This window comes from Choloepus didactylus, chromosome 10, assembly GCF_015220235.1.
Source record: "Choloepus didactylus isolate mChoDid1 chromosome 10, mChoDid1.pri, whole genome shotgun sequence".
NCBI lineage: Eukaryota > Metazoa > Chordata > Mammalia > Pilosa > Megalonychidae > Choloepus > Choloepus didactylus.
The window spans coordinates 69,477,314-70,038,123 of NC_051316.1; the positions used below are offsets into that span (position 1 = coordinate 69,477,314).

The 560,810-nt window shown below is 37.6% G+C and overlaps 5 protein-coding genes and 5 pseudogenes across 6 annotated transcripts; 4 read left to right on the top strand and 6 right to left on the bottom strand.

Annotated features, from left to right (window-relative positions):
* The first annotated feature begins 42,082 nt into the window (after nucleotides 1-42,082).
* FOCAD (focadhesin) lies at nucleotides 42,083-383,599 on the top strand. Its single transcript, XM_037798691.1, has 42 exons — nucleotides 42,083-42,100; nucleotides 47,069-47,157; nucleotides 49,845-49,919; nucleotides 51,905-52,059; nucleotides 70,671-70,775; nucleotides 91,201-91,302; nucleotides 99,288-99,492; nucleotides 103,319-103,525; nucleotides 114,930-115,017; nucleotides 117,799-118,001; nucleotides 135,904-136,161; nucleotides 171,497-171,601; nucleotides 172,614-172,715; nucleotides 173,253-173,383; nucleotides 175,398-175,524; nucleotides 232,489-232,623; nucleotides 244,455-244,599; nucleotides 257,417-257,602; nucleotides 262,350-262,471; nucleotides 279,360-279,452; nucleotides 310,622-310,710; nucleotides 313,957-314,001; nucleotides 323,179-323,287; nucleotides 326,718-326,834; nucleotides 329,464-329,702; nucleotides 332,884-332,973; nucleotides 338,850-338,997; nucleotides 341,403-341,522; nucleotides 342,545-342,667; nucleotides 343,134-343,211; nucleotides 343,903-343,974; nucleotides 345,304-345,406; nucleotides 347,285-347,365; nucleotides 360,105-360,233; nucleotides 364,574-364,689; nucleotides 368,734-368,994; nucleotides 369,651-369,740; nucleotides 372,337-372,514; nucleotides 377,471-377,568; nucleotides 379,021-379,272; nucleotides 381,284-381,359; nucleotides 383,205-383,599. The coding sequence occupies exons 2-42, from the start codon at nucleotides 47,101-47,103 to the stop codon at nucleotides 383,276-383,278; spliced, it is 5,289 nt and encodes a 1,762-aa protein (XP_037654619.1). The 5' UTR covers nucleotides 42,083-42,100; nucleotides 47,069-47,100; the 3' UTR covers nucleotides 383,279-383,599.
* Nucleotides 59,800-62,889, bottom strand: LOC119505778 (annotated as a pseudogene).
* Nucleotides 177,718-193,371, bottom strand: LOC119505067 (annotated as a pseudogene).
* Nucleotides 376,505-442,402, bottom strand: HACD4 (3-hydroxyacyl-CoA dehydratase 4). Of its 2 annotated transcripts, none has more exons than XM_037798693.1 (7): nucleotides 442,238-442,402; nucleotides 440,782-440,885; nucleotides 439,083-439,210; nucleotides 401,675-401,787; nucleotides 395,166-395,272; nucleotides 392,558-392,683; nucleotides 376,505-379,594 (listed from the first exon to the last, which is right to left on the bottom strand). In XM_037798693.1, the coding sequence occupies exons 1-7, from the start codon at nucleotides 442,285-442,287 to the stop codon at nucleotides 379,524-379,526; spliced, it is 699 nt and encodes a 232-aa protein (XP_037654621.1). In that variant the 5' UTR covers nucleotides 442,288-442,402; the 3' UTR covers nucleotides 376,505-379,523. The 2 variants fall into 2 exon arrangements, with proteins under 2 accessions (XP_037654621.1, XP_037654620.1); XM_037798692.1 differs by lacking the exon at nucleotides 376,505-379,594 and adding an exon at nucleotides 391,590-391,673.
* On the top strand, nucleotides 384,013-388,453 carry LOC119505068 (annotated as a pseudogene).
* Nucleotides 442,403-472,857: 30,455 nt separating the features above from the next.
* Nucleotides 472,858-473,439, bottom strand: LOC119545216 (interferon alpha-14-like). Its single transcript, XM_037850766.1, has one exon. It carries the CDS (start codon nucleotides 473,437-473,439, stop codon nucleotides 472,858-472,860), a length of 582 nt encoding a protein of 193 aa, XP_037706694.1.
* A 32,196-nt stretch (nucleotides 473,440-505,635) lies between these two features.
* On the bottom strand, nucleotides 505,636-506,187 carry LOC119505658 (interferon beta-like). The gene has a single exon (XM_037798507.1). It carries the CDS (start codon nucleotides 506,185-506,187, stop codon nucleotides 505,636-505,638), a length of 552 nt encoding a protein of 183 aa, XP_037654435.1.
* A 3,242-nt stretch (nucleotides 506,188-509,429) lies between these two features.
* Nucleotides 509,430-511,027, top strand: LOC119505260 (tubulin polyglutamylase complex subunit 2-like). The gene has a single exon (XM_037797906.1). It carries the CDS (start codon nucleotides 509,430-509,432, stop codon nucleotides 510,309-510,311), a length of 882 nt encoding a protein of 293 aa, XP_037653834.1. The 3' UTR covers nucleotides 510,312-511,027.
* A 20,256-nt stretch (nucleotides 511,028-531,283) lies between these two features.
* On the bottom strand, nucleotides 531,284-531,830 carry LOC119505466 (annotated as a pseudogene).
* Nucleotides 531,831-534,317: 2,487 nt separating this feature from the next.
* Nucleotides 534,318-535,733, top strand: LOC119545217 (annotated as a pseudogene).
* Nucleotides 535,734-560,810: the final 25,077 nt, after the last annotated feature.

The following is a 560,810-nucleotide window of genomic DNA, read 5'->3' on the forward strand; positions in this document are numbered from 1 at the left end:
ACAGATATTTGCATATAGATATACACAGTGGCATTATTCTTAATTGCCAAAGATGGAAAGAACCCAAGTATCCATAAACTGATGAATGGATAAACAAAATGTGTTTTATATATATATATACATACACACACACACACACACACACACACACACACCTCTCTCTCTATATATATACACAATAGAATATTATTCAGCATTAAAAAGGAATGAAGTTCTGCTATAGGAGGCAACATGCATGAACTTTGAAGACATCATGTTGAGGGAAATAAGCCAGACACAAAAGGAAAATTATTGCATTGTCTCACTGATATGAAATAATTAGAATATGCAAATTCATTGAGTCAGAAACTGGAATACAGGTTACAGGGACCAGGCTGGGGTAGGGAATGGGGAGTTAATATTTAATTAGAACAATTTGATGGAAAAGTTTTGGTAATAGATGGTGGTGATGGATCACAACATTGTGAATGCAATTAACAGCCGTGAATCGTTTATTGGAATGTAGTTAAAAGGAGAAATTTCAGGTTATATATTTTACTAGGAAAAAAAAGCAGAACTATCTAATATACACAGAGAAGCCTAATATAGACAATGGGCTATATTTAATAGTACAATTATAATAATATTATCTCATCAATTAGAACAAAATTATCACACTACTGCAAGGTATTAATAATGGGGGGGTATATAGGAATTCTGTATTTTTTGCATGATTTTTCTGTAAACCAACTTCTCCAAAAATATATATATATTAAAAAAGAAATACATCAGTTCAATATTAATGTTAGGACTTTGTTTGGATCCTGATTCACATAAGCCAATTTGGACAACTGGAGAAATTTGAATACAGGTATTAAGCGATAAAAAGAAATTATTGTTAATTATTTTAACTCTGATAAAATACTGTGGTTATGGTTTTAAAATATGGGGAATAAGAGCTTGGGCAAAATGTTGGTAATTTTGAAGCTGGCCAATGGTTGCATTGCGTTCATTTTTCTCTACTTTTTTCTATGTTTGAAAATTTCCATAACAAAATGTTTTAAAGAATAAACACAATCTCTTTTGGGGAAATTAAAAAAAAAAAGTATTCCAGAATGGGAGTGGAATGTGTTGTCTTTTAGGAACAGTTCTGGCCAGCGTAGGGAGAAAAGGGAGTCTTATTTACTCTCTTTTTTTAAGCCACTTTATTGAGATATTTATTGAGGTTACCCATTTAAAGTGTACAATTTAATGACTTTAGCATATTCACAGATATGTGCAACCATTACTGCTAATTTTAAACATTATCTTCTTCAAAAGAAAACCTGTACCCATTAGTAGTCATTCCCCATTCCTCTCCACCCTGCAGCCCCCTGCAACCACTAATTTACTTTCTGTCTCTATAGATTTTCCTATTCCGGATATTTCATATGCATGGAATAATACAATATATATAGTCTTTGGTGAATGGCTTCTATCATCCATATTGTAGTGTGCATCAATACTTCATTTTTAAATAACTGAATAATATTCCAGTATATGGATATTCATTCATCAGCTGATGGATATTTGAGTTATTTTATGAATAATGCTGCTGTGAACATTTGTGTACAAGATTTTGTGTGCACATATGTCTTAGTTTCTCTTGGATATATACCTGTGAGTGGAATAGCTGGATCATATGGTAATTCTAGGCTTAACATTTTAAAGAACTATCTTATTTTGCCAGAGCTGCTATGACAGATACCACAAACCAGTTGGCTTAAACGAAAGGAATTTATTGTATCTCAGTTTGGATGCTAGAAGTCCAACATCAAGGTTTTGGCAGGGTTTTCTTTATCCTGGAATCTATCATGTTTTGGGAATCCCCCCCAACATGATGCTGTCTCTCTCTCTCTCTCTGTCTCCTCCTCTGAAAAAAACCTTGCCCCTTGCAGCCATCTTCCTGGCGGGGTGGGAACACTCCTGCCCAGCACTGGAGCCACAGCCCAGAGCCGCGCCAAAAAACCAGTGTGACAGGAAGTGTTTCCAGCAACACGAGCACATGCCACAATATCAGGCATGTACAATAGCCTTTTGTGCACCCACAGCTAACTGTCCCAGAGCTGGGAAGGTGGAGCTGTGTGAAAAGGGGGATATTAACATGCCCCATACAGCCACGCTTACAGCAGGCTGGGAACGCACCTACACAGCCTGGCGGCCCAGAACTTCCCTTGAGGGACGGTGTGCACTTGTGACGTAGCACAACCTTCCCTCAGCAGAGGCCCTAGAAGGGCACAGCTTGGAAGAGGGACCCACTTGGAAATCCCAGGGACGATAGGCCAATACCAAAGACTTGTGGGTCAGCGGCAGAGACAATCTGTGGCGAGACTGAAATGAAGGTTTAGACTCTTGCAACAGCCACAAATCTCCAGGAACACCTGGGAGGTTTGATTGTTAAAGCTGCCCTCCCTCCCTAACCGCTCAGACACATGCCCCACATACAGGGCAGACAGCACCAAAAACACACCCAAACTTGGTGTACCAATGGGGCCCCCACAAGAATCAGACCCCCACACACCACAAAGACAAAGTTGGGGAGAACTGACTTGAGGGGAATAGGTGACTTGTGGATGCCATCTGCTGGTTAGTTAGAGAAAGTGTACGCCACCAAGCTGTAGATCTGACAAATTAGAGATCAGACTTTGAATAATCCTACATATTCTAAAAGAACCCTATCAAGTAAAGCAAATGCTAAGAGGCCAAAACAACAGAAAATTTTAAAGCATATGAAAAAAACCAATGATATGGATAATCCAAACCCAAACACTCAAATTAAAAGATCAGAGGAGACACAGTACTTGAAGCAATTAATCAAAGAACTAAAGACAAACAATGAGAGCATGGCACAGGATATAAAGGACATGAAGAAAAGGATGGCACAGGATATAAAGGACATGAAGAAGACCCTAGAAGAGCATAAAGAAGAAATTGCAAGAGTAAATAAAAAAATAGATGATCTTATGGAAATAAAAGAAACTGTTGACCAAATCAAAAACATTCTGGATACTCACAGTACAAGACTAGTGGAAGCTGAACAACGAATCAGCGACCTCGAGGACCACAGAATGGAAAATGAAAGAACAAAAGAAAGAATGGGGAAAAAAACTGAAAAAATCGAAATGGACCTCAGGCATATGACAGATAAAATAAAATGTCCAGATATAAGACTCATTGGTGTCCCAGAAATGGAAGAGAAGGGTAAAGGTCTAGAAAGTGTATTCAAAGAAATTGTTGGGGAAAACCTTCTACACAATGTACATAAACAAAGCATAAATGCTCAGCAAACTCCAAATAAAATAAATCCAAATAAACCCACTCCGAGACATATTCTCATCGGACTGTCAAATACTGAAGAGAAGGAGCAAAGTTCTGAAAGCAGCAAGAGAAAGGCAATTCAACACATACAAAGGAAACAACATAAGACTAAGTAGTGACTACTCAGCGGCCACCATGGAGTTGACAAGGCAGTGGCATGACATATTTGAAATTCTGAGTGAGAAAAATTTCCAACCAAGAATACTTTACCCAGAAAAGCTCTCCTTCAAATTTGAGGGAGAGCTTAAAATTTTCACAGACAAACAAATGCTGAGAGATTTTGCTAATAAAAGTCCTGCCCTCCTTCAGATACTAAAGGGAGCCCTACCGACAGAGAAACAAGGAAAGGAGAGAGAGATATGGAGAAAGGTTCAGTACTAATGAGATTCAATATTGGTTCATTAAAGGACAGTAAGAGAGAGAGAAGGAAAAAATATATCTGACAAACATAAACCAAAGGATAGAATGGCTGATTCAAGAAATGCCTTCACAGTAATAACATTGAATGTAAATGGATTAAACTCCCCAATTAAAAGATACAGATTGGCAGAATGGATAAAAAAATATGAACCATCAATATGTTGCATAAAGAGACTCATCTTAGACACAGGGACACAAAGAAATTGAAAGTGAAAGGATGGAAAAAATATTTCATGCAAGCTATAGCCAAAAGAAAGCAGGAATAGCAATATTAATCTCAGATAAAATAGACTTTAAATGCAAGGATGTTAGGAGAGACAAAGAAGGCCACTACATACTAATAAAAGGGGCAATTCAACAAGAAGAAATAACAATCTAAATGTTTATGCACCCAATCATGGTGCCACAAAACGCATGAGACAAACACTGGCAAAACTAAAGGATGTAATGGATGCTTCCACAATAATTGTGGGAGACTTCAACACATCATTCTCTCCTATAGATAGATCAACCAGACAGAAGACCAATAAGGAAAATGAAAACCTAAACAATCAGATAAATGAATTTGATTTAACAGACATATATAGAACATCACATTCCAAATCACCAGGATACACATTCTTCTCTAGTGATCACGGAACTTTCTCCAGAATAGACCATATGCTGGGACATAAAACAAGCATCAATAAACTTAAAAAAAATTGAAGTTATTCAAAGCACATTCTCTGACCACAATGGAATACAATTAAAAGTCATTAACCGGGGCGGGGCAAGATGGCAGACTGGTGAGCTGTATGTTTTAGTTACTCCTCCAGGAAAGTAGGTAAAAAGCCAGGAACTGCGTGGACTGGACACCACAGAGCAATCTGTCTTTGGGCATACTTCATACAACACTCATGAAAACGTGGAACTGCTGAGATCAGCGAAATCTGTAAGTTTTTGCGGCCAGGGGACCCGCGCCCCTCCCTGCCAGGCTCAGTCCCGGGGGAGGAGGGGCTGTCAGCTCCGGGAAGGAGAAGGCAGAATTGCAGTGGCTGCTCTTATGGGAAACTCATTCTACTGATTCAAACTCCAACCATAGATAGACTGAGACAAGACACCAGAGACTCTGAAAGCAGCCAGCCCAGCAGAGAGGAGACAGACATAGAAAAAAAACAACACGAAAAACTCCAAAATAAAAGCAGAGGATTTTTCGAGTTCTGGTGAACACAGAAAGGGGAAGGGCGGAGATCAGGCCTTGAGGCGCATATGCAAATCCCGAAGCAAGGCTGATCTCTCTGCCCTGTCCACCTTTCCTTAATGGCCCTGGTTGCTTTGTCTATTAGCATTTCAATAACCCATTAGATCTCTGAGGAGGGCCGTTTTTTTTTTCTTTTTTTTTTTTTTAAATCCTTTTTGCTTTTTCTAAAACAATTACTCTAAGAAGCTCAATACAGAAAGCTTCAAAGAATTGAAATTTGGGCACGTCAAGTCAAGAGCAGAACTAAGAGAGCTCTGAGACAAAAGGCAATATTCCAGTGGCTGAGAAAATTCACTAAACAACACAACTTCCCAAGAAAAGGGGGGTGTCCGCTCACAGCCACCATCCTGGTGGACAGGAAACACTCCTGCCCATCGCCAGCCCCATAGCCCAGAGCTGCCCCAGACAACCCAGTGTGACGGAAGTGCTTCAAATAACAGGCACACACCACAAAACTGGGCGTGGACATTAGCCTTCCCTGCAACCTCAGCTGAATGTCCCAGAGCTGGGAAGGGGGAGCAGTGTGAATTAACAGAGCCCCATTCAGCCATCATTTGAGCAGACTGGGAGCCTCCCAACACAGCCCAGCAGCCCAGAACTGCCCTGGGGGGACGGCACTCACCTGTGACATAGCACAGTCATCCCTCAACAGAGGACCCGGGGTGCACAGCCTGGAAGAGGGGCCAACTTGCAAGTCTCAGGAGCCATACGCCAATACCAAAGACTTGTGGGTCAGTGGCAGAGACAAACTGTGGCAGGACTGAACTGAAGGATTAGACTATTGCAGCAGCTTTAAAACTCTAGGATCATCAGGGAGATTTGATTGTTAGGGCCACCCCCCCTCCCCGACTGCCCAGAAACACGCCCCACATACAGGGCAGGCAACACCAACTACACACGCAAGCTTGGTACACCAATTGGGCCCCACAAGACTCACTCCCCCACTCACCAAAAAGGCTAAGCAGGGGAGATCTGGCTTGTGGAGAACAGGTGGCTCGTGGACGCCACCTGCTGGTTAGTTAGAGAAAGTGTACTCCACGAAGCTGTAGATCTGATAAATTAGAGATAAGGACTTCAACTGGTCTACAAACCCTAAAAGAACCCTATCAAGTTCAGCAAATGCCACGAGGCCAAAAACAACAGAAAATTATAAAGCATATGAAAAAACCAGACGATATGGATAACCCAAGCCCAAGCACCCAAATCAAAAGACCAGAAGAGACACACCACCTAGAGCAGCTACTCAAAGAACTAAAGATGAACAATGAGACCCTAGTACGGGATATGAAGGAAATCAAGAAGACCCTAGAAGAGCATAAAGAAGACATTGCAAGACTAAATAAAAAAATGGATGATCTTATGGAAATTAAAGAAACTGTTGACCAAATTAAAAAGATTCTGGACACTCATAGTACAAGACTAGAGGAAGTTGAACAACGAATCAGTGACCTGGAAGATGACAGAATGGAAAATGAAAGCATAAAAGAAAGAATGGGGAAAAAAATTGAAAAACTCGAAATGGACCTCAGGGATATGATAGATAATATGAAACGTCCGAATATAAGACTCATTGGTGTCCCAGAAGGGGAAGAAAAGGGTAAAGGTCTAGGAAGAGTATTCAAAGAAATTGTTGGGGAAAACTTCCCAAATCTTCTAAACAACATAAATACACAAATCATAAATGCTCAGCGAACTCCAAATAGAATAAATCCAAAAAAACCCACTCCGAGACATATACTGATCACACTGTCAAACATAGAAGAGAAGGAGCAAGTTCTGAAAGCAGCAAGAGAAAAGCAATTCACCACATACAAAGGAAACAGCATAAGACTAAGTAGTGATTACTCAGCAGCCACCATGGAGGCAAGAAGGCAGTGGCATGATATATTTAAAATTCTGAGTGAGAGGAATTTCCAGCCAAGAATACTTTATCCAGCAAAGCTCTCCTTCAAATTTGAGGGAGAGCTTAAATTTTTCACAGACAAAGAAATGCTGAGAGAATTTGCTAACAAGAGACCTGCCCTACTGGAGATACTAAAGGGAGCCCTACAGACAGAGAAACAAAGACAGGACAGAGAGACCTGGAGAAAGGTTCAGTACTAAAGAGATTCGGTATGGGTACAATAAAGGATATTAATAGAGAGAGGGAAAAATATGGCAAACATAATCCAAAGGATAAGATGGCCGATTCAAGAAATGCCTTCACGGTTTTAACGTTGAATGTAAATGGATTAAACTCCCCAATTAAAAGATATAGATTCGCAGAATGGATCAAAAAAAATGAACCATCAATATGTTGCATACAAGAGACTCATCTTAGACACAGGGACACAAAGAAACTGAAAGTGAAAGGATGGAAAAAAATATTTCATGCAAGCTACAGCCAAAAGAAAGCAGGTGTAGCAATATTAATCTCAGATAAAATAGACTTCAAATGCAGGGATGTTTTGAGAGACAAAGAAGGCCACTACATACTAATAAAAGGGGCAATTCAGCAAGAAGAAATAACAATCGTAAATGTCTATGCACCCAATCAAGGTGCCACAAAATACATGAGAGAAACATTGGCAAAACTAAAGGAAGCAATTGATGTTTCCACAATAATTGTGGGAGACTTCAACACATCACTCTCTCCTATAGATAGATCAACCAGACAGAAGACCAATAAGGAAATTGAAAACCTAAACAATCTGATAAATGAATTAGATTTAACAGACATCTACAGGACATTACATCCCAAATCAACAGGATACACATACTTTTCTAGTGCTCACGGAACTTTCTCCAGAATAGATCATATGCTGGGACATAAAACAAGCCTCAATAAATTTAAAAAGATTGAAATTATTCAAAGCACATTCTCTGACCACAATGGAATACAATTAGAAGTCAATAACCATCAGAGACTTACAAAATTCACAAATACCTGGAGGTTAAACAACACACTCCTAAACAATCAGTGGGTTAAAGAAGAAATAGCAAGAGAAATTGCTAAATATATAGAGACGAATGAAAATGAGAACACAACATACCAAAACCTATGGGATGCAGCAAAAGCAGTGCTAAGGGGGAAATTTATAGCACTAAACGCATATATTAAAAAGGAAGAAAGAGCCAAAATCAAAGAACTAATGGATCAACTGAAGAAGCTAGAAAATGAACAGCAAACCAATCCTAAACCAAGTACAAGAAAAGAAATAACAAGGATTAAAGCAGAAATAAATGACATAGAGAACAAAAAAACAATAGAAAGGATAAATATCACCAAAAGTTGGTTCTTTGAGAAGATCAACAAGATTGACAAGCCCCTAGCTAGACTGACAAAATCAAAAAGAGAGAAGACCCATATAAACAAAATAATGAATGAAAAAGGTAACATAACTGCAGATCCTGAAGAAATTAAAAAAATTATAAGAGGATATTATGAACAACTGTATGGCAACAAACTGGATAATGTAGAAGAAATGGACAATTTCCTGGAAACATATGAACAACCTAGACTGACCAGAGAAGAAATAGAAGACCTCAACCAACCCATCACAAGCAAAGAGATCCAATCAGACATCAAAAAGCTTCCCACAAATAAATGCCCAGGGCCAGATGGCTTCACAGGGGAATTCTACCAAACTTTCCAGAAAGAACTGACACCAATCTTACTCAAACTCTTTCAAAACATTGAAAAAAATGGAACACTACCTAACTCATTTTATGAAGCTAACATCAATCTAATACCAAAACCAGGCAAAGATGCTACAAAAAAGGAAAACTACCGGCCAATCTCCCTAATGAATATAGATGCAAAAATCCTCAACAAAATACTTGCAAATCGAATCCAAAGACACATTAAAAAAATCATACACCATGACCAAGTGGGGTTCATTCCAGGCATGCAAGGATGGTTCAACATAAGAAAAACAATCAATGTATTACAACACATTAAAAACTCGAAAGGGAAAAATCAATTGATCATCTCAATAGATGCTGAAAAAGCATTTGACAAAATCCAACATCCCTTTTTGATAAAAACACTTCAAAAGGTAGGAATTGAAGGAAACTTCCTCAACATGATAAAGAGCATATATGAAAAACCCACAGCCAGCATAGTACTCAATGGTGAGAGACTGAAAGCCTTCCCTCTAAGATCAGGAACAAGACAAGGATGCCCGCTGTCACCACTGTTATTCAACATTGTCCTGGAAGTGCTAGCCAGGGCAATCCGGCAAGACAAAGAAATAAAAGGCATCCAAATTGGAAAAGAAGAAGTAAAACTGTCATTGTTTGCAGATGATATGATCTTATATCTAGAAAACCCTGAGAAATCGACAATACACCTACTAGAGCTAATAAACAAATTTAGCAAAGTAGCAGGATACAAGATTAATGCACATAAGTCAGTAATGTTTCTATATGCTAGAAATGAACAAACTGAAGAGACACTCAAGAAAAAGATACCATTTTCAATAGCAACTAAAAAAATCAAGTACCTAGGAATAAACTTAACCAAAGATGTAAAAGACCTATACAAAGAAAACTACATAACTCTACTAAAAGAAATAGAAGGGGACCTTAAAAGATGGAAAAATATTCCATGTTCATGGATAGGAAGGCTAAATGTCATTAAGATGTCAATTCTACCCAAACTCATCTACAGATTCAATGCAATCCCAATCAAAATTCCAACAACCTACTTTGCAGACTTGGAAAAGCTAGTTATCAAATTTATTTGGAAAGGGAAGATGCCTCGAATTGCTAAAGACACTCTAAAAAAGAAAAACGAAGTGGGAGGACTTACACTCCCTGACTTTGAAGCTTATTATAAAGCCACAGTTGCCAAAACAGCATGGTACTGGCACAAAGATAGACATATAGATCAATGGAATCGAATTGAGAATTCAGAGATAGACCCTCAGATCTATGGCCGACTGATCTTTGATAAGGCCCCCAAAGTCACCGAACTGAGCCATAATGGTCTTTTCAACAAATGGGGCTGGGAGAGTTGGATATCCATATCCAAAAGAATGAAAGAGGACCCCTACCTCACCCCCTACACAAAAATTAACTCAAAATGGACCAAAGATCTCAATATAAAAGAAAGTACCATAAAACTCCTAGAAGATAATGTAGGAAAACATCTTCAAGACCTTGTATTAGGAGGCCACTTCCTAGACTTTACACCCAAAGCACAAGCAACAAAAGAGAAAATAGATAAATGGGAACTCCTCAAGCTTAGAAGTTTCTGCACCTCAAAGGAATTTCTCAAAAAGGTAAAGAGGCAGCCAACTCAATGGGAAAAAATTTTTGGAAACCATGTATCTGACAAAAGACTGATATCTTGCATATACCAAGAAATCCTACAACTCAATGACAATAGTACAGACAGCCCAATTATAAAATGGGCAAAAGATATGAAAAGACAGTTCTCTGAAGAGGAAATACAAATGGCCAAGAAACACATGAAAAAATGTTCAGCTTCACTAGCTATTAGAGAGATGCAAATTAAGACCACAATGAGATACCATCTAACACCGGTTAGAATGGCTGCCATTAAACAAACAGGAAACTACAAATGCTGGAGGGGATGTGGAGAAATTGGAACTCTTATTCATTGTTGGTGGGACTGTATAATGGTTCAGCCACTCTGGAAGTCAGTCTGGCAGTTCCTTAGAAAACTAGATATAGAGCTACCATTCGATCCAGCGATTGCACTTCTCGGTATATACCCGGAAGATCGGAAAGCAGTGACACGAACAGATATCTGCACGCCAATGTTCATAGCAGCATTATTCACAATTGCCAAGAGATGGAAACAACCCAAATGTCCTTCAACGGATGAGTGGATAAATAAAATGTGGTATATACACACGATGGAATACTACGCGGCAGTAAGAAGGAACGATCTGGTGAAACATATGACAACATGGATGAACCTTGAAGACATAATGCTGAGCGAAATAAGCCAGGCACAAAAAGAGAAATATTATATGCTACCACTAATGTGAACTTTGAAAAATGTAAAACAAATGGTTTAGAATGTAGAATGTAGGGGAACTAGCAGTAGAGAGCAATTAAGGAAGGGGGAACAATAATCCAAGAAGAACAGATAGGCTATTTAGCGTTCTGGGGATGCCCAGAAATGACTGTGGTCTGTTGGTTTCTGATGGATGTAGTAGGAACAAGTTCACTGAAATGTTGCTATATTAGGTAACTTTCTTGGGGTAAAGTAGGAACATGTTGGAAGTTAAGCAGTTATCTTAGGTTAGTTGTCTTTTTCTTACTCCCTTGTTATGGTCTCTTTGAAATGTTCTTTTATTGTATGTTTGTTTTCTTTTTAACTTTTTTTTTCATACAGTTGATTTAAAAAAGAAGGGAAAGTTAAAAAAAAAAAAAAAAAAAGAATAAAGACAAACAAGGAAAAAAAAAAAAAAAAAAAATGGTGTAGTGCCCCCTTGAGGGGCCGGTGGAGAATGCAGGGGTATTTGCCTACCCCCACCTTCATGGTTGCTAACATGACCACAGACATAGGGGACTGGTGGTTTGATGGGTTGAGCCCTCTACCATAAGTTTTACCCTTGGGAAGACGGTTGCTGCAAAGGAGAGGCTAGGCCTCCCTGTATTTGTGCCTAAGAGTCTCCTCCTGAATGCCTCTTTGTTGCTCAGATGTGGCCCTCTCTCTCTGGCTAAGCCAACTTGAAAGGTGAAATCACTGCCCTCCCCCCTACGTGGGATCAGACACCCAGGGAAGTGAATCTCCCTGGCAACGTGGAATATGACTCCCGGGGAGGAATGTAGACCCGGCATCGTGGGATGGAGAACATCTTCTTGACCAAAAGGGGGATGTGAAAGGAAATGAAATAAGCTTCAGTGGCAGAGAGATTCCAAAACGAGCCGAGAGATCACTCTGGTGGGCACTCTTACGCACACTTTAGACAACCTTTTTTAGGTTCTAAAGAATTGGGGTAGCTGGTGGTGGATACCTGAAACTATTAAACTACAACCCAGAACCCATGAATCTCGAAGACAGTTGTATAAAAATGTAGCTTATGAGGGGTGACAGTGGGATTGGGAATGCCATAAGAACCAAACTCCGCTTTGTCTAGTTTATGGATGGATGTGTAGAAAAGTAGGGGAAGCAAACAAACAGACAAAGGTACCCAGTGTTCTTTTTTACTTCAATTGCTCTTTTTCACTCTAATTATTATTCTTGTTATTTTTGTGTGTGTGCTAATGAAGGTGTCAGGGATTGATTTAGGTGATGAATGTACAACTATGTAATGGTACTGTAAACAATCGAAAGTACAATTTGTTTTGTATGACTGCGTGGTATGTGAATATATCTCAATAAAATGATGAATAAAAAAAAAAAAAAAAAAAAAATAAAAGTCATTAACCATCAGAGACTTAGAAAATTCACAAACACCTGGATGTTAAACAACACACTCCTAAAATAAATGGTTTATAACATAGAATGTAGGGGAACTAGTGATAGAGAGCAATTAATGAAGGGGGAACGATAACCCAATAAGAACAGATTAAGCTATCGTGGTAAATTTAACGTTCTAGTAATGCCCAGGAATGACTATGGTTTGTTAATTTCTGACGGGTATGGTAGGAACAAGTTCACAGAAATGTTGCTATATTAGATTATTTTCTTGGGGTAGAGTAGGAACATGTTGGAAGTAAAGTAGTTATTTTAGGTTAGTTGTCTTTTTCTTACTCCCTTGTTATGGTTTGTTTGAAATGTTTTTTTATTGTATATCATTAAAAAATTTTTTTTTGATATAGTTAATTAAAAAAAAGAGTTAATTAAGAGTTAATGACAATCAATGCAATATATGATACTGGAGTGGATCTAAGAATGGAGGAAAAAAGCTCAAAGGGGGCATAAGAAAAAAATGGAATAGAATTTAAGCTTTATAACCACATTAATTTCCTGGAATTAACTGCAGTTAATGACATAAGTGAATATCCTTGTTCGTAGGAAATGTACATGGAAGTGTTATGAGTACAAGGAGTATGATATATGGAACCTGCTCTCAAATGTTCAGAAGATGATAAATGGGTAGATAGATAACTGATAGAAAGATAATAGATATAGTTGAAAGAAGAGGGGGGAGGGAAAGAGGAAGGAAGGAAGGAAGGAAGGAAAGAAGGTAACAGAAAGGTTCTGCAAAGGCAGCAAAATGTAAAATTGGTAGATACGGATATCTGGGGGTGTGGGGGTGTTGGAGTTCTCTGTATGGGGTTTGTATAGTATTTGCAACTGTCCTGTAAGTTTGAAATAATTTCAAAAAAAATTTTAAAAAAAGATCCTATTAACAATTTAGTCCTTAACTAATCATAACCCCTTCAAAGGTACTATTTACAAATGGGTTCACACTCACAGGAACACAGATTATGACCTGAACATGTCTTTTGTGGGGGACATGATTCAATCCCCAACACAAGCTATCAAACTATTTTTCCACAACAGCTGCTTCTTTCAATAGAGGCCTAAACATCTGTGGCTGTTTGAAACTGTATGTACCCTGGGAAATATGTTCTTAAATCTAATCCATTCCTGTGGGTATGGACCCATTGTAAGTAAGATCTTTTGATGAGGCTGTTTCAGTTAAAGTGTGAGCCACCTTGTTTAGGATGGGTCTTAATCCTACTATGGGAATCCTTTATAAACAGAATGAATACACAGAGAGAGAGAGAGTGAGCGCGAGAGAGAGCACGCTACAGAAGCAAGATGCTGAATGCAACGAAACCCAAAAGAGAATGGAGAGACGAGTGAACACCACCATCATATGCCTTGCCATGTGGTGGAGGAGCCAAGGATCACTGGCAGCCAGCCTTTGGGAAGAAAGCATAGCCTTGATGATGCCTTTACTTGGACATTTTCGCGGACTGTAACCATAAGTGAATAAATACCCATTGTTCAAGCAAAACCATTTCATGGTATCTGCTTTAAGCAGCCTAGGAAATTAAAACATGGTCCATTATAGAAAAAAAAAATTGCTCACCCCTGGTATAGAGCAATCATATTTCACCCTGTAGGGCTGAGAATATTGTTTAGTCAAATAAAAGTTGGCATTATTTTAACATGGGGATTCCACAGAAATAATGTAACAATATTAGCAAGGATCTGATAATGTCTCATGATTAAGAAACATGACTGGTTACAGAGAGTAGAGACACATGACCACATCATCTCCATTGCCCAAATGACTTTGAGCAAATCACAAGAAATGGAATGGGGCCATCCTGAACCAACCAAGTACCAGCTGACCACAGGCACACAAGCTAACTCAGGAGAGAGCAGCTAAGCCAGCTTAGACCAAAACTGCCTGTCCAACCCACAGGATCCTGAGAAAGAAAATGTTTGTGACTTTAAGCCACGAAGTTCTGGGGTGATTTGCTACACAGCAAAAGCTGTTATAGGAGATCAAGGTAAATGTGCCAGATATCTACTTTTTACCCCTGCTCTGTGCCACTGGAGGCTGACCTGTATGAACTGCATCATTGGCTTCCCTCGCTTCAAAAGGTCAGAAGGAGAGAGAATAATGAGGCCAAGATATTAAGGCACTGGGCTCCTCCCTGTGGGGTCTCTGTGGGTTGAGTGTTCCTCAACCAAAGTCCTCAATTCCTGTTAGGTAGCCCTGTGTACACCAGCCTTCTCCCTGCTTGGTAATTACTTCTTCTTCTAGCTGCTTTAAGCTGAGGGGTGAACCTCTGGTTCCAATGTTACTAAGTCTCCTTTTTTTATCTCTTTACTCCTTGCTTACACATTTGCTTCAAGTCCATTACTAAAAACTCTTCTCCAATTTTCCTAATTGAGTGCACTATCTGTTTCCTGCTGGGATCCTGATTGATAGAATAGACCTCATCAAGAAGTTCAAAGGATCTGATGGAATGAGTCATGAAGATATACCTGGGGGCAATGCCAAGATCCCGAATCAGCAAGGTCAGGATGATTGGAATGGAGTGAGCTGGCAAGGAGGCATATAGAGGTAACAAGCTGAATATGTGTGTGTGTGTGTGTGTGTGTGTGTGTGTGTGGTGTGTGCAGGGAAGGCAGATCAGATAGGGCCTTGGAGGCCTTTATAAGGACTTTGACTTTTATTCTGAAAGAAATGGGGAGCCATATACTCACATCTAATTAAATCTAGTAAGATTTTTTTCTGTTATATGGTGACAGTGGAGCTCTGTAACTCAGAGAATTCCTTTTCCCAGTCTTGTGCCCACTGATGAAGGTGTGGGCGTGTTGAGCCAGCCCAGCATGCTGGGGCCTGAGTTCAAGGCTTTGTGCTTCTCCTGATGATGTGTGTGACCTGACCTTCCCTTGCAGTACAGGATTCAGACTACAGTATCTTTTTTTTGTTAGCATATTCTTTTCTGTTCAGTTAATGATCTGGGAGTGGACACATTTTTCTTACTCTCTTTCTTTTTTTGTTGTTGTTAAAGTCAATAGGGGCTTCTATACTGACTTCAAAAAGTGTACTTATCTAAAGGGTCTCATACAATAGAGAACTAACTGCTTAACTATTTCAGTGGAACAAATACAAGACGTTTAACAGAAAAATGCTGTCATCTTTTCTACTTCTTAAATATGGAGGCTTGTTGTGAATATTTAAAAGGCAAAGAGTTCATTAACATGTACAATCTATGCTTGTCCATAAAATAATATGCAGTAGACTTGAAGTGTGTTTTAATCCTTCAATTGAAATTTCCATTTGTGCTCAGTCTTCTGGTATTAAGTCTAGATCACACTCTGCAGGGCACATGAATGAAGTGGACTCTGCCCCAGGAGGGTCCATGGTCTCTGCTGTCTCTCAGAAATTCTTCCTAGGTTGACTCTTTGTGAGCTACTTGTATAGGGCTCCAAACATTAGTACCACTTCTGGGTGGACCCTACTCAATGAAGTTGACCCTTGCTAGGCCTTACCTCAATCAAAATCAACTACTACAAACTGTAGCTGTATTCCCTTAGGCCCCATTCACTGCTTTCGGCACAGAATGAATCCAAGCTACTTAGCTAATTGGATTAATTAAGCAGACAGGAGCCTTTTCCTCTCGGCTAACAAAACAGGCAGCCTATCAGAAGCATTTCTAATCTTTGTTATCTAACAATGACCCTACTTTCTTTTGAAACTTTCTAGCCCAGTACCTGAAGTAGGCTTTTCCAGTGGGCAGACAGTAGATAGAGTACTGTACTGGTAGTCAGGAAACCTGGATCCAGTTCTTCTGACACCAGCTAGTCATGTGACCTTGAAGACGAAACTTCATCTCTCTGGAATCGCAGTTTCCCTCTCTGTTACTTGACAGGGTTGAACTACATAGGTGGAACATCAAAGAATTTTGAGAACCAACATAGGACTTTAAGGCCATTAAAATAAACAAAAACTCTCAACACCTCTAATCTACTAATTGCATTGCATACAAATGAGAACAGTTTTAACATACAAAAAATCAAAGTATAATCTCAGAAAAAGGAGTCCTTTAAATGGAACAAATTGATCTTCAGGAAAACTCATTCCATTGTCCTTACATGTTTCATTTCAAAATTCGTCAGTGAAAATTCTGTCATGGAATGGTAGGTTCTGAGATCCTTTCTGATTTTAAAAGTCTGTGTCTCAAGTCTTCTCAAAATAAGTCCAGTGGCAGCTGACCTGGCCTCCAGGATGAGCTGGTTCCTTGAGGCTCTGGAATGTTCTTCACCTTGGTTTCTCCCATGCCTAGCACAATGTCTGGTATAGTGACAGGTTAAATAAATTAAAAGAAAAAATGAGCCCTGCTGAGATTACAGACATCAATGGCATGAGTGCTCCCCAGGAGTAGGGGTGAACCCTTATACTTACAGGCTAGCTCAAGGTCTGCAGCAAGCAGTCAAGTCAGTTCTAGGTGTCAACTCAATTTAGCTTAGGTTTAACAGCCCAAGTCCCTCAGTCCTGCCCAAAATCTGAATCTACAGTAGACTTCAAAAATAGAAAATTATAGACTCACCCCATCATTCTTTAAATGGGTACTTTCTCATACCCTCCTAAAACCAGCCTTTCTATAAAGGAGGCAGTGGATTTATTTATTGAGAGCATGGGCTCTAAAGTCAGGATGGCTTATTCAAATCCTGGCTTTGGCACTAGCTAGGTGTATGACCTTGGTCAAAGCACCTCACCCCTGTGACTCAGGTTCCTTGTTTATAAAATGTGGGCCATCACTGCAACTGCCTCATCAGGTTGTTCTGTGGATTCAATGAGTTGATATACTTAAAACAGTGCTTAACATAATTAACTGTTCAATTATAAGTTTTTCTAAAGAACCTCAAGGAATATAGGAATAGAAGAAGAAGAAGAAAAGAATATGGTCCTAAAATAACTACTGGTGTGTTTGAATTATTAAGACTGAAGAGGATTATTATTAAAGTTCATAAATTCAAGAGGGCAATTATAAACCTTATAAAACTCCTTTCTCTCAAAGGATAACAGAGGTTGAATATTTAAGTAGGTTCAAAATTCATTTAGATAAATTCTTACAGAATCGATGCATCATAGATTATTGAGAAAACTGGAGATGCTCTGTGATATATATAATTACCTTTCTGGGATGGAGAATGGGAAAGAAATTCTACTAATGAGAAATAGAAATTTTTGTTGGCACATTCAATGACCTCAGAAGGTCATTTTATTATTATAAAAATACCTGTGCCAAGACCCCATCCCAGAACTATAAGATTCTCTAGAGATGTGGCCCAGGCAGTGTTAACTTTTTTGAAAGCTCCTCAGGTGATTCTAAGGTGCATCAGTTTACAAATGGATGGGTAAGCTAGGTTCTCTAGAGCTACTTGTCTTAACTCTGTGATCTTGTGTATAATTTCCACTTCTGTCATCTACAATCAGAATTCGACTCCTTCATAACCGTCTCTTCTCGTTTTCTCTGCTGCCTCTCTTAGCTTCGGTGCCACTGGGTCAGGTGTCTGGTTAGCCTTCCCATGTGGGAGCACACCCCTCTCCTACTTTCTTTTTAAGAAGAAAATGCATGTAAAAAGTTAGCACATGTTCAGGCACTCAATAAAGATTATACAATAACAACAACAACAATAACAGTGGCAATTACATGCACTATTTCTCTCCAGGTTAAATCAGCATAAACGCCGGGCTGAACGACCTGAACTGCACGACAAGTGCGTGCACACCACTGTAGCATCAAAACTGCAGTGTTGTGTGTTGGCCAAGTGGAGTGAAGATGCCAAGCAGTAGCGACAAGGGGAAGAATGAAGACTCTCCTTGGCAAGGCAGCGGTCTACCTTGAATTTTCAGAATCCTTAATGTTATCGGTATTATTTCCTCCCAACCCCACCCCCGCCCTGGGTAATAAAACCTCCAACTAAGAACTGCTCTGCATCCCTGATGTCTGCATAGAGGCAGGCTGACATCAATATTACCCGGGCACGCTGCAGTGACATCCCTAGGCAGGTTCTTTTAATGTGCTTCCCCTTGGGATAATTCCTCCTATGCGGTTCAGCACTACAGCCTCCGCCCGCGCGCGCCACCCTCTCCGGGGACCGGAACTACTGCGCACCTGCGCGTCCCACCGCCCACACTTCCTTCCAGCCGCAGTGCGCGGCTTTGGTCTTGGATGCGCGTGCGCGCAAGCGGGAGGGGGCGGGCCGAAGCTGGAGGAGGCGGGGAAAGCCCTCTTGGTCTGCAGTCCATTGGCTCTTTCGCTGTAATCACCGACTCCCTTGGTTCGAGGTGGCCGGGCGGGCCACGTCGGACCGCCCGCGCGCGGCTAAACTTGTGGCAGTAGGGAGGTAAGCTGTGCGGGGTGGCGGTCGCCGGGCTGCGGACGGTGACCCTTGAGCCGCTGCCGGCTACTTAGGAGCCGCCGGGTCACGCCCGCTTGCTGCCTTGGTCTGCTTGCGGGAAGGGCAGCCGAAGCCCTGGTGGGCTGGGGATGTGTGGGGAGATGGGGCTTGAGAGCATGTGGCGGCAGGGCCTCGTCGCGGCGAGGGGCGCCCGGGCTGGAGACAGGTCCTGCTCTTTGCCCTTGTCCTGCCCCGGCCAGGCTCTGAGTTTCCGGAGGACCAGGCATTCTGCGGCTGGAGGGCTCGGGGAGGCCTTGGGCGGGGCTGGTTGTGGTACCTGAGGTGGGACTTAGTGGGATCCTGACACGAAACCAGTGGGCGCTATCCTGGCTTACTTACATGCAGCAGGTTGCAGTCGTCCTTTGGCTGTTTCTCTATCAGGAGCAGCGCTGGGGATTCCAGCCGCGTCCTGCCTGGCCTGGGACGACTGTCTCCTTCTCATTCTTAGTGACTCAGTCAGATCTTGTCCACTTTAATGCAGAGGCTTATGGATGAGCAGAGCCTGTTTTCACATCTCCTGGTTCTCTTCTTTTGTCCTGCCTTCCGGGAGTTGCCTGAAGAAATAGTTTTTGTGTGTGTATATATATGCGTGTGTTTTGGAATATCCGCAACTGCCATGCGGATATTTGCAGAAACCTGTAGAGGTGTTGCTCTCCCTTTCCATGAGTTTTAATTTCATCAATGGCATCTTTATCCCCCAGTTCAGTTTTTGAATTTGAAGCTTTTGAAAGCAATGCAGTTATCCTCTCAAGTATTATGCAGTCATTCATTCATCCATTCAGCAAACGTTATTGATGAAATCTGTATGACTATCAAGATCTTATCCCAGAGACTTAGTGGTCATTTTCCGCCTTTTCTCCCAGTTTATCTGCTGGTTTTATTGCCTAGATTTGAATTGGGATTTTTGTTTTTGTTGTTGATGGTTGACTTTCTAGATTTAGGTATAAAAGCTTATGATCCTGTATCAAAAGATAGAACTCTTCTGGGGTCTCATTAAGTTTTGCTTACTTTCACCTCTGGTAAGCTTTAGACCATGGTGGCCCTAAGGGGTATTCTTGCTAACTGTACCACTGATCAGCCAGGGTCTCAGTGGCTTATCTGTAAGGTGATGGAATTGAGATTAGAAGTATTCTGTGATTTTTGAGATGTTCAAAGAGAGGAGGGGCAGATAGCATGTTTATTGAAATGTGTTAGTTGGAAAGTGGTCATTTAAAAATACAGGATGTGTTTTATGATGATTTTTTATTGACATTTCTGAGTCTGTCCAGGTTCACTCTTTGACTAGCAAACAAGTATGTGTCTGCTGTTTTGATTCACTTCAGTTTCTGCGAAGAAAGCAGTATGACTCATCTAAATTTTGAAATGTGATAATCAAGAGCTTTTGTTACAAATAAAGTTATGATATAGGAATAATTGGAAAAGAATGCAATTTTCAAAGCATTTTGACTTACTGTGGTAGATTACTGGTAGCTGAAACTGCTTTTGATTATTTGCTTATTTGATTAATGTTAGCTAGTTACCATCATCTGGCTGCTATCCATCCATACCATGTCTTATGTTAACATTTATTTTATCAACCTAAAATTTATTTGATTTTAATTGATTGCTGCCTCCATTTGAGGCTGGATAACCAAAAGGTAAATAAATTGTTAGCTTGAGAATAAAAATGCCCGTAGAGATGTAACAATATTTTTTCATCTGTTGATTGAGGGATGGTCCAAGTAGATCATTTGGCCTTTCTCCAGGTATAGTAAAAATGATTACTAACAAACTTCTTCTGAGACATCATATTCATGGTCTCATGATACTTTCTGGAGATTATCCAGAAACCATTAGGTGAATTAAATTGTTCATATAATTATCAGAGGTTTGGAAAATTTAAGAAAATTTAAGTTTTAAAAATTTTGCTTTGCTAGATTTTTTTAGTCCTAGAAATGGGCCAAAACACAATGAAAAATACAATTATATTGGAAGAAGTATAGGAAAGATGTCAGGAATATTGATGGGCTTATATCAAAACTTGATTTTAAACAGTGTTTCTTGGTATATAACAATGAACTCAGTTTATCAAAAAAAAAAAAAAAAAAGAAAGAAACCTAGTGTGGTAATTTAAACGTTTATCAAATGGGCAGTACATGGTTTCTAAGTGATGTGAAATCTATAAGCATTGTATATCTTAAAAAAATACTACAGCCCTAGAGATGTATAGTATAATAAGATAATTATTGAAGATATAGTAAAATTATTTATCACAATTAGTGGTAAATTGGATGGGGGTTGTGTTTACTATTTTCATTTAATGGGAAACAAGGTTTATGAAGCTAATAAGATAAGGGTTGTTTGTCAGTTTCTCCCATTTAGATTATTTGAAACAAAAAACTTTTCAAGGAATGCGGAAGGTGCCATCTATTTTCAAACAATAGATTAATTACACTGTTTTTTTTTTATAAATTGAATCTTCCAAATACTTCTGGCCTCATAGTTTTTAACCTACTCCAAGTCATATTGGCAGCAAGTTGCATTTATAATGTTTTTATTTTGCTAATTTATATTGGATTTCATTCAGTTAGCCCAAATTACTTTAGTTTTCTGTATTTTGAAGATATTTCAAAAGCCTTAACATTAAATACTGTATACATTTCCATTGTTCATAATGGAAACATATTTTTTTCAGATCAAGGGAAGTTGAAAATCCAAACTGCGTAAATATTCAGTGTGCTGTCATTATTTAGTTATTGATTTATCTTTTCACTTGTCTGGGAACTAATGTAGCATTCCACCCCAGCTCTTAAACTGAAGATGTCAGTTCTTTCCTGATCATTAGAATATATTTTCTAATCCCTCTTTGATCAGATGAGTGACTGCTTGCTAATTTGGCTGATAAGCATGCTGAACAAATGTTAAAATTATGAATGTTGCAACTGTAGTTTTGATGAGGTTTTCTGACTTCTAGGATGAATTGGTACCTTTCTCTCCTTTCCTGACAAGCCTCTCTTTTTTTTTTTCCCTAGCTGCTTTTAGAATTTAAGTTTTACTCTATTTAACAATCTTTGAACAGGTTGGTTTACATAACCAAATTTTCAGGTTTTAGGATATGTTATTAGGCATAAACATGGTATATGAAATGAAGAGATATGACATGTCCTCTTCTGTATTTCTCCATCTACACAAAAAACACTTCAGGGAGAGTGGAGGAAACTTTATTAAAATTGTTTTGAATTATTGAAACATTTGATAAATGGAATTTTTAGAGTCATAAGATATTAAAGCTATTGTATTTATTATTTATTCTTTTATCAACAAAGACAGAGCATCTGCTATGGTTCCAAGTCCGAGGCTTTTCTTTAAGGAACTTATAGTAATGCAAGGAAGCCACAAACAAGACCAAAATACAATGAGAAAATTTTTTTTATAATTAGATGTATATATAGAATGCTGTGGGGGGTAGGAGATAACTGACTGAGTATAAGGTTTGGGGGAGATTCAGAGAAGGCTTCCTGGAGGAATTTTCATCTGAGCTGAATTTTGAAAGCAAATAGGAATTAATTGGTTAGAATGGAGGATGACACAAGAAGCAGATGGACAGGTTAGAGACAGCACATAGAATCTTAATATGTTAAGGGAAAGAATGGAGAGATAAGGTTTAATAAGTAAGTAAAGTCTAAATAATGAAAGGCCCTCCTCCCTACCATGTTATAAAATTTTTATCTAGGTGACCGTGGTGATCTATGGGTAAGAGATCCCATTCCCTTTATCTCCTTAAGGTTTTGTCTCCAGTAAATCTCTCTACTGCAGCATCACATTTCCCCTCATTACTGAATTATTCCCTTCCATATACAAGCATGATATTTTTTCTCTTATCTTAAAATGATAACCCTTTCTTGACCCCATTTCCTCCTTAAGCCTCTGTTCAATTTCTTTTTTTATGGCAAAACTGTACTCATGTTTGCAATTACTTTCCTTCCATTTTTTTTTTTTTAATCATCATTTTATTGAGATATATTCACATACCACGCAGTCATACAAAACAAATTGTACTTTCGATTGTTTACGGTACCATTACATAGTTGTACATTCATCACCTAAATCAATCCCTGACACCTTCATTAGCACACACACAAAAATAACAAGAATAATAATTAGAGTGAAAAAGAGCAATTGAAGTAAAAAAGAACACTAGGTACCTTTGTCTGTTTGTTTGCTTCCCCTACTTTTCTACACATCGATCCATAAACTAGACAAAGTGGAGTTTGGTCCTTATGGCATTCCCAATCCCACTGTCACCCCTCATAAGCTACATTTTTATACAACTGTCTTCGAGATTCATGGGTTCTGGGTTGTAGTTTAATAGTTTCAGGTATCCACCACCAGCTACCCCAATTCTTTAGAACCTAAAAAAGGTTGTCTAAAGTGTGCGTAAGAGTGCCCACCAGAGTGATCTCTCGGCTCGTTTTGGAATCTCTCTGCCACTGAAGCTTATTTCATTTCCTTTCACATCCCCCTTTTGGTCAAGAAGATGTTCTCCATCCCACGATGCCGGGTCTACATTCCTCCCCGGGAGTCATATTCCACGTTGCCAGGGAGATTCACTTCCCTGGGTGTCTGATCCCACGTAGGGGGGAGGGCAGTGATTTCACCTTTCAAGTTGGCTTAGCCAGAGAGAGAGGGCCACATCTGAGCAACAAAGAGGCATTCAGGAGGAGACTCTTAGGCACAAATACAGGGAGGCCTAGCCTCTCCTTTGCAGCAACCGTCTTCCCAAGGGTAAAACTTATGGTAGAGGGCTCAACCCATCAAACCACCAGTCCCCTATGTCTGTGGTCATGTTAGCAACCATGGAGGTGGGGTAGGCGAATACCCCTGCATTCTCCACAGGCTCCTCAAGGGGGCACTACATCTTTTTTTTTTTTTTCCTTGTTTGTCTTTTTTCTTTTTCTTTTTTTTTTTTTTTAACTTTCCCTTCTTTTTTCAAATCAACTGTATGAAAAAAAAAAAGTTAAAAAGAAAACAAACATACAATAAAAGAACATTTCAAAGAGACCATAGCAAGGGAGTAAGAAAAAGACAACTAACCTAAGATAACTGCTTAACTTCCAACATGTTCCTACTTTACCCCAAGAAAGTTACATACTATAGCAACATTTCAGTGAACTTGTTCCTACTACATCCATCAGAAATTAACAGACCATAGTCATTTCTGGGCATCCCCAGAACGTTAAATAGCTTATCTGTTCTTCTTGGATTATTGTTCCCCCTTCCTTAATTGCTCTCTACTGCTAGTTCCCCTACATTCTACATTATAAACCATTTGTTTTACATTTTTCAAAGTTCACATTAGTGGTAGCATATAATATTTCTCTTTTTGTGCCTGGCTTATTTCGCTCAGCATTATGTCTTCAAGGTTCATCCATGTTGTCATATGTTTCACCAGATCGTTCCTTCTTACTGCCGCGTAGTATTCCATCGTGTGTATATACCACATTTTATTTATCCACTCATCTGTTGAAGGACATTTGGGTTGTTTCCATCTCTTGGCAATTGTGAATAATGCTGCTATGAACATTGGCGTGCAGATATCTGTTCGTGTCACTGCTTTCCGATCTTCCGGGTATATCCCGAGAAGTGCAATCGCTGGATCGAATGGTAGCTCTATCTCTAGTTTTCTAAGGAACTGCCAGACTGACTTCCAGAGTGGCTGAACCATTATACAGTCCCACCAACAATGAATAAGAGTTCCAATTTCTCCACATCCCCTCCAGCATTTGTAGTTTCCTGTTTGTTTAATGGCAGCCATTCTAACCGGTGTTAGATGGTATCTCATTGTGGTCTTAATTTGCATCTCTCTAATAGCTAGTGAAGCTGAACATTTTTTCATGTGTTTCTTGGCCATTTGTATTTCCTCTTCAGAGAACTGTCTTTTCATATCTTTTGCCCATTTTATAATTGGGCTGTCTGTACTATTGTCATTGAGTTGTAGGATTTCTTTGTATATGCAAGATATCAGTCTTTTGTCAGATACATGGTTTCCAAAAATTTTTTCCCATTGAGTTGGCTGCCTCTTTACCTTTTTGAGAAATTCCTTTGAGGTGCAGAAACTTCTAAGCTTGAGGAGTTCCCATTTATCTATTTTCTCTTTTGTTGCTTGTGCTTTGGGTGTAAAGTCTAGGAAGTGGCCTCCTAATACAAGGTCTTGAAGATGTTTTCCTACATTATCTTCTAGGAGTTTTATGGTACTTTCTTTTATATTGAGATCTTTGGTCCATTTTGAGTTAATTTTTGTGTAGGGGGTGAGGTAGGGGTCCTCTTTCATTCTTTTGGATATGGATATCCAACTCTCCCAGCCCCATTTGTTGAAAAGACCATTATGGCTCAGTTCGGTGACTTTGGGGGCCTTATCAAAGATCAGTCGGCCATAGATCTGAGGGTCTATCTCTGAATTCTCAATTCGATTCCATTGATCTATATGTCTATCTTTGTGCCAGTACCATGCTGTTTTGGCAACTGTGGCTTTATAATAAGCTTCAAAGTCAGGGAGTGTAAGTCCTCCCACTTCGTTTTTCTTTTTTAGAGTGTCTTTAGCAATTCGAGGCATCTTCCCTTTCCAAATAAATTTGATAACTAGCTTTTCCAAGTCTGCAAAGTAGGTTGTTGGAATTTTGATTGGGATTGCATTGAATCTGTAGATGAGTTTGGGTAGAATTGACATCTTAATGACATTTAGCCTTCCTATCCATGAACATGGAATATTTTTCCATCTTTTAAGGTCCCCTTCTATTTCTTTTAGTAGAGTTATGTAGTTTTCTTTGTATAGGTCTTTTACATCTTTGGTTAAGTTTATTCCTAGGTACTTGATTTTTTTAGTTGCTATTGAAAATGGTATCTTTTTCTTGAGTGTCTCTTCAGTTTGTTCATTTCTAGCATATAGAAACATTACTGACTTATGTGCATTAATCTTGTATCCCGCTACTTTGCTAAATTTGTTTATTAGCTCTAGTAGGTGTATCGTTGATTTCTCAGGGTTTTCTAGATATAAGATCATATCATCTGCAAACAATGACAGTTTTACTTCTTCTTTTCCAATTTGGATGCCTTTTATTTCTTTGTCTTGCCGGATTGCCCTGGCTAGCACTTCCAGCACAATGTTGAATAACAGTGGTGACAGCGGGCATCCTTGTCTTGTTCCTGATCTTAGAGGGAAGGCTTTCAGTCTCTCACCATTGAGTACTATGCTGGCTGTGGGTTTTTCATATATGCTCTTTATCATGTTGAGGAAGTTTCCTTCAATTCCTACCTTTTGAAGTGTTTTTATCAAAAAGGGATGTTGGATTTTGTCAAATGCTTTTTCGGCATCTATTGAGATGATCAATTGATTTTTCCCTTTCGAGTTTTTAATGTGTTGTAATACATTGATTGTTTTTCTTATGTTGAACCATCCTTGCATGCCTGGGATGAACCCCACTTGGTCATGGTGTATGATTTTTTTAATGTGTCTTTGGATTCGATTTGCAAGTATTTTGTTGAGGATTTTTGCATCTATATTCATTAGGGAGATTGGCCGGTAGTTTTCCTTTTTTGTAGCATCTTTGCCTGCTTTTGGTATTAGATTGATGTTAGCTTCATAAAATGAGTTAGGTAGTGTTCCATTTTTTTCAATGTTTTGAAAGAGTTTGAGTAAGATTGGTGTCAGTTCTTTCTGGAAAGTTTGGTAGAATTCCCCTGTGAAGCCATCTGGCCCTGGGCATTTATTTGTGGGAAGATTTTTGATGACTGATTGGATCTCTTTGCTTGTGATGGGTTGGTTGAGGTCTTCTATTTCTTCTCTGGTCAGTCTAGGTTGTTCATATGTTTCCAGGAAATTGTCCATTTCTTCTACATTATCCAGTTTGTTGCCATACAGTTGTTCATAATATCCTCTTATAATTTTTTTAATTTCTTCAGGATCTGCAGTTATGTCACCTTTTTCATTCATTATTTTGTTTATATGGGTCTTCTCTCTTTTTGATTTTGTCAGTCTAGCTAGGGGCTTGTCAATCTTGTTGATCTTCTCAAAGAACCAACTTTTGGTGATATTTATCCTCTCTATTGTTTTTTTGTTCTCTATGTCATTTATTTCTGCTTTAATCCTTGTTATTTCTTTTCTTCTACTTGGTTTAGGATTGGTTTGCTGTTCATTTTCTAGCTTCTTCAGTTGATCCATTAGTTCTTTGATTTTGGCTCTTTCTTCCTTTTTAATATATGCGTTTAGTGCTATAAATTTCCCCCTTAGCACTGCTTTTGCTGCATCCCATAGGTTTTGGTATGTTGTGTTCTCATTTTCATTCGTCTCTATATATTTAGCAATTTCTCTTGCTATTTCTTCTTTAACCCACTGATTGTTTAGGAGTGTGTTGTTTAACCTCCAGGTATTTGTGAATTTTGTAAGTCTCTGATGGTTATTGACTTCTAATTGTATTCCATTGTGGTCAGAGAATGTGCTTTGAATAATTTCAATCTTTTTAAATTTATTGAGGCTTGCTTTATGTCCCAGCATATGATCTATTCTGGAGAAAGTTCCGTGAGCACTAGAAAAGTATGTGTATCCTGTTGATTTGGGATGTAATGTCCTGTAGATGTCTGTTAAATCTAATTCATTTATCAGATTGTTTAGGTTTTCAATTTCCTTATTGGTCTTCTGTCTGGTTGATCTATCTATAGGAGAGAGTGATGTGTTGAAGTCTCCCACAATTATTGTGGAAACATCAATTGCTTCCTTTAGTTTTGCCAATGTTTCTCTCATGTATTTTGTGGCACCTTGATTGGGTGCATAGACATTTACGATTGTTATTTCTTCTTGCTGAATTGCCCCTTTTATTAGTATGTAGTGGCCTTCTTTGTCTCTCAAAACATCCCTGCATTTGAAGTCTATTTTATCTGAGATTAATATTGCTACACCTGCTTTCTTTTGGCTGTAGCTTGCATGAAATATTTTTTTCCATCCTTTCACTTTCAGTTTCTTTGTGTCCCTGTGTCTAAGATGAGTCTCTTGTATGCAACATATTGATGGTTCATTTTTTTTGATCCATTCTGCGAATCTATATCTTTTAATTGGGGAGTTTAATCCATTTACATTCAACGTTAAAACCGTGAAGGCATTTCTTGAATCGGCCATCTTATCCTTTGGATTATGTTTGCCATATTTTTCCCTCTCTCTATTAATATCCTTTATTGTACCCATACCGAATCTCTTTAGTACTGAACCTTTCTCCAAGTCTCTCTGTCCTGTCTTTGTTTCTCTGTCTGTAGGGCTCCCTTTAGTATCTCCAGTAGGGCAGGTCTCTTGTTAGCAAATTCTCTCAGCATTTCTTTGTCTGTGAAAAATTTAAGCTCTCCCTCAAATTTGAAGGAGAGCTTTGCTGGATAAAGTATTCTTGGCTGGAAATTTCCTCTCACTCAGAATTTTAAATATATCGTGCCACTGCCTTCTCGCCTCCATGGTGGCTGCTGAGTAGTCACTACTTAGTCTTATGCTGTTTCCTTTGTATGTGGTGAATTGCTTTTCTCTTGCTGCTTTCAGAACTTGCTCCTTCTCTTCTATGTTTGACAGTGTGATCAGTATATGTCTCGGAGTGGGTTTTTTTGGATTTATTCTATTTGGAGTTCGCTGAGCATTTATGATTTGTGTATTTATGTCGTTTAGAAGATTTGGGAAGTTTTCCCCAACAATTTCTTTGAATACTCTTCCTAGACCTTTACCCTTTTCTTCCCCTTCTGGGACACCAATGAGTCTTATATTCGGACGTTTCATATTATCTATCATATCCCTGAGGTCCATTTCGAGTTTTTCAATTTTTTTCCCCATTCTTTCTTTTATGCTTTCATTTTCCATTCTGTCATCTTCCAGGTCACTGATTCGTTGTTCAACTTCCTCTAGTCTTGTACTATGAGTGTCCAGAATCTTTTTAATTTGGTCAACAGTTTCTTTAATTTCCATAAGATCATCCATTTTTTTATTTAGTCTTGCAATGTCTTCTTTATGCTCTTCTAGGGTCTTCTTGATTTCCTTCATATCCCGTACTAGGGTCTCATTGTTCATCTTTAGTTCTTTGAGTAGCTGCTCTAGGTGTGTCTCTTCTGGTCTTTTGATTTGGGTGCTTGGGCTTGGGTTATCCATATCGTCTGGTTTTTTCATATGCTTTATAATTTTCTGTTGTTTTTGGCCTCGTGGCATTTGCTGACCTTGATAGGGTTCTTTTAGGGTTTGTAGACCAGTTGAAGTCCTTATCTCTAATTTATCAGGTCTACAGCTTCGTGGAGTACACTTTCTCTAACTAACCAGCAGGTGGCGTCCACGAGCCACCTGTTCTCCACAAGCCAGATCTCCCCTGCTTAGCCTTTTTGGTGAGTGGGGGAGTGAGTCTTGTGGGGCCCAATTGGTGTCCCAAGCTTGCGTGTGTAGTTGGTGTTGCCTGCCCTGTATGTGGGGCGTGTTTCTGGGCAGTCGGGGAGGGGGGGTGGCCCTAACAATCAAATCTCCCTGATGATCCTAGAGTTTTAAAGCTACTGCAATAGTCTAATCCTTCAGTTCAGTCCTGCCACAGTTTGTCTCTGCCACTGACCCACAAGTCTTTGGTATTGGCGTATGGCTCCTGAGACTTGCAAGTGGGCCCCTCTTCCAGGCTGTGCACCCCGGGTCCTCTGTTGAGGGATGACTGTGCTATGTCGCAGGTGAGTGCCGTCCCCCCAGGGCAGTTCTGGGCTGCTGGGCTGTGTTGGGAGGCTCCCAGTCTGCTCAAATGATGGCTGAATGGGGCTCTGTTAATTCACACTGCTCCCCCTTCCCAGCTCTGGGACATTCAGCTGAGGTTGCAGGGAAGGCTAATGTCCACGCCCAGTTTTGTGGTGTGTGCCTGTTATTTGAAGCACTTCCGTCACACTGGGTTGTCTGGGGCAGCTCTGGGCTATGGGGCTGGCGATGGGCAGGAGTGTTTCCTGTCCACCAGGATGGTGGCTGTGAGCGGACACCCCCCTTTTCTTGGGAAGTTGTGTTGTTTAGTGAATTTTCTCAGCCACTGGATTATTGCCTTTTGTCTCAGAGCTCTCTTAGTTCTGCTCTTGACTTGAGGTGCCCAAATTTCAATTCTTTGAAGCTTTCTGTATTGAGCTTCTTAGAGTAATTGTTTTAGAAAAAGCAAAAAGGATTTAAAAAAAAAAAAAAAAAAAAAAACAAACAAAAAAAAAAACGGCCCTCCTCAGAGATCTAATGGGTTATTGAAATGCTAATAGACAAAGCAACCAGGGCCATTAAGGAAAGGTGCCCAGGGCAGAGAGATCAGCCTTGCTTCGGGATTTGCATATGCGCCTCAAGGCCTGATCTCCGCCCTTCCCCTTTCTGTGTTCACCAGAACTCCAAAAATCCTCTGCTTTTATTTTGGAGTTTTTCGTGTTGTTTTTTTTCTATGCCTGTCTCCTCTCTGCTGGGCTGGCTGCTCTCAGAGTCTCTGGTGTCTGGCCTCAGTCTATCTATGGTTGGAGTTTGAATCAGTAGAATGAGTTTCCGATAAGAGCAGCCACTGCAATTCTCCCTTCTCCTTCCTGGAGCTGACAGCCCCTCCTCCCCCGGGACTGAGCCTGGCAGGGAGGGGCGCGGGTCCCCTGGCCGCAAAAACTTACAGATTTCGCTGATCTCAGCAGTTCCACGTTTTCATGAGTGTTGTATGAAGTATGCCCAAAGACAGATTGCTCTGTGGTGTCCAGTCCACGCAGTTCCTGGCTTTTTACCTACTTTCCTGGAGGAGTAACTAAAACATACAGCTCACCAGTCTGCCATCTTGCCCCGCCTCCTCCATTTTTTCTTAAACCCACTTTATCAGGCTTTCTCTCTCACCACTCCAGAAAAATTGCTCTTCTCAAAGTCACTAAGGACTTTCATTTGCTAAGTCCAAAGGTCTGCTCTTAATCCTCTCCTCTTACTTGACCTATTAGTATTTTTTGAAACACTTGATCAGTCTCTGCCTCTTGAAATACTTTCTTCCCTTTTTTTCAAAGATGCCACAATTCCTGATTTTCCTCCTACCTCATTGTTTCTTTTTGGACTCCTTTACTGGTTATTTCTTATCTCCCCAACCTCTTAACATTGGAGTGCTTCAGGACTGAGTTATTAGACTCACTCTCCCTCGATCATATCATTCAGTCTTTAAATATTGGCTTTAAATACCTTAACCTGGACCATTTCCTGTGAGCTCCAGACTATGTATCCAGTTACCTACTCAGCATCTCTATTTGGATGACTAATAAAAATCTCAAACTCAACTTCTGATTTCTTTTCTCTACCTGCTTCGCCCATAGTTTTCCGCAGCTCCCTTAACAGGTACTCCATCCTTTCAGTGGTAGGGCCAGAACCTTGATGTCATCCTTGACTTTTTTCTTTCTCTCAAAATCCACATATAAACTGTTAGGAAAGTCTGTTGGCTGTCTTTTCAAAATATATCTAGAATCTGAGTATTTCTCAGTACCCACTGCTCCCACTTGTCTGAACTCCATCATGTAGCCTCTGTGTCAGTTATTTATTACTACCCATTCCAAAAACTTAATGGCTTAAAACAGCAATCATTTATTAGTTCATGATTCTGTGGTTGGCAATTTGGGTTGGGCTCAGTGGGGCAGTTTTTTTGGTGGCCTTGCCTGGGCTCATTCATATAGCGATGGGGACTGGTAAGTTTGGGGGCCTAGCTGGAATGGCTTGTCCCTGCTTCACTTAGTGTGGTAGCTATCCCACGCTTCTTTACATGGTGGCCTCATGGAAGTAAGAGAGTGAGAGTAAGCTGCATGGTCTCTTGAGGCCTAGATCAGAACTCTCACAACTTTGCTTTCCCTGCCTGCTGTTTGTTGAAACAGGTCACAAGGCTGCCCCAGATTCAAGGGGATGGAGAAATAGACAACCTCTACTTGATAGGAACAGCAGAGTCACTTTGTAAAGAGGCGTGCCTGCAGGGATTGGGAGGAATTTGGGGCCATCTTTTATAATCACTTGCACCAGCCATTCTGGTGTCATAGGTCTTCCCTAAACTTGCCAAGGATCATTCCACCTCATCAAAGTCGTTGCCGTTAGTGTTACTTCTGTATGGAATGCTCTACTTCCAGCCTTGGCCCAAATGCTATCATATTAGAAAGGCCTTTACTCTTTGACAAATGCCAAAAACATGTAAAGGTCTCCCTAAAATTTAGCTGTTAATGACTAAAATTTTCGTTTGCTAATTATTATGTTGTATAGGCGTTTGGAAAATTAAACTCTCTAGTGCTGCTTAAGCAATTAAAAACACGAACTCTCTAGACAGAGACTAATATACTTGTTTAAAGTGAGGTTGGAGAACATTGAACACACTGGAGGAACACTTAATTTTTTTCAGGGACAGATGGATTAATCTCCTTGCAAACGATTTTGAATCAGAGGTAATTGTGTTAGCTTACTTGTTTGGAACTCTGCAGGACCATTATAGTTTCTAATAACTCAAAGGTGTGACTTTCTCATTAAATAGCTCTTAATAAGCAATGTAATTGGATCAAGTGAGACATTTTTATCTTAGTATGTGCCTGGCACAACTGCTTCCTTAAACACAGATAAAAGTTAATAGTTTCAACTGAGTAAATAAGATCACTAATTTTTTTATTGATACTAAAAAATTGGTCTTATGTTTTTATTTGAAGAGAATTATTAATTTCTCTTTAATTTAAAAAAGTAATATCTGCCCATTGTAGAAAAAATTCAAACGTAGCAAATATTAAGGAGGAATGTAGTAGTCACTTAGATTCCTATTATCTAGAAATAACTTTAACATTTTTGCATATTCACATTGTCTTTTTTCCTTAATTCTATGTTTTTTAATATGGTTTTATTCATAATTGTATGTATAATTTTTTCAGTGTTTTACTCCATCAAAGCATTTCTTTATGTTATTAAAACTCTTTATACATTTGTTTTATTTTTACTGATCAATATCTTATATGCATATTCCTTAGTTTACTTTTAGATCAATCTATAAAAAATAGCAGTCAGTAGGTAAATGTATGCTTGCTTTTAAGCTTTTTGTACTCTTACCTCACTTTTGAAATTGCAAGTTAATAGAACTTAAAGGATGTATGCCACACTTTAGGAAACAGCCGAAAGTGGTAAACACTGAGATCAGATACCCAGTAGGTGGTACTCTGACTCCCCACTCTCATATGGTGGTTTGGTTTTTGACCTACCCCAGACTTTCAGCTTTGTTGTGGTAAGGTTCCCTATGAAACTGAGTGTAGTGGGAGGGTCTTGGGGAGACTTTGGTGGTCCTGGGTCGACCTTGTTCCTGTGACTTTGCTCCTGAGCTGATCTGACCTTTGAGGACTTTTGTATCAGTTTGAAGAAAAGCCAATCAGGAGCAATTTCACAGTGTTTGAATTTGGACTGAGACATAGAAGTCAACCAGTCTTTGAGGGTGAAATGAAGCTCTCTGAACATTGGCTTCATTGTGAGTGGCTGGCCTATATAGCTGCTGTTGATGTTTATCTAGTCAATCATTATGTTCAATGTAGTGTTGAAAAATTCCATTAAGTCTGTATGTACTGGTTTTAAAATTTGTGGAACTGAAGAAAACATTCTCATGTGGAGTTACATGTGACTTCAAGACTTTTCCTTCTTTTTTTGGTTCGTTTGTTTAAATGGGATTCATAAATTAGCTTTATCTGAAGGAGATACCAAATACTGCTCTGTCAGCTGAACATCAGCATTTCGTTTCAGGGTCCTCTTCTAGTTCTTGAATATGCTGCTTGGTGCTAAAGTGAAATCATTTACTAATGAACCCATGGCAAGGAAGATTGTGAAGGTTAACTAATACCTGATTACTAAACATCCTACAAATAAATTCAGCCATGAATAATGCTAGCTGTATAATAGAAGATGAGTAAGTGTTGCTTCCTTGGGTAATTACATGCTTAAAATGCCTTTTACCCCAATGGGAAATACACAAAGGTGATTTTGCAGTTTTTAAAGGGGTTCTAATACATACCAGATTAAGAGCGTAGGTATGGCAAATAATAGCATTCACTTAAAACTTATGAGGTATTCAAGTAACAAAGACCCATATTACATCTCTATTTGATACAGCTGGAAACAGTGAAAGACACAGTCTTGTGTACTTTGCATGCGTTCTTTGACTTTTTTTTTTTTTTTTAAAGAAAATGTACCAAATGAATAACGGTGTAATAAAATCTCACTAACCTGGATTCTACTGATTTGGGAGTTGTGCTTGGCTGAAGTTTGTCTCTGTATTACCTATGCAAATTTTTTTGCTCAGTTAAAAAAAAAAGCTGGGAATGAGGGATGTGTCTAAAAACAACTATTTACTTTCAAATCATATAGATGTTGGAAACTGAATTCATGTTACTGTATTAATTTGAAAATAAAGTTGCTTCAAAATTATTTTTACTAATTCTGATTCTTATAAATTTGTTTTGGTCTTTGTTTCATGAGTCTTATTTAGTGAGAAAAATATAGATTCTCCTCTATTTCTAACTTACTGTTTTGGTAAGGTGATCTGAAAACAATAAATAGTAGGATCCTGATTCTAACATTTTTTTTTTTGTCTCTATTGTGTATTAGGTGCTATGCTAAACATAGTAATTCAGCAAACATTTATGGGATACTTATTACACACCAGGCCCTGAAGTAGATGAACAAGATACAACTGCTTCCCTGAAGAAAGTCAAAAGTCAGGAAAATAATGCAGGATGCTTGGTCAGTGAGGAACCCTTCCCACTTGAGGTGTTCCTCCAACCTCTTCACTGGTGTCTATAAAGATGGAAGCTAGCCCCATCAGAATGAAACTAGAAGGTCTTCCACATTTTGAGGACTGGTTACAATCCCAGAGCTGGAAGAGACATTAGAAAACTGTCTGATTCTACACTTGATCCCCTTTGTGTCATGTCCTCACATTCTTTCTGTCTGGAATGTGGTATCAAGTCATAGTTCAAGCCCTGTTTTCTGAGCAGGGACAAGTAGTTCAAGCAGCTGCAGGGGCTGAGAAAGAACATGTAGTGGCTTCCTGCTTTATCTTTCTGCTTTGGGGATGAACATTTCTTCCTGAGCATCTCACAGTTGTATCAAACTGTTTCCACAAGTGAACTCATCCACACAGATGCTTCCTTGTCTTTCTGAGTGGTGTTTTGAACTGTTGCTTGATGGGGCTACCTGTCAGCCAAGTGTTGATTTGTAGCAGTGTCACCCTCTGTGTCTGTGTGAGAGTGTGTGAGCAATCGTTTGGGTAAATAATTGATATTATTTATTCCAATGATTATTTGCTTATTTTAGAAAAATGAATGGAAAACGTAAGCATGAAGATTGATATCAGTGACAAGAAGCATAGAGCTGATTACAGAATAATTCTTAATTGCCAGTTTGAAAGTGTCAGTCTTTATCCTTTGTTAGATACCCATTAGACTTAAACTGAGCTGTCAGTGATGAAATAAAAGTAGGAAATCAAAGAACATTTACAAATGTGGGAAATGTATTACTGGTGATGGTGCCACGAGAATGACAGTTAGGTTTAGATTGGTAATTTTTGTGTTTTGTGCTCTAGGCATAGAAAGCCCATATAATATGTAACTTTTGCCCCTTTGACTTTATTACATGTTTTTAGGATTGCAGTATTTACAGAAATACTGAGCTGTTCGCATAGGCTGATGAACTGTTTTGGGGACCTGATTTAACACTGTTTATCCAAACTCAGGTATTCATTTAATGATTTACTTGATTCCTTGAGATGTAGCAAGCTGTAATGGGGAAAAAACAAAACAAAACAAAACACAAAAAACCTAAGGTGTTAGATTCAGACTAAGAATATTAATAGCAAACATTTTAAAAGTGTTTGCTATGTGCTTGGCTTTGAGCGAAATGCTTTGTGTGGATTATCTTCATTTTACAAAAACTTTGTGTCAACTATGCTTTATAGTGGAGTGGGTAGGCATGTGAGTTTTAGAGACATACTGCACAGGTTCACATCCATACACTGCTTCTTACATAATCAGGCAATTAATTTTGACCTCTCTGTGCCTTATTTAGTTTTTTATATGAAAATGAGAATAATAATAATATTTGTGTCATGTGGTTGTTGTGCCTTCCTGACACATGGTAAACTTCTCAGTAAATCTTGGCCATTAATACCACTATGTAACCCCAGGAAAGTTACTTCCTCTCCAAGTCCCTATTTTCTCATCTGGATAATGAAGTTAATAATATCTACCTCAGAGTATTGTGATGATCCAATGGATCAGTTACTTAAAGTGGAGTGCTTGGCATATAGGAGTTGTTTAATCCAACAGGGTTTTCTAAATCCTATATCATGTTTTTGTGTTTATTTGGTGAGTACTTACTGAATAGTCATTATATTTCAGGTACTTGTTATATGCTGGCCAGAAAGAGAGATTACATTAAATCAAGAGTTTACATCCATTGTGGGATGAAGCAGGAAAGCAGAAACAAGTGAATGACCATCTTTTCAGATTGTGGTAAAAGCTGTGAAGGAGATAATAGTGGGTCACTGTGGATAGTGGTTGGGGAACTACTTGAGGATGTGTGGTAGGGAAAACTCTAGGGAAGACGTGAAGGTCTAGAGGAGTCAGCTGGTTGAACAATGAGGGCAAGAACACTTGAGGCTGAGGGGCCCGAGGGTGCCAGACCTGAAAATGGAAATAGCTCGGAGGATTCACGGAGCAAACGAGGTCAGTGTGGCTGAAGTACCCTGTGAGGGAGAGTTGTGAGACCAGGACATTTTGGCTATGGCAAGGAGTTTGTATTTTATTCTCAAGTGCAATGGGACTCTTAGAAAGGTTTTGAACAGGTGAATTAGATGTCAGCTATATTTTGATTGGTAATGCCATGCATTTTCTAAACTTGGGGCTGATGTCTTATTTCTCCATCTGGTGACTTGCATACAAGATCGCACCTGGGTCTTTGTCTAGCGATGCCTTACCTATCACTAAGATTCACATTCTTCTTCTCCAACATTTGCCTTCCTTGACTGTTCAGCTCACAATTCTCTTTCCTTTCAATGAAGTCTTTCAGTTCTTAAAATTTGCCATACTCTTTGGTATTTTATTTCACATATTCTCATATTTTTGTTCTTTTATTTTCCTAGTGAGTACATGCTCTGTGTCTCTCTAATGTTTCCTGAGTGTCTGTCACAGTGCTGGCACATGGTATGAAGGGAGGCAGGAAACACATTTTTAGAGAGCCTCCTGTGTGCAAGACTCCTTTGGCTTTTTGGCCCACTTCATGGTGTTCACACAACCTTGTGAGACATGTGTCCTCATATTTGACCATTGAGGACACAAGCTCCCAGGTGGTGAGTTATCTAATTTTAAATAGCACTGGAGCAAGAATTTGCATCCAGGTCTGTTTGTACTTAAAGCCCATGGACTTTGTTCTCTGTGTTAAGTTGCTTTGTCATCATGGTGAGAGACTGTAAACTTAATATTCAGATTAAAGATGTTTTCTCTTCACTTTAGGCAGTCTTAAGCATTGCAAAAGAACGTATGACATTGCCTCACAGTGCACCATTCAACTTATTCGTTTGAACATTTTCAGGATGGTTCTTCTAACGGAATGGTGATTTCTTTGTTTTCTTGATTGTACCCATTCAGGACTGGAATGTGGAGATTTCCTCCATGTTTGTTTTGGGCTACATTGACTTAGCCAACATTAGGGAAATTTATTCCTTGCCTGTAAAATTTCTTTGTTCATTTATTCTTTAGCTTTCATTAGTACTAAGTATGTGAGTTAAAATAACCAAACTACAACTACTATTTCATTCTACATGAGTTTATGAAAAATAAGTTTTTATGAAAATAAGATAGGTTGATTGGTCAGTTTGTAGCTGTCAAGAAAAATGTCACCATTTAACTTGTAATCAGTCTGCAGGATTGTTTTCAAGAATAACAGGTTTTATTTTGGTACAAAATTTCCCAGGAGTCCAAATGGGAAAAATGTAATGGCTATGTTTCTCCTTGAAATAGAGGAAGTTTTAAAATCATCTAAAGTTAATTGAATCTATCTAATTAAATTACACTGACCCCTTTTCAATAATTACTCTTTCCATAAAGCAGTAGTAAGATGGCTAACAAATCATCTTTTATTATTTCTAAAATTTTTCTAGGTTGTTGCTTCATGACACCTTTTAATGGTGGATGTCTACATTTGTGGTGATTTGCCTTTCAGAATGTTGTCCTTTATCTCCAAGAATGTGTTAGAATCTGAATAAAGAGTTAGGTATTTTGATAACCAAATTACAAAAGCTCATATTCTTGTGGAAAACTTATAAAATATGAATAAGCAAAAATAAAAATCACCCACAATTCATATTTTCCAGACTTTCCTATATGCATATGTATCCTGGAGCCAGACTACTTGGATTTGAATTCTAGCTCTGCCACTTACTATGTGACCTTGGGAAAGTTAAATAATTTGTCCATGCCTCAGTTTCTTCATCTTTACATAAAAGAAAGACTTACCTCACTGGGTTATTGTCAGTGTTAAATGAGTTAGTATATATAAAGTGCTTAGAATATTGTCTAGCCGGTTGTAAGAGCCATACAAGTAGAGATTTAAAAAACTTTTTCTAGAAAATTTCAAACACATAACAATAGAATGGCATTATGAACCCTGTATCCCTATCAACATTTGAGTACTGTTTCACATATCACTCTCTTTTTCCCAGGGTTTGGGGGACTGGAGTATTTTATAGGAAACACCATATATCACATCATTCCACAATAAATACCTCAGATTGTACCATTTTAATATATCCTAAAATGTAGTTTATTTTAAAGAATCAGTGCGCAAAATTTGAGTCATTTTTAAGGGAGGAAATACAATTAAGACACATAAATACATTCTCTGATGTTCTACTAAATTTTAGTTAATTGACTATTTCTTCAAGTAAGGATATCAGGAATATGAAGATTTTGTTATTGAGATTAGACATTTTTTGGCAAATAAGTTCTTTTTTTTTTTTAATTCATTTTATTGAGATATGTTCGAATACCATGCAGTCATAAAAAACAAAGCATACATTCAGTTGTTCACAGTACCATTACATAGTTGTGCATTCATTACCAAAATCAATCCCTGACACCTTTGTTACCACACACATAAAAATAACAAGAATAAAAATTAAAGTGAAAAAGAGCAATTAAAGTAAAAAAGAACACTGGGTGCTTTTGTTTGTTTGTTTGTTTGTTTTCCTTCCCCCATTTTTCTACTCATCCATCCATAAAGTAGACAAAGGAGAGTGTGGTCCATATGACTTTCCCAATCACAGTGTCACCCCTCATAAGCTACATTTTTATACAGTCATCTTCAAGTTTCATTGGTTCTGGGTTGTAGTTTGATAGTTTCAGCTATTTACTGCTAGCTACTCCAATTCACTAAAATCTAAAAAGGGTTGTCTATATTGTGAGTAAAAGTGCCCACCAGAGTGACCTCTTGGCTCCTTTTGGAATCTCTCTGCCACTGTAGCTTATTTCATTTCCTTTCACATCCCCCTTTTGGTCAAGAAGATGTTCTCCATCCCACGATGCCGGGTCTAGATTCCTCCCCGGGAGTCATATTCCATGGCCAAATAAGGTCTTTAAAATGATTGGGCATCAGCTTCATTGTAAATATACTGTAAAGATCTGTTTTGTATGAACAGAATATCTTTAAAAAAAGTTTTGTACTGAGCAATTTGAGTAATTATTTTGGTGGAGCAAAAATATTTTAAAAAATTGTAATGTTAGAAAAAATCTTACAAAGGAACTAACTTCGAAGACTTCTTTGAAAACTTAGATTGGATACCAGAGATAAATAAGTCCTTCAATTTTTAAAAGTAATTTTTTCATCTGCATACTCATATTTTTAACATATTAATACCACACATAATGACATTTTATAGAAAAGGTTATTCAAACATAATTGGAGAAAATATTGTAACAGATCAGGCATTATTCAAGTTGGTGGTTTTGTTTCTTACTTTAGTGCCTGGTTCTCCTGGACAGTAATTAGTTCTAACATGGAATTTCCTGTCTTTGATCTTATTTTAGACTCCTGTCTCAAAATCTATGAGTAAGTAGCATGTGATAGTAGCAGAGAAAGAACTAAATTATAAAGGCAGGAATTTGCACTTTGATGTACTTTTCATAAATTGCAACTAGTGAGATCATCAAAACTCATAGTCACCTAAACTTGCTCAGTACTTGAATTATAGATCTTAAAATTCCTGAAACATGATACAGAAATCTGGAAAGTGCTAGTCATGCCTCCCATTACTGATGATCTAGTGGAAGAACAGTGGGCTGGAAGTCAAGAAATCTCCTCACCTGAATTCTGCGATGATAATTTGCCTTTTTGGCAAGTTGCTTAACATCTCTGACAAGTGCTTTCTTCATTTAGCCAATGAAAAGATGGACTGAAGGGAAATGATCTCAGGTCCATTAGATTAGGGAGATGCTAACTACTATAACAAGGTATAACAAGGTAGCTACTGACCCCAAAATACAATGGTTCAAACAAGATATGTGTATCTTTCTCATGTAATATTTCAAATTCCAGGTCAGTATGCAGCTTTATAAGTTATCATTTAGGTATCCAGGTTCATTACATCTTGTTTCTTCAGCAGTGTTCAACAATCCATCCCATGATAGGATTGCTGTCAAACCCAACTGCAGGTTGGGGGAGAGAGTGGAGGAAGCAGGCTCCAGCTTGGATGTAGCTAATCACTTCTGCTCAAACTCCACTGGAGCGAACTTGATCACGTGGTCATACCTAATCATAATTGAAGCTATGACATATAATGAGAGTCAGGTTACAATTTTATTAATACAGAAAAAGGGAAGAGTAGATATTGGAGGATAGCTAGCAGTCTCTTCTACATCCAGGCAATTCCTGCTTTCTGATTATTATATTGACCAAGTGGCTCCTGTCAGACCACTTAGTTGCCTTTTGCCTCGGCTTGATTTGAAATTATTGGCTAACATAAAAGTATTTCCTACTCTCAGCTTAATTTAAAGATGCCTCATTGGTCTCTTTGGGATATAATGATTGAAAATTACTATTTTCTTGCATTTGCTCTGTAGTGTTAAATGGAAAGATTGAGATTTCCCCATGATCTTTCTTTCCATTTTTGTGAATCATATAGTTAGGGGGACTCAAATTATTTTGCCTTGTTACTTTGGGAGTTCAGGTGGAAGTTGGATTTTGAAACTTTTGAAGGAAGAGCGAGGCTGAGCTTGGGTTTCTAGGAGGTGCTGGGGTTTAATATAGGGTGATGAAACAACCCAGCTGCCAAATCCTAGAGAGGTGTGTAGAATTACTTAGGGTTTGGAACGTAGAAGCTAAGCAGGCAGAAAAACAAGGAAGATATAAATATTGGACAGCAGAGCAATGGGGGAAGTTGAAAAGTATAGGCAGGTTTTTTTCTTTTTTTCCTTTTTAAAGAGCAGGACAAAGCAACTGGGAGGGTCTGGTATATCCTTGAGCCATAGTCCTGATAAATTGGTAAGATCACTCAAATTACTGGTGATGCTCATTAGCTTTTTGACAAATGTGTGTTTAAAAATATGTGTTTAAAATCCTCAGGCTGATTGTGTCATAACAATTTGTGGAAGGAAGAAATGAAATAGACACCATAAATAATAACTGGAATAATTGATAAAGTATTAGAAAGAAGAAAGTTAGAAAGGAAAAAAGTCCTAGATTTTGCGTCCGTAAAACATAGGGTCCTATTAATAGGGATGAAGTATACATTTTTATTGATCAGTATGGTGCTGACACTGATCATGTAAACTGGCTTCAAGAATGTACTCTCTATAACCCTGACTTCTGCTTTGATATTCCTGCCCTTGAGCTTTACCTATATAGAAATTCTGAAGTCAGGCATGCTCAAATGTATCTTTCTCTGTGACCATTGCCCTCCTGTCTCCTACCCTCCACTACCCCACATAATCAGTTACTCCCTCATCAGGGTTTCCATAGAATTCGCCAATATAATTAGATATTTCTCTTATTTTTCAGATTGCTGCTCTTCATTTGTGGTTTTGAATAAGGGATTTCTGTGTGACACATATTTGTATAATTTGATATCCCAGAGAAATTAGTGAGAGAGAAAGTTGAAAACTGAAAGTATTCTGTATATCTACTGGTCCTTTATTATTTCTAGAGTACAACTGATAGACTTACTGTCTTGGAAGTATTCATATAGGGCCAAAAAGTGGTGCAGGTAAGATGATAATTGCTTATGTTAAACAAATGCTTTGGTTTACTTTGAACTTAAAGCATATACAGTAGGGCCTCGTTTTATGTGACCAATACTTTCTACACCCTTCGCCTAAGTTGAAACTTGTGCATAATAGCGAACCCCATTATTTAATACGTATGCCTTATACGAACATACTTATCACACTTTTTATAAATAAATAAGGCAAATAAGCACGCTAGTAACAGTAAGTAAACAAAATTAATCATAGAAATAATTTTTAAAAATCTTAATTCTCTCTGTCTCTGCCTTTATATTTTTCGATTGCCAAATGTATATATGAATCCACGTGTTGAGTTCGTGTAAAACAAGGTCTTACTGTATTTCAATATCTATGAAAGATTGCATTAAAAATTCTTTTTAATTTAGATTTAGGCAAACAAAACAGACACCGTGACAGGCTGGAACTAAATATTTTTAAATCAAACACTCTTTTTTGTAACATTTGATTTATGGAGCATATTGTGCCTGCTTTCCTTTTAGTAAAGAATGCTATGATAAGAAGTAATATATAAATTGTTTTGTGTAATGGGTAAAATGCTCAAAGGAAGTTGAGATTAAAAATAAAGTAGGACACATGCTACACTGCCCATGCTAAGGAAAGCATGTGTACTCCTTTATGAAATTCCCTAAGAGAATATGTTTTTATACCTTGAAAGGCCAAATGGTTGTGATTAACCTTGAAATATAAATCTCTTGCAGATGAATGGCACTTGCAATTTGTAGCCCAGGGGTAGCAAATCAAGGATGATATCAAATCATATTGCAGCCTGGGTAGTGGTTTTGAGAATGCTTATTGGGCATTTGTTAGAAAAGATAAAGTTACTATCAATTTAAAAACCTATTCATTCTCTAAAGTGTCACACCAAAATAAGGGCTTTCGTAAGCTTTGGTATTTGTCATTTATACTTAGGTAATTCTGATAAAAATAGCACTCTTTTATCGCAGTGGTCCACCTCCTAGAGACAGGGTCATCTTTCTAGATGAGGATATTACTTTGTCTTCTCCACTGCCATATTGAGCTATTAGCCTAATCAGACTACTCATCTGGTCACCAAAGCAATATCCAAATTTCAGTATTCTTGGCCTGGAGCAGAGAGTATGACTCCACATTTTCTACTATTGACATTTTGTTAAGACTATTCTGTCCCACAGGCCTATAGCCATCTACCTCTTCGGGTACTCTAAAGTCTACCTTTTGAGTTAGATTAGATCATCAGAAAACTCTGTATTTGCACCCCATTAGCAGAGGTTCTTTTGCTGAATTACATGTTATGTTATGCCCATAGTTTTATACAGGATTTGTTTAAAAAGAAGTAATATAAAATTTCCTTTTACTTATGTAATTAAGAATATTGCTTGTATCACTCATATTCCATATAAAAAGTCCAGTATGAGAAATTTCCTTCAGAGTTTAGGGGCAGGAAAAATTTTTTTTCTTTGATAAATGGTACTTTTTCCATCTTTTAGCTAGTAAGAGAGATGCAGTTTATCTTATTTATTTATTTACCCTAGCTGCTTGAAAGCAAAGAGTCAAATTTACAACAATTATGTCAACAAAATTAAAAAATTAAAAAGTAGTCCTCATATAAATCAGGACTCTGCAGACTATGGTCTGCCACAACTTATTTTTGTAAATAAAGTTTTATTGAAATACAGCCATGGTCATTTGTCTGTGTATTGTCTATGGCTGCTTCTATGCTACAAGGACTGACTTAAGCAGTTGTTATCTGACCCTTTACAGGAAAAGTTTTCCATTCCTGATATAAACAAAAACATGATGGTGTGGGTAAGACCAAATGCAATAGTTCTGAAGGTATATAAAGCAAGGTGATTTTTAAGATGTGGCTAGTTGGGATATGCTTAACAGAGTAGATGTGCTATGAAAAGAATTTCATTTGTAAATAGTGACAGCTGATAGAAAAGGGATTTTATTTGGAGAGAACAGCAAAAATAAAACCCTTTAGGAATGAGCACATTTCGAGCATGTGGGATTGTGTTGAAGTCTGTTTTTGCTAGATTGGAATTGGACACTGATGAAAATGAAGTTGAATGAGTGAAACCATTATAGAGGGCTTAAAAACCATGTGTCAGGCTTTGTATTTAGTCTGACGAGCAATTAAAAACCCACTATGAATTATTCACAGGGAAATGATGGGATGGAAATAGCATTTTAGGACAGTTAATCTGATAGCGGTGTATGGGGTGAACTCAGCATGGAGAACCCTAAGACTCAGCAGTTACTGAAGTAAGGCACGAGAAACTAATATGATGAATACAGAAATGGATAGGAAAGGTAGACTCTGAGAGTTGGAAAGAATGAAGCAAACTTTGTGACTGGATTTCAAGAATGGTCGTAAAGGAAGTTGTGAGAGAACTGGGAAAAGAATGGAAACAAAGAAGGTGTTTATGGGGGGAAATATGTATTTTGTTTTTACATCCCAAGTTTCTGGTGTTTTAGATCCTTATAAGAAGAAAAAGTGGGGGAATGTTGGAGATCTGGAACTAGACGAAAGCAGTAAGAGAATTTTTGTAAAGAGAGAAGAGCATGAGTCAGAAAGGATTGGAATGCCCCCAGGAATGAAAATGGTGTGCTAGAAGGAGAGTGGTCACAGAAATAGGAGGAGCTGGTAGAGCAGTGTTCCTAATGTATGTCCCAGGGAAGATTAGTTGTATAGACTGATAGGCATTTCTAGAAATAAAGGGTGTGTGGTTGGATGAGCTTGGTTGTACAGACTTCTTTAATGTAGTATCAGGCACCATTATTTATATTTCTAAGATCTCTCTTTCCAATTTTGGATTCATGTATCCAACTATCCACCTGACATCTTGAGATCACTTGTATGTCTATTAAGCATCTAAAAATTAACTGTTCAAAATGGAATTCCTGCTTTTTCCCCCCAAACCTGCTTGCGTATCTCAGTTGATAGCAACTCCATCTTTTCCTTTTAGTATAAAAAATGCCATGATAAGAAATAATATAAAAAGTGTTTAATGTGTAAAATGCCCAAAGGAAGTTGAGAATAAAAATAAAGTTACTCAGGTCAAAAACCATGGAGTTGTTCCTGACCCCTTTCTTTCCCCTATTCTCTCATCCAATCCATTAGCAATTAGGTTGACTCTACCTTCGAATATAACTGGAATCTCACCACTTGCCAGCCCAAGTGATTCTATTACAGTCTTATTGCTTCTTTCTGCAGTAACTTCCCATTTCATTCAGATTAAGTGCATCAGTCCTTTCAGTGTCCTATAAGACATTTTATGATCTGGCTTCTCATTGCCTCTCTGACTTTATTTACCGCTTCTTTCTGCTCCAGAGTGGTCTCTTTGCTCTTGTTGGAATAGGTGTAAAGCTTTTGCTTGTGGGACTTTTGTACTCACTGTTTTTTCTGTGTGTGTCACTCTTCTCCAGATATCTGTATGGCTAATTGCCCTTCCTCCTTTAAGTGTTTGTTCAAATGCCACCCTCATGAAGAGGCCTACTTTGAAGTGTACCCTTTACCCATCTCTGACCCCTTTACTCTGCTTTACTTTTTTTTCTATAATACCTTCCACCTCCTAACATACATTTTACTTATTATTTATTTTTTGTTTGTTTTTGTTTGCCTCTTTCTACTGGAATGTAAGCTCCACAAGGGCATGGATTTTTGTTGGTTTTATTTACTGTTGTAACCCAACCACCTAGACCAGTGTCTGACACCCAGTAAGCATCTAATAAGTATTTGTTAGATGAAAAGAATGATCTCCAAGATGAGAATATGACATGTATTGCACGTATTGTTTTCCCCACTGTGTGTGTGTGTATGTGTGTGTGTGTGTGTGTGTGTGTGTGTGTATGTGTATATATTTTTAATGGAAAACTTTTTATCTTGGGTTTCCCAGGGGCACACTTTGGGAAATTCTGTTGTGATGTATTATGGAATTTGAAGGAGAAGAAAATTCCAAGAAAGTTGTGATTGACACCACTGGGAAACTGAAGAAATTTTGACTTGCATAAGCTGATGTGTAGATTTAGATAGGGGAAATGGTTTACAATCTTTGAGCAAGTTGTTTTAGTGCGGTAGAATGTCAAATTCAAGGGAGTCAGACTGGATGCCAAAGAAGAAAGCCAGGATAAGTTGCCTGTTCTGAGAGTTTAGCTTTGAAAGAAAGGGAAGAAAGTGGAGTGATGCAAGTTCAAGGCAAGGTGCTTCCTTTTTTGAGATCAGGGGAGCTTGGTTTTGCTGCTTGTTATTTTAGGAAGGTAACCTAGGGCATACATTTTATATTTTAGTCATGTTGATTGGATAAATTAAGATCCTTAGGAAGTCTTTGGTTCTGTGCCTCCGTTTCACCACCTGTCTTCCTCCCTCCTTTTTGCATGCTTTTTTTTTTTTTTTTTATTTGAGCGCCCAGTAAGAATGAAAGGTGTGATATAGATGTTAAAAGTTGGTGCTAATTGCTTGCTTGTTCTCCTTTAGGAGACATTTCTCTACTTCCTGAAAATAGCTCACCTAGGCTTCACACTTATCACTAGCAGTTAGGTTAGTGTTTAAATACTGAAGTAAGGCATAGTTAAAAATTTTTGTAACAGTTTGGGTCTTTCTTTCTTAGTTTCTATGCATAAAAGAATTGATTTATATATCAGACTTGCGGAGGAAGTTTTAAATCATAATGGCTTGAACTTCTGGGTATTTCTTTGGCTTATATATTGTGAATTCATCTGTTTCAGGATTAGGTGTAATGGGAAAAACCAAGAGCTGTTGGGCATTTTGAATTCATTTATCAGCCATGGCATTTGAGTGCTGAAATAGTTGATAAGGCCAAGGATTACTTTGCTTTATTTCTATTGTTGTCTTTGGCATGAATAACTTTAATTTTATTTAAGGAAGAAATGAGATTGATTTGAACTCCTTTTCTGGACTAATAAGTATTCTTTTGCTTTGGTTACAGAATCTGCATACATAAATGTAAGAAAAGTAAAAATGTCGGATGATATCAGGAAAAGGTTTGAATTTCCAAATTCTCTTATCCAATCACAGGTAATTTTATTTATTGATTTTGCTTCATGGTAACAAATGGACCTTTTTGGTGGATTGTTAATTGAACTTTAATTTTTAACACTAAATATTTTATTTTTCTACATATAGAGATTTATATTATTTTATTATACAGCTTTTATATGAGTTATATTGAAAGTATATATTTTTGACACAGGAAAGTTAATATTTGAAACTGATCATTCTCAGCTTCTTTTTATATCATCCCTTTTTTCCTAGCAATAATAAAACCTTGATTAACTAGGAAGCCCCTGATATGTATTTTTTAAATTTATATTTAATTTTTGGGAACAGAGGTAAATGGTCATACATCCATAAAGTATGAAGGATTTATTATTTTAAAAGGTATATTCTACCTCTGTGCAACTATTAAGAATAATAGATTTTTAGAATCATGACATTCAGTAAAAAGATATCCTGGGTTTAAAAATTTGATCTGTACACTATGCTTTCTAAGGTAGGAGATTGTGCTATTTTAGTTGAGAGAGTATTTCAGTAATTAAGGTTAAAACAGAGAGGGTGTTTAGTTAGACTTCAGCTAACTAGAAGCATTCTGGTTAATCAAGGTACCATAATAGCATATTGTCTTTTCTTGTGAGAGTAATGGTAAGGGATCAGAAGACCTGCCTGAAGATTTAAGGATGTGCAGCATCCTGGATACTTTCGAGAGTAAACTTCGGACATGCCTGCTGTGGGAATTGACTTAGCTGGGTAGTGGGGAACCCTTCCATGAGGAGTAGAACACTCCTTATGCAAGATTCCCTTCTACCTGACTGGGTTGGAGTCATATCCTACTCTGTGCAGCACTGCTCTTTACCATGAAGAAGAAGATAAAGAAGGCTTGGAGGATATTGTCCACAATTTTTATTTTTCTGTACTTGGAGTCCCTTCATTAGTATAGCTAATCAAGAATACGATATGTGTTACTGTTAAATTAAGTGAAAAGTGTATTGTATTGGTTAGTGTAGGATGTCTATTAAATTATTCTGTTGTGAAAACTTAAGTTGCAATAGAAGCTGATTTATCATTGGATTTTGTATTAAAATCAGTACAGGCTGTATTCTCTGATTTGTTAAAAGGGTAAATTGAAAACTAAGTTAGAGAAATTGAACCTGGCTGGGGTTGATGGGATTGTCATCATCAAGCTTATTTTCTTTTAGTATTTTTTCTAAATATGAACTGTGGTGGGTTTTATTCCTCCCGTGTGTTTTTATTGATTTTATTAGGTTCTTGTGATTGTGCCTTGTCCTTTTTGAATACTTCTTATTGTTCTTCTGTAATCACTGTTAAGTGTTAGCACCATATTTCATTGATTCACATGCAGTTTTTCACTCTGTAACATGTTCGAAATTTGGTTGCATCCTATAATTGAAGGCAACAATTGTGATGTAGTTGGTGTTGCATGCACATGCATGAACTTGACCATAATTTTCTAAATGAGTCTAAAAGAGCTCTTTAATTCTAAATTATAAAAAGACATATATCACAGATTAATTGGCAGCCTATTTTTTTCCTTTCTTAGTGGTACATATAATAACAGTACATCTTACAATTGATGACCAGTCATATTCAATGAAATCTGGTATATTTTGTTAACAGTTACCATAACTACTCACTGGCCCTCAAGTCTTATTACTAGCCCTTTTACCAAAAGGTAAGAGATAGTATATTAAACCAACCCCATCATGTAAATGAGTGACTTGTATTGCAAGTCTGAGACTATTAAGTGTCAAAGTCTTAAATCAATTCCAATATGTGAGATACCAAAAGGAATGAGGAGGGAGTAGGTGCTGTGTTTTTATTTGAGCTTCTCTTGATGCTTTGCAGGATTGGCAGTTATTCACAGCTGCATCATACATTGATCTTAAGTGCAGGATGGACAGTTCTTGGCAGTAGCAAAGTATTTTCCCAACCCATACACATAATGGCTGCAATTGTTAATATGTGGGGTATGGGGTAGTGCAGAAGGACTGAGGTAATCATATTGATGAATTTATGTAATCAATACTCCTATAAAAGTTTTGAGTTTAATTTTGAACTTTTTGACTGAAGCAGGATATTAGAAAATTTTAGAGATTTATGACACCAAAAGCTTATTAAAGAGCTAAAATCTATGAGAAAATGAAAGCAATTAAAGTCATACAACTTAGAGGAGGGAGAATGGTGTGGTGGAGGGGGCACCTGTTGGTTCAGATCTGGGTGGGCTGTGTCATAAAGAAGGGGACCAGTTTTTTCCATCTTCACTGTGGACCTGAGGAAGTATGCAGATTTTGTTTAGATGCAATGAAGTTTTTTAAAACTGTGGGGTTCTCATTTACCTCATGGTTTAGTGGCTTAAACAATATCAAGTTATCTTCTAATACTAAATGACAGCACATTGAACTGAAAAATCCAGCGATTTTCTTAACATCTATGAATTGTAGTTTGCTTATTGGTAACCTGGGATAATTGTGCCTATCTTGAGGGTTGTTAAGAAGATTATAAATTATGTATATGGACTGCCTAAATCAGTGCCTGCTGCATAGCACACATTCAATGAATGGGAATTTTATTTGTTACCAGTTGAATGCTTAGCATACATCACCTAAAATTGGTATTAGTTACCTTCAAAAGCATTATCTGGAGAGAACTTCTGAGGGAATTATTTATTAATTTTATTTATTTTTTAGGCTGTGGGTCATCTTATTGCTGCAGTCTTGAAGGAAAATGGTTTTTCAGGAAAGATCTGCCAATCCACAAACCAGGTCTGTGTTGAACTTTGTGCTTTAGTTCTGTTCTGATGTTGCTGCAAGCTGGATCACATATGCACTTCTCTTGTTTCCCTAAACAAGGTTCAGGTCACCATAAAAATGATTTTGAACTGTGAAAAGTTCATTACCTTTTTTTTTGTGGTTTGCCACCTTTTTATTCCATAGCATTCTTTTAAATTTTAAAATTTGCTATAACAGACTCCAGAAATAAGATATGGAGAGGGTAAAAAGAAGTAATCCATTCTTAAGATTATTAATGAAAAATAACATGGCTGATGAGGGAACTCAATATTTAGAGAAGGTTGATAGTGTTGCCTCTCAGGGAATATTTTTGGTTAATAGAAAAGTAAACACAGTGGCTCTGTTTGGATGTAGGAGATTTCTCATGCTTCAGGTCAGCCCCAATTATGAGTCTCAGTTGAAATGGTCCTGCTTCTATAAGTGGGAGCTAGAGGAAAAATTCCATACCTATGCATAGGGCAGGTCAGTGCTAAGAGTTGGAGCAATGCCAGCTTAATGGGATACACCACGTGGGTTTTTGTTGACCAGTGGTATATATTTTGACATGTTGGTTGGGAAACTCTATCAAAGAGAGATGCTCTGTGGTACATTCTAGGGCGAAACAGAGGTGACGAAAGTAAGGTTTGTTTTTTTTTTCCACAACAGAAATAAATTGATTTCTGTTCTTTCATATTCCTTTTGATTAGCTGTTCCAAGTTACATTTTTTACAGCTTCTGCTAAAAATTGAGGTAAGTATAGGGGCATAGTTCACTAATTGGCAGTTATCTGGTGTTTGTAGGTAGTCATATAAGTTAGGCTTTCTCTGAGAACCCTGATCTTAATCCTGCCTGTAATCACATTATGTACTCTGAAAAGATCTAGTGGTTTTACTTAAACTGCCAAAATTTATTGAACATCAGATCCCTGTAACTAAATGTTTCCTCTCCTATTAATATATGAATGCTTACTTCCATGAGGACACAGTATTACGTGAGGCAATACTTTGTTTATTCATTTATTTTGTTTTTCTGCCTTAGTAATGGAGTAAAGACATTGTTACAGGTGAATAAACTTCCTTCTGAATAAAAAGAGAAATGGAATATAAATCTTTCCTTATTGCTGTGATTTTTAACTGTATTGTTCTTTTAATAGTGGAATCATAAGACTGAAAAGGCTCTCAGAAGCAACTACAGTGAGAAAGTGGGAAAAATATGATGTTGATTTCTATTCTCTCAGTTATTTCTTGGGAGATGGGGATCTTTTTTTTTCCCTGGGGTTCTAATTTTTTTCTGAAATTATTTATTCTATAATAAATTATGTCAGAAGGAAGGAAAAATAGCTCTGTTATGTGTGTGTGTGTGTGTGTGTGTGTATATTTTTTTAAAATAAAAATAAAAACTTTGTGTAAATCTAAATGAACTTAACCCACGGTCACAGACTTAATTCAGTCTTTTTCTGGATCATAGTCTCTTGAGAAATGATGAAAGCTAGAACCCTTGCTTTTATAGGGTTTTTCGAAATAAGTAATTTATGTTTACTATTTGCCCTTTTGGTGCTTTTCTGTCAAAGAAGACTGATTCACAGTGTGAGGGGGAAAATCACAGTCTCTTTCTTGGGCAAACTGATTTTTTTTGTATCTGGTTAAATTTCTTGGTTAGAGGGTCCTGCTGCAGCCAGGGCTTAGTTTTGATCCCCCTTTAGTTTTGTAATGTTCTGGTATTCAGGTCAAAACACTGCCAGCAGCTGCCTTATTTTGCAACTGAGATACTGGGTCGGAGAGAGTTGCTGCATCAGAACACATCTATTACCTCCTTTTTGAAAACCAACTTTATTTTACTCTATGAACGAGAGACAGCAGCATTATCTTTGTGTAGGAAAGCTAGCTGATGGTGAATGAATTTCACTTTGACAAATGGTTGGGAGGTGTGTGTGTTTGGTGCTTCTTGGAAGTGTCTTTTAATCATTGGTTGGATTTCAGACTCCTGCTTTGAACTTGCTCTGGGAGAAGTGTTGCAGTGACAATGTAGTGGTTCGAACAGCCTGCTGTGAAGGGCTGGTGGCACTTGTTGCCCAGGATCATGCAGAGTTCAACTATGTTCTCAATGGAATACTCAACCTCATTCCTTCAACCAGGTACTCTTTTCTCTTATGCTTGATCAGTTAACAATTTGTTAAGTTTTAGAAAAAATCACTGATTTGCTATTAAGGGTCAACATTCACCCTATTTACCAATTGTTTTCTTTTCCCTTAAAATGTCATGCATTCGTTAATTGTAACAAATGTACCATGTTAATGTATAAGGTGTTAATAATAGGTTAGGATGTGGGAATCCTGTATTTTATGCATGATTTTTCAGTAAACCTGTAACTTATGTAATTAAAAAAGTCATGCAATTGATATCTCATATGTGATGAAATCATGCTAATTTAAACCCTGCAGTTTTGGAATTTTTGATCATTTGCCATATTTAAATGTGGGGGCTATACCTAAATTTATCATTGTTCTGTTTGTGAAGAAAATAGCTAAAGTAGTTTCTAATTCATAATTGCAACGCAAGTGCTTGGCTTATTTTAAGAAAGAAGGTTACCCATAAGCATTACTACTTCTACAGTGGAAGAGTTAATAAATTACGCTGGAAATACTTGGTCAGCCCTCAGCATTAGTAGGCATATTAGGAAAGAATAGCACTAATCTCTTGAAAAATATTTTGTAATTTAGATGTGCTTCCACCTGATTATTCCAAGTTTTGTTCTTTGAATTTGTTTGGTAGCATTATATTTAACCCATTCTATACTTGGGGTAATTGAATCACAGCGGATGAAAGGTATTTTGCTCCATTCCGATACAGTCAATAGGGTCATATTTGAACCATCCTATGGAAGTTAGCATCTCTTTTAAAATACTTCCTGAAAAGGAGATGCTGTTTTCTGCTTCAAGAATACATGCTTCATCTATTATCCCTCATTTCTTTTGCCTACTTTAAATCCCTCCTCCTTCTCAGTGGAGTTGCTTGCTCTTCTCCATGTCTTTTTTTACTCATTATTGTAGCATCATCAGAGCTGAATACTTAATCTTTTTTTTCTGCCTTCAATGGAGGTAGAATACAGTTGTAACTATCCATCTGCATAAGAGGCCTTCCTGTGCTTGAAGTCTGTTAGCCTAAATAGCCTCTGGCTCTTTAATCTTTCTTCATAAATCTTATTCTGTTCCCTTATATCGTTGTATCTTTCTGGCACCTTCTTTGATTTTTCTTTATATTTTGCTGTCTATGGTCATAAACTCCAAACTCTTCAGCACAGTGTATAAATTCTTCCCAGATTAGCTCCAGCCTACTATTTAAGCTGCATTTCCTGCCATGAACCTTCTTCTGTTGCTATTCACAACTGTTCACTATTCCTGAGTTTTTGTGTGTGCTCTGCCTCTGCATGGAATCTCTCTTCCCCTTCTCTTTCTGGCATTATTTCTGTCATCCTTCAGGGCTCAGCTTGGATGTCACCTTCCCTACCCAGACACCTCCCTCTTCTCAGCTGGACTACTAGCTCTTTCACAGTATATTTTTTATTTAACTATATTTTATTATCTACCTTTCTATCAGTTGCTTAGTAGGTGATCAGATATTTCTAGATAAGTAAGGGTTTGATTATGGCTAAAAATGTCTTCAGTTTCTCTTTGTCTCTGTCTCTTTCTTTCTACACATACATACACAATTATAGAAGGATCACATTCAATACCCATTAAAAGAGTAGTTTGGAGAGACTTTTTAAAAGTTAAGGTTTTTATGTGTCTCTCTTTTTCTCATTTATTGGTTGACCTTCAGCAAGCTACCTAGATTCTCTTTGCCTTGTCCCTTTTTATTTGTCAAATGCGGGTAATGGTATTTGTTCCTCCTTAAATAGTTTTCAAATGCCTAAAAATCCACAAACATAAAATCTACTTGATTGTGTAATTGAACTATTTATATTTAAATATTTCAGGAGCTAAGGGGGCCAAGGTAATATATTCTGTCTGTTGAAGCAGTATTTATAGCAAGTTAGGTTATACCTTTAGTTCCAGAAGATCAGCATTGAAAATAATGCCACTATAGGATATTGTTAATATATCAGTATAAATCCATCATCACCATTGTAAACTACAAAGTATAAGCTTTTTTTAATGATGAATCAGCATGTCACCTGATGTATTAAATTTTGCCAGCAATATATTATATTTTATATTTTTATCAAATATAAAAATATTTTTAATTAAAAAATTATTTTTTGAATAGGTAATACATATACGTGTATTCAAAGGTTATATGAAGCAAAGTCTCTGTCCTACCCCTTGGTTTTTCTCTTTAGAGACAAAAATGTTACCAGGTCTTATTATCCTTTTAAAGATAGTCTATGTACATATTACCAACATTTATGTGCATCTATTTTTCCTTTTTTAAAAAAACGCTAATAGTAACCTGCTGTACGTAGTATTCTTTATCTTGGACTTTTCAGTTAAAAAGTGTGTCTTGGAGATTATTCCATAAAATACGTAAGGAGCTTTATAATTGTTTTTTTTGCTTTGATGTGACCACAAAATTTATTTTAAGAAAAAACTGTGAGTACTTTATTACCTTAAAACCTTCTTGATACTGGTACCTAGATGAAAAAAAGGGAAGTATCTGGTAGACAATTTCAAACATCTTCCTATTCAACATCAGCTGCTCAGTAATACTTTTGGATTTTTGTTATTGAAATGTCCTACATTTTCTTCAGCACAACTTTTTGACGGGCCTTTGACTCTTCAGACACTGACTGAGTGCTACCCTGGAGGGAACAGTGGATGGGTACCTCAGTAAAACATATCTACTGGATGGAGACTCTGCTCCCTTCTTGCCAAAAACATGAAATGCAATAGAGCTGCTGCCACTGCTGCTGAGACAAAATGGCACCGAGAAGCCTCTTTCAATTTTTAAAAATTATATATGTCATATTCTCTGATATGATATGCCATAGTTTAGCTGATCCACAGTGTTTCCAGTCTTTAGCAATTACAGACAGTTCTTTAATGAATAATCTTACACATATGAGTGACCAGTAGGTTTTATGGTTCTTTGAAAATATGGCCAAGATATGGGAGAAAGCCTTTAAGTTTACAGTGAGCAAATATATAGAATCTTTAACAGTGGATGGATCCAGGAAAAAGTTTTGAATTAGTTTGATCACAAAATGTGTTAAATAAGTGCTCCGTTTTCTTTATTGTTACCAGTAAAGGTAATAATTATTTGCATGTCAGAAACAGAATTTTCTTGATTTGCTTTATTTCAAGTAGCAAAGCTTTGTGGTTTGTTCTATTACAGTGACTATATTTTGCACGGTTTACTTTAAAAAAAAAACAAAATGAGAATCAAACTTAAGAAGCAAGTTAATTAAAAACAGGAGACCTAAACAGCCTGTGCCTCCAAATGCTCCCAGGGAACCTTCTGAGACAGAAAACCATCTCTATCTTTAGGATTTAAAGTAGGAATGACTTTGCTATTTCTATATGCTTCTTCACTGAGTCACTATGGGTCTTCAGTTTCCAGTGCTTAAGGTTCTGCATGTTTCTAGATTTCTCTTTTTAAAATAGAAGTGTATTGGAATCTAGAGGCACCTTGGGAACAGAGTCACACAAGATTGTTCATCTTTGATTTAGAGAAACAATTCTAAAACTTTATCCATCTTGCCTATCTGCTAATCTGGCATCTTTCAGAGAGAAAGAGTGGAGGGTAGAGAGAGATGGGGGTGGGGAGAGAGAATGGAGAAAGTAACCTTCTATAGAGTCTTCGGAGAATGTAGTTTCAGGAGCTCTCAGCATTGCAGCAGATGATAATAATTGCAAGGAAAGATGGAAGAAAAAGCACGTGAGACCATTTCTCCCAGCCTTACAACATGTTCCCTGGGCCTTTGAGGGTCTGTTCTGTAAAATTCCCTTGGAATGGGTCTGGAACCGCCAACTTGAAACCAAGCCCACAATTTGAGAAACCTTGGTCTTGAGTCTGTTACATTGTGTAGTCCAACTTTGAAAAAGGTATTTGCAGTGCTGTCCTTTAAACCTCAGGGAGTGTCTGGGAAAGTGTCTGGCACTGCTTGAGAGACTGTTCTCTTCAAAGGAATAGTTTGATGTCCAAGAGTTGTTCTTGGTTCAAAGCTGAGGCAACATGAAACAATTGCAAACTAGTTTTTATAGCTTCTGTAAACAAAGAAATGGATTTAAGAGCTCTAAAATGTTCTTTTAATCAGTAAGAAAATTTGAAAGGAAAATTATTCCCTAGGGAGAGTGAAGGAATAAAGGGGACCGCAAAGGAAACACAGTAAGAAAATCATTATGACTAGTTGTATGTAAATTTCAAAGAAATTAACCTAAAGTGAAATTAAAGTGAATGATACATAGTAGCATGTATTTTTATTGTCCTTCAAGTATTTGCTTATTTTGAGGTTAGATTGTTTTTGTTTGTTTTTATTTTTACATTGAAATTATTTTAAGAAAGATTCCAAGAGCACAAGGAGTTTCCCATTTTTTTTTTTTTTTCCATTAATTTTTTTTTCCTTAACTGCTCTGGCTCCTAGAAGGCTTATACAGCCATTGTTACAGTTGCTTAGTAACGGGATTGTGAATAAAAACCTTACTCTCTTGTGGAAGCAGGTATTCAGTTTTTGATGTTGAGGTGTCATGACAGCCTGTAATTTCAGAATTTCAGCTCAGCTCCACCACCCCCAACCTTCTTTTAAAAATAACCTGGTTAGGAGGGTTATGCACTAGATAAACTAGGCTAGCATTTGATTTCTGTGCTGTTTGTGCTACTATACAGGGAAGGGACTTGCAATTGATGTACTCTGCATTTGGGGGAAATTAAAGTATATTCTCTGAAATTCCTATAATCTACAAGAGATCTACTTTTTATGAAATTTTGCATAGAATATTAAAACTTTCCATAGTGGTCCTTGACTAGAGCTATTGGATTCAGTGAGTTGTTGATCATGGATTGATAAATCCATGGTTAAAAATGATTCTTAGATTTATTTGGAGTTAAGATTTAGAATAATTTACTGAGAAACTTCTGTCTCGAGGTTCATCTTGCTTTCACTCTCTTCTCTCTGCCTTTTTTTTTTTTTTTTTTTGGATTTACTTTATTATTTAGAAAATGTCTAGTGAACAACATAGGAGATGCTGTATTCATGTCTTGTATTACTGAAACTTTTCTGTTCTATTTAGCTTCTTTCTCTTCTTTTATTTGGCAGGAAAAAAAATGACCAAAGAAGGACACCTTTATGAGTTTTCCTTCAAGGTTTAAGAAAGATGTTCTTGGTGGGGCTGGAGGCATTTTAGTTAGCACACCTTAATCTGCAGCTGGAGTGTCAGTATTTTACTTCATGAATATGAGGTACTTTCAGGGTTTATATCTATAGTGATGCCATTGCTTAGTTAACTTTTATACCTGAGTATGACAGAATTACTTGACCATGCCTATTTCCCTATCTTGTCTTTGAACTGTTCCTTGTAAGTCTTTTAGCTTGTTTCCAGATGCTCTTCTTTTATTTTTTCCCAATCCTTTTTCTTTCTCTAAAATCCAAGAATCTCTCTCAGCTTGCAGCTCAAAACCAGAAAAGTGATTCAGCCACTTTTCTTGTCTAGGACAGTCTGCCCTGGTTCTTTTTAAGTTAGTTGATCAGGTTGAAGGCTTTGTTTGTCACAAAATCTTCCATTGTAATGGTCATGTGTTTATGCCAAGATGTTTCTAGATGTTTTGAGAAAAATGACTACTTAACACATGTTACTTTTATAATGGAAAAATGCTTCAAAAGAAATCAGTCTGTTTTCTGGTACTTAGAAGGTAAATGATTACATAGCATCTTCCCAAGCAAAATCTCAGTAGCATGACATGTCTTAGATTTCTTTTTAAAGGAGTTTTTATTTTATTTTATTTTTGTCATTTATAAAGCATGGGTCTCCAGAATGTATTTTTTATTTCCTCCCTTTTTTCCTGTCTCTGTCTTTTTCTCAGTCTCTTTTCTCATATAGTTTTATAATGGATTTAGGGAATAATTTTTTTTTGATGAAAATTATTGTAACCATTTATTCACTGTTATAAACAATGCTGCAATAAACATTATATTACTTACCTCTTATAAGAATATATTTAAGAGGATTCCTGAAAGATAAATTGCTGTGTAAATATTTAAAATATTTATAGATCCCACCCAGTTACCCTCTATAAGCTTTACTAATTTATGATCCCTTCAATAGTGTTAATATGATTATTTCTTCCCATCCCCATCAATATTGGTCGTTATAAATACTGGTCATTTTTCAATAGTATTGGCTAATACCTACTTGGTTTTTAAAGTCTGCATTTCTCTTACCAGTGATGTGGAATGTATTTACATTTGCCTATGTTCAGAGGCACGCTTAACTTTGTTCACTTTCCTATTTGTTGTTTTGCTTTTTTCTTACTGATATCTAGGTACTTTTTATTCTGGAAGGTTATCCTTTGTGTTATATGTTACAAATAGGTGATGTCCACTTCATCTTGAAAGGTTCAACTCTACTCCCTTCTCTTTGACACCTTTGCTGACAGCTCCAGTCCACACTATTGTTCCCTCTAATGATCACAGCACTCAGCATACATGGCCCCATAGAGGTTCATCTTTACGTATGTACTCAGTTATCCCATGATAAGCTTGAAGGCTGAAATAGGATTTTATTTTTCTTTAAACTGCTTCTTATATCTAGTCTCTTTCTCTTTTCCCCAAATACCAACACAGGGTTCAAAATAGATTCTGGACCTACTATACTTTGGATTTGGGTTTCTAATATATAGGTTCTCAAGAACTGTTTGCTACTTACAATATGAGCATATGACCCTCTTTTCATTTCAGTTTCTATGTCATCCCACTCCATGCCCTACAGGGCCAAGCAGGAAGTAACAGAATGGGTAAAGTAGTTCCATGGAAGAAGCTGAAAAGTTGTGGTGACTCTGGTGAAGTAGAGAACACAGCCTCCCTGATGGGGCATCGTAATTCAGGTGCAACAAATTGTTGTCAAGTGGGAAAACAAGCTCTGTGTTGACAGATTTTCCATTTTTCAAAAGCTGATAGTCTGTATTTTAATGTTAATTATAATTTTTAACTGTTAGGCTAACATCATATGTTTTTTGGGTTGGGAGTGTGTTGAGGTCAGACTCTGCATCTGATTAATTCAGAAGTCTGGCATATAACAGGTATTCAGTCCCACTGCTTTCTTTTTCCCATTAGACTGAATGAAGCATCCAGACCAACTGATGAAAGATAAAGGCACTTATGTTATTGTCATGAATTTGTTAGTTGTTCCAGTGTTGTTTTTTTCTCTCTCTCAAACTAGACTCTAAGCAGCATGAAGGCAGTGATCGTGTTATTCATCAATTAGCTTCCCACACAACACCTGGCACAGGGAAAGGTCTCAGAAATATTTCCTTTTGTCAGATCAGTGACAATAATTGATATAAAACAAAGATCTGATCAGGTAACCAATTTACCTTAAGATGTGAATTTACTTTTAAAATTAGAAAGTCTGTAATCAGCTCAGTAGTTGCCACACTGACCCAAGATCTCGGGTATAGGAGCATCCCTTAACTTGTTTTACAAGATGATACTGGTGGAACAAGATGGGTAAGATGTGTGGGATCTGACCATGAACATGAAGATGAACATGACAGTTCTTTATGACAGTTGTGTCCAAACTCATGGCTGTCTGGCTCTCAACCCCTGTCCTAAAAGGTATCCCGAAGTTTTACATCTCCTGGCCTACACTTTTACCATTTGGGATTTCTTCTTCCCATGATCTCTCTGGGTGCTGGTTTCTGCTCTGGGGATAGTGACTAGAATTTCAGTGGTGGGCACTGGTTTGCTCTTTGTTCTTCTGCAACTCCTCCTGCCGCCTTGCTGTTCACTCATGCAGTCTTTGAAGCCCTGTGCCTGCGGCAGGCACTGCTGCCAGTTCTGGTGCTTGGCCATGCACTCCTCACTGCACTGCATAGTGAGAGGCAGCACATCCAGAGTGGGAGATGAACTAATCCAGTAGGTCCTCTTCATTTTCCTTCTTCACCTTTTGAGCCAGATACTGCCTTTAGGGACTGAGGCTGACATCTTGGGATGACCCTGGCAGGCACGGGAAGATGAACTGAACATGTGCTCTTGTTTGGCAGTGGTGGTTTTGCAGCAGCAGCCTGGATAGCAGTTGGATTTCCTGGATTTTGGGAATAATTTGATCATTAATCTCATGCTTAATGTTCTATTATTTGCTGGTGACTTATTGTGTTGAAGGCTGACTGGTTATCCTTTTCTGAAATACTTTCTAGTTAAAAAGGGACTTGGCCAAATTTGTACCATTTGTTCCATGATAAGCAGGGATGTTTGTGCCATTCTTTTTAACCCAAACCCTAGTTATTCTCATCCCTGCTCAAAAGACTTGTATTTGGGTACTTCCTTGTATCTTATATATGTAATATTTTCAGAGCAAATAACCAAGAAATATTTTTAGTCTTTTCAAAATAAGACTGAGCATACGTGAACAGTATTTAGTGTTGTGATCAGATAACTCCCAAAGAATACCTGATACATATTAATTGTATGCACAATAGTAATGGTGTCATATCTACCTAGTGAAAAGCAATTTACATAGGTTGTTTTAATTAGTATATTTAGTACAGCTTGTCCAAAATGCTTTTTCTTTTCTATTTTTATGTATTTTTTGGGATACTTCTACATCATCATTATTGATCCACACTCCCTGTTTTTTGCATTATCTCTTGCTGTTGTGCTTGTGGCTTAGAGCTGAAGTTATCTTTTTTCTCCCTTAGAGGGTTCTTGAGTAAATTCAGCTCTTCCTGGCACCTAACCAAGGAAGGATTTTTTCCAACTGATCTTTACTGAATGGCTTTTTGGCAGCAGATTGTCTGGCTTAGGAGACTGGTTGTCTGTCTGAAGTGTGGGATAGTACCTTTGGCACACCGAGAGAGGATTTGGGGACCTAAAGCTTATGATTAGGTAAAGTAGGGTGGGGGGCACAGTGAGAACTAATCTTGGGTCTTAGAATATGCTGTTTCTTCAACGTGCAAAACTATCCTCCTGCCTCTCCCCTTCTTTTTTCTACCTGGCTAACTTGTAGTTATCCTCAGTTCTCAACTGAAACAATTTCCTTTGGAAAGATTTCTGTGACTCTCCAAGGCCAGGTGGAGTGTTTTCTCCTTGGTGCTCCCAGGCTATATATATACTGCATTGCTTGCTTTTGCTAGAGTAGACTATAAGCTCCTTGAGGACAGGGCTTTGTTGTTGTTGTTGATCACAGTATCCCTCAGTAGGGTGTCTGGTATCTGTTAGGCTCTTAATTATTTGTTGAATGAATGGAAGTTATAGGACAAAGTGAGGGAAAGATGAGGGTTAAGGGGGGGAGGGGAGAGAAGAAGCCTGATGAGCAGTGGTATGACCTAGGCTTAGGCAAGGCAGGCTTCAGTTCCTAAGTGTGTTAGTTGGGTCCTTTCAGACTACACTTGAAGTAGTTTGAGCATAAAACGGTGATTTTTTGGGGGGGGGAGTGGGTAAGGGGGTATCCCATAGGACCCGTAAAGAGAGATGCCCTTTGTAATGGGTTGGATTTTGTTTCCCCAAAAGTTGTATTGAAGTCCTAATCCCCATTGTCTCAGAATGTGACCTTATTTGGGAATAAGGTTATGATGGAATTTGGCAAATTAAAATGATATCATACTGGAATAGAGTGGGCTCTTAACCCAGTATGACTGGTGTCCTCATAAGAACAGGAGAGGAAAGAAACATACCTAGACACACATAGAGAAGGTAGCCACATGATGATGGAGGCGGAGATTGAATTATGCCACAAGCCAAGTAACCCTGAAGAATGCTGGACAATGCTAAAAGCCAGGAGGGAGACATGGAACAGATTTTTCCCTACAGTTTTGGGAGGGAGCATGGCCCTTCTGACACTGAGATTTCAGACTTCTAGCCTCCAGAACTGTGACACAATAAATGCCTGTTTACAGTCATCTGGTTTGTTGTACTTTGTTACAGCAACCCTAACAAATTAAGACCCATCTGGACCTCAGAAACAAATTGAATACAGGCTGTACATTTCATTCTTTTCTCTTGCTGCAGACTAACTTTCACTGCTTCTTAGTTTGCAGGGCACCACCTACTCTGGGTTAACATCTCTAATGTTTAAGAGGCAGCCAGACTGAAGTTGGAATTTCTTGACCACAATTACAGATTTCCAGGGGTAGGACCCATATATATGAGGTATTTGTTCATTCCTGGAACAGTCAGCTCCACCAGGGGCTATGTATTAGTTTTCTAGGGATGCTGTAACAAATGACCACAAACTTAGTGTCTTATAACAACAGAAGTTTATTCTCTTACAGTTCTGGAGGCCAGGAGCCTGAAATCAAGGTTTCAGCAAAGCTGGTTCCTTCTGGAGGCTTTGAGGGAGAATCCCTTTCACACCTCTCTGTTAGCTTCTGGTAGCCGCTTGGTGTTCCTTGGCTTGTGGTAGCATAACTCCAGTCTCTGTCTTCACATGGCTCTTTGTGTGGCTCTGTCACAAATCCCCCCCCCCCCCCTTTCTCTTATATAGACATTAGTCATTGGATTTAGGGCCCACCCTAAATCTAGGATTATTTTGTCTCAAGAGGCTTAACAATTCCATTGGCAAAGATCCTGCTTCCAAATAAGGTCACATTCCCAGGCAACAGGGGTTAAGACTTGGACATACCTTTTGGGGGGACATTATTCTTCCTACTACAGGCTGTCTTTATTGTGTGAACATATGTGTGCTGAGATCCTTTATACAGTAACTATGTGAGTGGAGAAGTGGTAATTTTCAAAGCAGGAAGGAGACTAGGATACTATTCCTAAAGAGTCCTCTACACTAGGATTGAACCTGGGGGAAAGCAATGACCTTGGGAATAGGTATTTCTTAGCTTCAGCCAGCTCAGCTCTAGCCTTGCAACAAAATATAGAGACTGAACAAGAAGAGCAAAAATTAATATAGATCAGTTTTACTTATGAATATACATGTAGAAATACAAACAATATCAATTCAAATTTGGAGCAAAATTAAGCATTTCAATGTGTTTCAGCTTTCATTTCATCTGAAATTAATTAATAAATGTGTTTCATTGTTAATGCTTTTTTTTCTGGTGAACTTACAGATGATTTCCAAGTTGATCTTGAACATACAAAATAACAGGAAAATGTTGTATACATAGGTTTCAAAGAGGAACCCTTCCTATGATTTTTTTTTTTTCATTTTCTTTTTTTCATTTTTATTGAGATTGTTAAGATACCATACAATTATCCAAAGATCCAAAGTGTACAATCACTTGCCCCTGGGTACCCTCATACAGCTATGCATCCATCACACTTAATTTTTGTTCAATTTTTAGAAGCTTTTCATTACTCCAGACAAGAAATAAAGTGAAAGATGAAAAAAAAAAAAAAAAGAAAAGGAAACTCTAATCCTCCCCTATCCCTAACCAACCCCCCTCAATTGTTGACTCGTAGTATTGATATAGTACATTTGTTTCTGTTTATGAAAAAATGTTGAAATACTACTAACTGTAGTATATGGTTTCTAATAGGTATATAGTTCTTCCCTATATGCCCCTCTATTATTAACTTCTAATTGTATTGTCATACATTTGTTCTGGTTCACGGAAGCGATTTCTAGTATTTGTACAGTTGATCATGGACATTGCCCACCATAGGATTCAGTTTTATACATTCCCATCTTTTGACCTCCAACTTTCCTTCTGGTGACATATATGACTCTGAGCTTCCCCTTTCCACCTCATTCACACACCATTCAGTGCTGTTAGTTATTCTCACATCTTGCTACCAATACCCCTGTTCATTTCCAAACATTTAAGTTCATCCTAATTGAACATTCTGCTCATACTAAGCAACCACTCCCCATTCTTAAGCCTCGTCCTATATCTTGGTACCTTATATTTCATGTCTATGAGTTTACATATTATAATTAGTTCCTATCAGTGAGACCCTGTAATAATTGTCCTAATGTGCCTGGCTTATTTCACTCAGTATATTGCCCTCGAGGTTTTGTCATCAACCCATTTTTTTTTAATATGGTTTTGTTCACTCACCATACATTCCATCCCAAGTAAATAATCGATGGTTGTCTGCATGGTCATACATTTATGTGTTCACCACCTTCACCATTATCTATATAAGAGCATCTACATTTCTTCCACAAGGCAGGAGGGAGAGTCAAAGAAGGTAGAGAGGCAAAAGAAAGTGGAAAAAAAAAGACAGCTAGGTAGCAGCAAAAGGAAAAATAACCTTAAATCAAAGTAGAATAAAGAATCAGACAATACCACCAATGTCAAGTGTCTAACATGCCTCCCCTATCTCCCCCTCTTATCTGCATTCACCTTGGTATATCACCTTTGTTACATTAAAGGAAGCATAATACAGTGATTCTATTAGTTACAGTCTCTAGTTTATGCTGATTGCATCCCTCCCCCAGTGCCTCCCCATTTTTAACACCTTGCAAGGTTGACATTTGCTTGTTTTCCCTCGTAAAAGAACATATTTGTACATTTTATCACCATTGTTGAATACTCTAGATTTCACCAAGTTACACAGTCCCAGTCTTTATCTTTCCTCCTTTCTTGTGGTGTCTCACATGCTCCCCACCTTCCTCTCTCAACCGTATTCATAGTTACCTTTGTTCAGTGTACTTACATTGTTGTGCTACCATCTCCCCAAATTGTGTTCCAAACCACGCACTCCTGTCTTCTATCACCGTGTAGTGCTCCCTTTAGTATTTCCTGTAGGACAGGTGTCTTGTTCACAAAGTCTCTCATTGTCTGTTTGTCAGAAAATATTTTGAGCTCTCCCTCATATTTGAAGGACAGCTTTGCTGGATACAGGATTCTTGGTTGGCGGTTTTTCTCTTTCAGTATCGTAAATATATCACACCACTTCCTTCTTGCCTCCATGGTTTCTGCTGAGAGATCCGCACATATTCTTGTTAAGCTTCCTTTGTATATAATGGATCGCTTTTCTCTTGCTGCTTTCAGGATTCTCTCTTTGTCTTTGACATTTGATAATCTGATTATTAAGTGTCTTGGTGTAGGCCTATTCATATCTCTTCTGTTTGGAGTACGCTGCGCTTCTTGGATCTGTAATTTTATGTCTTTCATAAGAGATGGGAAATTTTCGTTAATTATTTCCTCTATTATTGCTTCTGCCCCCTTTCCCTTCTCTTCTCATTCTGGGACACCAATGATACGTACATTATTGTACTTTGTTTCATCCTTGAGTTTCCGGAGACGTTGCTCATATTTTTTCATTCTTTTCTCCATCTGCTCCTTTGCGTGTAGGCTTTCAGGTGTTTTGTTCTCCAGTTCCTGAGTGTTTTCTTCTGCCTCTTGAGAACTGCTGTTGTATGTTTCCATTGTGTCTTTCATCTCTTGTGTTGTGCCTTTCATTTCCATAGATTCTACTAGTTGTGTTTTTGAATTTTTGATTTCTGCCGTATACATGCCCAGTGCTTCCTTTACAGCCTCTATCTCTTTTGCAGTATCTTCTCTAAACTTTTTGATTTGATTTAGCATTAGTTGTTTAAATTCCTGTATCTCAGTTGAAGGGTACGTTTATTCCTTTGACTGGGCCATAACTTTGTTTTTCTTAGTGTAGGTTGTAATTTTCTGTTGTCTAGGCATGGTTTCCTTGGTTATCCAAATCAGGGTTTCCCAGACCAGAACAGGCTCAGGTCCCAAGAGGGAAGAGATATTCAGTATCTGGTTTCCCTGCAGGTGTGTCTTAGAAAATTGCTCCACCCTTTGATGCCTTGGGTCACTGTGCTTTTCTGCCCAGCAGGTGATGCCTGTTAGCCTATAATTCTTGACTGGTGTGAAGAGGTATGGCCGTGTTCCCCCAGGCTCTGGGGTCTGGTTCTGAATGGAAAGGGCCCCACCCCTTTCCTCCTAGAGAAGACAGAGCCCCCAGGTGGAGGTCATTAGCATTTCAATGGTCTCTCTCTCTGCTTGTGCTGTCTCCATCCTTCTCTGTTTCACAGCCCTGGAAACTGAAAATGACTGGGGCTTTTTCCACTGAGCCAAAAAAGAAACAGATAGTCCCCTTCAGACCCAGTCCAAGGCGACCCTCTGGCTCTCCCAGGTCAGTCGTCACCCAAAGCCTCTGTCTGTTTTTTGGGGATGCATACCTGTAGTGAGCAGTTCACACTTGCTACTTAAAACCCCAGTTGGAGCTCAGCTGAGCTATATTCGCTTGCTGGGAGAGAGCTTCTCTCTGGCACCATGAGGCTTTGCAGCTCGGGCTATGGGGGAGGGGGTCCCACGACTTGGTTCCGCAGGTTTTAGTTACAGATTTTATGCTGTGTTCTCAGGCATTCCTCCCAATTCAGGTTGGTGTATGATGAGTGGATGGTCTCGTTTGTCCCCCTGCAGTTATTCTGGATTATTTACTAGTTTCTGGTTTTTTGTAGTTGTTCCAGGGGGACTACTTAGCTTCCACTCTTCTCTATGCCGCTATCTTCCCCTTCCTATGATTTTTAAAACGTTTTATGGAGAATTTCCAAAGGAGATAGAATAGTGTTATGAACCCATCCATCAGCCTTAACAACCATTAACCCATGGCCAGTTCAGCTTTTTCCATAGTCCCGTCCACTTCAGTCTACTTATATTCTTTCAAAGGAAATCCCAGACATCAAATTATTTCTTTTGTACACATTTCAATGTATATCTCTTTAAAAACATAACTGTAATATTATTATTGCATCTTAATATATTCCCTATTTCTAAATGTATTTCATGACTATTATAAATTATTATATTAGTTTTTAATGTCTACCTAGTGTTCTGATTTCCAGTGGCCTCATAATTATTATCTTTTTTAAGTTTGAATGGTTAGCCAAGTAAGGTGCACTTTAAAATTATTGTGTCTTTTAAGTCTCTTTTAATCTATGGTGTTCTCTGTTTCTCTCCTTCATAGTTTATTTGTTGACAAAATTTGGTTGTTTGTATATACGATTTTCATACTATAGATTTGGCTGATCGCTTATTCATCATGTAGTTTAACTTATTTTTCTGTATTTCTTGTAAATTGAAAGTTCATTCTTGAACTTTAATCAGATTTAGGTTCACTTTTTGGGGAGGAAGGAAAATAAGACTTTTTCTTGGGTGGAATGGCATTTTTCCATTGGGAGGCATGAAATATCAGATTGCTTCTTTTTAGATGATGTTAGCAGCTCTTAATGTTTAATGACCAGATCCATTAATTCATTAGGATTTTCAAAATAGTGACATTCTGTAACTTTTTTCTTCACTGATTACCTGAAATGCAACTATAAAGAGAACCTTTCTCATAACTACTATTTGATTACCAGTGGTACAGTTTGTATAGGAAAGGCAGGATATATATCTGATTCTTTTTATTTACTAAATTTCTAATAATGAGGTTTTTTTTTTTTAACATTCTTCAGTGGTTACCAGTTACATTTTTTAAAACAAAGTGTTATAATGAGCTCATGGATTTAAAAATAATGATACACATCAGTCCTTTTCCCTCTTTTTTTAAATCATAATGTGGAACTTTATTATCTTTCTTTATTTTTGAGGCTGTTTTTTGGACCCACTCTTTAGAAGCAACTTTAGAGAGAGGGGAATTTTAATTTTAAAAATCCTATTACTATTTAGTGGATTTCCATACATAACAAATGAGTTAAGATGGAAGGGAGTGAAAGAAAATAACATCTGATATTAAGCCACAGGAGCCATCTAATCCCAAGACTCTTAGGAGTTAATTTATGGGGTGGTGGATTTAGCTGCTTGGTGGGCAATCTTCAATGTAGCAGTTAAATCTCTATATGCCATGCTGAATATTTATCTTTTTTCTTTTCTATCAGGAGTCTTAAATTGGTTTCAATGTTGTAAGCACATGGATTAAGGTGTGTTAAATGGAAAAATAAACTCCAACAAAAAACACCTGCCCCCCTCCCCCTGTTTCCCCAGTGGGATTGTATCACTGCTTAATTATATGAGTATTATATTAATTTTGTCTTCTTAGTATTTATAATTCCATCATTTGCTAAATGTGTGATCCTTGAAATGAAAGGCCTTTTATAACCACAACCAATAATACCATTCATATTAGTTTATTTAGTAACAAATTTTAATAATAAAGATACCAGATACTATAATTTCAGTGTTCATATGTAAAAATCATGTAATTATAGAATCAGAAATTACCTTCAGAGGCCACTTCTGTAACCCAGCAAGATAGTACCTCAGCTATAGCATCTCTATCCATCTGTATGTCCATTAATTAAGCATATTTTTTGAGTGTATTTATTGAGTATCTCTTATAGGCCTGTGCTAGGTGCTGTGATATCATGGTGAATAAAGCAGATAATCGCTGCACTCCAGATACTTTTGGTTCAGAGGGAGAGATTACCTTAAAATCATAGCTCCACAATTATGTATCAAACTCCATTCAGATCAAATATTCTTTATATCCCTTTATAGGGAGGTTTGGCCTAGTCATGGAGGTCAAGGAATGCTTTCCTGAGTAAGTAACATCTAAAGATAAAACCAAAGAATGAATAGAAGTTATCTAGGGAAACAGGAGAGGGTAGAACTTCCCAGTCACAGGAAATAGCGTGTGCTAAGTCTCTGTGGTGGGAGGAAAGATGGCTGGTAAGGAGGCCTGAAAGAATGCTAAAAGCAAGGGGGGAGAGTGGTTTGAGATGAAGCTGGGAGGGTAGGCAGGGGAAAGACCATGCAGGCCATGATTGAGAATTTTTTTTTTTCCCATATAAGTGTTCTGTGCAATAGAAATATAATGTGAGCCACAAATACGGGCCACATATATAATTCAAAATTTCTTAAAAAACAAAAACAAAAAGAAACAGGTGAAGTTATTTTAATAATATATTTTACTTAACCCACTATATAGAAAATATTATTTCCACACATAATGTGTATAAAATTATATGTTATTTTGCATTATTTTTTGTATCTTAGGTCTTTTAAATCCAATGTATATTTTACATTTCTGGCACATCTCGATTTGGACTAGCCACGTTACAAGTAGCCATACTTGGCTATTGGTTGCTGTATTTGTCACAGTGCGGGACTGCTGTGTGGCCAAACCTGTTAGTTGGAAAACCTTAAATGCCATAAAAATACACTCAGTGACATCTTACATAATGCCCCAAATGACATATAAATAAGTCCAAATCTCATCCTAGTGTATGAATAAAGTTAACTGATTTGTAACCTGCTTTGTCCTGAATAGTGATGATATCGTACATGTAAAGCACTTAGGAGAATGCTCATAATAGATGCTCAATAAATCTTATTGATAACCATGATTTAAAAATACATTTTTTTTTTTCATTTTACAAATTAGTTATCTTTTTTCCCCCTAAGATTTCTTTCTAGTTCCCAGGGAAATCCTTATTTAAAATAGGTAGGCTATTCTTTTTGATATATTATCCTTCTACTGCTTATCAAGAATAAGGGTAAAAATGTAAAGTTCTATTTCCCACCCCCAGTAACTTTTTTGATGGAGGTTATTTGCTCTGATTGGTCTCTTGGCCCACTCTCTCTCTCTCTCTTTTTTTTAATTCAGTTTTATTGAAATATATTCACATACCATACAATCATCCATGGTATACAATCAACTGTTCACAGTACGATCATATAGTTATGCATTCATCACCAGTCTATTTCTGAACATGTTCCTTACATCAAAAAGAATCAGAATAAGAATAAAAAATAAAAGTAAAAAAAGAACACCCAAACCATCCCCCCATCCCACCCTATTTGTCATTTAGTTTTTGTCCCCATTTTTCTACTCATCCATCCATACACTAGATAAAGGGAGTGTGATCCACAAGTTTTCACAATCACAGTCACCCCTTGTAATCTACATTATTATACAATCGTCTTCAGGAGTCCAGAGTACTGGGTTGGAGTTTGGTAGTTTCAGGTATTTACTTCTAGCTACTCCAATACATTAAAACCTAAGAGGTGTTCTCTATATAGTGCGTAAGAATGTCCACCAGAGTGACGTCTCAACTCCATTTGAAATCTCTCAGCCACTGAAAGTATTTCCTCTCATTTTGCATCCCCCTTTTGGTCAAGAAGATATTCCCAATCCCATGGTGCTGGGTCCAGATTCATCCCCGGGAGTCACATCCTGCGTTGTCAGGGAGATTTACACCCCTGGGAGTTGGGTCTCATGTAGTGGGGAGGGCAGTGAGTTCACCTGCCGAGGTGGCTCAGAGAGAGGTTGGCCCACTCTCTTGAGTGACTGAGCCATTTCGTCTGTCTGGTTATTTTTCCTGATCTGCTAGCATTTATAAATGAGGGACTTGATTATCATTGCTAACTGACATACGTGATCACTGCCTGCAATTATGTGGGCTAATGTTTGTTTTTTCCTGATGCTTCTTTCTCTAATAGTGTGTAGAAGGCTAATTGATAGGTTGGTGGCTTGACTTCCACACTCTGCTTTTCCTTTAATGCGTTGGATGGGAGCAATCTGCTTGTTAGGTCTCTTCTTGACAATGCTGTTCAATGAGCTGGGTGGATGTGAGTGACAGGTGTTCAATTATTTAAAAATGACAGCATTAGGCATTTGATTGGAATATTCACTTTATGTCTATAATATTTAACATGTTGTAATATTTCCTTACAGGAATACACATGGCTTGATAAAAGCCATTGTGAAATTATTACAAATCCAAGCTCTTAGGGAAGGACAAAATGGGGAGAAGAATATTCAGGATATATATACTATTAGGTAAGTTCTTTCTCCTATATTTTTTTGCCAGATAACAGTGTGAATTGTTATTTGAGTTAGAAACTGAGACATGCTAATCCATTAAGAATTATTTTAATTCAGGGTGATATGCACATAGTGATTGTCAATCTTGGGCTCTCAGGTAGTTAGTGTTTCAAAGACTCAAAGAATAGAGATAGAGTTGACAATAATATGAGTGTCAACAGTGTGGGTTTAAGGAGCACTTCATTGGAATTGTAATCTGTTACTAACACTTCAGGGCATTCTTTTTTGCTGTAGGGTATGTAACCATCTTTCCAATACAATTAAAATTAAAAATTTCAATGAGCAAATGTTTTTAAAGCAGGAGGGGTTTAGGTTAGGCAAGAGAGAAAACTTTCTCATGATAAAAGTGATAGGAAGATTGTCATTTGTGTGGTTACCCGGGCCAGTGTTGGTGGTTAGGAACATTGATTATTTGCCTTTTTTTTGTTTTTGTTTTTGTCATCTATAGAATTTAATATGATGGAAAAATTATTTTAAAAAGATACATACAGTAACAATATTATAATGCATGGATTTTATGGGGAGGAGTGGGCAAGGGAGGGCTCATACTCACTTGTGAGGGTGACTTTAACCATTGCCTTGAAGGTCCCCAAAAGCCTTTTCTTAAGAGAGGGGCTTCTGCATAGTGAGCAGAGGACCCCGGAAGATGCTATGTAAACAGTGTGTGTTGTCATAAGAACTCAAGAATGAGAACATTGGACCATAATCAAGGGCATTGGTTCATGAATGAAAGATGGCTTAGATGGGCAGTGGCGATCCACCAGGGAAGTTAAGTCAGATATGTGTGAACCCACCATAGACTTTAGCATACAGCACCTGTAGTTTTGAGTATTTGATACCCCAACTGTCAGAAACTGTGGGAGAGTCTCTCCAATATATATAGAGTGGTTATTATTTATCTATATTTAGAGTGTTTTTCTTTTGATAGTAAACAGTCTCATATATTTCAATGACCTTTTCTGTAATTTTAGTACTGTTTATGATCTCTTTATTTTTATGAGTACGTTATTGGGAGTTTTTTAAGTCAATATTTAAAAACGTCAGATTTGCATTTTATGTATTATTTCTTAACACGTTTTGTGAATATCTTCAAACATACAGAAGAGTTGGAAAAATGTTGTGTAATGAATTAACTGATTTAGCTTTAAATAGGGGAGTAAAAGGAAAATGATTTGCTTGCAAATACTGGGGATACTGGAGATGCGCAGTTTCCCAAATTGATAAATATGCTTATTATTATTACTATTATTTTAAACATAGTAATGTCCTTCACAATACCAGGTTTTAATTTCAGGTGTCCTCTTCCTCTTCCTTTTTTTTTTTTTAAAAAAAATTTATATTTATTGAGATATATTCACAAACAATGCAGTCATACAAGGCAAAACATACATTCAATTGTTTACGTACCATTATATAGTTGTGCATTCAACACCAAAATTAATTTTTGACATTTTCATTACCACACACACAAAAATAATAAGAATAAAAATTCAAGTGAAAAAGAACAATTAAAGTAAAAAAGAACACTGGGTGCCTTTTTTTTTTTTTTTCTTCCCCCATTTTTCTACTCATCTGTCCATAAAAGAGACAAAGGGGAGTATGGGCCATATGGCTTTCCCATTCACATTGCCACCCCTCATAAGCTACGTTTTTATACAATCATCTTCAAGATTCATGCGTTCTGGGTTGTAGTTGGATAGTTTCACATATTTACTGCTAGCTATTCCAATTCATTAGAACCTAAAAAGAGTTGTCTATATTGTGCATGAGATTGCCCACCAGAGTGACCTCTCGGTTCCTTTTGGAATCTCTCAGCCACTGAAACTTATTTCATTTCCTTTCACATCCCCCTTTTGGTCAAGATGTTCTCCATCCCACGATGCCGGGTCTAGATTCCTCCCCAGGAGTCATATTCCACATTGCCAGGGAGATTCACTCCCCTGGGTGTCAGATCCCACGTAATGGGGAGGGCAGTGATTTCACCTGCCAAGGTGGCTTAGCTAGAGAGAGAGGGCCACATCTGAGCAACAAAGAGGCATTCGGGTGGAGGCTCTTAGGCACAATTATAGGGAGGCCTCGCCTCTCCTTTGTAGCAAAAGTCTTCTCAAGGGCAAGTCCTGTGGTAGAGGGCTCAGCCCATCAAACCACCTGTACCCTATGTCTGTGAGCACACCACAACAATCGAGGTGGAGCAGGCCAAAAACCCCTGCATTCTCCACCAGTTCCTCAAGGGGGCTCTGCATAGTTTTTTCCTTGTTTTTTTTTTAAATCAACTATATAAAAAAAAAATTTAAAAAGGTACAATAAAAAAAAATATCAAACCAACCGTAACAAGGGAGTCCAACATGTTCCTACTCTGCCCCAAGAAAATAACCTAATATAGTAACATTTCTGTGAACTTGTTCCTACCGTACCCATCAGAAATTAACAAACCATAGTCATTCCTGGGCATTCCCAGAACATTAAATTTACCCACGATAGTTTATCTGTTCTTATTGGATTATCATTCCCCCTTCATTAATTGCTCTCTATCACTAGTTCCCCTACATTCTACATTATAAACCATTTATTTTAGGAGTGTGTTGTTTAACCTCCAAGTGTTTGTGAATTTTCTAAGTCTCTGATGGTTACTGATTTCTAGTTGTATTCCATTGTGGTCAGAGAATGTGCTTTGAATAATTTCAATTTTTTAAAATTTATTGAGGCTTGTTTTATGTCGCAGCATATGGTCTATTCTGGAGAAAGTTCCGTGATCACTAGAGAAGAATGTGTATCCTGGTGATTTGGGATGTGATGTTCTATATATGTCTGTTAAATCAAATTCATTTATCTGATTGTTTAGGTTTTCATTTTCCTTATTGGTCTTCTGTCTGGTTGATCTATCTATAGGAGAGAGTGATGTGTTGAAGTCTCCCACAATTATTGTGGAAACATCCATTACATCCTTTAGTTTTGCCAGTGTTTGTCTCATGCATTTTGTGGCACCATGATTGGGTGCATAAACATTTATGATTGTTATTTCTTCTTGTTGAATTGCCCCTTTTATTATTATGTAGTGGCCTTCTTTGTCTCTCCTAACATCATTGCATTTAAAGTCTATTTTATCTGCGATTAGTATTCCTATTCTTGCTTTCTTTTGGCTGTAGCTTGCATGAAATATTTTTTTCATTTTTCCACTTTCAATTTCTTTGTGTCCTTGTGTCTAAGATGAGTTTCTTGTATGCAATATATTGATGGTTCATATTTTTTGATCCATTCTGCCAATCTATATCTTTTAATTGGGGAGTTTCATCCATTTGCATTCAACGTTATTACTGTGAAGGCATTTCTTGAATCAGCCATCCTATCCTTTGGTTTACGTTTGTCAGATATATTTTTCCCCTCTCTCTCTTAATGTCCTTTAATGAACCAATATTGAATCTCTTTGGTACTGAACCTTTCTCCATATCTCTCTCTCCTTTCTTTGTTTCTCTGTTGGTAGGGCTCCTTTAGTATCTGTGCCGGTTTGAATTTATTATGTCCCCCAGAAAAAGCCATATTCTTTGATGCAATCTTGTGGGGCAGACATAATAGTGGGGATTAAGTTGGAATGTTTGGATTAGGTTGTTTGCATGGAGATGTGCCCCACCCAATTGTAGATGATAACTGATGGGATATTTCCATGGAGGCATGGCCCCACCCATTCAGGGTGGGCCTTGATCAGTGGAGCCATATAAATGTGCTGACGCAAAGAGACTGAACTGAGTGCAGCTGTGAGTGACGTTTTGAAGAGGAGCAAGCTTGCTAGAGAGTAACGTCCTGGGAGAAAGCCATTTTGAAACCAGAACTTTGGAGCAGACACCAGCCACGTGCCTTCCCAGCTAACAGAGGTTTTTCCGGATGCCATCGGCCATCCTCCAGTGAAGGTACCCGATTACTGATGTGTTACCTTGGACACTTTATGGCCTTAAGACTGTAACTGTGTAGCCAAATAAACCCCCTTTTTATAAAAGCCAATCCGTCTCTGGTGTTTTGCATTCCGCAGCATTAGCAAACTAGAACAGTATCTGAAGTAGGGCAGGACTTTTATTAGCAAAATCTCTCAGCATTTGTTTGTGAAAAATTTAAGCTCTCCTTCAAATTTGAAGGAGAGCTTTGCTGGATAAAGTATTCTTGGTTGGAAATTTTTCTCTCTCAGAATTTTAAATATGTCATGCCACTGCCTTTTCGCCTCCATGGTGGCCGCTGAGTAGTCACTACTAAGTATTATCCTGTTCCCTTTGTATGTGGTGAATTGCTTTTCTCTTGCTGCTTTCAGAACTTTGCTCCTTTTCTTCAGTATTTGAGAGTCTGATCAGAATATGTCTTGGAGTGGGTTTATTTGGATTTATTCTATTTGAAGTTTGCTGGACATTTATGCTTTGTGTATTTACATTGTGTAGAAGGTTTGGGAAGTTTTCCCCAACAATTTCTTTGAATACACTTTCTAGACCTTTACCCTTCTCTTCCCCTTCTGGGACACCAATGAGTCTTACATTTGGATGTTTTATTTTATCTATCATATCCCTGAGGTGCATTTCGATTTTTTCAATTTTTTTCCCCATTCTTTCCTTGTTCTTTCATTTTCCATTCTGTGGCCCTCGAGTTCGCTGATTTGTTGTTCACCTTCCACTAGTCTTTGTTGTTCACTAGTCACTAGTCTTGTCCAATGAGTATCCAGAATCTTTTTAATTTGGTCAGCAGTTTCTTTTATTTCCATAAGATCATCTATTTTTTTATTTACCCTTGCAATTTCTTCTTTATGCTCTTCTAGGGTTTTCTTCATGTCCTTTATATCTTGTGCCATGCTCTTCTTCATGTCCTTTATGTCCTGTGCCATGCTCTCGTTGTTTGTCTTTAGTTCTTTGATTAATTGCTCCAAGTACTATGTCTCCTCTGATCTTTTGATTTGGGTGTTTGGGTTTGGTTTATCCATATTGTCTGGTTTTTTCCTATGCTTTAAAATTTTCTGTTGTTCTTGGCCTCTTGGCATTTGTTTTACTTGATCGGGTTCTTTTAGGATATGTAGGATTATTCAAAGTCTAATCTCTAATTTGTCAGATCTACAGCTTGGTGGCATACACTTTCTCTAACTAACCAGCAGATGGCATCCATGAGTCACCTATTCCCCTCAAGTCAGTTCTCCCCAACTTTGTCTTTGTGGTGTGTGGGGTCTGATACTTGTGGGGGCCAATTGGTGCACCAAGTTTGGGTATGTTTTTGGTGCTGTCTGCCCTGAATGTGGGGTGTGTGTCTGAGCGGTTAGGGAGAGAGGGCAGCTTTAATAATGAAATCTCCCAGGTGTTCTTGGAGACTTAAGGCCGTTGAAAGGGTCGAAACCTTCATTTTAGTCTTGCCGCAGATTGTCTCTGCCACTGACCCACAAGTCTTTGGTATTGGTGTATGGTCCCTGGGATTTCCAAGTGGGTCCCTCTTCCAAGCCGTGCCCTTCTAGGTCCTCTGCTGAGGGAAGATTGTGCTGCGTCACAAGTGCGCGCCATCCCTCTAAGGAAGTTCTGGGCTACCGGGTGGTGTAGGTGTGTTCCCAGCCTGCTGTAAGGATGGCTGTATGGGGCCTGTTAATTTCCCCCTTTTTGCATAGCTCCGTCTTCCCAGCTCCAGGACAATTAGCTGTGGGTGCATGAAAGGCTACTGTCCATGCCCAATACTGTGGCGTGTGTGCATGATGCTGGAAGCACTTCCTGCCACACTGGGTTTTTTTTTTTTTTTTTTTGGCCCTGCTCTGGGCTGTGGCTCCGGTGCTGGGCAGGAGTGTTCCCAGCCTGCCGGGAAGATGGCTGCAAGGGACATTGTTATTTTCCCTTTTGGCTCACCTCTGCGTTTCTCGCTCCAAGACAATTAGCAGTGGGTGCACGAAAGGCTTTCTTCCACACCAGATATTGAGGCCTACCCACAGCCTGTTCCTGCCGAGCTTCACTGTGCGGTTCTCACTGCCGTATCTGCAGCTTCTGTTGGGTTTTTTAAAAAGGAACCAGTCTGCTTCCAAACGCCAACCCACAGTTTCCCCACACCACAGCGTGGCTGCTGGATATTCAGCAGGCTTACTCACTCATTTCAGAACACAGACTCCTGGTTTCACCAAGTGCATGGTCCCTGTGGATTTAGCAGACCTTGTCCAGCTGGTGCATTGCTGGAACTGGTGTTCTGGGTCATTTTCTGGCTTTTATCTAGTATTTTTCACGGAGTTGTTTTTTTGCCCTGTCTCTCCTAGCCGCCATCTTAGGCTCTCTGCCTGTCCTCTTCCTCTTGACCAGTATTGTAACTGAAGAGTAGATAAGCAGATCTTAGTAGTTCTGGATGAGTCATGTAAATGTCTGTGCTTTTCTTTTTTTTTGAGAAAGTTCAAATTCTTGGGCTCGAGTTTCAGGATAGAAAGTCATTCCATTTCTTTATTGCTCAGTGAGGTTAATATTTAAAAAAAAGGTAACTAATGAAGTCTTTAATTTTTTATATGATAGTTCTATTGAGATATTATTTATATACCATATGACTGATTCATTTAAAGTGTGCAATTCAATGGTTTTTACTATATTCACATAGTTTTACAACCATCACCACAATCAATTTTAGAACATTCTCATCTCCCCAAAAAGAAACCCTGCACCCATTAGCATGGCTCCACATTTGATTCCAAGGCAGTGGGGTATTTTTAATTTAATGGTTCTTAACACTGACTCCTCATTAGAACCACCTGGTGTGCTTAAAAACAAATGGGGATAATCAAATACCCCAGACCAACTGAATTGGAATCTCTGGGTTGAGGCCTAGATAGCTGTATTTTTAAAAGGGTCCCAGGTGTGCATCCTAATTACCTGGGGATCTTGTTGGAATGCAGATTCTCTTTCCTTAGGTCTAGGGTGGGTTCAAGATTCTAGGTGTGTGAATGTGATGCTGCTGGTCTCCTACCACATTTTAAATAGCATAGCCACCAATAGCATTAGCAGTTCCTGGGAGCTTGTTAAAAATGTAGAATCTCAAGTGCCATCCTAGACCCCCTGACTCAGAGCCTGCATTTTAGAAAGATCCTCCAGGTGATTAATAGGTGCCTTAATGTTTAAGAAGCACCCGTTAAGACGATGGCAAAAGGAAATTTTCCATCATGTGGAAGATTTAGGGGTACTCTTGTTTTCATACTGATTCTTCTCACTGTATGTGTTAGAGCTTCAGTCACTTACAATGTTTCACCTGTTTTCCTAAATAATTTTTTCCTATAGTTGGTTTTTCTAACTGCAATCTTGTTTTGAAAAATAAGTAGGTGCAAGGTATGGATAGGGAGCCTAGTTTGAAGAGCTGAAATCAATTGGATACATTGTTTGTCCTTAGATAGGTGGCACATTAATAGGTCGACACTCAATCACCTGAGTTGGCATAATCCAGTAATGTTTATGGAGAGCCCTTATGTGAATGGCTGTTTGGCACTATAAATCAGTAGAGTGTAATCGAGTGTATAAGAGCCTTAAGTTCCTCCAGGGGGATTGTGGATGGCAGAAACAGAGGAGAGGTGAGCCTGAAGAGCAAATTCCTCTCAAGAGAGCTATGATTACCTGAGTCAAGCATAAAATTTTCGTGTTGCTTTAGAGCTTTCTTTGCCACGTGTTGGTTAACAATATCATCCAGCCTTGAAGAGGCAACTGATGAGCTGTGTACGAAAGCATGAAAAGTATACGAGAAGCTTAGGACTCCACTGAGAGGTGTTTCTTAGTTATGCTTCAAGATTAATTTAAAATGGAAGTGGTATGAGACATAATTGTAAGATTTCTGGGCATGAAGCTAATTTGCGTTTTTTGGTATTAAGGACTCTGGTAGTATACAATTGGTGTGTAAATATTTTCCATTTGTTTTTGTAATATAGCTTATTAATTTGAATCATAGTAATGCAGATTATGTATAATTTCAAATGGGTCTTTACTGTATTGCATCAGTTGTGCCAATATGGGAGTGAAGAGAGGAGATGTGAGGTCCAGATGTTAACCAATGGCTTTCCTTGTACCCTATGAATTTCCTGAAGGAACCTCTATAGAGGGTATTTTGAGTTCAGTGGTTCTCAAACTCCATGTGTATAAGAATCCTCTGGGGAGCTTGTTAGAAGTAAAGCTTCTTGCTTGCCATAGTTTCTCATTCATTCAGTAGGTTTGGTGAGACACTCAGGAATTAGCATGTTTATCCAGCAACTTAGTGATATAGATATAAATCATTAGGGGATCACACTTGAGAAATATTGATTCAGGCCCTGGGAGCTTGATGGTACCCCTCACTTGAGGTGGACTAGAGGGGTTCCTGAATGGCTTGCATCATGGCTCCTTGCCTCTCGTCCCTACTTTGGAGGCAAAAACTGTCCAAAGAGAGCACTCCTACTGTGGATGCAAGAGAGGGAACATAGGAGATTTAAATCTCATCTTTCTGTGTAATGAAATACTTCCAAGGTCCCCTTAGCCTTGACCCGTATTAGTGTTCCTCATGGTTAGATGGAGGGTGGTTATAGGAGTAGAAGAGGAGGAGAGCCCTGAGCACCGTTTTAGAAACTGATACTGGTGTTCTGATCCTGAGCTTCTGATACATGTTAGGAACATGACCTGGACATCAGCATTTTTAACAAGGGATCTGGATGCAGGTGTTCTGCTGCACTGGATTACAGTGTGCGTAACTGATGAAGTTCATATTTATTATGAGACCCTTCTTCCTAGAGAGTCCTTTCTTCAGCTTTGTGGCTTAAACAAGATAAGATGGATATATTTACAATGGGGTTTCAACCCCAAGTGAAATAAGTAGAAAAACAATGTGAGCTATTTGGCTATTGTGATTAACTAAAGAGCATATGCCAAGTATAAAACTCTAGGCCCATGAGTCTCCTCTCTGGCTGCATGCATGTTGGAACCCTCTGAGCAGCTTTTAAATATACAGATACTTGGGTGGCCCCTAGGGAATGACTGAAGGGTCGGCTTAGGCATTGTTATTTTTTCAAAGCTTCCTAATGATTTCCAATGTGCAAATAGTGTTGAACTGCTAGCCAACTGTGGTGATGAGAAATGGGGGTTCATTGTTAACTGACCTTCAGATCTTTCAATATAAATACGGATTTTATGTGAAATCTCCTGACTTTTAATTGTTGGCAACACATTAAAATTTTTTTAAAAATACAAGGTAGGCAGACAGAACACATCTGCTCACAGGATGAAATCCATAGGCCATCAGTTTGTAACCTCTTGTTTAGGTACTTAATTGTTTTCAAGAACTTCAGAAGCTCTTTTCTACTAGTGAACAATTTTTATCCTAATAGCAATTTTTTAACCAATATTGAGATATTCTTTAGTTCAGGTTCCCCCTCCACCCCTTTTTTTTTGGTCCGAGGTTTCTTCTGGTTAGCTAGAACACTACTTTTCTGTCAAGTATTCTTGTATTTAACTGAATCATATAAAAATTCTCTAATATTGTTCATATAAGAAGTGGGGCAGAGGGCCGATATTTGGCTGGTATTTTGGCTGCAAGGAAGAATAACTAAACTAAATTTTTATGATTTGTGAATTATTAGTGGCTCCTTTTCTCATTTGCTTTTTAATATGCCATTTGCCACCTCAAGTTTTATCATGTGCTTTTGCTTTTAATATTTTCCCTGCATATTCATATTTTGGCAATCTTTTTAAGATTTCTCTTCCCTCAGCTAGAGTGAGGAAATAGCTGTGAATTCATGAACAGAAACTGCCTGTTCCAGAATTTGTGCATCATTCTGATGTGCCAGACAGTGGCTGACATGCACAAATATCAAATGTTAAGAATCTTTTTGTGAGTAGGTTTGGTCTGATCAACATCAATCTGTCCTTTGTGAAATAAGGGAATATTAAATGTTTTTGGCAGATGGTGTGCTCTGAAATAGCTGATGAGGCTAATAGTTATGGATGGTTATGCCTCAAGAAGATTAAAGTTATATGCTCTATGTGTGTATTTGTTTATTTATTTGTGAACACGTTATGTAGTTTATTTGGATGGGGAGTTAATTTTAAGAATTTAGAGATATATGTCCTTAAACAGCTGAGGTACTTTGTAAATCATACTGATTCTTTTACTTATCTCTTAAGGCAAATACATTTATTTCTTAGGGCTATCAAAGAAAAGCAAGAGGAAGTCCAAGATAAATCCTAACATAAATGCATTAAGACCAGTGCACGGTTGTGGCTATCAAAATACAGCCCTGTCTTTAATTTTGATAACTAGCCTTTTCTTAGCATTAAACTGTTTTTGCATTTTCTTATATACATTTTGAAAGATGAGATGGAGCCAGCCATGTGAAGAGCACATCAAGAGTGTTTCAGAGCTAGGGAAGAACCTGTGCACTGATGTGGCTGTACAAAAGAGCTTGGCATTCTAGAGGAACTGATGAGAGGCAAGGAGGCTGGAGCTTAGTGCTCAAGGAGAGAGAAGCCCAGATGAAGGCCTAGGAGAAGTGGGTGTAGACCATGCAAAGGCCATAGCAGAAACTTTGGGTCTTACTTAAAGAGTAGTGGGAAGTCACTGAATGTTTTCTTTTTTAATTTACTACTTTGAAGTAATTTCACAGTAAGAGAAAAATTGCAAGAATAGTACAAAAGAGTCCTATATACCATTGGAGTCAGTTTCACCAGTTTTTTTTTTTTACACTTTGCTGTATTTGCATTGTCATTTTCTCTATATAATTTTTTAAAACCATTTGAGAGCAGAATATATAATATAGTGGTGTGTATTTCCTAAGAACAAGGATTCTCTGATATAGCCAGAGTACAGTTACCAATCTGAAGACATTTGACATCTATACAGTACTTAAATCCGTTGTCTATATTGCAGTTTTATCAGTTGTCTCTGTAATGTTCTTTTATACCATTTTCCTTTATCTTTTTTTTTTTAAGTACAGGATCTAGTTTAGGATCATATGTGCCCTTAGTTATCATATCTTTTTAGCCTTTTAAAATCTGGAACTGTTTCTCATCCTTTGTTTATTTTTCAAGACATTGATATTTTTGATGGCTACTTGTTTTATCATTTCAGTTAGTCTGATGTTTCCTCTTGATTAAATTAAGATTATACATCCCTGACTGAAATAGTACCTGAATGATTCTGTGTCCTTCTCAGGATATCAGATCTGGAGACAGCGATGTCCATCTGCCCCTCACTGGTGATGTTGATTTTAATCACCCAGTCCGTGTATTGTGTGGTTTCTCTACTATATAGTTGTCATTTCTCCCCCTTGTAACTAATGAGCAAAATGTGGGGAAGACACTTTGAGACCATGCAAATATCCTTGTCCTCATTAAATTCATCCCCACCTAAACAGTTTTCACTATAGCGATTACAAAATGGTGATTTTCCAATGCCACCATTTCCTTCACATTTATTAGTTTGGCTACTACTGTAAAGAAGAGCTCCACTGAAGAGTTTTATTAATAATAATTTGAAAAATATTATCTGGCTGCTGTGAGGAATGAGCTGGAGAGGGGCAAGAGAGGAAGTGTAGAGACTGGGTAGGAGGCTATTGCAGTAGAACGGGTAAGAGATAATGTTGGTCTTAATTATGGCAATGACAGTGGAGATGGTAAGAAATGGATAAATATGAGATATACTTTGTTTTTATATACAGAATATGATAGGAGATTTGAGGCTTTATTCAGATTTGTGTTTTATAAAGATTACCAAGGCTGCTATGTGGAGAACAGATTGGCAAAGAGGCCAAATATACTAATATAGATCATGACAGTTTGAAAGTGGTGTAGGAGTGGATAGAGATATGTTTTAGAGGTGGAAATTGGAGGAATTTACTTAAGCTACAGATTTTGAGACCTCAACTCCTAGAGATTCTGATTTAGAAAGCTTGGGTGGCATCCTGGGTAGGTACCTAGAATCTAGATATTTAAAAGTGCAACTAGGTTTGGAAATCACTGGACAAATTGTTAACATACCAAACGAGATCATGGCATATCACTGTGATATTAGACAATGGCATTTAACTTTCTTTCCTTCCATGTCTGCATCTTTAAAATGGGTGCAATTAAATTATCAACCAGGAATATTGAGTGAGTCTGTGATTTGAGTATATTTTCTTTGTAAGGGAAGTCAGGCTATTATGATTGCTAAAATAGGCATATAGTTATACTTTACATGATACAGATGAGATTTCTAAATTAAAAAAAAATAACTAAATTTAAAATAGTGTGTGGCTGAGTTAAGTTTGAATACTTTTTAATGCCTTTTAAAATTGAGATGTAATTTACATACCATGAAATATATCTCAGAAAAAAGTATGATCAGTGGTTTTTAGTATATTCAAAAAGTTGTGCACCTCTCAAACCATCTAATTCCAGAACATTTTCATCACCCCCAAAAGAAACTCTGTATCTATTAGCATCATTCCCCATTCTCCACTCCCCTCAGTCCTTGGCAACCACTAGTTCTACTTTCTATCTCTATGGATTTACCTATTTTTTTACATTTCATGTAAATGGAATCATGCAATGTGTCTCTCTTCTTTCAGTTAGCTTAATGTTTTCAAGATTCATTGGTGCTATAGCATGGATCAGTACTTCATTCCTTTTTATGGCTGAATAATATTCCACTCCATGGATATGCCATAATTTGTTTTTTTATGTTTATCCATACAAATAATTTTTGATGTACTTGCCTTTTCCATTTATTCTGAAGGAAAACTCTTTTTTTGTAAGTTACCAAAAATCGTAGTCTTTAATGAGAGCTTTTATTTAGTTATTTTTCATATCTACCTATATTTCCTTATTACATTTCTTAATGAAGTTGCTTAGAATCCTGTAACAGTTTAAAAATTGGCTATCAGTTATAATTATTAAAGTTTTGTTGTAAAAATGAGCACTTTGCTTTTTTTTGAGGCTGATTATTTCAATAATTGAATGTATTGTCTAAATTTGTTAACCAAGCATGTGGAAGTTTGGTTTTACTTAGCATAAAGTAAGCATCACACCATTATTAAGTCATTTGTACTATGCTATCAAAGTGCCATAGGAGATTGAAACGGGTAGAATACATTCATATATTTTTTTTTGCTGAAGTTACAAAAACTTAAATATTCAGGGAACTGCTATTTCTTGGCAGAATACATCATTTATAACCTTGTTTGGGAAATGGTATTTACTGTTATAGTCATTTTGAAAGCAGAGATTTAACAAGACTGGATTGCAACAATTGCTTTAGATATATTTAATTCTAATTTGCTGGTACTTACCCTTTTTGGGGGGGTCAGGACCTTCTTTGAGAATTTCGTAAAAGTTTTGGATTTCCTCCCAGAAAATGCACATATGTACATGTACTCAAGATGTATATAGTTTCAGAGGGCTTATGAATTCCTGTTTTAATGAATAATTGGAAATATTTTTAGAAAAACCAAGATAAAAAGGGTGGGAAAGAAGGAAGTATCTGTGTAGAGGTAAGGGTAAGAGTGAAGCTTAGTCAATAGCACTTTACAAGGGCCATCTGTTTCTTTGCTGTTGAATTCTTTCTGTCAAACTGCGTGTTTTGCTTCTGTTTTCTCTTCTATCCCACCCAGGAAAGTCTTTGTTCACAGTTTATGGTTCTAATCACCTGGGATTTACACCTGGGATTTATAATCACACTTGAAGGAAAAGCTACACAAATTGTGCACTTTTCCAGTTAGCAATAGCTACTAGAAAATACTTTTAACGTTTTTCTAAATCTATATGTTTCATTTAAAATTGGTATGTAATTGACTGGTAAGTATCTTTAAGAACACAGAAATTTTGTTACGTTTGCCTTATCAGCCTGTTTATCTTGTTTTAGTTTTTCTGTAATTATGCCATGCACCTTAATAACAAAAGAAAGATTTGGAATTTCTAAGTGCTTGAATGTTTTTCCCCAGCCACCCCCTATACCTAAAATAGTTCCAGATTTCTGACATTGGCAGGTATCTTCCCATTAAAACCCTGGTTCTTGAAATAGCGATCCCGAGGAAGGGTTCTCTGTGAGGGCAGAATCACTGTAATATGAAGTATATTTTCAAAGAAATCTTATGCTTTCCATATCTGCTTATAGACACAAAGAAAAATGTAATCAGCCAAAAATGTCAAAATTAAAATCTGTTTTGCTCCAAGTCTTCTTTTTCTAGGAGCTTGTGTGAAAAGCAAAAATGTATTTGTTTTAAAACACTAGGGAATATGTATAGTGATACACAATTATTGTTTAGTTCTTCTTTTTTGGTTCATTTTTCTTTTTGATAGTAATTCATTGTAAAATCTTCATCACAGTTTTTCATTTCGCATTTTTTAACTTAAGATCTGCAGAGCTATTTTTTTTAAAAATCCCTCTCTGGCTTCCTACCAGCACTTTCAAATCAAAATTCAGAGCAGGTAGAGAAATGCTTTTAAAATGCATATTTGATGTAGTAAGTGCTATGCTATGCTTCTGAAAGCTCCAGGGTCACAGCTGCATACATGAAAATGCATGGTGACTGCAGGCATTGTTTCCTCACACAGAAAAGGCAATCTGTGTCTGTCACTGAATTTATGATGTAAATCAAATCATAGCTTTCCTATATTTCAGAGATGTAGCAAAAAGATTGAGGCGACCTAAAGGTTACAAATAACTTTTGCTTTCTGATTTGCCTACCTCAAAATTAATTTTTTTAAACTCTTCATTTCTATTAAGATACATGTATTTATACTTGGAAAGGTGAATGCAGTTATATACCTTATTTTATCATTGCTTCTGTGCTAGTCTAGTGGAACCATGAATTTAACATTCAGTACTCCCCGACTCCATTCTGTTAAGATGCATGTACTTCTCTGTGTTGTTGACAATGTTATTAAACAGTAGGAAACACTGAAGTATTAGGTACCAACTCTGCTATGCTTACCCTTGTCCTCTTTTCTTTGAACAGTGTGGACTTGGGGACATTGTCCTGGAAGGGAGTCTGATGATTTGGTTTTTCATAACTATGTCTAAGAGTTTAAAAAGGTGGCTTAGGGGAAAGGTGGGTGGGGGAAGGGAGAGAGGGAGGGAGGGAGGGGGAGAGAGAGAGAGAATTACATTTATTGTAGATGTGCATTTGCACTGAAAGGGAAATATACAAAGAGTAAGAAGACATAGACCCAGCTTGCAAGCCTTTATGTTCTAGTTAAAGGTACAAACCTACCCACATGACAGTCATAACACTATGCTTTTGTGGAGTGCTTCGTTTTTCCAGATACTATGTTAAATACTTTACTTAAAATGTCACTTAAAACATTTGCAAATCACAAAATTGGAAAGTACCGCCAAATGTATGACAAATTGGGTCATCTATGGTAGAAAAAAAATGCACAGTAAAGAGATTAGAGGCACTAGAGGCCAATGAAGAGTGACCTGGTTGCTTGGTTTGTATTGATTTTGATCTTTAGAAAGAATGTTATTCTCTTTTAGGAGAAAGCAGAATCTGTTGGGTGTCTGGGGGATTAGGAAATTCTGATTAAAAAATTTCTGTGTGCTCATTCCAGACATGACACTTTACTTCTCTCTGAAATAAAAAATAATGATTTATCTCTGAGATAAAAATAAGAGATCTCTTCCTCAAGGCCTTAGACTTTATTAGATATTGACCTCAGATTCATTTATGCTTATCATAGACTTAATAGTAACTGAGAGCCATCTTTACTGCTTTCTGTCTTTACAGGGTTTGATTCCACCTCTAGTTCTGAACAATTCTTAGGGCTTTAATGGGTGGCTTGGGTTGTATAACTTTAGATCTGAAAGTACTTAATTTGATGTCCTCATTTTATAAACAAAGAAACTTTGGCCAAGAGAGGATTATTCTCTTGCCTGAGATTATTGCAGAGCCAGAATATAAACTTGGGACTCTTGAGTTTTAATTCAATGCTTTCCCCCTGACTATTTTGCACCCTCCCCATCATTTGTAGTTTTTTCTGAGATGTGGGCCTGCAGCATAGCAGTAACTGATTCCAATGATGCTCTGTAGGCACTGCTTATACAAATAATAATGATGATGATAATGTCCCACATTTGTGTTTGTTTTTCCAAAACTTGTATAGCTTATTGGCTATCTACTATTAGTTTTGTAAGTGATCAGGTTGATTATAGGGTCAAACCATCTATCATTTTGAATAAAAGGTTGTAGCCAAGTTACTTTTCAGGAACTTGAATAGCAGGTTTGGGGATAATTAGAATCTTAAGGCATACTCAGGTTTTGTTTTGTTATTCTTTTATACTGTATTATTTCTTTTTTTGATCAATAGTGGTTTTAATGAAGAGTCAAGTTGACCTGTTTAAATTGTGAATCCTTTCATTTACCTTGACCTTTCTCAGTTGCATGAAGTTGAAAGAAGTGGAATGGCTAACAAGCTGTGAGTGAGAGGAAGAAAGGAAAGTCTTGAATAATCCATAAATTTAATAATCAGTCTCTGAATGTATTAAGAGCAAGCTATACTTAGCCCTTTGGCATTTTAAGTGCTCTAATTTATAATATTAAAATAGGTAAATAACTCCATTTCCCATTGTTCCCAAATTAGTATGTATATTATTTAGTGTTTATTTTGGAACAAGATTCTATATTTTGCAAAGAAATAATTTTACATTTGTTTGCCTTTTAGACCATCTGGTTTCTGTTGTACTGTGTTTCTCTTGTGTTCCCAGTGTTAATATTTGATGACTATATTTCCATAAGAAACTTAAAATCTTAAGCATGATTGATAGCTTTTGGTTCAATATAAGGAAGGATGAAGGTAGAGTCACAGTCTTTTTGAATAACTCAGTACCACACTATGTTTTAATCAGTTTTACGCTGCTCACAGTGCTTATCATTTACCTAGTGCTGTGGTTCTCAACAGGGGGCCATGTTGCCCACCATGGGACATCTGGTAATATCTGGCGACAGTTTTGATTTCATGACTAGAGGGTTACTACACTGGCATCTAGTGGGTAGAGAACAGGGATGCTACTAAATATACTGTAGTGCACAGGACAGCCCCTCACAACAAAGAATTATCTGGCCCAAAATGTCAGTGGTGCCAAGATTGAGAAACCCTCATGCATGGCATTGCACAGTAATGTTTATTGAATTAAAAAATGCGTCCATTCCATTACTTAAGCATAAGGCTTTATGTGTTACTTTATATATGTATTCATATATGTATTCAGTGATTCATAAAGAAGAATTTAGGTCTTTGATTCATTATGCTTAAAGTATTAAAACAAAATTTTGGCTGTTGTAATTGATTTTAGGTTAGTTGTACTCACTTGAAATGATACAATATTAGTAATCAAATGTTAATCAAGAGGAAGATTTAATGTTCTCATTTTGTACTTCCTTTCTGCCCCAAGGTTTTCATCTTCCTGGAATCAATATTTTTTGTTATTCCCTAGGATAATGCCTCTTGGATCTGACATAATCAGTTATCTGGAAAAATTAATTATCCAGATGGCTAAATCAGTAATTAATCTGGAGAATCCCTATCCTGTTATATTTAACTTAATCTCATCTTTAGAATTTGTCTGAGATACTAAAAAGAATCTGCTGAATCCAGTAGTTAGCAAAACAAATCTTCAGCTTCATGTAACATAGCTAGAGTGATTCCCTTAATCCAAGTGAAATACTATAGAAGCTAAATTATAATAGCGTTGTTGGCCATATGTGCTTCATTTTTTAAAAATATGAAATATTTTACTTGAATTTTTAAGACAATTCATCTAAATTTCAAAGGTCAAACTGGTTGGACAAATAATATTTCTGAAGTACAAAACACATTTAATGAATCTCAAAGTCAGATTGTTGAATTCTGATTAAAATCAGATTACAATATAGCTTTATACATTAAAAACACAACAGATTCTAGACCAAAGTACTGTGTTCAAAATGAAAATGTACTTATAGGAAACGGTCTGTTTCTGAGTACAAAGGATATATTTGCTGGAGAAACCACAATTTTATGCTGTGTATTTTTCTGTTTCCTCTTGAATTAATTTCCTTTAGCACTTAGAATGGCAAGATAGATTTCAAAACCTAAACTCCTCTTTACTTCTCAGTATTTTGCCCTGATCATACAGTGTAATGAGTAGAAGTTTCCCCCCACAAGTCTCTTCCAATATATCACCTCCATTTGCCCTGGGGAAGGAGCATTTCTACAGTCCTGAAGAAAAGTGTTGAAAGAAAACCTGTAGTGGCTCAGGTGGGATAGAGAAGTTGCTGTTCCTAGATTCACTCTAACAGCGGTGCCTTCCTTCTGAGCAAACTGGCATTATGTACAGCATTTTAATCCTACTTAAAATTACTACCTCTTCTTTCTGTTGACTTGATTTCATTTGGATAAAACTGCACGTTTTATGAAAGACATAGATCCTTAGCAGTTATTTGGGGTTGGGGTTGAGAAGGACTAGGGGGTGGCAGATAAGTGGAGATTATTGAAAAGCACTTTGGTGCTTTATGATCACACAAAATCTATGTGGTAACTTCTTGGATTTTCTTCTTAAATAGTCATAAATGGCACCATTACCTGGAGGATTAATGGATGGTTTTTAATATCTGATGCTCCTCATTTCCATTTGGTGCTTGTTAGAAGAAAAACTAATAGCTTAAATGATTGCATTTACTATTCTCTTCTTTTTACTTGGTGGTTGTAATTGAATATCATCTACTGAACTTTCAATCTAAGAAGTTCAGCTGATGTGATATATTTGAGGGACTTTCATGATTTATAACATTTGTTTCTTAATATCTGTGGCAACTGTTGTAGAGGAAATTTTAGACAGGTTTAACTGTCAAGAGATTTAGAATTTGGAAAAGTAATTTTGCTATGACTTTAGAATTTTGGCATAAAAAGTTGCTCGGAAGAGCAATCCCTTAGCAAAGGCAATAATTTGATGAGTCAGAAATAGCCTGTGCTTTAACAGACCAGGAGGCTGCCAGCATGTGAAGTTAGTACATGATAGATTAAGTGAGGTTGAGGAGAAAATGAAGAGATGGTGTTATAATACCCTGAAACTGTGTAGTAGTGCCAGAGAGATGTTTACTATGAGTAGTTCAATGTCACGGATCTCCTGTACTTTTCTGTTTTTTAAAAGAAAAAAAAAATCAGAAAACTTCCCACCCCATGAAGCTCCTGTGCTACTTATTTGTGGTTCTCAATCCTGGCAACACATTAGAATCACTAAAGATCCATAGGCTCCACCCATCACAACTCCAATGCAGTTGAGACTTGGGCTTCAGTATTTTTTTTTAAAGAGTTCCCAGATGAATCTAACATTAAACCAGTGTTGCAAACTATTGCTTTATAAAAGCAGTGCACTAGAATTGCCTGGAGGATTATTTATTAGGTCTGGACTAAGGCCTGAGAATTTGCATTTCTGAAAAGTTCTCAGGAGATGCTGATATAAAAGAAGGCTGCTTTAAAAAATAATTTGGGTGTAGCTGATGGTCTGATTATTCTTTTTTTGAAAAATCACTGCTAGTGATATATTGTGGGGTAAAAGCATTGGTTTAGAGAACAGCGCTATATGTATGGTTCCTTTTATGTTAAAGACTGATTTTTTTGTATAGTTTGAATTTTTTTTTTAAATGAACGTTGCCAATTTTATTAAAAAGTTTTCTTAGCAGAAAAAGCCATATAGATTATAAAAGCTTTGTCTAGTACTTCATGGTTTAAAAAGCTGATGATTTACAATTTGTCTTAAGCTTTTTGAAGTATTTAAAAGAACTCATCAGTATCTTTTTTTCCTTCCTTTTTTTAGCGCCTTTCTTTGAGAATCTTTCAAATTGCAGATCTTATGTTTTATATTGTCTTTGTAGGTCTCTATTAAAAGTAGCCTAAATAAAAAAATACAGCTCCATTCAATAGAAATTTCAAACATTTTGAGTTTGGACAGTTTGTTGTTAAGAACACAGAGAGAAAGACAATGCTTACAAATTGGGGCAATGCTAAGAGGAAATGGAACCTTCCAGGTTTAGAAAAAGAGCATCAGCAGGAGGAGGTGGCCTATGGCTTGCAGGAAAGAAGGGATCAAGGGGATAGATCTGAGAGAAGCTATTGGATTCGTGAATATGGCCAAGTAAGAGCTAGTCAATGTCCGAGTCAATTCTCAAACTTGGGTCTCTCAGATTTCAGGGTTCATTTTCTTATCCATGAAACAGATAAAGAAAAAATGTTGATTTTAAAGAACCAACTTTGCAATAAATACAGCAAGGGATAGTTTTGACAGTTCTGAATCCTGGGTGGAGGTGGGGTAGGGGGGAGCGGAACACAATCTCTGGATGGATTTTTTTTTTTTTTTTTTTTGCTGCTATATTTGGATATTGACAATATATAGGCCTGGAATGACAGCTTCCAATAAGACTTTCGGTGTTTTTCAGAAATCATCCTCAACCTTTGATCACTGTGCTTGAACACAGACCTGATTGCTGGCCAGTTCTTCTGCAGCAGTTGACAGTTTTTTTCCAGCAGTGCCCTGAAAGGTAATTAAAATAAAATAAGTGAGGGGAAATGTAACGGTATATGCTAATTTTGGAACTTGTTTTTTTAGCTTCTTGGACTATGTTTTCTCCTGAAGAAATGTCCTAGAGCAGGATTTAGTTTTCTATTTTCGTTTTAAGAGTAAGAGAAAAAGGCCTCCAGATTTATTGGTTGTTGAAATATTGACTGTGAGAAAAGCTGTTACTAGCAAAGTTAAGCATTGGTTAGTGGTTAGGAGGAAAGTTAACCAGAAATATTTGGTAAACTACTCCACAGTACATATAGGAGATAGGTTCTTCCCCCTGAAAGCTGGTAAATTTCTCTATTACAAACCTGCCAGTTGGGATCATGTAATACTGCTGACCCATCAGATGGCCACCAGATATGCAGTTAGTTTAGCTTCACCAAGGCTCCCTGAGGGGCTGTTCTTCCACTCTTGGTACCATGGCCTTGGGTCAGGTCCTTCTCATCTTTTACTTTGACTGTTGCCACATTTCCTAACTGGTGTCTCTGCCTCCAATCTTGTCTTGTTCACATCCGTTCTCTTAAACAGCTATCAGAGTGATATATCAAGAGATCTAATCTTTTTTGTTTTACTTCCTTGCTTAAATTGCCACTGCTGTGATTTTCAAAGTGCACTTGCCAGGCATGAGGAGCATCCCACCCCTTCAAACAAGCAGGTCTTATTTTATAGAGTTTACATGTTGCTCTTTCATGGAACTTTCTATTAGAAAAAAAAATGATTTGATTTCTTAAAGTTTGAAAATCTACAAACAGGATAAAATCTACAAACAGGATAAAATCTAGTATGTCATGCCAGGCTCTGTCTATGCTATGATTTCTACCTATGTTACCAGTTTTATCTTATCTTTATATTGCAGTTTATGCTTTAGCAGTATACTGACTTGGCTTTTGGTTCCACACAGAAAGCAATACTGTTCCCTTGCCTCTGTGCTTTGCTATTAGTACTCACCCTGCTCTCTTGAATCTTACCCCACTCCCTTCCTAATTTCTCCATTTGAAATTTATGATTGGGCATTCTCTACCCTAAGAAGTCTTTGCCTACCACAGGCTGGGTTTAATGTCTCTCCTACAAGCTCCCATGTTAATTTGCTGTTGTTATTTCTAACATCAACACACTTACTACATTTTCTTATCATTACTCCTGTTAACTTGAGGGCAGGGACTGTTTCTCCTTTATCTTTGTATTAATAATACCTGGCACATTTCTAGGTGCGCTATAAATGCTGCATTTATGTAAATGAGGCCTTCTGCCTGGTGGGGCCCAGGCACTGGGTTGTAGAGTCCCTCATTATATATAACATCACTACATACTTAGCACCATCATGTGAGGTCATAACATTATCTTGGGTAAGCCACTGCCTGAATTTCATACACTGCATCAACAATATTCATGTTTTCTCGCTCTTGAAGGTTTTATGGTATCCTATAAATACAGCTTCTTAAAAAACTTTTAGAGTTCATAACTTCAATTTTAGATGGAATTTCTCACAGGATGTGCTGCTACAGGAAGATTTCAAGAGATTTAGGGGACCTTTTAATCAGCTGCAAGTAAGAAAAACCCATGTAACATTTGAATAGCTCAAAATGAACATCATTATTATCCTTTCCTCCCTCACCTAGGATTGCATTTTCAAAGATAGGATATTAATATTTACTAAATAATCTTCTGTTCAACTATGTCACAACTCAAAAATAAATAAATTTATGAACACATTTGTTTAATGATATTTCTGTTGCGAAATAAATTGGGATACTTTATAAAAGATACTACTATTGTTTTTAGGGTAAGCCTTAAGAGTGCATCTCTCTTTTCCAATGCTCTAGTTAGTCAGTAAGTAATTAATTTACTATTTGGTTATTTTAATATCAAAGGAATATTATATTGGAGCTTAGAAGTAGTTATTCTAATGAAATTTGTGCAGATAGTCATAAGAATAAGGATTACTAATTGACATTTGACTTATTTACTGATAAGCTTCTATTGACTCATTCATTTCACTCAAATTCTCAGGTGTTGGAGTAAGCTGTCTAGAGCCATTTAGAAGTTTAAAATTATTTTATATTTATTTGAAAATAATAGTTTCAGTTGCCTCATTTCTACTTTTGCACTGAGATTATTCTTTGCAGTATTAAATTGATAATTCTGATTGCCTTTTTCAGTAGACTATTAGTTTCCTGACATTTGATTGTATAGTAAGTTAACTTAGTAATTTTTCAAGTTGTTGTTTAGAAGGTAATGAAGGCAGGTTGGTAATTTAATAAGAATATAAGTAGTGGTTAACAACTATGGGAAGGAAGCCAAATGTTGTGAAGCCAATTTACTAGCTCTTTTTTGTTTAGGAACTGTTGATGAAACCAGCTATTTACGTTCTTTTTTAAATAGTATGTAGGTGTCCTGAAATGACAGTATATCTTCATGCTAGATTTTTTGGATATTATTTTATAATTAAATCCACATTCATTTATTGAAAGCCTTTAATGTTAAGATCTCACCTCCACCTCTGTCTTTAAGGAACCGAGGATCACCTAAATTGACAATGATGTCAAGGGCTGTAGATCTGGATACTTTCAGGTTATCTAATCTCAAACTTGTAATTTTTCAGATGAGGGAACTAAAGAGAGCTGTTAAATAGCTTACCCAAGGTCAAATGGCTAGTTCATGGTAGAGTTGGGCCTTGATCCTCAGTTTTTTAGACTCTCATCCCAGGTCTCTTTCCACTACTTCTCCTTAGGGGGAAACATAAATATAAAAGACTTGTGTGTAAATACATGTATAACTGGTTACATTTTTAAAAATTCTTAATCACTTTGGAATTTCAGGTTCTGTGTTATATTATTTTCCCTTACTCCTTAAATCTTGGCAATTTCATACTTGACTAAAGTGACAGTTAATCATCACATACTAACTAGGAAATGCAGAGTCTAAAATCAGAGCAGAGTAAGCCAGGGACATTTTAAAAATAGAAAGAGGTTCAAAATTATGCTCCTGATGTCAAATCATAACAGCATCTTTGAAATGTATTTCCTTATATGAACCTGAATTTCATCTTCAGCATCTCAAAGTAGGAGAAAACTTATAAGCTATCTGTGGATGCTCTTGGCACCTGATAGTAGGTATTCTTTGGAGAATACATTATTTCACAGAGATGGGAAGCAATGCTTTTTAAATCCCTTGCCTGGAAACTTTCACTTCATTTTGTGACTCATATATACATCATGTAATTGCTTGATCTGTGAAACTTTTTTACGTCTCTAAAGTGGATGGTGTGAGAAAGATATATGTTTCAGTAGTAATTATGAATTCAAAAGTCCTTCTTTTCATTTTGATAGATTGCATAAGCATTTGTGCTCATGATTAATAAAAGTAGTCCCCATGACTGTGAGCTCAATGAGAGCAGGGACTTAATCTCTATTTGCTTCTTGCTTTATCTTTAGGAGGCAGAAGAGTGACTGGTACAGTGTAGGTGCTCAATAAATTTTCCGAGTGAATATATAAATAAATGAACAAAAGTAAATCTTATCGTTTGGGCAACTTTCAAATTTTGATTAATATTAACGGTGTTTTGAAATCAGCACATTGCTGTGAAATGTATGGTAATATAAAATCATATATGGTAAAATAAAATTATGTAATTTCCTCCATGAAGCTAGTGTTCTTCAAACCTTTCTTTTAGCAGTTTTCACTTTCTATTCAGATTGTCTCTGTTAGATGGTATGGTTCTTAAGGATAGATAATGCCTTCCTTGTTCATCTTGGTATCTTTTTAATCTAATGTCTTTGTTTGTCAGGTGCTATGACAAATACCAAACAATGGTTTGGCTTAAACAATGGGAATTTATTGGCTCTTGGTTTTGAGGCTAAGAGAAGTCTAAAATCTGTATGTCAGCAAGGTGATCCTTTCTCCCTAAAACATGTACATTCTGGTACTGGCGGTTAGCAATCCTTGGGGTACTGTGGCTGTATATCTGCTCCCTGTCCTCACATCGATATTTTCTCCTTCCTATTCTGGGTTCTGCTGACTTCCAGCCTCTGGTTCCTCCCTGTTGCTTTCTCTGTGTCTGAGTTTCTTCTGCTTATAAAGGATTTCAGTATCTGGATTAGGGGCCACCCTCATTCACTTGGGACACACCTTAACTAAAACAACATCTTCAAGAGACTCTATTACCAAGCCAGAAGTGGCTTTGTGTACTGATTCTTGGGCTCTTGCCAGTGGTTTGGCTGGATGATCAGGGAATTGAAGGAACATGGTTGGAAAATTGATGACAAAGAGGTCTGAGGGGGAGATGTGGATAGATCTTTCTGGGTGGCAAAAAACTTGAAGATATTTGTGTCCCATGTGAATGCTCACCAGAGGGTGACTTCAGCAGATGAGAATTTTAATAATCAAGTGGATAGTATGACTTGTTCTGTGGACACCAGTTAGTCTTTTTCGCTAGCCACTCCTGTCGTTGCCCAGTGGGCTCATGAACAGAGAGGCCATGGTGGTAGGGATGGAGGTTATACATGGGCTCAGCAACATGGACTTCTACTCAAGGCTGACCTGGCCACAGCCACTGATGAGTACCCAATTTGCCAGCAGCTGAGACCAATACTCAGTGTCCCAATATGACACAGTTCTCTGAGGTAAGCACTTGCTACCTGGTGGCAGGTTGATTACATTCAACCACTTCCATCAGGGAAGGGGCGGCATTTTATTCTAACTGGGAAAGACATATACTCCAGATATGGGTTTGCTTTCCCTGTATGAAGTGCTTCTGCCAAAATTACCTTCCATGGATTATAGAATGCCTTATCCACCGTCACAGTATTCCACATAGCATTGCTTTTGATCAAGGAACCCACTTCACAGCAAATGAACTGTGGGGAATGGGCACATGCCCGTGGAATTCATTGGTCTTACCGTGTTCCCCATCATTGTGAAGCAGCTGGATTAGTATAATGGTGGAATGGCCCTCTAAAGACTCAATTATAGTGCCAAGTAGGTGGCAATACCTTGCAGGGCTGGGGCAGTGTTCTCCAGGAGGCTATAAATGCTCTAAATCAGTGTCCACTCTTTGTACCTGTTTCTCCTATAGCCAGGATTCAAAGGTCCAGGATACAAGGGGTAGAAATGAGAGTGGCCTCATTCACTATTATCCCTAGTGATCCACTAGAAAAATTTTTGCTTCCTGTCCCTGCAAACTTAAGCTCTGTTGGTCTCTTCAGGTTTTATTTCCAAAAGCAGGAGAGCTTTCACTGGGAGATAACAATGATTCCATTGAACTGAAAGTTAAGACTGCTTCCTGGCCACTTTGGGCTCCTCTGAATCAATAGGCAAAGAAAGAAATTACTATGCTGTCTGGGTTGACTGATCCTAACTATTCAGGGGGAAAATAAGACAGTAGCTACACAATGGAGATAAAGAAAAGTTTGCCCGGAATACAGGAGATTCCCTAGGGCGTCTCTTAGTATTACCATTCCCTTTGATTAAAGTTAGTGGAAAACTGCAACAACCCAATCCAGGCATGATTATTAGTGGCCCAGAAATTTCAGGAATGAAGTTTTGGGTCACCCTACCAGGCAAAGAGCCATGGCCAGCTGAGGTGCTTGCTGAAGGTAAAGGGAATATGAAAGTGGAATATAATTGTGGAAGAAGACAGTGACAAAAACAAACTATGACCACAAGACTAGTTACAGAAGTGAGAACTGTGATGGTTATATATATTTCTTCATTGATTTGTTATGAATGTTTATTTATGTACATAAGCAAATATCTTTGTTTTCTTCCCTATCTTATCCCTGTATTTTATAACGTAATTTGTATTAACTTTATGTCATAGTATTTAAGTTATAGGATATCAAGTTTAAGCATGACTATTACCCAAGGACTTACACCCTCTTCTGTGGAAAGAGTCAGTGCATTTCCAGTTGTATGCAGGACAGTTGAGTATTGCTAGGTAAAGCTATGACTGTTAGGTTTTTATTTAGAGATTAAGTATGGTTTAAGGAAATGTGCATGGGTGCCGAGTTGGCAAGGGATGGGGTATGATGATTAAGTTCATGTGTCAACTTGGCTTGGTTATGGTGTCCAGTTGTTTGGTCAAGCAAGCACTGGCCTGATTTTTACTGTGAGGATATTTCGTGGAATTAAATTATCATTAAGCTGATTGCATCTATGGCTGATTACATCTACAGTCAATGAAGGGAGCTTGCCTTCAACAATAAGAGATGCCTCATCCAATTGGTGGTTGAAGGCCTTAAAAGGAGACTGATGATTTCAGCAGTCAGAAGAGAGAATTTCCATCTCTACTTCAGCCAGCCGCTTCTAGGGAATTGATCAAAAACTTTCATCAGGTTCCCAGCTTGCAGCCTGCCTTATAGAATTTGGACTTGTCCACCCCTAGAGTTGTGTGAGCCAATTCCTATAATAAATATCATAATATTTTCTATATATGTATATATAGATAGATATAGATATAGATATAAATATTTTAGATATATATATCCAGGATATATATATGTATATATCCTGTGTGTTCTGTTTTCCTGGAGAACCCTAATTCAAATAGGTTCATACCCACAGGAATGTGGTTTAAGATTAAGAATGTCTAAATTGGGGACATAAGTTAATCTATATCTAATAATTCTTTATGTATAATAAATATAAAAGCATTAAAATAAGTGGAGGTATGATATCTATTTGATATATGCTAGTTATAAAACTACTCTGTAACCTGATTTGAGTCAATTGAGTGAATGATTGACTCACCCTCTTCATGAATACCTGGTATGCACAGTTATTGGTAATACAGCAGTAAATAGAAGTCCATGGTCCATGCCCTCATTTGGTTTATAATCTGGCAGTGGGGACAGATGTTAAATATGTATTAACAAAGTCATGATTCTATAGGGGTATGTAACAGTGCGGTTTAGGTGTCAGAGAAGGCCCTCAGGAAGTCATTTTAAAGCAGGGAACTGAAGGATGATAAAAATTCAGCCATGAAAAGAAGAAAGTGGAGAGTGTTACATTTAGTGGGTGCAGTAAGTTAGAAGAAAGCCCATATGGCTTGAATGAAGACCGGAAAGAAGTTTAGTACAGATCAGGGAAGAGTAGACAGGAGCAAGACTGGAGGCTGGAAAGATAAGCAGGGCCCAAATTATAGAAGGTTTGTAAGCTGGACTAAATAATTTATCTTAAAGGCAATTGATTTTAATCTGGCTAAGGACATGAACAGATTTTTATTTCTAAAAGTTCATTCTGGCATTTCAGTGACTTTGGACCAGGATTATTGGGATATATTTGAATCTAAATATATACAAAAGATTTGTAGAGTCTCTCTCCTTTGATTTTGAAGAGTTTAAAAGGGGGCCTTTGGAAAATTGCTTCATATCTCTCTGCTTCAATTTCTGCATCTGCTTAATGGGGATAATAATATTTCTCATTTCACAGTGTTGTAGTAAGGATCAAATGTGTCTAAAGGCATAAAATACAGTAACTGGCAGTAAGAGTTAACAAGTTGCAAGTAAATGTTAATTATTATCATAATTTTAGGTTGTCTGTGTGGCTTTCTTTTACACAGAACCTCACCTGTAGAGTTTTTCCCCAAAATATATGCCTATGTCATGCTCCTAGAGAATGGATCGTGACATCTGTAATTCAAAAAAAGATTCTCAGATGATTCTGATGTTCACCAAAGATTGGTCCTGGAGAGGTAGATGCTATCCTAGTGTGCAAATAGGGACTCTGTTACTCCTGGATATCAGACTTACTGTCTCCAGGTTTTGAGTCATGTTTCCTGATGCACAAAGAGCCATTTAGCATAGTCTAATTAGGTCATGGTGAAATAGGAGAATCATAACAAAAATTTACACTTGATAGCATGGTAGTTTATGTTATACCATGCCCTGTAAGTTGACATTTGCCACTTAGCAAGTTGGTACTGTCTTTACTCAGTGATTGGCTAATGCATTATATGAATTGTAGGTCAGAGATTTCATGTATCCAAATAATGGCATCATTTCTATGGTATCTATATTGTGAACCATCCCAGTTACAAGAATATGGTCAACTTCGAGTAGCCCTGCTGAAAGTCTTACTTCAACCCCGGAGTCTTTGTGACAGCGAACAGCCATCAGTGTTGGAACAACAGATACTTCAACTTTGTTGTAACATGGTTTCATGTTTGCAGGTAAGGCCTTTTATTCTCCTTTATTAATATAAGCATAAGCATCAGTGAGTGTTGATAAGGTGATTTAAGAATCTTTGTGATTTGGCAAACTCAGACACAATCCTGTCTCTAGAAATGCTTGCAATATTTTGGAAAAGATAAAAGAAACAAGTCTAGATTTCACATAAATAATAATTTCACTAAATTCACAGAAATATATATTGACATAGTCCATTTGGGATTAATAGGAATGAAAACTTTCCTGCATTAATTAAGAAACACTTTTCGGAGAAAAGAATTTTGAGTTCTCTCTCCCTCCCTTTGCTCGAGTTACAAGGTAGAAATGGACTCTTTTGTGCAAATTAGAAAAAAGGTGTGTCTCTGGGTTGATAGAGCCCTGGGGGTGCAGGGTTTGGTCAGCTGAGCACTGGCTAGATTCCAGCTCCCACATAACCCCTTATAACATAAGTGGTTGCCAAGATGGATCCTGCTCTTGAGAAACTCCCAGTCTAGTAAGAGAGCTAAGAGGATTATATAAATTCTTATAATTCAAAGTAGGTAGATGAAAAGTGTAGATAAAATGCTGAGGGAGTTCAGGGGAGAGATAAATTTGAGCAAATGTCTCTATAACTGCAGATTAAAAAAATTCCCTTTGCCATGTGTTGTGATTTTAGTGTAGTGATTCATTTATCAGTCCAGCCCATCCCATAATTGAGGTCTGTTGTTTACCTAGAATCTGAGCACTATGCTGCTTAGCTGATAGACGGAATCTGTGAATATTTTTCAGTGATGACTTGATGTCATAGGTGCCCTGTTTTAAGTTCGTACTAGCAAGGAGTGACAGTAGTGAATCTTTTCTTTTGTGCCTCATAAATGGGCTTTCCTCTTATCAAGCCAGATCAAAGTTAATTAAAATGAATTCTCCTGTGGCTTTTCGAAGGCTTTTGTTATGTGTGGGCAATCAAGTAATGTATGGACAGAACATCTTGAACTAGAGTGCACTTTTTCACACCATGCCTGTATTAGCCTTTTCCATGCCCTTTGGTAAGCTTTTGTCTTTGCTTCATGTACCTATATTAACAAGCCTAAGTACTTCTACTTCTAGCTCTGTGAACTATTTCTGAATCTCCATTGCTTTTTACTGTAGTTAATATATGTCAAAAAAAGAGGAGGGGGGTATATCATTTAGAACTAGTGGAACTAGTGACATAAGTACATTTAATTACTTAACAAATCAGCTTAATAAACAAAGAATGTGAGAGCTGCAAGGGGTCTTATAGGTAGAATAATCCATTTTCCCACTTATTTTCAGTTATTTCTTATACTCTCTTATACTCTCTAAAAGATGACCATCCACGACTAATTGAATATTTTAGTGATAGAAAGCACACTATTTTGCAAGGCAGCCATTTCTATGAATTTTTTTTAGCAAGCATTTCCTCTTATTGACCTGCATTTTCTTAAGACTACCATTGGTCTCCATTCTTCTCAGAACAAATAAAAAAATAAATTTTTTAAAAAGCCCATCTGTATCTTATCTTTCTGTCTTCTTTTCCTTTCTTCCCTTCTTTGCTTCTTTCCACTTCTTCCATTCCTCCCTCCCTTCCTTCTCTTCTTCTCAATTTTTCTTTTTACTTCTCTATATGAAATACTTCTGAGACTTTTCATATCCTCTGCCAGAAATTCTCTGGTTTATTGGTGCTTAGAATGTGCTGCTATGAAATGTTCTGCTTAGAGCTAAGTGCATTACTGTAGATGTGGGCTGGTCCATAATTAGCACTGGGATAAAATCACATTAAAATAAAAAAATTTTTTTTTACAAATAGCCGCACCACCCTTTTGACCTATGCTGAGATGGTGGTCAGTGGAACTCTTATTATTTTTTCTTCTTCTCACACCAATCACTCTTCCATTTTATGTGTTAATGGAATTGACTGTTTTGCACTACCTTCCTTGAACTCTGTTGACTTTGGTCCCAGTAGTTCTTTCTTTTTAATTGTGACTCTTGTCATCCCATGTATTATCCATTATATATGATCTATTTCTATATAAAGATGGAACATTACTTTGAAATTATTCTTGTTAAGAATTTTGATAATGCTAAAGATTAGGGAGACTTTAATGCTGAATTGTTGAAGTTATCTTAAAAAAATTTTTTTATGGAAAATTTCAAATTTGCACTCATCACATAGCTTTAGCAATTATTCATATTTTGTCCAGGATGAATTTTGAGGTTAGAATTTTGAGTTTTGAAAGCACAACCAAATTTCATGAGAAAAGTAGATTATACATCACTTTTAGTATTTAACACAATGCTTTACACACATGGGAAAATGTTTTCTTCCTTTAAAAAAAAATCCCAGCTTCATTGATATATAATTTGCATACCATAAAAGTCCCATTTTAACTGTATCATTGAATGTTTTGTGGAACCGACCACAGTCTAGTTTTAGGACATTTCTATCATACCCCCCCAAAGTCTTTCCTTCTTTTTAAAGAACAGGCTTTGTGTTAACAATACATAACTAATAATAGACACTTTGTTAGTATTGTAAACCAAATTTTCATGGGAAATTAAGTACAGAGGGTTTTGATCAATGACCAATAGAAGGTATGCACTATGGTGTCTTCATATGAATATTCTTAAACTTGGATGCTGTTGAATGGCCTTGCCATTTCTTCTTTGGTAGATATTTTATGTCTATTATGAAACTCTCCCCTCTCTCACACCAATTTTTTTCCCCCCAAGGAAATTTAGTGTTGGGGACAAAACCCCACCCAACCCAACCAGCTGATATTCCAAACAAGAAAATATATTGGCAAATAAACAGGAGGCTTCACTGTGTTTTAAATCCCTCTCTTTCCTTGGTAGCCTTTTGACTTTCCCATTGTATGTTTGCAAAACAGCAAAATAGTTTAGTTACTGGGCTGTTCACCATTATTTTTATATCTTAATATTTTCTGCCATCTCTTCCCCCTTGATCTTCTATTATTTTGTTTTCCGCTGTTGTCTATTAGGAACTAATTTTTCTCTCTGTGTAAAACATAGTCATTTTGGGTTATTATGTTGGTAACCACTGGTGAAAGGTACAGCTGGTCAACTGTAGGCTTTCCTCTTGATGAATTTAACAGACACAAGGCTCCTGATTGAAGCAGATGGTTCATTGTTTGTAATCTCTGGGAAATGCCAATGTGGCTGTGAGCAGAAACATATCCTTAATACCAACTCCAGAATTTTGATCAGACCAGCTGGGTTTGAATTGAATTGGGATTTTCAAGAGCACCCAAATCCTTCCTATCTAATATATTAGCCTGTTGAGAAGATACCCTACCACTTGAATATGATCTTTCATTATATCTGCCAAATATGAAAATGATGCTCTCAGTTAAGGCTGTCTGAGCAAATATCTTGCCGATGAAGGGCTTAGGAGCGTGTTAGAATAAATGCAGACTCATTACCACCAAGTATCTATGTTAGTATTATAGAAAGGAGAGTTCATTTGGAGAACTCAAAACCAGCTTTCAGTAATTTCCTTCAACATGCTGGCACTGTCACATAATTTGTCTTAAAACATCTGCACTCAGAGGAGCTAGAAAAATAAATGAAAATAATTTGTGCCAGCCAGTAGTAACAAAACAGCAGCAAATTGTATTCTGGTTAATGACAAACAGAGAAGGCAGATTTATATAGTTTAACCAGCATTGAGTTATGTGATTTTCTTCATCTCTTTTAAGTCATTGTAGGTTTAGAGAAAAATATCTTATTATCAAAAGCCTCTTGTATAGCTTAAAATTATTCTTTGGTATATTGTTTTCATATCATATAATGAATTTTTTTTTAAAACAGATGAAAGATTTAATACAGACAACAGAAGTGATGTTCTTTATTGAGGATGTTTACTTAAGCCTTTTGCGTCATCCCATTTTCTGGAAAATTCAGCTTACCCAGTTGACCCTTCAGCTGCTATGTGTCTGTGAAGTGAGCTTAAAGATAACTGGGGAATGCTCATCTTTAATTCACCGTTTAGAGCGTAGTGTTGAACTTCTGAAAGAGGTAAGGTTTATGTGGATATTATGAAATTTTGATGTGTCAGTTATTACTTAAGTGAGCTTTTCAGTAGCTGGGTGGGAAGTGCTTATTTAGTTTATTGCATTTCAGAGGTGGTTTGATCTGTTACTAATACCATATACTATAAAATAAATCATTATATATTCTTTGGACCATTGATTAAGGGTCTATCACTGTGATATTTTTTGCATTCCTTCATGTAGAATGAAAGTATTGAACATTTAATAAATACGAATACCAGGCTCTGTAGAATACATAGATGAAAAGGTAAATCTATGACCTAAAGGGATTTATAGATATGCCAATAGGTTATTATGGAACAGTAAGATAAATATTTTTATGAGAGTATATTTACAGTGCAGTGGGAACACTAATTTAGTGAAGTAGAGCATGATTGAGATTTGAAGGCTGAGTATACTACCTGGGTATGTAGTAAAGAATTTAACCTTGCCCAAAGAGATGTCTGGCCTTTGCCACTGGAAGGCAATCCCTGGGCCCTTGGAATGTCCTGCCTGATAAGAGTATCTTTGTTTACCTAGAGGCTTTGGCCACCTTATAGTCTAATGATAACAATTTATGATGAGGACTTTGAGCTTATGCTATCTGCTCTATCTTTGGAAGGGCTGGACATTGAAGCTCAGCCACATGATGTCAGTTCTAACTCCAGAGAGGATGGAGACTAAATATCAGCTCTGTCTCTGGAGGAGCTGGGACTGAGGTCAGCTGTGTGGACAGTCAACCATAGAGCCCTTCTAAAAACTCTGGATAGGGAAAACTAAGATGGCCGCTAGGTGAGACAGGGCAAAAAAACACCTCCATTAAAAACACTAGATAAAAATCAGAAAATGACCCAGAATACCGGTTACAGCGATGCGTGAGCTAGACGAGGTCTCCTAGTATCACAGGGGCTGTATACTTGGTGAAACCGGGAGTCTGCATTCTGAAACGAGTGAGTAAGCTGGCTGGACGACCCGCAGACACATGGCGTTGTGGGGAATCCAGGGCTTGGCTTTTGGAGACTGAATGGCTCTTTTAAAAAAAAAAGAAAAAAGGGAGAAACCCAGGAGAGGCTGCAGTTGCGATAGTGGGAACCACGCAGTAAAACACAGCAAGAGGGGGCCAGGCTGGCCTCTCGGTGTCCTTCCTGGAAGATAGCCGGCTGCAGATACCCTCAGGGCCGGGGGAACGGAGAGGAGAGCCAGAAGCAGAAAGAAACCCTGTGGCTTGCAGCTGGCTCCTTGGAGGGCTGGATAAACTCCTGCCCGGGGCTGTGCCCACAACCCAGAGCCCCGCCAGTTGTCCTGGAGCTGAGAAGGAGGAACTGTGTAAGGAGGGGGGGGTTGAGACGCCCCATTCGGCCATCTTTGCATCAGGCTGAGAGCGCCCCTCCATGGCCCGGCGGCCCTGGGCTTCCCTTGAGGGACGGCATGCACTGGTGACGTAGCACAGCATTCCCTCGGCAGCGGTCCTGGAGGATCGCAGCTGGGAGGGGGGACCCACTCGGAGAACCCAGGGGCACTACGCCAAGTCCAGTGGTTTGTGGGACAGCTAGAGAGAGGTTCTGGGGCTGAAATGAAATGAAGGCTTAGACTCTTGTGGCAGCCTTGAATCTCCGGGAACCTGGGGGATTTGAATATTAAAGCTACCTTTCCTCCCTGGCCCCCGTACACACACCACACATTCAGGGCGGACAGCTCCAGCAACACACCCAAACTGAGTTCTCCAACTAAACCCCACAAGAATCATTTCCCCACACACCACGGGAACAAGGTTGAGAACTGACTTGAGGGGTATAGGTGACTCACAGACGCCATCTGCTGGTTAGTTAGAGAAAGTGTACGCCACCAAACTGTGTTTCTGAAAAATTAGATTGGTATCTTTTTTTACAACTCGAAAGAACCCTGTCAAACAAAGCAAATACCAAGAGGCCAGAAACAACAGAAAATCTTAATGCATATGATAAAACCAGACGATATGGAGAATCCAACTCCAGACAAACAAATCAAGATATCAGAAGAGACACAGTATCTGGCACAATTAATCAAAGAACTACAATTGAGGAACGAAAAAATGGCAAAGTATTTAAAGGACATCAAGAAGACCATGGCCCAGGATATAAGCGACATAAAGAAGACCCTAGAAGAGCATAAAGAAGACATTGCAAGAGTAAATAAAAAAATAGAAGATCTTATGGAAATAAAAGAAACTGTTGGCCAAATTAAAAAGACTGTGGATATTCACAATACAAGATTAGAGGAAGTTGAACAATATCTCAGTGTCCTAGAAGTCCACAGAACAGAAAATGAAAGCACAAAAGAAAGAATGGAGAAAAAAATCGAAAAAATCGAAATGGATCTCAGGGATACGATAGATAAAATAAAACATCCAAACTTAAGACTCATTGGTGTCCCAGAAGGGGAAGAGAAGGGTAAGGGTCTAGAAAGAGTATTCAAAGAAATTGTTGGGGAAAACTTCCCCAACCTTCTGCACAATAGAAATGCACAAAGCATAAATGCCCAGCAAACTCCAAATAGAATAAATCCAAATAAACCCACTCCGAGACATATTCTGATCAGACTGTCAAATACTGAAGAGAAGGAGCAAGTTCTGAAAGCAGCAAGAGAAAAGCAATTCACCACATACAAAGGAAACAACATAAGACTAAGTAGTGACTACTCAGCGGCCACCATGGAGGCGAGAAGGCAGTGGCATGACATATTTAAAATTCTGAGAGAGAAAAATTTCCAACCAAGAATACTTTATCCAGCAAAACTGTCCTTCAAATTTGAGGAAGAGCTTAAATTTTTCACAGACAAACAAATGCTGAGAGACTTTGCCAATAAAAAACCTGCCCTACTTCAGATTCTAAAGGGAGCCCTACCAAGAGAGAAACAAAGAAAGGAGAAAGAGATATAGAGAATTTTAACAGACCTTACATCCCAAATCACTGACACTCATTTTTCTCTAGTGATCATGGATCTGTCTTCAGAAGGGACCATAAGCTGGGACATAAAACAAGCCTCAATAAATTAAAAAAAAATTGAATATACTCAAAGCACATTCTCTGACCACAATGGAATACAAATAGAAGTCAATAATTTTTGAACTGTAATTCCACTAGGTACTTCCTACGTGATATAAAATACACAAACTCTAATGACAAATCAGTGGTTTTGAACTCAATGTAAAATATGTAATTTTAGACAACTATATAAAGGTGGGGGAATGGAGGAGTATAGGGACATAGTTTATGTGTCCTATTGAAGTGAAGGTGGTGTCAAAGAAAAACAAGATTGTTATGGATTTAAGAGATTAATTTTAAGCCCCACAGTAAACACAAAGAGATTATCAGAGAATATAACCATAGAGATGAAAAATAGAGTATGGGTTAAGAGAAATGGGGGAAGGGGCAATGGGGAGTCAAGAAATGAGTGTAGGGTTGCTGTTTGAAGTGAAGGGAAATTTCTAGTAATGGATGGTGGGAAGGAGCATGACAACATTCTAAATGTGATTAATCCCACTAATGGAAGGCTAGGGAGAGGGTGGAATGGGAAGATTTAGGCTGTATACATGTTTCCACAATTGAAAAAAAAAAAAGACAGTCTAAATAGATGACAATTGAATGCCAAGGATGAACCTGGATGGGATTGGAGGATGCAGGACAGGAGGCTCAAAGGGACACAGTTGAGACATAAGGAAAAGGAAATATAGAATGTAAGCTTTGTATCATTGTTGAATCTCTTGTACTTCTTAGCTGTCCTTAATAGGATTGCATAAAAGAATGTTCTTGTTCATGGGAAGTATATATGTGAATTATAGTGTATGTTCAAGGATGTGTGCAGCTAACTCTCATATGTTCAGAAGACAGAGCAATAGATGATGGATGATAGGGAGGGAGGGAGGGAAAGAAATAGCGATGTGACAGCATGTTAAAGTTGGTGGATTGGGCTATCGGGGGAGGGGGGTCAGGGTATGATGGAATTCTGTATATGGGGTTAGTATTGTTTTTGCAACTGTTCCTATAACTATGAATTTATTTCAAAAGAAAAAAAGGAATAGGGACTTGACTACTGAGATGCCCCAAGGTTATTTGTACATTTCCAATGTCTGGCAAACTGCCTGTGACATAGTAGGTGTTCAATAAAAATTTTGTCATACAAGGAAAAAAAAAACAAAAAACTCTGGATAGCAAGGCTTGGGTGAGCTTCCTAGTTGGCAATACACTGTGTATTGTCACACATGTATATCAGGAAAGTAACACTATCCAAATTCCATGGGGGAAGGACAACTGGAAGCTCCCCATTTGAAACTTTCCTGGATTCTATCCAATGTGCTTCTTCCCTTGGCTGATTTTTTTTTTTTTTTTTAATCATCATTTTATTGAGATATATTCACATACCACGCAGTCATACAAAACAAATTGTACTTTCGATTGTTTACAGTACCATTACATAGTTGTACATTCATCACCTAAATCAGTCCCTGACACCTTCATTAGCACACACACAAAAATAACAAGAATAATAATTAGAGTGAAAAAGAGCAATTGAAGTAAAAAAGAACACTGGGTACCTTTGTTTGTTTCCTTCCCCTACTTTTCTACACATCCATCCATAAACTAGACAAAGTGGAGTTTGGTCCTTATGGCTTTCCCAATCCCACTGTCACCCCTCATAAGCTACATTTTTATACAACTGTCTTCGAGATTCATGGGTTCTGAGTTGTAGTTTGATAGTTTCAGGTATCCACCACCAGCTACCCCAATTCTTTAGAACCTAAAAAGGGTTGTCTAAAGTGTGCGTAAGAGTGCCCACCAGAGTGATCTCTCGGCTCGTTTTGGAATCTCTCTGCCACTGAAGCTTATTTCATTTCCTTTCACATCCCCCTTTTGGTCAAGAAGATGTTCTCCGTCCCACGATGCCAGGTCTACATTCCTCCCCGGGAGTCATATTCCACGTTGCCAGGGACCCTTGGCTGATTTTAATTGCTGTCCTTTAGTGTAATAAACCATAACTGTGAGTAAAACAGCTTTCAGTGAGTTCCATGAGTCCTTCTAGCTAATTATCAACTCTAGTGGTGATTTTGGGGACCCCAGAACTTGCAATTGTCAGAAGTGAGGACAGTTTTGTAGACTGTACTCCCTCTAATTTTTCCCCAGCCTACAAGCTAGAGGTTGGGAAAGGAGTTACAGCTGGGGGAACAGCATGTGCCCAATCACAGAGAGCAGGCATGGCCTATTCAGAGAATAAGGTGTTTATTATTGTTTAAGGATTAAGGTGTGGAAGATAAGGCAAGGCATATCATGAAGAGTCTCTCATGCTGCACAAATGAGTTCATATTTTATCTTTTATGGAATGGCAAGCTATTAAAGATTGTTCAGTGAAGAGGATCCTCATGTTTTTGTGTATGGAAGATCATTCTGGTGGGAATGTGGAGGAGGGTTTGGAGCAGGGCAATACTCAAAGGGGAGGAAGTGAGGAGGGACTAATTAGGGAAATGGGAGTGGACAAAGGAAGATATAGGAGATGAAATCAGTGCAGCTTTGTGGGCTCCTTGGTAGAATATCAGCTTTCTATTTTGGGCAATTGAATGGCACCAGTCACTTTGAGACGTGGTAGTTGATTTTGGAAGGAAGATGATGAATTTGGTTTTAGGTACACTTGGTTTGTAGTACATATGGAAGTATAGGTAGTAGGATATATGGTTTTGAAATTCAGGATAGAAGCCTAGCCTAAAGTATAGATTTGTAGACATCTGCTTTGGGCTGGGAGTTTTAGCCATGGATTAGATGACAGGGCTGAGAAGGAACTCCAGGAACTGTTGACATTTGGAGTGTACTGAGAAGGAGGAGCCTGAGAAAGTAATAGCTAGAAGGATCATCTGAGAAGCAGAAGAGAGAAATGACATGAAAATCAAGGAATGAAAATATCTGAAGGGGGAATGGTCAACTTGGACAGATAATGTGAGGTAAAGATTAGAAAATACTCTTAGGATACTGCAAATAGTTTATTTTTCACATTGGAAGAAGTAGTTTCAGGGAAGTATGATGGTGGGAACCAAATTGGAATAAGAGGAATAAGTGGCAGGTGAGGAAAGGGGTCAATGAATATAGATTTTGGTAGAAGTTAGGAGCTGAGAAAGGTGCAAGTAATTAATTTGTCAGTTTGTCATTTGTTAATTTTATGATTAGAATGGCTTCACATATACTAGAGTTCTCTAAATAATATTATATGCTACATAACTGTATATAATACTCCATATTAGAGTATGTTATAAGTAATGTTACATATGTATAATATATGTAATGATATCTATCACAATTATAGTAATGTATGCATTAATAGCTATAATCATTTATAACATCTATATAATACATAACTATATAATATATAGCACATTATCATAGATATAATACATATAATTATATATTATGTTATAGAAAAATATATATCATACATATAAAATATTATTAATACTATATAGGTAAATATAGATTTACTGGGATTCAAATGACAACTTAAATGTAATGCATTTAGGAAGTAAATTTCATATTATTCCTGCGTACTTGTATTAGATTCATGTGAGTAGTAAACCTAGTTATCAGTCAGAATTTCTTAACGTTTAATCTCTTTTGCTATCATTCTGTGACTGTTTTATTGTAAGTCCATTCATTCCCCTGTCCTCTCATTCCGCACCCCCTACCTCCATCCCCTTAGCATATATTTATTGAGCAGCTGCTGTATGGCACAGTCCTATAGGGATTGGGTGAAAACAGACAAGGTTCATAAAGCTTCAACTCCAGTCAAATGGTTCTAACTAGTGTGCGTAAAACTTACCAGGCAGAGTTCATAAAAAATGCAGCTACCTGGGGCCAACCTTTAAAGAGATTGAATTAGCTGTCTCACGGGAACCCTAGCATCTCATTCTAAAGTAGCATCCTTTACATGATTTTTAAAATTTGTTTTCACATTAGACAAACACCCTTATACCTGTTACTCAGTTCAAGAAATAGAACTTTTACAGCCACTCTAGAAGTTCTCCACATGCCCAATTCTAATCATAACCTCTACTATCTGCTCTAAAAGTAATTATCCTAACTTTTATAGTAATAATTTCCGTATATTTCTTTTTAGTTTTACCACCTACGCAATAAACACCATAGCAAAGTTTGGCCTTTAAAGTTTTATTTATTTATCTGCCTTTTAAGTATGTTTTAAACCACCTCTTTCTTCCTTTTAGATTTTGTATTTAATCCTACCTGGATTATTTGAACTGTAGAGTTTTCTACATACTGGATTATTTTTCATTGCATCCTCATGGGATACATTAACTTGTTTCCCTGTTATAGGTAGTTAGCTCTAGAGGCTTGCTTAGATTCAGGATTTTTTTTTTTCCATTTTTTTTTCCCCAAGACTGTAGGGAGTGATATGTTCTTTTATGAGGAGGCACAAGATAATGAGTTTGTCTTTCTTTTTATGATGTTAATAGCTGGTGATGCTCAACAGTGCTTAGTTCTATTAATTCATTATGATTTGCAGAAATGATGTTCTAATTCTATCATTTCTTACTTGAGCTAATAAGCTAGGAGATTTATAAGCTAATAAACTTGAGTACTTCTATAAAAAGAAACTCCTTCTTGCCTGTTTGGTTATCCAGTGGTAGAGTTTATATAGGGAAAGCTACAATAAATCCCTGACTCTTTCCATTTTGTTGTTTTTTTTAAACTAATTTTTCGACGTATAGATTTAAAAATATTTGTTGTGTTTCACTCAATTGCAGATATTGTTATTGAAACTCAAATTGTCACATCTTTGACCAGCGGAAATCTCTTCAAGTTGGCTCAAGTCCAATTTTTAAAATATTTTTGATTTTAATGTAGAATTAGAGAATACTAATTTCATTTAGAATAATGAAATGGTATCTTTGAGAAAGGGTCATATTTATATTGTTTTTTCCTTCTGCCCAATATCTTAACAGTCTTAGAAAGAAGTAAAAATAAGTAGAACTGTTAAAATACTTGTGCTGTTAAATAAATTTCCCACTGTTCTCCCAGCCCTATACCAGTGTCCCTGAGGTGTAAAAAAAAAAAGGAGCTTATAAAAATTAATTTGTAAGCATATATCCTTTAGGCCTATGCAACTGTAAGTTGAAACAGTGAAGTAGGATAAAGCAGTCTTATTACCTATTTTGAGACTGTACCTGCTTCCCTACATCACTGGGTTTATCAGATGGATATTGAGTTCAAATATTATATTAACTTCTTTTTTCCCCTTCATTCTCTTTCTACTCATTTTGGAGACAAATCTGCACACTGAAAATGGGTGTATTTCTTAGGCTACATTAGTTTCAGTGGATTTGTTCTTAGTTGAGCTATTTTTAGCTCCATCTAAATGATCATAACTTAAGGTCCTTTCCATTCAAGTTAAACAAATGGTCTCTGGAAGGCAAAATTAAGCAAAAATGGTACTGACTGGGAAGAAACTGGGTGGCTTTTAAAATGAAAGAAGAGCTAAACACCTTGACTTTGGAAAGGTCAGGAATCCATGTTCTCTAACACACTGCCATCAGATGACTCAACACCAACTGCGTTTCTATACTGTGTGTCTTAGTTTAAGTTTTCAGACTCAGACTCCTAGGAAGATGGTAGCAAAGCCATGAACTGGAGGATTGTGTGAGTTGGGCGCTATCTCTGTTGTGTCTCCTGTAGGTGCATCCCTTAGGTGTAGATTTTCTTACACTGTTTTCACCTTTTTTTTTTTTTTTTTTAACTTTCCCCATGACTAGACTGTAAAATCCTGGAGATGAGGGACAACCTTGTTTCAGGTGATATTGCTAGGTCCTGGCATAATACTTGGTGCATAGGAGGTGCTCAGTGATGTCTTTCACTTGAATCAAGGACAAAAAGTGTGGCCTCAAAGTGTTTTCTGTTATTAAGATTCCTTTTACATCTGTGAGTGAGCATAAAGGCATTTACTCCTCTTTTGCACTTTATTTTCTTTCTCCAGATAAGCTCTGAATTAGCCTGGATTCCCCCTAAAGTCAAGTCTGGATTTCCCTGAAGGCAGAAGCAGAGTCTGCTATTCATAAATGTTGAGAAAATAGACAGGTGGATGGATGGATAGATAGAATGATATTGCAAATGTGGCAGAATGTTAAAAAAATGTAGATCTGGGCATCTGGGTGGGGGGTATGTTGGAGTTATCTGTATGGGCTATGCATTATTTTTGCAATTGCCCTGTAAGTTTAAAAGCATTTCAAAATAAAAAGTTAAAAATTAAAGAAAAAAAGGAACAAAAAATCAAAATAGAATCTGGGTCCCCACAAAGGGCTTATATGAGAGGAGTTCATTTGGGAATGTGATCCTAGGGTGCAGATGTAAGGGACTAAAATAGGGAAGGAGGGGGAGGCAATACAAGCATTATCAAACTGGCCACTGCTACAAGCAAACAGTTGCTTGATCCTACAGAATCTCATACCTTATGGAATATGTCTCAGAACCCTCTAGAAGGGTCTAGAATAAAGAGTGAAACATTTATCCAAGGGCTCCTATTATCCATTTGGCCTATGGACTTTAACTCCTCTGTATGTCTTAATCTCTTAGTCTGGCGCAGGAAGCCAGAGGTGCATGGTGAGGCCTGAGGGGAGGATCATCTCATTGCACTTGTGCTTTATCAGTTACCACAGCAGTAGCTGTGATATTTGAAGTTGCACACAAGAGATGTGCAACAGGCTTTTATTTAAAGTTCTCATTAAATCCTTTAGTGTCCATTAAAAATCAATCAGTCAAACAAACAAAAAAACTTGTAGACTCTCAGAATCGGAAGCATTAAAAAAAAAAAAAAAACTAATCCTCTACTAATTATTGATCCTTATTTTTGGTGTCTTGACTCTCCAGCTCTTTTCCTTTCACCCTCTTTTCTGAAAATGCCAGTCTTTTCACTCTTTCTGGAGAATTCCATTTTCATTTCTGCCTTCATGTTTAAGTTCCCCACTTAAAATACTTCTTATTCCGTTTCAGATCCCAATTTATGGCCCTTCCAGTGATAGCTTATGTGTATAGTAATGCCTTTGTCTCTGAACTTCATGGTTGCTAGTAAATTTGATATTTAAATGATTTTGCTGGTTTCTTCTTTGTTTTTTTGTACATGCAGGTATTAGAATGAAGTTGAAAAAAGGAATGGCAAAGAACGGTGTGATGGTATATAGAGTAAGCATATTGGTCCCCAAACACATTTTCTATCCTCAAATAGGTAATAGAGTTGCTTCATGGGTCTCAACTGTATTTTCAAAACAGTGAATTTATGCAGTACCAAAAGACTCAAATTGAAATATATTCTAGCGAGAAAATTTACAAATACATTTTCTTCTTTTGCTGTTTTTTTAAAAGTCCATAAACAAGTCCTTTAGAAGATTTTGCACTTTGATTAATTTCACTTTTCATATGGTAAAACTGTGATAGATACACACTGAGCAAATGTGGTAAAGAACAGGGTATTAAGTTGGGCCAGGATTGATGGCTTCTCCAAGATTATAACTTCTTAGTGTGTCAGAGCAAGTTGTTTTCTCTGAAGTGTTTCTTTAGTACATGGCTTTACCTCACGGATTTCCTTCCCCCAGTATCTTCGTGGTTCATAGTTACTTCTGCTTTGGAGGTGCTTCTATGAAATTTCAAAATGAAGTAATTTCAACAAAGTATGATAGACCTTTCTCCTTTAGTTCTATAATACATTAAGGTTTCTTCATTTAGAAACATCAAATAACAATAATGGCACTTGTACTTTATTAGAACTTAATGTATATATGTACAGATCCTTTTTTCTTTTTCATGTTATTTATATACTTGGTGAAATTAATGATTTTAAGTTTCTATGGTTATTGCTTTGCTACATTTTAATATGCTTAATAAATTTCTGCAATTTAGAAATAATCTCTGCCTCCCTGGGCACCGTTTCTTTTATTATAATATGATTTATTAAAATTTGCTTAATGTAAGCCATTATCCAAGTTAGATGAATCATGTCTATATTAGATATCTTGACAATTGAACTACTTTTCAGAAATGAAGTGTTCTTAAAATACATACTTCAGGAAATGATCAGTGGCTTGCAAAGATTGGCTGTTTAGAAAATTTGTATTAAGGAGTTTTCCCTCTGGATTAATTTGCTTTGTAGCTTTTTGGCCAGATAATATGTTAACATTTTGAATTTATATGTGACTGCAGTGGTATTCACCAGTTCTTCCTTTAGCACAGCAGGTTTCCTGTAAATAATTTTGTATAATAGGTTTGCAATCTTTCATGTTAAATATACTCTCCTTAGGTATATATTATAAAGCCATGATTCTGGGAAGTTTTTCAGTAACTGTTTTTTCCCCCTTTCTTTTCTTTTAGAACTTTCCTGTTGAACTAGTCATAATTGGAATAGCTTTACTTCTTCTACAGACTCCAGCAAGTCAGCAGAAGCCAATCTTAAGTTTAGGTAAATAAAAATACATTCACTAGAGTAAAACATCAATATACTATGAGTGTTAGCAGAAGTCATTTGAAATATATGTGATGTTATGCCATAAAGCCCTGGATAATTTGACATTCCATTCTGGAATTCTCCTAATTAATTATCATCAACTAGAATTTTTTTGTTGTTATTCACCTAGTTGTTACCTGTGCAAGTTTCTATTTACCGTAATTTACAAAGTATTCCTACTGCCCCTTAGGAGGAATTATAATCTAAATCATACAGCAGTGACATTGTAAATGTATTGAAAGACATTTCAGCCTATTCACAATTGTATAGCCAACTGAGAAACAATAGTATAAAACCTTTGAACAAATAAGTGTTTAGTGTTTATATTTGTTTTTCAAAACTCACTATACTTTTACTGTTAAAAAACTGGGTGCCACTTTGAACAAGATTTAATTTATCATTATTGTATTAACCCACCTAAATTGAATGCAAGATAATTTTTTTTCATTGTCCAGTTTTGATTTAAAGAAAAGTGAGGAGGTACATAAAGAGAAACAAAAGCATTCTCATAAAAATAATGTGATAATCAAGTTGTAAGGCTGGCAGATTGGCAAATAAGACACACCTTTAAATTGTGACCTTTACATTAATGTTGCTTCGTTTTATTTGGTCCAATATAATCTGTGTAGTAATGGAGGATCTATCTAAATTATGTTGCATGGTGCCACGATACACTGATACATTACCACCCTTATTAAGAGAAGTGCTTGAGGTGAATACCAATTGTTTAGCTCATTCTTCTGGGCATTTTAACTCATCAAGATTTTGAGATTAAATTCCTATTATATTTACAATCTGCCTTGGAAATAGCTTTAGCATGTGGAGGGGATCTTTGGCTTAGGCTTGGATTTTAACCCTGCTTTTGCCTATTGGCCCTGTTTTCATTTGTGCCCCTCCTCCCCAGTCCCTTTCTGAACTACTTAGGCTTTTTTCCCCCCATTTCTGTGCAGGTAGGATATTTCCACGGGTATAATTTACCAGTACTGCTACTTCTGACAGTCTTAGTTTTATGGCTTTAGTTTTGTTATTTTTTTAAAAACAGCCTTATTGTGGTGTAATTTAAAAACTACAATATTCACCATTTTTAGTGTAAATTTCAGTGTTTTTTTAGTTTTGGTAAATTTACAGAGTTGTGTAACCATCACCAGAGTCCAGTTTTAGGACATTTCCATCACTCCCCCACCCTCACCCCCCAAAAAAAGTCCCTTTACCCATTTCCACTTCTAGCCTCAGACAAACAATAATCTGCTTTCTGTCTCTATAGATCTGCTTTTTCTGGACATTTCATATAAATGGATGTTATTTTGTTTCTTAGACAAAAAAATAATTTCAAAGCCTCAGAAAAATAATATTTTTAATTCTGAAGCTATACTCATTTAATGTGGCTAATGTATAATAGAAGGATGACCCAGGATCAATGTCTCAGATACTTTTATTATTTCTCTTTTTTTGGTAAATCAGTGTTTTTGATTTGATGTTGTCTTAGAGCATATAAACTGTGTTGAAAACTTTTGAGTCAGTGTGTCATTTTGACAAGTAAGAAAGAACTGTTGTTTAGCACATTGAGAAAGGACGTTCAAAGAAATTGGATAATCAAGAGACTATTGATAATTTCAGATAAAAAGGCACAGCATTAATACAGTGTTATGCTTCTTAATCATTAACACTACCCTTGATTATAAATAGCCTGTTGGATGTATAATATAGGCTATAGAAATATGTATGCTATATGCTTCTCTTGCTTTATTAAAGATAATGGATTTTGATATTTCAGAGACAATTATGAACTGAGACCAATATTAAAACAAAAAGTGTAAATTAGTAGTGTTAGAATAACAGGTGTTTGTACTTCATACCATATTGAGGTTTGACTGCCAAATGAAATAAAGTTCTGGCAGTTTTACATGAATTAAGGCTTGTAGAATTTTTGGTGATAGTAGGGAAATCAAGTTGATTATCTTGATAATTTAGCTCTGAAGCCTATGAATGACATCTTTTAGTAGGTAAGAGTTCAGTTAGTAAATATACCATGAAAAAGTATATTTATGCCATTGTCTCATTCTTTTAATAGTCTAGGGGAGACTAAATTATCGTACATTTATGTGTATGTATCTGATGGGTAAGTTGCATTTCCAACTTAAAAAAGTAAAAGAATCATTTTTTAAAAATGGGTTTGGTTGTTATGCTAGGTATGGAATTTGAGACTTTCTTGATTTGCTTCTTAACAATTACAGCAGAAGGACAGCCCTACTTCTCCTTGCTGTTTGCTTAAGGATGTAATAAAATTCTCAGCTGCATTTGTAAGGGAAGACTGTACATTGGTCTTGTTTTCCAATGATCAAGCACTGGTCTCCTGGCTGCTTTGTTGTGTCTTGGCTCCTTTTGTTGAGGGCAGTAGTAAGATCTGACAAGATATAAAGGATGAAAGTTGAGTTGTAGTAAAAAACAATTTGACCTAAAAGTGAGTTAAGTTGATTTATATGTTTTGACATATACGTATTTTTCTCTTAAGATTATCATCAGTGTTTGCTATATATATTAACACTTTGTTTTTGAGTTAATTTTTATGTTCTTTTACATCTAAAAGGGTAAGATTTATCATTTTGGTTACATGTCTGATCCAATTGTAAAGGTGCAAAAAAAATCTTTGTCCTATCATTCTTAAATATAATAGCATTTTGTTTGACCGTGGTATTGATTTTTAAACACTTGAATCCTCGTTGTTTTGATGAATAGCTTTGAAGCTCTTCTCTTTTGCTGAGGGTCAGAAAATTCCAAAGTCGTCCCTGCTGCTAGTGATGCCAATTCTGCAGATATTATCTTCTACTGCCTTGGAAGACTGTATGTCTGTGGATGAAGAAGGTCCCTCTAGGCAGCAGTTGGCTTTAAATCTTTTGGAAATAGTACAGCAAGAGTGCTACAGAGATGACAACAAAGAGGTAATGAGTTCATCCTTGTTTCTCTTAAACTATTAATGTGGGATTTATGTCTCTGCAGATAATCCCACCCCGTTTGGGTTTAGACTCTATTATTGATTTTTTTACCATTGTGTCATGCATTGGTTTACAAGATGTTAGTACATTCTTCTGGACTGGGGAGGGGAAGGTAGTCCTGTTTTGAAATAAGTTTTGGAAATATTGCACTATCTTTTTCCCTTCTTGGGATTCCAGTGTACATTAGTAGTTAAATGTCCTCTGAATCCTACAAAAAAAAAAAAAAAAGAAAAAAAAAGAAAAGTAATACTATATTACCTGTTTAACCTATTGCTTCTCCAATATTTGAGCATGGAATCCTTTTTTCTCATCATACTATTTAATAAGTGCAGCACACTGATCTGGGACAGTCCAGGCTGGGAAATGCTCCTTGAATGTCTGGGATTTCTGGGATCTGAAGGAACTTCAACTTTGAGAAAGGCACAGTGGTTCTTGAGGTCTCCTGTATATGCCCCTACTCTGCTGCCTTCATTTGGAAGACAGCAGGCATGTCATGCTCCATTCCTCTTCCTGTCTTCCAGGAATGCTCTATTCTGCTTTTTCAGTCTCATCCTTCATGTTGCAATAATGTAAACGCATTGCTAAAGTCCGCTTACTGGTTTGGTTCTAGGCCTTTATTTGCCAGACTTTTTCTCTTTTGGTATTTTAGTTTTGCTCTTGGTAAAATGTAATCTTATTAGTTCTTAACTCTTACTCTCATGGGGATTGACTAAGGATTAACTAAAATAAAGCTGGTGAAGCATCCTAAGTCTCCATGGAGAGAGACACTACACAAACACAAGCTAGAGCTACCGTTGTTGTTACATCTGCAAAAGCAGATATACTTCTAAGCAACTGTTCTTAATGTTGGAGCAGCAGAAATCCAGCCATTATTATTGCTTGTTTGAGCATGCAGCAGAAACTAGCCTATAATTGTCAGCAAATTGATTGTATACTATGGCTTCTTATATCCTAATTATTTGACTAAAACTTTAAAACGTGCAACAGGTAATTGATTTACCTCAAGAGAGGGAAGTTCTCACGTTAGTTTTACCTTCCCTCTTGATTTGCCCATGTATCAATGATGGGATCCTGGATGTGGTTGGTGGTGGTGGAGGGTGACAGGGCAGGATGTACTACATCTGAGAGTTCTGTTCCTTTAAATCCCAAGTGATATTTAGTGAGGGTCACTATAACCCTGATATGTAAGTACTCAGCTTACTATTTGCTCAGGTGTTTGGGAATCTTATTTATCCACACTAATAGCTGAACTTTCTATTTAACAGCAGGTGAAGTGGGAGAAGGAATACTATTAGGGCTATAAACATCCTCGTGATATTCTGCTGATTTCTTGAGGCTTTATTTGAGAAGACATATGATCACCCTTTTTAAAGAGTTAAGCCATATTTTACTGTTGGCTTTTTTTTCTTTTCTTTTTTTTTGCACCTGTTTGGGGTGTGTATTCCAAATACACTTATGGATTTAACATGCCCCAAACTCTCCATACCTCTTCCTAAATCTTTGCTTTTGCACGTAATGCTCTTTCATCTCTTCTGCCTGACATAGTCATTCTTCAAGACCCAGTGAAATGTTCTCAGCCTTTCCAACTCAGAAATTATTGCTCTTTCCTTTGCTTCTAGCACTTTTTGCATTATTCAACTTAGTTGTGCCTTAATCTAAGGTTTTACATGTTTATGCCTCCAAATTATGCTATAAGCTCATTGAGAGAAAGAATCTTGGCTGTATTCATGTTTTGGCTTTATTTCCTAAGCACTTTTTAAATTCCCACAATTGTTGAATTTTTTGTATTTTCCACCCTCATTGTTTGTGCTTTATTTTTATCAGCTGATCATAAATGGGGGAATTAAAAATTCTTTAGCCAATTGTCAAACTGAATATTATCCTATTTTTCACATATACCCCAGAGAGGGAGGTCTGTCTCCTGGAAAACAGAGGGGACAACCAAACTCCTGTAAACAGGGGAACGCCAAAACAACTAACAAGCAAAAGCCTAGGACAAGAAAAAGGCTCAGAAAGACAGGGAAAACCCTGTACAGACCTGGCCAGACCTTTCTGAAAGGAGGGCTGAAGCTCAAGAAACTGTTTTATCACCAGCTGGTTATAAAATCAAGAAACAGACATCTCAAAGAATAAATACCAGAGTTAACATTTAAAAAAAAATCAATTTTATTGAGATATATTCACATACCATACAGTCATCATGGTGTACAATCAGCTCTTCATAGTACCATCATATAGTTGTGCATTCATCACCACAATCAATTTTTTGGACATTTTCCTTTCATCGAAAAGAATGAAAATAAGAGTAAAAAAAGAAGTAAAAAAGAACACCAAATCATTCCATCCCCTCCATCCTACCCTATTTTTCATTTAGTTTTTGTCCCCATTTTTCTACTCATTCATCCATACCCTGGATAAAGGGAGTGTGAGCCACAAGGTTTTCACAATCACACTGTCACACCATGGAAGCTACATGGTTATACAGTCGTCTTCAAGAATCAAAGCTACTGGGTTGCAATTTGACAGTTTCAGGTATTTCCTTCTAGCTGTTCCAATATACTAAAACCTAAAAAGGGATATCTACATAGTGCATAAGAATGCCCTCCAGAGTGACCTCTCAACTCCATTTGAAATCTCTCAGCCATTGAAACATTATTTTGTTTCATTTTGCTTCCCCCTTATGGTCAAGAAGATTTTCTTAATCTCATGATGCCAGGTCCAGGAGAGTTAACATTTTAAAATATTAAAATATACAATGTGCAACAAAAGAGTACAAGACCAACAAAGAATCAGGAAATGGTGGTCCATCCAAGAGAAGAGGGTAAAAATCCAGAAAACACCAATGAAGAAGACCAGAATGTGGACAATACCGAACAAAGCCTTTAAAAAAATGACCTAAAGAATGCTGAAGGAGATAAATAGAGAAAAAACTAAAGGATATCAGGAAAACAATGAATGAGCAATATGAGAATCTCAGTAAAGAGATAGTAATTTTAAAAGGAACCAAACAGAATTACTGGATTTGAAGACCACAATAACCGAAATGAAAAATTCTCAGGAAAGTTTCAAGAGCAGATTGGTGCTGGCAGAAGAAAGAATAAGTGAATCTGAAGACAAGATACTTGAAATGAGTCAGGCTGAGGAGCAGAATGAAAAAAGAATTAAAAAGCACAGTAGCATAAGATACTTCTAGTACACCATGAAGGATACCGATATATGCATTATGGGGGTCCCAGAAGGAGAAGAAAGAGAGAAATGGGCAGAAGGAAGATTCAAAGAAATAATTCAAAAAAGAACTTCCTGAACTTAGCAAAAGACATAAATATGCATATCCAGGAAGCCCAGAGAACATGAAACTATATAAACATGAAGAAAAATACACCTTGTCATATATTGGTCACACTATTGAATGCAAAGGATGAGGAGAGAGCTCTGAAATTTGCAAGAGAAAAACAACATGTTATGTACGAGTAAGTCCCAATTAGTTGAGATCTGATTTCTCATCACACACTTTGGAAGTAAGAAGGCAATGGGTTGAAATAGTTAAACTGCTGAAAGAAAACAATTGCCAGCCAAGAATTTTATATCTGGTGAGACCTTCTTTCAAAAATGAGGGACAAATTAAGATATTCCCAGATAAACAAAAGCTGAGAGAGTTCATCACCACTAGACCTGTCCTACAAGCACTGCTAAAGGGACTTCTTCAGAATGAAAGGAAAGGATACAACACAGTACTTCAAAACAGTATAAAAGGAGGCAGGGCAAAATGGCAGCATAGAAAGGTGAAGAATTTACTTAGTCCTCTAGAGTAACTAGTAAATAGCCAGGAACAATTAGTAAATAGTCTGGAACAATTGTTGGGGGACATCTATGACTGAACACATATTGTTCATCAGCCTGGGTGAATGGGTGGAATGGCTGAGATTGCAGCATAGAAGTCTAAGTAAAGCTCCCTAAACTGCAGAGCTGGCACCCCTCCCCCACCGGCATGGCAGGCTGAGTTGGAACATTCCTTGTGGAAAAAAGAAGCAGGTTACCTGGAACAAGGGAAAGTAACTCAACCAAGCTCCAATTGTGGTTTTAATTAACAAATTTGGACTACTGAATACAAGCTACAAGCACAGATAAACCCAGAGCAAGCAGGAAAGGAATCTGGGGTTCCTCCTGGCAGAGAGGAGACAGGGCTGATGGAAAAATAAATAAATAAATATAAACAGAGGATTTTGGAGACAGCTGAGCTCAGAATACTGGAAAATAGCAGTGTCCCAAGAAAAGGCACAGAGAACCAGGTACCAACACCTGTTGACTGGTGAAACTGGGGGGCTTGGTACTGGCCCTAAAAAGGGCCTTTCTGTCTTTTTCCTTTTTTTTTTCCTCTCTCATTCTAAGTTGCTCATTAGAGAAAGCCTCAGGCATTTTCAGTTATTAGCACTGACCCAGGCAAGGTTGAAGTTAACGGAGTCAGAGGGACAAAGGAGGAAGCATAGAAGATAACTCCCTAAAGGGTATATCTTCCTTCAGCAAGGAGGGTGGGCACAGCTCAAGTGGCTGCCCTCCCTCAGAGAATTCAGACCCCAGAGTCGGGGTGGTGGTGGTGGGGTGGTGGCAGAAACAACTTAAGCCTGGCTTCTGTCACCATTGGTCCCTGGCCAAGACAGGGTCCGCTGAGAATTAAAAGGACCATACCTCTTTACACCAGTGGGGAGCTATGGGCTGACAAGTGCCACCTGCTGGGCCTGTCTGGTCTGGGAAAATATGATTGGGGTAATCAAGGAAACCAGATGCCAGGACAACAAAAAATTACGATTACATTAAGAGAAATGAAGATATGGTCCAGTCAAAGGAACAAACTCACACTTAAACTGAGATGCAGGAATTGAAACAACTAATTATTAAAGAAATCTAAATCAATCAAATAACAAATCAACAAGTTGAGGGAAGATAAGGCAAAAGAGATGAAGTATGTAAAGAAGACACTGGGCAAACATAAGGAAGAACCTGAAAGTTTGAAAAAACAATTGGCAGAACTTATGGAATAAAAGGCACAACACAGGAGATGAAAAACACAGTGGAGACACACAACAGCAGATTTGAAGAGGCAGAAGAAAAGATTCATGAACTGGAAGACAGGACATTTGAAATCCTCCTCAAAAAAAGAACAGATAGGGAGAAGAATGGAAAAATATGAGCAGGGTCTCAGGGAATTGAATGACAGCATGAACTCATGAATGTACATGTCATGGGTGTCCCAGAAGGAGAAGAGAAGGGAAAAGGGGCAGAACAATAATAGAGGAAATAATCAATGAAAATTTCCCATCTTTTATAAAAGACATAAAATTACAGATCCAAGAAGCACAGCATACCCTAAACAAAATAGATCTGAAAAGACCTATGCCAAAGCACAGATTGTCTGTCAAATGTCAAAGAGAATTCTCAAAGCTGCAAGAGAAAAGCAATGTATCACATACAAGGGAAGCTCAATAAGACTATGTGTGGATTTCTCAGTAGAAACCATGGAGGTGAGAAGGCAATGGCATGATATATTTAAGATACTGATAGAGAAAAACTGCCAACCAAGAATTCTATATCTGCCAAAACTATCCTTCAAAAGTGAGGGAGAGTTTAAAATATTCTCAGACAAATAGACACTGAGAGAGTTTGTGAACAAGATACCTGCTCTATAGGAAATACTAAGGAAAGCATGACAGACAGATTGAAAAAGACAGGAGAAAGAGTTTGGAAGACAATATTGGGTGATGGTAGCACAATAATGTAAGTACACTGAACAAAGATGACTGAGAGTATGGTTGAAAGAGGAAGGTTAGGGGCATGTGGGACACCAGAAGGAAAGATAGAAGATAAAGACTGGGATTGTATAACTTAGTGAAACCTAGAGTGGTCAATGATTGTGATTAAATGGACAAATATGTTTTTACATGAGGGAGAACAAATGAATGTCAACTTTGCAAGGTGTTAAAAATGGGGTGGTACTCCCTTTAGTGTATAGATGAGTAGAAAAATGGGGATAAAAACTAAAGGACAAATGGGGTGGGATGGGGGGGATGGTTTGGGTGTTCCTTTTTCACTTTTATTTTTTATTCTTGTTCTGGTTCTTTCTGATGTAACAAAAATATTCAGAAATAGATTGTGGTGATGAACACATAACTATGTGATCATACTGTGGACAGTTGATTGTATACCATGGATGATTGTATGGTGTGTGAATGTATTTCAGTAAAACTGAATTAAAAAAAAAAAGGGGTGGTATTGGGGACAAAATACAATCAATGGAAACTTGAGTCTATAGTTAACAGTAGCATTGTAATATGCTTCCATTAATTGTAACAAAGGCAATATACCAGAGCTAAATGTCTGTAAGAGGGGGATATAAGGGAGGGGTATGGGATTATTGGCATTGGTGGTGTTCTCTATTTTATTGTATTTTATTTTAATTTTATTTTTTCTTTTGTTGATTTTTAGTTGTCATTTTTTTTCTTTTTCTTTTTCTTTTTCTTCTTTTTGCCTCTCCTCTTTCTTTGCAGAAGAAATGGAAATGTCCATATGTAGGCAGTGGTGGTGAATGCATAACTATGTGATTATACAGGGAACTGTTAATTGTTTACTTAGGATGGAATTTATGGTGTAGGGATAAAACCTAAAAATAAACAGAGGGATACAAGTGCTGGAGAAAATGTGGAGAAATGGATTTACCACCATTGGTGGGGAAGTAGAATGGTGCAGCCCATCTGGGGGACAGTGTGGTAGTTCCACAGGAAGCTAAGCATGGGGTTGCCATATGGTCCTGCAACTCAGTTGTTGGGTATATACTTGGAAGAACTGAAAAGAGGAACGTGAAGGGACACTTGCACAGTGGGGTTTGTCATGTCAGTATTCACAATTCACAGAGCATGGAGGAGGCCTAAGGTTATATCACCTGATGAATGGAATGGCGAACTGTAGTGTATACATACAATGGAATATTGAGCTGCTATGGGAAGGAGTGAAGTTGTGAGGTGAATGAACATTGAGGACAGTATGTTGAGAAATGGAAAGAAAAGCATTATAATGCCTCACATTAATATAGACTACTTATGTGCAAACTCTGAGAATTGAGTCTGAGAGCATAGGTTGTCAGGGGAAGGCTTATTGTAAAGGTTCCTAGGTTGTAAGTTCTTACAGCAGTTAAATCTATTCCTGAGTTATAATGGTTATTTCTAAATTCCGAGTTGCTGAGCTCTTTGTGTTTAACCTGGTCAGTCCCTGGTACTTCGGGGATCTATGGGACAACTGAGACTCAGAGCCCAAGTCTGGCAGCTATGAATCATCAGCATTTCTCCATAGAGCAAATGTTAGGGAGTCTGAAGAAAGAGATCAGACTTCAATTAGAGATATGAACAAAATGGACTTTGTTAGGACTGAGGTAAATCAGACTAAAGGGTAAAGGATGATAATGATGGTATTTTTAAAACTTCAACTTCTGTATGAGACCAAAGGAAGAGATGTTTATCAGTTGCAAAATCTATATTTTTTGGTAACACACTATGTAATTTACCTTTTATGGTCAGTTTATTCAAGTAACATAATTACATGGAATGTAGAATAGAGAGGGAAATCTGGTTGGTTTTTACAGATTTGTGTGAAGTTCCAATACATCCCAGAGTAATTTGAGCAGAAAATAAAAATGTATTTGCAAAGCCCTTTGAGGGTCTGGGGGAAAATGTGGAAATATTACATTTCTCCACCCTGGGAATTAATGATATGCTGACAAGCATTTGGGGCTACCAATTTAGAAGGCTGAGCCCTTGATCTTGGGGCTTGCCCTTTTGAAGGTTGTTACTGCAAAGGAGATGCTAAGTCTACTTAAACTTTTGCCTAAGAGTCACCCCAGAGAACCTCTCTTGTTGCTCAGATGTGGCCTCTCTCTCTAAGCCAACTGTGCAGGTGAACTTAGTGCCCTCTCCCCTGTGTGGAACATGATGCCCAGCAGTATAAATCTCCCTGGCAACATGGGACACGACTCATGTGATTGAGCTTGGCACTGGCATTGTGGGATTGAGAAAGCCTTTTTGGACCAAAACGGGGAAGAGAAACAAAACAAAATAAAGTTTCAGTGGCTGAGAGATTTCAAATGGAGTCGAGAGGTCATTCTGGAGGTTATTCTTATGCATTATATAGATATCGCTTTTTAGTTTTTAGAGTATTGGAGTAGCTAGAAGGAAATACCTGCAACTGTTGAACTTCAACCAGTAGCCTTTATTCTTGAAGCCTTTATATAACTATATAGCTTATACTGTGTGACCATGTGATTGCAAAAACTTAGTGATTCCCACTCCCTTTATCCAGTGTATGGACAGATGAAGAAAAATGAGGACAAAAACTAAATGAATAATAGTGAGGGATTGGGGTATGGGGTGTTTTGTTTGTTCTTTTTTCTTTAACTTTTATTCTTATTCTTTATTGTGTGTGGTAATGAAAATGTTCAAAAACAGATTTGAGGTGATGAATGCACAGGTATATAATGGTACTGTGAGCAACTGATTGTACATTGTGGATGATTGTATGGTATGTGACTATATCTCAATAAAATTGAATTAAAAATGTGAAGAAATAAAGACCTACTCCAAAGGTAACCATTTGGGTAAATATAAATGCCAGTATTGTTGTAATTTATTGTTTGTTATGTGACTCCACTTCTTACTTCCTACAGGCACTAAAATGAAAATGCATAAAAAGTAATGATAAATCTATTGTTTTAGACATAAAATGTACAAAGATATAAATGGTAACAGGTACAAAAATAAGGTGGAGAGACAGAGGGTAAAGTAATGTGTATACTGTTGAAGTTAAGTTGGTATCAAACCAAATAAGATTGTTATATATTTAGGTTGTTAAATTTTAATACCATAGTAATCACAAGGAAAATAGATGAAGAATATATCCAGAGAGAAAAGAGAAGGCACTCAATATGGCACAGCATAAAAAGTTAAACAAATATGAAAGTAGGCATTAACTGAAGAATTGAGGTGCAAAAAGGGTACAAGACATACAAAGGTTAAATAAATAGTAAAATGGCAGAAGAAAGTCCTGCATTTTGAGTTGTAACTTTGAATATAAATGGGATCCTGTCAAAGGGCAGAGATTTGCATAATGGATAAAAATAGCATGATCCAACTATATGCTGTCTGCAAGAGACTCATCTTAACTTCAAAGATACAGGGAGGTTGAAAGTGAAAGGATGAAATAAAATATAATATGCAAGTAGTAAGCAAATGAGAGCTGGAGTAGCTATGCTAATATCAGATAAAATAGACTTTAAGTGAAAAATAGTACAAGGGAAAAAGATGGTCATTATATTCTTATAAAGGGAACAATTCAAAGGAAGATGTAATAATTATAAGTATTTAAGCACCTAACAGCAGAGTCCCAAATTATATGAAGCAAGTGCTGACAGATCTGAAGAGAGAAATTGAAAGTTGTTCATTAATACTAGGATTCTTCAATACACCACTTTCAATAATGGACAAAATGTCTCTAGTCAGAGGATCAATAAGGAAATACAAGACTTGATTGATACACCAAACCGTCTAGACCTAAGAGGCATATATAGAACACTTATCCAACAAAAACAGAATACATGTTTTTACCGAATACACATGGATCATTCCCAGTGTATTAGGGAATTTATGTATTAGGTTTCAAAACAAGTCTCAATAAATTAAACAGCATTAAAATCATGCAGTGTGTCTTCTCCGACCACAAGGGAATGAAGCTAAAAATAAATAACAGAGGGCAAAATGGAAAATTAGTAAATATGTGAAATTAAACAGCATACTTTTAAACAACTAATGGATTAAAGACAAAATCAGAAGTGAAGTTAGGAAATATCTTGAGATGAATGAAAATGAAAATATATCATACCAAAACTTATGGGATGCAGCTAAGGAATTGCTGAGATGGAAATTTGTAGTTCAAAATATTTATATTAAATAAGAAGAAAGACTTCAAATCAAGATCTAACCTCAATACTGGGAGAACTAGAAAAAGAAGAGCAAACTAAACCCAAAGCAAGCAGAGGAAGGAAATAACGAAAATTAGAGTGGTGATAAATAAAATAGAAAACAAAACTAAACAAAAAAACAACAGAGAGAATCAGCAAAACCAAAAGTTGTTTCTTTGAAAAGATCAGTAAAAGTGACAAACCTTTAGCTAGACTGAGAAAGAAAAAAAGAGAGTATAGAAAATTGAAAATCAGAAATGAAAAAGGGGGCATTACTACTGACCCCACTGAAATTGAAAGGAATAAAAGGGAATTATGAACAATTGTTGGCCAATAAATTGGATAACCTCGATGAAAGGGACAAATTCTTAGAAACACACGAACTACTTACATTGACTCAAGAATATATAGAAGAGCTCAACAAACCAATTAGTAGTAAAGAGATTGAATCAGTAATCAACAGCCTCCCAGCAAAGAAACCCCAGGAACACATGATTTCACAGGGGAATTCTACCAAGCATTCCAAGAAGAATTTACTCCAATTCTGTCAAACTCTTCCAAACTTTGAAGAGGAGGGAAGACTCCCTAATTCATTTCATGAAGCCAAAATCACCTTCATACTAAAGCCAGATAAGAATACCACAAGGAAAGCAAACTACAGACTAATATCTCTGATGAATATAGATGCAAATATTAACCTTAAAATACTGGCAAATGAAATCCAGCAGCATATTAAAAGAATTATACACCATGATCAAGTGGTTTTTATCCCTGGTATGCAAGGTTGGTTCAAAATAAGATAATCAATTATTGTAATACACCACATTAACACCAAGAAGGAAAAAAGAACACTTGATCATCTCAATTGATACAGAAAAGGAATTGACAAAATCCAGCACCCCTTTTTTATAAAAACACTTAGAACACTAGGAAGAGAAGAAAACTTTGTCAACATGATGAAGGGCATATTTGAAAAGCCCACAGCTTACGTCCTATTTAATAGGCAAAGATTGAAAGCTTACTCTTTATATCAGGAACAAAACAAGGATGTCCACTGTCACCACGTTTATTCAACATTGTTCTTGAAGCTCTTGCCAGAGCAGTTAAGCAAGAAAAAGAAATAAAAGGCATCCAAATTGGTTAGGGAGAAGGAAAACTTTCCCTATTTGAAGATGGCATGATCCTATATACAAAAACCCTGAAAAATCCACAACAAGTCTCCTAGAGCCAATTAATGAATTCTGCAAAATGGTGGGGTATAGGATCACCGCAAAATCAGTAATGTTTCCATACACAAGCAATGAGCAATCGGAAGAAGAATCTAGAAAAAATTCCATTCACTATAGCAACCAAGAATTTAAAATATCTAGGAATAAACCTAACCAAGAATGTAAAGGACTTGAATGAAAAATCTAGAAAACATTGCCAAAGGAAATACAAGGAGACCTAAATAAATGGAAGGACATTCCATGTTCATGGATTGGAAAACTAAATATCATTAGGATATTACTCCTACCAACAGCAATTTATAGATTCAACACAATCCTAATCAAAATTCCAATAACTTTTGCAGAAATGGGAAAGCCAATCATCAAATTTCTTTGGAAGTGTGAGGGACTCCAAATAACTAAAGCCATCTTGCAAAAGAAGAATGAAGTTGAATGACTCACTCTTCTTGATCTTAACACTTATTACTAAGCCATAGTAATCAAAACAGCATGATACTGGCACAGGACAGATATATAGACCAATAGACTCAAATTGAGATCTGAGAAATCAACCTTCACATTTATGGCTAGCTGATTTTTGACAAGGGAGCAAAGACTACTCAATTGGGAGAAAAAGTCTCTTCAATAAATGGTGCTGAGAAAACTGGATCTCCAGTTGCAAAAAAAAGGAGTTCTCTAGCCCAATGTCATAATCTAGTCCACCAGGAACTTGATTGTCTCTCCTTCCACAAGACAATACATTGGTTCATTACATTGATGATAGCATGCTGATTGGACCTAGTGAGCAAGAAATAGCAACTACTCTAGACTTACTGATAAAGCATTGGCATTATCAGAGGATGGTAGGTAAAACCAACAAAAATATAAGGTCCTACCACATTTGTGAAATTTCTAGGTGCCCAGTGGTGTGGGGCATATCAAGATATCCCTTCTAAGCTAGAGGATAAGCTGTTGAATTTGGCCCCTCCTACAATCAAAAAAAGAAGCACAAAGCCTAGTTGGCTTCTTTGGGTTTTGGAGACAAAACCTATTCAAGAGGCTCTGGATCTGTAAACTATCTCAAGTCTGTTTATTGATGAAGGTGCTGTGACTCTCTGTTTTTGTAATTAAGTTCGTTTTGTTCACTTGACCTAGAACTCTTTTGCTTATACAGAGCAAGTAAGAGTTTAGTAGACTGCTTGTCTATTTTACTTGTAGATACCCCATGAATCTAGTAGCCAATGTCATCAGTCTCTGAGTCAAACTATTTTGATTGCTGCCTTGAGTCTACTGTGCATTGTAGTAGCCTCACCCACCTTATCTTTGGTGATTAAGTGCTGCCACTTGTCTTCTGCCAAACTGAGATCCGATCATCCCTATTGTGATTAAGGATCCAAGTTCAGTGAAGGCAATTCCCACAGTAATATCTGTCCTATAGAGAAGAGTGACCACAGAGCTCTTCAGGGATGATGGAGTTAGTCTTACCAATTTATTCCTCACAGTCCTGGTAAAAGGTATGTCCTCTGGATGTTCCTGGGGTGGGTGAGCAGGTCTTACTTGATAAATCCTCTCTAACATTCCAATCCCTCTAAACCTTTGGATCCCGTCATCAACATTATACCAGGGCAGTTCTGGCATTTTGACCTCAGGTAATGTAGGCCATCTTTGGGTCCATGGTTCAGTCAGCCACCCAGGGAAACTTAGAGCCTTTCTAACCCCTTGAACTTCAACAATGAATCCAGAATCTTTGCTTAGTGGGCCCATTTCAATAAATTCAGCCTGATCCACCTTTATATTCCTTCCACTGTTATCCCACAGCTCTAATTTCCATTCACACACATATTCCTCTGATTTCCATCTATATAAATTGGAAAAGTCATACAGTTCCTTTGGAGTATATCACTCTTCATGGGTCACACTTTGTACCTCATCTTTTGTGGCCTGTTGGGAACTGTCTAGTTCTATGTCTGGAAGAAAAGAGGGGTGGTAGGGGTGGGTCACCAGGAGTATTAGAAGTGTATTGCAATCCAACTACTTCAGGGCAATTCACTGCAGTTTCATCTGGTGAAACAGGATTAATCTCCATACAGAAGAGTGAGGGGTGTTCGCTCTGGGAGTTGGTTACAGGTTTATCAGGCACAGTAAGTTTAATCTTTTCAGTTGGAGGTTTGGATGGCATGTTTCCTCAGGGCAGACTGGAGGCCAGAAGGCTGGTTCCTTAGGGCAGACCATTCTAGGTTTATCTAGCAAAACTCAGCAGAATCTTGGGTTTCAGTGTCTCCACCACTGTCATTATCAACCCATATGCCCCCTGTTCCAATTTTCAGGATTTTATTTTCAGGAATTTATTTACATTGTAATTCAGCCACTCATGAAATGAGACTCTGGGTCTGGTTTTCATAAATCTGAAGTTCGTAGCTACACAAAATAATATTTTCTTTAAGGATACACATAGAAACTTTTATGTCCTTCATGCGATGCTTAGGTTGCAAATGTGAGTTCATCCCTTTCTTTTATAATTGTATCCAGTGTATTTAGAAACAAACAGTCAACATCATTACACCTTTTAACTCCACAAAACTCTGTTACGGTATCAAAAACACTCTTCCCCTGAATCCTGCCTCTTACAAGCATTTGAGTAGCCATATCCAGTGGTGATATTTTGCATATATCTATTGCTAACTCACATCATGGACTATCAATGTCATCTTGATTATTGAAAATGAAGTCTTTAGTGCCTTTGAATCTAATTATTTTGGACAACCAATTCCAAAAACCCCAGAACCAATTCAGAATTCTCATCCTTAAAATTAGTTTCTCAAAAACCACCCCTGGTACCAAAGCTGTTTTAGTCAGGGTTCTCTAAGGAAACAGAACTGGCAGGAGATATCTGTAAATATTAAGAGATTTTTATAAGAATTGTCTCATGTGACTGTGGGGATGGGGAAATCCAAATTTCATAGGGCAGGCTGCAAGCTGGGAACTCTGATGAAGGTTTTCAGTGAATTCCCCAGGAGAAGCTGGTTGGCTGCAGTAGATGTGGAAATTCTCTCTTTTGACTGCTGAAATCATCACTTCTTTTAAAACCTTCATCTGATTGGATGAGATGTCTCTCAGTTTTTTTGTTGTTGTTGTTATTGTGAACTTTAACATATATACATAACAGTGATAATGTCAAAGTACGATTTCACACAAATTTCAAAGAGTGTTGTGGGTCACGGTTCCGCAGCTTCAGCCATTTCCATTATTGTGAAATATACATAAAGTTGTCAACTCTCGATGTACAGCTCAACATCTCAGTTTTGAAGGCAGTCTCCTCAGTTGATTGTATGTGTAATCAGCCATAGATGAAATCAACTTACTGATGATTTAAGTCCATGAAATATCCTCACAGTAACAATCAAGCCAGTTCTAACTTGACCAAACAACAGGACACCATCACCTGGCCAAGTTGGCATTTGAACTTAACCATCACATCCCTTCTAGCAAAAACCTATCCTTTTTTAAGTCTCCCAAGTTGAGTTTCCATACTCCCCCATCCCTTCCTTTGTCAAACATATTTTAGTCAACATTATGAGTGTTGTTATTTATATTATTTAATGAAAATCTGTATTATTCAACCAAATCTCACAATTTGTTTTTCAGACCTCTTTAGAGACAGACTGGTGAATGTCTGTCTTATTGTCAACACTTAATGTACCTGAACATTTTTATTAAAACTTTTAAATCTCCATTTAACATCTTATGTGCTCTACACTCATGTTCAATTCATCTAAATGTTGTTCTATGGTTTCTTCTCATATTTATTTTAATATAGATATAAGTCACAAAAAATTTGACATAACAAAAACCTCTGTCTTGTTTTTAGACATCTGCTTTCTCCCCTAAAAACCAGAGCCCAAACCTGGGGTAATATTTCATCTGAAGTAGGATTGCTTTTATGTTTCAATATGTTAATACTTTTACATGTCTGTGTAGTGTTGCTACTTTTGACTCGATTGTTAGTGATTTCAGAATTACCTTTCTAAGACACATATCCATCAGTTTAATTTTTCTCTCTTAAAGATGACAGCGACAATGTTTCCTTATATTTTGCAATTTCAGGCACTGTGCTAAGATGCTTTTTAGATATTGTCTTATTCCTTTCCTCAGTCGCTTTGGCAGGAAGTCTTCATTCCATTTTATACATGAGGAAAGTAAGAGTCAGTGTATTGCCTAACAGCTACTGGCTGTGTGAGGCTCAAGTCCAGTGCTGTTTGTTACTTAAAATCTATAGAACATGGCTTTAATCCTTGATGAATTTCATCTTTTTTGGGGGAAAAAGGTACTTTTAGAGAGATAAGGCTAGGCAATCTTAAATAGTATTTAATTTCTCAAATTTACAAACTTTTCTTTGAAATGGTAATACATTCAAATAGTTTAATAGGTATAAAATGGTGTACGATAAAAACTTTCCTCCTCACCCTTAATTCTGGTTGTTCAGTTCCACCCTCCCAAATAAAAAACAAAGATTAGTAGCTATTAATTTCTTCTGTATTTGTCCATATACTTTTCTTTGAGGAATGTTTTTGTATCAGTACAGAAAGAGTTTCTTCATTTGCTTTTACTGTGTCATTTAACTTTTGATTAAATTTTATATCCATTCAATCAGCTGAGGTTGCAGGGAAGGCTAATGTCCACGCCCAGTTTTGTGGTGTGTGCCTGTTATTTGAAGCACTTCCGTCACACTGGGTTGTCTGGGGCAGTTCTGGGCTGTGGGGCTGGCGATGGGCAGGAGTATTTCCTGTCCACCAGGATGATGGCTGTGAGTGGACACCCCCCTTTTCTTGGGAAGTTGTGGTGTTTAGTGAATTTTCTCAGCCACTGGATTATTGCATTTTGTCTCAGAGCTCTCCTAGTTCTGCTCTTGACTTGAGCTGCCCAAATTGCAGGTCTTTGAAGCTTTCTGTATTGGGCTTCTTAGAGTAATTGTTTTAGAAAAAGAAAAAAGGATTAAAAAAAAAAAAAAAAAAAAAGGGCCCTCCTCACAGATCTAATGGGTTATTGAAATGCTAAGAGACAAAGCAACCAGGGCCATTAAGGAAAGGTCCACAGGGCAGAGAGATCAGCTTTTCTTCAGGATTTGCATATGCGCCTCAGGGCCCTTCCCCTTTCTATGTTCACCAGAACTCCAAAAATCCTCTGCTTTTATTTTGGAGTTTTTCGTGTTGTTTTTTTTTCTCTATGCCTGTCTCCTCTCTGCTGGGCTGGCTGCTCTCAGATTCTCTGTTGTCTGGTCTCAGTCTATCTATGGTTGGAGTTTGAATCAGTAGAATGAGTTTCCGATAAGGGCTGCCACTGCAGTTCTCCCTTCTCCTTCCCGGAGCTGACAGCCCCTCCTCCCACGGGACTGAGCCTGGCAGGGAGGGCCGCGGGTCCCCTGGCCGCAAAAACTTACAGATTTCGCTGATCTCAGCAGTTCCACGTTTTCATGAGTTTTGTATGAAGTATGCCGAAAGTCAGATTGCTCGGTGGTGTCCAGTCCACGCAGTTCCTGGCTTTCTACCTACTTTCCTGGAGGAGTAACTAAAACATACAGCTCACCAGTCTGCCATCTTGCCCCGCCTCCGGTTTCCTTTTTGAAATGATGAAAATATTTTAAAATTAGCATTGATGGTTACAAAACTCCGAATATACTGAAAACCACTGAATTGAACACTTAAAAAGGATGAATTTTATGATATGTGAATTATATTGAAATAGATTTGTTATGAAAAAATTATATAAAGCTTAACTTTTACTTCCCACCCTTTCAGTAATATGATCCTTATCTATATGTCAGTCTCCAATAATAGTCAGACAGTTATAGTCTAGAGATTTCTAATTTTCTCAACATGCTTTAAATGAACTGAATGCTTTCATTTTCAGGCAGTGTGCAATGCTTCTTTAATGTCTATGGTTTTTCTTAAGCAATCTATGCCCACATGGTAAGTCAGTTCCCCTTAGCAGAGTTCTATCCACTCTTTGGCCCTGATTGCCCTAGTTTATTTCTGTGAGAAGCCATTTTTCAGGTTGATTTAAACATAACATCTTTTCTGGGCATTTCAGTTTAGAGCCGTCAGGCTAATAGGTTAGTTCTTATTACAGAAGTTATTTACAATTATTGTTGAATTCCCTAGGCTCCAACTGAACCAGCTCTATTCCTATTAACATACTGTTTGTTACAAAAATGAATTGTCCTCAGTCCAAGTCTGCCATCTGCCTGGGGCTGCCTTTAACATAGCCTTGAGCTGGGCAAATGCAATGTGTTTTCTTCCTTCCCTCTCATTGGCAAATACTTTAGTGATAATGGGTTTTTTCAAACCCCGTTGCCTCTGGATTTTGTACATTAGTCTATTTTTTTTTGCCTTAACTGGAAAAGAATGATAAATTTCAGGAAAAGTTGTGATAAAATGCTCTAGAGTTCCATCTAACAACTTTCTCTTTGAGTGATCCTGTCACCTCAAATGTGTACAAAGAAGTGTTTGGCAAGAATGGGAAGTTTTGTATTCATTTAATTGGAAGGGTTGATCATTTACAATAAAATATGAAAAATAAATGGTTTTATTTCTGACAAAGGTATCTATCTCATTTATTCATGCCTTTTTTTGCATTTCTTTTTCAGCTCTCCTACAAGCTTGCGTTCCCCATAACCAGCATGTATAGTTCCATATTTACAGTCTGGAGGATCCTTAACATAATGAGAGAAGAGTATGCAGCGGGTGACTGGTTGGCTTCAGTGGCGTCATTGCTCCCGATTACTACAGTGATCCCTGTGCATGTTTTTCTTTTGCTGGCTTACCTTCTTGTTGAAGATAAAGGACAGAATCTTTGCTGGATACTGAAGGTCACTACAGAATTAGCCCAAGCGGATTCTTCTCAGGTAAAGCAAGAGGATAAGGAAGTAGTAATGGGGGGTAAAGCTTGATTACTGGATTTGTAGATCATTCTTACATTGTGGATGATCTGTATCAAAGTTTTTAATTATGAGTTGATTCTTTTTTTCTCCTGTCTTTATCTTCCCAATTTGTCCTTCTTCCTTACCCTGAGTTAATGATGCCAACATTTCTTTAATGAAAGCATTCTTTTAAGGAAATCTGCACACAATGCTCTTCAGTTTTTCTGTTTTTTGCTGGATTTGCTTATTTGTAATGTTTTTGTTAATTTTAGTAGCCTATTCCAAGATGCATATCCCTTAATTCTAAATGTTGGTATTTTAAGGTGGACTTAGATTAATGAATTCAAGATAAAGGTGCCTATACAGAGGTCATTATTATTTTTGTAATTCCTTTGTAATTTGTTACTATCTTCATTCAGTCATTTAATCAACTAAAATATATTGAGTCCTTGTTATTTATGGTACTAATCTATATGCTGGGATGTGAGGGTAAACAGTCTTCTACCCTACCTTCACAGATCTTAGAGTATAATGAGAAATTAGCCGTACATTAATACATTGTTTTTAAGCTAATCACATATTTAGTGTAGTAATCTGTGATTTTTTTTTTTTTTTTTTTCCATTTCATATAATCTCTAGAATTCATTTTCTGTAAGGGCAAGGATTTCCTAACCAAGAGTAGTTATGTCATTTTTATTATTCACAGTTTAGTATTTTCTGTCCTTGTGCTTCCTTTCAAGAATGATGAAGAAAAAGTTCATCTTTTAATGGAAAATTCTGTTGCCCTAGAGGAAAAAACTTGGTAGTGGTGGGTGGGGGCTAACATTTATTTAAGATATGAAATTAAAGTATTACTTTTTGTCAAGTAAACAACTGCTGATACCTAACAGCTTTTCCTTTGACCAAATTTTTTCCGGTCTGATTCTGCAAGTGGATCCATAATCCATTCAGAATACCTTTGCTTTGTGCTGTGTGCATGATACCAATAATTTCAGCTTGCCTTTTGTTTTATTTCTCTCTTTGCCTTCTGTAATGGTCCTATTTCTACCCAGTGTTTTTTTTTTTTTTTTTTTTTTTTTTCCTTTTTTGGTGTTGGCACCTTGTGTATATTAACTTAAAATAGTTAATTTACAGATGATGCATGGATATTGTCTAAAGAAGGACCCCTTGAAGTCTGTGTGCCACTGACGTAAAACATATATTACATCAATGAATGAATTGATACTCAGGAAATACATTTGGTGCTTGAAATTCTAGGGTGATGTTTTGGTTACAAGTAACAAAAACCCAACTTAAGCTGTCTTAAACTGTTTTCTCTTGTCTCTAGTACTTAGGAAAACCACAGCCTAGACAGTGTTTTTAAGGTGCAGTTTCTTTCTTCCCTCTGTGAATTAGCTGAAAGTCCAAAACCTTAATGTCTTATGTTCACAATACAAAAGGAAGAGAGAGGTAAAGGTTATTTAGAGTGGCCTTGCTTGGGTTATGTGTCCACATTCGACCAACAGTTTTACTGTTTAGATGCATGGCAGGGAGAGATGTTTAAATGCAGTTACCCAAATTTTATTCTTAAGCACAGGTAATATCATTAATAAGAACTTACAAGTGAGGTTATTTAAGTCTTTGGAAAAGGACAACAGAAGTGACATAAAAATAGAAGATGGGTTTTTTTTTGTTTGTTTGTTTGTTTTTCCCTCACTTCCCTTTAAGAAGTGACTTTATCATATTGTCTGACTGGCCTTTAGCTACAAGATGAAGTAACCAAAAAAGAGGATTGAATATTTTGAAAAAGCAAATTTTCTAATTGTTAGTAGATACTTTGAGTAAATTCAACAGAAATAAATAGAGTTGTAATCTGTTATTACTGGTGAAATGATTTTTATTTCCTTCATTTAGGTGACGATTATATGAAACATTCTTACTTCATGTGGGCTATTCCTTTTTCATCTTAGAGAAACAAGGGAAATCATTGACTCAGATTCATTGGGGAGTTGATACTAAAAAAAAGTTTTAGACTACTAATAACCAGAGACTAAGTAGATAGGTAATAGGTAAGTTTAGGAATTCTGCTTAACCTCTGCAGTAGAATTCACTCATCTACAGTCTGGTTATCTAAGTATTTTGTTTCTGTGACACTTCAACATTGTAATAATCCACTATAAGACCTTGTGAGAAAAAATATTTGGAAAAGTTTGATAGTGATGTGCCATATATGAAGTATGTTTTGGTATTATTACTATTATTAATTCTAAGTAGTATTAATAGAAATTTTAGTAGTACTACTAATTAATAGCAATACAAATTATTAATATTGATTTATCAACTACTTAGTAATAGCAAAAATAAGGTGATTTTTTTAATTTTTAAATTACTTTTTCTTTTGCATTTTAATGCAATTTTATTGAGACATATTCACATGACATAAAATCATCCAAAGTGTACAGTTGTTCACAGTATCATCATATAGTTGTGCATTTATCACCACAATCAATTTTTTTAACATTTTCATCACTCCAAGAAATCAAAATAGAAATAAGAATAAAAATAAAAGTAAAAATGAACACCCAAAACACCTCATACTCCTTTCCCCCCCCTATTATTCATTCACTTTTTGTCCCCTTTTTCTCTACTCATTTGTCCATACACTGGATAAAGGGAGTGTGAGCCACAAGGTTTTCACAATCACACGGTCACATCATATAAGCTATATAGTTATATGATTACAAGCAAGAATCAAGGATACTGAATTGCAGTTCAGCAGTTTCAGGTATTTCCATCTAGCTATTCTAATACACTAAAAACTAAAAAGGGATATCTATATAATGCATAAGAATTACATCCAGAATGACCTCTTGACTCTATTTGAGATTTCTTAGCCACTCTAACTTTATTTTGCTTCATTTCTCTTTCCCCTTTTGTCAAGAAGGCTTTCTCAATCCCACAATACTGGATCCAGGCTCATTCCCAAGAGTCATGTCCCACATTGCCAGAGAGATTTACACACCTGGGAGTCATGTCCCATGTAGGAGGGAGGGCAGTGAGTTTACTTGCAGTGTTGGCTTAGAGAGAGAGGCCATATCTGGCAATGAAAGAGGTTCTCTGTGGGTGACTCTTAGGCACAATTATAAGTAGCCTTGCCTCTTCTTTGCAGTAACAAGCTTCATATGGGCAAGCCCCAAGATCAAGGGATTAGCCTACTACAAAGTTAGTCCCCAATGCTTGTGAGAATATCAGGGATTCCCCAAGTAGGGAAGTTTAATATTTCCAATTTTTCCCCAGTCCCTCAAGGGGGCTTGGCAAATACTTTTTATTCTCTGCCCAAATTACTCTGAGATGTTTCGGGGTTTCATGCTAACATGTACAAACCAACCAGCTATCATCCCCTGTTCAAGGTTCCATGTAATTATGGGTTTGAGTAAACTGCCCATACAAGTTACATTATATAGCATGCTGCAGAAAATGTAGATTTCCCACCAAATAAACTTCTGTTCCTTTGGTCTCATACAGAAGTTGAATTTTTAAAACACAGTCAGTATCATCCTTTTCCCTTTAGTCTGGTTTACCTTAGCCCTAACCAAGTCTGTTTTTTTTTTCATAAGTCTAATTAAAGTCTGATCTCTTCTTCAGCTTCTTTAATATTTGCTCTGGGGTAATGCTGACATGCATAGCTGCCGAACTCTGGCTCTGAGTCTCAAGTGTCACACAGATACCTGAAGTTCCAGGAACTGACCAGATTATATGCAAAGAGCTCAGTATCTCAGAATTTAGATATAACTGTTACAACTCATGAATAGATGTGACTGCTGTAAGAGCTTAGAATCTGGGAACCTTTATCATAAGCCTTTCCCTGATAGCCTTTTGCTTTCAGATTCAGTTCTCAGAGTTTGCACATTATAGTTAGTTCATATTAGTGAGGTGTTATAATGTTTGTCTTCTTGATTCTGGCTTATTTCTCTCAACATATTGTCCTCAAGGTCCATTCACCTATTTGCATACCTCACAACTTCATTTCTTCTTGCTGCCACTCAGTATTGCGTTGTATGTATACACCACAGTTCACCATTCCGTTTATTGTTTGATATACCCTTAGATCACCTTTATCCCTTGTGAATCATGAATACTGCCACCATAGACACCAGTGTCCAATATCCACTCATGTCCCTGCTCTCAGTTCTTCCAAGTATATACCCGATAACAAGGTTGCAGAACCATATGGCAATCCCATAGTTAGCTTCATGTGGAACCACCACACTGCCCTCCAAATGAACTGCCCTATTCTACTTCCCTCCCAACAGTGAATAGGTACATCCCTCTCTCCACATTTTCTCCAGCCTTTGTATCCTTCTGTTTATTTTTTAAACAGTTTTATTCACACACCATACATTCCATTCTAAGTATAGAATCAATGATTCCCAGTATAATCACATAGTTTATGCATTCACCACCACAGTCTATATGAGGACATTTCCATTCCTTCCACAAAGGAAGAGGAAAAAGAGAAAAAAAATGAAGAATAAAAATGTAAAAGATAAGGGAAAAATTAAAATAAAATAAAATATAATGAAAGGTCAGACAACACCACCACCACCAAGAATTCCATACCCCCCACCTTATATCTCCCTCTTATAGACGTTTAGCTTTAGTATATTGCCTTTGTTACATTTAATGGAAGCATCTTACAATGTTGCAATTAACTAAACACTCAGGTTGCATTGACTGTATTTTTCCCCTGTACCGTCCAATTTTCAACACCTTGCAATGTTGATATTCATTTGTTCTCCCTCTGTTAAAAGCATTCTTATATCTCTATATTTAATCACCATCATTGACCACTGTAGGTTTTGCTAAGTTATACAATCCCAGTCTTTATCTTCTGTCTTTTCTTCTGGTGTCATACATGCCCCTAGCCTTCCATTTTCAACTATACTCACACTTATCTTTGTTCAGAGTACTTACAATATTGTGCTACCATCATACAGTATTATGCTATCCATTTCTGGATCTATACAGTCAATCCTGTTGAACCTTATGTACTCCTTCAGCATCAAATGCCCATTTCCTATCTTCTTTCTGTCTCCCGCCAACCTTTGTTCTCAACGTCAACTCTCAAATTTTGCTCATCAATGTTAGTTCGTATTAGTGAGTCCATAGAGTATCCACCCTTTTTTTTCTGGCTAATTTCACTCAATATATTGTCTACTCTCTACCACTTTATCTTTTGGATTTTATGTGTCATATCTTCTTTTTATTCTTTCTTTTCTCTCTCTTTTTACTCTTACTGATAGTCTTCTTTCTACTCTCTTCTCCAAACCCCTCTATCCTGTCTTTTCCTATCTTCCTGTAGTGTATTTCTTGTAGAGCAGGTCTTTTGTTCACAGACTCTCTTAGTGTCTGTTTGTCTGAAATATTTTAAACTCTCCCTCAATTTGAAGGACGGTTTTGCCAGATATAGAATTCTTGGTTGGCAGTTTTTCTCTTTCAGTATCTGAAATATATCATGCCACTGCCTTCTTACCACTGTGGTTTCTATTGAGAAATCTGCACATAGTCTTATTGAGCTTCCCTTGTATGTGATGGATCACTTTTCTTTTGGTGCTTTCAGAATTCTCTCTTTGTCTTTGACATTTGATAATCTGATTATTATGTGTCTTGGAGTAGGTCTATATGGATCTATTCTGTTTGGGCTATGCTGCACATCTTGGATCTGTAATTTTATGTCCATCATAAGAGATGGGAAATTTTCAGTGACTATTTCCTCCGTTTTTCTTTCTGCCCCCTTTCCCTTCTCTTCTCTTTCTTTGACACCCATGACATTGTGTGCTTCATGTTGCATTCAGTTCCATAAGACCCTGCTCATATTTTTTCCATTCTTTTCCCTATCTGTTCTTTTTTTGCATGGGATTTCAGATGTTCTGTCCTCTAGTTCCTGAATCCTTTTTTTCTGCCTCTTCAGGTCTGCTGTTGTATGTCTCCATTGTGTTTTTCATCTCTTCTATTGTGCCTTTCATTCCCATAAGTTCTGCCAGTTGTTTTTTCAACCTTTCAGGTTCTTCCTCATGTTTGCCAAATGTCTTTTTTATATCCTTCATCTCTTTCTCCATATCTTCCCTCAACTCCTTAATTTGATTTTTGAATTGATTTAGCATATTTGTTTGATGATCTTTAATTAGTTGTTTCAACTCCTGTGTCTCATTTAAAGTGTAAGTTTGTTCCTTTGACTGGGCCATATCTTTGTTTTTTCTAGTGTGGATTGTAATTTTTTTGTTTTGTAGGCATTTGGCTTCCTTGAGTACTCTAATCAGATTTTCCTAGACCACATGGGCCCAGGTCTCAGGAAGAGGGTGCAATCAGTATCTGGTTTCCCTGAGAATGAGACCTAGAAAGTTGTCAGACTTTCATGAGAGGCCTCTAGACTCTGTGGTTTTCCTATCCTGCCCAGCAGGTGGCACTTGACAGCCCGCAGCTCCCCACCAATGTAAAGAGGTGCGTTGCCTTTAATTCTCAGTAGACCCTGTCCCTGCCATGGGCTGAGAGTGTCAGAAGCCAAGCTGAAGCTGTTTCTGTTTTTTTATTCCCCTCCAGGCCTTAGGGTCTGAGTTCTCTGAGGAAGGGCAGCCACTTGAGGTGGGCCCTGCCTCCTCCTTTTCTTAGTGAAGATAAGCCCTTTAGGGATTTATGTCCTGCATTTGACTTCTTCCTTTGACTCTCTGTCTACCTGACCTCCATCATTGCCTGTGTTGGCACTGACAATTGAACATGCCTGAGGCTTTCTCTAGTTAGCTACTTAGAATGAGAGAAAAACAAAAAGGAAAAAAAGAAAGAAATCCCCTTTCGTAGCTGGTCCCCAGCCCCCCAGTTACCAGTCAAGGACTGGAGTTAGTGCCCAGTTCTTTGTGCTCCTTTTCTTGGGACACAGCTCTTTTCCAGTATTCTGAACTCAGCAGATTCCAGAAGCCTCTGTTTTTATTTATTAATGTATTTTTTTTCCCATCAGCCCTGCCTCCTCTCTGCTGGGAGAAACCTCCAGGTTCCTTTCTTGCTTGCTCTGGGTTTATCTATACTCATAGGTTGTATTCAGCAGGCCAAATTCATTCATTAAAACCACAGTTGGAGCTTGGTTGAACTACCTTCCCTTCCTCCTAGTACACTGCTTCTTTTTCCCATAGGGAAGTCTTTAAACTCAGCCTGCCTTTGCAGTAGGGGAGGGGTGCCAGCACTGCAGTTTAGGGAGCTTTACTTACAATTCTTATGCTGTGATCTCAGGCATGCCCTCCATTCCAGACTGGTGTATTGTCTGGTCACAGATGTCCCCCAACAGTTGTTTCAGACTATTTACTAGTTGTTCCTGGCTATATGCTAGTTGTTCCAGAGGACTAACTAAATTCCATACCTCCCTATGCCACCATCTTGCCCTGCCTCCCAGGTGATTTGTTTTTAAATATGATTGTTACTTGTTACACATCATGTATTTTGATGGTCCCCTCCCCCATCCCTGATTAAATTGGATTTTCATCCCTAATCTCCCACCTGCGCCCCCTGGGGCATGTATTTTCTATTAGGTTTAGTGTATTTAGGGCTGTAGAAGACTGAAGCTGAGTGGTCTGAAGGAAATCCTGGCCAGGTGAGTACCATTTTAGAGTTAATTGGCTACAGATGATGATGTTAAAATGGGTAGCTATCCAGAGCCATGAAAATCAATTGACGCTTGAGAAAACAATATGTTTTAAATGGTAAGAAACTTTTTCCCCCCATTTCTAGAAATGCTGTTAGCAGTTCTTAATATTCCTTATAGTTTTTTACCCAGACAACATGAGTCTCACTTTGCAGAAGATGGAAGCTCAGGTTATGTAGCACTCAGTGGAAGTTCAGTGTCTTTTTTGTTTTTGGGGGGAATGTGTTGAAGTATTCTGGGAAGAGCTCCAAAAATGAGCATCCTGAGTGATTTTCCATGTTAGTCTTGAAAGTTTTAAACACGTTGATTTAGGTTAGAGAATTCAGTTTAGTTTATGGTATTTCATATCATAAATAGTTGGTGCTGTAATAAATGGGAGCTCCGTCTATTTCCTAAATTAGTGTTTTCTTTGGAAATGTCAGCTGATAGGTTCACATGCTCTTTGGTTATGTTTGAATAGCAATTCCTCCCTTTCTGATATAATGAGTAATCTTATTTTCCCCACATTTGGGTATAAAACATTCAGGCTGTCTTCAGAGATGCCTGAATGACAACTGAATCATGACTTCCTGGCTTATATACAATAATGTCCAGTTGGCCTTACTCTTTCCTCTTCAGAGAGCTATTTCCTACCTTTGTGATTTGTCTAGGATCTGGCCATATCCGAAGTGAAATCAGCAGCAATGAATGTTAAGCATAGGCTCTACCAAGTTATTTAATAAGGGATGATGTGGAACCTAGGCCTAAATGAGGACATTTTATTAACTTAAATTTATGGATCTTTAAAGAATAATACCAAATCTGACTTAGAACCCTTAGTGATTGACCCACCTGTGTAACATGATTATGGACAGTTAGGAAATATCTTAGACTTATATATCCTCCTTAAGAAGAGGTTAATATTCTTAATCAGCAAGAATGTTGATTGACCTCCTAGCTCCCATGCATTTTAAACCAGCACAGTGACATCTCACTCATCAAGAACTACATCTGGCCCTGTGCTCTGCACTGTGCAGAAGTGGGCCTCTAAGATACACTTAATGGGTGATAGTGCTAGTTCTGTATCACTTTTCTCAGCCCATTCCATATATTGATTGTGATTTGTTCCTAAGACTCAGTCAGAAACTTAACTTTTTCTTCATCTCTTCCTATCCTTTCCTTCCCTTTTGTGTTTTTGTGTTTTGTTCTTTGCCAACTCTGACCTTGGCTTCCAGTAATATTCCACCCCTGTTCTCTCAGGCAGCTTTAGGTAAACTTCTTTCAGAATCAACCTAGGACTCCACCCTACCCTACCCTACCCTACCATACCCCATCCCCCCCCACCACCACCACAGTATTTCTCTGGGCCCGGGCCTTTGAGAAGAAAAGGAGATAACTTACCTCTTAAAACTTTTTAAATATCTATTTTGCCTTCTGTTCTTTATTGGGCTCCCCTATAGCTATTGGTATTGTGCTTTCTCCATCTGAAGCATTATATCCTAGAGAATAACAGAGGTGTTGGAGAAAGCTATTTTTCATGTAGCTTTCTGATTCTACACGAGCCTTATAGGCAATATTAGATGCCTACTGGTATGCCTTATAAATAAAGGGTGTTAGGGGAGAATGAAGAGAGCATGCGTGAGCATACTTACCTGATAGAAGATGATATTCTCTTTTGGAAATCCAGGTTACTTGTTAATTGCTTTAAAACCTGTGAGAATGTGTTTACTTCCTGTATTTCTATCTACATGGTTAATGATTTCCTACAATATTAAATATTTAGACATCTGAACTGAACATTGGCCGCAAAGACTACTAAATTTTAGATAGGGTAAGATGGTTTAAAATAAAATCTTACAATAATTTAGTCTTACAACTTCAATGGAACAACTCTAAATACTATGTGTAAGGCATATTGATTTATATTTGCCTGATTTATAAAACGGAATGTGTATTCTGTGCTCAGTTCCCCCAAAGACCAAAAGTTAATAAAGTTTGACTATAGAGAAACATAGTTCCTTCCTTAAAACCTACTCTCATTGATGTCCTTAACAAATTGAATTTGTTCAAATTTTGTGAAACTCAATGTCCCTTTCATACTCTTAGCACTTGCTTACTTTTTTCTTGTTTGGAAGTAGTTATGCAGTAGTATGTTTTGTTTGTTTTGTTTTAATTGTGTTTTATAACTCTTTGGTCTCTATTTCCTTTTTACATTTTGGTTGTTAAATCTAGCTAAAGGTCTTGCTTAATAGGAACAATTGTAGTCTTTGGTAATTTCACTTTATCCTTTGTGATGCTTTCAGGACTTATTTTTTCCATTTGTAAAGGTAGACACATCTTTGGGCCACTTGAAATCATTTATGTGACTAGGTTCATGGCCCCAGACTTGCTGGTCTGTTAAAAGTCATATATTGTCAAATAGTAAAAAGTTGACTTTCAGGGCAGAATTTTGTGATAGCTCTACTCAGGGTCATAAGCCATATTTTAACATGGAAAATGAATAGGAAGTGTGTGAAATTTAATGGTCTGTAAGTTACTCTATGAGAAAAGGAGAAAACATATTCTATAAAAGAGAACTTGCACAAAGAGCCTTTGGACACTTTTCACTCTGTTCTTTTGTTGCTGAATTCTATGAATTGCTACCCCCTGAAGTCAGTCTGCTCCCTGTGTTCTTCACATCAGTAAAAAGAAACCAGAATGTACAGTACTTTTAATAAAGAGCTTTGCAGATAAGAAGTGCTGTACTACTATTCCTTTGTAGCCATTGCATTGATTATGGCTAGAGCAAAATTGGGATGAGCCTGTGAGCATGAAGCAATTAGAAAACGAGAATCACAGACCAAAATAAAAGCTTGTTACATCTACCCTATCCTGTGGCAATATGTTTATTTCTTCTTTATAAACCCCACATATATATCTATAGAAAGAAATGTTTTAAGTTGACATTGGAACCTTCTTCTGTTTTCCCAGTTATGTGCATGAAGCCTAGAGTTTTATACTCAGGGAAACAGTTCTGTGTAAATTTCTAGTCTTTTCTGGGTGTTAATATTGGATTGAGTTACTTCTGAGGAGCTACAGATTATAAATTACTTAAAATTCTCATTGAAGGAATTATTTGATTGTGATTTTCAGTTCAACCCATGTCACTGTGACATTTACTAGGTTACTGATGTACTAGAACAAAAGCTGTTTGTCTTGATGTATCACTGAACCCTGAGCATCAGAAAGGAGAGGGGTGGAGTTTGGTAAGGCTAGGTCTAGAACTATGTTCAGAACAGTGATGTCTGTCCATTCCCAGCTAATTATCAAGTACTTTGTCTTCTGGTTAAACCCTCTAAGGGAACTATGTGTTTGAGATGGCCTTCTAGTTTTTGAGAGCAGTATCTTACAGACTTTGAATTTTTATAAGATGAGGAATTCTGCTCATGGGAAAACACACAGACATCCACCATCTTAGTTTGCTAGGGCTGCAATAACAGAATACCACAGAATGGTTGACTTAAACAACCAGAATTTTTTATGTCACATGATTTTGGAGGCTAGAAGTCCAAAATCAAGATATTGGCAAGTCATTCTTTCTCCAAAGTCTATAGCATTCTGGTAGTAGTTTGCTGGCAATCAATCCCTGCCTCCGTCACATGAAGATCTGTCTCTTCTGTCTCTTTCTCTGGCTTCTACTGACTGATTTCATCTGAATTTCCTGTGTTTATAAGGATTTTGGTCTTATTGGATTAAGGCCCAACCTGATTCAATTTGGCCTCCTCTTCAAAGATCCTATTTACAAATAAGTCCACACCAACAGGACTAGAGGTTAGGGCTGGAAGATCCCAGTTACAAATGAGTTCACACCCACAGGACCAGGGGTTAGGACATGAACATATCTTGTGGGGATCATGATTCAATTCCCAGCATCTCCCATTCCCAGAGTAGAACTTTTCTTATCTAGTCAGTGAAGAGTGAAGGGAGAAGAGGAGTATGGGTTCTCTGCCGACTCTGCATCATGGCCAGCACCTTAAAGGGAAGCTGCCAGTTGATGTGCTTCTCCTTTCTTTGGCCCTTCTACAATCAGCCCTTTAAATCAGAAGAGAATCTCATTTAAGTAAACATTTCTTTACATCTACAGAAGCAACACATGCCAGCTCCCTACAGCCAACTTGGCCTTGATTCATAAATATAAATGGATAATCAAGGCTTACCAGACTGTTGAGAAAATTTAGCAGCATGGCTAACGAGAGCATCTGTCTCGAGAAGAAAGAACTCAGGGAACAGAAGATAATGTTAAAAAAAAAAGGCCTGTTCTAGTTTACTAAATGCTGCCAGAATGCAAAACACCAGAGATGGATTGGCTTTTATAAAAGGGTGTTTATTGGGTTACACAGTTACAGTCTTAAGGCCATAAAGTGTCCAGTGTAACACATCAGCAATCGGGTACCTTCACTGGAGGATGGCCAATGGTGTCTGGAAAACCTCTGTTATCTGGGAAGGCACGTGGTTGGTATCTGCTCCAAAATTCTGGTTTCAAAGTTGCTTTCTCCCAGGACATTCCTCTCTAGGCTGCAGTTCCTCCAAAATGTCATTCTTAGTTGCTCTTGGGGTGTTTGTCCTCTCTTAGCTTCTCCGGAGCAAGAGTCTGCTTCCAACGGCCATCTTCAAAATGTCTATCTCAGCTCCAGCTAGCTATGAGCTCCTTCTGTCTAAGTTTATATAGTGCTCCAGTAAACTAAACAAGGCCCATGTTGAATGGACGGGGCCATGCCTCCATGGAAATTATCCAGAGTTATCATCTATAGTTGGGTGGGTCACATCTCCGTGGACAGTGAACCCATACGTTCCAACCCAATCCACACTAATACGTTTGCCCCCACAAGAATGCATTAAAGAATATGGCTGTTTCTGGGGGACATAAATATACAAATTGGCACAAGGCCTAAGAGATTGTTCTGGTTTGCTAATGCTGCCATTATACAAAATACCAGAAATGGATTGGCTTTTATAAAGGAGATTTATTAGGTTACAGATTTACAGTTCTAAGGCCATAAAAGTATCCAAACTAAGGAATCAACAAAAGGATACCTTCACTAAAGAACAGCTGATGGTGTCCAGAACACCTCTGTTTAGCCGGGAAAGCAAGTGGCCGGCGTTTGCTGGTGCGAGTTCTTTGTTCCCGAGTTACATTGCTTTCAGCTTCTGATTCCAGTGGCTTTCTCTCTAAGTGTCTGGGAGTCCTCTCTTAGCTTATCCGGGGCAAACTCTGGGCTTCATTTCTTAGCTTAGCATCTCCAAATGTCCTTCTACCCGCATTTCCGAGCATCTCTAAGCATCAGCAGCATCTGGGTCTGTGCCAGCTCTTAGCTTCTCTCTTAAATATTCCAGTGAACTAATCAAGACTTACCCTGAATGAGTGGGGTCCACACTTTGATGGAAATAATTTAATCAGAAGTTTGGCCCTAATCAGTAGACTAATCAACCTGCCCCCACAAGATTGCATTAAAGAATATGGCTTTTGGGGGGACATAGTCTATCCAAAGTGGCACAGAGGTGTTGAAAGGATATTCAACATCTGTGAGAATGAAGAAATTCAGGAACAAGAGAATCTGGAAATTAAAAATGTAATCACTACAATATATAAATGGAGAATGACTTAATGGTTTGTAGAATATTCAAGTAAATATTTTAGAATATTAAGCAAAAAGATGAAAAAATTAAGACATTGAGGGTCAATTTGGAAGTTCCAACATCTTTCAAATAGGAATTCCAGTTGGAGAGAACAGAGAAAATAAAGGAGAAAGACTTTAAATATGACTGATAACTATTTCCCTGAGCTGAAAAAGCACCTAAGATTTCGGATTGTTAGGGCTCTTTGCCTGGCAAGCAGCACAAATGAGAATGAACCAATGCCTAAATACGTTCCCAGGACTTCAATAATTAAGGGAGAATCAAAGAGATTTCAGAGAAGAGTGGGAAAAGAAAAACTTAACCTAGAATCAGACTGACACATTTCTCAGTAGTGGCACAAGATGAACTAGCTTTTCATTTTTTAGATTGGCCCAGTGAGTTGTAGAGATAATCATAATAGAAACTTTAAGAGAAACTTCAACGTTTATTTGAAACCTGGCCTGAAGCTTTTTTTTTTTGTCCTGTCTTACGCTAGCTTCCATTGGCCCTCTAGAAATAGGAAATCACATGTAGCCAGATATTTATATCTAACAAAATACCCCCACACATATATACACACACAGACTGGCATAGGCCTATATCAAAAGGAAGATATTGAGAAGGTCCAAGTGAATCATTGTCAAAAAGTGTGCTTGAAATTGGGATTTTTGCTCAATGGTCAAAAGTTATTCTTTTATATTTGATTATAATAATCATAATTGGGAGATTCTGAATCCTGATTAAAGAAATGAAAATTTTTACTGTATGAAAAAGTAGGATGTATTTCATTTATAATTTTGAAAAATAACATTTATAAAATGTTGGGAAAATTATTGGTTGTAAGTTTGGCAAGATATATAGTCAATTTGAGATCTCAGAAAGGGCATAAAAGAATCTGTTATTCAATAAGCAGTTATGGAGAACCCCCAAGGGATACAAATTTAAATTGCACTTTGGGACCTAAAGAATATTATTGGGGAGCTCAGTTTTTGAGGCAAATAGGCATTATGGCAAACAGAATATCCTGTAGTAAGTGCTACCATACATGGAAGCACAGGGTGTTATCAGAGTTGAGAAAGGAGCAACTAAGTCATAGTAGAGGCCAGGAAAGGCTGTCTAGAGTAGATGACAGATGCTCTGAGACTTGCTGGACAAATACAAGTTAAAAAAAAGTCTTTGAAATGAACCAGAAGAAGAATATTGCCTGCTACTATCTTAGATGAAGTCTTACTTTTTATTTTAGACATATATGATTCTCTTTGAGTACAATTATTGAGGAAAAAGTAGAGCAATTAAATTTCTAGAGGCTCTGGAGTAGTTTTTTGTTTTTTTTTTTTTACTTTGTGAACCATTGATTCATTAGTAATTTTCTCTTGTAAATTTAATTTTCTTGTTGGGGAGTCAAAGAAAGCCAGCAACACCAAGCCACAATAATAGCAACCATCTGATAGTTGCAATGAAGCCAATGGGTTGTGATTTGATGGATTTGGTAGGAAAGGTCTATTTCAGAATTCATAAAGCTCGATATCTGTGTTGGCTCCCTTACCAGCAGACTTAAGACTTAAGCTGTCCCTGTGTCTAAGTACACTCGACCTCTATCCCATCAGTGATAATTTTGTGATTTTCATGATAGATAGCATAGCAGTCTCTCTGGCAGTGTTTCAGGACAGTTCATGTAATAAACTGGGCATTCTGAAGTCAATTTATTTCAAATGGGTAGACATGGTTACAAACTCAGTGGAGCCAGACAAATAGTTCCAAGGTGACTTGGGTTACCAGAATCAAACTTAAAAAAAATAACCCCATGGAACTGTACAACACAGGGAGTGAACTCTGTTGTAAACTATGGACAGTGGTTAATGCAATTATGATAATATTGTTTCATCAATTGTAGCAAAGGCACCACACTAAGGCAAAATGTTAATAATGGGGGAAATTGTGTGTGAGTGAGTATGTGTGTGTGTGTGTCAGTGTGTGTGAGTGGTATATGGGAACTCTACTTTATACGTGATTTTTCTGTAAACCTACAACTGCTCTAAAAAAAATGGTTACTTGGGGGTGATATCTTTGTGGTTTAAGTGTATTGCTTAGACTTTTGGAGACCGTATGTCTGTCCTTTTTTATTACCATTCTTGTAGTAGTGAGTCACTTCTGCATGTAAGATGATTTGTGTATTTTTTTCTCTTTCTAAAAAAAGCATATAAAAATATATGTAACTTGAATCTATCGTATTGTAGAGTCAAACAACACTAAAGCTGAATGAGATGAGTAAGAACAGATTAACATTTTGAAGTGTCCTGTAGTTATTTTGAATATCAGCTGCCTTCACAGGAAATTTTCAGTAGATTATAATTAGATTAAAATTCATAAAAGGAATTCCTCAAGGGAGACCATGTCCTACTTATTCTTGCCTCTTTGTAACCTTGGATGGTTCCTGGAATTTGATACAAGTTTATTGACTTTTTGGGTTAACATATTTATTAGTTAGGGTTCTCTAGGGAAACAGAATCAACAAGAGATATCTATAAATATAAGATTTTATAAAAGTGTCTCACACAACTGTGGGTTTGCATGAGTCCAAATTCCATAGGGCAGGCAGCAAACTGGCAATTCCAATGAAAATGTTCAATGAACTCAGGCAGCAAACTGCTGGCAACTTCAATGAATGCGTTCGATGAACACCTCAGGAAACAACTGGCAACTTCGATGAACTCAGGAAATCCTTTGCTGGTTAGCTGAGGAAGAGGTGAAGGTCCTCTGTCTGTATGGCTTTAAAGTCTCCAGCTGGTTGGATTAAATTCAGCTGATTGAATTCTCTCATTGTGGAAGACATGCCCTTTGTTGATGTAATCAGTCACAGCTGCAGCCAAATGACATAATTTAATGAACCAGCCTTCTGGTCTATTAACCAGCCATGAATGTCCTTGCAGTAACGGTTAGGCCAGTGCTTGCTTGACCAGACACCTAGACACTAACCTAACCATCACAACATATAAAATACCTTAGATGTACTCTACCTCTCATTCTAGGACCAATAAGCTTTTGTCCAAGATAGTCTTGTTTTATCCATACTAATAAAGGGAACCTTGTGGAGTCCAGGGACAGAATTTAAACTATATTAGATCATAGTAGAATCTTATTAAATGAAATCCTATTAACTTAGGATTCAGGTAATTTGATATAGGCTGACTTAAAATATATGGAAGTGTTGAAGCTATTGGTTTTAGGCAGTTTGGATTTGCTCATTTGCATTAGTACAAAGAAAGTGCCAATTTAAAATGATCACATTATCTATTTATTAAGACATCAGTTGGGACCAGTACTTGGCAACACTTGGCTAATTAGTTTGTTGCAGTATATACATGAAAGTAATAGAATTTTATTTCTTTCACATTTTCTCTAATTTAGTCTTGCCTACCTTTACTATTTCCAGTAGTCTAAATTATTATTAAATGGTAATTATACTGGTGGCATTTTATCTATGTATATTTAGTGTCACATTGTATTCAGTTTTAATGGTGAAGATGTAGCTTGATCTTCATTATCTTCCAGCTTGAAATACTCATTTTTGTTAGGTCCCAATTTATTTATCAAGCATTTTCAAGTCATTCATCTAATCATTCCAACATTTATTTATTGCAAACTTTCTATGTGTTAGGTTCTGGTAATACAAAGATGAAAGATCACAGTTTATGCCTTCAGAATCATGGTTTAGTGGGTTGACAGGAGCATTAAAAATTATTGTGCAGTGCAAGATGGTAGTTTCCATTGCGGGAGTATATATAAGTGCCCCCTGGAACATAGATGGAGGAGTCTATAAGTTTGCCTGAAACCAGGGAAGGGGAAGGCATTTTAGGCAGAATGAATAGCATATGCAAAGACAAGTATGGCAAATCACAGTTGGTTAACAAGATGGCAAGTAGTTCTATGTTAAACTGAGATATATAGGGTGAGGGAAATCACTCTTATGGTGGATACTGGCCAAGTATTTGGAAGCCAGATCATGAAGAACCCTGTAGTTAGGCAGGAGATGAGAATTTATCTAAAGTATTGGGGCAATGAGATATAGGGGAGATAAATTTATGTAACAGGATGTTAAACTAGAAATTTTAGTGTAGACTTTGAGATGCTAAAGTGAGTTGTGAGATAGAACACCCAGTAGAACTTGTGGATTGGCAGCAAAAAAACCCCAGATATCTGAGAACTGCTGCTTTCTGACCCTCACTCCTATCAGGGGTGTTCTGGTTTGCTAATGCTGCCGTTTTGCAAAATACCAGAAATGGATTGGCTTTTATAAAGGGGTTTTTTTTTGGTTATAAAGCTACAGTCTGAAGGCCATGAAAATGTCCATATGAAAGCATCAACACAAGTATACCTTCACCGAAGGAAGGCCAGTGGCATCTGGAAAACCTCTGTTAGCTGAGAAGGCATGTGGCTGGTGTCTGCTGATTCCAGGTTGTGTTCCAGTTCCACTCTCAGCTTCTGTGAGTGCTTCAAAGTGTGTCTCTTGGCTGCAGCACCTCCTTCTGTCTGTGAACACTTTTATAGGACTCCAGTGATTCAATTAAGATCCACCCTGAATGGGTAGGGTAACACCCCCATGGAAATTATCCAATCAAAGGTCTTGCCCACATTTGTTGAGTCAGATCTCCATGGAAACACTCAATCAAATTCCAACCTAATCAACACTAACATATCTGTCCCTGTAAGATTGCATCAAAGAACATGGTGTTTTGGGGGACATAATACATCCAAACTGGCACAGTGGGTATGGAAGATAGGAAATGATAAGAGAGGTGAAGAACAGAAGAGGGGGATTTTTGGAGAGAGTTGCTGTGTGACGGGCTTTGGTGCTCCCCTGCTCCTGCTTAATGTGTTTTCTTATGTCTACTATTTGATTGGTATCTGATACTGCCTGAAAATTCTAAAAAGTGAGTGTTAGACTGGCTAGTTGTTGTGATGGTGGAAGCAGGGAAGGAGAGAGTACTACACTGTAGGGATTGGCTTGCATGTCTAACTAAAATTTGTTGAAGCGAAAGATGCATTAGTATTTCCTGTGGACAAAATGTGGGCAGCATGGCCAAGAGAACTGCAGTTGTGTTGCTTAAATCTTTTATTATAGGGCTGCTTAGAGGAATGTTGTTTTAGTTTCCTAGGCTGCTCAAGCAAATACCAAGCAATGTGTTGGCTTAAACAATGGGAATTTATTAGTTTATGGTTTTGAGGCTAAAAGAAAGTCCAAATCAAGGTATTATCAAGGCAATGCTTTTTTCCTGAAGACGTATTCTGGGGCTGGCTGCCGGTGATCCTTGGTTCCTCTGTTCACTTGCTAAGACACATGGCAGGGTCTGCTGGACTCTCACTTCTCTTCCCGGTTCTGTCAGTGTCCAGCCTCTTGCTTCCTGTGGTTTTCTCTGTCTGTATGAATTTCACTCCCCTTATAAAGAACTGCAGTAGTGGGATTAAGACCCATCTTGATTGGGGTGTACCACACCTTAACTGAAGTAACCTCATCAAAAGGTTCTACTTACATTGGATTCACACCTACTGAAATGGATTAAATTTAAGAACGTTTTCTCAAGATACATACAGCTACAAACCACCACAGATGTATAGGCCTCTACTGAAGGAAGCAGGCTTCCTAAGGGCTGTGGAACAAATAAACTAGAAGAGAGCATCTCACTTGCTTCAAGAGTCTAAAGAGAACTTTTTAATCTTCCAAGTTTGGCTTGCTTGCCATGATGTAGTAAGTGGAGTATGTGAGATGTGAAAGACACTCCTAGCTCTGTAGTTCAGGAGTGCTGACACTGCTCCCCAGGAGAGCCTGCCCAGATTCAGAGATGAGTGGGGAAAGCCAAGCCTATCAGCATCAATTAAAGGTTGTAAGGTTAAGGGAGCCCAGAGAATTCCTTAAACTAGCACTATTAATTTTTGCTACAAAGATTTTGTATTTAACTTTCCAAATCTCATCAGCGGGGGAGTAAGAAGTATGTTGATGTTCTTAGGTTAGGCTTCTGTGGGCATTGAATGGTGCTGAACTGTTTATTATGTAGAGATTGCCAGATGGTTAGTTCATTTCACACCTTTTCCTTTGGTTTCCACTTTTAATTTTTTTGTGCTCTGCTGAGGTTTACAAGTGGAGGTCTCAAAATTCACTTTAGCCAAAGCTTTTCTCGGTGATATCATATTGTCTTTATAATTAATGGTGCATGGCTGAAATGCTGTGAAGCATAAAAGTAATTGCAATAGCCAGTTAGGCCTATTCTGTCCCTTTTTGTGTGTGTCTTTTTTTTCCCCCTTTTGAGGCATTAGTGGAATTTCATTTAACCTATGTAGAAAGGAGGAGTCCTATACACATTTCTGTTGCCTGGTGAAGAATTCTTGATGCCAGTTTTAAAGTGCTCAGTGAGCATTTGATGAGTTCTTAGTTATCTTTTGAAGCCAGGTAGGGTTCAGGTGATCGTCTGCAAAATTGCTGAAGAAAGTCTGGGAATCATTTTGAAAACAGTAGAAAAATGAAGAATCATGCATGCGTATATTAGATTGTCTTAAATCAAACCCAAACTGTAGCTGTAGTGACACATGCTGTTCATTAAAGACTTAATACAGTCCTTCTAATCGGATGAATTGTCTTGTTGTGCAAAAACTGTTATTACACTGTGTGTGAAACCAACCATGCTGCAGGGGGAAAAATTAAATCGCCTGACTGAGAGGTCACTTGTGAATAGTAACACAAGATCTATTACCATTATTAGAGACTCTGGAGGACATTCACCCTTTTATGGTCTTTCAACTGTTGGAATGAAATATTTTAATGGTAAATGACACCCTTCTGGGAACTCCTCCTGAAGATTCATTCTCTTCTGTGTCTAGGTTTAAAAAAAAAAGAAAAGCGGGGGGAAGGAGAGGGTAATTCACATTGTTCCTTTCAGATCACTTAAAAAATTTACCTAATTTAATTTGGCGTGATGACAATTGCCTTTAAATGTTACTCGTTACACCATTCTTAAACTGTGTCTATTAGTATCACGCTTTGTCTTTTGTAACATGCCATGGACATTCTGTAATCTTTTCAGTGAGGAAATTCATGATAGCATGATGGCTCAAAGACCATCATGTTTATGTTTATGTCAAGGTCTGGAGTAAGCATTTTTAATGAAATGAAAGATTAATCTGCTTATTTTGTTTATTTTCTTTTAAGGTTCTTTGTATGTAAGACGGATTATGTTGAGTATTGTTGAGTGGTAAATATTTTAAGAAATATTTTCAGAAGTGAAGGAGTAACTATGGGTCCAAGGTGAAGCTTTATAATAGTTATTTAATTAGGAACAAGAGTGACTTTCCAGTGGATTACTTTCATTATAAACTGTCAGGCCATTTGGTTATAATTTATTACAACTCTGGAATTTACTGCCTCTTTGCTATTTTCCTGTATGATTGAGATTAGTTCTTTGTGGGGATGGGGAAGAAGTAGGAATAGTCTTATCTTTAGCATTGCTGTTAGTTAGGATAAATTTTAGTTTTGAAGTAAAATAACTGACTTTTTCTTCTTCCCATTATTTGATTCCAGCATCTTTTTTTTTTTTTTCTTCTAAAGCCTCCTTACTTTATAGCCCAAAAGACATGGAAGTGTTAGAGTTATATGAATAGGCATATCATTTCTGTTGGATTTCTCATTGCCTGCTTTTGTTACAGGTATTTTGATGGGTTCATTGACATATATCTGTTGAAGTGGAGGTTGAAAAAAGAAGGAATATAGAAAGGAGAATATATTGTGAAAAGGAATAACACATAGATATTTGAACTTCACCTGGAAATAAAAGTAGTTTTGCAAAATGCAAGATAGAAACCCTTTGTCAGGTTGCTAATGAGAGACTTGACCTAGCTGCTGCTGCAGCCGCATCTTTGGGGATGATGAGAGATGCAAAATGCACTGTTGCTAGGCAACTCTCTTGGCTGCCTTTGGAGCAGGTTCATATGTGCTAAGAGCTAATGAATCCTCATGTCTGCTCTTTGAAACTGTTCAAAAGCCAATGAAGACATACCCAGACATTTAGCATTTACAAGTACGTGAACCATTCTTGCCATATCATTTACACATTAAAATTTAAGTTGTCCATTTAGTGTGTACCGTATATTGCTTTATTTTTCAAAGTGGACCAAGGTTTGAGCCCTAATAAATAATGTTTTCAAAAAGGAGCCTAATAAAGAAGATAACTTGGTGCCTGTTGGTGCCAGTTAAATTATTTTATATCAAGACTTTTGTTAAATCTTGATGTTTGTTCTTTTCTTTTTTTTGCAAAAGTGATGTTTTTGGAACATACTTACCTCTTTAGGCCTCTGAGAATTTTTTAAATTGTACCATCTGCATGGCTTTTTCATCCCAAAGTCATTATTTCTGAAGATAGTGATCTGGAACCCAGGTCTAATTTTGAAGGTGGCTTGTCTAAACCCCATGTCCCCCCCCCCCCCCCGCCCCCGCCAAAAAAAAACCCATCCTGAACAGCCATAAAGGAAGCCACAGAACACAAATTAAAGACTTACAAGGACCATCCCTGGATCAAACAGTGACTCTAAGTACCTGTAAGATCCCACCCAACATCTAATAATACCTACCTCTGAAGGGTGTTGTGAAGATTAAAACATCCTGTACGTGAAAAAAAACAAAACATTGTAAAGTGGCCTACAAATGCTAATTTTTACAGTGCATTCCAAGGGATTGTCTAAATTCAACAGGAATTTTGTGTTACTGGTATATTAGCTATTACTCAGGTTTGTTAATATTTTGGTAGGATAAGGAATAATTTGAGTGGGATTTTTTTGTTATAGGATTTAGCCTATATCTGTATTTTGGTTGCATTAACCTGTGGTTTGTCTTAGTGTCAAAGCACCTAGTAAAATATGGAAAAGGAGGCAATCAGTAAGTATTTATCACTTAAAGAAAGTTGTATAAACCTCCTACATAGGCTGTATTAATTGAATTGCTTTATGCCTTTAAAATTTCAAAATATACTGAAGATTCTGTTATAAATCTGTATATGTCTGTGTTTCTCATTTCTAAAATAAAAATAGTAATAGAACCCACATCATTAAATTCAACATGAGGATTAAATGAGATAATCCAGAGTATAGTGATGTTCTATAATAAGTGCTTGATAAAAGTTATGTATTATCTTTGTTGTTGATTTTTACAGCTCCCTTTATTCCTTTCACAGTTATTTGTCTGCTACCTTATGTGACAGGAGCAGTGCTAGGCTATTTAGTGAGAGAGACCTGTTCTTGCCAACCTGAGGGTCATTACCGTACTTTATCCCTGAAGTACATGAAAAAAGAGACATTAACTGGTCAGTGTGTGCATGTGCTTGCTTTTGAAACTGTGCTTGTGTAAAAGGCATAGAGAACAGTGCTTTCCAATAGAAATAAAATGCAAGTCCTGTATGTAGGTCTAAATTTTCTGGTAGCCACATTAAAAAATATAAATGCAAACAGGTGAAATAAAGTTAAATAATATATTTTATTTAACCTGGTATATGCAAAATATTATCATTTAAATATGTCACCAATATAAATATTATCAGTAAAAGATTTTATATATTTTTTGCACAAAACCTTCCAAATCTATTTTTTTTTTCACATGTAGCACATATCTTAGTTCATTCTAGCTACATTTCAGTTGCTGAATAGCCACATGTGGCTAGTGTCTAGACAGTGCAAGCGTAGTGAAAATTCCCAATGCTTACTTCTTCAATATAAATGTAAATATGTATTTAGAAATATTCTTCTCATTGGTACTTATTGGCTGGAAATGGCCTCTGCAGTGGAACAGAAATCTAAAATGGTCAAGAGCAATAATTCTTCAAATGGGGTTTTCAGGGAGATACTAAGAAGGTGATTGGATGTCAGGCAGCAATGGTGTTTTTTTTTATTTTGTTTTTTTCCTGGGGTCAGAGGGAAGTAGCCAGTCTCAGCACTTATACTTTCTTAACATTTTCTTACTTCTTCAATTAGTCTTGTGTTCAATTCAGCTCATGTTTACTGAGTTCCTGCTATATGTGTGGTTCTGAGCAAATACAAAGTGAATAAGACATTGCCACTTCACAGGCTAGTGTGGGCAGTGGTCTTGAGAATGAATAGCTATGGCCCAAAGTCATATACAGGTGTACATAAAGCTAGAGTGACAAGCAATTCTTTGAGTATTCTTTGCCTAAAAAGGGACCAACATTTACTCTAATTATTATTCCAAAACATTATTTTTTATGGCTGTAAATATTTCAGCCGTGAATAGTTGAACTATCAGATGAGAAAAGGAAGGACACATATAAGGTTTGGAAGGCAAGAGGAAGGTGTGCCTTGAAAAATAAATTAAGCAAGAAAGCAGGAGAGATGCAGGATCAGACTTTGTTTCCTGACATCAACTGGGCAGGACATTCTCTCTTCCAACCCTTCCATCTCATTATTTCATTGAGTCTTTGCTGGGTTCTACAGCCAGCTTACCTTCTTCCCATTCTTCTGCTTACTAGTCCTATATCTTTTGGTCATTTAATATCAATTTAGTCCCAGCATTTGCTGAATTATCCTGAAAATAATTTTCATAAAATAATTATTTTATTTAATAAAATCACATTTTATCTTTGACTATGTAATTTGTAATAGTAATATGTAAAATTTCCAAACAATCTAGTAGTATGTACAAATATAAACATATTTCTCTATGTGCACCCTCCCAAACATACACACACACATATGTACTCCAAGTCATTTTACTGTATATATTCTTCTGCAGTTTGTGATTTTCTCTCATCGGTGTTTTAGTTTAGTTTCCTTGTTAAGTCAATTAAGTGTTAACTCCCCATTCCCTACCTATACTCTGGCTCCTGGTAACCTGTATTACAGTTTCTGACTTCCTGAATTTGCTTATTCTCACTATTTCATATCAGAGAAATCATAGAATGTCTGTCCTTTTGTGTCTGACATATTTCACTCAGTATGATGTCTTCCAGGTTCATTCCTTTTTATGACTGAATAATATCCCATTGTATGTATATACAACATTTTGTTTATCCATTCGTCTGTTGATGGATACTTTGGTTACCACTGTCTTTGGGTAATTGTAAATAATGCCACTACCTTGGTGTGCAAATATCTGTTTGAGTCCCACTTTCATTTCTTTTGGATACACACTTAGAAGTGGGATTACTGGGTCATATGGTAATTCTATACTTAACCTTCTGAGGAACTGCCAAACTGTCTTCCACAGTGGCTATACCATTTTACATTCCCACCAACAATGAATGAGTGTTCCTATTTCTCTGTGTCCTTGTCAACACTTGTAATTTCCCCCCTTTTACATACTAGCCACTCTAGCAGGTGTGAAATGATATCTCATTGTGGTTTTGATTTGTATTTCCCTAGTAGCTAATGATGGTGAACATCTTTTCATGTGCTTTTTGGCCATTTGTATATCTTTGGAAAAATGTCTATTCCAGTCTTTTGCCCATTTTTAAATTGGGTTGTTTGTCTTTTTATTGTTGGGTTACAGGATTTCTTTATATATTCTGGATATTAAACCCTTCTTGGATATGTTGTGCTGGTTTGAAACTGTTATGGACCTCCAAAAAGCTATGTTATTTAATGCAGTCTTGTGGGACCAGACCTATTAGTTTTGATTAGGGTGTGGCCTTTTGATTGTTTCCATGGAGATGTGAATCACCTAACTGTGGGTGATAACTCTGATTGAATTATTTCCATGGAGGTATGGCCCCACCCATTCAGGGTGGGTCTTGATTAGTTCACTGGAGTATTTAAGAAAGAAGCTAAGAGCTGACATATGCCCAGATACTTGCTGACACTTGGAGACACTTGGAGATGCAGACAGAAGGAGGTTTGGAGATGCTAAGCTAAGAGATGAAGCCCAGTGTTTGCCCCAGAGAGCTAAGAAAGAAACCCCAGATGCTTAGAGAGAAACGACATGGGAGAAAGAAGCAAGGATGCACAGGAGCTGAGAGATTGGAGCTGAAACACAACCCAGGACCAGCAGATGTCAGCCACATGCCTTCCCAGCTGACAGAGGTGTTCCGGGTACTGTCAGGTGTTCTTCAGTGAAGGTATCCTCGTGTTGATGCCTTAGTTTGGACACTTATGGCCTCAGAATTGTGAATTTGTAACCTAATAAACCCACTTTGTAAAAGCCAATCCATTTCTGGTATTTTACATAACAGTAGCTCTAGCAAGCTGGAACATAAGTGATTTCCAAATATTTTTTCCCATTAAGTAGGTTGTTTTTTTACTTTCATGATAGTGTCCTTGATGCACAGAAGTTTTTATATTTTGATGAAGTCCCAGTAGTCTATATTTTATTTTGTTGCTCATGCTTTTGATGTAACATCTAAGAAACCATTGTCTAGCATAAGGTGTTGAAGATGCTTCCCTATGTTTTGTTTTAAGAGTTTTATAGTTTTTATTCTTATATTTACAATATATATGTCTTTGATCCATTTTGAGTTTTTTTTATATATAGTGTGAGATAGGGGTCCTCCTTCATTCTTTTCCATACTAATATCCAGGTTTTCCCAGCATTCTTTGTAAAAGAAACTATTCTTTTCCCATTTAGTGGACTTGACAGTCCTGTCAAAATCAATTAGCCATATATGTCTGAGGTTTTATTTCTGAACTCTCAGTTCGATTCCTTTGGTCTATATGTCTGTCCATGTGTCAGTACCATGCTGTTTTGATTACTTTGTAATAAGTTTTAAAATTGACATGTGTGAGTCTTCCATCTTTGTTTTTCCTTTTAAAAATTGTCCTGGCTGTTCAGGGCCCTTTACCCTTTGATACAGATTTGATGATTGGCTTTTCCATTTCTGCAAAAGAATTTCTGCTGGAATTTTGATTTGGATTGCATTGAATCTGTAAATTGCTTTGGATAGAATTAACATCTTAACAATATTTAGTCTTCCAATCCATGCACATGAATGTCCTTCTATATATTTAAGTATTTGATTTCTTTTAGCAATGGTTTTTAGTTTTCAGTGAGTGCCAGGGGCTAGCAAAAACAAAGGGCAAAGAACTCCTTTCACAGTCTTTGCAAATTTTCTCTGCCTTGGCTGGTGCGCTCCTTCCGGATTTAACCTTCCTGTCAAGAAGATCAACCTGAGTTGAATGTGAAGTGAGGATGCTCTCTGCCTTTTCTGATCCTGTGTTTTTTCCTGGGCTTATTGTGCTTGCTATTGGCTTTAGGAATTCTCCCATTTACAGGAATTTGAATGCCCCTTCTACTATCTATGAAATAGACTCCCCAGTCCCTCCAAGGTGCTCTATTGTATGATTTAAAGCAGGTAATCCTTTGCCCTGACTGCTTTGATTTAATTGTTACACTTCTTTAGCTGTCCACAAGCTGCTTCAGCTTGCAGAGCAAGTTCTGAGGGGTAGGAAGAGGGTATGAGCAAGAGAAGCTTTTCCTGTTTAAGGCTTTCAGGCTGCTCCTGGATAGATCTCCACTGACACACAGGTACTGCAGTATTAGCATAGTGCTTACTCTACTCCCTCAGAATAGGGCCATGGACCCACAATAGGAGCACAGGCTGGCTCCATACTGCTTGAGGGAGGGGTGGGGAAGGGTCAGCAAGTGCACTACAAGCTTCACCTACCATTTTTCAAAGCTGCAATTTCTTGATTTGCAAGTTACTGCAACCCTCTAACTGTTTTCCAGAGTTCTGAGGAAGATGGCTCTGCCAGTTTTTGCTAGTTGTTCAAAGATTCTCTAGGGGAATGGCACCTTGGAGCATCTTATGCTGCCATCTTAGTTGACCAGGGGTGAAGTGCTACTTTCTTTTAAATAGAAATATGGAATGATTCTGGGTTGGGGGTCTCCAGGACCACTCCCAGCTTTGGTGATTCACTAGAAGTACTCACAGGACTCAGGATATAGTGCATCCTGGGCTCTGATATATTACAGCAAAAGGATCCAAAGCAAAATCAGCAAATAAAAAGTACATGGGCAAAGTCCAAAGGAAATTTGGCACAAGCTTCCAAAAGTTCCCTCCCAGGGGAGTCATATGGGATGCACTTAATTTTTCTAGCATTGAAATGTGACAACATGTGAAGTGTTGCTTACAATGGAAGCTCATTAGAGACTCATTACCCAAGGTTTTAATTGGAGGCCGGTCACATAGACACCCTCTGCTATCACATAGCAAAATTTTAGACTCCTAGAAGGAAAGCAGATGTTCAGTATTAAGTATATTGTTTATACAAACAGTTTAGACCTTGGTGAGTTACTCTTATCAATTAGAGAATGGTGGAAATAGTCCTGAAATCCCAATTGCCACATACAGCCAAGAGCCAACCTTGCAGATACGACTTTTGAAGGATGGCAGTCTCAGGTATTCTTTGTTAACTCTTTTCTGCACACATATTTACTTGCATTTTGATTAATTTATGTTAGGTCACATTTGTTTAAGTCGTAGGCTTTAAATCTTTAAAAATTCGACTTCTACTGTTTAATACTTGAATATCTACAGTACATATTTCCCCAGTAGGTGGTTATCATTCTTACTGAGTACCTTCTGTTATAGAAAACTTTGTATCTCTTGGGGCAGCCCACTCTATTTTCTAAAAAGTCTTTTAAAAAGTTCCTCTCCATATCAAACCCATGGATGCTTTTCTGTTACTTGAGATTACATAAAATAAACCTAGTTTGTCTTTTACATGTTATACCTTTAAGTATTTGAAAATATCTATTGTCTTTCTTCAGTTCTTCTGTTTTATAGTGCAAAAACACAGAATTTTGTGTATTTCTCTGTCTTTTTTTTCCTTGTGGTTATAGTAAAAACCATATTTACAGTGTTTTTTAAGCATCTGTTTTGCATATTGTTATTCATAGTTTTTAATGTGCAAGTTTCTTCTTTGTTTTACCTTTTTTTGGTTGATTTCCTCAGATTATGAAAATAACATGGTTGTTGAAGAGATTTTACTGTAAGTAAATTGATGAAAAATTTAAGAGTAATCACAAAATTTTTGAGAAACTACTATGAACATTTTAATGTATATTTATGGTTTATATAAGTACTACATAAAATTTTTGTAATCTTGATTTTCTCCCACATCACTATTATTCTAAAACATTATTTTTCATGACTGTAAATATTTCATTGCATAGATATACCAGATTAAAAAAAATTGTTGCTGAATATTTAGGTGCTTTCTTTTTGTTAAAAATTGTTATGGAATATGTTTGGGAAAATTTTTGTTTCTTTAATTTTACCAAATTTTGATTTTCTTTTTAAAATAAATTTATATATAGAAAATAATATATGAGAAAATTTTTGATCTTTTAATATGGAAATTTTCAAGCATTATCAGAAGTAGTGAGAATAGCGTTATGAACCTGATATATACATCCTGTAGCCTCAATAGTTTTTATACCTTCCACTCTCCTACCCCCAATTTTGTAATATTATTTTGAAAGCAAATCTCAGACAAGAGTTGAACTTTTTAAGTGAAGTTTGAGCATTTTCTTTTTTAGAAACATTATGACACCTTTTACTCTTCCAGAATTACGTTATAGTGTATATTTCAATGGATCTTTACATTGTTTTGTCATTTAACAGTATTTAAAACTTTAACATATGAGACTATTGTCTCATTATAATTTACAGTTTTAATAATTAATAGGTTACATATTCTTAAGATTCTTATTTGCTGCTTTTTTTTTTCCCTTTGAATTTTGGATTAATAGGCTTTGCTCATTTTTCTTTTGAGGTCTGTATTTATATTATTTATTTTTGTCTTCTTTATTTAGAATATCAAATCATTTGTTGATAATAATATGTACGTATGTTTTCTTTTTTTATTAACTAAATATTAGTGAGCGTTCACTATTGTACCAGGGTTAGTTTGGCTGGGTGTAGAGTTCTAGGTTGGAAAATGTTTTCCTTCAGAGTCTTGTTTACTTTCTTATTGCTTCTGTAATTTCCAGTGTTGCTGTGGAAAAATCCTGTTTTTCTGATTCTTAAATTTCTTAGTGTGTTTATGTAAACCTCTTTTTTCTAATGTTTCCTTTATGAAGTTTGTAAGATGTTCTTTTGTCCCTGGTACTCTGACATTTCAGGAGAATGTGCCTTATTGTGAATCTCTTTTCATCTTTTGTGCTGGATACTTGGTGACTCTTTCAATCTGGAAATTTAGTTCCTTCAGTTCTGAGGAATTTTCTTCATTATTTGTTGTTGACATATTTTTCCCTCTGCTGATCTTGTTCTTTCTTCTGAAATTCTCCACCATAAACACCAGGGTGCAAATGTCCATTCATGTCCCTGCTTTCGGTTCTTCCAAGTATATACCTAATACTGGGGTTGCAATCGTAACTCAACTATGTACACGCTCTGTTACTTCAGGCAAAGTATTTGGCCTGTCTGAGGTTCACTTTTGTCATTTGGAACCTGGTGATTGATTATCTTGATTTACTATAAAGTGCTTAGTGTATTTATAGTAGTGAGTATTCAATGAATGTTAGCTGTTATAATTAGAGGAGTCACTACAGATTAGATGCTCAAACTGCACTGGAATGAGGGCAGAGTGGTGTCACCATCATAACGAAGATTGCTTGGTAGGGGCCTTTGTTATTCCAGATACATTTCTTCCATGACTTTATTTGGTTGTCAAAGGTTAATTTTCAAGACCTTAGAAAATGTTTTTAATTATAATATTATGATATAAATATAATTTGAACCTTAAAGGAATAAAATTGTACCATGTTTACCTTTCTTTTAAAGTTGCTGTATGCCCACAGATTCTTTATAGGTTGAGGAAATGATTTCCTTTTCAGAACTTCCATCAATGGACTGCTTTCTAATGTATTATTTAAAAAATAAGCAGGTACCACAAGTAGAAATGTCAGGTAATTGAAGAGGTGCAATTAACTAATATTCAAAATCTTAAGAGTACAATATGCTATTTTCTTTGTAGAATAAATACTTTTTAAAAGTCCCTTTTAATGTTAAAATTATTAAGGAATGCATTTATGCTTTTGTTTTTACATACCGTTAAGGCAGATTCTTGGTTATATAAAATTCACATTTTATCTTTTCTTTTCTAACCAAATGCATTCTATTACCTTACCATTGTTTTACTAAATGGCAAACACACTTGTGTATGTAGAATTTAGTTCCATTCTTTGGAACAAAGTCTTATGCAAAGATGGCTTAGCATTGATTTAATCTAGAGATATGAGTAAAATGAGAACAAAGAAAGTACATTTGTAGTTCAGGTCTAGGTTTATAAAACCTGAGTCCGAAAAGTTAGAGGAAGCCAGGTTTTGCTTGTATTTTTGCCTCTTACCTCCACTAGGTGATCATGTCTTGAATTATTTCTTTTCCCTTGGATCATTGATTTTTTTTTGTAATAATTTATTTTAATTCCCTCTTATAGTTTTAAAAAAGAGGAATAGTTATAAACATTAATTATATATTGTCTTCTCTTACAATTAAGATGAATTACAACTTTTCTTGTAATTCGTAAGTAGATAGAACTACTCATGATTTTCATTATAAAACTGTCTGAGAGATTATGCTGTTTTCTGTGCAGCTTCATGAAATGTTGCTAACGTAGGTGTTTCAGGGAATCTAGAGTTGGATTTTTATACATTGTTATTTATATTCTGACTCCAGGGAGATGCTGGTTTGTGTCTGTCCTGCTTGTTTTTTCTCAACTTTGGGGAGAATACTTACATGATAGCTTTTCATTCCTATTATAGATAGCCTAGAATCTTTGTTTGCTTTGACTCTGCTGAGGTAAGATGGAGGAATAAATTGAGAGGTAGATTCCCAACCTTATTCTGCCACCAACTAACTTTGTGATCCTTTGGGCCTCAGTTTCATCGTTTGTAAAATGAAATTGTTTGACTAAATGAACTTGACAAGGCCTCTTCTGACTCAAAAATGAATCCTATGATTCTGAATACGTTTTTGTTTGTTATCAAGTACTTGAGTGCTAGAGCGAAGAGAGCATTGGATACCTAAAGTTTTATGAAACCAGGACTTGCAACAGTGACTAATCGGGCACTTAACAGTTTATTTTAAATTTAAGCTAAAGCAAGAACAGTCATTTTCTTTTCTGCCTCTAGAGAGCAGAAGATTCTAGAGCAGGGGGATCAAGACCTAGTGATGATAGCTCAAATTTTATATATATCAGATTTATGATTTGCAATTGTATATGTGTTTATTTATACATATGTACCAACATGTACTTATATATAAGTGTTCATTTGTGGAAAATATTTTTGGAATGAAACCAAGTATGGACTGGTTTCCTAATGAAATAACCATCAATTTTGTTCTTTTCCAATGAATTGGGAATTTAATTTTGAGCTTTAATAGTCTGAAGACTTTATTAAGTCTAGGACTATTTACCATAAAAATTTCTTACTTTGTTTCTTGGTTTTTGAACTGTACAGAGAAAAATAAACCCCTTACGCACTTATTTGGGCCAAGGCTCAAAAAGGAACCTTACTCTCAGGCATAAAAAGAGTACTTTTTTCCTCTCCTGATAATATAACTAAAATATTTGTTTAAAAGCCACATAACTAAATATACTATTTTGTAAAATGTCAGTGATTGTCCTTCCTGGAATTAAGAATCTGTCAAAGTGTCTTGGTAGAAATCTTTCTCAGAAGGGATAATTCAGTTGAGACCTGTGCAAGGCAATTGAAGATGACCGTTAGTTTTTAAATAAAATGTGGAATAAGGGGCAATTCAAAAATTTGTCTCTTTTCGTTTGCTCAAGGTGAATGTGATGGAACTTCAGTTCCAATAGAGCCTCAGCACTGGTTAAAAATATCTTAAATTTTGGCTATTTGTTATGAGGCTGTGGCCATTACATGCATGGCTCCATATGCTGCCATGATATATCACGGCAAAACTCCTTAATGAACTAATGTTTGTCACTTTTTGTTGGTCGGGTTAAGAGGATTTCTTCCCTTCTGAAATTGAATTGAAGTAGATGTCTTCTAAGCTTAGAAGGAACAGACACTCTAAGATTAGTACAGATGGAGGACATTTAACAAATACTAGATAACACATTATGCTAAATTTTTATGGCACCACATTTTGTGCCATCAAGTACAGTGCTTTGATCATAGTAGATATTCACTAAAGATTTTGAAGTGAATTTTTTAGCTTTATTGAGATGTAATTAATATATAAAATTCATCCATTTAAAGTTATAATTCAGCTTTTAGTATATATTCACAGGATTGTGCAGTCATCACTACAGTCAATTTTAGAACATTTTCATCACCCCCAAAAGAAGCCCCACACTCATCAGCAGTCACTTCTTGTTTCTCCAAACACCCCCCAGTACGAGGTAACTTGGAATTTACTTTCTATCGCTATTGATCTGCCCATTTTGAGTATTTCATATAAATGAATCATTCAATATGTGGCCTTTTGTGTCTGGCTTCTTTAAATTAGCATAATATCTTCAAGCATGTATCAGAAGTTCATTTCTTTTTATGGCTAAATAATATTTCATTGTTTGGATATACCAAATGTTCATCAATTGATGTGCATTTGGGTTGTTTTCAGTTTTGACTATTATGAATAATGTTATTATACACATTCATGAATAAGTTTTTGTTTGGGCATATGTTTTAATTTCTACCTGGGAGTAGAATTGCTGGTTCATATGGTAACTCTGTGTTTAACGTTTTGAGGAACTGCCAGACTGTTTTCCAAAGCAGCTGTACCATTTGACCTTCCTACCAGTAGTGTATGAGGTTTCCAGTTTCTCTACACCTCTCCAACACTTGTTATTGCCTGTTTTTTTTTTAATTATGACCATCTTACTGTGTATAAAGTGGTATCACATTGTAGTTTTGATTTGTGTTTTCCTGATGGCTAATGATGCTGCACATCTCTTTATTTAGTTATTGGCCATTTGTATATATTTATATTTTTGAGAAATCTATACAGATCTTTTGCCCTTTTTATAATTGGATTATTTGTATTTTTTTAAAATGTGTTCTAAGAGTTCTTTCTATACTCTTGGTACAAATGCCATATCAGATACGCGATTTGCAATATTTTCTCCTATCCTGTGGGTTTTCTTTCTCACTTCCTTCGTGGTATCCTTTGAAGTACAAAAGTTTTTACTTTTGATGAAATATTGTTTGTTTCTTTGTTTATTTACTTTTTGTTGCTTGTGATTTTGGTGTCATATTTCAGAAACTTTTTGTAACCCAAGGAGAGTTTTTTTTTTTTAAATACAATCTTTTTAAGATATATTCACATACCATACAATCCATCCAAAATATACAGTCACTGGCTCACAGTTTCATCACATAGTTGTTCATTCATCACCACAATCAATTTTAGAACATTTTCATTACTCCAAAAAAACAGAGAGAAAACCCCAAACATTCCATATGCCTTAATCCCCCCATCATTGATCTCTAGCATTGGTATGGTACATTTGTCACTGTTGATGAAAGAATATTAAGATATTACTGTTAACTGTAATCCATAGTTTGCAATAGATGTGTTTTTTCCCATATACAACTCTATTATTAACTCCATTTGTTCTAGTTCATGGAATAAATTTTTATATTTGTATTGTTAATCATAGTCATCATCTTCCATAAGATTTAATGAGTTATACAGTCCCAAGTTTTAACTTCTGGCTTACTTTCTTGTGACATACATGACCATAAACTTCCCCTATCAACCACATTCAGACATGATTCAGCACTGTTAATTATAATCACAATAATGTGCTACCATTACTTCTATTCGTTTCCACTCATTTAAATTCAGCCTAAACATTCTGTACATCTTAAGCAACAGCTCCCCATTCTCTAGTCTCATTTTATCTCCTGGTAACCTATATTCTATATTCTATGTCTATGAGTACATATTATAATTATTTCATGTTAGTGAGATCATACAATATTTGTCCTTTTGTGTCTGGCTTATTTCACTCAACATAATGTCCTCAAGGTTCATCCTTCTTGTTGCATGCTTTTAAAGAGTTTTATAATTTGAACTCATTCATTGACGTCTAAGATCCATTTTGAGTTAAGTTTTGCATATGCTTTGAGGAAGGGATCCAACTTCATCCTTTTGCATGTGATAGCCATTTGTCACAGCACCATTTGTTGAAAGAAATATTCTTTCCTCATTGCATTTTCTTGGCATCCTTGTAAAAAATCAATTTACCATAAATGTAAGGGTTTATTTCTGGACTCTGAATTCTATTCTGGTGATATATATGACTATCCTTATACCAGTACTACACTGTTTTGATTACTGTAGCTTTGTAGTAAATTTTGAAATTAGAAAATGTGACTCTTTCAACTTCCTTTTTTTTTCAATATTGTTGTGTCTATTATGGGTCCCTTGCTCTTCCATATGAATTTTAGGATAAGCTTTTCAATTTCTGCAAAGAAGCCAGGTAGAATTTTGTTTGGAATTGTGTTGAATCTGTTTGGGGAATATTACCATCTTAATAATCTTAACAATATTGTCTTCTGATCCATGTATGAATTGCTTTTCTTATTTTATTGTTTTATGCATAGGGATTGAAATGGGGACCTGGCAGGAAACTTTGGCTGTTGGCCCCCTTTCTAGTACAGTAATTTTAATTATTTCATGTTTGAATCATGTAATTAAATATTTCACTATGTGGAGTTATTTTATTATTTACATATCTCAAGTGCTCATTAAACTTCTGAACTTCTCTGGGGCAGGATACATCTTTACTTTTGTATTGCTGAGTGTTCATTTCATAGTTTTTTAAGAAAAATATTTTTTGATTCAGTTTTGGAAGCTAATTATAAAAGAGAATATTAGTGATACTATGAAATTACCACTAACAACAAAGGTTAGTTGCACTCTTATTAGTGACGAACTTTTACATTCTCTGAGTCTTCTAGTTCATTAATATTCATAGTATTCCTTTGAAAAAAAGAGAAATAGAGACTGCTTTGTTTTAGATCAATACATAATATGTTTTAAAAATTCATTTTAGGTACCAAATTTGATTCCAGTTTTGATGTTCAAATTGGGAAGACCACTGGAGCCTATATTATACAATGATATCTTGTATACTTTACCTACTCTCGGTGCTCACAAGGTTAGTATGTTAACCACCTTATTTGGAGGAAGAAAGAAAGTGAGATAAGAATAATACATTGAATTCTGTTTGGTATCATGAAATTTTTGAGCTGTTGATTTTTGTACTGATTACCACTTCCCTTTTGAGACATGTTTTATAGCTGGTAAAGTCTAAAAGCAAAATTATTTCTTTTTTTTTTTTTTTTTTTTTTTTTTTATCATCATTTTATTGAGATATATTCACATACCACGCAGTCATACAAAACAAATTGTACTTTCGATTGTTTACAGTACCATTACATAGTTGTACATTCATCACCTAAATCAATCCCTGACACCTTCATTAGCACACACACAAAAATAACAAGAATAATAATTAGAGTGAAAAAGAGCAATTGAAGTAAAAAAGAACACTGGGTACCTTTGTCTGTTTGTTTCCTTCCCCTACTTTTCTACACATCCATCCATAAACTAGACAAAGTGGAGTTTGGTCCTTTTGGCTTTCCCAATCCCATTGTCACCCCTCATAAGCTACATTTTTATACAACTGTCTTCGAGATTCATGGGTTCTGGGTTGTAGTTTGATAGTTTCAGGTATCCACCACCAGCCACCCCAATTCTTTAGAACCTAAAAAGGGTTGTCTAAAGTGTGCGTAAGAGTGCCCACCAGAGTGATCTCTCGGCTCGCTTCAGAATCTCTCTGCCACTGAAGCTCACTTCATCTCCCCTCACATCCCCCTTTTGGTCAAGAAGACGGCAAAATGATTTCTTGCAATATTTAGGAATTAATTCTTTTAAATCACTTATTATCCAAGTTTTCCCATTGGCTATTGTCTCAGATTAGGTCCTATGTCCCTGTGAGTGGTGCCTAGCCCCTCTAAAGCTGTCCCCCATTTCAGAAGATAGATAATACTGCAGTAAGTTTCCCTTTCAGTCTACATTTTACAATAATAGGTTTTAAATGCTTTTAGTAACCTCAGGGTTGTCTGCATTTACATTTATGAAACCAAAGTTCCTTCAATATTTTCCAGGTGTGCATAGGACAAATTCTACGAGTAATACAACTGTTTGGAACAACTCCACAACTAAGAGCTATCACTTTGCGCTTGTTGACATCTTTGTGGGAAAAGCAGGTAAGCTCAGATATACACTTGTGTAGTATTAAACATGTTTCTTTCACTAAAGAAAATTAATTTTGTTATTATGCATGACAGTGCTTTGATCTAGTAGTATTAGTAAGTAGCATCAATGATTGCATTGAGATGTTTTGATTTATTTGTGATGCTTTTGAACTGTAATTCAGTCAGTTGTGATTAACTCTCAGGGAGAGATGAGAATATAAAATAATCTGATTTCCTTATTTCTAAAAATTTTCTTTCTGTATGTGTGAGGAAGTGATAGAAATATAGTTATAAGTGATTAGAGCCTTTGTATTTAGGGTAAGATTTAGCCATTTTCTTCTTGTTTTATGAAATTAACAGTGCATTGGTCTGTAAGGAAATCCCCAGTAATCACAACAGTATTCTTCTTTGCTGATTAGAAGAAATACATTATAATTTGCAATGCAAATGCAAGATTTGGGGGTGAAAATGCTACATAAGAGTGGATAATAATTACTCAGCTCAAGTTGAGAAATTACCTTTTTTGTGCATGTGAAATTGCTTTCTTAGGATCGTGTTTATCCTGAACTGCAGCGTTTTATGGCCATGTCCGATGTGCCTTCTCTGTCTGTGGACAAGGAGGTCCAGTGGGAGAAACTGATTGCTAAAGCAGCATCGATCCGAGATATATGTAAGCAGAGGTAAGATGTGCTTAACCTTTGAGAAGGCATGTTGTGATATATTATTTTGGGTTTAATTTTTTGTTTCCAGCGAAAAGCTAGTACAGTTAGTCTGAAGGAATAGGTTACTTATAAGGACTGAGGTGAATTTAGACCTAGTATTTTGATTGATAATTGAGATGTGTAGTGGATAGAGACTGGCAAAGGATATTTGAGTAAGAATAAACTATTTTTCAGAGCAAGTTTTCTGATTATAAAAGTTAGTAGTATTGCACAGTACTTTAAGAAGCAAATATGGCTCTCCAATTTACATCTAGTCTTATAACTTGGCTTATAGAATTTTTATATCCTTTTCTGGGTAATAATTTAATTGCTGGATAAAAATTTAATTCTGGGTAGTATTTAGATCCCTAAAACCTAAGCAGTAGACTGTAGTGATAAGCTGTTCTTGCTTATGTTCCATCTTATGCCTAACTTTTATAAGGCATTTTAACAAGGAAGGCCTTATTTGTGATTCATTACATGGAATCATTAGGAATTGTAACAAGGAAGGAGATGATATAAAATTTCCAGATATCTGCTAAACTTTTAGGAAGACTGAAGTTATTAGGGAGATGACTCTGAATTCTAAATTATAGATTAATAAATCAGCAGGATGTTATAAGACTGACAGCTCTACCTTGCCAGAACTTTTTTTGTTGCATAGAGCAGGGTAAAAATGTTTGGGGAGGAAATAGATTTTTTGATGTAGTGCATTTGAAATCAGCTGATTGGGCTGCTGCTTTGTACAGTTTCTGGGAGCATCATTCTCACTTTTGTTAATGAGAACAGTGTGAATGGTGTTTCCTGAAGTTGTGCAATAGGTTGGCCCAGATAGTGACAACATGGATGATTCCTATTTCAAGTAAATTCTTGGATCAGAGTACATAAGAGTCTAAGCCTCAGCTTCTCTGCCTCTTTTGTAAGCTTTCAGCAACACAAAAATGACCTCAGCATCAAGGCACCTATATGTGACCGAAGACCTCAGAGTTTGGATTCTCCTTTGGTGGTTGGCATGGAATAAATTTTAGAGAAAATAGGATTATTAAGTGACATTCTTATAGTATATATTTAAAATGAGCCTCAGCTTTAATATACGTTCCCAAGTTTAAATATTAGACCAGATCAGAATACTTGTCTATTTATAACTTATTCAGTGCTCCTTTCAATTACCGCTTCAAGGTCTTTTGAATTTTTCCAGTTTTGGAAAATGATTTCTATTTGTGCAATAGTGAAACAATAGGCTCCGTCAGGCAATTTTGTTAATTGGCATTTGTTAATTAGAGAAAAGTACTATATTATTAAGGGAATGTAGAAGATGGGCCAGAGCATTTCTTTATGAAGTTAAAGGTATCCTGGGGATGGCACAAGGAAATTTATGTGGAATAGAGGGAGAGGAAGGGGACGAGGATGAATGAATGAATCTGGCAGAGTGGCTGGCATGAGGGAGATGCTCAATCAGTTATAATTTGTATAATTATTTTTATCATCATTATTCTTATCATTGTCATATGGTAGGTGTAACTACATAAGAAACCATAGTTGTTAATATCACTACTACCATAAATCATTCTCTGATCCCAAATCCTTGCTTTTATAGTCAATATCTGATATCACAGCAATCACCAGGCAGTAATAGCTCTCTCTCTACTGATAATCTCAATAGGGAAAGTCAATTCTTATGATCATTGTTATAGACTTCAATTTTTTCTTAGTTTAGACAATAGTTATTTGTGATTTAGGAGGAGTAAAGTATGTTTAAAAGTCCCTCCTTTTGTGATAATATTTCTAGATCAAAAACGAGCATGAAATTAAAGCAGAAATTGTTATGATGCAAGTTTTTGAAGAAAAAATATGTTAATATTTTAACGTGTAACATGTAATAGGTATATAAGTAAAAAAAACATCAATTCTTTTTCTTTAGACAAAAGGCAAAGGAGGTATTGGTAATATCTCTTTAGCTTTAATTTTCTTTTTAAACTTTTATTTCTTCCAGGCCTTATCAGCATGGTGCAGATATGTTGGCAGCTATTTCTCAGGTGTTGAACGAATGTACCAAATCTGATCAAGCTACTCCGGCAGCCTTGGTGTTACAAGGTCTTCACGCACTTTGCCAAGCTGAGGTAAGCTTTTTTGAATAGTTATAGATAATTTTGAAGAAAATATTTTCTAAGGCATAGTGACTATAAGGATGGAATTTGAGATTCAAGTAACTGCTAGTTTGAACATTCATTACCAGCGATTTTTATTTGGAAGAGTGAAGCAAGACCTACTTTACGAGTTCGTTCTAACAATATGGTCATGTAAACTTTTTCTTGAGACTATAGAAAACTAGACTTCAGGGTTTTCTTTGTTCTTATTTATTTATTTATTTATTTATATATTTTTTTAGAATATATGTTTTTTAATTTTTATAAATAACTCATCTGTTACAAAGATAGTTTACCCACCTAAATCACAAAACCATCTACTCAAGATATCCAAATTACGTTTTATTAATAAAACAAGTAAAAACTAATTTATCATTCTTCACATAGAACTGCAGATGAAGCTGAAAAACAAGGCCTTGTTTTTAAAACAAAATGCATCAAATGCAAGGGCTTTGGGGCTATTGTCTAATTAACTAGAATTGTCGTATTTCTTTCCCATATACAAAATGCAAAGCCTGCAAGTCAAAGCTTTGAGATTCCTAGAGATCACTTTTAATGATCCTGTTTTAGAAATGTCCACTTGCAAACATTTACAGTGGGTGACAGTAGACTTTATCTCCCAACTTTTGCTACAAGTCAGCACTTCCCTTAGCCCCATTCTAAGCACTGATAATTTCATAATTCTGTCTTTCTAAATGCATACTGTTTTTTCTTTTTCTTGATATCCTTTAGTTATATACATTCCTGATCATCTGAATATTTATTTTCCTTATAAAAATATATCATCACAATAAAGAGATGTTTGAGGTTGCTTCAGTGTTCAAGGTTTCTTGTTTTTCTTTTTTTCCAGTTTTTCTTCAGTTGTCCTACATATGACTAACCTTGTTTTATAAATACATTTGACACTGCCACCAAGTCAGGTTTAGAAACTGATTGCCTGAACAGTAAAGCATTTATAAACTTCTCTCCAAAATTAAAAAAAAAAGGGGGGGGTTGGGTGGGTGGGTGGGGCTCTAGGTATTGGTGCTGCTGCTGGTTTTAAACTGAACCTCTCCAATAATAATCTCTTGTGAAAGTTCTGCAGGACACCAGGCAGATGAAGCAAGCTTAACCTTGTTGTTTCGTAGGTGGACTGAAAATTTCTTGTTTCAAGCTTCCTTGTGGAAGGCAAAACACTGTGTTGTCACCCACCTCTAAAATCAGTATATAGTGTGACCTACAGACATAATTCTTGTCACTTTTCCTGCAATCTGTTGTGCAGCATCTGCATGTCTTTGCAGCACATTGGCACTGAGGAGGGCCACGTACAGAATAAGTAGAGGAAAGTTATTCTGTGCATAGTTTCATTTCATTAATGCTTTTTTATTTTAAGGCACTGTTTCTCTCAGGTAAGGCTTAAAAAGGGTCATGATCATGCTTAATCATTAAAGGGAAAAGGAAAATTAGTTAACAAAAGACTATTACACTATACATATAGAAATATAAGAAAATAATAAAGAAAAGAAGAAATCACTTAAAAGTGGACTTGAGAGATCTGTGTAGTAAGAAAAGCTTTGGGGTATTTCATTGCATGTTTGTACAGACAATGCATGCTGCTTTCTTTTTCATCTTGAGAATCTGCTGGCTTCAAAGAGTGGAGATGCCTTCAGGGAAGACAAAGACAAGGCCAAGACTACCATGGACTTGTGAAGTTCTTCCCCTATTCATGGGCACTATGTGGTAGCAAACTGCTCAATTACACCTTGTTCCTTTTCTTGTGTACGTAATGTTTCACTGAAAGCTTTAAAAATAAAAAAAAAGCTATCGCTCTATTCCTTCCTCCTGCCAAAATCCAGTAGTGACAGGAAGAATGAAAGGTACTGGGAGCCCCCAAGCACTAGGCTGTTGAGAATGATCCAAGGCAGGACACTGGTAACACTGTACATGGCCAGGCGGCAGGTGCTGAGCCCTTCAGCTGATGGCCTTTCATGTGATGGATCTCAGTGTATATGACAGGATCCTGAGGTATTCTGAGCTCTGGGGGCTGGCACTTAGCATTAGCACAACACCATCTTGTCACACCTTCAATTTGACAAAATCTTGTGGAGCAGTAAAACTCTTCCCCTGATGACAGACTAGTTTCTTGAACTTTAGATGCAGTTTTAGAGAAGATATAGGGCTTCTGGCTCAGAAATGCCTTGGCATCTCACACTGTTCACAATGGATTAAGGCTGGATGGTTCAAAAAAGTACAGGCAGTACAATTCCACTGAACTCCCTCATCATCTTCTGTGTCTTGATTCTTTGGTGTTTTGATGGTAGACCTTTGATCTTTAGGTTTTGGTGGCACAGGACCTACAAATCCAATATTGTCATAAAAGTTATGAATAGCGCTGGGATTAAAATGTGGTCCTCGGATTTGAAAAATATCAGTTTCTTTGGTTAAGCAGTCAATGTCAATCTGGAGTTGTCTATTACAACTTCTCAACTGCTGCATTTCTTCGAGGGAAGGTATCTGGGAAATGGAATTTGATCTTTTCAGGCACCTTTGAGTTAGATTATTTTCCATTTCATTGACCTCAGATTTTAGTTTATCCAACTTTTTCTTTTGAATCTCAGGTTCTCTTTGAAGTCGTTCCATTCTGGCCTTCTGGTGTACCAACAAAGCTTGTGTATAGGCAGCGTCTTCAGAGCCCATGCTCAGTTTCTGTGCCTCACTTATTCTATCCATGTGTGCTAAAGCAGGGTCCTTGAGGTGCTGAACGCTCTCTGTTTCTACATAATGATCAGGATGATTTAGAAGATTTGTAAGTTCAAAGGTAGGGGACACCACACCTGGAGAGACTGCTTGGGGGTTTGTTGGGAGAAACTGTAATCTTGAAAGTGAACTTTGTATTGGGCTGCGTGACCACGTGAGGGGAAGTCGCAGAGTTGGCACCCACTACCCGACTTTTGGGGTGGTGGTGGTGAATAAAGGCAGGGCCCATGCTCACTTGTCCAGATGTTCCTGGAGGTGGCAGATGCCCCAGTGTTAGTGGATATGAACAGTGTGGGCTGATTCTGCATGACCTGGTCATCTCCTGTGGTGGCATTAGCTGAAATATAGACTGTATTAGTTAGGGTTCTCCTTGGAAACAGAATCAATGAGAGATGTCTCTGATTATCAAATTGTAAAAGTGACTCACGCAACTGCGGGCATGCACGAGTCCAAATTCTGCAGAGCCGTCAACAAACTGTCAACTCCAAGGAAGACGTCCCACGAAATCCTCGGGAAGCGAACCAACAACTTTGACGAACTCCTCAGGAAACGAACCGGCAACTTCGACGAGCTCTCCAGGAAATGCTTCACTGAGCAGCCGTAGAAGAAGTGAAGGTTCTCTAACCGTCCAGCTTATAAGCCTCCAACTGATCACCCGGACCAAATCCAGCCAATTGCATTCTCTCACTGTGGAAGGCACGCCCCTTGATGAGTCATCAGTCAGCTGCAGTCAATTGACTGATGATCCGACAAACCAGCCCGTTGGTTTATTAACCAGCCTCAAATATCCTCACAGCAATCATCAGGCCAGTGCCTGCTTGACCAGACAGCTAGGCCACCTAGCCAAGTTGACACATGAACCCAACCATCATTAGGTTGACTATGGGACACTACCTCATCATTACCTCCATTACCTTGGGGGGCCGGCAGCTATGTAAGCAGTTGGCTGATTTCTATTTAAGGTCTGGCTATTGACCGAAGAGGAACTGCTGGAGGTTCGAGGTCCGGAGGAACGCAATTTTGAAGAATTGTTTCTTTGTGGAGGTTCAAGTTTAATTTCAATCTGGTTTTTCCAAGGTCCTGTTGAAATATTCTGAATGTTATATTAGCCATGGGCAGAAGACTGAACTACCAGGTGGATGGACTGTTGGTGGCTGTGGAATAGTAGGTGAGCTGATAGGCATGTAGACATGGGAGGTCTGGTGGCCTTGCTGACTGGGCTGCTGGGTTGAGATATGTGGCAGAGGATTAGATGTAGGATAGGTAGTCCAGGGAACAGATTGTGAAGGTTGGTAGACTTATTGAGCGTTCATGGGATTGGACTGAGATACCTAGCCAGATGCTGTTGTGTCTGTCGAGCTGTACCACTAGGAGTTGTAATGATAAAATTTCCCTGTGGACTGTTCAGTACAGGTGGAGGGACACCACGGATGTGCAAAGATGTAGGAGTATTACGACCAGTCTGGATATTTGGGGCTAAAGTTACCATAATGGGATTAAATCTGGGAGTTTGTTGAGAAAGGTTAGATATTCCTTTGCTGCCTAAGTGAAATCCAAGATGTGGTGCTGAGTTTGAAGCACCAGAAGGACTGGGCATTCCAAAAACATTAAAACCTTGAGGAACTTGAGCTGGTGCTGTCTGTGGGTCCTGCTGGAATAGTTCATTATTGGACCAGCCACCTTGAAGTTGTCCATCACTGATGCTGTGCATTAGAGTCCGACTTCCATTCATTCTCTTCTCTTCCATGGTGGTAAATATTCTGTGACTGCAAGTCCAAGCTGAGAGAAGTCATGTGATTGTGTAGACCAGAAATTCCAGTCATCTGAAAAATTCAAGTCTCCTTCACCATAAAGATACCTTGTACTCTCCTGAGAGACAATTGCACAGCAGGCATCCAGGTTATTGTTATTCCTCCGCTGCCGGCGCCCTCTCCTCGGCCACTGCTCCCACCAGGACTGCCGTCTCTGCCTCTAGAGCCGCTGTTGTCCCCGGCCAGGGGGTCCCCGCTGCCCGCCGGCGCTGCCCACTCAGCCCCCGCCGCTGCCTGAGGCTGGGGAGTCGGCCCAGCCGCCGTGCTGCGATGTAGCAGCTCCAAGTGGACAGCTGGACCGCGCTGCTGCACCCCAGCCCTCAGACTCCCCCCCTGACCCCGCACTCACTCGTGCTTGCCGCTGCGCTGCCAGCCCTCTGTTCCTATTTATTTTTGTTAAGTTATAAGGGAAATTTATGGTTATGGGAGAACTTGAGTTTATTTGCTTCTCAGTTTTATACTTAGAGAGGCTTAGAAGCAGATGAGGTGGGGATATTGACATGGGCCAGAGGCACTTTTGTCACCAGCAAAAATTATTGTTGGCTTGAAGATTGGCAAAGGATTCTTTCTCTCTTAGTGATCAGATTGGGTAGGATGGTGTGCTGGTTTGAATATATTATGTCCCCCAGAAAAAGTCATATTCTTTAATGCAATCTTGTGGGGGCAGATTTATTAATCTTTCTGATTAGGGTGTGACCTCCTGATTGTTTCCATGGAGATGTGACTCACCCAACTGTGGGTAATACCTTTGATTAGATTATTTCTATGGAGGTGTTACCCCACCCATTCATTGTGGGTCTTAATTAAATCACTGGAGCCCTATAAGAACTCAGACAGAAGTAGCTCAGTGCTGCAGCTGAGAGACATTTTGGAGATGGGCATTGAAAGCAGACTTTTGCTAGCCCAGAGTTTGCCTGGGAGAAACTAAGAGAACACTCCCAGACGCTTACAGAGAAACATCCTGGGAGAAAGCCATGTGAAACCAGAACCCCAGAGCAGATGCCAACCATGTGCCTTCCCAGTTGACAGAGGTTTAACGGATGCCAGCAGCCATTCTTCCGTGAGGGTACCCTATTGCTGATGCCTTAGTTTGGACACATTTATGGCCTTAGGACTGTAAATTTGTAACCAAATAAACCCCCTTTATAAAAGCTAATCCTTTATAAAAGCTAATAATGGCAGTATTAGCAAACCGGAACAGATGGGTAACTAAACTTTTAAGCAATTTTCTGAACTTTAGACTGCTTTCAGAAATACACACAGCAGAGAGAACCTTTACTGTTTTGGAGAATTGTTGTAATTACATCAAAGAACATTTGTTGATCAAAGTATTTGACACAGTGAACAGACATACACAATTGTAGTTCTTAAGTAATGAGACTGACTTGATGAACTAAATAGAATTCTTTTATCTTAAGGTTATGGCTAATTATGGTTAATAATGATGAGTGTATCATATAATGATGTAAGCAACTACCATATCAAGTGTTTACGTGCTCATGTCCATGTGTTAAGCACTTTCCATGTCTGTTCTTCAACAATACTGCAATATAGAGTTTTTTTTTTTTACATTTTTAAAGTGAGAAAAATGGACCAGCAAGAGAGGTTAGATATTTTACTCAAGATCTTGGTATGAGAATCAACTCATGTTCTTTTGGGTAAACACTTATTTTAATAGACGTTGAACATCATCACTGTTGAGGAACTGATGTGTGCTATTGACAGTCCTTTCAGATCATGTGCCAGTATTTGGAAAGGAACTTCATGGCACAGCAGGGGAACACTACACATAAAAACTTTTGTTTTTATTGCTTCAATCAGTCTTCTGGAATTGAAAAGTGTTACTTTAATAATTATATTGCTTTCATAATAAATAATTCTAAATCTTATTTTTAAACCAGTTTTTAATGTAAACTTTGAAAGAAGAAAGAATTCCATACTTTCACCTCCCAAATGTGGCCATTGTTACCATTATATAGTATTTCCTTTTCATTATTTTTTTTCCAAACAGGGATCAACTTATTTCTGAGAATAATTTTATCCCAAATTATATTTTTTCTATAATTCTATTGTTTTCTCCACCTGTCCTCAGCTAATAATGTAAGGTTCTATAGTCTCTAAGATATGTAATAATTCATAACAAGTGCTCTTGAGTATAGCACTGACTTTCCTCATTCCATTTCTCTAAGACTTCATCATTAATTACGGTTAGTACTGGAGATATGAAAAATGGTGCTTGATGTTGTAGAATGCATAATGAGCTTTGTTTTTAGGCAGTAGTGGGAATTGATATACTAGTTATTAGCTGTGTGTCTTGAGTAATTTACTTAACCTTTCTGAGCCTCCATTTCTTCAAATGTGGATAAAATGAGACTATATATATTTAAAAGACCAGTGTAATGTCTGCCACACAGGTATTCTTTTAACATTAAACTTTCTTCTGACAAATTGGTACGCAATCAGATAAGTCAATACCATCAAGGAAATTCTGGAAAGTACTTTGATCTTCTCCCTAAATCTCACATGATATATGATAGTGACTGAATTTCTTCCTCCAAATGGTATCCTATCCTTTCACTGTGGAAGCTATTGCTATTTCTTTGTATACTTATAGGATACCATTTGGGATTGTGGAATACTTAGCTCCAAATCCATTCCTCCAATCTAAACCACTACCCACCAAAGCAATTTTGAACTCACTGTTATACCATATTACCTTGCTTCTCACATCCCTTTATCCTCTAAAGGAATTGAAACATCATGTCTAGGTATTTTATTTAACAAAGCCTATCTATTATTTGGATACCTCAATATTCTTTTGTTTACTTTGTTAAATGCATTTCTCTTTCCTCTTGTGTCGCCCACCCCCACTCTCTCTTCTAACTTTATGAAATCCAAATCTTCTTTAATATTTTTATCAAAACTCACTTTTAAGGAACTTCAACTGAAATATCGCAAATGAAATAATTCAATATATTGTCTTCTTAACAACAGCTGTTAGCCCCCTTAAGATCCTTTTTGTAACAAGGTGGACATTAATAAATAATAAAGTATTCCAACAATCATTTAGCTTCAATTTATTATAAAGAATGCTTATTTCCTAATCCCTTATTTTACACTTGTCTTTCTTGTCTAGAGGGTAAACCTGCTATTTTATTGTTGCATACTGGAGGTGAATAGTGTTATTTATAATGTTTTTTTTTTAATAGATATAAATTTCCCGAGTTGTGGAATTTGTTGAAACTGACTGCGTCACTGTTAATTTTGGTAATAAAAATGTTCTTTTTTTTATGTTTGATAATGAATAACTTTATGTTCTTCTAAATAAGTAGAAATAATCTATTCCCACTTGATGAGCCTTCATGGTAGTTATCTATCTTTCTGTTTTATTTAATGCTTTCCAAGCTTTTTGTGTGTGTTCATTATTTTTGTGAAGTTGCTGCTGTTACGTCCTAGGATGTGTGTTAAAAGTTGTAAGTATATTCAATTCAGCCGCTCTTGCTAGGCCACATGTACTGATTTTGGGCTAATCTTTTGGTTTTTGACCAGCATGTTATTTATAGCAGCCAGCATGCATTCTGTGAGGCCATTTATTCTGTCTTCTAATTGATATCATGGGTGAAGCATTGATGGCAGCCAAAGTTCAAGAATGAAAATTTTCAGCATAGATATAAATCTTTTTCCTAGCAGCTGTTGGTAGTGATTTGACTATCAAATATTATTAGGAATATAGAAAGACAGCCTAGAACAATGAAAGGAATAATAAGGGTAAATGAATAAATTGAATGCCCTTACCTTAAGACAACACTTCAGTTGGAATGCCAACCAAAATTGGATTTTGAAGAGCTTTCCCTTCCTTGCGATGTATAATAAGTAGAACTCTTTTTCTTAAGGTTGATGAGAACTCTTTCTTTCACTTTTAAAAGTCATAATCATGAAATTCATTTTGTCCTTTGGTAGGGTCAGATTAAGTTTACTATTAATGCTGCTTAATCATTTATTATGGTTACCAATGAAAGAGAAAAAGGACGGAGTCCATGTAAATGCCAACTCTGTCAAGGTGAACATTGTGTTTGCATTGTGGGTTTCTTTGGCATTGCTTTGCCAAACAATAAAATGGAGAGAGAAAGTTCTGAGAATCTTGGCTGAAGGTAAAGATGAAGATGTAGTTTGGCAGTTTGGAATCAGAAAAGAGAAACTTTCTCAAGGTAACATGATTAATATATGGCAGAGAAGGAAAGTAGACCTGAGGTTCTCTTATTGAAAAAGTAGATTTCTTTATCCTTAAGCCAAGGGCTTGCCATTTTCAAAGGAAAATAATTAATATTCCTGCATTCTCCTTTTGTTCTTTCTTCTCCAGCTTTCTCATTTCAGTTTTTTTGCCCCCCACCCCCACCCCATTTTCCTACTTTTAATATAGAGGTATGGCTTGGAGAAGCAATATTCTCCCTTTTTTACAAACAGCTTTATTGAGATATAATTCACATAACATAAAATTAACCCGTTTAAAAGTATACAGTTAAGTGGTTTTTCGTATATTCACAGAGTTATGCTATAATCATTACTATCAATTTTGGCACATTATCATTACCCCCAGAAGAAACCCATACCCCTTAGTCACCACTTCCCAATTCCTCCGTCCCTGTAGCCCTAGTCAACCACTAATCTACTTTTTGTCTCTACGGACTTGCCTATTCTGGACATTTCATTTAAATGGAATCATATGTGGTCTTTTGGGCTGGCTTTGTTCACCTGGCATAATGTTTTGAAGGTTCAGCCATGTTGTAGCATGTATCAGTACTGCATTTCTTTTTATTGCCAAATAATACTTCATGATATGTATAATACCACATTTTATTTATCCATTCATCAGTTAGTGAACATTTGATTGTTTCCACTTTTTGGCTGTTGTTAACAATGCTGCTATGAACATTCATGTACAAGGTTTTGTGTACATGAATACACATGCTTCTTTGTATATACCTAGGAGTGGAATTGCTGGTTTGTTATGGTAACTCGATGTTTAATTGTTTGAGGATCTGCCAGACTGTTTTCCAAAGCAACTGTATTACTTTACATTCACATCAATCTATAGCTATCTGTTGCTGGCCCCAAGTAATGCAAATACTCCTAGACAGGCATCGCCACTGAAACATTATTACCTGTTATCTTAATTCTCTAGATGATGTGGATTAGGCATTTAAGGATAAGAATAAATAGCATATATTCTGCTGTTTAGGTGGATTGCCAGGAAAGAGGAAAGGGGAGATGCTCTAAGCAGTAATTTCTTTCTCTGGGGCATTGTTGCTTTACCACTCAAGATCATTTCATAGTCTACCTTTGGTAGATTGCCATCCCTTGCTTTAATAGGTGCCATCTTTGAGCAGTAATCAAAAATATTCCTGAATGGTTTAATGCTTATCATATTAAAGATGCATGTCCTCATATAAAAACCACTAACATGTAGCATTTATACAAATCAGAGTTTGAAAACTTATGGCCTATTTATTTGAGTATTATTAGATTAATATTTTTAAATTAATTGCTAATGTTAATTAAAAATAGAAATACAGATATCCACCCGCTTGATAAGAAAGAAAGATCTTGTAGTACCTGGCTTGCTTTCCCACCCAAAGTAATTACTTGGTGTAAGTAGCAATTAGCAGCTTCCTTTAGATGAGTAGTACTATCTAATTTGCTGCAGTCCCCTTGGCTTCTAGATTTACATCATCTGGCTCACGCAGAAAGACCTTGGATGTTGTGTCCCTTATTTTAGTTTTAAAAACAATCAGATAAGTGATCTCAGTTTGTTTTCGTCATGACTCTCCTTTCAATCTTCCCAAGCCCTTTCTGAAGCAGGTTGTTGTATTCCCCCTTTTAAGACTAAGAAAATGACAGGGAGAGGTGATAAGAATTGTATAAGCTTGTTAATAGAATAGCTGGGTCTTAATCCCAGGTTAAAAAAAATTATAATGGCAAGAACTAAAACTATAAACTCCTAAAATGAAACAGGAGAATGCCTTTGCAGCCTGAGATTAGGCCACTGGTTCCCAAACTTCTCTTAGAATTACTAGTGATGCTTTTAAATGTCCTGATACCCAGGTTGCACTTCATACTAACTGGGAGCCAGGTGTCAGTATTTTTTAATGATGCCTAGACAGTTCCAATAGGTAGCAAACTTTGTGACCATTGAGTAGGCAAAGATTTTATGAACAGAACACAGAAAACACTGTTTAATATGATAGTCATTACCTACATGTGACTATTGAGCACTTGAATTATGGTTGATCCTAATTGTGAGGTGCTCTAAGTGTAAGCTATAGAGCAGATCAAAGCCTTAGTACCAAAAAATAAAAAATAAAAATCCCATTGATAAAATTTTAAAAATTTATTACAAATTAAAATAATATTTTGGATATTGGATTAAATAGTATATAATATTAAAATTAATTTCACCTGCTTCTTTTTACTTTTTAAAAATGTGGTTACTAGAAAATTTTAAATTGCATATGTGGGTCACATTATATTTCCATGGTGTGTACCTTGATTGGGGTGGTAGTTACATGGGTGTATGCATTTGTCAAAATAGATCAGGCTGTACACATGGCATCTGTACTTTTTTTGTTGTGTGCCATACTTCAATAAAACAAAACTATAAAAACTACATTTTTCTATGCCAGTTACTAAAGTTTGTCCATTGTCATACATTATGCCCTGTATAAAACCTCACAATAACCTGATATTTACTGATAAGTCCAAAAGTCTAAGTAACATATCCAGAAATTATGTGGTAACATGGAGATTTGATTGCTTTTTGGTTTGACTGTAATTCTCTTGCTTTTCCCACTCTATGTTACTTTAACAAATGTGATAAAAATGTGAATGGACTTTGAGGATAGTATAAGTTTTACTCCTTCATCCATTGATTTCTCAACCTGTGCTCTGAGGAGCTGTGAATGAGTCATAATATTTCTGGAAGATAATGCTGTAACTGTATAAGAGTCAAGTATTATTGCTACTGATGCTTCAAAGAGGAAAAGAACTTTTAGTCTAAATAAATTGCCCAAACTTGGGGCTTATTCACTTTTAACATTTTCTGTCTTAAGATTTGAGATGGGAATGTGAAGCAGTGTTAGCTAGCCCTCTGTTTTCTTAATCAGCTGTGAGTCTGTTGTAGCAAAAATTAATAGGCGTTGCAGGATCATGAAGAAAAGCTCTTTCATCTTGCCTAGTTCCAAGAGGGTGTTATATTTTCAAAGCAGAGTATTGTACAATTGAGCAATAGATATGGAGGGGAAGGGCCTTTCCTGGGGATTCTTGACCGCTGCAAGAGTTCATTTCAGGCCGTTTGTCACAGCAGTGATTTCCCTGGAAATACCCTGTGCCAAGGTTATGTTTTGGCTATTCTATCCTCTTTCATTTATTTATTTCCTGAAGTCAAGGGGGAAGGTAGTTGTCTCTGCCCTCTCCCGTCATCCCAACCTTTGTCTAGCGGCTACTTCGGAGCACCATGGGGTGAGAGATTTTCAATGGGACTCAGCAGGTTTAGAAGGTTTTAGGGAGTTAGTGTGGTGTAAAAGTGGCCAATAGAAATGCAGTATTTTGTTTAAGCATTTTTTTAGTGTGATAAATATAATTTAATATGGAAATGTGATCCATTGTCCCACAGCAGGTTTTCCCAGCTGTGTACAGTAAGGATTCTGTCACTTACTGTAGATTCAGTATTTATTATACTCTGGAACCTCTTTTATTGTTCTTGTGTTTTATTTGTGGGGACTTTTAAAAGGTGGATTGCTTGTCCAACCTTGCAGAGGAGTTCATTAAGCTTAATTTGCTATGCATTAGAGAATGAATTTGTTGGTCTTTTTGAACTGAACTCTAGGTTATTTTTAGTTGGGGCATGTTTTTTTTTGATGCCTTCATGTTCTTCCTGGGCATGAAAACACTTTTTGTATATTTGTTGAATCTATTTCCATGCTGAGCTTTTTTATTTACTATACAATGACTCTTTGCAATTGAAAATTGTAGTTTGGACTTATTTTTAACTTTAAAAGGACAGCAGGAACTTGTCTTGTATTATACATTTATGGATATTATAACATTTACTTTGTCACTTTGCAAGTAGATTTTTAAGTATGGTTTTTCATTTTCAAAATAAAGATTTGCCTTGCTGTGGTATGTTCATATATTGGAATACTATCCAGCATTCATAAGCCATATGTGAAATATGTGGAAATAAAAATACTGTTTTTTTCCTTTAAAGAGAAAAGAATTTGGCTCTTCACTATTCTTTAATTGGCTCTTTTTTTTTTTAAAGAAAATATTTGGAAATCATGTGACGTTGAGTGCTATATCAAAACTGATTAATAGGAAAATTGTAAATTGAGATCCTGAAATTTTACCCCTTTCTGCTTTGGTTTCTATCCTTCACTCTCCTTTTCTCTGTTATCTATCCTTTACTGTTCCCAAATTTGTTATGATCCCTTAAGACACTACATTCTGAAACTTTGGAATCTCAACTTTCAAAATTATGACAGTTAGGAATTCCTTGGGCTTCTACCCCCCATGCTTTATTTTAATCCAGTTTTTTGTTTATTTTGTATTTAAAGAATTTTATTATGAAAAGTTTTCTCAGTTGAATTGGAATCATGGTCTGTGAGGATTATTAGCTGATGTGCGTTGTCTGTGACTGAACATGAACACTGTTCACAGTGTCCAGCCGTGAGTTTCCGGCTCTCAGTCACAGACCAAGGGCATTCTTTAGAAGATCAAACGAATTGGACACTGGGTCGGTTTTAATGATGCCAGTTAACATCAGAGGAGCTTGGCTCAGTGGTTGCAAATTGTGCTCATCTGAATAAATGCCACTGAGCTGGAAATAACAGCATGTCTAAAATGATGCTAATTGTGTGCCATTCTGCCATTCCAGTGAATAAAATATATTGGTTTAAGCTTATACAAGAAGTGGGTTTTTCTTTGGGGGGTAAATGGGGATGTGGGACATGGAGAGGGAATCACTGAAGGAGGGCAGTAGACTAAATGGCATTGATATTTTGAAAGGCTTTTGGATGTTGAGATATGATTGAAAGCAACATTTTGGTACCTTCTAAGAAATTAGCGGGAGTATTTTTAAAAACAGTTTTGTCAGCAAATACCCTTAAGTGATCTAGAATTAAATTTTTATCAGAAATGGAATTGCTATCTGTGGTGTTCACACTCATCTCTAAAGAGTTGATAAAAAAGGAGTCTCTCATCCTCTCCTTGCCTAGAATAAAATATCACTAAGAGACTCATTTTTGAAAACACTGGTTTTTCCTAATAGATTTTCCTTGATTAGATGACTAAAGTTACATATATTGTAGATGCTGACGAAAGTACATTAACTTGCTTAAGAGATATTTTGAATTAAGCCAGCAGGACTTTGATAAGTCTTTGCATAGGTACAGAATTACTTAGAATGCCTCTCTAGCATGCATGTACATCCTGAAATAGTATTTAAAGAAAGCAATAAATTTTTTCTTTTAAAAGTTGTTTTGTTTTTCAAGTTAAAGAGAACTTTTATAGATGACAAGGAAGGATTTCTTTATGTTTGTGGTCTATACTATTAGGTGGATGTCACTCTAAGGCCTTTTTCATCTTTTGAGTGAGTGATAGTTATCTTTTCTGATTTAGATAATTTTATACCATATAGGCCTTATTGTCTGGTTTTGGACTTTAATAAATGCTGGGTTTAATTCTCACAATAGCATGGACATATGTATTATGCCCTAGGTACTAAATTCTGCAGAATGAGGAAGATATTTTCTGAGATATCATTCCTTTTGTTTCAAAGCCATGGCGCACTGCCTTTACTAATTAATATAAATGGTCATATGAACAACTTACTTGCTTAAGCGATTCACTGGGTCATATGACTTTGATCTTAAATATTAGCAATACAGATCCAAAAAAGTATGTCATTGACCCTGTTTCATTTATGTTAACACTTGTAACTTCAATCGAAGTGTATTTCCTCTTACTTGGCTCAGCTACTCTATCAAAGTTATGGACTTAGAAAAATTAATGGTTATGATTTCTAGTGTGCTGTGGAGGGCCTTCAAAAGTTTGCTGATAACTTGGGCTACTGAACCAGAATTTCTAGAGATGAAGCCCAAGCTCTCTGTTTTCTAATGAGCTCCCCAGCTGTCATGAGCAGCGCTCTTTAAAATGGCTTGTGTGTAAACCCATCTGTAAGTAATAGAAAAAAATATTAGAATTTTTTAAAATTTATCTTTTATTTATCTTTTATCTTATAAAGAGAAAAATTAAACTTTATTAACATTTGGCATATCGATTGGTGGTTTCCTTACTTGGACTTAACATTGAATGATCATGTGTTACCTGCAGTGTTACCTGAAGGAAAAATGGAAGTCCACAGTAAAGAATGGTTGTAGCACCATCTCTCCTTTGTTAGACTATGCCAGTCTATTGCAGTTTATGCATATCACTTAAAAGAATTTATGTGATATGTGTGTGTGTGTATGTATATATATATTTTTAGTTCCAATATTTTATTAGCCATGCTGAATCCAGGTATGGATTCATGTAAGATTTATTATCTGTTGACCTTGACTTTATGGAATTTCTTCATTCCTTCATGTTATACCTAAACATAACTTCATACTAAATGCTTGTCTTTTTTTTTACTAAATGCTTGTCTTTTTTTTTTTTTTAAAACCATGTGATAGCTTTATTTTCTGACAATAGTCTCTTTTTTTTTTTCTCAATGATGCACACGTCCTAATCCCTGGAACCTGTGACTATTACCCTACATGGCAAAAGGGACTTTGCATATATGATTAAGTTAAGGGTTTTAAAATGGGGAGATTATCCTGGATTATTTGGGTAGGCCCTAAATGCAAAACAAAGGGACAGGGGAGACATTTGATTAGAGAAGAGGAAAAAGGTGATGTGATGATGGAAGTAGAGGGAGTAAAGGTGATGTGGTGTGAGGAAAGGGGTCACGAACCAAGGAATGAAGGCAGCTTCTAGAAGCTAGAAAAGGCACGGGAATGTATTCTTCCCTGGAGTCTCTAAAAGGAACCTTAATTTTAGCCCTTGAGAATCATTTTGAATTTCTCTCCTCCAAAATGGTAGGAGAATAAATTTTAAGTCCCTAAATTCGTGCTAATTTGTTAAAGCAGCCACAAGAAACTAATCCAACTCCAAAAAGAAATCCTATATCCATTCGCAGTCACTCTCAATTCCCCTTCCTGCATCTCTTGGCAACCACTGATTTACTTTTTGTCTCTGTGGATTTGACTATTCTGGAAATTTCATATAAATTAAATCATACACTATATGGCCTTTTGTGCCTGGCTTCTTCCACTCAGTGCAGTGTTCTCAGGGTTCATTCATGTTGTCACATGCATCAGGATTTCATTCCTTTTTATGGCTGAATAATATTCCATTGTATCGATATACCACACTTTGTTTATCCATTTATCCATTGATGATATTTGGGTTGTTTCCATGTTTTGGCTGTTGTTAATAATGCTTCTGTGAATATTCATGTACAAGTTTTTGCGTGGACATATGTTTTCAGTTTTCCTGGGAATATACCCAGGAGTGGATTTTCTAGGTCATATAGTAACTCTATGTTGAACTTTTGGAGGAACTGCCAAACTGTTTTTCAAAGTAATTGCACCATTTTATATTCTTATCAGCAATGCACAAGAGTTCTAATTTCTCCACATTCTCGCCAAAACATGTTATTGTCTGTCTTTTTTATTATGGCCATCCTAGCATGTAGTATCTCATTGTGGTTTTCATTTGCATTTTCCTAATGACTTATGATATTGAGCATCTTTTCATGTGCTTATTGGTAAATTATATTATTTACAATATTTTGTGCTGAGATTGGGTATGTCCCTGAAAAATATTTGTACCACATGGAAGTTCAAAGGTTTTTGAACTCAGAGGTCTTTAAGTAGGACTTTCTTACTTTGTCTAATATTTTCTTACCTATAGTTCATGTATATAACATATAAGTAAGTGTACATGCTTGCAGGTGTACTCAGTTTTTTTCAGTAGTGGGAATTTACAAAGCAAGCATGTTTATAGGTCACTGATTTAGGAGATGCTCTCAGATGTCTTGCAAAGGTACCGTAACAAACTATCATGATAAAGAGGTCTGCTTAAGATGATTTTTTTCTCAGTTTTTGTATTATTATATGATTTAGAAATACTTTGAAGTAATAAGGACCTGGCTATAAAGAAAGTAAGATATTTTATTCACTTAGAGGAATTGTCTTTAATTAGTAGTTTAGGAGCAAATATCATTACATCACAACTACAAAACCAGGAATACAAATAATTCATTCATTGAATGCCTGTTGTGTTCCTGCATGACACTGTCACAACATATCTGTGAGTTTGGTGGTATTGTCCTACTTTATGTGTGAAAGAGCTAAGGTTTACAGAGTATAAGTAATTTTCCAAGGGAGTGGAGCTAAGAAGTAACGTTGGGATTTGAATGCACTATTAAAGATAACCACGAATAATAATTTGCTGTATACTGTTTTACATCTTTATCTGTTCGTTATGTGTGTCTTCAGATACTTTAAAAAATACACTAAGCATATTGTTTAGTATAACCTGATTTTCTTCTTAGCGTATATATATCTTTTTTCTGAGAATTTGTATACACATTATCATATTAATGACTACATGGTATTTCATTGTGTGCATGTATTATACTTTTACCAATCCCCTAGTGATGATACTTCTTTTATTTGTTTTCAATTTTTTACTATCATCTACTGTGCTGTGATGATTATCCTTAGCACTAACTCTTAGTACACGTCTCAAATTTCTTCCTTAGGATAATTTACCTAATTATCATCCATAAAGAGTTCTCCATTTTGAACTTCTACCTACAGGCTCTCTTCTATATAATCCATAAATGTTTCACATGCGTCTTGATATTTTTTTGGAAAACATGGCTGTCCATTGGCACTAAATTCCTGATTCTTTCAGTTATGTACTAAATGTGAGTCCTGTGCAAATGCTAACATCAGTAGGATATGAGACAATTTCCTGAGGTTAAACTATCTAATAGCCTGAAATAAATGAAAATACAAGGAAATTTCAACTTTTTGCATTGGAAATTTACATGAACTTGCTTGTAGTGTGGGTGTGGTGGTGGGAAGGCCTCAGACATCTTCTTCACCCAAGTAGACACTTCTGGGCTCCCCTCAGGGATTCCAGGCCGGAACATGGCTATTTCAGTCATTGTGTTAGAGAGCTCTCCCCCTCAGTCTCATGTGCAGACATCTGTGGCTATACCTAGGTTTCTGAGTGTTGAAACTCAAAACCACTGCAGACAAATACATAATCTTTATTCCTATGTAGAGTTTCTATCCAGTCTTACCTCCTTTCTTTCCCTGGTGGTTAGGCTGCATAGAGTCAAAAGAAACACAGAACTCCTTTATTTTCCTTCCTTAGGTTAAACCAGAGATGCTCTAGGTGGGTGCAACCAGCTGCCTGGGCCTTCCTTTTTCCTTTCCCTAAACTTTGTTAGCTTTACCCCAAACTGTTTTAGCAGCCAAAAGACTACTACACATGAGTGAAAATAAAAGAGAATGAAGGAAAAGGAGAGCTTTTATAATCTCTTTACTTCTTATACCTGGCCTGGGAGACTTCCCTAAACAATATTCCATTGGAAGTACAGCTGGCACTGTTGGATGAATACCCAAGGTATCACTACTTATCAGACCCCAGTAAAGATGTAGATTGATGTAGAAAGTTGAATGGTGGCCATGGAAGTTGAATGTTGCTGAAGTACAGCCATCCTAGTTCTGACAATGGTTGGTGTCCAAAGTCTGGTCAAGTTAAAGAATTGAAAACAAGTTAAATAATTAAATTAAATTAAGAACAAGTTAAAGAATTAAAAACAGAATGTGATCTTAATACTGATTCTAAAAGCAAACGTTTGTTGAATGCTCACCCCTTTGTAAATACTATGTTGTCCTTTTACAAGCATTCTCACAGTAGCTGTGAGGTTGGTATTAATATCAGCCTCATTTTGCAGATGAATAAGAAGGTCACACAGCTAGTTAGTGGCACAAAGTTTGAATGTATGTTCTCTGAAGTCAAAACATCTGTTCCCTGGTGTCATATAGGACCATGCTAAATCTTAATTCTTTATTTAAAACAATTTTTTTGAAATATAATTCACATGCCATACAATTCATCCATCACCACGTTCAATTTTAGAACATTTATATCACCCTGCAAAGAAACCCTGCTTCCCTTAGCCTTCATCCCTCATTCCTCCATCCTACCCCCTGCAGCCCTAGGCAACCACTAATGTACTTTCTGTCACTATAAATTTGCCTAATCTAGACATCTCAAATAAATGGAATCATACAGTATGTGTTTGCTTTATGACTAGCTCTTCTTTCTCTTGGCATAATGTTTTTAAAGTTCAGCCATGTTGTAGCATGTTCAATATAAACTCTCATAATCTCATTTGTCTATTAATTTATTAGAGAACAGAAAGCTCTTCAGACCATTTACTTAGACTTTTTCCCTGCATTGTGCAATATTATTTACTGGTGTTTGTTTATGGATTGTATAGTTGCCACTGCCATGTATTTAGTTGATGTGACAGAAATAATTGCTAATTCCTGGCTTATACTTTGGGGAAGGAGGAGAATAATCATGCCTGGCAATAAACTGTGCAGAAAAATCTTTGAAATTATATTAGCTTTCCCTAACATAATGGTAAAAGAGGTTTGGTGTGCAAAAAGAGGTTTGGTTCCATTTTCTAGCATAAGAAGAACTATAGTAAACTTCCAAGTTTCCTTCTAAAACAAATGTTCATTTAGGTTGGTGGATAGAAAAACATAAATGTCAGTTCTTAACAAAGAATGGTCACTTCACCAAATGTCATTTATAAATACAGTAATTTTAAATGTCATATAAAAATAAAACGTTTATGTAAGCTGTATGGAAGTGGGGAATCAAATAAAATTAATTTTAATAATAGGAAGATGACTAAAGATCAAATTCATGAAGTGGGTATAAATTTCCTTTAAAAATGACTCAAGTAGTATGTGTATATGGCAGGAAAGTCAGAAATTATGGGTGAGAAAAAAGAAAAAAAGAAAAATCACTTATAAGCCAGAGAAACAACTATGGTGTATATATAATGAAAAAAGTATCATGCTATACTGTTGTTTTGTAACCTCGTTTTTCAGTCAGCAGTTTATCACCAGCACCATCTCATGTGAATAAGTCCACTTCTGACATCTAATTGAATGAGCATATAGTTTGTAATATAGTTAATGAATTTCCTGTTGGGGGTTACTTCGTTTTTTTTTCAGTTTTTTTTTTTTTTTTTTTTTCACAATTATAAACCATAATTATGATGAATGTTTTGGTGTCTTAATCTTTGTGACGGCCTTAATTATTTCACAGGTTTGCGTTTCTGATGCAAATGGACAATTAGGCCTGAAAATTGTGGAGAGAAAAAGAAATATTAATTTATCATTCTTTTACAATGAAGGTAGAATTTTATAGACAAAGGTTCCCTTTTTCCAAGAAGTCTTTTCCAGTATTCCCATCTGGATTTAGTCTTCCCTTCTTTATATTGCCAAAGAAAAAAAGATCAAAAGTTCAAATCCATACTTGGTAAAGAGAGACTTTATTTGATAAAGAGTTACTACAAGAGGGAAAGGGACTACTGCAATAGGGGAAAGAAGTCAGAGTGAAATTTGAACTCAACTTCCTAAAAGTAAAGGGTAAGGAGGTTAAGAACGGGACTAAGCTAATGGAAAAATACTGGAGGACATTAAGGGAAGTTAAGCAAGAGGGTGGGTCAGTGACATGATGTTATCTCCCGAGTTTGTTGTTGAGGCCAGGTGGAACGTGTTCTATCTGGACTTTGTAAGGGCCAATATGTAGAAGGTTGGGGCCTAAGGACAAGGGGAAGCCTGTCTGAAGTTTAGTAAAGCTAAAGAGAAGTTAAAGTCTTGACCAGTAACACAGTGGGTAGAGGATTTCTTAACCTACACTGTTTTCCAGGCCCTCAGGGCCCTGGTAAAGTTCAGCACTGTTGGCATTTACGTGTTTTTGCTCTTGTTGGGCATTTATAGTATTTTACTTTCTATTATGTTTATCTATGGTTATATTTGCTGCTACTACATAGCTTCATTTTTTTTTTAATTGAGATTGTTCAGATACCATACAACTATCCAAAGGTCTAAAGTGTACAATCAATCAACACAATTATTTTGTTTTCAATTTTTAGAACATTTTCACTACTCCAGAAAAGAAACAAAGACAAAAAAAAAGGAAACTCACATGCTCCCATATGCCTAACCACGCCCCCCCATTATTGATTCATAGTTTTCGTATAGTACATTTGTTACTGTTGAAAGAATGTTAAAATACTACTAACTGTAGTAGATAGTTTGCAACAGGCATATTTTTTTCCCTATATGCCTCTCTATTATTAACCTCTAGATATAGTGACATACATTTGTTCTGAGTTCATGAGAGAGATTTCTAATATTTGTATAGTTAATCACAGACATTGTCCACCACAAGATTCACTGTTTTATACAGTCCCATCTTTTAACCTCCAACTTTCCTTCTGGTGACATGCGTGACTCTGAGCTTACCCTTTCCACCACCTTCACACACCTTTTAGCACTATTAGTTATTCTCACAACATGCTACCATCACCCCGTCCATTTCCAAATATTTAAGTCCACCCTAGTTGAACATTCTGCTCATAATAAGCAACTGCTCCCCATTCTTTAGCCTCATTCTATATCCTGGTAACTTATACTTCATGTCTATGAGTTTACATATTGTAATTAGTTCGTATCAGTGAGACCCTGCAATATTTGCCTTTATGTGTCTGTCTTATTTCACTCAATATAGTGCCCTCAGGGTTTCTTCATCAACCCATTTCTTTTAAGACGGTTTTGTTCAAACACTATACATTCCGTCCTAAGTAAACAATTGTTGGTTCCCCGTATAGTCACGTATTTATGTATTGAGCACCATCACCACTCTCTATATAAGGACTTTTCTTCCACAGAGACGGAGGAAGAGTCAAAGAAGGCAGAGAGGCAAAAGAAAAAGGCAAGAGAAAGAGAGAAAAACAAATAAACAAAAAACTTGATAGCTTGAAGGTGACAAAAGGAAAGATAGCATTAACCTAAAGTAGAATAAAGAGTCAAACAACATCACCAATGCCTTGAATCCCATACCCTTCCCCTATTGCCCACCCCCCCATATGCATTTAGTTTTGGTATATTGCTTTTGTTACATTAAAGGAAGCATAATACAATGTTTCTGTTAATTCTAGTCTCTAGTTTGCATTGATTGTATTTTCCCCCCAATCCCACCCTATTTTTAACACCTTGCAATGTTGACATTCATTTGTTCTACCTCATGTAAAAACATATTTGTACCTTTTATTACAGTCGTTTAGCATCCTAGGTTTCCCTGAGTTACACAGTCCCAGTCTTTATCGTTCGTCTTTTGTTCTGGTGTCCCACATGATCCCAGCCTTCCTCTTTCAACCATATTCACAGTCATCTTTGTTCAGTGTACTTACGTTGCTGTGCTACTATCTCCCAAAATTGTTTTCCAAACCTCTCACTCCTGTCTTTTCTTTTCTGTCTGCGGTGCTTCCTTTAGTGTTCCCTGTAGTGCAGGTTTCTTGTTCACAAACTCGGTCATTGTCTGTTTGTCAGAGAATATTTTAAGCTTTCCCTCATATCTGAAGGATAGTTTTGCCTGATATAGGATTCTTAGTTGGTGGTTTTTCTCTTTCAGTATCTTAAATATATCACCCCACTTCCTTCTTGCCTGCATGGTTTCTATTGTGAAATCCACACATAGTCTTATCAAGTTTCCTTTGTATGTGATAGATTGTTTCTCTCTTGCTGCTTTCAGGATTCTCTCTTTATCTTTGATGTTTGATAATCTGATTATTAAGTGTCTTGGCATAGGCCTATTCAGATCTATTCTGTTTGGGGTACGCTGCGCTTCTTGGATCCATAATTTTAGGTCTTTTGTAAGAGATGGGAAATTTTCATTGATTATTTCCTCTATTATTGCTTCTGCCCCTTTTCCCTTCTCTTCTCCTTCTGGGACACCAGTGACATGTAAATTCTTGCTTTTCGTTTTGTCTTTAAGTTCCTGGAGACATTGCTCGTATTTTTCCATTCTTTTCTCTATCTGTTCTTTTGTGTGTAGGCTTTCAGGTGCCTTGTTCTCCAGTTCCTGAATGCTTTTTTCTGCCTCTTGAGATCTGCTGTTGTATATTTCCAGTGTGTCTTTCATCTCTTGCGTTGTGCCTTTCATTTCCATAGATTCTGCCAGTTGGTTTTTTGAACTTTCAATTTCTACCTTATGTACATCCTGTGTTTTCATTATACGGTTCATCTCTTTTGCCGTATCTTCCCTAAACTTTTTGAATTCACTTATTATTAGTTGTTTCAATTCCTGCATCACAGTTGAAGTGCAAGTTTGTTCCCCTGACCAGGCCATAGCTTCATTTTTCTATGTGTAGGTTGTATTTTTCTGTTGTCTAGGCATGGTTTCTTTGTTTACCCCAATCAGGCCTCCCCAGACCAGAATGGGCTAAGGTCCCGGAAGGAAGAAATAGTCAGTATCTGGTTTCCCTGCGGGTGTGTCTGAGAAAATTGGTCCACCCTGTGATGCCTCAGGTCACTGTGCTTTTCTGCCCAGCAGGTGGTGCCTGTTAGCCTATAATTCTTGATGGTGTAAGTTCTGAATGAAAGACAGGTAGTAGAGCTGGGCCCTACCCCTTTCCTCTTAGAAAAGATAGACTCCCTAGGGGGAGGTCATTAGCATTTCAGTAGTCTCTCTCTGCCTGTGCTATAGCCTTGTCTGGGTCACAGAACTGGGAACTGAAGATGGCTGAAGCTTTCTCCACTGAGTTGAAAAAGGAACAGAGCTAGTCCAAGGCGACCCTCTGGCTCTCCAAGGTCATTCGTCAGCCAAAGCCTCTGTCTGCTTGTTGGGGATTTGTACCTTGTAATGAGCAGTTCACACTTGCTACTTAAAACCCCAGTTGGAGCTCAGCTGAGCTATATTCGCTTGCTGGAAGAAAGCTGCTCTCTGGCACCACGAGGCTTTGCAGCTCACGATGTGCGGGGAGGGGTCTCCTGACTTGGATCGCAGTTTTTACTTACAGATTTTATGCTGTGATCTCAGGCATTCCTCCCAATTCAGGTTGGTGTATGATGAGTGGACAGTCACGTTTGTCCCCCTGCAGTTATTCCAGATTATTTACTAGTTGTTTGTTTTTTTTCAGTTGTTCCAGGGGGACTACTTAGCTTCCACTCCTCTCTATGCCGCCATCTTAGATCCTCAATACATAGCTTCTTGAGGTCCAGAAACATGTATACACTTCTTCCCATTCCATATACAAGGTCCTGGGGAGAACGAATGTCCCCAAAATAGTGAATGTATAGATGATGATTAAGGCTACTTCCTAACAATTTGATAGGGAATCACACCCCCCAATATTTTCAATTAAAAAATTCTCACATGCAGTAAAGTTTAATTTTTTTTACAGTGAACACGTGTATACCCACTGCCTAGATTTTACCATTAACAATGTACTATACTTGCTCTATCACTTATGTATCATCTATCCATCCATCAAACTATCACACTTGTTGATACATTTCAAAGTAAGTTGCAGATATCAGATCACTTCCCCCTAAACGCTTGAATGTACATATCATTAACTAAGGTTCAATACTCATTTATTGATTTTTTTTTTTGAGGTACAATTTATATATAGGCAAGACACAAATCTTAGGTGTATGATTCATTGAGTTTTGACTGGTGCATAAAATATAGAAAACTTGCACATAAAGGTCCATTTCATGCCATTCCATCCTTTATCGTATGGTTGTCTTTTGTATTACAGGTACATATGTTTTAAGCCCTGCCAAGATGTGGTGGTTTGAAGCTGTAGGTACCCCAGAAAAACATGTTCTTAAACCCAATCCATTCCTGTGGGTTTGAACTCACTGTAAGTAGGACCTTTTCATGAGGTTATTTCAGCTAAGAAGGTGTAACCCATCTCAATCAGCATGGTCTTAATCCTGTTATCAGAGACTTTTATAAGTAGAGTGAAATTCAGATAGAGGAAAAAGCCACAGGATGCAAGATGCTGGACATTGACAGAACCTGGAAGAGAAGGGCAAAAACAAGAGATGCCACCATGTGCCTTGCCATGTGACAGAGGAGCAAAGGATTGCTGGCAGCCAGCCCCAGAATGCTGGTCTTTGGAAAGAAAGCATCACCTTGTTGACACCTTGATTTGGACTTTCTTACAGCCTCAAAACCATAAGCTAATAAATTCCCATTGTTTAACCCGACCCCTTTCACGGTATTTGCTTGAGCCACCTGGGAAACTAAAACACAAGACAGTATTAAACTTTTGCTCTAAACAATCATGTATGTTTATCCATTCTGTTTTTAAGCCCACCCAGTGAGAATGTATCACATTTTCCTGTATCTTTGTATGTCATGTAATTTTGTATTATAGTCTAGGAATTGTGAATACTATGTTCTGGATTCTGGATTCTGAAGAGCATCTATTTTTGAAGAGCATCTATTTTCTTTTGATTTTGTTTTAGTAGGCAATTGAGTCAGTTGGATTTAGAGTGCAAAGTCTGTATCTTAGGTGGCAGCTCAAATCAGTTCAATTCTCTTATTTGAACAACTTGCTGTCTGCCTGCCTACATGAGATTTAGGGGTCAGCTGGAGATTTGGGCAGATTTATGCACAGAATTTGTAATTCCTTCTCTCTGGCTCTTTTTGGGATTCTTTCTGCACTTTCTTTCAGCCATGGTTGTTTTGAACTCTGTCCATATTTCCTTTCAGAGTGTGCTGTTTCCTTCTTCCAGAATCTGCCTGCTTTTGTCCATTCTCCAGTGTAGTTGTTTTTTTGTATTTTGCCCAGAGTTTATAATAGTCACCTGTGGGAGGTGTGGTTCATAGGTGCTTACTCAGGCATACCGGAAGTGGAACACACGCAGTGGAATTTTGAAAGATAGTTGTATATCTGAGCCCAGGTTCTGTTATTTCTGTATTGGTGAAACTTTTACCGTTCATTTTGTGCTTTTAAATGTACACTGAGATCCATGAATAACCCGTGTAACACCAAATTCTTCTGTAAATTTTATTTTTTGTTTTAAAATTTTATATCTGTGATTGTGAAATGCTCTTAGCCTTTCGAATATTTGGTTTTGAAGAATTGGAACTTAAGTGACTGCTAAGATCTGACTTCCTCTTCCCTACCAACCAACACAGATTAAATAGAGGTATCTTGTGCTTGTGCCTTTGAAACTTCTCTCTTCCTACCAGTGCTTTAATTTTAGGATTCGAAAACTGTTGTGAAACTTTTTTCCTTTTGTCTCCTAGTTTATTTTTATTTTTTAACTTTTAAACTATAGCCTGGATATCTTAGTTCATACAGTTGTTGATCTCACTGCTCCAATTAACTCTTAGAATTTTTTACTCTTTCCCATTCTTATTCCTCAATCTTTCCTTTTCCTACTCCTTACTTTTATCTTTTATGTATTTCATTGATTGTCATTAACTTACTGAATGAATAATATAGAGTTACAGAGAAACAAATATGAAGTAATTCCGGGAGTTTTTAACTTGAAACAGTCATCCAATTGTGAGAAATGGTTATTTTAACCAACATCAAATTGTGTTGTGATTGTTTGCATATTGTCTGATTAGTAGATTATTTTAAATTATTTTTTGTCTTTGAACTAGCATCTTTAAGCATATTGCCTCCTTGTGGGAATCCATTTGTTAGCAGGAAAGAGTATCTTTGTTTTTGACATTGTGAATTTGATATGACACATATCTAAAATGAGATGTTCCTCTAATCAGTTAAAAATGTGGGACTAAATACATGCTGGTAGATAATGGAGACTTGAGAATACCATAGTTACAGGGAGTACTGAAAAGGTGAGGGAACGAAGGGGACCAAGAAGAAATGTTAGTGAAGTAAGAGAGCTGAGGAAGTATAGGGCCCTGGAGTCCAGGAAAGGAGGGAGATGTTTAGGAGAGCTTTTCACGGCTTTTTTCACTGAAGAGAAGTTAAGGAAGATGCCTTTGCCATAAATAAATAATTTATATATTTTTCCATTCCAATTCAAAATAAAACATATCCCTTTTTGATTTTAGATATAGGCTTATTATAGAACAGTAAGAGTATATAAAACTATAAATAGAAAAGGACAAGTCATCTGAAACTACACAACCTAAAGATAACCACTGTTATAGCTTCCATAGCATTTTTCATCAAATTATATCTAAAGAGACAAGTGTCCAAGCTTGCACACTCCCCCAAAGGGGTATATAATATATATGCTTTTCTATAACCTCAGCACTCTTTCATGGACATTGTTCCACTTACTGTCTATAACCCACAAGCTTTATCACCATTTTCGATAACTGCTTAATATTTTACTATATGGTGATATTATAATTTAGTCATCTCACAATTGTTGGACTTTTTTTTTTCTTTTCAGTTTTTCAATGCACTGATAATAGTAGTTTGTTACCTTTAAGGGAGCAGTTTTAGAGTATTTAGAAAGGGAAGAGTGGCTTGGAAGTAGAGAGAGAGGTGGCTAAAAGCCCACAGCAGTCTACTGGAAGAGGATGCAAGAATGCGTGTGTGTTTTCAAATATAAGGGAGAATTTCTTCATTTGTGAAAGTGCAGGATATCCGAGGTAGAAGAGATGGAGATGCTAATGAGACAGTAGATGTTGTGATATTGATGTCTCAGTGGTAGAAGAGATGGAGATGCTAATGAGAGAGTAGATGTTGTGATATTGATGTCTCAGTGGGAAGGGTGCTGTTTTTCCCTGGAAAATTCTTTACAAATCCTTATACTTTTACATTTGGCCATTCATTCATTCCACAAAATATGCTTTGAGTATATACTGTGTGCCAGGCATGGAACTCACATTTCAGTGAGGGAAACCAACAGTAAACAAATAATATATATGTAACACATCATAAAATCATGTGCCAGGATGGGTTTGGATTTAAAATTAGGATCTTTCAGGTGGTCCTGGCTCTCTGTATCCAGCAACTTCAATGTCTGGCTTCCAATATTTGCTTTTTGGGCTGTGCTTAAACAAATTGCCTTTAGGGAAATGTTTCTTAGTTCTCAGCTTTCCTCAATGTCTTTATTCAGTCTCCAGTGATTTTCAAATAAAAGAAAGTTGAACTGTGATAAACTATGATAAAACAAGTGAGATAACAATTAATGACTCATTAGAGATCCTATTTTTGCCTAGGCACATCATAACCTTTTTTAGTATTTTAATATTCTATTGTCCACCTTTTCCATAGCAGGTAGACTCCTTCCGGAAATCAATAATCTAACCTTTCTTCTCCCCAAGCAGTTGTAGTCTGCTTTGTTGAAAGTTTCCTTTACTGTTGCTGTATATAAACATTTTTCTGGGATTTTCTGGTGAAATCATTCAATTGCAATGTGGATTTCTGAGAATAATTTAAGACCTTACATAGTTCACTTACATATGTAGCATTTTTACATATAATTTTAATTTTGAACTCTTTAGTATTTGCTTAGGGTTCATTTGGATTTGCTATGCTTTCAAGAGACTTGGATCCAGGGAGTTGACATATATAATTTGCAGTGAACAATTCATTTAAGTTGGGATCTGTAAATTGGAGTACGTTGGGGGTATTTGAAAACTTTCTAAGTGATAGGCAAGCATGGTTAGTTTTAGATTGAGGATCTTTAGCTTCAGGGTTTTCTTTATGTATGTGTATATATATATATATATATATATATATATATATATATCTGTATTTTATTCACTTTATTTACATGAATGGAGAATTTTCTATTGAATAAATGAAAGCTGGAGCATATCTATTCCAAACTATGAATTGAATTTTGTCATGATAGCTGTGTTTGAGCTGGATATTTACTTTCTTCTATTCCTTCTTCTGCTCTTTTTTTCTGTTCTTCTGTCTTTCCTCTCCTTTACTTGCATTCTCTCTCTTCTTTCTCTTGATAGTTCTTAACTAGAATTAACTAAGAAATTTAGCTCGTTGTAGTATTCTTAGTTCCTGGTACTAAAACCCTCTAATCTATATGGGGAAATACTTGTCTTACTGTGCAATGTTAAACATGTATGCATTAAATCTATCTAAAAACCAAATGGAAAAGTTTATGTATGTTATGTAGAACAGTGACTGATCTATATACCAATTCGTCTTGAAATTTAATCTGTAGAAAGACTATCCCTAGCATTTTTGGTTATAGCAGTTGTATTATAATGATATAAGATGATAAAGGCTTGAATCTGAACAGTTTAGATATCTGACCAATGGCAAATCTTATTGTTTGACTCATGTCTTCGGTATCAAAGATTAGTGACAGACTGACAAACACTAATAAATCTTACAGTTTTAATAATGATCTCTCGGTGAGATGAATCAGAGTGTATCAGTGATCAGTGGTCCAGCAGTTGAGATGAAAACCTTCAAATTCTTGTCAAGAAGCATTAGATTACAAGAACCAGATCTAAGATTTATTGAGAAAACAACTGGAATTTTAAGAAATGGAGGTTTTGTGTGTTTTTTTGTTTGTTTGTTTTGTTTTTTTTCTCAGATCACTGACTTTATTTATTTATTATTATTTTTTTAATTGAGATTGTTCACAAACCATGCAATTATCCAAAGATCCAAAGTGCACAAAATTGCCCTGGTACCATTGTACAGCTGTGCATCCATCACCACAATTAAATTTTTTTTCAATTTTTAGAACATTTTCATTACTCCAGAAAAGAAATAAAGACACAAAAAAGGAAACTCAAGTCCTCCCATACCCCTAACCAACCCCCCTCCATTGTTGACTCATAGTATTGGTATAGAACATTTGTTACTGTTAATGATAGAAAGTTAAAATATTGCTAACTGTAGTATTTAGTTTGCAATAAGTATATTTTTTCCTTATCTGCCCCTCTGTTATTAACTTCTGTTTCTAGAGTCATACATTTGTTTTGGTTCATGAAAGAGATTTCTAATATTTGTGCAGTTAATCATGGAAATTGTCCACCACAAGGTTCACTGTTTTATGCATTCCCACCTTTTAACCTCCAGCTTTTTTCTGGTGACATACGTGACTCTGAGCTTCCCCTTTCCACCACATTCACGCACCATTCTGCACTGTTAGTTATTCTCACAATGTGCTGCTGTCACCTCTGTTCATTTCCAAACATTTAAGTTCAACCTAGTTGAACATTCTGCTTATAATAAGCAACCGCGCCCCATTCTCTAGCTTCGTTCTATATCCTGATAACTTATATTTCTTTCTTTTTTTTTTTAAATTAAATTCACTTTTATTGAAATATATTCACATACCATACAGTCATCCATGGTGTACAATCAACTGTTCACAGTACGATCATATAGTTATGCATTCACCACCACAATCTATTTCTGAACATTTTCCTTACATCAGAAAGAATCAGAATCAGAATAAAAAATAAAAGTAAAAAAGAACACCAAAATCATCCCCCCATCCCACCCTATTTTTCATTTAGTTTTTGTCCCCACTTTTCTACCCATCCATCCACATACTAGATAAAAGGAGTATGATCCACAGTGTTTTCACAATTACACTGTCACCCCTTGTAAGCGCCATTGTTTTTTTTTTTCTTTTGAAATAAATTCAAAGTTATAGGAACAGTTGCAAAAACAAAACTAAACCCATACACAGAACTCCATCATACCCTGACCCCCCCGATAGCCCAATCCATCAACTTTAACATGCTGTCATGTTGCTATTTCTTTCCATCCCTCCCTCCCTCCCTATCTATCATCCATCATCTGAACATACGAGAGCTAGCTGCTCACACCCTTGAACAAACACTATAATTCACATATACACTTTCCATGAATAAGAACATTCTTTTATGCAATCCCATTAAGCGCAGCTAAAAAGTACAAGAGATTCAACAATGATACAAAGCTTACATTCTATATTTCCTTTTCCTATGTCTCAGCTGTGACCCTTTGAGCCCCCTGTCCTCCATCCTTCCATCCCATCCAGGTTCATCCTTGGCATTCAATTCTCGTCTATTTAGACTGTCTTTTTTTTTTTTTTTTTTTTAATTGTGGAAACATATATACAGCTTAAATCTTCCCATTCCACCCTGCCCCCCCAGCCTTCCATTAGTGGGATTAATCACATTTAGAATGTTGTCATGCTGTTTCCCACCATCCATTACTAGAAATTTCCCTTCACCTCAAACTGCAAACCTACTCTCATTTCTTAACTCCCCATTGCCCCTTCCCCCATTTCTCTTAATCCGTACTCTACTTTTCATCTCTATGGTTATATTCTCTGATAATTTCTTTGTGTTTACTGTGGGGCTTAAAATTAACCTCTTAAATCCATAACAGTCTTGTTTTTCTTTGATACCACCTTCATTTCAATAGGACACATAAACTATGTTCCTATACTTCTCCATTCCCCCACCTTTATATAGTTGTCTAAAATTACATATTTTACGTTGAGTTCAAAACCACTGATTTGTCCTTAGAGTTTGTGTATTTTATATCATGTAGGAAGTAACTAGTGGAATTACAGTTCAAAAATTATTGACTTCTATTTGTATTCCATTGTGTTTGGAGAATGTGCTTTGAGTATATTCAATTTTTTTTTTTTTTTTTTTTTAATTTCTTGAGGCTTGTTTTATGTCCCAGCTTATGGTCCCTTCTGGAGAAAGATCTGTGATCACTAGAGAAAGATGAGTGTCCTGGTGATTTGGGATGTAAGGTACTATATATGTCTGTTAAAATTCTCTGTATCTCTTTCTCCTTTCTTTGTTTCTCTCTTGGTAGGGCTCCCTTTAGAATCTGAAGTAGGGCAGGTCTTTTATTGGCAAAGTCTCTCAGCATTTGTTTGTCTGTGAAAAATTTAAGCTCTCCCTCAAATTTGAAGGAGAGTTTTGCTGGATAAAGTATTCTTGGTTGGAAATTTTTCTCTCTCAGAATTTTAAATATGTCATGCCACTGCCTTCTCGCCTCCATGGTGGCCGCTGAGTAGTCACAACTTAGTCTTATGTTGTTTCCTTTGTATGTGGTGAATTGCTTTTCTCTTGCTGCTTTCAGAACTTGCTCCTTCTTTTCAGTATTTGAGAGTCTGATCAGAATATGTCTCGGAGTGGGTTTATTTGGATTTATTCTATTTGGAGTTTGCTGGGCATTTATGCTTTGTGTATTTATATTGTGTAGAAGGTTTGGGAAGTTTTCCCCAACAATTTCTTTGAATACTCTTTCTAGACCTTTATCCTTCTCTTCCCCTTCTGTGACACCAATGAGTCTTAAGTTTGGACGTTTTATTTTATCTATCATTTCCCTGAGATCCATTTCAATTTTTTTTATTTTTTTCTCCATTCTTTCTTTTTTTCTTTCATGTTCTGTTCTGTGGACTTCTAGGACACTGAGACGTTGTTCAGCTTCCTCTAGTCTTGTATTGTGAGTATTAAGAGTCTTTTTAATTTGGCGAACAGTTTCTTTTATTTCCATGAGATCTTCTATTTTTTTATTTACTCTTGCAATGTCTTCTTTATGCTCTTCTAGGGTCTTCTTTATGTCACTTATATCCTGGGCCATGGTCTTCTTGATGTCCTTTAAATCCTTTGCCATGTTTTCGTTCCTCGATTGTATTTCTTTGATTAATTCTGCGAGGAACCTTGTTACTTCTGATAACTGGATTTGTGTGTTTGGAGTTGCATTCTCCATATTGTCTGGTTTTATCACATGCATTAAGATTTTCTGTTGTTTTTGGCCTCTTGGCATTTGTTTTGCTTGATAGGGTTCTTTCAAGTTGTAAAAAAAAAGGATATCGATCTAATTTTTCAGAAACACAGTTTGGTAGCGTACACTTTCTCTAACTAACCAGCAGATGGCGTCTGTGAGTCACCTATACCCTTCAAGTCAGTTCTCAACCTTGTTCCCATGGTGTATGGGGAAATGATTCTTGTGGGGTTCAGTTGGAGAACTCAGTTTTGGTGTATTGCTGGAGCCATCTGCCCTGAATGTGGGGCGTGTGTATGGGTGGCCAGGGAGGAAGGGCAGCTTTAATATTCAAATCCCCCAGGTTCCTGGAGATTCAAGGCCGCCGCAAGAGTCTAAGCCTTCATTTCATTTCAGCCCCAGACCCTCTCTCTCGTTGTCCCACAAACCACCTGACTTGGCATAGCATCCCTGGATTCTCCAAGCAGATCCCCCCTCCCAGCCGCGATCCTCCAGGAGCTCAGCCGAGGGAATGCCGTTCTACGTCACCAGTGCGCACCGTCCCTCAAGGGAAGCCCCGGGCCACCAGGCTGTGCAGTGGCGCTCTCAGCCTGAAGCAAAAAATGGCCGAATGGGGCATCTCAACCCCCTCCTCCTCGCACAGTTCCTCCTTCCCAGCTCCGGGACAACTGGCGGGGCGCTGGGCTGTGGGCACGGCCCTGGGCAGGAGTTTATCCAGCCCTCTGGGGAGCCAGCTGCAAGCCGCAGGGTTTCTTTCAGCTTTCAGCTCTCCCCTCCATTCCCCTGGCCCTGAGGGTACCTGCAGCAGACTATCCTTCAGGCCAGACACCGAGAGGCCGGCCCAGCCCCCTCTTGCTGTGTTTTACTGCATCGTTCCCACTATTGCAACTGCAGCCACTCCTGGGTTTTTCCCTTTTTTTTTTTTTTTTTTTTAAAGAGCCAGTTGGTCTCCAAATGCCAAGCCCTGACTTCCCCAGAATGCCATGCAGCTGCAGGTCTTCCAGCCAGCTTACCCACTCGTTTCAGAATGCAGACTCCTGGTTTCACCAAGTATACGGCCCCTGTGATACTAGCAGAACTCGTCCAGCTGGCACATCGCTGTAACCGGTATTCTGGGTCACTTTCTGGTTTTTATCTAGTGTTTTTCACGGAGGTGTTTTTTTTGCCCTGTCTCACCTAGCTGCCATCTTAATTTCTCCTCAATAACTTATGTTTCATGTCTGTGAGTTTACACATTATAATTAGTTCATATCAGTGAGACCCTGAAATATTTGTCCTTATGTGTCTGACTTATTTCACTCAATATAGTGCCCTCAAGGTTTCTTCATCAACCCATTTTTTTTTAAAGATGATTTTGTTCAAACACCATACATTCTGTCCTAAGTAAACACTCCTATATAGTCACATATTTATGTGTTTTGCCGCCCTCACCACTATCTGTAGAAGGGCATCTCCATTTCTTCCACAAAGCAGGAGGAAGAGTAAAAGAAGGTAAAGAGACAAAAGAAAAAGAAAAAAGAGAAAACAGACAAACAAACAAACAGAAAAGCAACCAAACATGACTGCTAGGAAACTCCAAAAGGAAAGATAGCATTAAATTAAAGTAGAGTAAAGAGTCAAACAATATTTCCAATGCCAGGGGTCCCATACTCTTCCCTCTTATATGCATTTAGCTTTGGTATATTGCTTTTGTTACATTAAAGGAGGCATAATACAATGTTTCTGTTAATTATAGTCTCTAGTTTGCATTGACTGTATTTTCTCCCCAATACCTCCCTATTTTTAACACCTTGCAAGGTTGACATTCATTTGCTCTTCTCATGAAAAAACATATTTGTACCTTTTATCACAATTGTTGAGCACTCTAGGTTTCACTGAGTAATACAGTCCCAGTCTTTATCTTTCCTCTTTCCTTCTGGTGTCCCACATGCTCGTAACCTTCCTCTTTCAACCATATTCATAGTCATCTTTGTTCAGTGTACTTACATTGCTGTGCTACCATCACCCAAAATTGTGTTCCAAACCTCTCACTCCTGTCTTTTCCTATCTGTCTGTAGTGCTCCTTTAGTATTTCCTGTAGAGCAGGTTTCTTGTTCTCAAATTCTGTCATTTTCTGTTTGTCAGAGAATATTTTGAACTCTCCCTCATATTTGAAGGACAGTTTTGCTGGATAAAGGATTCTTGGTTGGCAGTTTTTCTCCTTCAGTATCTTAAATATATCACGTCACTTCCTTCTTGCCTCTGTGGTTTCTGCTGAGAAATCCGCACATAGTCTTATCAAGCTTCCTTTGTATGTGATGGATTGCTTTTCTCCTGCTGCTTTCAGGATTCTCTCTTTGTCTTTTACATTTGATATTTGACATTTGACATTTGATAATCTGATTATTAAGTGTCTTGGCACTATTCATATCTATTCTGTTTGGAGTATGCTGTGCTTCTTGGATCTGTAATTTTACGTCTTTCATAAGAGATGGGAACTTTTCATTGATTGTTGCCTCTATTATTGCTTCTGCCCCTTTCACCTTTTCTTCTCCTTCTGGGATACCAATGACACATATATTCATGCATTTCATGTTGTCAGTGAGTTTCCTGAGACGTTGCTCATATTTTTCCATTCTTTTCCCTATCTGTTCTTTTATGTGTAGGTTTTCAGGTTTCTTGTTCTCCAGTTCCTGAGTATTTTCTTCTGCCTCTTAAGATCTGCTGTTGTATGTCTCCATCATGTCTTTCATCTCTTGTGTTGTGCCTTTCATTTCCATAGATTCTTCCAGTTGTTTTTTAGAACTTTTTATTTCTACCTTATATATGCCCAGTGTTTTCTTTCTAGCCTTCATCTCTTTTGTCATATCTTCCTTAAGCTTTTTGAATTGGTTTAGCATTTTTTATTTCAATTCCTGTATCTCAGCTGAAGTGTAAGTTTGTTCCTTTGACTGGGCCATAACTTCGTTTTTCTTAGTGTACGTTGTAGTTTTCTGTTGTCGAGGCATCTGTTTTCCTTGGTTACCCCATTCAGGTTTTCCCAGACCAGAACAGGCTCCGGTCCCATAAGGAGGAAATATTAAGTATCAGTTTTCCCTGAGGATGTGTCTTAGAAGATTGACACACCCTATGAGGCCTCTAGCTGCTATGATTTTCCTAACCTGCCCAGCAGGTGGCACCTGTCAGCCTGTCATTCCTGACTGCTGTAAGGAGGTTTGCCCCTTGGCTGTTTTCTCCCAGGCTCTGGGGTTTGGTTCTGAATGGAAGGCAGGTATTAGAGCTGGGCACCACCTGTTTGCTCTTAGGGAAGATTCCACCCCCCCCCCCCCCCCCAGGCAGCTTTCATTTGCATTTAAATAGGTTCTTTGTTTCTCTGACTCTGCTGTCTCCACCCTTGTCTGGGTCAAAGGGCTGACAGCTGAAAATGGCTGAGGCTTTCTCCACTGCAGAATGCTGCAAGCTGAAAATGGCTGAAACTTTCTCCACTTAGCTGCTCAGGTTGAGAAAGAGAAATAGGGACAGAAAGCCCCCTTTTGGGGCCAGTCCATGGTCCCGAGCTTCACCCGTTGGCCAGAGATAGCACCCAGTCCTCTGGGCTCCCCCTCCCGGGACAGAGAAGTCCCCTTGCTCTTCAAGGTCAGTCATCACTAAAAGCCTCTGTCTGCTTGTTGGGCATTAACAGCTTGCATTGAGCAGTCCACATTTGTTAATTAAAACCCCATTTGGAGCTGGAATGAGGTATATTTGCTTGTTCAGAGGGTGCTGCTGTCTGTCACAGCGAGGCTTTGCCGTTTGGGCTGCCATGAGGGAAGGGGGCTCCCAGCTCGGATCTGCAGTTTCTACTCGCAGATTCCACGCTGCGATTTCAGGCATTCCTCCAGGTTCAGGTTGATGCATGATGTGTGTGATGTGTGGACAGTCACAGTCTTCCCCCAGCAGTTATTCGAGATCATTTACTAGTTGTTTCTGGTTGTTTATTAGTTGCTCCAGGGGAGACTAACTAACTTCCACTCCTCTCTGTGCCACCATCTTCTTCCCTCCTCTGATGTATTCTTATTACTAACATTTATCTGCCCTTTTTCTGCTCTATTAAGGAAGACATATCTCCACTCATTTTAAATCTGTAGTTCACTGCTCTTAGGTATACAAACCTCCAGGGCATCAAACAAAAAAGGAAGATTCAAAATTCTGATTTGGGGGAAGAATTTTTTAATCAAATCACTATTGTGTACTCTTTTTCTCCCACTTAAACCATGCCATTTTTGATAATTTTCTTTTTACCTTTTAAGTTTAGTTATTACTTGTCAATACTTGCCATATATTTCTGTTGTTTTGATAAATTGTATGTTAGTAATAATCATAACAAGACTTAATCCAGAATTTTCAAAAATCCTCAAAGTCTTATGGTCATGGGAAATAAAAATAAGTAATTCTAACTTAATATTTTGATTTATATATATATGTTGTAGAGGCGTAATGACAGTGATCAACACCAGATTTTCAAACACAAAAACACATAATATTAGGCTCAAATCCTGAGGAGAAACTGGAAAAGAAATATAATTTCAAGGGGAGAAGTAATTATACAAAAATTTTGACTATTGGAGACATTTTCCATATATATAATTATAAATGAACGATGGTAGATATAAAATTGCAATGACATTTTATTTAATTGTATAAACTTAGTGTTACAATAATTTTATTTTAAAATGCCAATATTTCCTATATGTTGAAAAATAACTGTTTTGCAACACTTAAACTTATGAAAAATTTTAGGTGACAACTTATATGACAACTTTTCAAAATTATTTTATAAATTGCCCAAGCAAAAACTATTTAAAGACTTCTGCCATAAATTATGCTTTAAGGACGACTTTGTTGAGGACAACTTTGTTTTATCATACATAATTAAACTGGTATACTTTAAATTAGTATAATTGGAAAGTAAGAAAGTATACCAGAATGTCTGGTACATAATTGCTCTTCAATGTTATCTCCAGGAATTCCTTTTTTTGATTCCTGCTCTCTTTAAGTGTTCTTTCTATATCTAATATGTAACTGTAATTTTCCTAACACAAGGTCCTGCAATGCATGTTTTTATGGATCAGTCTCTGCTACCTGATGGCGAGTTCATTGAGGGTAGGGGGTGTGCTTTATTAATTTATTTTTCCTGTTTTACCTGCTACATGGTAATTGTTCAAATGGAAGGAAAAATGAAGGAGTGGATAAATGGTTCTGAGTCCTAGGAAAGTATTAGGTATTCTTAAGTTATTTTACTTCTCAGGATTTTTCTCACCTGTCTCCACTGAAAATTTCTCCATTAAATATTTTCTCTGTAATCTCTGTGTGTTAATATGAATATTCAAAAATAACCACCTCCAAATAAAGTGAAAAAGTATGAGTTTTTTTTATTGTTGCTCTTATTTAGTTATGCATTGTTAGTTTTTCCTATCTACTTTTTTTTCTGTAAAGTTAAAGGATAAGAAAATATGACATACCTGTTTACAAAGCTAAAGAGCAGAACAAGTGTTCTGACATTATCTTAATGCCTCTTTCAAATAGAGGAACAGTCTGGAAGTTTAAATGTGACAGTTTGTTTTCCATTTGATTGCTTTTGGGGGCAACACTTCAGAATTCGTGATATTGGAACTATTCTAGAAAAATCCAGGGCTACTTGTCACGTTTCTTATTTCTTTCCTGTTTTGAAATTCTAAGTATAAATGCTCTTATAAAGTCTAGTAGCTTACTACTCAAAGTATGGTATTCACACCAGCAGCTTCTGTGTTACTTGGGAGCTTGTTAGAAATGCAGAATCTCAGGTTCCACCCCAGACCTACTGAATCAGAATCTGTGATATAACGAGACCACTTTGCCATAGGAGATTCATATGTGTATTAAAACTTAAGAAGTATTGCTTTAATCTTTTGCTAAGCTGTATCTAGTTATAAGTCACCTAGTTCGTCTAGTTCAAGGGCTGGCAAACTAGTTTGCCCTCTGCCTGTTTTTGTAAAGACTGTTTACAAATATTCTTTGTTGGTATACAGTCATGCCCATTCATTTTTATATATTGTCTGTGGCTGCTTCTGTGCTACCGTGGCTGAGGTGAGTAGCTATGACAGAGACTATGAGGGCCTCAAGCCTAAAGTATTTATTCTCTGGCCTTTGACAGAAAAAGTTTGCCCACCCCTGTTATATTTTTTGTTGGGCCAATTAGAACCATTCATTCATTCAACAACAAAAAAAATTGAGGGAAGTGCCTTTTTGTGTCAAGTATTTGCTAGAGGCTGCACTTGTGTGGGAGGAAAAACCTTGTTTATACGTGTTTGGAACTTGTTTTGGGGAACCATATTTGTTGTGATTCATTAGCTTTCTAGCTGGGAAGAACCAAGTAATCCTTTCTTAAGAAGGGATGAGGCCACAGGTGTGTTTCCTCTTTGTTATTCGGGAACTGTAGATAGATCTGTGTAAGCCATGCAGGCCTGAAAGACTGATCTTTCTTCACTATTGATATCCATAAAGAACTCATCAGTTTTGTTATACCCAGATCTGTGGATACATAGGATGCACGGGGAGAGTAGAAGAATCATTTTCATGTGTCAAGTTGAGTTGCAGTAGCTGTCAACATTGATTACTTAGGAATATATTCATGGAACTCCTTTATAAAATGGACTAAAACTCAATGGGAATTTCTAAAAGCTTCATCTTTGCAGTTTGAAATTGCTCTCTAAAGTGTTTTAGAGCCTCTGAAGTGACTGCTTAATTCATCAATTATTTTGATAACACAGCATGTTGATTTTTCAATATAAAATGGCACTGAACTGCGTTTCTCAATCTTTGTATGCAGTGCATTCATAATAGTACCTTTAGCCCTTTATAAAATTTAGATAGATGATATTTTATCTTTGTTGCTAGTGAATATTCAGTTTGCTTTGCTTTTAATTTGTGTCTGCTTTCTGGAACAACTTTCCAGCAGTTACGGTTTTTGGATTTTTAAGCTATTTTGATTGGATTTCTAATTTCCTTTATTTGGAGTGTAACCTCCATTTATCTGAAAAGGGGAAGGAGCTCCCTTCTCCCCCACCGTGCCTTTAATTTTTAATTCTCTCTTTTGTTTGGGGGTGGGGGTGGGATAAAACACTAATCATTTTCTTGTCAAAGAACATTTTTAACAACATTCTTATGGTGAGTACATTAGTTCATACCAGAAGAATGTCCAACAAGAAATAGATAATTAATCCGGACAGAATCCAGCAAAATTGAAAAGTGAACGTCCCTGCGGGGAGCTCTTTGTGTCATTCTTTCAGATCCTGCAGAGAAATCAATAGAGTTTGCATTGGAAGACATTGTTCCCTGTAGGGAAGTGTCTCAAGGGCACTGCAGTTTCTTACTCTGGGGAATAAAAGAGAAACTTTGCATCCCTGGCCACTGAGTTGTAAGTGCCTAGGGTGGATGGATAGTCCAGATCAGTCTGTTTAATAAATGTTCTCTCTGTTTTACTTATGCTGCTTACATACTTCTAAGCCTCTTCTGTTCAGTTAGCAGAACAGAAGTCTACACTACAAACCGCCAAATAGTTTTTCAGCAATGCAGAATGATTTAAAACACCTCTGTTGCACCTGTTTTGGAAATGGCATAGTAATGTTAAGGATGGTTAATATGAGAGTAACTTTACCACATCAATATTTTTGATTTTAAGTCACAGCTTGGGATTTAGATACATGTCTTGTATTCTTTGTCATGAAAAAGACAAAGTTGTGCAGCTATCTAGAAAATCATCAGAATAACCGTCAGTTTGATGATAGGGGACTTAAAAAAAGCAATTCAATATTATTTATTCCTCTTTGCCTTTTATCCTACAATACTGCCTTGATAATAAATTAGTCTCAGTCATTGAAAGTGTGAAATAGCTTAAACCTATACTAGTCATTTTTCAATACTTACAACCTTTAACCTCATTATGGGATAAGAAAGAATGTTATTTTTTCCATTGTTTCTGCTCCACTGATTGTGTTTCCTTAGACTCCCTCTTAGCCCCTATTATTGTATTTTGGTAACAGAAGCACCCTGTTTTATAAATTGTGTGTGCTGAATTACTTAAGAGGGCTTCACTGCATCATGATGACTTGAGTCTTTTAATTGTGAAGACAGTTTCTTTTCTTTTCATTATGAAAAGCACAGATAAGGTGGTTTTTGTAGCCTGAAGGTTTTTTTAAAACTTCTGTGTTGGAGGAAAGCATCAAGACAGAAGGAGTAAGCTGTTTTCAGGAATTTCTAGAAATAGCTCTTGGAAGTAAAATTAGATGTCTCTTCCTCTGAGAAGGAACATAGTCATTTGTACAGCACAAGAATTAGAGGCAACAGCTCTGATTCTTTGGGGATTCATATTTTCCCCATTAATTATAACAACAATGACAGTCTTTTACAGTGTGTAAAGCACATTTGTATACATTGTCTCAATGTGGCCTTTACTCTAACCCTGTGACACACTTAGAGCAGGTACTCCTGCTTTGCAGCTGGTTAAACAGAGTGAGGGAAATTAATGACTTTGCCATAGTCACACAGCTAACAAACCTTTGGGGGAGCCTAGGGTTTCTGTCTCCAATCTCATGCTTTTTCCAGTACACTCCACTGCATAGGTCTTCTTAATCTGTGTTGTTTAGTGTTGCTAAGATTCTTGTGGAAGAATAACATGGGAAAAGTATCATTCTTCCTGGAAACATAAATAGCCCCTGAAAACATATAATGTAAGCATTTGGAATGAAAATGTTCTCCAAAATCTCATCAACAAACTAAGCAAAATATTCTGGGTCATTTGTACATAAATATTCATATGTAATATGTGTATAATTTCAGATATTATCCTTCTTGTCTTATTTTTTAATTTACTTTTTGTTTGCTTTGCTCTTACTACTGAATGTTGGGTTTAGTATTCTAGGCTGACACTTTCTTTGACACTTTCAGGATTTTGTTGCATGGTCCTTCCAGTCTTGTTGCTATTGAGAAGTCTGCTGTTATTTTAAATTGTTCTTTTGCCAGTAGTGTGCATTTTGTCCCTTTTAGCTTTGAAGATTGTCTCTTTGTCTTTGCTGTTTAAAAGTCTTATTAAAATGTATCTAGGTGTTAATTTATTTTTATTTATAGATTGTCTCTTTGTCTTTGCTGTTTAAAAGTCTTATTAAAATGTATCTAGGTGTTAATTTATTTTTTTTTTATCATCATTTTATTGAGATATATTCACATACCACGCAGTCGTACAAAACAAATCGTACTTTCGATTGTTTACAGTACCATTACATAGTTGTACATTCATCACCTAAATCAATCCCTGACACCTTCATTAGCACACACACAAAAATAACAAGAATAATAATTAGAGTGAAAAAGAGCAATTGAAGTAAAAAAGAACACTGGGTACCTTTGTCTGTTTGTTTCCTTCCCCTATTTTTTTACTCATCCATCCATAAACTAGACAAATCCACAAGCTTTTAGAATCTCCTCATCTGTGGAGATATGTCTACTTGCATGTCTTTTTCTTGGATTATCCTTTGCACTCTAGGAGCTCTTTTATTTATTTTTTTTTTTATTTATTTTTTTTTAATCATCATTTTATTGAGATATATTCACATACCACGCAGTCATACAAAACAAATTGTACTTTCGATTGTTTACAGTACCATTACATAGTTGTACATTCATCACCTAAATCAATCCCTGACACCTTCATTAGCACACACACAAAAATAACAAGAATAATAATTAGAGTGAAAAAGAGTAATTGAAGTAAAAAAGAACACTGGGTACCTTTGTCTGTTTGTTTGCTTCCCCTACTTTTTTTTTTTTTTTTTTTTTTTATTGTATGATTTCACTTATTTTATTTTTTATTTTTTATTTTTTTATAATTTTTTTTTTTAATCATCATTTTATTGAGATATATTCACATACCACGCAGTCATACAAAACAAATTGTACTTTCGATTGTTTACAGTACCATTACATAGTTGTACATTCATCACCTAAATCAATCCCTGACACCTTCATTAGCACACACACAAAAATAACAAGAATAATAATTAGAGTGAAAAAGAGCAATTGAAGTAAAAAAGAACACTGGGTACCTTTGTCTGTTTGTTTGCTTTCCCTACTTTTCTACACATCCATCCATAAACTAGACAAAGTGGAGTTTGGTCCTTATGGCATTCCCAATCCCACTGTCACCCCTCATAACCTACATTTTTATACAACTGTCTTCGAGATTCATGGGTTCTGGGTTGTAGTTTAATAGTTTCAGGTATCCACCACCAGCTACCCCAATTCTTTAGAACCTAAAAAAGGTTGTCTAAAGTGTGCGTAAGAGTGCCCACCAGAGTGATCTCTCGGCTCGTTTTGGAATCTCTCTGCCACTGAAGCTTATTTCATTTCCTTTCACATCCCCCTTTTGGTCAAGAAGATGTTCTCCATCCCACGATGCCGGGTCTACATTCCTCCCCGGGAGTCATATTCCACGTTGCCAGGGAGATTCACTTCCCTGGGTGTCTGATCCCACGTAGGGGGGAGGGCAGTGATTTCACCTTTCAAGTTGGCTTAGCCAGAGAGAGAGGGCCACATCTGAGCAACAAAGAGGCATTCAGGAGGAGACTCTTAGGCACAAATACAGGGAGGCCTAGCCTCTCCTTTGCAGCAACCGTCTTCCCAAGGGTAAAACTTATGGTAGAGGGCTCAACCCATCAAACCACCAGTCCCCTATGTCTGTGGTCATGTTAGCAACCATGGAGGTGGGGTAGGCAAATACCCCTGCATTCTCCACAGGCTCCTCAAGGGGGCACTACATCTTTTTTTTTTTTTTTTTTTTCCTTGTTTGTCTTTTTTCTTTTTTTTTTCTTTTTTTTTTTTTTAACTTTCCCTTCTTTTTTAAATCAACTGTATGAAAAAAAAAGTTAAAAAGAAAACAAACATACAATAAAAGAACATTTCAAAGAGACCATAACAAGGGAGTAAGAAAAAGACAACTAACCTAAGATAACTGCTTAACTTCCAACATGTTCCTACTTTACCCCAAGAAAGTTACATAATATAGCAACATTTCAGTGAACTTGTTCCTACTACATCCATCAGAAATTAACAGACCATAGTCATTTCTGGGCATCCCCAGAACGTTAAATAGCTTATCTGTTCTTCTTGGATTATTGTTCCCCCTTCCTTAATTGCTCTCTACTGCTAGTTCCCCTACATTCTACATTATAAACCATTTGTTTTACATTTTTCAAAGTTCACATTAGTGGTAGCATATAATATTTCTCTTTTTGTGCCTGGCTTATTTCGCTCAGCATTATGTCTTCAAGGTTCATCCATGTTGTCATATGTTTCACCAGATCGTTCCTTCTTACTGCCGCGTAGTATTCCATCGTGTGTATATACCACATTTTATTTATCCACTCATCTGTTGAAGGACATTTGGGTTGTTTCCATCTCTTGGCAATTGTGAATAATGCTGCTATGAACATTGGCGTGCAGATATCTGTTCGTGTCACTGCTTTCCGATCTTCCGGGTATATACCGAGAAGTGCAATCGCTGGATCGAATGGTAGCTCTATATCTAGTTTTCTAAGGAACTGCCAGACTGACTTCCAGAGTGGCTGAACCATTATACAGTCCCACCAACAATGAATAAGAGTTCCAATTTCTCCACATCCCCTCCAGCATTTGTAGTTTCCTGTTTGTTTAATGGCAGCCATTCTAACTGGTGTTAGATGGTATCTCATTGTGGTCTTAATTTGCATCTCTCTAATAGCTAGTGAAGCTGAACATTTTTTCATGTGTTTCTTGGCCATTTGTATTTCCTCTTCAGAGAACTGTCTTTTCATATCTTTTGCCCATTTTATAATTGGGCTGTCTGTACTATTGTCATTGAGTTGTAGGATTTCTTTGTATATGCAAGATATCAGTCTTTTGTCAGATACATGGTTTCCAAAAATTTTTTCCCATTGAGTTGGCTGCCTCTTTACCTTTTTGAGAAATTCCTTTGAGGTGCAGAAACTTCTAAGCTTGAGGAGTTCCCATTTATCTATTTTCTCTTTTGTTGCTTGTGCTTTGGGTGTAAAGTCTAGGAAGTGGCCTCCTAATACAAGGTCTTGAAGATGTTTTCCTACATTATCTTCTAGGAGTTTTATGGTACTTTCTTTTATATTGAGATCTTTGGTCCATTTTGAGTTAATTTTTGTGTAGGGGGTGAGGTAGGGGTCCTCTTTCATTCTTTTGGATATGGATATCCAACTCTCCCAGCCCCATTTGTTGAAAAGACCATTATGGCTCAGTTCGGTGACTTTGGGGGCCTTATCAAAGATCAGTCGGCCATAGATCTGAGGGTCTATCTCTGAATTCTCAATTCGATTCCATTGATCTATATGTCTATCTTTGTGCCAGTACCATGCTGTTTTGGCAACTGTGGCTTTATAATAAGCTTCAAAGTCAGGGAGTGTAAGTCCTCCCACTTCGTTTTTCTTTTTTAGAGTGTCTTTAGCAATTCGAGGCATCTTCCCTTTCCAAATAAATTTGATAACTAGCTTTTCCAAGTCTGCAAAGTAGGTTGTTGGAATTTTGATTGGGATTGCATTGAATCTGTAGATGAGTTTGGGTAGAATTGACATCTTGATGACATTTAGCCTTCCTATCCATGAACATGGAATATTTTTCCATCTTTTAAGGTCCCCTTCTATTTCTTTTAGTAGAGTTATGTAGTTTTCTTTGTATAGGTCTTTTACATCTTTGGTTAAGTTTATTCCTAGGTACTTGATTTTTTTAGTTGCTATTGAAAATGGTATCTTTTTCTTGAGTGTCTCTTCAGTTTGTTCATTTCTAGCATATAGAAACATTACTGACTTATGTGCATTAATCTTGTATCCCGCTACTTTGCTGAATTTGTTTATTAGCTCTAGTAGGTGTATCGTCGATTTCTCAGGGTTTTCTAGATATAAGATCATATCATCTGCAAACAATGACAGTTTTACTTCTTCTTTTCCAATTTGGATGCCTTTTATTTCTTTGTCTTGCCGGATTGCCCTGGCTAGCACTTCCAGCACAATGTTGAATAACAGTGGTGACAGCGGGCATCCTTGTCTTGTTCCTGATCTTAGAGGGAAGGCTTTCAGTCTCTCACCATTGAGTACTATGCTGGCTGTGGGTTTTTCATATATGCTCTTTATCATGTTGAGGAAGTTTCCTTCAATTCCTACCTTTTGAAGTGTTTTTATCAAAAAGGGATGTTGGATTTTGTCAAATGCTTTTTCAGCATCTATTGAGATGATCAATTGATTTTTCCCTTTCGAGTTTTTAATGTGTTGTAATACATTGATTGTTTTTCTTATGTTGAACCATCCTTGCATGCCTGGAATGAACCCCACTTGGTCATGGTGTATGATTTTTTTAATGTGTCTTTGGATTCGATTTGCAAGTATTTTGTTGAGGATTTTTGCATCTATATTCATTAGGGAGATTGGCCGGTAGTTTTCCTTTTTTGTAGCATCTTTGCCTGGTTTTGGTATTAGATTGATGTTAGCTTCATAAAATGAGTTAGGTAGTGTTCCATTTTTTTCAATGTTTTGAAAGAGTTTGAGTAAGATTGGTGTCAGTTCTTTCTGGAAAGTTTGGTAGAATTCCCCTGTGAAGCCATCTGGCCCTGGGCATTTATTTGTGGGAAGATTTTTGATGACTGATTGGATCTCTTTGCTTGTGATGGGTTGGTTGAGGTCTTCTATTTCTTCTCTGGTCAGTCTAGGTTGTTCATATGTTTCCAGGAAATTGTCCATTTCTTCTACATTATCCAGTTTGTTGCCATACAGTTGTTCATAATATCCTCTTATAATTTTTTTAATTTCTTCAGGATCTGCAGTTATGTCACCTTTTTCATTCATTATTTTGTTTATATGGGTCTTCTCTCTTTTTGATTTTGTCAGTCTAGCTAGGGGCTTGTCAATCTTGTTGATCTTCTCAAAGAACCAACTTTTGGTGATATTTATCCTTTCTATTGTTTTTTTGTTCTCTATGTCATTTATTTCTGCTTTAATCCTTGTTATTTCTTTTCTTCTACTTGGTTTAGGATTGGTTTGCTGTTCATTTTCTAGCTTCTTCAGTTGATCCATTAGTTCTTTGATTTTGGCTCTTTCTTCCTTTTTAATATATGCGTTTAGTGCTATAAATTTCCCCCTTAGCACTGCTTTTGCTGCATCCCATAGGTTTTGGTATGTTGTGTTCTCATTTTCATTCGTCTCTATATATTTAGCAATTTCTCTTGCTATTTCTTCTTTAACCCACTGATTGTTTAGGAGTGTGTTGTTTAACCTCCAGGTATTTGTGAATTTTCTAAGTCTCTGATGGTTATTGACTTCTAATTGTATTCCATTGTGGTCAGAGAATGTGCTTTGAATAATTTCAATCTTTTTAAATTTATTGAGGCTTGTTTTATGTCCCAGCATATGATCTATTCTGGAGAAAGTTCCATGAGCACTAGAAAAGTATGTGTATCCTGGTGATTTGGGATGTAATGTCCTGTAGATGTCTGTTAAATCTAATTCATTTATCAGATTGTTTAGGTTTTCAATTTCCTTATTGGTCTTCTGTCTGGTTGATCTATCTATAGGAGAGAGTGATGTGTTGAAGTCTCCCACAATTATTGTGGAAACATCAATTGCTTCCTTTAGTTTTGCCAATGTTTCTCTCATGTATTTTGTGGCACCTTGATTGGGTGCATAGACATTTACGATTGTTATTTCTTCTTGCTGAATTGCCCCTTTTATTAGTATGTAGTGGCCTTCTTTGTCTCTCAAAACATCCCTGCATTTGAAGTCTATTTTATCTGAGATTAATATTGCTACACCTGCTTTCTTTTGGCTGTAGCTTGCATGAAATATTTTTTTCCATCCTTTCACTTTCAGTTTCTTTGTGTCCCTGTGTCTAAGATGAGTCTCTTGTATGCAACATATTGATGGTTCATTTTTTTTGATCCATTCTGCGAATCTATATCTTTTAATTGGGGAGTTTAGTCCATTTACATTCAACGTTAAAACCGTGAAGGCATTTCTTGAATCGGCCATCTTATCCTTTGGATTATGTTTGCCATATTTTTCCCTCTCTCTATTAATATCCTTTATTGTACCCATACCGAATCTCTTTAGTACTGAACCTTTCTCCAGGTCTCTCTGTCCTGTCTTTGTTTCTCTGTCTGTAGGGCTCCCTTTAGTATATCCAGTAGGGCAGGTCTCTTGTTAGCAAATTCTCTCAGCATTTCTTTGTCTGTGAAAAATTTAAGCTCTCCCTCAAATTTGAAGGAGAGCTTTGCTGGATAAAGTATTCTTGGCTGGAAATTCCTCTCACTCAGAATTTTAAATATATCGTGCCACTGCCTTCTCGCCTCCATGGTGGCTGCTGAGTAGTCACTACTTAGTCTTATGCTGTTTCCTTTGTATGTGGTGAATTGCTTTTCTCTTGCTGCTTTCAGAACTTGCTCCTTCTCTTCTATGTTTGACAGTGTGATCAGTATATGTCTCGGAGTGGGTTTATTTGGATTTATTCTATTTGGAGTTCGCTGAGCATTTATGATTTGTGTATTTATGTCGTTTAGAAGATTTGGGAAGTTTTCCCCAACAATTTCTTTGAATACTCTTCCTAGACCTTTACCCTTTTCTTCCCCTTCTGGGACACCAATGAGTCTTATATTCGGACGTTTCATATTATCTATCATATCCCTGAGGTCCATTTCGAGTTTTTCAATTTTTTTCCCCATTCTTTCTTTTATGCTTTCATTTTCCATTCTGTCATCTTCCAGGTCACTGATTCGTTGTTCAACTTCCTCTAGTCTTGTACTATGAGTGTCCAGAATCTTTTTAATTTGGTCAACAGTTTCTTTAATTTCCATAAGATCATCCATTTTTTTATTTAGTCTTGCAATGTCTTCTTTATGCTCTTCTAGGGTCTTCTTGATTTCCTTCATATCCCATACTAGGGTCTCATTGTTCATCTTTAGTTCTTTGAGTAGCTGCTCTAGGTGTGTCTCTTCTGGTCTTTTGATTTGGGTGCTTGGGCTTGGGTTATCCATATCGTCTGGTTTTTTCATATGCTTTATAATTTTCTGTTGTTTTTGGCCTCGTGGCATTTGCTGACCTTGATAGGGTTCTTTTAGGGTTTGTAGACCAGTTGAAGTCCTTATCTCTAATTTATCAGATCTACAGCTTCGTGGAGTACACTTTCTCTAACTAACCAGCAGGTGGCGTCCACGAGCCACCTGTTCTCCACAAGCCAGTTCTCCCCTGCTTAGCCTTTTTGGTGAGTGGGGGAGTGAGTCTTGTGGGGCCCAATTGGTGTACCAAGCTTGCGTGTGTAGTTGGTGTTGCCTGCCCTGTATGTGGGGCGTGTTTCTTGGCAGTCGGGGAGGGGGGGTGGCCCTAACAATCAAATCTCTCTGATGATCCTAGAGTTTTAAAGCTGCTGCAATAGTCTAATCCTTCAGTTCAGTCCTGCCACAGTTTGTCTCTGCCACTGACCCACAAGTCTTTGGTATTGGCGTATGGCTCCTGAGACTTGCAAGTGGGCCCCTCTTCCAGGCTGTGCACCCCGGGTCCTCTGTTGAGGGATGACTGTGCTATGTCACAGGTGAGTGCCGTCCCCCCAGGGCAGTTCTGGGCTGCTGGGCTGTGTTGGGAGGCTCCCAGTCTGCTCAAATGATGGCTGAATGGGGCTCTGTTAATTCACACTGCTCCCCCTTCCCAGCTCTGGGACATTCAGCTGAGGTTGCAGGGAAGGCTAATGTCCACGCCCAGTTTTGTGGTGTGTGCCTGTTATTTGAAGCACTTCCGTCACACTGGGTTGTCTGGGGCAGCTCTGGGCTATGGGGCTGGCGATGGGCAGGAGTGTTTCCTGTCCACCAGGATGGTGGCTGTGAGCGGACACCCCCCTTTTCTTGGGAAGTTGTGTTGTTTAGTGAATTTTCTCAGCCACTGGATTATTGCCTTTTGTCTCAGAGCTCTCTTAGTTCTGCTCTTGACTTGACGTGCCCAAATTTCAATTCTTTGAAGCTTTCTGTATTGAGCTTCTTAGAGTAATTGTTTTAGAAAAAGCAAAAAGGATTTAAAAAGAAAAAAAAAAAACAAAAAAAAAAAACGGCCCTCCTCAGAGATCTAATGGGTTATTGAAATGCTAATAGACAAAGCAACCAGGGCCATTAAGGAAAGGTGCACAGGGCAGAGAGATCAGCTTTGCTTCGGGATTTGCATATGCGCCTCAAGGCCTGATCTCCGCCCTTCCCCTTTCTGTGTTCACCAGAACTCCAAAAATCCTCTGCTTTTATTTTGGAGTTTTTCGTGTTGTTTTTTTTCTATGCCTGTCTCCTCTCTGCTGGGCTGGCTGCTCTCAGAGTCTCTGGTGTCTGGTCTCAGTCTATCTATGGTTGGAGTTTGAATCAGTAGAATGAGTTTCCGATAAGAGCAGCCACTGCAATTCTCCCTTCTCCTTCCCGGAGCTGACAGCCCCTCCTCCCCCGGGACTGAGCCTGGCAGGGAGGGGCGCGGGTCCCCTGGCCGCAAAAACTTACAGATTTCGCTGATCTCAGCAGTTCCACGTTTTCATGAGTGTTGTATGAAGTATGCCCAAAGACAGATTGCTCTGTGGTGTCCAGTCCACGCAGTTCTTGGCTTTTTACCTGCTTTCCTGGAGGAGTAACTAAAACATACAGCTCAGCAGTCTGCCATCTGCCCCGCCTAATTTATTTTTATTTATTTTGCTTTGACCTAAATTTGAGAATTCATGCTTTTTGTTGATTCCAGAAATTCTCAGCTGTTGTTTCTTTAAATTACTTCTCTTCTGTTCTTTTTTTTTTTTTTTTTTTTTAATCCTTTTATTTTGAAATAATTTTAAACTTACAAAAAAGTTGCAAGACAGAGTATATGCCTTCAATGGAATATTATTCAGCAATAAAAAGGAATAAGTTCTGTTATGTGCTACAGTGTGAATGAAGCATAAAAACATGCAAAGTGAAAGAAGCCAGTCACAAAAGTTAACATATTGTATGATTCCGTGTATAGGAAATGTCCAGAATAGGCACATTTACCAAGATAGAAAGTGGATGGCTGTCTCCTTAGGACTGGTGAGATTGGGGAGAAATAAAGGATTGACTGCTAATGCTTATGGGATTTCTTTTTGGGGTAAATGAGAATGTTCTAAAATTGATTGAGATTATGGTTGCCCAACTTTGTGAGTATACTAAAAACTATTGAATTGTATACTTTATTTAAATGGATGAATTATGTGGTATGTGAATTCCATCTCAAAAATGTTTTAAAAAAAGAAAAATAGTACAGAAGTCTTGTATATTTTTCATCCTGCTGACATCTTACATAAATAAAGTACAATTATCAAAACTAAGAAATTAAAAGTGGTATAATACTATTAACTAAACTACAACCTTTATTTGATATTACTAGTTTTTCTTGTAATATCCTTATACTGTTCCAGGATCTGAACTATGATCCCACATTGCATTCAGTTGTCATGTTTTCTAAATCTCTTCCAATCTGTAACAGTTCTTTAGTTTCCTTGGTTTTCATGATCTTGACATTTTTGAAGAACCCTATTGGTTATTTTATAAAATAACCCTCAGTTAGGGGTGGTCTTTTGTTTTTTCATAATTAGATTGAGGTTATGCAATTTCGCCAAGGACGCTATGTAAGCCTGATGGTACGTGATGTCAGTGTGTCTGATTACTGATCATGTAATTCTTGATTAAGTTGGTGTATCTCCACATTTTCCACTGCAAAGTTATTATTTTTTCTTTTGTAATGAATAAATATCTTGAGGGAGATACTTTGAAGTTATGAATTGTTCTTTTCTCCTCAAACGTTTGCTTGCTAATTTTAGCATCCATCAGGAGATCTTGCCTGCAAAATATATTACTGTGGTGTTTGTCTACATTTATTAATTGGAGTTCTTCTGTAAATAAGAGCTGTCCGTTCTCTCCCATTTATTTATTTATTTATTCAATTATTTGTATCAGTATGGAAAGCATGTATATTTATTTTATATTATGACCTAATTACTATTGTTGATTATTTTTGTAGTTCAAATTGTTTTGGCCACTGGGAACTCTCTTCAGATTGGCTTGTATACCCTTTCAGCAAGCCTCCATCCTTTTTTTTTTTTTTTTTTTTTTTTTAAATACTTCCTTATTTTCTGGCACCATAAGATGCAGCAGGCTTATTTTATAATTTTCCTATCCAAGCCCTGGAATCAACCACTTGTCCAAGGACCATTCTAAAATTGAACTCCTTTTGGAATTCTTGGTAGACAGGAAAGACCACCTCATTCAGCATTACATGCTTTTTTTATATTTTGCAACTTTTATCTCTCTGGCCTATATTTAGAGTGACTTTCTGTCCTTTGGGTTAGTTATTTCCATGACTGTATTTTTCATTTCTAGAGATTCTATTTGGTTCTTTTCCAAATTTGCCTCTTCTTTCTTTTATCATATCTTGTACTTTTTGTTGGGAATTAAATTTTTACATCTTAAATTCTTTTAAAGTATTTTTGCATTACTTTCTACTTGTTGTATTACCTGAGGTTTTTGGAGGTCTAAACCTGATATATGTTTCTGCTGATTATCAGTCATGTTGGACTATATATTTATATGTTTTGTAATTTTTTTGTCATGAACTCATTTTTAGAGGGGCTTATTTTTCTGTGAGAATCCTTTGGGGTACATGTTGTAGGTGTAACTTTCCAGATTGGTCCATGTGCCCTAGGAATATCCCCAGCTTTCTACCAGTTCCTATGCTTATTTATCAGCTCGGAGGTTTCTAGTTCAACGACTACACTAAGGGAGCAGACCTTCAAGGGTCCTGGTTTTATGTGGAGGTCTCAGTTCCAACTCCCTGCCTTCAATAGGCTAAAAACCACATCTCATTTCTGCATGGACATTTAAACTCAAGTTATTAGGTTACAGAAACTGACAACTTCCTTATCATACCTGTAGCCTCAATATAGATATTTCCTTCTTTGGAGGATTAGTTAGGGTTCTCTAGAGAAACAGAACCAACGAGATGTCTGTAAATATAAGATTTTATAAAAGTGTCTCATGCAACTGTGGAGATGCACGAATCCAAATTCTGTGGGGCAGGCAGTGAACTGGCAACTCCGATGAAGGTGTTCAAGGAACTCCTCAGGAAATACTTTGCAGGCTAGCCGAAGAAGAAGTGAAGGTTCTCTTTCTTTCTCCCTTAAAGGTAACTGATTGGATTAAATCCAGCTGATTGAATTCTCTCATTGTGGAAGACATGCCCTTCAATGATGTAATCAGTCACCAGTGTAGTCAATTGACTGAAGATTTAATAAACCAGCCTTCTGGTTTATTAATCAGCCGACAAATGTCCTTGCAGTAAGGGTTAGGCCAGTGCCATCACCTGGCTAAGTTGACACATGAACCTAACCATCACCTTGATAAAACCCTTTTCTTTCTCACCTGTACATTTAGTAGAATTTTGCATCTTATCAGTCATTTCAGGTGTGATCATTCATTTTGCTGGAACCAGAAGTTAATCTGTTTCATTAGAACAGATTAGTTATTGGTTAACGAGCAGTGAAGACAGAACATGTCATTAGGGCCAGTACCATGAGCCTGGCTAATCTGGTATGATTTGACTGATTGCACAGGTCAAAAGATTAGAGAGTCAGATCCACAGGGTTCAAGGAAATTGCAGTAGCAAGGTGGTAATAGGTTGAATCCAAGGAACCCTCTAGTCAGAAATGGCCCACATTTGGGAAGGTCAGAGTCGGAGAATGCAGCCTTCTTTACTAGAGGCTTTCCTGCTCCTGTTTATGTATGAGCAAGCCTAGGTTTACAAATATTCTCCTTGAGTATAGGTTACTCTCATTTAAGGTCATGGTCTGCAGCTGAGATTCTGGAATATTTTTTTCATAGTCCACATATAGAGTACCATTTCAGGCATTGTTTTTTTACCCTTTCCAGACAGATTTGATTTTAATTTTTCCAAACCTAGAGAATATTTGAAGAATGTATCTTCACTCCTCCGCCTCTCTGTACCCTTGTAGTTGGTAGCCGGAGATCTTTTTTGTTGGCCTGCAAAATGCATCAGAATGTTTGTGGCAGAGGTGAGGCTATATATACTTCTTCATGGTATCTCAAGTAATAGAACTATTTGAATGACAAGGCTGTGAACAGGTTAACCAACCTTACTTTGAGTTCTAGTCCTTTTTCTTCTCTTGTATGCAGAATATTTCTCTCTGGATGTTTTTCCATCAACTCAAATTAAACCTATCTCAAACTAAACTCATCATTTCCATCCCCCATCTCCTGCAAATATGCTCTTTCTTCCAGTTTCTCTCCTTTTTTTTATGTTGCTACTATTCACCCAGGTCTCTAGTCCCCAAACGTCTCATTTTCCAATTCATTTTAAAAGTTCTTTTAGTTCTTTTATTCTCTCAGACTTATCACTCCTCAGAGTTCCATTGCCATCGGTAGTTGATAGGTACTATTAATCTGTTATATACTTATTACCTTGTTAGGTGAAGGGGGAAAGAGAATTGTGAGATATGGTCTTTGTCTCTAAAGAACTTAATATCTAGTTGAGGAGACAGTTTACATACATGAAAATAGTGAACATTACCAGACAGCATATAATTAAATGCTAAATTTGGTGGCACAGTTTTAAGTGTTAGAAGTTAAAGGAAGGAAAGAGATAAAATGTGGGCTTGAATCCTCAGAGAAAACTTAATTGAGGACATGGGATTTGAACTATGTCTTGAAACAACATAGGTTGGTATTGGATAGGCATTTAAAGTGAGTAGAAAACAGGACCAGTTAATGAGTATTTTGAACATAAGATTTTTGGAAAACTTTGGCAGCTATCTATGTGTTGAGTACTATTGAGAAATAGGATTTGAAAGGGAGAGATAAATCACTGCTTTGACTTTGGCTACAAAACTACTGGATAAATCTTCCAAGAGTAGCATTTTAATTTTGTTTGTCCCCCAACTCAGGAACCTCTAGAAACTGTCTTTCCATTTTGATTCTGGTCCAGACTTCGTTGGTATTCTAGGTATTCTGGGATCTACCAGCCTTTTCCCACTGATACCCATATGTTTTGTGCCTACAACAGACTTGGTGTTTTGACTTATCCCTTCTATTTGCTTTTGTCATTTCTGCCTTTTTTCCATTCCTTCAAGTTCTATCTTAAAACTTACCACCTCTTAACACCTTCTCTGATGACTTCCACCCACTCACATAGCTGTCCCTCCTGAATTCCTCTGAAAATAGTTCATAATGTAATCATGTAGGTTTTCCCCCAATAATTTAGAGTGTATATATATACACTCTAAATTTTATGTGTGTGTGTGTGTGTATATATATATATACTTTCTATAAGGTGGTAATTGCTTTTAGGGGTTAGGATAATGTTTTATACTTGATTGTTCCTCTTGGTACTGTGTACCACTCAGAATATGTACTTGGTGCTGAATTGGTAGCTTTTAAGGAATTAGTTTGTTTTTTTTTATTTCAAACCCTGATGATTTGTAATATTAGGGTACTTTTTTGATGCACTTTTTTATTATGGACTTTAAGATATACGTAACAGTGATAACTTTCAAAGTATAATTTAACGAATAGAGAGCAAATTTCAAAGAATGTCATGGGTCACAGTGGCACATTATTGTAAAATATAACATACATATAGATAGGTATCAGCTTTCCATGTACAGCTCAACAAACAGTTATATAGTTAACTTCAAAAATTGTTATGGGTTACAGTTGCAAGTTTCAGTTCTTTCCTTATTATGAAATATAGGGTATATACAGAAAGGTGAAGACTTTCAAAACACAATTCAACGAATAGCTATAGAGCAAATTTCAAAGAATGTTACAGGTTACAATTCCACTGTGTCATTTACCTTCTTCCAGTTATTCCAACATCCCAGAATCTAAAAAATATGTATATATTTATATAAAGTTTCAATATTCATAGACATTTGTTAAATCTTATCTTGTTTGTTGCTACCCTTTCCTCTCACTTAATCTCTTTCTCCATCTCCAGGGGTGTGTAGGTGGTGAACACCCTAATTTTTTCATATTAAAAAGGGTTGTCGACAGTATGGGGAAGGGGGCTGCATCTGATTGTTGTTCTTAGAGGCTATTGCCTCTGGGTTTTAGGACTTGTCTGGCATAGGAACACTGGTGTATTTAAGTTTCTGAGACATAAAACTTAGTGAGTGAATCTTTTATAGAATCCCAGGTAGGGACCTAGGTATTTGGGGACTACTTTCGGCAAGGGCATGGCATACTGTGGCCTTACCCTACTGTTAGGGTACTTTTTGTAAAATTTGCCTGCTATCATGCCGGGCACATAGTACTCCCCTTAGTAAATGTTAGTTTAATCCAAGTAACTTAGTAGATCCTAAATCCAAAACCACTTTTCTGCTGTTCCATGGAAAATAGAAGACAGAAGATAATGGCTAAAATCACTGAATCCAAGTTATCTGAGAGATACTCTTTCCTCTGTTTTCTACTTTGAGTCTCTCCTTAATCTGTATTCTTAAGTATATTTTAGTCATTTATCTTTGACATCTTTTCACTTACTGCCTCATGTAGGTTTTCTAAATAATTTATGTTTGTAGATGGAGATAAATTGTGTGCGTTAACTGCAGCTTAAGAGAAGAGACTGGAGTATTTTAGAAAGATTAATCCTTATTAAACTCTAATTGATCTGTGTTGTGTACTCTTCCTGTCTATCTGAGTTTTCAAATTTTAATAAAATATCTGTAATGAAGAGATTATCTGTTATATTCAGAATTGACCTTAAGAAAACATTTGACTATCCATGAAACCAGATATTGAAATGAACTAAGAATACTATGTTTAAGGAAATAGGGTTTGGTAAAAACAACCTACATTTTGTTGGGATTTAGTTTTATTCTTTAACAGCATCTTAAAATATCTGCAGTGACTTTTAAAACAACATATTAAATTATTATTTTAAATAGTATTTCTCCTACCCCCTTTAAGAAGCTATTAGGGTAATTCAAGAGTACTAGGTTTATATATAATAATATCTCAGTGTTCTGAGTGGTGTTGTCATTTCAGTAGGGTTGAAAAACTACAAGAACTGTGTAATCCTGGCTGTAGAAATGTGCTAGTATTAGCTTACCCTTCTTTGTTTCAGGGGATGGTTCTTGGGCAGTACATATAGTCATCTGGAATTAATTAGTGTGTGTGTGCATGTGTGGGGGAGAATGAGAGAGAAAGTGATGATTAATTTTCTTGGTTAGCTAAAACAAAATAGTGAAAAAACAATTGTGTAAGGCAGACTGCATCTTCTTCAACAGTTTATGTTGGTTAAAATAATTTCTTTTTAGGGGTGGTGCCCTATACAGTCCTTAACTTCTAGGAATGTTCTTGTTCTTGTCTGAAATGTCCTGATAATAAAAGACAGTACTTCTTTTGAGTTGGGATTTCTTTAGGAATTGATTCTTTTACTTTCTTCACAGGTTGTTTGTATCCGCTCCACTTGGAATGCTCTCTCCCCAAAGCTGAGCTGTGACACAAGACCTCTCATTTTAAAAACCCTCAGTGAGCTGTTTTCTCTGGTTCCTTCCTTAACAGTCAATACAGCAGAATATGAGGTATGCATTTGAAGTTCAACAAGTTGATTGTTTCTACATTGGAAAGCCATGTGTGTTATAATAACTTTTGGAGTAAATATTCATAATCTTGTTGGCCAAAGATCCATTAGCATTTATGTTCCCAGAACATACTGATACCTTTATGGACACTTAGGAGTAGGAAGATATCTACCCTTATCAATTTTGCATCTTTAAGACTTTTTTACATAAAGAACACCAAGTCTTCTCACTTGCCAAGTAACCAAATCAATGCTAACATGTTGTATTAAAAGAGTTATCGTCAAGATTTTAAACAGTAAGTGTGTTTAAAATACTGTTTCTAAAATAGCAGAATTCATAACAGTTTAAGTTTATTTTGTTAATGTTTTAAGTTCTGTAAAGTAACTTACAAGAACTTTAACAAAGGCGGGGTAGATTCTTCCAATATTATGGATTTATTGACGTTTGTGTTTTCTAGCTTTGCCATGGAGTTTTAATTTTTATGTTAGTTCACATTTTCTATATTGTCTATAATTTTGAGGACCATTGCAAAATCAAACTGTGTCATAGAGGAAAATAATTTTATGAATTGCTTGGTGTTTGTCATTGTAGTGAGTTAAAACACTTAGTGGTAGAATCTTTTCTATAAGATTCATATATTGCTGCATAACTTTTCCTTCAATATCTCTTATCTGAAGTGAAATGAGGAGTCAGGGCGTGCTGAATTAATTTCTTTCTCCACTTTTGTAAACTGTTATCTCTTTCATGCTCACCTTTTTTCCTTTTCCTTCCAAGAGAATCCGTTGATTTTCAGTTGCAGTCTCATTGTACTTTTAGTTTGATTTAGTGCTTCACAAACTTTGATAAACTACTGTTCCATTAGGTTCCAGTAATAGTCCTTTGCCACATGTGATTAGACAGGATTTTAAGGTAATACTTCTTTTAATCATTCTAAATGCTGTGCAAAGAATAAAATAAAATTTGTCCTTACTGAGGATACAGTGCCTAACACAGTGCCTAGCACATAATGTGAATTCATCAAGTAATTATGGAATGAATGAATGAACCAGTATTGGGCTTTTGGGGCTTTTGATTTAAGGTATTAAAAAAAGAATCAGTTTGTGTATTCTAGAATATTTAGTTCACCAACAGTCTTTTTTATGACTACTATTCATAGGTTCTTGCTCTAATGTTGTCAGAGATTCTGTAGGACTGCTGATTAGCAGCTAAAATTAAAATCCAAAGTTAAGGGTATGTTATGTACATTTATTTTCTGTTTTCAAGGGTTGAAATCATATATTTTGTATTGCTTGTATTTTGAGTTGTTGAGATTTAATTACGGGTTAATATATGAAGTGGTTTGTGTGACGGTTTCTTACGTTTGCTTCCCCATGGCTATGAATTGTCTTTTGAACTAGGTGTCTGCCCCTCTCCGTCCCCACTCCCACCACCTGATTTTACATTCTTTTCCACTGGCATCTTATTTTTATTCATCTTCATGCTTATATAACATTAGGATTCCTCTTGTGTTCAGAGAGACTTCTTGGGGACCTTTGCATTCATTCCTTCCCTCCCAGTTGAAGGGCTCCTTTCAGTGACCATATTCCCCTTGGAAGCAGAAGTGAAGAAACAGTAGAGGGAGACACCTCTCTCTCTCTCTCTCCCCCTCCTTCTCTCTCTCTTTCTCTCCGCCCCCCGCTTCTCTTTCTCTCTGTGTGTGTTTGGATAATTTGTTTTCTTTTTCCTGCCTGGAATTTGCTTGCATGAATGTTAGAGTTGAATTTAATTTTCCCAAAACATTTCTGAGTTCATTATTATCCTTTAATCACCTCAGGGTCTGCATTTGCCTCATCTGTAACACCTTGCAGAATCTAGCCTCATTCTACTTCTCTGTGACCTGCATTCCAGGAAAGCTAGACCACTTGTAGTTTCCTATTGCTATCTTCAAGCTATCTTCAAACTTCCTCTGTTTCTTTTCCTTTGTTCATGTTGTTTGTCTAGAATTGCCTTCCTTTTAATCTCTAATTTTAAAACATATTTTAGGAAATAAAGGATTGGTTTAACTCATTCCATCCTTTAAAAATTTATCTGCAAGCAGGAGTCTTTTGTTCCCAAAGTCCTTTATCCATATCATTCTTAGGGCAACTATTTCTATTTTAATTTATAGAAATATGCTTACATACATTATTTTCCCTGTTAAATATAAGCTTGTTGAAAATAAAGTCCATGTTTCAGTTACATTGTATTCTCTGAATTGCTTTGTACAGTGTTTGGTACATTTATTCATTGACTCAGAACATATTTATTAAAACTGTGCTAGGCCTTATAGATACAAATAAATAATAATAGATACTATTTTTTAGTATCTCTCATATTTCCAGCATTCTTCTAGTTACTTTATACCAATTAGTTCTAATATCTGAAAAGAAGGTATTATTTTTTATTTTCTAGGCAAAGCAGTGGAGGTATTGAGAAGTCCATTCATTCACCAAACAAATATTTATTAAGTACTTGTTATGTGTTAGACAAGTAACTTGACCAAGATAGTAGTTACTAAGTGAAAGCTTGTGTTTAAACTGAGGACTTCCTAGTTCCATAGCCTGTATTTTCCATTATGTCGTATTGTCAGTCCCTTGCCTCCGGAGGGTTAAAGGTTGGTAATGAGATAAACATAAGCAGTGATAATTATAACATTTTATTAGTACAGTTTATTAAACGGCCATGAGACTGTGGTAGTGAAAGTAACCAACATTCTTAGAAGGACTTTGAGGAAACTTGGTACCATTTGACATGGGTCTTGAAGAATTAATAAAATGCTGGTTCCCATTGAATTTAGGGAATAGAATGTGCAAAGGCAAGGAGGTACAGAAGAACCTTATATGATTTAGAAAGGTAAGAAGTTAGATGTGGCTGAAATGAAGATGACTCTGAGCGTTGGAAGACAAAAGACTTTTTGTGCTCAATCAATTATTTTAGTAATTATTTGTCATCTGTGAAGAACTGTTCTAGGCTCTGTGATCTAGGCATTTTAAATTAAAAAGAACAGCCATTGCCCTAAGGAGTGTGTGTCTTGTATCTTATGACAGCTTGGAGTGGGGAGAACCCTTTTCTGGGTAGGGGATAAGGAATAGTGACCTTTTCATTTTATGAATGATGGGTAAATATAGATTAAGTCAATTATTGGTGGTATAATTTTAAAAGTGATGGATTTTCCACTATTTTCTACTTAAGGCTGTTTGTTTTCTGCTTTATCTTTGTCTTAAAATTTTATTTTGGTGTTTGTTGATTTTTCAGAATTTTAAAGTTCAAGTCCTCAGCTTCCTCTGGACTCACACCCAAAACAAGGTACTATAATAAGGGTGCCAGTGAAACAGAAGAAAGCTGGGGAACAAAGTGTAAAATAAGACTCTAAGAATAAAAAATACAACTCCCTTGAAATAATGACTTCCTGATTTTAAAAACTTGTGACATAAGTTTGTGTTTTAACAATTATTCTCAATTTATGTCAATTAATACATTTGCATTAAAAAGTGAACTTAATGGGAATGTTTTGGTAATGGATGACGGTAATAGTAGCACAACATTGTGAATGTAATTAACGGTACTGAAATATATATCTGAATGTGGATAAAAGGGGAAATGTTAGGTTATGTATATGGTTACAGAATAAAAATTTTTAAAAAATCCATGGAACTGTACTACACAAATAATGAACCCTAAGTTAAACCATGAAGTATAGTTAATAGCTCAGTATAAAAATATGTTTTCATCAATTGTATCAAATGTACCACACCAATGCAAGGTGTAAATAATAGGGTGGTATATGGGAATCCTGTATTTTATGCATGATTTTTCTGAAAACCCACAACTTCTCTATTAAAAATATAGTGAACGTAATAAACTTTATGAATATGACAAATATGAAGAGAGGCTTTTGCCATTATCTCATATTTTCATGGGATCCTTCCCCTTTTCTACTTTGCCCCCTCCCAGACCAATAAGGCTACCAAACAAACAAAAAATCTGGTCAGTTTTCAGATGTCATTTCCAATCAAGGAGTATAGAGAAGAGAGTAGGGTGATACTCCTCTCCTGGGTGAAAGCATTTAGATTCCAAAAAGCTAACCTATCCCATTATTAGATGGAGAATCAGAACCCAAACCCAAGCCTATCAGATTATCTTTTGGGGACTTGAGCAATTAGGAGTTATTTTATGTTTAATGTCCAAAGTAGGATAAAAATTTTGTGCTTCTGACCCTTCTGCCCAGTAATGTTTTCTCTCTATTCTCTCATTGGGATAGATGCTCCAGAAATATGTTTACTACTGATAATTTTTTCCATTTGTTCTTACTTTTCTCCTCACACCATTTCACTATTCCCTCAATATTTTCTTTAGATATAAATGAGGATAAAGTTCCTTGATCTCTCTTCTGAAATTGCTAATAAATATCCTTTTGGTTTAAACAAGGCTTGAATACCATTCTAAATTACTGATTTAGAACCTGGAGGTTGGTGAGGGAGAGTTTTCTTTCTTCCTCCAGAGTTGATGTTTAATATTTTGTTTCCTTTGTTTGTTTGCTTTTTGTTTATCTCCATCTAGGATCCAGTTGTTGCAAATGCTGCATATAAATCTCTGTCACACTTAGTGCAGGAGATCATACCATTCTTCATTGCCTGAAAGGTAGGCATTTGTTTCTCACTGTACCTCTTTCCTACTGGGTTTTTGCAACTCTATCTGTATCACCCCTCTTAGGAGATCCTTACCTGATTGCTGTTTGTGGAACTCCAGATATGTTGTCCATGAAAGATAAGAATTCATGTTCATATTTTGTTTAATCTGTAAAGACTGTAGATAATGGAATTTAAAATCTCTTTGAAACAGTATGAGAGATACTATGATGCAAATGAAATTTTCTTAAGGTGCCGGGATATTTGCTACATACATTTTACCATGCCCCTGCTCTAGAAGATTTGCACCACGTAGGGAACTGCTTTGGTCAAGTCAGTGCACCATCTTGGCCTTCATAAGACAGAAGTTTTATACCACCTATGCAGCCAGAGATCTTTATTTGTGATATAGAATTGAGATGCCATGTGAAAAATATTTGCCATTTGTTAGTATAGTGTGAAATAATCTGTAGATTTGCCTCAGAGAACTGAATAAAAGTATCAGTGTCTTTAAGGGTTAGCACATAGTATAACATTATCTCAATTTTCAGACTAAACTAAAACATACAGCATTTTCTAGTATCTGCCTAATATAACCAACCTTAAAATTATAAGGTCATGTTGAGGAGTTAAATGCCTCATTTCACCTTTAATGTCATCACTAATTCAAGTGCATGCAGATGTTTGTACGGTAGACATTGTGTTGGATGAAGTTATGTATAACATTACCAGAATCCATCCTTGAGTTCAAACCGCGAGAAGCTATGACATGAATTTCTTAGAATCCTCAGGCATTAAAATGGTCTGACTTTTTCTTCTGGATTGAGTTTGTACAGGGATTAGATGCCAGTAGGAGCCTGGCAGACTTCTATTTACTTAGTTGAATTGGGGCCACTCTATCATGGGGGGCTAAAGACAGGTTCTTATAAACTTAAATTATAAGGCATGACTCCCTCATTAATTGTGGATTCATAAAGGCAGATTGACCAGCTTGGCATGCAGTTATCACAAATGGGAAGGCTTAAGAAAAGGTGTTCTGTGGAGTATAAATTAAAAGATCAGACTTCAGACTGTACTTCTGTGACTAGCAATATCTATAGCTGCTAAAAAAAAATTTTTAAGGAAGGCAAGAAAAGTAAAAAAGCATAAAAGAGCTACATATAAATCTGATGCACAAACTCTTACCAATAGATTTGCTCCAGCATCTGGAAAGATACCTTTTTATTATTATTTTTAATAAGCAATTGCTCATTAAAGTCACAGCATAGCAATTACCTTTATTTTTAACTCTTATTCCTAAAATTTTCCAGTTGGAATATTTTAGCATTTTTAATTATTAAAATTCTCACATACTGTTAACTATTTAAAATCTACCTCTTTAAATAGTATAACATGTTTATATCTACCTTAGAGCCATTTTCAGTTTTTGATTGTTAAGAGTTTATTCTCAGTTAAATGATATAATCATTCAAATGTTAGCTACTTCCTTAATACAACTTTTCTGTACAATCTGGTCGCTGAATGGACTTAAATAGTTCTTCATATCTTCCAACATAAAGGGTAATGATATCTTAGGGTTGGGATTTCTATATGTTTGGGTTTTCACTCTCAGAATGTGAAGAGCTATCAGGGAAAGCTCATATAAGCTTATCCTTTCATAGCCATGATTTTGATTATTTTTTTTCTGTCCTAATCCCCTTCTGGGATATGACCTGCCCCCAGAAGTAACAATGGCTTACTATTATGGATATTCTCAACTGGGGTTGGGTAGAAAGGGCATAAATGGTTTGAAGGAGTCCTCCCCACTCTGACCCCCAGCTTCTGATAAAGGACATGTCATTTTCATATGGAAAATCATTGCTTCTAAGACTGCACCATGCTTTCTTCCTCTTCTTTTTGGTACTGCTTTTAAGTTTGGTTCTTTGAATACCTAAAAACAAAAAGTCCAGAAAGTCGTCAGTGTGTTCATGTCCCAAACAAATCTCCAATGGCTAAGGATACACCAAGTCAGCTCTCCACTTCTGTTTCATAGATGATGGCAATGATGTGAAACTGAGGATTATTTACTATGAAAACACATTTTCAAATGTTTCAAAAGCCAGGCCAGGTAGGGACTTCTATTATAGAAAAACTAAAATTCTTCCCTTTGTCGGAGAATACCCACTCTACATGGATGGCAAGTGGTTCACAAAGCTTAAGGTTACCCATATACCTTTCCAGTGAAAGTACGTCCACATTCTCTTTCCACCTTATGAAATAAACTTTTAAATGAGCTCACTGTGAATTTAAAGTAGAAATAGAAATTTTAATAAGATAATGCATCCTTACCAAAGTAGCTGTACTAACTTCAGCTTCTTCTGTAAATGCTACCCTTCTTTAAATTTACTAAAGAATATTTGTTGTTGACTGGTGAGTGTTCTAATTTGCTAATGCTGCTGGAATGCAAAACACCGGAGATGGATTGGCTTTTATAAAAGGGGGTTTATTTGGTTCCACAGTTACAGTCTTAAGTCCATAAAGTGTCCAAGGTAACACATCAGCAATCGGGTACCTTCACTGGAGGATGGCCAATGGTGTCCAGAAAACCTCTGTTAGCTGGGAAGGCACGTGGCTGGCGTCTGCTCCAAAGTTCTGATTTCAAAATGGCTTTCTCCCAGGACGTTCCTCTCTAGGCTGCAGTTCCTCAAAAATGTCACTCCTAGTTGCACTTGGGATATTTGTCCTCTCTCAGCTTCTCTGGAGCAAGAGTCTGCTTTCAACAGCCATTTTCAAACTATCTCTCATCTGCAGCTCCTGTGCTTTCTTCAAAGTGTCCCTCTTGGCTGTAGCTCCTCTTCAAAATATCACTCACAGCTGCACTGAGTTCCCTCTGCCTGTCAGCTCATTTATATGGCTCCACTGATCAAGGCCCACCCTGAATGGGTGGGGCCATGCCTCCATGGAAATATCTCATCAGTGTTATCACCTACAGTTGGATGGGGCGCATTTCCATGCAAATCTAATCAGCACCAAAACTAATCTAATCTGCTCCACAAGACTGTATCAAAGAATATGGCTTTCTCTGGGGAACATAATACATTCAAACTGGCACAGTGAGCATCAATTTATACTCAATAAGCTTGTTGAAAGCTGACAGGCTGGGTAGAACAAAAGGAGTAGGAAGAGTTTGCAGACATCAGAAGGAATATTTAGGGTTGAGTGAAACAGTATGCCTAAGATAAGATGGAAATTGTCAGTAGTAGAACTGAATGAAATACCATGAGTTAGGGATTTGAATACCAAATTCATTAACTTATGTTTCTTGTCATTGTTGTGTTCTCAGGAAGTTCTGTGGGATTAGAGGTGATAGACTCCTAATACTTGCCTTAGTTTCATAATTATTTATTGGAAATCTAAGAGCTAAGCCCTGACTTTTGAAATGGGAATGTTGCATGAATATATGTGTTTTGTTAGTTTGTAAAAATATCATTAATCATTTTACACTTGCATATCTAAAATTGGCACAAAAATTTACTAGCCGCCTTTGAAGGCTTGTTGATTCTAATGTTGAAAAATAGATGCAAATTTTTTTTCCCATTTAGTTTATATTTATTCTGTTCTTTTTATTTAGTTATCCTTCCCCCCTGCCTTCTGGCACCAAGAAAACTATAGAGGGGTTTTTCTGGTAAGAGAATCAGTAATGGATAAACATTTAGATGGAAGATTGATTCTCCTCTCTGACTTGGGTTCATTAAAAAATATTCAGCTATTTAAAAATTGAACTTTTAATTATAGATATCTTAAAATAGATTGTTTTGTTGATTTCTACAGTTAATTTTAGCAGTGAGTAATATAAAAGAAGTAATTATGCACCCAGAGTTGGTATAAATATGGTGTAAGCAGTTTGGCTTTGATTAACCTGAATGTCACTGCATTCATCAGAAGCCAGTTTGTTTTTTTTTGTTTTTTTTTAATGAATTTATGCAGGTACTTCTCATGTTCCAAATAAAATTCTTTATTTTTGCACAAATTCCTGGATTTTCATAGATTACATGTACAGAAAAGTGGTTGAAAGGTTATCTGGCTTAGAACCCACAGTGATGCTTTTTGTAGGCTAAGCTTTCCGGTATGCAACTTGAGCAGATTTTAAAAATAATTTGTTATATATTTGACCTTCCATTTAGGTTTTTTTCAACAAAGCTTAGCTATAATTGGAAAAGTTTATTTGTTCTCTGTGTGTATTTTTAAATACATGCAGTTTTCCTGGGTGTTTCAGCAGCTAAGGTAATATAATTGCCAAAAGTTTATAACATTAACAGGTATTCTTTCATATGACTCCTCTTGATTCGCCTCAGTTTTACTCACATTGATCTTATTCCTTTGTTGCACACAAACCTAGGGAAAAGACAGGAGTTAGCATAGGAAAGCTGGAAAGAACAAAATCTTTAAGAGGTGAGCAGAGGAGGAGGGAAATGTAATGGAATTAAGGTCTAACAATAGGTGCTAAATTGTCAAGGAGAATCTACTAACCTTTGAGGAAACAAAATTGAAGAAATGATCATATCCTTATAAGTACTTAGACTGTATCACCATACTTAAACATCAGTAATCCATGATTTCTTTGTTAAAATATATGCATATGTGAGATGTGGCAATATGCTATTTACTGCATAGCAGGTAATTAGTATAGTTACCCAGTTATGTGAATGCAGAATTTGATAATTTAAGATGATGGGTTGATATTCTTTATCACCAACTCTATAAGTCCTTCTATAGCGGCTGTCAGAAATATCGATGGCCTGGTTGCTGTTATTCATTTTAAGTAATTTAAGTTTACTGAGCAGTAAGACTAGATGAGATAAAATATGTACAAAAATAATCATATCCCTTTATCTTAAATAATTCTGGAATCAGAGGCATTGGGTCATATGGCGTGGTTCACACACCAGTTAAAGGCCCTTCTGAAGGTTCTTCCTTTCTTTTCTTTCTTTTTTTTTTTTTAATATTGTTGTCTTCTTTTCCCTCCTTCCTTCTTTTCTTTCTTTTTCAAACAGTTTTATTGAGCTATAATTCACATACCATACAATTCACGCATTTGAATTATACAATTCAATGGTTTTAGTGTCTTCACACAGTTGTGCAACCATCACCACAATCTAAGTTTAGAACAATTTTGTCCCCCCAAAAGAAACCTGATTAGTCTTCCCCTAGCCCTAAGAAATCTATAATTTAGTTTGGGCTTTACGGGTTTGCCTATTTTGGACACTTCATTTGGGAGGAATCATATAATACGTGGCCTTTTGTGACTGGCTGCTTTCACATACTGTAATGTTTTCAAGGTTCATTCATGTTATAGCATGTATCAATACTTCATTCCTTTTTATGGCTGACTAATATTCCATACGTTATTCTGTTTAATCATTCATCAGTTGACTGGACATTTTATTTGCTTCTACTTTTTGGCTATTACGAATAATGCTGCTATGAACATTCATGTACAAATTTCTATGTAGTCATATATTTTCACTTCTCTTGGTTATATACCTAGGAACAGAATTGCTGGGCCATATGGTAACTCTGTGTTTAACTTTTTGAGGAAGTGTCAAACTATTTCCTAAATGAATCTACCATTTTACATTCCCACCAGTAGTGCATAATAAGGCTTCTGATTTCTCCATATCCTCACCATCCTTCTGAGCTTTCATACTAGCTTAAATGCTCACCTCTGCCTTCTATCTCCCCAAGTCCCTTGTCATTTGTGATTATGTTATATAACAGAGCTTCCCAGCATTGGTGTACCACCAGTGGGTTACCATCTAGTGTCCACCTGATCCATTTCCAACTGTACCATTGTGGACTGGTTAGAATCTCTAAGACAACTCTTAGTAATGATACACTTGGCAAATTCCAAGTAAGTATGCAGACCAGGGTAACATAGAAAACACTGCTTGTCAGAACCAAAGGGTTTGCAAATATCCTAGGATTTCTCTGGTCTGTGATGATATCAAATCAGGGAGGCTTGTCTGATTGTTATTTCTTTAATTATGGCTGGTTCAGCCCTCTGAGAATTAGGTACTCAGTATTGAATCAGAATAAAATCTTGTCTTAAAAAGTGCTCCAGTAGTCAGGTTGCTTTCAGTCCCCCTTCACCAGTGATGAGAACACAAGTTATGGTTGAAAGACTTCATTGGAATTGAGCTTATTATTCTTAAAGAAAAGCGTTTCCTCTCTGCTTTCTTGTATCTCCCTGCAAGAATCCTGACTCAGTGCAGTTCCTAAATGGAACAGTGCTTTGGGGACCTATGAAGAAGACAGTCTGCAGGAAGTGTTAATTATTTCTAAAAATAACTCTGGGAGACAGGCTAATGGTAATGACTGGGTTCTGGCACTTTATGGTTATAGCAACCACTTTTTGTATATTTTGATTTCCTCCCCTAATGCTTAATTGTCTCCATGTGGGCTTTATGATGGTATATCATTCAAAATATTAAAAATTTAATTAATTGCTTGACAGTGACATCTTATGGAAACTACAATAGTGATAATCTTTTTTTCATTTTTTATTTTTGGCTCAAACAAACCTAAGTAATCACAGAACAACCATGAAATCTTCCAAATTGCAAATTAGACATATCAAAGTATAGCTACAAATTATAGATTTTAGTGTTATTATATTCCATAGCAACTAACTGCCAGGTCTAAAAAAAAAAAAATCAGCTAAAGTACTCCATCCCTTCCTAATCTCTACTATATATACTCCACCAGAAGATTTAAAGCTTTGGCATAGAGGTAGGGGCTGGAACCATAAATTTAAAAAAAAAAGTATTAAGACAAGGCAAGTATTTAAGTATAAGCCAAAGAAGTTCAATATATTGAATGCATCAGTGTTTTTTATATTGTCTCATGGTGTAAAATTTTATTAATTTTCTGTAAGAGTCATTGCTTATGCTGGCTTAAGGTAATTTTCTCACTGTATTGCTATTAGTTCTTTAAATGGATCTGAGAGTGTATCTAATAAGATGACTACTGTTTGTTATTTAGTTAATCTGGTAAATGCACAGACTTTTTTTTTTTAATTGTTTTAATGGGCTCTCAACATTGTAGAATGATAGAGTCAAACTCAGTTTTCAAATCTGGACACACAATGGGCAAAGGAAAGATTTCACATCTTTTAGAATTACCATTTCTATCTTGTTATCATTTTAGATAAGACCAGAAATTCATAATCCCGATGAGCTAGAGATGACTGAAGAGGAAGATGATGAGGGAGATGAAAAGGATATAGATCTTTCTGTTCCTGGCTCCTGCTATTTGAATCTGTTGTCACTTACTGCTCCTTCAGTTTTACCAGGTAATTCTATTTAGTGGCTAGAAAGCTAGCAGTTTTCAGTGATTTTACCTGTCTGATTAACTGTGTTCTTATGTGATATATACATACTATAGCTTACGTTAAGCTTAAGTGTTTATTTTTTAACTGAAATACTAAATGCACTCATCTGTTTTTTAACAGATTACTCTAATTTTATAGTGTTCGACACATACCAAAAAAATATTAGACTAGAGAAAAATTGAACTGTAAAACTAGTTTAAACAACCATTTTCACTGAAAAAGTATAATTAATTTGTAGTGGGACTTTAGGTTAACTGGTTCAAATAATGATTCTTTATTATATAAACTGAGTGAAAAAGTCATTAGAATCTTTCTTCAGACATATAAAGGGTAGTTTCATCATTGTAAATTTATTCTTTCTATAACATTATTCCAAAGACATTGCTGATATTTGAGAACTATAAATTAATTGCTGTTTCTAAATGGATCATATTGTGTGGTCATTCAGTTATGATAAAAAGTTGACATGAGTTTTTACGTTTTAAAAAATTTACCCCAAGGCTTGCATGTGCTAATCACTCTATATGGATGTTGTGTTTAGAAATATTGATGTGCCTCTATTACTGTATACCCTTCCCAAGAAACAGTAGGTGGTCCCATCTGAGAAATTTGTATGATTATGGACTATGATAGGGAATTTACATTTTATTTTACATTTTGTTTTCCGACTAATGAAAAGATGTCCCAACTGATCCATTGTTTGGCCCCAATTCTACCTTGCATGTTAATAGATGTAAAAATGTAATTTCCAAAAGTGAAGTTCAATAAAACAATAAATGTCATCTTATCCTCTCTTAATCATAAACACACTAGCCTGTAATATTGGAATTTTTTTTTCTTGGGTTTCATCCCTCATGGAAATTCCTGGGAAATTGAGCCAAATGTATACTATTGATTTCTAGACAAAGGTCCTGTCCTGAATACTCCCTCCTTTTATAGAGAAAACTAAATGGCACAACTTAAACAAAGAGTTTACCTTTTCTTCTCTCCTGATACCTTGAACAAGACTCAAAGACTTGCTCCCTGTTCCTCTTTTCTGTTCTCCCTTGGACTCTGGAGTCTAGATCCTCCCCTCTAGTTAATACCCAGTGAGCCTAAGAAAGGAAAAAGCCTCCAGTTATCCAAAGTTTCTCTTCTATCCTAAAGCCACCTTAGCGTCATAAACCCTTTTGGGCCTCTTTAATGCCTTTGTTCACTCTTACATGGATCCTCAACCATAGTCTTTGTGGTATTAGAAGAAATAGGGGAGAATATTTTGCCAAAGTGTGCTGTTGTTTCTGTCCTCCCAGTAGGTGCAATGCTGTGGTGGCCATTAACTGGCCCTCCTACGTTGTTAGTATTTGATGGTTGCCAGAGCCTTTCCCTGGGAACAAAGGGGGAGGTATTTGAAAATAACAACTGTATCCATTTGAGAGAATTCAATAATTGAGTTCAAGAAACCTGTGGGTGGTCCAGATGTCATCTGTGTCTGACAAAGCATGCCATCATGGGCAGAATATTTCACTTTTCTCTTCTTCACTTTCCCTGTGATTATGAGGAGACTAAAAAGAGAACCAGGAAAAAGCACCAACCTTAGAAATCCTGTACCCTGAGAGGTGCAGGGTAGATGATACATACTAGGTCTCCAGGTGCTATATAGGCAGAAAACTGGATTGTACTGAAAGTAAGTGAATCCTCGCCCCTTTCTCCTCTAAATCCCTTTCAAATGAACACAAAATCAGCTGCAAAGTAAATTTAGTAATTTGCATTATTTTAAATAGGGCTGTTACTGGTATTGATTTTTAGAAACTTTTAAAAAATAATTTTAAACATACAAGAAGTTGTGAAAGTAATTTAGAGAGTTCTCATGTTTACCCAAGTATTCCCGTTGGTAACATCTTAGATAACCATAGTACAATATTAAAACTGGAAAATTGACATTGGTACAATATCAAAGACCTATTTGGATTCCACCGATTTTTTTCATATAGTATTTAAATTTTTGATTTTGACTTTTTTTTTTTAACTCAACATAATATCATTGAGATCCATACAAATTGTTGCATGTAGCAGTTGTTCTTTCCTTTTTATTGCTGAGTAGTATTCCATTGTATGGATGTACCACAGTTTGTTTATCCACTTACCTGTTGTAGGATATTTGGATTGTTTTAAAACTTTATATTCTATGGACTTTCAGCTTCTTTTCAAATTCACACATGGTCATTTGGAAGGAAGAGACTAGGGGAAGTGTCAAAGATAATGGTAGAAAATCCTGGTTGCTAGCTTAGTTACTTGGGGAAGATGGGGCTCAGTGTATCAGGTACACTCTATCTCATTGCATTTCACTATCTTTTGAACTATTCTCTGGCTATAATTATTTAAGAATCCCTTGTTTGCTGCAAGTTTGACAGATAGACAAATTTCCATTCCTAGGTTAGACTTTCTTCCTTGGCTCCCAAAGTGGTGTTTAGTCCCTGTTCAGATGTGTACCTGGCCCTTGACATATATTAGCTGCTGCCAGAAGAGGATTCCTCTGGAAAAGCATGAAATTACCTTCCTTTTCTCCTTTCATACCTTGGCTGCTCTATCATCCCAAAAGGATGATTCATAAGTATATTCTGAAAAGTGTACATACATACATGTGTATGTAGGAATTGGAGCATATGTCCTGTAGTTGGATGTTACTCATGTCTTTCATTTAAGTGATGTATTGATCAGGGTCCTTACAGAAAAGGGAAGGCACATTCAGCTGGAATAACTGAGAACAGTTTATTAAGGGGTCTATTTACACTTGTGTTGTCAAAATTAAGGGAAATTCACAAGAGATGGTGAATCATTCCAGCGAAGTTAATGTTCCTATGTCTGAAGAGGTAAGGAAAGGGAGCAGCTCCAGAATAAGAGAACATGTGTGTCATATGATAAGGCTGCCTACGGGATCCACGGCCTTCAAAAGAGGTATACGGGCAACCTGCAGCAAACCCGCAAGAAGGTATCTGGGAAATGCATCCCTTGGCCTCACTCTTTTTCTGCTGTTTGTCCTACCAATTGGGTGAACCCAACCAAAAGCCAGAGGACAAGGGAGCCTGTTGATGCAGTCCCTAAGGAGTTGTTCTTCCAGGACTCGGGGTTGATAAGGGTGGAGAGTGGATCTGGGGGGGGCAAATGGAAAACACCTCAGACAGGTGTTCTCTGAGCTTTAAACAAGAGAAGCTTGGCTGCACCTAAGAGGGTTCAGTATTGAAAAGACAGAACTGGGCACATAATGGATGTACCAGTGAGTATTTGCTGCCTTTAATTGAATCATGGTCATTTTAAGGAGACTTTTAGATCCATTTGGAATGAAATTCTGGTTTAGTTAGATGGATCCTTGATTTCTATTCCTATAATGAGAGGTACATGCAGTGGTTTTTGTTTTCTACTCTGTAAGACTTGTTTAGTTCTGTCTTTTGATGTTCCCATTTCTTCATTGGACAACTTCTAGTGGTACAAAGGAAAATGACACAAACATAAACCTATAGTTTTATCAAGTATCTTGTTTGGGCATCCTTTTGTCTTCTGGTCCCAAATTGCTATGTTTTCTTTTAATAAGTAAAATAGCAAAACAGACCCTGAGCTTAATTAGAGGAAACACAAGCAAAGAAATGATGAATTAATATTTAGTTTTTATTCATTGTATGGATATGGTTACAGAAATGAAAGCCTTCTCTGAAAAGACCTATATGATAAGAATGAGGCAGTCATGTGAAAATCTGGCAGTAGTATTGAAAATGGAAGGACCGACAAATGCAGTGGCCTCAATTAGATATGAACTTTGTGTTTCTGAGGAATGGAAAGAAAGCTATATGGAAGTGTGACCAGGAGGGAGAGTGGTAGATGAGGAATCACAGGCAGGGTCAAGAGCTAGATCATGGAAGTCCCTGATTATGGCCTGAGATGTGTATTTTATTCTGCACAGTGAAAAACCACTGGAAGATTTTAGGGAGGGAAATGACTTAAAATTCTGGCTTCTGGGTAGAGAAAGTGTGTAAGGGGTAGTCATGAGGAGAAGAAATAAAGAAACTATTTTTTTTTTTTTTTTTTTTTTTTACATTGTCTATATTTTATTGGCTTTTGCTTGAGATTCCATGTGTTTTTAATGCAATCTAGGCAAAAAAGACAATAAAAGGAGATGACACAGAATGTAACTCTAAGACAAACTTTGATGCCAGTTTTGCTGAATTAATAAATTGATGAAGTATTTGCAAGTTTGTCTCTGTTTCATCTTTTGTACAAACTTGAATCATTATTTACACAGAAGAAAAGATAATGCAGAAGAGGGAAAATCACTTCCAGAAAATATTTTATTCATGTCTAAGGAATTATTAGGCACCCATTGGGTTGCAAAAACACATCTTCTACCATATACTGGATCCAATTTGGCAGCCATGTTTGGAACCACTGAATATCTATTTAAAATCATGGAATGCTTTTTTAGTTATTTATGGAGGTTATTTAGAAACCAACTCCAATGATATACAAATTCAGCGTTTTTGTCTGTAAGATGATTTTAGATGTCAAATAGGTAACAGGTATGGCATTTGAAAAACCATCCATACTGTGAGGAACCAATCTATTTTTTTTTTTTTTATCATCATTTTATTGAGATATATTCACATACCACACAGTCGTACAAAACAAATCGTACTTTCGATTGTTTACAGTACCATTACATAGTTGTACATTCATCACCTAAATCAATCCCTGACACCTTCATTAGCACACACACAAAAATAACAAGAATAATAATTAGAGTGAAAAAGAGCAATTGAAGTAAAAAAGAACACTGGGTACCTTTGTCTGTTTGTTTCCTTCCCCTATTTTTTTACTCATCCAACCATAAACTAGACAAAGTGGAGTGTGGTCCTTATGGCTTTCCCAATCCCATTGACACCCCTCATAAGCTACATTTTTATACAACTGTCTTCGAGATTCATGGGTTCTGGGTTGTAGTTTGATAGTTTCAGGTATCCACCACCAGCTACCCCAATTCTTCAGAACCTAAAAAGGGTTGTCTAAAGTGTGCGTAAGAGTGCCCACCAGAGTGACCTCTCGGCTCGTTTTGGAATCTCTCTGCCACTGAAGCTTATTTCATTTCCTTTCACATCCCCCTTTTGGTCAAGAAGATGTTCTCCATCCCACGATGCCGGGTCTACATTCCTCCCCGGGAGTCATATTCCACGTTGCCAGGGAGATTCACTCCCCTGGGTGTCTGATCCCACGTAGGGGGGAGGGCAGTGATTTCACCTTTCAAGTTGGCTTAGCCAGAGAGAGAGGGCCACATCTGAGCAACAAAGAGGCATTCAGGAGGAGACTCTTAGGCACAAATATAGGGAGGCCTAGCCTCTCCTTTGCAGCAACCGTCTTCCCAAGGGTAAAACTTATGGTAGAGGGCTCAACCCATCAAACCACCAGTCCCCTATGTCTGTGGTCATGTGAGCAACCATGGAGGTGGGGTAGGCGAATACCCCTGCATTCTCCACAGGCTCCTCAAGGGGGCACTACATCATTTTTTTTCCCTTGTTTTTCTTTCTTTCTTTTATTTTATTTTTTTTAACTTTCCCTTCTTTTTTAAATCAACTGTATGAAAAAAAAAGTTAAAAAGAAAACAAACATACAATAAAAGAACATTTCAAAGAGACCATAACAAGGGAGTAAGAAAAAGACAACTAACCTAAGATAACTGCTTAACTTCCAACATGTTCCTACTTTACCCCCAAGAAAGTTACATAATATAGCAACCTTTCTGTGAACTTGTTCCTACTATATCCATCAGAAATTAACAGACCATAGTCATTTCTGGGCATCCCCAGAACGTTAAATAGCTTATCTGTTCTTCTTGGAATATTGTTCCCCCTTCCTTAATTGCTCTCTACTGCTAGTTCCCCTACATTCTACATTATAAACCATTTGTTTTACATTTTTCAAAGTTCACATTAGTGGTAGCATATAATATTTCTCTTTTTGTGCCTGGCTTATTTCGCTCAGCATTATGTCTTCAAGGTTCATCCATGTTGTCATATGTTTCACGAGATCGTTCCTTCCTACTGCCCGCGTAGTATTCCATCGTGTGTATATACCACATTTATTTATCCACTCATCTGTTGAAGGACATTTGGGTTGTTTCCATCTCTTGGCAATTGTGAATAATGCTGCTATGAACATTGGTGTGCAGATATCTGTTCGTGTCACTGCTTTCCGATCTTCCGGGTATATACCGAGAAGTGCAATCGCTGGATCGAATGGTAGCTCTATATCTAGTTTTCTAAGGAACTGCCAGACTGACTTCCAGAGTGGCTGAACCATTATACAGTCCCACCAACAATGAATAAGAGTTCCAATTTCTCCACATCCCCTCCAGCATTTGTAGTTTCCTGTTTGTTTAATGGCAGCCATTCTAACCGGTGTTAGATGGTATCTCATTGTGGTTTTAATTTGCATCTCTCTAATAGCTAGTGAAGCTGAACATTTTTTCATGTGTTTCTTGGCCATTTGTATTTCCTCTTCAGAGAACTGTCTTTTCATATCTTTTGCCCATTTTATAATTGGGCTGTCTGTACTATTGTCATTGAGTTGTAGGATTTCTTTGTATATGCAAGATATCAGTCTTTTGTCAGATACATGGTTTCCAAAAATTTTTTCCCATTGAGTTGGCTGCCTCTTTACCTTTTTGAGAAATTCCTTTGGGGTGCAGAAACTTCTAAGCTTGAGGAGTTCCCATTTATCTATTTTTTCTTTTGTTGCTTGTGCTTTGGGTGTAAAGTCTAGGAAGTGGCCGCCTAATACAAGGTCTTGAAGATGTTTTCCTACATTATCTTCTAGGAGTTTTATGGTACTTTCTTTTATATTGAGATCTTTGGTCCATTTTGAGTTAATTTTTGTGTAGGGGGTGAGGTAGGGGTCCTCTTTCATTCTTTTGGATATGGATATCCAACTCTCCCAGCCCCATTTGTTGAAAAGACCATTATGGCTCAGTTCAGTGACTTTGGGGGCCTTATCAAAGATCAGTCGCCCATAGATCTGAGGGTCTATCTCTGAATTCTCAATTCGATTCCATTGATCTATATGTCTATCTTTGTGCCAGTACCATGCTGTTTTGGCAACTGTGGCTTTATAATAAGCTTCAAAGTCAGGGAGTGTAAGTCCTCCCACTTCGTTTTTCTTTTTTAGAGTGTCTTTAGCAATTCGAGGCATCTTCCCTTTCCAAATAAATTTGATAACTAGCTTTTCCAAGTCTGCAAAGTAGGTTGTTGGAATTTTGATTGGGATTGCATTGAATCTGTAGATGATTTTGGGTAGAATTGACATCTTAATGACATTAAGCCTTCCTATCCATGAACATGGAATATTTTTCCATCTTTTAAGGTCCCCTTCTATTTCTTTTAGTAGAGTTATGTAGTTTTCTTTGTATAGGTCTTTTACATCTTTGGTTAAGTTTATTCCTAGGTACTTGATTTTTTTAGTTGCTATTGAAAATGGTATCTTTTTCTTGAGTGTCTCTTCAGTTTGTTCATTTCTAGCATATAGAAACATTACTGACTTATGTGCATTAATCTTGTATCCCGCTACTTTGCTAAATTTGTTTATTAGCTCTAGTAGCTGTATTGTCGATTTCTCAGGGTTTTCTAGATATAAGATCATATCGTCTGCAAACAATGACAGTTTTACTTCTTCTTTTCCAATTTGGATGCCTTTTATTTCTTTGTCTTGCCGGATTGCCCTGGCTAGCACTTCCAGCACAATGTTGAATAACAGTGGTGACAGCGGGCATCCTTGTCTTCTTCCTGATCTTAGAGGGAAGGCTTTCAGTCTCTCACCATTGAGTACTATGCTGGCTGTGGGTTTCTCATATATGCTCTTTATCATGTTGAGGAAGTTTCCTTCAATTCCTACCTTTTGAAGTGTTTTTATCAAAAAGGGATGTTGGATTTTGTCAAATGCTTTTTCAGCATCTATTGAGATGATCAATTGATTTTTCCCTTTCGAGTTTTTAATGTGTTGTAATACATTGATTGTTTTTCTTATGTTGAACCATCCTTGCATGCCTGGAATGAACCCCACTTGGTCATGGTGTATGATATTTTTAATGTGTCTTTGGATTCGATTTGCAAGTATTTTGTTGAGGATTTTTGCATCTATATTCATTAGGGAGATTGGCCGGTAGTTTTCCTTTTTTGTAGCATCTTTGCCTGGTTTTGGTATTAGATTGATGTTAGCTTCATAAAATGAGTTAGGTAGTGTTCCATTTTCTTCAATGTTTTGAAAGAGTTTGAGTAAGATTGGTGTCAGTTCTTTCTGGAAGTTTGGTAGAATTCCCCTGTGAAGCCATCTGGCCCTGGGCATTTATTTGTGGGAAGATTTTTGATGACTGATTGGATCTCTTTGCTTTTGATGGGTTGGTTGAGGTCTTCTGTTTCTTCTCTGGTCAGTCTAGGTTGTTCATATGTTTCCAGGAAATTGTCCATTTCTTCTACATTGTCCAGTTTGTTGCCATACAGTTGTTCATAATATCCTCTTATAATTTTTTTAATTTCTTCAGGATCTGCAGTTATGTCACCTTTTTCATTCATTATTTTGTTTATATGGGTCTTCTCTCTTTTTGATTTTGTCAGTCTAGCTAGGGGCTTGTCAATCTTGTTGATCTTCTCAAAGAACCAACTTTTGGTGATATTTATCCTCTCTATTGTTTTTTTGTTCTCTATGTCATTTATTTCTGCTTTAATCCTTGTTATTTCTTTTCTTGTACTTGGTTTAGGATTGGTTTCCTGTTCATTTTCTAGCTTCTTCAGTTGATCCATTAGTTCTTTGATTTTGGCTCTTTCTTCCTTTTTAACATATGCGTTTAGTGCTATAAATTTCCCCCTTAGCACTGCTTTTGCTGCATCCCATAGGTTTTGGTATGTTGTGTTCTCATTTTCATTCGTCTCTATATATTTAGCAGTTTCTCTTGCTGTTTCTTCTTTAACCCACTGATTGTTTAGGAGTGTGTTGTTTAACCTCCAGGTATTTGTGAATTTTCTATGTCTCTGATGGTTATTGACTTCTAATTGTATTCCATTGTGGTCAGAGAATGTGCTTTGAATAATTTCAATCTTTTTAAATTTATTGAGGCTTGTTTTATGTCCCAGCATATGATCTATTCTGGAGAAAGTTCCATGAGCACTAGAAAAGTATGTGTATCCTGGTGATTTGGGATGTAATGTCCTGTATATGTCTGTTAAATCTAATTCATTTATCAGATTGTTTAGGTTTTCAATTTCCTTATTGGTCTTCTGTCTGGTTGATCTATCTATAGGAGAGAGTGATGTGTTGAAGTCTCCCACAATTATTGTGGAACATCAATTGCTTCCTTTAGTTTTGCCAGTGTTTCTCTCATGTATTTTGTGGCACCTTGGTTGGGTGCATAGACATTTACGATTGTTATTTCTTCTTGCTGAATTGCCCCTTTTATTAGTATGTAGTGGCCTTCTTTGTCTCTCAAAACATCCCTGCATTTGAAGTCTATTTTATCTGAGATTAATATTGCTACACCTGCTTTCTTTTGGCTGTTGCTTGCATGAAATATTTTTCTCATTCCTTTCACTTTCTGTTTCTTTGTGTCCCTGTGTCTAAGATGAGTCTCTTATATGCAACATACTGATGGTTCATTTTTTTTGATCCATTCTGCGAATCTATATCTTTTAATTGGGGAGTTTAATCCATTTACATTCAACGTTATAACCGTGAAGGCATTTCTTGAATCAGCCATCTTATCCTTTGGTTTATGTTTGCCATATTTTTCCCCTCTCTCTATTAATATCCTTTATTGTACCCATACCGAACCTCTTTAGTACTGAACCTTTCTCCAAGTCTCTCTGTCCTTTCTTTGTTTCTCTGTCTGTAGGGCTCCCTTTAGTATCTCCAGTAGGGCAGGTCTCTTGTTAGCAAATTCTCTCAGCATTTGTTTGTCTGTGAAAAATTTAAGCTCTCCCTCAAATTTGAAGGAGAGCTTTGCTGGATAAAGTATTCTTGGCTGGAAATTTTTCTCACTCAGAATTTTAAATATATCATGCCACTGCCTTCTCGCCTCCATGGTGGCTGCTGAGTAGTCACTACTTAGTCTTATGCTGTTTCCTTTGTATGTGGTGAATTGCTTTTCTCTTGCTGCTTTCAGAACTTGCTCCTTCTCTTCTGTGTTTGACAGTGTGATCAGTATATGTCTCGGAGTGGGTTTATTTGGATTTATTCTATTTGGGGTTCGCTGAGCATTTATGATTTGTGTATTTATGTTGTTTAGAAGATTTGGGAAATTTTCCCCAACAATTTCTTTGAATACTCTTCCTAGACCTTTAGCCTTTTCTTCCCCTTCTGGGACACCAATGAGTCTTATATTTGGACGTTTCATATTATCTGTCATATCCCTGAGGTCCATTTCGATTTTTTCAATTTTTTTCCCCATTCTTTCTTTTATGCTTTCATTTTCCATTCTGTCATCTTCCAGGTCACTGATTCGTTGTTCAACTTCCTCTAGTCTTGTACTATGAGTGTCCAGAATCTTTTTAATTTGGTCAACAGTTTCTTTAATTTCCATAAGATCATCCATTTTTTATTTAGTCTTGCAATGTCTTCTTTATGTTCTTCTAGAGTCTTCTTGATTTCCTTTATATCCCTTACTATGGTCTCATTGTTCATCTTTAGTTCTTTGAGTAGCTGCTCTAGGTGCTGTGTCTCTTCTGGTCTTTTGATTTGGGTGCTTGGGCTTGGGTTATCCATATCGTCTGGTTTTTTCATATGCTTTATAATTTTCTGTTGTTTTTGGCCTCGTGGCATTTGCTGAACTTGATAGGGTTCTTTTAGGGTTTGTAGACCTATTGAAGTCCTTATCTCTAATTTATCAGATCTACAGCTTCGTGGAGTACACTTTCTCTAACTAACCAGAAGGTGGCGTCCACGAGCCACCTGTTCTCCACAAGCCAGTTCTCCCCTGCTTAGCCTTTTTGGTGAGTGGGGGAGTGAGTCTTGTGGGGCCCAATTGGTGTACCAAGCTTGCGTGTGTAGTTGGTGTTGCCTGCCCTGTATGTGGGGCATGTTTCTGGGCAGTCAGCGAGGAGGGGTGGCCCTAACAATCAAATCTCCCTGGTGATCCTAGAGTTTTAAAGCTGCTGCAATAGTCTAATCCTTCAGTTCAGTCCTGCCACAGTTTGTCTCTGCCACTGACCCACAAGTCCTTGTTATTGGCGTATGGCTCCTGAGACTTGCAAGTGGGCCCCTCTTTCAGGCTGTGCACCCCGGGTCCTCTGTTGAGGGATGACTGTGCTATGTCACAGGTGAGTGCCGTCCCCCCAGGGCAGTTCTGGGCTGCTGGGCTGTGTAGGGAGGCTCCCAGTCTGCTCAAATGATGGCTGAATGGGGCTTTGTTAATTCACACTGCTCCTCCTTCCCAACTCTGGGACAAACAGCTGAGGCTGCAGGAAAGGCTAATGTCCACGCCCAGTTTTGTGGTGTGTGCCTGTTATTTGAAGCACTTCTGTCACACTGGGTTGTCTGGGGCAGCTCTGGGCTATGGGGCTGGCGATGGGCAGGAGTGTTTCCTGTCCACCAGGATGGTGGCTGTGAGCGGACACCCCCCTTTTCTTGGGAAGTTGTGGTGTTTAGTGAATTTTCTCAGCCACTGAATTATTGCCTTTTGTCTCAGAGCTCTCTTAGTTCTGCTCTTGACTTGACGTGCCCAAATTGAAAGTCTTTGAAGCTTTCTGTATTGGGCTTCTTAGAGTAGTTGTTTTAGAAAAAGAAAAAAGGATTAAAAAAAAAAAAAAAAAAAAAAAAAAGGTTCCTCCTCAGAGATCTAATGGGTTATTGAAATGCTAAGAGACAAAGCAACCAGGGCCATTAAGGAAAGGTCCACAGGGCAGAGTGATCGGCTTTTCTTCGGGATTTGCATATGCGCCTTAGGGCCTGAGCTCTGCCCTTCCCCTTTCTGTGTTCACCGGAACTCCAAAAATCCTCTGCTTTTATTTTGGAGTTTTTCGTGTTGTTTTTTTTTTTTCTATGCCTGTCTTCTCTCTGCTGGGCTGGCTGCTCTCAGATTCTCTGGTGTCTGGTCTCAGTCTATCTATGGTTGGAGTCTTGATCAGTAGAATGAGTTTCTGATAAGAGCAGTCACTGCAGTTCTCCCTTCTCCTTCCAGGAGCTGACAGCCCCTCCTAGCACGGGACTGAGCCTGGCAGGGAGGGGCGCGGGTCCCCTGGCTGCAAAAACTTACAGATTTCGCTGATCTCAGCAGTTCGACATTTTCATGAGTGTTGTATGAAGTATGCCCAAAGACAGATTGCTCTGTGGTGTCCAGTCCACGCAGTTCCTGGCTTTCTACCTACTTTCCTGGAGGAGTAACTGAAACATAGAGCTCACCAGTCTGCCATCTTGCCCCGCCTCCAAGAAACTAGTTTTTATAAGAGAAATGAGGACTAGGCATGTAGCAATGAAGGAGACAAGTGGATAGATTTGGGATATATTTTGAAGGTTGAGCCAGAAGGACTTGTGAGTGCACTAGATAAAAGGAGTAAGAGAAAGAGGAATTAAGAATGACTCTTATGCTTTTAAGCTTGCTGGGTACAATGTTCCGATTTGGAGAAGACTAAGAGGGGGGTGGGGATCAAGACTTCTTTTTTTTGCCATGTGAAGTTGGGCCTGAAGTATGGCTAAATTGTTTATTTATGAGTCAAGCATAAATGTTTTTCTTCTAGAATACTGTATTTACTTTTATTTCCTTTTTATCCTTTTTCAGCGTTAGAGGAATTTTTTGTATCACTTGTGAAGCAAGAAATGGTGAATATGCCACGTGGAGTGTATCACTCTGCATTAAAAGGAGGTGCCCGCTCAGACCAAGGAAAGACTGTAGCAGGAATCCCCAGTTTTATATTGAAAATGTATGAAACAAACAAGCAACCAGGATTGAAACCTGGCTTAGCAGGTGAGCATAGTGAATAGTATTCAGGTACAAGTTTTAAATGTTATGATTTAACTTCTGCTTCCAAGTAGGATATAATAGATAACAGCAGGACATTGTTGCCCTTGACAACAACTGGACACAGCTGGATAAATTACAAAAATTTACAAATCACATTTTAAAAGGCATCAGAAAAATGTAGGTGCAAATATGAATAGATGGGCTTAAGTTCCAAAATGGGGGAAGCATTTTAGAGCTGTGTTTTCCTTTCCTTGGGAACATTCATTGATTCTGTTTATGGGCAAAAGTATTGGGCAGGCCTAAGGCCTTCAACAGAAACCTGTTAGAGTAAAGAGAAACCAGGAAAGCTTTTAGTGTTGCATAGGGTTGGGGTGACAAATTGGGAATTTTCCCAAAATACATTTATTGAATTCTGAGTTTACACAGTGTTCCGGCTTGCTAATGCTGCCAGTTGCAAAATACCAGAAATGGATTGGCTTTTATAAAGGGGGTTTATTTGGTTACACAGTTACAGTCTAAAGGCCATTAAGTGTCCAAGGTAAGGCATCAACAATAGGGTACCTTCACTGAAGGATGGCCAGTGGTGTCCGGAAAACCTGTTAGCTGGGAAGGTATGTGGCTGGCATCTGCTCCAGAAGGCAAAGTGGCTTTCTGTGTCTGGGGCTGTGTGTCTCTTTTTCAAGTACTCCAGTGATCCAATAAAGAACCACCTGAATTGGTGGGGCAACACCTCCATGGAAATAATCCAATGAAAGGTCTCACCCACAGGTGATTGAGTCACATCTCCATGGAAATGCTGAACCAATAGGTTCCAACCTAATTAACACTAATATGTCTGCCCCCTAATTCATCAAAGAATATGGCTTTTGGCGGGACATAATATATCCAAACTAGCACACACAGAAAGCTAAAGACCTAGGTTGAAAGCTTCCTAAAGACAAAATGAAATCTCCTTCTGTCATGTGGTTCTTAGGAACCAATGACTGGCTAGGAGAAGGGTCCTGAAAACAAAGCATACAAGAGGTGAAAGCCCTGGAAAGAGTGGTGAATTGATACTGAAGATTTACAGCTCTTTTCACCTGGGTGCACTGGCCACAGGTGGAGGCTGAGAATTCAGGCAGGAGGCTAGTGCAGGATGCAGAGAAACCAACAGAGATCTTGGCATTCATGTGGTACTGGAGTGACAAAATCTGGGACTTTAGGGACCTGAAACATACAACCTATTTCTCCCTCAAGTTATTTTCCAGATTTTGAAGCTCTATGAGATGGAACACTAAAGAACTAAGCTAAAAACCTCTGAAGGACGGATCTGAATCTCCCATAATCTTTCATGACTGAGGAGTCAAAGATCCATTAGACTATCAGTTGAGAATCTTGGAGGGGAAGGGCATGCCCTAGGGTCAGGAGTGGACCAGAGGTAGATGGAGCCTTACCAAAACTGATCAAACCTAACCCAACTCAGTTTCTCTGCCTAACAAAGGAGAGGAGAAACTCCTCTCTGATAAAAGATAACTGTTTAGCGATTCAATGGTTCTTTCACCTATTGTCCAGCATACAATGAGAAGGTACGAGACATATGAAGAGGGAAGAAGTTAGAAATGAAGGGAATATTTCATGAAGATAAAGATGTCACCCCAACAGGAAAATATTACAAATCTAATCAGTATACACAAAATATTATAGCTTCAATTATATATATATATGTAGTTTCAATATATGGCAAAAATTAACACAACTAAAAGAAGAAACAGACAATCTACCATAATATTTGAAAACTTTGAAATATCCTTTTTAAGTTGGCAGCTCAAGCATTGTCAAAATATCTGAACCCTATGAACAAACTTCCCTTAATTGACATATAAAACATTGTACCTTTCAATTACAGAATTCATATTCTTTTTAATTTCACATGAAAATTTAGTGTGAATAACCATATGGCAAATTTCAAAAAATTTTAAACTATTGAAATTATTAGGGTGTGTCTTCTAATTACCATGGGATTAAGCTAAAAATAACAAAAAGATAATTAGAAAACCTCCAGTAGCCAGAAAATTTATAAATAATCCATGGATCAAAGAAAAATATCAAAATGGAAATTAGAAATTAGGAAATATATTGAACTGAATCATAATGAAGACAAGCGACATCAAAACTTGTGGGGTGCAGATAAAACAGTGTTTAGAGGGAAGTTTGTACATTCAATGCACATATTAGAAAAGAAGAAAACAAAAATTCATGATTTAAACCTCCATCTTAAGAAGCTTGGAAAAAAACAGCAAACCAAACTTAAAGGAAGTATAAGGGACTCAGTAATAAAGATAAGAACAAACATCAGTGTGATAGAAAACGTAAAATAAAATTGCTAAAGCCAAAAGTTGATTCTTTGAAAAGTTTAATGAAGGTAATAAAGCCATTTTAAGTCTGATCAACAAAATAGAGAAAACACAAATGACCTATATTAAGAGGAAAAAGGAGACCTCTACAGTCCCTATTACATTCAAAATGATAAAAGAATATTGTGAAGAATTTAGCCTATAAATTTCACAATTTGGATGATACATACAAATTCTTCAAAATACACAAATTAGCAAAACAAGAGGAGAAAGAGACTATTTGAATAGTTTGATATCTATTAAAGAAACTGGATCTGTAACTATAAATCTTCCCATATTGTACTGGAGGTCATAGCTAATGCAGTAAGCCAAGAAAGAGAAATAAAAGTTATAAGGTTTAGAAAGAAATATATAAAATAGTTATTATTTGCAGATGACATGGTTGGGTACATGGAAAATTCAAAGTAATCTATAAACTAATTGTTAGTATTAATAAATGAATTCAGCAAGGTCACTGAATATACATAAAGGCCAATATATAAAAATAAATTGTATACTTTTTATATACAGTATCAAATAGAAAATTAAATTTAAAACTATGCTATTTATAATAAAAAAAAAAAAAAAAAAAAAAAAGCCAAAAACCAAGTACCCAAAATAAATTTTGTAAAAGATGTGTAAAACTTTTTCACTTGAAAACTGTAAGATATATTGAGAGAAATTCAAGGAGTCCTAATAAATGTTCTTAGACTAGTAGACTTCATATTCTTAATATGTCAATTCTCCCAAATTATTATATAGATTCGATCCAATCCCAATCAATATCTCAGTTTTTGGAAATTGACAAACTGATTATAATTTATGAGGAAATGTAAAAGGACAAAAATAGAAAATGAACCTTGAAGAAGAAAGCAAAGTAGGAGGTAAAAGAATTGAAAAGACATTTCAAGAAAAGGATATCCAGATGTCCGATAAACATGTGAAAAGTGGTCAATTTCATTAGTCATCAGAGAAGTGCAAATGAAGACCACAATAAGATACTACCACACACCCACCAGAATGGCTAAAATGAAAAAAAGATGGAAAATTGAAAGCTTTGGTAAATATGTGGAAAACCAGAAGTGCTGTTGAGAATGTTGTTATAACCACTTTGGAAAACTGTTTGGTACTGAACAAATTCATACTGTTACCCAGCAATTTCATTCTAAGGGATAAACCAAAATGACATCACCAAAAGACATATTCACAGCATATGAATATCCATATGAATGCTATGAATGTTCATATCAGTACTATTTGAGTAGCTCTAAACCAGAAACTAGCTAAATGCCTGTTGACAGTAGAATGGATAACTAAATTGCAGTATATTCACGTGATGGAATATTATTCAGCAATGAGAATGGATATACTGGAATTGCCAATAATTCTTGCAGTGATTATGTTGAGTGCAAGAAGCCAGGTACAAAAGTATATACAGTCTAATTCTATTTATATGAAGTACAAGTGTAGACAAAATGGTTGGAAGTTAGGCTACACTTTGTGGGAGGTGGGGTATGATTGGAAGAAGGCATGAGGAAGGGCTTTTGGGTTGTTGATGTTTTATTTCTTAACTTGGGTGCTGATTATACATGTTTGTTCAGGTTGTGAAAATTCATTGAGCAGTATGTGTATGATTGTGCATTTTCTCTATATATCATATTTCAATGAAAGATTTTTAAAATTGTAACGATCTCTACATTTTGAATTATCTTGATCCTTGATCAAGTATCTTCTCATTGGTTCAAGATTACTCAAGTAGTTTCCAAGACTATCCTAATCATCTTTCAACACTTGACTGCTGCCTTTACTTTCAAATGACACTGAGGACTGGCTGGATCTAGAAGTTCAGTTGAGAATTTAATTAACCAGAGTGGGAAGGGCAGGAAGAAGGCTTAGAGGTCCTAGGAAAAGAAAGAAGTGAATGTATGTAAGTGCAGGTTTGAGGGAAAACTTGTACACCTGTGGGTAAAAGCTAAAGGCACCAATGCTATCTAGGGTTTACAAAGATTATTATGTCCAGGCATTTCTCTTTAATTGAAATTAATTTTAAAAAAAATAATAATTAGAAACTCTAGAAGTAACTGCTTACAAAATTTAAAATGAGCATTTAAACCAGAGTGATGAATTGAAAATGTATTCATTTATTTACAGATTAATATTGCACTTATAAATGACTTGTAAATAAGAGATATTTTAAATATATTAACTTTTTATGTCTCTTCTATCTTTTCTTATAGACCAGTAATCAAAAATCATAATTTCTCTTTTTATTTTAAAATCTCCCTATTCAGATTGATTAAATATGGATCCTTGAGAATCTAAATAATGAATTTTTTTGCCATAAAATATTTTTTTATAAGTTTCTTTTTTTCTTAAAGGTGGTATGTTATTTTGCTATGATGTTTCAACATATCAGAGTAAAGATGGCAAACCACTGAATCGATTGATGGCCAGTAGAGGACGAAGTTTCAAGCAGATATCACTTGCTCTTGTACATGAGGTAGGTACCTCCCCATTCTTTCCAAAGGCTCTTCTTTCTTTGTATATTTTGGGATTTCTCTCCTTCATTTTATATTTGTGAAATTTGCTATTTGTTGGCAAATACTGATCACCAATAATGTTAATTTTTCTTTTTATCATTCTTTTAAAGGCAACCAAAATAGCTGATCCAACTGAATACTAAAATATTTTAATGTATTTCTGAAAAAAACTGGCATGCTTCCCCTGCTGTCTAATTATTAGGAAGTAGTGTCTAGGAATTTGGTTTGTTTCATCAGTGTTTAACTTCCATTGTTCAGAATAAATATCAGCTTATTTTTAAAAAAATAATATTGCCTGTTTCTCAATTCCAATCCTTTCCAGGTATATAGGGCACCTGTGTTTATATTTTATGAGTGTTGGAAATTAACAGTGGGGAAAAGTATACAGAAAAAAAAATGTATAGAAAAAAAAGTATACAGAAAAAAATCCTTGGCTTCAGTGTTTATTTTATTTTTCCTTTAAGCTACCCTGTAAAATAAGATTGTGTGATGCCATAAGATGATTTGCATGAAACCTGCTCATTGCAGATTGTAGTAATGGCAGGTAAAAGAGGGGAATTTATATTTTTGTTATTTTTAAATTGTATTACACTTAGTTACTCATTCAGATGTATACAAATTAAAATGCTTGAATGAATAACAAAACAAAATATCTCAGCAAAGAGGTTTATTTTATATAATTCAGACGACATGGGTGATTTCTACTTTGGTTTCCTCCCTAGCATCTCATTAGTTGGCATGGAGAAGGGAGTGATTTGATGACTTTGTGTTCTTGAACTGTGTTTCAGTTTTTGAAGGCCAACTAAAGCAGTAAGCCTTAATGGAAAGTGATTATCATTCAAAATATAACCATCAGGAAATAGTGTTAATGTGAGGGTCAGCAGAAGATATCTGATAATTGAACTAATGGTATCAAAACTTATGAAGTGAGAATAGACAAATTCTGTGGGGGTGAATGCTTGTATTGTAAAGGGCCTAGAAAAAATCAGAAAAGAGATTTGAGGAGTCAAGGGACACAATTACCAAGTCAATGGTAGGATTTCAGTTTGGATTCCATCTTCTGCCTACTATAGAATCCTGGCTTCCATGTCCATTTGTAAAACTAGGCTAAGATAAGGAATGAGCATGTAGTTTCTCAAACAATGTACAACAAATAATATGAATTTTATGAGCTCGTTAACAACAATAACATTTGCAATAATAATAGCTAATACTGAGCCTAGGCAGTTTTAAATTGCTATATATGTGTTAATGCCCTGAAGTATCTCATTCTACCATCTTGATAGGGGCAGGCCTCTGCTGTTTTTATTTAGATCTCGCAATTGTTAATAGTTCTCACAAACTACATATTAGTTAAATCAAGTAATTTTCAATGCCTTGGAGAACTACCTATTTAATGAAATCTGCAAAGAATTCTTTTAGAAAGTGTTATATCCTCTTCTTTTTGAAAAGTTTGTCTTTTCATTGATTTTTCTCTAAGGGAAGCTTTCCCATGCTACTTTGGAAGACTCATTGATCAAATTCTGATTTGGGGTTTGGTCTGATGTACCATGAGTAGTTCTACTTAATTGTTGTTCTGTTTAGGTTTCTCCAAAACTGAAGTCCTCCTTCTCTCTCTTTGCTCTTTTGTACAGTTATGATTAGGGGTCATTTCAGATCTACTAGGGTTTCTCCAATCTTAAGTGACTGTTCTCTTCTGCTCTGATTTATAATTACTTCTTCTCATCCTGAGATTAAGTTGACTCCTGTTGGTGAGGAAGCTGAAGATGAGTGACAGTTTCCTTCCCTGAAATTTGCTTCCTGTCCTGTCATCCTTTGGCATTAGGTGGCATGTCACTGTCACCTAATTAGATGATGCTGTTTTGTCCCTGACTGAGAATGGCAGTCGTGCTTCATTATTTCCTCCATCTTTGAGCAATTTTTGTTTGTGCATATTTTCCTGATCCTGCCACTGCTACCCAACCATATTTCTGTGCCAGCATTAGGTAATGAGCTCTTTTTTTTTTTTTTTTTTTCCATTTTTATTTGGGGAAGCCTTTTCCAGCTTATTGGCAGCACTACTCTGAATGAATCTTTGGTTCTATCATATCTTTTTTTTTAAGTGAACATAATTTTATTTTTTTTACCTTATACATTATTTTTATTTTTTTTCTGCCTTTAAAATTTTTTCCCCAGATGCCCTAAAGTATGTGTGATATAATCCATCATTTGTAATATAAAAAGTATATTTATCTTTTCCTTTCAGTTCTTTTTTATTTTAAAAACATATTTCTTATGAAGAACATGGAATAGTGTTAGCAGTTGTGTAAGGTGAAACAAATTGAATAGGAATTCTAAATAATAATGGAAAAAAGTGGTATCTGTGCTTATTACACATTCCCTCTAGAAAACACTGTGAAAAGTATGGTTTGCTGTATTTTAGATACTCCATAATTACTATGTGATGTAAGTTGTTATGGTAACTGGGTTGTTCCCCCTCCTATTAAATAACAGAGTAAATGTTGCTTGAGACGTGGTTGAATTGTCAGCTTTCAAGCTAATGTTATTCTGATGGAGAAAGGAGAGGGGGCGAGGGAAGGCAGATAGAGAGGGAGAACAAGAGAGAGAGAATAAGAGAGAATGGGAGAGAGATGGAGTTTTAAATGTCCAGAAATCACCTACAAAGAGATGAGTGTCATTTTACTTTAAAAATATGTCATACCCACAGGAATAACAACATTTTCATTAGCAGAAAATTGAAGCTGGAAATAATGTATAAACAATAGGACATAAAGTGGCTTTTGGATTCTCAAAAACTAAATACAAATGATTTTTCTTCTGGGAATGTGGGAGGAGTGTGTGTGTGTGAGTGTGTGTGCGCGCACGCACGCGTTAGGTAAAATGAATTATAGTGGCTCAGTATTCTTTTGTGCATCTGTAGCAACTGAAGTTAAATACTTTTATTCTTTTGATAATTATGTGTGCATCTGGGGTGCATGAAAAATGCCTTATTGTATGAAATTGAAATTTAAAAATCAATTACAAGTATTTAATCTACATGTCAGTTTTTATATCACTTAAGACTCTGATTTTCTATTCAGTTTTTCTTTTAGAATCTGAATGACCTTTTTCTTATTTATTTTTGCCTTCTGCCTATATTTACCTCCCTTTAGTTCGACGATCAAACAATGTCACTAAAAGTTTTTCTTACTTGGTGTTTTAGTGTTCTAGAGTGCTTTTGAAAGTAGATACCATGAAATGGGTTGGCTTAAACAATGGGAATTTATTTGCTTACAGTTTTGAGGCTGAGAAAAATGTCCATATTAAGGAAGGCATCGTCAAGGTGATGCTCTCTTCCCAAACACTGGTTGCTAGTGCTCCTTGACTCCTCTGCTGCATGGTAAGGCACATGGTGGCATCTGCTTGCTGGTTTCTCTGTTCTCTTCTGGTTTTCATTGCTTTCAGCTTCTTGCTTCTATGTCGCGTGTGTGATTTTTCTCCCTCTCTCCCTCTCTCCCTCTCTTCCTCTCTCCCTCTGTCTCTCTCTCTCTCTCATCCTGTTTATAAAGGACCCCAGTAAGAGGATTAAGACCCATTCTGAATGAGGTGGGTCACATCTTAACCAAAGTAGCCTAATCAAAAGATCCTAGTTTCAATGGATCCACACCCACAAGAATGGATTAACTTTAAAAACGTGCGTTTTGGGATACATTCAATTTCAAACCACCACGCCTAGTTTATAGTATTTAAGGGAGGACTGTTAAAATGGGTAGTTTCTTGTAAATGGAACGGATGGGTACTTGTTAAAATCACCCAAGAAGCAAAAAGCATTATGTAATTTCTAGGCAATGTATTCTGAACAGTATATTAATTAATGGCCTTTGTGGTCCCTTCAATCAAAATTTGTATCAGTGCTTTAAAATTTTGCTTTGTCACTCAGTGTATTTTTACATGGAATGAAACCCATCCTAGCTGAACATTTTAGACATGCTTTTATAAAATTTCAAGTAATTGTGTACTCAACAACTTGTGTTTGTGTTCACTGTTTCTATTTACAGACTTTTCTAACATTGTATTTCAGGATGATTGAAAAGTTGAACATCATAATTTTCTGTGATTACTTGCTTATGACAGTTTGGTTTTCACATGGCAAGAATTTGTCTTAAAGTGATTGCTGTACACTTAATGCAGTGAAACTCAACAGGTACTTAATTGAACACTTAGATGCAAGGCACCATTATGGGTACCATGGGTTCGATTCTTGGATGAATGAAAGTGGTCTCTGCCTTTAGGATTATATGAAATTAAGGTCCACATACAAATAACATAAGAGGGGATCTGTTGAGTGTTAACAGAAGAGGCACGTAGTTTGCAGGAAGTACAGAGGGGACAGAAATTATTTTAGTAATAGAACTAAGACGTAAGAAAGGGCAGAGGTAGCATTGAGTCCAAAGGTCCCATACAGTATAGGACAGGTTTGAGAATTGGTTTATAACCCAATTCAGACAGAATATAGTTTAAATGAAAGAGAAGAGAAGGAAATCAATTGGGGAAAATTGGTTGGGGATCTTGGCCAGCAGAATTCTTATACAAGAAAACCAATTGTTTCTGAAAGCAAATGGTATACTTTTCATTCTAAAAGATGTTGAAAATTTCTGAATGTACCATTACAGGTTTTTGAAAAGTAGTTTTGATTTAATACAATAGAATCAGCAGCATTTAGATGATGGGTCAGAAGGAGGAAAGATTTTAGGTTGTTAAGGATATCAGTCAGGTGGTCTCATAGTAATCTAGACAGGAATTAGGACTAAACCAGTGAGGAAGAAAGTAGGGACAAGTATGATAGACATTTCGGAAGTGGACTTGGCGATGGAGATGGTCAGGATAAATCGAAAGTTTCAAAGCTGGGTGGCTGGGATATTGATGGTTGATATTGATAGAAACAGGAAACATAAGAAGTAGAGTGGGTTTGGAATGTTGATGACATATAATACAGAGTGTAATAGGAGGTATGAGGCAGGAGTTTGAGAAGTACATATTCTGAAAGCTGTGATTTTAAAGCTATGTGTTTTATATTTTATCTTTATTGGGAAATAATTTATGTATAGAAAATCTCTCTCCCTTTATTGTATAGTTCTGTGAAGTTTAACCACCACAATCAAGATACAGAACAGTTCTAAATAAAAAGAAGATAGAGAAAGCTATTAATTTTGTTTTTTAGGAAGAAATTGATAACTAATGGATAAGTATGAGTAAAGAATTAGTATCGGAATACCCACTGTAAGTATTTGAGGGAGAGGGAGAATGGGCACGATAACATAATCTTTTAAGAAGTTTGATGTTGGCAGAATTAAGAGATCTGGGTTTGTGAAACACAGAAAGGGTTATTATAGCTTGGAAAAAAACTTGAATATATCTGGATGCCAAAGCCAGTAGATTTCAGTGTTGAGAGATCCAGGAGAAAGAAGTTATTTTTGGCAAAACAAGATCCCTTAGTTTTTGTGAGGAAGAGTCAAAGGTTGTGGTGCAAGGTGAGTGCTGAACCAAGGTGTGGTGGTTTGAAACTGTATATAACCCCAGAAAAACAGGTTCTTAATTCTAATCCACTCATGTGGGTGTAAACCCATTGTAAGTAGGATCTTTTCATTAGGTTACTTCAGTTAAGGTGTGGCCCACGTCAGTCAGGATGGGTCTTAATCCTACTGCTGGAGTCCTTTATAAGAGAATGAAATTCAGACAGAGACTCACAGAAGAAAGAAGCTGAAAGCAATGGAATCTGGAAAAGAAGAGAAAGACAAGGAGATATCACCGTGTGCATAGCCATGTGACAGAGGAGCCAAGGATCCCCAGCAGCCTGTCTTCAGGAAGAAAGCATCACCTTGATGATGCCTTAATTTGGACATATTCCCGGCCTTAAAACTATGAGCCAATAAATTCCCATTGATTAACCTGACCAGTTTCATGGTATTTGCTTTGAGCAGTCTGGGAAACTAAAACAGAGCGAGAATCATTCTTTTCTCTGAGGCAGGAGGTAAGATGAGGTGAAAATGATGGTAGATTTGAGGTCATGAAGGAAAATCTCAGTAGGTATGGGAAATATGTTTATTTCCTGGGGCAGGCAAAAGACCACTGGATGGCCAATCAAGAGACATGGCTTCTGTCCCTAAAGCTAATTTCTGTATTATTAGAAATATCACCAAAGTTTACAATACCTCAGGATTTAGAATAGGTGGTTGCTAAGGTATTTTCAAGCTCTCTATTCAGTGATTTTTTTTTTTAGAGTTTTATTTATTTGGCCAACAGGAATTAATTTGGTGATTTTGCCTAGAAAGTTAGTTTGTAGAATTGATCCTAGTGAATTTCAACATTTTTGTGTTTATGACACATTTGTAAACTTTTAGAATTCTGGGTTGTGTACCTCAGGGGATTAAAAGACAACAACACAAAACAAAGCAGTAGTATTTACACCACTACAGGGTAACAGATTTCACAGTATATTTAAAGGGATTCTTTGGTAGAATGTGGAGATACTACTTGAGGACAACTGCTCACTGCCCCAGGCAGGCCTTTATAGACTTATTAGACAAACTACTTTAGTATTTTCCTGAATGTGGTCTTTTTTTTTAAGCTCACGCATTATGTTTTGTTATACCTACAACTTTTTACTCATAGAAATTCTTACTCCTCCCTAAATCTTATTACCTGCTAAACTACCAGTAGACAGCTGTCATTGCAAGAGCATGTGTACTTATAGAAAAAATAAATTTCTCAAATTCATTAAAACTTGGTAGCACAGTGTTAGAGGACCCTGCCTTATGCTGCAACATCACGATTCGAAATTATTTTGTTTGAGTATCCCGTAAAGGTTTCTCACAAGCAAAGCAAACTATACATAATTTTCCATACTTTATAAATGTTAATTGAATTGTATTTTTCAGTCTAGCAACATTAACCTAAAATATGGGCTATATGTTGAATAGAAATAGCATCTTAAAATGTGTTTTGGTTAAAAATGCACAGGGGAGTCTCTTCTGCTTGTGATATAACTGGAACATAAGGGCTCCACTGTCTTCAAGCTTTTCCCCAAGTCTCTCTTCATTATGGAAAAGAGGAAGAGTGCATTTTTAAAGAGATTTATTCACAGCTAACTCTATGGAACAATAAGACTAGGGTATAATCCCATAAAACAAGGGAGTTCAGGCTGGCATCTAGACTGGAATTTCTGTTGCCTCCCTGCACCAGTCTTTAAATATAGTTGGAGTAGCAGGAGGAGGATTAGCTTTAATCTTCAATTTATAACCTCCTTTTAAATAGGTTTCCTGACATGAATGTCTTCATTTCTAAAAGCAAAACATTTGATTTGCTCAGTTTCCTTTACCCTTTACATTTTTCCATAATCCTTTCCTTTTGTAAACTCAAGTTTAAGAAGCAGTTGAGAGCATTGTCTTCCAAAAAATATCCAGTGCTCTTTTTGCCAATTTCCTGAGGCTATGGGTATTCTCAGAAGTTCAGTGATGCACATGGGTTATTTGGCAGGAAAATTTAAAAATATTTTGAGGTCTCAAAGTAAGAGATAAAAGGTTTGTTTGTGATGTTTGAGTATTGTTTCTGTTAAATCCAAGTCTCAAAATAGGGCTTAAACGTAGTTCATGTAGAAGGCTTGAACAGTACTATAAACCAATGAGACCTAAAGACATATATAGAATACTTCATCCAACAACAGCATAATATGCATCCTTCTCTAGTGCACATGGACCATTCTCCAGGATAGACCATATGTTAGGTCACAAAATACATCTCAATAAATTTAAAAAGATTGAAATCATACATTGTATTTTCTTCAACCACAATGGAAAGAAGCTAGAAATCAATTAACAGAGAACAAGAAAATTCACAAATATGTGGATATTAAACATACTTTTAAACAACCAAATGGTCAAAGAAGAAATCATAAAGGAATTGGGAAATGTCTTGAAGTAAATGAAAACAAAATACAACATTCCAAAACCTATGAGATGCAAAGGCACTGTTGAGAAGGAAATTTATAGTTCTAAATGCTTACATTAAAAAAAAGAAGGATCTCAAATCAGTAACCAAACCTCACACCTGGAGAAACTAGAAAAAGAAGAACAAATAAACCCAAAACGAGCAGAAGGAATGAAATAACAAAGATTAGAGCAGAGATAAAAGAAATAGAGATTAAAAAGCAATAGAGAGCATCAACAAAACAAAAAATCGGTTGTTTGGAAAGATCAATAAAATCAATAAACCTTTAGTTGCTCAGACAAAAAGAAAGAGAGACAGGACAAAAATAACTAAAACCAGAAATGAAAAGGTGGATATTACTACTGACCCCTCAGAAATTAGATAACCTATATTAAATGAACAAATTCCTAGATTCATGCAAACTACCTACACTGAGTTACAAGTACTTCAATACAGTAATGAAAGACCTCCCAACAAAGAAAAGCCCAAGACCAGATGGCTTCACTGATGAATTTTACCATTCAAAGAAGAATTAATTCCAATCTTGCCCAAACTCTTCCAAAATTTGAAGGGAAGGAAACTCTTCCTAATTCATTCCATTAGGCCAGCATTACCCCATTACCAAAGCTATATAAACATATCACAAGAAAAAAATCACAGAACAATATTCTTTATGAATATAGATGCAAAAGTCTTCAGTAAAATCCTAGCAAACCTAATCCAACTGCACATTGATTATACTCCACTATCATGTGGGATTTATTCCAGGTATTCAAGGGTGATACAAGAAAATCAGTTAATGTTAACATATCACATTAATAGAATGAAAGAAAAGAAAAATGTGATCATCCCAATTGACATAGAAATTTGACAAAATCCACCTCCCTTTCTTGAGCATTTACTCAGAAAACTAGGAATAGGAGGAAATTTCCTCAGCATGATAAAGGGCATTGTGCCAGTTTGATGTATTATGTCCCCCCAAATGCCATTATCTTTGATGCAGTCTTGTGTGGGCAGACATATTAGTGTTGATTAGATTGTAATTCTTTGAGTGTTTCCATGGAGATGCAACTCACCCAACTGTAGGCGATAATTCTAATGATAATTTCCATGGAGGTGTGGCCCCACCCATTCAGCGTGGGCCTTGATTAGTTTATTAGAGCACTGTATAAGCTCAGACAGAAGGAGTGAGCTTGCTGCAGCCAAGGGGGATACTTGAAGAATGCACAGGAGCTCAGAGAAGAAATCCAGTTTACAGAGACATTTTGGAGATGGCCTTTGAAAGCAGACTTTTGCTCTGGAGAAGCTAAGAGAGGACACATGCTCCAAGAGCAATTAAGAGTGACATTTTTGAGGAGTTGCAGGAACGCCCTGGGAGAAAGCCATTTTGAAATCGAAACTCTGGAGCAGACGCCAGCCACGTGCCTTCCCAGCTAACAGAGGTTTTCCAGAAGCCACTGGCCATCCTCCAGTGAAGGTACCCGATTGTTGATGCATTACCTTGGACACTTTTATGGCCTTAAGACTGTAACTGTGTAACCAAATAAACCCCCTTTTATAAAAGCCAATCCATTACTGGTATTTTACATCCCAGCAGCATTAGCAGACCGGAACAGGCATATATGAGAAATCCACAGTGAACATCATACTCAATTGTGAAAGACTGAAAGCTTTCCCCCTAAGAACAGAAACAAGACAAGGGTGCCCACTTTCACCACTGTTATTCTACATTGTACTGGAATTTATAGCCAGAGCAATTAGCAAGGAATAGAAATAAAAGGCATTCAGACTGGAAAGAAAGAAGTAAAACTTTCCCTATTTGCAGATGACCTTATATATAGAAAATTCCTAAAACTCAACAATAAGCTACTAGAACTAATATACGAATTCAGTAAAGTGGGGAACAAGATCAACACACAAAAATCAGTGCTGTTTCTGTACTCTAATAATGAACAATCATAAAAGGAAATCAAGAAAAATATTCCATTTTAAATGGCAATTAATTAAAAGTATAAATTACCTGGGAATAAGTTTAACCAAGGATATACATAGGACCTTTATATTGAATACTACAAAACATTGCTGAAATTAAAGAAGACCTAAATAAATGGAAGGATATTCTATGTTTATGGATTATGTGATGGTTAGGTTCATGTGTCAACTTGGCCAGGTGATAGTACCCAGCTGTCTGGTCAAGCAAGCACTGCCCTAACAATTGCTGTGAGGACGTTTGTGGCTGGTTAATAAACCAACAGGCTGGTTTATTAAATCATCAGTCAATTGACTGCACCTGTGACTGATAACTCACCAAAGGTCATCTTCCACGATGAGAGAATGCAATTGGCTGGATTCAATCCAATTAATCAGTTGAAGACTTAGAAGCGAGACAGATAGAGGACCTTCACTTCTTCTTCGACTGCCCAGCGAAGCATTTCCTGAGGAGTTTGTCAAAGTTGCCGGTTCGTTTCCTGAGGAGTTCATGGAACACATTCGTCGAAGATCCCAGTTCATTTCCTGAGGAGTTCATCGAAGTTGCCGGTTTGTTTCCTGAGGAGTTCATCGGACATCTTCCTTGGAGTTGACAGTTTGTTGACTGCTCTACAGAATTTGGACTTGTGCATACCCACAGTTGCGTGAGTCACTTTTATAAATTTTATAATCATGGATACCTCTCATTGATTCTGTTTCCCTAGAGAACCCTAAGTAATACAGATTAAAAACTTAATCTTAAGATGTCAGTTTTACCCAAAGCGATTTACAGATTCAATGCCAACCCAATCAAAATCTCAACAGTCTTCTTTGCAGAAATAGGAAATCCAATCATCAAATTCACATGGAGGGGTAAGGGGCCCCTGAATAGCCAAAACCATCCTAATAGAGAGGGATGGGGAGGAAGAGAGGAGCCACGGAAGCAAGAAGTTGAAAGCAAGAAAATCTGGAAGAGAAGGACGAGATAAGCAGATGCCACCAGTGTGCCTTGCCATGTAACAGAGGAGACAAGGATTGCTGGCAGGTGGTCTTCAGGAAGAAAGCATTGCCTTGATGAAGCCTTGATTTGGACATTCTAACTGGTTCAAACTGTCAGCTAATAAATTCCCATTGTTTGAGCCAATCCATTTCATAGTATCTGCTTTATGCAGCCCAGGAAACTAAAACAGATTTTGGTACCACATTAGTGGGGTGCTACTATTGCAAATACCAAAAATGTAGAAATGGCTTTGGAACTGAACAATGGGTAGAGACTGGAAGAACTGTAGACACTTGGCAGAAAAGGCTTAGATTGCTTTGAAAAGCCTGTTGGTAGAAATATAGATGCTAAAGGTACTTCTGATGAGGACTTAGAAATGATGAATGTGTTACTGGAAACAAGAAGAAAGGCAGTCCTTGTTTTAAAGTGGCAGAAAACTTGGCAAAATTGAATTCTGATGTCAAATGGAAGTCAGAATTTGAAAGTGATGAACTTGGATATTTAGCTGAGGAGATTTCCAAGCTTAGTGTGAAAAGTGCAGCCTGGTTTATCCTTGCAGCTTAAAGTAAACTATGAGAGGGAAGGGATAAGCTGAGAACTGTACTCCTGCACACGAAGTAACCAGAAATTGATGGTTTGGAAAATTATGAACTTCTGGAAAGCTAATCCCATAGAATAGTGCTCCACGTGATTGTTTAATTGAACATGGAAACAGCCCTTTCAGTACAATTCAGAAGTGGAAATGGAGTTATCCAGAAAGGATTTGGGGAAGATGGTTTGGACCCTGCATGCGAAACTGACAGGTTTTTTGCAAGATCTGTATGAATGGAATCACTGTCATTCTGGACTAAAAGGAAAAGAAAAACATCAGATTGAAGGAAAAGTCACTTTGAGGGCATGACTATGGAAGCTGAGGTCTGGACTGAAGATGTCTTCTTGGACCAAAAGAATGAAACCACTCATGTGTGGAAATGGTGAGTATGCCCTGTCACTTGGAGCCCAGTGATAAGCCTTCTGCCTCAATCTTCGGGATCAGTGTTACTAGTCTTTAGAGAGGGTGGAGCATATTCTCTGGAGATTGCAGAGAATCTGGCCGCCACCTCACCATTCTGAGTGGGTTGAGCCTGTGCCCCAGAGATTGCAGAGAGTCTGGCTGTCACCTCAGTGCTTAAAGAGGGTGGAATCTTCACCCCAGTTTTGGGGGGAGACCATGGCTGCTGTGCAAGCACTTAGAAAGGGGTGGAGCTGACCTTCATAAGACCAGGAAGGCAAAACATAGGTCATTAGATGACTTCTCAGATCTTGAAATCTGATGTATGTTCTGCAGGATTCAGAATTGTTTGGGACCTGTGACCCCTTGTTTCTCTTTCCAATTTATCCCTGTGGGGATAGAAATGTTTATTCTATGGCTGTCACTTTTTTGTATATTGGAAGTAGATAACTTGTTCTCTAGGTTTCACAGGTCCACAGATGGAGGGGTATTGTGCCCCAGTACAGACCACACCTATAAGCAGTTTTGATGAGACTTTGTACTTAGTATTGTTTCTGAAATGATGTGTGGCTTTGAGATGTTATGATGGAATGAATGCATTTTGTTTGTGGAAAGAACATGTCTGTTGGGTTCCAGAGGGTGGAGTGTAGTGGTTTGAAGCTTTATATACTCCCCCAAAACATGTTCTTAAATCTAATCCATTCTTGTAGGTGTAAACCCATTGTAAGTAGGATCTTTTGATGAGGCTACTTCAGTTAAGGTGTGACCCACCTCATTCAGGATGGGTTTTAATTCTCTCACTGGAGTTCTTTGTAAGTGGAAGGAATATGGAGAGAGAAAGAGAGAAAGAAAGCAAGAAGCAAGAAGCTGAAAGCAACGAAACCCAGAAAAAAAGGGAGAGACCAGATGCCCCCATGTGCCTTGCCAGGTAACAGAGGAGTCAAGGATCGCTGGCAGGCAGTCTTTGGAGAGAAAACATCAACTTGATGATGCCTTGATTTGAACATTTTTATGGCCTCAAACTAATAAATTCCTATTTTTTAAGCTAACCCATTTCATGGTATCTTTTGAAGCATCCTAGGAAACTAAAACAGATCCCAAATTCATACCCTGTATAAAAATTAACTCAGAATGGTTCAAAGACCTAAATATAAGAACTAAAATTTTAAAGCTCCTGGAAAAAAATATAGGGAACATTTTCAGAGCCCTGTATTAGATGACGGATTCCTAGAGTTTACTACAAAATCATAGGCAACAGAAGAAAAAGTAGAGAAATGAGACTTCTTCAAAATTTAAAACTTTTGTGCAGCAAATGACATTATCATGAAAGTGAAAAGACAATCTAGAGAATGAAAGAAAATGTTTGGAAACCCTAAAACTGGCAAGGGCTTAATGTCCTGAATATACAAATAACTCCTATAATTCAACAACAAAAGGACAATCAATCCAATTAAAAAATGGACAATGATATACAGATGGCCAACAAGCACATGAAAAGGTGCTCATCATCAGTAGCCATTGTTGGGAATGTAAAACGGTACAACTGTTGTGGAAAACAATTTGGCATTTCCTCAAAAAATTAAATATAGAACTACCATATGAACCAGCAATCCCACTTCCTGGTTTATACCTGTTTTAGTTTCCTAGGTTCTCCAAGCAAATACCATGAAATGAATTAGCTTAAATGACGGGAATTTATTTGCTCAGTTTTGAGGCCAGGAAAATATCCAAATCAAGGCATCATTAAGGCGATGCTTTCTCCCCAAAACAGTGGCATTCTGGGGCTGGCTGCCGGTGATCCTTGGCTCCTCTGCAAAATGGCAAGGCACAGATTGGTGTATCCTGGTCTCTTCCTTCTCTTCGGGGTTTCGTTGATGTAGTTTCTTGCTTCTTGTGGCTTTTTCTGTCTGTCTGAAGTTCATTCTCTTATAAAGGATTCCAGTAATAGGATTAAGTCCAATCCTGGTTGAGGTGGGACACACCTTAACTGAAGTAGCCTTATTAAAAGGTCCTACTTACAATAAGTTTGTAGCTGCAGGAATGGATTACACTTAAGAACATGTTTTTCTTGGGTATCTAGAGCTTCAAATCACAATACCCAAAAGAATTGAAAGCAGGGACCCCAAATAGATATTTGTACACCAATGTTTATAGCACCTTTATTCACAGTGGCCAAAAAGTGGAAGCAACCTAAGTATCCATCAGCAGATGATTGCATAAACAAAATGTGGTATATATATGCAATAGAATATTATTCAGCCATAAAAAGAAATGAAGTTTTGAATCATGCCACAATAAGGAGTGACCTTGAGGACCTCATGTTGAATGGAATAAGCCAGACACAAAAGGACATATATTGCATGATGCCATTTATATAAAATAAATAGAATTTGTAAATTCATAGAATCAGAAAGTAGAATACAGGTTACCAGGGACAGGTAAATTAATTCTTAATTTGTACAGAGTTTCTGTTTAAGGAGATAGAAAAATTTAGATAATGATTGTTGTTGACAGTAGCACAACATTGTGAATATAATTAACACCACTGACTTCTATACTTCAAAGTGGTTAAAATGGGAAATTTTAGATTGTGTATATGTTAACACATTTTTTTTTTAAGATAGCTAATTTGTTTTATGACAAGGCAACGGAATTGTTAGGAAGAAAGTTAAAGGAGATTTCCCACATTTTGGAAACAGAGTACAAAGTCAAATACGGATTAATACCTCCCTGACTGGAAATGTGGCATAGGTCATAGTAGGCTTGGTCCTGTTCCTTCAAAGAGTTTTGTTGACATATTGATTAGGATCCTCCCTCCTGCCAACCCCTGCCCAATGCCATTCAACAGAGTGAGTACTTAGGGAAAGGACCTGTCTTCATAATTTTTCTAAAGTTCATTTCATGGTTAACAGAGATTGTTTATAAAAAAGCAGCAGTGGAATGAGAGGCTATAGATATTAAGGATCAATCTCTGCATTCTCTTTGTTCTCATAGATTCTGCCTTCACATCATGATTTGCCTTGTACCCCATTTATTTGTGCCCGTTTCTGGCTCTCCCACTAGCTAGAAAGCTCTCTGCGGGTACAGATAGATGGACTGAAAATCTTCAAATCCTCTCACAGTACCTTGCTTATAGAAGGCCCACACTAAGATTGGGGTTAAAGAAAATACCAGAGGCTATGGGAACCAGATTCAGTAATACTGTTATCTCCTTTTGTTTTAGTTTCCTAGGCTGCTTAAAGCAATACCATGAAATGAGTTGGCTTAAACAAGTGGAATTTACAAGCTTACAGTTTTGAGGTTGGAAAAATGTCCAAATCAGGGCATCCCATCAAGGTGTTGTGTGCCAGTTTGAATGTATTGTGTCCCCCAAACACCATTATCTTTGATGTAGTCTTGTGGGGCAGATGTTTTGGTGCTGATTAGATTTGCTTGGAATGTGCCCCACCCAGCTGTGGGTGATGACTCTGATGGGATACTCCCATGGAGGCATGGCCCCACCCATTCAGGGTGGGCCTTGATCAGTGGAGCCATATAAATGAGCTGACTCAAAGAGAAGGAACTCACTGCAGCTGTGAGTGATGTTTTGAAGAGGAGCAAGCTTGCTAGAGAGGAATGTCCTGGGAGAAAGCCATTTTGAAACCAGAACTTTGAAGCAGATGCCAGCCACATGCCTTCCCAGCTAACAGAGGTTTTCTGGACGCCAGTGGCCCTCCAGTGAAGGTACCCGATTACTGATGTGTTACCTTGGACACTTTATGGCCTTAAGACTGTAACTGTGTAGCCAAATAAACCCCCTTTTTATAAAAGCCAATCCATCTCTGGTGTTTTGCATTCCGCAGCATTAGCAAACTAGAACATGTTGCTTTCTTCCTGAAGACCGCCTGCCAGTGATCCTGCGTCCCTCTGTCACATGGCAAGGCACATGGTGTCTCTGCTGTCTCTCCCTTCTCGTCTAGATTTCTTTGCTTCTAGTTTCTTGCTTCTGTGGCTCCCCCCTCTCCCTTTCTGGCCTCCCACCCCTGCCCCTCCCATCATATGACACTTGAGAAAATTAAACCTTATACAGTAAAATGTCCTTAAACAGTAGTTTTAGGTGTAATTCTCTCTCACTCTCTATTGTCTATAGGTCACAGACTAAAGTTCTAGTTGCTTCAGTTTAGGTGTGGTGGATTTCAGGAAATGTGAAATTTGATGCACTGTGACTGTTTTTCTTGAGTGATCTTTATCAGAAGCAGACCTTGGGAAGATTTGTTGCAAGATAGCCATATACTAATAGTTAGAAATGACTATGAAAAACAGATGTTTTGTCTGGGTCTTTATTCAGAAGCAGGGTTTCAATGTTGGCATCTATCATTTTTCTTATGTTTACCTACATTGATTAAAGGGCACTTATCTAGTGGTATGCACAATTGCTGTGTGACGTACTCATTTGTATGCTTTTACCATGATAGTTTCCACACAATGTGATGTTTCTGTTGGCAGTTTAAGTTTATTCCTTCAAAAATTGTCATCTTGGAAATCCAGGGTATGAATGATATTTATTTTTATTTAAAATTACTGGGGAGATTTGTTAGACAATACCTAGTTTCCTGGCATTGGTAAAGGACTTTACAGAACTCCCCCCTAATTTTCAAGACACATTTGTATTACACACATGTCTTAACATGTTATTTTGTAAGATTTTATTTGCTTTAATTTAGAAAATTCCAGGCTTATTTTATATTTTGACGTTACATAATTCTGAACTCTTCTTCTTTGGAAATATTCAAAAGATCTTTTTTGTGTTTCTAATCCTAGACGGATTTGGTTTGTTTTAAAATCTAAACAACCTACATAAAGGGAAACGAAGAATCAGTGGTATAGTTTTAATTTTGCTCTGTTTTAATACTGTGAAGTCTGATATGCTACCTTTTCCTCACAGGTTCACATCCAGCTTTCAGAATGGCACCGTGCCATTTTTCTCCCACAGGCCTGGCTTGCATATATGAATCGAGCATATCATGCCATTTTACAGGTAAGGAAACCACAGAATGCTTTGCTTTTGGCAAGTGTCTCCTTATCTCAGCTTTTACTGCACATATTTATTTAATATAAAAGCACATGGGAAAATAGTGCTATCAAAAATGTGATGGTCATTTTTACACATAAGAGAAATATGTGAGGCGTATGTATATAGCTGCACCTCACATTTAAATACTGATGCCTCCCGAATCTGTGTCTCCAGTCCAGAGCTCACGCATGAGTTGTGTTCCCCTGTGTCTCTCTACTTCCGGAACATATCCACTTGTCTGTCCCAAGGCACCTCCACTTGAGGAGATCCCAAACTGAGCACGTCCTCATGCCTTGGACCTGTGCCTCCTCAAGCTGGCTCTGCTTATATCTCCTGCCATATGTCTTAACCCCTTCCTCTGAATTTTATGTTCCAACCTTACTAAATTTCTGAGTTTTCCCAAAGTCAGCATGCCTTCTCAGTCATCTTGGCTTTTGCAAACACTGTTCCCTCTTTGCCCTACTTTCTACTTGTTCCTGAGATCAGTTTATTTGTACCTGCAACACCCCCCCCCCCCAAATTTTATGCCCCTCTTATGTATTTCCTTAGTACTCATGCTTCTTTTTTAAATGTCCTTATAACCTAGGTTATGTATCTGGGGCTTCCAGTTGTCCCTACTCTAGAGGGTGAGAGCTGGGTTTCCTTCTTTACTATTTCTCTGGAACCTAAAGAGTGTTTAAAACATAATAGGTGTTCACTAACTAAATGAGACATATTCAATTTGACTTCATTTAGTCCAATACTATTTTAAGTTATAGTTAGCAAATTTGTTAAAGCTAGAAATTTTTAATTGTTGGGCCTATGTGAACATTAGCAATGTACAAAAACAACTAGCTCAATCCTTTTTCCTAGCTTGAAATTCATTGTTAAGGATGACAGAAAAAAAATCCAATGGTACTTAAGTAATTTATGGCCCTGAATAAGATTTTTATGGAATCCCAGGAGTTGTGATGGTGTGGTAGCAGAGTGGAAGGAATGACAGAGCATCTGGGCATTGATGGGTGTTACCATTTTAGATTAAAATCTTGCCACAAAATGTGTTTAAATATTAAAAGTTGGTGGATCTGGGTATGTGGATGAGAGGTATGTTGGTGTTCTCTGTGTGAGTTTTGGATTATTTTTGCAACTGTCTTGTAAGTTTGAAATTGTTTCAAAATAAAAGTTTTTTTTAAAAAACCACCTTGCTGCAACATATCTCATTGGGCCTACAATTTCTAAAACATTGATATATCCTCAGAGACTCTAATTTATTGCAACTGAGTAGGGGACCAGAAATCTGCATGTTTAACAAGCCACCAGATGATCTGAATGCAGTGAGTCTGCTAGCCACAGTTAACACTGTATTAGATGGTACCCCTAACAGCATTGGAATCTGCATTTTAAAGGTTTCTCTTGAAATCATTGTTACCTTTTGTTCAGTTTACTCATTTTTTATCCTTACCAGCATCTAGGCAACAATTATGTTTTTTTAATTTTCTAATTTGAGCTTCTTTCAAACTTTCAGGACAGTTAGAAAAATTATACAAACCCCGTAGGAGAATTCCAACATACACCTACTCTGTGCCCCCAATACCCGGATCTACCAATTTTACCATTTTGTCACATTTACTGCAAAACTGTCTATACAACCTTCCATTATATATCAATCTATTTATCCATTCATTTTCTGAAACTTGAGTTTAGGTTTTGTACATGATGCTCCTTTTACACATAATATTGTTATCTATCTATACTTCCTAAGAACAAGAATATGCACTTATATAATCACCTTAAGTACAGTTATCAAGTTTGAGGAATTTAACATTGATATGAAGTTTATAGTCTGTATTACGATTTTTTTCATATGTCCCAATAACTTGAGCCTTTTATCCCTTGCTAGATCCTATCCAGGATCATGTATTGCATTTAATTGTCATTGCCTCTTTAATTGCTCTCTTTTTTAAAAATGTAGAAACATATATACAAAATAAACTTTCCCATCTCAACCACTACAAAGCATAACATTCAATGGGATTAATCACATTCACAATATTGTGGTACCCTTACCATCTACCAATACTAAAACTTTCCTCTCTCTCCAAACAGAAACCCTACACCCATTATGCATTTACTCCCCAGTCCCCCTGATCCCCACCACTGGCAACCTGTACTCTCAATTTCTGTCTCTGTGAGCTTGCATATTCTCCAATATTTTCTTTGTAGTTACCATGGGGCTTAGATTAACGTTCTAAATGAAAAACCACCTCATTTGCTTTGATGCCAATTAAATTTCAATAGTAGCTGCAAACCTTGTTCCTATACTCCTCTCTCCTCCCACCTTGATGTAGTTCTTGTCACAAATTACGTTTATGCATTATGAGTCCAAAACCACTGATTTATTATTATATTTTATGCGTTTCCCTTTTAGATCATATAGGAAGTAAAAAGTGGCTTTCCAAACCAAAATTACAATAGCTCTGGCATTTGTATTTACCCATGTCATTATCCTCACAGATCTTGATTTCTTTATGGGGCTTCAAACTATTGCCTATCGTCCTTTCCTTCTGACCCGCAGAACTCTCTTTAGCATCTCTCATACAGCAGGTTGGTCTAGTGGAGTTGAAATCTCTCAGCTTTTGTTTATCTGGGGATGTCTTAATCTATCCCTCATTTTTTTTTTTTTGTTTTGTTTTTGTTTTTTTTTTTAATCTTCATTTTATTGAGATATATTCACATACCACGCAGTCATACAAAACAAATCGTACTTTCGATTGTTTACAGTACCATTACATAGTTGTACATTCATCACCTAAATCAATCCCTGACACCTTCATTAGCACACACACAAAAATAACAAGAATAATAATTAGAGTGAAAAAGAGCAATTGAAGTAAAAAAGAACACTGGGTACCTTTGTCTGTTTGTTTCCTTCCCCTATTTTTCTACTCATCCATCCATAAAGTAGACAAAGTGGAGTGTGGTCCTTATGGCTTTCCCAATCCCATTGTCACCCCTCATAAGCTACATTTTTATACAACTGTCTTTGAGATTCATGGGTTCTGCGTTGTAGTTTGATAGTTTCAGTTATCCACCACCAGCTACCCCAATTCTTTGGAACCTAAAAAGGGTTGTCTAAAGTGTGCGTAAGAGTGCCCACCAGAGTGACCTCTCGGCTCCTTTTGGAATCTCTCTGCCACTGAAGCTTATTTCATTTCCTTTCACGTCCCCTTTTTGGTCAAGAAGATGTTCTCCATCCCACGATGCCGGGTCTACATTCCTCCCCGGGAGTCATATTCCACATTGCCAGGGAGATTCACTCCCCTGGGTGTCTGATCCCACGTAGGGGGGAGGGCAGTGATTTCACCTTTCAAGTTGGCTTAGCCAGAGAGAGAGGGCCACATCTGAGCAACAAAGAGGCACTCGGGAGGAGGCTCTCAGGCACAATTATAGGGAGGCCTAGCCTCTCCTTTGCAGCAACCGTCTTCCCAGGGGTAAAACCTGTGGTAGAGGGCTCAACCCATCAAACCACCAGTCCCCTATGTCTGTGGTCATGTTAGCAACCATGGAGGTGGGGTAGGCGAATACCCCTGTATTCTCCACAGGCTCCTCAAGGGGGCACTACATCTTTTTTTTTTCCTTGTTTTTCTTTTTTTTTTTTTTTACTTTCCCTTCTTTTTTAAATCAACTGTATGAAAAAAAAGTTAAAAAGAAAACAAACATACAATAAAAGAACATTTCAAAGAGACCATAACAAGGGAGTAAGAAAAAGACAACTAACCTAAGATAACTGCTTAACTTCCAACATGTTCCTACTTTACCCCAAGAAAGTTACCTAGCATAGCAACATTTCTGTGAACTTGCTCCTACTATATCCATCAGAAATTAACAGACCATAGTCATTCCTGGGCATCCCCAGAACATTAAATAGCTTATCTGTTCTTCTTGGATTATTGTTCCCCCTTCCTTAATTGCTCTCTACTGCTAGTTCCCCTACATTCTACATTATAAACCATTTGTTTTACATTTTTCAAAGTTCACATTAGTGGTAGCATATAATATTTCTCTTTTTGTGCCTGGCTTATTTCGCTCAGCATTATGTCTTCAAGGTTCATCCATGTTGTCATATGTTTCACGAGATCGTTCCTTCTTACTGCCGCGTAGTATTCCATCGTGTGTATATACTACATTTTATTTATCCACTCATCTGTTGAAGGACATTTGGGTTGTTTCCATCTCTTGGCAATTGTGAATAATGCTGCTATGAACATTGGCGTGCAGATATCTGTTCGTGTCACTGCTTTCCGATCTTCCGGGTATATACCGAGAAGTGCAATTGCTGGATCGAATGGTAACTCTATATCTAGTTTTCTAAGGAACTGCCAGACTGACCTCCAGAGTGGCTGAACCATTATACAGTCCCACCAACAATGAATAAGTGTTCCAATTTCTCCACATCCCCTCCAGCATTTGTAGTTTCCTGTTTGTTTAATGGCAGCCATTCAAACCGGTGTTAGATGGTATCTCCTTGTGGTCTTAATTTGCATCTCTCTAATAGCTAGTGAAGCTGAATATTTTTTCATGTGTTTCTTGGCCATTTGTATTTCCTCTTCAGAGAACTGTCTTTTCATATCTTTTGCCCATTTTATAATTGGGCCGTCTGTACTATTGTCATTGAGTTGTAGGATTTCTTTATGTATGCAAGATATCAGTCTTTTGTCAGATACATGGTTTCCAAAAATTTTTCCCATTGAGTTGGCTGCCTCTTTACCTTTTTGAGAAATTCCTTTGAGGTGCAGAAACTTCTAAGCTTGAGGAGTTCCCATTTATCTATTTTCTCTTTTGTTGCTTGTGCTTTGGGTGTAAAGTCTAGGAAGTGGCCGCCTAATACAAGGTCTTGAAGATGTTTTCCTACATTATCTTCTAGGAGTTTTATGGTACTTTCTTTTATATTGAGATCTTTGGTCCATTTTGAGTTAATTTTTGTGTAGGGGGTGAGGTAGGGGTCCTCTTTCATTCTTTTGGATATGGATATCCAACTCTCCCAGCCCCATTTGTTGAAAAGACCATTATGACTCAGTTCAGTGACTTTCGGGGCCTTATCAAAGATCAGTCGGCCATAGATCTGAGGGTCTATCTCTGAATTCTCAATTCGATTCCATTGATCTATATGTCTATCTTTGTGCCAGTACCATGCTGTTTTGGCAACTGTGGCTTTATAATAAGCTTCAAAGTCAGGGAGTGTAAGTCCTCCCACTTCGTTTTTCTTTTTTAGAGTGTCTTTAGCAATTCGAGGCATCTTCCCTTTCCAAATAAATTTGATAACTAGCTTTTCCAACTCTGCAAAGTAGGTTGTTGGAATTTGATTGCGATTGCATTCAATCTGTAGATGAGTTTGGGTAGAATTGACATCTTAATGACATTTAGTCTTCCTATCCATGAACATGGAATATTTTTCCATCTTTTAAGGTCCCCTTCTATTTCTTTTAGTAGAGTTATGTAGTTTTCTTTGTATAGGTCTTTTACATCTTTGGTTAAGTTGATTCCTAGGTACTTGATTTTTTTAGTTGCTATTGAAAACGGTATCTTTTTCTTGAGTATCTCTTCAGTTTGTTCATTTCTAGCATATAGAAACATTACTGACTTATGTGCATTAATCTTGTATCCCGCTACTTTGCTAAATTTGTTTATTAGCTCTAGTAGCTGTATCGTCGATTTCTCAGGGTTTTCTAGATATAAGATCATATCATCTGCAAACAATGACAGTTTTACTTCTTCTTTTCCAATTTGGATGCCTTTTATTTCTTTGTCTTGCCGGATTGCCCTGGCTAGCACTTCCAGCACAATGTTGAATAACAGTGGTGACAGCGGACATCCTTGTCTTGTTCCTGATCTTAGAGGGAAGGCTTTCAGTCTCTCACCATTGAGTACTATGCTGGCTGTGGGTTTTTCATATATGCTCTTTATCATGTTGAGGAAGTTTCCTTCAATTCCTACCTTTTGAAGTGTTTTTATCAAAAAGGGATGTTGGATTTTGTCAAATGCTTTTTCAGCATCTATTGAGATGATCAATTGATTTTTCCCTTTTGACTTGTTAATGTGTTGTAATACATTGATTGATTTTCTTATGTTGAACCATCCTTGCATGCCTGGAATAAACCCCACTTGGTCATGGTGTATGATTTTTTTAATGCGTCTTTGGATTCGATTTGCAAGTATTTTGTTGAGGATTTTTGCATCTATATTCATTAGGGAGATTGGCCGGTAGTTTTCCTTTTTTGTAGCATCTTTGCCTGGTTTTGGTATTAGATTGATGTTAGCTTCATAGAATGAGTTAGGTAGTGTTCCATTTTCTTCAATGTTTTGAAAGAGTTTGAGTAAGATTGGTGTCAGTTCTTTCTGGAAAGTTTGGTAGAATTCCCCTGTGAAGCCATCTGGCCCTGGGCATTTATTTGTGGGAAGATTTTTGATGACTGATTGGATCTCTTTGCTTGTGATGGGTTGGTTGAGGTCTTCTGTTTCTTCTCTGGTCAGTCTAGGTTGTTCATATGTTTCCAGGAAATTGTCCATTTCCTCTACATTATCCAGTTTGTTGCCATACAGTTGTTCATAATATCCTCTTATAATTTTTTAAATTTCTTCAGGATCTGCAGTTATGTCACCTTTTTCATTCATTATTTTGTTTATATGGGTCTTCTCTCTTTTTGATTTTGTCAGTCTAGCTAGGGGCTTGTCAATCTTGTTGATCTTCTCAAAGAACCAACTTTTGGTGATATTTATCCTCTCTATTGTTTTTTTGTTCTCTATGTCATTTATTTCTGCTTTAATCCTTGTTATTTCTTTTCTTGTACTTGGTTTAGGATTGGTTTGCTGTTCATTTTCTAGCTTCTTCAGTTGATCCATTAGTTCTTTGATTTTGGCTCTTTCTTCCTTTTTAATATATGCGTTTAGTGCTATAAATTTCCCCCTTAGCACTGCTTTTGCTGCATCCCATAGGTTTTGGTGTGTTGTGTTCTCATTTTTATTCGTCTCTATATATTTAGCAATTTCTCTTGCTATTTCTTCTTTAACCCACTGATTGTTTAGGAGTGTGTTGTTTAACCTCCAGGTATTTGTGAATTTTCTAAGTCTCTAATGGTTATTGACTTCTAATTGTATTCCATTGTGGTCAGAGAATGTGCTTTGAATAATTTCAATCTTTTTAAATTTATTGAGGCTTGTTTTATGTCCCAGCATATGATCTATTCTGGAGAAAGTTCCATGAGCACTAGAAACGTATGTGTATCCTGGTGATTTGGGATGTAATGTCCTGTATATGTCTGTTAAATCTAATTCATTTATCAGATTGTTTAGGTTTTCAATTTCCTTATTGGTCTTCTGTCTGGTTGATCTATCTGTAGGAGAGAGTGATGTGTTGAAGTCTCCCACAATTATTGTGGAAACATCAATTGCTTCCTTTAGTTTTGCCAGTGTTTCTCTCATGTATTTTGTGGCACCTTGATTGGGTGCATAGACTTTTACGATTGTTATTTCTTCTTGCTGAATTGCCCCTTTTATTAGTATGTAGTGGCCTTCTTTGTCTCTCAAAACATCCCTGCATTTAAAGTCTATTTTATCTGAGATTAATATTGCTACACCTGCTTTCTTTTGGCTGTAGCTTGCATGAAATATTTTTTTCCATCCTTTCACTTTCAGTTTCTTTGTGTCCCTGTGTCTAAGATGAGTCTCTTGTATGCAACATATTGATGGTTCATTTTTTTTGATCCATTCTGCGAATCTATATCTTTTAATTGGGGAGTTTATTCCGTTTACGTTCAACGTTATAACCGTGAAGGCATTTCTTGAATCAGCCATCTTATCCTCTGGTTTATGTTTGTTATATACATTTTTCCCCTCTCCTTGTTAATATCCTTTATTGTACCCATAGCGAATCTCTTTAGTACTGAACCTTTCTCCAAGTCTCTCTGTCCTTTCTTTGTTTCTCTGTCTGTATGGCTCCCTTTAGTATCTCCAGTAGGGCAGGTCTCTTGTTAGCAAATTCTGTCAGCATTTGTTTGTCTGTGAAAAATTTAAGCTCTCCCTCAAATTTGAAGGAGAGCTTTGCTGGATAAAGTATTCTTGGCTGGAAATTTTTCTCACTCAGAATTTTAAATATATCGTGCCACTGCCTTCTTGCCTCCATGGTGGCTGCTGAGTAGTCACTACTTAGTCTTATGCTGTTTCCTTTGTATGTGGTGAATTGCTTTTCTCTTGCTGCTTTCAGAGCTTGCTCCTTCTCTTCTGTGTTTGACAGTGTGATCAGTATATGTCTCGGAGTGGGTTTATTTGGATTTATTCTATTTGGAGTTCGCTGAGCATTTATGATTTGTGTATTTACGTTGTTTAGAAGATTTGGGAAGTTTTCCCCAACAATTTCTTTGAATACTCTTCCTAGACCTTTACCCTTTTCTTCCCCTTCTGGGACACCAATGAGTCTTATATTCGGACGTTTCATATTATCTATCATATCCCTGAGGTCCATTTCGATTTTTTCAATTTTTTTCCCCATTCTTTTTTTTATGCTTTCATTTCCCATTCTGTCATCTTCCAGGTCACTGATTCGTTGTTCACCTTCCTCTAATCTTGTACTATGAGTGTCCAGAATCTTTTTAATTTGGTCAACAGTTTCTTTAATTTCCATAAGATCATCCATTTTTTTATTTAGTCTTGCAGTGTCTTCTTTATTCTCTTCTAGGGTCTTCTTGATTTCCTTTCTATCCCGTACTATGGTCTCATTGTTCATCTTTAGTTCTTTGAGTAGCTGCTCTAGGTGCTGTGTCTCTTCTGATCTTTTGATTTGGGTGCCTCGGCTTGGGTTATCCATATCGTCTGGTTTTTTCATATGCTTTATAATTTTCTGTTGTTTTTGGCCTCGTGGCATTTGCTGAACTTGATAGGGTTCTTTTAGGATTTGTAAACCAATTGAAGTCCTTATCTCTACTTTATCAGATCTACAGCTTCGTGGAGTACACTTTCTCTAACTAACCAGCAGGTGGCGTCCACGAGCCACCTGTTCTCCACAAGCCAGTTCTCCCCTGTTTAGCCTTTTTGGTGAGTGGGGATGTGAGTCTTGTGGGGTCCAATTGGTGTACCAAGCTTGCGTGTGTAGTTGGTGTTGCCTGCCCTGTATATCGGGCGTGTTTCTGGGCAGTCAGGGAGGGGTGGTGGCTCTAACAATCAAATCTCCCTGGTGATCCTAGAGTTTTAAAGCTGCTGCAATAGTCTAATCCTTCAGTTCAGTCCTGCCACAGTTTGTTTCTGCCACTGACCCACAAGTCCTTGTTATTGGCGTATGGCTCCTGAGACTTGCAAGTGGGCCCCTCTTCCAGGCCGTGCACCCCGGGTCCTCTGTTGAGGGATGACTGTGCTATGTCACAGGTGAGTGCTGTCCCCCCAGGGCAGTTCTGGGCTGCTGGGCTGTGTAGGGAGGCTCCCAGTCTGCTGAAATGATGGCTGAATGGGGCTTTGTTAATTCACACTGCTCCACCTTCCCAACTCTGGGACAATCAGCTGAGGTTGCAGGGAAGGCTAATGTCCACGCCCAGTTTTGTGGTGTGTGCCTGTTATTTGAAGCACTTCCGTCACACTGGGTTGTCTGGGGCAGCTCTGGGCTATGGGGCTGGCGATGGGCAGGAGTGTTTCCTGTCCACCAGGATGATAGCTGTGAGCGGACACCCCCCTTTTCTTGGGAAGTTGTGGTGTTTAGTGAATTTTCTCAGCCACTGGATTATTGCGTTTTGTCTCCGACCTCTCTTAGTTCTGCTCTTGATTTGACCTGCCCAAATTGCAAGTCTTTGAAGCTTTCTGTATTGGGCTTCTTAGAGTAATTGTTTTAGAAAAAGAAAAAAGGATTAAAAAAAAAAAAAAAAAAAAAAGGGCCCTCCTCACAGATCTAACGGGTTATTGAAATGCTAAGAGACAAAGCAATTAGGGCCATTAAGGAAAGGTCCACAGGGCAGAGAGATCAGCTTTTCTTCGGGATTTGCATATGAGCCTCAGGGCCTGAGCTCTGCCTTTCCCCTTTCTATGTTCACCAGAACTCCAAAAATCCTCCGCTTTTATTTTGGAGTTTTTCGTGTTGTTTTTTTTCTATGCCTGTCTCCTCTCTGCTGGGCTGGCTGCTCTCAGTTTCTCTGGTGTCTGGTCTCAGTCTATCTATGGTTGGAGTTTGGATCATTAGAATGAGTTTCCGATAAGGGCTGCCACTGCAGTTCTCCCTTCTGCTTCCCGGAGCTGACAGCCCCTCCTCCCACGGCACTGAGCCTGGCAGGGCGGGGCGCGGGTCCACTGGCCGCAAAAACTTACAGATTTCGCTGATCTCAGCAGTTCCATGTTTTCATGAGTGTTGTATGAAGTATGCCCAAAGTCAGATTGCTCTGTGGTGTCCAGTCCACGCAGTTCCTGGCTTTCTACCTACTTTCCTGGAGGAGTAACTAAAACATACAGCTCACCAGTCTGCCATCTTGCCCCGCCTCCCACTCTCTTCCTTTTTAATGTAAGTGGTTAGGGCTAATAATTTCCTTCTCAGCATTGCCTTCGCTGCATCCCATAAGTTTTGATTCATTGTGTTCTCATTTTCATTGTCTCACGATGTTTACTGATTTCTCTTGCAATTTGTTCTTTGACCTACTGATTGTTTAACAATGTGTTGTTTAACTTCCATATATTTGTGTATTTTCCATTTCTCCATTTGTTGTTGATTTCCAGCTTTTTTCCATTATGATCAGAGAAAGAGTTTTGTTTAATTTCAGTGTTTTTTAATTTATTAAGACCTGTTTTGTGCCCCAGCATGATTTATCCTGGAGAGTGTTCCATTAGCACTTGAAAAGACTGTATATCCTCCTGTTTTGGGATGCAATGTTCTATAAATGTCTCTTAGGTCTAGTTCATTTATCATATTATTTAGGTTCTCTGTTTCTTTATTGATCCTCTGTTTAGATATTCCATCTATTGGAGAGAGTGTTGTGTTCATGTCTTCCACTGTTATGGTTTAGTCATCTATTGTTCCCTTCAGTTTTGCCAGTTTTCGCCTCATGTACTTTGGGGCACCTTGATTAGGCACATAAATATTTATGATTGTTATTTCTTCTTGGTGAATTGCCCCTTTTATTAATATATAATGTTCTTCCTTATCTCTTATAACATTTTTGCATTTTAAGTCTATTTTGTCTGATATTAGTATAGCTAACCCGGCGTTGTTTTGGTTACTGCTTGTGTGGAATATTTTTTACCATCCTTTCACTTTCACTCTATCTAAGTCTTTGGATCTAAATTGAGTCTTGTGTAAACAGCTTATAGATGGATGCTATTTCTAAATCCATTCTGCAGATCTGTGTCTTTTTTTGGGGGAGTTTAATTCATTAATACTCGAAGTTATTACCATAAAGGCATTTCTTAGTTCAATCATCTTATCCTTTGGTTTTTATTTGTCTGATCTATTTTTTTCTCTTTCTGTTCTTTTAGTAATCCTTACTAATATTCTTCAGTTCTGTACCCTCCTCCAGCCCTCTCTCTCTTAGCTCTTTTTTTCAGCAAGCAGAACTCCCTGTAGTAGTTTTCACAAGGCCAGTCTCTTAAGAAACTCTCTCAACTTCTGTTTATCTGTGAATATTATAAACTCTCCTTCATTTTTGAAGGACAGCTTTGCTGGATAGGGAATTTTGGGTTGGCAATTTTTCTTTTTCAGTATCTTAAATATATCATACCACAGCCTTCTGGCCTCCATGGTGTCTGATTCAAAATTAGCAATTAGTCTTATTTGGCTTCCTTTGTATATGATGAATCACTTTTTTCTTGCTGCTTTCACAATTTTCTCCTTCTCTTTGGCATTTGACAATCTGGTTAGTTTGTGTCTTGGAGTGGGTCTATTTGGATTTATTCTGTTTGGAATATGTTGGGGTTCTTGATTTGTGTATTTAAGTCTTTTAGAAGGTTGGGAAATTTTCAGTCATTATTTCTTTTGAATATTCTTCCTGGCCCTTTTCCCTTCTCTTCTCCTTCTAGGACACCCACAATGTGTATGTTTGTGCACTTTGTTTTGTCAAACATTTCCCTGAAACCCTGCTCCAGTTTTTCCATTTTTTTCTTTATTTGCTTGTATGTCTGTTCGAATTTGGTTGTTACGTCTTCTAGCTCACTGATTCTTTTTTCTCTTCAAATCTGCTGTGTGTCTCTTGTATGTTTTTAGTTTAATCTACAGTGTCTTTACTTCCATAATTCTATTATTTTCCTACGTATTGTTTCAACTTCTTTATGCTCTTCTAGTGTCTTCTTAATATCCTTTTTCTCTTTAACCGCATTTTCCTTCATTTCTTTGAACTGATTCAGGAGATTTGTTTGAACATCTTTGATTGGTTGTTTCAGATTCTGTGTCTCCCCCAACTTTTTGATTTGTTCCTATGACTGGGCCATTTCTTCCTAAGTTTTAGCGTGCCTTGTGATTTTTTACTGATATCTGGTCATCTGATTATCTTGACGGGTCTATTCTAGAGATCAGTTTCTTTCTCTTGTGTAGGATTTAGTTGTTGCCTGTATTTGTATTAGGGCACTGCTTTGACAGTTGACTCATTGGTACTTCTCATCCAGAACAGGGCTGGGTACCCATGCAGGGGGTATAGACCAGCTCCAGTGGGCCTGCGATAGGGTCTGGAGAGGCTCTGAAAAACCTTGCTGTTTCCCCTTCACTTTCTGGATTGCCCAGCAGATGGCACTGTTTGGTGACTTACTCATCCTCAGAAGCTGTTTACCTCCTGAAGTCTCACAGTGTCTGACCGGATGGGCCTGAAACTGCTGTGACATCTCTTTGCTGGCCAAAATCTGGTTCACTGTGGGGCTGTGTCCCCCTCTATACTTGTGGCAGAGGAGTCTCACAGCCACTCCAGCCTGCAGCCATCCTCCAGGTAAGGGCCATCCACTGCTGCTTCCCTCAAGGATGAGGGGTGGGCAGCAGGACTCATGGCTGGAGTTACAGTCTCAGTACATATTTTCTCAGATTTTTTGTCCCTCACAGAACTGTGCCTTGAAATGTCCTTCCCAGCCCCTTAGGTTTTTGCCTGGCTATTTGCTGCTTTTAGGGAAGATTTTGCAGTTCTCTCCTTAATCCCCTGTTTGGAAGCCCTCTCATTGCTGCCCTTTTGTGTTCTGCCCTCCCCAGTGGCTCAGGACCTGGTGTGGGTTTCTGTGGGCAAGGGTCTCTGTGTCTAGATATAGGTGGGGATCTGTCTCACTGCTAGGAGAGATTTTATAGTTTGTGTCCCCAGTGGGAGGTGGGAGGGATCCCAGCTGCTGCCTCTGGACACTTTCTGAGCTGTGTGGGACAAAATAAGGGGGAGGGGAGAGGACTGGCCAGTCTGGGATGGAAGTTTCCTACCTGATATTTTTCTCTTTCTTTGATTCAACATTTGTAGGATCCTTCCTCAGTCTTTACCTTCCTCCAGATTTTTGAACAAGTGAGAATTGTCTTTTTTTTTTTTTTTTGCTGGATCTCTGAGGAGAGGTTTTCAGTAGCTGTCTCCATGTTGATGACATAACCTAGGACCATTTTTTTTTTTTTTTTTTTTTTTTTTTTTTAATCATCATTTTATTGAGATATATTCACATACCACGCAGTCATACAAAACAAATTGTACTTTCGATTGTTTACAGTACCATTACATAGTTGTACATTCATCACCTAAATCAATCCCTGACACCTTCATTAGCACACACACAAAAATAACAAGAATAATAATTAGAGTGAAAAAGAGCAATTGAAGTAAAAAAGAACACTGGGTACCTTTGTCTGTTTGTTTCCTTCCCCTACTTTTCTACACATCCATCCATAAACTAGACAAAGTGGTGTTTGGTCCTTATGGCTTTCCCAATCCCATTGTCACCCCTCATAAGCTACATTTTTATACAACTGTCTTCGAGATTCATGGGTTCTGGGTTGTAGTTTGATAGTTTCAGGTATCCACCACCAGCTACCCCAATTCTTTAGAACCTAAAAAGGGTTGTCTAAAGTGTGCATAAGAGTGCCCACCAGAGTGACCTCTCGGCTCCTTTTGGAATCTCTCTGCCACTGAAGCTTATTTCATTTCCTTTCACATCCCCCTTTTGGTCAAGAAGATGTTCTCCGTCCCACGGTGCCAGGTCTACATTCCTCCCTGGGAGTCATATTCCACGTTGCCAGGGAGATTCACTTCCCTGGGTGTCTGATCCCACGTAGGGGGGAGGGCAGTGATTTCACCTTTCAAGTTGGCTTAGCCAGAGAGAGAGGGCCACATCTGAGCAACAAAGAGGCATTCAGGAGGAGACTCTTAGGCACAAATACAGGGAGGCCTAGCCTCTCCTTTGCAGCAACCGTCTTCCCAAGGGTAAAACTTATGGTAGAGGGCTCAACCCATCAAACCACCAGTCCCCTATGTCTGTGGTCATGTTAGCAACCATGGAGGTGGGGTAGGCGAATACCCCTGCATTCTCCACAGGCTCCTCAAGGGGGCACTACATCTTTTTTTTTTTTTTTCCCTTGTTTGTCTTTTTTCTTTTTTTTTTTTTTTTTTTTTTTTTTAACTTTCCCTTCTTTTTTCAAATCACCTGTATGAAAAAAAAAGTTAAAAAGAAAACAAACATACAATAAAAGAGCATTTCAAAGAGACCTTAGCAAGGGAGTAAGAAAAAGACAACTAACCTAAGATAACTGCTTAACTTCCAACATGTTCCTACTTTACCCCAAGAAAGTTACATAATATAGCAACATTTCAGTGAACTTGTTCCTACTACTACCATCAGAAATTAACAGACCATAGTCATTTCTGGGCATCCCCAGAACGTTAAATATCTTATCTGTTCTTCCTGGATTATTGTTCCCCCTTCCTTAATTGCTCTCTACTGCTAGTTCCCCTACATTCTACATTATAAACCATTTGTTTTACATTTTTCAAAGTTCACATTAGTGGTAGCATATAATATTTCTCTTTTTGTGCCTGGCTTATTTCGCTCAGCATTATGTCTTCAAGGTTCATCCATGTTGTCATATGTTTCACCAGATCGTTCCTTCTTACTGCCGCGTAGTATTCCATCGTGTGTATATACCACATTTTATTTATCCACTCATCTGTTGAAGGACATTTGGGTTGTTTCCATCTCTTGGCAATTGTGAATAATGCTGCTATGAACATTGGCGTGCAGATATCTGTTCGTGTCACTGCTTTCCGATCTTCCGGGTATATACCGAGGAGTGCAATCGCTGGATCGAATGGTAGCTCTATATCTAGTTTTCTAAGGAACTGCCAGACTGACTTCCAGAGTGGCTGAACCATTATACAGTCCCACCAACAATGAATAAGAGTTCCAATTTCTCCACATCCCCTCCAGCATTTGTAGTTTCCTGTTTGTTTAATGGCAGCCATTCTAACCGGTGTTAGATGGTATCTCATTGTGGTCTTAATTTGCATCTCTCTAATAGCTAGTGAAGCTGAACATTTTTTCATGTGTTTCTTGGTCATTTGTATTTCCTCTTCAGAGAACTGTCTTTTCATATCTTTTGCCCATTTTATAATTGGGCTGTCTGTACTATTGTCATTGAGTTGTAGGATTTCTTTGTATATGCAAGATATCAGTCTTTTGTCAGATACATGGTTTCCAAAAATTTTTTCCCATTGAGTTGGCTGCCTCTTTACCTTTTTGAGAAATTCCTTGGAGGTGCAGAAACTTCTAAGCTTGAGGAGTTCCCATTTATCTATTTTCTCTTTTGTTGCTTGTGCTTTGGGTGTAAAGTCTAGGAAGTGGCCTCCTAATACAAGGTCTTGAAGATGTTTTCCTACATTATCTTCTAGGAGTTTTATGGTACTTTCTTTTATATTGAGATCTTTGGTCCATTTTGAGTTAATTTTTGTGTAGGGGGTGAGGTAGGGGTCCTCTTTCATTCTTTTGGATATGGATATCCAACTCTCCCAGCCCCATTTGTTGAAAAGACCATTATGGCTCAGTTCGGTGACTTTGGGGGCCTTATCAAAGATCAGTCGGCCATAGATCTGAGGGTCTATCTCTGAATTCTCAATTCGATTCCATTGATCTATATGTCTATCTTTGTGCCAGTACCATGCTGTCTTGGCAACTGTGGCTTTATAATAAGCTTCAAAGTCAGGGAGTGTAAGTCCTCCCACTTCGTTTTTCTTTTTTAGAGTGTCTTTAGCAATTCGAGGCATCTTCCCTTTCCAAATAAATTTGATAACTAGCTTTTCCAAGTCTGCAAAGTAGGTTGTTGGAATTTTGATTGGGATTGCATTGAATCTGTAGATGAGTTTGGGTAGAATTGACATCTTAATGACATTTAGCCTTCCTATCCATGAACATGGAATATTTTTCCATCTTTTAAGGTCCCCTTCTATTTCTTTTAGTAGAGTTATGTAGTTTTCTTTGTATAGGTCTTTTACATCTTTGGTTAAGTTTATTCCTAGGTACTTGATTTTTTTAGTTGCTATTGAAAATGGTATCTTTTTCTTGAGTGTCTCTTCAGTTTGTTCATTTCTAGCATATAGAAACATTACTGACTTATGTGCATTAATCTTGTATCCCGCTACTCTGCTAAATTTGTTTATTAGCTCTAGTAGGTGTATCGTTGATTTCTCAGGGTTTTCTAGATATAAGATCATATCATCTGCAAACAATGACAGTTTTACTTCTTCTTTTCCAATTTGGATGCCTTTTATTTCTTTGTCTTGCCGGATTGCCCTGGCTAGCACTTCCAGCACAATGTTGAATAACAGTGGTGACAGCGGGCATCCTTGTCTTGTTCCTGATCTTAGAGGGAAGGCTTTCAGTCTCTCACCATTGAGTACTATGCTGGCTGTGGGTTTTTCATATATGCTCTTTATCATGTTGAGGAAGTTTCCTTCAATTCCTACCTTTTGAAGTGTTTTTATCAAAAAGGGATGTTGGATTTTGTCAAATGCTTTTTCAGCATCTATTGAGATGATCAATTGATTTTTCCCTTTCGAGTTTTTAATGTGTTGTAATACATTGATTGTTTTTCTGATGTTGAACCATCCTTGCATGCCTGGAATGAACCCCACTTGGTCATGGTGTATGATTTTTTTAATGTGTCTTTGGATTCGATTTGCAAGTATTTTGTTGAGGATTTTTGCATCTATATTCATTAGGGAGATTGGCCGGTAGTTTTCCTTTTTTGTAGCATCTTTGCCTGGTTTTGGTATTAGATTGATGTTAGCTTCATAAAATGAGTTAGGTAGTGTTCCATTTTTTTCAATGTTTTGAAAGAGTTTGAGTAAGATTGGTGTCAGTTCTTTCTGGAAAGTTTGGTAGAATTCCCCTGTGAAGCCATCTGGCCCTGGGCATTTATTTGTGGGAAGATTTTTGATGACTGATTGGATCTCTTTGCTTGTGATGGGTTGGTTGAGGTCTTCTATTTCTTCTCTGGTCAGTCTAGGTTGTTCATATGTTTCCAGGAAATTGTCCATTTCTTCTACATTATCCAGTTTGTTGCCATACAGTTGTTCATAATATCCTCTTATAATTTTTTTAATTTCTTCAGGATCTGCAGTTATGTCACCTTTTTCATTCATTATTTTGTTTATATGGGTCTTCTCTCTTTTTGATTTTGTCAGTCTAGCTAGGGGCTTGTCAATCTTGTTGATCTTCTCAAAGAACCAACTTTTGGTGATATTTATCCTTTCTATTGTTTTTTTGTTCTCTATGTCATTTATTTCTGCTTTAATCCTTGTTATTTCTTTTCTTCTACTTGGTTTAGGATTGGTTTGCTGTTCATTTTCTAGCTTCTTCAGTTGATCCATTAGTTCTCTGATTTTGGCTCTTTCTTCCTTTTTAATATATGCGTTTAGTGCTATAAATTTCCCCCTTAGCACTGCTTTTGCTGCATCCCATAGGTTTTGGTATGTTGTGTTCTCATTTTCATTCGTCTCTATATATTTGGCAATTTCTCTTGCTATTTCTTCTTTAACCCACTGATTGTTTAGGAGTGTGTTGTTTAACCTCCAGGTATTTGTGAATTTTCTAAGTCTCTGATGGTTATTGACTTCTAATTGTATTCCATTGTGGTCAGAGAATGTGCTTTGAATAATTTCAATCTTTTTAAATTTATTGAGGCTTGTTTTATGTCCCAGCATATGATCTATTCTGGAGAAAGTTCCGTGAGCACTAGAAAAGTATGTGTATCCTGGTGATTTGGGATGTAATGTCCTGTAGATGTCTGTTAAATCTAATTCATTTATCAGATTGTTTAGGTTTTCAATTTCCTTATTGGTCTTCTGTCTGGTTGATCTATCTATAGGAGAGAGTGATGTGTTGAAGTCTCCCACAATTATTGTGGAAACATCAATTGCTTCCTTTAGTTTTGCCAATGTTTCTCTCATGTATTTTGTGGCACCTTGATTGGGTGCATAGACATTTACGATTGTTATTTCTTCTTGCTGAATTGCCCCTTTTATTAGTATGTAGTGGCCTTCTTTGTCTCTCAAAACATCCCTGCATTTGAAGTCTATTTTATCTGAGATTAATATTGCTACACCTGCTTTCTTTTGGCTGTAGCTTGCATGAAATATTTTTTTCCATCCTTTCACTTTCAATTTCTTTGTGTCCCTGTGTCTAAGATGAGTCTCTTGTATGCAACATATTGATGGTTCATTTTTTTTGATCCATTCTGCGAATCTATATCTTTTAATTGGGGAGTTTAATCCATTTACATTCAACGTTAAAACCGTGAAGGCATTTCTTGAATCGGCCATCTTATCCTTTGGATTATGTTTGCCATATTTTTCCCTCTCTCTATTAATATCCTTTATTGTACCCATACCGAATCTCTTTAGTACTGAACCTTTCTCCAAGTCTCTCTGTCCTGTCTTTGTTTCTCTGTCTGTAGGGCTCCCTTTAGTATCTCCAGTAGGGCAGGTCTCTTGTTAGCAAATTCTCTCAGCATTTCTTTGTCTGTGAAAAATTTAAGCTCTCCCTCAAATTTGAAGGAGAGCTTTGCTGGATAAAGTATTCTTGGCTGGAAATTCCTCTCTCTCATAATTTTAAATATATCGTGCCATTGCCTTCTCGCCTCCATGGTGGCTGCTGAGTAGTCACTACTTAGTCTTATGCTGTTTCCTTTGTATGTGGTGAATTGCTTTTCTCTTGCTGCTTTCAGAACTTGCTCCTTCTCTTCTATGTTTGACAGTGTGATCAGTATATGTCTCGGAGTGGGTTTTTTTGGATTTATTCTATTTGGAGTTCGCTGAGCATTTATGATTTGTGTATTTATGTTGTTTAGAAGATTTGGGAAGTTTTCCCCAACAATTTCTTTGAATACTCTTCCTAGACCTTTACCCTTTTCTTCCCCTTCTGGGACACCAATGAGTCTTATATTCGGACGCTTCATATTATCTATCATATCCCTGAGGTCCATTTCGAGTTTTTCAATTTTTTTTCCCCATTCTTTCTTTTATGCTTTCATTTTCCATTCTGTCATCTTCCAGGTCACTGATTCGTTGTTCAACTTCCTCTAGTCTTGTACTATGAGTGTCCAGAATCTTTTTAATTTGGTCAACAGTTTCTTTAATTTCCATAAGATCATCCATTTTTTTATTTAGTCTTGCAATGTCTTCTTTATGCTCTTCTAGGGTCTTCTTGATTTCCTTCATATCCCGTACTAGGGTCTCATTGTTCATCTTTAGTTCTTTGAGTAGCTGCTCTAGGTGTGTCTCTTCTGGTCTTTTGATTTGGGTGCTTGGGCTTGGGTTATCCATATCGTCTGGTTTTTTCATATGCTTTATAATTTTCTGTTGTTTTTGGCCTCGTGGCATTTGCTGTCCTTGATAGGGTTCTTTTAGGGTTTGTAGACCAGTTGAAGTCCTTATCTCTAATTTATCAGATCTACAGCTTCGTGGAGTACACTTTCTCTAACTAACCAGCAGGTGGCGTCCACGAGCCACCTGTTCTCCACAAGCCAGATCTCCCCTGCTTAGCCTTTTTGGTGAGTGGGGGAGTGAGTCTTGTGGGGCCCAATTGGTGTCCCAAGCTTGCGTGTGTAGTTGGTGTTGCCTGCCCTGTATGTGGGGCGTGTTTCTGGGCAGTCGGGGAGGGGGGGTGGCCCTAACAATCAAATCTCCCTGATGATCCTAGAGTTTTAAAGCTACTGCAATAGTCTAATCCTTCAGTTCAGTCCTGCCACAGTTTGTCTCTGCCACTGACCCACAAGTCTTTGGTATTGGCGTATGGCTCCTGAGACTTGCAAGTGGGCCCCTCTTCCAGGCTGTGCACCCCGGGTCCTCTGTTGAGGGATGACTGTGCTATGTCACAGGTGAGTGCCGTCCCCCCAGGGCAGTTCTGGGCTGCTGGGCTGTGTTGGGAGGTTCCCAGTCTGCTCAAATGATGGCTGAATGGGGCTCTGTTAATTCACACTGCTCCCCCTTCCCAGCTCTGGGACATTCAGCTGAGGTTGCAGGGAAGGCTAATGTCCACGCCCAGTTTTGTGGTGTGTGCCTGTTATTTGAAGCACTTCCGTCACACTGGGTTGTCTGGGGCAGCTCTGGGCTATGGGGCTGGCGATGGGCAGGAGTGTTTCCTGTCCACCAGGATGGTGGCTGTGAGCGGACACCCCCCTTTTCTTGGGAAGTTGTGTTGTTTAGTGAATTTTCTCAGCCACTGGATTATTGCCTTTTGTCTCAGAGCTCTCTTAGTTCTGCTCTTGACTTGACGTGCCCAAATTTCAATTCTTTGAAGCTTTCTGTATTGAGCTTCTTAGAGTAATTGTTTTAGAAAAAGCAAAAAGGATTTAAAAAAAAAAAAAAAAAAAAAAAAAAAAAAACGGCCCTCCTCAGAGATCTAATGGGTTATTGAAATGCTAATAGACAAAGCAACCAGGGCCATTAAGGAAAGGTGCCCTGGGCAGAGAGATCAGCCTTGCTTCGGGATTTGCATATGCGCCTCAAGGCCTGATCTCCGCCCTTCCCCTTTCTGTGTTCACCAGAACTCCAAAAATCCTCTGCTTTTACTTTGGAGCTTCTCGTGTTGTTTTCCTTCTATGCCCGTCTCCTCTCTGCTGGGCTGGCTGCTCTCAGAGTCTCTGGTGTCTGGCCTCAGTCTATCTATGGTTGGAGTTTGAATCAGTAGAATGAGTTTCCGATGAGAGCAGCCACTGCAATTCTCCCTTCTCCTTCCTGGAGCTGACAGCCCCTCCTCCCCCGGGACTGAGCCTGGCAGGGAGGGGCGCGGGTCCCCTGGCCGCAAAAACTTACAGATTTCGCTGATCTCAGCAGTTCCACGTTTTCATGAGTGTTGTATGAAGTATGCCCAAAGACAGATTGCTCTGTGGTGTCCAGTCCACGCAGTTCCTGGCTTTTTACCTACTTTCCTGGAGGAGTAACTAAAACATACAGCTCACCAGTCTGCCATCTTGCCCCGCCTCCTAGGACCATTTTTAAAAGTCTTTGTCTAGTATGTCCCAAGAATGATCTTATTTATTGATATTTTCTATTGCCTTAATCTTCTCCTTTGCCTGAGCCATCAACTTCCTGTTCTTTGTATGTTTTTTAACCTTTTGTTGAAACCTGGACATTGTGTTATTTTAACATTATCACTGGATTTAGACACTAGGGTGTCTGTTCCTTAAGCTTTATCTAGGTAATATTATGACAGAGTTTCCCTTGAATGCCAGTAGCTAACATGGAAAAAAAGGAGCAGGATAAAAAGAAAACACCTCTCCCAGTCTTTGCAGAGTAACCTGTGCAAGCAGTCTCTTTCAGGGATTATCCATACAGTGAGTTTAAAGAGTAGCTCCAAGCCACAGCATAGAGCCTCCTTGATCTTTTCTACTCATGTGTCTTATCTTGGGCATACATTCTAGCCCTTGGAATTCCCCCCATTTAACTCTTCTTTAGGTAAGAGTTTCTTCACAGTCCCAGGCACTGCACTGTATGTCTACAGGCAGCAATCCCTTGCCCCAGGCAGAAAAGCTTGACTGCTCTCCCACAGCATTCTGTAGGAGAGCTCTGTGAGCTGCCTTTACACACACAGTAAGTTCTGGAACAGCAAGTCCCTCAGGCCACCACCAGGCGGATTGGACCAGACACACATGCTCCCAGTATGTGCATGAGGGTTACTTTTCCCTCTGGAACTAGGACCAGGGATCCACACAGGGATTGTGGGCCAGCTCTGCATTGAGCTGATAAGAGGTAGAGGAGAGGTGATCCAGGGTGCCATGAGATCCTTTTGCTTTTAAGTAGCCTTTTTCTGGTTTCAAAGCTTGCCCTGTTACTGTAGTCCTTTAACTGCCTTCTTGAACTTTGAGAAGGATGTTTCTGCCATTTTTTGCTGATTTTTCTAAAGCTTCTGCTGAGGAATGGAACCATGAAATGTCTCATTCCACCATCTTTATCAGGGCAGGTCTCTATTATGTTTTGAGTAAATGCTAAGTGAATGAGTGAATGACTTATGCTTCCACAGGTCTCTTTAGCATCATTATCCATATCCTTAACTAAGTAAAGTTTTTATTCAAGTGGAACATCACTGCAAGTCAGAATATGCAATTTTTCCCACATTCTTTTTTCTCTGAACCAATTTTGTAATGTTTTCCTTCAGTAGACAGTTATCGACTACTTGTTTACTGGCCTGGCCCTATGCTGAGTACATGTAAAGTAAGGGAAATAAAACACTCCTTCCTTCTAATGAGCTTCCAGTCCAGTGAGGAAGACTAATATGTCCACTAACAATTCTAGTATAATAACTTCATTGCTTTTATAGAGGTTGTACAAAATGCTATAGGCACAGAATACTGGAAAAGGGCTGTGTCCCAAGAAAAGGGGCACAAAGAACTGGGCACCAACTCCAGTTCTTGACTGGTAACTGAGGGGCTAGGGACTGGCTCTGAAAAGGGGATTTCTTTCTTTTTTCCTTTTTTTCCCCTCTCATTCTAAGTACTTCATTAGAGAAAGCCTCAGGCATTTTCAGTTGTCAGTGCTGACTCAAGCAAGGTGGTGTTAAGATAGTCATAGAGTCAAAGGAAGAAATCAAGTGTAGGAGATAAATCCCTAAAGGGTCTTCCCTGAGAAAAGGGCCAGAGAGTCCCAGTTCAAGTGGCTGCCTTCCTCAGAGAACTCAGACTCTAGGGCCTGGGGAAAGGAAAAACAACAACAGAAAAGCTTAAGCTTGCCTTCTGACACTCTCAGGCCTGGGCAGGGGCAGGGTTTACTGGGAATTAAAGACAATGTACCTCTTTACACTGGTGGAGAGCTGTGGGCTGACATGCACCACCTGCTGGGAAGACTAGGAAAAGCACAGCACTAGAGGTCTCACAGGAGAGTGACAACTTTCTAGGTCTCATCCACAGGGAAACCTGATACTGGCTACACCCTCTTCTGGAGACCTGGGCCTGTCTGGTCTGGGAAAATCTGATTAGAGTAATCAAGGAAACTAGATGCCTAGACAACAAAAATTTACGAATCACACTAGAAAAAACAAACATATGGCCCAGTCAAAGGAACAAACTTACACTTCATATGAGATACAGAAGTTGAAATAACTAATTAAAGATCTTCAAACAAATATGCTAAATCAATTCAGAAATCTAATCAATCAGTTGAGGGAAGATATGGCAAAAGAGTTGAGGGAAGATATGAAAAAAGAATTGAAGGATATAAAGAAGACATTGAGCAAACATAAGGAAGAACTTGAAAGTTTGAAAAAACAATTGACAGAACTTATGGGAATGAAGGGCACAATAAAAGAGATGAAAAACACAATGGAGACATATAACAGCAGACTTGATGAGGCAGAAGAAAGTATTGAGGAATTAGAGGAGAGAACATCTGAAATCCTACACAAAAATGAACAGAGAGGGAAAAGAATGGAAAAATATGAGCAGGGTTTCAGGGAATTTGAATGACAACATGAAGCACATGAATATACATGTCATGGGGGTCCCAGAAGGAGAAGAAAAGGGAAAGGGGACAGAAAGACCAATAGAGGAAATAATCACTTGGAGGAAATAATGGAGGAAATTTCCCATCTCTTGTGAAAGACATAAAATTGCAGATCCATGAAGCTCAGTGTACTCCAAACAGAATAGACCTTAATAGACCTACTCCAATACACATAATAATCAGATTATCAAATGTCAAAGACAAAGAGAGAATTCTGAAAACAGCAAAAGAAAAGCAATCCATCACATGCAAAGGAAGCCCAATAAGACTGTGTGCAGATTTCTCAGTAGAAACCATGGAGGGGAGAAGGCAGTGGCATGATATATTTAAGATACTGAAAGAGAAAGACTGCCGAGCAACAATTCTGTATCCGGCATGTCATTCAAAAATGAGGGAGAGTTTAAAATATTTTCAGACAAACAGACCTTGACAGCATTTGTGAATCAGAGACCTGCTCTATAGGAAATACTAAAGGGAGCACTATAGGCAGATAGGAAAAGACAGGAGAGAGAGGTTTGGAGAAGAGAGTAGAAATGAAGACAATCAGTAAGAGTAAAAAGGAGAGAGAAAAAATAAAAATAATATATGACATATAAACTCCAAAAGACAAAATGGTAGACAGTAGACATTACATTGAGTGAAATTAGCCAGAAACAAAAGGATGGTACTCTATGGGCTCACTAATGTAAACTAACATTGATGAGCAAAATTTGAGAGTTAACCTTGAGAACACAGGTTGTCAGGATATAGAAAGAAGTTAGAAAATGGGCATTTGATGCTTAAGGAATAGATAAGTTTCAGCAGGATTGATTGTATAGATCCGGAAATGGATAGCATAATACTGTGTGATGGAGCACAATATTGTAAGTACTCTGAACAAAGATGAGTGTGACTATGGTTGAAAGTAGAAGGCTAGGGGCATGTATGACACCAGAAGGAAAGACAAAAGATAAAGACTGAGATTGTATAACTTAGCAAAAGCTAGAATGGTCAATGATGGTGATCAAGTGTACAAATATAAGAATGTTTTTAAAAGAGGGATAACAAATGAATGTCAACATTGCAAGGTGTTGAAAATTGGATGGTATAAGGGAAAAAATACAAACTATGCAAACTAAAATCTATAATTAATGGTAACATTGTTAGATGCTCCCATTAAGTGTAACAAAGACAATATACCAAAGCTAAATGTTTGTAAGAGAGGGATATAAGGGAGTGATATGGGATTCTTGGTGGTGGTTTTGTTGTCTGACCTTTTAATTGTATTTTATTTTATTTTAATTTTTCTTCTATCTTTTTAATTTTCATTCTTCATTTTTTCTCCTTCTATCTTTGGGGAAGAAATGGAAATGTCCTCATATGGATTGTGTTGGTGAATGCATAATTATGTGATTATACTGGGAATCATTGATTGATTACTTAGAATAGATTGTATGAAATGTGAATAAAACTCTTTAAAAAATAAGCAGAAGGGTACAAGTGCTGTAGAAAATGTGGAGAGAGGGATGTACCTATTCACTGTTGGTAGGGAAGTAGAATGATGCAGCCCACTGGAGGGCAGTGTGGTGGTTCACAGGAAGCTAACTATGGGGTTGCCATATGGTCCTGCAACCCTGTTATTGGTTATATACTTGGAAGAACTGAGAACAGGAACATGAATGGACATTGCACACTGGGGTTTATGGTGCAGTATTCACGATTTGCAGTGGATGGAGATGACCTAAAGGTACATCAACTGATAAACGGAATGGTGAACTGTAGTGTGTACATACAATGTAATATTGAGCAGTGACAAGAAGAAAAGAAGTTGTGAGGTATGCCACTGGGTTAATGGACCTTTAATAAAGTATGTTGAGTGAAAAAAAGAATTGAAAAGACCAACATTATAATGCCTCACTAATATGAACGAACTATAATGTGCAAACTCTGAGAACTGAATCTGAGAGCATAGGTTATCAGGGAAAGGCTTATGGTAAAGACTCCTAGACTGTAAGCTCTTATAGCAGTCAGTTCTATTCATGAGTTGTAACATTTATTTCTCAATTCTTAGCTAATGAGCTGTTTGTGTATATCCTGGTCAGTCCCTGGATCTCTGAGTATCTGTGTGACACCTGAGACTCAGAGTCAGAGTTCTGTAGCTATGAATGTCAGCATTACCCCATATAGCAAATGTTAAAAAAGCTGAAAAATAGATCAGACTTTAATTAGAGATATGAACAAAATGCACTTGGTTAGGACTAAGGTAAACCAGACTGAAGGGAAAAGGACGTTATTGACTGTGTTTTAAAACTTTGACTTCTGTGTGAGACCAAAAAGATGTTCATTTGGTGGAAAATCTATATTTTTCTGTTACATGCTATGTAATGTAACTTGTATGGGCAGTTTACTCAAAACCACAATTACGTGGAACCTTGAATAGGGGATGAGATCTGGTATGTTTGTCCAGGTTAGCACGAAACCCCAGTATGTCCCAGAGTAATTTGGGCAGAAAATAGAAAGTATTTGCAAAGCCCCCTTGAGGGACTAGGGAAAAATTGGAAATATTAAAATTCCCCACCTGGGAAATTCCTGATATTCTCACAAGCATTGGGGACTACCATTGTAGTAGACCAATCCCTTGATCTTGGGGCTTGCCCTTATGAAGCTTGTCACTGCAAAGGAGAGGCTAAGCCTACTTAAATTTGTGCTTGGGAGTCCCCCCAGAGAACCTCTTTTGTTGCTCAGATGTGTCCTCTCTCTCAAAGGCAACACTGCAGGTAAACTCACTGCCCTCCCCACTACATGGGACATGGCTCCCAGTGTTGTAAATCTCCCTGGCAACATGGAACATGACTCCCAGGGATGAGCCTGGACCTGACGTTGTGGGATTCAGAAAGCCTTCTTGATCAAAAGTGGAAAGAGAAATGAAACAAAGTTTCAGTGGCTGAGAGATTTCAAATAGAGTCAAGAGGTCATTCTGAAGGTTGTTCTTATGCATTATATAGATATTGCTTTTTAGATTTTAGTGTATTAGATTAGCTAGAAGGAAATACCTGAAACTATTGAAATGCGATCTAGTATCCTTGATTCTTGAAGATGATCGCATAATTATATAGCTTATACTGTGTGACTGTGTGATTGTGAAAACCTTGTGGCCCACACTCCCTCTATCCTGTGTATGGACAGATGAGTAGGAAAAAGGTAGACAAAAAGTAAATTAATAATGGAGGGGGGAAGAAGTATGAGATATTTTGGGTGTTCTTTTTTGCTTTTATTTTTATTTCTTGGAGTAATGAAAATGTTGAAAAAATTGTGGTGATGAGTGCACAACTATATAATGATTCTGTGAATGGTTGATTGTACACTTCGGATGGTTTTATGGTGTGTGAATATATTTCAATAAAACTGCATTTGAAAAAAGTGCTACAGGCACCTGGATTGGGGAGGAATAGCTCTTCCTCTTGCATGATGAACTGAGAAATTTATATAGTCCTTAACTTAAGAAGGGCTACATTGGGTAGGCTTATGATATAATCATGATTAAAAACAAAACTATGTTTTTCATACTAAGAGCTACCATTTATTGGTTAGGTAGCATGTGTTCAACATTTAATGTATATTCTTTCAATTACTCTTTTCTGAAACCGTTTTAAGTGAGTGTTATTAACCCTGTGTAGAATGGGATAATAAATTGGGAAGCAGGGTTATGTAGAAAAGCAAAGCAGACAGCGGTAAATAAAATGATCTGTAACTTAACCTGGATTTATCTGACTCAAGAGCTTCAGCCCTTTTATTGTTTCATGTGTTTTCCCTAACCCTGTCATTAGTTTCAATAATAAATAATACAAACTTGTTTAATATTTTAAAGGACTGATCTATTTATGAAAAACCAGCTGTGTATTTTTAGGCATGCCAGTTATCCTTTCTTTCTAGTTTTGCAAATGATGTTTTATATCTTTATTTATTTATCATTTAAGATCTCGTTACTCTAGATTTTTAATTAGAAGCTCAGTTCTGCTCAGGATTGGAAGCAACAGCAGTGAAGCTCACAAACACAATAAGAAGACTTTCAGTATTATTTGAAAGTACAGCAATGTGTTTTAGGCTATCACTGTTATTTGAAACATACTGATGCATTTTAACTGTTAAGACACATTTTTAAATAAGCCCATACAGTTATATAGAATTTATGGTAATTCAGAAAAATTGAAGCAACTGCCAGACTCTCTGTCTATATCATGAATTTCTGCCATGAAGAACACTTTTTCTGTATTAGAGTTTTAATTATTTCCATCTAGTACTAGACCTATTTTGTTAGCATTAAACTAGAGGATTATTTACAGGAGCCATTATGTAATACATAATGCTACATTATTAAGTGACATATGCAGGGTAAAATGTACATTCTACACACTTCCTGGAGGTTGATTATGGTGTGAATAAGTGTGAGACCTGAAAAATATTAATGGCATCTACTTAGGCATCTTGCTTCCATCCTTATCTAATATCCCCACAAGAACTTGGGTTTTGAATTATAAGCATATGAAAGTTGTTGACATGGGGAGGTATTTGGATTTCTATACCAAAACACAGACGTAAGCTGATTGCCAGTACAGATAAAATTTTTTTATAGTCTTCTTTCCCTGTTGCCCTTGTGGGATGCTGAGGAGGTAAAGGTCTCTGTCTTTTGCTTACAGAGCTTATGAAAATTATGAATATGACTTTAAACAAGAGAGAAGGGTGAAAGCAGGTTGATTGCATACACTTGTTTCCTGAGTTAACTGCGAAGTAATCTGAAATCAAAGCCAGGGTCAGTAACTGTGACCCCCAGTAGATTACTCTCTGACCATTTATACAGTGTGTGTGTGTGTGTGTGTGTGTGTGTGTGTGTGTACTTTGGAGCTTAATGAAATTGTTTACTGTAATCAGTCAGCTCTTGGTAGGCTGGAGATAAAATAAAGTAAGGATGGATAGATTAATACCTGGTAGCCCCAAATTCCCAATTCTGGTAATCATTTCAGCCTTTTCTCTCCCAATGAGTGTTTTCCCCCATTAATTATAGCTGTTAACCGGAAGCAGAGATGACTGAGTTGAATGCCATTGGATCTCTCTATTAACAGTAAGCAAAGAATGGAAGGCAAAGTGGATCTGAATATATAGCCTAACATGGATGCAGTAGAGGAAGTTAGGGATACATTCCAGGAGAGGGGAATGAAAGGAATAGAAACTTTGGGAAAGAAAACAACAAAAAATATACTTAGTCACAATAGAATGATTGTACTGGTTTATGGCTACAGGAGAGATTAGATAAGTAGGTCATTCAGGAGGCTGCACAAATACTAGCTTTCTTGAGTTTTATTTCTAAATGGATTTTAACCTTTTAATTTCCTGTTCCTTATCTTTTTTCCAAAAGCATTATGGGAAATAAATGTTTTAGAAGTAATTAAAGAGGCATGATGTAAGTCACATATCAAGCAGAGACAGGCAATGCAAGTTATTTTCTATTTTGTCTACCTTCCTGAGGTATCAATATTAAGTATTAATATCACTGTCAGTATTTCATCAGTTTGGTCACCTCTGATACCTTGCTCTAAGAGACAGAAGCAAGAGTAAAAGAGCCAGTTTCTATCTTTGAAAATATGGAAATGGGGATGAATAAGATTGAAGTAACAGGAACAATGAAGGGTGTGAATAGAGCACCTGCCAGATCTTAGAATGCTGGATCTGGTGAGCCTCAGGGCATTGTGTGCCACACATTGTGCCAAATACGAGGACTCTGTAGACTGATAAAACAGTGCTTTAGTGAGCTCACAGCCTAGTGACCGAGAGTGTATGGGTGAAATACAGGATATGTACCTTCATAGTCTGGCAGTTACATTTTTGACAACCTTTTACTCGAGGGAATTATAGAGACTAAAAATATGAATAAATTCAAGAAGGGATTAGATATATTCATGAAAGTTAATTTCATTTAGGCATTGGTTAGGGTCATTGGGGAGTTTTTGGTTATTGACAACAAACCTAGTAATAGTAGCTAATATTTGTTAACAGATACTGTGCTAAATAAACACTTTCCCACATTATTTAATTTGAAGTTGAAGTTTAGAATGATGAAATGACTTCACAGTTGATTGCTTAGAGTATACATATATATAACCCCACCAAAATATAGGGATGGATGCTTTTTCTTCCAGAGAACACACCTTAGAACTCTCAAGCCAATAATAAAAAGACAGCCCATAGAAAAATGAAAAGGATAGGAAATCCAAGTAGTAAATAAATATGTGAAAAGATGCTTAATTTCTTTAGTAAACAGAGAAATGAAAATTCGAACCATAATTAGATACCATTTCACATCCACCGGAATGGTAAAAATTAAAGTCTAACAATTCCAAATGTTGGTGAGAATGTGAAGATTCCAGAACTGTTATTTGCTGCTGGTAGGAATGTAAATTTCCACTTTGGAAAATTTGACATTACCCAATAACACAATATACAATCTAAGTTCTTGTTCAGTCTAGAGTCTATTGATAATCCAGTACTTCTAAGAAATGTAATTATTGATAGAGTAGAGATGGCAACATTTGGTCAAAATAAGCCTGAGTGTGAAAAAAAAAAAAAAATGGAAAGGATAGTAAGTATTTGAAGGATTTGGTCTTAAAAGGAAGATATTAGCTATGTTTCTATTATAAGGTAGATGTTGAGAATTATAAGTTTTTATAAGTTCATTCAAAATGGAGATTTGGTGTTTAGCTGTTTGAGAATAACTTTTCTTATATATTGCCCGTTATATATTCTTTTACTGCTTGTTTTCTCCTTTTCTGTTATAATACTGGTGCCCAGATCCCAGCCATGGTATTGTGTCAGCTAAAATTATCAGCTTTTGAAACAGGTAGATCATTACCATGTATGGGATTTTTTTGCATGGGGCCTATGAAATTCAAATATGCTTTAATAGATATCCCAAAGTGAAGTGCTCTGTGCTAAATTTGCTGAATGTACAACTTCTTCAGAATGTATCTCTTTGGTAAATATAGGAATACTTGAGCAGTGAAATGATTCTTTTCCTTCAAACAACCTCTTTCATGGTATAATATCCTTTTAGAAACACTTAAGGCCAAATGGGAAAGGAAACATCCATTATCTCAGTGTTTTCCAAAGAAATTTTAAGATAATTTCAGCCACAGAGATTGCCTGCTGATTTATACTGTGTTTTTTCAGGGGAGAATAGGAGAGCTGGAATTGCAGTTAAAACATGGAAAAGAAGTACCTGAAGAGGTGCAATACAAAAAAAGCACAGCCTGGCTCTGGTAAGGAGATGGCCTTCTGCTGCTTATTATTTGTACTGGGAAGTGAGCTATGAAGGGAAGGTAATTATTTTAAAGGCTTTAATATTTGGAGTTTTAACTTCTGTATGAGTCTGAAGGAGTAAAAACAAATGATCTGATAGGTCTATTTCCTATCCACTCTCCAGATAAAATTATGAGGAGAAATTACCTCATAAATTTCATATATTTTCTATCGTTTCCTAAGCATTGTGAATGAGATATGGAAAATGTTTATTTCCCCCTTTTTTCCCTTGTAACTGATTATTTTATATGATTTTGAATGAAAAAATTATTTTTCCCATTCAGTTCATTGCCTTCCTACCTCACATTTAGTGAAAGGATACCCCTCCCATCCATTCACTCCTTTGCCTCTCTCCCCCGAGACATCTTCATTATTAAGAGCAACTTCATCATGTCAGGGCTTTAATTTCTTTGGCAGACGCTCTCTAGTGAATTCTCACTGTATTATCTAGAAATGTGTAGTGCTATCACATTAAAAGCAATTTAAATTGTTACATGAGTTGGGAAAAATACCTTGTCAGATTAATGTTACAGCAGCCTAAAAGTAAGTAAAAGTGCCCAGAATCCAAATAGGTTTGCCTGCAGCCTCAGGTTGCTTTAATCTAAAAATCTGTTCAAAGTATACTTTTTTTAGATTTGTATTTACTGATAATTTGCATATGTGGAAAAGAAGAAGCAGTCAGGATGTGTTTACGTGTGTATGTGTATTTAATTAATTCTATTCTAGTTTTATTTTCCAAATTAAAAAAAAAAACAGCTGTACAGTTTAAAATGTTATGATATTGGATTTAAGATTAGAGATAAAGAATTTGGGTTTTACTACTTACACGATCTTGTCTTTTACATATAGTTTTAATTTCATCTTCTGAAAATGATAATTTGTTAAAGGTGGTAAACTTTCCAAATTATAAAATTATGTATAGCAACACATGGATTTATATCCCTAGTGAAACTCATGGGGTGCATGTATTTGTGAGTAAATGGGAGGTACATTCCTAGAATTTTCTTAAGAATAATACAGAACAAGAAAATTCACGGTTGAACTTGCAGTAATTGATGAGCTATCTTGAAGGCTGCTCTTCAGCATCCTCACTAAATTGGAACACAGCCCCAAATCCAAACTCTTGCAGGCTGTTATAAAAAATGAGTCCCCAGAGTCTAGACCCTCCTTCAGAGCTAGTTTATTTAGTTTATGTTTATGTATCTGGTTTTAAAGTTTAATCAATGGCACATTAGATGCCATAAATTCATAAAATAGAGGTGTAATAGTCTGGTAGCAATGCAGAAAGTGAAAGCCATTACAAAAAGCAGATTTCTAAAAAGCTCACTTGCCTGGGCCATTAATTATAGTTTCAAGCACCCCAGTACCACTGAGTAGACCTGAGACATCATTTTATGTATTATTTCATAAATATTTATTGAGTGTTTGTTATTTTCTAAGCACTGTTCTAAGCACAGGGGATATAGCGGTAAAGAAAACCCTGTTTCTGTCCTCCCAAAGCTTACACTCTACTGAAGGGAAATAGATGATAAGCAAATCAACAAGTAGAAATAGTAAATGGTAGGTTTTGATTAGTGAAAGGAAAATAAATTAGAAAAGGGAGTAGAGAATGCTTGGGGCAGGGGTGGGGGTTGGGTTTGGGAGGGCCTCTTTACTAATATGACTTTTGAATGAGACCTGAAGGAAGTGATGAGTGACCCAAGCTGGTATCTGGGGGAAGGGCGTTCCAGGAAGAGGAAACAACAAATTCAAAGGCTCTGGAAGTGTGCCTGCCAAGGAGGCCAGTGTTGCATGGAAAGAGCAAGGAGGAATGTGGTAGATATGAGGCCAGAAAAGTCCAAGGTGTCACATTCTGGAAGGCCTTTGTAGGCATGAAGAAGATTTGGACTTTAACTCTGAGTGAGATGGAGAAATATTTGAGGATTTTAAACAGACAAATATGACTCATAATTCCAAAGGACTACTTTGTCTTATTGTTTTGAAAATACACTAGATAGGGAAATGGTTAGAAGTCTGTTGCAATAATTCAGGCAAGAGATGGGAGTGTTCTGGACTAGGATGGTAGCTGTGGAGAGAAATGGTTGGATTTTGAATGTATTTTGAGGGCAGATTCCATAGGTTTTAAATACTGATAGTTTGAATATAGGATATGAAAGAAAGATGGAAACCAAGGGCAGCTCCAGGATTTTGAGTCTGATAACTAAAAGGAATGGAGTTCCCATTTACTAAGATAGAGTAGACTATAGAAAAATAAGTTAGTGAGGAGGGGCAGGGTAGGAATAATGTTTGGGGCTGGTAAAGTCTGAGATGCCTAACTAGACAGACCTCCAAATGGAAATATCAAGTAGGCTGTTGACTATGTGAGTATAGAATTCAGGGGAGAGGTCAGGACTGGAGGTATAAAGTTAGGAATCATCAGCATATTGATAGATGGCATTTAAAATCATGACAATTTATGAGATTACCAAGTGAGAGAGTAAGGAAAAACTGGTGTGTTCAAAAGCACTCATTCTCAGAGAGTGCTGAATAATTAAAATTTTATTATATTTTGAATGCAAATATTTATATTTTAGTACAAAAATTTTATAATACATAAAAAAACTTTTAATTTTTAAAATTCAAAGTATCAGTGAAATTATCTTTAGAATACTCTTCAAAACATCAATTTGGCAGCCATAGGTTGTTTTTCACTTTATATTAAGACTGAAAAAAAAATTTAAGGTCTGTGATTATTTGAATTGAGCTTACCTTCTTTCAAACCTACAAGGGTAGTTACTTTTTTTATATAACCAAAGTATACTAATTGTATTTTATATACACACATGTGGCTATTCCATATCTACAATTCGGAAATAGTAGAGTGCTGTTTTGATGAGCCCTCATGCAGAAAAAGAGAGAGAATAATATAAAAGACACTTGTGTATCCACCACTCAGTTTGAGGTGACACCATTACAGTGCTGTCTATGCACCCCTCCTCAGTTCAATTTTTCCCCTTCCCTGCCTCCACTAAGTGAACTAAGGAATAGGAATATGAAGCTGTCTTTGAAGTAAAGCCCTTACTACAATTCTTTCACCTTACACTAAAATTCTACATATGTAGTTTTAAGACCTGGAGTCATTGCCAGAAGGTTATTAATTTACGTATGAAAGATTGGGTTCTTGCTATAACATAAACTCTAGTATCTGTTTTCCATCTTTATTGCAGGGTCAGAGACATATTGACTGATGAGATCACCAAAGCAGCTGCAAAGTAAGATTCATTTATTCTCTTAACAAAAATTTTCTATAAAGATTTTTTTCCTGGTAGGTACATGTGATTTCTTTTCATGAGGCACTTCATAACTTTAAAGATTTAAAGTACTTTTCAATTATTTTTCTCAAAATTGTTTTTTACCCTTTTTCATATGTAGTTCTTTCAACATGTCTTTTTGTGAAAATACAGCAGAACTGGTACAAACACGTAACTTGTACATCAGGACACTGAGGTTGTGCCCTTGCTGAATACCTAACAAAATGCCAGCTGCTTTGGCTTAGACTTAAAGGAGTTGTAATTTAGTTCAAGAGAATAAAAGAAATCCTTTCCTAATGTGAGTTATGTGAGTTCTAAAATAGATTATTAAATCTCAACTGTGAACCAGCAAATAAATCAGAATTGTACTTCCTTTCACTCCCTTTGTGTTATTGGGCCCAGGAAATCTAAAAATTGAATTTTTGAATACTGAAAACTAATATAAAACCCAATTTAAAAAAAGCATTTTAATCATATCTTTTTGTTTGTTTTAATAAAAATTACTTGAATGTTAATGCCTTGAGGCCTTTTGTTTACCTTAAGCCAATTTTTACTAAGAAAATTATACCATAATGAACTTACTTGAGCAGTCTCTTCAGTTTCCTTTGTTAGCACACTGAACTTCCTGGCAGTAAGTTAACATGTCCATTACGAACAGTTTCTAACACTTCTCCCTTCCACTTCACCTTTACCTGCTGTCATTTCTGTTGAACTTCCTTATTCCCTTCCAAATAACATAGATACACCTTTGACCTAAATGATTTCATGCATATTGAAAATCCATATAATCTAGAAATATTTCGTTGCAGTATGGTTTATCCCTACCATGTCCCAGAACCTTCTGTAACTTAAATGTTCTGCCTTAAGAAACTGAAAACCAAACAATAAATACATGACCACAGTTATCTAGAGTTAGCTTTCCACAACTAATTTTTTAAAGAAACACTTAACTGTGAAGTCTCATCTCAGTACATGATCACTACTCAGCTTCATGTCTTCCAGATAAAGGGAAATAGAAGTGGTAATCCTACCCTGTGCTCAGTTCTGTGAGAGGTATTGGGAAATATTATCTGTTAATAAGATAGAAACTAAAGTACAGAGGGGCTTTGATAGAGACTTGTTTGTGTCTGTTTTTCCAGTTTGGTGAATTGCAAATGCAGTGGGAGAGTACTCAGCTGTATATTGGGTTGGGGGGTTGGGGGCGAGTATTGGGGAGGCTGCATTTGACCTTTATTTTTCAGAGTTTGTTTTATTATATTGTCTACTTTTATCGTATTAAAACATTATATGCTGACCTTTGTACCAAAAAGCTCAAATGCTGAAGAAACTAGCAGCTTTCTATTAAAACAAACTATAATTTTACCTCTCTAGTAGCTTTTGCATTTTCCATTCTAAAATTTTATTTTATTGAGACTTTAATCTTCAGATTTGCAGAACATCACTTCATGACATACTACAAAGGAGAGTGTGGTATGAAGTAGAAAAAAAATCATACTCTCATGGTGTTACCTTTTCATCACAAACTTTGAAGTATTTTTAGACCTTATCTTATTAAAGCAATCCTGACAATACTAAGCATAACAAGTTAAAAGGAGATATTTAAGGTCCAGAGGTTGAGAGGTTAATGATAGAGCCAGGGCCGGAAAATCACTCAGCTGCCCTCTCTACTTCTTCCCACTGGCTTCCACCAACCATATGATGACCCCACCACCACCAGCTGCCAGCTTGACTTTCTGTTCCATGGACCGTGGCTGTGAGGCTCTGGTTCGGGCCAGGGTAGGACTTGCAGGAAGTAAAACATTGGACCAATCACAGGATTAGACTGATTTGCCCATTTGAGAGCAGGAATACATAAAACCTGATGATTGATGTAAATTTATTTACATTCTTATTAATTAATTAGATTTGAACCTGAAGATAAAAATCCCTGAAGGATTGGGTCACTTTACTAATATGTAATGTAATACTTTGGCCCTAAGAAAGCGTCACTGTAGCTTATCCTTCCTTATGCTTTTTAATTAGGTTAATGACATCGGTTTGTTTCAAAGGACAATTTAATTAAAATGTCAGTAGTGTTGCCTAGATAAATACTGTACTGATGCTGACATGTTATTATGCAAATTAGTCACTACTGTTTGACTGATAGAGGACAGTTATTTGATCGACCAGGTGATGAGGTTTTGCTGAACCAGTTGTAAATTTTCATCTGGCCTTGAATTTGTTTCACTAAATATGTATTGAGTGCCTTCTATGCATAAGGCATTGATCGAGGAAGATAAGGAATACAAAGATGAGCAAGACCTGGTCATAGTACCTTTGTGAAATGTGTGGCTTGGCCTAAGCAAGCTGGAGGCTGGACTACTTTTTTCTATTCGAAGATTGATTGCCAAATTTTCATTGTCTTCCCCCACTCCCCCAACCCTTCCCTCCCTGTGTCCCTCTTTTCTTTTCATTTTTCTTTTTTCTAAATATTTGAGAGTAGGTTGCATAAATCATGCTCTTTTACCACTTAATATTTTGATGTATATTTCTTAAAACAAGAATATTCACTTATGTAACCATATAAGTATAATTTAATACTGATATAAAGAATACAGTCTATATTCCACCTTTTTCAGTGGCCTCAATTAGTGTCCTTTGAGGCGTTTTCTCTTTCATTACTAGATCCAGTCCAAGATTATGTATTGTATTTAATTGTCATTGTCTCTTTCATCTCTCTCTCTCTCTTTTTAATTGTAGTAACATATATACAGCATAACATTTACCATCTCAACCACTCCCAAGCAAACAATTCAGTGGCATTAACCACATTCACAATGTTTGACTACTATCACCACCATTCATTACCAAAACTTTCCCATCACCCGAAACATAGTCTCTACATCCATTCTGCATTAACCCCCTGTAGTGACTTATACTCCATTCTTTGTCTCTGTGAATTTGCATATTCTAGTTATTTCATATAAGTGGAATCATACAATATTTGTCCTTTTTGTGTCTGACTTATTTCACTTAACATGACATTTCCAAGGTTTATCTATGTTGTTGCATGTATCAGAACCTCATCCCTTTTTACGGCTGTGTAATATTCCACTATGTATCACATTTTGTTTGTCCATTCATCTGTTGATGGACACTTGGATTGCTTCTACCTTTTGCCTATTATGAATAATTCAGCTATAAGCATTGGTGTACAAATATCTATTCGAGTCCCTGCCTTCAATTATTTGGGTATACACCTAGAAGTAGGATTGCTGGGTCTTATGTTAATTCTATGTTTAACTTTCTGAGGAACCACCATATTGTTTTCCCACTGGCTATAACATTTTACCTTCCTACCAACCATTTAGGAGGGTTCCTGTTTCTCTGCATCTTCACCAACCCTTGTTATTTTCTATTTGTTTGTTTGCTTTTTAAATGATAGCTATTCTAGTGGGTGTGAGGTAGTATCTCATTGTGGTTTTGATTTGCATTTCCCTAATGACTAATGACATTGAGAATTTCTTCTTGTGCTTGTTGGCTATTTGTTTATCTTCTTTAGAGAAATGTCTATTCAAGGCCTTTACCCAATTTTTAAATTGGGTTACTGTTGTTGAGTTGTAGATATTCTTTATAAATTCTGGATATCAAACCTTATAAGATACATGGTTTCTGTAAGTTATCCTTTTATGTTCTTGATAATATCCTTAGATATACAAAAGCTTTTAATTTTCATGAAGTCCCATTTATCTATTTTTTCTCTTGTTGCTTGTGCTTTTGATGTAAAGTCTAAATCTCCATTGCCTAATACAGGGACCTAAAGATACTTCCCAATGTTTTCTTCTAAGATTTGTATATTTTTAGCTCTTATATTTAGGTTGTTGATCCAGTTTGAATTAATTTTTTATATGGTGTGAGGTATGGATCCACTTTCATTCTTTTGCATGTGGATATCCAGTTTTCCCATTACCATTTTTTTTTTTACGGTTTAGATTTTTTTTTTTTTTTGAAATAAATTCAAAGTTATATGAACAGTTGCAAAAGCAATACTAGCCCCATACACAGAATTCCATCATACCCTGACCCCCCCTCCCCCAGTAGCTCAATCCACCAAGTTTAACTTGCTGTCACATTGCTATTTCTTTCCTTCCTTCCCTCCCTCCCTCCCTCCCTATCATCCATCATCTATTGCTCTTTTGTCTGAACATATGAGAGTTAGCTGCACACATCCTTGAGCATTCACTATAATTCATGTATACACTTCCCATGAACAAGAACATTCTTTCATGCAATCCCATTAAGTGCAGCTAAGAAGTACAATAGATTCAACAATGATAAAAAGCTTACATTCTATATTTCCTTTTCCTTATGTCTCAACTGTGTCCCTTTGAGCCACCTGTCCTCTATCCTCCTGTTCCATCCAAGTTCATCCTTAGTATTCAATTGTCATCTAGTTAGACTGACTTTTTTTTTTTTTTTTTTCAGTTGTGGAAACATATATACAGCCTAAATCTTCCCATTCCACTCCCTCCCTAGCCTTTCATTAGTGGGATTAATCACGTTTAGAATGTTGTAATGCTCTTTCCCACCATCCATTACTAGAAATTTCCCTTCACCTCAAACAGCAACCCTACACTCATTTCTTAACTCCCCATTGCCCCTTCCCCCATTTCTCTTAACCCAAACTCTACTTTTCATCTCTATGGTTATATTCTCTGATAATTTCTTTGTGTTTACTGTGGGGCTTAAAATTAACCTCTTAACCTTGTGGAACACACCCCATTTATCTAGTGTATGGATGAGTAGAAAAATGGGGATAAAAACTAAAGGACAAATGTGGTGGGATGGGGGGATGATTTGGGTGTTCTTTTTTCACTTTTATTTTTTATTCTTGTTCTGGTTCTTTCTGATGTAAGGAAAATGTTCAGAGATAGATTGTGGTGATGAACGCATAACTATGTTATCGTACTGTGGACAGTGGATTGTATACCATGGATGATTGTATGGTGTGTGAATGTATTTCAATAAAACTGAATTTAATAATAAAAAAAAAAATGGTAAAAAAAAAAACAAAAAACAGAGGGAATCACAGAAAAATGCAGCCCAAGCTTTGATCAAGCTGAACTTCCTTCTCTTTTCATTACAGGAACAATAAATACCCTATTGTCTATGTCAAAAAAAAAAATTAACTTCTTAAATCCATATCAATCTTGTTTTTCTTTGATACCACCTTCACTTCAATAGGACACATAGACTATGTTCCTATACTCCTTCATTCCCCCACCTTTATATAGTTGTCTAAAATTACATATTTTACATTGAGTTCAAAACCACTGATTTGTCCTTAGAGTTTGTGTATTTTATATCATGTAGGAAGTAACTAGTGGAATTACAGTTCAAAAATTATTGACTTCTATTTGTATTCCATTGTGGTTGGAGAATGTGCTTTGAGTGTATTCAATGTTTTTTTTTTTTTTTTAATTTCTTGAGGCTTGTTTTATGTCCCAGCTTATGGTCCCTTCTGGAGAAAGATCTGTGATCACTAGAGAAAAGTGAGTGTCCTGGTGATTTGGGATGTAAGGTTCTATATATGTCTGTTAAAATTCTCTGTATCTCTTTCTCCTTTCCGTGTCTCTCCTCCAGCAGGGCTCCCCTCAGAATCTGAAGTAGGGCAGGTCTTTCATCGGCAAAGTCTCTCAGCATTTGTTTGTCTGTGAAAAATTTAAGCTCTCCCTCAAATTTGAAGGAGAGTTTTGCTGAATAAAGTATTCTTGGTTGGAAATTTTTCTCTCTCAGAATTTTAAATATGTCATGCCACTGCCTTCTCGCCTCCATGGTTGCCGCTGAGTAGTCACTACTTAATCTTATGTTTTCCTTTGTATGTGGTGAATTGCTCTTTTCTTGCTGCTTTCAGAACTTGCTCCTTCTCTTCAGTATTTGACAGTCTGATCAGAATATGTCTCGGAGTGGGTTTATTTGGATTTATTCTATTTGGAGTTCACTGGGCATTTATGCTTTGTGTATTTATATTGTGTAGAAGGTTGGGGAAGTTTTCCCCAACAGTTTCTTTGAATACTCTTTCTAGACCTTTACCCTTCTCTTCCCCTTCTGGGACACCAATGAGTCTTTAAGTTTGGACGTTTTATTTTATCTATCGTATCCCTGAGATCCATTTCGATTTTTTTTATTTTTTTTTCCATTCTTTTGTTTGTTCTTTCATGTTCTGTTCTGTGGGCTTCTAGGACACTGAGATGTTGTTCGGCTTCCTCTAGTTTTGTATTGTGAGTATCCGGAGTCTTTTTAATTTGGCCAACAGTTTCTTTTATTTCCATAAGATCTTCTATTTTTTTATTTACTCTTGCTATGTCTTCTTTATGCTCTTCTAGGGTCTTCTTTATGTAGCTTATATCCTGGGCCATGGTCTTCCTGATGTCCTTTAAACCCTTTGCCATGTTTTCGTTCCTCGATTGTAGATCTTTGATTAATTTTGCAAGGTATACTGTATCTTCCGATGTTTTCGTTTGTGTGTTTGGAGTTGGATTCTCCATATCTTCTGGTTTTATCATATGCATTAAGATTTTCTGTTGTTTTTGGCCTCTTGGCATTTGTTTTGCTTGATAGGGCTCTTTCAAGTTGTAAAGAAAAAGGGATATCGATCTAATTTTTCAGGAACACTGTTTGGTGACATACACTTTAACTAACCAGCAGATGGCGTCTGTGAGTCACCTATATCCCTCAAGTCAGTTCTCAACCTTTTTTCCGCTTTGTGTGGGGAAATGATTCTTGTGGGTTCAGTTGGAGAACTCAGTTTGGGTGTGTTGCTGGAGCTGTCTGCCCTGAATGTGGGGTGTGTATACGGGTAGCCAGGGAGGAAGGGCAGTTCTAATGATCAAATCCCCCAGGATCCCAGAGATTCAAGGCTGCCCCAAGAGTCTAAGCCTTCATTTCAGTTCAGCCCCAGCCTCTCTCTCTCGCTGATCCATAAACCACCAGACTTGGCGTAGCATCCCTGACTTCTCTGAGCGGCTCCCCCCTCCCAGCCGCGCTCCTCCAGTAGCTCAGCCAAGGGAAGGCTGTGCTATGTCACCAGTGTGCGCCGTCCCACAAGGGAAGCCCCGGGCCGCTGGGCTGTGCGGTGCGGCGGCGCACTCCCAGCCTGAAGCAAAAATGGCCAAGCGGGGAACCTCAGCCCCCTCCTCCTCACACAGTTCCTCCTTCCCGGCTCCAGGACAACTGGCGGGGCTTTGGGCTGTGGGCAGGGCCCTGGGCAGGAGTTTATCCAGTCCTCCGAGGGGGCCAGCCGCAAGCCACGGGGTTTCTTTCTGCTTCTGGCTCTCCCCTCCGTTCCCCCGAACCCAAGGGTATCTGCTGTGGGCTATCTTCCTGGCCAGACAGCAAGAGGCCGGCCCAGCCCCCTCTTGCTGTGTTTTACTGCGTGGTTCCCACAATTGCTACTGGAGCCGCTTCTTTTTTTTTTTTTTTTTTAAACAGCCAGCTGGTCTTCATACGCTGAACCCTGGCTTCTCCAGCCCGCCGCGCGGCTGCGGGTCTTCCAGCCAGCTTACTCACTCGTTTCAGAATGCTGACTCCTGGTTTCACCAAGTATATGGCCCCTCTGGAGCTAGGAGCCCTCATCCAGTTGGTGCATCGCTGTAACTGGTATTCTAGGTCACTTTCTGGTTTTTAGCTAGTGTTTTTCACGGAGGCGTTTTTTTCACCCTGTCTCAGCTAGCCGCCATCTTAGTCCCCCCCCATTACCATTTGTTGATGAGACTCCTAATATAAATTTTGATGTCTTACCAACTTATGGCATTCCTTATTGAAGAATGAAGCTAAAGAAGGGTGAACAAAATGGCCAAGTGGGCAGAGCAGACTTTCAGTGAGAATACCACTCCAAGGGCAGAATGAGGGAGGGAGAAACAAAAAGAGGGATGGATGAATGGATAGATGCAAGGACTTGTAAATGGTAGATCCTGAGTCCAGTTCTCACCAAGTGGAACATAAAAAAATGCAAGAACATATGTGTACACTAACCTTTTAATGCACACTGACCTGCATCTTCAGTCATGACAGTTCCCTGGGATGGGTGGTAGAAGGCTAGCCTGGCATGGGATCAGTGCTGAAAGTCTTCCTCATCCCACGTATCTGTTCTAGTCCCCTAGGGTGAGCAGGGAGTATTTCTTGGATGCATATACTGAGTCCATGTTCATGTCTCAAGTCCAAGTTTTAGGGATCATTCTCTGGATTTATGGGAAGCTACAATCATAGGATTAAGTGAGAACTGGACATCTGATGGTCTGGGTGCTCTGCTGCCTAAGTTAGGTTATGACAGAATTGACAAGCCAAGAGCATTTCACCAGTGTCCCATTTGGAACTTTCTTCTGTAAGGTCAGTCTGGAATTATAGAATAGTACTGAATAAGTGTATTAAATAGATTCTGTTTTCTTGATGCTAAATTCAGAAGTTAAATATAATACTTTATTGCTAATATTAGGAAACCATTATTTGAATGATATAAAGGGCAACTTTTGGTCTGAATAATCTAGAAAGAGGCCTTTTTTTGCATCTCATCTAGGGTCTCCAAATCATATTGCAAATTGGTTTTAAGGTTGCTGGCTTTGGCATATTAAAAGATAACAATGACTGGAAAGCTACCAGTGTGTCAAGTTGCAAGAAAGTATGCTGTCTAAAGTGGGTCACGAGAAGCTGGTTCCACACAAGTGCTTCAGAAAAGCCAGAGGCCATTCTGTTCTGCTGAGCATATTCATAACTCTTTGGTTGTGTTTTCAGAAAAAAACGGTAAATTTAAATTGGCCAAGGGTGACGCAGATGAAGATAACTTGGGAAATATAATTTCAAATGATGAAATAAAAATTTTAGGAAGAAAGAACTTAGGTATATGGGCTTGGAGTTTTAACTTACAACAAAGCATAATGACTATACATTGATAAGAAAAGTTAAAAATGAGCACTACAGTCAGAAAAGGGAAAGAAGCTGTTGGCACCAGGTTGCAAACAGACCTGCATTTCTGAGATTCTGGGAAGGAATGGAAGGGCTTCATTGACCTTAGCTACCCTCCCTATAATAGTGCCTTCTCTTCTCCTATTTAATACCATAAAGTCCTCTCTTGGATTTCTTTCTTTTTTTTTTTTTAAACAGGGACAGTCCAGTGGTCAAAGGCAATGCGCTATTAGCCTTAAGCAGCCTTGCTGTTGTTGTGTCCAAACATGAAGTCAGCCTCACCTCAGACTCTGACGGGATCCTAGAGGTGAGTTCAGGATGATTTTCACCACTTAGGCTTTGGTTGTGTAATGTTAGAAAAATGAGAAATCTCTTTAAGCCTGGCTTTAGATGGCCTGGTCCTGGATTTAAAAGATTAGACTCTGGGATTGCAACACCAAGTTATGCTACTTGATGGGCCTCTGTACTGTGAGTCTTAGTGTCTTCCTGACTTTTCTTTGCTGTGTTTCTGTTTTGCTTTCTCCATCACAGTTAAGTGGTCATTTCCATTTGAAGGTGCCAATTTTATGCAACAGGGGTTGTCTTTTTTGTGATTACATCAGTGGTAACCAATCTTAGGAGGTTAACTAGGCTTACTAAAGTGAACAATACTGTCAAAAAATGATAAATAAGCAGTGTTTACTGACTGAAGAAACTGTACTTTGCATTTTAATTGTAGATGTCAATGACAAAGTGCCTACTCATTTTTGCAAGGCACTTATTTCGTAATTAAACATGTGACGAGCTGGCCAATGTTCATTTCCAATGTATTTTTTCAGATAATGCTTGTCTGCTAAAATAAAAAGGCATGGATTTATTCTTATTTTAAGCCCCATTATCTGTTAGCTATCATTAACTGTAGACAATATAGCTGAGTGGTTTAAAAACTTTAGAGTAGGGGAGTCCTGTATTTAAATCCGAGTACTGCTACTTACCAGCTCTGTGGCATATTGCTATTAACTTCCCCTTTCAGAGTCAATTTCCTCATCTGTAAAATGGGGATAATGATACTTACCAGATAGGATTATTGTAAGGATTAAATGTATCTATATCTGTAAAGATTTTAGCACAACTGCTGGTAGATACTGGTCACCCAATAAATAGTAACCCTTAATAGCATCAGTGTCAGCATCATCTATATCATGGTTTTAAACAATTGTATTATAAACTATCCTATGAGAGAATTTTATGTTCGCTCATTAAAGAGATGAATCTACTTTCATGTCTATGAAAAAGAAAATTAAAATCATATACAATGTTATTGAGAGTTTTAAAATAAAATTAAGTGTTCTCTTCTCAAACTGGTTTCAAATCTTGTGGGTTTGCTCCTTTTGCATTAAGTGGAGAAACTTTATTCAACATCATTCATCCTGTCTGTTTCCTCTCAGAATATCTTATGGGCCCTTCTATACTTAACTCTTTTCCATAGTGGGACATTTTTGTTTTTGTTGTAAACAAAGAAAGCAACTCTGACTCATTTAAATAAAAAAAGGAACTAAAAGGATCTGAAATCTGGAAGTTCATGGAATTGAAAGCAAAGCTTAAAAACCAGATTTTGCAAAGAACAAAAACCAGGGCAACAGGTACTAATGAACTATCTCAGAAGACCACCTCATTAGCATAGATTGGCTCTAGTCATTTACTGTACTTGCATCACTCACTCAAGATTTAGAGTCCCATGGGTCTCATTCTCCTCTTGGGTAGATTATGGCAGGTAGCTTGATTGAGGGTTTAACCAAGCTTCAAATAGTGGAGGAGAGGGAATTCCCCAAAGGGTGCACTTATCAGAAAACAAGAGAACAAGTGTGTTCCAGTTTGCTAATGCTACCTTTTGGCAAAGTACCAGAAATGGATTGGCTTTTATAAAGGGGGTTTATTTGGTTACAAAGTTACAGTCTTAAGGCCATAAAGTGTCCAAGGTAAGGCATAAACAATAGGGTACCTTTGCTGGAGAAAGGCCATTGGCATCCAGAAAACCTCTGTTAGCTGGGAAGGCACACAGCTGGCATCTGCTTGCTCCCGGGTTGCATTTCAAAATGGCATTCTCCAAAGTGTCAGCTTTCAACAGCCATCTTCAAAATGTCTCTGTAAGCTGCCGCTCCTCCAAAATGTCATCCTTAGTTGCTCTGAGCTCCTTCTGTCTGTGAACTCTTCATATGGCTCCAGTGATTTAATTCAGACCCACCCTGAATGGGTAGGGTAACACCTCCATGGAAAATACCCAGTTAAAGACCTTGCCCACAGTTGATTGAGTCACATCTCCATGGAAAAAATCAATAGGTTCTAACCTAATCAACACTAATATGTCTCCCCCCACAAGATTGCATTAAAGAATATGGTTTTTTCTGGGAGACATAATATATACAAACCAGCAAAAGGTGCTACATGGCAAAAACTACAAACATCTATTACGTTTGTGGAAGGGAAAGCGGCCAAGGGATTATTGAGTGGAGGATAAAAATTTAGCTAGTAACTGTAAGAAAAAACTTTAAACCCAGAATCTTATTTTAATATTGATAAACATAAAAATTTTTGAGAGGAATTGTTTCATATCCTTGAAAGAGCCAATAGAATACTTTGGCAGAAGCAGCATGCTAAGTATCTCTGTGACCTAAAGAGTTAATGCTCCAATCTGGCATCCCTTCATTCTGGTGATATTGATGCCAAGCTACAGTTGTACAGATAATTTATCCCAGTAAAAACTGGTAGCCTACCTCAGAGTTTGAGTTCCAGGCTTGCTTGCTGTTCTTTATTTTATCCCGTTTGTTTGTTCTGTGCTGTAATACATAGAACACAACACACTGAGAAGCCACACAGAACAAAGAAGGGGATTTACTTTTATTCTTGATGCCCCTGCCTTTGGCTATCAAGCAACACAGATTTTAAGACAGGATTATTTGGTTAAAATTGAAATTTTTAAACTTCATTCAAATCTTCATATGACCAACAACTAAAGATCTTAGGAAGACGACTTTGTTTGAGTGAAGAAATTAATTTCAAGGAGACACTCAACACTGCTTTGACCTTTTTAGTTTGCACCACCTAAGTGTTAATGCCATGTGAGATGACATATGCTTTTCATAAATGATTTTTAAAATCAGGTCCTTTTTTGAATGAATGGGGTTTTGTTTTTATTTTTGTATTCTCTTTTCTTCTTTCCCAAACTGAAGATCATTTATGTTTTCATACCTGATTTTTCAATTAGCTGGGCAAATATTGTCATGATTCTTGAATGACAGCCATAGAGTGATAGTAATCAGAAACACTAGATACATTGGTCAGAATTTTGTAGGCTGCTTTTTTGCCTCCTTTGTGAAATACAAGTCAAAGAATTGAGAAATTTTGGATTGTTTTATCTGCACATTTGTCCCTTTAACTGCACATTATCCTCACTGTAATTCACCGAACATAGGAGATCTCTGAAGGGCTCTTGGCTATGTTCTGTTTTGTAGTCCCCATCCTCTCACCTCTGCTAAGTCTTGCTTAAGTGGTACATCTTATTCTTGATGGGGCACAGGTGAGGATATATATTTGTCAAATAACTATTCACCTCATATAGTTCTAGCAGGTGAAGTTTGTGTTCTGGTAATAGCACTTCATTATTTAATAGAGGAGGAGGTTGTATCCTGGATTTAGAAATAATGTTTAGGTTTGGTTTCCTTTTTCCATTATCATTTCATATTTTCTTTCATCTACAGGTTCAACCTAATTTCCTTTCAATGAAAGAGTGGGTTTCCATGGTGCTTGATACACTCCTGGTCATTGTGGATAGCCATTACCAACCCAGAGGACAACTTTTCTCCTGGTTTTATCATGTAAGTCAGAGAAATTTAAAAAGTGGTCAGAAAATGCAAGAGTTGACTCTTCTAGTGAATTGTTCACATGAAATCCCTTGAAATGCTGTAAAGATTTTCAGACTTGAATGTATATTAGAATCACTTGGGTAATTTTAAAAATATAGATATTGTAAAAAGAAATACTGATGTGTAAGCCTCACCTCTGATTTAATTGGGTAGAATGGGCCCTGGGTATCGGTATTTTGAAGGCCCTCTAGGTTATTCTAATGTGTAGTTTGGGTCAAGAGCTATAGTTGAGGTAGAATGCACATTGGCTGAGGAGTAGGGACCCCCAGTTTCTAGTCATAGTTTTATCATTTCAGAGCAGTTTACTTAATCTCTTTGGGCCTTTGTTTCTTCGTTTATAAAATGAGGGGGTTGAATGATACTATCTGTAGTGATGGTAGCCCTGGTTCTACCCCTTATTGGTTTCATGGCTGCTATCCTGACACTTAACCTCCTCCTCATTTTCCTTACCTATAAACTGAAGGTAAGAATTAATGCTTTGCCAACTTTATAAAATTGTGAGGATCAAATTATATAAATTATCTTAACATGTTTTAAGAACCATGAAATCCTCTGTAAATACAAACTAATATTGACATTGGTCAGGTAAATGCTCCTGTAAGTCATTCTCTTTCTTCATGCTTGTATGCTAAGATTAGAAGCAAGAGAAAATTAACAAACTATAGTCACACCTGAGCATTCCCATATTATTAAGGTCGCCCTCAATATCTTGTTACTTTTCTTTTGGTATGGTAGGAGTATATTGGAAGGAGTGAAGTTATTTCAGGATATTGGTTTTTCCCATTGCTTTGCTTTGTTTTGTTTGGAAATTTTTTTTATTTGATATACTAATTTAAAAAAAAAGAGTTGAAGCAAAATGAAAACATACATTTTTGTTTAGGTTTCATTTTCCCTTTTTTGCTTGTGTTATGTGCTTTGGTGGAATTGTTTTGGTTATACCCTACACCCTCCACTGCTTAGGGAATTATAGTGATCATGGGGCAGTCAGCTGAGTGGCAGAGGATTACAGTTGATTTGAATAAAAATATAGTGTAGATCCTGAGCTGTTGCTAAGATCGCGAATTTAGCCTGACACTCCATTGCCTTAGGTCCTCTCTGTACTACATTTTGTCTGCCTCTGTCCTCCTGCTCTCAGGAGGAACTGGTATGTATTCATCTGGGAATTAGGAATTGGATCTAGATTTTTAACAAGACTTGAGGACACAAAATTACTGACCAAACCATGCAGAATTAAATTGGAAGGTGAATTTTGTTCAAAGAAGTCATTTCTTTATGATGATTTGCTTTTTGTTAGAGGGTTCTTATTTCTTTCATGATGGATGTGAAACCTGTTCAGAAGCTTATATGGAGGTCTGTGCAATAACTATTTGGTTCAAATATTCAGCAGGATAGGATATTGTATGAGATTTCTAATAATGCTGCTTAGTTCTTGCAAACCAATAAAAATAATCTCCTGACTAGCCAGCTCAGAATTGCCTCTTACTTTTGTGGTTCTGCACTGTTATATTTTCACAGCCCTGTTTCAAAAGTTTCTTCCTTTATTTCCAGGGTCCTAGCAGCTGGGTCATTTTGAGTAGCATTGTCATTACAATAGTGCCATATTAAAGTATAACTTAGCACATGCTTGATTTTATCCATATAGTGCTAAAGCTTAGAGAACAAATGGGCATAGAATTAAAATTTATTAAAATTTATTAAAATAGAATTTTTAATATGCTTTGACTGCAAGGGACAATACTGCCTTTATGGTCTGTCTGAAAATTTAAAGTGGATAATAGTAAATAACGATAAACAAGCATTTTTCCCCATTTGAGACATGTTTATGAATGTATGTAATGTCTGGTAGAGCTCTCTGTCATGGGATTCTTGTAGAAGCTCTTCATATTCAGCTGCCCTGTCATTTTATTAGGTCTGTTATTCATTTCTTTTCCCATGATTACATATAGGAAGGAGCATATAGAACTCTCCATTTCATTTTGAATAGCTGGTTATTGCTTTGTAACCAGAGGCTTTTAAGATTTCAACTTCCTTTTTAATTAAAAGGAATTAACCCCCTGTAGGAAATAATCCATCTACTGGGACGTTTTCCCACCAAAAATTTTGGGAGATCTGCCAATGGATCCCTATGCTAAACTCAACACTCTTTCTTCCATACTGAACTTGAACTGTTGCTTGTTTTCTTTTTTTTTTTTTCCTTTTTCTTTCTCTCCTGGAAAACTCTTGGATTTCTGGAATCATATTTGTAATGTGGCTTGGTGATTGTCCAGGTGTGGATAGCTGCACTTTGATTTTTTCAATAAATACATATGTGGACTTTTAAAAATGCTGGAATTGTTTCAGGCTCTATAGTGAAGGAATTCACACCCTTTGACAAGAAATTGTTTAGCAAATTGTTTCAGTAAGAGTGAAAACATAACCTGTAGACTAACACATCGACACATTTTTAAAGATAATTTTTTTGATTAGCAGGATTAGCTGTGAGAGAAGCTTGTATTGTTATTTAGTGCTTGTGTGATAGGTATGCTTCCTTCATGTTTTAAACAAAAGGCTTACTCCCTGTTTCTTTCTTTGCATGTCCTAGAAATCCTATTCTGGTGAAAACACAGCTAGTGCCATTGCCCGTTCTGCTGCCGCCACGGCTTTGTCTCTCCTCGTGCCAGTTTTCATTATCTCTTGCAAAGAGAAGGTTGAGGAAATCCTGAACATGCTGACTGCCAGGTTACCTGGGAAACCGAGTGCTGATGAACCTCAAGCCGTGCAAATCCACATGGGCCTGGCTTTGGGGATGTTTCTGTCTCGCTTGTGTGAGGAGAAACTCAGGTACAGTCTGTTACAATAGTTCTGCTTTTCCTCTTTGTGATTTAGGTGGAAACACACACACACACACACACACACACATTATACCTGAGCATTGTGTGAATATGTGGTTGCTAAACTTTTTGAGAAGGGTAGATTGATCCTTTTTTTCTCCTTTATAGGTGAAGTTGTCTTTCTAAAGTATCATCATAGAGATATTGATAGATATAGATATAGATATATAGATATTGATTGATTACTTTAAAATTATTTCATACTTATGTAAAAGCCCTGGTTACAACCATGTAATAGATGTGATGAAAAGTAGAATCTTATGGTACTATAAGTAAAGAAAAGCTTTTTCTGATTTATATAGGATGGAATAATTGCTGATCCTTTAATGATAGGACTATAAAATGGAAGGAAAGGATTTGGGTATCCCAGTGCCTGAGGGGTGTGGGAGTCACTGGATCACCTGAGAACTGCATGTACCTAGTTTTAAATATTACTTTTATCCTGTGCCCTGGCTACATTTTTGTAATCCTTGAAGAGTCTTAATCTGTGCATTTAATACTATGTGCTTTATTCAGTTTGATTGTTCATTTTTGGACTGCTAGCTTTACTCTTAAATGAAGCTACTGGAATATCAAAGACCCAGGTGGAAAATTCCACTAAATGGGAAAAGTTTTCTTGTGCATGAATCTACTTTAGTTTTGCTTTAATATTGTTTATAGTTTATTTTACAAAAATCCTTAGAATTTTATATATCCAGACTGATTGTAGTATGGAGCTACATGAATTTTTGGGTATCAATATCAGATGCCACTGACTTGGAGTTTAGCCCCATATGCCTACATTGGAAATGGGGCAGTCGGGAAAGACAGCCTGTTGTGGTGCTAATTGCCCATAAACTTCACTGGTTGGCAGAAATTATCTGTCCAGGAGCAAGAACTGGTATTGATATGGATAAACTGGATGGCATTATGCTAAATTTACCTTATCAGTTTGAAATCAGTGGTTAAGTTTGCATTTGTATTTACATAGGTTTGCACAAGCGTCAATATTTGAAATCTTTATGAGGCTGCTATTGATCTGGGGAAACACTTTGTTTCAGATGACTGTATGCAGCCCTTGGACACATCTCTCAGATGATTGGGATGATTGGCTTAGTCTTTGCAATCTTAAATGAGCTGTGAGCTGAATATTCACTTTGTTCAATTCACCTGTGTTAATATGTGTAGGCCTGGCTCTGGACTTGCACAAAAAACTGCCCTTTGCTTCTGAATTGACTGTGTGTAATAGAACACAAAGTATTTTTAAAGACTTAAGACTTGAAAGTTTTTTTTTTCCCCCTTTGCTGCCATCTGTACAAATGGCAGTCTCTTCACCATCTGTGTTCATGCTCTTTCTTCGGTATCTTTTCAAGCAACATGTTTTACAACTAAAAATGAGCTATGGCAATTTAATTCCAGGCAATTCATTTCATTCCAGCCTGGCTCGGGCTCCTTTCTTTATTAGCCTAGGATGAGCTGTTGATGGTTTTGGGGCTGACAAGCTTGCATTTGTGGTTAATTTAATCATGCTGCTTAGAGAAACCTGTGATGATTCGCCTAAAGCACTCATCTCTGGTTGCTAGATTGCCTTCCGCCCTGCTCTGTCTTATTTGACTTTGTACCTGCAAGAAACCCTGGGGAAGGACACAAAGAAGCTCTTTCCAAGGCTAAGTGAACACCTCTGGAATAACTACAAATTTTAACTTTGCCCTTAGGTTTCTATGTTTGATGGCACCCTATTTCTTCTTCTGGCCTATATATTAGTACTGCAGCCATTAGTATAATTATCCATGCCTTCCACATTTCTTTATATCTTGGAGCAGAAGAGTCTGAACTATTTGTCTTTGGGTAATAATAAATATTTTGCTAGATAATGACAATATCAGATAATGACATTTTTGAAGAAAGTTTCCATTTTTCTAAAATAAACATAAGTTGATTGAGGACTGTTGACTCTAAATAGTTAGTTAAAGACATAAAATAAGTAGCACCAAATGGCTCTTTGGGGGAACAGGATTAGGACAAATGTTTGTTCTCAGAGAGAACAAAACCACCTTTTAGAAGAGAATAATGACTGTCCATTTTGTTGCTAAAGTTAATCTTTGTGAAAAAGTTTCCTGAATTCTAGAATTTATTCAGAAAAATATTTTGTTTCAAAGCTTTTGCTTCTGTCATAACCCACAGAGGATGCTTGTAGGATCCCTTTAGCATTTGTTTAGGGTATTTAAGTACATTTTACTCCAGAGAAAAACTATAAGACTTATTTAGTTAAAGTTATTAAAGCTGTATATATGTTGTAGTGTGTGTGTGTTTATGTGTTTTTCATTGCAAAATGTAATCCTTCATCTTGGGCAAAACCACCAGCATTAGTCTGCAAAGACAGTATTTAAAGTGCTCTCTTGCTGTTTGGCATTCCTGGGGTTGCATTCCACTTAGCATGGTCTGAGGCATGAGAGTTGAGATGTAGGAACCCCTTGATAATAAAGTGTTGGTGATAAAACCCACAACTCTGCCTGAAAAATAGACAGCATAGAATTATGTTTTCAGTTTTATTTTTACTTTGCAAGTCTTGGTTCTCCCCAGTCCAGTTGCAGAAGCTATATCAATTACTGAAAAAAGCAGAAAAGTATAGGGTTAGGGTTTTTTCTTTAAAAAAAAAAAAGTAAGTAGAGGTTTATAACTTAAAACCTCCACAATTCAGACATGAAATCAGAAGTGACAGTCTTTGCTACAAGATAGTTTAGGATGATTATTGATCACATCACCTTAATAGGTGATAAATATTTTCAAGAAAATCACTTTAACTTTCTTAAAAATATTTATGTGGAATTGTGGCTTTGGTTTTCATTTTTCATTGATTTATAATGTGAATGGGCTGAGAAAGCAAAAGTAGAAGTTTTAAAGTTTATTGGTTTGCTAGTGATTATAATGTTCAGAAACCCAATGATTGAATAAATTATCTGTCTCAGATTCTCTATCTATAAAATAAGTATATGTGAATCACCAATATTATGAAGTTACTTTTTTTTAAAAGAAATTCTGGCATTTCCAGTGAAATAGTGAAAGTGAACTAGCATATATTAACTATTTTGTACAGCTGAATGATTTTAAATGATTCATTTTCTCCTCTTGGTATTTACCCTGATCTTCAGTGATATATCTGGCCAACAGATGAACCTTCTTCTGATGAAATCTTTGGATGCTCTGGAAAATTGCTGCTTTGACACTAGTCTTGAATACAAGTATGTTGATTCCATTTCTTATATACTTTGATATTGGTTTCCATGCCACCATAAATCTTACATGCTACAGTACAATGTTTGTAGGACCTGATCTTGACTTCCTTTGCAAAGGATTTTCCAAAATAATGAAAAATCTGCAATTTTTGTTCAGAAAATCACATTTCAGCAATAGATGATTTGCAGAAATGCTGTGTAATAAATCATTTTGTACCTAAGTTTTATGTTGCTTAAGACCTCAGTTCTGTCTTGTACTTAACATGTGAGACATACATATACCTGAGGATCTTGATGTGATTTAACCTTTTTAAAGATATATTGAAACCATTCTCTGAATTTGACTGTACTAAGTCCCTGGCCCATAATTTAGTTTCCCTGTGAAATCCAAACGATTGAGGAATCCGAATGGAAACAAATAGGAAACAAATAGTATTAATAGATCCTATTATTATATCTCTCCCATAGACCTCATTCTTTTCAAAGTATTTGTCTATTAATCTGAGTATCTTTAAATGTAATATATCTACTTATTTCAGTAAAGAAAGGTATAATAAAAATTAAAAGGAATAATCAAAAAGTATCTCAAGAAAACAGTGTTAAATGTACTCATTTAATAAGACAATGTTTTAATTAGTCTGTGACTTCTATAGGTCAATATATGGTTTTGTTAGTCTTTCTGAAATATTGACAACATTGAGAATGCACGTTGTACCTTTTTGGACTTTTACATGTTTTGGAAGCTCAGATTTGAATCCTCTGGGGTTTTGTTACTAGGACACTCAACAGACTATAATCACTAACCTCTAGTTTATTAAACTCGTTTACTTTTTGCTATTGTGGACACTGTTCAAATTTGAGTTAAATCAACGTTTACATTTCTGGCTTTTAGAAAGCTGTGATCTGAAACTACATTCATACCATCTAGCCTGTTAGACTCAGACTAACAGTGGTAGAAGTAGTTTCATGTATCAGGTATTTTGCCATGAGTAAATAAAGTCAAATGGTAGGTGGTAGTCATGGAATCTTGTAGATCTTTCAGGCTGAGATTGAATAGGAACCATTAACAGTCATCTAATTTAGCAAGAAACACTTTAGGAATGTAGTGACATTTTAAGAGTGTGGTTTGAATGTGGGAAAAGAAAGGGTTCAGAGGCATGGTTGAATATAGAAAATAATTAATGGGAGAGAGTGGGCCAGTTAGTTGAGTCACTTGGGTCCAATGAAGGGTTGAAATTTGGGGCTTAAGCCATGTATTGGTGCTGCTGCCTTTTACAACCAAGGAGTAAGATTATTTTTGTTATGTGTGTGTGTGCACACACACATTTGGCTTTCTTCCTCATGCCCCACCACCAAAAGTGTTCATCATATCTGTAGCTCAGGGTGTTATAGAGTTAGGAAAAGTTTTGCGAATAAAATGTTGCAAACCTTCAGCCACTTGGAACAATCAGGAATAACTTCTGTAGATTATCTCCATTAATTTGCAGGAACATTCTTTGACCATGGGGGATAACTGAATTATCCACAGCCTGGGTATATGGAATTAAAAAATTAATAGGTCTAGCATATTTAACTTTAATTTTTTTTATTAATAAGATTCTTATTTCTTAATTTTTGCTGCCTTTCTGATTCTTATCTCCTTAATAAGCAATTATATTTGGGAGGGGGAGGGGTGGGCCTGGATAGAGTACTAGTCCTGCAAAGGAAAATAAAATAGGGCTATCAAAAATTTCTTGTCCATTGAGTGAAATCTTGCTTGTCTATCAGAGCGCAATTAAAAACTCAGCTCCTTCAAGAAGCCCTACCTCTGATCTCTCCAAACTGCTGTTATTCCTATAGTTAATGAGGTTTAGAACTTTGTCATCCCTAATACTTGTGGCTGTTAGCTTATGTAGGTCTCTGATTTCAGGTTCAACTAATATTTACTGAGCAGCTGTATACTGTGCTAGGCATTTTCACATCCATTTTTCATGTAGTTTGGTTCTTACCACAGCCTAAATAGTGATACTAAAACAGATATGATCATCACTTTGATTTACAGATACAGAAAATGAGTCTCAAAGAATAGGAGACTTGATCAAGGTCACATACTTAATAAGTGGCAGAGCTAGGATAGGAACCTAGGTCGTCTGACTTCAAAGCCACTTTTCTTTCTCTTGCATAGTACAGTGTTGAGAACACATTTTGATATAAAGATAATAATTTGACATTTGGCAGTGTAGTATGTGTATGTGTTTTCCTGACGTAAGAATGTTGCCCACCATTTAATAAGAGAGAGAGAGAGAGATTCTTTTTCCTGCTTTTCTAAGTAGGCCCAGGCTTGTATGGCTGTCTCATGGCATAAAGTATTCCCTTGTCTAATGAGATTGCTGGAGTCCAAGGCAATCCTCCCTCAAGTAAAATCGTGAAAGCGTTACCAGGAGGTAGTTAATAGATCTGGGAGTGTGCTACCTCAAGTGATAGAATTCCTCCAGAGCACGTTCACCATGCTTCCTTGATTTAATGGACATGTCCCTGCTGAGAGAGCCTAGCATCTGGGCTGGTCCTTGTTTGTGGTCCTATAACTTACATTTTGCTGCTATCTGGTGGGCAGCTCATGCTATTGCAGTCCTCACAGTCCTAACTGTAGTCGTGCTGTCCATCAAGGACCTAAGCATGGCTTAATTACTATTTGAGCTTTTACAAATACAGTAACATTTGTATAGCAGTTGTAAAGGGCAAAGTACTACAACAATGTTAACTGTTACGAGAAGTAATTATTATATGGCCTAATACGTAACCTGCTTGATAGCCTACAGTAAACTAAGGAATACAAGATTCATCTTTGGTTAATTTTAAAAAATGTTTCATGTCTTCATTTATATAGCAACGCACATATTAGAATAGCATAGCTTTTAAGTTTCAGAATTTCTTTTTCCTGATATTTGAATATACTTGAATGAGAGACTTAAAAGTTAATAACATAATAGGACATATAATTTTAAAACTCAGATTCTCTTTATCATTTGTTAGCATTTCCATGGAACATTTATGTTAGCAATTCCAAAACCTCAATTTTATACCTAATTTCATGATTCTATATTTTTATGTCATCTTTCAGAGATAACCAACACTTAACTCCTTTTGTTTTCAATGGACGGAAAAATATGGAAGTTACTTTAACCCAAGCTTTTCTTGGTTTAGAGCTGGCAGACTATTATAGGGAGGCTAGAATGAGGTAAATGTGTAGAAATGCTGAACTAAGCACTTGAGAGGATCTTTTACGATGTAGGACAAAAGTAAACACATTAAAATGTAGGGAATTTGGAAATCAGAAGGATGCAAAAAATAAAGCTGTAGGACTACTTTCTTGTTGCATACTGGAAAATTGAGGTAAAATAAGAGGGAAAAATGTAGGTCAATAGATACATACACTCTAGCATTTATATTGGCACACGTGCATGGATAGATTATATGTTCATATATTATAGCAGCCAATTATCTACCTATATATATTTGTATATATTCTATATATCTAATGTATACAAATTATTTCTTATAGTAACAAATAGAATCCTTAGTGTATGGTGACTTTGCCCAGGAATAATCTATTATGGTAATTTTTAGATAAATGTAGACTAAAAAGTGAGATATATTCTTCTAAGCCTTTTCACCTGCATGCCTTGGGATAATAATGGAGAATTGTCAATCCAGAGGTTAGAGATTTTGTGTGCCCAAAAAACAAAAATTAAATACCTGCCAGTTTATTGAGAAAGTTGAACCCCAATACTTACTCCAGTTAGTTTTGAGAGGATTCTTTTCCACATGATTCCAACATCCCTCCTTCATAAATTAACCTGTCAAGAAATAGAAATCAAGTTTTCTTGATTAAATCTTGATTAATATGTTTAGTAAATTCCACTCCTCATAAAGTTCTTCAACATTCAAAAAATAGTACTGAGTGCCTATATGACAAGTTGTATGCTCAGTGCCATAGATACCACAGTAAGGGAAAAAACAGAAGAGGGCTCACCCTCATCGGGGCTTACAAGCTAGTGAAAGAGCTAGGCAGAAATCAACCAGCTCCCCAAATAATCCTCATCAGAATTTATAATTAAAATTGTATGACGTAAAATTAGTACAGGGTGCTACGGGAGAGTATTAAAGAGATTCCCCAGTGGGCAAGGGAAGGTGTCTCTGAAAAAGTAACATTTGAGATCTTAAGGGTAATTGACAGTTAAATAAGTGAAGAGGGGGCAAAAGTTAAATTTGTCAAAGTATTAATCAAATTTTGTCTCACTGGTCTAATTCTGTCAAATTTTTATACACGTCTATAGAAAGTAGCCAAAAAACTTCCCTTCTTGATCCTAAATCAAAACAAAGACTTCCAATCCATAGTAGCGAACTGCTTTTCCTCTTTCAGGAATGTGATTTGTTTCAAAAGCTGCAGTGTTCAGATGTTAGATGTTGATTAAACTGGTTGAAAATGCATAATGCTAGTTGAGCTTGTTGTTAAGTTCATGTAAGCTGTAACAGCAGTTCTGCCTGACTAATGATGGATTATGACTGTAGTAGCTTCCTTACAAAGGATTTTCTAATGCCAGATTGTTGTGCAATGGAAACTAGAAAAACACACTTGAGATATGTTGCTTTCTCATAGGCATTCCATCATGGCATCATGCAGGGCACTGAGAGGGGCCTTGGGCTTGGCAGATGGAACAGAAGGCTGGGAATCAAAAACTCGCTTGTTCTGCCATGCTCTGCTGGAAAGTCTCTGGGTGACCTTGAGCAAATCCTGTAACCTTTCCATACTCTTGGGTGTCTCCTCAGATGTGGATGCCCCATTTTCTTAGAGGTATTGGATGTTCATAAAACTATGAACAGGTGCTCAACACCAGCTATTTAAGTGCCAAATGACATAACATATGGGCTTTAAAAATATGCTGTTGGAGAATTGTCCTGGAATGTCTTCTTGGCAGCAGATAACATGATGAGAAAACCAAACCAGGGAGAGAGGATGGTGTCTGAAAAACTCAGCTTCTCCTCAATTTAAGAAACAATAATAAAAAACATTTTTTTAAAAGTAAGATTACCACAAAAAACAATAATAAAAAAAAAAACTTTTTTTAAAAGTAAAAGATTACCACAAGCTGCTTTATCTTATCATAGTAACTTGAAATTTTCTGAGAGAACAATTCTTTTCTTTAAATGGATATGTATTCTTTCAGGAGAATTTGGGGCACAAAGCCCAAGAATCCAATTGAATTTTCACATGGGGTAACTTTTGACAAGCCTGTCATTTGCCCATTTTCTCTTCTGACCCAGTGGTACTCTGAGGGATCAGAGGAGCAAAGGGGATTAATGTCATTGTGTGCAGACAAATACAGTTTCTTTAAGAAAGAAATTCTGCTTGTTGAAGTTGACTGGGAAACATGAAGCACTTAGCCGTACCTCATAATCATGCCTTGCATTTATCTCCCCTGTTATTAGTCAGGTGTCCTCAGCTCTTATTCCTGAAATGCAGTCTTTTCTCTCCTTATGCAGTTATCATAGTGCACTCAACATGGGACATTTGGGGGACTACAGCAGTTCTGTAAGTGCAGAAATACAGCTGGTTTGGCCTCTATGCCTCCTCCTCACTTCACCATAGAGTTAAAGTCAAAAACAGTTTTGTATTTTTGTTTGTTTGTCTTTCCCCAGTGAATACACAGCACCAGCACAGCAAGAACACCTGTTTTGATGTAAAGTTTTCCTTTAGAGGGGAGAGGTGAGTGTAACTGTGATGGTTCCTAGGACACATCTATGTACCAGGCAGCAGAATTAGAATCCAGCCATCCAACCTCAGTTTTCAGATAATGTGGATTTCTTGTGATTCTAACACATTGTCTTTTCTGGCACTCAAGCACGGGCTGTATATTGGGAGTTGGACTTGTTCTGTCCCTCATGAGCCACAGCAGCCAAATGGAGTCCCGGGTGCACGTGGCAGCATCACTTCGGAAGCTCTCTGCATACCTAGATGACAGCGGGAGCCAGAGCAGAACATTTCAGGAGGTAGGAGATGGAGGTGACACTTTTCTTCCCTTTGCTGTCTTTTATTTTTCTGTTGATACTGATTTTCTACTCCTAATATTTTGATAACACTGTAAACTTAATTCTCCTCAATTTCAGCCAGGATAAGGAGAAAATCTGAGTGGCACACAACCTATAGTAGATCATAAAGTTTTCAAATCAGGAAGCTGTTTAAATCAACTTAGACTTAAATGAAGCATATAAGAGCCTTTAGTGAAGACAGAACCCTAAGTCAACATCACTAGAAGGTACTTTCTACCAGAGCTGCAATTCTTAGAGGAAAGTTAAATGGAGATTTTTAGAATTGTGCTCAAACCAAATGTAACTTTTTAAAATGACCACAGATAAGCTTAAGAGACTGCAGCTAGAAAAGGCATTTTAAAAAATGTCTGCTAGCATGAAAAATTATTGAGGAAATTCCCTTTACTACACTTACTGAAAAGATTTTTCCATTATGGTGCAGAAATATGCAGAATTGCAGTTATGTGACATGCTTATTGTGTGTTAACCCTGTTAGAGGGCATGTTTTAGGCATGGGTCCATGCCTATCTCTGTTGTGCCCAGGTGAACCCGACCCCTCTGTGTGCTCCTCCCTGGGAGAAGTATGGGATGACCTTGTGGCCTGGCCAGATTCTCCCTCTCATTAGAGCAGATTCTATTTTATCCCAGGCTGCCCACAAGCTATTGATGAGTACATAATGGCTGCTGTGTTTCCCTGCTCAGCTCCTCTGCTTTCGGCAATAGGACTTGTTGAATTGGTGAATTTTTTTGGAGCACAGAGGGTTGAAGTTTTGTTCTAAGACATGTACTGCATTTCTATTTCTAAGGCAGTCTAGAGCATGATTAAAACTTTTTTTTTAAGTGAAAGGAAAAAATTTTCAGAGGAGCAGTATGACCAATAAATGAAAGCAAAGTTTTTACAATTGATGCATGTCTGTCTAGATGTTTTGATTTATAAGACCTTAAGCAAACAGTTTTGTTTTTTCTTCCCTCTCATGTTTTATTATCAAATTTTTACCTTAGAAACCACTTATATTTGTCATGCTCTATCAACTAGTACTAACAGTTGAAAAATTTCCACTTTGTGTAACTGCATGCTTATAAAGGAGGGCATTGTTGTAAAAATGTACGGTAGCAGGGAAGGGATAATTAGCCTTGATATGCAAAACTGAGGCTCAAATAGATTTAGTGACTTGCCCAAAATTACTTAAGTCAGTAAATGGTCAGTTTGGGACATACACAAGTGTTTTCTGTCTCCATACCCAACATTGTTTTTACTTTATTTATGTTTTATTTATTCATTCATTTATTTATTACATTCTTACAACAGTGCGACATAGTAACTAGTATTATGCCTATTTTACACAAATTTATCTGACTCCAAAATCCACATACCTATTCCATTATGCTTTGCTATTTCTACGAGGGGATCCATAATATAGCAATGCTTCACTTTGAATTTCCTCTCCTGTTTGGTCTTGGATGGGGATACATGCAATTAGTAACCTCCACTGGTGATGACAGTCTGTTTCTTTCTGCTGTTAATAGATGCTTATGTTCTGGCATGATGTGGTAGGAAAACTTTCTGATTTAGAGTCTGAAGACCTGGATTTTAATCTCCCCTCTGTCACTTGCCAGCTCTGTGTACTTGAGCCTCAGAGTCCTTATCTATAAAGTAGTATTAATGATATCTGTCTACTTCTATTTGCTAAAGCTGCCAGAATGCGATATACCAGAAATGGATTGACTTTTACAATAGGGGTTTATTAGTTCACAAATTTACAGTTCTAAGGCCATAAAAATGTCCCAAATAAGGCATCAACAGGACAATACCTTCCCTGAAGAAAGACTAATGGTATGGGTGGTGGGGGATTCCTCTGTCACATGGGGAGGCACATGGCTGGCTCTGCTGATCCTTCTCTCCCGGGTTTAGCTTCTGGTTTCACTGGCTTTCTCCAAAATGTCTCGGGCTTCTGTCTCAGCTTCTCTCAGCTCTGTCCAAAACGTCTCTTCCTTTTATCCTCTCATAGAGGACTCCGGCAAAGAAACTAAGACCCACCTTGAATGGGCGGGGTCACATCACCATGGAAACTACCTAATCAAAAGGTCCTACCCACAATTGGTCTGTACCCACAAGACTGGATTAAAAGAACACACGCTTTTGCAGGGTGCATAACAGATCCAAACCAGTACACTGTCGTATGACATTTTTATGAAATACATGAATATAAGTTCAGCAGCAAAACAGTGCCTGGCCTATGGTAGGTGTATTGAATCCAATTTTTGCTCTGGGGAGAAGTTTGACAGAATATTTATGTCAACTGTACTGTGTTCTTTTATTTTTCCTCATGAAATGAAGAAATATTTTTTCTCTTTGCTCTTCTCAGGTCCTTGCTTATACCCTTAGCTGTGTATGTACGTCAGCATTCAGTGCTGGAATTATTGAGGCTGCAGAGGCTGAAGATGTTATGAACAAACTTCGGCTGTTAGTAGAGAATAACCAGCAGGTGAGAATGCATGCCCCAATTGTTTCTCTTTGTGGGTCTCATGCTGCTCATGTCCTGATTTTGACTTTCTCCGAATTAGAGTAATGGGGTATTTTTTGTGTCCGAAACTGAGAAACTTACTATTTTCTTCTCTCACAGGTATAACCAACTGTCACAGATGTCTCTCTCTCTCCTTTACCCTATCTCCTTTTGTAGACATTTATTTTTCTTTGTCTGAGAGAGTACTGAAAGACTTTTCACTCTCTTCTCTTATTGCTCTCTATTTATGAAATCTTAAAAATGGGGCTTAGGGAATCAAAGAGTTACATAGTCTTAAATGACAAAAGTTTATAAAATTATGCATAGAGCACTCCAGTAAGGTCAAACTTAAGTAAATTCAAGGCAGGGACTCTCTCATGATTGAATATGTTCAGGAAAATTTATATACTTATAAATTAAATTAAATTAAATATCCCTAATATATTCCCTCTAATTACATTTCCCCATTTCGATTGTTTTTAGATTTCTCCAAAATCTTAGTATTAGCCATTTAGGGTTATTGCAGGATTCATTGGTTTTAAGCTTAGAATAGTATCATTACTATTTTTTACATGGCTATATGCCCCTCACATTCTGAATAAGTTTTGTAACACCAAAATATAGAAGTTTGCCTATGCTGTGCTCATTGTGGGAAGTTTTTTCTTCTAGTTTGGGAATTGATTAACCTCGTGCGGCCTACCTTGGTATTTTCATCCTAACCCCTTCTGAGAATTTGGATTGTTTGAGCTAAGTATTATGCAGTATTATTTTCCTAAAATAAACCAGTCATTTAAGCTGAGTCCCTTGCAATTAGACTCTGCAGTTTCTATTACAAAACAAAATCTAGAAAATAAGACATCTTGCAAATCACTGATTTTCAAATGCAAAAGAACTTATCAGTAGGAAAGGGAGCCCGTAGAAGTGCTTGTGTTGATATATATAAACATTCCTAATCTGTGTCATTTTTCTTCTTCTTTTTCATCCCGTTTTTATTTATTTAACAGACTTCAGGTTTTGCCCTGGCGTTAGGAAACATAGTTCATGGTCTGTCTGTGTGTGGACATGGAAAAGCTGAAGACTTGGGCAACAAACTCCTTCCTGCTTGGATCAGAATTGTCCTAGCAGAGGTAGAGGTCACCTCTTGCAAGTTATTTTATATATGTATAAAGGAAAAAGAGCTAGTTTAGTGGACCATTTATAGGAGCTGCTGAGATATCTAACTCAACAATACAGTGATAGGCAAATCAAAGACACACAGCTAGCTATCAAATATACTTTAATCCCCTGTAAGTGATACATCCTGTCAACAATTATAGTTTTTTTAAACTGGCTATTTTCCCAGTGACTTAATTTTGAAACTATGTTATGTTTTTTGAAAAAATAAAAACAACAAATTCCACCTAGATTCAACAACTTCAATCTGTTAATTCTAGTCTGCTGCCATTTTGGGTTCAATGATACAGATTATTTTAACTTTACAAATTTAGTACTGTTTTGGCTCAATGAGTTGTTTCTCTATGATATTGTAAGTTTTATAGAACCCAAACCCAATGACTGTTTCTCTCTTAACATAGTCTGTTGCTTTGTTTTCAGAGCACTCCCACAATGCTTTGTCTGGCAGCTGTTCATGGGATGGTGGCCTTGGTAGGCTCTGAAGGGGGTGTAATACAGGTAAAAAAAAAAAAAAAAAAGAAAGAAAGAAAAAAGAACTATCTGCTGAGACATGAAACCTAAATAGCTATATAGCCACACCAAGAGGAGACTATCCAATATTTCAGAACAGATAAATATATCTGTCCTTATATGTTCATGGTAATGGTTATATTGGGCTTTTCATTGCCTTGCTGCATGAAAAATTGTTTTTGGCCAAAAATTCTTTCTATTGAGATTTGTGCCATGTTTTATAGCACAAAACATGGTTTGTAGGGTCAACTTATGTACTTTCCTCAGGTTCCCTAAGTGATTGAATGATAAGAAATTTCAGAAGTCACTTATAAGAAGCTCCGTTTTGTATCTGTAACATTTAAGTTTATATTTATGTAATTATTCTTTTACTTCAAAATTTTTTCCGCAGTGAATATATGTATGTGTATGTTTACCAGTAATTCTAAGGCATTCCTTCATTCATCCAGTGAAAGTTTATTGAGCGGCTGATATGTGTCACACTGAACTGGTGTCGGGGACTCAGTGTTAAATAAAACATGAGTCCTGCCCTCCAGGAGCTCAAAGCTTGTGGTTTCGAGATATAAGAACATAATGATATATTATTCTCCAGCTTAGAAGATGATAGTTCATGTACTAGAAATGTCATTATTTACTTTTTTGGTGGTGGGGATGGGGGGGTTTCTCTTTATTCTTTCAGCTGAAGTCCGAAGCCATCCAGACCTCACATTTTCAAGGCAGACTTAATGAAGTCATTAGAACCTTAACTCAGGTGAGAAAAGGAATTTAAAATCCTCGGATGAGAAAACATATTCCCCTTTGCTGTCTTTTTTTCTATTTCATTTTACAAAATTTTTTGTCTGGAAAATGGGGCCTTCTCTGATTAATGCTGATTTCAAGGGGCATTTGGGAGCAGTCAGTAGTCCTGCATTTGCTAACAAATATGTGCTGCCTTGGTGGGGGGGGGGTGCGGGGTGCTGGCATTTTTATATTAAGTTGGCTTTGGTTTCCCTTAGAAATTAAAACCTGACCCTTCAAGGAATGTCAGGCCCTCAGGAGAAGGAAAAATGGAAGGTGATCAAAGGGCAGGGTAGATAACTAGGTAGAGTGGTCATGAGGCACAAGTTCAGATATCACTGATAAAAGTATTTGGGTAGATCATTGTCATAGTTGTTCTTCGATAAGGAAAAACGTAGTTATTTGCTGAGAAATGTTTTTATTTTTTAAGATATGTGCTTTTAAAAGAATGATTGTGTTCATTGCATAAAATTTGAAAGTATAGAATGAAAGTAACTTGAAAAATATTACTGGTGATCCACCCAACCTGAAGCATCTGTTGCTAATATTTAGTCATATTTCTTTTTAAGCATTCTTATTTTCTTTGCCTAGTTGGATTCTTACTGTATATAGAACTTTGTATCCTATTCTTATATATCACTTAGCATACCTGCTTTCATTCTTGTTAAATGTAGCTCATTATAATACCTACCACATAAAGAAATTTTAGTAATTCATGCTTTTAAAAGCAAATGTGAATCTCCAAACAGAAGACACTGTTTTTTGCATGTATTAATGTGAATATGCCAAGAAAAAGAATTCTACTGAAATTTAAGTAGCTGTAGCTTGGCAGAAAAAGCTATAAATGAAAAATATCATTGAAAAAGGCTTGTTATGAATGATAAAATGGTAATAGAACCTCATTATTTGAAGTAGACAACAAAATATCTACTTCCATATTTAGAGACATTTTAGTCTTAAGTAACTATCATCTCTTTTCTACTGTTTGGATTTTCATTTACCATTTTCCAAAAATTCCTTTGAGAACAGTCTGACTCACTGAACCTTAGATAACTACTAGTTTCTTCTTCCATAACTGATGGATTGGTTGAATGATTGATTTATTCATTCAGCAGGCATTTTTTGAGCAATGACTATGTCCCAGGTGTAGTATACTAGACACATAATACTAAAGTCCTGTCATAGAACTTCCCGTTACTAGCTAAGTCTCTGCCCCATAAAAGCTTTGTGATTTTCTGCAAGTGGCTTTTTATTGGAGTTGGGATTTTGCCTCATCATTGAACTGTTACATTTTTGTATGTAGATCATCAGTATCTCTGGGATGATTGGTCTTCAGTCAAATGCAATTTGGCTTCTAGGACATCTTCATCTATCTACTCTGTCCTCAAATCAAAGTAGAACTTCAGGTAAGATTAGAGTCATAGAACATTTGAGGTGGAAAGAGAGATTACTAATTCAGTGCTTTGTATTTTGTTAGAAACATTCATCTTCACAAAAACCCTAAGCAATGGGTATTATTATCCCTATTTTACACTAGAGAGAAATGGGGTGTAGAGAAGTTTTTGTGATTTGCCTAGGGTCACATGGCAGTAAGTGGTAGACAAGTGGTTTGAACCCAGATCTGACAGCCTCCTTACCCACAAACTTTTTACTCCTCCTCTCTGTCCTTTAGAGATCAATTTAGACATATAGTCTAACCCCCATATTTTTACAAATGAAGACCTGAAGCTCCGAAAAATAACATGACTTACATACAGAGTTAGTTTAGTGAAGAATCCAGAAACTAGGAATTAGTGAACCAGGTCCTTGATGCTTGGATCAGAGTTCTTTTTATTTTACTAGTTATAATAGCAGTTTGTATAGTATTCATGTTTCATTAAAAGTCTTTTCATATATGGCTGGAATGTTTTGGCCCATTTTGAAAAAATAATGGTGTAAGTACATCTAAAGATGTGTACCTCTTTAGACTTGAAATTGGAATCCTAGGTCGTAATATAGCAAGACTTTTCTGATAATAGCAATAAAAAATATTTGCAGTTCCCACAGGCTTACTTTATGTTTGTATTTAGAGATTTTCTGGGCAAGTATCACTGTTAATACACTGGGGTCTACGTCTGTTTTTTGCTCTTTATAGAATTTTGACCCATAGCTATATGGGACCCAGGCCAAAAAGGTTTAGGTACCAAAGATTCTTCCTTAAAACCTAGTTTCACACATCCACTGATAGGTATGTAACGGTGGCAGTACCATGAACGAGGGCCACTGTAATTACTGTTTCTCTCACTTTCAGTGTCTCCTTAGGTATAGAAATAGGACATTGTTCCACAGCCTTCCCAACATAATGAACTTCAGACAGCTGGAAGCTGCCATATTAAAATGGAAAATGAAAAAAAAACTTAATCATATTGGAAATCTTTGTTAATATTAGTTTTAAAGGGCAGGGCTCTCACAGTGCCCTGCTAAAATAGCATGTTTATGTCAGACTTCTGCTTTTTTATGCAAGCTTTTATGTAATACATTATAAGGTACATGGTATGGCTTACATATACTCAAATCAGGTAGTAGTGAATCATCTTACACCCAGTTTCTTATAAAAAAATAATTTATGTCTGGAAAAGTACAGCTACTTGTTCCTGGTGTAATTTTCCAGTTGAGCCATTTATTGCAGAAAAAAACGATTTCATGAAACAATTATGGGGAACTGGGAGGAAAAGGATTTAGGAGACTCCCAGGACTTGAGTAGCATAAATGTCACTCACTGCTTCACCATTCCAGGTCAGCAACCACATCTGGTTATTTGCACATATTGGTCACTCTGCCTTATGCAGCAAGGGACTGGCTGCTATTAATACTGGTTGTTGAATTTCCATGGTTCATATATCTAATTCAGCATGTCCTGAAGTGGCCCCTAGAACAGTGGCCTCAGCACAGAAGTCCAGCAGGCTCCTTGCTGACCCTGACCAGGTCACTGGTTTGGGACTCATTGATGTGACAAAGTGGAAAGGATTTTTTGGACCATGTCAGTAAAGTTGTCACCCTCTAGTTTTTCAGCCTTTACTAGGTTTGCTACCATTTTAAATTTGCTAGCAGAGCCTAAGTGATTACTTCAAGGCCAGTCACTTAATCTAATAGAATTAGTTGCAGCCACAGAGTATTGTGCTAAGATTAATGACATAAACATCTCCGCTTTGTCTCTAGTTGATATGTCAGCATGAGATCATTATCTTTCCTTCATTAGTCCCACCAAGTTCACTGGTTAATTTGATCATTTTCTGTCTCCACAGTTCCTACTGACTATAGCTATTTGCCTGAGAGCAGTTTTATTAGAGCAGCCATTGATTTCTTCATTGCAGGAGGAAAAAAAGGCAAGTGTGCACATTTCTTGAATTTTTTCATTCTTTCTACATGTTAAATAAGTTTTGTCCTAAGCATGCCTTTGTAGAATTAAACAATACAAATCTGATGGGGTGAATATTTTCTTCTACTGTTCAGCTAGACCATCTTTACAGTAGATCTGACCAGGAGACTAACTACAGAAAATGGTACATACTTCATAGTGTCTTGGAAATCACTGCTTCTGACCTTGGGAAATCACTTGCTTCTCACCTTCTTACTCATCCATTTGGCCATTTCAAAAGTATACATGCACACATTACTTTTCTTATCAGTTTCAACTGAATGTGATCTAATAAGAGAAAATACACCTGGATGCCATATGTATTCCAGGACCTGACCTGGAAGCATGTCTTCTCCTGAACCTTGTGCCATCACTTGGTGTTGCCGGTATCACTGGTTCTAGTACCTGCTTTCAGCTCGTCTTCTTTTTCTCTGCAAACATTTGTCCCTTTGTGATTCTGTGTTGCTGCTATCCACATTAGCAAACAAGTAACTGGAAGACAAAGATTGAGTGCCTTTTGTCTTTAGCTGTAGTCAGAATAATGCCATGTAAGTTATTGAATAAATGCTTGTCAGTGATACACAAATATTACTCAGAAGTGTGAGGAAAAAATGGGACAGAACTGAACAGTGTTGTGACTCACGAACAGTTTCATTAATGAAATGTTTCATTGATACTTGCTAGTTTTATCTTTCCTAGGGCTGTTAGGGCAGTCTGGGAAAAACCAGTATCTTTATTACTGCACTAATCTTAGGGAAAAAAAGTTAAAACAAAATTAAAACAAAAAACTAGAAGAAATCATGAGAAAACAGGTTGATTATTAGAAGTCATGGAAAAATAAGCTCTTACCATTGGAAGGGACATTAGAGGTCATATTTTCTGATTTCCCACTGGTTACAGTTATTCTTTGAGGTGTGTGAATCTAGTGATAAAGCGAATAGAACTTCCACGTCTGAGCTGCTTTCATAGCCTGGAGATGAATTCCTTTAGTTGTTGAAGTTCAAGAAATTGTCTGATTATCCTAAGGGTAGTGAGTGAGCATTATTTGCTTTTACGTAGCCTCAGTAAATAATGATAATATGGTTATGTTCATGGTTGTATGTTTCACATATGTATATATAAACACACTATGTTACATATTATGTGTGGTTAGTTAATTGTTTATATTATTAAATCTGTTTAAAGTAGATATAACAGAAATGTGTTCATTAGTTAAGAAATTGAATTCTTATGAAAGGGGCATTTGAAATTTCCCTGGCCAAAACAAAGATAGGAATGTATTTTGCTTTTTTTGTTTGTTTGCTTTTTGTTTGTTTGTTTGTTTTTTGTTAGTTTGCTTACTGCTATAAAATTTTTAAATGATGATAATGTGAGATGTTTCCTTGAGAAATAAGATAAATTCTTAAGGTCAAATGACAGATAGACTCTTTTCTTTTCTAATGAAAATATTTGGTCATTTTGGTTTCCCAGATCCATATTGCCTGGCAGAAATGAACTTTTTCTGAATCCAGTGGGAGATTGTTGGTTAAATGTAACACTTTTATGATTATACAATCATGGCACAATAGAAAGTGTTGTTCTGCTCCAAGCCTGAAAAATCAGTAGCACTGGAATCGATGATGTTATGTATAGCCTTGCTGAAAGCTATTTTAAAAATAAGTAAATGAAGTATTTAAAAATTCCATATTACCAATCAGATTTTTGGCATTTTCAGGTTGTGAGAGAGGGCTGCCTTCTTGTCAGGTTTGCTGACTAGATTGAGAGGAAAATCTATTCAGCCTTACACATTACTAATGATGACCCCAGAGGAGTGGGGGCCGTGGGAGGCTGACCTCAGCCTCGGAAGCCCATTTACAAAAACAAAACCAGTCCCTGCTCTGTGGGGCTAAATGGGATGGCCAAATGCGGAGGTGTACATGCAAACGAGTGTTTTCTTCTTCAATATGCCCAGCTCATTTGAATTTTAATAACTCCCTTCTGAAACAGCTTTTGAGTTAAAATGTCTGAATGTCACTCACCACAGCCCAGTGGGGCTGCTGATAGGAAGGATGACAACTTTGGTGAGCTCTTTTGAGGAAGAAATGGTTTAAAAGAATAAAAATCTTGCCTGGCATAGGCAGAAGGAGAAAAAGCTATAGGGATGGCATGCTTCTTTGCTTCTGTGTGCTATTTTTAATTTTAATAACTCCCAGGAGGAAAAAAATATGATGGGTTATCCCTGATTCACCAGAGTGAGTTTGGGCTTTACAATCTCATTTTTAGCCAATCAAATTTAAGATAGCAAATATGTTAGTCTTCATTTTAATTATTAGGGTTTTTCTCACTTTGTATACTCACTTTAATACTGATGTGATAGAACATACAGGGTGTTCACAGCATCCATTGTTTCACACATGCTTACATCTTAAAATCATATCATATAGATGAGATTCCTTCCACTTTTAAAAGATTTCAATTAATCGTTTTGAATACAACTTTTTCTATCCTATGTAACATTCTCTTTTCTTCCCCAATAGTCCTGTCCTTCTTATATCAAATTTATTATTCCCTAACTTTTTTTCATTTACACATTCACATGATCATTATCTACTCCTGTGAGTATCCTTGGCTATGCTAGGCTTAAAATCTTTGCTCATAATTTGATTCCTTCTATTATTATTTTTCCTCTAAAGGGACTCTAATTTTTGACTCTTGTTTTTGTTTCTTTTCCACTCATGTATTCTTGTTCGTGACTTCTGATCTTTGTTTTCTCAACCTCCTATTATTTCCAGATTCCATTAAGATTTTGCCCATGTCTTTTGTAAAACATTTAAAACATAATTAAAAGTATTTAATAATTTATTTAATAATTTATTCCTAGTGCTAAAATTAGATATTTCTAAATAACAGGATTATTTTTATCATCATTCTATGGCTGGAGAAATGACTAATACTTTCTAAGCTCCTATTTTTCTATTGGGCTTTGAAAGTTCACCATAGAAATATTGTTTGAGGAAAATGTATTTAAATTCATGTAATATAGTCATTATGAATAGTATTTCCTTCTTGATATGAATTCATTGGTTGGTGATCTGTGCATGTAAGTAAGTACTGGGCTTGTGCTTAAAGTATAAGTAGGTGTATTTTCAGTGAGTCATTTTTGGACTATTAGCATGAAATAAATTGTTGAAAATGAGTCTAGCCAAAGGAACAGAATTTGTGAACTCTCTTTGATTGTATGGCAAATGATATGAGAAGCCATCCTATTTTCTGATGAAATTATGGAATTGTTTGCCAAGATTATATATTATTTTTAGCTATTTTAATTTAGTAATACTTTACCTATACACGTCTTTTTAAAAATTATTATTAGAAATGAATACATATTTATAACAATAAGTTAAAAACGGTATATTAAGAAAATAAAGATCCCCTATAATATCTCCACCTAGATATAGCCACTATAGCTATTCCATTTATGTCCTTCTAGATGTGTGTGTTACGTATCAGATCATAAAATGTATATTGTTTATTGTCTGATTTTTAAAAACTTAACAGTTTCTCATGTACTTGGACATACAGCTTTGTGATTACCACTCCTCTTCTCCAAAAGGAGACTTGGAAGAAAGCATAAAAAAAGAATTCTATTGTATCACTTTCTGGACATTTGTCAATAAGATATACTTTGGGGGTATTTGATTTCCATTTTTAGTTGTAAACATCATGAAAATATTTAGAAGGAAAAAAGTCACCAATTATCCTACTCTCTAACAGCTATTATCATTTTTGATGTTACTTATATACATACTATTTTTGCATATTTCCAAGTGTACATTTAGTTATTTTTAAAAATTATATTTAAATTATATTATAACCATTTCCCTTTTGTTCATGTATCTCCATAATTACCACTTTTAAATGGATATAGAATTTTCCATTAAGTTGATGAATCGTAATTAACCTTTTCTTTATTGGTCTTTTTAAAATTTCCATTATAGTGAGCGTCTATATGTAACTTTCTCTCTTCTGCATATAGATTTCCTTGGAGTAAATTCTCAGCAGTGTATTAGTGGGCAAGGGCCTGAAGACTTTGATGACTATAGGGATGGCATGATCTCATTGTTCTCCAAAAGTATTGTGCCGGTTCTCAGTACCTCAGTCCTATATGAATATGCAAGGCAATTATAGAAAAGAGGTTAAAAGCATATGAGTCAGACTGCCTGGGTTCATATCCCAGTCGCACCACTTACCAGCTTTGTAACTTCAGGCAAGGTGCTTAAGCTTGCTAAGGTTCTCTAGTGAAACAGAACCAACAGGAGATATCTGTAAATATGAGAATTTATAAAAGTGTCTCCTGCAGCTGTGGCAATGCATGAGTCCAAATTTTGTAAGGCAGTCAGCAAGCTGGCAACTCTGATGAAAGTCTTCATTGAACTCCCCAGGAGAAACTGGCTAGCTAAAGAGAAATTCCATAGGATAGGTAGTGAGCTGGCACTCTGATAAGGATCTTCATTGAATTCCCCAGGAAAGACTGGCTAGCTGAAGACATGAAAGTCTTCTTCCCTTAAAAGTCTTCAACTGATTGGATTAAATCCAGCTGATTGAATTCTCTCGTTGTGGAAGACACTCCCTTCGTTGATGTAATCAGCCACAGTTGCAATCAATTGACTGGTGATTTAATAAACCAGCCTTCTGGTTTATTAACCAGCCACAAATGTCCTTGCAGTAATGGTTAGACCAGTGCTTGCTTGACCAGACACCTTGGCACTATCACCTGGCCAAGTTGACACGTGAACCTAACCATCACAAGCTTCTAAACCTCAGTTGCTTCTGGAGAAAATTATTGAATCTTCCTTATGGAGTTTTTGTTAAGGATTATGAGTCACTTTATATAACAGTATTTAGAAAACAAAGAATAAAATTTCTCCTGGTTATAGTATATTACAAAGTAAACCAACATATTAGATTAAACAAATGCCAATAAAAAAAAAAACAGGTATAAAATGATACCTTAAAACGGCTTTAATTTGCATTTCATTGCCAATAGTAATGAACATTTTTGCATGTATTTACTATATTGCTTATTTTTTTATTAAATTTAGATAGTTTTTAAAAATTTGTACCTTTTTTTTGGTTTTGATTGAATAATTTCAAACTTACAGAAAATTTGTGAAAACAGTCAGAAAACTCCCATATTCTCTTCACCTAGAAACCCTACTTAAATTTCACTAACTATCCCAATAATGGTCCTAATAAAATAAGGGATCTAATCCAGAATCATGAACTATGCTTATTTGTCATGTTTCTTTGGTCTCCTTCAATCTGGAACAATTCCTCAGTCCATCTGTGACTTTAACATTTTTTTAAGATTAGAAGCTGGTTGTTTTGTAGAATGCCCCTCAATTTGAGTTTGCCTCATGTTCCTCATATTGCAGTCAGGTTATTCATTTTTGGCAGAACTATCACGAAAGTGGAGCTGTGCTGTTCGAGCTGTGTTCTATCAGGTGGTACACGATGCCTGTGTTCCTCCATTGGTGAGGTTAACTTGGATCGCTTGGATAAGGTGTTGTCTTCCAGGTTTCTCCATTATAAAGTTACTCTTTTCCCTTTATAAATCAGTATTTTATGTGGAGGTACTCTAGGAATTTATGAGTATCCCATTTTTCTTCCTGCTTTCATCCATTAATTTTAGTGCCCATTAATTTTTCTTGCCTTATTACTATGATAGTTGCTGAAAGGTGATTTTTTTTCTTTCATTATTCCATCTTCATTTTGTAATAGGTATTCGACTGTAAGATTTCTGTTTTATTTAAGTCTTTATTATTCAAGTATTCATTATTTTAATCTTCAAACTGTCCCAGATTTGGCCAATAGGAGCCCCTTCAAGTTGGCTCTTTTGTCCTTTTGACATGGCCCCATCATTCCTTGAATACTTCCTTAATTTATAGCGTAAGAAGATATTCGAGGCTCATCTTGTACTATCCTCAGTCCTGTAATTAGCAGGTAGCCCAGGTTTTAGTGGGGGGTGGTATTTAGAAACTAAGATCTGGGTGCAAAGTGTCTCACTACTAGTGGGGCAGTCACTGCTCCCAGGCCCTGTTGGTTAATAAAACTAGGAAATACATTACACATACACACGTTCTTTCTCTCTCTTTTATAGCTCTTTATATTTCTATATCTAACTATATGTATTGAAAACCATGGGTTCACTGATTTCTCCAATTCAAGTTCAACATCGCAAGTGTTCATTCTACCTTTCCCTCTGTTCATATTTATAACTTCTTTCTCTCACAGTAAGAAGCCTGGCTCCCATTATTCTCAATATATTTACACATTTGCTCAATCCCTTTGTAAATAACCAGTCTCCTAACTCCACTGAGCCACAGTTCTGCTAAGCTGACTTCCTCACTTAGGTCCTGATATTCACTGGGCTGCCCCCCACTTGGCAGCCTTCTTAGTGGTTAGGGATGCTTTGGTTTTTGTTAACTCTGAATGTTGTTGAAGTACTTTTACTTACTTTAGAGTCTGAGTGATATATTGGAATCATCAAGTGTTGTTGTTGTTTAACTACTATCTTGATTCTAGAGTAGTTTCTTGCAGGGATTCTTTGAGGTTTGCTATATATAAGATCATGTCATCTGTGAATAAAAATAGTTTTACTTCTTCCTTTTCAACTTGAATGGAATTTATTTTTTTTCTTGCCTAACTGCTCTGGCTAGAACTTCCAGTACAATGTTGAATAATAGTGGTGAAACAGTCATCCTTGTTTTTTCCCTGCTCTTAGGGGGAAAAGTTCAAGTCTTTCACTATTAAGGATGATGTTAACTGTGAGTGTTTCATTAAATTCTATTATGTTGTGGAAGTTCCCTTCTATTCCTATTTTTTTTTTCTTTTAGGGTTTTTGTCATAAAAGGGTGTTGGATTTTTGTCAGAATCTTTTTCTATATCAATTGAGATAATTATGTGTTTTTTTCCCTTAATTCTATTAATGTGGTATATTATTCTGATTGATTTTTTATGTTGAACCACACTTGCATTCTTGGAGTAAGTCCACTTAGTCATGGTGTGTAATCCTTTTAATGTGCTGTTGGATTCCATTTACTAGAATATTGTAGACTTTTACATCTGTATTATAAGGGATGTTGGTCTTTAGTTTCTTGTAGTGTTTTTGTACAGCTTTGGTATCAGGGTAATACTGGCCTCATAGAATGAGTTAAGAAGTGTTCCTCTAGTTTTTGGAAGTTTGAGAGGGATTAGTGTTAATTCTTCTTTAAATTTTTAGTAGAATTTGCCAGTGAAGCCCACTTATCCTGGTCTTTCTGTGTTGGAAGAGTTTTTGATTATTGATCCAATCTCTTCATTTGATATACATTTGTTCAGATTTTCAATTTCTTCTTGAATTAATTTTGGTAGTTCAGTTGTTTCTAGGAATTTGTCCATTTCATCTAGTTGATCTAATTCTTTGGAGTACAATGGTTAATAGTATTTTCTTATAATCCTTTTTATTCCTATAAGGTCAGTAATAATGTCTATACTTTCATTTCTGATTTTAGTTTTGCCTTCTCTTTTTTCTTTGTCAATTTTGCCAGTCTTTTCAAGAACCAACTTTTAGTTTAATTGATTCTTCTATTATTTTTCTATTGTCTATTTCCTCATTTAGATTTTTATTATTTTCTTTCCCCCACCAATTTTAGATTGTTTGCTTTTTTTCCTAGTTGATTGAATTATAAAGATAGACTGTTGGCTTGAGACCTTTCTACTTTTTTAATGTAGGCATTTATGGCTATACATGTCCCTCTGTGCACTGCTTTCTTCACTTTCATAAGTTTTGGTATGTTGTGTTTTGGTTTTCATTCATCTCAAAGTGTTTTCCCATGTTATTTCTTATTTGATCCATGGTTGTTTAAGTTTGTGTCCGTTTCCACACATTTTTTAATTTTCCAGTTTTCCTTTTGTTATTAATTTCTAGCTGCATTCCACTGTGGTCAGAAAAGATACTTTATATGATTTCAGTCCTTTAAAATTTTATTAAGATTAATTTTGTGATCTAACATACATACAGTCTGACCTGCAAGATGATTCATGTGCTCTTGAGAAGAATGTGTCTTCTGCTCTGTTGGATGAAGTGTTCTATATTATGTCTGCTAGGTCTAGTTGTTCTATAGTGTTATTCAAGTCCTCTATTTCCTTATTATCTTTTGCCTAGATGTTCTATCCATTCTTGAAATTGGATATTGTAGTCCTCAACTATTATTGCTGAGTTGTCTATTTCTTCCTTCAATTCTTTCAATGTTTCCTTCATATATTTAGGGGCTCTTTTGTTCGGTGCATTTATGTTTATAATTGTTTGTTATAACTTCATGATTAATTGACCCTTCTATCAATATATAATGTCCTTTATCTCTTTTAAGTTTGTTATTTAAAGTCTATTTTGTCTGACATTAGTATAACTATCTCTGCTCTCTTTAGGTTAATATTTCCATGAAATTTCTTTTTTTTCTGCCTTCACTTTTAACTGATTTGTATCTTTGGACAGAAAAGTGAATCTTGTAGACAGCATTTAGTTAGATCACGTTTTTTCTCCACTTTGCTAATCTTTTCCTTTAGCTTACACTTAAAGTAATTACTGATAAGGAAGGATTTCTGCTATTTTGCTATTTGTTTTCTATATGACTTAAATCATTTTTGATTTTCATTTCTCCCATTAGTGCCTTCTTTTGTATTTATTTATTTATTTATTTTTTTGTGGTATACCTTTGCATTCTCTTCTTATTTCCCTTTGTGTATATTTTTGATATTTTCTGAGTGGTTACCCTTGAGATTACAATTAACATCCTCAATTTAAAATAATCTGGTACTTACTGAGTTTCAATAGCATTTAAAACCTTTCTCCTATACAGCTCTGTCCTCTCCTGCCTTATGTTATTGTCCAAAATTACATCTTTATATGTTGTATGTCCATTTGTAACTATTGTTTTATGCATTTGTCTTTTAAGTCATATGCAAACTGTAAAGAGGAGTTACAACCAAAAGGACAATACAATAATACTGGCTTTTATATTTATCTACGTAGTTATCTTCACTGGATTCGTTATTTGTTGGTATTGCTTCAAGCTACTATCTAATGTACTTTCATTTCACCCTGAAGTACCCCTTTTAGCATTTCTTGTATGGCAATTCTACTAGCAATGAACTCCCTCAGCCTTTGTTTATCTGGGAATGTTTTAATTTTTTCTCCATTTTTGAAGGATGGTTTTGCCAGACATAGATTTCTTGGTTGACAGAAGTTTGTTCTTTCAGCACTTTAAATATTTATCCCACTCCCTTCTAGCCTCTATGGTTTCTAATGAAAATTCTGCTGTTAATTTTATTGAGGATATCTTGTACATGATGAGTGCTTCTCTCTTGGTGCTTTCAAGGGTCTCTCTTTGTCTTTGAATTTTGACGATTTGACCATAATATTTCTCATTGTAGATCTCTTTCTGTGTATACTTCTTGAATTTATTGAGCTTCTTGAATGTGTTGATTTGTGTCTTTTATAAAGTTTGGGAATTTTTCATCCATCAGTTCTACAAATATGCCCTCTGTTCCATGGTCTCTTAGACTCTGTTCATTTCCCTTCATTTTCTTCTGCTCCTTAGGCTGGATCATTTAAATCGACTGTTTCTTCTGCCTGCTCAAATCTGCTGTTGAAATCCTCTAGTGAGATTTTCCTTTCAGTTATTGTACTTTAAACTCCAGAATTTGTTTTGTTGCTTTTTGTTATTGCTACCTCTTTATTGATATACCCTATTTGTTCGTACATTGCTCTGCTGGTTTCCTTTACTTCTTTGTCAGTGGTTTCCTTTAGCTATTCAGACATATTTAAGTCAGTTGATTTAAAGTCTTTGCCTAGTAAGTCTCTGCTTCCTTTTCCCATTAATATCTTCTGTGAATGGCCCATACTATCTTGTTTCTTCACATGCTTCATAGTGTTCTGTTGAAAACTGTACATTTTGAAAATTAAATGTGTTAACTTTGAGAATTACTCCCCTCCTCAGGGTTTATTTTGATGCATGCTGTGGGCTATAGTTGTTTGTTTACTGGATTTTCTAAATCATTTTTGTAAAGTCTGTATTTTTTGTCATGTGTGGTCTCTAAAGTCTATGTTTTTTTAGTTAGTGTTGAGCTAGTGTTTTGACAGAAATTACAATGAATGCCAGGAGGGGCAGTGGAAGAGAAGGAGATAAAGACAGAGAAAAAAGAAAAAGAAGAAAGACTCTGCCTCAGCTTCTGCTTCTCTTTTTTTTCAGCTTCTGCTGATTCTGCTGTTTTTATGCTGATTATTCTTCTGCTTCTCTTTCTTCCTATGCTTCTCCCTTTTCTATTGTGGTTTTTCTTTTACTGATTCTGCCTCTGCCCCCCCCCCCCTTTTTTTAGCTTCTGCTGCTTCTGCTGTTACTGCTGATTCTGCCTCTGCTGCTCCTTTTGCTGTTGCTGACACTGTCTCTGCTTCTCCTTCTACTTTTTTAGTCTCTGCTGATTGTGCTGCTTTTTCTGCTGAGTCTGTCTCTGCCTCTCCATTTTCCAATGCTTTACCCTTTTTCTGCTGCTATTTGGACTTTTGTTGACTCTACCTCTGCCTCCACTTCCCCTTTTTTCAGTTTCTGCTGATTCTGCTTCTGCTTTTTCTTTTTCCTATGTTTTCTCCTTTTTCTTCTGCTATTTTTACTTTTGCTGATTCTGCACTTTTTTCTGCTGATTCTGCCTCTGCTTCTCCTTTCTCTTATGCTTCTCCTTTTTCTGCAGCTGTTTTTGCTGTTGCTGACACTGTCTCTACTTCTGCTTCTGCTTCTACTTTTTTAGCCTCTGCTGATTCTGCCACTTTTTCTTCTAGTTCTGCATCTGCTTTCTCCTTTTTCTGATGCTATTTTTGCTGTTGCTGACACTGTTTCTGCCTCTGCTTCCTCCCTTTTTTTTCAGCTTCTGCTGCTTTTACTGCTGATTCTGCCTCTGCTTCTCCTTTTTCTTATGCATCTCCTTTGCTGCTTCTCCTTTTGCTGTTGCTGATGCTGTCTCTGCTTCTGCTTCTACTTTTTTAGCCTCTGATGATTCTGCTGCTTTTTCTGTTGTGTCTCTCTGCTTCTCCATTTTCCTATGCTTTCCCCTTTTTCTGCTGCTATTTGGACTTTTGTTGACTCTGCCTCTGCTTCCCCTTTTTTCAGTTTCTGCTGATTCTGCTTTTTCTGCTGATTCTGCCTCTGCTTCTCCTTTCTCTTATGCTTCTCCTTTTTCTCCTGCTGTTTTTGCTGTTGCTGACACTGTCTCTACTTCTGCTTCTACTTTTTTAACCTCTGCTGATTCTGCTACTTTTTCTGCTAGTTCTGCATCTGCTGCTCCTTTTTCTTATGCTTCTCCTTTTTCTGATGCTATTTTTGCTGTTGCTGACACTGTTTCTGCTTCTGCTTCCTCCCCTTTTTTTTCAGCTTCTGCTGCTTTTACTGCTGATTCTGCCTCTGCTTCTCCTTTTTTTGGTTTCTGCTGATTCTGCTTTTTCTGCTGATTCTGCATCTGCTTCTCCTTTCTCTTATGCTTCTCCTTTTTCTGCTATTGTTTTTGCTGTTGCTGACACTGTCTCTACTTCTGCTTCTGCTTCTACTTTTTTAGCCTCTGCTGATTCTGCCTCTGCTTCTCCTTTTTCCTATGCTTCTCTGCTTTCTTGTGCTTCTTTTTCCTGTGCTTCTACTTTTTCTGCTGCTACTTACTTTAGCTGACTCTGCTTCCATTTCTGCGTCTCACTCTTTTTTTTTTTTTTTTTCATCTTCTGAATCTGCTGCATTTTTTGCTGATTCTGGCTTTGCTTTTCCTTTTTCCTATGCCTCTTTTCCTACTGATACTTTTCCTTTGCTGATTCTCCATCTATTTGTGCTGATGCTGACTTATCTTGTGCTACTTCTGTTGATCCTGCTGCTTTTGTTTCTTCTTCATGGTCATCTTCTCCTTTTTTAAATCATCATTTATGACTCCCTTGTAACTTCACTTATACATGCCCATTAATGGCTACTCCAACCCTGACTGTACCTTACCTTTCCACTCATAACTGCTCTAGTGTCTCAGGTTTTCAATTCTAAATTACCCCACACTCTAAAAACATAATATAAAATTGAAATTAAAATATGGCACTAATGTCATATGTAGCTGGTTAACCTATAGGTTAGCTATTACTACCTCAGGTGCTCACATCTGGAAAAATTGGGCATGCCAGAGGCTGAGGAGTAAAAGAGGCAGTGAATCATGTAGTATAGAACATGACCATTTGGGCTAAAGGTACTTTATGTAATCCATAGTTCTTTGAAAGGAACATAATTGAGTAGACAATAGTTTTCCTTTCTGGTAGAAGTAGACTGAGGAGGAGTAAGAAATGAGGCAATAATGTTGGAGTAAGTTACTCTTTTGAGAAAACTAGATGAAAAGTAAGAGTGGAAGACAGTGAAATAGCAATGTAAAATATGGAGGAGAAGGATCCAGGCAAGAGGGAAAGATTTGAGACAACAAAGAGAGGAAATCATTGAAGTGGCAAAGTTTTGTAACAAACAGGGTTGGAATTGAGAGCAGAGAACTAGGGATTGACCACAATTGAAGGTATAACATCAAATCCTTTGAAAATGGAAGAATAAGGGAAAGTTAACGTTTTTCACTTTCATGATATTATAGAGGTGTTTTATTGTTTGTTTTTCTTTCTGTTGCAGGTCCTGAATCTGTGCCTCCTTCCCTTCTCAAAGTAGTGATGAAACCCATAGCAACTGTTGGAGAAAGCTACCAGTATCCTCCTGTGAACTGGGCTGCACTCCTCTCTCCACTTATGAGACTAAATTTTGGTAAATTTCAAATGTTTGTAGCACTTTAGATTGTGGTTTTAGGATCTGATCTGAGAAGAAAAATAGATTCGATATCATGTTGTAATCATAGTGACTTCATAGACCTCTAGGATTCCGAAGTTTGTCTTTTTGGATGGAATAGCTGGGTTAATTTCGCTAGGTCACTTTATAAATAGTTTAGGATTATGAAGAGGAGGTCTAAAGACACAGGCCAAATGTACCAGTCAAAACCATATTCAACTGAGTTGTGTATTTTGCTAGGGTGTGACATGCAGGTCCCATAGAAGCTGGTTTGGTGGTTATCAAATTGCATTTCCAGGAGCTTGAGTTTCAAGGAAGTACTCTGTAGGATATTGTGTTAGTTTTCTTTTGATGCTCTAGCAAATTACCACAAATTTAGTGGCTTGAAACAACATAAATTATCTAACAGTGCTGTGGGTCAGAAATATGACATGGATCTCACAAGGTTTAGATTAAGGTGTTCTCAAAACTGCATTCTTCTCCAGAACTCTAGGTGAGAATCCTTTTTCTTACCTTTTCCAACTTCTGAAGGCTACCATCTTTGCTCATTCCTTAGCTCATGGCCCTCTTTTTCCATCTTCAAAGGCAGCAACAGCAGACTGAGTCCTTCTCATGTGCCATCTCTCAGATTCTCTGCAGCTGGAAAAGGTTTCCCACTTTTAAGACTCATGTAGTAAGTGGGCACATCTGGATAGTCCAGGATAATCTCCTCATCTCGAGATCCTTAGCCTTTATCACATCTGCAAAGTTCCTTTTGCTATGCAGAGTAGCATATCCTCAGATTTCAGGGTTGAGGATGTGGACATCTTTCAGGCACCTTTACTCTGCCACCACAGTCTGCCGCCTGGCCTGTAAAGATCACATCTGTCCCACGTACAAAATATATTCACCCCATCCCAAGTTCTCCAAAAGTCTCAACTCATCAATCCAAAATCCAAAATCTTTTCTAAATCTCATTATATTATCTTAAAATTCCCAAATCCATCATCTGAATCACATAAATTGGCTATGGGTGAGGTTCTAGGTATTACTCATCCTGGAACAAAATTTCTCTCCATCTGTGGGCCTGTGAAATTAGAAAACAACTGATCTGCTTCCAGAATACAATAGTGGGGCAAGCATAGGATATCAGTTATGGACAGTCTTGTTCAAAAGGAGAAAAATTGAAGGAAAAAATTGTCCCATGCAATTTCAAAATCTAGCCAGACAAACTCAATTAAGTTTTAAGTCCTGAGGATAATCCTTTGTGGTTCACAGCCACATGCTCCAGGTTTAAGGTGCCAGTCTCGAGGTTCATACTTCTTTTCTCTGGGTCGTTCTTTCTTTTTCATGAAAGGTAGCACATGTTTGCAGCCGAGTAGTTTTTTTACCAGCTTGTTTCCTACCGATACAAATTTTGTGAGTCTAATAGCCTTCTTTCATTATTACCTCCTCTGTCCAGTTAGCATCGTTTCTGCTGCCATAAAGTTCTCAAGAATTTATGGATTTCCCATACATGTCAAAGGGATTCACTCCATTAGATAAGAGGCTCCTACCCAGGTCTTTCCTAGATAATCCCATCTTTATTTTTGGCTTTTGCTAAGATGGCTAAAGGGATGTATGAGTCACATGCTTAATCTCTTTCATAAGCCTTTTGTATGTCCGAATACTCTGACCTTTTGATCTTTCTGAAGTATTAGCAAAATATTGCCCAGCCACACCCTTGGCTTTTTCTCCAGAACATGTTTTTCTGACAGTGAATCTCTCCCTTTTAAGGTCTTTTGTAAGCTGAATAAGCTAAGAATTTCCAATTTCATCAGGTTCTAGTTCCATTTTATTTAACAGTTCATCTCTCAATTTATCCCTCTCTTCTTGTATTTTATTGTAAGCAGCAAGAAGAAATCAGGCTGCACCTTAACATTTTGCATAGACATCTCCCCAGCTTAATATCCAAGTTTATCATTTACAAGTTCTGCTTTCACATAACTATAGGACACAATTCCACTAAGCTTTCTGCCACTGTATAACAAGGATCCCTTTTTCTTCAGTTTCCAATCATATTCCTCATTTCCTTATGAGGCCTCCCAAGCAGTGACTTTCATATCCATATTTCTACTGACAGTCTGTTCATGATTTAGGTATTCTTTAAGGTGATTTTAGATTTCTCAACCATGCCCCTTCCTTCCTTCTGAGCTTTCACCAGCGGAACAGAGTCCTTACCACCCATATTTCTACTAACAGTCTGTCAAGTCAATCTTGGCTTTGTCAATCTTGGCTTTTTCTATCATGCTTCTCAAAATTTTCCCAACCTCTGCCCACTGCCCAATTCCAAAAGCTGTTTGTTATAGCAGCACCCTACTCCTGATGCAAAAATCTGTATTCATTTTCTATTGCTACTGTAACAAACTACCACACATTCAGAGGCTGTTCCGTTTTGCTAATACTGCCATTTTGTACAACACCAGAAATAGATTGGCTTTTATAAAGGGGGTTTATTTGGTTAAAAAGTTACAGTCTTGAGGCCGTAAAGTGTCCAAAGTAAGGCATCAACAATAGCGCATCTTCACTGAAGAAAAACCATTGGCATCAGGAAAACCTCTGTTGGCTGGGAAGGCACATGGCTGGTGTCTGCTTATCCCAGGTTGTGTTCCAGCTCCACTCTCAGCTCCTGTGCATTCTTCAAAGTATCCCTCTTGGCTGTAACTGCTCTCTCAGTTGCTCTCCAAAATGTCACTCACAGCTGCTATGAGTTCCTTCTGTTTGTCAGCTTTTTATATGGCTCCAGTGATTTAATTCAGACCCACCCTAAATGGGTGGCTTAACACCTCCATGGAAATTATCCAGTCAGAGGTCTTGCCCACATTTGATTGAGTCACACTGCCATGGAAACAATCAATAGGTTCCAACCTAATCAACACTAATATGTCGCTCACCCCCCATACAAGATTGCATCAAAGAACATGGCCTTTTTCTGGGGGACATAATACATAAAAAAACTGACTCAGTAGCATATAAAACAATTTTTTTTATCTGAAGTCAGAAGACAGACATGGGTCTCATGGATAAGATCAAGCTGTCTACAGAGCTGCATTTCTTTATAGAGGTTCTAGGAGAGAATCCCTTTCCTCATCTTTTCCAGCTTCCAGAGGCTACTCACATTCCTTAGTATGTGGCCCCCTTTCTCCATCTTCAAAGCCAGCTTCAGTGGGCCAAGGCCTCCTCATGCTGCCATCTCTCCAGTTGTCTGCAGCTGGGAAAAGTTTTCTACTTTTAAGGACTCATGTGATAAAAGGCCCATCTATATAACCTAGGATAATCTCCCTATACCAAGTTCCTTTTGCTGCATAAGGTAATGTAGTCACAGTTTCCAGGGATTAGGATGTGGACATCTTTGAGGGTCATTATTCTGCCTACCATAGTTACTTTGTCTCAGTGGCATCAAAGGGAATGCCTGCTTCACAGCTGTCATTCATCCACAGCAACCTCTTATAAAAAAATGAAATTAACATGTACAAATATCAGATGGCAAAGGAGAACAATCTAAACATTGCTGTAAAATTGTGTGTGTGTATGTATTTGCCATAAGCACTCTATTATTTACAGTAAAGGGCTTACTTCACAATATACAGAAAGACTTTATACTATAATTTTTGTGCAGTTTAATGGATTAAAAAAAGGCTAGTTTTGACTATGTGCAATTTTTCACTTAAATTTTTCCATTTGAAATCTAACCCCAGTGTAAGGTTTCATGTCACCATATTGGATTTCCACATATTTCATTTGAAAAATATGTTCCTCTCCTCTTCCCTGCTTTTGTGTGCTCTATTGAAAAAAAAATTTTTTTTAGTAAATATCTTTAGAAAAAAGAATAAAAGAACTGATTCAGAAAATTGCTCTGCTAATGGGAATCAGACTGCTAAAAAGACTTGATCACTAGAGATTGTGGCTATATCTTTAAGTCATTCCCAGCCTAGATAGATTTCTCTACCGTTGGATACCAGGTGGAGAGGAAGGGAAAACAGAAACAAGATCTTTAGGCTAAAATTTTCTCAAATTTTTTATCACATTTAAATGTTTAGTTTTCTCTTCATATCATAAGAAATTTTCCTAGCTAGCACAAGGCCCTTGCCAGTTCCAGGGTGATTTGGGACTCTGACCCCAGTGAACACATTCTTTTGTCTCATAACTAAAAATTATGTATGAAATACTTTTTGGTTTACTGAAGTTCTCTTATACTGTAGTCACACAAATCAGATACTTTGATATGAGATATTGAAGCCTGAAAATAAGCCAGAGAAGCAGCCTTATTACACAGGTTCTTTTCCTTTCCTGTTTTTCAGGTGGAGATATTCAGCAGCTATGCCTTGAAATTATGGTTACCCAGGCACAGTCTTCACAGAATGCAGCTGCACTGTTGGGCTTGTGGGTGATACCACCATTACTCCATGGTCTGAGTGTATGTAGCAATTGAGGGTGTTTGGCAATGGGAGGATATGATTCTCTCTGGGGAGACTGACACTCATTTGAGTTTGTTCTTCAAACCAAGAACAGACCAGTTGGATTTTACTAAAATTGAGGGCTTATTAATAGCTGGCCAGCAGGTTAGAATATTAAATGATTCAGTATTATGCCATAGCCATCACCATTCATGGCTTCAATTTTACAGAGTACCGGAAAGCCTAGACAGCATGCCACAATTCCAGTGCTCTGGAATTATGTCATTCCTTTTATGATCAATCAAAATGAATCAAGAAGTACTTTTTGGACCCCCTCTGGGCATAGCCCTTTGGTATCACCTACCATTTATTAATTGCTTAGTATGTGCCAGCCACACTACTAGGCCTTTATAATCGTTAATTCCTTGGAAGCTCATAACAACTTTACAAAAGGAGTTTATAGACTATACTTTGCCAAAAAAAAAAAAAACAACAACAGGAAACTGATGATCAGAGGTAGTAAAGTACCTTTCACAAGATCATACAGCTGGAAAGTTGTGGAGCTGTTTGAACCTAGGTTTATTTGATTATATGGCAATCTTGGTCTTTTCAGTAGGTATTAAGATGCAAGTCCACATGCACTGGGCTCATCCATATGTGGTCCCTCCCTTTCACAGAGGAGGCAGCAGTTAAGCTGTGCCTTGAGAGCTTCATCGGCTTTGGCTAGACATCATGTCAGAGGCACCAGGGGGTGTAAGTGGGGAGGGTGTAGGTGGAGAGAGGAGAACGTCTCTGCTAAGTGATTTAGCTTTGACAAAGTGCTGGGGAAGAGGTGATTGAGCCTGGTATTTGTAATTGAGAGAGGAAGTGAGCACCTTCCAGGATATAGGCTCTAAGAGTAGACAGGAAGAGTTGGGCAAGATTGTTTAAAGATGTGCAATTTGTAAAGGCATATAATTTTGAGTGCATTTCAATGAAGCTAGGGCAGAAAAACACATTCCATGATTCCTTAGAGATTTACCAACTAATTATAAGTTAAATTATGTCATCTTTGATTTCTCTCCATAATCTTCCCTGTTATTCTTCTGTTCACTGAAAATGGTCCAAAGCCCTATTACTATTTCTTCAATACTTTGGTTTCAGTCCCTTCTCTGCAGTGTTTGGTTTGCCTTTCCTGCTCCTCCTTATTCTCTTTAATCAAAGGTAGCTATTTTCGAGGTCTGCATCCTTTTCTGTCAGCTTTTAACGTTACACCACTTGTTTGCTCCAAGCGGCTCCCATGCAGCTGCCATTAAGTGCTCAGTGAGTACTTACGATCATCAGATTAAATCTCTCTACAACTTTGAAAGGTAGATTTTTTTTTACAGCATTATTGATTTATTGTGTTCATACCATAAAATACATTCATTTTAAATATATAGGTTGATTGGTTTTAATAAATTTATCATTTTCAGTCATCACCAAGAACACTTCTGTCACTATGTCTATTTGTAGTCAATCCCCACTCCCAGCATCATACCCAACAAGCAGGCCACCACTGATCTGCTTTCTGTCTCTATAATTTTGCCTTTTCTAAAGAAATTTCAAATAAATGTAAATTTCATATAAATCTCTTTAGAAATATTTTAGAATAGATTTATACAATATAAAGTCTTTTTTGTCTGGCTTATTTCACTTCTGAGAGTTAGATTTTATTATTTCTATTTTACAGGTTGATAAACTGAGGCAAATGGAAGTTAAGCAAAGTTTGCTTAGCTAATAAATGGGAGAACTAGAACTATACCTGTCAGACTCCAAAGCCCATGCCTTAAGCACTATATGTTAACTTCCTCTTGAGTCAGGCAACCCTGTACAGCCTGCTTTGTTGATCTCAGGAGTTTTTCTCGGTTTTAGTTAATCTTGCCCTCCTCTTTTAAGTCTGTGTTACACTTTTGTTACTCATTTATCCTTAATTATGGACCTTTATTTTTACATTTGTTAGTTAATAAATTAAGTTTAGCAAATTAATTTTTAAGATGTATATACCTTCTCATTTGAAAAATAATCTGAGATGGCATGTTCTTTTAAAATGATCTCTTTAGAAAGCTATATTGACCTTTTTTTGAAATTTTCTTATATCATTGTCAGATTTTATTTTTAAGACCAGTTCCTTTAGACTCGCTGTCCTCTAGTGTCATACTTATATTTCTAAGAATTTTTTATGCCCGTTCTTTTAAAGTCTGTGGTTCATTCAGAGCTTTTGCTAATGGTTCCCTTTCTTGACTCTTGTGAACTCTAAGAAGCCTTAGTCAGTTCCACATCCTCAGCTGGTTCTTTTCCTTTGGTCAGAAATGGTTCCTAGTGTGTCCATTCCCCTTGTGAAATCCTTATATTTCCTCCGAAGAAATTAATAATGTCATATGTTCTTTTTCGCTGAACTGATTTCTAGCAGATGTGTTATTCTTCTACAGTAAGGGTTCTTAAACATAGGTGCAATCAGAATCACTCGAAGAACTTTTTTAAAACACTGGGTTGGTTGAGCACCAACCAGACCTTCTGAATGGGAAATTCAGAAGGGAAGCAAAGGCTAAATTTTGGACAAAAGGAATATTTTCTGCTATGATTTCTTCTCTGATGTCATATTGATTTCTCATGAAATAAAAACTTTCTGAAGTAATTTTCCACTTTAGAGTCCTATCCTATCAGGTCCTGGTAAGATTGATAATATCATATTTACTCATTGGCATTACAATGAGTCATCCTATTATATTGTTTGAAGACATTTTTTGTAGTCAAAGTTTGGTGAGAAAAAATTAAATGCTAGATTGAAACATTTTATTTATTACCCTTAAACCTAAATTTAAAATTCAAAAATTTAAGTATGAGAATGTAATTTTTCCCAGGTTTTCTTCTGCCTAGACTTTCAGATTTGTGGGCTTTAACACCAGAATGGCAACCTTGGACTTGAACCATAAGGAATTATGGAGGCTTTGTGAGGAACCTGGTGTAAGACTGATATGGTCCCAGGATGGATTTCAAGGGGAGATCATGGTGGGGAGGCCATGGGTGGGTATATCCACATGCACAGTGGCTGCTGTTCCAAAAGAACCAGCTAACCTAGGTTCTTGGATCAAGACAGCAATCAATAATAATATGTAACAATTTTCGAATGTTTACTATGTACCAGGAATTTTGCATGTTTTAGCTAATTTATTCTTCATCACAAATCAGTTGGGAGGGAGGGGGGAGGTACCATTACTGTCCCCATTTTTTGAGATGAGGAAATTGAGACTCAGAGAGGTTAAATAACTCACTCAAGTTTCCACAGTTAGTAAATGGCAGAACCGAGATTGAACTTGAGTGATTTGGTTCTAGAGCCAAGTTTACCCACTGGGCTGTACTCTTGGGAACAGAGCAGTCTAAGGGACCCTGCCTAACTTCATTCAGTCAAAGGTCTATGCTTCGGTGTCAAATGTTAAGATTTCGGAATAGGTTCTATGAAACCTGAGCCAAGTTTAATTATTCAAAACTCTTAAGAACTGAATGTTCTTTCTTAATGGAAGTGTCCATTTATTGCTGGTTAATAAAGCCAGCAGATAATCTAAATACAGTTATTTTGAAATTCTTTTTTTTTTTTTTTTTTTTTTTTTTTTGGCCTAGTGTATTTAAAATTAGTGGAGCTAATGCTATCTTTACAGCACAATTGAGCCTTTTTATCTTTGAGGCTTTTCTTGCCAGAGAATATGACCTTTTAAAACTGAATAGCAGCTGTCATGTACTTTCAGAAGTAGCATTTTATTTCCCTCGCTGAAAGGATCCAGGGTTTAAGCCGAGTAGTTCACAGATGGATTGGCAGATACCGTATATACACATGAGTCACCCTGGCTCAGAAATAACTGCAGCAACCAAAATTACATGCACTGGTAGCCCATTGGACCATGAAGCTTTGAGAAAATGAAGGAGGAGGAAATAATATAAACCTTTTATCTCTCAGTTTACCCTCAAAGAGTGATGACTTGGAAGTTCTGAATATTGCAAACCTAGACTTGGCTGTTCACATCTGACTTCTTCTGTTTTTCTTCTAGCCAAATATCAAAAAATACCTTCTGGTCTCTATACCTCTGTGGATAAAACACATCACTGAAGAACAGATGAAAGGTTTTGTTGAAAATTTACTTGTGGCAGTTTTCAAAGTAGCTTCCCCACTTTCAAATCCTGAGTTATGCCAGAGTGCCTTACAGGGCCTGAGCCAGGCCATGAAACTGCCCAGCCCATCCTGCCACCTCTGGGGTCTGCTCTCTGAAGCTACTGGGAACATTTTTGACCTTCTGCCAAATAAGATTCGGGTAAGGAACAAAAATATTTACATTCCTGACAATTTCTGTTTGGGATTTTTTAAAGCCTTTCTGGCAGAGCAGGGAAGTGTGTGTTTTAAGAATGTGGGCAGGAAGGCCAGCAAGAAATGACCACATTCCTCACTAGGAGCGTGTTTCCTTCCAAAACCTAAATTGAGGTTGAATATTTAGAACCAAAGTTTTGAGCAAACTCACAAGCAGGTTAACCAGTCCTGCACCAGTAAATTTGCTGTCAGGCTTTTTATTTTTACGAAATGCCTGTAGAAAATGAGCAAGTTCAGGAACCTGAGAGAATTCTTGAATATGAAGTCCAGTATACTATTTGTATAAAGTGACTTAATGCTAGCCCCTTCCCTCCCCCAAAGGACCTCTGACATGTAATTTTACAAAAGAGGTTCAAAATCCATTTGTAAAGATGGAATTCTGATAACATCAAAAAAAGCACTACCAAACAAACAAATATACAAAATAACAGAAAAGATGTTTGTTAAAATCATAAAAATGGGCCATGTGTTTTGGTTTGGTTAAAATAGAAATCTTAACTGCTGTTCCTGGGTATAAACAAATCTAATAATTTGTCAGCACATTAAGAGTAGACTTGTTTTCTTGCAATGTATTTTGACATGCTTGGGATTTTTCTTTACCAGAGAAATGATATGGAGCTGTATATCAGTTTAGCAAAATGCCTCTCAGAAATGACAGATGATGAAGCCAATCGGGTTGCCCAGATTACTAAGGTAAAACATTTCTCTATTTTTTTTTTTTCCTTACTGAAGTGAAGATTACAATTGGAGAGATGATTATAGTATCCTTTTGGCTGAAGCTAATTTTGCTTCATATCTGTTACTCATTAATATCTGACTATCCTTCTGTTTGACTGTGGGGTCTAGGGTCTGGCCCAGTAGCATGGTTGGCACTTAATAAATGTTGTATGAAAGAATAACTTTTAAATCCAATTTCTTCCACTTTGTCAAGAACATTTTAGTGTCACCCTTGGGCAAAAATAAGTATCAGACTACCTTTTAAATACAAAATCCATGAGAAGCGGCATATTCTGACCGAAGAACTTGCTGGTGCATGGAAAGATGCAAATAAATAGTTCAGTTCTCACATTTATTTTCCTTCACCTGATACTTACCTGTTTCGAATGAAGAAGGTTGCCTGATGGAAAAACAAGCACTATTAGCTCTGACACAAGATAATTAACAAGTACCCTGCACACAACACCCAGTCAAATGGTGAATGAGCAAAAGCAGCATACCAGTAAAGTTGCCTGATTTAGCAAATAAAACCCAGGATGCCCTGTTAAATTTGAATTGCAGATAAACAATGAGTAGTTTTTAATAAGAGCTGGAGTGAATAACCCTGCATAGCAGGTGATACCAAAGGCCCAGAGAGCCTTAAGTTTTCACATTTCTGGTGGACATCTCATCATTTATTTCAGTTTAGGGCGGGTCTCCCTATTCAGCTGAATCCTTGAACTTCTGCATCTTGCAGCAGTGATCCTCAAAATTAGTCCCTGGACCAGCAGCATCAGCATCACCTGGGAACTGATTAGAAATATGAATCCTCAAGCCCTATTCCATACCTCCTGAATCAGCAACTCTGGAGGCAAGACCCAGACATCTGTGTTTTAATCTCTCCAGTGTGTCTGATACATCCTAATAATTGATATTTAGGTGATGATATTTGTCATATTAGAAATTAAAACTAAGACATTAAAAATATTTATAATTTTATTTTAAAATAACAGACCCATTATATGTTAACATAAATAAGAAAACCTGTTTTCCAAGGCACAGAAAAAAAATTCAGTGACAAAAATGGCATTGTCTTACATTTTTACAAGTCTTTTTAATGTCCAGCTTAATAGAAGACAGGTGGACTCTCATAGCTGCTGCTTCATTCAGTCTTTTGTGATGTTTTGGTGAAGTATGTAAAGAAAATCCAGCCTCAGTATGTAAGTTGAAAAGGGAGGAGTTATGTTAATAATCTTTTCAGATAGTTGTGGATACCCTTTTTTGACATTGCACCAAAACCCAACAAGTTTGTAATTTCTCAAAGGTTAGTTGCAGTGTAGAATCTGAACCACATCAGTGAACTTCACATAATCTGTTAAATTAAAATCCACTGGCCATGTTGTCCTTTGGGTTTTTTATGAATGCATGACTTCGTAACATCGTACATTGGTCATTTGGAACATACTGGATCACTGAGTTTTGAAGATCTTCCAAATGTTGGTATATTTCATCATACCATATCAAAACATCGTATGTGTTAATATCACCAGCAGTCTCTTGGCACATTGGAAAGCTACCGAAGTCATGGTAGCAGAGGCAAATTTTCCAAAAATCGAATTTTCACTTGAAAGCTCAGATTTTATCATGGCAACAATTTTTTTTATTTTCTTTGAAAGCTACAGGCTTACTGTCTTCAATTTTAAGGAAGTAGTTTTTTAAATACCCATTTTGAATAGCCAAGATTTGTCTGTCAGTCATTCTTTCAAGTAAATGGTGTTCCTTAAAGAGAGTGGATAGTTCAGCTCACAACTCAATCTTACAAGTGTTTTTTTCTTGAGACAACCATCATACTTGGTTATCAGGCAGAAGAACCTATGTGTCCTTCCCATTTTGTCACACAGAATGTTAAAAATATGTGTACTCCAGGGTCAAGACTTAATGAAATTAATAATTTTTATTGTTTCAACAAGAAGATTTTAATAGAAACTGGCTTTTTTTTTTTTTAACTGCAAGTGGCAGTGGAGAATACAGCTAATACCCAGACAGTTTGGTGCCACTGCCATGCTAAAGTGCCAGCAGTTTTACCCACCTTTAGTTTTTGCACGTCAGTGCAAGTGTCAACACAGTGAAAAAACTAAAAATGTCTTGGTATTATAAAAATAATTTTGACCTCACAATCTCTCTAGAAGGGGCTTGGAGTCTGCCACAGGTGTGTTTACCATACCACATTTTGAGAACTGCTAAATTAATATATGCTAAGTGCTTAGAATGGTGCCTGGCACATAATAAGTACAATATTTGTTAATTTTCTTTGCTATTTTTACTTTTGCATACATGCTTATTAAATATCCTCACCAACTAACACCTCTACACATATATGAAAAAAGAGGTGATATTACAAGCCTCTAACTGAATGGACATTTTAATGCAGAACACAGGCTGAGATAGGTCATGGGCTGCAACAAATGAACCCTTTAAGCATTTGGAGTAGTAATTAACTTCAAACTCACCCTTTCTGTTTTTGCCCCACTCTGAGGGTTCTATAACCACTTCAGTTAATTTAATAGTAACTGAACTATTTGCTTTTTTGCAGAGCAACATAGAAAAGGCTGCATTTGTCAAACTGTACTTAGTCTCTCAAGGACGGTTCTCCTTGATGAGCTTGACTGATGTGCTCAGTGTTGCTCTGCAGCACCGTGAGAAGGCGGCACTGGCCTGGATGATACTGCAGAGCCTATACCAGGCCCGGATAGTGAGCCATGCCAACACAGGTGAGGCCAGCCCGGAGCAACAGCAGGAACAGAAAGTGGCCTGCCTGCCCTCCCTTTTAAGTTGTCATTGTTTTCTCGACTTAAAAACTACTTTAGTGCCTCTTGGACCAATCCTGCTTAGCACTGGGGTGGACTCGGGCTAGGCCTTCCCACCCTAGATGAGGTGCACCTTGGGTGGAAATGGGCACTTAGAACTCATAACATCCACTTTTTGAAGAAGGGAATGAATTCTTTTCAGGGTTTTTATATTGTATTTGGCTCTCCAGACCCTCAAGGATACAAACAAGTTTACCAGGTTGCTTCTGCCTACTTAACTTCAGTTTCCCAAGCAGGAAAGATGTAGCTTGATTCCGCCTGATGTTTTCATGAAAATGGCTTGTGAGTGGTCATTGAAAAACACATTTTAAAAACAACAACAAGCAAGATTAAATTGTTATTTTATAGAAATTCTCAGGGACACCCTATTTCCTCAAGCTAGAAGCTCCAAGCTTCAAGCTCTGCTAATGAATCACATAGTGCAATTTTTAGACTATTTTTAACATTACACTGAAATAACTGTCTGAAAAGGAAACTCCTCTGTTTCTCTGTCCGCATCTTTGGTCATATACTAATAATTTTTCAAGTCCACATTCAGGTTCTGAATGCCTCTTGGCTTAAGGGGATCAGTGTAACTGGAAAGCCTTTGTGACCCTAGACAAGTTACTTATGTTTGTGTGCCCCATTTTCTCCACTTCTTGTGTCTTTAAGCTTTTGAAGGAAGAACTGACAAACATGATGGTAATATTTTTTGCAAGACTGTATGACATTTTTTTTTAATTTTTTTAATTGAGATTGTTCAGATACCATACAACTATTCAAAGATCCAAAGTGTACAATCAATTCCCCTGGCACCAACATACAGCTGTGCATCCATCACCACAATTAATTTTTGTTTTCAATTTTTAGAACATTTTCACTACTCCAGAAAAGAAATAAAGACAAAAAAAAGGAAACTCAGATCCTCCATACCCCTAACCATGCCCACCTCCATTATTGATTCATAGTTTTGGTATAGTACATTTCTTACTGTTGATGAAAGAATGTCACAATACTAACTGTAGTATATAGTTTGCAACAGGTATATATTTTTCCCTATGTGCCTCTCTATTATTAACTTCTAGTTATAGTGACATACATTTGTTCTAGTTCGTGAGAGAGATTTCTAATATTTGTATAGTTAATCACAGACATTGTCCCCACAGGATTCACTGTTTTATACATTCCCATCTTTTAACTTCCAGCTTTCCTTCTGGTGACATGTGTGACTCTGAGCTTACCTTTTACACCACCTTCACACACCTTTCAGCACTGTTAGTTTTTCTCACAACATGCTACCATCACCCCTGTCCATTTCCAAGCATTTAAGTTCACCCTAGTATTCTGCTCATAATAAGCAACCGCTCCCCCTTCTTTAGGCTCATTTCTATATCCTGGTAACTTATATTTCATGTCTATGAGTTTACATATCATAATTAGTTCATATCAGTGAGACCCTGCAATATTTGCCTTTATGTGTCTGTCTTATTTCACTCAATATAGTGCTCTCAAGTTTTCTTCATCAACCCGTTTCTTTTAATATGGTTTTGTTCACACACCATATATTCTGTCCTAAGTAAATAATCATTGGTTCCCTGTATAGTCACATATTTATGTATTCAGCACCATCGCCACTATCTATATAAGGACACCTCCATTTCTTCCACAAAGACAGAGGAAGAGTCAAAGAAGGCAGAGAGGCAAAAGAAAAAAGAGAAAGAGAGAAAAACAAAAAAATAAACAAAAAAAACCCTACAAAACTTGATAGCTAGAAAGTGACAGAAGGAAAGACAGCATTAACCTAAACTAGAATAAAGTCAGACAACACCACCAATGCCAGGAGTCCCATACTCTTCCCCTATTCCCCACCCCCCCATATGCATTTAGCTTTGGTATATTGCCTTTGTTACATTAAAGGAAGCATAATACAATGTTTCTGTTAATTATAGCCTCTAGTTTGCATTGATTGTATTTCCCCCCAATCCCACCCTGTTTTTAACACCTTGCAGTGTTGACATTTATTTGTTCTACCTCATGTAAAAACATATTTGTACCTTTTATTACAATCGTTGAGCACCCTAGGTTTCCCTGAGTTACACAGTCCTAGTCTTTATCGTTTGTCTTTTGTTCTGGTGTCCCACATGGTCCCAGCCTTCCTCTTTCAACCATAGTCACAATCATCTTTGTTCAGTGTACTTACATTGCTGTGCTACTGTCTCCCAAAATTGTTTTTGAAACCTCTCACTCCTGTCTTTTCCTTTCTGTCTGCAGTGCTTCCTTTAGAGTTTCCTTTAGAGCAGGTATCTTGGTCACAAACTCTGTCATTATCTGTTTGTCAGAGAATATTTTAAGCTCTCCCTCATATCTGAAGGATAGTTTTGCCGGATATAGGATTTTTGATTAGTGGTTTTTCTCTTTCAGTATCTTAAATATATCACCCCACTTTCTTTTTGTCTCCATGGTTTCTATTGAGAAATCTGCACATGGTCTTATCAAGCTTCCTTTGTATGTGATAGATCGCTTTTCTATTGCTGCTTTCAGGACTCACTCTTTGTCTTTGATGTTTGATAATCTGATTAGTAAGTGTCTTGGCATAGACCTATTCAGATCTATTCTGTTTGGGGTACGCGCTGCTTCTTGGATCCATAATTTTATGTCTTTCATAAGAGATGGAAAATTTTCATTGATTATTTTCTCTATTATTGCTTCTGCCCTTTTCCCTTCTCTTCTCCTTCTGAGACACCAGTGACACGTAAATTCTTGCTTTTCGTTTTGTCCTTAAGTTTCTGGAGACATTGCTCATATTTTTCCATTCTTTTCTCTATCTGTTCTTTTGTGTGTAGGCTTTCAGGTGCCTTGTTCTCCAGTTCCTGAGTGTTTTCTTCTGCCTCTTGAGATCTGCTATTGTATGTTTCCATTGTGTCTTTCATTTCTTGTGTTGTGCCTTTCATTTCCATAGATTCTGCCAGTTGGTTTTTCGAACTTTTAGTTTCTACCTTATGTACGTCCAGTGTTTTCATTAGATGGTTCAGCTCTTTCACCATGTCTTCCCTAAACTTTTTGAATTGACTTATTATTATTTGTTTCAATTCCTGTATCTCAGTTGAAGTGTAAGTTTGTTCCTTTGACTTGGTCATAACTTCATTTTTCTTGGTGTAGGTTGTAGTTTTCTGTTGTCTAGGCATGGTTTCCTTGGTTAACGCACTCATATTTTCCCAGACCAGAACGGGCTCGGGCCCCAGAAGGAAGAAATATTCAGTATCTGGTTTCCCTGAGGGTGTGTCTTAGAAGATTGGTATACCCTGTGTTGCCTCATGTCACTGTGCTTTTCTGCCCAGCATGTGGCGCCTGTCAGCCTGTAATTGTAGACTGGTATGGGGAGATGTGGCCTGTGGCTGTTTTCCCCCAGTCTCTGGGCTCTGGTTCTGAATGAAAGGTGGGTAGTAGAGCTGGGCCCCACCTCTTTCCTCTTAGAGAAGATAGACCCCCGAGGGGGAGGTCATTAGCATTTTAATGGTCTCTCTCTGACTGTGCTAACTCTACCCTTGTCTGGGTCAGAGCACTGGGAACTGAAAATGGCTGAGGCTTTCTCCACTAAGCTGAAAAAGGAACAGAAAGTCCCCTTCATGGCTAGTCCACAGCAACCCTCCAGCTCTCCAAGGTTAGTCATCACCCAAAGCCTCTGTCTGCTTGTTGGGGATTCGTAGCTCGTAGTGAGCAGTTCACTCACCCCAGCTGGAGCTCAGCTGAGCTGTATTCACTTGCTAGGTGAGAGCTTCTCTCTGGTACTATGAGGCTTTGCAGCTCGGGCTGTGGGGGGAGGGGTCTCCCGGCTTGTATCCACAGTTTTTACTTACAGATTTTATGCTGTGATCTTGAGCATTCCTCCCAATTCAGGTTGGTGTATGATGAGTGGACGGTCATGTTTGTCCCCCCACAGTTATTCCGGATTATTTACTAGTTGTTTGTTTTTTTTTCAGTTGTTCCAGGGGGACTACTTAGCTTCCACTCCTCTCTATGCCGCCATCTTAGATCCTGCTCCCTCTGTATAAGACATTTTGATTCATCCTCCTCTTTGGCAGTTGAAACAGTTATTTTGTGACTGTATGAGTGCCTGCCCACTGAAAAATGAACGTATGTTGAGAAACTGAATTTCTTACTTTAAACCAGAAGTGTATTTATCAGGAAGAAATCTAGTAGGTGTTCCAATTAAACATGAAGACACATATGCACTAAAATAAATTTGTTATTGCTCTTGGTTCCAACTAGTCGGCCCTCACATGTAGTTCCCATTGATTTTCTTATTCACTGCATTTTTTGAAAACCTTCCAAAGTAGTCTTTCTTGTGCTGAGAATCCTTATTTTTAAAAAATAGAAAAGGAAAAATGTCAATATTTATGCTCATGTTTGTTCTCCAGTTACCCTTTAATGGCTGGGTCTATTTTTCTTTTTACGTCTTTGGGATAGGTTTTCTCTGTGATTTTGGTGTAAACTTGGAACCCTACTGCAAGGGAGAACTATAAAAACAACTTAATAACTCAAGATTCAACATTACTGGCTAGTCAGCATGCCAGATTTCTCCTAGCATGTTTAATGCTGAGAGAGAAACGTGAGTAAGTGCATTTTATTGTTAGCAGTTTGTTAGGTTTGAAGAATAAATTAGCTTTTAAAAATAAAGACCCAAATCCAGTCATCTGGTGTTGATAGTGTCAGGGCACTCTCTCACATGCAGCTGGAGTCTCAGGTATTACAAGAGGACTTGAACTGTTTAATGGAATCCTCACCAGGTGTTCTGCTTTAATTTTGATGGTTATTGCTGATCTGTTTTACATTTCAAAGGAAAATAATGGTTCTAGTAACAAATTGTCCGTTTCATTTCAGGTGTGTTGAAGAGAATGGAGTGGCTTTTGGAACTGATGGGTTATATTAGAAATGTCGCTTACCAATCAACATCTGTTCAGAATGTTGCTCTTGATGAGGTACAATCTATGGTAGTAATTTGTAGCTCCCTTAAATGAGAACTTTTATTTTCTCTCCCAAAGATGACTATAGTGTTGCTTGTAGCTGTTCTTTCCCTCCTTCCTTTTATTTTTGTGAAAAAGTGGTGATAACTCTGATGCCATAAGGAAATGGGTGTTCTTACTTGATCTGGGAAACACTCAGGGCTGCCCATTGAAAGATACTTTCAACAGACCAGGTTCTGCAACAGGCAGAACACAAAGGCTACCAGCTGGAAAGGGATCCTGGGTGCCTGTGCACTTGGGCTTGACCCACAATGGACATGGGAATACAGGACTCTGGCTCTATACTGGCCCATAACTTAGCCTCAAACTGAAGTTATACAAATAATCTGTATGCACGCCAGAACTGTTTTGCATGTGCTTATATACCAGAGGCAAGTTTTTAAGCACACCTATAAAATGACCTTAAACACCCCGCCCCCCACCAAATTACAAACCATTGGTATTGGGTGGCATAAAAAAAAGAAAAAGATCTATAAAAATGAAGACTGTTTTTTCTCTTCTTCATTTTCTTAACTGGCCACTATGCAATTAATAGATGTTTTTTCCGTCAGCATGTTTCATGGATGTCCTGTGTGACTATGTGAGTACAATTTGCATAACCTGGGACATGGTTTGAAACTCTTCCCAGATTTTCTGAAGAGTTGCCCATCTTTTTGAAATTTTAATTAGTGAGGTTAGAATTTTAAGAGAGTGAATGGTGTATTTTAAACTTTCTTTTTTGGAATAGCATATTCTGTCCTCTTTTCTTCTGATCTGACTTTGTTAACTTTCTGTTTTCTTACAAACCTATCTCTAAAAACTTCGTGAATACAGATAAACAGAAAGTAGTATAATTCAAATCTCAGTCATCCAACAACCCAGAGGTGACCCCTATTACCACCATTTCTATGTTTCTAGATTTGTTTAAAATCTAAATGGATGGATTCTATACAGATACATATATAAGGAAAGTTGTTTGGCTCAAGAATGGAATCAGACTGTATTTTTAAAAATCAGTTTTGGGCACATCACTATAAATCTAAATGTCTCTCTCCATGTCACTCTTAATTAATTTCTTAATCTCTTTGCAAACACTGAACAGAGGAGTGCCTGGATCTCAGGGTGATCAAGAATTGAATAAATTATAATTCTCCTGAACTGTTAGAGAAATAATGAAACTGTTGGGCCTTTTGTCTATACAAAAAGGGATCCCTTAAGGCCTTCCAAAGTCCTAAAATATCTCTTCATTAAGCTTGGAAATTGAGTTTGCTGTTCAGTCCAGTTCCTCTTCCGAGAGGCACGTAGGCAGGAGGAAAGAGTTGGGTGAAGGGAAAGGTAACATTTCTTCATGGTAGGGACTATTTCTGTGAACATGTTTCTTGAATTGTTAAGACATGAGATTCAATATTGTTTATACTCCCATTTTAGGCTCTGGACTTCTTGTTGCTGATATTTGCAACAGCAGTGGTTGCATGGGCAGACCACGATGCCCCTCTCCTCCTTGGCCTCAGTGCTAGCTGGTTGCCATGGCATCAAGAAAGTGGCTCGGCTGGGCCAGCATCAAGCTTTCTTGGCAGAAGTCCAATGCACAGGGTCACTCTGCAGGAGGCTCTCACTCTGCTTCCCAGTAGCATGCCTCTTCTGCTACAAAAGGAGCCGTGGAAGGAACAGTCTCAGAAGGTGAGGTTGGCAGCCACCTGCTTATCAGGTTAGACAGCCATTTCCTCTTCAGCAAACCCTGCTGTAGAATTGAAGTGGATTTAAGTGAAATTTGAATCACAGCACAGGCTATCATACTAAGCCCATATCTCAGTCAGATGCAGGTCTCAAAGATTGAGGCTAGCTCAGGCTCAGATTAAAAATGATGATAAAAACAGCAACAACTTGCTTACAGTTAAGGGTAGGGTGGAGAGAAAACCTCATACTTGCATTCATTCATTGAAGGTGACTTGTGTTCTTGATCCTGGGATTAAAAGATGAATATGTCTCAGAGAGCTGATATCTGAGTGAGGACAGATAGGAAGACAAAGTCAGGATTGCGAGATGGTGTGATAAGTAGGATACAGTGGCTGTGGGCAAGGGAGGGGGAGAGGTCAACAGCGCCTGGGAGTGGGACTGGAAATTCTTCGGAGGGGAAATGGGAGTCTGGAGTACCCACTTCCTGTAGCATATTTAAGGCTCCCCACAGTTCGTTCCATCCCACTGGCATGTTCCAGGTGCCCATCATGCCCCTGGCCTGTGCTAGATGAGTGAGTGATTTTTTTTTTTTTTTTAAAGTCTAATATCGCCACTGCCCTCAGGAAGCACCTTTTAGTTTAATTTCAGGATTCCCTGGCTCTTAGCTGGCATGTGAAGCATATGAAAATACTGTGCTTCCTGTACTTCTCATTACATGGCTTGGACCTGTCTTTAATGCAGTCAGCTGGAAGATTCTTTTTTGAATCTCATTTAATAAAAACTGGCTTAAAAATAACTTTTTGTGGCTTATTCCTAAAATCTCGACATTAATCTTTAAAAACATTTCTGAACTGTGGACCCACAGGGTTAACCATGCATACTCCACTGAGTGTCCAGTTGAAATGCCTTTGTTTTCTTAAACCTGATAAGCATTAGTATTGCTGTCCCAAATCTTGTGCATTATGTTATGCTTTAAAGCAAAATAAATTTAAATGTGGTATCCCCTAATGTTATTTCTGGACTGGGACACCATGTTCACTTTGGACTAGAGTGTAGACATCCTGCATCTGTTATGTATTTTTGGTGCTTGATTTATTTACTCAATACTAGGATATTATAAAGCAAAATTGAGAAAAATAAACAGAAAATAAAAGTTGAAAAAACTAAAGCAGTGAATTAGGAATATTTTCTTTTTCTTGCTCCTTTCTTCCCAATCTCTGTGTCCAAAGTTAAAATGCCTAGTACCTATGGCTAATGTATGTATGTGTTAATGAGCCAAGATTGGTAATATTCGCTCATCAATGAAATTACCCTGAGTCTAATTCAAAAACAATTTGACTGCACCCTGGGAGATCCGTCAAACTCATAAGTATCATGAGTTTCTACCTCATTTGCAGGATTTATTTGCAATTAAGATGCTTAGCTCTTCCTAGCAAATTATTTTATGTCATTTCTTTTGCATTTCAGCTTCCTGATTCATACCCATTTGGGCAAAAACTATCTCATTTACAGAAACATATTTTGTTTTAGATACAGTGACTTACATTATTGCCCAGCCTAGGAGCCTGGGCCAAGATGCACCTGGAACCAGGGGGTGGTGGTATGATGCAAAAGAAAGAATGTGGGGCTTTGCAGCCATATTCACTTGAGTTCAAATCTTCCCCCTGCTGAATACCCTCAGAGGGAGTGGACTTGGGCAAGGTTCTTACCCCTTTGAGCCTTGAGAGTGTGTGTTCATGGCACACCAGAGGCTCTCTCAAAACCTATACCAGGTTCTGAGGGTATTTGGCACGGGAAGTAGGTTTGACCTTGCTAGGCCATTTGATTAAGAGGAAGCTGTGTCCAGCCTCACCACATCTTATGCTTGGTCCATGCCTCATGGCCACCCCCAGCCCAGTCAGGCACTGCCCAGAGACTGCTGCACTCATACACCATATGCAGGCCCAAGAGATTAACTCTCTTTTCCTACTAATCATGGTATTATCACTGATACAGTTCTTCATTTTCATTCTAGTTCATTGACTGGCTCTTCAGCATCATGGAATCCCCTAAAAAAGCCCTCTCAGCAAAATCCAGGGATCTTTTAAAAGGTATCATTTCCATACTTGATGCCCAACACAGGTGAAAACCATCTGGTTGTCTTGCTGCAAGACAGCTTGCTACTGTATATTGGTTCCTGAAAGGGCTCATCTTGGTTTAGCTTAAGGAAGCAATCGGGCTATCACTGATGGTGGCATTTTGAAACAAAAAGGTGGATTAATGAGAGTTCCAGTGCCATTAAATTTAACTTTTACTTAAATATTTTTTAAATGTTTCATCATAATAGTAAAATATTATTTTAAATAAAATTTAGAAAATTCAGAAAAGTAAAATAAGAAGCAAAGAGGAACCAGAAGTCCCATCACCCAATAGCTGTTTTACTATTTTCCTTAAGAAGTTTTTACCCTGTGTATGTGTTGTTTTAACATATAATCATATACAGTTGAAAAAATACAACAGACAATTTGAATATTGTGTTTTTTTATTTGAACATTATTTCAAAAGCATTTTAGCCTGTTGTTTATTGGCTTTATAAGTAGTTTATTTACTGGCTGCATAGTATTTTGCCAAGGGACATAGACATTTCCCTTGCTTTCAGGCATTGGGATGGTTTTCTGTATTTTTTATACTTCCCTATTGACTTTATTAAACTATGACGATGGAATCCACAAACATGGAGGCTCTTTCTGTGGAAACTATGTAGATTCTTTTACTCAAAGCTAAGAAGTTATTGGGGCATTGGCCCTATGGCCTGAGAGAGCTTGTACGTGTCATCTGTGTCCTGGGACTTGGGGATCTGGAGCCTAACAGTGGCTGTTGCTGATGCCACTGACATGCTGTAAGATACTACACTGAAAAGCCTCACCTTAGGAAAATTTTCTGGTATTCTACTCTTATGATAATTTATCTGGTCAGCCTAAAGTCATAGTATTACCATATGTTACCTTAGGTATGGTATAATTTATTGATCTCCAAACAAGCAAGAATTCCCCAATCCATTGGTTCTGATCCTCCTTCCTCCCCCCAGTGTTGGGGGGAGGGGTGCGCCAGGGGGCGGTGCATATGTGTAATTGAATAGTGCCCCCAGGTGATTCTGATAGCCACAGGCCCTAGCTGAGAATCGAGGCTGTCTTCTGGCATGGTTTCACTTGTTCCATCCCTAGCGGCCTGTTGCTAGGATTTTCCACGTTCATTTGCCTCAGGGAGTTTGGACTCATTTTTAATGGCCACAGAGCCACAATACCATTTGTTGCTCCAAATATATATTGTCTTAGGCTACGACATTAACAACTGGTGCTGATGAGGAAAATAGCTGTGGAAACACGTGTTCACTTGGTTACATAGTCAAGGACATATTAGAGTCATACAATAATTGCATAACCCTGGCTTACCTGTATTCTCTCATACTATTATATTTTAAACAATAACTCATTATATTTCTATTAATATTCTAAAATAAGGTAAATAATAAGTTACCTAAAGGGATTACACAGAACCATGTACTTCAAATTGATTCCTGAATCAGTTTTTTTGTTGTTGTTGCCTTTTAGTTAAGTGTTTAATGGAACTACCATATTCATGTAGAAAAAAATACACACAAATCTTAAGTAGATTTTCCCAAAGTGAACACACCATGTAGTCAGTTTTTGTGTTAATTCTGCAGAATTTCCCATTAATTGGTTGTAGCATAACCTTTCTAAACAAATTTTCCCTAACCTTTATAAACCATTTTCTGCCACTAAAATCCTACCAAAGACCTGATGGGGATTGTTAGTCTTGAAGATAGTCAAGTGAGAAAAGGCCAAGATCTGTGATGATACCTTTTTGATCAAAATGAGTTTTTCAAGTGCAGCTCCACCAAATACAACAATGTGCTTTATTCTTTGTTCCCTTAGCCACCCTCCTGTCCTTGAGAGTTCTCCCAGAGTTTAAGAAGAAAGCTGTGTGGACCAGAGCCTATGGTTGGTGAACATTTTTGCAGTACGCAGCAGCATTCTCAGCTGGATGAGGAAAACCATAGGGATGGAAGAAGTTTTTTCAGAATTCATGTCTGGGATTGCTAAGACAGCACACAGAGAGTTAAAGGTCATGAAAGGGCCACATAACTGACAGCTAGACATGTCTGTGCCAGGAGAAGGGGTGTGTTGCTTTGAGACCCAGGCCAGTAGAGACTGAACTAGGGACTTGAGTTTTCTTTTATTTCGCTAGAATTCAATCTGAAGATTTTATTTGTGAAAACTTGACTGTATAACCTCCTCACCCCTAAACTCCAGTAAAATAATGTTGTGAATTTTGTGTATTGACTTTGATTTGCATGAGAAGTTTTGCCAGCAAAAAACCAATCTAGTGACGATGGCATCGTGATCTATTCCCCAGAGTTTCTAGAGGATATTCACTGACTCAGTGAGTTAGTAAATTTTATTCTTATTGACAAAATACTATCTTGTAACTGCCATACACATTTTTTAAGTATAACATTAAACACTGGCTAAAGCAGATTCATTAGTTGTGGCTATAATTTCCTATGGGTTAGTCTCTTGAATTCAGCTGGAAGTTACCCAATTCAAAATAGGTTCAGTCAAAAAGGGGAATATTAGTTCACAAACTAAGTTTAAGGGTAGATCTGGTCAGGCACAGCTGCATCCAGTGGTCAGTGATGCCATCAGGCTTTGTCTCTTGGGATCATGCCACACAGTTGGCAAGATGGCTGCCAGCAACCTCAAAGTCACATCCCAGGAAAACAAAAGTGTCTTTGCCCATAGGTGGCAGAAACAATATGGGGAGGACTCTGGTTCAGCTTGGATAACAGGTGAGTCTCTGAACAAATACCCAGTCCCCTGGAGGCAGGTACTGTAAGTAACCAGGCTGGGTCATATGTCCACCCCTAATTCCCTGGGTACAGGGGGGTCAAGGCAGTCGCACCCAAGTCACATGAACTGGGTTCCCCCACAGAAGAAAGAAGATAGGATAGGATGCTGGACAGGACAGATATCTACTCTAAAGATCAAGTATCTGGATTTATGATCCCAGGTTTCAAATATTTGTGCTTCACTGTGTAACTCACACTCCTCTTTCCAAAATCACAGTTCTTTGTTTTGCTGAATTCCACAGGGTTCCCAGATACTAATAGAAAAAGAGGAAGGGAAGGAAAACGTTCAGGTAGTATTTCCCTGCATTGCTAGTATTTAATATATATTACTTCCTTGGAGGTTAGGCTATAGGGAAGTGAATTTGAAGGAAGCGGAAAGTAGCGAATTTGCACAAGAAGCTAGCCTCCCTTTTCTTCCCGCTCCTATACACTTCCTACTAATTAGAGGTTGACATCCGTCTAACAGTTACTGTTAGGTGCCAGACTATAAGTGCACTGGGAGCTCTCACTTACATTATCTTATTTAACTCTTACAGTAATACTGTTATTGTGCCACTGAGGAGATATTATTTTCTATTTTAAAACAGATAAAACAACATCTAGTAAGTGGCAGGGCTAAGCCTGGGATCAAGGTCTGAGAATCCCAGCTCCAATGCTCTTTCTGCTGCATCAGGTTCATCAGATCTCACTTTAAGATGAAAACTCCCACCAAGGATTCAGCCTCATTCATGCTTAATGTAGATTGCTGTAATCAGATAAAGAAATCAACCCTGCCTCATATTAATTGACCTGTAGAGTTGGGAATTTTTAGCGCAAAAGAGCAGGTCTGCATGGGTTGAAGGACTTTGGATTCCCAGACCCAGCTTGTAAACGTGAATGGCAATAGAGTAGTGAAGAGGAAGTGGGCAGTGAAGAACCACTCTGCAGTTTTTTCCCTTGAATCAGCAGTCAGGGATTGCTAATAACCTAGTTAAGGGATGAAGAATCAACCCAGCCTTCTAGATCCAGACTGCTCCTTTGAATTCAGCCACTTTCTTCTCATTGAAACCTTGTCTCCACTTCTACACTTGACAAGAAAACAAAAGGGAAGAAATATCTATACCCTCCCTTCCCTAGCTCTGTTTATTTTCAGCAGCCTTGAGTATAAGATTTGTAAGCTGTTCCTATTCCTGGGAACCTCTAAAGATTCTACAGTAAAAGATTCTAAATTCTAAAATCTAAAGGTTCTAAGACATGGGCCACCAGAATGATAAGACTGTTTCTTGTGGTTACCTGTATGACCACTGATAAGAATTATATTAATTCCTCAAGATATTCCAGTTTATTCTTCTAAAACCAGAAGTCTTTGCCTTTTTAAACCAGATGTCCATACTATATACAAAAGGAAAAGTGCCTCTACGAGTCTTCTTCTGTTTTGAAAACACAAATTGCCAAGACAAATAGCATGCTGGGATATACTAACAAATTAATGTGTGGGGTTAAAGCCATGTTATGTCTCTTAGAAATATGCAAACACTCTGACTTTGATTTGAAAAGTATACATTTGGAACAGATGTTGAGATCCATGCAAGTGTCTAAAATCTTTTCTGCTTTATTTGTAATGTAATAGCTCCATGGTAACTAATAGGCCATTAATAACCTTTTTGAAGTTAATTGCCAGAAGTTAACTCCTCCAAAATGATTTTAACCAAAGATAATGGCATTTTAATTATATAAGGAGTTGGACTCTGTTAGGGACTCCACTACTGTCTGGAAGTAGCTTAGTCATTTTGAGAGTAAGCAGCAGTTTTAGATTTTTGGCAAACATTTAGTAAATTGCTGTTTTAAAAGAAAGATCAGATAATTTGGTTAAGAGGATGGAGCCTTCATTAAAGCCAGAGCTGTAGGTTGGAGCCTTTCTTTCATCAGTGTGTTTCTCTGATCCCAACCAGCCTCTTTATAACTATGGGCATGTCAATGGAACATTACAGGGGGACAGAACGTGGTTGGAACAGTTCACAATGTTTATCACTCTTGTGGAAAGACACCTCACAGGATCATCCTCATGTCTAAGTGCGTATCACAATCACAGTGGTCCTAGATGAGATAATATGCTTTTATACTTTTTTGTGGGAAAGACTTTATTCTGATCCTGGGAACTCTAAAGTCTCATCTTTTTGCATATGTGATACATATAGGACAATATTTACAATGTTGAAAGTATGTACATAATCTGTTAATCTTCATAAATAGTGCAAAAGTCTTTAAAACTGGAGCTTAGCTCATCTGAATTCCAGTCAAACTTAGGGAACTTATGAAATAATTTCCACCTAAATTATTCAATATGAAACTGAATAGAAATGGCAATGATGACTCGCTGAGCTTTGGTTTTATGTTTTTTTAGATAAAAAGAATAACCTACCTCCAAGATAGCTGTGAGGATTAAAAGAGAAAATACAAAAACATGCTTTATAAATTCTAAAATATTATAGAAATGCTATTACTTTTGCATGTTTTACAGAAAATAAATAGTAGCTGTAATGCTTGAACACATGCTTGTCAACATCTATGTGGGGGCTTGGGAAGATAATGGAAATTTCTTAATTAAGAAATTGTTCTTAATAATTAAAACATTCTAGGAGCAAGTATTATATTAGAAAGATATTTAAGTTAAAAAAACCTATGTCTTCTAACCATGGGGTATCCTTTGAAATTAATCAAATATAAATCGAAACTTATAATCTAATTAATCTGATAGGTTTTTTCTGGATGTATTGATAGTAATCCATAAAGTCAGAGTTACTGTTCATTCATTTTAACAGTTATGATTGTCTACTGCATGCTACCATACAAGGTTCTAGTGTGTAAAGTGAATAAAACATAATATTCCTGTCTTCGTGGTGCTTACATTCAGAGAATATAAATTAATAAACCATCATCTAATAAAGGGAAGCATCCAGGCAATATTTAAATATCTCCTACTTCTGTCTAGCCCTTTATTATTTATAAAGGTTTAGTTTGTCATACCTTATTTACTCGTCAGAACAACATTAGGCAGTTAAGGAAAAGGGAACTGAGAGAGTCATTCAGTTAGTAAATATAGGAGCTAGATCTCACCCCATCACCATGTCTGATCCAGGGAAGAAGGGTCCATAGTGTTCATCAGGAGAACATGATCCCTCAAAAAGATTAAGGACCATCCTTTAGAGCCAGTGACAGAAATTGGATTTTGTGCCCTCCTTTAGCCTAATCTCACCTTGCAGCAAAGCAAAGCACTGATAAACAACCAGAGGTTTAATGCCAAAAGGGAGGTAAAACTTTCAACTGAGGACTTTGGGGATAAGACAGAAGGCAAATATATTAAACTGAAATTAATTGGATAGGATAGCAGTGAGATTCATTTCAAGGTAAAATGACAAAACATCTCAAAGAAACTCAAAGAATTATACTGTCAAAGATGGGGAGTTCCAATGAATTCACTCAGGTTTCTCTTTGAAGGTCAGAGAATTGCTGATAATCACACTCCAAAAGAACTGGGAATGGAGGAAGAAGATGCGATTGAAGTATATCAGGAACAAACAAGGGGTCATTCAACAGTTTGGAATTCTTATTTTTTCTTTTCCTTTAATAAGTTTTTATTTATTAAAAATAGTTCTTTTGTAATGTGTCCAAAACAGAATTGAAAACTGGCACCCCATCTCTTTAAAACATCTGGTATTTTGAATTCTAGTGCTCAGTATTCATTATTGTTTGTTTTCATTGTGCCAATGTTGGTGATCAAGACTCAGCCCTCTTCATATTGCCCTCTCCTTTAAAAAAATTATATGTGTGCACAGAGAGGTCACCTTTTCCAGGACCGTGCATTTTCAGGCTTGTGGCGGGTGATAAATAAGATCGAGCAATGAGAGTTCCTTGTCTTTCCAGTTGGCCCTGAAGTTGTAGTATGTGAATACTTCACTCCTGGACTATGACTTTCAGTGGGAGATGGAAGTTTTTCAGAGAACTGAACTGTGGAAAAAGGACCTTTCCTTAACTTGAAGCTACTTTTAAAATCTGAGGGTCTAGACCAAAAGAAGAGGACTATTTAGTTGGAGCCTGGAGTCAAGATGACAGATGTGGTGGGAGTGATGACTAACTCCAAAGATGGCTTCACTGAAGAGAAAAGGATTTTAAGATTAAAAACAATCTTGTCAGAAGGCCCCAGAAAAGTTCTAATTTTCATTAACAATTAATAAAGTTATTCACGCAGAAGTGTATGCAATAGAACACTGCCTCTTTTTAATTTTATTTGTACTTCTTGGCCTCCAATATGGGTTGTAAATGGTCATTGCCTATACAAGCTTCACTAAACTAAACAAAATATCTGTAAAAACCATAAAAAAAAAAAAAAAGACAAAGAGCAAAAATCCAGGACTTAACTGCACACCTGGGGGGACTAGAAAAAGTACAGCAAACTAACTCCAAAGCAAACAAAAGGTAAGAAACAAAGATTAGAGCAGAAATAAATGAAATTGAGAACATTTTGCTTATGTTAAGCAAAATAAGCGAATAATTCCCTAGTAATAAATTGTTTATGGTGCCTGGCATATGGTTGGCACAAAGTGTTCCTTAATGAATGTAGGCACTCCCTCTCCTGAGGTTCACCTGTTTGTTGAACAAAAACTTACGCCCAGGACAACAGTGTTTCTTGAAAACCATATTGGAGTAAAATAAAACCCTTTTATATTGAATGGATAGGTTTGGAACAAGTATTAGTTAATGCTTTTAATTCAACTACTTTGATAAAAAGTTCAGGGGCTCTGATATTACTTACATAATTTAGGTAGAATTTTGCTGAATGGTGAAATAAATTCTCCAAAGCAGATTTGATGTATGCATTTTTAACCTTTTTTTTTTCCCTCAGCACCAGAGGCACTGGTGATGTTGATTACTATTCCTTAGCTTGGGTTACCTGGAACTTCAGGCAATGCAGTTTGGCATATGAAACTCCAAAGACAGATCATTTAAAAAGTTATGTCTTAAAGCTTCAGTGGCTGAGAGATTTCAAATGGAGTCGAGAGGTCACTCTGGTGGACATTCTGACACACTATACACTATACACTATATAGATAGATTTTAGGTTTTAATATATTGGAATAGCTAGAAGTAAATACCTGAAACTACCAAATTCCAACCCAGTAGCCTTGAATCTTGAAGATGATTGTTTAACAATGTAGCTTACAAAGGGTGACAGTGTGATTGTGAAAGCCTTGTGGATCACACTCCATTTATCCAGTGTATGGATGGATGAGTAGAAAAATGGGGACAAAAACTAAATGAAAAATACGGTGGAATGGGGGGTGGGGGGATGATTTGGGTGTTCTTTTTTATTTTTTATTCTTATTCTTTCTGGTATAAGGAAAATGATCAAAAATAGATTGGGGTGATGAATGCACAACTATATGATGGTGCTGTGAACAACTGATTATACACCATGGATGACTGTATTGTATGTGACTATATCTTAATAAAACTGAATTTTTAAAAAAAAGTCTTATGTTTCCAAAATATCTAACGGTTCCTATTTCACCTATACTAATTAGATTTGAGAAACTAAGCCCTTGTCTACACTGTACAAAATGAAATGGAGAGTTGATGGCCACATAGTTAAAACAGATTGCCAAAGAAATCAACTTTGGAATCTGGGTTACGTCCAATTAACTAGATGTTTTGACTTCACTATACCTGGATTTCTTAACTGGGTGAACGTGAACTTGAGTGGAAAAAAAATTACATCTTTATTTTCACTAACCTCTAATAAAATTTAGTATTTCTTTCAATTATGAATACAATCAACCACAGAAATATTAATTACCTGTGACTTTGTTACCAGAAGAAATCACAGATACTCTTATTACAGTTGCAGATATCTCAAATTATTGTCAACCATCATCACTACTTCAAAGTTACAGTAATTATAAATTCACTTGTGTTTCCTCTTTCATCTATTTTTTAGAAAGAAGGATGGTTGTGAGGATAATCTGGCTTAAAATAAAGTATTATTTAATAATGAAATTTTAATTTCTTTTAATGACCCCATATGATATAGTTTCTCTAATTCCTTATCTTCATTTTAGTGATGGTAGATAATTTAGCAACCACAATTTTTATTGGGAGGAAGCTAGACTCATCTAGTTTTCAAAGGCATTCTAGTCTTTTTGCATACTAAAGCTTTTAGTAGTATATATTTTTAAATTTAGAAATAAAATAAGCAACTTTAAAAGTGAAATAAAATGCTTTTTAAAAGAATAATTTTTAGTACTTTTTCCATTTCAAAGTTCCAAGTACAACCTTAAATTTATAAAACTATCAAGTATCTTTATAAATACGCAATTGTTCCTTTTCAAATGTTTTATTTAATGAAAATAAGAGTACCCATTTTTTAAATTGCATTTTTATTACCAAGTTTTTTTTGCAGGAATATATTTAATAAGTTTTTTATATAGCTACTGGATAATAAGATCTCTAATATTTCTTTTCAAAAAAAGTGAGTGCTACATTAGTGGTACAGAAATTATTCTATTAGTCAATTATTAACATATTTTTTAGCTCTCAAAAGAAAGGAGCATTTTTCAAAACTAAAAGTAATGACTTTGGTTAGTAATTAGCAATAATAACTCAGTAATAAATAATATGAAACATCACTAGTTATTAATTTTCTTGCCTCCTTTAAATCATTTACTATATTTTAATACTTTTTATCTACCTTCTGTGATTTAGAAAAGGAAGGAAGGAAAGGAAAGGGAGGGGAGGGGAGGGGAGGGGAGGAATAGGGCATTATATATGTATTTCCCAAAGGCCTAATCTATTTTCATCAGAGTCCTCTTTTAAGGCATCAAAATCCAAATAATTTATGTAATGTAAATGAATACTCTTTCAAGTTTTGGAAAAAATGTTTAATTTTCTAAGTGTTTAATGTTTAAGGTAGGAGTTGAATAACTAGAGACAATGACATTTGTCTAAAAATGTTATTCTAGACAACTGTAAGGCACATTTCTCATCACTCCCTACAGATCGCTCAGAAGTGAATAGGAATAAATGTAAATAGATGCAATTTAGGTTATCAACTTTGGTTTTCCAATTTAATTTAATCTACTCTAATTGTTCCCCTATTAACTGAAGCAGCAAAACATTCAAGCTTCACAAAACGTAAATGTAGATAGTATAAAATCCACAGCTTTGGTGAAGCAGGTGGTGCAGAGTTTATGTTTTGAAAATACAATGTGTGAGAAAGACTGCTGTGGTGTGTCTAGAGTTTTTGAGGGGTATGCATCTATTTCATGTAATAGTTTGTCAAATAGTAGGTATTTTTCCACCAGAACTTTGTGTTGTGTTTATTGCCACTGAATCCGCAAGCCTGTCTTTTTAAAAATTCAACATCAGAATACTGTGCTTCACATTTTCTTCTTTTTAATTGGAAAGACTCCAAGGACATCTCTTCTTTCTGAGTAAAGATGACTGTAGGTAAAATACATACCTAATATGTGGAAAGAATCGTAGTTTTAAAATATAGTCAGATGTATTTTACCACAATAAAAAATAAAAATACAGTCAGATTGTTTCCTGGATTCTCTGGAGAAGACACCAAGAGTGCAACTCAGATGGAACACTTAAAGAAGTGTCTACAGATTTTCTGTACAGGAGAAAAGAAAGCAAACTCCTCTATCCCACTTATTTTTTTTAATCCAAAGAATTAATTTTTCCCTTTCTTTGCGATAGCTCTCTTTACCCCCTCTAAAGTTTAACACTTGTTTTCTCTCTACAAGTGTTGTTATATGTCTAATATCCATCATCCTGGGAATCTCTGAAGGTTAGGCTGAGGAACTAAAATTGAATAATGGATGTCTTTTCCTAATTTCCTAGGGAAAAAATTAACTTAATTGATAAGATTTTCTAAATTGTAAGTTTTGTTTTATAATTTTTTTCTTGAGCTTTTAGCACCTGCTTCCATTTGCCTACTAGGAAGTACTAGCACATGAAGCCAAATAAACAAGAAAGAAAATAGACATAAATGGGAAAAACAGAAACACCCAAGCATACTTAGTTTGACATCTAGATTTTGTTTGTAGAAACTGTGCCCATGGCCATAATTTCTATATTTCATGTATAACGCAGTTATATTTTCTGCTAGTAATATTCTTCTTAGTCCATCAGTGAAATATTGATATATTTTGTCTCATGATGCCCTACAAAAAGCATTATAATTTCCAAGTGCTTTACTAACAAGTACTAGTCTGTGCTGTAAGGCTTCCTCTTTGCTTTCCTCATGTTCACACACATCTGTTAAGGTAGATGGCAACACAAACCAAAAAACTCAGAAGAATACAAAACCAAAACTAAACAAAACAAAAAACTACTTACCTATAAAAAGCATCATGAGATATATTTCCAGTACATATGGGAAATAGATAGTTAAGTCAAAAGGCAACTTGGTAGAGTAAGTGCCAAATGATTCAAAATAAGGCAGTGACTGATAGATGGCAAATGCTGTTAGAAAAAAAAAAAAGAATCATTAAGGTTTCCTTCCATATCTGAAGTCTCCATAACTGAAGGATATTTTGTATTTGGTAATGGCAGCGTTGTGATTGCTGAATACTTTAGCTAAAGCTACAGTTTAATAAAGAAATTTGCTGAGTGATTAAATTGGCAAGGCAATTAGACTTGTTGAATTCTTGTCCATCTCATACTTTATTATGCCTCAAGAGAAGTTGCTTACAGTGTTTCTTAATATGCATCTTAAAAACCACATGTCCCTTTAGCTACAAATAGAAGTAAGAGACAAATAAATTTGGAAAATGCTTCACATGATCTTTTCCTCTTGTTTCACAACGTATTAGCATAGTAGAGATTTTAAAAAGTTGTGCTACAAAGAAACCAGTTTCACCAACATTTCCTCAGTTTAACCAACCTCAGAAAATCTCCTTCACCACCTCCTAGTAGTACTTAATAAAAATTCTGAAGAACATTGTGAGAAATGCTGGCCTAAATTATTTTGCAGGAGAACGCTGGTGTCAGATAAAAAAAACAGAGATGAAATTTTATCTCCTGTACAGATTTGTGATAACATTTCATGGAATGAAATAATAATACTATGATTAAGATGTTATTAGCATAAACAAGTTAAAAAAAAGAAGAAATGAAAGAGAAGTCCACAATGAGCCTTCTGACTCCCACCCACTACCTCCTGTCTCCCTCCCACTCCAGCCCAGTGCCCACAGCTGTCAGTGCCAGACAACAGAGAATTCACAAGTAAAACCAAAGCATGCCACTATCTAAGATTTCCATGGGCTATACCTAAGTCTTTAGCATTTTATCAGTATAATTGATTTGGTTATTTATATAAACTTGGTTCTTGGAAATTATAGTTATTAAGATAGTGTTATCAAAAGTCAAGGAGGTTTCCTTAATAGCATGTTTTTATACTTGGGGACATATAATATATATAAAAATAAAATTAGTCACCTACATTCCACCATCCAGAATCAACATTTTGTCATATATGCTTCCAGACTTTTCTGCATCTATCTTAATTCTTAATTGCATGAATAAGTTTATGAATCTAATTTTAATAAAAGGATTTAGGTTATATAGCAATCATATAGGAGCATGATCTTCCTAGAAAGGAGAAGGACTGACCATGAATAACAAAGGAAAAGTCCTCATACATTTATTGGGCCCTTATTTTTATGAAGACATTTGTCCTCTTTCCACCTCACTCCTTTATATAGTTTTTATGACATTTTCCATAGACTATAACAAAGTAATGTACTTAATAAATACTTCATTGAGTGAGGGATTTCATTCTCAAAGAAATGGGAAATCAAGTTTTTTATGGTTTTCAAGATTATTCTCTAGAATCTCTTGGCATGGTCTATTTCAAAATTTAATAATACTTCCTTTAGAAAACAAAGCAAATTTAAAAATTCCTTCTGTATAATATGATTTACTTTAATTTAAACTTTTCTTTTCTCTGATCATCAGTAGATAGAAAACATGTGGTTATATTTTATATACTAGTCTTTAAATACTTTACAGTTATTAGCAACATCACCATCATTTTATGTTAAATCCGTTTTCTTAGGTTTTCGCTTAGTTTCCTTAATATGTTTTCTTTAATTTCTTTATGCCTTCAGTTTTCAAAACTTTAATCATGTCTCTTTCATAAACCTCCCTACCTGTCTGCCAAATCCATTACAGAAGAAAGCATATATTCCCCAAATATCCTCAAGCTCTTTGCAAATTGATTATTTTAATTCTTTGATTTTAAGTTTTAGATTTATATTTAGACTAAATAATTGCCTACTTCATATTCTATGGGGCATGCAAACTGGATGCATGAGAAAAAAAGAGGAAGCAAAGAAATAGACAAAGACAATCCATACCCTCTTGGAGCATTCAAACTAGTCAGACATTAATCAAATCACACAAATGTCAAATTACAAACTGAAATAGGTCATACTAGGGGGAATTGACTTAGCCGAGGAAGTCAGTGAATGCTTCCCTGAGAAAATGATGACTAATTTAAAGTTAGAGTTAGTTGCTGACAGAGGGTAGGATTCATGGTAGATGGTAAGAAGAAAGAGGATTCTAGCCAGAGGGCACTGAATTCTATGCATTAAAAATAAAAATCATAGAATCGCTAAAATGTTAAACTGCTTTTTGGTGAGTAAATGGACTCAAAGAGGTTAAATGATTTAGCCAAAACCCATTCAATGAGTTAATGCAGTTAAGATCCAGGACTCAGATGTCCTCATTCCTCCCTGAGTATTTTGTGTGCAGTGCAGAGCTGCCCCCCACTTTAACTTTGCTTCCTGAAGCTTTGCTTCTTTGAATGGATACAAATATACCAGGAAAGATACACTGAGATAAACACTGGTAAAAATAGTAATTTAATCATCAAAATTTAGTGAATCATTATAACTAGATTGCTTTTGTTAGTAAGCAATAAAGCAAGTCACTTTTTCCTTACCTTCAGCAAGAACACACAGAGGATAAATCGGCATCCACAGTGTTTGACTGAGCCACGTCAACACTGCATAGGATATTCCTATGGCCGATAACATGCTATAAGTGTACCTGAAAGGAGACAGGAACTCATGAAGATCATTTGCTGTTAATGTCTGGGAAATAACAGGAGAAAATACCCTACTACATAATAAAATACAAGGATAAAACTGGAAAGTATATGAACTATGTTCTTTATTTCCTATAAGCTAAGCAAGGAAAGTGGTAACATATGAGGTGGGGGGACAGTGTGAGTCTGGCATGTCTCAGAGTGTGGAGCATGGAGAATTATGGAGGTAATTCAAGCAAGAACATAACTCTTAGCCCCAGAAATTAAAATCAGAAGTTTGCTTGATGAGTGACTTCAATTTCATTAAGAAGCCCATTTTATACAGTTTTTTTTTGTTTGTTTGTTTGTTTCTTAAGGCAGGAATACTTGTAAATATAACTAGAGAATGAATTTTAAAATAAAACCATGGCTTTCAAAGCCTTATTTGACATCCCTCTACTTATGCAGTTGTGCCATAGTATGTGATCAATTAAAGAACTGGCCTTGGGAACTGGTTTCAAGATACAGTGGGTAGTTTTAAACCTACCTTTAAGGTATGGTAATAGATGAAGTAGTCTACGTCTTTTTCTTTCTTTAAGTAGTTTATTTCTTTCATTAGTTCTCAAGCTTGAGCAAAGATCAGAATCACCCAGGGAACTTGTTAAAGTACAAATTCCTGGGCCCCAACCTTAGTTTCTGATTCAGTGGGCCTGAGATAGAGAATGAAAATTTGCATTTCCAACAAATTCCAGGTGATGCTGATGCTGCTAACCCAGGGACCACACACTGAGAACCTCTGGAATAGGTGACACATACATGTGGCAAAACAACAACAACAAAACCTTGAACACATGAATACAGAAAAAGTAATTCTGCCTCTCACTTATGGACTCTAATTCCACTCTTCAGACACAATGACCAATACCAGTTTCTTAGGAATTCTTTCAAAATATCTATGTATATGTATATCTTTGTATATAGATGATATATATACAGTCTCTTTTTATACACAAATATACCATACTATTAATGCTATCTTGCATTTTGCCTTTTTAGTTTAATATATCTTAGAAGACTGTTCCATAACAATACATATATATTTGTCTCATACTATGTTAGCTGCTAAAAAGAAATCTTCTATATGGAATTATGCCGTAATTCATTTAAGCTGATCCCCACTGCTCAACATTTACTGTCTCCAATCTTTTGCTGTTGCAACAATGCAGCAGTGACTATCCTAGAACTTATTTCTTTGTGCATATGTAAGAGAAAGTACCAGGGTAATAATGACTGATCAAAGGGTATGTTCATTTACACTTTTGATAAATATTTCATAATTTCCCCATAAAATAGTTTGCACCAACTTAACATTACTACCAACAGTGCAACCTTCACCAGCACAGCATGTTATCAAAGTTTTTGATCTTTACCAATCTAAATGAAAAATGCTACCTTACCATTATCTTAGTTTTTTCTCTTCTTATAAGAATGGGTATCTTCTCACATAATTAGAAGTCACCTGTCTTTTAAAGGGGTGGCTTTTAAAGTTACCCCTTCTTGATTGTTAGGATTTGGAAGCAGGTCCACCGACCCTCCCTGAGTTCAGGCACCAAGTCTAGGCCTCCTAACTGGTTCCCCTTCTTCCAGCTCCCACTTCATTGTCCAATTCACTTTTGAGAACCAGGGCTACTATAAATAACTCTATGTGAGACTCTGGTTTCTAATTATTCATTTTTACAAAATCCCATTACGGTATAATAATTCTGACAATCCTTGGGTCTTCTGAGAAAGTGATGTGACCTGAATATGATGAACTTCCTGATCTGCTAAATTGGCTGGTCAGGAAAGCGTCTCCTAGCCTTTGACAAGTCCCAATCGCTGATGTTTGGTAAGTCCCAATTACACAGAAATCTCTTCTATGCCTTTAAGTCTTTAGTTCCCTATGGATTCTTAGTAATATGAAATCTGACCTGCGGTACTAATGCTGGAGGAACTTGAAGCTCAAATTCCATCTATGTTCAAAGTTCTCACAAATGTATCAGTGTTCTTCCAAGTATTTTTCCAACAGTGAACCATTTATGGTTTCCTTACCATTTTTTTCTGATTTCTCGTAAAAACACTGACATAAGCAGCCTAAAACAATTTCAGTAGTTTTGATCCTGAGAGAAATATACAGCAAAGATAAAAAACAAATGCATACTGATGTAGTTTCCAATTTATATTTTATTTTCTAGTAAATGACATGTTAAGTCATAATTATGTTTGTGTATAAAGTCTTACCTATTTGCATTTAACTGTTTGCATATTTGCTAGTAATGGCATATGGTGAAAAGGCCACAAACTAGGAACTGGGAGACCTAAGTTCTGGTTCCTGATAAAACCATCACTGGCTGCTGTCTTCTACGACAAAACATTGCCATCTCTCTGCTCCCAAACGCTTATCTCTCAGGCAGTGACCATAGAATAATCAAGTCTTGGCAATCAAAAGAAACTTACGATTATCTGGTAGACTAATAAAGTACTAAAGATAGAAAGGAACTGAGAGATAAGATCACTGAACCTCCTTTTTCAGATGAGGAAATTGAGACCTATAAGTTAAGTCCCTGGTTCCTAAAATCTGGCCAGTTAATCAGTTCTGAGATATTGGTTTCTGACAATGTTGTCACCTATCTGCAACGAAACTGGAAAAAAAGAAGTACCATGTGGTGAGTTTTCCATAGAGCTAAATCTATTCAATTTAAAAAGTCCTATGGTATATTTACATATGTTTCCCAAATAAACATGTTCTTATTCTGCATTGCTGTGGGTGAGAACCCAGTGTAAATAGGATCTCTTAAAGATGTTATTTTTACTTGTGTCCCAACTGAATAAGATGGGTCTTAATTCACATTACTGGAGGTCTTATAAAGAAAAGGAACTGGAAGGCAGATGTTAGAGAAGGCCACAAGGAGAAGCTGGAAGTCAGTGGACACCAGAAGAGTGGATTCAAGGAGAGAGATCACAATGTGACAGGAGACAGAGATGCAAGCCAAGGAACCCCAAAGATTATGGCAAGCCAGCGTCAGAATGCCAGTCTTCAGGAAGAAGGTCTTGCCAATGCCTTGACATTGGACTTCTAGCCTCAAAACCGTGGGCTAATAAATGCTTTTGTTTAAGCCAAACCAGTTGTGATATTTGTGATAGCAGCTCTGGCAAACTAAAACAAGGCCTGATCTTTATTCTAAGATTATGTCCTTTCTATTTACTTTAGTATTAAAATGTTTCTTTTAAGAAATGGTGTTTATAGTAGATGGCAGTAATTTTTTATGCCTTTACTTGATAAAACGTTGGCAAATTGAAATCAGTTTGATGTTTGTATTTCCTTCTGAAATTTTCCAGTACCATAAAATCCAAAATTGTGGAACTACCAGGTTAAGTACCCGTGAATTTTTTGCTGAATTGAATACCCACCCTGCCTACCTTACCATCATTGTGGGCATAAAATATAAGAAATTAAAACACTGAAAACATTCTTTTGCAAATGCATAGAGTTTGCAAGTATACAAAGTATCACTTTACAGTCTGTGGTCCTTGATAGCATAGTTCATCTGGGATGGCATAACATGGTATGAGGGTGGAGACATATTTAGCTGCCCCTTAAGTGGGTTGCAAACAGAGTATCCTCTCTCTCCTGTAACTGCAGAAATACACCGTTTCATCTTGCCCTACAAAGTGAGAAATGGCAACTGCTCTTACCAAATTACGACAAATGCTCTGAGGTTGCCCACTGGCCTTAGTTGTCTTACCCCAAATTGCCTTCCAGATGCAATTCCTGAAGATTGAGGATTGGCTGGACATTTTATGATTCCTACAAAGGGAATCATAAGGTTTCCTCCTTAGAAATTCTGTCTTTAAGGAACAAAATAGATGATGACTCTTCAATGGTTTTAGGTTTGAAAGTCTTTGGTTTATAGACTATAAGTGAAGGCTGTCACACGTGACACTACAACAGGTAGACAGGCATAAAGACGGCTCCCCCTTCCGAGATCTGCAGTGACATAACAAGGAGGCTTCATTTACAAAGATCCACAGGAATAGAGAAATTCCAAGATGGAACATTTAGGAAATACTAAGTTATATCAAGGCTTAATGTACCTGGATCCTGTGAATCTGTTTTCTATCCATGGAAAAATACCTTCTTCTTATACCCTCTTTTTACTAAAAACTAAAAAAGGATGATGATGGCGGGGATTCCAAAATAGAGGGTTCAGAAATCATGAGAAAATTCCCCTTGTAGCTGGGCTGTGAGGGGCAGCTAGAAGCAAAAGAAACAATTCAGAAGTCTTGGCTTAGGTTATAAATACAGGAAGAAAGCAGATAGTTTGTGAATGGGGGTGGGGGGCACTAACTTTCAGATGTTAAAGATAAATTTGACTTAAGACACTGAAGTTGATATTGGATTCCATTAAGAAGATATTAATATTCACTCCAAGACTGAGAGTAAAGGGATGCGCTGGCTGATTTGGGAGAAAAATATAATTTGCAGCTTTTCAGTGCTAATTAATTCTCTGTTGTACACTAAAGTGCACTATTGTACACTACATTATTTCATTTGTCGCTTACTCTTATGGGTAGGCTAGGAAGATACTACTACCCCCATTTTACAGAGGAAAAAATGAGTTCCAACAGGTTAGCTGCCCAACAATTTAACTCCTTGGCATACACCCAAAAGAAATAAAAAATATTTGCATACAAAAACTTGTACATTGATGTTTTTGGCAGCATTATTCACAATTGCCAAAAAGAGGAAACAACCCAAATGTTCAAACAAAATATGGCATAACTATACAATGGAATGTTGTTCAGCAGTTAAAAAATGGATAAAGTACTGATGCATGCTACAACATGGTTGACTTACAAACATGCTAAGTGAAAGAAGCCAACACAAAAGGCCACATATTGAATCATTCTATTATATGAAATGTTCAGAACAAGCAGCTTCATAGAAAGTAGACTAGTAGTTGCCAGCGGTGGGATTGAGGGAGGGGGGGTGGTGGTAAAGTAGGGAGACAGAAGGGGAATGACTGCTAATGGGTACGAGGTTTCTTTTTGGGATAATGAAAGTGTTCTAAAATTAGATAGTGATGGTGACTGCACAACTCTGTGAATATACTAAAAACCATGAATTGTATACTTTAAAAGTGTGAATTTTATGGTATATGAATTAGTTTAGTTGATTTATCCAAGGTCATAAAATCAGTATAGTAGTGGAGGTGGGCTTCATCCTCAGGTCTTCTACTTCCTCATCCAAAAGTCTTTCCATGACACCAAATACCATTCTCGATGCTCAAATAATGTCAAAAAGAAGTTTTGTTCTCTGATGGGATTATTGAGCTTATCTGAGGCTGAATAGACTAGAAGAGTCAGACACACCCAAGAAGAGTAAATCAGAAAGCCACAATCCAAAGTATAAGATCCAATGTCTCATGAACAGGAAGCCGTGGGCTACAAAAGTCCATGAAGTTCACCCCAAGTCTACAAAAACTAGCAGTTAAAGATGAGAAGTAATTTACTAAGTTATGTATACAAAGAATTATAGTCACTTTAATATACAAAAATAATCTAATTCACTCTAGGGCTCAACTCATTATTTAGACTTATTTTGATCCAGCTAAGTTATTGGCAATATAGTATAAACAGAATTTCCATAACCTCAGCTAAAAAAACTAGGGCTCTTTTGTTAGGTATTCATATCCATATCTTTAAGTGAGAGGGACAGTTCTCATTTGTGAAAGCTGAAAAGTAAGCCACTGGGTAAAGGGAGCTGTTTAGCACCACTGCCGGTAGAGATAAGACTGGGCTCATCTTGTTGCAAAGTTTTAGAGTTAAAAAGAAACTGAAGACGAAGGCAAGGGTTCCTAATCTGAGGCCCAAGGATTACCAGAGGGTCTGCGAAAAGACTTCAGTCATTTGAACTCACTAGAATTGAATACAAAATTACACATGGAAGTACATTTTTTTCTAGAGAGTTGAGGCCCTATATATAAAATATTCTTGAATTCACAGAAATCAGCTTAGTAAATTGTGAGCATAAGATAATAAAAGTCCTGCTTTGCTTATTAAAGTAACATGTACTAGAGCAATCGAAGGATGCCTTTCATTAGCAAACAGCTGTGAGGTTTATTCCAAATTGGCATTATGCCAAGCCTTCTGCTGGAAGCCTGAACGCACTGATTTGCTCTTGTAATACCACGGTATGTTTTCTTTATCTTTGATATGCCCATTATGGAAAGTACTAAAAATAAATTTCCACATCAAGATAAAATAATTTGAAGAGGAGTTATGTTTGTCTGTCTCATTCAGAGTAACCAAATGTAAGCAGCTATTACTGTTTTCATTGTAGAAAGCAATTTGGCTTTGTTTTAAGGATTATTTTGACTTCTTACCTAACCATATCCAACAGGTTCCAAAAGATGAATAAAACACACACCACAGATTTCTCTTGGACTTCCTCTTGACTGGTGATGACCACAAAGAGGATGATTATTCTTTCTGTGAGCTGACAGAAAAACAACAAAGTCAGGAATTTGGATAATCTGTTGGGCCATGTAGGTAATTTTAAAAAACCAAAGCTCCTTTTAAAAGTATGATTTAACTGGAAATATGTATATTAATCTGTTAACAATGATTATCTCAAAGAGAATAGGGTTATGGGTAAATTTCATTTCCTCCTTTTTGTTTTTCTGTATTTCCCAAATTAACACATAATGAATGAAAAGGTAACATATTTTATCTGAATCAAGATATTTCCCTTTTTGCTATACAAGTTCACATTTTTATTCACTTTGGCAAGTTTTTGGGTGTCTACTTGTTCTAGTTTGCTAATGCTGCCAGAATGCAAGACACCAAAAATGGATTGGCTTTATAAAAGGGGGTTTATTTGGTTACAAAGTTACAGTCTTAAGGCCATAAAGTGTCCATCAACAAAGGGTACCTTCACTGGAGGATGGCCAATGGTGTCCGGAAAATCTCTGTTAGCTGGGTAGGCATGTGGCTGGCATCTGCTCCAAAGTCCTGGTTTCAAAATGGCTTTCTCCTAGGACATTCCTCTCTAGGCTTCAGTTCCTCAAAAATGTCACTCTTGATTGCTCTTGGGGTGTTTTGTCCTCTCTTAGCTTCTCTGGAGTAAGAGTCTGCTCTCAATGGCCATCTTCAAACTGTCTCTCATCTGCAGCTACTCTCTCAGCTTCTGTGCGTTCTTCAAAGTGTCCTTCTTGGCTGTAGCTCCTCTTCAAAATGTCACTCACAGCTGCACTGAGTTCCTTCTGTTTGTCAGCTCATTTATATAGCTCCAGTGATTTGATTTAGACCCACCCTGAATGGGTGGGGTAACACCTCCATGGAAATTATCCAATTAGAGTCATCACCCACCATTGGGTGGGGCGCATTTCCATGCAAACAACCTAATCCAAACATTCCAACTTAATCCCCACTAATATATCTGCCCCACAAGATTGCATCAAAGAATATGGCTTTTTCTGGGGGACATAATACATTCAAACCAGCACACCGCTATATATTCAATGCTAAGATATACACTTAAATTTATACTTATACAATGAAAACTTGGTTTTCAACCCAGAGAGGGTAGCAGTGGTATAAAGGCAATGTGAAAGAATAACTACAACACAGCATGGAAAATAATGTAATTTAAAGTGCTATGTATGAAAGCACTGGTGAGGAAAAGGATCTGCCTAGGGAAAGGATGCAGCAAGATTTATGAAGACAGGCAACATTTGGGTAGGATCTTGAAGAACGGATAGGAGTTTATCATGCCGGCTGGATAGGAAAAAGGAAATCCTAGGCAAAGAGAGCAGCCTGAGAACATGGTGATGTAAACAGCTATGGAAAACTCCTCTCCAGAGATTCAATGAAAAAAAGGACAATTCTGAATTGCTTGAAACTCTGGAAAAGGATATAGACTGGAGAAGGACACTGCAGATGCCTAATTGAAGAAAGAGAAATATCAGGTAGGAATCTTCTGTCCCAGACCAGGCAGTCTTCTCCTCTACCCCTCACTCAGGCTTAGTGCGGGAAAGGCACAGAATCAGCAGATGGGACCTCTCCCACCAGGGACACAGATTTAAAATCTCTCCCAGCAGTGAGACATATCCCACTGTTTGAAGACCTGGGGAACAAGGGAAGACATTTCAAGGCCCAGGTCAATGAGGGACAAAGAGACTGAGAAAACGTGGACAGAGACTGCATTTCCAGCCCTGGGTCTGAAAACCCTTCCCCCACCCTTGAGGGCAGCAGCAGCCAGTGGCTGGTTCTTTGCCTTGGGGATGGCTGGAGTACTGGGTCAGCTGAGGGAGTACTCTGCCATAAGTGTAGCCCCAAACCAAGCCTGATTTTGGCCAGCAAAGTGAGGGCATAGGAATTCCACAGTTTCAGCTCACCTATGTAGACACAGCCTGCGCTCAGAGGCAAAGCAGCCTCTGAAGGCAATTAAGATACCGAACATCATCATCTGCTGGACTGTCTGGAAAGTGCAAGGGAATAGAAACCCCTTTAAAAAGATGCTTAGGATGACAGGAGCTGGTCTACATGCCCTGCATAGAAACCCAGCCTGCTTTTGGCTGAGAAATATGGACAATCCAACTGTCAAAGCAGGGCTCTAAAACAAACCCAGGTCTTGGTGACTGGCGGAAAACAGAGCACCACTGGAAGCCAAAAGAGCTATACTACCACACACAGTGAACTTGCTGAGGTGCCCAGTACCTAACTCTCATCCATGTGGCAGGCCATGGTGGGTGCCTGATTTGCGGGGAAGACTGAGGGGCAAAGCCAATCTGACAACTGGCCAGACAGAGAAACAAATACAGAGCTCAAAGACAACCAGCAAGAAAACCATAGAAAAAGAGAGAAAACAACCTTCAGAATTAACTAATCAAGAAAATCAGATGCCTAGATAGCAAAAACTCACAAGCCACACCAGGAAACATGAAGATATGGCCCACTCAAAGGAACAAACTAATATCCCAACTGAGATTCAAGAGTTGAAACAACTAATTAAAGATGTCAAACAAATATTCTAAATCAAATCAATGAATTGAAAGAAAATGTGCCAAAAGAGTTGAAGGATATAAAGAAGACACTAGGTGACCATAAGGAAGAATTTGTAAGCTTGAAAAAACAAATGGCAGAACTTATGGGAATGAAAGGCACAATAGAGGAGATGAAAAACACAATGGAGACATACAGCAGCAGACTTGGAGAGGAAGAAGAAAGGATTACTGAACTAGAGGACAGTACATCTGGAATCCTACACACAAAAGAACAGATATGGAAAAGAATGGAAAATATGAGCAGGGTCTCAGGGAACTGAATGACAACATGGAGCACACAAGTATACATGTCTTGGGTGTACCAGAAGGAGAAGAGAAGGGAAAGGGGGCAGAAAGAATAAGGGAGGAAATAATCACTGAAAATTCTCCAACTCTTATGAAAGACATAAAATTACAGGTCCAAGAAGCACAGCATATCCCAAACAGAATTGATCCAAATTAATTAATCCAAATTAATCCAAGACACTTATTATCCATATTTTCAAATGTCAAAGACAAAGAGAGAATTCTGAAAACAGCAAGAGAAAAGCAATCCATTACATAAAAGGGAAGCTCAATTAGACTAAGTACAGATTTCTCAGTAGAAACCATGGAGGCGAGAAAGCACTGGTATGATATATTCGAGATACTGAGAAAGAAAAACTGTCAACCAAGAATTCTAAATCTGGCAAAACTGTCCTTCAAAAATAAGGGAAAGTTAAAAAATTTACAGATACACAGACACTGAGAGAATTTATGAACAGGAGACCTCTGTACAAGAAATACTAAAGGGAATGCTACAGACAGATAGGAAAAGACAGAAGAGAGAGGTTTGGAGAAGAGTGTAAAAATGAAGACACCAGGAGATAGAAAGAGAGTAAATATTGGGTATTTGATGCTGAAGGAGTACAGAATGTTCAACAGTATTGACTGTATAGATCCAGAAATGGATAGCACAATATTGGGTGATGGTACCACAAAACTGTAAGTATTCTGAACAAAGATGACTGTTAGTACAGTTGAAAGAAGGAGGTTAGGGGAATGTAGGACACCAGAAGGAAAGAAAGAAGATAAAGACTGGGATGGCATAAACTTAGTGAAACCTAGAGTGGTCAATGATTGTGATTAAATGAACAAATACAAGAATGTTTTTACATGAGCAAGAACAAATGAATGTCAACTTTGCAAGGTGTTAAAAATGGGATGGCACTGGGGAAAAATACAATCAATTCAAACTAGAGTCTATAGTTACCACTAACATTGTAATACGCTTCCATTAATTGTAACAAAGGCAATATATCAAAGCTAAATGTCTATAAGAAGGGGATGTAAGGAAAGGGTATGGGATTATTGGCATTGGTGGTGTTCTCTATTTTATTGTATTTTATATTAATTTTATTTTTTATTTTGTTGATTTTTAGTTGTCATTTCTTTTTTCTTTTTTTTTCACCTATTCCTCTTTCTTTGTGGAAGAAATGGAAATATCCTCATATAGATAGTGGTGTTGAATGCATAACTATGTGATTATACAGGGAACCATTGATTGTTTACTTAGGATTGAATGTATGCTGTGTGAAAAAAAAAAACCGTCTAAAAAATAAACAGTATACAAGGGCTGGAGAAAAAGTGGAGAAAGAGATGTACCTAACCACCATTGGTGGGGAAGTTGAATGGTGTGAGCAGCCACCTTCCGGATTTGGCCTAGTAGACAAGCTGCAGCCTGCCCTTGAGTTCCCCCCGCCCATCGAGTGGTGCCAAGATGGCGCCCACATCCTGCTTCCGGCTTCTGATGTATGTAACCACCCGCTGTATTCACCAATCATGCTTGTGTGCGTGGCGTTAGCCCATTGGATACACGCAAGGTTTATAAGAAAGTTCCCGGGCAAAGCTCGGGGAGACAGCCCACAAGGAGCCGTACCTGACGGCCGCATCGAGGTTGTTCTCCCCCGAGGTGTCTCGCCCCGGGTGGAACCTGTAAAGATGATGATTGCCTAGTCCCATTAAAAGTTTATCTGCTTTACCACCGCGAGTCCTGAGTGATCACAAGTGCTCCGGGTAAGACGTTGTCCGCACCCTCTCTCCCCTTATCTCTCTGGTCCCCATCGCCGGCCGACCGAGGACTCGAGGCGGGGCGGAGAAGCGCCGGACAAGTGGTGGCCCGTACGGGGAACTTCGAACCCGCAACCTCATTTGCGTTCCCCTCGCCCCGACGGAGACGTGCTCCCGGGATCCGTGGTTTGACCTCCGCGACTGATCACCGCGAGAAGGTAAGCACCCCCTTTCCATACGAGGACTAGGGCCCGTGGGCGTTCAGGTAGCCCCGGGGACTCAGAAGAGCTCTCCGAGTGATTACAAGACAGTGCCGGCTGCAAGCATGGGGCAGTCCGGGAGTTCACCCCTACTAACCCCCTTAAAGACCCTTTTGAAACAGTGGGGTATCTCAGTTAAGAGAAGCTCTCTCCAGCGATTTTTTGATGATGTGGCCACTTTTGCCCCCTGGTTTCCTTGTTCTGGCAGCCTTAATCTGCCCTCTTGGATGAAACTTGGTCGTGATATAGACCGAGCGCGCCAAACGGGTGTCTGTTTGGACCCGATTCTAGTCCTTATATGGGAGACTGTTCGTGCAGTACTTGAGTTAGAATCAGCCACAGGCCTAACTACGCCTACCGCCTTGTTGCAGGCGCGACATGCACTCCAAGAGGCTCAGTCTGTTTCATCTGCGGAGGGCTCCCATAAGGGCAAGCCGCCGGAGTCGAGTGCTAGTTCTGATAATTCTGACTCAGAATCTGAAAGTGAGGCAGATGAAGGGCCGGAAGCGCCTCCGCTGATTGACCTAGAGGGGCCTCCTGTCTCACCCACGCGGCCCTCCGCCCCACCAGTAACGGCTGCTGCGCCTCAGAGGATGCACCTGCATCCGGTGGATGGTTTCAGCGGTTCCGTAAAGGGCCCTTATAGAGGGCTCCCTCTGGCGGACATGCCGAGTACATACCCTAACCTTCCCGCGCAATGCCCAGAATCCCCACCCGACTACGCGGACCCTCCGCACCCTTCACCCAATAGGAGGCATTTTTGGAGGTGGAGCCCTTTTACCACATTCAGACCTTTTGGCGTTCTTGGCGGCTACCGACCGCTGCTCAATGAACCCGAACCAGCCTCCGAGATGTTCCCAGTCATTATCAATCAGCAAGCTCGTAATCATGAACCCTATGATTACAAGCTCTTGAAGGAGCTGAGGCAAGCCGTCCATCAGTACGGCCCTAACGCCCCTTACACCCTGAATATGGTTGAAAACCTCTCCGCCCTAAATCATACACCTGCAGATATCCTTCAGCTGGCTCACTCTTGCTTGCCTCCTGGCAGGTTTATCGATTGGAAGGCGTGGTTTGAGGAGTTAGCTGAGGAACAAGCCGCAAGAAACGCTGTGGCAAGGCACGGCGGGTGGAATGCGGATATGCTTTTAGGGAAAGGTGCTCACGCCCAGAATCAGACAGGATACCCCCAGGAGGTTTATGCCCAAATTTTTCGCTGTTTCATAGGGGCTTGGAAAAAATTGACAGGGGAAGGAGAGGCGCAGGCTTCGCTTAGCGGCATACACCAGGGTCCCACAGAACCTTTTGTAGATTTTGTAGCGAAAATGCAGACTGCGGCTGAGAGGATTTTCTCAGATCCAATGGTTGCAGAAACTGTGGTTAAGCAGATGATTTTTGAGCAATGCAATAAGGAGTGCAAGGTTATCCTGGCACAGAATAAGGGAAAGAGCTTGACAGAGTGGGTTCGGCTTTGCAGGGACGCTGGCAGCCCGTTAACTAATGCGGGGCTGGCTGCTATGTTAGCCAGCTCCTTACAAGTAAACACAAAGGACCCCAGAGCTTTAGAGGTAAAGCCAAAAAGATGCTATGGCTGTGGCCAGTCTGGGCATTTTAAGAGAGACTGCCCCAATAAAGATCAACCGCCTGCCGTTCAGCACCTCCGCGGGCCACGTGCAGTCACTAGGCTGTGTGGCCGCTGCCACAAGGGGCCTCACCGCGCCGAGGACTGTAAGTCAGTCTTCAATGCGCAAGGAGTACGCCTTTCTGGTCGTCCTGAGCAAGATTCAAAAAACGGGCAGGGGGGGTCCACCCTTGCGGTGGGCCCCCAAACACACCAACGGACGATGCGGCCCCCATCCAGACCCGCGCATCTCCCGGATCAGCAGGATTGGACCTCCGTGCCACCTCCGGGCTCGTGCTAACCCCAGCTATGGGAGTCCAATTGGTGGGGACCTCTTTCAGGGGGCCCCTTCCAGTAGGAACCGTGGGGCTTATATTAGGGAGAGCATCCATAGCGTTAAGAGGATTAACAATTGTGCCAGGTGTTGTAGACTCAGATTTCACGGGTAATGTCCAGGTTATGGTGCAGTCTCTGCAGGGCACTCTGGTCATTGCAGAGGGCGATAGGTTGGCACAGCTTCTGCTCTTGCCCAGCCTGCATTCAGTCTTTCCAAGCAAGCCAGGACAGAGGGGGAATAAAAGATTTGGGTCCTCCGGAGAAGTTTTTGAGGGTCTTCAGATGTCCCTAGAGTCTCGACCCATGCTGACTCTTAAAGTACAAGGCCGAGCCTTCCGAGGTCTGTTAGATACTGGAGCCGATAGGTCGATTATAAGACAGCAAGATTGGCCCCCCGCTTGGCCAACGAACCAAGCGGAAGACACCATCAGAGGGATCGGCCAAATCTCAGCGCCCATGGTGAGCGCCATTACTCTCCATTGGGAGGATGAGGAAGGGCATCAAGGCAGTTTTCAGCCTTATGTGCTGGCCCTGCCTGTTTCGTTATGGGGAAGAGATATTCTAGCTCAAATGGACGTGACTTTAACCACTGGTTACTTCTAAACAGTTGCTGAATAGAATGGGATATGTCCCGGGCAGGGGGCTGGGAGCCTCCTTGCAAGGGCGCGTGAAGCCCATTCAGGCTGACTCTAACCCCGGTAGACAAGGCCTGGGTTTTTCCTAGGGGCCACTGAGGGTGCATACCCGCCTACACCTATAAAGTTAACATGGAAAGTTAAGGCTCCAGTCTGGGTACCTCAGTGGCCCTTACCTCAGGAAAAACTTTCAGCATTGCATGCTTTGGTGTCAGATCAGTTGGAGAGGGGGCACATCGTCCCTTCCACGTCACCCTGGAACACCCCTATCTTCGTCATCAAAAAGAAATCAGGTGCGTGGAGGCTTTTACATGATTTGAGGGCCATAAATAGTTGCATGGAGCCTCTAGGACCTGTCCAGATGGGGTTGCCCCTTCTCTCAACTCTGCCGGAGCGGTGGCCTGTTGTTGTCATAGACATTAGAGATTGCTTCTTTTCTATCCCACTTCACCCTGAGGATGCCTCAAAATTTGCTTTAAGACAGACAACGGCCCGGCTTACGTTAGCAAAGCTTTTCAAAAGTTTTGTGATGTTATGGAAGTTAACCTAAAACACGGCATCCCATACAACCCTCAGGGGCAGGGTGTCATCGAGAGAGCGCATAGGACCATTAAAGAACTATTGCAAAAGCAAAAGGAGGGAATAGGTCATGGTCTGTCCCCCAGGGCCCAATTGTCTGCCGCCCTATTTACATACAATTATTTAAATGAAAACGTATCAACCATGACGCCTGCCCTACAACATACCACCCCAGGTCCTCCGCATAGAGGCCTGGTCCGTTGGAGGGATGTTCTGTCGGGGCAATGGAAAGGTCCTGACCCAGTGCTCAGCTGGGCCAGAGGCTCTGTTTGTGTCTTTCCCCAGGAACCAGGACGCCAACCAGTGTGGGTACCGGAGAGATTGGTGAGAACCGTGCAGTCGCCTGAGAACACCAAAGAACTGCAGCCTGACGGGTCGTTAAACCCCCAACGTGACCTGTTGGATCCAGTCCTCGACTCGCGTGATGAGCGGTCAAATGATGTCGACGGTGTCGACCACTCCCCAGCAGACCGGGAAGAGGGCCAGGAATATTGACCTTTTTTCCCTCCTGGTTCTCTTGGCCTAATCTGACCAACTGGGTTCTTCTTGCTGTGGGGTTATTAGTAGGTTTGATCATTGTTAAGAGTTTGCTGGAGCGTTTGTTTCAAAGACAACAGCAATTACGTGTTACCGCCATGATGGCCATGTCCTCTGCCTGTAACCCTCCTGATAACTATAGTCCCTCTGCCCAGCACCCATCCCAACCACTCGAAGCTGGGCATTCGGGGGTAAGGTTCGCAGCTAAGTATATGAAAAAATCTCGTATATAAACATTCGGTACCAGTGGCCCTAATTTTTGTCTCAGGTGGACCTCTTACGCAGAGTCCTAGTTGTGGCCAGACGGGACCCTTGGCGTTTGCACAGAGGCTCCTAGTGACGCCCTCGGCACTGGCTACCTTCTCCTAATCCTCCTGTCCCCCAGTTGCGAGACTGAGTACTGCAAGGAGGGCCACGTGGTTTCCGGCTCACGGGTTCTCCGGTCTCTATATGAAGTGAGCATTCTGGTCGGTGCCAGAGGTCCCACCTTGGTATGGCCGGGACCTAGTCCAGACTCCCCAAAGCACCAAAAAATACGTTGTGGGCCATCTTGGTCCACGGGAGCACATTCATCACTGGAGACACTGGGGCATAAAAAACAAAAAGGGGGAGATGTGAGCAGCCACCTTCCGGATTTGGCCTAGTAGACAAGCTGCAGCCTGCCCTTGAGTTCCCCCCGCCCATCGAGTGGTGCCAAGATGGCGCCCACATCCTGCTTCCGGCTTCTGATGTATGTAACCACCCGCTGTATTCACCAATCATGCTTGTGTGCGTGGCGTTAGCCCATTGGATACACGCAAGGTTTATAAGAAAGTTCCCGGGCAAAGCTCGGGGAGACAGCCCACAAGGAGCCGTACCTGACGGCCGCATCGAGGTTGTTCTCCCCCGAGGTGTCTCGCCCCGGGTGGAACCTGTAAAGATGATGATTGCCTAGTCCCATTAAAAGTTTATCTGCTTTACCACCGCGAGTCCTGAGTGATCACAAGTGCTCCGGGTAAGACGTTGTCCGCACCCTCTCTCCCCTTATCTCTCTGGTCCCCATCGCCGGCCGACCGAGGACTCGAGGCGGGGCGGAGAAGCGCCGGACAGAATGGTGCAGCCCATCTAGAGGGCAGAGTGATGGTTCCACAGGAAGGTAAGCATGGGGTTGCCATATGGTCCTGTTACTGGTATTATTCTAGTTTGCTAATGCTGCTGGAATGCAAAATACCAGAAACGGTTTGGCTTTTATAAAAGGGGGGTTTATTTGGTTACACAGTTACAGTCTTAAGGCCATAAAATGTCCAAGGTAATGCATCAACAATTAGGTGCCTTCACTGGAGGATGGCCAATGGCATCCGGAAAACCTGTTAGCTGGGAAAGCACGTGGCTGGAGTCTGCTCCAAGTTCTGGTTTCAAAGTGGCTTTCTCCCAGGACATTCCTCTCTAGGCTTCAGCTTCTCTCCAAAATGTCACTCTCAGTTGTTCTTGGGGCATTTGTCCTCTCTTTGCTTCTCTGGAGCAAAAGTCTGCTTTCAAAGGCCATCTCCAAAATGTCTCTGTAAACTTCAGTTCCTCTCTCAGCTCCTGTGTGTTCTTCAAAGTGTCCCTCTTGGCTGTAGCAAGCTAGCTCCTTCTGTCTGAGCTTATATAGTGCTCTAGTAAACTAATCAAGGCCCACAGTGAATGGGTGGGGCCACACCTCCATGTAAATCATCCAATCAGAGTTATCACCTACAGTTGGGTGGGTCACATTTCCATGGAAACACTCAAAAGAATTACAATCTCATCAACACTAATAACTCTGCCCACACAAGATTGCATCAAAGATAATGGTGTTTGGGGGGACACAATACATTCAAATCGGCACAGGTATATACTTGGAAGAATTGAAAAGAGGGACACAAATTGACATTTGCACAGTGGGGTTTATGGTGGCAGTATTCACGATTCGCAGTGGATGGAGGTGGCCTAAGATTGACTGATGAATGGAATGTTGAACTGTGGTGTATACATACAATGGAATATTGAGCTGCTACAAGAAGGAATGAATTTGTGAGATGAGTGGACATTGAGGATGGTATGTTGAGTGAAATAAACCAGAAATGAAAAGAAAAACATTATAATGCCTCACTAATACGGACTATCATAGAATTGAATCTGAGAGCATAGGTTATCAGGGGAAGGCTTATTGTAAAGGCTCCTAGACTGCAAGCTCTTCCAACAGTTACATCTATTCCTGAGTTGTTATGGTTATTTCTATATTCTGAGATGCTGAGCTCTTTGCATATAACCTGGTCAGTCCTTGGAACTCTGCATATCCGTGTGACACCTGAGACTCAGAGCCAGAGTCTGGCAACTATGAAAGTCAGAATTACACCATACAGCAAATGTTAAAGAGTCTCAAAAAGAGATCAGACTTCATTTAGAGATATGAAAGAAATGGACTTGCTTAAAATTAAGGTAAATCAGACTAAAAGGTAAAGGACGATATTGATAGTGTTTTAAAACTTCAACTTGTGTGTGCAGCCAAAGGAAGAGATGTTTATTAGGTGCAAAATCTATATTCTTTGTAACACACTATATAATTTAACTTGTAGGATCAATTTATTCAAACACCATAATTACATGGAACTTTGAATAGGGTGTGAAATCTGGTTGGTTTGTACAGGTTAGTGTGAAGCTCTGAAACATCCCAGAGTAAGGTGAGCAGAGAATAAAAATGTATTTGCAAAGCCCTCTAGAGGAACTTGGGGAATATGTGGAAATATTAAACTTCTGCACCTGGGGAATTAATGATATTCTCACAAGCATTGGGGACTACAAATTTAGAAGGCTGAGCCCTCAATCTTGGGGCTTGCCCTTATGAAGTTTCTTACTGCAAAGGAGAGGCTAAGTCTGCTTATAACTGTGCCTAAGAGTCACCCCCAGAGAACTTCTTTTGTTTCTCAGATGTGGCCTATCTCTAAGCCAACTCTGCAGGTAAACTCACTGCCCTCCTTGCTGTGTGAGACATGACTCTGAGAGGTGCAAATTTCCCTGGCAATATGGAACATGACTCGTGGGGATGAGCTTGGTCCTAGCATCATGGGATTGAGAAAGCCTTCTTGACCAAAAAGGGGAAGAGAAATGAAACAAAGTTTCAGTGGCTGAGAGATTTCAAATGGAGTCGAGAGGTCATTCTGGAAGTTATTCTTATGCATTATATACAAATCCGTTCTTAGTTTTTTAGTGTATTGGAATAGCTAGAAGAAAATACTAGGAACTGTTTAACTAAAACCCAGTAGCCTTTATTCTTGAAGACAATTGTATAACTATATAGCTTACACTGTGTGACCACGTGATTGTGAAAACTTCGTGGCTCCCACTCCCTTTATCCAGTGTATGGAAAGATGAGTAGAAAAATGAGAACAAAACGGAAATGAATAATAGGGAGGGAAGGGGGGTGTTCCAGTTTCCTAATGCCAACATTATGCAAAACACCAGAAATGGATTGGCTTTTATAAAGAGGGTTTATTTGGTTATAAAGTTACAGTCTTAAGGCCTTTAAGTGTCCAAGGTAAGTTATCAACAATCAGGTACCTTCACTGAAGGATGGCCATTGGCATCCGGAAAAATTCTGTTAGTTTGGAAGGCACGTAGCTGGCGTCTCCTTGCTACCAGGTGGTGTGTCAAAATGGCGTTCTCCAAAATGTTGCTCTTGGGGTGATTTGTCTTCTCTTAGTTGCAGCTCCTCTTCAAAATGTCACTCTCAGTTGCTCTATGTCCTTCTGTGAACTCCTTTATACACTCCAGTGATCCAATTAACACCCACTCTGAATGGGTAGGGTAACACCTCCATGGAAATTATCCAATAAAATATTTCACTCACAGTTGATTGAGTCACATCTCCATGAAAACAATCAAAGGATTCCAATCTGATCAGCACTGGTACATCTGCCTCTACAAAATTGCATTAAAGAACATGGCATTTGGGGGACATAATACATCCAAACCGGCCCGAGGGTATGGGAGGTTTTGCGTGTTCTTTTTTGCTTTAATTTTTATTTCTATTCTTTTTTGTATGTGGTAATGAAAGTGTTCAAAAATTGATTGTGGGCTGAGAAAGCCAGGAACTGTGTGGACTGGACACCCCAGAGCAATCGGACTTTGGGCATACTTCATACAACACTCATGAAACGTGGAACTGCTGAGATCAGCAAAATCTGTAAGTTTTTGTGCCCAGGGGACCGGCACTCCTCCCTGTCAGGCTCAGTCCCGTGGGAGGAGGGGCTGTCAGTTCCGGGAAGGAGAAGGGAGAACTGCAGTGGCAGCCCTTATCAGAAACTCATTCTACTGATCCAAACTCCAACCATAGATAGACTGAGACCAGACACCAGAGAATCTGAGAGCAGCCAGCCCAGCAGAGAGGAGACAGGCATAGAAAAAAACAGCACGAAAAACTCCAAAATAAAAGCGGAGGATTTTTGGAGTTCTGGTGAACATAGAAAGGGGAAGGGCAGAGCTCAGGCCCTGAGGCTCATATGCAAATCCCGAAGAAAAGCTGATCTCTCTGCCCTGTGGACCTTTCCTTAATGGCCCTAATTGCTTTGTCTCTTAGCATTTCAATAACCCGTTAGATCTGTGAGGAGGGCCCTTTTTTTTTTTTTTTTAATCCTTTTTTCTTTTTCTAAAACAATTACTCTAAGAAGCCCAATACAGAAAGCATCAAAGACTTGCAATTTGGGCAGGTCAAGACAAGAGCAGAACTAAGAGAGCTCTGAGACAAAAGGCAATAATCCAGTGGCTGAGAAAATTCACTAAACACCACAACTTCCCAAGAAAATGGGGGTGTCTGCTCACAGCCATCATCCTAGTGGACAGGAAACACTCCTGCCCATCGCCAGCCCCATAGCCCAGAGCTGTCCCAGAAAACCCAGTGTGACGTAAGTGCTTCAAATAACAGGCACACACCACAAAACTGGGCGTGGACATTAGCCTTCCCTGCAACCTCAGCTGACTGTCCCAGAGTTGGGAAGGTGGAGCAGTGTGAATTAACAAAGCCCCATTCAGCCATCATTTCAGCAGACTGGGAGCCTCCTTACACAGCCCAGCAGCCTAGGACCACCCTGGGGGGACGTCACTCACCTGTGACATAGCACAGTCATCCCTCAACAGAGGACCCGGGGTGCACGGCCTGGAAGAGGGACCCACTCGCAAGTCTCAGGAGCCATACGCCAATTCCAAGAACTTGTGGGTCAGTGGCAGAGACAAAGTGTGGCAGGACTGAACTGAAGGATTAGACTATTGCAGCAGCTGTAAAACTCCAGGATCACCAGGGAGATTTGATTCTTAGAGCCACACCCCTTCCCTGACGGCCCAGAAACACGCCCCATATACAGGGCGGGCAACACCAACTATACACGCAAGCTTCGTATACCAATTGGACCCCACAAGACTCACTCCCCCACTCACCAAAAAGGCTAAGCAGGGGAGAACTGGCCTGTGGAGAATAGGTGGCTCGTGGACGCCACCTGCTGGTTAGTTTGAGAAAGTGTACTCCACAAAGCTGTAGATCTGATAAATTAGAGATAAGGACTTCAATAGGTCTACAAATCCTAAAAGAACCCTATCAAGTTCAGCAAATGCCAAGAGGCCAAAAACAACAGAAAATTATGAAGCATATGAAAAAACCAGACGATATATATAACCCAAGCCCAAGCACCCAAATCAAAAGATCAGAAGAGACACAGCACCTAGAGCAGCTACTCAAAGAACTAAAGATGAACAATGAAACCATATTATGGGATACAAAGGATATCAAGAAGACCCTAGAAGAGCATAAAGAAGACATTGCAAGACTAAATAAAAAAACAGATGATTTTATGGAAATTAAAGAAACTGTTGACCAAATTAAAAAGATTCTGGACACTCATAGTACAAGACTAGAGGAAGTTGAACAATGAATCAGTGACCTGGAAGATGACAGAATGGAAAATGAAAGCATAAAAGAAAGAATGGGGAAAAAAATTGAAAAAATCGAAACAGACCTCAGGGATATGACAGATAATATAAAACGTCCGAATATAAGACTCATTGGTGTTCCAGAAGGGGAAGAAAAGGGTAAAGGTCTAGGAAGAGTATTCAAAGAAATTGTTGGGGAAAACTTCCCAAATCTTCTAAACAACAAAAAAACACAAATCATAAATGCTCGGAGAACTCCAAATAGAATAAATCCAAATAAACCCACTCCGAGACATATTCTGATCACACTGTCAAACACAGAAGAGAAGGAGCAAGTTCTGAAAGCAGCAAGAGAAAAGCAATTCACCACATACAAAGGAAACAGCATAAGACTAAGTAGTGACTACTCAGCAGCCACCATGGAGGCGAGAAGGCAGTGGCATGATATATTTAAAATTCTGAGTGAGAAAAATTTCTACCCAAGAATACTTTATCCAGCAAAGCTCTCCTTCAAATTTGAGGGAGAGCTTAAATTTTTCACAGACAAACAAATGCTGAGAGAATTTGCTAACAAGAGACCTGCCCTACTGGAGATACTCAAGGGAGCCCTACAGACAGAGAAACAAAGAAAGGACAGAGAGACTTGGAGAAAGGTTCAGTACTAAAGAGATTCGGTATGGGTACAATAAAGGACATCAATAGAGAGAGGGGAAAAATATATATGACAAACATAAACCAAAGGATAAGATGGCTGATTCAAGAAATGCCTTCACAGTTATAATGTTGAATGTAAATGGATTAAACTCCCCAATTAAATGATACAGATTCACAGAATGGATCAAAAAAAAATGAACCATCAATATGTTGCATACAAGAGACTCATCTTAGACACAGGGACACAAAGAAATTGAAAGTGAAAGGATGGAAAAAATATTTCATGCAAGCTATAGCCAAAAGTAAGCAGGTGTAGCAATATTAATCTCAGATAAAATAGACTTTAAATGCAGGGATGTTTTGAGAGACGAAGAAGGCCACTACATACTAATAAAAGGGGCAATTCAACAAGAAGAAAAAACAATCACAAATGTCTATGCAGCCAATCAAGGTGCCACAAAATACATGAGAGAAACACTGGCAAAACTAAAGGAAGCAATTGATGTTTCCACAATAATTGTGGGAGACTTCAACACATCACTCTCTCCTATAGACAGATCAACAAGACAGAAGACCAATAAGGAAATTGAAAACCTAAACAATCTGATAAATGAATTAGATTTAAAAGACATACAGAACATTACATCCCAAATCACCAGGATACACATACTTTTCTAGTGCTCACGGAACTTTCTCCAGAATAGATCATATGCTGGGACATAAAACAAGCCTCAATAAATTTAAAAAGATTGAAATTATTCAAAGCACATTCTCTGACCACAATGGAATACAATTAGAAGTCAATAACCATCAGAGACTTAGAAAATTCACAAATACCTGGAGGTTAAACAACACACTCCTAAACAATCAGTGGGTTAAAGAAGAAATACCAAGAGAAATTGCTAAATATATAGAGACGAATGAAAATGAGAACACAACATACCAAAACCTATGGGATGCAGCAAAAGCGATACTGAGGGGGAAATTTATAGCACTAAATGCATATATTAAAAAGGAAGAAACAGCCAAAATCAAAGAACTAATGGATCAACTGAAGAAGCTAGAAAATGAACAGCAAACCAATCCTAAACCAAGTACAAGAAAAGAAATAACAAGGATTAAAGCAGAAATAAATGACATAGAGAACAAAAAAACAATAGAGAGGATAAATATCACCAAAGTTGATTCTTTGAGAAGATCAACAAGATTGACAAGCCCCTAGCTAGACTGACAAAATCAAAAAGAGAGAAGACCCATATAAACAAAATAATGAATGAAAAAGGTGACATAATTGCAGATCCTGAAGAAATTAAAAAAATTATCAGCGGATACTATGAACAACTGTATGGCAACAAACTGGATAATGTAGAGGAAATGGACAATTTCCTGGAAATATATGAACAACCTAGACTGACCAGAGAAGAAACAGAAGACCTCAATCAATCCATCACAAGCAAAGAGATCCAATCAGTCATCAAAAATCTTCCCACAAATAAATGCCCAAGGCCAGATGGCTTCACAGGGGAATTCTACCAAACTTTCCAGACAGAACTGACACCAATCTTACTCAAACTCTTTCAAAACATTGAAGAAAATGGAACACTACCTAACTCATTTTATGAAGCTAACATCAACCTAATACCAACACCAGGCAAAGATGCTACAAAAAAGGAAAACTACCGGCCAATCTCCCTAATGAATATAGATGCAAAAATCCTCAACAAAATACTTGCAAATCGAATCCAAAGACACATTAAAAAAAATCATACACCATGACCAAGTGGGGTTCATTCCAGGCATGCAAGGATGGTTCAACATAAGAAAATCAATCAAAGTATTACAAAACATTAAAAATTCGAAATGGAAAAATCAAATGATCATCTCAATAGATGCTGAAAAAGCATTTGACAAAATCCAACATCCATTTTTGATAAAAACACTTCAAAAGGTAGGAATTGAAGGAAACTTCCTCCATACGATAAAGAGCACATGTGAAAAACCCACAGCCAGCATAGTACTCAATGGTGAGAGACTGAAAGCCTTCCCTCCAAGATCAGGAACAAGACAAGGATGCCCGCTGTCACCACTGTTATTCAACATTGTGCTGGAAGTGCTAGCCAGGGCAATCCGGCAAGACAAAGAAATAAAAGGCATCCAAATTGGAAAAGAAGAAGTAAAACTGTCATTGTTTGCAGATGATATGATCTTATATCTGGAAAACCCTGAGAAATCGACGATACAGCTACTAGAGCTAATAAACAAATCTGGCAAAGTAGTGGGATACAAGATTAATGCACATAAGTCAGTAATGTTTCTATTTGCTAGAAATGAACAAACTGAAGAGACACTCAAGAAAAAGATACCGTTTTCAATAGCAACTAAAAAAATCAAGTACCTAGGAATAAACTTAACCAAAGATGTAAAAGACCTATACAAAGAAAACTACATAACTCTACTAAAAGAAATAGAAGGGGACCTTAAAAGATGGAAAAATATTCCATGTTCATGGATAGGAAGGCTAAATGTCATTAAGATGTCAATTCTACCCAAACTCATCTACAGATTCAATGCAATCCCCATGAAAATTCCAACAACCTACTTTGCAGACTTGGAAAAGCTAGTTATCAAATTTATTTGGAAAGGGAAGATGCCTCAAATTGCTAAAGACACTCTAAAAAAGAAAAACCAAGTGGGAGGACTTACACTCCCTGACTTTGAAGCTTATTATAAAGCCACAGTTGTCAAAACAGCATGGTAGTGGCACAAAGATAGACATATGGATCAATGGAATCGAATTGAGAATTCGGAGATAGACCCTCAGATCTATGGCCGACTGATCTTTGAATTGGCCCCCAAAGTCACTGAACTGAGTCATAATGGTCTCTTCAACAAATGGGGCTGGGAGAGTTGGATATCCATATCCAAAAGAATGAAAGAGGACCCCTACCTCACCCCCTACACAAAAATTAACTCAAAATGGACAAAAGATCTCAGTATAAAAGAAAGTACCATAAAACTCCTAGAAGATAATGTAGGAAAACATCTTCAAGACCTTGTATTAGGCGGCCACTTCCTAGACTTTACACCCAAAGCACAAGCAACAAAAGAAAAAATAGATAAATGGGAACTCCTCAAGCTTAGAAGTTTCTGCACCTCAAAGGAATTTCTCAAAAAGGTAAAGAGGCAGCCAACTCAATGGGAAAATTTTTGGAAACCATGTATCTGACAAAAGACTGATATCTTGCATATATAAAGAAATCCTACAACTCAATGACAATAGTACAGACAGCCCAATTATAAAATGGGCAAAAGATATGAAAAGATAGTTCTCTGAAGAGGAAATACAAATGGCCAAGAAACACATGAAAAATGTTCAGCTTCACTAGCTATTAGAGAGATGCAAATTAAGACCACAATGAGATACCATCTCACACCGATTAGAATGGCTGCCATTAAACAAACAGGAAACTACAAATGCTGGAGGGGATGTGGAGAAATTGGAACTCTTATTCATTGTTGGTGAGACTGTATAATGGTTCAGCCACTCTGGAAGTCAGTCTGGCAGTTTCTTAGAAAACTAGATACAGAGTTACCATTCGATCCAGCGATTGCACTTCTCGGTATATACCCGGAAGATCGGAAAGCAGATATCTGTATGCCAATGTTCATAGCAGCATTATTCACAATTGCCAAGAGATGGAAACAACCCGTCAACCCATCAACAGATGAGTGGATAAATAAAATGTGGTATATACACATGATGGAATACTACGCGGAAGTAAGAAGGAACGATCTCGTAAAACATATGACAACATGGATGAACCTTGAAGACATAATGCTGAGCGAAATAAGCCAGGCACAAAAAGAGAAATATTATATGCTACCACTAATGTGAGCTTTGAAAAATGTAAAACAAATGGTTTATAATGTAGAATGTAGGGGAACTAGCAAGAGAGAGCAATTAAGGAAGGGGGAACAATAATCCAAGAAGAACAGATAAGCTATTTAATGTTCTGGGGATGCCCAGGAATGACTATGGTCTGTTAATTTCTGATGGATATAGTAGGAACAAGTTCACAGAAATGTTGCTATATTAGGTAACTTTCTTGGGGTAAAGTAGGAACATGTTGGAAGTTAAGCAGTTATCTTAGGTTAGTTGTCTTTTCCTTACTCCCTTGTTATGGTCTCTTTGAAATGTTCTTTTATTGTATTTTTTTTTTAATTTTTTTTTTCATACAGTTGATTTAAAAAAAAGAAAAAAAGTTAAAAAAAAAAAAAAAAAAAAAAAAAAAAAAAACAAGGAAAAAAATATTTATAGCCCCCTTGAGGAGCCTGTGGAGAATGCAGGGGTATTGGCCTGCCCCACCTCGATGGTTGCTAACATGACCAGACATAGGGGACTGGTGGTTTGATGGGTTGAGCCCTCTACCATAGGTTTTACCCTTGGGAAAACGGTTGCTGCAAAGGAGAGGCTAGGCCTCCCTATAATTGTGCCAAAGAGCCTCCTCCCGAATGCCTCTTTGTTGCTCAGATGTGGCCCTCTCTTTCTAGCTAAGCCAACTTGAAAGGTGAAATCACTGCCCTCCCCACTACGTGGGATCAGACACCCAGGGGAGTGAATCTCCCTGGCAACGGGGAATATGACTCCCAGGGATGAACGTAGATCTGGCATCGTGGGACGGAGAACATCTTCTTGACCAAAAGGGGGATGTGAAAGGAAATGAAATAAGCTTCAGTGGCAGAGAGATTCCAAAAGGAGCCGAGAGGTCACTCTGGTGGGCACTCTTACACACAATTTAGACAACCCTTTTTAGGTTCTAAAGAATTGGGGTAGCTGGTGGTGGATACCTGAAACTATCAAAACTACAACCCAGAACCCATGAATCTCGAAGACAATTGTATAAACATGTAGCTTATGAGGGGTAACAATGGGATTGGGAAAGCCATAAGGACCACACTCCACTTTGTCTAGTTTATGGTTGGATGAGTAGAAAAATAGGGGAAGGAAACAAACAAACAAACAGACAAAGGTACCCAGTGTTCTTTTTTACTTCAATTGCTCTTTTTCACTTTAATTATTATTCTTGTTATTTTTGTGTGTGTGCTAATGAAGATGTCAGGGATTGATTTAGGTGATAAATGTACAACTATGTAATGGTACTGTGAAGAATCGAATGTACGATTTGTTTTGTATGACTGTGTGGTATGTGAATATATCTCAATAAAATGAAGATTAAAAAAAATTGATTGTGGTGATAAATGCACAACTATATAATGATACTTGAACAACTGATTGTACACTGTGGATGACTGTATGGTTTGTGAATATATCTAAATAAAATTGAATTTAAAGAAAAAAAAATAATCAGGAAGTGGGTCATGAAGGACTTAATCTGAGGGATGGTGACAGGTAAAAGGAAGGAAGGGTCAAAAAATGTCAGCGCAAGTTCAACTTCTACCCATGAGGGAATAAGTGTCCAGATTTATCCCCCCACCATAAACCATTAGGAAGCTGTACAAAATATATGAAACAACTATTTTTAGACATTGAACAACACACTACACAAAGCTGTGATCCGTAAGAGTATGGAAACAAACAAGGTGAACTCTATATTAATGCCAGCTTTCTGCATGGTATCAATTTCTGAATTGTGGCACAGGGAAGGGGAACCTGATTAGAGCCTGTGGGTCTTACTAAGTTGAGGAGACAGAGACTGGAGTTCAAGGAGACTGAGGAAGCTAAAATTTGTGGAGCTAAATAAAAAGAAGAGGGAGCTATCAAAAAAAGAACTCAAAATATCTGCAAGGGGATTCCTGTCAGGCTATGGTTGAATATCCAACTGTGACTATGGATAGTGAAACTTCATAAAGCCAAAAAAAGGACAAAGTCTTGGGGAAAACAATTAACTGAAGCACTGCAAGCCAGATAATTTTCAGAGCTCACACTGGGCCTGGAATCACTCAATTTTCCACCTGCATAGAGACCTCACTGAGTTCACCTGGTCTTCAGTAGAGGGCCAAAAAAGGATCAGATCTCAGTAGTGGAGCTAAAGTAGTCCAGAGGAAAAGTTACCCTAGAACCACCCCTTAAAAGCTTAAAAAAAGTCGCAAAAGGATCAAGGTAACATGCAAGTATCTTAACTACCTGTCAGAACAAAGCTCAACATTCTTTAAAAGATTACCACCACCCCCCCCCAAAAAATGCAGTACTTGATACCAAATTTACATTGTCCAGCATTCAATACAAAATTACTAGACATGTAAAGACATGAAAATGTGATCCATAACATGGAGAAAAATAATTCTGTATAAATAGATGTAGAAATGACAAGGATGATAAAAGTGAACAACGGTATTAAAAAAGCTCTTACAAATATGTTCAAAATGTTTAGCTATTTAAAGTAAAGCTTGCTTTATCCAGTGTATGGACAGATGAGTAGAAAAATGGGGACAAAATTTAATTGAAAAATAGGGTGGGGTGGGGGGGATGGGATGTTTTAGGTGTTCTTTTTTACTTTTACTTTTACTTTTACTCTTATTCTTTTTTTTTTTCTGAGTAATGAAAATTGTAAAAAATTGATTGTGGTGATAAAGCACAACTATAAAATAGTACCGTGAACAATTGATTGTACACTGTGGATGATTATATGGTATGTGAATATGTCTCAATGAAACTGAATTAAGAAAAATAAAAAAGTAAAGCATGAAAAAAAAGAGAGAGACAGCAGCCTGAGCAAAGAGGCAGAAGTTTGAAAGGCCAGATGCCTCAGGGAGTACTGAGAAATGAATTCACTGGGGGTGGGGTTGGTAGAGTGGAGGGTGCACAGAAGGGAATAATAGGAAATGAAATTGAAACACTCTTTGGGGCTGGGCTGCCAAGAACTTTCAACTTTCAACTTCATCCAATAGGAAAGCCATCATAGCTTTTTTTTTTTTTTTTTTTTTTTTTTTAATACAGGGGAGTAATAAAATCCTAGTCTTCATAAGCTAGTGGAAAATGAAAAGAATTCAACACATTCATATAATTTTTTCAAAGTCAGTAAGCATTTCAAATCATTGAGAATTCACACACTTATGGCTTAGCTCCAATTGCTGGCCTCAAAAACTACATTCTTCTTTCCCAAATTAAAGTGCCTGCTTATGTGGTATTAATATCCCATGTACATTCTGCATTTTTAAAAACAGAACATTTTACTTTGTTCTCAATGGTCCAAGAAAACTATACTTGAGATTGAGGGAGCATATTAGTGATAAAGGAAAGGGGGAATTGCTTATATTTTTAATAAGCTATCTTTATTTTTACAGAGGATCAAGGAGAGAAAGCACTATGATAATCCATGACTTAGAATCATAGGCTGTTAGTCCTGGAAAATCATCTAATGTGGGAAATCCAAGATTTGCCAAGAATGGGCCACATGATCAGAAATTCACACACATAAGCTGCATCAGCATGTGGGTCAAATGGGTGCCAGCTTGGCTAAGGGGAATCAGATGGGATTGAAACCTTAGTCAATCTATAGATGCTGTCTTCATACCTATTATTATTTCATCAGGCTTTCTTTATAATGCCCCAGTTTCTTGATTTAATTTGAGCTTGTAAAGTTCATATTTGTATAATGAATTATACTTAACTTCAATTGTAATTACTGAATGATCTAAGCTTGCTCTCATAATGCCTGGCAGCCTTCAGATACCAGATCTTAGCAGCAAGTAAGTATTTTGACATTGACTAAGCTTACATTTGATCAGTGCCTGCTAATCAGGAAAATCTTTTAGCTTTTGCTGAAAATCTCAGGAGATACACACACGGATACATGCACACATACATGGATTTCTAATTACATGGCTGACTTCTGAAAAACTTAGACACCTCGTGATAAGATGATCTCTAGAGTACCCTTCAAATATAACATTCTGATACTAGCCCAAGCCCACCTTTTTACAAATAAGGAGTTTGAGGACCAGAGAAGTTAAGTGACTTGCCCAAGCTTGTATCTCTCTCTCTCTCTTCATATATATATATATATACTCACACACATACACACACACACATCCCAAGTCTCTAGGTTTCTGAGTTGTAAGCTATCCATGGTGTGAAGTTGCCCTTAGTTAATGAGAGCAAAGAGGATATTTTCCTGAAACAAGAGAGACCGGAGCTGCACAATGAAACACTCTGTTGAAAGTCATCACTTGGAGGTCTGTGGCATGTTAGTGATGGCATCTGTGCCCGTTTGATATATTATGTCCCCCAAGAAAAGCCATATTCTTTAATGCAATCTTGTGGGGGCAGACTGATTAGTCTGTTATTTCCATGGAGGTGTGGACCCCGCCCATTCAGAATGGGTCTTGGTGGGTTCACTGGATTACTTAAGAGAACGCAAGAGCTGACACAGATGCTTGCTGACACTTGGAGATGCTTGGAGATGCAGACAGAAGGACGTTTGGAGATGCTAAGCTAAGAGATGAAGCCCAGAGTTTGCCCCGGAGAAGCTAAAAGAGGACTCCCAGACGCTTAGAGAGAAACGCCCTGGGAGAAAGAAGCAAAGACACACAGGAGCTGTAAGAGAGGAGCTAAGACAAAAGCCCAGAGACATTTTGGAGAAAGTCATTGTTGAAACACAACATGGGAGCAAAGGACCAGCAGACACCAGCCATGTGTCTTCCCAGCTGACAGAGGTGCTCCACATGCCATCAGCTGTTATTCAGTGAAGGTATCCTCTTGTTAATGCCTTCTGTCTGGATACTTCTATGGCCTTAGAACAGTAGATTTGTTGCCATACGCCCCTCTTTATAAAAGCCAATCCATTTCTGGTATTTTGTATAATGGCAGCATTAGCAAACCAGAACAGCATTCCAACTGTGTAAATAACAGGAATGACTATGCCAAAAATAGCCTTACAATGTGCATCCATACATGCAGGTATGTGCAGATTCACCCATATGCAATGTCAGTCTAATGAACAGACAAATTATCTGATGATTATTTAACTCTTTCCTGACTATTCAATGGCAATACAGTGGGGAATTTGGGCGGAGATAGTCTTAAATGCCAATATTTTTTGGTTACTTTGTACCAGATGCCAAACTTGCATCATCTCATTTAATCTCTCTAATGAATAGTAGGTCCTATTATTATTTGCATTTACAAAGTAAACTACATTTTACAAAGTGAAAGTGACTTGTCTAGAGGTCTGGAATCAAAATTTAGACATTCTGATTCCAAACCCCTTGTTCTAAACCACTAAGCTAAGACTTTCTCACCTAATATCCAGGTTATATTTTTTTCTTTAAAATAGACTCCCTCAAAAGTTAAAACTTCAAGCAAGAATCTCCTAGATATTCTAAACCAATACCAAAACAATTCTGAGGAAAGAAAAGACTTTTCAAATTTATTGATTTTCTTTGCATATAAAATTTGAACAGTTACTTTGCTTGGCGCTTTACACTTGGACAAACTTAGCACTCTATCATTTTTAAGAAATCCTATGGGATTATGATTAATTACTAATGAATAGTCTTAATGTTTAATGCAACTCAACAGGTAAAATAAAATGTACAGTAAAAATCCTATAACTTATGCCAAATTAAACCTGGTGTTGATATGCTCTACTAAAAAATATTGGTAACTATAAAATGCTTTGAATTTTTTTTTTAAAGTCTTATTTTGTTTATTTCTTTTAAAGGTTTGTATTTCCATTTATTTCATACTATTTTTTTATCTTCATTTTTATGAGATATATTCACATACCACACAATCATACCAACACAATCGTACTTTCGATTGTTCACAGTACCATTAATAGTTGTACATTCCTCACTAATCAATCCCTGACACCTTCATTAGCACACACACAAAAATAACAAGAATAATAATTAGAGTGAAAAAGAGCAATTGAAGTAAAAAAGAACACTGGGTACCCTTGTCTGTTTGTTTCCTTCCCCTATTTTTCTACTCATCCAACCATAAACTAGACAAAGCGGAGTAGTGGTCCTTATGGCTTTCCCAATCCCATTGTCACCCCTCATAAGCTACATTTTTATACAACTGTCTTCGACGATTCATGGGTTCTGGGTTTGTAGTTTTGATAGTTCAGGTATCCACACCAGCTTACCCCAATTCTTTAGAACCTAAAAGGGTTGTCTAAAGTTTGGTAACAGTGCCCACCAGAGTGACCTCTCGGCTCCTTTTGGAATCTTCTGTACATCAAGCTTATTTCATTTCCTTTCACATCCCCCTTTTGGTCAAGATGTTCTCCGTCCCACGATGCCGGTCTACATCATCCCGGCAGTCATATTCCACGTTGCCAGGGAGATTCACTCCCCTGGGTGTCTGATCCCACGTAGCTGCGAGGGCAGTGATTTCACCCTTTCAAGTTGGCTTAGCCAGAGACAGAGGGCCACATCTGAGCAACAAAGAGACATTCGGGAGGAGGCTCTTAGGCACAACCATAGGGAGGTCTACCCTCTCCTTTGCAGCAACCGTCTTCCCAAGGGTAAAACCTATGGTAGAGGGCTCAACCCATCAAACCACCAGTCCCCTATGTCCGTGGTCATGTTAGCAACCATCGAGGTGGGGTAGGCCAATACGCCTGCATTCTCCACAGGCTCCTCAAGGGGGCACTACATCTTTTTTTCCTTGTTTTTCTTTTCTTTTTTTTTTTTTTTAACTTTCCCTTCTTTTTTAAATCAACTGTATGAAAAAAAGTTAAAAAGAAAACAAACATACAATAAAAGAACATTTCAAAGAGACCATAACAAGGGAGTAAGAAAAAGACAACTAACCTAAGATAACTGCTTAACTTCCAACCTGTTCCTACTTTACCCCAAGAAAGTTACATAATATAGCAACATTTCTGTGAACTTGTTCCTACTATATCCATCAGAATTAACAGACCATAGTCATTCCTGGGCATCCCCAGAACGTTAAATAGCTTATCTGTTCTTCTTGGATTATTGTTCCCCCTTCCTTAATTGCTCTCTACTGCTAGTTCCCCTACATTCTACATTATAAACCATTTGTTTTACATCTTTCAAAGTTCACATTAGTGGTAGCATATAATATTTCTCTTTTTGTGCCTGGCTTATTTCGCTCAGCATTATGTCTTCAAGGTTCATCCATGTTGTCATATGTTTCACGAGATCGTTCCTTCTTACTGCCGTGTAGTATTCCATAGTGTGTATATACCACATTTTATTTATCCACTCATCTGTTGAAGGACATTTGGGTTGTTTCCATCTCTTGGCAATTGTGAATAATGCTGCTATGAACATTGGCGTGCAGATATCTGTTCATGTCGCTGCTTTCCGATCTTCCGGGTATATACCGAGAAGTGCAATCGCTGGATCGAATGGTAACTCTATATCTAGTTTTCTAAGGAACTGCCAGACTGACTTCCAGAGTGGCTGAACCATTATACAGTCCCACCAACAATGAATAAGAGTTCCAATTTCTCCACATCCCCTCCAGCATTTGTAGTTTCCTGTTTGTTTAATGGCAGCCATTCTAATCGGTGTGAGATGGTATCTCATTGTGGTCTTAATTTGCATCTCTCTAACAGCTAGTGATGCTGAACATTTTTTCATGTGTTTCTTGTCCATTTGTATTTCCTCTTCAGAGAACTGTCTTTTCATATCTTTTGCCCATTTTATAATTGGGCTGTCTGTACTATTGTCATTGAATTGTAGGATTTCTTTATAAATGCAAGATATCAGTCTTTTGTCAGATACATGGTTTCCAAAAATTTTTTCCCATTGAGTTGGATGCCTCTTTACCTTTTTGAGAAATTCCTTTGAGGTGCAGAAACTTCTAAGCTTGAGGAGTTCCCATTTATCTATTTTTTCTTTTGTTGCTTGTGCTTGGGTGTAAAGTCTAGGAAGTGGCCGCCTAATACAAGGTCTTGAAGATGTTTTCCTACATTATCTTCTAGGAGTTTTATGGTACTTTCTTTTATATTGAGATCTTTGGTCCATTTTGAGTTAATTTTTGTGTAGGGGGTGAGGTAGGGGTCCTCTTTCATTCTTTTGGATATGGATATCCAACTCTCCCAGCCCCATTTCTTGAAGAGACCATTATGACTCAGTTCAGTGACTTTGGGGGCCTTATCAAAGATCAGTCGGCCATAGATCTGGGGGTCTATCTCCGAATTCTCGATTTGATTCCATTGATCTATATGTCTATCTTTGTTGCCAGTACCATGCTGTTTTGACCACTGTGGCTTTATAATAAGCTTCAAAGTCAGGGAGTGTAAGTCCTCCCACTTCGTTTTTCTTTTTTAGAGTGTCTTTAGCAATTTGAGGCATCTTCCCTTTCCAAATAAATTTGATAACTAGCTTTTCCAAGTCTGCAAAGTAGGTTGTTGGAATTTTGATGGGGATTGCATTGAATCTGTAGATGAGTTTGGGTAGAATTGACATCTTAATGAAATTTAGCCTTGCTATCCATGAACGTGGAATATTTTTCCATCTTTTAAGGTCCCCTTCTATTTCTTTTAGTAGAGTTATGTAGTTTTCTTTGTATAGGTCTTTTACATCGTTGGTTAGTTTATTCCTAGGTACTTGATTTTTTTAGTTGCTATGAAATGGTATCTTTTTCTTTCAGTGTCTCTTCAGTTTGTTCATTTCTAGCATACAGAAACCTTACTGACTTATGTGCATTTAATCTTGTATCCCGGTACTTGCTAAATTTGTTTTATTAGCTCAGTAGCTGTATTGTCGTTTTCTCAGGGTTTCCAGATATTAAGATCATATTCATCTGCAAACAATGACAGTTTTACTACTTCTTTTCCAATTTGGATGCCTTTTATCTTTTGTCTTGCCGGATTGCCCTGGCTAGCACTTCCAGCACACTGTGAATAACAGTGGTGACAGTGGGCATCCTTTGTCTGTTCCTGATCTTAGAGGGAAGGCTTTCAGTCTCGCACCATTGAGTACTATGCTGGCTGTGGGTTTTTTCATATATGCTCTTATCATATTGAGGAAATTTCGTTCAATTCCTACCTTTTGAAGTGTTTTTATCAAAAACGGATGTTGGATTTTGTCAAATGCTTTTTCAGCATCTATTGGGATGATCATTTGATTTTTCCCTTTTGAATTGTTAATGTGTTGTAATACATTGATTGATTTTCTTATGTTGAACCATCCTTGCATGCCTGGAATAAACCCCGCTTGGTCATGGTGTATGATTTTTTTAATGTGTCTTTGGATTCAATTTGCAAGTATTTTGTTGAGGATTTTTGCATCTATATGCATTAGGGAGATTGGCCGGTAGTTTTCCTTTTTTGTAGCATCTTTGCCTGGTTTTGGTATTAGATTGATGTTAGCTTCATAAAATGAACTGGGTAGTGTTCCATTTTCTTCAATGTTTTGAAAGAGTTTGAGTAAGATTGGTGTCAGTTCTTTCTGGAAGGTTTGGTAGAATTCCCGTGAAGCCATCTGGCCCTGGGCATTTATTTGTGGGAAGATTTTTGGTGACTGATTGGATCTCTTTGCTTGTGATGGGTTGATTGAGGTCTTCTATTTCTTCTCTGTTCAGTCTAGGTTATTGATATGTTTCCAGGAAATTGTCCATTTCCTCCTAGATATCCAGTTTGTTGCCATACAGTTGCTCATAGTATCGTCTTATAATTTTTTTAATTTCTTCAGGCTCTGCCGTTATCTCACCTTTTTCATTCATTATTTTGTTTATATGGGTCTTCTCTCTTTCTGATTTTGTCAGTCTAGCTAGGGGCTTGTCAGTCTTGTTGATCTTCTCAAAGACACCAAACTTTTGGTGATATTTATCCTCTCTATTTTTTTGTTCTCTGTGTCATTTATTTCTGCTTCAGTCCTTGTTATTTCTTTTCTTCTACTTGGTTTAGAATTGGTTTGCTGTTCATTTTCTAGCTTCTTCAGTTGATCCATTAGTTCTTTGATTTTTGTCTCTTTTCTTCCTTTTTAATATTGCATTTAGTGCTATAAATTTCCCTGTCAGTACCGCTTTTGCTGCGTCCTATAGGTTTTGGTATGTTGTGTTCTCATTTTCATTCATCTCTCTATATTTAGCAATTTCTCTTGCTATTTCTTCTTTAACCCACTGATTGTTTAGGAGTGTGTTGTTTAACCTCCAGGTATTTGTGAATTTTCTAAGTCTCTGATGGTTATTGACTTCTAATTGTATTCCATTGTGGTCAGAGAATGTGCTTTGAATAATTTCAATCTTTTTAAATTTATTGAGGCTTGTTTTATGTCCCAGCATATGATCTATTCTGGAGAAAGTTCCATGAGCACTAGAAACGTATGTGTATCCTGATCCTGGTGATTTGGGATGTAATGTTCTGTATATGTCTGTTAAATCTAATTCATTTATCAGATTGTTTAGATTTTAAATTTCCTTATTGGTCTTCTGTCTTGTTGATCTATCTATAGGAGAGAGTGATGTGTTGAAGTCTCCCACAATTATTGTGGAAACATCAATTGCTTCCTTTAGTTTTGCCAGTGTTTCTCTCATGTATTTTGTGGCACTTTGATTGGGTGCATAGACATTTATGATTGTTATTTCTTCTTGTTGAAGTGCCCCTTTTATTAGTATGTAGTGGCCTTTTTCGTCTCTCAAAACATCCCTGCATTTAAAGTCTATTTTATCTGAGATTAATATGGCTACACCTGCTTTCTTTTGGCTGTAGCTTGCATGAAATATTTTTTTCCATCCTTTCACTTTCAGTTTCTTTGTGTCCCTGTGTCTAAGATGAGTCTCTTGTATGCAACATATTGATGGTTCATTTTCTTTGATCCATTCTGCAAATCTGTATCTTTTAATTGGGGAGTTTAATCCATTTACATTCAACGTTATAACCAGGAAGGCATTTCTTGAATCAGCCATCTTATCCTTTGGTTTATGTTTGTCATATTTTTCCCCTCTCTCTATTAATATCCTTTATTGTACCCATACCGAATCTCTTTAGTACTGAACCTTTCTCCAAGTCTGTCTGTTCTTTCTTTGTTTCTCTGTCTGTAGGGCTCCCTTTAGTATCTCCAGTAGGGCAGGTCTCTTGTTAGCAAATTCTCTCAGCATTTGTTTGTCTGTGAAAAATTTAAGCTCTCCCTCAAATTTGAAGGAGAGCTTTGCTGGATAAAGTATTCTTGGCCGGAAATTTTTCTCACTCAGAATTTTAAATATATCGTGCCACTGCCTTCTTGCCTCCATGGTGGCTGCTGAGTAGTCACTACTTAGTCTTATGCTGTTTCCTTTGTATGTGGTGAATTGCTTTTCTCTTGCTGCTTTCAGAACTTGCTCCTTCTCTTCTGTGTTTGACAGTGTGATCAGAATATGTCTCAGAGTGGGTTTATTTGGATTTATTCTATTTGGAGTTCTCCGAGCATTTATGATTTGTGTATTTATGTTGTTTAGAAGATTTGGGAAGTTTTCCCCAACAATTTCTTTGAATACTCTTCCTAGACCTTTATCCTTTTCTTCCCCTCTGGAACACCAATGAGTCTTATATTCGGACGTTTCATATTATCTATCACATCCCTGAGGTACATTTCGATTTTTTTTATTTTTTTCCCCATTCTTTCTTTTATGCTTTCATTTTCCATTCTGTCATCTTCCAGGTCACTGATTCGTTGTTCAACTTCCTCTAGTCTTGTACTATGAGTGTCCAGAATCTTTTTAATTTGGTCAACAGTTTCTTTAATTTCCATAAGATCATCCATTTTTTTATTTAGTCTTGCAATGTCTTCTTTATGCTCTTCTAGGGTCTTCTTGATATCCTTTGTATCCCGTACTATGGTCTCATTGTTCATCTTTAGTTCTTTGAGTAGCTGCTCTAGGTGCTGTGTCTCTTCTGATCTTTTGATTTGGGTGCTTGGGCTTGGGTTATCCATATCGTCTGGTTTTTTCATATGCTTTATAATTTTCTGTTGTTTCTGGCCTCTTGGCATTTGCTGAACTTGATAGGGTTCTTTTAGGATTTGTAGACCTACTGAAGTCCTTATCTCTAATTTATCAGATCTACAGCTTCATGGAGTACACTTTCTCTAACTAACCAGTAGGTGGCGTCCACAAGCCACCTATTCTCCACAAGCCAGTTCTCCCCTGCCTACCTTTTTTGGTGAGTGGGGGAGTGAGTCTTGTGGGGTCCAGCTGGTGTACCAAGCTTGTGTGTGTATTTGGTGTTGCCTGCCCTGTATATGGGGCGTGTTTCTGGGCAGTCAGGGAGGGGGGGTGGCTCTAACAATCAAATCTCCCTGGTGATCCTAGAGTTTTAAAGCTGCTGCAATAGTCTAATCCTTCAGCTCAGTGCTGCCACAGTTTGTCTCTGCCACTGACCCACAAGTCCTTGGTATTGGCGTATGGCTCCTGAGACTTGCAAGTGGGCCCCTCTTCCAGGCTGTGCACCCTGGGTCCTCTGTTGAGGGATGACTATGCTATGTCACAGGTGAGTGCCGTCCCCCCAGGGCAGTTCTGGGCTGCTGGGCTGTGTGGGGAGGCTCCCAGTCTCAAAATGCTTTGAATTTATATGGTCAATTTGGGAATTCTAAACTCCTGGTTAAGCAGTGACTAAAACAAAATTGTTGTTTTTTAACTCGGAGCTAACATTATTTATAAGCTGTTGAAGGGGAAAAAAATGATACTTGAGCTGTAGGGATATTTCTAGACTCTCAAAAATACATTAGTTTTAACCTCAAAGACTATTATTTTACTAAAGCAATAATCCAGTTTATTTCAATCCTTGAACTCTGGTTGAGAACTTCAGAAACATACCCTTATATGTTAAAAAACCACCAGCCATTTATTTTCTTCTATGAGACAAAAACATTTAAATAATTCTATCCATGTATTTTTTGTATTTACTCTTCATTTAATAGATATTTATTGCATACTCTGTTCTGGGTCCTGGGGGATATAGCAGTGAACAAGACCAAGTCCCTGCCCTCCTGGTACATACATACATTCTACTTGTGAGATAGACAGTAAACAGATGTAGTTTAATAGTTAAGAGCTCTGGAGCATCATAGCCCAAGTCCAAATTATTGCTCCATCATTCACAACCTACATGACCTTGGGTAATTTACTTAACTTTTATGTTAAGTAATTATAATGGGCATAATATTTAGTATATATTATGGAAAAAGTTTTGAAGATTAAATTAGCTAATGCATACAAAGAACTTTGAAAAGTGTTTGGCACATGGTAAGCAGTAAGTAAATGTAAGCTAGTATTATTAAGAAAATAAACCTATAACTTAATGTAGTGATTAGTTTATGTACAGGAAAACATTTTTCTCTACATAATCAAGACTATCAGTGAGTCAAAGAAAAAGTCAACCTCAGCATCTTTAAAATTATGCTGTGAATATATTTTATAATTATCACACTGAAGAACTCCATGAATTAAATGAAAAAAAAAAAAAAGAAAATATAAAATCTTACCTAAAAGGTGAATTGAGAGTATATAATTCATTCCAGGGGACTTCCAAGTTTTGAGACTATTATAGCTCAACACAATCTTCTGTACAGTTTATCTCTAACAATCTAAATTTGTTCCCAACTCAAAACAGAAAATCTATGTAATTTTCGGAAAATCAGAAGGTTATTTAATGCAGCAATACAAATAAGTCTACTTAACAGCTATAAAGAAATTAGGATAAAACTTGTGTTTTCCTAAAAGACTTTATTATAAGACACTCTCCTTTGGGATTGCTTTCATACTTGTCCTCATTAGATTCTATAACTGAAATTTTTGCGGTGCTTTTTGGCAAACAGACACATCAGAAAAAGGAGGTGATATTGTTAAATATAGAAATGGTTCATGCAATTTGGACTTATAAATGACATTTTCATGGGCACAGTAATTTGGGGGTAATAATTACTAGTGTTTTGATTTATAGGTTTCAAAAATTGTGTAGAACCTGTGTAAAAGTACTACATATTTGGCAGCATTTATTATGATGGAGAGAGAAGGATGCAGAGTTTAACCATTTCCCATAATCGGCCTAAGGTTATCTCTGAAAATGGCTCACTATTCACTTGATCCAGAAAACCCCACAAAATCATGCAAATCAAGAGGTTCAAATCTATCCATGTTCACTTTAAGAACACCTGAGAAACTGCCCAGGCCATCAAGGGTATGCATATTTGAAAAGCCATCAAGCCTCCAAAAGACGTCACTTTATAGAAGCAGTATGTGCCATTCCATCATTATAATGGTGGCGTGGTAGGCGTGCCCAGGTCAAACAGTAGGGCTGCACAGAGTTGGTGGCCCAAAAAGAGTGCTGAATTTTTGTTGCACATGCTTAAAAACGAAGAAAGTAATGCTGAACATTAGGGTTTAGATGTATATTCTCTAGTCTCTTGGGGTGAACAAAGCCCCCAAGATGCACCATCGTACTTTCAGAGCTCCTGGTAGGATTTCAGAGCTCCCCTGCAACACTGAGATGAGCCTTACTGAGAAAAGACAACTTGTTCCTAAACCACAAGAGGAGGGTGCACAGAATAAAAAGATATCCCAGAAGAAACTGAAAAAACAAAAATTTATAGCTTAGGAATAAACTCAGCATAAAATAAATGCAAAATAAAAGTAAAAGCAGGAAAAAAAGGTAATGAGGTAAACTGTACTGCTCTAGGGGTTTCCTATAATGCGTAGCAGTCTTTGTCATGATACAAAGATTAGGTTCTTTTTGGATATTTGCTCCTCCCCTTGAATTGAATTATCCTAAAATTATATCAATAAAAACCCCTTTCTCGGGGCTTCTGCACAAGTGAAGTCTGAACAAAGCTCTTCAAAAATCAATATTTCAGGGTTGGTAGTATTTCCGTTCTATAAAAGCCAAGTCATTTTGATTATATCTACTGAAATCAACTTATTTCCACCATTCAATGTTTTTTACCAAGTTAATAAAATATGCAAGCTCATTTGCAAAGAAGGGGTTGGAGAAAAGAGATACCTGGTTTTCATTTATATTATTATCATTTCTTATAATATAAATATACTTCTTTTGAACCTTTTTAACTGTTCTATTTAAAAAATTTAAAATACCAAGTTTACTGTTTTTCCTTAAACAATGTTAAATAGTATGCAATTATTCTCAAGAATGGAAGACTATATAACAACTATTTATATCATGTTTCTGTGTCATATAATTGTGATTACTGTTTTATTACCAATTTTTTTCCTGTTTTTCCATAGCAATTGTATGTAATTTTAGAAATTCATAATGGCTTTTCCTTAGCTGTAAAAATAAAGATGTGTCTGAAAAACTTTAAATGCACAGAATAATAAACAAAAAGCAAACATACATCCTATTCACACATGACCACCCTTTTAAACGTGATACTAACTGTTCAACTAATTAATCAGTTCTACTGCTTGGTGTAGTTTTACTTATCTTCATATCTGGAAGACCAGCTCCCAAGCAAAGAACTCAGCTGTGGCTTGGCAACCTCTCAAAGGTAATATCAAAATAATATCACAATTGTGCGGACACTGTTTTCTGCCTCCTTGAATGCAGTTGGACACCTGCATTTTTCAAGATACTCTTTGCAATCAGCTATGTTTATCATGCAAGTAGCTTAACTATGCTCTTAAGGAACGTTTCTTCTTTCAAAAATGGGGAAACAGGAAAACCAAGAATGATTACACAACCTTCGAGTTTTGTTTGGTTATTTTAAAGCAGGGGCTTTAGAGTCATCTTACAATAGGGAATTATAATTGCAGATCTCTAATAAGGGAAGGAGGGAGAAAATGAAACTGGAAATCATGACATGTTTCTGAAGCTTTCTCCAATACCATTTCCAATCTGAAAACCATGAAAAGGATGGTAAGTGAATGAAAGGAATAGGGGATGGATAAAATCCCAAATGAAGGAGATAAAAAGCAACCACAACAAAAACAAACAATAATGGGCACAGGAGGAGAATGGTAATTGTATTTCCTAATGTTCCTGACATGTTCTCCCTCCCAAAATCAAAGACTTAAAACTAATTTGAGCTTCATTAACAGTAGGATTTGCAACCTCACCTTTGAATAAAAAATATCAGTGTATTTTTGCCATTAAAAGAATAATTACCAACCAGAATATGATTCTTTGATTAAAATAGTCATTTTTCTATAAGCCATTAGAATTTTAATCAACAGTGATTAAATTCACACTTAAATATTCTGGAGATTCTGGAACTCAGAAAAATCTGTTTTCTAAGTAGTACAATACTTAGGCAAGCCTAGATAATTTTGGAAAGCATAAAAAATGTGCACATTTTCTGAGCACATTCAAAGTATTCACTCAATTTTATTTCTTACAAAGCTACTCATCTTGTTTCTCAGTGGGTACATTCCCCATATAATTAAATGACACTATTCTTCATTTTGAAAATGCTGTGTTACCATGAAACTAATATTAGCCAATTTAGCCTAAAAAAAGTTAAAAAGTCCAAAAAAGTATACCAAAGAAACCAGGGAAAACATGACTTAGATTTTAGATGAATTTGATCATCCTCTAAGCAAAATAATTCCATATAACAGAATACAACTTTCATTTAACCTAGGTTGTTAATTCTGTTCTCCAAGATTATTAGCATTGTGCAATGCTGTTACAATATGCATTTTGGTTATTTCAAAGTACCAAAGACCTGTTAAAGAAGTAATAAACACCAAAAAATCATGTTCCCAAATATTGTGCTGCTTCTGGGATAGATCTGTACCCCTTTTATTTTGTAAGGAAATAAGTTTAAGGGGATTCCATTTAGGTCTTAGCTAGTTGACTACTCTATTACTAGTAGCCCTACACTAAATATTACCCTGACTCTCATTTTATGTTTGCTATTTTGACACTTAAAATGTCTTCATCCTAATGAATCCTATTTCTCTACTTTTATTTAATAAGCAAAATTAAAATCTCCCATAAATTTGTAATGCTCAATTCTTAATAGTCTCCTTAGGATAATACTGCTATTTACATCTTCAATCCTCTCATGGTATATTTAGCAATTAATAACAAAATTTAAGGCATGCATTTATGTTCTAAGCACTTCACTAGGTGCTCATAATACAGTAAAACTTTGACTAAATAATTATTTTTGCGATGCAAATTTGTCAAGTATACTTATCCATTTTTCAAATTTATTTTGGGTACAGCTAAAATTATACTTATTTGGACACCTATTTCTGTAGACTGTAAACACATGTTTATATAGTTACCTAACCCCTAAGCCTCTCTTTTTTCTTCTGGAAAATACAACTTTTTAATTTTTCTTGTTTTAGCCTGGCAATGATTTCCTACATTGAGTCTCTACCAGTGAACTTCCCATCTACCTTCTACCTGCTTTAAAATCAACACCGTCATCTATGGCTAAAGGCATGTAGAAGCAACAAATAATAATTAAAATAATAGCTAGAGCTACCAAATATCGTATTCTTATTAAATACCAGGAACTTATTCTATCCATTTTCACAGTTAATCCATGTGATATGTTATTTTCACTTTATAGATGAAAAATGAAGTTCAGAATGATCAAATGACTTAAGTTTATACAACTTATAAGAGGTGGAAGCAGGTTTTAATCCAGTTCTGTGTAATCCCCAAATCGATGCTTAGATGAAACTAGGTAAATATGAATGATCTTCCCTTTCCATTTCTATTCAGCATAAGTGACAGAATGAACAAGAAATGGTTGCAGAGTATTCTATTCTCTGGAGAGGAATGAAAGGAACTTTGATCAGCTACACTTTGCCAGGTATTATGAGTGGGATCCTTTCTCCACAAGAGCCTAACGACTAGGGGTGGTTTGATCCCACAGCTGGTAGGTAGGGGAGCCAAGCATTAAACCAAACCTGAATGTCTCTAATCCTACGCCTTTCCACTCTCCTATACTGCCTGCCAGGGCAGTAGCATAGTGAGGGTGGGGAGGAAGGAGCAGTGAAATGTCCTTTCAGGCAGATAAATGTGGTGCTGCACAGAACAACAAGTAACACTGGGCTGAATGTTTACAATGGGCTATTCTAGCTGTGCAATGTATTAGAATGATGTAATCCTTTTATTTTATAGAATTAATTATCCTTATTTGTGACTTAAGGCAAGGGTTGACTTTTTAATTGCCAAGGAGTCAAGGGAGGCTATATGTAAACAGAACAAAGTTAAGTTTGAAACAGATTACGTAATGATAATGTAATTTAGACCTACCTGAAGAAACCTAGGAAGAAGATGGTTTGATTCAATGCCAACACAAATGTGCAGCAACTCCAGGAGAGAAATCAATTGGCAAAGCCGCATCACAAGTCCAATAGCATGAAAAGTGTCAACCATTGAATCTGTGTCCAGTGGATTAACAATACAGATATAGTAAGTAAAAGGCCACTAGAGAACTAGATCACAATCTAAATTTATACAGCAATTTGAAATAAAATTGAGATTATTCACTTTCTTTTTCATTTCACATGTGAGAAATTCTCCAAATTACTAAGAATGGAATGCAACCAAAGAATGCACTTCATATTATAGTACATTTTAATTGTTTCTCTTCCCAAAAGAAGTAAAAACTGGGGAAAGAAATCAAAACTATAGTATTTATTCTTCATATATGAGATGATACAGCAATTCCCCCATTAAAAAGGAACCAGTTAGAATTTAGATTACATCAAATGTAAATAGTTTGGATGTGAACTTATTAAAGAATGGTCATGAAGTTGCCATGCTCACAAATTTTTCCAATAACAATGATGAGAAAAATATGATTTCAGAGATGCTTTATGGAAATGACTTTAATGATGCGGTGATATTAAGTAACATCTTAAGGGTATTTAGCATTTGGATCCTAGGTATTACTAGGTTAGGTTATTAGATTGTTGTTGAGCTACTTAATTTATACATTTATTTATGACTTGTCATGAAACCGAATTTAGTTGTTTTAAATCTGCTTTAATATGGAAGGCATAATTATAATAGCAGGATGATAATGATGAAATACACTGTAACTAAGGCAACTTTTTCCACTGGAAAAGCCACAGAATATTTACCAATGCTGGTTTATGAAGCCAATGAAGCAGCATAAGAAAGAGTTCGCAGCTCGTGTCTCGTGTTGCCAATGACCTGTAACATGCCCGCACAGCTGCAGCTTACTTCCAAGGCCTAGAAGTGATTTTATTTTTTTAAACAAATATAAAGGATGTTTTCCCATCACCTGGGTTTCCCTTGGCTTGAAGACTTTCAGTGCTGAACACTCACAGTGGAAATTCAAGCCTTGGGTTGTACCTTGGGAGGCTCTTAACAAAGGCAAGAATTGTTATCTGTAGATTTTCAGTAAGAAAAAGCAACATAAAATAATATGGGACATCAAAGTGAATTAATTTCTTTAAGATATGGAAGTCTGAATTGGTGAGCACAGCATGACTTCTGCTGGAAATATTCTACCTGTTTGGGGCTGAAACCAGCAGTTACTCAAATTGTCGAGTCACCCAACGGTTGTCAACTGTGATGACACTTTACCCGTGTGGGCTGGAACATGAAGAGGATGTTATTTTGCAAGTCATTTGGTGATTCATTTTTTAAAAATTAAAATGCTCACTAAAACACAGTGTCTTTACTTTTTAGGAAACTGGAAGAAATTTATGACAACTCATTAATGCCAACTCCCACTAGTTTTCAGGGCAAATTGCCTACCCAGTGGGAAGTCAAATCCCCTTCCCTCATCCTGTCTCTCCCCTGCTCCAAAACAGTTTCGTTTTTTTGTGATAATCAAGAAGAACGGTTATTGAAAAACATAAATTTTAGAGAAATGAAGAATATTAGGTGAGGTTCACAGACATTAAAAAGTTAACATATGCAGGACTAAGTGAAAACAGGGATTAAAAGTTAAAACTCAAAAGCTGTTTTAGAGTTTTACCTTTTCCAAATGAAAAGAATCTGACTGTCATATTTGTTAATATCCATGAATGGCCACAGAACTGGATTAAATAATAGATGAAAAGATAGACATTCTTCCTATACCTACAAATACAGGAGAATACCATTAAACAATTCCTTTGTAATCATTCCTTCAGCATCATACACTTGTCATTTAACTAACGTACTAGCCAAATTGAGCAAGCAAGATAAACTATTCCATATCAGTGTTTTACTCGATTACCCCCAAACACCCACCAGACTTTGAAGGGAACTACAGCACATGCTATCTACTAAAGGGAGTATCTTCAGTTTGCTTAAAACCAAACGGTTCTATTTCAAAATCCACTTTCATCTTTAATAAAGTTCCAATTTTGCTGTTCACAAAGGGTTACAAAATAATCATTGCAACTATCGCTTTGAATATTTTAGGGAGAAAAAAAAACATGGATAGAGAGGAGTTGGTGTGGTCAGTAAGTGTCCCAGAACTTGTGAGATAATTCGTTTATAGTTACAGGAAGGAAGTAGTGATGGTGGCAGTCCCGAATGGTGGATAATTCAGTAATTGGACATATCTGGCTTTTGAATGCAGTAAGTGATTGGGGTCTCTCGCCCCTGCCTCCTATTACATTCTGCAAGAGCAGACAAAGTTTCTTTTGTTAATCTGGCATAAAACGCAGTTTAGTCACTCAGAATGTCAGAAAGGGGAAGTTAAGATGGGTTTAAAAACGTGTTGTTGGGTTGCTTGGGGAGATGACTAAGAGAAGACTGACAGATACACTGTTCCGAGAGAGTTAGGAAAAGAATTGTTTGAAGTGTCCTCTAGGGCTATGAACCCTTCAGAAGGGTGGTGGGAGCGGTCCTTTCAGTGAAGGCATCCCAGCCAAGGTTTTCCTCTGGATGGAGATGGGAAACCTCTGAGAAAACAGAGAAAATAAGCTGGGAGGCAGATATGGTGTAGATCGATTTTCCTCACGCACTCTACATATGGAATGAACTAAGAAGGGCTGGGGAGGAGAAATTTCGCCAACCTGCATCAAAATCAGAATGTGGAGTGTTGGTTAAACATACGGATTTCCAGGCCCTTCCCCTATACTACTGAATGATTCCTCTGGAATCTACACGTATGATAGGTGTTTCTGCAGCAGAAATACCTAAAAACCACCCTGCAACACTGCGTCACAGAAAGCCAAGGGAAGGCCTCAGGAAGGGACTGGCAGTGTGTGCTGTCCTTCCCGTTTCCTCATCTGTAAAATGGGGAAAGTAACAGAGCCTTCCTCCTAGGGTTATAGAGAGGATTAAATCAGCGAATACATGAGCGCTCACGAGCGCGAGACGCTCAGCGCCGCGCTGGGCTACACCGGGCGGTTCCCGTCGCGCTGCTAGGGGGCCGCCCCCGGCCCCGGCCTCCCCTTCCCCTCCGCCCCCTCCCCTCCGGCCTCCGCCGAGCGCCCTACCTGGGCTGTAGCCAGGTGGGCAGGGCCGTGGCCCCGTGGGCCGCCGCCATCGGGACCTCCAGCGCCTTTCGAGAGGGAGCAGCCGCGTGAGGCGGGGAGAGCCAGCCCCGCGGCCTGGCCTGCTGCCCCGCCCCGGCAGCTCCCACCCGCGCGCTGGGCCCTGACCCGCGGCGGAAGGGCGGGGCCTCTCCACACCCAGCCGCTTATACACACGCGCACGCACAGCCCAGAGGTAGCGCAATGGATGAGAAGAGGAAAATGAAGCTTCCCCCGCGCCGGGGGCGGGCCAGACTACGTATGAATGGCACCCAGGGCCTGGGCTGCGACCTGGACGTTGCCTGAAAGCGACGCTTGGCCAGCCGGCGGCCACCCACTAGTCAGCCCGCCACCGAACACGCTTTCCTTCCCGGAGGGCTTACGAAGCTCTCGTTACAGGGGTCCTCATCTTTCGGTTGAGACCCGGTTGCGAATTCCGTGGAAATTATTAAGCCCCTCAACAGAAACGTGTGGACGTAGACGCGCACCCATGGGAAAGACACTTCAGGGGCCTCGGAACTCGCTGAAGCCCATCCCAAACTTCCCAGGATGCGCAGACCCCAGAGAGGGCGCTTACTCTAATTAGCCTCACCTGTGACAGAGGCGCAGCGATGCAGCTGGTGGCCACACCTCCCTCTAGAACCTTCTTTTCAGGTAAGGGGCCTGATGGGTCCAGGATCAGGCATCCTTGCCCTCTAATCCCCTCCACCCCCCAACCTCCCACACCACACCTCCTTGCTGATGCTTGCAAATCCTTTTATTCACCTTGGGTCAATCTCCCTATTCTACCCGTGACCTTTTTTCCTGATGGCACAGCCCTCTGGCATCACTGACTTCTTCATACTCTGATAACCCACCTCCTACTTGGCTCAGAAGATCTAGACCATCTTCCAGCTGCTCTGTCTCATAAGCACCACATCCCCAAATAAAACATAAACAAGAAACAAAGAAAAAGTCAAGAAAGCACTTGCAAATAAGTGGTAACACCGTGAGTTGGAAAGTAGTGCCCCAGTAAGTAGTTTCCTTGTTTTACCTATAGAGAAGTTGAGACTTAAAAAAAAAGTGAAGTCACTTGCCACAGGTCACACAACTGATAAATAGCAATGCTAGAACTTCAAGGCTAGCACTTAAGTTATAGTTTCCTTCCTGATAGGCCATTCACTAAATCCAGCTCTCACCTCAACATTTCTCTGCATCTTCATCCCCCCATCCTCTGTCAGAGGTTAACCTTTCCCCTGTATTTCTTCTTTCCTACTTCTCTCTTGAGGTAACTTTCTCTCTCCTTTTTCTCATAACCAACCCGTCCACATCATGTGCTTCTTTCGTGTCCTCACCATCTCCTGTTCCATACCACTTCACAGTTTGACTTTCATTCCCAACACTCCCCTGAAACTGCTCTCTCAAGAGTCCACCTTCATTTCTTCACTGAGTCCCCATCCTGCACTCGTGGGGCTAGATAATCCAACATGGTCCTCTCTCTTAGAGAGCATTTGATCTAAAGGACAAATTGGCATTCAAGCAAACACTGGTGGTTAAACTATCATCAAGTCATCAATACAATCTGTGCTCAGGCCAAGCAGCAAGAGAGGGAGCTTGAGGAAGACTGCCCAGAGGAAGCAACCCTGCACCCGACACAGCCCCTGCTTAGACCTCCTTATCCTCTTCTACATGTCAACTGCAATTTTTAAAACTTTTTATTTTGAAATGCTTTGAAACTTACAGGGCAGTGACAAAAATGCTGCGTCATACCCCTATCTCCCTAAATACCCAGATCCACCAATTTTAACATTTTGCTACATTCGTTGTATCATTCTATTTATCTCTCCATTTCCTGAAGACTTCGGTGTAGGTGGTATATACTATGCTCCTTGAACACTCAATACTGTCTCTTTAATTGCTCTTCTTTTTTTAAATCATGGGAACATATGTGCAACATAAACTTTCCCATCTCAACCACTCCCAAGCATACCATTTTTCAGGATTCATCACATTCACAATATTGCAGTCCCCTCACCACTTTCCACTACTAAAACGTTCCCATCTGCCCAAACAGAAACCCTACACCCATTATGCGTTAACTCCCCAATCCCCTTGCCCCCACCCCTGGTAACCTTCCTCTTAATTTCTCTATATATGAGCTTGCATAGCCTTTAGCATATTTTTTTTTTTGTAGTTACCATGGGGATTGAATCTAACATCCTACATCTATAATAATCTTGTTTGCTTTGATACCAACTTCAATAGTATCAACAAACTCTGTTCCTATACCACTCAATCTACCCACCTTTATGAGTTATTGTCACAAATCACATATTTTTACAGTATAAGTCCAAAACCTCAGATTTATCATTACATTTTATGCATTTGCCTTTTAGATCCTGCGAAAAGTGGAGTTGCAAACAAAAATACAATTGTACTGGCATTTATATTTGCCCATGTTGTTACCCTCATTGGTGCTCTTAATTTCTTCATGTGTGTTCAAACTATTGCCTATTGTCTGTTTCTGTCAAACTGCAGAACTCTCTTTAGCATCTCTTATAAGGCCAGTCTAGTGGTGATGAACTCCCTCAGCTCTTGTTTATCTGGGAATGTCTTAAGCTCTTCCTCATTTTTGAAAGACTGTTTTGCCAGATATAGGGTTCTTGGTTTTCAGTCTTTTGTTTCCAGCACTTTAAATATGGCATCTCTTTGCCTTCTTGCCGTCATGGTTTCTGATGTGTAAACGGAAATTAATCTTATTGAGGCTCCCTTTTACATGGCATGTTGCTTCTCTCTCTTGCTGCTTACAGAAGTATCTCTTTAACTTCGGCATTTTGACAGTTTGATTGTAATATGCTATGGTATAGGTCTAGTTGGGTTTATCCTGTTTGGAGTTTGTTGAGTATCTTGACTGTTTATGTTCAGGGCTTTCATTAAATTTTGGAGGTTTTCTGTTATTATTTCTTTAAATGTTCTTTCTGTCCCTTTCTTCTCTTTCTGGGAGTCCCACAATGTGTATATTGGTACGCTTGATGGTGTCCCACAGATTTAGGCTCTGTTCATTTTTCTTCATTATTTCTTCTTTCTGCTCCTCAAACTGATTTCAGTTATCTTACCTTTAAGTTCTTTGATTCTTTCTTCTACCAGCTATAACTACAATCTGCTGTTGAACCCCTCTAGGGAATTTTTAGTTTGTTACTGTGGTCTTCAGCTCTGTATGGTTCCTTTTCATAATTTCCATCTCTATATTAATATTCTCTTTGTGTTCATCTGTCATTTTCTTGATTTCCTTTAGTTTCAGTTCTTTGAGCATATTTGGAACTTTTTTTTTTTCAGTCTTTGTCTGGTATGTCCGCCAAGTGTAGTCATCCTCATTGATCATTCCTAATGCTTTGATCGTCTTCTTTGCCTGGCCATAACTTTCTGTTTTGTGTGTGTGTGTGTGTGTTCTTGTTGTTTTGTTTTGTTTTGTTTTGTTTTGTTTGTTTTTTGTAATCTTTTATTGACTCCTGGATATGTTGGTATTTTAATGTATTATCATGGGAATTTAGACTCTGAGGCATCTGTTCCTTAAGCTTAGTCAGTTAGTGTTGTGACAGAGCTTTTCTTGAATGCCAGGAGCAAAAAAAAAAAAAATGAGGAGGAGGGAGAGGGGAGAAAATACCTTTCGTAGTCTTAGCAGATTGACCTGTGCAAGCACTCTTCTTCAGGGATTATTCACACAATGAGTTGAGAGAATAGCTCCAGGTCAAAGCTAGGGACCAAGCTTAACCTGCATATGTAGCTTGTCTTGGGCATGCATGTATGGCCTAGGAATCCCTGGTTTACATGGTTCCAAATTGCCCTATTCCCTAAGAAACAGTTTCCCACAGTCCTTGTTGTGGGGATCCCTTGCCCCAGGCAGCACAACTTGGTTGTTCTCCCACTTCATTCTGTAGGAGAGCTAGGTGAGCTGCCTTCTGCACACAGTGCAGGTTCTGGGACAGTGAATCCCTCAGGCTACCATTAGACAGCTTGGGTCAAACATACCTGCTCCCAGGATGCACAACAGGGTTACTCTGCTCTCTCCTGAACCAAGACCAGGTATCTGTACACTGGGGATGCAGGCCAACTTCTCATCCAGCAGGTGACAGTGGAGTAAGGGACCAGCTGGAGTACCAGGAGATCTTACTTCTTTGACATAGCCTTTTACTTGATTTGGTGCTTGCCCTGTTACTGTAGCCTTTTAACTATTTTCTGGGTATCTAGAAAGATGTGTCTGTCAGTTGTTATTGGTGGTTTAAATTTTCTGGGGGCAGGGATGGTGGGGAGGAAGGAATCCTGAAGCATCTCACTCTACTATCTTAATCCTGTCACCTGCATTTTACCAACCTCACCTCTCTTCCCTTTCCCTCTGCAATGCTGCATTTTCTACTTGTCTCATTTTCTGTCCTCTCTGTCTCTATGGATGTGTCCACTTCTGCTCTCTTACTTTAAAAGTCTGCCCTTGGCCCTGTTTTCCATTTGCTAGTTTTATCCCTCAGTTCAGATATCCCCTCACACATGGATTTGACTTCATGCAGACAACTGCTGACTTTGTTATATTCAGACCCTACTTTTATTAACCCAACTCTGACCTTTCAATGCTTTCTGGATATTTCTGTGTGAAAATCCTGTAGAAACTTCAAATTCAACCTATTTAAAGCAAACATTCTATCTTCCTTCCCAAATCATTTTCTTCTCTTATTTCTCACAAGGAGAGTACCATTTTCATAGTCACTCAAGTTTGAAATTTGGGAGTTACCATTAAACTGCCACATCCACAGTCTGTTGATCACATCCTTTGGAGGTTTCCCACTGATGACTAGCATTGCACTTCCATCCCTTATTACCCTGTGGCTGTCACGGGCAATAGCCACCTAACTGGCCTCTCTCAAATCCATTCTTTACATTATGAGATTACTTTTCCTAGAGCATCACTTGGATTATATCTTTCTACTGCATAAAAAGAGTTCCCCTCACATAAGAGATAAAGAATGAACAAACAAAAAATCCTTTTAAATCAAGAAGGCAGGAAATTCTATCTTGTTTCCAAGGAATAAGTAAAAGAGGAGATCCATGAAAAGACACTGATGGGAAGTGAAATTCTCTCTTCCCTGGCAGAGCCCAGGGCATACCTTCCCATGTCCTCCCAGGGTTACCAAGATAGCTTCCACCAGCCTCCCTGTCTCTAATCTTCCTCTTATACATTAGCTGAGGACTGCTGGAACTATTTCTTAAAACACAGTCTTGATCCAGCCAATCTCCTGGTCAAATTCCTTTGCTGGCTCCCTGTTCCCTGCCACAGTTATGGCTTAGCTTGGTCTCCAAGCCCTTTGCACGTTGCTATCTCCTACCTCCCTATTTCCCCAACAAAATTACAGCAATTTGCTGTTTCATGTCCACATCAACCATTCTCTGGCCATCTGAAATTTTTCTCTTCCATCTCTCCCTTTCTCACAGGCCAATATTGACCTTTCAAAGTTCTATTCACTCTTCAGAGTTCCTCCCAGAGCCTCCCTCTGGGAGCCACATATGTCTAATATGTGTCCATGATGACTAATGTATGTCCATGATGGCTAATGTATGTCCATGGTGGCCAGTGTATGTCCATTACCTTAGGGTATTATTGAGGTACTCATCTATTTGACTAGATAACAGATTCTCAGAGGACTCTACCACTTACCAGCAGTAAGAACTTGACAAGTTTTAACCTCTTTAAACAGTTTCTTTTGCCAAAACTACATGGTCATAGAGAGGATTAAATAAGAAAATGTATAAAATAAAATGTATAAAACCACCTAGTTCAATGCCTAGCATAGTAGGTGTTCATAGATGTGTAAACCTGGGATAAGGTTTCCTCTCCCAAAAATTTAACCAAAATAAAATGTTCAGTGATGGATGTGTTACTGAAAAGTGAGTAGTGAACCATCAGTTATCCACTTATACAGAAGAAGTCAGAGGCCAAATAACTCAGAATTAATATATACTTGTCTTTGGAAGGAATTCCTTGAAAAAATGTTTAAAATTTATTTTCATTCCTAAGTACACCAGTGGAGAGACTAAAGTCTTGAAATACATTTCATAGTGGTAACACACTGGCTCAAGTTTTTTTTTTTTTCTTAACCATACATGACAAAGTGACAAAGCATACTATTTTCACAATGATCTATAGAGAAATTAAATCTGATGGTTGAAAATCATGACTTTGGACACATCTATCCATCCATGCTGATTCTAAATTTTTTTCCTTTTGCTTCCTTAGAGACCTTATTTTGTTGCCTACCAACACTTTATGTGGTATTCACTGAGAGCAGAGGCTCTAGGAAAATGACCCACTGCTATGGACTGGGAGAAAATGTTCACAAAGCATATATATTAGAAAGGACATGTGTCTACAATATATAAAGAACTCTAAAAACTGTGATAAGAAAACAAAGATCCCAATAAAAAATGACCAAAATACTTGGACACTCATTTCATCAAAAAGAAGCCATACAGATGACAAGCACATGAAAAGATCCTCAACATCATTGGTCACTAGGGAAATACAAATTAAAACCATTATGAGATACCACTACATACCCATGAAAAAAAAAAAAGGCTACGATTAAATAGACTGAGCATATTAAGTGTTGGTGAAGACATGGAGCAACTGGAACTCTCCAGACAGCTTTATTTGTAATAACCAAAATGTCCACCAACCAACGGGTGAATAGGTAAACAAATTGTGGGATGTCCATATGATGGAACATTACTCAACAGTAAAAACGAATTACTACTGATACAAACGATAACATGGATGAAACTCAAAATTATGCTTAGTGTAAGAAGCTAGATTTAAAAAGAGTATATATATGTATGATTCCATTTATATAAAATTCGAGGATATGGAAATGAATATATGGTGACAGAAAGCAGATCATGGTTGCTTGGGGATGAAGGTATGACTGTGCAGAAAGGAGGGATTGCACAAAGGCATTAGAAAACTCTTGAGAGTGGTGGATACATTCACTGTCTTGATTATGTAAATGGTTTCACAGGTGTATACTCAAGTTAAAACTTGGCAAATTTGAATTTGTGCAGTTTATTGTATCTCAATTATACCTCAATAGCTGTTGAAATTTATTATATAATTACTTATAAAGATAAATGTAGTTTAATGTTTGTTTCAATAATTGTGCTATTCTTGTTCCTAAATCTATGCCCCATTGACTATCAAGGAAACAAAAACAAAATTCAAAATTTGCCAATTAAAAGGAACTTGATACCCTCCACTTCAAACCATTTCTTTAGGGTCACTGCCCTTCTCCCTAAGACCTGATCCTTAGGTGATGAAGACTGATTCAGACCTGTACACATAATTCCTTGATAGGCTCTTATGAGGCAGGTGTCTGTACACTGGATGTATCCACTGGATCTGTTGGTCCCACCTGCTACTGACCACAGACCCATTGTCCCCAGTCTTCTGTCCTTGCCTTGACAGCCTTCTCTTCTGTCCCCAGGCCTCTGCTGATCCTCCCATCCTCTCTGCATTTCCTAATCCCCCTGGGGGATCATGGGGAAACTTCTGGAGCAAGCTGTGGGAAATCAGTCACATTATTTCAGACTATCTATGTGAGTACCTCCCTTTCTTACATCATGATGGGTGTGGTGTTATCCTGAATGTGTTGTTACTCTGAGAGACTGCAAGTTCCTCCTGTCATTGCCTGAGAAAATAGGAAACTAATCCTATAGTTTTGAATTCCAGTTCCTCTATATGTCTCCAGGTGTTTCTATCAGCACATCCCCTTCTTTGTGGTAATGCTGGGACAAGGTGAGGTTAGCAAAGGACCTAGGATGCCAAAGTTTAAGGCACATAGGGTTGACCAAAAGACATCCTAAGAGGGAGTACCTCCTTAAGTTTTGCAACCTGGGTGGGCACCTCCTAGCATCACCATCAGGCCCCAGCTCTGCTTCCTTTTTTATGCCTGGGAATTGGAGGGAGTGAGGGTAGGGAGGAACAGGAGCTTTTTCTACTGACCTTTTCATTCTACAACTTCCTTTTTTTTCCCCCTCTTTCCTCCCATCCTAGAAACCTCTTCAATACCTCCCTAGACAAATGGGTCTTTCTTTCTTGTCAAATCTTAAGATTTATTTCTCTGTGGCTTATTGTAAAACACCCACAGCTCTCCAAGTTTTGGTACCAATATATAAATTGAGTCTTTGGGTGGAATTTAGAGACTCATTTTACTCCTGACAAAGTTTTACTCTCAAAACCATTGCCTTACTCAGATACTTTTACACCAGTGTTCATAGCAGTATTATTCACAATAGCCAAAAGGAGGAAACAACCCAAGTGTCCATCAACAGATGAATGGATAAACAAAATATGGTATAAACACACAATAGAATATTATTCAAAAGAAATCAAGTTCAGATATATAAGACAACATGGATTAACCTTGAAAACATTATGCTAAGTGAAATAAGCCAGCAACAAAAGGACAAATATTGTATGATTCCAATTATATGAAATCTCTAGAATAAGCAAATTCAAAGAGGCAGAAAGATTAGCAGTTACCAGGGGCTGAAGGAGTGAGTACTGGAAATTATTTCTTAATGGGTACAGAGTTTCTGTTTGGGATGATGGAAAAGTTTTGGTAATGGATGGTGGTGATGGTAGCACAATATCCTAAATTTAATTAATTCCACTAAATTGTACACATAAAAATGGTTGAGATGGCAAATTTTATGTTATGTGTATGTTGCTAAATATTAAAAATAGTATTAAATATTAAAAAATAGTATTAATAGTGTTAAAATGACAATCTTAGTAGGTGTCTTTGTTTCCAGGCTGCTATAACAAATACCACAAAATGGGTTGGCTTACTTTAAACAACAGATCTTTATTGGATCATAGTTTCAGAGGCTAGAAGCAAGCCTCGTGAGGTTGGTAGTGTTCTAGCTGACCAGCAATTCTTGGCTTCCTTGGCTTTCCCATCACATGGCCATGTCCTCTCCTTTCTTTTCTGGGTTCGGTTGACTTCTGGCTCCTAGCTCCTCCCCCTGCTTTCTTTCTCTATTTCTGACTTTCTTCTGCTCCTGAAGTACTCCAGTAATCCAAATTAAGACCCAACCTCCTTCAGTTGGGCCACACCTTAACTAAAAGTAACAGCTTCAAGAGATCCTATTTACAATGGGTTCCCACCCACAGTGAAGAACATGTCTAAATTTGAGATTTGTTAATTCAGGCCACCACACTAGAGACTGAAAAATCCCACTTTGATAGGCACAGGCTGATGGTGAACTCATTCCATACCTTTGCATTCTTACCACAAGTCCAAATTTCCTGAGGCAAATGGATGCCTTTGGCTAGATGGGAAGAAAGTAGCATACAAAGAAAGGCAAAAGGAGAAAATCCATAATATATTTCAAAACTGTTTTCCTTGGTACATACAGGTAAGGTTTTATTTAAATTCATATATAGTTTCCATATTTATGTATTTGTCTTTCATGTCATTGTCTATGATTATTGAAAGCAGTTTGTCTTAGATTGCTAACTTACTTTATAAACTGAATAGTCACCCACAGAAAGCCAATATAAAAATGGTAATTTCTTGGCATCAGATTCAGAATTTTAATGGTGGAAACATTATTTGGGTCATAAATAAGTAGCCTTAAAAGAAGATATCTTTATATTTATCTCATTAGATAAAATATTTGCATTATATTCTGATCACTTTTAAAGGCAATGTTGCTTTTGGTGTTCCAAGGTAAGAAGTTTATAAAATGAATCAGGCTGTAAGAATATAAGACTTTGTGGTTGTGTAAAGTATGCAGAGACAAGAAGCAAACCTGCAGCATCTTTTGCAATAATCTTTTGAATAAGGAAAGTTTTAAAAAGGGAAAAAAGTTAGAGAAACAAGCAGAGCACATAAACATTAATTTATTTGAAAGTTATTGACTTTTACTGAATGTTTGAATAGCTGAACATAACTCATATTTTGCATTTATAAACCTTAATAATGATAGGGAATGCTGATCGCCAAAGAAATTTGAACAGAAAGATTCCTTCCTTGAGTAATGAGTTTCTGGAACCTAGAAAATGTGCTTACACCTCAGATTGTTTTACTCCATAGTGTCTTCTAAATTGAGGCTATTCTCTGAATTGATGGGTCTGGATGAGATGATCATAAAGGTTCTTTCTAGTTCTAATATATTATGATCCTGGTTCATTCTATCTCTCTAATGCACATTTTCTATAAAAGCTGTTTCTAAAAAAGCCAGCAGCTGCAAGGGATGTTAATGTTCACACTTCTTCATTCATACATTAGATTTTATATTTTTCTTTTGCTGTTATGGATACTTTTCACATAATTACTGTTTGTTTATTTAAAAATATTGTGCAAAACCTTGTGCTAGGTGGACCTTTCTTGGATGTTCAGGGGATGCTGAATTTAAAGAAAAAAGATATAGCCTCCAACCTCAAGAAGTTTACAATTTCAGAAAAGACCAGGTGTTTTTATTTTATTTATGCTCAGAAACAGAAAGGAACAGTTTCAGAGAGTGTTCTGGTTGCTAATGCTGCCATTATGCAAAATACTAGGAATGGATTGGCTTTTATAAAGGGCAGTTATTATATTACAAATTTATGGTTCTAAATAGTTCTAGCCATAAAAGTGTCCAAACTAGGGCATCCAGAGAAGGATACTTTGACTCTGAAAAAGACCAATGGCATCCACAACTCCTCTGTCAGCTAGGAAGGCACGTGGCAGGCATCTGCTTGTCCTTTGCTCCTGGGTTGCATTTCTCTCTAAGCATCTGGGAGTCCTCTCTAGCTTCTCCAGGACAAGCTCTGTGCTTCATCTCTTAGCTTATCGTCTCCAAATGTCCTTCTGTCTGCATCTCCAAGCATCTCCAAGTGTCAGCATCTGTGTTGGTGCCTGAGCTCTCTTAAGTACTCCAGTGAACCAATCAAGACCTGCCCTGAATGTGTGGGGTCCACACCTCCATGGAAATAATATAATCAGAGTTCTCACCCACAGTTGAGTGGGTCACATCTCCATGGAAACACTCAATCAAAAGGTTCCACCCCAATCAAAAGTCTAAGTCTGCTCCCGCAAGATTCCATTAAAGAACATTGCTTTTGTGGGAGACATAATATATTCAAAGCAGCACAGAGAGCAGTTGGAGTTTGTTGACCTTCTTGGGCTCTGAATTGATAGCTTTCATCAAATTTGGAAATTTTCTGCTGTTATGTCTTCAAACGTTTTTTTCTTCCTCAACCTCTCTCTCCTTTCTTTCCAGGATTTAAATTAAATGTACGTTTGATCACTTGAAATTGTTCCACAGATTACTGAGGTTCTGTCCATTTTTCTGTCTATATTTTTCTCTTCTCTGCTTCAGTTTGGAGAGTTTCTCTTGACCTGTTTTCAAGTTCACTGATCTTTTCTTTTGCAGAAAAGATTGTTAAGCCTTCTAGTTGTTAAGCCTGTCTAGTTAATTATTTCCAATATCGCATTTTTAAGTTTTAGGATTTCTATTTGATTATGTTTTAGTTCCCATTTCTCTGGTCAAATTCCCTATTTGTTCACTTATTACACACACCTTTTTCCTTTACATTCATGAACATATTTATATAGCTATTTCAAATCTGCTAATTCTAACATTTGTACCATCTGAGTATATTTCTGTTGATCATTTTTTCCTCTTGTTTATGTGTTACATTTTCCTGCTTTTTCATATGTCTGATAATTTTTTATTGCTGGATATTATGGACACTAGCTGTTGATAATCCAGATTTTGTTGCCCTTCTTTCTAAAGTATTGAGTTTTGTACTGGCAGGCAGGTAATGTGCTGGCATATGGCTTGATCCTAAGATTGTTTTTTGGCTCTGTTAGGGTGAGTCTAGAGTAGCCTTTACTCTAGGAGTAGAGTAGCCCTTCTTAGGCTTGGCCTTTCTGGGGTCTTACCTAAATACCTAGGGTTTTTGGTGATGTCTGTCCACTCTAGCTGGTTGGAACTCCATCTTTATGCACTGTTCATCTGACAGCTCCGCAGTAGCTGTGGTCATCCAGGCCTTACAAAGCCTCACCCTGTGCACACAGAGATTAGTACTTGGCCAGAGATGTAAGGGGGATGCCTATGTAGCCATCTGGACCTTCTTCACTGCACTGCCCGGTCCTTTGCAATATCTTGTAGCAAATTCCAGCCACTTCAGCAGCCCTGAACTCTGATCTCTGCCTAGCAAAACTAATGCTCTCTGCTTGAGATTTACTTCCCCCAAAACAGTTTGGAAAGTGCCCCTAGGCAGAAAACTGGGGCAAATGTGTAGCTCACCTTGGGTGTTCCCCTCAAGGATCACAGTCTTGCACTCTCTCGTCTCATGTCTAAAAACTGGTGATTCATGTATTTTGTCTAGTTTTGCAATTGTTTCTAGGCATACCCATTATTCCATCATGGCCATAATAATCATAATCAGTTATATAGGTTAATTTCCCGTATAATTGATACTTAAACTTCAATCATGGGAATCTTAAAAAAAAATTGTCAAGGATTTCTTTTAATAGAAATCATAACATATATTTATTTTTCTGACTTTTAAAATTAAATACCAAATACAGTTTAACCCTTTATCAAGAACTTAGTCACAATTGTAAATAAAAATTGTTACTTTATGTGATCTACAGTGATGCTCCCGAGGTACTATGGAAACAAGGACTTGACATTTATGAATGAATGAATGAACTGTTGCTATATTTTGCTTAGCAGACCTCTCCAGGTAACTGTTGCTTCTAGTCCCTCTTTCTTCCTCCTCCCTCTTTTTTTCCATTTGGTCTTTGGCAAACTAAGTTATCCCTATTTTAGGTTAGTTTATGCATAGTGAGGAAAAAAAACTATTCTCCAAATTTCAGAAACTGATTTTTGTTTTATTTCTTGCTTAGAATTATCTCCAAAATAGAAAATCATGAAAATGGCCTCCTTGGTGTGTTTCTTGCATAAAAACCTTAGTATTGCTTTGCTATTCTATTTGTATTCATATCATAGTTCTCTCAAGGTCCCACAGGGCTTAAGCCTGCCTATGAATGACATCAATTTGGCTGTTTCACTACATTTCAACATTTTTCCTTTTCATTTATCTTATTTTATGGTTATTCTTTTTTTGCTCCAAAATGATTATATTTTCCTTAACTTTTTGTGGACCTGTGTGATGCAATGCAGCTATGATAAACAGAAGAAGAAAGTGAACTTGAGCCTAGAGATATTGTTTTATCACTTTGGTTCTTACGTATAAAATAATTTCAGACTGTCTTATCCTGCAAGCATGGTGCCCTTCATATAAAGGTTTGTTCGTATTTAAAAGAGACTAGGCTTTGTTCTAATTTGGCTCTGTGTAGGGCTGATAGCAAATCATCTAATCACATGCAGCCAATTTGCCTCATCTGTAAAATGAGGGAAACAAATGGCCATATTTTTATGAGAACTGTGATCAAAACAAGACCAACTATTGCTATTAATAATAACTATAATAATGTCAATGATTACTTAAATATATCAATGGTTGATTATTGTTAGTCACTATTCTAAACACTATGTGAATGAACTCATTTGCTCCTCTAGCAAACCTAGGATAGGAGTACCATCATCTCCAGTTAACAAATGAGGAAACTGGAAACAGAGAATATAAATAAGCTGCCCAGGGTTTACACAGCTAGCCAATGGTAAGGCTGAGATTTCAGCCCAGGAAGACTTAAATGTTTGAAAAGGGCTTTACACACATAATTATTTTTTAAATGTTGAATTATAAAATTACTTTAGAACTCTACAAGGTGATATTCACTAAACAGAATATTAGCTAGTCTTTATACTAATCTAAAATTCCCATCTGTATTCCAGAGGATATGTTTTTTCCTCCCACTTAGTTTAATTACATTTAAAGCTGTTCAGATATCCATCCATCATCATTATATTTTCCAGGGCAGCTGTCAGCCATAAGGGGAAAATCTTCATATTAAAGCAATTGAAACTATCACCCTCAAGGCATGTTAAAGTGCAACTAATAGGATCCTTCTCCCTTGATTGTGCCTTTCACTCCAGCTTGTGTCTTATCTCTCTCCTTCCGTTCACAGTCAAACTTGGCTTGCTTTTCCGACCTCATCTTCCTGGGTTTTCTGCCTCGTGATGTTGTTAACCACTTTGGGCTTCTTTAAAGCCACTGTGCCCCCATAATTTGTCCTCTGCCTCTGTCCTATCTCCTTCTCTCACTTTGAATCTTTTTATTTCAGACTTTACATTTACCATAATATATAATGATGGTTTGTACGTCTGCCTCTTCATCATATTTCGAGCTTTCTGAACACAGGAATCTTTTTAATCCTCCCTCCTCCATTGTGGCCCGATGCCAGGTGAGGAGTAGGCACTCAGGAAATGGTGTTTAATATTATTTGAAACAGCAACCATTGAGAATGTTGGCAAGTAACCTCATAATGACTCTTTGGGGAGATAAACCATCCTATTCCAAGAAAATCATGAATATTACTATCAGAGGAAATTTTTCTCCCCGTATGGGAGATGGTTTGAAGACTTGGAGGAAGACTTCTATGGAGAAGGGATTAAATTTATTTAAGAAATGAGAAGATGACACAATCGTAAGTGGGATTTCAGGATGCTAGAGAATACACAGGAGAGAGAAGGGTCTTTACATTCTCAGCTCCGCTCTCCTGTCCTTAGTTCATTCTCTTTCAGAGATAAAACAAATGTGTTCAGAAAGTTCTTTAAACATCAGACATATTCTGATAGGAAATTTTAGCTCTTTCAAAAACATACTGCATTGAATATCTTCTGTGATTAGGGCTTTGACATTTTCAGCATGGATGATTTGAAAGCTACCTTCAAGATAGATGTGTGTGATTTCAACAAGGCACAAATTTGAATTGTACTTGCAAGCTAGGAGGCTGGAGCGTAGCCCTGCATCACTTACTAGTTAGTGAGCTTTACTCCTGAAATGCATCAGCCTTGAAAGGGGCCTTGTAGTGCTCAATCTGCCCTTTTGTGTTTAGGGGAAAATATACGCATCAGTGGTAATTGGGTGTTGCTGAAGGTCTTGAGGATGCAATTCTCAAAAATGTCAGAGTATACTTTAAAAGAAGATAACATTGGGGGGACGGTGGATGCAGGTCTGAAGGGGTAAGGCCCTGGCCGTGAAGTGATGACGGCCATGCGTGCCAGTCCAGGAGGCCTCAGCACTCTGCCTTCACAGGCAGATAAGGAAATAGAGGTTTAAAGACAACACAAAGAACTGACCCCCCTCCTGCCTCAGTCTGTGCAGCTCGCCTTCTGGCCTACCCTGTGACTGTCTGCCTATGGCATTCCTTTCCTGTCATCCTGGATCTCAGGCTCTTCCTTCTAGGTTGACACCCTCTCAGTGCGCTCACTGTCTGCTCTGCCAGCCTCACATATGAGCAGCAGCAGAGACCTTGCCAGTCTCACACCTGCTGAACCTCCCATACCCAGTTCAGAGCCTGACACAAACTGTATCCTTCATACATGCTTATTGAATAAGTGTACTTGAAGGCATGTCCTCTGCAACTGAGGATGGTTAGCCAGGGATGGAGAAAGCTGGAGTGAGTAGAATCATGGATCTGAGATTCTCAGGTGAAACATATAATTTTGACTTCCAGTTGACCAAGACGGCAGTGTAAGACACTCCATGGCACCATTCTCCCACAGAGTCCTTGAACAACTAGCAAAACTGGCAAAGCCATCTTCCTCAAAACTCTGGAAAACAGATAAAGGGTTGCAGTAACTGGGCAAGTGCCAAATCAAGAAAGTAGGAGAAGCAAGTGGTACCATTGCTAGCCCTTCTTCTGTACTCCCATTATGGGTCCCTGGCCTTGTTTCAGAGGGAGGAGAGTAACATCTATGTGCATATTTAGATGCCAGTATGTTGGTGGCAGTCTATCAGGAGGCAGCCTGAAACACTGAACTAGGAAACTCATCTCAGGTTCATCCTCCCGGAACTTGCCCTGTAGGTGGAAGCAGCTGGCAGACAGCTAAACGGTATAGGAAACAATTAAGTCAAAGTGGCCTGGGGAAGATAATTACCAGGCTATACATCATATACAATAAGAATACCTCATATAATAAGAATACTTGGGAGGGGAAAAAATGCTATTTCATAGGGAACCAAGTGGCATTTGAGTCCCTGTAAATGGGGGGAGTTCCTGGGCTAAGCAAGCATGACTCCCAGACAAGACTCAGACTCAGAAATGATGGTTTTTTTGCCTTGATCTTCTTGATAGGAGGGCTGAGCTCTGAAGGAGAGTACCAGCCAATGCAGAGCCAATTTGCAAAGACTGTGAAAGGTGTTTTATGCATTGGTTTGTTTGTTTTATGCATTGGCACTCAAGAAAATCTCTGTCTTTTAGCTAACTAGATACAAACATAAGGTACAGACAGCCTAGGGACTAAATCCCAGAGTTAACACATTAAAATATTAAAATATGTTTTGTGCAACAAAAGATTACAAGACAAATAAAGAGGAAATCACAACCCATCCAAAGAAACAAGATAAAAATTCAGGAACCATCAGTGAAGAAGACCAGACTTTGGACATACTGATCAAAGACTTTTAAAAAAAATTCAATGTATTCAAAAATATAAAGGAAAACATGGAGAAAGAACTGAAGAATATCAGAAAAAATGATGAGTTAGTAATATGAGACTCTCAATAAAGAGATAGAAAATTTTAAAAGGAACCAAACAGAACTGCTGAAGTTGAAAACCAGGATAACTGAAAAGAAAAATTCCCTTTGGAGTTTCAACAGCAGATTGGAACTGGTAAAAGAATCAGTGAACTCAAGGAGAAGACAAGTAAAACAACTCAGGCTGAGAAGCAGAAAGAAAGAGAAAGAAAAAAATGAACAGAGCCTAGGAGGTCTGTGGAACACCATCAACTTACCAATATGGAAATCCTAGACAGAGAATAAAGAAAGAAAATGTCAGGGAGGCGGGGCAAAATGGCAGACTGGTGAGCTGTAAGTTTTAGTTACTCCTCCAGGAAAGTAGGTAAAAAGCCAGGAACTGCGTGGACTGGACACCACAGAGCAATCTGTCTTTGGGCATACTTCATATAACACTCATGAAAATGTCGAACTGCTGAGATCAGCGAAATCTGTAAGTTTTTGCGGCCAGGGGACCCGCGCCCCTCCCTACCAGGCTCAGTCCCGGGGGAGGAGGGGCTGTCAGCTCTGGGAAGGAGAAGGGAGAACTGCAGTGGCAGCTCTTATCGGAAACTCATTTTACTGATCCATACTCCAACCATAGACAGACTGAGACCAGACACCAGAGAATCTGAGAGCTGCCAGCAGCCCAGCAGAGAGGAGACAGGCATAGAAAAAAAAAAAAAAACAACACGAAAAACTCCAAAATAAAAGCAGAGGATTTTTGGAGTTCTGGTGAACACAGAAAGGGGAAGGGCGGAGCTCAGGCCTTGAGGTGCATATGCAAATCCTGAAGAAAAGCTGATCTCTCTGCCCTGTGGACCTTTCCTTAATGGCCCTGGTTGCTTTGTCTCTTAGCATTTCAATAACCCATTAGATCTCTGAGGAGGGCCCTTTTTTTTTTTTTTTTTTAATCCTTTTTTCTTTTTCTAAAGCAATTACTCTAAGAAGCCCAATACAGAAAGCTTCAAAGAATTGCAATTTGGGCACGTCAAGTCAAGAGCAGAACTAAGAGAGCTCTGAGACAAAAGGCAATAATCCAGTGGCTGAGAAAATTCACTAAACACCACAACTTCCCAAGAAAAGGGGGGTGTCCGCTCACAGCCACCATCCTGGTGGACAGGAAACACTCCTGCCCATCGCCAGTCCCATAGCCGAGAGCTGCCCCAGACAACCCAGTGTGACGGAAGTGCTTCAAATAACAGGCACACACCACAAAACTGGGCGTGGACATTAGCCTTCCCTGCAACCTCAGCTTATAGTCCCAGAGCTGGGAAGGTGGAGCAGTGTGAATTAACAAAGCCCCATTCAGCCATCATTTGAGCAGACTGGGAGCCTCCCTACACAGCCCAGCAGCCCAGAACTGCCCTGGGGGGACGGCACTCACCTGTGACATAGCACAGTCATCCCTCAACAGAGGACCCGGGGTGCACGGCCTGGAAGAGGGGCCCACTTGCAAGTCTCAGGAGCCATACGCCAATACCAAAGACTTGTGGGTCAGTGGCAGAGACAAACTGTGGCAGGACTGAACTGAAGGATTAGACTATTGCAGCAGCTTTAAAACTCTAGGATCATCAGGGAGATTTGATTGTTAGGGCCACCCCCCCTCCCCGACTGCCCAGAAACACGCCCCACATACAGGGCAGGCAACACCAACTACACACGCAAGCTTGGTACACCAATTGGGCCCCACAAGACTCACTCCCCCACTCACCAAAAAGGCTAAGCAGGGGAGAACTGGCTTGTGGAGAACAGGTGGCTCGTGGACGCCACCTGCTGGTTAGTTAGAGAAAGTGTACTCCACGAAGCTGTAGATCTAATAAATTAGAGATAAGGACTTCAATAGGTCTACAAACCCTAAAAGAACCCTATCAAGTTCAGCAAATGCCACGAGGCCAAAAACAACAGAAAATTATAAAGCATATGAAAAAACCAGACGATATGGATAACCCAAGCCCAAGCACCCAAATCAAAAGACCAGAAGACACACAGCACCTAGAGCAGCTACTCAAAGAACTAAAGATGAACAATGAGACCATAGTACGGGATATGAAGGAAATCAAGAAGACTCTAGAAGAGCATAAAGAAGACATTGCAAGACTAAATAAAAAAATGGATGATCTTATGGAAATTAAAGAAACTGTTGACCAAATTAAAAAGATTCTGGACACTCATAGTACAAGACTAGAGGAAGTTGAACAACGAATCAGTGACCTGGAAGATGACAGAATGGAAAATGAAAGCATAAAAGAAAGAATGGGGAAAAAAATTGAAAAAATCGAAACAGACCTCAGGGATATGACAGATAATATAAAACGTCCGAATATAAGACTCATTGGTGTTCCAGAAGGGGAAGAAAAGGGTAAAGGTCTAGGAAGAGTATTCAAAGAAATTGTTGGGGAAAACTTCCCAAATCTTCTAAACAACATAAATACACAAATCATAAATGCTCAGCGAACTCCAAATAGAATAAATCCAAATAAACCCACTGCGAGACATATACTGATCACACTGTCAAACACAGAAGAGAAGGAGCAAGTTCTGAAAGCAGCAAGAGAAAAGCAATTCACCACATACAAAGGAAACAGCATAAGACTAAGTAGTGACTACTCAGCAGCCACCATGGAGGCAAGAAGGCAGTGGCACGATATATTTAAAATTCTGAGTGAGAAAAATTTCCAGCCAAGAATACTTTATCCAGCAAAGCTATCCTTCAGATTTGAGGGAGAGCTTAAATTTTTCACAGACAAACAAATGCTGAGAGAATTTGCTAACAAGAGACCTGCCCTACTGGAGATACTAAAGAGAGCCCTACAGACAGAGAAACAAAGACAGGACAGAGAGACTTGGAGAAAGGTTCAGTACTAAAGAGATTCGGTATGGGTACAATAAAGGATATTAATAGAGAGAGGGGAAAAATATGGCAAACATAAACCAAAGGATAAGATGGCCGATTCAAGAAATGCCTTCACGGTTTTAATGTTGAATGTAAATGGATTAAACTCCCCAATTAAAAGATATAGATTCGCAGAATGGATCAAAAAAAATGAACCATCAATATGTTGCATACAAGAGACTCATCTTAGACACAGGGACACAAAGAAACTGAAAGTGAAAGGATGGAAAAAAATATTTCATGCAAGCTACAGCCAAAAGAAAGCAGGTGTAGCAATATTAATCTCAGATAAAATAGACTTCAAATGCAGGGATGTTTTGAGAGACAAAGAAGGCCACTACATACTAATAAAAGGGGCAATTCAGCAAGAAGAAATAACAATCGTAAATGTCTATACACCCAATCAAGGTGCCACAAAATACATGAGAGAAACACTGGAAAAACTAAAGGAAGCAATTGATGTTTCCACAATAATTGTGGGAGACTTCAACACATCACTCTCTCCTATAGATAGATCAACCAGACAGAAGACCAATAAGGAAATTGAAAACCTAAACAATCTGATAAATGAATTAGATTTAACAGACATATACAGGACATTACATCCCAAATCACCAGGATACACATACTTTTCTAGTGCTCATGGAACTTTCTCCAGAATAGATCATATGCTGGGACATAAAACAAGCCTCAATAAATTTAAAAAGATTGAAATTATTCAAAGCACATTCTCTGACCACAATGGAATACAATTAGAAGTCAATAACCATCAGAGACTTAGAAAATTCACAAATACCTGGAGGTTAAACAACACACTCCTAAACAATCAGTGGGTTAAAGAAGAAATAGCAAGAGAAATTGCTAAATATATAGAGACGAATGAAAATGAGAACACAACATACCAAAACCTATGGGATGCAGCAAAAGCAGTGCTAAGGGGGAAATTTATAGCACTAAACGCATATATTAAAAAGGAAGAAAGAGCCAAAATCAAAGAACTAATGGATCAACTGAAGAAGCTAGAAAATGAACAGCAAACCAATCCTAAACCAAGTAGAAGAAAAGAAATAACAAGGATTAAAGCAGAAATAAATGACATAGAGAACAAAAAAACAATAGAGAGGATAAATATCACCAAAAGTTGGTTCTTTGAGAAGATCAACAAGATTGACAAGCCCCTAGCTAGACTGACAAAATCAAAAAGAGAGAAGACCCATATAAACAAAATAATGAATGAAAAAAGTGACATAACTGCAGATCCTGAAGAAATTAAAAAAATTATAAGAGGATATTATGAACAACTGTATGGCAACAAACTGGATAATGTAGAAGAAATGGACAATTTCCTGGAAACATATGAACAACCTAGACTGACCAGAGAAGAAATAGAAGACCTCAACCAACCCATCACAAGCAAAGAGATCCAATCAGTCATCCAAAATCTTCCCACAAATAAATGCCCAGGGCCAGATGGCTTCACAGGGGAATTCTACCAAACTTTCCAGAAAGAACTGACACCAATCTTACTCAAACTCTTTCAAAACATTGAAAAAAATGGAACACTACCTAACTCATTTTATGAAGCTAACATCAATCTAATACCAAAACCAGGCAAAGATGCTACAAAAAAGGAAAACTACCGGCCAATCTCCCTAATGAATATAGATGCAAAAATCCTCAACAAAATACTTGCAAATCGAATCCAAAGACACATTAAAAAAATACACCATGACCAAGTGGGGTTCATTCCAGGCATGCAAGGATGGTTCAACATAAGAAAAACAATCAGTGTATTACAACACATTAAAAACTCGAAAGGGAAAAATCAATTGATCATCTCAATAGATGCTGAAAAAGCATTTGACAAAATCCAACATCCCTGTTTGATAAAAACACTTCAAAAGGTAGGAATTGAAGGAAACTTCCTCAACATGATAAAGAGCATATATGAAAAACCCACAGCCAGCATAGTACTCAATGGTGCGAGACTGAAAGCCTTCCCTCTAAGATCAGGAACAAGACAAGGATGCCCGCTGTCACCACTGTTATTCAACATTGTGCTGGAAGTGCTAGCCAGGGCAATCCGGCAAGACAAAGAAATAAAAGGCATCCAAATTGGAAAAGAAGAAGTAAAACTGTCATTGTTTGCAGATGATATGATCTTATATCTAGAAAACCCTGAGAAATCAACGATACACCTACTAGAGCTAATAAACAAATCTGGCAAAGTAGCGGGATACAAGATTAATGCACATAAGTCAGTAATGTTTCTATATGCTAGAAATGAACAAACTGAAGAGACACTCAAGAAAAAGATACCATTTTCAATAGCAACTAAAAAAATCAAGTACCTAGGAATAAACTTAACCAAAGATGTAAAAGACCTATACAAAGAAAACTACATAACTCTACTAAAAGAAATAGAAGGGGACCTTAAAAGATGGAAAAATATTCCATGTTCATGGATAGCAAGGCTAAATGTCATTAAGATGTCAATTCTACCCAAACTCATCTACAGATTCAATGCAATCCCAATCAAAATTCCAACAACCTACTTTGCAGACTTGGAAAAGCTAGTTATCAAATTTATTTGGAAAGGGAAGATGCCTCGAATTGCCAAAGACACTGTAAAAAAGAAAAACCAAGTGGGAGGACTTACATTCCCTGACTTTGAAGCTTACTATAAAGCCACAGTTGCCAAAACAGCATGGTACTGGCACAAAGATAGACATATAGATCAATGGAATCGAATTGAGAATTCAGAGATAGACCCTCAGATCTATGGGCGACTGATCTTTGATAAGGCCCCCAAAGTCACTGAACTGAGCCATAATGGTCTTTTCAACAAATGGGGCTGGGAGAGTTGGATATCCATATCCAAAAGAATGAAAGAGGACCCCTACCTCACCCCCTACACAAAAATTAACTCAAAATGGACCAAAGATCTCAATATAAAAGAAAGTACCATAAAACTCCTATAAGATAATGTAGGAAAACATTTTCAAGACCTTGTATTAGGCGGCCACTTCCTAGACTTTACACCCAAAGCACAAGCAACAAAAGAGAAAATAGATAAATGGGAACTCCTCAAGCTTAGAAGTTTCTGCACCTCAAAGGAATTTCTCAAAAAGGTAAAGAGGCAGCCAACTCAATGGGAAAAAATTTTTGGAAACCATGTATCTGATAAAAGACTGATATCTTGCATATATAAAGAAATCCTACAACTCAATGACAATAGTACAGACAGCCCAATTATAAAATGGGCAAAAGATATGAAAAGACAGTTCTCTGAAGAGGAAATACAAATGGCCAAGAAACACATGAAAAAATGTTCAGCTTCACTAGCTATTAGAGAGATGCAAATTAAGACCACAATGAGATACCATCTAACACCGGTTAGAATGGCTGCCATTAAACAAACAGGAAACTACAAATGCTGGAGGGGATGTGGAGAAATTGGAACTCTTATTCATTGTTGGTGGGACTGTATAATGGTTCAGCCACTCTGGAAGTCAGTCTGGCAGTTCCTTAGAAAACTAGATATAGAGCTACCATTCGATCCAGCGATTGCACTTCTCGGTATATACCCGGAAGATCGGAAAGCAGTGACATGAACAGATATCTGCACGCCAATGTTCATAGCAGCATTATTCACAATTGCCAAGAGATGGAAACAACCCAAATGTCCTTCAGCAGATGAGTGGATAAATAAAATGTGGTATATACACACGATGGAATACTACGCGGCAGTAAGAAGGAACGATCTGGTGAAACATATGACAACATGGATGAACCTTGAAGACATAATGCTGAGCGAAATAAGCCAGGCACAAAAAGAGAAATATTATATGCTTCCACTAATGTGAACTTTGAAAAATGTAAAACAAATGGTTTATAATGTAGAATGTAGGGGAACTAGCAGTAGAGAGCAATTAAGGAAGGGGGAACAATAATCCAAGAAGAACAGATAAGCTATTTAACGTTCTGGGGATGCCCAGAAATGACTATGGTCTGTTAATTTCTGATGGATATAGTAGGAACAAGTTCACAGAAATGTTGCTATATTATGTTACTTTGTTGGGGTAAAGTAGGAACATGTTGGAAGTTAAGCAGTTATCTTAGGTTAGTTGTCTTTTTCTTACTCCCTTGTTATGGTCTCTTTGAAATGTTCTTTTATTGTATGTTTGTTTTCTTTTTAACTTTTTTTTCATACAGTTGATTTAAAAAAGAAGGGAAAGTTAAAAAAAAAAAAAAAAAGAAAAACAAGGAAAAAAAAATATGTAGTGCCCCCTTGAGAAGCCTGTGGAGAATACAGGGGTATTCGCCTACCCCACCTCCATGGTTGCTAACATGACCACAGACATAGGGGACTGGTGGTTTGATGGGTTGAGCCCTCTACCACAGGTTTTACCCTTGGGAAGACGGTTGCTGCAAAGGAGAGGCTAGGCCTCCCTATAATTGTGCCTGACAGCCTCCTCCCGAGTGCCTCTTTGTTGCTCAGATGTGCCCCTCTCTCTCTGGCTAAGCCAACTTGAAAGGTGAAATCACTGCCCTCCCCCCTACGTGGGATCAGACACCCAGGGGAGTGAATCTCCCTGGCAACGTGGAATATGACTCCCGGGGAGGAATGTAGACCCGGCATCGTGGGACGGAGAACATTTTCTTGACCAAAAGGGGGATGTGAAAGGAAATGGAATAAGCTTCATTGGCAGAGAGATTCCAAAACGAGCCGAGAGATCACTCTGGTGGGCACTCTTACGCACACTTTAGACAACCCTTTTTAGGTTCTAAAGAATTGGGGTAGCTGGTGGTGGATACCTGAATCTATCAAACTACAACCCAGAACCCATGAATCTCGAAGACAGTTGTATAAAAATGTAGCTTATGAGGGGTGACAATGGGATTGGGAAAGCCATAAGGACCAAACTCCACTTTGTCTAGTTTATGGATGGATGTGTAGAAAAGTAGGGGAAGGAAACAAACAGACAAAGGTACCCAGTGTTCTTTTTTACTTCAATTGCTCTTTTTCACTCTAATTATTATTCTTGTTATTTTTGTGTGTGTGCTAATGAAGGTGTCAGGGATTGATTTAGGTGATGAATGTACAACTATGTAATGGTACTGTAAACAATCGAAAGTACAATTTGTTTTGTATGACTGCGTGGTATGTGAATATATCTCAATAAAATGATGATTAAAAAAAAAAAAAGAAAGAAAATGTCAGAAGAAATATTCGAAGAAATAGTGGCAGGAAATTTCCCCAATTAAATGAAAGACATGAATATGTACATTCAAGAGTCCCAATGAACCCCAAATAGGATACACCTGAAGAAAACCATGCCTAGACACATAGTCTAACTGTCAAATGCCAAGGAAAAGGAGGGAGTTATAAAAGCTCAAGAGAAAAGCAACATGTTATATACAAGGCAGCCCCAGTAAGACTAATGTCCATTTCTCGTCAGAAACCATGGAGGCAAGAATACAGTTGGTGAAAATATTTAAAGTGCTGAAAGAAAACAATTGCCAACCAAGAATTGTATATCCAGCAAGAATGCCTTTCATTTCATGAAAACATTCCCAGATAAACAAAAGCCAAGAGAGTTAGTCACCATTAAACCTGCCCTACAGGCAATGCTAAATGGAGTTCTTCAGACTAAAAGGACAGGACAAGTAAAGTAACTATATGGATAATTATAAATGCCAGCACAATTGTATTGAACTGCTTGGTATGTAACTCCATTTTTTACTTTCTATAGATTCTAGAATGCAAATTCATAAAAGTAATGATGAATCTATGGTTTGGGACATACCACATATAAAGATACAATCTTTAACTAGTAAAACAAAAATGTGGGGGATTGGAGGAGTATAAGAACAATGTATGTGTATGGATCAGAGACCTAAATATAAGAATCAAGACTGTAAAGCTCCCAGAATAAAACATACAGAAGCATTTTCAGGACCTTATGTTAGGCTACATCATTAGCCAGTAGGGAAATGCAAATTAAAACTCAAATGACATATCATTTCTCATCCACTATAATGGCTACTACTAAAAAAAAAAAAAAAATAATAATAATAATAAACATTGGGCAGGATGTGAGGAAATAGGAACACTCGTTCTTTGTTGGTTGAAGTGTAAAATGGTACAGCTGCTGTGGAAAAATAGTTCGACACAATCCCACTTCTAGGTATATACCCCAAAGAATTGAAAGCAGGAACTCAAATAGATATTTGCACAACGATAGTTATAGCAGCTATGCACAATTGCCAAAAGGTGGAAGCAACCCAAGTGTCCATCAGCAGATGGACGGATAAACAAAATGTTGTTTATACATACAGTGGAATAACATTCATCTGTACAAAGGAATGTAATTCTGATGTGTGTTAATATGGATAAACCTTAAAGACATCTTGTTGAGTGAAATAAGACAGATTCAAATGGGCAGATATTGTATGAACTCACTGATATGAAATAATTAGAATAAGCAAATTCATGAAGCTAAAACCTAGATTACAGGGATTACCAGTGGCCAGGCTGGGGTAGGGAAAGGGGAGTTAATGCTTAGTTGATATATAGTTTCTGTTTGGGGTGATGGAAAAGCTTTGGTAATGGATGGTAGCACACCTTTGAATTATATATTTTAATGTGATTAAAAGGGGAAATTTTAGATTATATATATGCTACTAGAATAAATTTTTTAAAAACTCTTGAGACTATACAACACAAACAGTGAACCCTGATGTAATCTATGGACTATAGTTAACAGTATTGTTTTTATCAATTTTAACAAAGGTACCACACCAATGCAGTGTTAATAGGGAAAACTGAGTGGGGTGAGGGGAGTGGTATATGGGAACTCTGTGTTTTCTGTATGCTTTTTCTGTAAATCTACAACTTGTCTAATAAAAAAAAATAGCTTTTAACAAAAGATAATAGTGATGGGTGATTAATTGAAGCAAAAACTCTTTAATATTACTAAATCATAATGATATATTGTCAAACATGTATTAAATACTTCTAAAAGATAATGTTAATGCAGTAGTTGAGTTGAACTTAGTACCAAAGAGAACTTGGATGAGGTCCTCATCTCTTTATACCCTAGTTTCCTCATATATAATAGTAATAGTTTCAACTTCACAGGATTGTAGTGGATATAAATTTGATTTTGTTGTGTGTGTGTGCACATACACACAGAGCCTTAACACAGTGCTTAACACACTATTATAACTAACAATCAATAATGTACTTATTAAAATATGTAATTTATAATTATGACATACCCAATTTGGTGCTTAAAGTATTTTTGCTACTAATCAACAGGAATTTGCACACTAACCTTCTTGATGTAACAGGTATGACCTCATCCTGATGCTAGTTATGGTGGAATGAAGGCTATTCTTAAAATAAACCAGTAACTTTTTTTCTTAAATAGATATATTTTAGTTGATTAGGTTGTGTTATGATGAAAAAATAAAATTAAGCTGTAAATAATGCAAAAATAGCTTCTGCTTGGCTTGAACTGTATGTTATTTTTTTGCAGATTTATAATTCAGAGTACTTAAATATTTTAGCAAGTATTTTTACATATTGTATCTCATTTAATCTTCCTAATGAAGTAGGAAAGGTAGATAGCATTAGACTGGTTTTAGACTTAAGGAAATCGGGGCTTAGAGGGATGACTGTCCAGTCACGTAGCAAATGGCCGTCAACACTTGCTTCTGAGAGCCAGATTTTTTTGGCTCCAAGTCACGTGCTCATTTCTTCTCATTCTGCCTCTACCTGTTGTAATCATCAGTCACTGGCTTCAAAACTTAGGGACTTTAGGTATTTAGACACATGCTCCTGGATTTTAGTTAGCTGTCCTAGTTACTGGAAAGCAGAACTTATCAAATATTGTAAACTCCTTGTTATCCAATATCCAATAGCAGATTTCTAACTTGTACTATGGATGCATTTATATTTCAGTGAAATTTAATTTCTAAGGTACCGATCATAAGTCAGTATAAGTAGGATTTGATAATACCTTCTGAAACAATATTTTTTTTAAAAAATCAAATTATTGTTGCTTTCATTTTACTGCTGTATCTTATTTTAGTGTAATTCTTTAAAATTTTATAAATCCATTTATGGACCTATATTCTCTATTAAACTCACTAGTAAATTTTAAAAAAAAAAGCTTCCAGCACTTGAAAAATGTCATGAGATGTTTTGGGATCACACAAGGCCTTTGAATGTGTACACTTGAAAGGCTTCAATTTAGCAAAGAGAAAAAGAGAACACTGAAAAGGTGAAAGCATAAGTGGTTACAAAAATCCAATTGGTTACTTCCAGGGGTACTGTCTGTGAGTAGTGGGCTTTTCTCAGAAACTTTCTTTCTCCCTCTTCAAAACAAGGTTAGAAAGATGCATCTTCTCTCTCAATGTGTTGAGACAGTTCAGCAAATAGAAGACTAATTGTGGGAAGATGGAACTGTGAGATAATGTCACATTCAGAAGAGGCCCCCACTGGCCATGAAATGGGAGGGTTCAGTGTGCGGTAACTGAGCCACATGAACAAGGTGCAGAAAGAAGAGATGGCCAGTGTCATTTACCATGCTGCCAGGTGACCAAGGGTGAAGCCCCTTAAAGCTTTGCTACTCAGAGGGTGGTCTCCCACTCTGCAGCATCAGACATTACCTGATCCCTTATTAGAAATACAGAATTTCAGGCCCCATCCCAGATGTACTGAATCAGAGCCTGCACTTGAAAGGGATTCCCGGGTGACTTGTGCACACATTAAAGTGTGAGAAGCCCTGCCTTAGAACAGTGGTTCTTAAAGTGTGGGCCTCAGCAGCAGCGGCATCACCTGCGAACTTGTTAGAAATGCAGAGTTGTGGGTTGCATTCCATTCTGCTGACCCAGAAATGCTGAGGGTTGGGCCCAAGAAACTGGCTCAGCAAGCTGCCCAGGTGGTTCCTATGCACTTAAATTTGAGACCCACTGCCTTAGAGGAAGGTCTCCAGAACTATCACAGACAGGCAGATGGCCAAGGAGAAAGGCTGTCCATTGCCGTTAGTGGAGGCGTCACAAACAGAAGTATGAGGAAAGCCAGCCCAGCCCGTGGTAGGCGGGACACCAGTGCTCAAATCCAGAGAACCCTGCCATGATATATGGGCACTGAGACGAGGACCAGAGGAGATCTCAATCACTGGATGCATAAAATGAGACCAAGTCAGAGACCCAAATTTGTCATCTGACAAATTTTTCATTTAGTTTTTCCATTTAGGGCAGTGATTTTCAGTTCTGTCTTCACAGAACTTTCTGTGCCTCACCCCTGGAAATGCTGGGGATCTGGAGTGGGCCCCCAAATAGGCATGTTTTAAAAGGCTCCACAGAAAGCTCTAAAGAACAGCCAGACTTGGACACTTCACCTTAGGGAGAATGTATTAGTGATTAAATGAAACATAGCCTTCAATGCAGAATGTTATTTACTCTCCGGTGTTCTAAAGAGTCTATGTAATGGGCTCTGGGGTGGCTGTTTAGTAAGCCAAACAGCCTATAGGACTGTTTTTGGTCTTTTCAGTTAACTCTTTTATTTCCAAAAGTTCAAACAATCCCTTCCTGGGCTACAGAGGACCTTGAAACATAGTAGATCCACTCAGCAATCTGGTCACAGTTCACCGAGGGCACAGACTATCCTTAACTGAGGCAGCCTGGTCAGCAGTTACCCAGACACGCCTCACACAACTGTCACTGGGCATGGCCATTCATTCGGTGTGTGTGCATTAAAACTTCGCCCAAAGAAATTTACATGCACAATTGTGAAATAACTTGTTTCTTGTATAAAGGAATTTGCAGTTGTTGGCTAAGCAGTCATTTTGTTCCTCATTCAATCATTCTGGCCAGTGAAAAGAATATCTTCACTCTTTTTAAAAAATGGAGCAGCCATGGGCTGTAGTTAATAGTACAATTATATAAATATTCTTCATCAGTTGTAACAAACGTGCCACACTAATGCAGGGTGCTAGTAATATGGTAGTTTATGTAAATTCTGTATTTTGTGCATGATCTACAATTTTTTTGACAAAAAAAAAGAGTGAAAAAAAGTGGAATGGGTTTAGTAGTCAATTCCACCTAGAAATGTACAAAATAAAAACACTGAATAAATTATGGTATTGAGAATGTGGCCATTACGCTTACCATAGGGCCATACACATTGATGATTATGGCTTATCACTGGTGGGCTTAGGTGGGGGTTTAGCCTGGGGAAAGTCTAGAAGGGGAAGTGTTACTCCCCAGGGCTTTCCATACTTCTGGGTTTGAGAGAGCTGGGATCCGAGTGTGTCTCTGCCCACCACGCTCCCTTTCCCTTACTTCTCCTTATTCCCCATCACCTTTATCCCTGTGCCTGCCTTGCTCCTCATTCTCTTATGAAACCACATAAACATCCAGGTATCGGATGGGCAGACTCAGGATTGTGATGGTGGCCAGGGTGGACGTCTTGTTCCTGTTTCGCTGGCTCCAGTTTAGGACTTCCTGAGAACAGAAACTGCAGAATGTTGAATCATTGCCACAATCTATATCAGGCAGATAGCCGTGCTATTATCTGTTTGCTTTTAAAAGGTAGTATTTAATTGTGAATGGTTAGACGATCCTAAATATAGTTTAAGGTTAATATTTTCTCTGTCAAAGAAGGCAGTCTGCTGATCACCCTTTGAGCAAAGTTATATGAATACTAAATTTAGAGGATATTGATTGTAAACACTAAATAAAAGAAGATATTTAATTTTAAAACATTTTATATATAAATATAAAACCTATCAAATATGTTTATGTTTCAATTAGAATTATTAATAAATCCATTGATAAATTAGTATATGAAAATAATAATCTTACTAATCCAAAAAAATTTATCTTAAATCACAAAAAGAATAAATACAAATTGCTTAGAAATAACAAACTGATTTGAAGAGATGTCTAAAATGATACTAGCAATCAACTCCAAATTAGTTATGTAATTGACCTATTTCTTGGTCCTTGAGTCTTCTTGTGAGCTGCTCAATGAACAGAAAACACCTTCGGATTTCTACACGGACGACCTCCCAGGCACAGTGGCTGTATTTTTGATCTTCCAAATAGTCATGAATTCCTTGGAAATACTTCTTTATTTCAAGTCTGGTATTCTTTCTTTGCAAGGATGAATGGCCCTCCTTTCTGATTTCCTGCTCCAGGCACATCTCTGTCTTCTCCATTTGCTGATAAAGTGCACTTAGGAATCTTTCTAAGCTGCTTTCATCCCAAGAAGATTGGGAGACATTCAGGTTGAAAGCATTGAAGATCTGCTGCTGCATTTCTTGGATGACAACGAGAGCACTTTCCTTTCGAAACTCATCAGCTTTTGAAACCTGGAGGAATTTGAAGTTGTTCCTATCCTTTAAACATCCCAGAGGAAATTTGCCTCCTAGGTTTTCTAAATGTTGTAAAATCTCCCGGTTGCTGCTGCTCCTTTGAAAGTGACAGTCCAGAGAGCAGGCGGTCGTGGAGAGAAGTAGCAGGAAAGAGCAGTCCATCAAGCTCAAGCTGGTCATGGTGAGCCCTTGATGCTGCTGCTCCTTTCAGGGAGAGCTTGGATCTGGGTTGCCTCTGCTTGCACAGATTCCTCATCTCTGAGTTTATATATCTGTAGGAGCTTTATTCTTTCATGCAATTTCAGAATTCCCTGCTTTCTCATTGTCTTTTCTACTTTCCATTGGTTATTTTTCAATAATAAACAAAAATTGCATGGCATCATTGGACAGTGATGTACACATTCAATTTCTGAATTGTGGTGGATGCAACTTATCTCCTATGAAATATCAACAATCAGCTAAATGCAAACAGAACTGTAAATGTTCTTGCTTTGATCTAAATGTTCCATGCATAGACTCTGATGACTTTCCTTCATCTAGGTATGTTGCTTGTCCTTGTGTGAATCCCAAGGATGACACTTTCTGGGTGAAATGCTTGATTAGATATTTGATACAATTTTCAAGGCTTTGTTTTAGCTAATTGTGTTTTATCACAAACATGCATTTTGATATCTTCCTAACATGATTATGTACACTGAGATTTTTGTTAAGTTCTTTTTTTCCATTCAAAATCAGACCAAAGTATAAAAGAAGTCCTCAAATGGAATCTAAATTGTAGAGTGTGTGAAGCTTGCTTTGGCCTCCTTCTGTCTTCCCATTTAGTGATGCTCACCTTATGCCCATTCAGAGTATCCTCTTTTCCTCCCCAAGCATTAGAACAGAGTGATGATGAGCCCCCATTCTGGATCTAGGCTGCCTTGGCTTGGAGCTCAGTTTTATTCCCTACAACCTCAGGCAGGTTATGCACCTCCTCTGGCCTCAGTGTCCCTGTATTGGAGATAGTAATGATTCTTACTTCACTGATTTTTGTGAGGATTCAATAATCCATTCAGTGTGCCTAGCACACTGTCAGCATGCAATGAATATTAGCTACTCTTATTAATAAGTATCCTATATGGGCCTATTCTTGGCTGGCTGCTATGATCCTTCATGTGCTGTGAATTAATAAAGACTCAAGCTGTTAACATTCCTCATTACTCCTAATTTTATGGAGGATTGACCACGTGTCAGACACTATGTTAAGTACTAGGGATATCCAAAACAAAGAAAAGAAATAGAAACTGCCTTCATGATGCTAATGTCTAGACATTATGGAAAGGTAGTTCTAGTAAAGTGTGATAAGAGCTATAATATATAGTGTGATGAGTTAAAATAAAAATTTACAGAAAATTCAAGAATAGATGAGTCATTGGGATAGGAGATGGGGTGGTGAAGAGCCATGGATACCCTTGGGGGGTAGTTTGTATTACAGACAATGAGTTGGAAAATGTTGTCCAGGTAAAGAGAAGAGCATTAGCAAAAGCAAGGAATGGTGAGAGGTCCACAAGCCAAACTGAGGGTGGATAGTGCTCAGTGTCTAGAGATAAATCCAGAAATAATTGCATGTTAATAGGGAATTCTTGAAGGTAGGAAACCTTTCTGGTTCAAAAGAGTGACTCCAGTGGAAGAATTTCCAGTTCTATAAGAGTAAACTGAAGAAATATTTTGAGGCATGGGGCTTGCTTTGGTGCCTCTCATGTCACACTATACAGGCAGCCACTTAATGGTCAGTGGTGTAATTGTTGAGTTCTGTCCTGTCTAGATGGATTGAAATATTGGTCCTGTCTATTGTTTTAGTTTGCTGAAGCTGATGAAATGCAATATACCAGAAATGGGGTGGCTTTTACAATGCGGATTTATTAACTTGCAAGTTTACAATTCTAAGGCTGTGAAAATATCCAAATTAAGGCATCAACAGGACAATACCTTCTCCCCAAAGACTGGTTACCAGTGAGCTTGGGCTCCTCTGCTAGATAGCAAGGCAAGTGGCAATGTCTGCTGGTTTTCTCTCCTGGGTTTCATTGCTTCCTGCTTCTGGCTTCAGTGGCTTCTCCTTTGAGTTTCTGAGTGTTTCTCTCTTTCAGCTTCTGTCTCTCTTAGCTTGTGTGTGTCCTTCTCTCTAAACTTCTATTGGCCTTTTTTCCTATCTTTTATCCTCTTATAAAGTACTCCAGTAAAAGGATTGAGACCCACCTTGAATGGTGTAGGTCACATCTCAATTGAAATAACCTAATCAAAAGGTCCCACCTACAATAGGTCTACACCCACAGGAATGGATTAAAAGAACATGATCTTGGCACAGACACCTGCAGGGACTTCTGGGAAGATGGCAGAATAGGATAGGCAGAGCTCACTACTCTACCATGGAATAACTAGAGTAAAGGTAGAATATGACTGGGACTGCAGTTCCAGAGTTCAGGTGACCACAGAAGGACCTCTGCATTATGTAGGGAAGACTTGGATAAAAAAGCAGAGACACTATTACTGGGCACTGGGAGGGAGTGTGCTCAATCATGACCACCCCTGGGGCCTGCCACTGTGTGCTGGCCAGATCAGGTGCTAGAGTAGTGGTGAACTCCTGCACTCCCACATTGGCTGCCAGCTGGGGAGGTCATCCCTCTCAGTTCTGCAGCCTAGAGTTGCCGCTTGGGACCCCAGGAGCCAGCAGACTTGTTTTATCCACACACAGAGACCTTGCTGTGGTGCCCAGTGCCTACACTCCATCCCTGAGGCAGGCCACTGCAGGTACCTGGTTTGGGGGGGATAAGCGGGGACCTCACCCTGGGAGGAAAGGGCGACGCAGAGCAGAGTCTATCTGACAGTTGGCTAGTGAGAGAGACACTCTGGGTCCTGCTGCCTCCACTCTTTCTCCACAGAGGCCCAGAGCACTCACGGCATGCATGGATGGAGAGGCGGGGACAAGGCAGGGAGCCATGTTTCAGTGCCAGGAGCTCTTTCCCCACCACAGAGGCCTGTGGGCACACATCAGCCTGGGCCACCTGCTGGCTGGAGAGGTTGAATCTCTCAGTTCTGCAGCCCGAGGTCTTTCCACACAGGAGCTTGGGAATCACCAGACCTGTTGTGCCCACAAGTGGGGTTTCAATTGAGGTGCGCAGTGCCCACCCCACCCCTGCTGTCGGCGGTGTCCAGCACACACAGAGACCTGCAGCCTTGACTGGGTTGTTGCCTGGTTGGGTCCCTGCCTAGCAGGAGGCCACAGTCAAGGAGGGGGGGAGTTGTGGAGAAGAGGTGACCCAGGAGCGCCGTCTACTCAGAAGACAGGGGAAGTGCAGTCTCAGAAGCTACTTTTTTACCCAGCCTTTAGTAGACTTCTGAAAAGGGTTGAATCCCCCACATGAGGCCCCACCCTGGTTTGACTGGGAATTACTGACAAACCAAGTGCCAAAGGAGACCTTCAATGCAGGCCCAAGCAACAACAAAATCTTAGATGAAAAGGAAAAGCAGCTTTCAAAATAACGTTATGGAGATAATCAAATGCCAAGAAACCAGCAAAACATCAAAAGCACAGGAAGAAGCAAGAATATATGGCCAAGCCAAATGACCAAATTAAAAAGCCAAAGGAGACACAGAATTTGGAACAACTAATTAAAGAAGATGTTCAAACAAATCTCCTAAATAACTTCAGTGAGTTGGCTAAAGAGGTAAAGAATATCAAGAATATATTAGAAGAGCATAAAGAAGAATTTAAAAGAATAAATAGAAAAATAGCAGATCTTAGGGAAATGAAAGATATTGTAGATCAAGTTAAAAATATACTAGAGACACAGCAGCAGATTTGAAGAGGCAGAAGAAGGAATAAGCAAATTATAGGATAGAACAGCTGAATTTGAGCACACAAAAGAACAAATGATGAAAGAGACGGAAAACTTTGAATTGGATCTCAGGGAAATGATTGACAACATCATGCACACAAATATAAGAATCACTGATGTCCCAGAAGGAGAAGAGTAAAGGGCTAGGAAGATTATTTGAGGAAATAATTGGGGAAAACTTCCTAACCCTTATAAAAGACATAAATATGCAAATCAAAGAAGTCTATTGAACTCCTAATACAGTAAATCCAAATAGACACACTCCAAGGCACATACCAATCAAACTGTCAAATGCTGAAGAGAAGGAGAGAGTCCTGAAAGCAGCAAAAGAAAAGCAAATCACCACATACAAGGCAAGCCACATAAGACTAAGCACTGACTAATCACTGGGCACCATGGAGGCAAGAAGGCAGTGGTACAGTATATTTAAGATTCTGAAAGAGAAAATTGCCAGTCAAGAATTCTTTATCCAGCAAAGCTGTCCTTCAAAAGTGAGGGAGAGTTTAAATTTTTCTCAGATAAACAAATGCTGGGAGAATTTAACAAGACACCTGCCCTAAAAGAAATACTAAAGGGAGTTCCGTTGGCTGAAAAAGAAAGACAGGAGAGAGAGGTTTGGAGGAGGGTACAGAATTAAAGAGTATTAGTAAGGGTAACTTAAAGGGTAAAAAGAGAGAGAAAAAAAATAGATCTGACAAATAAAAACCAAAGGATAAGATGGTTGAATTAAGAATTCCCTTTACAGTAATAAATCTGAATGTTAATGGATTAAACTTCCCAGTCAAAAGACACAGATTTGCAGAATGAATTAAAAAATATGATCCTCTATATGCTGTTTACAAGAACTCATCTTAGACCCAAAGATACAAATAGGTTGAAAGTTAAAGGATGGAAAAAGATATTCCACACAAGTAGTAACCAAAAGAAAGCTGAGGTAGCTGTACTAATATCAGACAAAATAGACTTTAAATGCAAAGATGTCATAAGAAACAAGGAAGGGCACTATATAATAATAAAAGGTGTTATTCACCAAGAGGAAGTAACAATCATAAATGTCTATGCACCTAATCAAGGTGCTTCAAAGCACATGAGGCAAACACTGGCAAAACTGAAGGGAGCAACAGATGTTTCTGCAATAGTAGTGGGAGACTTCAACACACCACTTTCTTCAATAGATAGAACAGACAGACAGAGGATCAATAAGGAAATAGAGAACCTAAACAATATGATAAATGAATTAGACCTAATAGAAATATATAGATTGTGGCACCCCAAAACTCTAGGATATACATTTTTCTCATGTGCTCATTGAACATTCTCCAGGATAGATTATATGCTAGGGCACAAAACAGGTCTTAATAAATTTAAAAAGATTGAAGTTGTTCAAAGCACTTTCTCTGATTATAATGAAATGAAGCTGGAAATCAATAATCACCAAAGAACTGAAACATTCACAAATGTATGGAGTTTAAACAACACATTCTTAAACAATCAGTGGGTCAAAGAAGAAATTGCAAGAGAAATCAGTAAATATCTGGGAGACAAATGAAAATGAGAATACAACGTATCCAAACCTATGGGATGCAACAAAGGCAGTGTTGAGAGGGAAATATATAGCTCTAAACACCTACATTAAAAGGAAAGAAAGAGATAAAACCAAAGATGTAACTGAAAAACTGAAGAAAATGGAGAAAGAACAGAAAACTAATCCTAAAGCAAGTAGAAGAAAAAAAATAATAAAGATTGAAGTGGAAATAAATGAATTGGAGAACAAAAAGCAATAGAGAGAATCAATAAAACACAAAGTTAGTTCTGGGAGAATTTCAACAGGACTGGCAAACCCTTACTAGATTGACAAAAAAAGAGAGAGGATGGAAATAAATAAAATCAGAAATGGGAGGGGGGACATTACTACTGGCCCCACAGAAATAAAAGAGATAATGAGAGGATACTGTGAACAACTGTATGCCAACAAACTAGACAACTTAGATGAAATGGACAATTTCCTAGAAACACATGAAAAACCTCTACTGACTCGAGAAGAAACAGAAGACCTCAGCAAACCAGTCATAAGTAAAGAGTCGGTCATCAAAAACCTCCCTACAAAGAAAAGCCCAGGGCAAGATGGCTTCACAGGGGAATTTTTCAAACATTCCAAGAAGAACTAAAATTCCTCCTCAAACTTTTCAGAAAAATTGGAAGAAAATGGAACACTGCGTAACTCATTATATGAAGCTAACATCACTCTAAAACCAAAACCCAATAAAAGTACTACCAGAAAGGAAAACTACAGACCAGTCTCCCTAATGACTATAGATGCAAAAATTCTCAACAAAATACTTGCAAATTGAATCCAACAGTACATTAAAATAATTTTATACCACAGTCAAGTGGGGTTTATTCCAGGTATGCAAGGCTGGTTCAACACAAGAAAATCAATTAATGTAATACAACACATTAACAAATTGAAAGGGAAAATCACATGATCATCTTGATTGATGCCGAAAAGGCATTTGACAAAATTCAACATCTTTGCTTGGTAAAAACACTTCAAACGGTAGGAATCGAAGGAAGCTTCCTCAATATGATAAAGACCATATAAGAAAAACCCACAGCAAATATTGTACTCAATGGTAAAAGACTAAAAGCCTTCCCCCTAAGATCAGGAATGAGTCAAGGATGCCCACTGTCACCACTGTTATTCAACATTGTGCTAGAAGTTCTAGCTAGAACAATAAGACAAGTAAAAGAAATAAAAGGCATCCAAATTGGAAAGGAAGTTGTAAAACTCTTGTTATTTGCAGATGACATGATCCTATATTTGAACAATCCTGACCTGAGAAATATGCAACAAAGCTACTTGAGCTAATAAACAAATTCAGCAAAGTGGCAGGATACAAGATTAATGCAAAAAATCCAATAGTGTCTCTGTACACTAGTAATGAGATGACCAGGGAGGCAAATAAAAAAATTCCACTCACAATAGCAACTAAAAAGAATCAAGTATCTAGGAATAAACTTAACCAGTGTTGAGAGGGAAATTTATAGCTCTAAATTCCTAGTTAAAAAGGAAGAAAGAAATAAAACCAAAAAAAAGGAAGAAAGAGATAAAACCAAAAACATAGGGAAACATCTTCAAGACCTTTCTGTGTAAAGGACCTGTACACAGAAAACTACAAAACATGACTTTAAAAGAAATCAAAGAAGATCTAAATAGGTGGAAAGGCATTCCATGTTTATAGATAGGAAGGCTAAATGTTGTCTAGTGTCAGTTCTACCAAAATTGATCTACAGATTCAATGCAATACCAATGAAAATTCCAACAACTTACTTTACAGACTTGGAAAAGTTATCAAATTTATTTGGAAGGGAAAGGGGCCTCGAATAGCCAAAAACATCCTAAAAAAAAGAATGAAGTAGGAGGACTTACATTTCCTGACTTTAAAGCTTATTAGAAAGCCATAGTGGACATAACAGCATGGTATTGGTACAAAGATAGACATATTGATCAATGGACTCAAATTGAGTGTTCAGAAATAGACCCTTATATCTGTGGTCATTTGATTTTTGACAAGGCCCCAAATCCACTGAACTGGGACAGAATAGTCTTTTCAATAAATGGGACTGGGAGAACTAAATATCCAATTCCAAAGGAATGAAAGAGGACCCCTATCTCCACCCTATGCAAAAATTAACTCAAAGTGGATCAAAGACTTAATTATAAGAGCCAGTACCATAAAACTCCTAAAAGAAAATATAAGGAAACATCTTCAAGACCTAGTGAAAGTTTGAATAGGAAGTAAGATCTGGTTGGTTTGTACAGGATAGTATAGAGCCCTAATACATCCCAAAGCAATTTGGGCAGAGAATAAAAATGTATTTGCAAAGCACCCTTGAAGGACTGGGGGAAAATGTGGAAATATTAAACCCCCACCTGGGGAATTAATGAAATTCTCACAAGCATTGGGGGCTACCAGTTGGGAAAGCCAAGCCCTCGATCTTGGGGCTTGCCCTTATAAAGCTTGTTGCTGCAAAGGAGGTGCTAAGCCTACTTATAATTGTGCCTAAGAGTCATGCCCGGAGAACCTCTTTTATTGCTCAGATGTGGCCTGTCTCTCTAAGCCAACTCTGCAGGTAAAGTCACTGCTCTCTCCCCTATGTGGAACTTGATTCCCAGGGGTATAAATCTCCCTGGCAATGTGGGACATGACTCCTGGGGATAAGCCTGGACCTGGATTGAGAAAGCATTCTTGATCAAAAGGGGGAAGAGAAATGGAAAAAAATAGTTTCAGTGGCCGAGAGATTTCAAATGGAATCAAGAGGTCATTCTGGAGGTTATTCTAATGCATCATATAGATATCCCTTTTTAGTTTTTAGTGTATTGGGATAGCTAGAAGGAAATACCTGAAGCTTTGAACTGCAACCCAGTAGCTTTGATTTTTGAAGATAATTGTATGACTATATAGCTTGTATGGTGTGACCATGTAATTGTGAAAGCCTTGTGGCCCAGACTCCCTTTATCCAGTGTACGGACAGATGAGTAGAAAAATGGGGACAAAAATTAAATAAATATTGGGGTGTGTGTGGAGGGATGGGATGTTTTGGTTTTTTTTTAACTTGTATTTTTATTCTTATTTTTATTTATTTTGGTGTAATGAAAATGTTCCATAATTGATTGTGGTGATGAATGAACAACTATGATGTTACTGTGAACAATTGATCATATACTGTGGATGATTGTATGGTGTATGAATATATTTCAATAAATCTGAATAAAAAAAAACCTAGTGAAAGGAAGTAGTTTCCTAGACATTGCACCCAAAGCAGAAGCAACAAAAGAAAAAATAAATAAACAGGAACTCCTGAAGATTGAACACTTCTGTGCATAAGAGGACTTTGTCAAAAGGGTGAAGAGGCAGCCAACTCGATTGGAGAAAATATTGTAACCATATATCTGATAAGTGTTTTATATCCAGTATATATAAAGAAATCCTACAACTCAGCAATAAAAGGACAAACAACCCAATTATAAAATGGGCAAAAATTATGAACAGACATTTTTCCAGAGAGGAAATACAAATGGCTAAAAAGCACATGAAAAGATGTTCATCTTCATTATCTATTAGAGCAATGCAAATCAAAACCACAATGAGGTAATACCTCATACACACTAGAATAGCTATTATTTCAAAAATGGAAAATCACAAAGAAATAGGAATTGTTGTACATTGTTTGTTGGAATGTAAAATGATGCAGTCACTGTGTAAAACAGTTTTGGGGCTCCTCAAAAAGTTAAATATAGAATTACAATATGACCTGGCCATCTCATTTCTAGGTATATACCCCAAAGAATTGAAAGCAGGGACTTGCACAGGTATTTGTGCATGAATGTTTATAGCAGTGTTATTCACAGTAGTCAAAAGGTAGATGCAACCCAAATGTCTGTCAGCAGATGAATGGATAAACAAAATGTGGTATATACATACAGTGGAATAATATTCGGTCTTAAAAAGGTATGAAGTTCTGGTACATGACACATGGCACAATATTGTGAGTGTAATTAATGCCACTGAATTGTATACTTAAAAATTGTTAAAATGGCAAATTTTATGTTATATATATGTTACTACAATAATATTTTTAAAACATTTCTTCTTTGAAATCCTATGTTTTGTAATTTATTTAACTGGGGCAGATGACGGTTGAAGGCAAGAGCTGATGAACGAGGACCATTAACTAGGAATAAGCAAGGATTGGGGGCAGAACGCTAACATTTATTTGGAACCAATTATGTGCAGGCCCTGTGCTAGGTGATGTTACTGTGTGTAAGGGGCCATAGCTTTCTGAAGGTGAGGCCAATTAAATGAATTAAGGCCAATTAAATGAATAGAATTTAACATCTTATAATGTTAAAGATAATTGTCATATTTGCATAGTGTTTTTATATACATTATCTTACTACAGACTCAGTACAAACCTGTGGGGTAGTTATATGATCCTCATTTTAAGGTGAGGAAAGTGAATCTCAGAAAGGTTAACAAATGTACCTAGGACCACTCAACAGGCAGAGCCAATGTTATTGGATAATGGCTGCAAGGTAAGGAGGACTACGCTCTAAACTGGAGTTGACAAAGACATTTCATTCCTCATCAGTTGGTATCTGTCTCCTGGACTGAAAAGGTTCTGAGGCTTCATCCAGGCTAGGTGGGTAGAGTGCAGGAATCAGCTAACAGCACCTGCCGTGGGATCAGAAGATGGTGCATTGCCATCCCATGTAAATATTAAGATATTTTATGTATGTGCCTTGTTGACCTGAGTATGGTGGAAGCAGAACTTAAGTCTTTTGTGGATGCAGGGTGACTAAACAAGAAAGATGACCACAAGCAGACCATGGAAGAGGCTGGGAAGAATGACAAAATGCTTTCTATAGGTTAATACTGTTTTTGTAACCTGGTATTGTAAATGTATTTTTAAAGCAAAACCACCAGCACCACCCCCTTTTTTCAAGCATGGAAAGACAGAATAATTTGTGAAACTGACAAACTAGGGATAGAGCTTTTCAATTGAACTGTTATTTTGAAAAGACCCATGACCTTCCAAGGCTCATGTTTATAAAAGAGGCACCTGAGAGAGTAAGATGGCCACATCCTTCACAGTGGTTGTGAGAAGGTCACAAATGTAAATAGAACACCATTACCTCAAATAGGAAATGGCATCAAGATCTTAAACTAAGCAATCCTAACAGCAGGGCAAGTCAGCACCTGCTTCACCATGAATGAAAAGGGGGAACCACCATCTCTTTGTATTTTGCAGTCTGCCCTAGAGTTTAATGTGGTCTATGTGCTTGGCTGCACTGCAGATCGTTTGCTTAGCTAGCAGTGGAAAACCACTTCCCCTCTCTGTGACTCTGAAAATGACAACCACATGTTGTTCCAGTCTTCTTTCTCAGTTTTATTTTCCAGGCCTAAGCTTATGATTGCCCTCTGGGTTTCCATAATGGCAAGGGAATGTTTTCAATTGAAACTAGAGTTGCTGCCAAAAGGAAAGAACATGAAGACATGATTCTTCATCACATAGTTGGTAAATCCCCTGCTCTCCATTTGAAATTCAGAATTTGTGGGTTAGATTACTGCTTAAAACACACACATGCCCAACTGTGTTTATCTAAAATCATGGCAATCTTTGCATGAGCTTCGGTATTAAAACTGTTTAACATCAAATTTATTGAGGAAGACTATTGAAGGAAAATGGATAGAGTCTACTGAAATGAACATTTTAATTAAATCATTGTTAACAACTATTGTGAAATGAAGAACTGATTTCATTCTACGTTAAGGTTGCTGTTAAACATTTTAAACTCAATTATTACTGATGATGAGAAAAGATGACCCTCAAGTTCTTGAGTGTTAAGGATTCCTTTGATGGTAACTAGGAAACTCCGTCCTTTTTTCCCATCAATTTCCTTATTCCTGCTTATCACCATCATGAAAATCTGTTTGTATTTAACATAATGGAGACATGAAGATGCCTGCTAATGTTAACTTTTCAGTTTTCCTCTTTCCAGTCTTATATAGTTTCTGACTACTGTGTTGAGAAGTCAATATATACATTACATATAATGTAAAATTTGCCATTTTAACCATTTTAAATGTGCAATTCAATGACATTAATTACATTCAAAAATTAATTGAATGTAATTAATTGTTGTGCTGCCATCACCTCCATCCAACAGCAAATTGTTTTCATCATCTCAAACAGAAACTCTGCACCCATTAAACATTAACTCCACATTCCCCCTTTCCCCAGCCTCTGGTAACCTATAATCTACTTTCTGTCTCTATGAATTTGTTATTCTAGATATTTCCTTTGAAATCATGCAACATTTGTCCTATTGTGCTAGTTTATTTCACTTACCATGTTTCATTGTTCAGTCATGTTGTAGCATGTATCAGAACTTCATAGAAATTGCCTTTTCAACAAACAGAAAAAGTTCTTTACTTTCAATTATAATCTTAAAGAGAGATAGCAAGAAAATAAAATGTAAAATTCTTTCATGATAGAGCTAAAATTCACACAGGCCCAACCCTCTGAAATCCACTGGGCCCCTAAGCAGTCCTGTAAAATGATTTGCCAAAACTAGCTAGTGACAGAGAAGGTACAAGTATTCCAGCCTCCTAAATCCCAATCCAGTGTATTTTCCATGAGTGATAAAAATTTATGAGTGGATAATTATGCTTTAAAAATTACACTGATTTATAAAGTATTCCCATTATGTGATTCTCAGAAGTTAAATTGTCTGAGGCTTATACCCATATCAAAGCAGAGTTTATTTTCCTGTTATCAGTAATTTAGTTATCAGGGACACTGTGTAATATATGGAATATCAGGATACAACTGGGGCAAAAGACTCATTAGGATTGTGATAAGATTGGAGACAGTATTTTTTGGACTTCAAAATTGAGGTCACTTTATTATTATTTAATGATTGTAAAAATATTACCTGTTCATTGTTAAGTATTCAAAAGACCTTCAAAAAGTACAAAGAAGAAAAAAAGTCCATTCATAATTCTATCACTCAGAGATACTCACTTTACTATTTTAGTGTACATATTTCTAAATTTTATGCATGTATGCATGCACTTTCTCACAAAAATGGGATTATATTTTGCATACAGTTTTAAAATATGTCTGTCACTTAAAAATATATTGGCTATGGAATACATTCTAAGTCAATACATAGAGATCTAACAATCATTTTTTGCGGGTTGCTGGTGCTGAGCTCCAACTTGGCGGGCCGGGGCCAGGGAACCTGGTCAGCCCCTGGGGGAGGCGATGGGCATGGGCAGTAGCGCCCTCCACAGCCCCCCCCCAGGGAACCTGGCCAGCCCCTGGAGAGGGTAGTGGGCATGGGCAGTAATACCCTCCACGGCCCCCCGGGCCTGAGAAAGTGGAGCCGGCTACAGGCCCCATCTCCCTCACCCAAAATACAACCGTTAGAGGAAGCTTGCCAGAGAAAACCGCCCCCTTTATCTTGCCCGCACACTCCCCGTTGCCAGAGCAACTCCCGCCACCGCCAGTGCGCATACACCGTTGCCAGAGCAACTCCCGCCCTTTTCAAACGACCTCCCCGCCCTCTCAGAACCAATCCTAGCCTTTATCCCCTCAGCATTGCCATGTAAGGACCCCACACCCCGAACACCGACCCCGCCCTCTATGCCACCCTATATAACTTGTGCTCACCCCTGAATAAAGGCTTTTTTGTTCTACTACCTTGAAAAGAGAGTGTCTCGCGTCCCTCTCTCGCCGCCCTCCACACCTTGCACGCCTCCGCCGGGGACTCGGCCAAGTCCCCCGCCTCACCTTCGCCTCCGGGAAGAGCTGCCACCGGTACCCCTCAAGCAACGCTGAGCGCAGAGGGTTCCGTGGCTGCCCGCCCCTAGCTGCGACCGCAATTTTTAATGTCTGTAATTCCATTTTATTCATTTAATCAATCTTCTATAGTTAGAAATTTATATTTCACTCCCAAATTTTGGATATTACAAAGTCTGAACCGTAGACATCTTTGCATAAAGACCTTTTCAAAATGTGTCTAACTATTTACTTAGGATAAATTCCTAGAAACAGAATTGCTTAATCAAAGGGAATACAAGCACACAGTTAAGGCTTTTGGTAGTTATTTTCTGTTGTTCTTCAATATCATACCAGTTGCTAAATATTTGAATATCACACTTGAATGTTATATTATTTTGCATTCAATACCTGCTTCTTTTACAAAAGTTGTATATTTTTATTTATTATTTTTAAAACACAGAATCAGTGACTATTGATTTCTTGTCAAGGCTAATGGGTGGCGTTTCACATTCATAGCACATACTGCAAATAGTTTTCCACGTACTACTGAAAAAATTTATTCCTCTAAAATAAATTTAAGGTAGCTATTTTTAATCTCATTTTACAGATGTGGAGACTGAAAAGAAAGGATTCTAAAGGAACTGAATTTAGATTCTCCACTTCCTGATTATCCTACTTGCTGTAGGTAAAATTTATGAAACAGATGAAGTTTTGTTTTTGATCTCCCATCTCTTCCATGTTTACTCTTTCTCCACTTTGGTTGTGGCCCATTTTGTTATTACCCATGTGCCTTCACAGTCACTCCCCCTTGGTGAAGAGGCCAGATCTATCCGTGGTTAAGATATTTGCTTCTTGTGGGCATTTAAACTGATCTGCAAACCTCTAAGACAAAGCAGTGAAATTTCCACAGCATAAAGCAGTAGATATGAGATATTTTTAAGACACCAGGATCTTGGAAATTCACAAAATGCAGAAAATCAAATACTTTGCTCTTTCCAACATAGACATGCCACCAATCCAAAGCCCTAGCTAACTCTCATTAAATTGAAGAGATAATGTATTCTAACTTCTATAATTTTTTTATGATTCTTTTTGGGTATATGTCAGCATTTAATTTTATTCTTTGTATTTTAAACCAATTTGATGTAAACAGAATTTATTTTTCATTTACAAATACTTGTTTGCATATACTGTGTTCTAGATCCTGTGCTAGCTGTGGGGCATGTTTATAACAAATCTATTCTGTTGTACCTGCTTGAAATACAAAATAAGCTTGCATTTGTTTCTCTTTCTTTACAGTTATTATAACTCTATTACCCACACACAGTATAATGAAAGATTAAAACAGGAGAAGATAAAATTAAAATTAAAACAAATCCTTTCCTTGTGCATTATTGTGCCATTGCCACTTTAAATCTATAGAGACAACCTGTTGGAGCCTTTTTTTTTTTTTTTTTTTTTTGCTGCTTATTACTTGTCCCATAATTCTAATAATATATCATCTTTATTTATTTTCAGTTTAGACCAGACTTTTGACTTCATGTTCTGAAAGATAATAAGTGTATAAGTATAGCTTATTTATACATTGCTGCCCACCTCTGTTCTTTCCTTCCAGATTTCGTTGGATGTTGTTGCAGATACATATATTTTTTACTCTTTACTTGTATTCTCTTCCTTCTTCTTTATTAACACAGGCAACACGTCCAGCTATAAATGCCCACATTCCTAAACTCTATTTGGAAGATGAGGAATCTTGGGAAAACTTCTGCTTTCTTGATTCAGGTAATACCCCTTCCTCCTTCTTCTTGCTGAAATGTGGAGGCAGTGCCTGGAGGTATGGCAACATGTTATGGCCACAAGGTGCCAGGTGTGACAATGACACAATAAAAATGGTAGAGCAGAAAGAGAGCAACTAAGTCGCAGACACCATTGTTGAAAAAGCTGGCCTGCCCTGACTGCTTACTTTAGGATCTGTTGTAGGTTAGGAAAATAATCCCCTTTCTGTTTAAGCTACTGCTATTAAGATTATTTGTTACTTGTAGCTGAATTCATTCCTAACAGAAATACTTACATTATTTTCACTCTTCATTGTTAACTTTATAAGTATATACATAGTAATAATACACTTGCGATAATAAATATGACTATAAATGATACACGTTAGTCTCTATTTCTTGTTTCATCCACATTGGACATTATTTCATGACTCTGCTCCCCAACGACTTGCTTACCATAATTTCAAAGAGCTATTGGGGAGAGGAAGCGTAAAAGAGAGAGGTTATCTGCCATCTTGAACTAAGAATTTCATGTCTCCTTTTTATATTTAAGATAATTGGCTCAAGCCTTATATGACCTATCCCAAGGATGCTCTAGTCTTTTCCCTGGGTACTCTCTTTCTGTGATATAGCACAGATGCTCCCAGAAGGCAGTTCTTCTTCCAAGCCACACAAACACAGGTAATTGAAAAATCTGATTAGTCTCTCTTGGGCCCATCCCTTGCTTCTCTCTATATTGTTGAAGATTGATAGCACGCCCAAGCCAGATGCCCTTCCTATTCCTGCCCCAGTGCCTGTGTCTGTAGCCCCTATAGGACAGCAGTAGCTTCTCAGGGATGAGACAGGGAGGATAAGAGGGCATTGCCCCACCATGACTACCTTTATTCACTATTGTGGCCCCATGCCACTATAGATCTGTTCTCTTGGTGCTGGAGTTCTTAAGTGTATGTTCACATTTAGCCATTATTTCCAAAACACACCTCAAAAGCAAGGATGACTGGGTCAAGAGAGATGTATTCACAATTACACAAAGTGTCCAGAAGCAGCTTTCATCCATGAGCAACTCTTGTGGTTCTCAGTCGCCAGCCCAGGCTCCTCCATCCATTATGGTGATTTCCTCTTGAGGAGACCTGAATGATCTTCCTGCCAACAGTCTCTATCCATCAGTGAAGAACAATCAAAGTCTTTGGAATTTTTTTCTTTTTGGCTGGAGCTGTCTCAGTTCTGGGAGATTATATATGGTGAAATGAAATTACTGGCAGCCAGGAGGTTAGATAAAGATTAATATAGTGGAACCAGGAGGGATTTGAAGAGGATTTACCTTTCACTCAAATCTGCAAAGAACTCATTCATGAATTCACACATTCAACCAATGTTGATAGGCAATATGGTATACTGAAGTACTTTTGGAGTGAAAAAGACCAACCCAACTTTGAATTCTGCTCCTACTCTTTACTAATAACTTAACTGAAAGAAGATTACTTAATTCTCTCCTACTCTTCTTGAAAATGACAGAAATGCCATCTTACAGGAACTCAAGTCTTAGTGATAACATATAGTTTGCCAAGCTGCTATGACAAGTGCCAGAGGCTAGAAGTCTAAAATCAAGGTATTAGCAGAGCTTTCTTCCTCCCCAAAGTTGGTAGCATTCTGGTGCTGGCTTGCCTCAATCCTTGGGGTTCCTTGACTTGCATCTCTGCTTCCCGTCCCTGAGCAATCTTTTTTCCTGTGTCTGCTCTTACAGTTTCCACAGGCTTGTGGCTTCTGTCTTCTCCCTGTGGCTTTCTCTGGTTCTGGCTTCCAGTCTCCTCTCTATAAAGCCTCCAGCAATGTGGATTAAGACCCACCCTGATTTAGCTGGCCACACCTTAATTAATAATAACATCTTCGAAAGGTCCTATTTACACATGATTTCACACCCACAGGAACACAAAGTAAGATTAAGAACATGTCTTTTGTTGGGGTACATAATTCACCCTACCCGAGATAATATATGAAAAATTCTTCCTTTTGCCTCTGGTCGTGAGCAATAAGGGTGCACAGCAAGAGTTGCTCAGCACCCTTGTCTCCACTCAGGGAGAAGCATAATGAGAGGAGGGGAGAAGAGTCCTGATAGGACTGAGTCTCCAATTCCTGCTCCTGAGGCCCCTGAGCTGCCCTTGCTGCAATAAATGCTTTCATGCTATAAGCAATTTCCTTCTTCCAATAAATCTTATTTTCACTTAATGGTTGGAGTTGAGTTTCTATTCCTTTCAGCTGAAAGCATCCCGAGGCTGCTGCTGCTAACTTTATCTGTTTCTTAGGGCATGTGGATAGTTGGTTGGGAAGAACGAAGGCCTGAGCAGTCTGAGAGGAGGAAGCAGACTCATCGCTGTGGTCAAACAAGATTGGCTTTTGTAATTGAGTCCCTGCTTCAATGGTTAGGAAACCCAGTCATAGGTATCAAGAAGGGCTCATTTCCATTCTACTTCAGCAGCTCTCTCAGATCTCTGTGACTGCACTTATAATCTTGCCTTGTAATTGTCTGTCTTCTCCATGGAGATTGAACTCCAAAAAGCAGGCATCATGCATCTAGTGTCTTGCACATGATGAATTGTCCAATTCACATGTATAGAATGAAAAATGCATAAATAAATATGCAGAAAGCCAAGGATTTCTCAGTTGTCATTCATGGGAATGTGTCCTAAGTACAGTTTTCCTTCCAGTTAATAAATGAAAGAGTTACTGAATAGTGCCATTACCTCGTACCATTAACATTTTGCATGTCTTTGAATTCTGCCTTTGCTATTTATTAATCACTTCACTTAGAGAAAATTACTTCACTTTTTAATGCTCAGATCTCTGGTCTGCTCTTTGAAAAGTCTGTTTTTTGAAATTAAAATACTGTATTGAGAAAGATGTGATACAGGCAGAGGGCCTTGTGACTAGATGGTATGCCCCTAACTTAGCTATTTGGCAAGAAGGGAAATAAAACAACTAGTTGAGGATAATTGTTTTGGATCTGCAATCCTCATTACTATGTGGTCAGAACTGGGGGAAAAGCTATGAAAATGCATTCTCTTCTATGCTGGTTTAGTTAATGATGGGCAAGATCACTGATGTGCCATTCTCTATTTGAGGCAAATTTTGTTGCACACACAATTTTGTTGTGACCACTTGGCATCACAGCAAGGTTCAATTGGACAATGGGTTCTGCAGGGACAGTCTTACTCAAGTTGATCAATGAAAATACTTCATTATGGTCAACAAATCAGTATCATAAATTGTTCTCCCACTGTTCCCCTTGGCTACTGTTCTCTCTTTGGGTTATAACCAGTTACCACTTTTAGCAAATCAAGGAAAAAAAACTAAGAGGAAAAAATCAGCAGAGTTTTTAGATTTCTTGGTGAAAAAGTTGCTGACTATGGGTGAGATGATGTCTCCTTGGAACATATCACAGTGTGATAATCCACCATCCTTGCTCAGAAACTTTAGAAGATTTTTGGTCCTGCTTGAGTGTCCCCAATCACTCAGCCTGTGGGTTGCTTATTTTTCCATTCCCAAGTGATTATCAGTTAAGGAAACAAGACAGAAAAGGAGACAGACGCTCATTAGGGCCTGGTAATATCTCCCCGTGATAAGACATCTAAAGATGGAAAGTTGTCCCTTTTGTCTTTCTCATTTTGGCATCTATGTGGCTGGGCCAACAGGGAATGGGGAGTGAGAGTCAGCCTAGAAGTTCAGTGCAGGACACCAAACATAGTGAGATTCCAGTGGGAGGCTGGGTTTAGACAACAATGTCTGTGAAATTGTACAATGAGAGACAGGAAGTTTATTGAATGTGGAGTCAGAAGATGAGTCCAGACCATTTTCTCATTCTACAGATGTATTTTAGATACCCCATAGATTTTGTGTTAGATTCTGTCTTATTGACCAGCCAACTACATGACCACATTATTGTTTTTAACTACATAGAAGGGGAATAATTGGACTATCTGAGACTTCAAGTAGATTTTGTGAAATCCTATTTTGGCATAGGGATGAGTGCACTTTATAATAGAGCCCCTATCTTTCAGCAAGAGAATAATAGATAACAATTGCCTGCAGAGATTAAAAACAGCTACCATTTATTGAGAACTTATTATATACTAGACATTGTGCTTGACAAGTCATATACAAGTAATGGATGCAGGATGAGATTGTCTACCAAACCCCTTCACACATATACCTTCCCAAGCCAACAGGAGCCTGGGTGTGAAACCAAGAGTTTAGGATGAAGCAATTTGAGAATGGAGCCCTTCTTTGTCAATCATCATAGAAAGTATTATAATATGGCCCAGAAAGGCTAAGCACTCTTGGCCTAATAAATCCAACATATTTAGGCCATAAGAAATAAGGACAATATGAGGTACATACAAAGAATATGAATCTCTCATGCAGACCATATTTTTCTTTTCAGTGGTAGGGTTTATGGTAGAAATTAATCCATAAGATTCAAGCTCTGTTGGATTTTAGGAGAGATGAAGTGGCAGTTTGGAGTGAATAAGCTAATGTTGAATGTTGTCCCCTTCCCTGCATTGTGGCCCTGTCCTTCCTCAACAGATGTTAAGATTCACAGGAAACCAATAGAGGCCAATGGGCCTAAAGCCAATTCACCAAATATACCCTTGTCCTTAACCCATTTATAAAAATTACAGTGAATATAAAGGATGGGATGATTTTAACAGCTTTTGAAGATTTTGTAACTTATTAGTTGACTGGTCTTCATTTTGGCTTCATAACAGCATTTTAAGGAAAGTTTAAGTTGTCTGTGCCCCTGCTTCTCTCTGAAGGAAGCTGAGATAGAGAGAGGGGGACATCTGCCAGGGGTAGAAATGGAGACAAGAGACGATTAACTTTCTTACTCCCACCCAAAGTAGGGTTTAGGGGAGAAGAGGAAGGAGGATTTCGTCTTCCCCTGCCATCAGAGCCTGAATTTCACCATGATTGAGACTCTCACCTGCAGGTGAGGGAGGGGACATTGAGTAGAACTGTCATGGCCCTGCTGGACATAGCCAGAGAGCAGGGCACACCCCTACCCAGTCATTTGAAAGTTTTGCAATATCCACCACAGAATGGGGAAACCTGGGTGCTCCCAGGGAAAGCGGATGAGATGCAATCAGATAGGAACAATGTTAAATTTCTATGTTGCACTATCTAGAGGAGGTTGATGTCTTCTAGTGATTTCTTGTGCCCAGCCAGTTTTGGATGATCCCTGCTTTAGAGACCCACAGTTAACTTTATGCTGAACTGATAAGTTGTTCTGGGACTATGGGTGGGGGTGGGGGTGGGAGGAGTGGGGGGTATGTGGCTCATCCATAACATCAACTGTTGCTTCTCAGTTTGAGAATTGTCATTTCAAAAACTCATCTCTGTGGCGATGGCAACATTGGAGTTAAGTTGTGACTATGAAGAGAAGAGAGCATATTAAGGCCAAGAGATTTATAAAGAAAGGAATCCCTGTGATGTGTATCAGTAAGTTGATTGCTTTTCATTGTGGCTTGGGTCCTCCCTCGCCTCAGGTTCAGACCCTCAGCAGTCTCTGGACCTCCAGTCTCACCCTGCTCCAGTCCCTCCCTTCAGCTCTGACAAGAGTCTCCTTTCTTAAACAGAGATCTGACCATGCCACCCCTCTCCTTACAACCGGGTGCCCTAGACCCTCAGCTCTATCCCAGCTTAGATCCAGGCTTCACTTCCTTCTGCTCTTACCCAATACCTGTTGTCCAATTGCACTGTCCTTGACATTTCCTAAACGTGCCAAGTATTTTCATGATTCTGCTCTTTTGTTCAGATTTCCCTCCTTTTTGAAATACTCTTTCTCCCATTCTTTATATTTAAAAATACTACATCTCTTCAAGTTCAAGTTTGAATATTACCTCCTCTGTGAAGGCTGCTCTGATCTTTTTTGATAGAATAGATCGTACTCTCATCTGGGCTTGTATAGGAAATTGTTCATAGTGTTAGGATGAAGCTTATCTCTCTGCTTTCATTTTAGTCATATACTTATCTTTTTCCTTCACTTGACAATGAGCTTCTTGAAGAGAATGTTCATACCTTATTTGTTGAAGTAAGACAGTGTTTATAGCACAGTGTCTGGTATGCAGTGTGTACTAACGAAATGTTTGTTGAACTTCATTGAAAGATAAAACTAGGTGCCTCTTAGAAGATGTACCTTTTAAATAGAAATAAGGGGGCAGTTTAATTCTGAAGCCCTGGCTGTCTTCCTATAAAGGTTCAGATGAAATCCATTATAAAGCACATAGCATTGAGGTTGTAGGCAGCTTCATAAATCACTTACCTTGCTCGTGCTGGAAGACCAGGGAAGGGGCTAGTCAGGCACTTCTGAGGATGGGCAGATTTATCTGGAGCACCCTTCACAAAATTTGTGGTGAAGAAAAGTACAGATGGGCTGCTTGAAAAGGCAGGAGACATGGATGAATGGATGGGCCTGTTTCTATTTTATTTTTCAGTCCCCTCTAGCCTTATTTCAAGGCTCAGACTACTTAAACATTGTAAGGCGTCACCTGGATTCAGGCATGGCTGAAACAATATTTTCAGGAGTGTGTCTTTGCTTTTTCCTTTTTGCTGTCCTCTGAGTTGGCCTCATTCTTAAACTTTTCTTCCTGTGTAGTACATGCCAGGCTCACAGGCATGCAGAGCACAAGCTGTACAGCTGGATGTGGCATTCCTGCCTCCAGGCTCACATTGGACCACAGCAGAGTTCTCCCTGTCAGGCTCATGGCCTCTGCTAGGGTCACATGTCTACCCTGACCAATTATTGTGGCCGTGAGATGCCAATGCTCCCAGCAGCCCCACTGGGTCAGATACCCATTCCCAGAGTTGGGCACTGCTGAATTCTACAGCAAGGTGGTGGCCCTAGATGCCAGGCAGGCAACAACATGTGTCCAGGGTAGTATGTAAAGAGATGAGCACAGTTCAGGTACATCACAGTAGATAACAAAGACTGCCGCTCCTTTCTGTTCACCTGTTCACCCTTCCCCACAGCACTCTTTTTACTGCTCATCTTTCTTCTTCACATTTCAAAGACTTGTGACATAATTGGTCTTGCTTATTAAATAACTTTCCAGATCACACTTATACCAATGTTGAAATTGGAATTTCAGGATTTTCTTATTTATACTTTGTAATCATGTGTGCTGAATATACTTTCCCAACGTATATAAATATGACTTTGTTAAAAATTACATTCATTTAGACTCCGTTATGAGAGCAATACTCATCTCAGTCTTCTAATTATTAAGGACTTGATTTTAATTTTTTTACTTTAAAAAATTTTTAATAGAAAAGTTGTAGATTTACAGAAAAATCTTGCAGAAATGCAGAGTTCTAACATATCCTCCACCCCACACACTGTTTTCCCTATTATTAACACTCTGTATTAGTAATGGCATCTTTGTTACAATTGATAAAGTATTATAATTGTACTAATCACTATAATCCATATTTTACATTAGAGTTCGTTGCTTATGTTGTGCAGTCCTATGTTTTTTTTTTTTAATTTTTATATACAACCTAAAATTTCCCCTTTTAACCACATTCAGATTTATAGTTGAGTGGTGTTAATTACATTGACAGTGTTGTGCTACCATCAGCACCATCCATTACCAAAACTTTTCCATCACCCCAAAAAGAAATTCTGTACCAATTAACTCCCCAATCCCTACCCGACCCTAGCCCCTGGTATCCTGTATTAAAGTTTCTGACTCTATGAATTTGCTTGTTCTAATTATTTCGTATCAGTAAAATCATACAACATTTGTTCTTTTCTGTCTGGCTTATTTCAGTCAACATAACATCTTAAAAGTTCATGCATGTTGTCACATGTATCAGAACTTCATTCCATTTTACAGCTGACTGTTATTCCACTTTATGCATATACCACTTTGTGTTTATCCATTTACCTGTTGATGGACACTTGGGTTGCTTCCACATTTTGGCAACTGTGAATAATGTTGCTGTGAACATCAGTGTACAAATATCTGTCCATGTCCCTGCTTCCAGTTCTTCTGGGTATATACCTAGAAGTGGGATTGCCAAGTCATACGGTAATTCTATATTAACTTTCTGAGGACCTTCCAAACTGTTGTCTTCAGAGGTGGCACCACTTTAAATTTCCACCAACAAAGAACAGGTGTCCCTATTCCTCCACATCCTCTCCAGTACTTGTTATTTTCTGTTTTTTAAATAGTAGGTATTATAGTGGGTGGGAAATGGTACCTCATTGTGGTTTTAATTTGCATTTCCCCAATTGCTAATCATGTTGAGCATCTTTTCATGTGCTCTTTGGCCATATTTATATCTTCTTTGGAGAAATGTCTATTTAAGTCTTTAGCCCATTTTTAAATTGGATTGTTTGTCTTTTTGTTGTTGATTTGTTGTATGATTTCTTTATATATTCTTGATATTAAACCCTTATCAGTATTTGATTTCCAAATATTTTCACCCATTCTGTGGGTTGTCTTTGTACTTTCATGATAAAGTCATTGATGTACAAAAGTTTTTAATTTTAGTGAGGTCCCACTTCTTTCTTCTTTTGTTGCTCATGCTTTGGGTGTAATAAGAAATTGAGTATTATTCATGATTGCCAAGATATGGAAACAGCCCAGATGTCCATCAACAGACAAGTGGATAAACAAACTGTGGTATATACACACAATGGAATATTACACAGCTGAAAGACAGAACAAAGTCACGGAACACATACTAATGTGGATGAACCTTGAGGACATCATGTTGAGTGAAGTTAGCCAGAAACAAAAAGACAAATACTGTATGGTCTCACTAATATGAACTAACATTAATGAACAAACTTTGAGAGTTGAAGCTGAGAACACAGGTTATCAGGAGACAGAAAGATGGTGGAGATCAGGTATTTGATGCTTAAGGGTTATAGAATGTTCAACAGGATTGACTGTGTAGATCCAGAAATGGAGAGTGCAGTGCTTTGTGATGGTAGCACAGTATTGTAGGTGCACCGACCAAGGATGTCTGTGAGTAAGAGGAAGGTTGGGGGCATGTATGATACTAGAGGAAAGGATGGATGATAAAGACTGGGACTGTGTAACTTAGTGAAACCTAGGGTGGTCAGTGATAGCTACTAAATATACAAATGTAAAAATGTTTTTACATGTGGGAGAACAAATTAATGTTAACCTTTCAAGGTGTTGAAAAGGGGATGGTATCGGGGAAAAATATAATCGATGCAACTGGAGTCTGGGATTAACAGTAAAATTGTAATGTGCTCCCATTAAATGTAACAAAGGCAATATACCAAAGCTAAATGTCTGTGAGAGGGGGATATAAGGGAGGGGGGGGTATGGGTTTCTTGGTAGTGGTGTTGTTGTCTGACCTGATTGCTATATTTTATTTTACTTTTTCTTTTATCCTTTTTACTATTCTTTGTTTCAGTTCTTTTTTTGAACAATGAATATGTGTTAGTGCTAATTGTGGTGATGAATGCACAACTATATGATGATACTGTAAACGATTGTACACCACAGATGATTGTATGGTATTTGAATATATCCCTATAAAACTGCAGGGAAAAAATCAACGTAGGGACACAAGTGCTGGAGAGAACTTGGAGAGAAAAATGTATGTATTTACTGTTGGTAGGGAAGAAGAGTGGTGTAGCCTAACTGGAGGACAGTGTGGTGGTTCCATAAGAAGCTAGGTATGTGGGTGTCACAAGGTCCTGCAACTTCACTATTGGGTACATACTTGGAAGATCTGAGAGCAGAGACATTAATGGACATTTGCACACTGGTGTTAATGGAAGCAGTATTCATGATTTGCAGTGGGTGGAGGTGACCTAAGGGTACATCAACTGAGGAACAGAATGGTGAACTGTGGTGTGTGCATACAATGGAATATTGAGCGGCCACAAGAAGGAATGAAGCTGTGAGACACGCAATTAGGTGAATGGATCTTGAGTACAGCATTCTGAGTGAAGTACTCCAGAAACAAGAGGACAAACATTATAATGCCTCTTTAATATGGACTAGCTATAATGTGCAGACTCTGAGAACTGAATCTTAGAGCACAGCTTATTAGGGGAACGCTTATTATAGTGGTCCCTAGATTGTAAGCTCTTACAGCAGTCACATCGATTCCTGAGTTGTAATGGTTATCTCTAAATCCTGAGATGCTGAGCTCTGTGTTTATAACCTGGTCGGTCTCTGGAATTTTGGGTATCTGTGTGACACCTGAGACTCAGAGCTAGAACTTGGCAGCTATGAATGTCAGTGTTGCCCCCTGTGGCAACTGTTGAAGGAGCTGAAAAAGAGTTCAGATTTCAGTTAGAAATATGAATGAAGTGGAACTGGTTAGGACTAAGGCAAATCAGGCCAAAGGGTAAAAGACGATACTGACTGGGTTTTGGAGCTACAGCTTTTGTGTGAGACCAAGGGAGGAGATGTTTACTTGGTGCAGGATCTATATTTTCAGTAGTACACCAGATAATTTGACTTGTACGATTAGTTTGTTTGAATGCCATAGGTGCATGGAGCTTTGAATGGGAAGTGGGATTTGGTGAGTTTGTACAGGCTGGGGTGAAGTCCTGATACATCCCAGAGTGTTATGGGCAGAAAGTAAAAGTGTATTTTCGGGGCTCCCGAGGAGCTGGGGAGAAATGTGGAAATGTTAGACTTCCCCACCTGGGTTATTGCTGATTTTCTCACAAACATTGAGGACTGCCAATTTGGTGGGCCGAGCCCTCAATCTGAGGGCTCTCTCTTGTGAGGCTAGTTGCTGCAAGGGAGAGGCTAAGCCTAATTATAATTGTGCCTAGGTATCCCCCCCCCCACGCCCACCCCATAGAGCCTCTTTGTTGCTCAGATGTGGCCCCCTCTCTGTCTAAGCCCACTCAGCAGGTAAACTCACTACCCTCTCCCCTGCATGGGACATGACTCCCAGGGGTGTGAATCTCCCTGGCAACATGGGAAATGACTCCTGGGGATGAGCCTGGACCCAGCACTGGGATGGAGAAAATCTTGACCAAAAGGGGGAAGAGAGATGAAGCAAGATAGGGTTCCAGTAGTGAGAGATCACTTTGGAGGGTATTCTTATGCTCTATATAGGTATCACTTTTAAGTTTTTGGTGTTTTGTAGTGGCTAGAGGGAAGTGCCTGAAGCTGTCATACTGCAACCCAGTGACCCTGATTCTTGAAGATGATTGTATAACTATGTAGCTTGCACAGTGTGGCTGTGTGATTGTGAAGATCTTGTGGACTCACACTCCCTTTGTCCAGTGTATGGACAGATGAGTGGAAAGATGGGGACAAAATTTGGATTAAGAATAGGGTGGGATGGAGGGGATAGAAAATTTTGGATGTTCTTTTTTGCTTTTATTTTTATTTTGAAGTAAGGAGAAGGTTCAAGAATTGATTCTGGTGATGAACACACAACTGTATGATGGCACTGTGAGTAATTGGTTGTAGAGTATGTGAATATATCTCAATAAAACTGTATTAAAAAAAGTAAATGAACATTGGGGGAGGAGGGGAATGGAATGTTTGAGATTTTCTTTTTTCTTTTAATTTTTATTTTATTTTTTGGAGTAATGAAAATGTTCAAAGATTGATTGTGGTGATGAACACACAACTATGACGATACTGTGAACAACTGTACACTTTGGAGGATTGCATGTTATGTGACTATATCTCAATAAAATTGCATAAAAAGATAGGATTGAATAATTGCGAATACTGAATTTCTCTCTCTCTCTCTCTCTCTCTCTCTATATATATATATATATATATATATATATTTAGATGCTAGGATATTAGAATAGCAGGAAGGAAATAACTGAAAAGGTGGAACTTAACCCATAACATTCTTTGAAATTTGCTCTATAGCTACTTGTTAAATTGTACTTTGGAAGTTATCACCTTTCTGTACATATGCTATATTTTATGATAAGGAAATAACTGAAATTGTAGAACTGTAACCCATAATATTCTTTGAAATTTGCCCTCTAACTACTTGTTAAATCATATTTTGAAAGATATCACTGTTATATATACATGTTAAATTTCATAATAAAAATGTATTAAAAAATCTTTTAAAATGTTCCTTAAAACAGAAAAAAAAAAAAAAAAAAAGAAGCCATTGTCTAACACAAGGTCCTGAAGATGCTTCTCTATGTTTTACTCTAGGAGTTTCATAGTTTTGGTTCTTATATTTAGGTCTTTGATCCATTTTGAGTTAATTTTTGCATATGTGTGAGAAAGATCTTCATTCTTTTGCATATGGATATCCAGTTTCCCAAGTACTATTTGTTAAAGAGACTATTCTTTCCCAATGGGCAGACTACGCACCCTTGTAAAAAAAAATCAGTTAGCCATAAATGTGAGGGTAAAACTTGCTTTTTTATATGAGATTTTTGGAAAGGTGTTCCAGAAGCCCACCTAATTTTGAATAGTTTGTGCTCACTTTTAATTACATTAAATGTTTAGCTTCTTCTGTAGAAAAGTCTCTGTCCTGGGCCCTGTCATACATTCTCACAGCAATCTTGAAGGGTTTGGGGTATGATTCTCTCCAATTTAAGTTCATGCCCAAAATCATACAGTTAGAAGTGGCAGAACCCACAATAGCTCTCAGGTTTGTTACTTTGTGTCCTGTGCTTTTTCTGTTTGAATACAGCAAACTATTTTTTTTTTAAGTTTTTCAATTTTAAATTCATAAATCTCCAATTCTTAATTTCTTAATTACTAAGTCATTTCTGCTTTGGAAAGTATTTGTCTTATCTGTAGGTTTTCATAAAAAGGAAAAGGAGCCCAAAAATTAGAAAGTGAAAGTGAAAGGGAAGAGGAATTTGTTGTGTGTTTTCATTTAGTGACATGGGCCATTTTAATTCTTAAACATTCCTATGAAATAATGAAAGCAGCTGACTGACGCTTGGAAAGAGAAACTGTATACAGCACCCTCTTGCTAGGATAGGGATAAAAATGTAGTGATTGAGAGAAGGAAATGCAGCCTTGCCAACGAAATCTATGACTCATGATTCAGACAGTTGCTGTCAAAACCCTAAGAGAAAATAATCTCTGTAGAGTCTGGGGAAGGAGCAACAGGGAATTTCCTTCTATTCTTTCTACAGAGAGAGAGAGAGACCCCATCTGAATGGGTATGGAAGGGACACCAACTACTTGATTGAAGCAGCAGCCCCTTCTGCAAAAGGTCCCCACAGGGCATGCGACATTAGCACTTGGAGCAGAGCTGGGAGCTAGAGAGTCTGCTGGTAGGAGTTACTTGGCCATAGAACTTTTTGTTTCTTCTCTGAATCACATTATCAGTGCTATGCAGGTGGATAAAAATAACATTTTGACAGGTAGTAGACAATTACAGATAATTAAGAGCATGATCTCTGGTTCCAAATATGTCTCTGTTCTTTATCCACTGTGGACTTGAACAAGTTACTTAACCATGCTGAGCCTGTTTCCTCATTGTGAAAAGGTAATAATAATATTTTCTTCATAGAGTTCTCAGAGGATTAAATAAGATGGTGTATATAATGTGCTTAGCAGGTAGCGGGATCCATTGCAGATAGTAAGTCCTTAAGAAATGTAGGTTTTAATGTTTTTGTATTGTTTTTATTGTAAACATTAGCTTTTTGAAGACATAACCCAAAAATAGTTGCCTTGAACACTGGGCTTTATAATCATCAATTTGAAATGCACTTTGTTCAGGTAAGCAGTGTATAAAGTGTTCTGGACTATTTTCATAGCTATAACTTGTGGGGATAGCATTCACCTTCTTGGCAAACTGAAAGACTATTGCACATGTGACATAAATAAAAACCTCTACAATCTAACTGCTGACAATTGTTAATGTAGACTGTAAGATAATTTTCCCTTTCTAAGGGCCTATCAATTTAATCCTATCTTGGAGTCTTATTAGGAGGTCTTAGGATATCAAACAATGTGTATTAAACCTGGTAAAGGGACCTTAGTTTCCTGGCTGCTAAAATAAATAGCATACAATGGGATCCTTAAACAATGGGAATTTATTGGCTCACAGTTTTTAAGGCTAGGAGAAGTCCAAAATCATGGCATTAACAGCCTCTACCCCCAATTCCAAAGCCATTTCCACATTTTTAGGTATTTGCAATAGTAGCACCTCCCTTTCCATTACCAAAAAACTGTCTGAGTTCCCTGGCTACTAAAACAATACCATGCAGTGGGTTGACTTAACAACAGGAATTTATTGGCTCTTGGATTCAGAGACTAGAAGGCTTTCTTCCTCCCGGGGTCAGTCTTTTCTGGCTGGCTGGCAATCTTGGGGTTCCTTTTCCTCCTTTCCCTTCCAGGTTCCATTGACTTCCAGCTTCTGGCTGCTCCCCGTGGTTTCCTTTCCTATGTCCAGTCTCCTTTGCTTGTAAGGACTTCAGCCGTATTAGATTAAACCCCTTCCTCATTCAGTTTGTACACAGCTTAATTAATAACATCTTCAAATGGGTTTAAACCCATAGGACCAGGAGTTGGGAACTGAACATGCCTTTTGTTGGGGGGCATGACTCAGTCCCCAAGGGTGAATGCCTCACAGACAGACGAGCCAAGATTGAAGTTCACATTGATTAGGGCTCTGCTGTCTCTGCTGAGCAGACCCTATGTGCATCACATGTAGAGCTTGACCAGAAACGGCAGTGACTGTGGCAGGTTCTCATGGTGGAATGGATATCCCTTTGACCAAAAGCCGTTTCACATTCATTATCTGATGAGCCCAAAAATTCCATGAGGACAGATTTGCTATCTCCATGTGTTTATTTGCTCCTCATGTATCTTCTTTGCTGAAGTGCCCATTCAAATATTTGCCCAGTTTTTTCAAATTGAATTGTTTTATTATTATTGAGTTTTGAGAGTGATTTAGATGTATATTCTGGATACAAGTCCTTTATCAGATATGTGAATTCTTTTCACTTTCTTAGGAGTATTTTGGGAAGAAGTTCCAGCATCAGCTGTAATCTGAGTACTTAGAAGTGCCTGATGACACCTAAAGTGCCTAAATATCAACTTAACTGCAAATAATGTACACATGTACATTGGTTACAGTTCTGTAAGTTTAGGCAACATTTATGTATTTATATATAACCCAGATGTTAGTCAATGTCTTTTAACTGCTTAAGGGCTGCATAAAACCGCTCCAATTCCTAATCTGTGTCTGTGGAAGCACAGTATCCTCTAGGATTTCTTTTGATTCCCAGGTGGGGATTGGGAGGGAAGAGGGTGGCTTTGTTGTCTGGCTCTTCCTTCTGCCCCACTAATTTGGTCCATTTATGGAGGTCTCGCCACCCTCTGCTTGTTTTCCCATACTATTTTGGCCCTGGACCTCTATTTATGATGGACATGCTTTTGGTTTTCTGGGTGGGCCAATATGCTCAAGGGTGGTACAGTTATTTATAATTCTGCAGAAGAAGCCTCTCTGCTGTCTTTCTGATCCTTTAGCACCCAGGCAGAGAAGTCCCTTCAACGGCAGCCCCAGGCTCTCCATTTCTGGGCCATTATCAGTTTGGCCCAGAGAGGGTGGTATGCCCTGCCTAGCCTCTGCTTTTCCACTAGCTGATCTTGTCCTTGACCCCCAGGCAAAGGGAGAATGCTGCAGAGGGGCTTTTAGAGGGGCTTGGAGTAGGGTGCTGGGCATTGGAGGAAGAGGGAGGGTTTGTTGTTTCATGGAGCCTGGGCTGGCTTGAATAATGCCCACAGGCCCTTCAGGACTACACTTCTAGGTTCCACAGTCTGTATGTTACTGCCTTGAGCCAAAAGAAGGAGCCCACATTCATTGTCTGGGTAATAATATCTTTGGAATTCTTGACTGATACGGATTTCTTTTCCTAAAGGCTGAATCCTTTAAAAGGATTAAAAGGAACTCAGATTTCTTTACTGTTCTGGGAGAAAATGTCCAGATACAAATAAAATCTTTTATGATTCTTCCCATTGTACTTCTTTTTTTAACCTCCATTCACTAGATTTATGACTTCAGGGAAGTTACTAAACCTCTTTGAGACTTAGTTTCTTCAACTGTAAAATGGCAGTAATATAACTGTGCCTTCCTGAGGGGTGTTTGTGAAGAAGATTAAATCCAATTATGTAAGAACTATGTTGTTCCTGTTTCATTAGAAACTCTCAGTAAATGGCAGCTGTCGGTGATACTAACCGTGATAACAACCCAAGTTCCCAGTGGATTCAGTACAAAGACAAAAACCCAGATAGTCGGCACACGCTGGTCAGGTGCCTATTAGGGCTGGCAAGAAAGCTTTATTTTCCCAGTGTAAACCCTGGGAACAGTTAGTGCTCTCTATATCCCACCTGCATTTCCTTTTCTCCTTTGCTACCTGGTGTTTCATTTGACCTGAAACTGGACTAAGCTTCTCTACCAGTCTTGGATTCAGCTTTGGGGGGTGTATGGCTTTGGAGATGCAGAGCAGTAGGAAAACCACATAGGATATGCCTGGAGTTCTGTATGAGCAAGGCAGGGGGAACCAGGAGCGGACTTAATTTTCTGGAAAATGGGGAGAGAAAACTAGCCAGATGGTTGGGGTATAAAGTAGGGTTCTCCCTCCCTTTGGCACCAGTACCCCGGAAGTGGACAGGGGACCTCAGCTTCCTAAGAGACCCACACAGCTTGGCTGTTTCATGAAAAGCACAATGAAGGGACTGCTACGTAACTGTGCCACCAAAGTGCCTGGGACTTCTCACTCTTAGCCTTGAGTGGGGGACACAGAAATATTTTAAAATTCTGCCATCAGCAGAGCATCCTGCAGATAACTGGGGTGGGTTTAGGGTAAACACAAGAACTCAGATATTCCTTGGTTTACCTGGGACCAGCCAAATTCTAACTTCAGGGCCAGAGAGCATGGGTCACAGAGTAGAAGCAAGGGCCCCCCAAGTTCTACTTAGAGAGGCTCCTCCTGCCTCTTCCCATTTAACCCCCTGTAGGTTCAGGCCACATTTATTCCCCTATGAGGATAAGGTTCCCTTATCATCTCTTCACTTGTGTTTTCCACATGGCATCCTTAGATTTTAAATTCCTCCAAGGCAGTGGCCAGAAACCATGCTACTTTCCAGGCATATTTTGCATAGGTGTTCAGCAATTTTTAATAAGGACTGTTGAAACTGTCAGGTTGAAATAGAAACTGCCATGTTGAATTTTGTTTCATAAATAATTTATTTTCCAAGTTAAAAGTTTAAATAAAAAATAACTTAATGCATAAATTAGTAAAAAAATTTTAAGTCTACAAGTGTCCTTTCAAATGCAGTGCATTAGCATTCAGTCACTTTACAAAGCCTCTGTTGGCTAATCATTGTCAACGTTGCCCAGTCCCAGAGGCACAGGCTGGGGGCTCTTCAGTTTTGGAGGTACTCTGTAAGTCTGTTAATGAAGAAAAAGTTCCTCAGGATTTCCACTCGGACTATTGTCCAGGCACAACTGCTGTACTCTTTGGCCTTCAGGTACTGCACGATCCTCAGGTAATAGCTCTTCAGGTGCAGAACGGTCATGAAGTCACCCCAGGCAGAGCTTTCGTCTTCCAGAGTTGTCTCCAGGTGATCCATCTGCTGATAGAGTTCAGCAAGGAGGTTCTCAATGATGGTCTCATTCCAGCCAGTGCTGGAGAGTTTCCCTGAGAATAGTCCCAAGATCTGCTGGAGCATCTCATAGATGACCAAGGCGGCTTCCTCCTTCTGGAAACGCTGGGGTTGCTTTATCCCCTCTGGGACCTCGAAGTTTATCCTGTCCTGGAGGCAGTATTCAGCACTTCCATTCAGCTTCTTCAGGAGGTTCTGACAAGCCACAGTGCTGCTTCTTTGTTGGAATCGAAGCAAGTTGTAGCTACTGGAAAGAGCTGTGGTGGAGAAGCACAACAGGAGAGCGATTTGGAAGATACACTTGTGGGTCATGATGAAAACACGAACGGTCTTGCCTGCCACCGCCTGTGCGCTCAAGTGAAGTCTCCGAGTCTGCAATGCGAATATCTACCATCCTTGGCTATGGGCTATTTATATGGATGGCTCCCAGGCTGTCTGTTTAGAGGAATTTCCCACTTTCCGTTCTCCTTTTCAGTTTTCCTATGTCAGTTAAATTATCAGTACTTTTCTAAAACTCTTTTTTAAGGCCCTCATTTTAATTTTTATGTTAAAGAAAAATAGATAGACAATCTGTGAAGATTTCTAAATGTTTTGTACAGTTTTGGTTAATTGCCAAATACTAAAGAAAGAAAATCAGGTCAAACCTTTTAGAACTCTGCCCTTACAGTGAACTTTAACTTGACAAAAAAACTTTTTCATTTTCTTTTAGTATTATATGACTTATTTTTGCCTTTATTTTTTTAAATTTATATTTTCCATAAGAGTTATGTTTAATTCTCAAATACACCATCACAAAACAATAAATATATGATTGAAAACAGAGACCTACATTTTCCATCCAAAATTGATCAGTGTTAAACTAAGTTCACCTGAATTTTTCTTTCTTTATGGCTTTAAACATGGCTTTAAACATATATACAGCAAGATATCATATATTCCTTATCTTCGAATCTCAACTATCCAGAATACAACTGAAACCTTGGGATTCAGTCTCTGAATGGACAAAATGGATGTTACACAGTCCATACATGAAAGCTCATGGTTCTACTCATAGGAGACCTTTGTGAACATGATTTGGCATCTGTTTATCCTCGTTTTAGATGTATTTCTAACAAATCTAAATATCTGATTTTCCATCCTCAAGCAAATTAGATACAGCAAATTAGAAAGAGACCTAGAAGTAATATGGGGGGTGGGGTGTGGGTAGGTGGGAAATCAAGTAATCTGTAGACGTTACTATCAGGACAAGTGGTCCAATCTCAACATTTCTGAGGACATTTTTTTGTGTTTTAATGAAATAACTGATTTTCATAAAGGAGACATCAGTAAAAGATCAAATTATGATTTTTATATTCTGCTTATATAGTCAGGGAGATCATACAATACTGTTTTTAAAGGTTTCAATACAAAAATTTATAATAAAAATGTAATTAGTAACTCAGCTCTCAAAGGAACTTGCATTATTTTTCAACCTGAATTTGCTGTACCTTCATTTGTACAAGGAACTGTACTATGTGCTGGAGATATGTAGTATAGTCCTCACTGCTATCTTACAGTTAAGTGCAACAAAGACCATTAATCAAAGAATTATATAAACATAAAATGCAAATATGACAACTGTTACAGAGGAGAGATTTGTGGTACCCTGGGTTCCTATGATACAGGGATATTATTCAGGAGAAGGCAGGGAAGGCTACCCAGAGATAGTGACACTGGAGCTGAAATCGGGAGGAAGATCAGATGGAAGTGCTTGTGCCAAGGCCCTATGGGAGGGTGCGTGGTAAGGACAAAAGACTGGACAAAGGCTATTGTGGCCAAAAAAAAAGAGTCAAAGAGTGGTCTGAGTTAAGGGCAGGGCAGGTAAGAGCCTTTTAACCACATTCAAATTTATGGTTGAGTGGTATTAATTACTTTCACAGTGTTGTGCTACCATCACCACCATCTATTACCAAAACTTTTCCATCACCCCAAAGAGAAACTTTGTACCAATTGAGCATTGAGTCTCCATTCGCTACCCTCACGCTAGCCCCTGGTAACCTGTATTCTAGTTTCTGACTGTATGAGTTGGCATATTCTAATTATTTCATATTAATGAGATTATATAGTGTTTCCTTTTGTGTATGGTTTATTTCACTCAATATGATGTCTTCAGGGTTCATCCATGTTGTCACATGTATCAGAGCTTCATTCCTTTTTTACAGCTGAATGCTATTCCACTGTAGGTATATCCCACATTTGGTTTATCCATGTCCCATCATGGACACTTGGGTTGCTTCCAGCTTTTGGCAATTGTGAATAACACAGCTATGAACATCGGTGTGCAAATATCTACTCAAGTCCCTGCTTTTAGTTCTTCTGTGTGTATACCTAGAAGTGGGATTGCCTGGCCACTTAACTTCCTGAGGAACCACCAAACTGTTTTCCACAATGCTGCCTACTTTTTGAGGCTAGGTGATGTGACTTCTACCTTGTTAGCTGGAATCCTTGTTCTTTAAGGTTTCAGCTACCATGTAAGCCCCTTCACTGCTCTGAGGCTGCCAAACCATGGGAAATCCAAACTAGCTCTTGGGAAGAGACCACATGAAAATTGGCAGTATATTTCAAAATTTAAAACTCTGAGCAATGGAAGTTCCCTTTAATTTACAATATTATGACTAGGAAAATACCTATGGCTATCCCTGCAGAGTTGTGCACCCACACACACACACACATAAATGTTCATTGCAACACTATTATAGATAAGATCTAATTAGGTATTCTACAGTAAGGGATTGGTTAAGTAATGTGGTACAGACCAAAATGGAATACTATACAGCCAATACTATACTATACAACTGATATGGAAATATATACCAGATATATTTGATGGAAAGAGCAATACATACAACACTGAATATGGTATTATCTTGTATAAATTCATAGAAAGGTATAGTTGTATATGGTGATACATGCATGCCATCTTTTTTCCTCGGGGCAGATATACTCCTCTTTTAATAGTAGTTACTCTAGGGGAATCCAGGGTGAGGATGCAGCAAGGAAGAAAAATCTTTCCCTTTTCACTTTGTACCTTTTGAACTGTTTGTGCATGGGTTTTCCCCGCATTGGTAAGATATCTGGGTGATAGAGTTACTGGCCATTTAAAAAATTAATTAAATTATTTTGAAGGAAAAGTTAATAAATGTTCTTACATTTTAAGATTTCTTTTGTTTTATTTACATTTAAATTTTTTTTATAGTAAATGTATATTACATGTGTCGTAAGACAAAAAACACAGTTACATTAAAAAACAGGATATGAAAGTGAATATACAATACAGCTACATAAAAAATGTATAGAAAAATGATAAAAGGAAAGATACATCTTAAAAGTGCATATCTTTGGCTTGTGAGACTAAATTGTGTTTTTTATTTTCCTTTTTTCTCTGTGTGGTTTTCCACTTTCCAGAGGAACAAGTGTCCTTTCGTAATAGATTAATCTGCAATAGAAAAGGAACAAACAGCTCTTCACCGGTTCCCGCCGCTCTCCCGGCCGCGCGCGGAGCAGGTACACGAGCCATGGAGGACAAGCCGTCTCCGCTGCTGGGCGGCAACAAGCCGCACCTGGAGAAGCTGACTCTCGGAATCACTCGCATCCTAGAATCTTCCCCAGGAGTAACTGAGGTGACCATCATAGAAAAAGCACCTGCTGAACGTCATATGATTTCTTCATGGGAACAAAAAAATAACTGTGTGCTGCCTGAGGATGTGAAGAATTTTTACCTGATGACCAATGGCTTCCATATGACATGGAGTGTGAAGCTGGATGAACACACCATTCCATTGGGCAGCATGGCAATTAACAGCATCTCAAAACTGACTCAACTCAACCAGTCTTCCATGTATTCACTTCCTAATGCACCAACTCTTGCAGACCTGGAGGACGATTCAAATGAAGCCAGTGAGGACCAACCACAGAAACCCCACTTTGACTCTCGCAGTGTGATATTCGAACTGGATTCTTGCAATGGGAATGGGAAGGTTTGCCTTGTCTACAAAAGTGGGAAACCAGCATTAGCACAAGACACTGAAATCTGGTTCCTGGACAGAGCTTTATACTGGCATTTTCTCACAGATACGTTTACTGCTTATTATCGCCTGCTTATCACCCACCTGGGCCTGCCCCAGTGGCAGTATGCTTTCACCAGCTATGGCATGAGCCCCCAGGCCAAGCAATGGTTCAACATGTATAAACCCATCACCTATAACACAAACCTTCTCACAGAAGAGACTGACTCCTTTGTGAACAAGTTGGATCCCAGCAAAGTGTTCAAGAGCAAGAACAAGACCTTAATCCCCAAAAAGAAAGGGCCCGTGCAGCCTGCAGGTACTCAGAAAGGTTCCTCAGGTCCGTCTACCTCTAAATCCTCCTCTGGCTCTGGAAACTCTGTCCGGAAATGAGCACCCCCCACCCCATACCTATCTCAAGCCCCTCAGCAATGATCTCCATGCACGGATGACCCCAGGGCTGGCCTAAGCCTCTGATTCTTTGTTGAACCGTGCACTTCCCTTCTGAGTGGACAAGATCCTAGACCTTTTACTCCCAGTGGCCTTAGACAGGAGTTGGAAGGGCATACTGAGGTCTCTGCAAGAGTCCTTCCCTTGCACCCCTCATAATGGATTAAGTCATCCCCTACTGCCAGAAGCGGTGGAGAATTTCTCATCTTGTTTCAGTGGTCAAATAGATCTGTTAACAGATCCATACTCTTCTCCCAATCACTCAATATGAGGCTTTAGAACTGCGCTTTTCAGTCAGTAGCCACTAGCCACATGTGGCTTTGTAAAGTAAAATTAAATTAAAAATTCAGTTCCTCAGTTGCACTAGTCCCATTTCAAGTGTTCATGTGGCTAGTGGCTTCTGTATGGGATAGCACAGTGATATGGAGTATTTCCATCATCACAGAAAGTTCTCTGTACATTGCTGCATTAGAACATTTTGCACTGTTCCTCCTCAGATGAGTTAATATTTTGTTGTTAGATAATGTTGATGCTTTAATTTAATGTATCAAAATGTTCTGGGGAAACTCTTGAAGATACAAGTGTATGCTCTTTATATCCTTCTGCACAAACAAGTCTCACTTTGGTCATTTCTTCATCAGCTTTCTATAAAGTTTCTTGCTTGCAAAAAAAAAAAAAAAAAAAAAAAAAGAAAAGGAACAAACAAGCCTTTCTGGTTATTCTGCCTCTTATGAGGGTTTCATTCTCTCTGGCCTTTTGGTCTCTGCATGCCGGCCCTGACCAGAATCTCAGAAGTCTCATGGGTTCTGCACAGTAAGTTTTAGACAAAGGAAAATCATCTCTTAGCTGTTCCAGTTCAAATGCCTAGTCCTGTCAGTGACCTCAGGGTTCCTCCTTTTTGAAAACCATCCTTGACACAGCCTAGAATCATTCACAGCTCACAGGACAAAGCAAAGGCAAGGAGGTTCAGAAGGTCAGTCAACCTAGAGATAGCCCGTTGCGCTAGGAGGAGGTCTGAAAAGTCTGGTCATGGGGCCTGCCCCTCCAGGGTAAGTTGTAAGCTCTTGTAGAGCTGCCCTTCCTGGGTTTGCAGAGGACCTCCTCACCCTGCCCACATCCAATAGCTTCTGATCTTCAGTGCTGAAATGAAGTAGGTCTCGGAGAGCTCATAATCTAATGGAATGAAAATAGTGGTGATGGTAGTAGCAGAAGTATTAGTTACTATTTAGTGAGCCCTTACTATGTGCCATTCTCTGAATAATCCTCAGAGTAAGCATTTGAGGTGGGTTATTATCATCTACATTTTACAGAGGGGGACACTAAGGCTCAGAGAGGTTAGGTAATGTGCCCAAGATACACAGAGCTAATAAGATGGGCAGATTGCATTCAATGGGTAGAGAAATCAGCTTGAGGTATGTTTTGGAGGGTCTTGAATGCCAGAGTGTAGCATTCATTCTTAGTTCAAGAGGTCCTTGGGTACAGATGAGACTGGAGTTCTGCCCTGAGCAGAGAGCAACAGGCATAAATGTTGGAGGTGAATTGCAGTAGGGAGAGGCAGGGAGAGACAAATCTTTCCAGAGGCTGTCATGGCTGTGGAGGTGAAAATGAAGGGGGTAGCTAAAGAAATGGACAGAAGAGGGTGGAAACAGAATAATCAAAAGGTGTGATTTATTTGTTTGTTTGGTTTCTTTTCTCTGTCTTCCTCCTCCTTCCTGCTATTGTGTTTGGGCGATGCTTTCCTGAGACTTCCCTTCCAGAAACCTTTGTGAAATTTTTCCTCTCTCCTGGTCCTGAGGATCTAGTGATAATCGCAGCAAAACTTCAACTATGAATAGGTTAAAGGAAAACACCATTTTTAATTTTAGGTTCATTTCCCCAACTTTATTAGGGTTTTGTCACAATAACCAGGAAAATTCATTTAACCTTCTCTCTAGCAGGGACACCTATTTATACTTAGACTGGCCCAAATGAAAGTCTGCACTGCAAGCATAAATGCTCCAGTGCTTTCCTTTCACCTTTTCCTTTGCTATGTAAAACCAGTTTTTCACTTCACCCTTCTGTGGAGATTCTATTTGCATGCATCCTCTTTACCAACTTTCTGTGGTGCAAAGAATGACTTCCGTTCCCGGTACCGGTTTCTTCTTGTTTAATGAGGTTTTCCAGAGACACAGACATTTGGAAAGTAAAACTTGAATGACGTTTCTAGCCATTTGAAATCAGCAATTGAATCTGAAGCTGCAATACTATAAACCTCACAGAGAGAGTCTTCCCCTATTTTCTATACAATTATCTATGCAAGACAATTATGTATCTAGAGACAAACAAATCCCTCCTCCTTATCTCTTCAATTTGTTTTCAAGGAAAAGGATTCCTATAAAAAATGATGAAATAGACAAAATGAATAGTTATTGGGAAGTTCATAAGCAGTGGCAGAACAGAAATTATGCCAAAAATAATCTTTCAGGGATATTGTGAAAGGAGCAAGAAAGTCTATAAAAAGGGAGTATTTTAGTACTTGAAAAGTAGAGTTCCCCATCCTTCCTTTAAAAAAAAAAAGGTTTATTAAAGAATAATACATGTAGATAATCATTCACAAATCTTAAGAATTATTGTAAAATAAACAAAGGATTATTATAAAATAAACACTCCTTCGCTCCTTTGTAATCACAAACTGGCTGAAGACATAAATATTACTAACACAGTAGAAAACTCCCTCTTGTCCCCTCCCAATCATTGTTTCCTCTCTCTTTCCTCATCCCTACTTCCCTTCCCCAGTAGGTGAAGCTGCCTTTTAACATCTTAAATTTTGCCAATCTTTAAACTTTGTATAAATGACTTCTTTTACTCAGTGATATGTCTATGAAATTAATCCACATTGTTGTGTGTAGGTATAGTTCATTAATTTGCCACAATATTTTATCCTCTGTTCTACTGATGGACATTTGGTTTAACCCCACTGATTTGGGGCCATTATAATTAAAGATGCTGTGAAAACTCTTAAATATATAAATATCTTTTGCTGCATATATGCACATATTTATGTTGGGTATATATCTAGATGAAGTTGCTGAGTCATAGAAATACTCAGCTTTATTAGATAATATCAAACAGATTTCCCAAATGCTTATACCAATTTTCATTCTAACTACTGCTATATGAGAGTTGCAGTTGCGTCACTCCCTTGCCAATCCTTGGCATTGTCAGTCTTTTAGATTTTAGAGATTCTAGTGATATGTAGTGATATCTCTTTATAGTTTTAATTTACATTTTCCTGATTATTAATAAATTTCAGTACATTTTCACATATTTATTGGCCATTTAATTTTTTTTTTGTGAAGGGCCTGTTCAAATCTCTTGCTCACTGTCAGGTATGTTTTCGTTACCTAGAAGTGATATAATTGTGCACCTACAAACTACAAAATAGCCTATAATTAGGACATTAGAATTTAAAAATGAATTTAGCAAAGCTCCTGAATACAAGATCAATATTAAAATCAATCGCCTCACTATGTAGTAGCACAAGTAATTGGAAAATGACATTTTTAAAAGGATTCATTGACAATAACATAAAAAAGATCAACTGCCTGTCAGTAAATCTAAAGAAAGAAGTACTAGACTGCTGAACAGAAAACTACAAATCATAACTGAGAGAAATTAATGAAGTCTTAAATAAAAGGGCAAATGGAGAGACGTACCATGTTCATGAACTGGAAGATTCAGTACTGTAAAGATATCATTTCTCTCCACATGAATTTGTAGATACAAGGTAATCACCAAAACACAAAAAGTCTTTTGTGTGTAACTTTACAATAGCATCTTAAAATTTATATGGAATTGCAAAAGACTAAGAATAACAAAGATATTCTTAAAGAAGAAAAAGGTGGAAAAAATTGCCCTACAAGATGTCAACACATAACAAAGCTATATTAATTAAAGCACGTGGTGTTTGGGGATAGACAATGATGCAGAGAGAACACAATAGAAAGCTCAGAAAGATACCCATAGATTTATGGATACAAGATTTATATATTTTAAAAGGTGGTATTGTAGAAAAGAAAAGAAATGCTGGTCTTTTCAAAAATTGAAATAACTTTATATTCATATGTAAAAAAATGAAATTGAACCTTGTGATGGTTAAGTTCATTTGTCAACTTGACCAGGTGACGGTGCCCAGCTGTCTGGCCAAGGAAGCACTGGCCTATCTGTCCCTACAAGTACATTTCATGGACTTAAATCATCAGTATACTGATTACATCTGTGGCTAATTACATCTGCAATCAGTCAAGCAGAGTGTCTTCTGCAGTGAGAAACGTTTGACCAGCTTCAGTGGTCAAAAGGGAGAACTGTCCTCTCTACTTCAGCCAGCCAGTCTCTTTTGGGGAAATCATTGACGACCTTCGTTTGAGTGCCAGCTTGCATCCTGCCCTGCAGAATTTGGACTCGTGCATACCCACAGTTGCATGAGACACTTTTATAAACTCTCATACTATTTACAGGTATCTCCTACTGCTTCTGTTTCCCTAGAGAACCCTGACTAATACAGACTTGTATGTCATATGATACAAAAAAAAAAAAAAAAAAATGAATTCCATGTGGATTATAGGCCTAAGTGTAAAAAAAACAAAACTTTTTAGAAAATAATATAGGAACATGTCATGACTTCAGTGTAGAGAACTATTTCTTAAACAAGACCCACAAAGTATAAACTGCAAAGAGAAGATTGTTAATTAGACTGCATTAATAGTAATAGCCATTTTTTAAAATTAAAAGCACCTTTAAGAAAAAGGACTTAGAATGACAGGAAATATTTGCAACATCCCAAAACAAGAAAATTCTAATATGCAAAATATGAAAATAACACAAATCAGTAGAAAAGAAAGAGAAAATCCAATGTAAAAATGTGCAAAAGATTTGAACAGATATTGCACAACAGAGAAACTCCAAATTACTAATGAGCATAAGAAAAATCTCAGAAATCAAGGAAATCTCAGTAATCAGGGAGATTCGACTATATACCCAGTAAATCGGAAAAACACTAAAAGAGTGGTTAACATTAACAGTGATGTTGACAATATATACCCTTGATAGGATGTGATGGGAATGACACTTAACTCCTGAGATCTTCCTTTCCAATCCCCATAACTCCAGACTAACCAGAAGAAAAATACCAGACACATCTCAGTTGATGGACATCCTACAAAACACCTAACCAGTGCTACTCAAGACTGTTAAGGTCATAAAAAACAAGGGAAGTTGAGAAACTGCCATAGTCTAGAGAAGCCTAAGGAGCCATGACGATAAAATGTAATGTGATATTCTGACTGGAACAGAGAAAGAACACTGGGTAAAAACTAAGGAAATCTAAATTGGGTATGGGCATTAGTCCAGGAAAAAGAAGAACAACAACAACAAAAAAGCAGCATTGACAGAGTAAAGTCATTGTCATCTTTCCTTGACTTTTAAGTACAAGTCTATAATTGAACTGTTGTTTTATATAAAATATAAATATATAAATTTATATAAAATGGCCAGACATCAATGACATATTACATAGATTTTCCCCTTAAACTGGGACTGAGTTTTTCAACTTGATTAAATAACCTCTCCCACTTGCTATTTTATGTAAGTGAGCAAGGGACATTTCAGCAAAAGATGGGCTCTATAAAGGGATGATGCCAAGAGCCAGAACACGGCAATAGTTATTTCCTCCTGAGAAACACACAATTATTTATTGACTAAATAATTATTTTACAAATGTTTATTAAACACTCCATACAAAAAAATTGGGTAATCGCCATTTTATTGGACTATGTAAAAAATATCTTTCAAAAAAGTTTTAGATATATAGGGTGCTGCTGATTGTGTATCTGACCAACTAGTAAAAACTTTGTCTAAATGTTTTTGTTGATTTTCTCAGATTTTTATATAAATAAATAGATGGAGTGCAAATAAGAGTTAAAAGACTGAAAATATAAAATGTGGTGAGAATATAGAGCAATGGGAACTCTCGTCCACTTCTGTTGAGTGTATACATTTGTACAACAATTTTGGAAAACATTATGGCACTATCTTGCAAAGTTGAAAATATGCATACCCTATGACTCATCAAGTCCACTCTTAGAAATTACCATTGAAAACAATTATGCAGTATGTATCAAGATACATATGTACAAGAATGTTTATAGAAGAATTATACATTACAACCTTAAATGGAAACAGGACAAATGGTCCTTAAAACTAGTATAAGTCAGTATATTGTGATCTATACATATAATGGGAAGAAAAAGAGCAATAAAAATGAAGAACCACAAGTATATGTGCAAACATGAATGAACCTCACAAACATATGTTTAGTTAAAGGAACTAAACTCAAAAGAATGCATATTCCATTTATATAAAATTTAATAGGCAAAACTATACTATACAATTTAGTGTAAAATTTTAAAGAAAAGTGGTAAAGTGATTACTGTAAAATCAGAATAGTTGTTACCTCTATGGGGAGAGATGGAGTTGTATCCCAGAAGGGACATAAGGGGTTGTAGTGGGGGGTGGTGTGGGCTTTAAGAATGTTACAAGATTTCAGTTTCTGTTGGTTTTTGGTTACATAATAACCAAAATAGAAAAGAGAGCAACATTATAAACCAATAATACTCATCCTCTTTTAACCACCCAATAGGGACATATGAATATTAATATCAGCACTTCTCAGATTTTTAAAGCAAATGATAATTTCCTTTAATTTTCATTAACATGTATATGTATGTTTTTTTATCTGTGTGAATCTGATAAACAAGAATCAAACTGTGCATGTAACGTTACTCTCATCTAAATCTTTTAGCAGATAATCCTGAACAATATCAACCACAAGATTGTAATGTTTTCCTATACTTCTCAGGTTTCTAAATCATACTGAAAATAAGCAGAATTGGAAAATAGGAAGACTAACAGAAATTCAAACTCAATGTAGGCATTCAGTCTCCTTTCAACCTTATATGATGAAGTGGTATTTCATCAGTGGTTCCCAAAGTGTGGTCTGAGGAACCCTGGGGTTCCCAGGGACTTTTTCAGGGGTCTGCAAGGTCCTCCCTTTTCCAAATGCCTATCTGTGTGAGGCTGGATTTCTTTCATATACATCATGACAGATCATATGAAGGAGCAGATAGGAGAGTCTAGTTGTCTTCTTTTAAGCCAGAAATTAAAGAGATTTTAAAGCTACAAGACATTGCCACTCTTTTCATAATGATTTGTGGCTTTGGAAAATATAGTCGTTTTTCGTGAAAACATTTTTATGTTACATGTAATGGAATTTTTGTTATTTTAAGATGAATGAATAAATATTTCGAATTTTTTCACTGTAATTTCTAATATGATAAATGCCAATAAATACCCCACATGAACACAATATCTTAGGGAGTTTCAGGAATTTTTAAGTGTTTGAGTCCTAAGAACAAAAAATTTCAGAAGTGCTGATATTAATATTCATATGTCCCTATTGGGTGGTTAAAAGAGGATGAGTATTATTGGTTTATAATGTTGCTCTCTTTTCTATTGTGGTTTTCCTATCAAATCACAGAGTAACAAAAGTGATATTTTTTCTGACCATGGATAGGTAGCAACTGCAGTGTAGCTGAAGATTACTCTTAAAGTCCGTTGAAAGCGAAAGGGGTAGGAAGGCAATGAGGACACAGAAAAAGAGGAAGAGCCTGATGTGGAGATAATACTCTTCACAATCGAAATATGAGCTCAATTTCACCTGGAGTCCTAATTTCAGTGGAAAATTTTGCTGGGCAACCTAGAAAGCTTCTATGAAACTGGGAACCACAATGGAAAAGCCAGTGGTCAGGGTAAGGGAAAGGAAAATGTATCTTCTGCAGTCTTCCACCTGCTGCCTCACTCTCGTCCTCACTCAGTGCCTGAAGCTAATTCTACACAGGGCAGGGGTTTCTCTACAACCACAGGCCAACAGCTGATGGAGGAGAGAACTCAGCTTCAGGCCTGTGACCTGGTTGAGGGAGGGCTAGGCCTCCCGTGTCAGGGTTCCAGACCCTTCTCTGCTCCTTTTCCCTTTCCCACACTCTGGATGTCTTGTTACAGGCCTTTGCCAAGACTCTTTCCAAGTCTCCCTTTTGGTCACCTCGGGATCCAGCTGGGACCGGGCCACTTCTGAGGGGGCCCTGCCTGGCTCCTGCTAACCACCCCCTCCTCCCATCCACAGAATCAACCAGAGGGTCCTTCACTCCATGGTCCCTGCCACCGTTTGTAAACGTCCCGTCAATGGGTTGATGGCCCAGGGACTCACAGGACTGCCCCTCACTCTGCCACCGTTTGCTGGTGGCAGCTCCAGACAGGCTCTCTTGAATGCAGATGCCAGTCTAACCAAGCCTGGATTTGCTTTTCCCTTCAGACTCCAGGCAGACAGCTCTCTTTAATTCTCACACCACTGTGAGGGGTGGATTGAGCCAGGCCCAGGGCTGAGAAGAGAATTAAATGAGACAAGACATTGACAGCAGTTGTTCAGTGAGCTCAGTTCCGTCCCTCGGCTGGCACGTGTGCACGTCTTCTTGTGTTTTCTGTGCCAGCCAAGTACTGCTTCTGTCTCTGAACCAGTTTCTGGCTGGTATTTGAAACAAAACAGCCCAAAGTAAAAACCTGCAGAGAGTAGGAAATGACAACTAAATTTAGTTTTAGTTCGTCACCGGGGCTCTTGTATTGAAACGGGTGATGCAAAAATGAGGGTGATGCAACAAGTGAAAAGGAAACTAAACGTAAGCTGCCCGCCCACAGTTGCAGAGGGGGCGGGGATTCCCTCCGGGCCGGCTGCCTGGCTGAGGCGAGCTCAGAGTCTGCACAGAGCACAGGATTCTGCTGGCGGCCAGAAGGTGGCCTGTGCCGTTCTGGTGAACTCGTTTTGTTCTTTGAACGCGAGTGAGGAACAAGGAGTCAGCGAGGGCAGGTGTGCACCTGTAGACACAGGTGTGCGATAAGAGGAGGAGGGTTCCCCCCAGACCTCCGGACGTCTGTGGCCACGTGCTGGGCACAGTTAGCCCATGAAAGGCGACTTCTGCCTCTCCTTGTGCAGCCGTGGACTGGCACGAGGAGTCTCCTGTCCGGTTCTCCTGGAATGGCCTCATCTGCCTGCCCACAGCCCTAGAACATGAGAGAAAAACCTAATCCAATAACAACGAAGAGCTAACATGTAAGAAGTACTTACTGAGTGCAGGGACTGTGCTTAGCACCTTACAAACATTGAAGCAATTAATCCCCACCATGGTTCTATGAGGCAGTACTATGAGTATCTTAATTTTATAAATGAGGAAATGGGGCTCAGAGGTCTCTTCCCCTTTTCTGTGAAGAAAGTCAGCAGTAGAGTCCTAGTTCCTGAGTTCTTCTAGGAACAGTCCAGGCCTGGTACACATTCCCTTCCCTCCTTTCTAGACCCTTGCAGGGAGGGAAACCTGATGTCTTTCCCTGTTCTTATTTTTAACTAATTTCTTATTTTTAGAAAATGCCCAATATCACTAAGCAGTATTGCTGGCCCTTTGATTTAGCACCTGCTTCCAGATGGTCTGTGTACCTCTGTCCCTTCTCCCAGTGTCCAGTTCTTTAAATGTCTTTCTCATCCTTCCGTCAGCCCTAAAGTGCCGATTATATTACTGTCTTTCCATTTAGCCCTTGCTTTGTGTGCTGTGGCTCTTCCATTAGCACCCATATTACACTCTCTGTAGTTGTTGGTTTGTTAGAATTTTGGGTCTGAACTTTGCATCCCAGTCACTAGCATGGTGCCTAGCTCGTGGTAGGAACCCAAGCATTGCTTCTTGCATAGATATGTGCTCTGACGGGTGTCTGACTGTCAAGTATCAAGGGTTGTCTCTGATTGCTGAAAGTTCATTTAATAAGGTCTCTTGGCAATAATTCTAGCACCTGCTATATCCATAAACCACATAGCTAGGCAATTTGAACAAAAAAAGAAAATTAAAATCAAAATAGAATAGAATTTCTATTGAACAAGATGCTAAAATATAGTTTTATACCAGTATAGCCCTAATACATGCAGGTCTTCTTGCTCGTTCTTAGACTCTTTTCAGCATGATGCTGTATCCAAAAGAAATATAAATTCATCATCAAAAGTCTTTACAGAACAATACAGGTCTTCACCAAATCTCTTTAAGAGATAGCTAAATGGAAAATTATATCATAAAACTATTTAGTAAAATAATTTACTTACTAAATAAATAAAACTATTTATTTCTTGTTTATAAGGCATGGAGAAATAGAAGAAGCTAACCAATTCATTTTATGAGGATAATATATTTTGGATAACAGAACCTGGAAAGAAAATAAGACATTCTTATTTATAAAAATGAAAACAAAAATACCATATTAAATATTAGCCAATCAAATCCAAAAGTGTTATAAGGAAACAACTAGAGTTTTTCCAAGAATTAAATATTCAGGCAAATCTATTCATGTATTCATTATATTCTTATGTCACAAGAAAAGAAACAATACACTAATCTCGAGGGCCACCAAAAAAAAAAACACATTAATGTAAAAGCATACCTTAGCCTACTTAAGGCTTGAAGAAATAGTTTATATCAGATAAATGATTTAAACTATAGTAGGAATGCTTTCTGTTGCAACCAAGAGGCTGAAATAATGAAGGCATTTTCTTATTTCACAAGAGTGGAAGTCTGTAGAGCAATAGTTGCAGGGTTAGATCAGCAGCTCAAAGCTGTGAATGTACTGGACTTACCTCTTTGTGGTTCTCTTGGCCTTGTACTCATGGGCACAAGATGGCTATGCAGCCTCAAACATCTAATCTTCATCAAAGGACATCTAGAAGGAAGATTGGAATAAGAGTTGAAATTCTTTCCGGAAGTCCCCTGCAGAATAGCCTCTCATTGTTCAGAATTGTGTCACGTGAAGACAACCACCTAATGTGTTTCTCCTCTTCTCCACATTTTATTGTAGACCTGAGCCTGAAGTGAGCAGGAGAACCTGAAAGACTGTGACACAGGGAATTTGCTGTTTTCCAAATGGGTAGCTAATTGCCCCAACACCTAATTTCCCCACTATTTTGAAATGCTACCTTTATTATATGCAGATGACCAATAAATTTGATTATCTTTTTATGGACCTTTTTTGTTTTCTTGATTTGTTTGTTCTTACAAAAATCCCATTTGGTATCAATTTCTATAATTTCAGAAGATACTTTCATAGTTGATAAGACAAGTCCATCTGTGTATTCCTTCTTTCCTCAGATTTTCTCAGGTCTTCTAGTAAATTATTTCTTTCTGATACATTCACCAGTCAAGTTGCCAAGTTCCATTTCAAAGCCTTGTTGAAATTTCATTTGGGAATGCTTTTGCTTTATATGTTAACGTATAACACAGCAGTTTTAAAATATGCCATAGGTTTTTATATGCTATTAGAGAGAAATCACTCTAAAAAAATCTATTATTAAATGAAAGAGTATATATCATTACATTTATATAATATCCATTAAATGCTACTATATATTTATTTACTAAATACATAGGAAAATGTCTGAAAGGATACAAGTTAAATTATTAGCAGTTTGGGATTGGGGTAGATCCTCCAAGAGGCCAAGAAACAGCTTTTCACTTGGTATGAATTGTTCAAATTTTAAAAATGACAATATGTTCTTGTGTAGTTTGTAAATATAATAGACTTAAAAATTCCTTTTAGCTCTTCAAAGTCACACTTATTACTACATCTTCTTGTCTTTCTGTAAGCACCAGTCTGATTGTTCTTCTGTTCCCCCCTGAATAATGAATAAGACTTTCTTCTCCCTTGAGTGTCTTCAGTTGTGCATTTCCCTCTTTTACCCCAATCAACCCTACACAAATAGCTGAGCAGCAAAAACAGCTTGTTCTCTTTATAGGAGGTGTTCTGGTTTGCTAAAGCTTCCAAAACGCCAAATACCAGAAATGGATTGGCTTTTATAAAGGAGGTTTATTATGTTCCAAATATACAGTTCTAAGGCCATAAAAGTGAACAAACTACAGCATCAACAAGAAGATACCTACAATGAAGAAAGGCCGATGGCATCTGGAACACCTCCATCAGCTGAGAAGGCATGTAGCTGGCATCTGCTGGTCCTTTGCTCCTGGGTTCTGGTTTCAAAACGGCTTTCTGTAAAATTTCTCTAGGCTTCCGTTTCTCTTAGCTTCTCTCTCTCAGCTCCTGTGCATCTTTGCTTGTTCTCTCAGGGCATTTCTCTCTAAGCGTATGGGGGTCCTCTCTTAGCTTCTCTAGGGAAAACTCTGGGCTTCAACTCTTAGCTTAATATCTCCAGACGTCTTTCTTGCTGCATCTCTAAGTCTTTTGGTCTGTGTCAGCCCCTGAGCTCTCTTAAGGATTCGGACTCCAGTAAACTAATCAACACCCACCTTGAATGGGCAGGGTTACACCTCCATGGAAATAATCTAAACAAAATGTATCACCCAGAGTTGTGTGGATCACATCTCCATGGAAACAACCTAATCAAAAGATCCCACCCGTAATAAGTCTATACCCGTAAGATTGGATTAAATGACTTTTGTGGGGGACATAATAGATTCAAAGCAGCACAGGAGGTAAGGGATGGGCCAAAAATACTTATATCTGAATATTTTCCTCCCTGTTATGTAGATATCAGAAATAAAATATTGATAAGTTTTCTCAGTACAAAGCAATGTCTAAAAAAGTGTTATATGAATGAAGCTACAATAAATCAAAGGAGAGAGTGCAAAGAACTTGTAATCTATACTTATTTGTGGTAATCTGTACTTATTTGTGGTTCAGTGACAATTTCCTTAATACCGCCTTCTCTTTCTCCATACTTGGTAGGACTCTGTCTATGACTGACTTATTATTATTAACATTACCCTCTTCATCATCACCAGTGACCCGAATGTCAAATTCAATAGACTATTCTTAATTTTTAATGACAACAAGAATTATAACAATGCTTTCTATGGGACACATATTGTTCTGTACTGCCTACATTATCTTATTTATCATCAACAATCCTGCAAGGAAGGTATTATACTAATTTTGTAGAGACGCAAACTGAAACAGCTCAAAAAGGGCGAGTAAGAGTATATAACTATATATAGCTTACATGGTGTGACTGTGTGATTGTGGAAACCTTGTGGCTCACACTCCCTTCATCCAGTGTATGGACAGATGAGTAGAAAAATGGGGACAAAAAAGTAAGTGAATGATAGGGGGATGGTGAGAGATGAGATGTTTTGGGTGTTCTTTTTACTTTACTTTTTATTCTTATTTTTGTTTTTGTTACTTTTTTGGAATAATGAAAATGTTCAAAATTTGTGTGGATGAATGCACAACTATATGATGATACTGTGAACAACTGATCATACACTTTGGATGATTGCATGGTATGTGACTATATCTCAATAAAATTGCAAGGAAAAAAAAGATACTTCAGCTTCATCTAATCAACTAATTATGATAAGCAAACTCATAGAGTTAGACTAGAATGTAGGTTACCAGGAGATAGATTGGGATTAGAGAATGGGGAGTTGATGCTTAACTTGAACAGAATTTCTGTTTAGGTTGATGGTGTAGGTTTGGCAAAGGATGATGGTGATGGTAGCACATTATAGTGAGTGTAATAAATAGCACTGAACTATGTCAGTGAATGTGGTTAAAAGAGGAAATGTAAGGATGCATATATTTTTAGAATAAAAATTAAAATATAAAAAAGTACTGTAAATCACAGTTAACCCTATTGTCAATGATGGGCTATAGTTAATAGTGCAAGTATAATGATGTTTTTTCATAAATTATAACAAATGTATGATACTAATACAAGGTATTAATAATAGGATAGTGTACCAGTTTGTATGTATTATGTCCCCCAGAAAAAACCATGTTCTTTGATGCAGTCTTGTGGGGGCAGAGATATTAGTGGGGATTAAGTTGGAACGTTTGGATTAGGTTGTTTCCATAGAGATGCAGCTCACCCAACTGTGGGTGATAATTCTGATTGGATAATTTCCATGGAGGTCCCACCCATTCACTGTGGGCCTTGATTAGTTTACTAGAGCATTATATAAGCTCAGACAGAAGGAGCGGGCTTGCTTCAGCCAAGAGGGACACTTTGAAGAATGCACAGGAGCTGAGAGAGGAACTGCAGTTTACAGAGACATTTTGGAGATGGCCTTTGAAAGCAGACTTTTGCCCCGGAGAAGCTAAGAGAGGACAAACACCCGAAGAGCAACTGAGAGTGACATTTTGGAGAGAAGCTGAAGCCTAGAGAGAAACAACCTGGAAGAAAGCCATTTTGAAACCAGAACTTAGAGCAGATGCCAACCTCATGCCTTCCCAGCCAATAGAGGTTTTCCGGACACCATTGGCCATCCTCCAGTGAAGGTACCCGATTGTTGATGCATTACCTTGGACATTTTATGGCCTTAAGTGTGTAAATGTGTAACCAAATGCACCCCCTTTTATAAAAGCCAATCTATTTCTGGTGTTTTGCATTCCAGCAGCATTAGCAAACTAGAACAGATAGCATATGGGAAAATATACCTAATGTAACTTATGGATGATAGATAGTAGTACGATTATAATAATCTTTCATTCATCAATTGTAACAAAGGTAACCTGTGTTAAGAAATAGTACAATTATTAAAAAGTGCTATCAAAAATTGTAACAAAGATTCCACAACAAGGCAAGTTTGGGGGGTGGGGGTGGGTGTGGAATCCCGTATTTTATGAATGATTGTTTTATAAACCTACAACTTCTGAAATAAACAAAATATTTAATTCTTGTAATCATAAAAAATAAGGATGAGTACTTTCCCAAAGTCTTAAAATTAATCAATGGAAAGCCAGAATTTAAACAATTCAGACTTTGAACAAGCCCCATGCCCTTACTCACAAAGACATGATCATTCTTGGATGTCTTTGCAAGACTTTTAACACATCTTCCCCACCCCCCACAAAATCTGTTCCTTTGGCTCTTGAGACACTGTAAGTTCCCAGTTCCTCTCCTGTCTCAATGTTTATGGCTTTTCTATATCTTTGACCAGTTCCTCTTTCTTACCCAGCTCCAGGAACACAGAGGCATTAGCCAAAGACTAAGAGGCATCTAAATAACTTTTTAATTACTACATCAAGCTTGGTTACCATACTTATTTACAAGTACCTACAATTTTGTTTGCACACACAATAATAATAACAATGATAAATATATCATGTATGAGATGTCTATGTGCCAGATATTTTATATCCATTGAACATTTAATCTCACAAGTCTGTGGTAGAGCCAATAATTCACCCCTTAATAGAGCTATGAAAATCAAGCCACAGCAAGCTCAGGTAACTAGCCCAAGAACATGCAGGAGGCAGTGGGAGAGGCTAAGAAGGGTTCCTGATTTGAAGGAGCCTATGTCTAAAGAAGGAGACAAGACCACCACATTAGAGAAAATTAGAAATAGAGCTGTATTCACATAAACACTAATTATTATCCCAACACAACTATCATATAGATTCAGTTTTTCACTCTGATTAACAATCTTTAAGACCTGGCTGCCCTGCCCTGAGAACTGGATGAAGACATAAAAGGGGAAATCGTTATTGCTACTCTGAAGGAACAATTACTCAGCAAACATTTGAATGTCCTTCTTCTGAAAAGGATCTGGTAGTTCCTTGCTCTTAAGGAATTTACAGTCTGTTGGGAAGACATGAACATGGAAAATGATTTAACAAAGGACAATCTAGATCAATATGCCAAGTAGGATAATCATGCCTTCAATTTAAGGAAAGGAGAGGAGGGTTTAGTTAAGCCAAAAAGGATAGGCAGGGTTTGGACAGGCACAGAAGAGGAGGGGTGGGAATAAAAAATGAATAAATATGTAGAAATGGGAAGTAGCTTAGCAAGATTGGGGGCCATAATGGAAACAAACCTTATATATATTTCACTTTAAAAAATTAAACTGAAACCATTTTAAAGTGAACAACTTAGTGGAATTTAGTACCTTCACAATGTTGTGCAGGCCTTACCTGTCTCTGGTAACAAAACATTATCATCACCCACAAAAGACACTCATACTGAATAAGCACTAACTCCCCATTCTCCATTCCCCCACTCTTGACACCTACTAATCTTCTTATTGCCTCTATGAATTTACCTATTCTGATTATTTAATATAAAGGAAAATTATAATTTTTGACTTTTCTCTTTGGCTTCTTCCTATTAACATATGTTTTCAAGGTTCATCCATGTGTAGCATATATCAGTTTATTATTCCTTTTTATGGCTGAATAATATTCAATTGTGTGAACATACCTCATTTTGCCTATCTGTTCATATGCTGATGGATCTTGTATTTATTTCTACCTTTTGGCTACAATGTAAAGTGCTACTGTGAACATATGAGTACTTGTAATCATTTGAGTACCTGTTTATAATTCTTTGGGTTATGTACCTAGGAATGAAATTTCTAGGAATTAGGTAATCCCATGTTTAACTTATTGAGGAATTGCCAAACTGTTGCCCATTTTCTAATTAGATTACTTGTTTTTTTGTTGTTGAGTTGTAACAGTACTTTATATCCTCTTGATAATAGACCTTTACTAGATATATGAATTGCAAATATTTTCTCCTATTCTGTGAGTTGTCTTTTCACTTTCTTGATAGTATCCTTTGATGCACAAAGATTTTAATTTTGATGAAGTTCAATTTATCTATTATTTCTTTTGTTGCTTTTGATTTTGGGTCATACTAAGAATCCACTGGCAAATCCAAAGTCATGAAGATTTTTCCCTATGTTTGCTTCTTGGAATTTTATGGATTCAGCACTAATATTCAGATTTTTGATTTTGAGTTGCTTTTTGTATATGGTGTGAGGTAGGCTTCCAACTTCCTTCTTTGGCGTGTCTGGATAGCCTGTTTCCCAGCACCATTAAGTGAAGAGGACTGTTCTTTCCTAATTAAATGGTCTTAGTACACTTGTCAAAAATCAATTGATCATAGATGTATGGGTTTGTTTCTGGGCTGTCAGCTCTGTTTGATTGATACAAACTTTCTCTGTATCTTTTGCCAGTACCACACTGTTTTGACCACTGTAGTTTTGTGGTATGTTTTGAAATCAGGAAATGTGAATCCTTGAACTTTGTCCCTTTTTCAAGATTGTTTTGGCTATTAAGAGCCCCTTGCAATTCATATGAATTTTAGTATTGCCTTTTTCATTTCTGCAAAAAAGACCATTTGGATTTTGGTTCTGATTTATTTTCTGGAATTTATTCACTTTCAAAGCTGAATATAAAGTCTGTGGTTTCACCAATGTCTTTAGAGACAAATGCATAAAATTGAAATCTGAAAACTACATAATCATCTACTAGTGATTGCATAGGTCATAGTGGAATTTGATGATTAAGAAAATTGTTAAATGAAAAGCATTTCTACAAACACAATACCTCATAATAAAATCAAACCAACAAAACAAAACCAATGAAACAGAAAGAGGCTTTGATAAATTTCAATAACAGAAGACCAAATAAATTTAGTTCACTGTTAAAGTCATGTAGTAAAAAGAATTTATGTGGGAGAGTTGAATTATATCTTTCAAATGGAAACAAATCTAAAATACATTTGAGTCTGGGGTGGTGAATCTTCCTTTTCTCCTTTTGATTTTAATGGAACCCCAGAATTTGGAAAAACTAAATTTTCTTTTGGTCTTCATACACATAGGAAGCCGGCACTCCATATTTTATCTCATTTTAAAGTAGCATAATTGATTTTTTAGTAGCACATTTTCTTTGCTCCAATAAGATCGCTACTGAAAATAAAATAATAATTCTGTCTTTAAATGCCCTCAGTATTACACATGTGCCCACAATTTTCATCCACTTCTTTCCTGTCTTGAAGACAGTCATTATCAAATATAAAGGCAGCTGGTTATGAAAGGGAATAAGATAATCATTATCACAAATTTGAAACTTGGCTGGTAAATCAGTAGTAGTATAGATACAACTTTCTCTGGACGAGGTTAAGTCCTGTAGGACAAAGCCTCAGTACTGTGCAAAGCTTAGGCACCGTATTAAATGCTAAACACTGTGAATCTAGCTCATTCACAACACATACAGTACCAGCCAGGTCTGTTCTCTTGTATTGTTTTGCTGATTAAAAGAAAAAAAGATAGCAGGGCGGGGAGTGGATAGTGTGTACCGTGTTAGTAACACACCACAACTATCTTTTCTGTTTGTTTAAGCAATCTTTTTATTATGAGGCTATTTTATGGTTAACTCAAAATAATCAGATAAACAAATTTGAATAGCTGTCTTTAATCTAGAAATGTGGTATTGATCCTACTGCCCCAGAATTTAACCAGCAAACCTCAACCCTACCAAGTTTGTTGTTGGTGCTCACTGGCATGAGTAAACTAAATGTAAATTGGTTAATTGTAACATTAAAATAAAAATACTTTATCTTACAAAAGCAGTCCTATCAGAAGACTAATACTCAAATATAATATCCAGTTGAAAAAAAAGTCTTAGGTAGTCTCTGGGATTTATCAAATGGAATATTATTTAATGCCTGCTAGCTAGTAATACCAATGATTTGACAATAGCATTCCTTGGAGAAAATCATGGATCATTGAACGAGTGTTTTTTTCCAGTGGGTAGAAATATGTCATGGATTTTTTTTTTTTTTTTTTTTTGGTTAGGTGGCCATGGGAATTTTGAAAGAGACTGCATTGAATCTGTAGATCACTTTGAGGCATAGTGCTGTCTTAACAATATTAAGTCCTCTGAACCATGAACGTGGAATATCTTTCCATTTACCTAGGTCTTCTTTAATTTCTTTAAGCATAGTTTCATAGTTTTTGGTGAGCAAGTCTTTCACATCTGTGATGGTTAATTTCATGTGTCAACTTGCCTAGATCATGGTGTCCAGTTTGAGCAAACAAGTACTGGTCTGATTTCTACTGTAAGGTTATTTTGTGGATTTAGATCATTAGTCAGTTGATTGCATCTATAGCTGATTATGTTAACAGTCATCAAAGGAGCTTGCCTACCGCAATAAAAGAAGATTCATCCAATCAGCTGAAGTCCTTAGAGGGAGAACTAATGATTTCAGCAAGCAGAAAGAATTTTTCCCTCTACTTCAGCCAGCCAGCTTCTCCTGGGGAACTCATCAAAACCTTCAACAGAGTTCCCAACTAGTGGCATGCCCTATGGAACTCAGACTTGTCTAACCCCACAGTCATGTGCATTAATTCCTACACTATATCCCTTAATATCTACATACATAAATATAAATATACACACATACATACATAAATATGCATTCAGTTCTGTTTCTCTGGAGAATCCTGATGAATACAACATCCTTGGTTAAATTTATTCCTAGATATATTATTATTTTAGATGCTATTGTAAACAGAATTTTTTCCTTGTTTCCATTTCAGATTGTTGGTGTTTAGAAACACAACTGATTTTGGTGCAATGATTTTGTACTCAACAATTTTGCTGAATTCATTTATTACCTCTAGTACCTTTCATGTTCTATATTTAAGATCATGTCATGACAACAGAGATAGTTTTACTCTTTCTCTCTGATTTGAGTGACTTGTGACCTTCACTTTTACACCCTTCAGTTAACAGAATTAAAATTGTCTAACCCCTATCCTTAGATACTGTGGGATGCCCTCATGGAGTCTTGTGAATGATAGCTTCCTTGTATAGTCTCCCGTCTAATCAGGATTTGATTACAAAATGACGCCATATACTAATCAGAATGCAGTTTCAGATTCAACGCCAAACAGGCTGGGCCTAGGAGACGCTCTTCCTTTTTCAGGGATATGCTACTTGCTGACCTTTCGTCTCCTTAGGCCAGTTGTCTAGAAGAATATAAGCAACTAGAAGGCAGGTGTAAAATTTTATTCAACTTTGTGTCCCTAGCCCCTAATAATGCACCTAGTATATGGTATACAGAAGGAGCTCAAACACTCTTTATGAGGTGAGTGCTAGTAAAAGGATAAAAACGTCACCGATAATTATCAAAGGTAAATTTGAGAGTCAAATAAATAATGAATATGAAACCATCTTGGAAACTAAAAGAACATTACAGTCTAAATTATTAATTTTAGAGATAATTATTCAATTTTATGCTTTAAATATTTTGAATATAGAAGAAAGAAATGAGAGATCAGAGCCTGGTCATGTGTGTAAGGCTTACTCTCTCTTCCTCAGATCTCTCCCCCACCCTCCAGGGTCCACAGATTAGACAGAGTTCACTTCCCTTGGCTCACTCAGTTCTTCATTAGCACATGAAGCATCTCTCCTGTCACAGGCACCAAGCTGATTACTGGGCCCTTACCCTGGGCTTTTCTCCACAGATCTCTTCTTTCCATCACTAAGTTATGTATTGGGATACCAAATTCAATACCTCCTCAAAATGCCCATCATAGTATGGCCTATGCTGGATATTCCCACTCCCTCTTCATTCAGGTGCTTTGCCTGGGTTTATTTTGTGAGAATATCAGGTTCTGGTCTATCTTTATATTAAAGAGTGTGTGAAGCAAGAAATTGTTTTTTTAAATTTGCATTTATTTACCATAACTTAAAAATAAACAATATAGTCTTGCACAAAATATAATATTAAACAAGTGTTTTCTGGACAATAAATAACTTAAATACTGTGAACAACATAAATATTTCAAATAATTTAAATAGTTAAATAAAAATTACAAAAGTTTTCCAGTTATAGCAAATGAAAGATGCACTTCTCTTTTCTAATCGTTACAGTTTTATAAAGATTCCATAAATTTGCCATGACTTATTTTTAATCTGGCATTAAAACAGTGATGAAGATTGCACTCTCAGTCTTGGAAATAGCAAGTTGACCAGGTGGACCGTTTTGAAAATCAACATCTTTATTTCCTGAGGTTTTCTTTAAGCTTGTTAATGAAGAGAAAGCACTTTCTGATTTCAACCCGGACAACCTCCCAGGCACAGGAGCTGTATTGCTTCTCTTGCAGATACACACTGATTCCTTGGAAGTACCTCTTCACAGCCAGTCTGGAGTTCTCACTTCCCAGGGGTGTCTCTTCCACCTTCCTTTCCTTTTCCAAACATGTCTCCAGATCTTCCAGGTGCTGATGAAGTCCAATGAGGAATTTGTCCAGCAGGCTCTCATCCCAAGTCACAAGAGAGATACTTATGCTGAAGAGGTTGAAGATTTGCTGGAGCAGCTCATGCAGGACAGCAGTGGCATGTGTCTTCTCAAACTGGTTCCCATCCATCAGTACCTGAGGAAATTGGAAGTCAGTCCTGTCCTTCAGACATGACAGAATGGAGACTTTCTCTATTTGATTCAACAGTGTGAAGGTTTCCTGATGGCCATGGCTTGAATGCAGGACACAGGCCAAACGACAGGTAGGGATGGAGCAGAGCCATCAGCACAGACACTGGGAGGGCCATTGGGGAGCTGGGAGTTCTACAGCTCTGCCTGGAGAGGGAGCCTGGCCTCAGCAAATTGTGAGGACATTTGGTGCTGAGGGCCTCTTACATAGCACAGAAACTTTCATTTTCTGGTTTGTTTGTTTTTTTACATTTTTCCCCTTTATTTTCCCTTCCTACTGTTTGCTTGTGTGTGTGTGTGTGAATTCAATTTAAAAATGAACATTTATTAACATGAGTACATGCTGGGGGACTTCAAAGCAAGAAGTGCCAATGCAGTATCCTTCACAGCATTAAAACATATTTTTTCACACCTTCTTGGTTGTACCTGGGGAAAGAAATCTAGACAATGTCAGATAAGGGAGAAAAACTCATGAAAAAAATGACTTTACTGGGTTAGCAGGAATTATTAAAGAGTTCATGTAGTAAAAGATTGGCATTTTTCTTATTTTTTTCTTATTTAACCTTTTCCCCTTCTTTAAGAGTCTTAAATTGCATGTGGACCTCAAAATTATCCCATGAGTTGGTCTTTAACTAATTGAAGATATATTTACTTTCATAATATTAAATCTGGGGAACAATAATCACAGGTATCATTTGTTAAAATAAATTGTGGAAACAAATAAATTATGATGCAGCTATGAAATTTTCTGCCAGGAAATTTCGTAAGTGCTGATTTCCCTAAAAGACATTCAGGTTTCGCTGTGTGATTCTCTCCATTCTCTCTCAACGACCTTTAACCATGAAAGCTTTCCCTCGCTCATTATGTGGCAATGCAGATAATCTCATGTCCTTTAATCTTCCATTGACAGGTGATATCCAACCACACTCTGTGGCATTTGTTGGGACTGCAATTGTATTCAAAGCTTGTCATGGCATTACTTCATCACATCCAAAAAGTACATTTTTTTTAATAATACGAATATTAATGACAGCCATATTATATAATAAAATATATATATTAAAAAAGCTCTCAGCAAAGTGTTTCACAAACATAATTTCATTGAATCTTCACAGTTTCCCTGTGAGATATAATCATTATAGTTTTTTATGTTTTATAGATGAAGAAACGGAAAACTCCAGGAGGTTACTTGCCAAAAGTATATGTGGTGGCTAATCATTAATCCCTCCACCTTGCTCTTTAGCCTTCTCCTTCTCCAGTAGCTGCTCTCAGCACACTGAATGAAGTAATCAGTCTATCTAGTTGTTTTATCTCTGATTTCCTGCTAGACTCTAAGCTCCCTGAGGGCAGTAACACAGTGTCTCTAACATCTAGAGCGGTATCTGTCACTGAAGAAGCAGATTGAGCAGTCTCTGCCGCATAGCCAGTACGGAAAGAACTAAATGGTCCAAAGAATGAGTAACCTAGCTTTTGGGACTCTGTTTGGAAATATGTAGCCCCTTAGACAACATATGCTTTAAAGAGCCAGCTGCCCTCCTTCTGATGCTTTCTGCAGCTGCAGCAGTCTCATCCACTAATCAGGTTGAAACTTGTCAACCTAAAGAACACTTAAACCCTGATCTGTGGTTGTATAATTAGTTGCGTCATTTTGTCTTTCAGTAGAGGAGACATCACTTCCTCTTTTTCTTTTTACTATTCCACATTTACTTTCCATTTGACTTTGTGCATTACTCTTCCATGACTGCTTACTTTTACTTTCCAGGAATGTTTAAAGAGAGAGGATATTCTGATGTCTTGAAAATTATACTGAGAATGTTAATTTTTTTCCATTACATTTTCTCTTCCTTTGTTTGCAACAAACCTCGAAGTGAAAAGGGAATGATTACAAAAGCATTAGGAAAATTTTTTATCAGTGAAAAGACAAATACCACAGAAGAAGGAAAATTTTAAAATTATGTAGAAAAGTGAAAGAAAAAATAGATCACTTCATCATTATTTTTGATAGAGCTGGAATAATGGACTAGGCTGGACAATTTCTCTGCCACAAAGCAAAAAAGAAGCCAGTAGACACATTCTAACTGCTTGGATGTCTGTACAGTAGCAATGTGCACTTCTCTTCAGGGCAGGCCTGGAGGGGTAATCATCTTGGTATAAACTGGGCTCAGGGCAATGATGGGAAGTTCAGCAATTATCTCAATTAAGTAGAATAAAGAAAACCACACTGGGCAAACTGCATACCGTAAATCTATTTAAAGTATATGGATTTAATAATGAAGAGAGGAGGCATCAGACTTATTATACATATGAAAAAAGAGTGTCACTACTGACCATCCTGGGCCATTCATATACATACCAAACCGTATAGGTGATGCTTGAGTTGAAAGGAGGAAACCTGGGAGAGTAAATAATTTTGGTTCATAAGCACAGCAATTCCACTCCCCACACCTACTATCACAAAATACAGGACTGTCTAAAGGGTTCTAGTTAAGGTAGGCTAACATGTTCCTTACTATTATGGGCAGGAATCTAATTGTTTTATGAGCATCCTAATAACACTAAGCTAGATTCTACCAATCTAGGCCCTGAGAAGAGGGTGCCTTACATATATGGAAATACAGGTGAGCTAAAGGGATGCTTTGAGAGATGTAATAAAAATGGAGGTTATAGTCACAAGTATATCTCTTTGGAATTAGAAACCATCAGCCAACCAACCCATACAACTGTTCACACACACACACACCTAGTTCCCCTTGGGGTGGTTTTATTATCAACTTAAATTCGAGGCAGCGAGAGCCCAACTAGAAAATGGGGGATAAGGATGTAAGGATGAAGCAAGTTCTTGACTTGTTCTGAGATCTACAACCTTTGATCAACCATACCAGCTTGAACTAAGTGAAAGTTCCTATGTATTGAAGGAAGTCTGGGAGCCCATTCATTTAAGGAGACGACCAAGTACCTGTTGTTGAGGATAAGACAAAATACAACCAGATCTATGCATGTAAAGGACATATCTTTCACACCTGATGTAGTATATCAACACTTCCATGTAGAATCTAGAGGGGAGAAAGAAGATTTTAAAAGAAGCCTAGGAATGATTCCTTCAAAGTTATTCTTAACATCTGGAAAAAGGGATCCAGACAGCTTTATCAATTAAAAATTTGTGTTTATTAAGATGATAAGCATCCCATTGGATTGCGGCTTCTATTTTAATGTGTAAACTGAACTCTAAATGTAAGAACACAGAAAGAATTACAACTGATACATCTACTCTGGTCCCTGAAAAGGGAAATTAAAAAATGGGGAATAGAAAGATCTGGGGGAAATTCAGAAAATGAAAATTCTCATCTTCAGTACTTAAATGGCCCACATGGAGGAAGATCCTCAGAGAACCTGGTGCAGAGGCTCACGGTCCCCATCGCAACCAGAAGAGGGTCTTCTTGGAATTTACCAGTGGCTTTTTCAGTCTTTTCACTGATGGTGATGGTGATGATCTTCTCCAGCCCCATCAGCTCCTTTAGCTGTGACCTGCCTCAGAGCCTTGACGTGGGAAATCAGGAGACCCTCACAGTGTTGGGTCAAATGGGGAGAATCTCCCCTTTCTCCTGCCTGAACAACAGGACTGACTTCAGACTCCCCTGGGAGATGGAGGATGGCAGCCAAGTCCAGAAAGCCCAGGCCATGTCTGTCCTCCACGAGACGCTCCAGCAGATCTTCAACCTCTTCCACACAGAGGGCTCCTCTGCTGCTTGGAACACGACCTTCCTGGACCAACTGCGCTCGGGCCTTCATCGCCAGTTGGGGGACCTGGAGACCTGTTTGCTGCAGGAGATGGGAGAGAAAGAATCTCTGCTGGGAATGGAGGGCCCCGCACTATGACGATGTACTTCCAGGGAATCCGTCTCTATCTGCAAGAGAAGAAACACAGTGACTGTGCCTGGGAGGTTGTCAGAGTGGAAATCAGGAGATGCTTTCTCTTTGTAAAAGTGCGCAAAAGAAAACTCAGGAAGTTAGAAGGAAAATGATTCCCAGAGGCAATTGTCCTAGCTCAGACTCTCAATTTTCCATTCATTTCAAAAGCCATTATTTTTTGCTTCAGCTATAAAATAATTTGTATCATATTTAGCATATTTTTTTCAGTAATATTAGGCATAAATATGACCAAATATTTTCAGAAACTGATGAAATGTTAACTGCTGCTCTGCAACTAAACCTCATTTCCTAAAATATGTATTTATTTAATTATTTCAATTAATTAATCCATTAATTATTGATGGTTCTTGTATTTCTATGTTCTCTTTTTATATAAAAGATGTTCACATTTGCCTTTTAAATAAATATACCACTTATTCTTTTAGTTATTTATGTTCTGTTATTATCTAAAATATGTTCACATTTGCCTTTTTAATAAATATACCTCTTATTCTTTTAGTTGTTAAATTTATTTTAAGATATTTCTTTAAAGAAAAAAAGAACTCTCCTCTAAGTCTTAATTCTGTAAACTAAATAGAAAAATATGTGGTACAGTGCATTCATTTACTCAGTGGCCTTGGGTATAGAACCTTGTAAAAGAGGTGAGCACTCCCTGCCCTTCTGGAACTTACATACAGCAAAGGACATGGTTATAAGAGAAATGGTATATAATTAGTTACATTTGGAATCCGTGTTACACAGGAGAAGGAAAAGTTGCCATGGCAGTGGGTATCATGGCAAGGGCAAACCGTTGACTCCTGTGGAGACTCCAATGGGATCTAAAAGGTTCAAACAAAATCATCAGGGATGTGTCTTTTTCCCCATCCATAGAAGATGTCTTTCTACATCATTGTCAAGATGGCCACTCGGAAGCCTGGGCTCAAACTCCACTGTCTTAGCCATCCTGGTGGAAGGAGCTTTCTTTGATATTCAGCAATTCCTGCTAAAGACCCAATCTTGACTTGCCTCACCCTTGGGACCCTGGGCTATGGAGGAAGTCCTCCCTGAGCCACATAGTAAGGATTTCCTTCCTGAAAGAAGTAATTGTCACCAGAGTAATTCAGAAGAGAAAATGCAAAGACAAAACCAATCGGTGTCACAAAAATTTCAACTATTATTTATCTGTCATCTACAAAAATTCCTATTCTCATATACTTTTTTTTTTTGAAATAAATTCAATCTTACAGGAACAGTTGCAAAAAACAGTACAAACCCCATACATAGAACTCCATCATACTCCAACCCCCTCCCTGATACCCCGATCCACCACCTTTAACATCCTGTCACACCACTGTTTCTTTCTTTCCCTACCTCCCTGTCTATCATCCATCATCTATTGCTCTGTCCTCTGAACATATGAGAGCAAGCTGCACATATCTTTGAATAAACAATATAATTCACATATACCTTTCCCATGGACAAGAACATTTTTTTATGCAATCTCATTAAGCGCAGCTAAGAAATTCAAGAAATTCAACATTGATATAAAGCTTACATTCTATAGTTCCTTTTTTTTTCTTATGTCCCATCTGTGTGCCTTTGAGCCTCCTCTCCTCCATCCTCAGATCCCATCCAGGATCATCCTTGGCATTTAATTGTCATCTATTTAGACTGTTGTTCTAGTTTACTAATGCTGCGGAATGCAAAACACCAGAGATGGATTGGCTTTTATAAAAAGGGGGGTTTATTTGGCTATACAGTTACAGTCTTAAGGCCATAAAGTGTTCAAGGTAACACATCAGTAATCAGGTACCTTCACTGGAGGATGGCAAATGGCGTCCGGAAAACCTCTGTTAGCTGGGAAGGCACGTGGCTGGCGTCTGCTCCAAAGTTCTGGTTTCAAAATGGCTTTCTCCCAGGACATTCCTCTCTAGCAAGCTTGCTCCTCTTCAAAACGTCACTCACAGCTGCACTCCGTTTCCTCTCCTTGAGCCAGCTCATTTATATGGCTCCACTGATCAAGGCCCACCCCGAATGGGTGGGACCACACCTCCATGGGAGTATCCCACCAGAGTCACCTCCCACAGCTGGGTGGGGCACATTTCCATGCAAACAACCTAATCCAAACATTCCAACTTAATCCCCACTATTCTGTCTGCCCCACAAGATTGCACCAAAGAATACGGCTTTTTCTGGGGGACATAATGCATTCAAACCGGCACATTCCACCCCCTGGACCCCAGAAAAACATATTCTTTCCAAATACAAAATACATTCATCCCACAATACCGCAGAAACTTAAATCATTTCAGTAACAATAGTTAAGTACAAGATCCCATCAAAATCAAATATCGACATGGTCAGTCCTAAGGCATACTTTTCCTTTAGCTTTGGATCTGTGGACTTAGAACAAGTTATATGCTTCCAATATACAAAGGAGGGACATTCACAGGATAAACATTCCCATTTCCATAAGGAGAAACAGTAAGGAAAACAGGGTTAACAGGACCAAAACAGTTCTTAAAACCTGCAGGACAAATTCCATTAGATTTCAAAGTCTGAGAGTCATTTACAGAACTACATTGCATCCTTGGGGCTTGAGAGAGCGGGAGCCTAACCCTTCCCAAGGGCCTTTTTGGCAGCCCTTTCCTCTCCAAACACTTGGGTGAGTGCTCCAACATTTCCACACATTGGGGAGACCACCTTTTTGGCCCCACCCTCCTCAAACATCGGGGCAGCTCCCGGATTCCCTTCCATCTCTGGGGCACACTCTCAACCCCTTCAGAACAGTGTGGTGGCAGCCAGGCTCTCCCCAATTCCCTGGGAATGTGCTCCACCCTCTTTGGGGCTTGGGGTGGCAGGACATTTCCTGAGCAAAGAGGTGGAAGGCCCGCCCTCGACCTCCAGGGCAAACTCACCCTTTCCATACATGTGGGCTGCTCCGCTCTCCCAGCCCGAGACCTCCTGACTCCAGACCTCAACCTCCATGGCTCTGTCTTTGAAGAAATTTTTCCTTCAGTTTCTTCCTTGTCTGTCTCCTCCAGTCCAGACTGGCAACGGCTCTGTCTGTAAAGATCTCGCAAAAATTCTGTTGGCTTCACATGAAGCATGCAGGGGTCAAAGCCATCAGACAATAGGACTTTCCACAAATCCTTTCTGGATAATTCCATCTCCAATCTTGGCTCGTACTGAAATGGCAGCTGGGTTCCATGTTTGGTTACATCCTCACGTTGGGCTGTAGCTTCTGGGATTCCACCCCCTGGAGGCTCGTAATTTTCAGCTTCTGGTCTCTTTGAACCCAAGAGTTCAGTTCTAAGTTTATCTCTTTCCACTAGCATTTTACTATAAGCTGCAAGGAGAAGCCAGGTTACGTCCTCCACATGTAGTCTGGAGATCTCCTCAGCTAAGTATTCCAGGTTGTTGCTTCCAGATTCTTCCTTCCATCTGACACCAGGACTCAATTTTGCCAAATTCTCTGCCACTTTAAAACAAGGATCGCCTTTCTGCCAGTTCACAATAAAACGTCCATCATTTCTGTTCAAGACCTCATCAGAAGTATCTTTAGAGTCCATATTTCCACAAACAGTCTCTTCAAAGCGGTTTAGGCCTTTTCTATCAAGCTCCTCACAATTCTTCCAGCATATTCCCCTTATCCATTTGAAAAGCCGTTCCAACATGTTTGGTATTTGCAAACTCAGCAGCAAAAGCACCCCACTTCTCCGATACAAAAATCTGTTCTAGTTTACTAATGCTGCGGAATGCAAAACACCAGAGATGGATTGGCTTTTATAAAAAGGGGGGTTTATTTGGCTATACAGTTACAGTCTTAAGGCCATAAAGTGTTCAAGGTAACACATCAGTAATCAGGTACCTTCACTGGAGGATGGCAAATGGCGTCCGGAAAACCTCTGTTAGCTGGGAAGGCACGTGGCTGGCGTCTGCTCCAAAGTTCTGGTTTCAAAATGGCTTTCTCCCAGGATATTCCTCTCTAGCAAGCTTGCTCCTCTTCAAAACGTCACTCACAGCTGCACTCCGTTTCCTCTCCTTGAGCCAGCTCATTTATATGGCTCCACTGATCAAGGCCCACCCTGAATGGGTGGGGCCACACCTCCATGGGAGTATCCCACCAGAGTCACCTCCCACAGCTGGGTGGGGCACATCTCCATGCAAACAACCTAATCCAAACATTCCAACTTAATCCCCACTATTCTGTCTGCCCCACAACATTGCACCAAAGAATACGGCTTTTTCTGGAGGACATAATACATTCAAACCGGCACAACTGTCTTTTTTTTTTTTTCCAATTGTGGAACCATATATATAACCTAAATCTTCCCATTCCACCCCCTCCCTAGCATTCCATTAGTGGGATTAATCACATTTAGAATGTTGTAATGCTGTCACCTTCCCACCATCCATTTCTAGAAGTTTCCCTTCACCCCAAACAGAAACCCTACTCTCATTTCTTAACTCCCCATTGCCCCTTCCCCCACTTCTTGGAACCCCTACTCTACTTTTCATCTCTATGGTATATTCTCTGATACTTTCTTTGTGTTTACCATGGGGCTTAAATTTAACATCTTAAATCTATAACAATCTTGTTTTTCTTTGATACCAACTTAACTTCAATATGACACATAAACTATGTTCCTATACTCCATCATTCCCTCACCTTTATGTAGTTCTTGTCAAAAATTACATATTTTACATTGAATCAAAAATCACTGATTTATCATTACAGATTATGTATTAATAGATCCTGTAGGAAGTAAATAGTGGAGTTATAAGTCAAAAATACAGTAGTATTGTTATTTATATTTGCCATGTGATCTTTATTGGAAATCTTTATTTCTTCATGTAGTTTCAGTCAATTGTTTAGTGTCCCTTCCTTTCAGCCTGCTCAACTCCCTTTAGCATCTCTTATAGGACTGATTACTGGTGATGAAGCACCTCAGCTTTTGATTATCTGTGAATGTTTTCATCCCCCCTCATTTTTATCCTCCAGGTGTTTGTGAATTCTCCAAGTCTCTGATGGTTATTAACTTCTATTTGTATTCCATTGTGGTCAGAAAATGTGTTTTGAACAAATTCATTTTATTTTATTTTATTGAGGCTTGTTTTTATGTCCCAGCATATGGTCCATTCTGGAGAAAGATCCATGATCACTAGAGAAGAATGTGTGTACCAGTCACCTGGGATGTAATATTCTATATATGTCTGTTAAAATTCTCTATCTCTCTGTCTCCTTTCTTTGTTTCTCTGTCGGTAGGGCTCCTTTAGTATCTGAAGTAGGGCAGGTCTTTTGTTAGCAAAATCTCTCAGCATTTGTTTGTGAAAAATTTAAGCCCTCCCTCAAATTTGAAGGAGAGTTTTGCTGGATTAAATATTCTTGGTTGGAAATCTTTCTCTCTCAGAATTTTAAATATGTCATGCCACTGCCTTCTCGCCTCTATGGTGGCCACTGAGTAGTCACTACTTAGTCTTATGTTGTTTCCTTTGTATGTGGTGAATTGCTTTTCTCTTGCTGCTTTCAGAACTTGCTCCTTCTCTTCAGTATTTGAGAGTCTGATCAGAATATGTCTTGGAGTGGATTTATTGGGATTTATTCTATTTGGAGTTCACTGGGCATTTATGCTTTGTGTATTTATATTGTGTAGAAGGTTGGGGAAGTTTTCCCCAACAATTTCTTTGAATTCTCTTTCTAAATCTTTACCCTTCTCTTCCCCTTCTAGGACACCAATGAGTCTTAAATTTGGATGTTTTATTTTATCTATCATATCCCTGAGATCCATTATGATTTTTTCATTTTTTTCCCCCATTCTTTCTTCTGTTCTTTCATTTTCTGTTCTGTGGTCCTCAAGGAGGCTGAGTTGTTGTTCAGCTTCCTCTAATCTTGTATTATGAGTATCCAGAGTCTTTTTAATTTGGCCTACTGTTTCTTTAATTTCCATAAGATCTTCCATTTTTTTATTTACTCTTGAAGTATCTTCTTTATGCTCTTCTAGAGTCTTCTTTATGTCTTTCATATCCTGTGCCATGCTCTTCTTCATGTCCTTTATATCCTGTGCCATGCTCTCGTTGCCTGTCTGTAGTTCTTTGATAATTGTGCCAAGTACTGTGTGTCTTCTGCTCTTTTGATTTGGATGTTTGGGTTTGGGTTCTCCATATCAACTGGTTTTTCTCCTTTTGACTCCCCTTTGCTCCCCTGGGTCCGAGACAATCAGCAGTGGGTGTGGGAAGGGGTATCCTCCATGCCAGACACCGAGGCATTAGCCCAGCTTGCTCCCATTGTATCTGCAGCTGCACCTGGGCTTTTTTTTTTTTTTTTTTGAAGAACTAGTCCATCTCCAAACCACCATTTCCCCACACCGCAGCGTGGCCAAGGGACTTTCAGCCGACTCACTCACTTGTTTCAGAATGCAGACTCCTGGTTTCACCAAATGCACGGTCCCTGTAGATTTAACAGACCTTGTCTGGCTGGTGCTACTCTGGAAGTGGTGTTCTGGGTCACTTTCTGGTTTTCATTTAGTATTTTTCACGGAGGTGTTTTTTTTGCCCTGTCTCACCTAGCCACCATCTTAGATTCTTCTCTCATATACTTTTAAGAATGCAGTGTAATTGTATCATAAGGAACCAAAAGGACTCTGAACCTTTACTCATAGGAGAATAACAGAAGTATCCTTTACTCCCTAAATCCAGTGCCAAGTCCAGGATTTCTTAAGGATTTTCACTCTTTGGTAAATTCTGAGACCAATAGGTAAAGAAAACTATAGTCACCTTCCAATTCCTAATATCCCAAAGTGGATGGAAAACAGGGTAACTGTAATGAAACTTCACATTTAGAAACATAAAGAATGGTAACCCCCAAACACTGATTTTAAGCTAGGAAAACTTTTATCTTGCTCTTCAGGGATGGAAAAAAATTCCTGATTTTTCAGATACTTGGATTTGGATTGGATTTAAAGGAGCCACACAATAAATACTCTTGGATTTGTGTCATCTTACATATGGACGGTTCCTATCAGATTGCATGTAAAAGTGCTCTTTAAGAAAAAAGTGAGACTCCTTTTATTATTTTATTATTTTGGCCTCACACAGTTTGAGCCCTTTTGATTGCTGTCAAGGGAAAAGCTCAAACATTGAAAGCATCATTCAGTCAGTACAAGCTAGAACTCACAGGCAGAGTGTCAGGAAGGCACATACGGTCCCCATTCTCCTCTACTGAGGGCGGCAAGCAAGGATAAGTCACAGCTGGAGCAAAGTGAATCGTTTCCAGGGAAGAAATCCACCCCACTTTACTGTTCTCCATTTTTATGGGGACATTAGGGTGGTGCCTAAGCAAGAACATGAGAATGAGGACTTTTGCATTTATGATATGAACCAGGTTACTGGGGAAAAAACACCTTGCAGCTGGATGTCAGCTTCTCAGGGGAGTAGTATACAGTGGTTAGAATATCTCGAGTCCTGCTGGGCAGTGGAGATGCTTCCCAGCCTTTCCCACCGGCTCCTTGTCCTGCTGCTCATCATGTGATTCAGGTCCTTTTTCAAATATGAGAAATTATCTTTCATTTATATCTTTGATTATTGATTCTTTTGCAACTATTCTTATTTATTTTCAGGAATACCTACACTTTTATTAGGAAGTCCATTCATTACTTTCCATAGCACCTTATTTTCTATCATTCTTTTCATTCCTTTTAAATTGCTTTTCTTCATTTAAAGAAAGTTTGTCTTTCATATTAGGACGTCATTTCTGATCTGTGATTTCTATTCTTTCTCTCTGCCATTTGGGTTTTAATTCTGCTGTTACATTTTTAGTTTCCTTGCAATCTTTACTTCTTAGATCTTTATTGTTATCATTCTGTTATATTTTCTTCTTGTGGAAATATGTAAATATGAGTCCCAATGGAAGGATAACTACATCTTGCCATGGCTTGGATTGATCCTTTAAAGAACAGTTAATTAATACTTCTATTGTTTTCCTTCCATAAGTAAACACGACCTGACTCATAATGTGATGCTATCTAAGGGGCAAAAGCATGGTAATTTCAAACTTTCAGCTGTGAAGATATTAGTAATGAGATGAATTGGTAACAGATGCCCATTTTTCGAGGGCAGAGGTCTTGCAGCACAAAGCCTTTACTGTAATGCAAAGCACAATTGTAGGCAAGCATTAGTGCAGATTCCATTGCTTCAAGAGAAATGATTCCTTCCTCAGTGTGGGTGTTTTCTGCTGTCACTCAGAATGTCATTTGGGACCTCTGTATGTGTTTGATTCAATATTTACTTACTGCATGATCCAAAAGATCATATAGTTAGTACCTCACACAGGCATTGAGATTCTAAAAGCTCACTCTGGACTAATGAAATTTTTATTAGTCTTGCCCATATCTCCAACCTCAGCCTTCACCTAGCCTTGTTGTTTTCTATATGATTCTATATAATTCAGATTTGGGGGAAAAAACTCCTGGGAAATTTTTCCTGCTGTATTAGATGGATCGTATGGGGGCTAAGGAGTGAGGAACTTAGGTTTAGGGCAACCCCTTTGGCTAGGGAGTGTGATTCCACTGAACTGTGGTAAGAGTGGGTACCCAAGTAGAGATTTGAAGGAGGCAATTTGCCAGAGGAAATTATATAAGTATATTTTCTGCTATCAAATAGTCTCATATTTCTAAAATTACTCTTCTTAATCATGATGAATTAGCCTAATAATGTAATTTTGAATTATGTCACCTTGGAAAACATATGGACTTGGGGTAAGATCAGTTGGGTTTGAGTGATGCTACTTACTAGCATCTATAGTCTATTGATCTTGTGTATAGTAAGTGCTCAATGAATGATAGTATTAATTACTGGCAGGCCATAAAGAATAAGTTGTTGTAGTCTAATTTGTGATGATTTTTGTTAATGATTTATAAATATTTTAAAGTATTTCCTGTTTAAAGTTACAGTGCTCTAGAGTCTCAGCCACTAATTTAATCTTTAAATAATATTTCCCATTTCTCCTCATCCTTATTTTTTTGCATTATTTTTACAGAAAAATAATATTTTGCTAAAATTTCAATACTGCCATTGTGTTTCTGTTCACATTTCTGTATATTTCTAGGAATTTTGAAGTTTTTATATTATTTGTATTTTAGTTCCATGACTTCTATAATTTAGTTATAAATTCTATTTGTTTCCTTATATATTGACCCTCTTTTTCAAATTTAACACTTTTTCATTCACTTCTCTTGGGTATTACTATTGATATTAATCAGTATCAGTATTGTGTTGATAGTAATATGACCTTTACTTCTCTCCCTCTTTGTATATTCTTGCTTTATATTTACCCATCTTTTGCTTTTTTTTTTATTATTTGATTTTAGGCATTTCCCCCTATTGAGAGTAATAATGGGGTTGTTTTTTAAACCAATCATGATTTTTTTTCTTTTAATAGGGAAGTTTAAGCGGTTTATTTTTAATATCTTAATCTTTCCAGTTTTGGTTGTCAATTGTATTGATGTATGCTTTAGTTTTATTTTACCTTTATATGTGTTTGACACTTGTCATATCTCCTTCAATTCTCCAATAGTCATTAACTTAAAGGCAATATATTTTTAAAAATCAATTTAAATTATCTCAGTCTTTTCATTAAAAAACTCACCAATTTTAACTCATTCCATTGCTCATTGCCAATTCCTTCTGAGACTAGTTTCTTCTAGTCAGCCTGTTAAATGTGTATAGCAGATGTGAAATGAATAGATATACATGTGAATTTATGTTCATATATAAACAGGTGAGAAGGTCAAAGAAGTTGGTGAATAGAAATGGAGTCCTGATTGTATTATTTTGGTCACAAAATGATATTAATTTTGAATGCTGTTAGAATGACAGTAATTTGATGCAGTATGCTAGATTAGTGTCATGTTTCAAACAGATTCTTAGAAATTTTCAGAAATCTTATGGTCAATAAGGTAGTGATCTACTTGGATTAAACAATTCTCATGCTAAAATGAAGGATATGAATGTAAAGCAGTGTGATTGACATTCTGGCCTAGTTTGTAAGCTAACTCTGAATACAGTTCTCATTGTGGAATACAAAACTTTTTTGAATGATGATGACTGTTTCCACCATTAGTCATAGCTTCTACGTGTTTTTAAGACTGTGTATTTGAAACTGTAGTGAGGTACATTTACAATTAAATAGAGAGCTGAAAGATCTACTTGAATGCCATGTGGACTCTCCCTTTCTCTTGGCTTACCACACCCTTTAATCAAGAATGCAGATAAATTGGTTAAGTCTGTGGGTAGAGTTTTAAGTATCAGAGCTTACTTCATCCATCTATTACTGTAAGCCTTTAATGATCTTTTTCTTTTGGTGACTTGTCATCCAACTCTGGACTGGATCAATGAGAGAACAGAGATTTTAAGCAACATTCCTTCTCTGTTCTCCATGCCCTCAGCTTTGGAGTCTTCCTGTACGTGGTGATACAGCCCTTACCCAAAGATGGGTAAACATGGAGTTGTACTGCCATCTGCTGGTGTAATCTGGCTTAGAGGCTGGGCATATAGGGCTCCCTTCCATGATACCCAGCTGTGAAGAATGCAATACGTTAGAAATAAGGAAAAGAAAGGACATTTTGATGTCCTGTCCGTAAAAAAACAAATACACCAAAAGCAAAAACTAAGCAAATTATTCCACCTAGAAGTGTGAAATTTATGGTTGTAGATCCCCATATTCATCTTCTTACTCCAAAGCCAATCTTATATCTATCTTATTTTGATTAAATAATTCAAAAACAGAAAATACAAGATCACATAAAAAACTAACCAGAATAACAAAGTTATGTTTGTTTGAGCTGTTTTTTTTTTTTTTTATAAAAGCAAACTTGCTCCTTAGAGTTGTCAGTCACTGACATGTTTAAATTAATGGTACAAAAACTTGAACATGAATCTATATAGCAGCACTACTTGTAATAGCCACAAGCAGAAACAACACAGATGTCCATCACCCGATGAATGGATTAACAAAAAAGTTGTCTGTGCACATAATGGAATATTACTAGGCCATGAAATGGAATGGAGTGCTGATACATGCTACAACATGGATGAACCTTCAATACCCTATGCTAAATGAAAGAAGTCAGACCCAAATACCACATTTATATGATTCCATTTATATGAAATACCCAGAATAGGCAAATAGAAGTAGACAGAAAGCAGATTAGTGGAGTAGGAATGGGGAGTAACTGCTTATCAGGAATGGGGTTTCCTGTTGGGGTGATGAAAATGTTCTGGAACTGGGAAATGGTGATGGCTACATAACTTTGTGATGTACTAAGTGCCACTATTGGCAAATTTTATGTTGTGTCTATTTTAACACACACACACACACACAAGATCAATGAAAAATGAAAGAAAAAAAATATCAACAGTTGTCATATTCACCACACTTGTCTCCCTTTCCCTCTAATCATACGATTAGACTCTCTTTCCCAGCCCCTGTATGTGTGAGCATGTGAATGAATGTTGATGGATTAAGTGTGGGTGATGTTTGTCCAGTATAGTCCTGGTCCATGAAAACATCTTTAGATGATCTGCCATGCACCACAGCCACATTTGGAGAGAAGCATGTTGAGGATAGAAAAGACCCAAAATAGAAGGTAACAGTTCCTTGAATATACTTGGAAAACTCAAAAAGGAAAAGTATTAACGAGGAGGGATTTGTCATACCAAATATCAAACAAAACAAAACAAAAAATAACCCATATTCTACTCAATACAAGAAGAGAGGACGGATGATACAACTCTTCGTTGGTGGAGTAGGAGTCAGGGACAGAAATAAATAAAATATCAAAAATCCCCCCCCCCCCAAATTCCTCTGTTCTAATTTGCTAATGCTGCCAGAATGCAAAACACCAGAGATGGATTGGCTTTTATAAAAGGGTGTTTATTTTATTACACAGTTACAGTCTTAAGGCCATAAAGTGTCCAAGGTAACACATCAGCAATCAGGTACCTTCACTGGAGGATGGCCAGTGGTATCTGGAAAACCTGTTAGCTGGGAAGGCACGTGGCTAGCGTCTGCTCCAAAGTTCTGGTTTCTAAAAGGCTTTCTCCCAGGACGTTCCTCTCTAGGCTGCAGTTCCTCAAAAATGTCACTCTTAGTTGCACTTGGGATATTTGTCTCACAGCTGCACTGAGTTCCCTCTGCCCTTCAGCTCATTTATATGGCTCCACTGATCAAGGCCCACCCTGAATGCGTGGGGCCACACCTCCATAGAAATATCTCATCAGAGTTAACACCTACAGTTGGGTGGGGTGCACATCCATGCAAATCTAATCAGCACCAAAACGTCTGCCCCACAAGACTGCATCAAAGAATATGGCTTTTTCTGGGGGACACAATACATTCAAACCAGCACATCTGTCTAAGCAGATTTCTACTATGGGTTGAGATTAGAAGAACAAAGAAAGGAGCTTGGACATTTCAGGGTTTCAGTTGTAGCACCCTGCACGGAAGCTGTCTCAGAAGATAAAGGAGCAAGGTGGCCATGGAGAAAAGGTGCCAGAGATTCCACTAACGGGCTCATCCTGCAGATTCTAGGAACAAAATTTCCAGGAGCACTTGGGCCCGTCTCTGAAGCCTAGATTCCAAAAACGCACACGTTGCATGGTATTCACATGGAGTAGAGTGCAAAGAGTGAGAGGAAAAATTTCATCCCTGAAGCATCTCTCTCAGATTGCTGTGTGCTGTCTTGTGCTGCTAATGCCTGACATACAAAACATACAAAATAAACCAAAAACACTATTGGTCTCCTCTTCCTCCGAAAGCTCAAGCTCATGTTTACGAAGGTTGGGCCCGAGGGTGATCCTGGTATCCTACAGCATGACTTCATCAAAGCTGACCTTCTACTCCCAAGCAGGGTTATTGTGATTGGAACAGGTTGTGAATAGGACTCTCTTAGTCCCTAGGATGTGTTATTTCCCAGGATGTCCTTTGTCATCTCATGCAAATTGATCCCTGGTGAACCCATTGAAAAGATCCTTGGCACACAGCTCAGACAAGCATGCATCCTAGGGTTGCACAGTTTAAGCTCAAGCTAAGGAACTTCAATACATAGGAAAAGTTAAATATAATAAATTATATAAATATGTTGGTATCAGATCCTGGATGTACTTCCAATAAATTGTGAATCCCGTATGTAATAAAAATATGTTTTAGAAGAAATAGATATAACTCCTTAATATGATATTCCATGTACATTAGTAATGGTGACACAATATTTGTATTCTCATTAAAATAAGGAAGACTTAAAATAGGGGAAAAAAATAGGCCTATGATTCTTTACTCTCAATCCCGAAATCCACAAAGCTATAAAAAAGCTGAAATCTATCATTCAGCAACAAAACCTGAACTGAACTAATGTTGACATCTATCCTACTTATTATAAATATTTATATATTTTGCTATAAAACATTAATGTATTTGATTATGAGGATTCAACTATTAAGACAGACATTGAAGAGATTTGCTAAAACATAGGACAGTGCCACTCTTCTCAATAAGTTTTTTGTTTTGGAAAAAATAATTATTTTCCATAAAAATATGTTATTTATGCTAGCATGTAGTTGGGTTTATTATTGTTTTGTGAAGTTTCTCAGTTTTAATTTATAATACACTAAATGTAAAACCCACATACACCAAAGCTTTTTGGGGTTCTCAATGATTTTTAAATATAAAGTTCTTCTGAGACTAAAATGTTAGAGAACAGCTGATCTTGAGGGCTCTGGCCTTGAGCAACCTTCCTGGTTGGTTTTCCATTGCTCTAGTGCTCTGGCTCTGAACGAGGCCAACCCCACCCCTGCTCTGCCTGCTGATCCAAGCAGAGCCCCTGCCACCCTCATTCTAGGCTGCCCCAGTCTTGGCTCCAACCTGTCTGGCTCCAGGTTCTGGGCATTCCTTGTTTCAAGGACATTTCTGACTTAGCTTCCAGGTGCAGAAGGCCCAAATTTTGCCTGCTTTAGGTTCCAGGCTCAGCTCTAGTTTTTTGACAGGTTTTTTTTTTTTAGATGGGTAGTGGTCTATATTTGTGAGATAAGTGGTGCCTTAAATGGTGTATTTTATCTGGCAAGTATTGTTGTGAACAAGGAAGGTCCCTAGTTATTCTCAAAAACTCATGACAGAAGTCCTGAAAATTCCTTCTTGGCTATAATGAATGTATTTTACTAACGAAAATCATCATCTGTTACTGGGAATGCATTTGTGAATCCAGCAATTTATTATTGGCAGTGACACCTAAAGCACCCCAAAACAGAAGACTTTGGTAACCATGGTGGTAACACTCCCAGTTTGATAGAAGCCACTCCGTTCTGCAAGGTCCCAGGGATATCTTAGGTTAGATTGCCTGGAGCCATGTTCTGCAGAGTGTTTATTATGGGCACTCTCCTCTCCCCACAGCTGTCCTTTTTCTGAAGAGACCCTGCCTGGTATGGATCTGGAAGACACAGTAATTTCTAATAGACCAAGACGAAAGCGACAGCCCATTTCAGTTCTTGCTAGGGAAGAATAACAAAAGCATCTTTCAGCCCTACAGGGAAATATAAAGAAGGGAAATCTTCCTGCTTAAGTCACCTGCACTTCCAAATTCTTGACTTTGCCCTGTTACGATAAAATGTCTTTGCTAGCAGAGGCCTTTCTTCCTCTGTATGTCTTCCTTTTCGTTCCAGCCAATGTTATGGCACTTACTTTGGGCTTCCAAGCATATTTGAAAGAAAAAAAAAACTCTCATAGAAGTGTCCAAAATATGTAGCGTTACTATTTAATTTTTGCTTTGTTTATTTGTTTACAAAACACAACAAAGTGAGCAGGAGCTCTATCCACAGGCAGTGAATGGGATGGCCTGAAAGAGGAGGAAGGTCAGTCAGGTGCTTTCCTGGGAGCACAGCATCCTGGGTGGATTAGGAGAACCTGGGCTCGTTACCAAGCTGAGGAAAGCTGTGTGACCTGATGACTCTGCTCCTGCACCTGAAAAGGACACAGAGCACCCAAGGCCTTCCGCCAGCATTCCTGACCCTGCATCTCCCTGACCTCAAAAAGGCTGAGCTGTCTGAGGGCGTGGACACTGTTCCCTGCCTGTCCGGCTGTGCTCAGCTCCCTTTGTCTTGTCATGGCTGCTCAGATCTTGCTGCCTCCTGGTCCCCAAGCAACCCTCCGTTTAGCTTTTCTGGAACAATAAGTATGAAATAAAAGTAAGGCCATTTTCTTTTTTAATGTTACCAAGACGCCTATTTCTCCTGGAAACATGCAATTTGAAGAAAATTTAAGGCCACATTTTCAATATTCTCAGCAACAATTATAAATGTTGTAGTAGATTTATAGAAAAGATTCAGGATGATGGTAAAGAGAAAGCAGAGAGGTTATTTGGATACTTTAGGAAGACTTTAGTTGGCAATTATGTACACTGAAGAAATCTTAGTATATCTAAATTAAATTAAGAAACCTTGCCCTTTTTTTTTTTTTTCTCCTGGCATTGAGTTTCAATCAATTAAACTGTTTTCTCTAGTCCTGGGTTACGCTGGGTTAGGGATCCCTTTTGCCCTTCCAATCTGGCCAAATTCCTCTTTTTTTTCCCTGAAGAAAGAGAAAAACTCTCTCATGGATTGAGAACTATATCCTTACACCTATCATGGAACAAAGGAAAGCATTCTCTGTTTGACTTCTCCAATCCCTGTTATTCCAGCCACTAATCAGTTAAGCAGAAGGAAGAGCTGTGGGTTCTGTTTGAATCTAAATTAGTGGTTCCCTCTAGTCCCACCACTATTTGGGACACTATTTTGGGTCCTCACTGTGCTCCAGCCCCACTTGCTGCTGAACTCAGGGATATCTTTGGGACAAGATGGAAACCTTCAAGCTTCTGGGAAGATGTCAGGCTGGAAATCAGGAGTTGCTTTCTCTTCATCAGAAAACTTGATGGAAAATGAAGGCAATAAATAAAATTAAGGAATTAAATAAGATGATCCAGGGTTTCTTCATGTGGTGGTGAATGTTAAGGTGAGCCACCATCCAGGTTTGTGATGGATGAGGACAGGGGATGGGTATAGAATCCAGACGGTAGAGACTGAGAAAAATGAATTTTAACAAGTTTTGCTGTGGGTCATGATTCCAACAATGACTTGAAATGCATTTTCATATACCTTTGCAAGAAAATAATTTTAATTGAAGACAAAATGCTATAACTTTTTAATTTTATAATTTCATATTAGCACAAAAATAAACAGAATAGCCTTAAGATGCCTTGCATGTATTAAAGTATATATGACAACAGATGATGAGAGAGTTTGTTTTTGAAACAAATGCAGAAAGTTTGACTGATAGGACAAATGTTGGAAAAACAGTTTATCCATCTGGGAGAAATTTTAGATTACCAATCTTCCATGATACACACAAAATTAATTTTAATGTTTCTGGGATAAAAGGGAATAAGAGGGTGGCTTTGAAGGCAGGCTGCCTGGATTTCAATACCAGTCTTGTTGTACATAGCTTTATGGCCACCATGAGCATGTTTCTTTACCTCTCCATGCCACAGTTATCCAGCTGTGAAGGGAGCATAGTAAAAACAGCTAAACCATTGAATGGCTATGAAAATGAACTAAGTTATAGATATAAGGACCTTAGAACCATGCATGGCATGCTCATTAAATATAAGCCATCACACCTAATATACTTAAATAAATGAAACATAAATGAACCTATTAAATACTAGAAAAATACATATGAAACAAGTTCTTAAATCTTCAGATGAGAAAGATCTTCCTTAGTAACTCAAAACCCAAAGACCATAAAGGAAAAGAGCAATACATTTTAACACATGAATTAAAAAAAAAAAAGTCTGTTCTGCAAAAGACCATAAAGAAAATTCAAAGACATGTAAGATAGAAAAAACCTTAAAACAAATAGTAAATTAATATTTCCAATATAGAAAGAGGTCAAAAAAGTTTAAGAACATAGGAATATGAGCAAGAAATTTAAAGAGGTGATTTATAAAAGCAGAAATATATACAAGTGGAAAATGAACATATGGCAAAATAAGTAACCAAGGGTATTTCAAATAAATGAACATCTCATTAACTGAAATACAAAATGATTGCTTGGTGTTTGTTTTGGTTTGGTGAAGCTGACAAAAGGAAATATACAAGAAATGGGTTGGATTTTACAATGGAGATTTATTAACTTAAAAGTTTACAATTCTAAGAACGTGAAAATGTCCAAATTAAGGCATCAATAGGATGATACCTTCCCTGAAGGAAGGCTGCTGGTGATCTGAGACTCCTCTGTCACACGGCCAGGCACATGGCAACATCTGCTGGTCCTTCTCTCTCAGGTTTCATTGCTTTCAGCCTCTGGCCCTAGTGGAGTCAGCTTCTCTGACCCTCTTAGCTTTTCTGGGTCTCTTCTGTGTCTTTTATCCTCTTAAAAAAGTCTCCAGTGAGAGGATTAAGACTCACCCTAAGGCACTCCTCAACTGAAATAACGGAATCAAAAGTCCCATCCACAATAGGTATACACCCACAGGCATGAATTAGCTGATCTTTTCTGAACATGATCTTTTCTGGGGCACTTAGAGCTTCGAACCATCACAGTGTTGGTTTTGATAAGAGTGCACATGCATATTCAATTGGTAGAGGTGTACAATTTTCAAATATTATTGGTTGGTAATTTAATAAAATCTATCAAACACTTTAAACCACTGGAACGAACAAATACAGTCCTAAGTATCTACCTTTCAAAAATTCTCTGTCCATTCAGCCGCCTGAATGTATAGACAAATTTATTTATTGCAGCATTATTTATATTAAGGGATAACTGAAGTCAAATTATTGTACCATAGGGAAATGTTTAAGTAAATAATGGTCCCTTCATATTGTACAAGATTGTGCAGCCATTAAATTCAATAAGGTAGATTCAATACTCACCTGAATCCAAGCATTTCATGAGTGACATTGAGAGAAGTTTTTGAAACAAGAAGTTGATATTGGTGAAAACCTATCTGCTAATTCCTAAGGAGTAGGATTTGAGGAAGTAGGGGGTAGACTTGAGATCTTTAAACTCTCTTTTCCTTTTTGGAACCTATAGAGTTCCCTTTCCTCCTCCCTTTCTCCTCCTCTCCTCCTCTCCTCTCCCTTCTTCATCCCTCTCTTCTCCTTTCCTTCCCTCCCTTTTAATCTTATCTGTAGATTGAAAATTGTTGTGTTATATCATGTTCAGAATTTCTATTAGTGTGAAGTAAAGGGAGTTTATCTTAGTTCAGTCTCCTATGGGTTTGAAACTGGAAGAAGACCCCTGCCTCTGTGTTACCATAGGATGATGTGGAAGGAAAAGTTTGCTGGACTCTATTAAAAGGCAAAGGTAGAGCAGACAGCATTAATCACTTAAAATTTTAGAAGAAAGTAATATTTTTCTGCTAATGCAAAAATAATGGAATTTTAATGTTTCTTATTTAATGAATAAAAATGATGACATAACTCTATAAATAAGTTATGTTCTGATTCCTGGAAGTTGATGTCATCTTTAATATATGAGTTTTCTTAGTAGTTTATGAATGAATAAAAAGCATGTCCTGATTTTTTCCTCCAGAAAAAGGCTTGGGGAGTTGTGTTTCAGCTCCTATAGGTATTGGCTTATTTCTTCTTTAAAGCCAGAGTTTGCCCCAAAGAGGACTCCTCTGATTCAGTATCCTCTGATCCTCTGATTCCATGCTCCAGGCTTACCTGTTTCAGCAACTGTTGATTAAGTTACAGCAGAACTTCCTCCATGTGTTTCTATTCCAATCAGTGGGGACATTCTTGACTGAAATTAACATGAAGGAGGATCTACTGGAACACACCTTACTGAAGAAAAGCATTGAACAAGGTCTTCTGGTACAGAATTAGCAAAGACCTCATACCTGCAGAGAGATGAACCTAGAGCAGAGCTCTACTAAGGAAGCATTTTGAATAGATCAGAAAGATCCTATGGCAAAAACCCTAAAGTCCACCGTGATGCTGTCAGACTAACCAAGTGGGGATACTCAGAGGATTAGGAAGTCACTTACTTTTGTAGTTTACCTGCAAATATTTCTAAATATTTATTTCAGTTTATTTTAAAGAGTAGACACATTTTATTCACTTTTGGTTTGGTGCATATCAGTTTCCTTGGAGACTTTTTCTTTCAGTTATGATCTGAATGACATATGTTTTGCTTTAATGTACAAAAATTCTATCACAATATTTATATTTTCACTGGTTGTAATATATTTGAATTTTATCCTGATGTATTTTCTGTGCTTTGAAATCTGATTTTTCTTCAATATCTTTTCTGCTTTTGTCCCAATCCACTTGCCCCACAAAGGTGAATGCCACATAGAAAAGGAGGTGAATAGGAATAGCTATAGTTTCTATAATACAGGAATGTTGGTTAAAAGTCCTGGTTCTGAGTAGCATTAAGTAGCAGAGAGAGATAGAAGAGGGAAGATATAGAATAGCAGTTTACCCAGTATCTCCTCCCTCCAGTGAAACCTTGGAGGAGGGCATTAGGAATCCCAGATGACACCAAAAGTGGAGTATTACTCCTAAACTTTCAGAATGTTGTCCAGGATATGATGTCTATTAAACAAAGTATGTTATGCCAGCTGCTATAACGGGGAATTCATATTTCTGATTCATATTGGGATGGAGTGGGCTCTATAAAGGCAATCAAGGTACTAGGCTCCTTCTATTTAATGATGTTATTTGCTTCAACATATGGTCTCCAAGGAAACTGATATGCGTCAAACCAAAAGTGGCATGCATGACTTCTACCCATATGTATTGATCAGAACTGAGTCATATGGCTTCACCTAACTGCAAGGGACACAAAGATTAGTGCCATTTGCAAAAGGAAAATGAATTGGATTTGGTGAGTACACAGCATTGACTTTGTTACAGAGTGCCTTTCAGATCACCAAATATCCATGTTTCTCTTTCCACTAACAGAGTAAGAGGAAATCAGAATCTTTGGGTCATATGGAATCCTCTCCATAATGGCTGGATGTGGCTCTGTATAGTCTGGAGACAGGATATCACAATAAAGACCCTGAGATGAATGGAAGACACACAGCAATTTTTATGACATATTGAGCTGGCATTCTGAAAGGTAGAGTTTTTTCCTTGATGAGATGCTGCTTTTGCTCTTTGGGATCAACTTCCTTTTCATTTTTTTCTCTTTAGTGCCTGACTGTGCTCTTCAGGAAGTTCATTCATTATGTTATCGTCTTTGACCATGTTTGAAGTCGGTTTTGGGAAGCCATTCTCCTTGAAGGCTGCAAATCTTAGTCCACTTCCTGAGCAAGAATTGCTTAAGACTTGCCTAATAGTCTATATACTTTAGATCAGACTCTTCTTTTAGATAATGCTGTCTACAAGCCCCTCAAAATATTGATTAACTCACATACATTTATTTCTTGTCTGTTCCATGGGTTAATTACCACACCCAAAAACCTTTCTTAGACAAATTTTCACCATCCCGTCTTAGTATAGGAGTCTTTTTAAATCCTATTTCTTACTATGTGGGGCCTAGAAGCAATAAGCTTTTTCTTCCTTGTAAGGTCCAGGATTTCCGGATTCTCTTGTTTTCCTCTTAGTTCTGCTTGCATACTAGAAAATTCTTTCTTGAACTCATATATCTCCAAAATTACTTGTTGAATGCATTCAAAAATAATCAACACACAATACTAACATTGTCTTTTAGAGTTGCAAGCTCATTAGGCACATAGTGTAGCATTTAAGTTATTACAAGTGGTGGTTTTACCAAAGTCTTTGTCATTGCTTAACATGGATGGTTTTCACTACACTCATTCATCAGAATAATTTATAAACACAACTGAATAAAACAAGATTATACTGTAAATCTTGATAACTAACTGTAATTATAAAAATAAAAATGTATTGGAAATGCCTCTTTTAATGAGACAGTTGAGCTCTTGTTCCCATTATGGCATGAAACTATGAGGGAACACATTTTACTGCTAGAATGAGACAGGGTTCAGGGTCAGTTGTGTCTTATTTTTCATTTTTGAAAACAAAGTCGAGAAGCCTTGTTTGCATAAATTAATAGATAGTGATGGAAAGAGTCATTATACAATCATTTGAACAAGATGATTTTTTAGCATTTATACGAAATATAAAAAAATACATGGTAGTTTTTGGTATTTATATTTTATAGAACAAATGTTCTCATGGAATGGATAATAATTTAGTTTGTAAAAATGTGGTTAAAATATGCAAAATTTCTCAAAAATGTTGTGCCCATTTTATGTATTGAATTTTTATATTAAAAAAGAAATCCACACATAAACTGCAGGAATTGATGCATTTTCATGTGTGACCTACACTGGAAATAGGGAAAACCTATATTTTCTTGCATGATTCTGAGGGTCAAATCTCAGTAAAGCTTCTTTGTTCAGGACAAATGGACATATTAAGTTATCAGGATAAGGGTGACTCTTCTGGCATCCAACATAAACTCTGTACCAAAAATATTCTAACTTTCATCATAAAATGGCAGATTTGAGTAGTTGTAACAGAGAGAGATTGCATGTCCTGCAAAACCTAAAATATCTACCCTTAAATAAAAAAGTTTGGCAACCCCTGATGTAAGCTCCAAGAAGCAGGGACATTTGTCCACTGTTATATTCCAAGCACACAAATAAACTACTTAAAAAATATGGGATGAATGAATTATTTCAGGCAGTGTTGGCATTGACCGTTAGTTGTATATCATAAGTTTATGGTACACAATATACTCAATTTTTGTGATTTTACCTAAAAATTCTCAACCACTCACTGGAGAGCAGTTAATGCAGAGGCAGATGTTGGGAATTCTGCTGCCAGAAATGATGAAAACAAATTGTTTTTAGGGTGTTTCAGATGTTTGTTGAGTGATGGACCCTGACGTCTACCATGGAGAGGGAGGAAATGAAGACTTTCTGATGGGCAAGGAGAGAGTGGAAGGAATAGTAGACGGGGGGTCATGATGAACTGGCATAGGGAGGACCTAAGTTGGAAAGACTAAAGGTTGAGGTGAGAGGGTGGGATACCAGGCTGCAATACTTCAGAACACAGAACAGCTCCTGACATTGAGGCCTAGTGTATGGTTGTACCAAAATTGGAATTTCTGAATTGTATTTTCTGTTGCTTTTCATCCATATCATGCTGTACAAAACAAGGGACTTTTCCATCACCGACTCTTTCTCAACAAATGTACATGAGCTCTTAAGCCTCCATTTCTGAAAAGTGGAATAAACTACCACTTCAGTGTGTTAAATCTACATATGATAAAAAATATAAAGGCATGAATTTTCCCCACAACTCTGAGATGCAAACAATATCACATTATTTAGCTCTTTTACGTAAAGTTGAATCTGGCTCTAAACTCTCATTAGTTTGTGTTGTGATGATATCAAATATCAGTCATTACTGGGGCTCTTTTCCATCTTTAGCAAAGGAGGCACTGTCTGTGTAACCCCACCCATTCCATCCCAAAGCTGCCTAAGGTTAAAGATGATAATCGATTGGGGCAAAAGACCTATAATCCAGGTCCAGGAGCACAGTATTTATTGGGTTTCTCATTTTTAAAGCCCCTGAGTGGTTGTCAAGCTTTTTATTGTATTAATTTTTATAGACAGTATTATAACCTTTTAAAAACTTGGGATATGTGCAGAGAGACACACGAAGGAAACTGAGATGGAGGTGGAGATACAGTGCGACTGCCATCCTTTTTTCCTAACCTGTGTCGCCTTCAAGAAGTCCATGCCAGCCTCAATGAGAGTTGAAGCTGACCCCTTTCTTTCTTTAAACCCAAGTATTGGGATACCCTAAACCTTCCCGCAAACATAACAGAGGCAGAAGACGTCACTCTCCTTCTAGAGGAAACAGATATTTGAGGAGAATAAAATCTCCTGGTTAAGAGAAGTGTAGAGATCATCTTTTCAGATTTGTGGTAATGTGAGAATAAATCAATTTGTTTATGTCTGGTTGTATGGAAACATTTTTTGACAGAAATTTTGCTGGGAATAGGGCCTGAAGGAGAGCTTTGTTGCTGAGCAGAGGAAAACAGCCTCAGAGAAAGGGGCTGTGGCAGGTGAAGACAGCCAGAGGGGCTTGGCCTCCTTGGTCCAGGTCCAGGTCCTGACTGGGGACATAGGCTCCCTGGGAGCATGGATGTGGATTGCTTTAAATACTTTTGCTTATCCTGGAATCTCACAATTTTCTTGGGGTTTCCAACCCTATCTGTGACCCATACATTAATGCTCAGAACGCTCAGACCCTCAGAAGCTGCTTGAAGGCTACAGGTGTTACCCCTCTTTCCTTGTTTTAGTTTGCTAAAAATGCCAAAATGCAACGTACCAGAAATGGACTGGCTTTTTTAACAAGAGGGGTTTGTTAACTTACCAGTTGTTAATTCCAAGGCCGTGAAAATTCCAATCAAGGCGTCAACAGGATGATACCTTCTTCCTGAAGACAGGCTGCTGGTGATCCAGGATCCTCTGTCACATGACAAGGCACATGGCATCATCTGCTGGTCCTTCTTTCCTGGGTTTCACTGCTTTCAGCTCCTGGCTGCTCTCTCTGTGGCTTTTTTTCTGAGCTTCTGTGTTTCTCTCTCAGCTTTGGTGTTTTCTCTCTTTTTCATGCTCTTATAAAGGACTCCAGTAAGAGGATTAAGACCCACCCGGGGCCACCTGAACTGAAATAACCTAATCAAAATGTCTCACCCACAATAGGTCTACACCTACAGGAATGGATTAGCTTTAAGAACATGATCTTTTCTGGGGTTCATAAAACCTCCAAACCATCACATCCCTTTACTTTGCTCTGGAAAGAAGGTAGTCCTGGAATCACAGAAATTTCTCTTTGTACTCTCTTACCTTGCCTTAACACAGTCCCTTCTTTAGAATCTGTTCAACGGCTGATCTATTCTTCTAAGTTTCAACATCTCCATCACCCTTAGATGCACCTCTGATTTCTAGTGGCTGTGGGCACTGCATAGAGGAAGACAATATCTTGACTTTGTGTCATAGATCTTCTTGTGCCATCCCAATTTGATATCAATAAAGCCATTGAAACAAATGCCTTATTGTATTTTTAATTTACTCCTTGGTAGAGCCTGTGGCAGGAACTGGGCCATCTTGTCCCCAGGAATCTGCTAGTTGCCTCTCCTGGGGACAGAGGCTCTTCACTCTGAAGTGAGAGCTCCCCAATCTTGCATTCCCTCTTTGATCTTCTCCTGCTAAGAGTCCCCTAGGTTCTTTCTTTCTTTCTGAGGGGGTGGTAGATTCTTGTCCTGTTGGCTATCACTCCAAGTCTGAGAAACCTCTGTAAGCCTATGAGCAAAATTAGAGGGGGATTATCACATGGTTGTTTGACCTTCTTGACTCACAAGAGAGGATGCAGGGAAAGAGATATCTAGGCCAATGACATTTACTTCTCTCTAAACATTATTTTGGAAATTCAATATGTACAATGTATTTTAAATATAATTCTGTGAATTTTTAAGTTGAAAAGTAAGTATATTAAAACTCACAACTTTATTTTCAGTTTAAATATTTTGTTTATACCCAAACCAGAAATCATTATAATTTTGCTTTCTTTGTTCTAATGGAAGGAAACTTATCAATAGTATTTTCAAAATATACTTCTTTGCTTATTTTGTTTTCAGTGGTAATTTTGCTCCTTTATTATAGCCTGGGCCACCAGCATGTTTTATGCCAATATCATATTTTTCTAATTTGTTAATTCCATAAGCTAGACCATATTCAGTTTTTCTTTGATTTCATTAAGTAATAAATCTTTCTTCTATTGTTACATTATTCTTAACAGGAACATACTTAATGGGACACTTTTGTGCCTACTAAACTATCAATTTGAAAATAGTTTAAACACCTCTCTTTAGAAAAGCATAAAGATAAAACATGAAATTTTCATGGTCACAGATTCTGCTTAAATTCTTCCAATCTTTGAAACATTGTTTTGAGTTGTAATTATTTCATTCTTTTTTATTACTGCTAAAATGTATGCATGGAAAGCAAAATAAAGATAAGGGTTCTTTGTAATAAATGAGCCAGTCATGATGAATCAAAATATTTTTTTAAAAAAACATTGAAAATCTTCAGCCATCATGTGAAATAGAT

What these genes read in the sequence shown, in the direction of transcription:
- FOCAD (XM_037798691.1), top strand. Translation starts at nt 47,101, where the DNA reads ATGTCGGATGATATCAGGAAAAGGTTTGAATTTCCAAATTCTCTTATC. An exon ending in CATCTTTGTGGGAAAAGCAG is followed by an intron (nt 172,716 to 173,252) that starts GTAAGCTCAGAT and finishes TTGCTTTCTTAG; the next exon opens with GATCGTGTTTATCCTGAACT. An exon ending in TTCTGCCAAATAAGATTCGG is followed by an intron (nt 368,995 to 369,650) that starts GTAAGGAACAAA and finishes TTTCTTTACCAG; the next exon opens with AGAAATGATATGGAGCTGTA.
- HACD4 (XM_037798692.1), bottom strand. Translation starts at nt 442,287, where the DNA reads ATGGCGGCGGCCCACGGGGCCACGGCCCTGCCCACCTGGCTACAGCCC. An exon ending in ATTCTTTTCATTTGGAAAAG is followed by an intron (nt 439,211 to 440,781) that starts GTAAAACTCTAA and finishes CACTGGACACAG; the next exon opens with ATTCAATGGTTGACACTTTT. An exon ending in TCTGTGTGTTCTTGCTGAAG is followed by an intron (nt 392,684 to 395,165) that starts GTAAGGAAAAAG and finishes TTTTTCTAACAG; the next exon opens with CATTTGCCATCTATCAGTCA.
- LOC119545216 (XM_037850766.1), bottom strand. Translation starts at nt 473,439, where the DNA reads ATGACCAGCTTGAGCTTGATGGACTGCTCTTTCCTGCTACTTCTCTCC.
- LOC119505658 (XM_037798507.1), bottom strand. Translation starts at nt 506,187, where the DNA reads ATGACCCACAAGTGTATCTTCCAAATCGCTCTCCTGTTGTGCTTCTCC.
- LOC119505260 (XM_037797906.1), top strand. Translation starts at nt 509,430, where the DNA reads ATGGAGGACAAGCCGTCTCCGCTGCTGGGCGGCAACAAGCCGCACCTG.